Source organism: Halichondria panicea, chromosome 6 (genome assembly GCF_963675165.1).
Source record: "Halichondria panicea chromosome 6, odHalPani1.1, whole genome shotgun sequence".
Lineage (NCBI taxonomy): Eukaryota > Metazoa > Porifera > Demospongiae > Suberitida > Halichondriidae > Halichondria > Halichondria panicea.
In genome coordinates, this window is record NC_087382.1 from 4544315 (window position 1) to 4978986 (window position 434672).

General features: G+C 40.6%; 49 protein-coding genes, 7 long non-coding RNA genes, 2 other non-coding genes and 1 pseudogene across 86 annotated transcripts in view; 24 read left to right on the forward strand and 35 right to left on the reverse strand.

Moving 5' to 3' along the window:
• LOC135337003 (dnaJ homolog subfamily B member 11-like) overlaps positions 1 to 387 on the reverse strand; it is a gene marked incomplete in the record, with an annotated part of 4375 nt that extends 3988 nt beyond the window's left edge. The window contains 2 exon segments of the mRNA XM_064532895.1: positions 1 to 85; positions 242 to 387. Coding sequence (XP_064388965.1) covers positions 1 to 85; positions 242 to 312 — 156 coding nt within the window.
• Positions 388 to 523: 136 nt separating this feature from the next.
• On the forward strand, positions 524 to 12815 carry LOC135336991 (uncharacterized). Its single transcript, XM_064532884.1, has 15 exons — positions 524 to 765; positions 2238 to 2319; positions 3145 to 3212; positions 3526 to 3603; positions 4484 to 5542; positions 7357 to 7508; positions 7871 to 8059; positions 8816 to 9097; positions 9255 to 9324; positions 9674 to 9861; positions 10278 to 10528; positions 10859 to 10975; positions 11370 to 11845; positions 11964 to 12083; positions 12432 to 12815. The coding sequence occupies exons 1-15, from the start codon at positions 574 to 576 to the stop codon at positions 12639 to 12641; spliced, it is 3534 nt and encodes a 1177-aa protein (XP_064388954.1). The 5' UTR covers positions 524 to 573; the 3' UTR covers positions 12642 to 12815.
• Positions 12788 to 26619, reverse strand: LOC135336997 (puromycin-sensitive aminopeptidase-like; annotated as a pseudogene).
• LOC135337002 (uncharacterized) lies at positions 23786 to 25623 on the reverse strand. Its single transcript, XM_064532894.1, has one exon. The coding sequence runs from the start codon at positions 25504 to 25506 to the stop codon at positions 23932 to 23934; it is 1575 nt and encodes a 524-aa protein (XP_064388964.1). The 5' UTR covers positions 25507 to 25623; the 3' UTR covers positions 23786 to 23931.
• A 335-nt stretch (positions 26620 to 26954) lies between the features above and the next one.
• Positions 26955 to 28715, reverse strand: LOC135336998 (uncharacterized). Its single transcript, XM_064532891.1, has one exon. The coding sequence runs from the start codon at positions 28671 to 28673 to the stop codon at positions 27117 to 27119; it is 1557 nt and encodes a 518-aa protein (XP_064388961.1). The 5' UTR covers positions 28674 to 28715; the 3' UTR covers positions 26955 to 27116.
• A 6572-nt stretch (positions 28716 to 35287) lies between these two features.
• LOC135337958 (uncharacterized) lies at positions 35288 to 35894 on the reverse strand. The gene is made up of 2 exons (XR_010395385.1): positions 35597 to 35894; positions 35288 to 35480 (listed from the first exon to the last, which is right to left on the reverse strand). It is a non-coding gene; the product is annotated as an uncharacterized LOC135337958 (long non-coding RNA).
• A 214-nt stretch (positions 35895 to 36108) lies between these two features.
• LOC135337004 (uncharacterized) lies at positions 36109 to 37569 on the forward strand. Its single transcript, XM_064532897.1, has 3 exons — positions 36109 to 36613; positions 36739 to 36858; positions 37191 to 37569. The coding sequence occupies exons 1-3, from the start codon at positions 36578 to 36580 to the stop codon at positions 37389 to 37391; spliced, it is 357 nt and encodes a 118-aa protein (XP_064388967.1). The 5' UTR covers positions 36109 to 36577; the 3' UTR covers positions 37392 to 37569.
• LOC135336996 (puromycin-sensitive aminopeptidase-like) lies at positions 37542 to 51690 on the reverse strand. Its single transcript, XM_064532890.1, is given in 19 exon segments — positions 37542 to 37872; positions 38123 to 38278; positions 38803 to 38910; positions 39371 to 39570; positions 40046 to 40265; positions 40593 to 40721; positions 41332 to 41465; positions 41567 to 41630; positions 41974 to 42083; positions 42137 to 42197; positions 42341 to 42390; positions 42393 to 42444; positions 45280 to 45453; positions 45781 to 45886; positions 46276 to 46370; positions 46373 to 46408; positions 47861 to 48055; positions 48488 to 48595; positions 51673 to 51690. Coding segments are annotated over 19 exon segments (2181 nt in total). The 5' UTR covers positions 51676 to 51690; the 3' UTR covers positions 37542 to 37692.
• On the reverse strand, positions 48856 to 50693 carry LOC135337001 (uncharacterized). The gene has a single exon (XM_064532893.1). The coding sequence runs from the start codon at positions 50574 to 50576 to the stop codon at positions 49002 to 49004; it is 1575 nt and encodes a 524-aa protein (XP_064388963.1). The 5' UTR covers positions 50577 to 50693; the 3' UTR covers positions 48856 to 49001.
• Positions 51691 to 52025: 335 nt separating the features above from the next.
• On the reverse strand, positions 52026 to 53784 carry LOC135336999 (uncharacterized). Its single transcript, XM_064532892.1, has one exon. The coding sequence runs from the start codon at positions 53742 to 53744 to the stop codon at positions 52188 to 52190; it is 1557 nt and encodes a 518-aa protein (XP_064388962.1). The 5' UTR covers positions 53745 to 53784; the 3' UTR covers positions 52026 to 52187.
• Positions 53785 to 60351: 6567 nt separating this feature from the next.
• LOC135337960 (uncharacterized) lies at positions 60352 to 60958 on the reverse strand. Its single transcript, XR_010395386.1, has 2 exons — positions 60661 to 60958; positions 60352 to 60544 (listed from the first exon to the last, which is right to left on the reverse strand). It is a non-coding gene; the product is annotated as an uncharacterized LOC135337960 (long non-coding RNA).
• Positions 60959 to 61160: 202 nt separating this feature from the next.
• Positions 61161 to 62633, forward strand: LOC135337005 (uncharacterized). Its single transcript, XM_064532898.1, has 3 exons — positions 61161 to 61677; positions 61803 to 61922; positions 62255 to 62633. Exons 1-3 carry the CDS (start codon positions 61642 to 61644, stop codon positions 62453 to 62455), a joined length of 357 nt encoding a protein of 118 aa, XP_064388968.1. The 5' UTR covers positions 61161 to 61641; the 3' UTR covers positions 62456 to 62633.
• On the reverse strand, positions 62606 to 79185 carry LOC135336994 (puromycin-sensitive aminopeptidase-like). Its single transcript, XM_064532888.1, has 19 exons — positions 78959 to 79185; positions 78513 to 78588; positions 77835 to 78031; positions 72472 to 72579; positions 71681 to 71875; positions 71297 to 71427; positions 70801 to 70906; positions 70374 to 70547; positions 67408 to 67512; positions 67203 to 67263; positions 67040 to 67149; positions 66630 to 66693; positions 66401 to 66534; positions 65625 to 65753; positions 65110 to 65329; positions 64435 to 64634; positions 63867 to 63974; positions 63187 to 63342; positions 62606 to 62936 (listed from the first exon to the last, which is right to left on the reverse strand). The coding sequence occupies exons 1-19, from the start codon at positions 79082 to 79084 to the stop codon at positions 62757 to 62759; spliced, it is 2580 nt and encodes an 859-aa protein (XP_064388958.1). The 5' UTR covers positions 79085 to 79185; the 3' UTR covers positions 62606 to 62756.
• Positions 79186 to 79806: 621 nt separating this feature from the next.
• LOC135337006 (uncharacterized) lies at positions 79807 to 81450 on the reverse strand. Its single transcript, XR_010394993.1, has 2 exons — positions 81095 to 81450; positions 79807 to 80177 (listed from the first exon to the last, which is right to left on the reverse strand). It is a non-coding gene; the product is annotated as an uncharacterized LOC135337006 (long non-coding RNA).
• Positions 81451 to 91046: 9596 nt separating this feature from the next.
• LOC135337318 (methylmalonyl-CoA epimerase, mitochondrial-like) lies at positions 91047 to 92651 on the forward strand. Its single transcript, XM_064533239.1, has 6 exons — positions 91047 to 91251; positions 91411 to 91575; positions 91873 to 91932; positions 92028 to 92114; positions 92265 to 92333; positions 92458 to 92651. Exons 1-6 carry the CDS (start codon positions 91162 to 91164, stop codon positions 92536 to 92538), a joined length of 552 nt encoding a protein of 183 aa, XP_064389309.1. The 5' UTR covers positions 91047 to 91161; the 3' UTR covers positions 92539 to 92651.
• A 3007-nt stretch (positions 92652 to 95658) lies between these two features.
• Positions 95659 to 102319, forward strand: LOC135337758 (uncharacterized). Its single transcript, XM_064533733.1, has 2 exons — positions 95659 to 95715; positions 97441 to 102319. The coding sequence occupies exon 2, from the start codon at positions 97443 to 97445 to the stop codon at positions 102270 to 102272; it is 4830 nt and encodes a 1609-aa protein (XP_064389803.1). The 5' UTR covers positions 95659 to 95715; positions 97441 to 97442; the 3' UTR covers positions 102273 to 102319.
• A 2976-nt stretch (positions 102320 to 105295) lies between these two features.
• On the forward strand, positions 105296 to 110120 carry LOC135337227 (uncharacterized). Its single transcript, XM_064533121.1, has one exon. It carries the CDS (start codon positions 105296 to 105298, stop codon positions 109979 to 109981), a length of 4686 nt encoding a protein of 1561 aa, XP_064389191.1. The 3' UTR covers positions 109982 to 110120.
• An 18564-nt stretch (positions 110121 to 128684) lies between these two features.
• On the forward strand, positions 128685 to 133735 carry LOC135337228 (uncharacterized). The gene has a single exon (XM_064533122.1). The coding sequence runs from the start codon at positions 128685 to 128687 to the stop codon at positions 133557 to 133559; it is 4875 nt and encodes a 1624-aa protein (XP_064389192.1). The 3' UTR covers positions 133560 to 133735.
• A 2110-nt stretch (positions 133736 to 135845) lies between these two features.
• LOC135337229 (uncharacterized) lies at positions 135846 to 140361 on the forward strand. The gene has a single exon (XM_064533123.1). It carries the CDS (start codon positions 135846 to 135848, stop codon positions 140316 to 140318), a length of 4473 nt encoding a protein of 1490 aa, XP_064389193.1. The 3' UTR covers positions 140319 to 140361.
• A 321-nt stretch (positions 140362 to 140682) lies between these two features.
• Positions 140683 to 144065, reverse strand: LOC135337558 (uncharacterized). The gene has a single exon (XM_064533488.1). The coding sequence runs from the start codon at positions 144045 to 144047 to the stop codon at positions 140808 to 140810; it is 3240 nt and encodes a 1079-aa protein (XP_064389558.1). The 5' UTR covers positions 144048 to 144065; the 3' UTR covers positions 140683 to 140807.
• A 3326-nt stretch (positions 144066 to 147391) lies between these two features.
• On the reverse strand, positions 147392 to 148971 carry LOC135337932 (uncharacterized). Its single transcript, XR_010395377.1, has 3 exons — positions 148839 to 148971; positions 148036 to 148681; positions 147392 to 147955 (listed from the first exon to the last, which is right to left on the reverse strand). It is a non-coding gene; the product is annotated as an uncharacterized LOC135337932 (long non-coding RNA).
• Positions 148972 to 150308: 1337 nt separating this feature from the next.
• On the forward strand, positions 150309 to 155722 carry LOC135337926 (uncharacterized). Its single transcript, XM_064533947.1, has 2 exons — positions 150309 to 150424; positions 150526 to 155722. Exon 2 carries the CDS (start codon positions 150540 to 150542, stop codon positions 155463 to 155465), a length of 4926 nt encoding a protein of 1641 aa, XP_064390017.1. The 5' UTR covers positions 150309 to 150424; positions 150526 to 150539; the 3' UTR covers positions 155466 to 155722.
• Positions 155723 to 158016: 2294 nt separating this feature from the next.
• On the forward strand, positions 158017 to 165062 carry LOC135336917 (uncharacterized). Its single transcript, XM_064532795.1, has 2 exons — positions 158017 to 158176; positions 158283 to 165062. Exon 2 carries the CDS (start codon positions 158297 to 158299, stop codon positions 164864 to 164866), a length of 6570 nt encoding a protein of 2189 aa, XP_064388865.1. The 5' UTR covers positions 158017 to 158176; positions 158283 to 158296; the 3' UTR covers positions 164867 to 165062.
• A 3432-nt stretch (positions 165063 to 168494) lies between these two features.
• Positions 168495 to 173386, forward strand: LOC135336877 (uncharacterized). The gene is made up of 2 exons (XM_064532745.1): positions 168495 to 168631; positions 168722 to 173386. The coding sequence occupies exon 2, from the start codon at positions 168724 to 168726 to the stop codon at positions 173248 to 173250; it is 4527 nt and encodes a 1508-aa protein (XP_064388815.1). The 5' UTR covers positions 168495 to 168631; positions 168722 to 168723; the 3' UTR covers positions 173251 to 173386.
• A 3351-nt stretch (positions 173387 to 176737) lies between these two features.
• Positions 176738 to 182106, forward strand: LOC135336930 (probable outer membrane protein PmpB). The gene is made up of 2 exons (XM_064532802.1): positions 176738 to 176845; positions 176932 to 182106. The coding sequence occupies exon 2, from the start codon at positions 176934 to 176936 to the stop codon at positions 181959 to 181961; it is 5028 nt and encodes a 1675-aa protein (XP_064388872.1). The 5' UTR covers positions 176738 to 176845; positions 176932 to 176933; the 3' UTR covers positions 181962 to 182106.
• Positions 182107 to 185132: 3026 nt separating this feature from the next.
• Positions 185133 to 190641, reverse strand: LOC135337867 (actin-related protein 3). The gene is made up of 10 exons (XM_064533875.1): positions 190481 to 190641; positions 189730 to 189785; positions 189102 to 189176; positions 188381 to 188634; positions 187897 to 188004; positions 186905 to 187159; positions 186437 to 186592; positions 186119 to 186244; positions 185733 to 185816; positions 185133 to 185439 (listed from the first exon to the last, which is right to left on the reverse strand). The coding sequence occupies exons 1-10, from the start codon at positions 190522 to 190524 to the stop codon at positions 185344 to 185346; spliced, it is 1254 nt and encodes a 417-aa protein (XP_064389945.1). The 5' UTR covers positions 190525 to 190641; the 3' UTR covers positions 185133 to 185343.
• Positions 190642 to 190820: 179 nt separating this feature from the next.
• On the forward strand, positions 190821 to 208268 carry LOC135337297 (uncharacterized). Of its 3 annotated transcripts, XM_064533214.1 has the most exons (4): positions 190821 to 190985; positions 197190 to 197289; positions 205297 to 206883; positions 207611 to 208268. In XM_064533214.1, exons 2-4 carry the CDS (start codon positions 197232 to 197234, stop codon positions 208147 to 208149), a joined length of 2184 nt encoding a protein of 727 aa, XP_064389284.1. In that variant the 5' UTR covers positions 190821 to 190985; positions 197190 to 197231; the 3' UTR covers positions 208150 to 208268. The 3 variants fall into 3 exon arrangements, with proteins under 3 accessions (XP_064389284.1, XP_064389286.1, XP_064389285.1); XM_064533216.1 differs by lacking the exons at positions 190821 to 190985; positions 197190 to 197289 and adding an exon at positions 202368 to 202603; XM_064533215.1 differs by lacking the exons at positions 190821 to 190985; positions 197190 to 197289 and adding an exon at positions 202912 to 203636.
• A 342-nt stretch (positions 208269 to 208610) lies between these two features.
• On the reverse strand, positions 208611 to 211170 carry LOC135337976 (uncharacterized). The gene is made up of 5 exons (XR_010395393.1): positions 210943 to 211170; positions 210444 to 210531; positions 210291 to 210362; positions 209016 to 209753; positions 208611 to 208953 (listed from the first exon to the last, which is right to left on the reverse strand). It is a non-coding gene; the product is annotated as an uncharacterized LOC135337976 (long non-coding RNA).
• Positions 211171 to 211653: 483 nt separating this feature from the next.
• Positions 211654 to 214384, reverse strand: LOC135337975 (uncharacterized). 2 transcript variants are annotated; one of them, XM_064533995.1, is made up of 8 exons: positions 213978 to 214384; positions 213376 to 213770; positions 213045 to 213218; positions 212928 to 212994; positions 212756 to 212869; positions 212605 to 212696; positions 212372 to 212443; positions 211654 to 211927 (listed from the first exon to the last, which is right to left on the reverse strand). In XM_064533995.1, exons 1-8 carry the CDS (start codon positions 214372 to 214374, stop codon positions 211820 to 211822), a joined length of 1419 nt encoding a protein of 472 aa, XP_064390065.1. In that variant the 5' UTR covers positions 214375 to 214384; the 3' UTR covers positions 211654 to 211819. The 2 variants fall into 2 exon arrangements, with proteins under 2 accessions (XP_064390065.1, XP_064390064.1); XM_064533994.1 differs by having other exon boundaries at positions 211654 to 211930; positions 213978 to 214383.
• Positions 214385 to 216287: 1903 nt separating this feature from the next.
• On the forward strand, positions 216288 to 242022 carry LOC135337765 (uncharacterized). Of its 7 annotated transcripts, none has more exons than XM_064533742.1 (16): positions 216288 to 216536; positions 218565 to 218598; positions 228198 to 228527; positions 229384 to 229629; positions 230987 to 231067; positions 231170 to 231498; positions 231606 to 231726; positions 231796 to 232744; positions 233118 to 233295; positions 233350 to 233445; positions 233531 to 233629; positions 233798 to 233902; positions 234417 to 234515; positions 234642 to 234731; positions 236755 to 238201; positions 238255 to 242022. In XM_064533742.1, the coding sequence occupies exons 3-16, from the start codon at positions 228203 to 228205 to the stop codon at positions 241845 to 241847; spliced, it is 7758 nt and encodes a 2585-aa protein (XP_064389812.1). In that variant the 5' UTR covers positions 216288 to 216536; positions 218565 to 218598; positions 228198 to 228202; the 3' UTR covers positions 241848 to 242022. The 7 variants fall into 7 exon arrangements, with proteins under 7 accessions (XP_064389812.1, XP_064389811.1, XP_064389816.1 ...); XM_064533747.1 differs by lacking the exon at positions 216288 to 216536 and having other exon boundaries at positions 217218 to 218598; positions 228179 to 228527; positions 238255 to 238914; positions 238971 to 239138; XM_064533741.1 differs by lacking the exon at positions 218565 to 218598.
• On the reverse strand, positions 219038 to 224472 carry LOC135337770 (uncharacterized). 2 transcript variants are annotated; one of them, XR_010395317.1, is made up of 4 exons: positions 224045 to 224472; positions 223659 to 223746; positions 221842 to 221932; positions 219038 to 219206 (listed from the first exon to the last, which is right to left on the reverse strand). It is a non-coding gene; the product is annotated as an uncharacterized LOC135337770 (long non-coding RNA). The 2 variants fall into 2 exon arrangements; XR_010395316.1 differs by lacking the exon at positions 224045 to 224472 and having other exon boundaries at positions 223659 to 224031.
• Positions 242023 to 250649: 8627 nt separating the features above from the next.
• Positions 250650 to 252646, forward strand: LOC135336890 (uncharacterized). The gene is made up of 2 exons (XR_010394972.1): positions 250650 to 251183; positions 251321 to 252646. It is a non-coding gene; the product is annotated as an uncharacterized LOC135336890 (long non-coding RNA).
• A 7752-nt stretch (positions 252647 to 260398) lies between these two features.
• Positions 260399 to 266825, forward strand: LOC135337766 (uncharacterized). 2 transcript variants are annotated; one of them, XM_064533748.1, is made up of 3 exons: positions 260399 to 262070; positions 262348 to 266408; positions 266464 to 266825. In XM_064533748.1, the coding sequence occupies exons 1-2, from the start codon at positions 260435 to 260437 to the stop codon at positions 265935 to 265937; spliced, it is 5226 nt and encodes a 1741-aa protein (XP_064389818.1). In that variant the 5' UTR covers positions 260399 to 260434; the 3' UTR covers positions 265938 to 266408; positions 266464 to 266825. The 2 variants fall into 2 exon arrangements, with proteins under 2 accessions (XP_064389818.1, XP_064389819.1); XM_064533749.1 differs by having other exon boundaries at positions 262348 to 266301.
• LOC135337767 (uncharacterized protein DDB_G0284459-like) lies at positions 265774 to 281209 on the reverse strand. 4 transcript variants are annotated; one of them, XM_064533751.1, is made up of 15 exons: positions 281056 to 281209; positions 280897 to 280939; positions 280245 to 280375; positions 279946 to 279996; positions 279249 to 279326; positions 279158 to 279196; positions 278990 to 279052; positions 278779 to 278930; positions 278238 to 278721; positions 277231 to 278123; positions 276940 to 277089; positions 276503 to 276629; positions 275802 to 276013; positions 266446 to 266502; positions 265774 to 266221 (listed from the first exon to the last, which is right to left on the reverse strand). In XM_064533751.1, the coding sequence occupies exons 1-15, from the start codon at positions 281078 to 281080 to the stop codon at positions 266033 to 266035; spliced, it is 2694 nt and encodes an 897-aa protein (XP_064389821.1). In that variant the 5' UTR covers positions 281081 to 281209; the 3' UTR covers positions 265774 to 266032. The 4 variants fall into 4 exon arrangements, 3 of the variants coding, with proteins under 3 accessions (XP_064389821.1, XP_064389820.1, XP_064389822.1); XR_010395315.1 differs by lacking the exons at positions 275802 to 276013; positions 276503 to 276629 and adding exons at positions 266940 to 267155; positions 267354 to 267480 and having other exon boundaries at positions 266140 to 266221; XM_064533750.1 differs by lacking the exons at positions 265774 to 266221; positions 266446 to 266502 and adding exons at positions 274699 to 275126; positions 275344 to 275400.
• On the forward strand, positions 270493 to 274201 carry LOC135337769 (uncharacterized; the record flags this gene model as incomplete). The annotated part of the gene is made up of 1 exon (XM_064533753.1): positions 270493 to 274201. A coding segment is annotated over one exon (1176 nt), but the record flags the coding sequence as incomplete, so codon positions are not given.
• A 1174-nt stretch (positions 281210 to 282383) lies between the features above and the next one.
• Positions 282384 to 298073, reverse strand: LOC135337936 (uncharacterized). 6 transcript variants are annotated; one of them, XM_064533961.1, is made up of 24 exons: positions 297838 to 298071; positions 297554 to 297617; positions 297354 to 297394; positions 297194 to 297283; positions 293809 to 293865; positions 293574 to 293621; positions 293414 to 293461; positions 293310 to 293345; positions 292086 to 292139; positions 291746 to 291822; positions 290932 to 291690; positions 290375 to 290774; positions 289423 to 289590; positions 288516 to 288665; positions 288185 to 288355; positions 287897 to 288070; positions 287627 to 287809; positions 286893 to 287485; positions 285522 to 286607; positions 285210 to 285410; positions 285069 to 285144; positions 284334 to 284545; positions 282926 to 282985; positions 282384 to 282794 (listed from the first exon to the last, which is right to left on the reverse strand). In XM_064533961.1, the coding sequence occupies exons 6-24, from the start codon at positions 293599 to 293601 to the stop codon at positions 282666 to 282668; spliced, it is 4605 nt and encodes a 1534-aa protein (XP_064390031.1). In that variant the 5' UTR covers positions 293602 to 293621; positions 293809 to 293865; positions 297194 to 297283; positions 297354 to 297394; positions 297554 to 297617; positions 297838 to 298071; the 3' UTR covers positions 282384 to 282665. The 6 variants fall into 6 exon arrangements, with proteins under 6 accessions (XP_064390031.1, XP_064390032.1, XP_064390028.1 ...); XM_064533962.1 differs by having other exon boundaries at positions 293809 to 293908; XM_064533958.1 differs by lacking the exon at positions 297554 to 297617 and having other exon boundaries at positions 290375 to 290771; positions 297838 to 298073.
• A 1458-nt stretch (positions 298074 to 299531) lies between these two features.
• Positions 299532 to 309620, reverse strand: LOC135337772 (proteoglycan 4-like). Of its 3 annotated transcripts, XM_064533757.1 has the most exons (13): positions 308540 to 309618; positions 308195 to 308470; positions 307319 to 307425; positions 306729 to 306794; positions 305569 to 305631; positions 305380 to 305507; positions 305026 to 305311; positions 304037 to 304908; positions 303701 to 303859; positions 303352 to 303442; positions 300671 to 300888; positions 300159 to 300215; positions 299532 to 299872 (listed from the first exon to the last, which is right to left on the reverse strand). In XM_064533757.1, exons 2-13 carry the CDS (start codon positions 308230 to 308232, stop codon positions 299681 to 299683), a joined length of 2277 nt encoding a protein of 758 aa, XP_064389827.1. In that variant the 5' UTR covers positions 308233 to 308470; positions 308540 to 309618; the 3' UTR covers positions 299532 to 299680. The 3 variants fall into 3 exon arrangements, 2 of the variants coding, with proteins under 2 accessions (XP_064389827.1, XP_064389828.1); XM_064533758.1 differs by lacking the exons at positions 299532 to 299872; positions 300159 to 300215 and having other exon boundaries at positions 300740 to 300888; positions 303272 to 303442; XR_010395318.1 differs by lacking the exons at positions 299532 to 299872; positions 300159 to 300215 and having other exon boundaries at positions 300754 to 300888; positions 302698 to 303442; positions 308540 to 309620.
• Positions 308333 to 320698, reverse strand: LOC135337771 (uncharacterized). Of its 2 annotated transcripts, XM_064533756.1 has the most exons (29): positions 320513 to 320698; positions 320095 to 320159; positions 319972 to 320041; positions 319728 to 319786; positions 318565 to 319587; positions 318216 to 318392; positions 317514 to 317648; positions 317257 to 317334; positions 316640 to 316830; positions 316501 to 316534; positions 316149 to 316381; positions 315961 to 316006; positions 315620 to 315852; positions 315431 to 315476; positions 315090 to 315322; positions 314963 to 314978; positions 314629 to 314837; positions 314451 to 314496; positions 314130 to 314335; positions 313955 to 313994; positions 312519 to 313810; positions 312360 to 312455; positions 311562 to 312191; positions 310999 to 311202; positions 310858 to 310933; positions 310234 to 310445; positions 309972 to 310031; positions 309708 to 309851; positions 308333 to 308570 (listed from the first exon to the last, which is right to left on the reverse strand). In XM_064533756.1, exons 1-28 carry the CDS (start codon positions 320629 to 320631, stop codon positions 309720 to 309722), a joined length of 5961 nt encoding a protein of 1986 aa, XP_064389826.1. In that variant the 5' UTR covers positions 320632 to 320698; the 3' UTR covers positions 308333 to 308570; positions 309708 to 309719. The 2 variants fall into 2 exon arrangements, with proteins under 2 accessions (XP_064389826.1, XP_064389824.1); XM_064533754.1 differs by lacking the exon at positions 308333 to 308570 and having other exon boundaries at positions 309549 to 309851.
• A 49-nt stretch (positions 320699 to 320747) lies between these two features.
• LOC135336901 (mismatch repair endonuclease PMS2-like) lies at positions 320748 to 328928 on the reverse strand. 4 transcript variants are annotated; one of them, XM_064532772.1, is made up of 23 exons: positions 328660 to 328928; positions 328194 to 328386; positions 327447 to 327549; positions 327133 to 327213; positions 326692 to 326780; positions 326349 to 326427; positions 325925 to 326022; positions 325640 to 325739; positions 325392 to 325476; positions 325022 to 325101; positions 324571 to 324707; positions 324130 to 324176; positions 323276 to 323954; positions 322956 to 322992; positions 322477 to 322533; positions 322228 to 322301; positions 321792 to 321892; positions 321654 to 321725; positions 321550 to 321596; positions 321255 to 321310; positions 321142 to 321190; positions 321045 to 321080; positions 320748 to 320885 (listed from the first exon to the last, which is right to left on the reverse strand). In XM_064532772.1, exons 1-23 carry the CDS (start codon positions 328784 to 328786, stop codon positions 320814 to 320816), a joined length of 2499 nt encoding a protein of 832 aa, XP_064388842.1. In that variant the 5' UTR covers positions 328787 to 328928; the 3' UTR covers positions 320748 to 320813. The 4 variants fall into 4 exon arrangements, 2 of the variants coding, with proteins under 2 accessions (XP_064388842.1, XP_064388843.1); XM_064532773.1 differs by lacking the exons at positions 320748 to 320885; positions 321045 to 321080; positions 321142 to 321190; ... (1 more) ...; positions 321550 to 321596; positions 321654 to 321725 and adding an exon at positions 322072 to 322140 and having other exon boundaries at positions 321786 to 321892; XR_010394974.1 differs by lacking the exons at positions 320748 to 320885; positions 321045 to 321080; positions 321142 to 321190; ... (1 more) ...; positions 321550 to 321596; positions 322956 to 322992 and having other exon boundaries at positions 321688 to 321725.
• A 39-nt stretch (positions 328929 to 328967) lies between these two features.
• LOC135336900 (electrogenic sodium bicarbonate cotransporter 1-like) lies at positions 328968 to 341300 on the forward strand. The gene is made up of 15 exons (XM_064532771.1): positions 328968 to 329304; positions 332430 to 332843; positions 333237 to 333387; positions 334071 to 334255; positions 334539 to 334677; positions 335002 to 335164; positions 335417 to 335530; positions 335796 to 336041; positions 336873 to 337114; positions 337293 to 337467; positions 337718 to 338362; positions 338686 to 338851; positions 339175 to 339299; positions 339877 to 340055; positions 340280 to 341300. Exons 1-15 carry the CDS (start codon positions 329172 to 329174, stop codon positions 341208 to 341210), a joined length of 4008 nt encoding a protein of 1335 aa, XP_064388841.1. The 5' UTR covers positions 328968 to 329171; the 3' UTR covers positions 341211 to 341300.
• A 784-nt stretch (positions 341301 to 342084) lies between these two features.
• Positions 342085 to 345830, reverse strand: LOC135336913 (14-3-3 protein zeta-like). Its single transcript, XM_064532790.1, has 6 exons — positions 345652 to 345830; positions 344713 to 344931; positions 343797 to 343926; positions 343084 to 343244; positions 342561 to 342656; positions 342085 to 342329 (listed from the first exon to the last, which is right to left on the reverse strand). The coding sequence occupies exons 1-6, from the start codon at positions 345715 to 345717 to the stop codon at positions 342282 to 342284; spliced, it is 720 nt and encodes a 239-aa protein (XP_064388860.1). The 5' UTR covers positions 345718 to 345830; the 3' UTR covers positions 342085 to 342281.
• Positions 345831 to 345936: 106 nt separating this feature from the next.
• LOC135336909 (14-3-3-like protein 1) lies at positions 345937 to 355793 on the reverse strand. 3 transcript variants are annotated; one of them, XM_064532786.1, is made up of 6 exons: positions 355623 to 355790; positions 347807 to 348019; positions 347232 to 347361; positions 346857 to 347017; positions 346580 to 346675; positions 345937 to 346161 (listed from the first exon to the last, which is right to left on the reverse strand). In XM_064532786.1, exons 1-6 carry the CDS (start codon positions 355686 to 355688, stop codon positions 346114 to 346116), a joined length of 714 nt encoding a protein of 237 aa, XP_064388856.1. In that variant the 5' UTR covers positions 355689 to 355790; the 3' UTR covers positions 345937 to 346113. The 3 variants fall into 3 exon arrangements, with proteins under 3 accessions (XP_064388856.1, XP_064388854.1, XP_064388855.1); XM_064532784.1 differs by lacking the exon at positions 355623 to 355790 and adding an exon at positions 348574 to 348758; XM_064532785.1 differs by lacking the exons at positions 345937 to 346161; positions 346580 to 346675; positions 346857 to 347017; positions 347232 to 347361; positions 347807 to 348019 and adding exons at positions 352027 to 352265; positions 352476 to 352571; positions 352993 to 353153; positions 353706 to 353835; positions 354622 to 354840 and having other exon boundaries at positions 355623 to 355793.
• Positions 348848 to 350912, reverse strand: LOC135336912 (14-3-3 protein zeta-like). The gene is made up of 6 exons (XM_064532789.1): positions 350729 to 350912; positions 350006 to 350224; positions 349647 to 349782; positions 349425 to 349585; positions 349256 to 349351; positions 348848 to 349029 (listed from the first exon to the last, which is right to left on the reverse strand). The coding sequence occupies exons 1-6, from the start codon at positions 350798 to 350800 to the stop codon at positions 348982 to 348984; spliced, it is 732 nt and encodes a 243-aa protein (XP_064388859.1). The 5' UTR covers positions 350801 to 350912; the 3' UTR covers positions 348848 to 348981.
• Positions 351029 to 351760, reverse strand: LOC135336916 (uncharacterized). Its single transcript, XM_064532794.1, has 3 exons — positions 351560 to 351760; positions 351417 to 351512; positions 351029 to 351234 (listed from the first exon to the last, which is right to left on the reverse strand). The coding sequence occupies exons 1-3, from the start codon at positions 351743 to 351745 to the stop codon at positions 351181 to 351183; spliced, it is 336 nt and encodes a 111-aa protein (XP_064388864.1). The 5' UTR covers positions 351746 to 351760; the 3' UTR covers positions 351029 to 351180.
• Positions 355794 to 355903: 110 nt separating the features above from the next.
• On the reverse strand, positions 355904 to 358724 carry LOC135336908 (14-3-3 protein zeta-like). Its single transcript, XM_064532783.1, has 6 exons — positions 358541 to 358724; positions 357774 to 357986; positions 357199 to 357328; positions 356824 to 356984; positions 356547 to 356642; positions 355904 to 356128 (listed from the first exon to the last, which is right to left on the reverse strand). Exons 1-6 carry the CDS (start codon positions 358685 to 358687, stop codon positions 356081 to 356083), a joined length of 795 nt encoding a protein of 264 aa, XP_064388853.1. The 5' UTR covers positions 358688 to 358724; the 3' UTR covers positions 355904 to 356080.
• Positions 358725 to 358814: 90 nt separating this feature from the next.
• LOC135336911 (14-3-3 protein zeta-like) lies at positions 358815 to 360879 on the reverse strand. Its single transcript, XM_064532788.1, has 6 exons — positions 360696 to 360879; positions 359973 to 360191; positions 359614 to 359749; positions 359392 to 359552; positions 359223 to 359318; positions 358815 to 358996 (listed from the first exon to the last, which is right to left on the reverse strand). Exons 1-6 carry the CDS (start codon positions 360765 to 360767, stop codon positions 358949 to 358951), a joined length of 732 nt encoding a protein of 243 aa, XP_064388858.1. The 5' UTR covers positions 360768 to 360879; the 3' UTR covers positions 358815 to 358948.
• A 116-nt stretch (positions 360880 to 360995) lies between these two features.
• Positions 360996 to 363345, reverse strand: LOC135336910 (14-3-3 protein gamma-like). The gene is made up of 6 exons (XM_064532787.1): positions 363163 to 363345; positions 362791 to 363012; positions 362461 to 362617; positions 361527 to 361687; positions 361384 to 361479; positions 360996 to 361201 (listed from the first exon to the last, which is right to left on the reverse strand). Exons 1-6 carry the CDS (start codon positions 363229 to 363231, stop codon positions 361148 to 361150), a joined length of 759 nt encoding a protein of 252 aa, XP_064388857.1. The 5' UTR covers positions 363232 to 363345; the 3' UTR covers positions 360996 to 361147.
• Positions 363346 to 363393: 48 nt separating this feature from the next.
• LOC135336902 (uncharacterized) lies at positions 363394 to 365133 on the forward strand. The gene is made up of 2 exons (XM_064532775.1): positions 363394 to 364004; positions 364323 to 365133. The coding sequence occupies exons 1-2, from the start codon at positions 363539 to 363541 to the stop codon at positions 364937 to 364939; spliced, it is 1083 nt and encodes a 360-aa protein (XP_064388845.1). The 5' UTR covers positions 363394 to 363538; the 3' UTR covers positions 364940 to 365133.
• LOC135336914 (COP9 signalosome complex subunit 8-like) lies at positions 365110 to 367990 on the reverse strand. Its single transcript, XM_064532792.1, has 6 exons — positions 367876 to 367990; positions 367541 to 367611; positions 367050 to 367231; positions 365858 to 365965; positions 365598 to 365663; positions 365110 to 365304 (listed from the first exon to the last, which is right to left on the reverse strand). Exons 1-6 carry the CDS (start codon positions 367942 to 367944, stop codon positions 365225 to 365227), a joined length of 576 nt encoding a protein of 191 aa, XP_064388862.1. The 5' UTR covers positions 367945 to 367990; the 3' UTR covers positions 365110 to 365224.
• On the forward strand, positions 367969 to 370421 carry LOC135336907 (transcription initiation factor TFIID subunit 8-like). The gene is made up of 6 exons (XM_064532781.1): positions 367969 to 368130; positions 368280 to 368378; positions 368513 to 368575; positions 368804 to 368928; positions 369419 to 369572; positions 370051 to 370421. Exons 1-6 carry the CDS (start codon positions 368004 to 368006, stop codon positions 370290 to 370292), a joined length of 810 nt encoding a protein of 269 aa, XP_064388851.1. The 5' UTR covers positions 367969 to 368003; the 3' UTR covers positions 370293 to 370421.
• Positions 370422 to 370868: 447 nt separating this feature from the next.
• LOC135336899 (kalirin-like) lies at positions 370869 to 424425 on the forward strand. The gene is made up of 51 exons (XM_064532770.1): positions 370869 to 371225; positions 373919 to 373993; positions 374847 to 374958; positions 375301 to 375505; positions 376065 to 376181; positions 376561 to 376792; positions 377357 to 377454; positions 377700 to 377861; positions 378922 to 379113; positions 379386 to 379664; positions 380004 to 380130; positions 380453 to 380709; positions 381049 to 381417; positions 381763 to 382116; positions 382419 to 382730; positions 383204 to 383935; positions 384229 to 384615; positions 396713 to 396868; positions 397063 to 397250; positions 398088 to 398151; positions 398425 to 398531; positions 398771 to 398840; positions 399245 to 399334; positions 400243 to 400335; positions 401325 to 401375; positions 407543 to 407620; positions 407982 to 408170; positions 409205 to 409504; positions 410812 to 411144; positions 412028 to 412128; positions 412555 to 412690; positions 413473 to 413604; positions 413950 to 414041; positions 415379 to 415549; positions 416273 to 416342; positions 416430 to 416528; positions 416936 to 417193; positions 417462 to 417593; positions 418044 to 418224; positions 418601 to 418658; positions 418759 to 419189; positions 419421 to 419698; positions 420113 to 420392; positions 420601 to 420742; positions 421093 to 421314; positions 421800 to 421997; positions 422241 to 422379; positions 423133 to 423271; positions 423509 to 423584; positions 423722 to 423874; positions 424156 to 424425. Exons 1-51 carry the CDS (start codon positions 371084 to 371086, stop codon positions 424307 to 424309), a joined length of 9513 nt encoding a protein of 3170 aa, XP_064388840.1. The 5' UTR covers positions 370869 to 371083; the 3' UTR covers positions 424310 to 424425.
• Positions 385321 to 386828, reverse strand: LOC135336905 (uncharacterized). Its single transcript, XM_064532778.1, has 6 exons — positions 386669 to 386828; positions 386451 to 386591; positions 386206 to 386391; positions 385950 to 386093; positions 385722 to 385895; positions 385321 to 385591 (listed from the first exon to the last, which is right to left on the reverse strand). The coding sequence occupies exons 1-6, from the start codon at positions 386733 to 386735 to the stop codon at positions 385461 to 385463; spliced, it is 843 nt and encodes a 280-aa protein (XP_064388848.1). The 5' UTR covers positions 386736 to 386828; the 3' UTR covers positions 385321 to 385460.
• Positions 387715 to 391052, reverse strand: LOC135336906 (uncharacterized). Of its 2 annotated transcripts, XM_064532779.1 has the most exons (9): positions 389657 to 391052; positions 389452 to 389588; positions 389198 to 389389; positions 389006 to 389140; positions 388747 to 388935; positions 388558 to 388689; positions 388440 to 388501; positions 388198 to 388353; positions 387716 to 388057 (listed from the first exon to the last, which is right to left on the reverse strand). In XM_064532779.1, exons 3-9 carry the CDS (start codon positions 389301 to 389303, stop codon positions 388013 to 388015), a joined length of 825 nt encoding a protein of 274 aa, XP_064388849.1. In that variant the 5' UTR covers positions 389304 to 389389; positions 389452 to 389588; positions 389657 to 391052; the 3' UTR covers positions 387716 to 388012. The 2 variants fall into 2 exon arrangements, with proteins under 2 accessions (XP_064388850.1, XP_064388849.1); XM_064532780.1 differs by lacking the exons at positions 389452 to 389588; positions 389657 to 391052 and having other exon boundaries at positions 387715 to 388057; positions 389198 to 389422.
• LOC135336915 (uncharacterized) lies at positions 392488 to 395330 on the reverse strand. Its single transcript, XM_064532793.1, has 4 exons — positions 395169 to 395330; positions 394943 to 395098; positions 392858 to 393052; positions 392488 to 392792 (listed from the first exon to the last, which is right to left on the reverse strand). Exons 1-4 carry the CDS (start codon positions 395230 to 395232, stop codon positions 392656 to 392658), a joined length of 552 nt encoding a protein of 183 aa, XP_064388863.1. The 5' UTR covers positions 395233 to 395330; the 3' UTR covers positions 392488 to 392655.
• LOC135336903 (procathepsin L-like) lies at positions 402818 to 404211 on the reverse strand. Its single transcript, XM_064532776.1, has 2 exons — positions 403971 to 404211; positions 402818 to 403817 (listed from the first exon to the last, which is right to left on the reverse strand). Exons 1-2 carry the CDS (start codon positions 404076 to 404078, stop codon positions 402927 to 402929), a joined length of 999 nt encoding a protein of 332 aa, XP_064388846.1. The 5' UTR covers positions 404079 to 404211; the 3' UTR covers positions 402818 to 402926.
• LOC135336904 (procathepsin L-like) lies at positions 405824 to 407287 on the reverse strand. Its single transcript, XM_064532777.1, has 2 exons — positions 406994 to 407287; positions 405824 to 406838 (listed from the first exon to the last, which is right to left on the reverse strand). The coding sequence occupies exons 1-2, from the start codon at positions 407099 to 407101 to the stop codon at positions 405948 to 405950; spliced, it is 999 nt and encodes a 332-aa protein (XP_064388847.1). The 5' UTR covers positions 407102 to 407287; the 3' UTR covers positions 405824 to 405947.
• Trnak-uuu (transfer RNA lysine (anticodon UUU)) lies at positions 414842 to 414914 on the forward strand. Its single transcript has one exon. It is a non-coding gene; the product is annotated as a tRNA-Lys (tRNA).
• Trnak-uuu (transfer RNA lysine (anticodon UUU)) lies at positions 415115 to 415187 on the forward strand. The gene has a single exon. It is a non-coding gene; the product is annotated as a tRNA-Lys (tRNA).
• Positions 424426 to 426931: 2506 nt separating the features above from the next.
• On the forward strand, positions 426932 to 434342 carry LOC135337935 (uncharacterized). The gene is made up of 14 exons (XM_064533956.1): positions 426932 to 427051; positions 427456 to 427533; positions 427720 to 427773; positions 428170 to 428286; positions 428479 to 428559; positions 428721 to 429047; positions 429108 to 429286; positions 429435 to 429602; positions 430671 to 430740; positions 430828 to 430920; positions 431429 to 431683; positions 431788 to 431913; positions 432027 to 432240; positions 432447 to 434342. Exons 1-14 carry the CDS (start codon positions 426932 to 426934, stop codon positions 434192 to 434194), a joined length of 3630 nt encoding a protein of 1209 aa, XP_064390026.1. The 3' UTR covers positions 434195 to 434342.
• Positions 434343 to 434672: the final 330 nt, after the last annotated feature.

Below are 434672 nucleotides of genomic sequence, written 5' to 3' on the forward strand. Positions count from 1 at the left end.
CACCATGGCTAATTTACGATAGGCTTTCTTTATTTGACTGGTAGTAGCATCTTTATTTACTCCTAGTATTTTATAAAAATCTCGCCTGAGGGGAAAACGGAGGCAGTACAGTGGTTGGTAAAAAGATATACGACAACATATGTGAGTGTGCATTATATAAAATATGCAAGTATTTCTAAGTTTTATTCTTTTTCTGACTGTGTGTACGTACGTGTAGCGCTGATGTTCAATGCTAACTTACCCTGACAAGGCGATAAGGATGCTATTAAAAAGTAGAAGAGACAGCAGGAGTGTGTTTGTAGACAGCTTCATCTTCTTAGACTAAGCGCCTTCCCTCGAGACCACTGTTAATTGTGGCTAGCTGAAAATGTGACACGTAGGCAAGCGTAATGACATTCTTTTGTAGTTTCCGTGTGGTGGGGGAGGTACTGTGCCGCCCACGCAACGCACGCCACGCCGTGGGGGTCCTCTATTTCAACATTACGTCATACAGTATTTATTATAAAACCAATGAATTTTGTATTATTATGATAGTTTTGCTTTGAAACGAAAACACAACACAACACTGAGATAATGGCTGCACAAACTCAAGCCAGTTCAGAGCAAGCTTCAACAAAGTTGAAATGTCACTTGTATCCAGTCCTGACCCCCCTGGCACCAAAGGTTGTCTTCAAGCTCTGTGCTAGTTACCATGGAAGGAATCTAGAGCTGGACATGACCGAGCCTTCACTGGATGTCTACACTCTGGTGGCCATTAAGAGCAAGGTAGCTTTATAATAATGCCCTTACAATAATATATTAATTGACGGTACATGGGCAATTTTGGTTAAGTTTTAATTTACAATGTCTCTGTGCATGTGCGATGCATGTACATTGTATTACTATACCATAGTAGTGTACAGTGCCAACGGCTGTAATTAATTTTTATGGCACTTATAAAAAGGTATGCCAAGGAAATTTGCAAGTGGCCTTTACTTTTTGGCCTATAACAATTATTTATGTGCATGCATTATTTTGATGCAAAGCTGTGCTTATAATTATAACTGTCTGGATGCAGCTGTAACATTATGCAGAGACCAAAAACCAAACACTACACAGTAGATCAACCTGCATACTAAAGAGTAGACACTAGCTGTAGCGCATAAGCACTACCATGTTGGTAATCACGACAATTAACAGAGCGTATCATTTACATGTGTGCAGGACATCCTTTGGAAGCTTAGGAAACTACATTCCTAACGAAACGTTAGAGGTTTTCAGCCAATAACAATAACTCACCACAATTTAAGTGCCGCACTTTTAGAAACCTTTAAACCGAGCTGGCGCTCATGCATGTACCGGAATAGTTTTTCGCTTGCGTTTAGGTTATTAGAAAGCGCAACTAGAATGTTTTGCGAGCATCAAACATAATTATGTGAACTTTGCGAGCGTTGATCGCTTTGCAACAATAAATTGCAAAAACCTAAACTAGTACTGGTATGACACCTTGCCAGAATGCAATAGTTAGATAAACTTTTCTGCTAATTAATTTTTACCTTCTAGTAATACGGTTGATACGAACAACACACTGTATTTACAAGTTTCAAATTTGATACATCTTTGAAATAAGTTTCCTCGTAAAATAATTGGCGAGACTAAATGTACAGTTACTCAATCCTTACTCAATCCTTACTCAAGTTATTACATGGTTCTATGGTTTTGAGTGAATGGGTAAGTGGCACATAGTTGGAAGGTATCTATTTCAAACAAGTATGGTAATTTCCATTAAAATGTTCCCATAACCGGTAGCTAGCCATTCTTATAACTTCTCCAATTCTTAGTATGATTGATTCCTGTGTCTGTGTGTATGCATGCATGGCTTAGTATACACTATAGTAAATAAGTGCTGTAACACAATAATTATCTCTATATGCTTACATGTTGATCATGCATGTGATTTTGGTGATTTAAACGTGTTTTGTGGTTTGTTTTTCATATGCTAATGGAGATCAAAGGCGTGAACTACAGATATGACTGGTACAGTAGTGCATGTCAGCATCAGAGCATGCAGTAATGATGCTACTGTACTGCATGTGCACGTCATGTATTCTGCTAGTACATGTAGCAACACACAATTATACAATGCATGCATCAACAAGAATTTGTAACGATGTGTGTGCAGTCTGGTTTGCTTACACACTGTGTTATTGAGCTTCTTATTGAGACTCTAAAGGTTTCCTTTATACATGTACATGCAGATTCAAGAGGCTTTCCATATCAAAGATATTCAACTGACCTACTTGGACGAAGATAGCGACAACATTTCCATTGACACCCAAGGTGAGAGAAGCCTTGCATGTTACAGTCATGTACAGCTCTTTGTATACATAGGGCTTTTACTACATAATTACAGTGCATGCATGGGATTGCTGTGCAGCTCCTTGTAGCCTGGGCTTGTCTTATATACTGTACATGCATATAATGGTATTACGGGCTTGTTGTATAGTGAAATTGCTGTGCAGCTCTTTGTAGGGATTGAATTGTTGTATAATAGGTTTCAATGAGCATGCATGCAGTTGTAGTTTCATTGTTGTGGGGTTAGTATTCGGAGTATATCCTGTATTGTGATAGCCGCTTAATCTAAATAATTAATGGCTAGTATACAAAGGGAAGGAGGGGTGCTTTAAAATTATTGGTTCAGCTTCTTTCTTCCCCAATGTTCCCCACTCTTTCCTATACACATGTAACTGGAAGCTGTAAATCCATATACATGCACAGTGTGATGACCATGCATGACCTGTCATGCCAGAATCAGGACTCCCACTTATCACTCTGCATAGTTCCAATAATGTGCTATTGATTCTCTGCATGGCATGTGGTGTGTCACATAACTCTACAGATGTGGTATGTGGTATAATATCATACTATAATTGCTTCCATAAAGTGGTAACTTTAGAAACCTAAATGTAATTTGGTATTTATCAGGACTCCCACTTATCACTCTGCATAGTTCCAATAATGTGCTATTGATTCTCTGCATGGCATGTGGTGTGTCACATAACTCTTACAGATGTGGTATGTGGTATAATATCATACTGTAATTGCATCCATGAAGTGGTAACTTTAGAAACCTAAATGTAATTTGGTATTTATTGCCAAATGCAGAGGAGTTTGTGGAGGCACTAAAGGTGGGCAAGAAGATTAGCAAGCTTCAACTCTCTGTTACAGGAAAGGTTAGTCATGCAGAAGTATTCGTTACTGTAATTAGTTGGCATGCTATACATGTACTGTATCGTGTGTATTAATTCTTGGCTGTTTTGTGTTTGTGATGTCTGCAGTGTTTGCATTACAGCTCGATCCACTTTAAACTTTCAATATTCGTGATCTTGTACATGTATAATTATAATTACGTATGTACAGTGAAACATGTCTATATATAGCGATCTTCGTTGGGTAGACCAAACAGTGCATGGCTGTAATAAAAAAAAATGGCCTAGCTGCACATAGCTGCACATTTTAATGTGTTTGTCTGTCCCTAATGCACAGGACTACAACGACTATGTGGAGGGCATCCACCAGAAGTTGTCTGGAGGTGGTGACCCTGAGCCAATGGATGTGGGACAGGTGAGCATGGCACCATACAGTGTGGTTCGTATTATAGCGATGTTACTAATAATTAATAATACCATTTTAAGCAAATTTTTTTATTAGCATGCATTCATGTGCAGACTGTCTTATTATAGCGCATTACCTGCATGCATATTCAAGCTTGATGTAAACATACACTTACAAAAACCTGCATTGGGAATAGCAGGCTCATCGCTGAGCAGATCTCTCTTTGCATCTCTTTCGCTTCCTCGGTGCCTCAGGTTGCTAAGCAGTTGCTTGGGTCGTTGCCAGGAAGTGACATGTTTCTAAGCCAGTACACCAGGCTTAGTATGGCTTCTTGTTGCCTGGAGAGTGAGGTGGCTTCTTGCATGACCACTAATTGTCCCAGGCTATGGTAAATTGTATGAAATTGGTAGTGCCTTAGTCAATTAGTGGTCATATCTCACCACTGCCACTCCACTCCACTCATAACAAACACTCTTGCGGTACAGTATGGTTTCTTGGTATTGAATGAGAACCCCTCCATAGTGTATAGTGGTTTTTGCATGACCACTAATAGGATCTTGGTCCATCAATTAGTGGTCAGCCATGCACTATAGCCCCTACACTCTTTGGGTTCTCAATACTCGGAACCTGCTACACCTACATATGTACTCTAACTATTACCATAATTATATTACCCTAATTGCATGCTATAGAAGAAGCTAGGATATTGTCTCGAAATTACTCCCATCCAGTTGTTAACCTTGAAATTACAATTATACTGAGGCTTCCTGGTGGTCGTATTTTTGAAGCAAATAGGCCTATGCAGGAACTTTCACTCAAAAGTGGGAGTGCACGGTGCCTTATATATAGCCATGCAATAATTATTCTGACACTGTTTCAACCCTCACAGACCCCGTCTCCTGACAGCTCCTCTGTGTTCATTCCAGAGCTCCCAGCTGAGATCAAGTACCCACCCTCTATCCAGCCACGCCCCCCTAGTCACGAACGACCAGGCCACTATGTACAAATTGCTCACAACCTGGGTGCAGAACGACGTACTTGTAGGTCCCATAACAACCCTTACGTTGCTAGCTACAACGCTCGATTCAAGAAGGGAAAATCCCCACCCACATCCCCCAATCCATATGTGGAGTCCCTCCACAAAAAGCTTACGTCATCAATTGACCCTGTCGAACCCATGGAAACTGCTCCGATCGCGAGTGCAGTTTTTGCAAGCCAGCCTAATTCGTATGTTGAGTCACTGCACACGAAGCTCTCTCCCGCCACCAAACATCGTGTTACCCGTGTCAGCAACAAACCTAGGGGAGATTCTGACAAGCAAACCACTGAGAAACATCCAAACAGCTATGTTGAGTCACTGCACACAAAGCTCTCGCCTGCCACCAAACATCGTGTCAATAGCGAACCTACATGTAAAGGAGATTCTGACAAGCAAAGCACTAAGAAACTTCCAAACAGCTATGTTGAGTCACTGCACACGAAGCTGCTTTCACCCGCCACCAAACATCGTGTTACCCGGGTCAATAGCGAACCTAAAGGAGATTCTGACAAAAAAGACACCAAACAAGGTGTCAACAGCGAACCTAAAGCAGATTCTGACAAGCAAAGCACTAAGAAACATCCAAACAGCTATGTTGAGTCACTGCACTCGAAGCTGCTCTCGCCCCCCACCAATCGTGTTACCCGAGTCAATAGCGAACCTAAAGGAGTTTCTGACAAAAAAACCGAGAAACTTCCGAACAGCTATGTCGAGTCACTGCATGCAAAATTGTTGGCTCCAGCAAAATCTCTCCCAGAAGGAAGCCAGACTACTCGTGCTCAGAAGGACAGTGTGGAACGTGGGACTCGGTACAGGAATGAGTATGTTGAGGGTCTCCATGCCAAACTGTCTGGGAGGAGGTGTGGTCATAAGCACCGAGATAAGAAGAGAAAGTTGATCAACAAGAAGGTACATGCAGATACGTGTGTACATACATGTACAGTTATTTATGCATGTACATGTATAGTTGAAAAATAAGGAAATTCTGGTATTAGCTTTTCCAGTATCTGGTGGACGGAAGTGTTGCTGCCACACCCATTTTACAATGAACTAGTGCATGGCAACTACATTCTGTTCTGTGCTGTTTTGTGCTCGATTTACCATAATACATGCATTAGCAGGTAGCAGGTACAGGTTTCGAGGGTTTAAACTTTCGCGTTCGCAGATTTAAATATTCGTGGACTACAACCTTTTGGCGCATCATGCATGCATGCAATCTTATTTGTGGGTATAAAATGTTTGCAGAATATGCTTAATCATGCAGCGAAAACACATTATACTTCGAGTATACGGTAGACAGCATGAACAATTGTAGTTTTAGCTGTTAAATAATGCAAGAGTGATTGTTAAAGCGCTCAGAAGGGGAGCCACAAGCCTCAAAAGGAAGGGGAGCGCGCTTAGAAGGGGAACCATAGGCCTCAGAAGGGGAGCCACAGCCTCAGAAGGAAGAGCTACAGTTTTTGATGGACCTCCTAGCTCTGGCTAATTTCGATGACGCACAATGACCATCTTTCCGACAAAAGTTCATTACTTCCGGGTATACCGTATATGCTTGATCAGGAGCCGCGGCTACTAAATGTTTCATTTTGCTGGAAGAGGAGGCTACAATTCAAGAGAGGCCACTGTTCAAGAGCGGCACCCGTTTATTAGCTCCAGATAATTTAGTTTGTCATCTAAAGTTGTTTTCACCTGCATAAACTTGAACTCTGCCATGAGAAAGTCTTTGTGAAGCACTAACAAGCTGCTACTTGTAGCTACGTACATGTAGCTAGCTGCTAGTAATAATTTTTTTGGCTGCAGAAATGCTAGAGTCAAAGTTCACTGAGGCTACTATTTGAGAGCGGCTACTAAATGTTTCATTTTGCTAGCAAGGGAGGCTACTATTTGAGTGCGGCCTTTATACAAGAGCGGCCTCTGATCGAGCATATATACGGTAATCTACTTCCGGTATAATCAATCACGAGTTTTGGATGTAACAAATAAGGAAAAGATAATTAGTGATGTCAGGGAATGATCATTGCGTAGTCGAGTCATGCTTAATCATTGCTTAGTCAGCAAAAATAAAAAGTAGCAAAACAGTACAAGAAGGACGCGACGCTCTACAGTCGAGTCTAGTCTAGCTCTAGCAAAGAAGAGGTCGTCTAACTCCTGTAAGTGGTAAGTGACAGTACAGTATTGTATGTAGATGCTCCTCCAACTTTAAGTAAGGCTTAGCTAACATAAACTCGAAAGTTCTACTGTATGCCATTTAAAAAAAATATTATAGTGTTTGCCACAAAACAACCAAAATGCAGTATTTTTCAGAGCCTACTAGTAGCCTAGATGGCCCCAGAACATACTTAAGCTCATGTGCAAACAATTTTAGATCTTAACTCAAAGAAATAGGCTAATTATTTGCCTAACAGATTTTAGTAGGTACACATCTTCTGATAGCTATTTTGTAGTGATGATGCAATTATGATGTAACAGGTGGTGGTCCCAGGTAAGTACCAATAGTTGCGCTTTCAATACCTGTAGTCAAATTGATCACATCACCATATTCTCAAAAATGTAAAAATAAAAATAATTATATACTTTCTTTGGTTGTCGCACTATAGCTATTAAATTTTATAATCTAGCCGATGTTAAATCTACATGTACATGTACGTACTGTAGGCAAATAACTGATACCATCTATTATTGATTTATAGCTGTGATTATAAATACTTGATTTCTCAACACAGGAGTCTCACGCCATTACGACAGAGTTACAGCGTGGTCTTACTGATATGCTGTCTGAAGGAAAGAGGTGTGGTCGTGGAAAGCAATACATCCACTACAACGTCATCTGTGATGCATGCCAAAATCCAGTAGTTGGCAATCGCTTCAAGTGCGGGTAAGTACATATATAATAATGTGTTAACTAGAACTTGATTCGCTTGAATGAAGCATGTGTTTGTACCTATGTTAGCAGCTAGGCCACGCAGAGGAGGTCCGACACGAGTACCTCGATTAGGCTGGAATTGAGTTAATTACATGTAGTCACATGCAACAATGACGTTACTGTTGCATTTTGCACTTGACCAAGCCTAATCGAGGTACTCATGTCATACCTCCTCTGTAGTAGGGCCACCTGTTTATTGCAGCTACTGTTAGTTTCCCTTAGGGGGGGGGTTGCTATGGAGGGGTTGCTATGGAGAGGTTTCACTATCATTATAAGTACACTGTCATACCCCACCCCCTCCACTCACACCACAGCAACTGTGCCGACTATGACCTGTGTGAGTGGTGTGAGCCTAACTCCGGCAGCATTCACCCGAGGGACCATTTATTCCTCAAGATCAAGATCCCCGGGCCCAGGATAGGAGTGGGCAGGGACGCAAAGCCACGTCCTCTGCTCAAGAGAAACGTGTACACTCATCAGCGAAGCAGTGACACAGTATTGAGGTACCAAACAATTTTGTACATGTGCAGTCCATTTTAGCAACAACCATTTCTCCCTACATTCAGTTCATTATGTTGTTAAAGCAGCTTCCACTTAGGTTAATGAAAGCACTGCGAGTACATGCGCCAAGTATACCGTACTGTGTGTGTGTGTGTGTGTGTGTGTGTGTGTGTGTGTGTGTGTGTGTGTAGACTGCTGTTACAGTAGCTGTTGTTCAAATCAATGGTTCTGACAGAAGTGCAAGTATGAGTTGCTATAGGCTGCTAGTGGATTTCACTTTGTGTATTTGCAAAACAGTGCTATTAGGCCACTCCATTGACTCCATTAATACTAGTTTCTCGTAACTCTAGTCAGAGCAAAGGTCACATCAAGTTGTAACAAGATTCATTACATATTTACAAATTACTATTGTGTGAATTAACTTAATCCCCTCCCCCCCCCCCCCGTGTATCATGTATCGTGTGTGCACGTAGCAAATCTGTTGACATAGTTATAATACTTGTAGGTATTCTACCTAGTTATTTGTAGGTTGTTTATGATTAGTTATAAACTTTAAACTTTAATCATGTTCGATCATTCCCCACATTTTTGCCTGCATGTAGATTAATAACGATTATAGCTTCATTTCAGCTTTCCACCGAGGCATCAGCACCCGCGGTACTTTCATTAGCACTACTTAAAAGTGTAGTTTTTATTATACTGTTTACTGTTTGTAGCTTTTTCTCTAAATTCATTCCGAGTCAATTCGTCCCTTGTAGCGATGAAGTCAAACATGAGGCCAAGCAACCCAAGTGCTGCCCTCCCCCTCCAGTGAGGGAGCCCCTCTCATCAGGCACCACTAACGAGCCCACTGCCATGACAGCTGGCTACGTCACTCGCCCCAGGAACAAACTTATTGAGGAAGTGGCCGCCAGCAAACTACGCCGCAAGGAGGAGAAGAAAAGAGTAAAGATGGAGGCAAAGATGGAGAAGCTTCAAGGACGACTGGCCGCTGTGAAGGTCGACAATGACGAAGAGATGACTGTTAAAGGGCATGGAAAGTAAGGGGTGTATTAGTTTTGAAGAACACTTTTCACTTTTAGCTGGCCAGTCAAATGACGTTGTATTTATAAGTATAATTATGCAGTTTGTTTTCTGTGTGGGAGTATCATACTTGTATGTGCATGTAGGTCACGTTGACTCCTCTTTACACTGCAGGTACCTTGACTGCCAGTTCCTGACAGACACCAGTTACCCTGACGACAGTGTGGTACCCTTCAAGACACCTGTGAGTTGAGAGCACCTGTGTGTACTGTAAAACCTGAGTCTATTGTAGGCAGGTCAACCTCTCTGTAATAATACAGCCCGGTTAATGGGCCCTTTATAGCATGTGTTTGCACTCGGGGTGACCGCTATAGACAGTTGTAAAACTACAAAAGGGTCAATAGTTTAGCAGCTAGCTTACAGGTGTGTAAACGTTATATAATGTAAATCTTGAATAGACTACTTCTTGCATGTGCAAAATATGCGTATTGTACATAATTATGCTGTATGAGCACTATTATTGTTCAGAATGGCATTCAATATTTCACAGTTTCCTCTCTAATTATCCAATCTCCTTCCGCCCACTCCTACAGTTTGAGAAGGGTTGGCTTGTGATGAACTGTGGTACTAAGAAATGGAAGCACGTGAAGCTGGTCCACCAAGATGGCTACCCTCCCCTTCAACGTGAGCTGGCCGTCCCAGAGCTCAAGCCGGGAGAGAGGGTGGAGCTTGTTGCCGAGTACCCACCCGTCATAGACAACGCCCTCCCATACATTCAGAGGTGTGTGTGTGTGTGTGTGTGCGTGTGTGTGTGTGCGTGTGTGTGTGTGTGTGTGCGTGTGTGTGTGTGCGTGTATGTGTGTGCGTGTGTGTGCATGTGTGTGTACACAACTGTGTTTTGTTGATTCAAACTTTCGAAACTTTTAAATTTAGGCTACTGGTAACATGTAAGTGCATGTATATACCTGCCTTTCAAGTGTTAAAAACATCAAATTTGTTTTGATTACACAACACCGTGTACACAGACTAATTATACATGTATAGTCATCACACCTTGAGGTTGTTTACAAAAATTATATTGCACATGTATCTCCAAAGACTTTATGGTTGATGATAGATATGGTGTACCAGCCTCTTACCGGTTTTTTGTCCACTGTGCATACTTTTAATATCAATATTCTCTTTCTTATTTCTCAGCTGTTGGCGTCTTGTACACAAGGAGACTACACCATTCGGCCCTGTCCTCTGGTTGTCTGTAGCAGTTGACCAGCCCCCCACCCCCCTCCCAACTGTCACACCCTCACAGCCCCCTGTCAAGGCACCCCTGACAAACGATAATCTGCTCAGGTCCATCGGGTTCATTCCGAGTGGTGACTGCTCCGTGACCTCTGTGACCTTTGGTGTCCCACCACCAGATGTCCAGGACAACACTACAACAAGCTTTCAGAGTGAGTAGTTTTGTTACGTACTGAGTTAGTTATCTGTGTAGCTGGGGTATTAGAATTGGAGCAAAATAATTATGTGTTTTCAGATACCGTTAATAAAAGCTGCCTATGACGGTCACCCTATAATCAGATCACCCTCTATAATACAGCTAGATTACTAAGTATGTGTTTCAGCAGGCCACCTCTTTATTACAGCCACTGGTGGTCTGCTCAAGAGTAGGCAAGGCTGTACAGTGCATGCACATGTACATACATGCAGTATTATTGTCTGTGGCAACACCAAAATTAATGATATCTATACATGTATTTGATTGTCTCTTTCTCTATGTGCAGTTGCTGGCTCAATCTCTCTGCCAATGGATGATGAAGGTCTGACAGAGAGCTTTGATATGGTGGATACCCCTCAAAGCAATGACAGCTTCCAACATGTACCACCCTACACCCAGACTGGTGAGTAGGAGGGGGAGAGAGGTCTGGTGGCAGCAAATCAATCAGGGTCGTTGAAACCTGGTTCATGGCCTTCTGTGTACTTGTGTGCAGTGTTTGTGTATTGTGAGGAATAATTATGTACAAGTACCTCTCGTAGTGTATACTGCTTCATAATGTTTGCGTGTGTTTAACATGTACTACATGTACTTTGGTTGAAATTAAATAGCACCTCTCAGAGTATTCATTTTTATTTTGCCACCCTCTGTACTTGCCACCCTCTGTACTGTACATCATGGGCCTGTTTTCTATCTTGTACTGTTACTACATGTACGTGTAATGTGCACTGTCAGGAGTTCATTAATGTACTCCTGGTACTGTATATGACCAAGCTGTAACCCCACCCCCTACCCCACAGAGGAGGACCTGCTTGAGACGGCCAGTGTCAGCTCTGCTGATTCAGACGATTTCTTTGTCGTCATACCGGACTGTTTCGATGTCAGCAAGCCACTCCCAGGCTACACACCGCCTGTCATTCAACCCCAGTATCCTGTTCCACCACCGATTTTGTCACATGATGTCATGACCAGGTCATCTGACAGTCACATAACCTCGTCCATTGTTGAAGAGCCGAAACCCACCCTCACAAACTCCACACCCTCACAGACCACACCCCCTACGGCTCGTCGTGAGTACGTACCTCAGCGAGTCACACTCAAGAACGTGAGGGACGCTCGTATGTATCGTCGACCTTTCACCGTTGCCACCGGACTTGTGAACACCATGTCAGACTTGGTGAGCAGGAAAGTGAAAATAGCTCCACCCAGAAAGCCGGAAGAAGTGGGTGTGGTCAACAGCATGGAGGAAGACAGCAGTAGTGACGAGGAATTCGAGGTGAGAATAACACTTCTAAAAGTCCCCACTGTTTTCTGGCAGTGTAATTTCACTTTCAATTTAGGTTAGTTTGGAAAATCACAATTTTACAATTTTGTGTTTCATTCTTGATCTCCAGGATGCTCCCGAGCCTCCCACCACTGCCCCTCCCCCTCAGCCGTGGAAGAGCCAGCAGATGCCGAGCGTATCCCACCTCCTACCAGGACATAACTCCGCTCAGTGGGCGCACAGTGATGAGGTGTGTGTGTGTGTGTGTGGGGGGGGGGGGGATTATACAGTATCTAATCTCTTGTGCATAATTATAAGTACACAAACACATTATTGTAGTACTGTACGTTAGTCACATGACGTTAGTCACATGACGTTAGTCACATGACGTTAGTCACATGACATTAGCCTGCTTCTACATGTACATGACATGTAAGATGTTATTTTAGTATGTAATTCTACGTGAAAGCTTCCTTTTTTTAACTTTGGTGTCTGTATGCGTGTCTATTCTATACTTTTTTGACTGCAATGTACTCTGGTATCTCCCACCTGCGTGCTCATTATTACCTCCTCCCCCTCCCTCGGCACACATGCGCAGGATGGAGCCAAGTGGGTCCAGTCACCTGATGTCTCCCACCTCATCCCTCAGCGCTGGGACGGACCCAAAGCCCCCAGCTCCCCGATGGAGAAGCTCATCTCAATGGGGTTTGCTGACAGGGCTTTCAACGAACAAATCCTGGCCAAACACAACAATGACATCTCCATGGTCCTCAACGAGTTGTTGGATGGTTACCAAGTAGACGTCTGAGCTGAAACAATTCGTGAACTCATTTAAAAAAAAAAAAATGTTTGTGTTGTGTTAACTATAGCGCTATAGCCTCCAAGAACTATCGATGTATTTTATACAATTATTTTATACATACTGTACATGTATATAATTATAATCAAGTGTAATTAAATTTCGAGATAATTCCAAATTTTATTCATGTTACTAATGTGTGCATGCGCACACTGATATTAATTAATACAAGCAATTCAATAAGGTCACTAATACAGTTGTAAGCACTGTCACTGTTTCAGCAGTTCCAAACATGCAATCTCTCGATCACTGACTGGCTAGCCACTCCTTGACGATGTCTCGGTCCCTCTGTAACCATTTGGCGTTGAGTCGAATGGCCTCACAGTTTTGCTTGACGATTCTCGCAGCCATTGGCCACGGGTTCTCTGAGAAGAACTTCTCTATTTCACCAGCTCTCTCCTCACTCACAAAGCCAGCAGTGGACACCTGGAGAGGGAGAGACAACATTTATTTTTATAAATTAATACACGAGAGACAATATTTTAAAACTCATACATGCACTAAAGTCTAGTGAGTTAATTGCCGGCCCCAGAAGTTCTGTGGACAATTATGGCTTCATTTATATAGCCTTTATATGTGGTTGACAAAAATAGTTCTCTTAATTATAGATCTCTAGCTTTTTAACAATGGCCGCTGCTTATATCGCCAACCGGTACCTAGCTCCCCCACACACACTCACATCGATCATCCTAGCCAGCAGGAACTGGCCGTTGTAGCGATCCTTGAGCATGGTCCAGTTCTCCTGTACAAACTTCCAGACCCTCTCTCTAGAGTCTGGACACGAGCGGGTAAGGGACATGAGGACTGCGGGGAGGTCCTGGGGGCGTATTTTGTCCTGCATGTGGTTAGCGGGAGGGGCAGAGGGATTAATTATTATGCAGACTATAGCTGAAATGTTGTAACAACATTGTGTACAAATACATTGTACAGTATACCAGACTCGTGCATGCATGGTGAATGGTACGTATTGTATGGATACTTAACAAGAGCGGGCCCGGGGGAGGTCAACTAAACCTTCAAAGGAGGACCATACAAACCGGTGCTTCCCTGTACCAAAATGCCCATGCAAACTATAGTATGTAAATGTACATGAATCACACATACATGGCATCGTACACTTAGTAGTACCACAAGCAAAGAACGAACTACATTAATATAATTATGGTACAATTCATGTATTTACAAGTAGCTACAATTTTTAATTATATGCACACTTTATATAAAAAGCAAATTAAATCAACTTACACACGCCTTACATAATTATTGAATTTCTGCCTGATTTGCTTTTATTTATTAGTAGTCCATACAAGGTCACACCCACCCCGCCCCCTCACTCACACTGGTGGCAAAGTCGAGGCACTTGGTAATGAGTGTGTCTGTCTTCCCGTTGCCTAGCGAGCTGTAGATCCTCACCTTCTCCTCGTTGGAGTCAGCCTTGTCGTGGAGCTGCAATCAAATAACAATACATGAAATTAAAAATTTCTAGTCCACTAGATCTGAAAATGGTACCATATTCCTTATATGGGGTTGTATTTAATGATTACAGTACAATCATGTAGTCTTCAAACAAATTCTGAAACAGTGCTTAATTGAGGTAATAAATGTACGGGTATTGCATGTCAATTAAGTACATAGGCAACCAATATCGAGGTTTCCATGTACATGTACGACAATAATGTGGTAGTCGTTGCATGCTTAGTATTGTCAGGAACAAACGATCCTATATTTCAACTCCCTTATAATTATATGCAAGTCTAGTACGCACTATTTGAGTTGATACTTGTATAACAAAACCCCCAAAGTACATCATGTATCAACTGATATTTGAGACCAACAGCTTTCCATTTATAGAACAACTCACCGCCACTAGATGGTCGAAGATAGATTCATCCCCACCACTGAGAGCAGCTGAGAACACGGCACTCTTAATGTCAGCAGGGATGGCGTCCTTCTCAGAGACATGGTCGCTGAATCTACGCTTGGACTCAGATATCATGTCCGGGTCACCATAGCGACCAAGCTGACCAATCACAAGACTCCGCAGCATTGTGTCCAGAGTACCTACATGTACGAGCGGATGAAATCAATAATCACGAAATGGATTTGTACATGTGAGATATCGGAAATGCATTTCCTGTATACCTGTCACAAATAATTATGCCACACATAAAAACAGATTGAGGACTATTTATAACCTCCCTGCTATGCTGACAACTTTAACTTTAATGCTACAGCTCCACTAAAGTATAAAATACAAGAGATGAAAACTTAAGAGATTGTGCTGGGGGGGGGGGCTCCTGCATATACTTATTTAATATGGCCTCTAGCTGACATAGTCTAGTTTAACGAGGCCGGAGAGGGCCGGGGGTGAGCCCCCTCACCTTGGATACGCCTTCTATTTCTTGCTCACCTCCCGGCCTTTCCCCGGCCTCGTTAAATTAGCCATGTTTAATGTTAGGACCGAAGTTTTCAGGAGACCCCACCTCCCAAACAATCTCTAACTCTTATTAAGTTACAAGTCTTAAATGTACTCACTGTCAGTGTCTTTACTGTCCCAGCCAAGTCGTGCAAAAGATGGAGTCAATAGTTTGAGAGCAAATCTCTTGAAATCCTCGTAACAATCGGTGGAGGAGAAGAGACGAGCGAGGCTGCCAATGTTGGAGGCAAGGCTTTCCCACACCGTGTACGATGTCTCGCTAATAAACGAGCCAATCAGACGCAAGACGTCCACGGTGCTGCCCACTCCAGCACGAGCCTACGTATGTATATAATTATACAAAGTAGAAATAATTTTATTAGATATCGTGGTGTACAGTGTGAAAGTATTACGGGTTTGTCATATCTCCCTTTAGGCAAAATGAACAAAATACCACAGAATACTATCAAAGGCTTACAAGAGAAGCCCTCGATACTATATTACTTTATAAGCTAGCCTCTTCAGTCAACCAGCATAAGAAACTCCTTACAAAATTACTACGATGACCTTTGCCGTTGACACGTATTACACTACATTATCTACCCTTCAAATACAAGTGTGTGTGTGTGTGTGTGTGGTGTGGTGTGGGCGGGGGGTGACGTACAAGAGCGAAGGTGTCATTGAGTAGCCCGAGGCGATCCTGTGCTGACAGCTGCCCCAGAATGGAGAGGATGGGGGAGAGAAGAGTGGCCGAGTATGACACACGGTAGAAACCTTGACGACTTGGGTTCACCTGTATCAGTTTATTGGGGAGGGGAGGACACATAATTCTCTGTAATAATTATTTTAAGCAATTGACAGGTAGTACGTGAGGAACACACATACACCAAAAAACTGTTACAAGTACGATCTAATGAAAGTTTGTGACAACTAAGAATATTTTTTAATTTGCCTGCCCGTACTGCATTATAAGACCATAGCTCATTAGAAGCAAGAGTTGATTACCGTATAGCGCGAAATTTTCGAGGCACTTATATTTCGTGGATTGGCCTCTAAAAGCCATTTCGTTGCACAATGTTCGCGGAATGACTGCTTACCGGAAGCCACGCCTTTAGATCCTGCACGTTATAGCAGGTAAAGAACGATTTTCGTGGACTTAATTTTCGTGTGGATTGCTAACCCACGAAATCCACGAAAATTAAGCCCCTCGAAAATTTCGCGCTATACGGTACATCATTGTGAAGTGTTTGGCTCAGTAAGTGCTATGACTCCACCACTAGCAATGAGAAGGTGCAGCAAAGCCACTCCTTCCCAGCACGTAGTGACTGTTCTCATGGCAACAGACATCAGCACCCCTGACATTCTCATCATCACCAAACACAACATCTCGTACACTCTTGCAGATACCGTATAGCGAGAAATTTCGGAGGCACTTAACTTTCGAGTATATCACTTAGGGAATTATGAGCGTATAACTAGCTTCTTTGGAAGCTAGAAATTTATAATGGTAGGATGCTAACTCTAGTTCGCCAATGAAAGTGCATAGGATATGTTATAGACTATATTCTAGCAGATAGAAATCACAAACCAGTTACAATACGACATGCAGTTAAACTTATTCTTCACGTACCAGTATCCAGTCGTCCTGCCCCACCCCCTCCACTGTCACAGTGGTGGACTGACTCTCCAGTACAAACTTGACAGCTGTCGGGTTCTTGCTCGTTGCTATGGTGACTGGTACTTGCCACAACACAGACTCATGACCTGGACACACGTGACAATACAATCACTCAAACTAATCATTTCTTCAGAAAATTAGTTCTTCCCTCCCTAAATTTACATTCATACCACATGTAGCTTCTCACCTGAGCTGTCACCATTGGCACAGAACTTCTTCTGAGAGATGGTCAGGATCCTGTTGTTGCCGTCCTGAGAAAATACAGTGCACAAGGAGTTAACAAGATGTTAGAATACTAATGCTCGTATCACCAAAACAGTAACTATCAAGACATACCGTATTACTAGAATGTTTTGCGAGCATCAAACATTTGCGAACTTCGCGATGGTTGATCAATTCACAACAATAAATCAGCAAAACCTAGTAAATACACACGATCCGTGCCAGAACGCAATAGTTAGATTGCACAGGGTCAAATTTTCTGCTGATTTAATTGGCTCATTTGCAAAGGTTTTTCACCCGAAAATATTCTAGTAATACTGTACATGTACTGAATAATAAACCTATTAATTTTGGGGAAGCTCCTTTAATCACCTGCTTCCCCTCCACTGTCAGCACAGGGTAGCCCATCTGCTTTGTCCAGGTGTTCATCACCGTGGCAACTGGCTTCTTGCTGGCCTCCTCGAGAGACGCCCAAAGGTCCTCTGTCAGATGACATCAATAAAATTTGTTTGAAAACAATAAATTTACATCATACCTGTCTTCGCGTTTTTGTACGCAAATTTCTTCAAGTAGCTTCCGAGACCAGTTCGGAAATTCTGTAAAAAGAAAGAAATGGAAAAAAGTTGGAAATTTTGCAACACGCACAAAATTCAGGCATGCATTTACTTGGTTCCAATGACCTCCTGTACTCACACGCACACAGCAGCCACTATGTAAACCACACCCTAGCCACACCTACCTCCTTTCCGATCCAGTCGTGGAGCATGCGGATGATACAGGAGCCCTTGCGTAAGAGATGGTATCGAAGATCTCCTCCACCTCAGAGGGGGGTCCCACCTCAATCTAATGTACGCAGGAGAGGGTATAGCGATCAAACAATATTGAAATAAAATTTCCTTACAATTATTAGGATTCGATCAACATCTTATATATAATTATGCCTAACAAGCTAGTACATGCAGTATAGCAGACGCCATAATCATAATAAGAGCACCGACTATCTAAGAATATGGATTTCAGTGAGCAAAAATGGCTAGTAAAACTAAACGTATAATTATATACATGTGGCCATAATCACAAAAACTTTTGAGTGGTAAAAAAATTATCGCTTGAAGAAAGCTAGCTAGCTAGTAGCCTCGATCCCAGGCCGAGTTTTCGCTTTTATAACGGTTAGGCGAACAACTAGGCCTGGTACTAGTTGTCTGCGCATGCGTCAGTCGTTCGTTAGATTCTGGCGAATGGATATTCTCGTTCACTTTCGTGACATTTATATTCGTGTACTATCGTGTACTAGAAGTCAGTTCCCGTTTTATCATTATTGGAATGGCTCTTAGCTGAAGCTTCTCTCTTCTCTGAAGCTTAGAAAACATTATTCTGAAGACTAAACAACAAGGGAAGAGGTATAAAGCTTTGTCCAGCTTGTTAAGGTCAGAAATTTTTGTGTGGGCCCTATGCTATCAAATCTTGTTCATGTTTGGCAAGCTCTAGGTAAACTATAGTTTCATCATTAATATGGTGGATCAAGTGAAGAGTGTGAGCTAGTGAACTTGGTGCTACCATCATCAGCTCGTCGACAATGACACTATAACCTGTTTAAAATACGAGAAATTTAATAAAGATCTACACGTATTTAGAATGTCTACTTCTCTGTACAGGAGCAATGGCTAATATCCAGCTATCCCAACAGTGCTCCTCTTGGCTATACTAACGGACGAGACTGGACAGTTTAAGGTAAGGGTTTAACCGTCTTTGGTTCATGTATTAATTCTTTGTTTGCTCTTTCCCTTGCGTACTTGGACAGACCACGGATTGGAGGGACGCCATCCTTTTTCTCGAAGTATGCAGTGATCACGCTCTTCTTCAGAGGCATCAAGAAAATCTACGTTTTCTCAAAAGTTACGAGTTGGGGCCTAGAATCAGAGAAGTCCAGCAGCCTGCTAAATCTTTTTGAAACGTAATTTGAAGGCATTCAATCATCCTAAAGTTGTCCTGGGTCACTGTAATCGTGCTGCAGCACAACTGGCAACTCCCCATGCCCTTGTGAAGCAGCTCTCTATGTGCATCTTTTGTGTACTCACTCTGTGCATTTTCTGTGTACAAATTTTGATTATAGATATTTTTGCCGACCACAAATACAATGAAAATTTGACGCATGCGCAGACAACTAGTACCAGGCCTAGTTGTTCGCCTAACCGTTATAAAAGCGAAAACTCGGCCTGGGATCGAGGCTAGCTAGCTAGGTATACTAGGTGGTACCTATCAAGTTGTTTCAAAAGAATTAAGGCCTCCCTCAATGCATGAGCATCAAGTCCATGCAAGCTGCATGTCAACTAAAGTGTGAAGGAGGAAGGGACGTGTTGTATGGTTTCCTATACTGTGCTACGCAGACAATGAACTTTCAGTGAAAGTATAAAAAATAATAGACATTTATGACAAATTTTACTACAAGCCCAGATACAATATCTCCTAGGCCTTGTTTCCCCATCTGACATAAAAGCGAATACTCTGCCTGGGAATGAGGTTAGTGCAATATTGTCATTTTCAGGCCTTCCTTTTCAGGCCTTCCCCTTGGTTGGCCTTCCAAAAATTTTGAGACTTAAAAGCCTCCCATCTGATAATGCTTTCGAGTCTTAACTGCACCTTTTATAGTGTGACCCAGTGTGAACTTATTGTGGTGTTGCATATAACACTCGTGAATAACATTACAAACAGTCAATGGAATGCAAGAATAATAACTGTTTTGATATTGGATATTGTACTATACTGACTGACAGCCATGACAGGAGATCCTGCTTCATTGAACATACCACTGTCTACACTCAACATTATACCGTATAGCGGGTATATTTCGAGGGTATAAATATTTGCAGTTTTCGCGGATTGAGCCTGTACCGCGAAAATTTATGAATAGTAGGCGTGTTCAGTATTATGGATTCGAGGCTAACAGTGTGTAGGTACAGCTGCATGTTGATGTGCGCATGCGCCAAAAGGCTGGAACTCAGACCACGAAAATAAAATCCGCGAAATCCTTTGTAATGGTCCATCCGCGAAAATGTATACCCTCGAAATATACCCGCTATACGGTCTAATTATAGAGTAGTGATGTTTCATCCTTCGCTAATTATACAATTTTAAGCTTTTAGAAAATAATAGTACACACTAGGATAAAATTAATGGAATATATATACATGTATGTATTTGAAAGCACTATAGCATCTGGGATATTTCTGAAAATCACATAAATCGCTGCCAGAGCACAAGTTACATATATATACATGTATGCTAGTTTGAGATGCTACTCCTCCAATAAGAAAGTATATACAAGGTTGGTAAATTATACGACTATAGACAGTACACTACCACTACTACTATAGCACAATGACACTACCCCTAAGCACAAGCGTTCGAAAATCTACCTTGGACCCAGAGGATGATCGTCAGGGTCAAAAGGTCTTAATCATAAAACTACTTCCGGAGGACTTTCCACTCAGCTAGCTCCACGTGAATTGGAGATACTAAAGGAAGAGTAGATGATTAAAGTCCTCCAGAAGCAGCTTAATATAATAAAATTATTATGATTAAGACCTTTTGACTCTGACGATCCTCCTCTACCTTGGACCCAATAACTATATAAATAGTGTTACTATAGACTAGACACAGACCAAGTAAGCGGCTTACCTCAATGGGATGAGAGTTATCGAGGGCGTCTAGATTTAGAGCACTGGCGTACTCTCGACTGAGGAAGTTGGTCCAAATCTCAAACTCTGGGTGGGTGTGGTCAACGCACAGGTATTCAATCCAAGTGGCGAGACCCTCGTTAAGCCAGAGATGGGTCCACCACTCCATGGTCACCTGACGCGGGCAATTAACATAATTTATATGCTAACGGAATTTATATTACTGCATGAACACTCACTATCCGCCCCCACACTCCACACTTATCACACTCCCCACCCCCACACTTATCACACACCCCACCCTCACACTTTATCACACTCCCCACCTCCACACTTATCACACTCCCCACCCCCACACTTATCACTCCGGCTCTATATATACCCTCACTATTTTTCAGACTATCCCCACTTTCTACACTCTCCGCCCCCACACTCCTCACACTATATAATTATATCATCACCACTCTTCACACCACCCCATGCACCCTCCTCACATCCTCACCAAGTTGCCGAACCACTGATGAGCGATCTCATGACCCACGACGAGGGCCACCAGCTGTTTAGTGAAGGCTGAGGAGTTAACAGGATCAACCAGCAACAGCCGCTCCCTGCATGGAGGCAAAGGGGAAGAGGCATACAAAGTATACAAACAAGAAAGTAAGGGCATAAAGAGTATACCAGGAGTATACTCCAGATTAAACAAACAATTTTTCAGTAATTTTACAAAGGCACAATGAAGCTATGAAGGTTGTAAGTTAAGTAGCTCTCAGGGCTACCGTACTTCTTTGGCACGCATACTAAAAAATCAACATCCCAGTGTGATATGGTGTGACATGGTCCTTTAGAGATCCTTATACATGTAGGTCTCAAAATCCAATTGACACCAGAGGAAACAATACTAAAGCAACGCTTACCCTAGCACTTTGTTGCCAATGATTTTGAATAGATTGTAGCAACTAACTACACGGTAGAGTAACTTGTAATTGACCACACCCACCTGTAAGTGACGAGCCCCCAGTTCTCCATGGCACCAGCTGCAAAGTCCTGGATGGCGATGAGGTCCATCTTTGGCAGAGGGTACTTGATGTCAAAAAGTAGGTGGCGTAGAAGGGGAGGGTCTTCACAGCAACCTGGGGGGGTAGAATGTGTGCTAATGATACAGCAACCTGGGGGGTAGAATGTGTGCTAATAATACTGCAGGGGCGTAGCTACCATTGTTTCCTGGTTGCCCAGAAACCCCCCCAGGAGCTGCTGAGAAAATTGGGCAGGGCTCCCTATAATTGAAATCATGCAGCCCTGCCCATCTTTTCACACGTGGCTGCAAATCAATAATCAGAGCAGCACCGTGAAGCGTTTCACTTTGGCTTTGTCTCAGCTAGTTAGTCTCAGCTAGCTAGCTACCTCAAGCAAAGAAGACCAAGACTTAAGTTCTAGATCTAGTATCAATCCTGAATGCTCCAGTATTCTCAGACTCAGCTCTAAGCACAACTTTATTCAGGAAGTGTACAAGTTTAGAACAATCTCAGCCACATGAAACCTCTCAGGTAAATGACATTTAATTGTTGCTCAGCTAGACTAGCATACCCAATTGGCACCTGCATGCCTAGTATGTTACGTCTATAGCTAGCTAGCTTCTCACAAACATGTAAAAAAGTCATGAACAATAGTCAATAACAGTAGGTGTGCCCCAATCAAGAGGGTGTGGTAGCGGAAGTGGGCGTGGCCACAAAAATTTCGCGGCGCTATCGCGCCGCTCATTATTCTCCAGAAACCTCTGTCTCAAAAGTCTGGCTACGCCCCTGTACTGCTAGTGATACAACACACTGGGGGGTATATAAAATGCAACGCAAACATTGAGGTATATAACTTAAGTTTGTGGGAGGTCAAATTATAATTTCAGAAAGAAATCTGCTACTCTAATGGTGGTTGATTTTATATATGTGCACATGTAGAGCCCAAAATAGTAAGTAATTGTGCTAGCTAACTTTGAGCTCATAACTTGAGTTTGGAAGTTCAGAATTGAGAATGAAAAGATGCATTCTGTAGCTCTAAGGGAGGTCTACCAATAACACAAATAAACTCTGTCAAGTAATTAATTTAACTCACATCAAGAGCGTACTGTCCGTTCTCCTTCTTGCCTGTGGGCGTGAACACCCTCATCAGCACGCCATTGGAGTCCCGCCCCTCTACATGGTCAAACTCTCCCACGATGAACGCCAGGAGGTACGTGGACATGATGGGAGTGCGGGCCAACATCACTCTCTTTAAACCACCCTCTACATCCTCACAGCTCGTCTCGTTCTGTGGAGTGGGTGGGTGTGCGTGCAGATCAATTCATATAGTTGGGTGGAGGGTGACAGTATATTAATCTCTCAATTTTCTTAAAAGGCTGCTTTTCGTAAGCAATTGCAATTAAGCAACCTATAGTTGCTGTTAAGAGGGGTAGCTACAAATTGCATGATCGGTTTTGACCACAACATAAATTATAGAATTTTTACACATGATTCATCACAATCAGTAGACTTAATATAGTACAATAGGGCAAGGTCTAGTACATTGTTCTAGAAAGACAAAGTCAATCAGAATGGGGGATTTCCACGGGTTTCCCCACCAGTGCATAGAGTACAATAGTGAAAGCTCTAGTGGAAAGATAAGCAATAGTGACCCCAAGCATATGTCATTTATACACATGTATATCTCACTACATGTGTTAAATGTATAATTATACTCACCATGTTGGACAGAGCCACAAAGTCCTTGGGTACAATGAGGGTGACATTAAAGGAGGCCTTGATGAAAGGTTCGTCCCAGCAGAGGAGGGCTCGGCGGGTATCAGCTGCCTGTGCATGTGCACGTGTGTGTGTGGTGGAAAACATAAAATGCAAACCGAGTTGGGTGCACATTCGTCCATGAAACCTTGACCTATTCAACATTTCAAATTTCTCAAACAGGAAGATGACCATTTTCCAGTTCATACACAATGTTTTCGTCTGCCTTATTTTATTTAGCATCGCAACATGAGCTTCTTTCCAAAATACTAACAAGGGGTTAGTTATGCTTTCCGTATACCTCATTCTATCTATACCAATGAATGAAAAAATGTATTACGAAACGGTAGTCATAACAATAATCACACAATCTATGCAGACTGTCGCTAGATACGAACACATAAAATAAAGATATTAACACACTAAAGAGTCACACTCTACAAGTATCTTACACAAAATAAACGAAAGATATAATCATCTAGGTACATTTTTCTTTTTCTTTTTTTGTACAAAAATCGGGGTCAACTAGGTGATACCACGGTATGAGCACAGACATCATCACACTAATCATATATCCAGTGAGCTGAATTATTCGACCAGCGTGCCTTAGCGGGCTCAGATTTGCTCTTTGTTCGACGTGCAAAAACACAGGATAAAGGATAACTATTACAATAATAGTTACAATAATCACAGAAGCAATAACACATTTGAAACAACGTTGAGATTTTTTCCGACTCCACTTGAGTAGACAAGTGTTGAGAGTTGCGAAAATAACCAATTCCACACGAGTGAATGTCAACAAACCACCCATTGCCGAGCTGGCCATAGTGAAATCGTAAACTAGTTTGTAGCATACAGCAGTTTGCTTTTGATTGTCAACAATCTCAGTGCAGTTGGCGGTGATAGGTTCCTCATCGAAGTTGTTGTCAAGGATATAGCAGTCTCGACTGGTATCGCACATTAGATCAGATTTGACAAAAAAAACATCAGCTCCTACAGACAAAGTAAAAGCAAGCCAGAACAAAGCTTTAATGATCAATATGAACTGAAAGTAATTTGATTTTTCCAGCACTGGAATGTCATCAACGTACACAACTTGCCGGCCAAGTTTATCAATATAAGCCACTCTTGGTGTGTCTCTCAGCACGCCTTGGTTGCTCCCATACACAATTCTAACAACACCATTGAAAAGTCCCATTAACAAAAAATATATACGCCACCATGGAATTTTAGAGCAAATTTTACGCAACCATTGCCAAAGACGTACATAGCTGGAATGAGTACAACACTTTCGGACACATCTGTTACATGGACGCTCGTCATTTGGCACATCATCGGCAAAGGCAACTGGAGTGGGAGAGTCAAGTACAAACTCTTCAGTCCTTTTACCAGAGTCTGTTCTATCCAATTGAATGATCTCCAGCATAGGCACACTCTTTTCCTGGCGACTGGCGACTGACAAGCGACTGGCTTGAGGTGTGCTAGTGCTTTCAGCAGGAAGAGTAGATGTGCTCTGTTCCAATTCAGAGCTACATTTACACTTAGACATGCGATGACAAGGTTTTTCATTTCGCTTGGTACAATCTATACATTCACATTCTTCGCATAAGAGTTTTTTGCAATGTGTACAGTGACAAGTTTCGCAAAGACAAAGTTCTGGAGGCTTCCTTGAGCATTCATCGCATCCTGGGAAGAAATGACAGCTTTTGTAAGAGTCTTTCTTACGATCACTACCATCGTCAGGATTGCTATTCTCACCAGGAACCAGGGGATCACTAGCCTGAACACGGTCAATACAGTCCTCACAAGCACAAGGTGCTGGGTCGTCCATACACATGAGACGGTTGCAACGCGTGCAGTGACAATCGCATGCCTTAGGGCAGTAGCTGAACTCCTGTAGAGCTTCTTTGAGTCTGTCCTTCTCTAAACAGCACACAACACACCACATAATAATCACTAGAGAGACCAACAATACACAAGCAAACCATATGAGGATAATCGGGACTATGTCAAACTCTAGGTAACAGCTCTCAACATGACAGATGTTACCCATCCTGCATAGCTCAGACAGTAACTGATTTTAGCTCAGACAGTAACTGATTTTAGCTCAGACAGTAACTGATTTTAGCTCAGACAGTAACTGATTTATTTTTGTGCATTTGTGCCTTTTATGCAAAACATGCAATAATCATAATTATAATGATTACGCCCACAGGAAGTTAATTAGGACTGAATATGTAATTCTGAATCAAGTGGTATAGAAAACCCATTTATTGCACATAGAATAAACGGAAAATGAAACTATACACACATAGAATTTATACAGCTAAGAAACTAAATCTTAGTAAAATGACAGGTAATTGGTGGGTGTGGTTTCTGTCCCCCCCCACATTTTCAAGGATCTATAGTCAATAATACCGGGTAATTTCGTTAGGTAAAACTTGATCGTTTGCTTCTGGTTCCGATAAACCACGCCCACGTTTTTAGGGTAAAATTTGGGTCGAGGTTAGCTTACCACGAAAATACTCACTATATACGGTAAGTGATACAGTAGAACCTCGCTAATCCGAATAAAGCGGGACCAGACCCCATGCATCCGAATACATGACATTTCCAGATTAATGGATGTCATTAAAATTAATTATTATGAATATCGTTAATGAAGACACTTGTATTATATAATACCGTATAATCTGGTTAGTAAGAGCATGCGCCTATAGGGAAAAGCAGGCCTCTATCCGATGCGCTTATAGAGATTAATCACGCCCATGACGTTTCAATTAACAACAAACAATTAAGCAACCTATAGTAGCTGTTAAGAGGGTACCTACAAATTGCATGACCGGTTTTGACCACAACAGAATTTTTACACAACATAAATTATAGAATTTTTACACGTGGATTCATCACAATCAGTGGACTTAATATAGTACAATAGGGCAAGGTGTAGTACATTGTTCTAGAAAGACAAAGTCAGCTAGTGTAGCTGTGTAATCAGAATGGGGGATTCCACGGGTTTCCCCACCAGTGCATAGTAGAGTACAATAGTGAAAGCTCTAGTGGAATTAAGATAAACAATAGTGACCCCAAGCATATGTCATACACATGTATATCTCACTACATGTGTTAAATGTATAATTATACTCACCATGTTGGACAGAGCCACAAGGTCCTTGGGTACAATGAGGGTGACATCAAAGGAGGCCGAGGTTCGTCCCAGCAGGGGAGGGCTCGGCGGGCATCAGCTGCCTGTGCATGTGCATGTGTGTGTGTGGTGGAAAACATAAAATGCAAACCGAGTTGGGTGCATATTCGTCCATGAAACCTTGACCTATTCAACATTTCAAATTTCTCAAACAGGAAGATGACCATTTTCCAGTTCATACACAATGTTTTCGTCTGCCTTATTTTATTTAGCATCGCAACATGAGCTTCTTTCCAAAATACTAACAAGGGGTTAGTTATGCTTTCCGTATACCTCATTCTATCTATACTAATGAATGAACTTAAAAAAAAAGTATTACGAAACGGTAGTCATAACAATAATTACACAATCTATGCAGACTGTCGCTAGATACGAACACATAAAAATAAAGATATTAACACACTAAAGAGTCACACTCTACAAATATCTTACACAAAATAAACGAAAGATATAATCATCTAGGTACATGTACATTTAAGTGTACAAAAGTCGGGGTCAACTAGGTAATACCACGGTATGAGCACAGACATCATCACACTAATCATATATCCAGTGAACTGAATTATTCGACCAGCGTGCCTTAGCGGGCTCAGATTTGCCATTAATTCGATGTGCAAAAACACAGGATAAAGGATAACTATTCCAATAATAGTTACAATAATCACAGAAGCATTAAAAAATTTGAAACAACATTGACATTTTTTCCGACTCAACTTGAGTAGATAAGTGTTGAGAGTTGCGAAAATAACCAATTCCACACGAGTGAATGTCAACAAACCACCCATTGCCGAGCTGGCCATAGTGAAATCGAAAACTAGTTCGTAGCATACAGCAGTTTGCTTTTGATTGTCAACAATCTCAGTGCAGTTGGCGGTGATAGGTTCCTCATCGAAGTTGTTGTCAAGGATATAGCAGTCTCGACTGGTATCGCACATTAGATCAGATTTGACAAAAAAAACATCAGCTCCTACAGACAAAGTAAAAGCAAGCCAGAACAAAGCTTTAATGATCAATATGAACTGGAAGTAATTTGATTTTTCCAGCACTGGAATGTCATCAACGTACACAACTTGCCGGCCCAGTTTATCAATATAAGTCACTCTTGGTGTGTCTCTCAGCACGCCTTGGTTGCTCCCATACACAATTCTAACAACAGCATTGAAAATTCCCATTAACACAAAATATATATGCCACCATGGAATGTTAGAGCAAAACCATTGCCAAAAACGTACATAGCTGGAACGAGTACAACACTTTCGGACACATCTGTTACATGGACGCTCGTCATTTGGCACATCATCGGCTGGAGTGGGAGAGTCAGGTACAAACTCTTCAGTCCTTTTACCAGAGTCTGTTCTATCCAATTGAACGATCTCCAGCATAGGCACACTCTTTTCTTGGCGACTGGCGACTGACAAGCGACTGGCTTGAGGTGTGCTAGTGCTTTCAGCAGGAAGAGTAGATGTGCTCTGTTCCAATTCAGAGCTACATTTACACTTAGACATGCGATGACAAGGTTTTTCATTTCGCTTGGTACAATCTATACATTCACATTCTTCGCATAAGAGTTTTTTGCAATGTGTACAGTGACAAGTTTCGCAAAGACAAAGTTCTGGAGGCTCCTTTGAACATTCATCGCATCCTGGGAAGAAATGACAGCTTTTGTAAGAGCCTTTCTTACGATCACCACCATCGTCAGGATTGCTATTCTCACCAGGAACCAGGGGATCACTAGCCTGAACACGATCAATACAGTCCTCACAAGCACAAGGTGTTGCTGGGTTGTCCATACACATGAGACGGTTGCAACGCGTGCAGTGACAGTAATCGCATGCCTTAGGGCAGTAGCTGAACTTCTGTAGAGCTTCTTTGAGTCTGCCCTCCTCTAAACAGCACACAACACACCACATAATAATGACTAGAACGACCAACAATCCACAAGCAAACCATATGAGGATAATCGGGACTATGTCAAACTCTAGGTAACAGCTCTCAACATGACAGATGTTACCCATCCTGCATAGCTCAGACAGTAACTGATTTATTTTTGTGCATTTGTGCCTTTTATGCATATAATCATAATGATTACGCCCACAGGAAGTTAATTAGGACTGAATATGTAATTCTGAATCAAGTGGTATAGAAAACCCATTTATTGCACATAGAATAAACGGAAAATGAAACTATACACACATAGAATTTATACAACTAAGAAACTAAATCCTACAGGTAATTGGTGGGTGTGGTTTCCTCCCCCCCCACATTTTCGAGGATCTATAGTCAATAATATCGGGTAATTTCGTTAGGTAAAAAACTTGATCGTTTGCTTCTGGTTCCGATAAACCACGCCCACGTTTTTAGGGTCAAATTTGGGTCGAGGTTAGCTTGCCACGAAAATACTTACTACAGTAGACTCTCGTTAATCCGGTCACCCTTGGGACCATGCAGCTTGGCCGGAATAGCGAGGTGGCTGCAGCTCAGGAAATAGCCGCGGCTTAAAAACGACCTTACCTCGAATCTAATGACTACTTTTTGCGGTTCTTGTCTCGAGGATAATGTAGGATAATGAATCATTTTGTTCTCTATTTAAGTGTAATTCAATTTTATTTGCTAAACCACACCCAAAACGTCATATCCGGCCATAAACACGTATACAATTACATTGAAAACCTTGTTTTAGCCTCGACCCCAGGCCGATCCGTCTCCAATTGAACGCTAGTTAGCCTATTTTTCAACTTCGTTCTATTAAAAAAAAAATTGGCCTCGGACCGAGGCTAACCTTGTTTCGTTTGGGACAGCCAGCACTGGCCGTACTTCAGTAGTCGGGCGCCGCCGCCCTCTATACCGTTGCCCGGAAGGAGGTCGGGAATCAAGCCTATCCACAGTTTTGTTCTGTTGTTGGAAATCCAACAATTCCACCAGCTCCAATCAGATTGCAGTATCTCAAGGGGATTGATCACACCCACTCAACTGTACCACGTGTGAATTTTGCACACGTTGGATTGACTGAGAGGCGAGGCCAACACCCACTTTATAATAAATGATATTCATCGCTATTGGTTAGCACCCACATAGAATAAATGATATTCATGATACTATTGCGTAACAGGCCAGAACAAAACTGTGGATATTAGGCTTGATTCCCGACCTCCTTCAAGGAGGGCGGCGGCGCTCGACTAGTACTTCAGGGTGAGTTTTGTGCAGTAAACATATAGCTAGCATTCCGTGCCAAGCCAAATGGCCGGTATATTGAGATGGCCGTACTTCAGGGAGCCGGGAATAGCGAGAGTCTACTGTATATACGGTAACTAAGTGATACAGTAGAACCTTGCTAATCGGGACCAGACCCCATGCATCCGAATACATGACATTTCCAGATTAATTATTAATTATTATGAATATCATTAACGAATACACTTTTGTACATGTATTATATAATACCGTATAATCTGGTTAGTAAGCGCATGCACCTATAGGGAAAAGAGCAGGCCTCTATCCGATGCGCTTATAGAGATTAATCACGCCCATGACCTTTCAATGAAGCAAATCTCCATTAGCTGGCTCAATCGTTATCTGTAAGAGGTCTATATAGTCATATCAACTAGTTAACATCTATAAAGAAGTGTGGAGACCAGTTGTTGGGCAGAGAACTGTGCAAAAAACCATGCGCCTTCTATCCAGACTCTTGGTCTGCTAACCAGTATGTGCCTACATTGTTGTATTTGTGGCCAGAAGGGAAGTCTTTTATCTCAACTTTCTCTCTAATATACCCTTTCTCTATTAATACGTGAGTGCAGTGGCCATTGTATTGAGCACGTTATTGGTTAACCACGTTATTGATAAAATGAAAGCACCACGGGTGCTGATGCCTCGGTGGAGGTGCCAACGCTATATATAGTACATAACATAAAACTACTAATAGCTAGCTTTTATACACGTACACACATTGATTATAATTATCATGATGAATTTTGCTGCATGCAATCAACCGAATAGTAGGTAATGATCGACCATGATTGTTGTTAAAAACGATCGATGCCAAAAGTTCAAGTCTAAAATAAATGGCTGCAAAGTCAGCAGAGCCTTACAGCTCTCTGCTCACTCTTGCAGCTACCAATAGCTAGCGTTCTAGTGCAGAGCTAACTACTAAGTAGAGTAGTAACACTCGGTGAACAAGTTTTGCTACGGACTCTTCTGAAAAGGCTGCAATAGCATTCCAAGTAAGCAAAACTAGGCATAACTCGAGAACGAAGCATTATTTTGCAAATCCACGAATTAAAATCCAAGTAAACATGACTAGAAGCCTATAGAAACTCTTACTTGCACTTGATTCATCCTTGAGCAGCTGTAGCGGTCTACACACACAGACACACAGACACACAGATACATAGCCTCTACACAGGCTCTCCTTTTTCTGTTCTTTATCACAATCGTTCAATAAGATAAAATACTGTATTATTCGTTCAATGAGATAAAATACGGTATTAATTGGAGGAATAAAGAAAGAAATAGACGTAAAGTTAGGAAAAAGGAGAGCATGTATCGGGAAGTCGCGTGAGGGTAGAAGGGTGGTAGAAGGGTGAAAATGAGCGTGGGCATACTGAGCTAGAGATGTTGGACTGCCCACGCAGAGGTCTACGACTAGTAAAACTTTGCCTGCAGCAAGCTGGACATGGACTTGGAACTGGAAGTTTGCAAGCACTATAGGCTCTAGCTATACCTTAGGCTTAGCTAGATGATCTACTAGTCTAGATTGTGTGTTTGGATTCTATCACTATTACTTTTTCTTGTGTCTTTCTACATGCTATAGTAGAATAGCTTAGTCATCATTATCATATAGCAGGTAGCTACTGCCACCAGAGCTGGCCACGCTGGTTCTCTGATCTGACTTGCAGCACAGCTTGTAGATGGGCGTGCCCGTCCCCAGCCCCCATTTTTATGGCCGGGGACGGGCACGCCCATCTACACAGCTTGGTGGTTGTCTCAGTGCAGTACAGTACAGTCTTACTCCGAATGTGTGGGAGAATACCTTACGTCACGATTGTGGGCTACATATCGCCCACGTTCATAAAAATCCTTGTGGATCACGCGATTTCCCAAACCAGGCCTTACTTTTTCTTAACTGTACGCCCATTTCTTTCTTTGCTGCCTCACTATGTCTTTCTTATGTTTATGGATGAACAGTGACAACAGCAAGAAAAAGTAAGGCCTGGGAACGAGGCTAACAGATACACAGACACACAAACACACTACCGTATACCTCGCTTGCGCATGCGCACCGAGGCATAATTATTGCTGATTCAGTAAAGCAAATTTTTTTTTTCCCGTGTAATATGTAATATCAAAACAATACAACTGTACAAAAGCAACAGACCAAAAGATAAGAGGGGGGGGCATACAGTTTAGCGGATACCATCCGCTGAAGGAGGTAAAGTTTGTTGGCGATGAAGCCACAGGCAGGCATTTCCTCTCCAAAGTGCAATGGCCAGGCGATGAAACAGATGCTTCTTGGTGGAGGATATGGAATGTGTCAAGGTTACTCTCCGGTCTATGGCATTTCCGATGGCACCTATGATGTTGATTGCTTCTTCGCCTAGACCTCCTAGTGTTTCTGCCACAATGGGAATGAAGTTTACACCTATGGAGCGGCAGGCCTGTAGATGGGTGGTGAGTTTGCGCCTAACTCCAACTTCTAGGGCGTGTCCAGGGGAGAAGGCAGCTTCATGAATGAGGGTTTGCTGGAGTGCGCATGAGCAGTAGTGTATTTTACTGATAGCCCCTCCTCTTTTCAGTTGCCATTTTGTCCGGATTTGCAAGGTTTCGGACCAGAGGAGGGAGGACACGATTAACCTTAGCTCTAATTAGCTAATTATCGCAACCTTTTAATTACATTCTTTGAACGATTCATCTTTTCTTTCTTTATAACCGCTACATATTGGACACAAGAGCTAGAGCCTTTTCTCCTACTGGAGGTACCCCTATGGCCAAGTTGTCAGGACCTGAAGGTAATAGATCAGATCAGTGGACCAAAGTGGCCAACTTGAATTTAGCACTGTGACCACAGAATCTGAAATTAGCTTTTGGCTATCAGCTTAGCTTTCAGCTTTTGGCTTCTCATCAGCTCAGCTTTCACCTATCAGCTATCAGCTTTCAGTCAGTATATACAGTGGACCTAAGTGGCCAAGTTGAATTTAGCACTGTGACCACAGAATCTAATGCGTATGAAATTAGATTTTGACTATAAAATTATATCAGCTCAGCTTTCAGCTTTTGGTTTATCAGCTATCAATGAACCAGATCAGATCATCACGCTGAATTTTGCATAGAAATTAACTTTTCGCAAGCAGCAAATTAAATCAGCTAAGGCTGTAGCTAGCTATAGCTATCAGCTCTCTGCATGGCTATATATCTCGCTGGCCAGTCCCACATCTAGTTTGACCACACCCTCCCAAATTAATGAGGCTGCTAACATCAATTACTGCTAGGATTTTCTAATTTTTTTATGCACCCATGACGTAATAATTATATCAAAAATCATTATTAATTAATTAGTAATTACCAAGTATCGTAATCTAGGGCAGACAGGTTCTTAGTGAATCTGGAGAAAGTTAAGTATGGCATCTTGAAGGGATGCTTATTGTCACACATCTTTTTGGTGTACTTCCAACGTACTTCCAACATAATGATTAATACTCAGCTAGTTCAACCTGCAAAATTGTTTGTTTGTTTGATCACCTTTAAGGTTGTTCCTGGGAAATAAGGGCGTGTAAAGGGTGAATTTGCTCCACCACACTGCACGTTCCAGTCTCAATCAAGCAATACTCGACATGGGGACATGAGGAGCCTAAATCAAATCACCTATATCGCCCGGCGCAGGTCACACATAATATAATCCATAGGTGGTTTGATTTAGGCTCCTCCTGTCCTCACTGTCGAGTATTGCTTGATTGAGACTGTGACGTGCAGTGTGGTGGAGCAAATTCACCCTGTACACGCCCTTATTTCCCAGGAACAACCTTAAGGTGGTCAAACAAACAACAAACATTGCAGGTTGAGTATTAATCATTATGTTGGAAGATATATGTATACACCAAACTGATGTGTGACAATATCCTTTCAAGATGCCATACTTAACTTTATTCAGATTCACTAAAAACCTATCGCCCTAGATTACGATACTTGGTAATACTTTATCGAGTTATGGATTGATTTTTGATATGTCATGGATGCATAAAAAAGTGAAAGTCGCATGGTTAGGTTAAAATCCTAGTAGTAATATTAGCAGCCTCATTTTAATTTAATTGGGGGGCGTGGCCAGACTAGATGTGGGACTGGCCATGCAGAGAGCCGATAGCTAGCAGAGGAGGTACGACATCCGCGTGTCAAAGGAAACGTTTTAGACACACATTCCTTAGGTCAAAGTTCGGAATGTGTGTGTTAAAGACATGCGGATGTCGTACCTCCTCTGGATAGCTAGATAGCTGATAGCTAGCTACAGCCTTAGCTGATTTAATTTGCTGCTTGCGAAAATTTTATTTCTATGCAAAATTCAGCGTGATGATCTGATCTGGTTCACTGATAGCTGATAAGCCAAAAGCTGAATGCTGAGCTGATAGTCAAAATCTAATTTCATATGCATTAGATTCTGTGGTCACAGTGCTAAATTCAACTTGGCCACTTAGGTCCACTGTACTGACTGAAAGCTGATAGCTGATAGGTGAAAGCTAAGCTGATAGCCAAAAGCTAATTTCAGATTCTGTGGTCACAGTGCTAAATTCAAGTTGGCCACTTTGGTCCACTGATCGTAATAGGACCTATAAGAAGCACCTCAAGTACTCCTATCTCTAAGATCCCTGTGAGAAGCATCCCAGGCACTCTGATCTTGTCTCTGTGAGATGACCCTGGAGACAGGATCCCTATGAGGAGCACCCCAGGCACTCCTGTCTCCAAGATCCCTGTGAGAAGCACCCCAGGCACTCCTGTCTCTGTGATAAAGCTGCAACATGGAATTGTTTAGTTCAGAGTGTCTCCAACATGAAGAACATCAATGACATTAACAGTCTCAGCTTCTAGCACCCCTTTATTTGTATGGTTTGCTCTGTGCCTGCAAGAATTTCCTGTCACTCATACTATAGTACTGTTCTGTGTGTCCCAATATGTAGAGGTTATACAGAAAGAAAAGATGAATCGTTCAAAGAATGTAATTAAAAGGTCGGGATAATTAGCTAATTAGAGCTAAGGTTAATCGTGTCCTCCCTCCTCTGGTTTCGGACCAGCGAGGTTCTACTTAGCCTCGATTCCAGGCCGTTCTCAATTGAGAAAGACGAACCTAGCCCCTCTAGTGAGAGGGGCTGGGATCGAGGCTAGGTTCTACTGTACTAACAATATTGATACTCACAACTAAGAAAGCTAGACTAACTGAAACTGAAACTCTATTTCACCAATACAACAAACAACAAAATTCTAGCTCTGCTTTAATTAAAAGTGAATATTTGCATATTTTGTTTAAAAAATTTATAACTCATGAACCGTATATTAAAAACACTTGTAACAAAGTTCCACAGGTAGAACCGGACCCATGGACTCATAATTGTTGCCTAGCAATCAACCACCACCCCACAAATAACAATTGTTAACAAAAATTCACAATTATGTACACAAACAATATTGTATGATGTTACGAAGTGAATGAACACATGATATAAGTGTTCAGAATGCTCTCACGGTGACATGGCTCACTCAGGACTCAATCATGATCTGCAGAAACTTGTATTTGAGGTTCTATCAGCAGACGCCTTTTTCCCGGGAAATATTTTCTTCACCTACACACAGGTTTACAAGTTCAATGGTGGCTCATGATGTCCACTGTTGTACTAACTAGCCTAAACAAACCTATAGTGAAGCTATCAAGACTACAAATGCTACTCTAGTGACTTACCAGGTTCAGGAAGATAGTCCACCTCAAGTGCGTCTTCCTCAGGATTCTCAGGCTCTTTCTTTTTAGTTTGACCTCTGAAAGGAAGCTTCCTACCTAGCTATGATCTCAGTCACTGTCCTCTCACTCTACAAGGCCATAAGCATCGATATTCTCACTCTCTAGCTTCCCTAGAACCTCCCTGAGGTTGTACTACAAAGATCTTGTAGCAATTAATTAATATAAAACGGTCACTTTTCTTTCGATAGAACTGTACCTCGAAGCAAAATATTAAAAATACCACGTAAGAGCAGCTCAATGCGCATGTGCTGGTACCTGCAGTGTGCGCATAGCTCTAACATAGCCTCGATTCAAGGCCGATTAATCTGCCTGGAATCGAGGCTAGCTCCAACACAGCGTGCACAATGATTTTTTGAAATTTATCAGTAGCCATGCCGACTATAGAGTCGGTCTATAGTCGGCTAAAGCGGGGAAAGGGTTAAATCATTGTTCATCGATTATCAAATAACTGAAACTAAAACACGCTTCTAACCCCACAGAGGAGGACTTGCTTGAGACGACGGCCAGTGTCAGCTCTGCTGATTCAGACGATTTCTTTGTCGTCATACCGGACTGTTTCGATGTCAGCAAGCCTCTCCTAGGCTACACACCACCTGTCATCCAACCCCAGTATCCTGTTCCACCACCGATTTTGTCACATGATGTTATGACCAGGTCATCTGACAGTCACATGACCTCGTTCATCGTTGAAGAGCCAAAGCCCACCCTCACAAACTCCACACCCTCACAGACCACACCCCCTACGGCTCGTCGTGAGTACGTACCTCAGCGAGTCACACTCAAGAACGTGAGGGACGCTCGCATGTATCGTCGACCTTTCACCGTTGCCGCCGGACTCGTGAACACAATGTCAGACTTGGTGAGCAGGAAAGTGAAAAAATAGCTCCACCCAGAAAGCCGGAAGAAGTGGGTGTGGTCAACAGCATGGAGGAAGACAGCAGTAGTGACGAGGAATTCGAGGTGAGAATAACATTTTTAAAACTCCCCACTGTTTCTGGCAGTGTAATTATATAATTTCACTTTCAATTTAGGTTAGTTTGGAAAATCACAATTTTACAATTTTGTGTTTCATTCTTGATCTCCAGGATGCTCCCGAGCCTCCCACCACTGCCCCTCCCCCTCAGCCGTGGAAGATCCAGCAGATGCCGAGCGTATCCCACCTCCTACCAGGACATAACTCCGCTCAGTGGGTGCACAGTGATGAGGTGTGTGTGTGTGTGTGTGGGGGGGGGGGGATTATACAGTATCTAATCTCTTGTGCATAATTATAAGTACACAAACACATTATTGTAGTACTGTACGTTAGTCACATGACGTTAGTCACATGACGTTAGTCACATGACATTAGCCTGCTTCTACATGTACATGACATGTAAGATGTTATTTTAGTATGTAATTCTACGTGAAAGCTTCCTTTTTTTAACTTTGGTGTCTGTATGCGTGTCTATTCTATACTTTTTGACTGCAATGTACTCTGTTATCTCCCACCTGCGTGCTCATTATTACCTCCTCCCCCTCCCTCGGCACACATGCGCAGGATGGAGCCAAGTGGGTCCAGTCACCTGATGTCTCCCACCTCATCCCTCAGCGCTGGGACGGACCCAAAGCCCCCAGCTCCCCGATGGAGAAGCTCATCTCAATGGGGTTTGCTGACAGGGCTTTCAACGAACAAATCCTGGCCAAACACAACAATGACACTCCATGGTCCTCAACGAGTTGTTGGATGGTTACCAAGTAGACGTCTGAGCTGAAACAATTCGTGAACTCATTTAAAAAAAAAAAGTTTTTGTGTTGTGTTAACTATAGCGCTATAGCCTCCAAGAACTATCAATGTATTTTATACAATTATTTTATATATACTGTACATGTATTATATAATCAAGTGTAATTAAATTTCGAGATAATTCCAAATTTTATTCATGTTACTAATGTGTGCATGCGCACACTGATATTAATTAATACAAGCAATTCAATAAGGTCACTAATACAGTTGTAAGCACTGTCACTGTTTCAGCAGTTCCAAACATGCAATCTCTCGATCACTGACTGGCTAGCCACTCCTTGACGATGTCTCGGTCCCTCTGTAACCATTTGGCGTTGAGTCGAATGGCCTCACAGTTTTGCTTGACGATTCTCGCAGCCACTGGCCATGGGTTCTCTGAGAAGAACTTCTCTATTTCACCAGCTCTCTCCTCACTCACAAAGCCAGCAGTGGACACCTGCATGGAGAGGGAGAGACAACATTTTAATTATAATACACCAGAGACAATTAATTTAAAACTCATACATTCACTAAAGTCTAGTTGAGTTGCCGGCCCCCAGAAGTTCTGTGGACAATAACTATGCTTCATTTATAGGCTTTATATGAAATTAATTCTTAATTATAGATTTCTAGATAGAACCAGCTTTTTTAACAATGGCCGCTGCATACTTATATCGCCAACCGGTACCTCCCCCACACACACTCACATCGATCATCCTAGCCAGCAGGAACTGGCCGTTGTAGCGGTCCTTGAGCATGGTCCAGTTCTCCTGTACAAACTTCCAGACCCTCTCTCTAGAGTCTGGACACGAGCGGGTGAGGGACATGAGGACTGCAGGGAGGTCCTGGGGGCGTACCTTATCCTGTGAGAGGGGTAAAGGGATTTAATACTCACATAGTATTATTATACAGACTAGCTGAAAATGCTGTGTACAAATAATTTATAATATTATTGTACGGTACACCAGACTCATGCATGCACTGTATACATGGATACCAAATAAGAGCACGGGAGATCAACCAACACTTCAAAGGAGGACCTACATGCCAATTAAGGACCGGTGCTTCCCTGCATGTACCAAGCAAGATGCCCATGTAAACTATAGTATGAATATTTGTAACTGTATTATGAGTCACAGTACAGAAACATGAATGACATGCACATTAGTTGAATTACACAAACCACATACACACGTACACTTAGTAGTATACATGTACAAGCAAAGAACAAACTTTGATTAATAATATGCCCCATGCAGAGTATACTATTCATGTACATCCCTCGACTTATGCGCACTGATGCATAACCATATAATTGAAATTCTTGATCTGCTTTTATTTATTAGTAGTCCATACAAGGTCACACCCACCCCGCCCCCTCACTCACACTGGTGGCAAAGTCGAGGCACTTGGTGATGAGTGTTTCTGTCTTCCCGTTGCCTAGCGAGCTGTAGATCCTCACCTTCTCCTCGTTGGAGTCAGCCTTGTCGTGGAGCTGCAACCAAATAACAATAGTCACCTAAATTTACTTAACAAAATTTTACATACTGTGGAAGTAAAAACTTCCAGTCCACTAGATCTGGAAGTATAAAAATGGTACCATAATCCTTATGGTTAATGACAATCATGTAGTCTTCGAAGAAACAGTGCTTAATTGAGGTACTGTAATAAATGTACGGGTATTTCATGTCAATTAAGTATAGGCAACCAATATCGAGGTTTCCATGTACGACAATACAGTAGGAAGACGACGAGACAATAATGTGGTAGTCATTGCATGCTTAGTATTGTCAGGAACAAACGATCCTGGTTATCCTATATTTCAACTCCCTTATAATTATATGCAAGTCTTGTATACGCACTATTTGAGTTGATACTTGTATAACAAAACCCCCAAAGTACATGTATCAACTGATATTTGAGACCAACAGCTTTCCATTTATAGAACAACTCACCGCCACTAGATGGTCGAAGATAGATTCATCCCCACCACTGAGAGCAGCTGAGAACACGGCACTCTTAATGTCAGCAGGGATGGCGTCCTTCTCAGAGACATGGTCGCTAAATCTACGCTTGGACTCAGATATCATGTCCGGGTCACCATAGCGACCAAGCTGACCAATCACAAGACTCCGCAGCATTGTGTCCAGAGTACCTACATGTACGAGCGGATGAAATCAATAATCACGAAATGGATTTGTACATGTGAGATATCGGAAATGCATTTCCTGTATACCTGTCACAAATAATTATGCCACACATAAAAACAGATTGAGGACTATTTATAACCTCCCTGCTATGCTGACAACTTTAACTTTAATGCTACAGCTCCACTAAAGTATAAAATACAAGAGATGAAAACTTAAGAGATTGTGCTGGGGGGGGGGGGCTCCTGCATATACTTATTTAATATGGCCTCTAGCTGACATAGTCTAGTTTAACGAGGCCGGAGAGGGCCGGGGGTGAGCCCCCTCACCTTGGATACGCCTTCTATTTCTTGCTCACCTCCCGGCCTTTCCCCGGCCTCGTTAAATTAGCCATGTTTAATGTTAGGACCGAAGTTTTCAGGAGACCCCACCTCCCAAACAATCTCTAACTCTTATTAAGTTACAAGTCTTAAATGTACTCACTGTCAGTGTCTTTACTGTCCCAGCCAAGTCGTGCAAAAGATGGAGTCAATAGTTTGAGAGCAAATCTCTTGAAATCCTCGTAACAATCGGTGGAGGAGAAGAGACGAGCGAGGCTGCCAATGTTGGAGGCAAGGCTTTCCCACACCGTGTACGATGTCTCGCTAATAAACGAGCCAATCAGACGCAAGACGTCCACGGTGCTGCCCACTCCAGCACGAGCCTACGTATGTATATAATTATACAAAGTAGAAATAATTTTATTAGATATCGTGGTGTACAGTGTGAAAGTATTACGGGTTTGTCATATCTCCCTTTAGGCAAAATGAACAAAATACCACAGAATACTATCAAAGGCTTACAAGAGAAGCCCTCGATACTATATTACTTTATAAGCTAGCCTCTTCAGTCAACCAGCATAAGAAACTCCTTACAAAATTACTACGATGACCTTTGCCGTTGACACGTATTACACTACATTATCTACCCTTCAAATACAAGTGTGTGTGTGTGTGTGTGTGTGGTGTGGTGTGGGCGGGGGGTGACGTACAAGAGCGAAGGTGTCATTGAGTAGCCCGAGGCGATCCTGTGCTGACAGCTGCCCCAGAATGGAGAGGATGGGGGAGAGAAGAGTGGCCGAGTATGACACACGGTAGAAACCTTGACGACTTGGGTTCACCTGTATCAGTTTATTGGGGAGGGGAGGACACATAATTCTCTGTAATAATTATTTTAAGCAATTGACAGGTAGTACGTGAGGAACACACATACACCAAAAAACTGTTACAAGTACGATCTAATGAAAGTTTGTGACAACTAAGAATATTTTTTAATTTGCCTGCCCGTACTGCATTATAAGACCATAGCTCATTAGAAGCAAGAGTTGATTACATCATTGTGAAGTGTTTGGCTCAGTAAGTGCTATGACTCCACCACTAGCAATGAGAAGGTGCAGCAAAGCCACTCCTTCCCAGCACGTAGTGACTGTTCTCATGGCAACAGACATCAGCACCCCTGACATTCTCATCATCACCAAACACAACATCTCGTACACTCTTGCAGATACCGTATAGCGAGAAATTTCGGAGGCACTTAACTTTCGAGTATATCACTTAGGGAATTATGAGCGTATAACTAGCTTCTTTGGAAGCTAGAAATTTATAATGGTAGGATGCTAACTCTAGTTCGCCAATGAAAGTGCATAGGATATGTTATAGACTATATTCTAGTAGATAGAAATCACAAACCAGTTACAATACGACATGCAGTTAAACTTATTCTTCACGTACCAGTATCCAGTCGTCCTGCCCCACCCCCTCCACTGTCACAGTGGTGGACTGACTCTCCAGTACAAACTTGACAGCTGTCGGGTTCTTGCTCGTTGCTATGGTGACTGGTACTTGCCACAACACAGACTCATGACCTGGACACACGTGACAATACAATCACTCAAACTAATCATTTCTTCAGGAAATTAGTTCTTCCCTCCCTAAATTTACATTCATACCACATGTAGCTTCTCACCTGAGCTGTCACCATTGGCACAGAACTTCTTCTGAGAGATGGTCAGGATCCTGTTGTTGCCGTCCTGAGAAAATACAGTGCACAAGGAGTTAACAAGATGTTAGAATACTAATGCTCGTATCACCAAAACAGTAACTATCAAGACATACCGTATTACTAGAATGTTTTGCGAGCATCAAACATTTGCGAACTTCGCGATGGTTGATCAATTCACAACAATAAATCAGCAAAACCTAGTAAATACACACGATCCGTGCCAGAACGCAATAGTTAGATTGCACAGGGTCAAATTTTCTGCTGATTTAATTGGCTTATTTGCAAAGGTTTTTCACCCGAAAATATTCTAGTAATACTGTACATGTACTGAATAATAAACCTATTAATTTTGGGGAAGCTCCTTTAATCACCTGCTTCCCCTCCACTGTCAGCACAGGGTAGCCCATCTGCTTTGTCCAGGTGTTCATCACCGTGGCAACTGGCTTCTTGCTGGCCTCCTCGAGAGACGCCCAAAGGTCCTCTGTCAGATGACATCAATAAAATTTGTTTGAAAACAATAAATTTACATCATACCTGTCTTCGCGTTTTTGTACGCAAATTTCTTCAAGTAGCTTCCGAGACCAGTTCGGAAATTCTGTAAAAAGAAAGAAATGGAAAAAAGTTGGAAATTTTGCAACACGCACAAAATTCAGGCATGCATTTACTTGGTTCCAATGACCTCCTGTACTCACACGCACACAGCAGCCACTATGTAAACCACACCCTAGCCACACCTACCTCCGTTCCGATCCAGTCGTGGAGCATGCGGATGATACAGGAGCCCTTGCGTAAGAGATGGTATCGAAGATCTCCTCCACCTCAGAGGGGGGTCCCACCTCAATCTAATGTACGCAGGAGAGGGTATAGCGATCAAACAATATTGAAATAAAATTTCCTTACAATTATTAGGATTCGATCAACATCTTATATATAATTATGCCTAACAAGCTAGTACATGCAGTATAGCAGACGCCATAATCATAATAAGAGCACCGACTATCTAAGAATATGGATTTCAGTGAGCAAAAATGGCTAGTAAAACTAAACGTATAATTATATACATGTGGCCATAATCACAAAAACTTTTGAGTGGTAAAAAAATTATCGCTTGAAGAAAGCTAGCTAGCTAGTAGCCTCGATCCCAGGCCGAGTTTTCGCTTTTATAACGGTTAGGCGAACAACTAGGCCTGGTACTAGTTGTCTGCGCATGCGTCAGTCGTTCGTTAGATTCTGGCGAATGGATATTCTCGTTCACTTTCGTGACATTTATATTCGTGTACTATCGTGTACTAGAAGTCAGTTCCCGTTTTATCATTATTGGAATGGCTCTTAGCTGAAGCTTCTCTCTTCTCTGAAGCTTAGAAAACATTATTCTGAAGACTAAACAACAAGGGAAGAGGTATAAAGCTTTGTCCAGCTTGTTAAGGTCAGAAATTTTTGTGTGGGCCCTATGCTATCAAATCTTGTTCATGTTTGGCAAGATCTAGGTAAACTATAGTTTCATCATTAATATGGTGGATCAAGTGAAGAGTGTGAGCTAGTGAACTTGGTGCTACCATCATCAGCTCGTCGACAATGACACTATAACCTGTTTAAAATACGAGAAATTTAATAAAGATCTACACGTATTTAGAATGTCTACTTCTCTGTACAGGAGCAATGGCTAATATCCAGCTATCCCAACAGTGCTCCTCTTGGCTATACTAACGGACGAGACTGGACAGTTTAAGGTAAGGGTTTAACCGTCTTTGGTTCATGTATTAATTCTTTGTTTGCTCTTTCCCTTGCGTACTTGGACAGACCACGGATTGGAGGGACGCCATCCTTTTTCTCGAAGTATGCAGTGATCACGCTCTTCTTCAGAGGCATCAAGAAAATCTACGTTTTCTCAAAAGTTACGAGTTGGGGCCTAGAATCAGAGAAGTCCAGCAGCCTGCTAAATCTTTTTGAAACGTAATTTGAAGGCATTCAATCATCCTAAAGTTGTCCTGGGTCACTGTAATCGTGCTGCAGCACAACTGGCAACTCCCCATGCCCTTGTGAAGCAGCTCTCTATGTGCATCTTTTGTGTACTCACTCTGTGCATTTTCTGTGTACAAATTTTGATTATAGATATTTTTGCCGACCACAAATACAATGAAAATTTGACGCATGCGCAGACAACTAGTACCAGGCCTAGTTGTTCGCCTAACCGTTATAAAAGCGAAAACTCGGCCTGGGATCGAGGCTAGCTAGCTAGGTATACTAGGTGGTAGCTATCAAGTTGTTTCAAAAGAATTAAGGCCTCCCTCAATGCATGAGCATCAAGTCCATGCAAGCTGCATGTCAACTCCAGTGTGAAGGAGGAAGGGACGTGTTGTATGGTTTCCTATACTGTGCTACGCAGACAATGAACTTTCAGTGAAAGTATAAAAAATAATAGACATTTATGACACATTTTACTACAAGCCCAGATACAATATCTCCTAGGCCTTGTTTCCCCATCTGACATAAAAGCGAATACTCTGCCTGGGAATGAGGTTAGTGCAATATTGTCATTTTCAGGCCTTCCTTTTCAGGCCTTCCCCTTGGTTGGCCTTCCAAAAATTTTGAGACTTAAAAGCCTCCCATCTGATAATGCTTTCGAGTCTTAACTGCACCTTTTATAGTGTGACCCAGTGTGAACTTATTGTGGTGTTGCATATAACACTCGTGAATAACATTACAAACAGTCAATGGAATGCAAGAATAATAACTGTTTTGATATTGGATATTGTACTATACTGACTGACAGCCATGACAGGAGATCCTGCTTCATTGAACATACCACTGTCTACACTCAACATTATACCGTATAGCGGGTATATTTCGAGGGTATAAATATTTGCAGTTTTCGCGGATTGAGCCTGTACCGCGAAAATTTATGAATAGTAGGCGTGTTCAGTATTATGGATTCGAGGCTAACGGTGTGTAGGTACAGCTGCATGTTGATGTGCGCATGCGCCAAAAGGCTGGAACTCAGACCACGAAAATAAAATCCGCGAAATCCTTTGTAATGGTCCATCCGCGAAAATGTATACCCTCGAAATATACCCGCTATACGGTCTAATTATAGAGTAGTGATGTTTCATCCTTCGCTAATTATACAATTTTAAGCTTTTAGAAAATAATAGTACACACTAGGATAAAATTAATGGAATATATATACATGTATGTATTTGAAAGCACTATAGCATCTGGGATATTTCTGAAAATCACATAAATCGCTGCCAGAGCACAAGTTACATATATATACATGTATGCTAGTTTGAGATGCTACTCCTCCAATAAGAAAGTATATACAAGGTTGGTAAATTATACGACTATAGACAGTACACTACCACTACTACTATAGCACAATGACACTACCCCTAAGCACAAGCGTTCGAAAATCTACCTTGGACCCAGAGGATGATCGTCAGGGTCAAAAGGTCTTAATCATAAAACTACTTCCGGAGGACTTTCCACTCAGCTAGCTCCACGTGAATTGGAGATACTAAAGGAAGAGTAGATGATTAAAGTCCTCCAGAAGCAGCTTAATATAATAAAATTATTATGATTAAGACCTTTTGACTCTGACGATCCTCCTCTACCTTGGACCCAATAACTATATAAATAGTGTTACTATAGACTAGACACAGACCAAGTAAGCGGCTTACCTCAATGGGATGAGAGTTATCGAGGGCGTCTAGATTTAGAGCACTGGCGTACTCTCGACTGAGGAAGTTGGTCCAAATCTCAAACTCTGGGTGGGTGTGGTCAACGCACAGGTATTCAATCCAAGTGGCGAGACCCTCGTTAAGCCAGAGATGGGTCCACCACTCCATGGTCACCTGACGCGGGCAATTAACATAATTTATATGCTAACGGAATTTATATTACTGCATGAACACTCACTATCCGCCCCCACACTCCACACTTATCACACTCCCCACCCCCACACTTATCACACACCCCACCCTCACACTTTATCACACTCCCCACCTCCACACTTATCACACTCCCCACCCCCACACTTATCACTCCGGCTCTATATATACCCTCACTATTTTTCAGACTATCCCCACTTTCTACACTCTCCGCCCCCACACTCCTCACACTATATAATTATATCATCACCACTCTTCACACCACCCCATGCACCCTCCTCACATCCTCACCAAGTTGCCGAACCACTGATGAGCGATCTCATGACCCACGACGAGGGCCACCAGCTGTTTAGTGAAGGCTGAGGAGTTAACAGGATCAACCAGCAACAGCCGCTCCCTGCATGGAGGCAAAGGGGAAGAGGCATACAAAGTATACAAACAAGAAAGTAAGGGCATAAAGAGTATACCAGGAGTATACTCCAGATTAAACAAACAATTTTTCAGTAATTTTACAAAGGCACAATGAAGCTATGAAGGTTGTAAGTTAAGTAGCTCTCAGGGCTACCGTACTTCTTTGGCACGCATACTAAAAAATCAACATCCCAGTGTGATATGGTGTGACATGGTCCTTTAGAGATCCTTATACATGTAGGTCTCAAAATCCAATTGACACCAGAGGAAACAATACTAAAGCAACGCTTACCCTAGCACTTTGTTGCCAATGATTTTGAATAGATTGTAGCAACTAACTACACGGTAGAGTAACTTGTAATTGACCACACCCACCTGTAAGTGACGAGCCCCCAGTTCTCCATGGCACCAGCTGCAAAGTCCTGGATGGCGATGAGGTCCATCTTTGGCAGAGGGTACTTGATGTCAAAAAGTAGGTGGCGTAGAAGGGGAGGGTCTTCACAGCAACCTGGGGGGTAGAATGTGTGCTAATGATACAGCAACCTGGGGGGTAGAATGTGTGCTAATAATACTGCAGGGGCGTAGCTACCATTGTTTCCTGGTTGCCCAGAAACCCCCCCAGGAGCTGCTGAGAAAATTGGGCAGGGCTCCCTATAATTGAAATCATGCAGCCCTGCCCATCTTTTCACACGTGGCTGCAAATCAATAATCAGAGCAGCACCGTGAAGCGTTTCACTTTGGCTTTGTCTCAGCTAGTTAGTCTCAGCTAGCTAGCTACCTCAAGCAAAGAAGACCAAGACTTAAGTTCTAGATCTAGTATCAATCCTGAATGCTCCAGTATTCTCAGACTCAGCTCTAAGCACAACTTTATTCAGGAAGTGTACAAGTTTAGAACAATCTCAGCCACATGAAACCTCTCAGGTAAATGACATTTAATTGTTGCTCAGCTAGACTAGCATACCCAATTGGCACCTGCATGCCTAGTATGTTACGTCTATAGCTAGCTAGCTTCTCACAAACATGTAAAAAAGTCATGAACAATAGTCAATAACAGTAGGTGTGCCCCAATCAAGAGGGTGTGGTAGCGGAAGTGGGCGTGGCCACAAAAATTTCGCGGCGCTATCGCGCCGCTCATTATTCTCCAGAAACCCTAGTCTCATGAATCAGCCGCCGTTCTTTGGAACCACCGTCTGAGCACTCTTGTCATCGTTTTATGTGCCAAGACGGAATTCCGTCTTGACCAATCAAATTGCAGAAGTCCAGTCAGGTGATGAACTTGGAGGCAGCAAAGAACTGCACTTTGCTCAACGCATTTGGATAATCATTACGCATGCATTACGCATGGTAAACACTTCATACATAGAAGCTGGTACGAAGCATGAGCAAGGCAAGCAGGGGTCCTTGGGCACAGATTTAGCACCACAGCAAAACACAAGTAGAGAGAGATGCCTTCTCTTGGCGATTTGTATAACAATTAGAAAATATGTGTGGGTGTAAGATCACGATTTAATTAGATTCCATTGGTTTTGTGAGCAATCAACATTCCATTTTGAAATGACTTCATGACAAGAGTGCTCAGACGGTGGTTCCAAAAGAACGGCGGCTGATTCATGAGACTACAGAAACCCCTGTCTCAAAAGTCTGGCTACGCCCCTGTACTGCTAGTGATACAACACACTGGGGGGTATATAAAATGCAACGCAAACATTGAGGTATATAACTTAAGTTTGTGGGAGGTCAAATTATAATTTCAGAAAGAAATCTGCTACTCTAATGGTGGTTGATTTTATATATGTGCACATGTAGAGCCCAAAATAGTAAGTAATTGTGCTAGCTAACTTTGAGCTCATAACTTGAGTTTGGAAGTTCAGAATTGAGAATGAAAAGATGCATTCTGTAGCTCTAAGGGAGGTCTACCAATAACACAAATAAACTCTGTCAAGTAATTAATTTAACTCACATCAAGAGCGTACTGTCCGTTCTCCTTCTTGCCTGTGGGCGTGAACACCCTCATCAGCACGCCATTGGAGTCCCGCCCCTCTACATGGTCAAACTCTCCCACGATGAACGCCAGGAGGTACGTGGACATGATGGGAGTGCGGGCCAACATCACTCTCTTTAAACCACCCTCTACATCCTCACAGCTCGTCTCGTTCTGTGGAGTGGGTGGGTGTGCGTGCAGATCAATTCATATAGTTGGGTGGAGGGTGACAGTATATTAATCTCTCAATTTTCTTAAAAGGCTGCTTTTCGTAAGCAATTGCAATTAAGCAACCTATAGTTGCTGTTAAGAGGGGTAGCTACAAATTGCATGATCGGTTTTGACCACAACATAAATTATAGAATTTTTACACATGGATTCATCACAATCAGTAGACTTAATATAGTACAATAGGGCAAGGTCTAGTACATTGTTCTAGAAAGACAAAGTCAATCAGAATGGGGGATTTCCACGGGTTTCCCCACCAGTGCATAGAGTACAATAGTGAAAGCTCTAGTGGAAAGATAAGCAATAGTGACCCCAAGCATATGTCATTTATACACATGTATATCTCACTACATGTGTTAAATGTATAATTATACTCACCATGTTGGACAGAGCCACAAAGTCCTTGGGTACAATGAGGGTGACATTAAAGGAGGCCTTGATGAAAGGTTCGTCCCAGCAGAGGAGGGCTCGGCGGGTATCAGCTGCCTGTGCATGTGCACGTGTGTGTGTGGTGGAAAACATAAAATGCAAACCGAGTTGGGTGCACATTCGTCCATGAAACCTTGACCTATTCAACATTTCAAATTTCTCAAACAGGAAGATGACCATTTTCCAGTTCATACACAATGTTTTCGTCTGCCTTATTTTATTTAGCATCGCAACATGAGCTTCTTTCCAAAATACTAACAAGGGGTTAGTTATGCTTTCCGTATACCTCATTCTATCTATACCAATGAATGAAAAAATGTATTACGAAACGGTAGTCATAACAATAATCACACAATCTATGCAGACTGTCGCTAGATACGAACACATAAAATAAAGATATTAACACACTAAAGAGTCACACTCTACAAGTATCTTACACAAAATAAACGAAAGATATAATCATCTAGGTACATTTTTCTTTTTCTTTTTTTGTACAAAAATCGGGGTCAACTAGGTGATACCACGGTATGAGCACAGACATCATCACACTAATCATATATCCAGTGAGCTGAATTATTCGACCAGCGTGCCTTAGCGGGCTCAGATTTGCTCTTTGTTCGACGTGCAAAAACACAGGATAAAGGATAACTATTACAATAATAGTTACAATAATCACAGAAGCAATAACACATTTGAAACAACGTTGAGATTTTTTCCGACTCCACTTGAGTAGACAAGTGTTGAGAGTTGCGAAAATAACCAATTCCACACGAGTGAATGTCAACAAACCACCCATTGCCGAGCTGGCCATAGTGAAATCGTAAACTAGTTTGTAGCATACAGCAGTTTGCTTTTGATTGTCAACAATCTCAGTGCAGTTGGCGGTGATAGGTTCCTCATCGAAGTTGTTGTCAAGGATATAGCAGTCTCGACTGGTATCGCACATTAGATCAGATTTGACAAAAAAAACATCAGCTCCTACAGACAAAGTAAAAGCAAGCCAGAACAAAGCTTTAATGATCAATATGAACTGAAAGTAATTTGATTTTTCCAGCACTGGAATGTCATCAACGTACACAACTTGCCGGCCAAGTTTATCAATATAAGCCACTCTTGGTGTGTCTCTCAGCACGCCTTGGTTGCTCCCATACACAATTCTAACAACACCATTGAAAAGTCCCATTAACAAAAAATATATACGCCACCATGGAATTTTAGAGCAAATTTTACGCAACCATTGCCAAAGACGTACATAGCTGGAATGAGTACAACACTTTCGGACACATCTGTTACATGGACGCTCGTCATTTGGCACATCATCGGCAAAGGCAACTGGAGTGGGAGAGTCAAGTACAAACTCTTCAGTCCTTTTACCAGAGTCTGTTCTATCCAATTGAATGATCTCCAGCATAGGCACACTCTTTTCCTGGCGACTGGCGACTGACAAGCGACTGGCTTGAGGTGTGCTAGTGCTTTCAGCAGGAAGAGTAGATGTGCTCTGTTCCAATTCAGAGCTACATTTACACTTAGACATGCGATGACAAGGTTTTTCATTTCGCTTGGTACAATCTATACATTCACATTCTTCGCATAAGAGTTTTTTGCAATGTGTACAGTGACAAGTTTCGCAAAGACAAAGTTCTGGAGGCTTCCTTGAGCATTCATCGCATCCTGGGAAGAAATGACAGCTTTTGTAAGAGTCTTTCTTACGATCACTACCATCGTCAGGATTGCTATTCTCACCAGGAACCAGGGGATCACTAGCCTGAACACGGTCAATACAGTCCTCACAAGCACAAGGTGCTGGGTCGTCCATACACATGAGACGGTTGCAACGCGTGCAGTGACAATCGCATGCCTTAGGGCAGTAGCTGAACTCCTGTAGAGCTTCTTTGAGTCTGTCCTTCTCTAAACAGCACACAACACACCACATAATAATCACTAGAGAGACCAACAATACACAAGCAAACCATATGAGGATAATCGGGACTATGTCAAACTCTAGGTAACAGCTCTCAACATGACAGATGTTACCCATCCTGCATAGCTCAGACAGTAACTGATTTTAGCTCAGACAGTAACTGATTTTAGCTCAGACAGTAACTGATTTTAGCTCAGACAGTAACTGATTTATTTTTGTGCATTTGTGCCTTTTATGCAAAACATGCAATAATCATAATTATAATGATTACGCCCACAGGAAGTTAATTAGGACTGAATATGTAATTCTGAATCAAGTGGTATAGAAAACCCATTTATTGCACATAGAATAAACGGAAAATGAAACTATACACACATAGAATTTATACAGCTAAGAAACTAAATCCTAGTAAAATGACAGGTAATTGGTGGGTGTGGTTTCTGTCCCCCCCCCACATTTTCAAGGATCTATAGTCAATAATACCGGGTAATTTCGTTAGGTAAAACTTGATCGTTTGCTTCTGGTTCCGATAAACCACGCCCACGTTTTTAGGGTAAAATTTGGGTCGAGGTTAGCTTACCACGAAAATACTCACTATATACGGTAAGTGATACAGTAGAACCTCGCTAATCCGAATAAAGCGGGACCAGACCCCATGCATCCGAATACATGACATTTCCAGATTAATGGATGTCATTAAAATTAATTATTATGAGTATCGTTAATGAAGACACTTGTATTATATAATACCGTATAATCTGGTTAGTAAGAGCATGCGCCTATAGGGAAAAGCAGGCCTCTATCCGATGCGCTTATAGAGATTAATCACGCCCATGACGTTTCAATTAACAACAAACAATTAAGCAACCTATAGTAGCTGTTAAGAGGGTACCTACAAATTGCATGACCGGTTTTGACCACAACAGAATTTTTACACAACATAAATTATAGAATTTTTACACGTGGATTCATCACAATCAGTGGACTTAATATAGTACAATAGGGCAAGGTGTAGTACATTGTTCTAGAAAGACAAAGTCAGCTAGTGTAGCTGTGTAATCAGAATGGGGGATTCCACGGGTTTCCCCACCAGTGCATAGTAGAGTACAATAGTGAAAGCTCTAGTGGAATTAAGATAAACAATAGTGACCCCAAGCATATGTCATACACATGTATATCTCACTACATGTGTTAAATGTATAATTATACTCACCATGTTGGACAGAGCCACAAGGTCCTTGGGTACAATGAGGGTGACATCAAAGGAGGCCGAGGTTCGTCCCAGCAGGGGAGGGCTCGGCGGGCATCAGCTGCCTGTGCATGTGCATGTGTGTGTGTGGTGGAAAACATAAAATGCAAACCGAGTTGGGTGCATATTCGTCCATGAAACCTTGACCTATTCAACATTTCAAATTTCTCAAACAGGAAGATGACCATTTTCCAGTTCATACACAATGTTTTCGTCTGCCTTATTTTATTTAGCATCGCAACATGAGCTTCTTTCCAAAATACTAACAAGGGGTTAGTTATGCTTTCCGTATACCTCATTCTATCTATACTAATGAATGAACTTAAAAAAAAAGTATTACGAAACGGTAGTCATAACAATAATTACACAATCTATGCAGACTGTCGCTAGATACGAACACATAAAAATAAAGATATTAACACACTAAAGAGTCACACTCTACAAATATCTTACACAAAATAAACGAAAGATATAATCATCTAGGTACATGTACATTTAAGTGTACAAAAGTCGGGGTCAACTAGGTAATACCACGGTATGAGCACAGACATCATCACACTAATCATATATCCAGTGAACTGAATTATTCGACCAGCGTGCCTTAGCGGGCTCAGATTTGCCATTAATTCGATGTGCAAAAACACAGGATAAAGGATAACTATTCCAAGAATAGTTACAATAATCACAGAAGCATTAAAAAATTTGAAACAACATTGACATTTTTTCCGACTCAACTTGAGTAGATAAGTGTTGAGAGTTGCGAAAATAACCAATTCCACACGAGTGAATGTCAACAAACCACCCATTGCCGAGCTGGCCATAGTGAAATCGAAAACTAGTTCGTAGCATACAGCAGTTTGCTTTTGATTGTCAACAATCTCAGTGCAGTTGGCGGTGATAGGTTCCTCATCGAAGTTGTTGTCAAGGATATAGCAGTCTCGACTGGTATCGCACATTAGATCAGATTTGACAAAAAAAACATCAGCTCCTACAGACAAAGTAAAAGCAAGCCAGAACAAAGCTTTAATGATCAATATGAACTGGAAGTAATTTGATTTTTCCAGCACTGGAATGTCATCAACGTACACAACTTGCCGGCCCAGTTTATCAATATAAGTCACTCTTGGTGTGTCTCTCAGCACGCCTTGGTTGCTCCCATACACAATTCTAACAACAGCATTGAAAATTCCCATTAACACAAAATATATATGCCACCATGGAATGTTAGAGCAAAACCATTGCCAAAAACGTACATAGCTGGAACGAGTACAACACTTTCGGACACATCTGTTACATGGACGCTCGTCATTTGGCACATCATCGGCTGGAGTGGGAGAGTCAGGTACAAACTCTTCAGTCCTTTTACCAGAGTCTGTTCTATCCAATTGAACGATCTCCAGCATAGGCACACTCTTTTCTTGGCGACTGGCGACTGACAAGCGACTGGCTTGAGGTGTGCTAGTGCTTTCAGCAGGAAGAGTAGATGTGCTCTGTTCCAATTCAGAGCTACATTTACACTTAGACATGCGATGACAAGGTTTTTCATTTCGCTTGGTACAATCTATACATTCACATTCTTCGCATAAGAGTTTTTTGCAATGTGTACAGTGACAAGTTTCGCAAAGACAAAGTTCTGGAGGCTCCTTTGAACATTCATCGCATCCTGGGAAGAAATGACAGCTTTTGTAAGAGCCTTTCTTACGATCACCACCATCGTCAGGATTGCTATTCTCACCAGGAACCAGGGGATCACTAGCCTGAACACGATCAATACAGTCCTCACAAGCACAAGGTGTTGCTGGGTTGTCCATACACATGAGACGGTTGCAACGCGTGCAGTGACAGTAATCGCATGCCTTAGGGCAGTAGCTGAACTTCTGTAGAGCTTCTTTGAGTCTGCCCTCCTCTAAACAGCACACAACACACCACATAATAATGACTAGAACGACCAACAATCCACAAGCAAACCATATGAGGATAATCGGGACTATGTCAAACTCTAGGTAACAGCTCTCAACATGACAGATGTTACCCATCCTGCATAGCTCAGACAGTAACTGATTTATTTTTGTGCATTTGTGCCTTTTATGCATATAATCATAATGATTACGCCCACAGGAAGTTAATTAGGACTGAATATGTAATTCTGAATCAAGTGGTATAGAAAACCCATTTATTGCACATAGAATAAACGGAAAATGAAACTATACACACATAGAATTTATACAACTAAGAAACTAAATCCTACAGGTAATTGGTGGGTGTGGTTTCCTCCCCCCCACATTTTCGAGGATCTATAGTCAATAATATCGGGTAATTTCGTTAGGTAAAAAACTTGATCGTTTGCTTCTGGTTCCGATAAACCACGCCCACGTTTTTAGGGTCAAATTTGGGTCGAGGTTAGCTTGCCACGAAAATACTTACTACAGTAGACTCTCGTTAATCCGGTCACCCTTGGGACCATGCAGCTTGGCCGGAATAGCGAGGTGGCTGCAGCTCAGGAAATAGCCGCGGCTTAAAAACGACCTTACCTCGAATCTAATGACTACTTTTTGCGGTTCTTGTCTCGAGGATAATGTAGGATAATGAATCATTTTGTTCTCTATTTAAGTGTAATTCAATTTTATTTGCTAAACCACACCCAAAACGTCATATCCGGCCATAAACACGTATACAATTACATTGAAAACCTTGTTTTAGCCTCGACCCCAGGCCGATCCGTCTCCAATTGAACGCTAGTTAGCCTATTTTTCAACTTCGTTCTATTAAAAAAAAAATTGGCCTCGGACCGAGGCTAACCTTGTTTCGTTTGGGACAGCCAGCACTGGCCGTACTTCAGTAGTCGGGCGCCGCCGCCCTCTATACCGTTGCCCGGAAGGAGGTCGGGAATCAAGCCTATCCACAGTTTTGTTCTGTTGTTGGAAATCCAACAATTCCACCAGCTCCAATCAGATTGCAGTATCTCAAGGGGATTGATCACACCCACTCAACTGTACCACGTGTGAATTTTGCACACGTTGGATTGACTGAGAGGCGAGGCCAACACCCACTTTATAATAAATGATATTCATCGCTATTGGTTAGCACCCACATAGAATAAATGATATTCATGATACTATTGCGTAACAGGCCAGAACAAAACTGTGGATATTAGGCTTGATTCCCGACCTCCTTCAAGGAGGGCGGCGGCGCTCGACTAGTACTTCAGGGTGAGTTTTGTGCAGTAAACATATAGCTAGCATTCCGTGCCAAGCCAAATGGCCGGTATATTGAGATGGCCGTACTTCAGGGAGCCGGGAATAGCGAGAGTCTACTGTATATACGGTAACTAAGTGATACAGTAGACCTTGCTAATCGGGACCAGACCCCATGCATCCGAATACATGACATTTCCAGATTAATTATTAATTATTATGAATATCATTAATGAATACACTTTTGTACATGTATTATATAATACCGTATAATCTGGTTAGTAAGCGCATGCACCTATAGGGAAAAGAGCAGGCCTCTATCCGATGCGCTTATAGAGATTAATCACGCCCATGACCTTTCAATGAAGCAAATCTCCATTAGCTGGCTCAATCGTTATCTGTAAGAGGTCTATATAGTCATATCAACTAGTTAACATCTATAAAGAAGTGTGGAGACCAGTTGTTGGGCAGAGAACTGTGCAAAAAACCATGCGCCTTCTATCCAGGCTCTTGGTCTGCTAACCAGTATGTGCCTACATTGTTGTATTTGTGGCCAGAAGGGAAGTCTTTTATCTCAACTTTCTCTCTAATATACCCTTTCTCTATTAATACGTGAGTGCAGTGGCCATTGTATTGAGCACGTTATTGGTTAACCACGTTATTGATAAAATGAAAGCACCACGGGTGCTGATGCCTCGGTGGAGGTGCCAACGCTATATATAGTACATAACATAAAACTACTAATAGCTAGCTTTTATACACGTACACACATTGATTATAATTATCATGATGAATTTTGCTGCATGCAATCAACCGAATAGTGGGTAATGATCGACCATGATTGTTGTTAAAAACGATCGATGCCAAAAGTTCAAGTCTAAAATAAATGGCTGCAAAGTCAGCAGAGCCTTACAGCTCTCTGCTCACTCTTGCAGCTACCAATAGCTAGCGTTCTAGTGCAGAGCTAACTACTAAGTAGAGTAGTAACACTCGGTGAACAAGTTTTGCTACGGACTCTTCTGAAAAGGCTGCAATAGCATTCCAAGTAAGCAAAACTAGGCATAACTCGAGAACGAAGCATTATTTTGCAAATCCACGAATTAAAATCCAAGTAAACATGACTAGAAGCCTATAGAAACTCTTACTTGCACTTGATTCATCCTTGAGCAGCTGTAGCGGTCTACACACACAGACACACAGATACATAGCCTCTACACAGGCTCTCCTTTTTCTGTTCTTTATCACAATCGTTCAATAAGATAAAATACTGTATTATTCGTTCAATGAGATAAAATACGGTATTAATTGGAGGAATAAAGAAAGAAATAGACGTAAAGTTAGGAAAAAGGAGAGCATGTATCGGGAAGTCGCGTGAGGGTAGAAGGGTGGTAGAAGGGTGAAAATGAGCGTGGGCATACTGAGCTAGAGATGTTGGACTGCCCACGCAGAGGTCTACGACTAGTAAAACTTTGCCTGCAGCAAGCTGGACATGGACTTGGAACTGGAAGTTTGCAAGCACTATAGGCTCTAGCTATACCTTAGGCTTAGCTAGATGATCTACTAGTCTAGATTGTGTGTTTGGATTCTATCACTATTACTTTTTCTTGTGTCTTTCTACATGCTATAGTAGAATAGCTTAGTCATCATTATCATATAGCAGGTAGCTACTGCCACCAGAGCTGGCCACGCTGGTTCTCTGATCTGACTTGCAGCACAGCTTGTAGATGGGCGTGCCCGTCCCCAGCCCCCATTTTTATGGCCGGGGACGGGCACGCCCATCTACACAGCTTGGTGGTTGTCTCAGTGCAGTACAGTACAGTCTTACTCCGAATGTGTGGGAGAATACCTTACGTCACGATTGTGGGCTACATATCGCCCACGTTCATAAAAATCCTTGTGGATCACGCGATTTCCCAAACCAGGCCTTACTTTTTCTTAACTGTACGCCCATTTCTTTCTTTGCTGCCTCACTATGTCTTTCTTATGTTTATGGATGAACAGTGACAACAGCAAGAAAAAGTAAGGCCTGGGAGCGAGGCTAACAGATACACAGACACACAAACACACTACCGTATACCTCGCTTGCGCATGCGCACCGAGGCATAATTATTGCTGATTCAGTAAAGCAAATTTTTTTTTTTCCCGTGTAATATGTAATATCAAAACAATACAACTGTACAAAAGCAACAGACCAAAAGATAAGAGGGGGGGGCATACAGTTTAGCGGATACCATCCGCTGAAGGAGGTAAAGTTTGTTGGCGATGAAGCCACAGGCAGGCATTTCCTCTCCAAAGTGCAATGGCCAGGCGATGAAACAGATGCTTCTTGGTGGAGGATATGGAATGTGTCAAGGTTACTCTCCGGTCTATGGCATTTCCGATGGCACCTATGATGTTGATTGCTTCTTCGCCTAGACCTCCTAGTGTTTCTGCCACAATGGGAATGAAGTTTACACCTATGGAGCGGCAGGCCTGTAGATGGGTGGTGAGTTTGCGCCTAACTCCAACTTCTAGGGCGTGTCCAGGGGAGAAGGCAGCTTCATGAATGAGGGTTTGCTGGAGTGCGCATGAGCAGTAGTGTATTTTACTGATAGCCCCTCCTCTTTTCAGTTGCCATTTTGTCCGGATTTGCAAGGTTTCGGACCAGAGGAGGGAGGACACGATTAACCTTAGCTCTAATTAGCTAATTATCGCAACCTTTTAATTACATTCTTTGAACGATTCATCTTTTCTTTCTTTATAACCGCTACATATTGGACACAAGAGCTAGAGCCTTTTCTCCTACTGGAGGTACCCCTATGGCCAAGTTGTCAGGACCTGAAGGTAATAGATCAGATCAGTGGACCAAAGTGGCCAACTTGAATTTAGCACTGTGACCACAGAATCTGAAATTAGCTTTTGGCTATCAGCTTAGCTTTCAGCTTTTGGCTTCTCATCAGCTCAGCTTTCACCTATCAGCTATCAGCTTTCAGTCAGTATATACAGTGGACCTAAGTGGCCAAGTTGAATTTAGCACTGTGACCACAGAATCTAATGCGTATGAAATTAGATTTTGACTATAAAATTATATCAGCTCAGCTTTCAGCTTTTGGTTTATCAGCTATCAATGAACCAGATCAGATCATCACGCTGAATTTTGCATAGAAATTAACTTTTCGCAAGCAGCAAATTAAATCAGCTAAGGCTGTAGCTAGCTATAGCTATATCAGCTCTCTGCATGGCTATATATCTCGCTGGCCAGTCCCACATCTAGTTTGACCACACCCTCCCAAATTAATGAGGCTGCTAACATCAATTACTGCTAGGATTTTCTAATTTTTTTATGCACCCATGACGTAATAATTATATCAAAAATCATTATTAATTAATTAGTAATTACCAAGTATCGTAATCTAGGGCAGACAGGTTCTTAGTGAATCTGGAGAAAGTTAAGTATGGCATCTTGAAGGGATGCTTATTGTCACACATCTTTTTGGTGTACTTCCAACGTACTTCCAACATAATGATTAATACTCAGCTAGTTCAACCTGCAAAATTGTTTGTTTGTTTGATCACCTTTAAGGTTGTTCCTGGGAAATAAGGGCGTGTAAAGGGTGAATTTGCTCCACCACACTGCACGTTCCAGTCTCAATCAAGCAATACTCGACATGGGGACATGAGGAGCCTAAATCAAATCACCTATATCGCCCGGCGCAGGTCACACATAATATAATCCATAGGTGGTTTGATTTAGGCTCCTCCTGTCCTCACTGTCGAGTATTGCTTGATTGAGACTGTGACGTGCAGTGTGGTGGAGCAAATTCACCCTGTACACGCCCTTATTTCCCAGGAACAACCTTAAGGTGGTCAAACAAACAACAAACATTGCAGGTTGAGTATTAATCATTATGTTGGAAGATATATGTATACACCAAACTGATGTGTGACAATATCCTTTCAAGATGCCATACTTAACTTTATTCAGATTCACTAAAAACCTATCGCCCTAGATTACGATACTTGGTAATACTTTATCGAGTTATGGATTGATTTTTGATATGTCATGGATGCATAAAAAAGTGAAAGTCGCATGGTTAGGTTAAAATCCTAGTAGTAATATTAGCAGCCTCATTTTAATTTAATTGGGGGGCGTGGCCAGACTAGATGTGGGACTGGCCATGCAGAGAGCCGATAGCTAGCAGAGGAGGTACGACATCCGCGTGTCAAAGGAAACGTTTTAGACACACATTCCTTAGGTCAAAGTTCGGAATGTGTGTGTTAAAGACATGCGGATGTCGTACCTCCTCTGGATAGCTAGATAGCTGATAGCTAGCTACAGCCTTAGCTGATTTAATTTGCTGCTTGCGAAAATTTTATTTCTATGCAAAATTCAGCGTGATGATCTGATCTGGTTCACTGATAGCTGATAAGCCAAAAGCTGAATGCTGAGCTGATAGTCAAAATCTAATTTCATATGCATTAGATTCTGTGGTCACAGTGCTAAATTCAACTTGGCCACTTAGGTCCACTGTACTGACTGAAAGCTGATAGCTGATAGGTGAAAGCTAAGCTGATAGCCAAAAGCTAATTTCAGATTCTGTGGTCACAGTGCTAAATTCAAGTTGGCCACTTTGGTCCACTGATCGTAATAGGACCTATAAGAAGCACCTCAAGTACTCCTATCTCTAAGATCCCTGTGAGAAGCATCCCAGGCACTCTGATCTTGTCTCTGTGAGATGACCCTGGAGACAGGATCCCTATGAGGAGCACCCCAGGCACTCCTGTCTCCAAGATCCCTGTGAGAAGCACCCCAGGCACTCCTGTCTCTGTGATAAAGCTGCAACATGGAATTGTTTAGTTCAGAGTGTCTCCAACATGAAGAACATCAATGACATTAACAGTCTCAGCTTCTAGCACCCCTTTATTTGTATGGTTTGCTCTGTGCCTGCAAGAATTTCCTGTCACTCATACTATAGTACTGTTCTGTGTGTCCCAATATGTAGAGGTTATACAGAAAGAAAAGATGAATCGTTCAAAGAATGTAATTAAAAGGTCGGGATAATTAGCTAATTAGAGCTAAGGTTAATCGTGTCCTCCCTCCTCTGGTTTCGGACCAGCGAGGTTCTACTTAGCCTCGATTCCAGGCCGTTCTCAATTGAGAAAGACGAACCTAGCCCCTCTAGTGAGAGGGGCTGGGATCGAGGCTAGGTTCTACTGTACTAACAATATTGATACTCACAACTAAGAAAGCTAGACTAACTGAAACTGAAACTCTATTTCACCAATACAACAAACAACAAAATTCTAGCTCTGCTTTAATTAAAAGTGAATATTTGCATATTTTGTTTAAAAAATTTATAACTCATGAACCGTATATTAAAAACACTTGTAACAAAGTTCCACAGGTAGAACCGGACCCATGGACTCATAATTGTTGCCTAGCAATCAACCACCACCCCACAAATAACAATTGTTAACAAAAATTCACAATTATGTACACAAACAATATTGTATGATGTTACGAAGTGAATGAACACATGATATAAGTGTTCAGAATGCTCTCACGGTGACATGGCTCACTCAGGACTCAATCATGATCTGCAGAAACTTGTATTTGAGGTTCTATCAGCAGACGCCTTTTTCCCGGGAAATATTTTCTTCACCTACACACAGGTTTACAAGTTCAATGGTGGCTCATGATGTCCACTGTTGTACTAACTAGCCTAAACAAACCTATAGTGAAGCTATCAAGACTACAAATGCTACTCTAGTGACTTACCAGGTTCAGGAAGATAGTCCACCTCAAGTGCGTCTTCCTCAGGATTCTCAGGCTCTTTCTTTTTAGTTTGACCTCTGAAAGGAAGCTTCCTACCTAGCTATGATCTCAGTCACTGTCCTCTCACTCTACAAGGCCATAAGCATCGATATTCTCACTCTCTAGCTTCCCTAGAACCTCCCTGAGGTTGTACTACAAAGATCTTGTAGCAATTAATTAATATAAAACGGTCACTTTTCTTTCGATAGAACTGTACCTCGAAGCAAAATATTAAAAATACCACGTAAGAGCAGCTCAATGCGCATGTGCTGGTACCTGCAGTGTGCGCATAGCTCTAACATAGCCTCGATTCAAGGCCGATTAATCTGCCTGGAATCGAGGCTAGCTCCAACACAGCGTGCACAATGATTTTTTGAAATTTATCAGTAGCCATGCCGACTATAGAGTCGGTCTATAGTCGGCTAAAGCGGGGAAAGGGTTAAATCATTGTTCATCGATTATCAAATAACTGAAACTAAAACACGCTTCTAACCCCACAGAGGAGGACTTGCTTGAGACGACGGCCAGTGTCAGCTCTGCTGATTCAGACGATTTCTTTGTCGTCATACCGGACTGTTTCGATGTCAGCAAGCCTCTCCTAGGCTACACACCACCTGTCATCCAACCCCAGTATCCTGTTCCACCACCGATTTTGTCACATGATGTTATGACCAGGTCATCTGACAGTCACATGACCTCGTTCATCGTTGAAGAGCCAAAGCCCACCCTCACAAACTCCACACCCTCACAGACCACACCCCCTACGGCTCGTCGTGAGTACGTACCTCAGCGAGTCACACTCAAGAACGTGAGGGACGCTCGCATGTATCGTCGACCTTTCACCGTTGCCGCCGGACTCGTGAACACAATGTCAGACTTGGTGAGCAGGAAAGTGAAAAAATAGCTCCACCCAGAAAGCCGGAAGAAGTGGGTGTGGTCAACAGCATGGAGGAAGACAGCAGTAGTGACGAGGAATTCGAGGTGAGAATAACATTTTTAAAACTCCCCACTGTTTCTGGCAGTGTAATTATATAATTTCACTTTCAATTTAGGTTAGTTTGGAAAATCACAATTTTACAATTTTGTGTTTCATTCTTGATCTCCAGGATGCTCCCGAGCCTCCCACCACTGCCCCTCCCCCTCAGCCGTGGAAGATCCAGCAGATGCCGAGCGTATCCCACCTCCTACCAGGACATAACTCCGCTCAGTGGGTGCACAGTGATGAGGTGTGTGTGTGTGTGTGTGGGGGGGGGGGGATTATACAGTATCTAATCTCTTGTGCATAATTATAAGTACACAAACACATTATTGTAGTACTGTACGTTAGTCACATGACGTTAGTCACATGACGTTAGTCACATGACATTAGCCTGCTTCTACATGTACATGACATGTAAGATGTTATTTTAGTATGTAATTCTACGTGAAAGCTTCCTTTTTTTAACTTTGGTGTCTGTATGCGTGTCTATTCTATACTTTTTGACTGCAATGTACTCTGTTATCTCCCACCTGCGTGCTCATTATTACCTCCTCCCCCTCCCTCGGCACACATGCGCAGGATGGAGCCAAGTGGGTCCAGTCACCTGATGTCTCCCACCTCATCCCTCAGCGCTGGGACGGACCCAAAGCCCCCAGCTCCCCGATGGAGAAGCTCATCTCAATGGGGTTTGCTGACAGGGCTTTCAACGAACAAATCCTGGCCAAACACAACAATGACACTCCATGGTCCTCAACGAGTTGTTGGATGGTTACCAAGTAGACGTCTGAGCTGAAACAATTCGTGAACTCATTTAAAAAAAAAAAGTTTTTGTGTTGTGTTAACTATAGCGCTATAGCCTCCAAGAACTATCAATGTATTTTATACAATTATTTTATATATACTGTACATGTATTATATAATCAAGTGTAATTAAATTTCGAGATAATTCCAAATTTTATTCATGTTACTAATGTGTGCATGCGCACACTGATATTAATTAATACAAGCAATTCAATAAGGTCACTAATACAGTTGTAAGCACTGTCACTGTTTCAGCAGTTCCAAACATGCAATCTCTCGATCACTGACTGGCTAGCCACTCCTTGACGATGTCTCGGTCCCTCTGTAACCATTTGGCGTTGAGTCGAATGGCCTCACAGTTTTGCTTGACGATTCTCGCAGCCACTGGCCATGGGTTCTCTGAGAAGAACTTCTCTATTTCACCAGCTCTCTCCTCACTCACAAAGCCAGCAGTGGACACCTGCATGGAGAGGGAGAGACAACATTTTAATTATAATACACCAGAGACAATTAATTTAAAACTCATACATTCACTAAAGTCTAGTTGAGTTGCCGGCCCCCAGAAGTTCTGTGGACAATAACTATGCTTCATTTATAGGCTTTATATGAAATTAATTCTTAATTATAGATTTCTAGATAGAACCAGCTTTTTTAACAATGGCCGCTGCATACTTATATCGCCAACCGGTACCTCCCCCACACACACTCACATCGATCATCCTAGCCAGCAGGAACTGGCCGTTGTAGCGGTCCTTGAGCATGGTCCAGTTCTCCTGTACAAACTTCCAGACCCTCTCTCTAGAGTCTGGACACGAGCGGGTGAGGGACATGAGGACTGCAGGGAGGTCCTGGGGGCGTACCTTATCCTGTGAGAGGGGTAAAGGGATTTAATACTCACATAGTATTATTATACAGACTAGCTGAAAATGCTGTGTACAAATAATTTATAATATTATTGTACGGTACACCAGACTCATGCATGCACTGTATACATGGATACCAAATAAGAGCACGGGAGATCAACCAACACTTCAAAGGAGGACCTACATGCCAATTAAGGACCGGTGCTTCCCTGCATGTACCAAGCAAGATGCCCATGTAAACTATAGTATGAATATTTGTAACTGTATTATGAGTCACAGTACAGAAACATGAATGACATGCACATTAGTTGAATTACACAAACCACATACACACGTACACTTAGTAGTATACATGTACAAGCAAAGAACAAACTTTGATTAATAATATGCCCCATGCAGAGTATACTATTCATGTACATCCCTCGACTTATGCGCACTGATGCATAACCATATAATTGAAATTCTTGATCTGCTTTTATTTATTAGTAGTCCATACAAGGTCACACCCACCCCGCCCCCTCACTCACACTGGTGGCAAAGTCGAGGCACTTGGTGATGAGTGTTTCTGTCTTCCCGTTGCCTAGCGAGCTGTAGATCCTCACCTTCTCCTCGTTGGAGTCAGCCTTGTCGTGGAGCTGCAACCAAATAACAATAGTCACCTAAATTTACTTAACAAAATTTTACATACTGTGGAAGTAAAAACTTCCAGTCCACTAGATCTGGAAGTATAAAAATGGTACCATAATCCTTATGGTTAATGACAATCATGTAGTCTTCGAAGAAACAGTGCTTAATTGAGGTACTGTAATAAATGTACGGGTATTTCATGTCAATTAAGTATAGGCAACCAATATCGAGGTTTCCATGTACGACAATACAGTAGGAAGACGACGAGACAATAATGTGGTAGTCATTGCATGCTTAGTATTGTCAGGAACAAACGATCCTGGTTATCCTATATTTCAACTCCCTTATAATTATATGCAAGTCTTGTATACGCACTATTTGAGTTGATACTTGTATAACAAAACCCCCAAAGTACATGTATCAACTGATATTTGAGACCAACAGCTTTCCATTTATAGAACAACTCACCGCCACTAGATGGTCGAAGATAGATTCATCCCCACCACTGAGAGCAGCTGAGAACACGGCACTCTTAATGTCAGCAGGGATGGCGTCCTTCTCAGAGACATGGTCGCTAAATCTACGCTTGGACTCAGATATCATGTCCGGGTCACCATAGCGACCAAGCTGACCAATCACAAGACTCCGCAGCATTGTGTCCAGAGTACCTACATGTACGAGCGGATGAAATCAATAATCACGAAATGGATTTGTACATGTGAGATATCGGAAATGCATTTCCTGTATACCTGTCACAAATAATTATGCCACACATAAAAACAGATTGAGGACTATTTATAACCTCCCTGCTATGCTGACAACTTTAACTTTAATGCTACAGCTCCACTAAAGTATAAAATACAAGAGATGAAAACTTAAGAGATTGTGCTGGGGGGGGGGGGCTCCTGCATATACTTATTTAATATGGCCTCTAGCTGACATAGTCTAGTTTAACGAGGCCGGAGAGGGCCGGGGGTGAGCCCCCTCACCTTGGATACGCCTTCTATTTCTTGCTCACCTCCCGGCCTTTCCCCGGCCTCGTTAAATTAGCCATGTTTAATGTTAGGACCGAAGTTTTCAGGAGACCCCACCTCCCAAACAATCTCTAACTCTTATTAAGTTACAAGTCTTAAATGTACTCACTGTCAGTGTCTTTACTGTCCCAGCCAAGTCGTGCAAAAGATGGAGTCAATAGTTTGAGAGCAAATCTCTTGAAATCCTCGTAACAATCGGTGGAGGAGAAGAGACGAGCGAGGCTGCCAATGTTGGAGGCAAGGCTTTCCCACACCGTGTACGATGTCTCGCTAATAAACGAGCCAATCAGACGCAAGACGTCCACGGTGCTGCCCACTCCAGCACGAGCCTACGTATGTATATAATTATACAAAGTAGAAATAATTTTATTAGATATCGTGGTGTACAGTGTGAAAGTATTACGGGTTTGTCATATCTCCCTTTAGGCAAAATGAACGAAATACCACAGAATACTATCAAAGGCTTACAAAGAGGAGCCCTCGATACTATAAGCTAGCCTCTTCAGTCAATCTGCATAAGAATTACTACAATGACCTTTGCCGTTGACACGTATTACACTACGTTATCTACCCTTCAAATACAAGTGTGTGTGTGTGTGTGTGTGTGGGCGGGGGGTGACGTACAAGAGCGAAGGTGTCATTGAGTAGCCCGAGGCGGTCCTGTGCTGACAGCTGCCCCAGAATGGAGAGGATGGGGGAGAGAAGAGTGGCCGAGTATGACACACGGTAGAAACCTTGACGACTTGGGTTCACCTGTATCAGTTTATTGGGGAGGGGGAGGGGCATAAATTCTCAGCACTATTTCAAAAAGAAGAGCTAGCCAATGATTATAGAGACAGAAAATACATTAGACCATAATATTATAAGGAACACACGTACACGAAAAAACTGTTACATACGATCTAATGTGTAATGGGAAGATTTCTTAATTTGCCTGCGCATAAGATTACATAACCTTCAGCTCATTAGAAGCAAGAGGCAATACAAGTTGATTACATCATTGTGAAGTGTTTGGCTCAGTCAGTGCTATGACTCCACCACTAGCAATGAGAAGGTGCAGCAGAGCCACTCCTTCCCAGCACATAGTGACTGTTCTCATGGCAACAGACATCAGCACCCCTGACATTCTCATCATCACCAAACACAACATCTCATACACTCTTGCAGATACCGTATAGCAAGAAATTTCCGAGGCACTTAACTTTCGAGTATATCACTTAGGGAATTATGAGCGTATAACTAGGTTCTTTGGAAGCTAGAAATTTATGATGGTAGGATGCTAACTCTAGTTCGCCAATGAAAGTGCATAGGATCTGTTATAGACTAGTAGATACAACAAATTTATTTAGAGCACAAACCAGTTACAATACGACATGCAGTTAAAATTATTCATTACATACCAGTATCCAGTCGTCCTGCCCCACCCCCTCCACTGTCACAGTGGTGGACTGACTCTCCAGTACAAACTTGACAGCTGTCGGGTTCTTGCTCGTTGCTATGGTGACTGGTACTTGCCACAACACAGACTCATGACCTGGACACACGTGACAATACAATCACTCAAACTAATCATTTCTTCAAGAAATTAGTTCTTCCCTCCCTATTCATACTATACATGTAGCTTCTTACCTGAGCTGTCACCATTGGCACAGAACTTCTTCTGAGAGATGGTCAGGATCCTGTTGTTGCCGTCCTGAGAAAATACAGTGCACAAGGAGTTAAACAAGATGTTAGAATACTAATGCTCGTATCACCAAAACAGTAACTATCAAGACATACCGTATTACTAGAATGTTTTGCGAGCATCAAACATTTGCGAACTTCGCGATGGTTGATCAATCCACAACAATAAAATCAGCAAAACCTAGTAAATACACACGATCCTTGCCAGAACGCAATAGTTAGATCGCAAAGGGTCAAATTTTCTGCTGATTTGGCTCATTTGCAAAGGTTTTTCACCCGCAAAATATTCTAGTAATACGGTATATTATGTACTGAATAATAAAACCTATTAATTTTGGGGAAGCTCCTTTAATCACCTGCTTCCCCTCCACTGTCAGCACAGGGTAGCCCATCTGCTTCGTCCAGGTGTTCATCACCGTGGCAACTGGCTTCTTGCTGGCCTCCTCGAGAGACGCCCAAAGGTCCTCTGTCACATGACATCAATAAAATTTGTTTGAAAACAATAAATTTACATCATACCTGTCTTCGCGTTTTTGTACGCAAATTTCTTCAAGTAGCTTCCGAGACCAGTTCGGAAATTCTGTAAAAAAAAAGAAATAGAAAAAAAGTTGGAAATTTTGCAACACGCACAAAATTCAGGCATGCATTTACTTGGTTCCAATGACCTCCTGTACTCACACGCACACAGCAGTCACTATGTAAACCACACCCTAGCCACACCCACCTCAGTTCCGATCCAGTCGTGGAGCATGCGGATGATACAGGAGCCCTTGGCGTAAGAGATTGTATCGAAGATCTCCTCCACCTCAGAGGGGGGTCCCACCTCAATCTAATGTACACAGGGGAGGGTATAGTGATCAAACAATATTGAAATAAAATTTTCTTACACAATTAGATCAACATCAAAATAAAATTATATATATGCCCAACAAGCTAGTAAATGCAGTATAGTCAGGCACCATAATCATAATAAGAGCACCGACTATCTAAGAATATGGATTTCAGTGAGCAAAAATGACTAGTAAAACTAAACGTATATGTACATGTGGCCATAATCACAAAAACTTTTGAGTGGTAAAAAATTATCGCTTGAAAAAAGCTAGCTAGGTAGGTATACTAGATCTACAGGTGGTAGCTATCAAGTTGTGTCAAACAAGAATTAAGGCCTCCCTCAATGCATGAGCATCAAGTCCATGCATGAGCATCAGGTCCATGCATGAGCATCAGGTCCATGCATGAGCATCAGGTCCATGCATGAGCATCAGGTCCATGCATGAGCATCAGGTCCATGCATGAGCATCAGGTCCATGCATGAGCATCAGGTCCATGCATGAGCATCAGGTCCATGCATGAGCATCAAGTCCATGCAAGCTGCATGTCAACTCCAGTGTGAAGGAGGAAGGGACGTGTTGTGTGGTTTCCTATAGTGTGCTACGCAGACAATGAACTTTCAGTGAAAGTATAGACATTTACGACACATTTTACTACAAGCCCAGATACAATATCTCCTAGGCCTTGTTTCCCCATCTGATATAAAAGCGAATACTCTGCCTGGGAATGAGGTTAGTGCAATATTGGTATTATCAAGAGTATATTATGATAGAGAGAGAGTATCGAACGTAGGCATACTGTACATTAGATGTATGCGGAGAGTAACGTGACTTCCTGTATCTGTCACTGACCAATCCAAGCGTGGGTGATATAATCTATTTGTACACTGACCAATCCAAGCGTGGGTGATGTAATCTATTTGCACACTGACCAATCCTAGTGTGGGTGATGTAATCTACTTTCTTGATAGATTACATCACCCACACTTGGATTGGTCACATCACACACGCTTGGATTGGTCAGTGAGCAAATTCCAAGCTTGTGACAGATACAGGAAGTCACGTTACTCTCCGCATACAGTACTTTTCAAGTAGGTTGAATATCATTCCAAGTTGAATGTTGAAGTGAGTACTCACACCACTAAACCACAAAGCTGATACAACTGTAGGTGGCTGTCACAGCCTGTCAGTGTGATGATGCCCATGCATGATAATACACAGCACTGACTACATGTGTGGGTGTTCATCTAGATGCATATTCAAATGACTTGAGGTGCAGAGTGTTGCTACACTACTTAAGCAAACCAAGTAAGAGAATTAATGTACATCAGCAAAAGTACTGTAAAACAATAGAGCATTTGTTCGGGAGAAGTGGAGATGTCGAGCCAAAGTAGCAAAAGCATGCATGGTCCTCATCCTATGTTGAATCCGTAACAGTGCTACAGATACTCTTTGAAAATCTAGGCACTTAGGAGAAGTTCAAGCAAAGATACACATACATCTGTACATAATTATGAAGCTTGTGGGTAGATCAAAATCATGATCAGCTTTGTTTTGTGGTTTAGTGGTGTGAGTACTCACTTCAACATTCAAATGAATCAACCTACTTGAAAAGTACTGTACAGGGTTTTGCAGAGTCTTTGAAATAGAGGGTGTAGAGCGTTCCTTATATGGATATCTAATGTTTACACATTGTGGTGTCATATACACATTGTGGTGAAATGCCAAGTCTGATTGAGAAGCAAAATTCAAACTTTTTCTTGTGAAAAAAGCTGACCAAGGGAATATAAGGTGGAGAATAATGCATCAGACAGAGCTGCTTGGACTGTCTTATCAAAGTGTTGCTGAGAATCTTCAAGTTGATCCATCAACTGTTTGTAGAATAGTGCATTGTTGACATGCTGACTAAGATCTACAACTTTATGGTTGACCACAGATAACCTTATAAGGAACGCTCAACGCAAAACGCTTTTTTGTGGATATTGCAAAGATTCTGCAAAACCCTGTACATCTGATGTACAGTATATGCCTACATTCTCTATTATAATTATACTCTTGGTATTATTAGGCCTTCCCCTTGGTTGGCCTTCCAAAAATTTTGAGAATTATATTGACTGTCTCATCTGTATGCTTTCAAGTCTTAACTGCACCTTTTATAGTGTGACCCAGTGTGAACTTATTGTGGTGTTGCATATAACACTCATGAATAACATTACAAACAGTAAATGGAATGCAAGAATAATTGATATTGTATACTATACTGACAGCCGTGACAGGAGATCCTGCTTCATTGAACATACCACTGTCTACACTCAACACTATAATTATAGAGAAGTAATGTTTCATCCTTCGCTAATTATACAATTTAAGCTGTTAGAAAACAATAGTACACACTAGGACAAATGGAATATATACGTATTTGAAAGCACTATAGCGTCTGGGATACTTCTGAAAATCACATAAATCGCTGCCAGAGCACAAGTTACATATATACATGTATGCTAGTTTGAGATGCTACTCCTCCGATAATACAAGGTTGGTAAATGATACGATTATAGACAGTACACTATAGCACAATGACACTACCCCTAAGCACAAGCGTTCGGAAAATCTACCTTGGACCCAGAGGAGGATCGTCAAGGTCAAAAGGTCTTAATCATAAAGCTATTTCCGGAGGACTTTCCACTCAACTAGCTCCATGTGAATTGGAGATACTAAAGGAAGAGTAGATGATCAATTAAAGTCCTCCGGAAGCAGCTTTTTGATTAAGACCTTTTGACCCTGACGATCTTCCACTACCTTGGACCCAAAAATTATAGTAGCAGTGTTTCTATAGACACAGACCAAGTAAGTGGCTTACCTCAATGGGATGAGAGTTATCGAGGGCGTCTAGATTTAGAGCACTGGCGTACTCTCGACTGAGGAAGTTGGTCCAAATCTCGAACTCTGGGTGGGTGTGGTCAACGCACAGGTATTCAATCCAAGTGGCGAAACCCTCGTTAAGCCAGAGATGGGTCCACCACTCCATGGTCACCTGACGTGGGCAATTAACATACATGTTAACGGAATTTATATTACTGCATGAACACTCACTAAACCAACCCCACACTCCACACTTATCACACTCCCCACTCCCACACTTATCACTCCGGCTCTATATATACCCTCACTATTTTTCACACTATCCCCACTTTCTACACTTTCCGCCCCCGCACTCCTCACACTATATAATTATATCATCACCACTCTTCACACCACCCCACCCTCCTCACACCTCACACCCTCACCAAGTTGCCGAACCACTGATGAGCGATCTCATGACCCACAACGAGGGCCACCAGCTGTTTAGTGAAGGCTGATGAGTTAACAGGATCAACCAGCAGCAGCCGCTCCCTGCATGAAGGTAAAGGGGAAGAGGCATACAAAGTATACAAACAAGAAAGTAAGGGCATAAAGAGTATACCAGGAGTATACTCCAGATTAAACAAACAATTTTTCAGTAATTTTACAAAGGCACAATGAAGCTATGAAGGTTGTAAGTTAAGTAGCTCCCAGGGCCACCGTACTTCTTTGGCACGCATACTAAAAAATCAACATCCCGGTGTGACATGGTCCTTTAGAGATCCTTATACATGTAGGTCTCAAAATCCAATTGACACCAGAGGAAAAATACTAAAGCAACGCTTACCCTAGCACTTTGTTGCTAATGATTTTGAATAGATTGTAGCAACTAACTACACGGTAGGTCTTGTAGGAGAGTAACTTGTAATTGACCACACCCACCTGTAAGTGACGAGCCCCCAGTTCTCCATGGCACCAGCTGCAAAGTCCTGGATGGCGATGAGGTCCATCTTTGGCAGAGGGTACTTGATGTCAAAGTAGGTGGCGTAGAAGGGGAGGGTCTTCACAGCAACCTGGGGGGTAGAATGTGTGCTAATGATACAGCAACCTGGGGGGTAGAATGTGTGGTAATAATACTGCTAGTGATACAACACACTGGGGGGTATATAAAATGCTACGCAAACATTGAGGTATATAACTTAAGTTTGTGGGAGGTCAAATTATAACTTCAAAAATAAATCTGCTACTCTAATGGTGGTTGATTTATAATTTTAGCTCTAAGGGAGGTCTATCAATAAACTCTGTCAAGTAATTAATTTAACTCACATCAAGAGCGTACTGTCCGTTCTCCTTCTTGCCTGTGGGCGTGAACACCCTCACCAGCACGCCATTGGAGTCCCGCCCCTCTACATGGTCAAACTCTCCCACGATAAATGCCAGGAGGTACGTGGACATGATGGGAGTGCGGGCAAACATCACTCTCTTTAGACCGCCCTCCACATCCTCACAGCTCGTCTCGTTCTGTGGGAGGAGGGGGAGTGTGTGTGAAGTAGGTGGAGTGTGTGTGTGTGTGTGCAGATCCAGAGGAGGTCCGACAGGCGCGGTGCAGCTCAAGTAATTAGCCTCTGATTACTCTCAGCAAAAACATACGACGTGGACGGATAATTATTGTTAATTGCCTGAGCTGCACCGCGCCTGTCGTACCTCCTCTGGTGCAGATCGATTCATATAGTTGGGTGGAGGGTGACAGTATATTAATATCCCAATTTTTTTTAAAAGGCTGCTTTTTGTAAAGCAATTGAACAATTAAGCAACCTATAGTTGCTGTTAAGAGGGGTAGCTACAAATTGACCGGTTTTGACTACAACATAAATTATATAATTTTTACATCAATTCCGCATCACAATCATGAGACTACAGTATGCTAGTACAATAGGGCAAGGTCTAGTATATTGTTGTAGAAAGACAAAGTCAGCTAGTGTAGGCTGAATGGGGTAATCAGAATGGGGGATTTCCACGGATTTCCCCACCAGTGCATAGAGTACAATAGTGAAATCATGTCATACACATGTACATGTATATCTCACTACATGTATTAAATGTATAATTATACTCACCATGTTGGACAGAGCCACAAGGTCCTTGGGTACAATGAGGGTGACATCAAAGGAGGCCTTGATGAGCGGTTCGTCCCAGCAGGGGAGGGCCCGACGAGCATCAGCTGCCTGTGTGTGGGCAGGGGAGGGCACATGTTAGTTACACTCACAACTAGATACACACCCATCCACTCTACATATATCTACCAACGAGTAAACATCTTTTAGTAATTTAGTAAACGTCAAGCTTTGACAAGTATACACACAAAGTAACAGATAATATTTATTGACACTCTCACACAGCCAAACATTGACAACTGAAAAGTCACACAATACAGACTAAAACTGTTTAAAAGACAGTTGCTACAAGAACAGGAAACATATCACACTATAGACGTCTCAACAATTCTACAGACTAGACATAACACATACACTAGCTAGGTACAGTTGCAGTTATCTTTACAAAAGTTGGGTTTAACTAAAAGATACCACGGTATAAGCAGAGACATTATTACGCTGGTAAAGTAACCAGTGACTTGAAACGCTCGACCAGTGTGCCTTAGCGGACTCAAACCCTTTGCAGCTTCAGAAACACCATACCCCACAATTGCAAGTAGTATCAAAAGAGCTATAATAATTATCAAGCTGACACTAAGTATGAGCCAAATTCTAGCTTTCTTTTTGAGTAGAACTTTCTTGAGTAGAGCAGTGTTAATAGCTGTGATAATAGTTAATTCAAAACGAGTGAACGACAGCAGACCACCCATTACCGATAATGCCATAGTGTAATCGAAAACTAATTCGTAGCATACAGCACTTTGCTTTTGATTGTCAACAATCTCAGTGCAGTTGGTGATAGGTACCTCGTTGAAGTTGTTGTCAAGGATATAACAGTCTCGACTGGCATCACAATTTAGATCAGATTTGACAAACAAAGCGTCAGCTCCTACAGATAAAGAAAAAGCAAGCCACAGCAAAGCTTTAATGATCAATATGAACTGGAAAAAATTTGCTTTTTCCAGCACTGGAATGTCATCAACATACACAACTTGCCGGCCCAGTTTATCAATATAAGTCACTCTTGGTATCTCTCTCAGCACGCCTTGGTTGCTCCCATACACAACTCTAACGATGAAATTAAATAGTCCCATTAGCTCAAAGTACACAAACCATAGCTTTGAGTAGTCACATCTAAATTCAGTTTGACATTCTGCATCCTTAAATCCAACTTCAGTTTCGTTATCTTCGTTAGAATCTGCTCTACTCACTATCTCCATAATTGGTTCTAGCGTAGGTAGACACTCGACTCTAAGTGGAGGTGTACTATATATAGTGCCTTCAACTGAGGGAGTAGGTGAGTTAGAATCCGATTTAGGCCTGCACTTGCAATTACATGTAGATGTGTGATGGCAATATTTCCCATTGCAATCTGCACATTCACATGCCTTACACTCGAGTTTCTTACACTTTTTGCAGTGACAAGTTTCACAAAGACAAGGTTCTGGAGGCTTCCTTGAACACTCATTGCATCCTGGGAAGAAATGACAGCTTTTGTAAGAGTCTTTCTTACAATCACCACCCTTGCCATTGTCACCGGAGGCCAGGGGATCACTAGCCTCAACACGATCAATACAGTCCTCACAAGCACAAGGTGTTGCTGGGTTGTCCATACATTTGAGACGGTTGCAACTAGTGCAGTGACAGTACTTGCATGCCTTAGGGCAGTAGCTGAACTCCTTGAGGGATTTTTCGAGTTGGTCTCTCTTGAAGCAGCACAAACTACACCACATACAACCTGCTATAGAAATGAAGAATCCAAAAATTATCCATATGAGGATAATGGGACCAATGTCCCAATTTAGGTAACAGCTCTCAACATGGCAGAAGCTACCCATCCTCTTAATAAGCACTATATAGCACAGAGTGAAAACTTATATATTTTTGTGCATTTATTTTGCAAAACATGCTAATGATTACGCCCACAGGAAGTTAGGACTGAATATGCAATTTTGAATCACGTGGTATAGAAACCCAGGAATGCATTATTGAATAAACTGAATTACACACATAGAATTGATACGACAGCATACAGTAAAGAAACTAAATCCCAGTCAGGGTTTCATACAGAGGGGGGGGGGGGCGCCCTGGGATTTCCCCCACCTGGAAATATGAAAAATTAATGATGTCATACCATTTCAGATAGATCTACATGTAGCTATAATGATTATTCTACGTGTATCAGTTGAGAAAAAGTCTCTTACATACATCAGGAGTGCTACATGTATATCCAATCTAGCACATGGTACAGTTCAAAGTTCAGACAGGGATCACATGCATGTATACAATTATTATTATATGATACCCTTTGAAATTTAAAACTTACAACATAAGTAGTGCATGTACATAGTGGGACCATAGATAGAGTAGAGAGGGATTGGCAACGGAAGTGGTTCACGTGATGTTTTACAATGAAGTCTATGTAGAGCTCAGAAACAATCCGTGTTTCGCTTTCTACCCGGGTAAGTTTACCAGGAAACTTATTGAGTCTAATCATGGCTAATGCATGCGTCTCAAAGACCCCTCTAACACACAAATGCCCCCTGATGGTGAGTATCATTTGGAAACGAAGAAAATAAAATCTTGATTGTCATGAAGTAGCTAGTCTAACACAGAGCAATTTTTCATGCTTGTGTTAGTTTAGCTACGTTATAGTTAGAACATGGGTACGAGGTATATATCTATGTGTTATAGTGTCCCAAAGCTCGAGGGCTTTAGCCCGAGGGATGAGGGACACTATAACCATAGATACCGAATGCACATGTGCTAGATCCCACTTTTCATTGGCTGCCTCAGGCAAGAAGTGTATCTATAAAAGCAGCAAGCCTTAGCACAGCTTTATTTTGAAAATGTCCTGTTCTGACAAGCTAGATGATTTCTGCTTCTCTGCTAAAAAAACCTTTGCATTGGCCTTGCTTCAACATTGGAACTAGTGACTCCACCTTGTGCAGGAAGCGCTCTGCAACAAATGAGCCCAGCCTCCTCTTTTTTCTGCACTCAAGCCCCACCCCAGCTCAAGCTTCTCAGTAAACTGTTCTGATCTGTACGGCTAGCTAGCAAGGAACAGCTTGCAGCAATGCTACAGTGCACTATCGTTCCCAAAAAGACACAGGAGTCTACTGAAGTAAACAATTTGAAACATGGCTGCAGGATAGAAACAGAAGTCAGGAGGACGAAGTTGACAAATGCTACAAGTTGAAGACATACTTTCATGCTTGTGACAATGGACCCAGAACTATTAAAATCATTGGCTCTTAGTGTTCCTCGTAGAGACAAGAAAAGATACTGGGGAACTCTACCATCAACCCAGCAAACGCTATAGAAACTGGTAGTGAAAAAACTGAACAGCCATAGCTAATTATCATGCAGCTACAGCTATTATCATTTCTGTACATTCAAAAAATTATACTTGTACTTTATACCCTCAAGCTTATAATTCCCTGGGAAACTATGAGATTATGGCTCATAATTCCCTGCTAAACACACACAAGTGGGATCTAATATGATATAGCTAAGGTTGTGTCACTAAGTAGTGTGCTGTGTCCCAACTGGCCACAAGTATTTGATGAAGTTGATGTTTAGCAGCAGAACTGCTCGTGGACTTTTTACAGACAGCAAAAACAATTCTCATGAATTCTTCATGTTTAGACCCCACGTTGGAAGTAAGCCTCGATTAAAACCGCGGGGAAACACGGATGGTACTTCGAGGGTACCTCGTTTCCCAATCCCTCTCTACTCCATCTATGGTGGGGCCATAGGCTCTGTACACACATGCACTAGAGGTCAATTTGAGTACCTTTTCTGCTTTGCTAAAAAAATGTTTTTTTTCCGGTGAGTTGAAGGTGTACAATGCAGTAAGAACAGTTAAGAAATAGTTTTAAGCACAAAAACCTCCAAATTGCACCTTAGACAATCATTCTGCCAAATTTTCAACAGCGTACGGCCGTCGTCATTTCCCCCCCTTGGCTAAAAATCCTGTATGAAACCCTGCCAGTTCAATAGCTATAGACTACCTTATATAGCTAGCGGGTAATTTTCGTCGGGGTTGAACTTGAACAGCGGTAATTTTCGTAAGTAAAAATTTCGTCCAAGATGTAGCAATACTTACTTTCATCACAATCATAATCAGAAGCTACAAAAAAAATATCAAAAAATGTTGACAAGCAAACGACAGTCAGCAATATAGATTTCAGTGTCAGAGCCAAATGCAGCAAAAAAGCCTTCTCAAGAATTGGAACATTGTTTATGTAGGCAATCTCCCTACCACGGCAATCAACACTACGTAATGTTTTGATTTCTCTTAGCGGACCTAAATTTCCACCATAGAAAACATTGCCAGCTCTTAAGAGGCTATTCATTTTGAAAGTTTTTTTGAAAAAGTATTTAATATTTTTGTAAAGGCTTTTACATGAACAAGAGATGTTTCGCTCAATAGAAGAAGAACAACCTTCACAACAACCTCCACACCACAGCATGACAAACAGTATATGATAACATCACAAATACCCCAAACTTTCAAAGCCTTATGCTTTATGACACCTTTGCAGTCTTCACATCCTGGCCTAGGATGCTTTCCTTTAAATGAAGTTCCTTCCCGGCAAGAAGAGAGGATCACTCTCTAAACTGTTTGGCAGAACTAAAGACAAAGATGTTGACCTGAGGCACGAACTAGAAGCAAAGACACAGCAATCAAAGTCCATCGATTTTGCAGCACTGGAGAAAAAGAAAGATGTTGAATTGGTCGAAACATTTATTACAAGTGCACGCACTGGAGCCATCACTGCACTTTAGATGGCCACAATTACGACAATAACAGTTTCCACAAGGAGCCTCTTTGTCACAAGTTACACTCTGCTTTTTTAGACAACAATAATGCTGGCAAAAAGGTGCTACGACAAAAACACCTATAGACACACCTCCAAAAACCCATGTTAATAAAATAGGCAATAAATCCAACAAAAGAAACACAAGTTCCACATAACGACTCATGATAGAAGACTTTCTTGTTAGCTCTAAATTCTGCTCAAGTTGCGAATTAATGTACGTTTCTAATTACTCGCACGTGGTTTTAATGAGATTTATTGCATTTTCCAATTATCTGCGAGTACGACTCTCATTTTTGCAGAAATTAATGACCCGCAAAAATATGTCACCTTTTACAAACATCATTAAAACTGTGTGCGCCCATTTAGATCCGTGCAGAAGAGGGACAGGTCTCATTTGGTCGCTAATTACGCTATTAAAAGAGGCATATTCGAGTATTAAATTGACTTCAAAAATTCTGGGCACACCACTGTTAACAGTATAATTATGTGTATCCCACATACCTCAAACTGAGTGACTCCAGCGTATCTCTCCTCATTAGGGAAGTCGGGATGAGTGTACTTGGAGCGATAGAATCCTCTCATCTGGTCGTTAAGGATACCAGTGTACTCCATGCTCACTGTCGTCTCTCCCACGGCAAGGTCAGAGGTCAACTGGAGGGTGACAGTCTCAGCTTCAACATCATACGTCACAGTTACATCTGTGGGCAGGAAGGGTGTGGGCAGGAAGGGTGTGGGCAGGAAGGGTGTGGGTAGGAGGGGAAATCATCTATTAATTGCTGTACACATTTCCCACTAGTGTATCGTAACAGCCATGTACGTTTACCAACTAGGGTATTTCCCTTCAGTGTTGTTACATTCCACTGTAGATAGGGTGCTTTCCCTCACCCTCTTGATATCGCAATACATTTGATATTAGATAGGGTGCTTTCCCCTTATATTGCTACATAACTATGATTGTACGCTAGGTATTTTCCCTTTGTTATTATTAATAGCAACGGCTTATAAAGAGAAATCTCCTTATAAATCCTTGGTCAAAAATAAACTAGTCATGGACCATGAGTTGAAATGTTGATGAGGCAGTTGTAATCTATTGAAATTAGTTTACCACTTCTTGAAAATGAAGTATATTGCAAACCAATAAGCACACACACACACACACACATACACACACACACGCACCTTGACCTCCACACTTTGCAGAAGTAATCTCAATCTCAGCAGAGTTCAGAACAATCCGATTGGTCGATTTTTTTACCTGTAGTTTATACATACAACTTATCCACAACTACTAATCCCATTAGGAGGTATATTCATTACTACCATTACTTCCTACAAGTTGGTACACCAAATGATACACTGAACGCAGGAAGGTATCGGATAAGATACGGTAAAGCGTATAGTTTATGATAATCTATTAAATCCGAGACAATCAATATTCAACACTAGCACTGGAGATCACACTTTAACACCTACAGTATAATTATTAAATTATAACTGCGTAAATTGTAGTTTAACCTCAACGCTAAAGCTTGGTCGTCCGATATCCGATAGCCTTGTATCAGCCATGTTAACTATGCATCAAAGCATGCAGCTATAGTACTAGCTCATGCAGCCAGCTCACTCACATCCATAGTGATGTCGAGTGTGCCAGTGAACTTGAACAGTTTGAGGTCTGGCCTCAGCTCCAGTTTGTAGTTGGTGGGCACTACATCAGTAGGAAGACGCTCGAATGGTTTCTTATCAGCAGCCATGGTACCAAGCACGATAAGCAGAGTAAGTAATTCTGTAGTTGTAGCTTGCAAGAGTTAAAAGCACGAGGTTGTGGGGGTCCACCTAATTAGCCTAGATGCGTTGGTGGCTAGACTTGTTCACACGCCCATTTCCGCTCCTGAATGAAGGAAGCTAAAGTTCATTATTTCTCATTATTTTGGGGTGTGTCCTAGATTAATGAGCCACACCCATTGTATATCAGGGTGTGGTCTACAATTAATGAGTTACACCCATCCACATGGCAAAATAGAACTCAATTACTGATGATGTAATGTTTGTTTGTGCATGAAATTATTAAAATATTGCACTGTCAGCATAATGAATAATGAATAATGACCCCATGGCCTCATCAATTTTCAAAAACTAAGAAACTACTGCAGAGCCTCCAAGTATACGGTTTTTTCCGTATTTATACGGATTTCTGTCTTCTAATACGTTATACGGAATTAACTGCAAAAATACGGATATACATGTAGATCTAGAAGACTAGAAGTGACCATTTGTCAGCTTACAGAATAAGTTAACCTTGAAGGCCGGTGAAGGAGGCTAACACAACACCAGTGCCAGTGCCATAATGTCATATCTTGATCTAGCCTCGATCCCAGGCCGATCCGTCTCCAATTGAACGCTAGGTCGCCTACTACCTAGCGTTCAATTGAAGACGGATCTGCCTGGGATCGAGGCTAGAGTTCATTAGTACAACTAAGTCACATGCAATTATACACAAATACTTGATTCTGCATGGCGTATAGTTATAGTGTGACAAAGAAACAGAAAGAGGCTAATACAAATCTCTACTATAGTATGCATTTCAGCTAAATGTACTCAGTCAGGCATGCATGACTCAGCTGTATATGCACACAACACTGTTATACATGCACTATTGATAATATACACCACTATCACCAGATGCAGATGAGTTTGGAATAGATAGCTCATCATCAGCGTCTCTAGAATCAGTTTGGTCGTCTTGCACTGCTGGAGCTACAAAAGGTGGTGCCTCTCCAGATATTTCCTTGCTCTGTGCCTCCTCAATTTCTGGTGACTTGTGGATTTTTCCCTCAAGTTTTGGCACTGAAGTGTGCATGAGTATTATATAATTACGTCACATTGAATTAATAAGATACATGCATGCAGATTCTTAGCCTTCACAAGGCCTCAAAAAAGGATGCATGAGGCTAGCAGATTCTATACTATTAATAGTAGCTAAATATGGAGTTATAGACTACACAGTTACAGCCCTGTAATGCAATTGATGCAGTGTTGAATACGCCTTGCCCAATTATGCTACATTACTTTTGAGACTAATAGGTGCAGTGGAGCATTGAGCATTATGCTAACAATTTTTACCAAATGTTAGTAGAAAGTATTTATGGCTAGACTGGCTAGTAGTAGTGGCTACTGAGTATATACGTATGGAAGGTGCTAGTATAGTATTACTAGATCAGTTGACTCTTCACCAATATAGTTCCTTATAGAAGGTTATATATAGCTATAGAAGCGTCAGTGATGTTGCAGTATAATTCTCGTTGATGATTTTTATTGAGACTAATGGGTAATTATTAAAGACTATTTAGTAAGACTAGTATACCGTATAGCGGGTAATTTTCGGGGGACAAAATATTCGTGGTTCAGCAATATTGAGACATTTTGTGGGTAATATTTTCGTGGTTGCTGCTTGCACTGCAGGTAAAGGTAGGCAAGGTCGCTTCATTTGTGGGTAAAATATTCGTGGTCAGACCTCCAACCACGAAAACCACGAATATTTTGCCCCACGAAAATTACACGCTATACAGTATAGGTACAATGCATGAGACTTGCATGGAGACTAGACTAATAGGCAAAATTTTGAGCATAATTTGGCAAGGCCTATAGTGTTGAATTGTATGCACTATTATAATGCTCTCTGTGGTCAATTTTGACATGGCAATAGCTATATATATATACTGCATGCAGGGCTTATTGCAATATTTTGCTGTATGACAACCAACCTGTATTAAAAACCACAGTTGGGGGAGGTTTCGCTCCAGTACTAGCACTGGCAACCACCCCCATCCCACCCCCAAGAACTGCTCCGATCACAGCACCAGCACCTGCTGCAAGGCCAAATGATGGAATGCCAGCAGCAAGAGCACCAATCAAACCCCCAATTGTGGCACCCATACCGCCACTAGCTACTCCAACAGCAATCTTCTTTTTTTCCATTTCTCTTTCTTTTGCTCGATTTACTGTTGTCGCAGTGTAAATCGACTGTCTATAGACTATAGCAAGACGTCTGTTGCAGCTAGTGTGTATAGAATCAGAGGATTGGAAAAACAGCTCGTGATCCAATGTATTGCACTTGGGAATTCTGACCCCATGCTGCGTGTTGCATTCCTCGGTACGACACAGTCACATATCCAGCCAAAAAGATTATGAATCTCATTAACTTGTGCATGATATCATTCAAGACACTTTGATAGTGGATATAATTATGGTTTGGCGTGTACCTTTCAAGAAACACACTTTGAAACAAAACTGCTGTGCATCTCCAGTAGTGTATAAGGATAAAACAGATAATCACTGTCGACTAAGCCGCATGTGCGAAGAGTATCTATATAATTATGTACATGCAATGCTGTTGCAAGAATTTTCTTCGGTGCTCAATTGCTCATTCAGGTGTCTCACAACTCATATACTGATAATGCATGGGGAATTTCATTCGACCTTGATATAGGGTTCTTCAGTTAGCTCAGTGATCGATAATCATATGAATTGTAAGTCTACAACATAATTATATACTGCCAAGGAATGAAAAGCCACTGCATGAGCATGGGACCAGGGTGCCCCAAAAACGATATCCAGTCACTAGTTGACTTGCATTATTTTTGTCAACAAACCACCAGTTAAAATTATGCACCACTTATTTATCTTCGGCCAAGGCTAATTCGGGGTAAGAGTGAGCGTTGCATTGTCCCAGGCCAATTAAAATAAGCGACCTGGGACCAAAGCTAAGTGAGCGCAGGCCGGCCTACATAATGATGACAACTGTAACTAACTGAAGGACTTAAAAGGCGTACACAAATACCACACACATTCCACATACATATATATACTCATGAATGCTATGCCTGCATGCATGATTGAATATTAGATGCATGTGGGTGTGCATAGTAAGTTGCTATTATACTAGCCTCGAGACCAGGCCGATTAAAATACGTATTTTAATCGGCCTGGATTCGAGGCTACTATTATACCAACAAAATGTGGTTTTTGCATTTATGGTCTAATTTATTCATGGTCTGATGGTTTGATAGTTTGCTAGAGACACTCCCCGGCCTGTCTCCTCTCAAGAAAGAGCAGCAGTATTAATACGTGTGTGGGATTTTCCCCAGGATCAAATGGGTGTGGTTTAGTGCCAGCTTCTCACTGCACGAGTATATGATAGAGAAGAGAGTATCGAACGTAGGCATACTGTACATCAGATGTATGCGGAGAGTAACGTGACTTCCTGTATCTGTCACAAGCTTGTAATTTGCACACTGACCAATCCAAGTGTGGGTGATGTAATCTATCAAGTACATCACCCACACTTGGATGGGTTGATAGATTATATCACCCACGCTTGGATTTCAACCATTGAGACTAATTATACACCTATACATTTATACCAGTGAAACCTGTCCTATATTGTAACACACCATCCACTCTGTGGGGGGGGGGGTAGCATGTTCAATGCATTTAATTAGGAATCTCCCCAGAGAAAGCCACTATACTTAAAACGCATCTGTGCAATTTGTTACTGTATGTCTGAGTGGATGGATATGGTCACCACGCTGGTGATGTAATCTAGGATTGGTTACAGGCAAAAATGATTTACTAAGGTAGCCCAATAATCATGGTATCGTATGACACCTTTGCATCTCTGAAGGTGAGTAGGAGAGTGTCCCTAGTGTATATGGAGCCGGAAACACCCCACAGTTGTGTATATGTATAAACACACCACATCAAGCTGTGAAGGTATACCTACACATGCACCCACATATATATACATGCCGATGGTTGCAGGTCATTGAGGTTACCAATTACTGTCTGTGGTCTAGCCACATTAAAATTTCCCTTAGCACATGCATGTTTCCACTTGTGTAAACAAGCTGTTAATTAATTGGTCTGCCCAGTGGCCACCATAATTAAGCTAATTTCACAGCAATGATCTCACTATAATTAACCATTATCATATATGTAGTATATATAATACACAGGAATTAACAAAAGTATAGTAGTTGAACTCTGCATGAACACCCAAGCACTATACACATTATATTCTTTGGACTTGGTTTTATTTTCCGTTTTGAAGTCCAGGTGAACATCCATCTCCGACAAAGAGCGGTGACTAATTAATAGTCCTGAGAACCGGTACATCCAACAGGTCAACCTTGCCTGCATGGCCTGTGTGTGTGTTTGGGGTGGGGAAAGAGATGTAACGGCACTAGTATACTGGCTAGTACAGTGTAATTAACTTTAATTGAAAATCCGGAATGCATACAAGTGCAGCCACACCCCCAAATTTTTTTTGTAAGAAGAATTTCATTTTATCTTTCTTGTTTTGGGTGTAAAATTTGTGCAGCGTTTGCAGGCACGCATAAATCTGGGAAACTGTTATTTTTTCTATTTAAAGCCCCCTTATTATATATGCGTATTTAAAGTATCCGCTGAACTAAAAATGCTGGACAATTTTTCCAGGCACCACAAGAAAGATAAAATGAAGATCTTTTTCCTAAAAAAATTTGGGGGTGGCTGCACTTGTATGCATTCCGGATTTTCAATTCAAGGTAATTACACTGTAACACCACCCTCAAAGGTCACATGACCTACAAATTTGTTCAGCATGTAGCTTCTTTATGAGACTACATTCCTACAAAATTTCATTGATTCATATGAAACTATCTCAAAGATATGATCACTTGTACAAAAAAAATCACGGTTGTTTCTCCATGTAACCAATCCTAGATTACATCATCTATATACCTTCCTAATGACGTCATAGTAGCTGGTAGGTGAATATAGTAGGTAACTAGTAGCATGCAGCAGTACAGTAGCACTGGTAGCAGCAGTAGCAGCAGTAGCACTGGTAGCACTGGTAGCACTGGTAGCAGCAGTAGCACTGGTAGCAGTAGTAGCAGCAGTAGCACAGGTAGCACTGGTAGCAGCAGTAGCACTGGTAGCAGTATAGTAGCAGCAGTAGCATTGGTAGCAGTAGTAGCACTGGTAGCAGCAGTAGCACTGGTAGCAGTAGTAGCAGCAGTAGCACTGGTAGCACTGGTAGCAGCAGTAGCACTGGTAGCAGTATAGTAGCAGCAGTAGCATTGGTAGCAGTAGTAGCACTGGTAGCAGCAGTAGCACTGGTAGCAGTAGTAGCCGACTGGTAGCACTGGTAGCGCTGGTAGCAGCAGTAGCACTGGTAGCAGCAGTAGCACTGGTAGCACTGGTAGCAGCAGTAGCACTGGTAGCACTGGTAACAGTAGTAGCATTGGTAGCATTGGTAGCAGTAGTAGCACTGGTAGCAGCAGTAGCACTGGTAGCAGTAGTAGCACTGGTAGCGCTGGTATAGCACTGGTAGCACGCACTGGTAGCAGCAGTAGCACTAGTAGCGCTGGTAGCAGCAGTAGCACTGGTAGCGCTGGTAGCACTGGTAGCACTGGTAGCAGCAGTAGTCTAGCACTGGTAGCAGCAGTATAGCATTGGTAGCACTGGTAGCAGCAGTAGCACTGGTAGCGCTGGTAGCACTGGTAGCAGTAGTAGCACTGGTAGCGCTGGTAGCACTGGTAGCAGCAGTAGCACTGGTAGCACTGGTAGCAGCAGTAGCACTGGTAGCACTGGTAGCAGCAGTAGCACTGGTAGCGCTGGTAGCAGCAGTAGCACTGGTAGCACTGGTAGCAGCAGTAGCGCTGGTAGCAGCATGCAGTAGCACTGGTAGCGCTGGTAGCAGCAGTAGCACTAGTAGCACTGGTAGCAGCAGTAGCACTGGTAGCGCTGGTAGCAGCAGTAGCACTGGTAGCACTGGTAGCAGCAGTAGCACTGGTAGCGCTGGTAGCACTGGTAGCAGTAGTAGCACTGGTAGCGCTGGTAGCAGTAGTAGCACTGGTAGCGCTGGTAGCACTGGTAGCAGCAGTAGCACTGGTAGCACTGGTAGCAGCAGTAGCACTGGTAGCACTGGTAGCAGCAGTAGCACTGGTAGCGCTGGTAGCAGCAGTAGCACTGGTAGCACTGGTAGCAGCAGTAGCGCTGGTAGCAGCATGCAGTAGCACTGGTAGCGCTGGTAGCAGCAGTAGCACTAGTAGCACTGGTAGCACTGGTAGCACTGGTAGCAGCAGTAGCACTGGTAGCGCTGGTATATAGCAGTAGTAGCACTGGTAGCGCTGGTAGCAGCAGTAGCACTGGTAGCACTGGTAGCAGCAGTAGCACTAGTAGCGCTGGTAGCAGTAGCAGTGGTAGCAGCAGTAGCACTGGTAGCAGTAGTAGCACGTACTGGTAGCGCTGGTAGCAGCACTGGTAGCACTAGTAGCAGCAGTATAGCAACAGTAGCACTACTGGTATAGCGCTGGTAGCAGCAGTGAAACAATTTTTGGAGTTTTCTTTTATCTACTATATACACAATGGTATTATCAGCAAAATTTCTTAGCCTATTATTCACATTTATGTAGCATGGGCACTCTCTACACAGTAGGCCGCAGACACCGCGTATAATTTACATGCAGTGACAACTGACAAACTATAAGGCGTGATGATTATGAAAACAACATAGCAAAACAATCACATATAATAATCGCAATGCAAAGTCAAGTCATAATTATATAGAGTAACCACAATAGTTACTGTGAGTATGAAGAGTCACCCTTGCACAGCCTCTTCGAAATTGGAGGAGCCTCGGCTTTTGATCTCGTATAATATCGTTTTCGGGGAATCCATTGCTTAGCACTCTCCGGTGGCGGCTCATGAGGATGGGTGGAGTTTGGGTTCTCTGGCTCGGGAGTGGAGTTTGGGTTCTTCTCTGGCTCAAGAGTGGAGTTTGGGTTCTTCTCTGGCTCAAGAGTGGAGTTCGAGTTATCTGACTCGGGGGTGGAGTTTGGGTTCTCTGGCCGCTCGGTAGTGGAGTTTGGATTCTCTGGCTCGGGAGTGGAGTTCAGGTTCTCTGGCTCGAGAGTGGAGTTAAGGTTCTCTGGCTCGAGAGTGGAGTCGGTAGTGTTCTTTGACGGTTCGAGAGCAGTACACTTTCATTGCAATATTAATTTTGTAACATTATATATATAATTTTTTCAATGAAAGATATTTCCCCCCAGTGCTACTGCTGCTACCAGCGCTACCAGTGCTACCAGTGCTACTACTGCTACCAGCGCTACCAGTGCTACTACTGCTACCAGCGCAACCAGTGCTACTGCTGCTACCAGTGCTACCAGTGCTACCAGTGCTACTGCTGCTATATACCAGTGCTATACCAGTGCCACTGCTGCTATACCAGTGCTACCAGTGCTACCATGCAGTGCTACTGCTGCTACCAGCGCTACCAGTGCTACCAGTGCTACTGCTGCTACCAGCGCTACCAGTGCTACTGCTGCTACCAGCGCTACCAGTGCTACTGCTGCTACCAGCACTACCAGTGCTACTATACTACTACCAGCGCTATACCAGTGCTACTATTGCTACCAGTGCTACCAGTGCTACTATACTACTACCAGCGCTATACCAGTGCTACTATTGCTACCAGTGCTACCAGTGCTACTACTGCTACCAATGCTACCAGCGCTACCAGTACTACTATACCAATGCTACTGCTGCTACCAGTGCTACCAGTGCTACTGCTGCTACTGCTGCTACTGCTGCTACCAGTGCTACTATCTAGTGCTACTGCTGCTACCAGCGCTACTAGTGCTACCAGTGCTATACTGCTGCTACCAGCGCTACCAGCGCTACCAGTGCTACTGCTGCTACCAGTGCTACCAGTGCTACTGCTGCTACCAGCGCTACCAGTGCTACTGCTGCTACCAGCGCTACTGCTGCTATACCAGTGCTACCTGTGCTACTGCTGCTACCAGTGCTACTGCTGCTACCAGTGCTACCAGCGCTACCAGTGCTACCAGTGCTACTGCTGCTACCAGTGCTACTACTGCTACCAATGCTACTGCTGCTACTACTGCTACCAGTGCTACTGCTGCTACCAGCGCTACCAGCGCTACCAATGCTACCAGCGCTACCAGTGCTATACTACTGCTACCAGTGCTACTGCTGCTACCAGTGCTACCAGTGCTATACTACTGCACTGTAAAAAATGATTGAAAAAAAGTGCGGTGGACACACTAAAACCGTCGCATATAGCACGCTTTTTTGAAAAAGTGTGCTATATGCGACGGTTTTAGTGTGCTCACCGCACTTTTTTTTTTACAGTGTGCTACCAGTGCTACTGCTGCTATACCAGCGCTACCAGTGCTATACTACTGCTACCAGTGCTACTAGTGCTACCAGTGCTACTACTGTTACCAATGCTATACTGCTGCTACTACTGCTACCAGTGCTATTGCTGCTACCAGTGCTACCAGTGCTACTACTGCTACCAGTGCTACCTGTGCTACTGCTGCTACTGCTGCTACCAGTGCTACTGCTGCTACTAGCGCTACTAGTGCTACCAGTGCTACTACTGCTACCAGAGCTACCAGTGCTACTGTACTGCTGCATGCTACTAGTTACCTACTATATTCACCTACTAGCTACTATGACGTCATTAGGAAGGTATATAGATGATGTAATCTAGGATTGGAGAAACAACCACAATCACAGGGACAGTCCTTAACTACATTGAGTAAGAAGTACTAGCTGTACATAGCTATAGTCTTTGCATGTGAACAGAATGACTGCTCGCCAAATTATGGTCATTTTTGTAACGAGTACTATATGCGTCGAGTAGAACTTCAACTTGAGGAACTTTGCTAACGAGAAGAAATGGCTGTCCTTTGACATACTTAGTGTAGGGGTGCATTGTCGAAATGTGAATGATATGTATAATTATATACATATTTAGTATCATGAGAACAAACGAGTTATGCACATGCAAAGTGAAGCCACACAGTGTAGTGAATCTACAAATGGGCAATTTAGGAAGCCTTAGGGAAGTTAACACACACACAAGCAACTCCAGTGGAACTTGAATCCAATATGCATGCCTATACGCTGGTGGTATATAGTAGTTGGTACAAAAATAACCACCTCTATATACTTAGGCCAAATTTTTGTTGTATTGATTGAGGATTGAGGATTGACAATAATTTATAACACTACCGCCTGGGCACATCATGCACTAAACAATCTCTGCATGCAGGCTTGGTGTAGGCATTCGTTTATCTATGGTTTAGCCTTATCCACTAGGTTAAATACACTTTTTATAATGATCTTATAATTATACAGGTCAGCTATAATAATTAAGTATAATTATATAGACATCATCGTCATTGACAGGCAACGGGGAGACCATGCATGCAGCTGTTACAATTAAGCACCATGCATGCATTATATAGTTCTTTGTACATGCACATGCACTATTGTAAGTACTGTATCAGGGGCGTAGGGAGGGGTAGGGCTTTGGGGGCTGGAGCCCCCCCTTCCTCTACAAAAACCACACTACTGAGAGCCCCACCTTTTGATGACTGTCTTCAGCCTGGGAATTACTGATATAGATTAGTGGCAGCCAAAAAACAGCATGTCCAAGAGCTAGCTATACTATACTAGTAACTTTAATTCTTCAGTGTAACTAAGCTAGCTAGCTAGATCTAGCTTCTTTAATTTAGCATGCATGCAATTAATATTTAATTGAAGCAGGTGTGGCTATAAACTATTTCTTGCCATCATGCGCAATGCACTGTGCAACTGATTAATAATCTACCACAGAGGTTGATTGAGAGCAGCAACTATGTCGCAAAAACTGGACCACTATTTCTCAAGGCCAAGATCTATACATGTAGTGCCAACTTGCCAAGCTCTAGTACTGCCAGCCTGAGTACTGATGAAGAGCCAGCAAAGTAACTGATCAGCTACATTATCATAATATGATTATATTATGTAAATGATTATTAGCAATGTTTTCATGCATATTAATTGTTATATTACAAGTACAAAAAAAATTATAACATCATAAAATTATTACAAGTAACAAGTACAACAAAATTAATATTCCCAGAAAGAGTCATTAATTAGGAGGTGTGGTTTCCGGTCGCCGAAAATTTTCGGCGACTCCGTGCCAGAAACCAGCTTTTCAGCTCAGCCCCCCCTTCCTCAAAATCCTGCCTACGCCCCTGCTGTATATAGGGTATACACATTCGGTTAGCATATATACGCTACTATATAGTGTATACTATCCATGTATTATGCAGGATTAAAATAAAAAAATTGTTGAGAGTGCATAAATCCGGCTCGTGACATTGATGTCACACCACAAGTGTGGCAGTGATATAGAAGGGCCTAATCACCTGATAAATTATGGTCAATTCTTTAAAGATGTGCCTATTATTCTCATAAAAAAATCCTCAATCATTCCCTGACATAGACAAAATCAAGACATAGACATAAACACAGCACACAATTGACACACGACATAATTAATATCATGGTTCTCGATCAGTGTTATCTTGCTGATTGAACTGATTCACCTTCACATTTTTTGTCATGAGAACATCGTTATGCAATCCACCTTGAAGGCTCTGTACTGGGAATAATGGACTGTATAGGGGTGTGCTGTAGGTGTAACTAGTGGAAGTGGCAGTGGCCTGGCTGTCTCCAGAACTCTCCCCCTGAAGTCTCTCATTTTGCAACGTTATTTTTCTTTTACTTTACTGTCCAAGTCTTCAGTCTGTGGGGGTGGATTGAGTGAGGGGAAGGGTGGTAAGAGGTGAAGGTGGTGGAATGAGTGAGGATGTGTGTGTGTGGGTGGGGACAACTGAGGGGGAGGTGAAATAGGAACTCTTATGTTTTAACAATCAACCAGGTCTCTGCACATCTCTTGAGATCTGCAATGCTGTCTCCTGTAAGTTGCCGATCATGCTAGCCTCCCAAAATTCATATGAATGCTTGTTTGGTCTATGAATGCTTTATAATTAATTGTTGGTTGGTTGTTGTGTCACCCACACAGGACTACAGGCTGGCATTGATGGTGGTGGAGAGATTGGTGTAAACTCAGGTAGTGTGTCCGTTTCCCACAGCACTCTAACAAACAACAGAGCTGACTAGGTGGAGCAATTTATGTTAGCGAAGGCGGTAGAGTATCCATCTTCAACAGTAGGTTGGCAAACAACAGAGGTACTAAAAATAGTGGTGGAGCGATTGGTGCGAACTCAGGCAATGTGTCTATCTCCCACAGCACTCTGACAAACAACAGAGCTGATTATGGTGGAGCGATTAGTGTTAGCAAAGACAGTACTTTGTCCATCTCCATCTGTGAGCTGACAAACAACAGTGCTGATAAGGGTGGAGCTATTGATGTTAGCCCAGGCAGTAATGTGTTCATCTCTGACAGCATGGTGACAAACAGCAGTTCTGATAAAGGAGTAATTTATGCTTCAAGATCCAACTTAATCCTTAACAATACTAACATTACCAATAATGTGGTCAGTTTGAACATTAACCAGCAATCAAATGTGACAAAAGGCGTACACAAATACCACACACATTCCACATACGTATACATTATATTCATGCATGCATGCCTGATTGTATAGTTGGAGATGTGGGTGTGCATATAATTATAGTAAGTTGGACAAGTTATTTATGGTCTAATTTATTCATGGTCTGATGGTTTGATAGCTTGCTAGAGACACTCCCCAGGTTTGTCTCCTCACAAGAAAGAGAAAAGTGCAGCATTCATTTTAGCGCACATGCCGTAAGCGGCGCGCCACTGGACACATGCATGGGATTTTCCCCAGGATCAAAATGGGTGTGGTTTATCCAACAAAGTTGAGCTGTCTATTCGATATTCAGCTAGATCATATCAGCCGGCTTCAGCTTCTCACTACCGTACCGAGATTCAGACAGAATCAGGATGGCTACTCAATGGAGATCAGTGACTAAACTACTCACACAACATCTGTCCAGTCGTCTGGCAGCTGCCCCTCTGGCTGGAGCAACACAGGTGATCAGGCTATAAAAATACGCTAGCGATAAAAATAACTTTCCCAGTATATACAATCATGATAAACTAGGTCAACTGTATTCATTATATTAGTGGCACAACACGCCATAGATTGAACAATTGCACGTAATACATGAATGGTTCATCTCTCCGCCCCAGTTGTGCAGGAGACAGTTCTCAGCCACCCCCACCCCCTCACAAGCCACGCCCCTCAAGTCCTGGAAACTGGGTCGTCTGAACCACGTTGCCATAGCAGTACCGGACCTGGAGGCGGCCACACATCTGTACAGGGATGTGCTGGGAGGGGAGGTCAGCGAGACAATGGTGAGCTGGGTAGGGCCATAAGAAACAATAACTGCACATTATACCAAGAGTGCATGAATATACTGTACATTATACATAATAACACTGTGCATTGTGGTCATTTTATAATTATGTTATCCTGTAGTATATATAGTTGCTAGCCAAACAGTCTCCATAGCATTGTGTTTCAACCTGCATGTGTTAGCAGGCCACCTCTTTATTACAGCTGTTAGTCTGCCCAAGGATGACAGCTATAAAAACAGATTTCACTGGTATAAATGTATAGGTGAATGAATTGCTGTGATTGTTTCTACATAGCCCCTACCTGAGCATGGCGTGTACACAGTGTTTGTGAATCTGGGGAACACTAAAATTGAGGTGAGCTTATAGATAAAAAAAATAGTGCCTAAAATTACTGATACAATACTATATAGTTTAATGATCGAATGTTCTTGGCTCTGTTTTACATGCAGTTACTCCACCCCCTCGGTGAGAACAGTCCGATAGAGTCGTTCCTCAAGAAGAAACCAGAGGGAGGCATGCACCACGTCTGTATTGAGGTGCAAAAATTTAGTAATAGTACTTACAAATATAGTATAGCTAGTTCCGGTTAGTAAGTGCCTGCAGCTACAGGTTCATTGGTAGACTGCATGGTACAGCCTTCATTACATGGATGCTAAGTTGTGTGTTTGTGTTGCCGTCCTGTGCAGGTCGACGACATCAGAGCAGCTTTAAAGGACCTGGAAGGCAAAGTGAGGGCGCTCAACCATGAGCCGAAGGTGGGTCACTGCATTACAGTGTGAATAAGATATTTTGTATTTTGAAGCAATGATCTTTACCAATTCACTAAATTTACAAACTGTGTACAATCATCATTAGTTTACCTGTATAATTATTATGCAGATTGGAGCTCACGGAAAGCCTGTCGTGTTTCTCCATCCAAAGGACTGCAATGGAGTACTAGTTGAACTGGAAGAAGCATAGAACGTGCTTATTTCCTAGCTACTGATTTTGTCCATCTGTTTGTTCTATTCGTTGTGTGTAATTATGAACTCATGAACTGATAAATTTACTAATTGTTTATGAGGTGTGGTTTAGACACATTTTATCCAAGAAGAGCTTGCAACTCCAGTAAGGAACTTCGAATGGCCAACGCTTGGACCAAGCTAGGGGCTCTTGAGTATCTGTATAGGAGTCGACGTGTTGCTCAACTAGCTCTTTGACGGCTGCAAAATCCGGCATAGTCTTGCAGTCTGCATCATAGAGTTGAATTGTTGCTATAGGGGGAGTTCTAGTGCTGCGGTCATGTATATAGTATAAGTCAGATATACCACACCTACTCGGAGGATATGCATCCATATAATATCCTCTGCTACCATGGTTACTCTGAGGCGTATATTATATGGGTGCATGTATACCCTTCTCTTAGGTGTAGTATAAATACAAAAAACAAATTGAATAATCGAAATACTGTATAAGTAACATTGAAGGTCCTATACATGTGTACATGTACACGCTTGTTACCTTGACAACGTAATGAAATTGCTAATGTGCACATATACAGAGAACATTCAACAGTATCTCCTGAGACGTATACATATTCAATATGACGCATTACAAATGCACATGACAGAAATTAAGTAACTGGACACTTATAGCCCCGGCATTCGTTTTTGTTCATAATCACCAGGCAACCAGTCAACATAAATGTCCTGATTCACTTTTTTCCTAGGTGATTCAGTGTCAAATCGCATTCAGTGATTTCCCACTAATTACTCGTACCTTCAGATTTTAGCACACCATGTCAGCTGGTTTCTGGGGTGATCTTTAGCCCATGCAGTGTCAGGGGAGGGGGGAGTTAATGCAAGGGTCCTTACCCCCCACAGCTAGTAAGTTGGACGCAGGACTGAAACAGAGTGGGTGGAATTAGGGGGTGTATATATATATGGTTTTACCTTTGAGTTGGCAATATGAGCTACCGCTCTCACTTCCGTCCTATTGTAACACACCATCCACTCTGTGGGGGGGGGGGGGGTGGGGGTAACATGTTTAATGCATTTAATTAGGACTCTCCCCAGAGAAAGCCACTACTTAAAACGCATCTGTGTAATTTGTTATGTCTGAGTGTTTAACTGGATCAAATGTGATCACCATTAGGCCTTGCCCAATTGCGCTAGCATAATTTTGAGACTAATAGGTGCGGTGGAGCATTGAGCATTATACCAGCCTAATAGGTAAAAAATATTAGCCTATTAAGCAATTTTTATCAAATTTTGTAAAAAGTATGAAGCACTATATCCTCAATAGCATGAGTAATGCTAATACTGAGATAATTTATGTATGGAAGGTACTATATGGTAGACTTTCTAGTACAGTTAACTCTTTTCTAAGATTTCTTTCACCGATATAGTTCCTTAGAAGATTATGTAGAAGCATCTGTGATGTTGCAATATTCTTCTCGTGACGTTGATGATTTTTATTGAGACTAATGGTATAAAGACTAATATAGGTACAATGCATGAGACTTGAAGACTAGACTAATAGGCAACATTTTGAGCATAATTGGGCAAGGCCTAGTCAGTAGTCACCATGCTGGTGATGTAATCTAGGATTGGTTAACCCATGTTTGTATATAAACACACATCAAACTGTGAAGGTATACCACATGCAACCCACATATAAACACATGCTGCCGGTCATTGAGGCTACCACCACTTCAAAATTTCCCTAGCATATGTTTCCACTTGTGTAAACAAGCTGTTAATTGGTCTGCCCAAGGGTGGCCACAATAAGCACATTTCGATCTCACTATTTAACCACAGGAACAAAAGTGCATAATTATAGTAGTTGAACACTGCATGCACATGTCACCCAAACACTATACATGCACATCACCTTCTTTGGACTTGGTTTTATTTCTGTTTTAAAGTCCGAGGAGTGGTGACTATAATAGTCCTGGAGAATCAGTACATCCAACAGGTCAATCGTGCCTGGCCTGTGCGTGTGTGTTGTGTGTGTGTGCATGTGTGTGGATGTGTGTGCATGTGTGTGTGTTTGGGGTGAGAGGTTTGAAGCTAGCACTAGAGTCTAGTACTGGCAAAGTACTAAAAAAGCGAGAGGTTCAAATTAATAGGAAGTCAAACTAATTACTGTAACAGCGCTTGATCAAAGTAAAGAAATGGCTATATAGAAATGAGATTAGTGCTGCATGTTGTACTTTTACATTACAATATGGTGTGCATGTGTGTGTGTGTGTGTGTGTGTGTGTGTGTGTGTGTGTGTGTGTGTGTGTGTTCAACGTACTGGAAAGCATGAGAACAATCAAACGAGTTACACAAAGTGAAGCCACACAGTGTAGTAAATACAAATGGGCAATTAAGGAAGGGAAGTTAAACACATGCACACAAGCACTCCCATTGCAATTGAAGGGATATGCATGCCTACACTGGTGGACCTGGTGGTGGTTGCATGGTACTATTATTGCCGTTTTTAGACAAAAATAACCACCTCTTAGGCTTAGTTTCACATGTTAGGCTATAAGAGAGACAAATTTGTGTATTGAATTGAGATTGAGGATTGACAATAACACTACCGCCTGAAAATTCTGGGCACATGACAACAATCTCTGCAGGCTTGGTTTAGGCCAGTGCCTTATACATTATAGGTCAAATACGCTTTTCATTATCGTATACAGGCTAATTAAGTTTTCCAGTATACCATTGGATGGCATACTGGAAAACCTCACTTTGCACTTGAACAGAAACATTCTACAGTTCAACTTTTGCTAAAATTATTGCATCACCATGCAGGCCTTTCTATATCACTGCCACACTTGTGGTAGTGACATCAATGTCATGCACGGAATTTATGCACTCTCAATAGTTTATATCTCCCTGTTGCACAATGCTGTCTATATACTTAGCTAGCCTGCATACGATGTTTATAAAGCGTATTATGAATTAAAGTTTCTGCATGTTCTAGTTTTAACCCAGATGTACAACTTGACGAAAATCAGAACAGTAGCTACCAAACAATTGGCAACTAAGTGACACCCATAGCAATGCATGGACTTGTTTAACATGGCTTCAATTATCATGGTATAAAATTATAGTTAAGCATCAGAAACAGAAAAGAATGCAACAGTCCATGGATTATTAAAAAGTGAGTTCAAAACTATAATCTGCACTATAGATGTGTATGCAATGTATATACAGCTAGATCTATTTAGCTATGGGGAGTACACCTTAACCAAATTTACTAGCAAAATTTTAAAGAACTTGAAAGCATGAGCAATTTGCTATAGAGGAATTGGAAGCAAAGGGTACCCTCGAGTAAGATCACGCTATGCTGTGGTTTAATCGAGGCCATCTCAACAATGCCTTATTTCTACACACAGTGCATAATAAACTACAAGCAAACTGTGCTCATTTCGAAAAAGAGGGATGGCATGCACGCGTCATGTGATGCTAGTTAAATGCAGTGTGTGATGTCACACCCTCTGGTTAGAGGCTTGTTGCGCTCAAGAAAGTATACACTAGCTGCTTCCTATAACTGCTTAGTTTTCTTGTAGAGGGCCTAAAAGAGAAATTCAAAAAGCAATCCTGCATCATGTACATATACATCCAACACTACTGATTTAGGCCCTGATAAATTATGCATGGAATATTTTAGGTGTCTAAAGCAACAATGTCCATTTTTGGTAAAGATCATTGCATTTAAGTTTTGCATAACGACGTTCTCATGGCAAAAAATGGCTGAAAGTAAATAATTATTATGAATCAATTCAAGTCAGCAAGATAACACTGATTTTTCCAAGAATTAAAGAATAGAATAATGGGTGAAAAAAAGCGTAATTTATCAGGGCCTACTACTGATAGCTACAGCTGCTATGTTAGGGTAGCACTTCCTTTTATTCAGCTTGATTTGTGTGAAAAACACGAAAATGCTGCAAAAGTTTCCAGACCTAATCCTAGCTCTACTTGATTTTGCCCCTGACATCAATGCATTGAACTTGTAGTGATTCGAGCACGCATATCAGGCCTCCTCAAGAGGAGGTCGGATATCACTTGAGGGTTCACTGATTATGACCTTTTACCAAGCCAAATTGCTTTACGTTTTTGCTGACTCAGCAGCAGCTAGTGTCTTCTTCTGTGGGTCTAAGCAGCCACCATTACCTTACTTCAGCAATCTTTGAGTGAGCGTTTTCTCAATACTGCTGATTCACAGCATTGCATGAAACGAGATATGTGCACACTAAGCATATCAATGCGTAGGCAATTTTTCACTTTATCACTCTGGTGTAATATTATATAGATCGTAAAAATCATAGCTTGCGCTGATTATTTCCCAGAGCCTGTCATATATATAGGCGAGTGCATGGAGTGGTGCACGCGATGCTTTTACATATTGCATCTGTAGTGAAGCCTCGAAATCTATCCGCTTTTCACCCTTGAAAAGAGGATTTTTTGCCAAGTATAACTGGCTCAAAATAAGATGTGTTTCCTCGATCTCTTTCAGAAAATTAAAACATGCCTATTCTGTGAGCCACGTAAAGCGTTACTCGAGGGTACCTTCGTTTCCAATCCCTCTCTTTCCTGGTATCTATAATGAGGCCCATGCACATGCTGTTTGCATCTTGCACACAAGCCTCGTTCTCAGGCCGATTTATTTTTAAGAAAATTGGCCTGAGAATGAGGCCATTTAATTGCACACTTCCTGGTTGTGAGATTGTTTATAGTAAAATTCGTTGAGTTGTACCCTTACATGAGTAACACTAGCAAAATGGGTAGAATTTGAGCAAAGCAAAATGGGTAAAAAAAAAGCAAATATACTTATTTGAGAGCAGCATATAACATAAACATGCCAATCATCATACACTCACCTCAGAGATGCTGTCTAGAAATATTCTCAACTGGTTAGTGCTGCTACTGACCCTAGCTACTGTTACCAGGAGTGAGCACTATCACATTGTGCCGGTGGATTCAACCAGCTTGTGTCATGACTATCGAAATGGAACCTGCTTTACTCTCGAGAAACTTCAAACAGACCTGTTATCTGGTGGAGACAATCTCACCTTGAGCTTTCTACCTGGAGATCATGTGTTAACTGAGCAGTTATTGATTAGTAAATTTTCACATGTGCATATTACTGGCCAAAACGAATGTACAACTGTAGTCAGATTCAATAGCAAAGGTGCGATACATTTTGTTAATGTTACCAAATTGAGTATTGAATGCTTGGGTTTCATTGGAGCGAATGTTGGACCACCAAACTCACATCAAAGATTGATCGTTGACGGTGCCCACGATGTCTATATCAACCACTGCTACTTTAATTACGCAAACAGCCACATAGTTAAGATTTTTAATACTCGAACTGCAACAATTGAGAGCACTCTTTTTATGAACAACACTGGTCGGGCACTGCACGTTGAGGCTGATGATGTGTATATAACAAATAGCAAGTTTACTAGAAATGATGGAGGTGCAGTTTATACTAAATCAAACAACACACTGATCAACAACACAGAGTTCAACTACAACAGTGCCCTGAGTGGAGGAGCAGTAAAAATGTTGTCTGGTACTCTTGTGATCACTTGGTGTAACTTCACAAGCAGCAAATCTTTAAAGCATGGTGGAGCAATTCATGTTAACTTAGGTAGTGTGTCTATCTCCAAATGTGAGCTGACAAACAACTGTGCTGGCTATGGTGGAGCGATTTTTGTTAACTCAGGCAGTGTGTCTATCTCTGGCAGCACACTGAAAAACAACCGAGGTACCTATGGTGGAGCGATTTATACTAACTCTGGCAGTGTGTCTATCTCCAACAGTGTGTCCATCTCTGGCAGCACACTGACAAACAACAGTGCTAACGAGATAGGTGGAGCAATTTATTGCTCGGGAAGTAATATGTCCATCTCCAAATGTGAGCTGACAAACAACCGAGGTACCTATGGTGGAGCGATTTTTACTAACTCTGGCAGTGTATCCATCTCCAACAGTGTGTCTATTTCTGGCAGCATACTGACAAACAACAGTGCTAACAAGATAGGTGGAGCAATTTATTGCTCGGGAAGTAATATGTCCATCTCCAAATGTGAGCTGACAAACAACCGAGGTACCAATGGTGGAGCGATTCATACTTTCTCTGGCAGTGTGTCTATCTCCAACAGTGTGTCCATCTCTGGCAGCACACTGACAAACAACAGTGCTAACGAGAAGGGTGGAGCGATTCTCGTTCACTCGGGCAGTAGTATGTCCATCTCCAAATGTGAGCTGAAAAATAACGGAGGTTCCGATGGTGGAGCGATTTATGTTAACTCAAGCAGTGTGTCTATCTCTGGCAGCAGTGTGTCTATCTCTGGCAGCACACTGATAAACAACAGTGCTAACGAGACAGGTGGAGCAATTTATTGCTCAGGAAGTAATATGTTCATCTCTAAATGTGAGCTGACAAACAACCGAGGTACCTATGGTGGAGTGATTTATGTTAACTCAGGCAGTGTGTCCATCTCTGGCAGCACACTGACAAACAACAGTGTTAACGAGACGGGTGGAGCAATTTATTGCTCAGGGAGTAATATGGTCATCTCTAAATGTGAGCTGACAAACAATCGAGGTTCCAATGGTGGAGCGATTTATGTTAACTCAGGCAGTGTGTCCATCTCTGGCAGCATACTCACAAACAACAAAGCTAACTACTATGGTGGAGTGATTCATGTTTTCTCAGGCAGTGTGTCTATCTCTGACAACACACTGACAAACAACAGAGCTGACTTTGGTGGAGCAATTTATGTTATCTCAGGCAGTGCGTCTATCTCTGACAGCACACTGACAAACAACACTGCCAATATGAGTGGTGGAGCGTTTTATGGTAACTTAGGTAGTACTGTGTCCATCTCCCATAGTACGCTGAAAAACAACATAGCTTTCTACGGAGGAGGGATATTTCTGAAAGTATGTACGCTCTTTGTAAATGAGCCAATAGAGATCTATCACAACACAGCACACCAAGATGGTGGAGGCATTTATGCTCATTCAAGTAAAGTTGAATTTCAATCTGCGTTACGAATTCCTGCAAATGTACAAAGTGAGATTGCTGACAACATTGCTGAGAATGGTGGAGGTATTTATGCAGTAGCTACAACCATTAAACTAACTCATTCACACGTTAACATTGACTCAAACACAGCAACTGCTAAAGGAGGTGGAGTGTTTCTACAGCAAAGTTCAAAACTTTACTTATTTAAGAAAGAGTACGAAGATGTGGCAGAAAAGCCTCTTGTCACATTAACAATTAACAACAACTCGGCTCAGTACGGAGGGGGGATATTTGTAGCAGATAACACACAAAAGAGTGTGTGTGGAGGAGAGGTAACAGAAAATGGTGCCGTTTTTGAGGACTGCTTTATTCAAACAATGGATGTGCATATATTCAAGCTGAAATTAAACTACTTCAACACATTCATGACTAACAACACAGCTACCCAGTCAGGAGCAGACATCTATGGAGGTCTGTTGGACAGGTGTACAGCAAATAGAAATGCGGAATATCAAAATTCCTTAAATGGATTGGACTACATAAAAAAAACTGTAAAACCCTCCACTGAGTTATCAATCTCCTCTTCACCTGTTCAAGTAATTATTTGTAACTATTCACAAAGTGACTTTGTTCTTACTAGAAAAGGACACACATTTAAAATCAGTGTTATGGCTGTTGACCAAGTTGGAAATCCAGTGAATGCAACAATTCAAAGTTCAGTTGTCAGTGAGAATGGAGTTGATCGCCTCAAAGAAGGACAGGCAGAACAAAGAGTTGGCAATCAGTGCACAGAATTAGAGTACAATGTATTCTCACAAGACAGCTTTGTTCAAGTGGAACTCTATGCCAAAGGTCCATGCAACAATTTGGGAATTTCAAAACAATTTATTAATATATATTTTCTACCCTGCACATGTCCTATTGGACTGAAACCAATTCTGTCCCAAATTGAGTGCAAGTGTGACTGTGATCCAGTCTTGCAACAAGGATATCAGATAGGAAACTGCTCAGAGAAAAATGAGACCATAAAGCTGGAAAGTAACATATGGATAAGAGTCGCAAATACCACCAACGGAACAGGTTATGTTGTTAGTAACTGTACTTTTGACTATTGTGTAGAAAAACCAGTCATTATCAGTCTAAGCAACCCTGACGATCAGTGTGCTTTCAATCGAAGTGGTATCTTGTGTGGAGAATGTGAACCAGGACTGAGTCTTGTGTTAGCTACATCCAACTGTAAAGAATGCTCTAATCTTTACCTTCTTCTACTAATACCATTTGTGCTGGCAGGCATATTGCTTGTTGCTTTAATTCTGGTGCTCAACATCACTATAGCAATGGGAATGATTTATGGCCTTATTTTCTATGCGAACATACTAGCAGCTAATAAAGTCATTTTCTTGCCTAATTTATACAATTTTTTAACAATTTTTGTATCATGGTTGAATCTTGACTTGGGAATCGAAATATGCTTTTATGATGGAATGAACTCTCAAGCAAAAGTACTTCTTCAACTTGTCTTTCCCGCTTACCTGTTTCTTCTTATGTTTCTTGTTATCATTTTAAGCAAGTATTTTGACTCATTTTCAAAGCTCCTCTCCAACAGGAACCCAGTTGCTGCCCTAGGAACACTTGTCCTTCTCTCTTATTCCAAACTCTTACGGTTTATTATTGCTGCACTACGATACAGGGTCTTATATTATCCTGATAATACAAGTGATATAGTTTGGCTGTACGATGGCAATGTGCAATACTTCACTCCTGATCACATCCCTCGGTTTGTTGCTGCTGCTATAATCCTCATTACTGGTGGATTGTTCACTGTATTGCTCTTCTTTGGACAATGGTTTTCACGCTGTTCAAATATTATGATATGGACCAAGAATACGAAGTACAATGGCTTCATGGACGCATACCATGCTCCATTCACTCCCAAGCATCGCTACTGGGTGGGACTGCTCCTCCTTGCACTGATTGCTCATAATATAGTAACTGCTATGGCTTCAAACACTTACCTCCCTATTCTATCATCTGGAGTTCTATCAGTTGGACTGATTGGATGGAAACTATTGAATAATCGTTTGTATAAAAATACATTCTGTGGTTCCCTTGAAACTCTGTATCTACTCAATATTGCTACTCTAGCATTTGGCACCTTCTATGTCAAAGATACCAAGAAAAATCAGTCAGCACTAGCCAATATTTCGATTGCTATATCATTCACCTTATTTGTCACAACACTCTGCTACCATTTTTACCAATTTGTACTCAAGAAGAGTAATACATGGCTGAAGATAGAGGACACCATAAGGAACTTACGAGCTGGTGCTGCAGACATGAGACTCCGACGAGCTAACAATGTCCGAGAAATGTATCAGCTGGTAGCTGAGGAAAACGATGAAGATCAATTACTCGAAGTAGTAGACGACTATGAACAAAGAGACGCCTTGAACCCACCTTACACTGATGAAGCTGTGGAAGAAGCTGACCCTGATCGTTACATCACTCCTCCCATTATCAGACCAGCCACGAGGCCCGAACAGTTGAGACTTTCCTACATGGATGAACTAGCCCCCCTCACCACAGAGGACTACAGACCAGCCCCTCCCCCTCCAAGAGTCAACCATTGTCCTGCTGTTACACACACAGAAATCGGCCCCATACGCAATGAAATATGACCTGTATTATTAAATTTTAGCTAAGGTACCCCAAAAATGTTAATGTTTATAAGCAATTCATTAACTATTCGCAATTTAGATTTCTCTTTTATTTTAACAATAGTGATGGTGATGAGTTCATATTCTGTATATTTGATTCCCAAAATGTCGGCTAATAATAATTAATTTATGTAATTGCAAAACTACTGCATAAAGACAGCAAAGCTACAATGACCCACTGACAGCAATCATGAATGAAAGCACCGCGGGTGCTGATGCCTTGGACTTGGTGGAGGAGCCAATTAAGCTTTTTATGGTAATGAAGCTACAGTACTAGCAGCAGAGCACATAATGGTGAAAAATAGTGGGAAATGATTGACTATTAAGACCTACAGTATGCACTTATGCTACTAATCACCTGACAGCTAACATGCACATACATTGAAGGTAGTTATCATCCAACAGTACGTCCCCATTGCTCTCTTTAGACGGATCATGAATCGACTTCTCATGGAGCCCTTCAAATCGAACACCTTGTTGGTGCTGTGCTCCATCACTAGAACGTCCAATTGTCTTGAGGAACCGGTACGAGAGTTGCGAAATCCAATACTGTACGCACCGAGGATCTCGGCCAAGGTCAAAGGTATCTGAAAGGTATAGGCAACCACAGGTAGATCTATAATTATAATGTGCATATAGAGGTCAACACTCATCTTTTGTACGATCTCCTTTCCAACGTACATACGAGACTCATGGTTACTATAATCTAAAATGCTGAGACACTGTTTAGAAAGTTTCCACGTGATTTAGAAGCCCTCAGGGCTTAGTAGAACCCCCACTCATTCGAGATACTACAACAAGCCTTTTGGGTTTCTAAATCACGTGGAATTTGCAGTGCTTGAAGTGTTGGGTTCAACTACTATAATTATATGCTCTGTCTCTTTCCCAGTGCACATTATGATCATACATAGCATGTGTTTAAGTGTATTACAGTGAGCTCAGTGCTGTGAAATGTGCATGGTTATGCATGGGTGGCCACCCTTGGGATGTTTACACATGCATACTAGGGAGATTTTGAAGTTTTGTATTTGGTACCCTCAACGACATTTTGTGGTGTGTCTGTGTGCCTTCACAGCTGGATGTGGTGTGTTTACAATTTGACTGTTCTTATAATCTTTGCTACATAATTTTCTAGAACACTACCTCTCTAGCCAATCAGATTGTATGAGTTTATGGCTGTTAAATGATGGGCAGTTAAGGAAGGGAAATTTAGTGTTCATGGGAACAAAACACAAGTTACGCACAAAGTGGAGCCACACTGTGTAAACACAGAACCAACTCTGGTAGGACTGCATGGCACCAACAACATGCATCAGTGATGGTTGTACTATATAACCATGAACCTCCTTGATGTTCAGTTGGGCTATAAAAGAGGCAAATTTGTGTATTGAAATTGAGACTGAGGACTGACAGTACCTTAATGTTACTATTATAAACGGGTACTAACTTTGCAGTCACTTATAGTTGCAGTATAGTACGTACTGCATGCAAACCACCTTGAAGACTCTGTACTGGGAATAATGGACTGTATAGGGGTGTGCTGTAGGTGTAACTAGTGGAAGTGGCAGTGGCCTGGCTGTCTCCAGAACTCTCCCCCTGAATGTCTCTCATCTTGCAACGCTAGCTACTTTTCTCTTACTTTACTGTCCAAGTCTTCAGTCTGTGGGGGTGGGTTGAGCGAGGGGGAGGGTGGTGAGAGGTGAAGGTGGTGGAATGAGTGAGGATGTGTGTGTGGGTGGGGAACAACTGAGGGGGAGGTGAAATAAGAACTCATCACATTTCTTGAGATCTGCAATGCTGTCTCCTGTAAGTTGCCGATCATGCTAGCCTCCCTCTCGCGGTTAATCATGTTGTCTTTTTCGTACATTTAACAAGTACGACCAGCTAGTCCTTTAGTTGCCTCAACTTTTGATCAGGCATCTCGCTCGGCCAAGATATAGATGGACATTGTTTAGTATACTACAAGCCAAATTCACAGAATCAAATTCCCCAGGAAAATTATCCGCCGAATAATAATGCTACTTGTATAGTAACCATGACAACAATGCCAACGTATGCTATAGAGTTGCAGCAATAATATTATAGTTGTCAATATCGAGGGCCGCTGGTTCCTTTCTGCCGCTCCAGTTTCTGTCTGACATAATAATAACACATTCTCCACTGCATGGGAAGGGGTAACATACATCAACGCACTAAATCCGGGAAAGCACTAGTGTTTGAGTGCTGAATGTATACATGATCACAACTATTATTTGTACAGGAAGTATAAGCTTCCAGCAAAATTAGTTTACCCACATGAATGCTTAGTTGTGAGCACACATCCCACATATAGTCAGTCCCCACTGTCTATACTGTGGGTACCCTGCATATATGGTTGCATAGTCTATGAATGCTTTGTTGGTGTTCGCTGTGACACCTACATATGAATGTTTCAATGTTTGGTCTATGAATGCTTTAATTAATTGTTGTTGTTGGTTGTGCTGAATTAATGTATATAAATGGTCACAACTATTAATTTGCACAGGAAGTGTAAGCTTCCAGCAAAATTAGTTTACCCGCATGAATGCTTAGTTGTGAGCACACAGGACCACATATGAATACTTTCCATATGGTCAGTTCGCACTTTCTGCAAAATGTAGCCACATTTACAAAATTTCTCGGCATAAAGTATAACAGCCTCTTCCTGTAAGCTTCAAAATATCCCTATATGGCCTTACGATGCAACTCGTTAAATTATTACAGCCATGCACTGTTAGTTTGCCCGCGACCATACACAACCATGGACACATTTCACAGCACTGAGCTCACTATAAAGATACAAAAATTAACGTTTCAGCATTAAAAGCAGTAAAACAGAAAAGAGTGCAACATCCTTAATAATTAAACGGTGAGTTGATGCAGTAGCTCTATACGAACTAGATCCATACTCGGAGAAGTATAATCACTAATATACAATCATTATCATATATACATGCACCTCAGATATGCTGTTCAACTGGTTAGTGCTGCTACTGACCCTAGCTACTGTTACCAGGAGTGAGCACTATCACATTGTGCCAGTGGATTCAACTGACTTGTGTCATGACTACTATCGAAATGGAACTTGTTTCGCTCTCGAGCAGCTTGTTCAAACAAACCTGTTATCTGATGGAGACAATCTCACCTTGAGCTTTCTACCTGGAGATCATGTATTAACTGAGCAGTTATTGATTCGTAACTTCTCACACGTGCAAATCACTGGCCAGAACACAGGTACAACTGTAGTTGGTTTCCATAGCAATGCTACGATACTTTTTGTTAATAATACTGAATTGAGTATTGAAAACTTGGGTTTCGTTGGAGTGAATGTTGGACCACAAACCAATCGAAGTATGATTATTGACAATTCCCACAACGTTTATATTAAAGATTGCTACTTTATGGACTTTGTATTACTCAATCAGGTGGAAACCCACATAGTTAAGATTGCTAATACTCAAACTGCAACAATTGAGAGCACTCTCTTTATGAACAATACTGGTCAGGCACTGCACGTTGAGGCTGATGATGTGTACATAACAAATAGTGTGTTCACTAGAAACGATGGAGGTGCAGTTGACATTGATTTAAACAAGGTACTGTTCAGCAACAGCATAGAGTTATACTACAATAATTCTTGGAGCGGAGGAGCAGTAGAAGTGGTGTCTGGTACTCTTGTGATCACATCGAGTACCTTCATCGATAACAAATCTCAGTTTGGTGGAGCAATTTCTATTTTCTCAGGTAGTCTGTCCATCTCTGACAGTACACTGACTAACAACAGTGCCTATGGCAGTGGCGGAGCGATTAGTATTTACTCAGGTAGTGTGTTCATCTCTGACTGTACGCTGACAAACAACAGAGCTGACGGTGGTGGGGCGATTGGTGTTTTTACAGGCAATGTGTCCATCTCCAACAGCGAGCTGACAAACAACAGAGCTGACTCTGGTGGTGGTGGAGCGATTGGTGTTTCCACAGGCAGTGTGTCCATCTCCAACAGCGAGCTAACAAACAACAGAGCTGATTATGGTGGAGTGATTGGTGTGACCTCAGGTGATGTGTCCATCTCCCACAGCACTCTTTCAAACAACAGAGCTGTTGGTGGTGGAGCGATTGGTGTTTTGACAGGCAGTGTGTCCATCTCCAACAGCACACTGACAAACAACAGAGCTGGCTTTGATGGTGGTGGAGCGATTGGTGTGAACTCAGGAAGTGTGTCTGTTTTCCACAGCACTCTAACAAACAACAGAGCTAACTTTGGTGGAGCAATTTATGTTAGCGAAGGCGGTAGTGCGTCCATCTTCAACAGTAGATTGGCAAACAACAGAGGTACTAAAAATGGTGGTGGAGCGATTGGTGCGAACTCAGGCAATGTGTCTATCTCCCACAGCACTCTGACAAACAACAGAGCTGAATATGGTGGAGCGATTAGTGTTAGCGAAGACAGTACTTTGTCCATCTCCATCTGTGAGCTGACAAACAACAGTGCTGATAAGGGTGGAGCTATTGATGTTTGCCCAGGCAGTAATGTGTTCATTTCTGACAGCATGGTGACAAACAGCAGTTCCAATAGAGGAGTAATTTATGCTTCAAGATCCAACTTAATCCTTAACAACACTAACATTACCAATAACATGGTCAGTTTGAACATTAACCAGCAATCAAATGTGACATTCACAGGAATGAATATTGTCAGCAATAATAATGGCCCCATTAATGCTTCTAATAGTCGAGTCGACTTTAATGGACCTACAACACTCAGTAACAATCATGGTGTGTTTGGCGGAGCCATCAGCGCTGACCAGAGTCAAATATACATTAACGCAGAAGGAGTAATCATCACCAACAACACGGCTACCTCTGGAGGAGGGATATTTCTGAGAGAGAGTACGCTCTTTGTAAATGAGCCAATAGAGATCAATCAGAACACAGCACATAATGGCGGAGGGATTTATGCTTATTCAAGCAGAGTTGAGTTCAAATCAGTGCAGATGGTAGGTGCTGATACTTATCCAAATAAACAGAGTGAGATCGCTCACAACATTGCTGAGAATGGTGGAGGTATTTATGCAGTATCTTCAAGTGTTGAACTTACTCAGTCATACGTCAACATTGACTCAAACACAGCAGCCACTAAAGGAGGTGGAGTGTATCTACAGCAAGGTTCAAAACTGTACATATATAAAAATGACCCTGACATTTCGGCAAAGGATCCATTGGTCAAGCTAATGATTAACAACAACTTGGCTCAGTACGGAGGGGGAATATTTGTGGCAGATGACACAGAGAGTGGTGCCTGCAGAGGAGGGGCCACAGAAACTGATGCAACTCAAACCATTTTTGCTGATTGCTTCATTCAAACAATTAAATTGCATAGTGACTCCATCAAAATAAACCATATCAACACATTCATGACTAACAACACGGCTACACAGTCAGGAGCAGACATCTTTGGAGGTTTGTTGGACAGGTGTACAGCAAGTCAAAATGCTGAATATAAATCTTCAAAAGGATTGGACTACATAATTAAAACCGTAAGATCCACCATTGCATCGATCTCCTCTAGGCCTGTTCGATTGACGTTTTGTAACTATTCACAATATGACTATGTTTCTACAAAAAAAGGACATACATTTAAAATCAGTGTTATGGCTGTTGACCAAGTTGGAAATCCAGTGAATGCAACAATTCAAAGTTCAGTTGTCAGTGAGAGTGGAGTTAATCGTCTCAAAGAAGGACAGGCTGAACAAAGAGTTGGCAATCAGTGCACAGAATTAGAGTACAATGTATTCTCACAGGACAGCTCTGCTCAAGTGGAACTCTATGCCAAAGGTCCATGCATCAATTTGGGAATTTCCAGACAACTTATTAATATTTCTTTTCTACCCTGCACATGCCCTGTCGGACTCAAGCCAATTCGGTCCCCAATTGAGTGCAAGTGTGACTGTGATCCAGTTTTGCAAACTGAAGAATATCAGATAACAAATTGTTTTGAGCAAAATGGAACCATAGCGCTGGAAAGAAATAACAACACATGGATAGAAGTCATAAATACTACCAACAGAACGGAGTATGTTGTTAGTAACTGTGCATTAGACTATTGCGTAGAAATTCCAATTAATATCAGTCTAAGTAACCGTGACGAACAGTGTGACTACAATCGAAGTGGTGTCTTGTGTGGAGAATGTGAACCAGGACTAAGTCTTGTGCTGGCTACGTCAAACTGTCAAGAATGCTCTAATCTTTACCTTCTTCTACTAATTCCATTTGTGCTGGCTGGCATATTGCTAGTTGCTTTAATTCTCGTGCTCAACATCACTATAGCAACTGGAAATCTTCATGGCATCATTTTTTACGCAAATATAGTAGCTGCTAATAGAGCAATTTTCTTTCCTAGTTTAAACAACTTTTTAACAGTTTTCATATCATGGGTGAATCTTGACCTGGGAATCAACACGTGCTTTTATGATGGAATGAACTCTCAAGCAAAAGTACTCCTTCAACTTGCCTTTCCCACTTATCTGTTTCTTCTAATACTTCTTATTATAGTTTTGAGCAAGTATTTTGACTCATTTGCAAAACTCCTCTCCAACAGGAACCCAGTTGCTGCCCTAGGCACACTCGTCCTACTGTCTTATTCTAAATTTTTACGATTTATCGTTGCTGCACTACAAAGCAGGGTCTTGGAATATTCTGATGGTTCAATCAAGACTGTTTGGTTGTTTGATGGCAACGTAACATACTTTACTTCCAAACACATTCCTCAGTTTGTTGCTGCTATTATAATCCTCATTGCTGGTGGATTGTTCACTGTAGTGCTCTTCTTTGGGCAATGGTTTCCACGCTGTTCCAAGGTTATGATATGGACCAAGAACACATATTACATTGGCTTCATGGACGCATACCATGCTCCATTCACTCCCAAGCATCGCTACTGGGTGGGACTGCTCCTCTTTGCTCTGATTGCTCATAATCTAGTAGCTGCCATGGCTGCAGACACTTCTCTCCCTGTGCTATCAGCTGGGTGTATTGCATTCGAGCTGATATCATTGAACAACCGAGTGCACAAAAAGCAATTTAATGGATATCTAGAAACCTTCTTTCTGCTTAATCTTGGCATTCTATCTATTGGCACTTCCTATGTTGTTGAAACACACCGACAGCAAGAAACACTGATCAATGTTTCAATGTCCATAGCTTTCATCCTTTTTGTGATAATAATCAGCTACCATTTCCACCACTTTATACTAAAGAAGACCAAAATATGGCTTAAAATAAAGGAAGTCACAAAGAACTTGAGAACTGGTGCTGCAGACAAAAAGAATCAACAACCTAACAACGCCATGGCAATGCATCATCTTGCAGCCATTGATGACGATGAGCAACTTAAAGCTGAGCATATAGATCTAGACATGGTGGACCCACCATCTTACACTGATGGAGCCGTGGAACAAGCTGACCCTGATCGTTACATCACTCCTCCCATCATCAGACCAGCCACGAGGCCGGACCAGTTGAGAGAGCCTGCCCTGGACGTACTAGCCCCCCTCACTACAGAGGACTACAGAAGACCAGCCCCTCCCCCTCCAAGAGTCAACCATCGTCCTGTTGTTACGCACACAGAAATCGGCCCCATACGCAATGAAGTGTGAAATCAGTCTGTGTCTTAATTAGCTATACCCTGCATTTTTGGAGGCTACATCAAATTTAATTGTATATCATTAGTATATTAATTGTCGCTTGTATCTTTTGTACTGAATATTGATTCCATTAATAACGAATTCCAATACTATAAAGATATGTTATACCTAGTAACCTAGTATAGGAGTATACTTACTTCGTAATTGTCACAATTAATTGTTGATAACAATACTTGTCTATGATGTTCATCGAAAAACAGTGTGTAGGCTATCTCCAAATCAGAGTTATAGCCATACTTCAAAAGTTATTTGAGAATACAAGCATAAAATTAACATGCACGTGATATGAAGCTTGCTAATAAGCCACTTATAATGCACTTACATGTCCTGCTTACCATTTTTTCCGACAAATTTTCCAACAACAGTCACCAATGCAAGTGAGTTACTGTAGAGAGTCAGTCCATGATGGCGTTCTGTATACCAGGAACTCAATGTCAGCTAGTGTGGCCTTACTAATCACCTGACATCTTAAATAAGTAACATGCACATTCACGTACATGCATTGAAGGTAGTTTTCATCCAACAGTACGTCCCCACTGCTTTCTTTAGATGGATCAATGAATGTACATCTCAAATCAAACACCTTGTTGGCTGTGCACGTTGCTTGCATCAATATAGGTACCCCCTTGGAGTGGGAGTACACGTATACTGGGACACTTGCTAAACTCAGAATATACTGAATGGCCATACTATAATAGCCACTGCATGCTGTATACTACTATAGTAGTCAAAATAGTTATACTTAGTATACAGCATGCAGTGCATGCCTTTTAGGCTATACTAACTTCCACAGACACTTCCAACTAAAAACATATATCAGTATAGGTTGTACATAGGATTGACAGTGCAATTGCAATATTGTGTGTGTTTTCAATTATTGCACAAATTTTTATAATTGTGACATATAACATAATTATACATGTGTGTAGTATAAAATTAAAACCTACATGCAGTGTGCACATCACCTGATAGCTTAAACAAGTAGTAATACGTAGACATTAACACGTACATTGAAGGTAGTTCTCATCCAACAGTACGTCGCCACTGTTATTTTTTTATATCCCTATAGCTTTTTCTATCATCTGTGGAGAAAATACAAGTAAAGAATTGTGGGTATACAATGTACTGCCATTGCATGGACATATAAAGAAGCTTGCACACAAACATAGCTTTTTTTTGTAAACGTTACAATACAAGACTAATTTCGTCTTTCCTTCTTTAGCATCGTGCTTGATACAAGAGACAGCAAACAAATAAAACTGAAAGCTCACATGTATTATATTAATCACTCACAGAAAGTGATATACAGTGGTTTCAGTCATACTCAGAGTAGTAGGCGATGGCTCTCGAGTGTGTTGTGGTTTTGTGGTCTGTTCATCTGCTGCATGTTGATGTGGATTGCAGTGTTGATGTTGTACCATGTCAGAAGTATCACAAGTGTGGCAACAAAAGAAGGACCTGGGGGAACAATAGTTGTGTTGTACTGAGAATTATTGTTTTATGTTGTACTGCGATGCTCCCAGGATGTTTATACTCGGACAATAAATCGATTAGTAAAGAGAGTGTGCCTATTTGTATAGTATATACATCTGGCAAGGCCATCAGGGAAATACTGAAGTCCAATGTTACGTTTCCATGAAACAGGATGTTTAAACATAAAACAAAAGTAAATATTGTGCCTGTAAGTCTATTAGGCTGGCATATAGAAAAGACAACAGGAAAGTTAAGTATAATTAGTGGCTATGCTGCTTATGCATGCATGCACTGGTGGTTTACTATCAAACTCCCCTTAGGAGAAACTGTGTTATTTAAGGCTGTTATAAGTGCATGGGATGTGGCAATCACTGTAAGACAAAAAAGAAGAACATTCAGAACTGAAAGTGCAAACAAGTGAGTTATGCGTAGATTATCTTACAGGGTATGCATGCGGTGTACACATGCAGTTATCTATACGAGCAGCATAACTATTATCTTTTTAACATGCCAACAATCATATGCACCTCAGATATGAAGTCTAAGAGTATTCTCAGCTGGTTAGTGTTCCTCCTGTCCCTAGCTACTATTACCAGGAGTGATCATGAGCACTATCACATTGTACCAGTGGGTTCAATTGACTTGTGTTATAACTATCGAAATGGAACCTGTTTCACTCTCAAGCAGCTTGTTCAAACCGACTTGTTATCTGGTGGAGACAACCTCACCTTGAGCTTTCTACCTGGAGATCATTTGTTAACTGAGCAGCTATTGATTCGTAACTTCTCACATGTGCAAATCACTGGCCAGAACACAAGTACAACTGTAATTGGATTCCATAGCAATGGTACGATATGTTTTGATGGTACTGCTACATTAAATATTGAACACTTGGGTTTTGTTGGAGCGAATTTTGGACCTCAAAACTCTGATCAAAGTTTTATCATTTATGGTGCCCATGACATCTATATCAACAACTGCTACTTCATGGACTTTAAACTACTCGATCAGGTGGAAACGCACATAGTTAAGATTACTAAAACTCAAACTGCAACAATTGAGAGCACTCTCTTTATGAACAACATTGGTCGGGCACTGCACGTTGAGGCTGATAATGTGTACATAACAAATAGTGAGTTCACTAGAAACGATGGAGGTGCAGTTGATGTTGAATCAAACAACGTACTCATTAACAACACAGAGTTCAACTACAATACTGCCAAGAGTGGAGGAGCAGTAGAAGTTATATCTAGTACAATAGTGATCACTTGGTGTAACTTCACATATAACGAAGCTTTTCTGTATGGTGGAGCGATTTATTTTGGCCCAGGAAGTAGTGTGTCCATCTCTGACAGCATACTGACTAGTAACAGAGCTGAATTTGGTGGAGCAATTCACATTTGGTTAGGCAGTGTGTTTATGTCCAACTGCACAGTTACAAACAACATGGCTGACGTGAATGGTGGAGCGATTAGTGGTAATGTAAGTAGTACTTTGTCCATCTCCGACAGTATACTGACAAACAACAGAGCTGACTATGGTGGAGCGATTGATGTTTATTCGTGCAGTGTGTCCATCTCCGACAGCGAGCTGACAAACAACAGTGCTGACAAGAGTGGTGGAGTGATCAATGTTGACTCAGGTAGTGTGTCCATCTCTGACAGCATACTGACTAGTAACAGAGCTGAATTTGGTGGAGTGATTGACGTTTGGTTAGGCAGTGTGTTTATGTCCAACTGCACAGTTACAAACAACATGGCTGACGGGAACGGGGGAGCGATTCATTGTAATGCAGGTAGTACTGTGTCCATCTCCGACAGCACACTGACAAAAAACAAAGCACATGACTATGGTGGAGCGATTGATGTTTATTCATGCAGTGTGTCCATCTCCGACAGCGAGCTGACAAACAACAGTGCTGGCTCTGATGGTGGAGCAATTGGTATTTACACAGGCGGTGTGTCTATCTCCAACAGCACACTGTCAAAAAACAAAGCTGACTATGGTGGAGCGATTAGAGTTTCCTTAGGTAATGTGTCCATATCCTACAGCACCCTGTCAAAAAATGAAGCTGACTATGGTGGAGCAATTAGTATTTTCTCAGGTACTGTGTCCATCTCTGACAGCACACTGAAAAAGAACAGTGCTGACCATAATGGTGGAGCGATTCGTATTTTCGCAAGCAGTAGTGTGTGTATCTACAAAAGCACACTGACCAACAACAGAGCTGCCCATGGTGGAGGAATGATTCATGTTTACTCAAGTAGTGTGTCCTTCTCCTACAGCACGCTGACAAACAACAGAGCTGAATATGGTGGAGCAATTGTTGTTTACTCAGGCAGTGCGTCTGTCTCCGACAGCACCCTGACACACAACACTGCTGACGGGAGTGGTGGAGCGTTATATGGTAATCTAGGCAGTACTGTGTCCATCTCCAATAGTACGTTGAAAAACAACATAGCTACCTATGGAGGAGGGATATTTCTGAGAGTGAGTACACTTTTTGTAAATGAGGCAATAGAGATCTATCACAACACAGCAAAGAATGGTGGAGGCATTTATGCTGATTCAAGTAAAGTTGAATTTCAATCTGCATTACGAATTCCTGCAAACATACAAAGTGAGATTACAGACAACATTGCTGAGAATGGTGGAGGTATTTATGCAGTAGCTACAACCATTAAACTAACTCAATCACACGTTAACATTGACTCAAACACAGCAACTGCTAATGGAGGTGGAGTGTTTCTACAGCAAAGTTCAAAACTGTACTTATTTAAGAAAGAATATGAAGATGTGGCAAAAAGGTCTCAGAATATATTAGTCACTTTACTAATTAACAACAACTCGGCTCAGTACGGAGGGGGAATATTTGTGGCTGATGACACAGAGAGTGGTCCCTGCAGAGGAAGGGTCACAGAAACTGGTGCTAGTCAAACTATTTTTGATGAATGCTTTATCCAAACTATCAATGTGTATGGATTCAAGTTAAACATAAACTACTTCAACACATTTATGACTAACAACACGGCTACCCAATCAGGAGCAGACATCTACGGTGGTGTGTTGGACAGGTGTACAGTAAGCATAAATACTGAATATCAAAATTCATTAAATGGATTGGACTACATAAATAAAACTGTAAAATCCTCCACTGAGTTATCAATCTCCTCTTTGCCTGTTCAAGTGATTTTTTGTAACTATTCAAAAAGTGAGCATGTTCTTACAAGAAAAGGACACACAATTAAAATCAGTGTTATGGCTGTTGACCAAATTGGAAATCCAGTGAATGCTGCAATTCAAAGTTCTGTTGTCAGTGAGAGTGGAGTTGGTCGTCTCACAGAAGGACAGGCAAAACAGGAAGTTGGCAATCAGTGCACAGAATTAACGTACAATGTATTCTCAAAGGACAGCTCTGCTCAAGTGGAACTCTATGCCAAAGGCCCATGCATCAATTTAGGAATTTCAAAACAATTTTTTAATATATATTTTCTACCCTGCACATGCCCTATTGGACTCAAACCAATTCTGTCCCAAATTGAGTGCAAGTGTGACTGTGATCCATTGTTGCAACAAGGATATCAGATAGGAAACTGCTCTGAGAAAAATGAGACCATAAAACTGGAAAGTAACATATGGATAAGAGTCGCAAATACCACCAACGGAACAGGTTATGTTGTTAGTAACTGTACTTTTGACTATTGTGTAGAAAAACCAGTCATAATCAGTCTAAGTAACCCTGACGATCAGTGTGCTTTCAATCGAAGTGGTGTCTTGTGTGGAGAATGTAAACCAGGACTGAGTCTTGTGCTGGCTACGTCAAACTGTCAAGAATGCTCTAATCTTTACCTTCTTCTAGTGATACCATTTGCGCTAGCTGGCATATTGCTAGTGGCTTTAATTCTGGTGCTCAACATCACTATAGCAACAGGAAATATTCATGGCCTTATTTTCTACGCCAACATACTAGCAGCTAATAAAGTGATTTTCTTTCCTAATTTATATGATTTTTTGACAATTTTTGTATCATGGTTGAATCTTGACTTGGGAATCGAAATATGCTTTTATGATGGAATGAACTCTCAAGCAAAAGTGCTTCTTCAACTTGTCTTTCCTGCCTACCTGTTTCTTCTTATGTTTCTCGTTATCATTTTGAGCAAGTACATTGACTCATTTGCAAAGCTCCTCTCTAACAGAAACCCTGTTGCAGCCTTAGGCACACTCATTGTACTCTCTTATTCCAAACTCTTACGGTTTATTATTGCTGCACTACGATACAGGGTTTTAGATTATCCTGATGGTAGAAGTGATATAGTTTGGCTGTACGATGGTAATGTGCAATACTTCACTCCTGATCACATCCCTCGGTTTGTTGCTGTTGCTATAATCCTCATTGCTGGTGGATTGTTCACTGTAGTGCTCTTTTTTGGACAATGGTTTCCTCGCTGTTCTAACGTTATGAAGTGGACCAGAAATACGAAGTACATTGGCTTCATGGATGCATACCATGCTCCATTCACTCCCAAGCATCGCTACTGGATGGGACTGCTCCTCTTTGCCCTGATTGCTCATAATCTAGTAACTGCTATGGCTCCAGACACTTACCTCCCTATTCTATCATCTGGAGTTCTATCAGTTGGACTGATTGGATGGAAACTATTCAATAATCGTTTGTATAAAAATACATTTTGTGGTTCCCTTGAAACTCTTTATCTACTCAATGTTACTGCTCTAGCATTTGCCACCTTTTATGTCAAAGATATCAAGAAAAATCAGTCAGCACTAGCCAATACTTCACTTGCGCTATCATTCACCCTATTTGTGATAACACTCTGCTACCACTTTTACCAATTTGTACTCAAGAAGAGCAATACATGGCTAAAGGTTGAGGACACTATAAGGAAATTAGGAGCTGGTGCTGCAGACATGAGACTCCGACGAACTAACAATGTCCGAGAAATGTATCAGCTTGTAGCTGAGGAAAACGATGACAATGAATTACTCGAAGCAGTAGATGATTATGATCAAAGAGACCCCGTGGACCCACCTTACACTGATGGAGCCATGGAAAAAGCTGACCCTGATCGTTACATCACTCCTCCCATCATCAGACCTGCCACGAGGCCAGACCAGCTGAGACTTTCCTACATGGATGAACTAGCCCCCCTTACCACAGAGGACTACAGACCAGCCCCTCCCCCTATAAGAGTCAACCATCGTCCTGCTGTTACACATACAGAAATAGGCCTCATACGCAATGAAGTGTGAAATCAGTCTGTGTCTTAATTAGCTATACCCTGCATTTTTGGAGGCTACATTATTATTTCATGTTAGAGAGATAGACATTATAGTTGTCGCTTTACTGCATCTTTTGCTGAATATTAATTAAGTTGATTCCAACGAATTCCAATACTATAAAGGTATTACTTCGTAATTGTCACAATTAATTGTTGATAACAATACTTGTCTATGATGTTTACCGAAAAACAGTGTGTAACTCCAAGAGTTAAAAGCCATACCTCAAAAGTTATTAGCATAAAGTTAACATGCACATGATATGAAGCTTGCTAATAATTATTATAAGCCACTTACATGCCCTGCCCTTTCCCCACGGCGCTTACCATTTTTTAGAACAACAAGCAGTCACCAATGCAAGTGAGTAACTGTAGTCCATGATGGCGTTGTGTACCAGGAACTCAATGTCAGCTAGTATGGCCTGCATCAGTATATATGCACTTGGAGTGGGGGTACACTGGGTGCCCTCAAACACTTACTATACTTGATAGCGAGGAGCCAGCCGAGTGATGATATCGATGTCTCTATAGGACTTGACCATAATAAAACTGTTGAGAATGCAGTTTAAGCAAATTAAAGAATGGTGGGTATAATGTGTCGTTGCATGAGATTTACAGTTGTTTTATAAGAGAAGCTCGCACGCACACATACACACACATACACACACACACACATAGCTAAGTCTTGTAAACGCTACATTAATACCTGCAATAAATATGTGTTTTATTATAATGACAACCCTTACCAAATTATGCTTTACTGTGGAATATAACTATAACACAGAAAAGGGACTGTATGATTTTTATTACACGCTTGTTACCTTAGCAGCATCGTTTAATACGTGCGCAAACAGAGAACACAAACAGTACTATCTCCTGGGTAACGTATATAATTCATATAACAACTTGAGTTTTCTATAAAATACTGCATGTATAGCGGGTATATTTTGAGGGTATAAATGTTCGTGGTTTTCGCTGATAAGTATGTACCGCGAACATTATACACCCACGAATTTACTATCGCATGCATGCATGCATGCTGCAAAAAGGCTGCTAGCGCGAAAATTAAATCCGCGAAAGGGGGTGGATCATATGACATCCATGCATCATTGCATGGTTTGCACTGCAATAATGCTAATTTGCTTGCCATGGCTGTGCAATAATTATAACTTGGATCTTGCTTATAGTGCCAATACATGCACTGAATAATCACTCATACCTAGTAAAAAACCATTTGTGTCTGAAGAGTGGTTTGTCTAACAGAAAGCGGTGTGGTCACAACATTAAATTGTGTAAGTACACCACATCAAGCTATGAAGTCACACACACACACCCACACATGTGACATTGTTGCCAACTATTGTCTGTGATCTACCCACATCAAAATTTCCCTAGCAATATACCGGTATGTTTCCACCTGTGTAACCATGCATGCAATTCAATATTTCAGTCACTGTTGGTCTGCCCATAGATATAGTATCTATGGTCTGCCCAAGGAAGGCTACTATTAAGCACATTTCACAGCACTGAGCTCACTATATTATACTTAAACACATACCATAATTATATGTATGATCATAATTATGATGTGCACTGGAAAAATAGTGCATAATTATAGCAGTTAACCCCCAAGCACTATACATGACATTCCTTGGATTGGTTTTATTAGTCCAGGTGTAACTTCCAACGAGGGGTGTGGGGATACGAATCCATGATCTTCAGGGGAGCAAGTACATCCAACAGGTCAACCGTGTTTGGCCTGTGTGTATATGTACTTGTATATGTGTATTGATCATTATACCATTAATATGCTGGCAGGTTGTTTGAGTCTATTGTGCATTTATAGGTTTCCTCCAATATTTTCTGTACAGGTGTTAGATGCATGCAATTAAGCTAGCCTATACCAGCCCTGCATGCACACAGTACAGGATGCATGTTTACCATCAATTAAGTTGTGTCTGTGATATGTCTCGGAGTAGAACTTCAACTCAAAGAAATGTGCAAACGAGAAGAGAAGGTTGTCCTTCGACATATTGGTGTAGCGAGTACACTGTTGAATGGGAATATCATATAAATTTGGTATCATGCAAGTTGTGCACATTGTGTACTAAATACATGGGCAATTAAAGAAGGGAAATGCCCACGCTGATGGTGGTTGGTACAAACCCCATGAAACTCTAAACACCTCTTAGGCATTTTACCATCTTAGGCTTTAAGAGAGGCAATTCTGTGTTTTGAATTGAGATTGTGGATTGGCACAATAAAATTAATACTGCATGGGCACTACTAAACAATTCCTGTAAGGAGATCTTTGGAACAGATCTCATCAATCGTACCTAGTCCCAAAAATTGTTCAAGGCCAGCTATGTATGACCATAGTATGACACAATTGTCGTTGCCAGGTAACAGGGAGACCAGCTGTTGTATGTTGATGTAGATTGCTGACAGTAATTGTTGTGTCATTGAACTACAGAGGATTTCAAAACACTGCCATAGATAGTAAAAAAAATTACCTGGCAAAGGAATCTTCTCGTTTTTACCGTATTACTAGAATGTTTTGCTGGTGAAAACCTTTGCGAATGAGCCAGATCAGCAGAAAATTTGACCCTTTGTGATCTAACTATTGCATGCGTTCTGGCAAGGATTGTGTGTATTTACTAGTTTACTAGCATTTACTAATTTAGGTTTTGCGGATTTTATTGTTGCGAATTAATCAACCATCACAAAGTTCGCAAATGTTTGATGCTCGCAAAACATTCTAGTAATACGGTATGCAATCACTGTAAATACACAAACACCAGTAAAGTTTCAATTTATCCTGCCTGGTGTAGAACAAAGCAGACTGCATGGCTTCTAATACCAAACAATTGGCAATTAACAAAATGTTTGGATTTGTTGCAACAATTGACTTTTAACAGCAGTGGTAACATAACTTCTTATCATTCGCATCACCATGACTATATGCAAATCACACACCTGCAGTATCGAAGCCGAGAGACATGTTGTTACGGCCGTAGTAAAACATTGGTAACTGGACACGGGAATGACACTATACATAGGAGAGCAATGGAATGAGCTCTAAATGGGAGAACAAGCAATGCACAAATCTATGGTATTTTTATAGCTACGCCAGTACAATCGTATATGCACATATAGCAGTATTAATTAAGATATAATATTATAAGGGGGACGTACAAATAATAAACAGACGGCCTCATATGCAGGTGGAAAGATTCTCAGACTTGTATATACAACCATTGTGGGAGGCAGGTGACAATCACTAAACAGGATGGAGATGCCTTGCTGCTTGATTGGGTCAAAACAATCCATTAGCAGGGGAAAGTCAAAACATCAATATGCATTGTATGTATTATCAATACCAAAAGCAGCACCTTGTATCCATGAGATTATGCAAGTTTTCAAAACAGGATACTACTCTCTTCATTGAATTGTTTTTAAAAGAGTGCTTGTTGACTAGCGAAACAGAAACAGTTACGAGAGTGCAGCATCATTAAACAAGTGAGTTAATTATAGGCATGTATAATTTATATTTAGGTAGCAGATTAATCATTATAACATGCTAACAATAACTGATTAATCCTCATATGCACCTCAGAGAGATGCTGTCTAGAAGGATTCTCAGCTGGGTAGTGCTGCTACTGACTCTAGCTACTGTTACCAGGAGTGAGCACTATCACATTGTGCCAGTGAATTCAACCAGCTTGTGTCGTGACTATCGAAATGGAACTTGTTTTACTCTCGAGCAACTTGTTCAAACAGACCTGTTATCTGGTGGAGACAATCTCACCTTGAGCTTTCTACCTGGAGATCATGTGTTAACTGAGCAGTTATTGATTCGTAACTTCTTACATGTGCAAATCACTGGTCAGAACAAAAGTGCAACTGTAGTTGGATTCAATGGCAATAGTGCGATAAGTTTTGTTAGTATTACTGAATTGAGTATTGAACACTTGGGTTTTGTTGGAGTGAATATTGGACGACAAAACTCACATCAAGGATTTACCATTGACAGTGCCAACGATGTCTATATCAACGACTGCTACTTTATGGACTTCGATTTACTCAATCAGGCAGATACAGTAAAAATTGCTAACACTAAAACTGCAATAATTGAGAGCACTCTTTTTATGAACAACACTGGTCGGGCACTACACGTTGAGGCTGATGATGTGCACGTAACAAATAGTGTATTCACTAGAAATGATGGAGGTGCACTTTACAGCGAGTCAAACAATGCACAGATCAACAACACAGAGTTCAACTACAACAGTGCGTTGACTGGAGGAGCAGTAGAAGTGATATCTGGAGCTGTAGTGATTACTTGGTGCACTTTCACAAATAACAAAGTTTCTCAGGATGGTGGAGCGATTCATGTTGGCTCAGGCAGTAGTGTGAACATCTCCAATTGTGAACTGACAAACAACAGTGCTCACGGGAGTGGTGGAGCAATCGGTGTTTACTTAGGCAGTATGTCAATCTCTGATAGTACCCTGACATATAACAGTGCTAAAGAAAATGGTGGAGCGGTTGGTGTTTACTCATGCTCACACAGTGTCACCATCTCCGACAGCATACTGACAAACAACAGAGCTGACAGGAATGGTGGAGCGATCAATTATAATCATTCATTCAATGTGTCCATATCCGACAGCATACTGACAAAAAACAGTGCTCACTGGAGTGGAGGAGCAATTGGCACTTCCTCAGGTATTGTAAACATCTCTGATAGCAAACTGACAAACAACAGAGCTGACCGTTGGGGTGGTGCGATTAATGTTGACTCAGGCAGGGTGTTTATCTCCGACAGCACGCTGACAAACAACAACGCTGAATGGAATGGTGGAGTGATTGATAATTACTCAGGCAGAGTGTCAATCTCCAACAGCACACTGACAAACAATAGTGCTGATATGAGTGGTGGAGCGATTGGTGTTACCTTAGGTACTGTAATTATCTCCGACAGCACATTGACAAACAACAGTGCTAACGCAAATGGTGGAGTGATTCATGGTGACCTTGGCAGTACTGTGACAATCTGTGACAGTATGCTGAAAAACAATAGAGCTACCTACGGAGGAGGAATATTTTTGAGAGTGGGTACACTCCTAGTAAATAAGCCAATAAAGATCAATCTCAATACAGCACACCAGGATGGTGGAGGAATTTATGCTCATTCTAGTAGAGTTGAATTTCAACATTCGTCCAATAATAAATTAATAAATGATATACGGACTGTGATTGTTGACAACATTGCTGAGAATGGTGGAGGTATTTATGCAGTAGCTACAACCATTAAACTAACTCACTCACACGTTAACATCGACTCAAACACAGCAACCACCAGTGGAGGTGGAGTGTTTCTGCGGCAAAGTTCAAGACTGTACTTATTAAAATATTACTATGAAGATGTGGCACAAAAGCCATTGGTCTCGTTACTGATCAACAGCAATTTGGCTCGGTACGGAGGGGGAATATTTGTGGCCGATGACACAGAGAAGAGTGGTGCTTGCAGAGCAGGGGTCATAGAAACTGGTGCTATTCAAACTATTTTTGAGGATTGCTTTATTCAAACAATAAACTTTAATGAACCCAAGTTGAAAACAAACCACTTCAACACATTCATGACTAACAACACAGCTACTCGATCAGGAGCAGACATCTACGGAGGTCTGTTGGACAGGTGTACAGCAAGTCAAAATGCTGAATATCACAATTCTTCAAATGGATTAGACTACATAAATAACACTGTAAAACTATCCGCTGAGTTATCAATCTCCTCTTCGCCTGTTCAAGTAATTGTTTGTAACTATTCACAAAGTGACTATGTTTTTACAAGAAAAGGGCACACGTATAAAATCAGCGTTATGGCTGTTGATCAAGTTAGAAATCCAATTAATGCCACAATTCGCAGTTCTGTTATAACTACGAGTGGAGTTGGTCGTCTCAAAGAAGGACAAACTGAACAAACAGTTGGCAATCGGTGCACAGAATTAGAGTATAATGTATTCTCAAAAGACAGTTCTGCTCAGATGGAACTGTATGCCAAAGGTCCATGCATCAATTTGGGAATTTCGAGACAACTTATTAATATTTATTTTCTACCCTGCACATGCCCTATTGGGCTCAAACCAATTCAGTCCAGTATTGAGTGCAAGTGTGACTGTGATCCAGTTTTGCAACAAGATTATCATATAACAAACTGCTCTGAGAAAAAGGAGACCATAAAACTGGAAAGTAGCATATGGATAAGAGTCGCAAATACCACCAACGGAACAGGGTATGTTGTGAGCAACTGTAGATTTGACTATTGTGTACAAAAACCAGTCAACATCAGTCTAAGCAACCCTGACAAGCAGTGTGCCTACAATCGAAGTGGTGTCTTGTGTGGAGAATGTAAACCAGGACTCAGTCTTGTGCTGGCTACGTCAAAATGTAAAGAATGCTCTAATCTTTACATTCTTCTAGTAATACCATTTGCGCTGGCAGGCATATTGCTAGTGGTTTTAATTCTGGTGCTCAATATCACTATAGCAACAGGAAATATTCATGGCCTTATTTTCTATGCCAACATACTAGCAGCTAATAAAGTGATTTTCTTGCCTAATGTACATGATTTTTTAACAATTTTTGTATCATGGTTGAATCTTGACTTGGGAATCGAAGTATGCTTTTATGATGGAATGAACTCTCAAGTAAAAGTGCTCCTTCAACTTGTCTTTCCCGCTTACTTGTTTCTTCTTATGTTTCTTATTATCATTTTGAGCAAGCACTTTAACTTATTTTCAAAGCTCCTCTCCAACAGGAACCCAGTTGCTGCCCTAGGCACACTCATCCTACTCTCTTATTCTAAACTCTTACGGTTTATTATTGCTGCACTACAATACAGGGTTTTAGATTATCCTGATAATACAAGTGATATAGTTTGGCTGTACGATGGCAATGTGCAATACTTCACTCCTAATCACATCCCTCGGTTTGTTGCTGCTGCAATAATCCTCATTGCTGGTGGATTGTTCACTGTACTGCTCTTCTTTGGACAATGGTTTCCACGCTGCTCCAAGGTTATGATATGGACCAAAAATACGAAGTACATTGGCTTCATGGATGCATACCATGCTCCATTCACTCCCAAGCATCGCTACTGGATGGGACTGCTCCTCTTTGCCCTGATTGCTCATAATCTAGTAACTGCTATGGCTCCAGATACTTACCTCCCTATTCTATCATCTGGGATTCTATCAGTTGGACTTATTGGATGGAAACTATTGATTAATCGTTTATATAAAAATACATTCTGTGGTTCCATTGAAACTCTCTATCTACTCAATATTGCTATTCTAGCATTTGGTACCTTCTATGTCAAAGATACCAAGAAAAATCAGTCAGCACTAGCCAATACTTCAATGGCTATGTCATTCACCCTATTTGTCACAACACTATGTTATCACTTTTACCAATTCGTACTCAAGAAGAGGAATACGTGGCTGAAGATAGAGGACACCATAAGGAACTTAGGAGCTGGTGCTGCAGACATAAGACTCAGACAAGCTAACAATGTCCGAGAAATGTATCAGCTTGTAGCTGAGGAAAATGATGACAATGAATTACTAGGAGCAGTAGATGATTATGATCAAAGAGACCCCGTGGACCCACCTTACACTGATGGAGCCGTGGAAAAAGCTGACCCTGATCGTTACATCACTCCTCCCATCATCCGACCAGCCACGAGGCCGGACCAGCTGAGACTACCCTACATGGATGAACTAGCCCCTCTCACCACAGCGGACTATACACCAACTCCTCCCCCTCAAAGAGTCAACCGTCATCCTGTTGTTACGCACACAGAAATTGACCTCATACGAAATGAAATATAAACTGTCTTAGTTAGCTAATGTACCCCAAACAGGAATTCATTTTAAAGCAATTCTGGGTTAATATAAAAATTATAATTATAGTGAAAGACATTACAATTTTTTGTATTATACTGAATTGATTCCTTCATATCAATTATTAAAGGTACTAACTGGGTAACGTATATATGCATTCATAACAACATGAGTTTTTTTATAGGTGTATGATTTCGAGGGTTATGAAAATATTCGTGGTTTTTCACTGATTAGCTAACTGCGAATATTTATACTACTATCGCATGCATGCATGCTGCAAAAAGGCTGCTATTCCTAGTAGAACTTCAACTCGAGGAAATGTGCAAACGAGAAGAGAAGGTTGTCCTTCGACATAATTATTGGTGTAGCGAGTACACTGTCGAATGGGATATCATATAAATTTGGCATCATGCAAGTTGTGCACATTGTGTACTAAAAAATACGGAAGCCCGTAGGGGCCATTCAGTTCCACTCTAAGATTCCACTCTAGAATGCACTTCCACTCTGAAATTCCACTCTGGAGTGCACTTTCATTCTAAAATTCCACTCTGGAATGCACTTCCACTCTGCAATTCTTTCATTCTGATATTCCATTCTAGAATGCATTTCTATTCTGAAATTCCATTGTGTTATTGTCTCCATCCAGTGTGAAAAATGGCTATAGTGAAGTTGAGAAACTTGTTAATATTTTGAGAGTGCATGGGTATTCTTACAGGCTAATCCGGCCTGTGTTTTTTATCTTGTTAATCCCCAACAGCTACTGCTTGTAATAATTATTCTGAAACATAGTTAGGACACAATCAAACAACCACTGTTATACGGTGACAGCATTGGGGACATGAATGCTGTCTCCAACACATGCACAAATTGATATAAATGTTACAAATCATCAATAAACGCTAAATTTCTAGCTGCAGTTTTAATGTTCATATAGCTGCCTGTTCTGTTACTAAGTGCCTGAACACGTACAGACCATGCAGATGATGTCAATCTGACCTTTGTGGTCTTGACATATACCTCCAGGCTCCACTCTGGTTGAACATCAGAGAGGGCAGAGCTGGTGGGCAGGACTTTATCCTGCATGAGGACACTATACTCCCATGCACACTCCTTTAATACATACCACACTGTTACAGTATGTGTAGGGGTCAGATTTATAATCTCAAAGATGTGTAGCTATACAACGGCTGAATTTCAGTAGCCCTTGCTACAGAATATCAATTAAATAATTATAACTACTTGCATGTGGGAGGTCATCAAAAACATGCACCATTCTCAACTGCAGAGTCCACTAATAAATAGTATACACACACAGTAATAATATACCATACTCACAAACGATTTATCAGAGCAGTTTAGTCACTGGTTTTATACGGAAGCCCGTAGGGGCCATTCATTTCCACTCTAAGATTCCACTCTAGAATGCACTTCCACTCTGAAATTCCACTCTGGAATGCACTTCCATTCTAAAATTCCACTCTGAACTTCCATTCTGGAGTGCACTTCCATTGTGCCAATCACATGGTATCACGCGTCGGCCTCTCTGTACCAAGATCGTATCTACCAGTGACTAAACTGCTCTGATAAATCGTTTGTGACTATCATGGTATATATTACTGTGTGTGTGTATAGTATTTATTAGTGGACTCTGCATGCAGTTGAGAATGGTGCATGTTTTTGATGACCTCTCACATGCATAATTATTTAGTATACTATTCTGTAGCCAAGGGCTGCTGAAATTCAGCCGTTGTATAGCTATACATCTTTGAGTATATATATCTGACCCCCCCCCACACATATAGTGTCGTATCTGTATTAAAGGAGTGTGCATGGGAGTATAGTGTCCTCAATGCAGGATAAAGTCCCGCCCACCAGCTCTGCCCTCTCTGATGTTCAACCAGAGTGGAGCCTGGAGGTATATGTCAAGACCGCAAAGGTCAAATTGACATCATCTGGTCCTGTACGTGTTCAGGCACTTAGTAACAGAACTGGCAGCTATGAACATTAAAAGTGCAGCTAGAAATTTAGCGCTTATTGATGATTTGTAACATTTATATCAATTTGTGCATGTGTTGGAGACAGATCATTAGCATTCATGTCCCCAATGCTGTTACCGTATAACAGTGGTTGTTTGATTGTGTTCTAACTATGTTTCAAATAATTATTACATGCAGTATAGCTGTTGGTGATTAACTATAGCCTCGATTCCAGGCCGATTAAAATACGTATTTTAATCGGCCTTGAATCGAGGCTAGGGATTAACAAGATAAAAAACACCCATGCACTCTCAAAATATTAACAAGTTTCTCAACTTCACTATAGCCATTTTTTTCACACTGGATGGAGACAATAACACAATGGATTTCAGAATGAAATTTCAGAATGGAAGTGCATTCCAGAGTGGAATTTTAGAGTGGAAGTGCATTCCAGAGTGGAATTTTAGAATGGAATTGCATTCCAGAGTGGAATTTCAGAGTGGAAGTGAATTCTAGAGTGGAATCTTAGAGTGGAACTGAATGGCCCCTACGGGCTTCCGTAGTTTTAATAGTAGACACGATCTTGGTACAAGATGAGGCCGACACGTGATATCATGTGATTGGCACAATGGAAGTGCACTCCAGAATGGAAGTTCAGAGTGGAATTTTAGAATGGAAGTGCATTCCAGAGTGGAATTTCAGAGTGGAAGTGCATTCTAGAGTGGAATCTTAGAGTGGAACTGAATGGCCCCTACGGGCTTCCGTAAAAAATTAATTCAAATGGGCAATTAAGGAAGGGAAATGCCCACACAGGATACGTGGTGGTTGGTACAAACCCCATGAAACTCTAAACACCTCTTAGGTATTTTACCATCTTAGGCTTTAAGAGAGGCAATTCTGTGTTTTGACTCTGAATTGAGATTGTGGATTGGCACAATAAAATTAATACTGGGCACTACTAAACAATTCCTATAAGGAGATCTTTGGAACAGATATGATCAACTGTACCTGGTCCCTGCATGCATGAGAGGAAACAATATAATTGCATCTAAACACACACAGTATGTTGTTATTTTGTCATTGAACTACAGAGGATTTCAAAACACTGCATGGATAGTAACAAAATTATCTGGCAAAGGAATCTTCTTGTTTTATGCCATCACTGTGACACGAACACCAGTAAAGTAATTTCCTGCGCTTGCCTGGATGGCTTCTAATACCAAACAATAATTATTGGCAATTAATCAAATGTTTGCAACAATTGACTTTTAACAGCAGTGGGGGAATGTGGTACATGGCTTCTTATCATTCACATCACCATGACTATATATGCACCATGAAAAAATCACACACCTGCAGTATCGAAGCCGAGAGACATGTTGTTACGTCCGTAGTAAAACATTGGTAACTGGACACGGGAATGACACTATACATAGGAGAGTAATGGAATGAGCTTTAAATGGGAGAACAATCAATATGTACAAATCTATGGTATTTTTATCAGCTACGCTAGTACAATCATACATGCACATAGTATTACATGCAGTATTAAGATATAGGGGACGTACAAATAATAAACTGACAGCCTCACATGCAGGTGGGAAGATTCTCAGATTTGTATATACAACCAATGTGGGATGCATGTGACAGTCATTAAACAGGATGGAGATGCTTTGATGTTTGATTGGGTCAAAACAATCCATTAGCAGGGGAAAGTCAAAACATCAATATGCATTGTATGTATTATCAATACCAAAAGCACCCTGTATCCATGAGATGATGCAAGTTTTCAAAACAGGATACTACTCTCTTCATTGAATTGCTTTTAAAAGAGTGCTTGTTGACTAGCGAAACAGAAACAGTTACTGAGAGTGCAGCATCATTAAACAAGTGAGTTATGTATATATAATTATATGGGCATGTACATAGCTATTTATAGGTAGCAGATTAATCATAATTATAACATGCTAACAATAACTGATTAATCCTCATATGCACCTCAGATATGCTGTCTAGAAGGATTCTCAGCTGGGCAGTGCTGCTACTGACTCTAGCTACTGTTACCAGGAGTGAGCACTATCACATTGTCGATTCAACTGACTTGTGTCATGACTATCGAAATGGAACTTGTTTTACTCTCGAACAGCTTGTTCAAACGGACCTGTTATCTGGTGGAAACAATCTCACCTTGAGCTTTCTACCTGGAGATCATGTGTTAACAGAGCAGTTATTGATTCGTAACTTCTCACATGTGCAAATCACTGGCCAGAACAAAAGTGCAACTGTAGTTGAATTCAATGGCAATGGTGCGATACGTTTTGTTAGTATTACTGAATTGAGTATTGAACACTTGGGTTTTGTTGGAGCGAATGTTGGACCACAAAACTCACATCAAGGATTTACCATTGACAGTGCCAACGATGTCTATATCAACAACTGCTACTTTATGGACTTTGATTTACTCAATCAGGCAGATACAGTAAAAATTGTTAATACTAAAACTACAATAATTGAGAGCACTCTCTTTATAAACAACACTGGTCGGGCACTGCACGTTGAGGCTGATGATGTGTACATAACAAATAGTGTGTTCACTAGAAATGATGAAGGTGCATTTTACAGCGAGTCAAACAACGCACAGATCAACAACACAGAGTTCAACTACAACAGTGCATTGACTGGAGGAGCAGTAGAAGTGATATCTGGTACTGTAGCGATCACTTGGTGTAACTTTACAAATAACAAAGCTTCTCAGGATGGTGGAGCGTTTCATGTTGGCTCAGGCAGTAGTGTGAACATCTCCAATTGTGAGGTAACAAACAACAGTGCTGACGGGAATGGTGGAGCGATTTATGCTGGCTCAGGCAGTGTGTTTATCTCTGACAGCACACTGACAAACAACAGTGCTCATGTGAGTGGTGGAGCGATTGGTGTTTACTTTGGCAGTGTGATCATTTCCGATTGCACTCTGACAAACAGTAGTGCTAACAAGTATGGTGGAGCAATTAATGTTCACACAGCCAGTGTTTCCATCTTTGACAGCACACTAACAAACAACAGAGCTATAGATAGGAGTGGTGGAGCAATTGATAATTACTCAGGCAATGTGTCCATCTCCGACAGCACACTAACAAACAATACTGCTAACAGGGATGGTGGAGCGATTGATAATCATCACTCAGGCAATGTATCCATCTCTAACAGTGAGCTGACAAACAACAGTGCTGACTATGAAGGTGGAGCAATTGAAAATTACTCAGGCAATGTGTCTATCTTTGACAGTATCCTGGCAAATAACAGTGCTAAAATGGGTGGTGGAGCGATTGGTGGTAACTCAGGCACTATCACCACCATCTCCGACAGCACGCTGACAAACAACAACGCTGGCTCAAATGGTGGAGCAATCGATAATTACTCAGGCAGTATGTCCATCTCTTACAGCACACTAACAAACAATACTGCTAACAGGAGTGGTGGAGCAATTGATAATCATCACTCAGGCAATGTATCCATCTCTAACAGTGAGCTGACAAATAACAGTGCTAAAAGGGGTGGTGGAGCAATTGGTGGTAACTCAGGCACTATCACCACCATCTCCGACAGCACACTGGCTAACAACAGAGCTAACTTTGGTGGAGCGATTTATGTTACCTCAGGCAATGTGTTCATCTTCGACAGCATGCTGGAAAAAAACAGTGCTCACTGGAATGGTGGAGCGATTCACATCATATACTCAAGCAGGGTAACAATTTCAGATAGTACACTGACAAAAAACACAGCTGGTAGTTGGGGTGGAGCTATTAATGTGGACTCAAGCACTGTGTCTATCTCCGACAGCACGCTGACAAACAACAACGCTGGCTCAAATGGTGGAGCGATCGATAATTACTCAGGCAGTATGTTCATCTCCTACAGCACATTTACAAACAACAGTGCTGACAATGGTGGAGCAATTGGTGTTACCTCAAGCAGTATGACCATCTCCTATAGCTCACTGACAAACAACAGAGCTGACGCAAATGGTGGAGCAATTCATGGTGACCTTGGCAGTACTGTGTACATCTCCGACTGTACGCTCAAAAGCAACGGAGCTACTTCTGGAGGAGGAATATTTCTGAGTGTGGGTACACTAATAGTAAATGAGCCAATAAAGATCAATTTTAATGCAGCAAAACAGGATGGTGGAGGAATTTATGCTCATTCAAGTAGAGTTGAATTTCAATATTCTTCCAATATTAAACGGACTGAGATTGTTGGCAACATTGCTTTGAATGGTGGAGGTGTTTATGCAGTAGCTACAACCATTAAACTAACTCAATCACACATTAACATTGACTCAAACACAGCAACTGCTAAAGGAGGTGGAGTGTTTCTGCGGCAAAGTTCAAGACTGTACTTATTAAAAAATTACTATGAAGATGTGGCACAAAAGCCATTGGTCTCATTACTGATCAACAGCAATTTGGCTCGGTACGGAGGGGGAATATTTGTTGCGGATGACACGGAGAGTGGTGCCTGCAGAGCAGGGGCCACAGAAACTGGTGCTATTCAAACTATTTTTGAGGATTGCTTTATTCAAACAATCAACTTGAATGAACCCAAATTGAAAATAAACCACTTCAACACATTCATGACTAACAACATAGCTACTCGATCAGGAGCAGACATCTATGGAGGTCTGTTGGACAGGTGTACAGCAAGTCAAAATGCTGAATATCACACTTCTTCAAATGGATTAGACTACATAAATAAAACTGTAAAACCCTCCATCGAATTATCAATATCTTCTTCGCCTGTTCAAGTACTTTTTTGTAACTATTCAAATGACTATGTTTTTACAAGAAAAGGACACAAGTATAAAATCAGTGTTATGGCTGTTGACCAAGTTAGAAATCCAATTAATGCCACAATTATCAGTTCTGTTATCACTACGAGTGGAGTTGGTCGTCTCAAAGAAGGACAGACTGAACAAACAGTTGGCAATCAGTGCACAGAATTAGAGTACAATGTATTCTCAAAAGACAGCTCTGCTCAGATGGAACTCTATGCCAAGGGTCCATGCATCAATTTGGGAATTTCAAGACAACTTATTGATATTTCTTTTCTACCCTGCACATGTCCTATTGGGCTCAAGCCAATTCAGTCCGATATTGAATGTAAGTGTGACTGTGATCCAGTCTTGCAACAAGATTATCTGATAACAAACTGTTCTGAGAAAAATGGAACTATAAAACTGGAAAGTAACATATGGATAAGAGGTGCAAATACCACCAACGGAACAGGTTATGTTGTTAGCAACTGTACATTTGACTATTGTGTACAAAAACCAGTCGACATTAGTCTAAGCAACCCTAATAAACAGTGCGCCTACAATCGAAGTGGTGTTTTATGTGGAGAATGTGAACCAGGACTAAGTCTTGTGTTGGCTACGTCAAACTGTAAAGAATGCTCTAATCTTTTCCTTCTTTTGCTAATCCCATTTGCGCTAGCTGGCATATTGCTAGTTGCTTTAATTCTCATACTCAATATTACTATAGCAACTGGAAATATTTATGGCCTTATTTTCTATACCAACATAGTAGCTGCTAATAGAGTGATTTTCTTGCCTAATTTAAATAACTTTTTAACAGTTTTCATATCATGGTTGAATCTTGACTTGGGAATTGAGATATGCTTTTATGATGGAATGAACTCTCAAGCAAAAGTGCTCCTTCAACTTATGTTTCCAGCTTACTTGTTTTTTCTTATGTTTCTTATTATCATTCTGAGCAAGTATTTTGACTTATTTTCAAAGCTCCTCTCCAACAGGAATCCAGTTGCTGCCCTCGGCACACTCGTCCTACTCTCTTATTCCAAACTCTTACGGTTTATCATTGCTGCACTGCAATACAGGGTTTTATATTATCCTAATGACACAAGTGACATAGTTTGGTTAAATGATGGCAATGTACAATACTTCACTCCTGATCACATCCCTCGGTTTGTTGCTGCAGCCATAATCCTCATTGCTGGTGGATTGTTCACTGTACTGCTCTTCTTTGGACAATGGTTTCCACGCTGCTCCAAGGTTATGAAATGGACCAAAAATACAAAGTACATTGGCTTCATGGACACATACCATGCTCCATTCACTCCCAAACATCGCTACTGGGTGGGACTGCTACTCTTTGCTCTGATTGCTCATAATCTAGTAACTGCTATGGCTCCAGACATTTACCTCCCTATTCTATCATCTGGAGTTCTATCCTTTGGACTAATTGGATGGAAACTATTGAATAATCGTTTGTATAAAAATACATTCTGTGGTTCCCTCGAAACTCTATATCTGCTCAATATTGCTACTCTAGCATTTGGCACCTTCTATATCAAAGATACCCAAAAAAATCAGTCAGTACTAGCCAATACTTCAATGGCTATATCATTCACCCTATTTGTCACAACACTATGTTATCACTTTTACCAATTCGTACTCAAGAAGAGTAATACGTGGCTGAAGATAGAGGACACCATAAGAAACTTACGAGCTAGTGCTGCACACAGGAGACTCCGACGAGCTAACAATGGCCAGGAAATGTATCAGCTGGTAGCCGATGAAAACGATGACGATGAATTACTTGAAATAGCAGACAACTATGAACAAAGAGACCCCGTGGACCCACCTTACACTGATGGAGCCATGGAAGAAGCTAACCCTGATTGCTACATCACTCCTCCTATAATTAGACCAGTTATGAGGCCAGACCAGCTGAGACTATCCTACATGGATGAACTAGCTCCCACCACCACCGAGGACTATACACCAACTCCTCCCCCTCAAAGAGTCAACCGTCGTCCTGTAGTTACGCACACGGAAATTGACCCCATACGCAAGGAAATATGAACTGTCTTATTTAAATAAATGTACCCCAAACATTTTTACAAGCTATAGTTCTTTAAAGTAATGTTATAGTTATTATAATTAGATCGAGTGATAATAATTCTAGAAATGATTGTAAATTGATTCCACTTGATGTCTACGCCCAGTTCTACATGTCCATTTATCAAGCACTACAGTGAAATATTTGTCCATTGTATCTCAGAACCTTTTACGGTAGAGTTCAGGGTACACGACAGTTGGTAACGTCTTCTCAGCTGTACCCTCTTAGAGTCTTGCAGTGTCTCAATGTCGGCTAGTATATATGGCCTGCATGCATCAATATAGGTACCTCCCTGTACTCGGACACTTGTTAAACTCAGAACAGCATGCATGTACACAGTAGTGAATGCCTTTTAGGCTACTAAATTCCACATGCAGACACCTCCAACTAGTCATAATTACTAATTGTGCATCATACATGTGTAGTATCAAATTAAAACCTATACATGCAGTGTGCACGTAGTATGTATGCTACTAATCACCTGACAGCTTAAACAAGTAATATGTACATTGAAGGTAGTTCTCATCCAACAGTACGTCCCCACTGCTATTTTTATATCTCTATAGATTTGACCTGCTCAGTTCGATCATCTGTGGAGAAAATACAAGTCCATTTATAGTGTACTGCCATTGCATGCATGGACATATATAAGAGAAGCTTGCACACACACACATAGCTAAGTTTTTTGTAAACAATACATGCATGCAATATCTGCAGAAGGCTTATCTCGTCTTTCTGCTTGATACAAGAGACAGCGAACAAAGCTCATGCCACAATCACTCACGAGCAAGTTCTTATATATGCACTGAATGATATACAATACTCATACTATAGCAATAAGTATATAATAATTATACTAGTCTTAGACTAAAAAAATGTGGCAAGTCCAACTTAATGTCCATACCAGACTTAAGCTATACATACATGTCTACTCACTGAAATTGGACCACCTCTGAAGTTGTAGCCACTACCAAAATAATGATCCACACAAATAAATGAATTGTTACTCCCAAAATTGCCTTACAGTATATATATTTTGGAGAAGAAAATGTACAGTAGACGTCTAGTGATCTTTGTGAGGTGTTGGTTCGCGGTACACACACTGTTCATTTGAGACCTGAGTGTCCAGTATGTATATATATCACAAGAAGCTTTCCTCAGAGGTGAACGAACATGCAGTACTTGCATGCATGCATGCATATGGTCATGCACAGTATAGTAATTTTTGAAGGCTATAATTATAATTATATGCAGCTAAATAGATTCAATATAATTATTTGTACCATGATGTGCTCTGACACAAAGGAATATCCATTGAAACTCTCAGGATACTCCAGGTACAAATCCCATGTACCCTGCTAGGGTGTATATTCATGTACCCTAGGGTACATTGGCTTGTGGTCAGCCTACAGCCTACCTCCACCGTTGCTGCATGTTGATGTGATTGCAGGATTTCATGTCAGTAGTACCACAAGTGTGGCAGCGAAAGAAGGGGAACAATAGTTTTGTTGTAAAAGTTGTGGTCATGTATTATGTTACGCTTCCAAGCAGCACGCAGGATGTTTATATAAATCGATACTTAAGATTGTGAATTTGGCAAGGCCTTCAGAGAAATACTGAAATCCAATTACGCTTCCATGAAACAGGATGTTTAAAAAGTAAATATTGTGCCTGGTGGTTTACTATCAAACTCCCCATAGGAAAACTATGTTATTTAAGGCTGTTTATAAGTGTACAAGATGTGGCAATCACTATAAACAATAAAGAAGGATGTTTATAATAAATCTTAAGATTGTGCCTATTTGTGTAGTATATAAATTTGGCAAGGCCTTCAGGGAAATACTGAAGTCCAATGTTACGCTTCCATGAAACAGGATGTTTAAACATAAACTAAAAGTAAATATTGTGCCTTTAAGTCTATTAGGCTGGCATATACAAAAAGTAGAGAAAAGACTACAGGGAAGTTAGTGGCTATGCTGCTCATGCATGCATGCACTGGTGGTTTACTATCAAACTCCCCTTATGTTATTTAAAGACTGTTTATAAGTGCACAAGATGTGGCAATCACTATAAAACAATGAACATAATTATAATTATTGAGAACTGAAAGTGCAAGATTATTTAAACAAGTGAGTTATGCAGTAGATCTAAGCTTACAGGATAATATGCATTCAGTGTACACATGCAGTTATCTATAGAAGCAGAATAACTATTATTTTAACATGTCAACAATCATGCACCTCAGATATATGCAGTCTAAGAGTATTCTCAGCTGGTTAGTGCTACTGACCCTAGCTACTGTTACCAGGAGTGAGCACTATCACATTGTGCCAGTGGATTCAACCGACTTGTGTGATGAATATCGAAATGGAACTTGTTTCGCTCTCGAGCAGCTTGTTCAAACAGACCTATTATCCGCTGGTGGAGACAATCTCACCTTGAGCTTTCTACCTGGAGATCATGTTTTAACTGAGCAGTTATTGATTCGTAACGTTAGACATGTGCATTTAACTGGCCAGAACACAAGTACAACTGCAGTTGGATTCCATGGTACAATGCGTTTTGATAGTACTGCTAAATTAAATATTGAACACTTGGGTTTTGTTGGAGCGAATGTTGGACCACAAAACTTTGATCAAAGTTTATTCATTGATGGTGCCCATGATATCTATATCAACAACTGCTACTTTATGGACTTCAATCAGGTAGAAACCCACATACTTAAGATTGTTAATGCTCAAACTGCGACAATTGAGAGCACTTTCTTTATGAACAACACTGGTTGGGCACTGCAAGTTGAGGCTGAGGATGTGTACATAACAGATAGTGAGTTCACTAGAAACGATGGAGGTGCAGTTGACATTGAATCAAACAACTTTCTGATCAACAACACAGAGTTCAACTACAACAGTGCTGAGAGTGGAGGAGCAGTAAAAGTGGTATCTGGTACTGTAGTGATCACTTGGTGTAACTTCACAAATAACAAAGCTTCTTGGAGTGGTGGAGCGATTTATGCTGCTGGCTCAGGCAGTGTGTCCATCTTCGACAGTAGGCTGACAAACAACAGAGCTAGCTATGGTGGAGTGATTTATGTTGACTCAGGCAGTGTTTCTATCTCTGACAGTGAGCTGACAAATAATAGAGCTGACAGAGGGTGCGGTGGAGCGATTAATGCTGGCTCAGGCAGTAGTGTGTCTATCTCCGACAGTACGCTGACAAACAACAGAGCTCTCTATGGTGGAGCAATTTATGTTACTTTATGTAGTTTGTTTATCTCTAACAGTGAGCTGACAATTAATAGGGCTGGCTGGAGTGGTGGAGCAATTGCTGCCTCAGGCAGTTTTTTGTCCATCTCTGACAATACGCTGACAAACAACACAGCTAACTATGGTGGAGCGATTTATGTTGAATCAAGCAGTGTGTCTATCTCTGACAGTGGGCTGACAAACAACAGAGCCGACGGGACTGGTGGAGCGATTAATCTACTCACAGGCCGTGTATCCATTTCTGACAGCACATTGACAAACAACAGAGCTGAAAATGCTGGAGTGATTAGTGTTACGTTAGGCAATGTGTCCATCTCCGACAGTACTCTCACAAACAACAGAGCTGATGAGGTTGGATCCGGAGCAATTGACGTTTTGGAATTCTCCACCTTGATCATACACAACACTGTCATCAGTAATAACATAGATAGTTTGAACATTCAACAATCAAATGTGATATTCACGGGAATAAATATTGTCAGAAATAACAATGGTCCCATCAATGCTTTCAATAGTCGAATGGAGTTTAATGGACCTACAACACTCAGTAACAATCGTGGTGTGTTTGGCGGAGCCATAAACGCTGACCAGAGTCACATATACATTAACATAAATAATGGAATGATCATCAGCAACAACACGGCTACCTACGGAGGAGGGATATTTCTGAGAGAGAGTACAATCTTTGTAAATGAGACAATACAGATCTATCAAAACACAGCACACCAGGACGGTGGAGGCATTTATGCTTATTCTAGCAGAGTTGAGTTCCAATCATTAGTGGTAAGTGATTTTCCTCCAAATAAAGAAAGTGAGATTGCTCACAACATTGCTGAGAATGGTGGAGGTATTTATGCAGTAGCTACTACTATTGAACTAAGTCGATCACACGTTAACATCGACTCAAACACAGCAACCACTAGTGGAGGTGGAGTGTACCTACAGCAAAGTTCAAAACTGTACCTATTTAAAAAGAAACCTGAATATCAATCATATTATGTCAGGTTAGTGATTAACAACAACTCGGCCGAGTATGGAGGAGGGATATTTGTGGCAGATGACACCGAGAGTGGTGCCTGCAGAGTAGGGGCCACAAAAAATGATGCTACTAAAATCATTTTTGCGGACTGCTTCATTCAAACAATTAGATTACATTCGGCCAAGAGCATTAATCAAAACTATTTCAATACATTCATGACTAATAACACAGCTACCCAGTCAGGAGCAGACATCTACGGAGGTCTGTTGGACAGGTGTATAGCAAGTAAAAACGCTGAATATAACATTTCTTTGAATGGATTGGACTATATTAGAAATACCATAGAAGTCTCCACCGAACCACCATCAATCTCTTCTAGGCCTGTTCGAGTAGTTGTTTGTAACAATTCACATATTTCTACAAGAAAGGGACACGCATTTAAGATCCGAGTTATGGCTGTTGACGAAGTTGGAAATGCAGTGAATGCCAAAATTCATAGTTCAGTTGTCAGTGAGAGTGGAGTTGGTCGTCTCAAAGAAGGACAGGCTGAACAAACAGTTGGCAATCAGTGCACAGAATTAGAGTACAATGTGTTCTCAAACGAAAGCTCCACTCAGATGGAACTCTATGCCGAGGGTCCATGCATCAATTTGGGAATTTCAAGAAAACTTGTTAATATATATTTTCAACCCTGCACATGCCCTATTGGACTCAAGCCGATTATGTCCCATATTGAGTGCAAGTGTGACTGTGATCCAGACTTGCAAACAGAAGAATATCAGATAACAAATTGTTCTGAGGAGAATGAAACCATAAAGCTGGAAAGTAATAACAACATATGGATAGAATTCATAAATACTACCAAAAAAACAGGGTATGTTGTTAGTAACTGTGCATTTGACTATTGTGTAGAAAAACCAGTTCACATCAGTCTAAGCAACCCTGACGAACAGTGTGCATACAATCGAAGTGGTGTCTTGTGTGGAGAATGTGAACCAGGACTGAGTCTTGTACTGGCTACGTCAAACTGTAAAGAATGCTCTAATCTTTACCTTCTTTTACTAATCCCATTTGCATTGGCAGGTATATTGCTAGTTGCTTTAATTCTCGTGCTCAACATCACTATAGCAACTGGAAACATTCATGGCCTTATTTTTTACGCCAACATAGTAGCTGCTAATAGAGCAATTTTCTCTCCTAGTTTAAACAACTTTTTAACCATTTTTGTATCATGGGTGAATCTTGACTTAGGAATCGACACGTGCTTTTACGATGAAATGAACTCTCAAGCAAAAGCGCTTCTTCAACTTATCTTTCCCGCTTACTTGTTTTTTCTAATCTTCTTAATAATCATTTTGAGCAAGTACTTTGACTCATTTGCAAAGCTCCTCTCCAACAGGAACCCAGTTGCTGCCCTAGGAACACTCGTCCTACTCTCTTATTCAAAATTCTTACGTTTCATTGTTGCTGCGCTACAATTCACATACTTACATTATCCTGATGGTTCAATCAAGATTGTTTGGTTGTTTGATGGTAATGTGCAATACTTCACTCCCACTCACATCCCTCAGTTTGTTGCTGCTATCATAATCCTCATTGCTGGTGGATTGTTCACTGTACTGCTTTTTTTTGGACAATGGCTTCCGCAGTGTTCAAAGGTTATGATATGGACTAAGAACACAAAATACATTGGCTTCATGGATGCATACCATGCTCCATTCACTCCCAAGCATCGCTATTGGGTGGGACTGCTCCTGTTTGCTCTGATTGCTCATAATCTAGTAGCTGCCATGGCTACAGACACTTCTCTCCCTGTACTATCTGCTGGGTGTATTGCATTCGGACTAATATCATTGAACAACCTAGTGTACAAAAAGCAATTTAATAAATATCTAGAAACATTTTTTCTGCTTAATCTCGGCATTCTATCTATTAGCACTTCCTATGTTGTTGAAACACACCAACAGCAAGAAACACTGACCATTGTTTCAATGTCTATAGCTTTCATCCTTTTTGTGACAATCATCAGCTACCATTTCCACCATTTCGTACTAAAGAAGACCAAAGTATGGCTCAAGATAAAGGAAGTTGTTAAGGATATCGAAACAAAATTACGAGCAGGTGTTGCAGACAAGAGACTCCGACAAGCTAACAATGGTCGGGTAATGTATCAGCTGGTAGTCGATGAAAACGATGACGATGAATTACTTGAAGTATTAGACGATTATGAACAAAGAGACCCCGTAGACCCACCTTACACGAATGGAGCTGCTGTGGAAAAAGCTGACCCTGATCGCTACATAACTCCTCCCAATATCATACTAGCCACGAGGCCGGATCAGCTGAGACTATCCTACATGGATGAACTATCCCCCCTCACCACAGAGGACTACAGACCAGCCCCTCCCCCTCTAAGAGTCAATCTTCGTTCTATTGTTACACACACAGAAATCGACCTCATACACAATCAAGTATGAACTGTCTTATTTAGCTAGGTAGACCATAAGTAATGCAATCTTATTTAACTCCTTGCAATTTTTATTGTTAAGTAATATTAACTATAACAATGCTAACATGAAATGTTATAATAATCGCCTTCCTATCTTTAAATAGCATTAATCTAGTACATTTAATTGTAATACCTATACAAATTCTCCACCTTTGGGCTACCTCCGGGCGTGATTACTTACTGTCGAGGTATTGCACAATAATAATAATAATAATATTATTGTCATGTGCATTTTGTTTTAATTGACCTCATAATACAATCTATGGATGTAGAAATGTATCACAAGTACAACGTACCATGTTTGTCTCTACAAACATCCTATATCTCTCTTTTAAACTAGTAATAACAAAACAAAACAACCAGTTTCAAACAACAGTCATGAAACTATACACAATGCCTACAAACTAATTTGTACATGTATAACGGTATACCTCAGCTAAAAAGAACAATTCACACTTCACTGCATAATTTTTTTTATGGGGCCGATATCCGTATGTGTAACGGGACGACGGTTAGGATTTGGAGGGGGAGGGGCTGATCTTCTGTAGTCCTCTGTGGTGAGGGGGGCTAGTTCATCCATGTAGGATAGTCTCAGCTGATCTGGCCTCGTGGCTGGTCTGATGATGGGAGGAGTGATGTAACGATCAGGGTCAGCTTTTTCCATGGCTCCATCAGTGTAAGGAGGGTCTCTTTGTTCATAGTCGTCTACTGCTTCAAGTAATTCATCGTCATTGTTTTCATCGGCTACCAGCTGATACATTTGTCGGGCGTTGTTAGCTCGTCGGAGTCTCATGTCTGCAGCACCAGCTCCTAAGTTCCTTATAGTGTCCTCTATCTTTAGCCATGTATTACTCTTCTTGAGTACGAATTGGTAAAAGTGATAACAAAGTGTTGTGACAAATAGGGTGAATGATATTGCAATCGAAGTATTGGCTAGTGCTGACTGATCTTTCTTGGTATCTTTGACATAGAAGGTGCCAAATGATAGAGTAGCAATATTGAGCAGATATAGAGTTTCGAAGGAACCACAGAATGTATTTTTATACAAACGATTATTCAAGAGTTTCAATCCAATCAGTCCCACTGATAGAACTCCAGATGATAGAATAGGGAGGTAAGTGTCTGGAGCCATAGCAGTTACTAGATTGTGAGCAATCAGAGCAAAGAGGAGCAGCCCCACCCAGTAGCGATGTTTTGGAGTGAATGGAGCATGGTATGTGTCCATGAAGCCAATGTACTTTGTATTTTTGGTCCATTTCATAACTTTGGAACAGCGAGGAAACCATTGTCCAAAGAAGAGCACTACAGTGAACAATCCACCAGCAATGAGGATTATAGCAGCAGCAACAAACCGAGGGATGTGATCAGGAGTGAAGTATTGCACATTACCATCGTACAGCCAAACTATATCACTTGTATTATCAGGATAATCCAAAACCCTGTGTTGCAGTGCAGCAATGATAAACCGTAAGAGTTTGGAATAAGAAAGTAGGACGAGTGTGCCTAGGGCAGCAACTGGGTTCCTGTTGGAGAGGAGTTTTGCAAATAAGTTAAAGTACTTGCTCAAAACAATAATAAGAAACACAAGAAGAAACAAGTAAGCGGGAAAGACAAGTTGAAGGAGCACTTTTGCTTGAGAGTTCATTCCATCATAAAAACATATCTCGATTCCCAAGTCAAGATTCAACCATGATATGAAAACCGTTAAAAAGTTATTTAAACTAGGAAAGAAAGTCACTCTATTAGCTGCTAGTATATTAGTATAGAAAATAAGGCCATGAATATTTCCCGTTGCTATAGTGATATTTAGCGTGAGAATTAAAGCAACTAGCAATATGCCAGCCAGCGCAAATGGTATTAGTAGAAGAAGGTAAAGATTAGAGCATTCTCTACATTTTGACGTGGCCAACACAAGACTGAGTCCTGGTTTACATTCTCCACACAAGACACCACTTCGATTGTAGGCACACTGTTTGTCAGGGTTGCTTAGACTGATGTTGACTGGTTTTTGTACACAATAGTCAAATATACAGTTGCTAACAACATACCCTGTTCCGTTGGTGGTATTCGCGACTTCTATCCATATGTTACTTTCTAGTTTTATGGTCTCATTTTCCTCAGAACAATTTTTTATCTGATAATCTTGTTGCAATATTTGATCACATTCGCACTTGCATTCAATATCCGACTGAATTGGCTTGAGCCCAATAGGGCATGTGCAGGGTAGAAAAGAAATATTAATAAGTTGTCTTGAAATTCCCAAATTGATGCATGGGCCTTTGGCATACAGTTCCACCTGAGCAGAGTTGTCTTTTGAGAATACATTGTACTCTAACTCTGTGCACTGATTGACAACTGTTTGTTCAGCCTGTCCTTCTTTGAGACGACCAACTCCACTCGTAGTGATAACAGAACTGATAATTGTGGCATTCATTGGATTTTCCACTTGGTCAACAGCCTTAACACTAATTTTATATGTGTGTCCTTTTCTTATAGAAATATAGTCACTTTGTGAATAGCTACAAACAATTACTTCAACAGGCGAAGAGGAGATTGATAACTTAGTGGAGGATTTTACAGTTTTGTTTATGTAGTCCAATCCATCTGAAGAATTGTGATATTCAGCATTTTGACTTGCTGTACACCTGTCCAACACACCACCGTAGATGTCTGATCCTGACTGGGTAGCCGTGTTGTTAGTCATGAATGTGTTGAAGTGGTTTATTATTGGTCCAGGTTCCATCAAGCTGATTGTTTGAATAAAACAGTCCTCAAAAATGGTTTGAATAACACCAGTTTCTGTGACCCTTCCTCTGCAGGCACTACTCTCTGTGTCATCCGCCACAAATATTCCCCCTCCGTACTGAGCCGAGTTGTTGTTAATTAGTAATGATACATATGTAATCTGAGACTGATTCTTTTCTGCAACATATTCATACTCTTTTTTAAAAATGTACAGTCTTGAACTTTGGCGCAGAAACAATCCACCTCCTTTCGCGGATGCTGTGTTTGAGTCAATGTTAACGTGTGATCGAGTTAGTTTAATGTATGTAACTACTGCATAAATACCTCCACCATTCTCAGCAATGTTTTCAACAATCTCACTTCGTATATTTGATGGAATCGGTAAAGCAGATTCAAATTCAACTCTACTTGAATGAGCATAAATTCCTCCACCATCCTGTTGTGCTGTATTGAGATTGATCTTTATTGGCTCATTTACTAGGAGTGTACTCACTCTCAGAAATATTCCTCCTCCAGAGGTAGCTCTGTTGTTTTTGAGCGTACAGTCAGAGATGGACACGGTGCTACCAAGGTCACAATGGATCGATCCACCATTTGCGACAGCACGATTGTTTGTCATTGTGCTATCTGAGATAGACACACTGCTTGAGTAAACACCAATCGCTCCACCACTCCCGTCAGCATTGTTGTTTGTCAGTGTGCTATTGAAGATAGACACACTGCCTGAGTAGGTATCAATCGCTCCACCATTACCGTCAGCACAGTTGTTTGTCAATTTGCTGTCGGAAATAAAGACACTGCCTGAGTCAATATTAATCCCTCCACCCCAACTGCCAGCTCTGTTGTTTGTCAGGTTGCTACTGGAGACGGTCACGTTGCCTGATTGCACACCAATTGCTCCACCACTCTCATCAGCTCTATTGTTTGTCAGTGTGCTGTCGTAGATGGACATATTACCTGACTTAACACCAATCGCTCACCACCAACACTTATAGCAGTGTTGTTTGTCAGGGTGCTGCCGAAGATAGACAAACTGCCCAAGTAATTATTAATAGCTCCACCACTCCAGTCAGCACTGTTGTTTGTCAGTGTGCTGTCATTGATAAGCAAACTACCTGAGTAATTATTAATCGCTCCACCAACTCTGTTCGCTTCGTTATTTTTCAGTGTGCTGTCGGAGATGGTCACACTGCCTGAATAATTATCAATAGCTCCACCATTCCAGTTAACACAGTTATTTGTCAGTGTGCTGTAGGAGATAGAAACGTTGCCCGAGTCATCAATTGCAATCGCTCCACCATATTTATCAGCTGTGTTGTTTGTCAAGGTGCTATTGAAGATAGACACACTTCCTGCGTAAACACTAATCGCTCCACCACTTCCGTCGGCACTGTTATTTGTCAGTGTGCTGTCGGAGATGGACACACTACTTGAGTTAACAAAAATTGCTCCACCATTCCAGCCAGCACTGTTGTTTGTCAGCTCACAATTGGAAATGTTCACACTACTGCCTGAGCCAACATAAATTGCTCCACCATACCACCGATAAGCATTGTTATTTGTGAAGCTACACCAAGTGATCACTACAGTACCAGATACCACTTTTAATGCTCCTTCGTTCCTAGCACTGTTGTAGTTGAACTCTGTGTTGTTGATCAGTGAGTTGTTTGATTCAATGTCAACTGCACCTCCACCATTTCTAGTGAACACATTATTTGTTATGTACACATCCTCAGCCTCAATGTGCAGTACCTGACGAGTGTTGTTCGTAAAGAGATTTCTCTCCATTGTTGCAGTTTGAGTTTTAGCAATATTTATTATCTTCTCTGGCTGACTGAGTAGTTTAAAGTCCATAAAGTAGCAGTCGTTGATATAGACATCATGGGCACTGTCAATGGTTAATCCTTGATGTGACTTTTGTGGTCCAAAATTCGCTCCAATGAAACCAAAACGTTCAATGCTTAATTTGGTAATACTAACCAAACGTATTGCACCATTGCTATGGAATCTGACTACAGTTGTATTTTCCGTCAGGCCAGTGAGATATACATGTGAGAAGTTAAGAATCAATAACTGCTCAGTTAACACATGATCTCCAGGTAGAAAGCTCAAGGTGAGATTGTCTCCACCAGGTAACAGGTCTGTTTGAACAAGCTGCTCGAGAGTAAAACAAGTTCCATTTCGATAGTCATTACACAAGTCAGTTGAATCCACTGGCACAATGTGATAGTGCTCACTCCTGGTAACAGTAGCTAGGGTCAGTAGGAGCACTAACCAGCTGAGAATACTTCTAGACAGCATATCTGAGGTGCATGCATGTATAATGATGATTGTAATGATCATACTGCTCCCAGAATGGCTACATAGATCTTTGTTACCCAATGAGTGGGCAGATCAAAGCAATCCAGTGCTATGGATTGGTAGTGATGCAACTGTGTGGGATGAAATTTGCTGTTGGAATTATTCTCTACCTTCCCGCCCAATCTCCTGGCTACTATCTTTTGCACTAGTTGTGGGAAGAAAACCCATGGAATTCAGCAAAAAACTAATACATCTAATATACATATATAGTTGCGTGCATTGCATAGCATACACCCTATAGTTTTACTGCATATGATTGTAATCTTTAACTCACTGTTTAAAATGGACGCACTTTTTTCTGTACAATGCATGTTTGCTAGTTCATCTTCTTTTGAAACTGTTGTATACTAAGGATTGCATATATACACATAGCACGAATATCTGACCTATATGCAGTAGACTTAACATCCTTCTCATAAAAGTTCCCGCAGCTTTCGAAATTATTGTTGGATGCTAACATGTAAAACCATGCACTGAATCCTTACTTGGTGTGAGTAGATAGATATTGATTGTGTTATGACCTCCTAAAGCTAGCCAAACCGGGAGTTTTATGTATTAACTATAAGTAATGTATTAACTATAAGTACCTTATCAAAATAGACTACGTCACTTTCATCCAGCCTGTCCTAGATTTGAGCATATACGATGTAATAGGTCTTTACAAAAGCTTTTAGAGTGCATATAATCATAGGTATAGGGTATAATAATTATGATTTTTCTCTGCAGTCAGTTGGACTGCTTTGACTGGATCAAGCATCAAGGCATCTCCATTCGATTCAGTATCACATCACATGATCGGACTATAGCACCTAGACCCCAGTACCATCATGCAGGTCCCCCTGCTGCTGAGTACATACTAGAGTATAACGGACTAGAGTACAGGCAGCATAATTATTATAGGCACATTTTTTGGTAAGAATTATATGCAGGATAAATAATGGGCGGGCAGTAACCAGTGGCGTGTACAATGGGGGGCTTTGGGGGCTTGAGCACCCCCATGTCCTCCCAGACAACCATGAAATATCACTCAGTAGCTAGCTAGCTAACTGTGCAGCTCCAGAGATACGTGCAGCTCTATCTCGTTGACAACGACAAGTCATGATCGACCACGCCCAATTGAGCATGCGCAATCAGTATTGCCATTCCAATGGTTATGTAATGCTAAATAGCTGATCAAGATCCTCTGCACTCTCCCAGTCACCTCTTGCTCCACTGAGAGATACTGAGAAGCAATGACTAACACCAGAATGACTGGAAATCCCCATTGCAGTGATTGACCAGTTTGCTAGGATGTATCCCAGGAGAATAGTGCATGGAGATCCTACAAGATGACTGACTCATAATTATCATGCTATGAGATCCCATTTGAGTGTATTTAGCAGGGAACTATGAGCTATAGTACCGGTACTATAGATTGCTCTGGGCTACAAACTACAACATTATACATTGTATTGTCATTTACAAGAAGATACACATGTAATAACATAAAAATGACTGTAGCTAGATGCTTTATCTAGTAACATAGTAACAGAACTATAGAATGGAAGAGAGAAGCTCTAGAGGAGAATAGTAGGAGCTGCTCTTTTCTTGGGCAGTGTGCTGTACTTTTTTGCTGCAAGGCTGCATGGGGGAGGAGCTGGATGTATGAAAGATGCGCCGCAATAAATGAGGGGGTGTAAAATCGCGCGCGCGCTATGCGCGCGGCCCCATTTTTCTGTATTCTTGAGCACCCTCCTGCTTCAATCTCTAGAAACGCCCCTGGTAACATTAACGTCTGTAGGCGTTACAGGTACTTTCTCATAGAATTGTTGCGATCCTTGACATGGAATATAATTGTAATGATTCTAGACTACAGTGTCAACAGTCATGCATTGGCTATTATAATGTTTGTGACAATTTATTTATTAAATTGTGTAATGTCAATGTGAGGCCCTAGCTCTGTATGCATTGGTGTATGCAGTGTTTTGAAAACCTCTGTAGTTCAGTAGCAAAGAGCTGATACAACACACCGCATTATTGTGTATCTACATACTGTTTTCTCATGCAGGCTTAGTGCTCAAGTTAATTATTGCTTTTTTCCTGCAGGTCCTTCTATTATGTCACATTGGTGGATATAATAGCATCAACGTTATTGATTCATGTACTGTCAGCAATCCACAATAATCAACATGCATCAGTTGGTCCCTCCGCGATGTCTGGTAACGATATGATGGTTCTCTACTTGGCTGACCTGCAAATTGGAACAAGGTGTTAGTCCCGTTTGCATAGTAATTATGAGAATAATACGTTAATATCAACCTATCTATTGGATAAGGCGCGGATCTCCTAAACCAAATGTGTATTCCCATGTCAAGAATGTCGAAAGACAACATCCTTTTCTCGTTAGCAAAGTTACTGAGTCGATTCCGTCCACAAAGACCATGCATGTATGTATATACAGAACTTCTTATAACAAGGACAAATTGGCTGCTTTCCAGTACGTTGAACAGATTGTCAAACCTATAGAAGTATAAATATGCAGCTTGTATAAATATGATGTGTGCATGATGTGTATCTAGTATATTTTATTAGCCACTTACCTTGAAATTAATTTTAAAGCTGGTGGCTGCATTGTAGACAGTAGTGACTGACCAAGCATTCATTTGTTAGGTGTGTATCACAATAAAACATTCATAGACCAAGCATTCATGTGTGGGTATACATTAATTGGCTGGGAGCTTTTGGTTAATTGCACTGCCTTTACTTAGACAAACCACTCACTTACAGACACTCACTGACAGACACAAAACAACCTTTTAGATGCATGACTAATTAAGTGCATTGTGATTTATATGCTATCCCTATAGTGATTGTGTGTCCTACAATAATTATCGGGTATAAGCTGGAGCAATACGGACTCTATAACCAGTGCATGGCTATATATACGTCCGTCCATATATACAGCATATTTTAATACATAACTATAATTATACATGTCCAGTTAGACACTTTTTCGAGTTGTCTATCCTAAAAGCACTGCTGTAGCATAGTTTGATTTTACTTGTGATGGACATGGGGTCTAGGTTGTGTTTTGAAATAATGAAGATGCTCTGCAGAGCCATGGGTTGAAACAAATTGCAGGAGGAGTAGGAGAGAACAATAATATACTGGTTGTAGTGTGAGCCACTGGTTCCAGAGTCTGTATTGCTCGAGTTCTGTCCGATACGATAGAACATACTCTGTATACTGTGAGGGGAAGTAACATATTCAATGCACTTAAACAGTCATCTCCTCCTTGGACATGCATCTAAAACGTGGCCACTCAGGAAGCCATTACTATACTATTTGTGTCTGAAAGGTTTGTCTTATGTATAGCTAAATCTAATCCTAGATTTGAGCCTACCATGTAATAGTCCTTTTTCCAAGAGCTTTAGAGTACATCTTTATTCCATTGCATATATATTGCATACATATAGTATAGGGTTTGATATTTCAATGTTTGCCCTGCAGCAGTTGGATTGCTTTGACCTCTGTTTTGTAACACATCACATGATCCGACTCCAGCACTACTCTCCCAGCATGAAATCAGAATTAATGTGTGGGGCGGGCATGATACTAATGGATGATTGGTCTATGAATGACACACACCCAACAAATGAACGCTTGGTAAACCTATATATATCTATTGGATAAGGCACGGATCTCCTAAACCAAATGTGTATTCCCATATCAAGAATGTTGAAGGACAACAGTTCCTGAGTCAATTTCGTCCACAAGGACCATGCATGTATACAGAACTTCTTATATACAAGGACAAACTGGCTCAGGCTTTCTGAACAGATTGTCAAACCTAGTAATACAAATATGCAGCTAGTATAAAAATTATGTGCATCTGTCCGATACGATAGAACATACTCTGTATACTGTGAGGGGAGGTAACATATTCAATGCACTTAATAATAGTTATCTCCTCCTTGGACATGCATCTAAAACGTGGCCACTCAGGAAGCCATTACTATACTATTTGTGTCTGAAAGGTTTGTCTTATGTATAGCATTATTTACTAAGTTCAAACTACTCTCCCAGCATGAAATCAGAATTAATGTGTGGGGCGGGCATGATACTAATGGATGATTGGTCTATGAATGACACACACCCAACAAATGAACGCTTGGTCAATCCCCACTGTCTGCAATATATATATTATAAGCATGCACATTAATTAGTAGAGAAATTACCTACAGATGTACTCCAATATGCCTACTTGCCCATTTCTTTTAAATTTATCCAGCATAATTCTCACCAAAAAAGGCTGGTGCCTATAATGAAAATTTTGCTAGCATAATACCAATCAGTATGTACTCACCAGGGGGACAAGGGGACCCGGTGCTGGAGTCGGATCATGTGATGTGTTACAAAACAGAGGTCAAAGCAATCCAACTGCTGCAGGGCAAACATTGAAATATCAAACCCTATACTATGTATGCAATATATATGCAATGGAATAAAGATGTACTCTAAAGCTCTTGGAAAAAGGCCTATTACATAGTAAGCTCAAATCTAGGACAGGCTGAATGAAAGTGGCATATTTTGATAAGGCCTACCTAATTAGGATGTTGATTGTATTGGTTTGATTGTGATGGCCTCCTAAAGGTAGCTTTAGCCAAACTAGGTGCTTTCGGTGTAAACAATTAGAGTTTTGCTGCTACATTCAGAAGGTCATAACACTTGTCTAAGGCTTCTCAGTGCATGCTTTTACATGTTATAGTCCAATTAAAAGATTAACAGCTGCGGGAACTTCATGAGAGGATGTTAAGTCTAACTCGTAGACTACAGTACAGTACATATAGTCATACTATGTGTATATATATGTGCATGATGAGGCAATCACTAGGAGATGGTAGATTAAAAACATGCTTTTTCCCACGATTCAAACTAGCGTATAGCCGAAGTGATAAAACAGAAAAGAGTGCATCCATTTTAAAAACAGTGAGTCCAATAGTTATACATATAATTATAGGGTATATATATGCATTGCAATATAGTCATAGTAGTACGATCTTTACAATCATCATTACACGGCACCTCAGATATACGGCTAGACATGCTGTCTAGAAATATTCTCAGCTGGTTAGTGCTACTGACCATAGCTACTGTTACCAGGAGTGAGCACTATCACATTGTGCCAGTGAATTCAACTGACTTGTGTAATGACTATCGAAATGGAACTTGTTTTACTCTCGAGCAGCTTGTTCGAACCGACTTGTTATCTGGTGGAGACAATCTCACCTTGAGCTTTCTACCTGGAGATCATGTGTTAACTGAGCAGTTATTGATTCTTAACTTCTCACATGTGCATCTAACTGGCCTGACGGAAAATACAACTGTAGTGAGATTCAATAGCAATGGTGTAATACGTTTTGTTAGTATTACCAGATTGAGTATTGAACGTTTTGGTTTCATTGGAGCGAATCTTGGACCACCAAACTCACATCAAGTATTGATCGTTGACAGTGCCCATGATGTCTATATCAATGACTGCTACTTCCTGGACTTTGATTTACTCATTCAGGCAGAACGGAACATAGTTAAGATTACTAAAACTGAAACTGCGACAATTGAGAGCACTCTCTTTATGAACAACACTGGACTGGCACTGCACCTTGAGGCTGATAATGTGTACATAACAAATAGTGTGTTCACTAGAAATGATGGAGGTGCAGTTAACATTGAATCAAACAACGTACTGATCAACAACACAGAGTTCAACTACAACAGTGCTAAGAAAAGAGGAGCATTAAAAGTTGTATCTGGAACAGTAGTGATCACTTGGAGCACCTTCACAAATAACAATGTTTATCGGCGGTATGGTGGAGCGATTTATGTTGCCTCAGGCAGTAATGTGTCCATCTCCAATTGTGAGCTGACAAATAACAGTGCTGGCTGGAATGGTGGAGCAATTTATGTTAGATCAAGTAGTGTGTCTATTTCCGGTAGCACATTGACCAATAACAGTGCTGACAAATTTGGTGGAGCAATTGATGTTTACTCAAGCAATGTGTCTATCTCCGACAGCATGCTGAAAAACAACACAGCTGATAATAGTGGTGGAGCGATTGGTATTTTTAAAGGGAGTGTGACCATTTCCGATAGCAACCTGACAAACAACAGAGCTAATTCCAATAGTGGAGTGATTAATGCTGACTTGGGAAATATTTCTATCTCCAACAGCACGCTGACAAAAAACAGTGCTGGCTTGAACGGTGGAGCGATTCGTGTTATATCAGGATATGTGTCTATCTCAGACAGCACACTGACAAACAACAGAGCTAATCGCTATGGTGGTGTGATCGATATTCAAAAAGGCAATGTTTCTATTTCCAACAGCATACTGACAAACAACAGTGGTGGCAAGAATGGTGGCGCTATTGACAATTTTTCAAGCAGTTTGTCTATCTACGACAGCAGACTGACAAACAACACTGCTCACTGGAGTGGTGGAGCGATTCATGTTAAGTCAGGGAATGTTTCTATCTCAGACAGCACACTGACAAACAACAGAGCTGACAGGAATGGTGGAGCAATTGATACTTCTTCAAGCATTGTGTCTATCTCAGACAGTAGACTGACAAAAAACAGTGCTCACTTGAGTGGTGGAGGGATCGGTGTTTACTCAGGCAGTGTGACCATCTCTGATAGCTCACTGACAAACAATAGAGCTGATAACCATGGTGGAGCGATTGATATTGATTCAGGCATTGTTTCTATTTCCAACAGCACACTGATAAAAAATAGTTGTGGCAAGAACGGTGGAGCGATTGACAATTTTTCAGGCATTTTGTTTATCTACGACTGTACCCTGACAAACAACACTGCTAATAAGAGTGGTGGAGCGATTGGTGTTCAATCAGGCAATGTGTCCATCTCCGATAGTACGCTGACAAACAACAGTGCTCATATTGGTGGAGCGATTAATATTGACTCAGGAAGTGTATCTATCTCTGACAGCACACTGGCAAGTAACTATGCGGATGGGAATGGTGGAGCAATTCATACTTACTCAGGCGGTGTATCCATCTTCAATAGCACACTGACAAGTAACAATGCTGCCGGGAATGGTGGAGCGATTGGTGTTTACTCAGGCAATGTGTCTATCTCAGATAGCTCACTGACAAACAACACTGCTGACGGGAATGGTGGAGTGATTCATGGTGACCTTGGCAGTATTGTGTCGATCTCTGACAGTATGCTGAACAACAACACAGCTACCTCTGGAGGAGGGATATTTCTGAGAGTAAGTACACTCTTTGTAAATGAGCCAACAACGATCAATCTCAACACAGCACACCAGGATGGTGGAGGAATTTATGCTCATTCAAGTAGAGTTGAATTTGAATCTGCTTTACCGATTCCATCAAATATACGAAGTGAGATTATTGAAAACATTGCTGAGAATGGTGGAGGTATTTATGCAGTAGCTACAACCATTAAACTAACTCGATCACACGTTAACATTGACTCAAACACAGCAACCGCTAGTGGAGGTGGAGTGTTTCTACGGCAAAGTTCAAGACTGTACTTGTTTAAAAAAAACTATGAAAGTGCAAATCAATTATATGTCAAGCTAGCGATTAACAACAACTTGGCTCAGTACGGAGGGGGAATATTTGTGGCGGATGACACAGAGAGTGGTGCCTGCAGAGGAGGAGTTATAGAAAATGGTGCTACTCAAACCATTTTTGAGGACTGTTTTATTCAAACAATCAATTTGAATGAAATCAAGTCGAAAATAAACCACTTCAACACATTCATGACTAACAACACAGCTACCCTGTCAGGAGCAGACATCTATGGAGGTTTGTTGGACAGGTGTACAGCAGAACAAAATGCTGAATATCACAATTCTTCCAATGGATTGGACTACATATACAAAACTGTAAAACTGTCCACTGAGTTATCAATCTCCTCTTCACCTGTTCAAGTAACTTTTTGTAACTATACACAACGCGAAAACGTTTTCACGAAAAAAGGACACACGTACAAAATTAGTGTTATGGCTTTTGACCAAATTAGAAATCCAATCAATGTCACAATTATCAGTTCTGTTATCACTAATAGTGGTGTTGGTCGTCTCAAAGAAGGACAGGCTGAACAAGTAGTTGGCAATCAATGCACAGAATTAGAGTACAATGTATTCTCACAAGACAGCTCTGCTCAAGTGGAACTCTATGCTGATGGTCCATGCATGAATTTGGGAATTTCGAGACAACTTATTAATATTTCTTTTCTACCCTGCACATGCCCTGTCGGGCTAAAACCAATTCAGTCCGATATTGAGTGCAAATGTGACTGTGATCCAGACTTGCAACAACTATATCAGATAACAAATTGTTCTGAGGAAAATGGGACCATAAAGCTTGAAAGTAATAACAACATATGGATAGATACTACCAACGGAACAGGTTATGTTGTTAGTAACTGTGCATTTAACTATTGTGTAGAAAAACCAGTTCACATCAGTCTAAGCAACCCTGACGAACAGTGTGCTTTCAATCGAAGTGGTGTCTTGTGTGGAGAATGTGAACCAGGACTAAGTCTTGTGTTGGCTACGTCAAGATGTGCACAATGCTCTGATGTTTACCTTCTTCTACTAATACCATTTGCGCTGGCAGGCATATTATTAGTTGTTGTAATTCTCGTGCTCAACATCACTATAGCAACTGGAAATATTCATGGCCTCATTTTTTACGCTAACATAGTAGCTGCTAATAGAGCAATTTTCTATTCTAGAAACAACTTTTTAACAGTTTTTATATCATGGGTGAATCTTGACCTGGGAATCGAGACTTGCTTTTACGATGGAATGAACGCTCAAGGAAAAGTGCTCCTTCAACTTGTCTTTCCCACTTACCTGTTTCTTCTAATGCTTTTTATTATACTTTTGAGCAAGTACTTTGACTCATTTGCAAAGCTCCTCTCCAACAGGAACCCAGTTGCTGCCCTAGGCACACTCGTCCTACTCTCTTATTCTAAATTTTTACGGTTTATTGTTGCAGCACTACAATTCACAGAATTGCATTATCCTGACGGTTCAACCAAGACTGTTTGGTTGTTTGACGGCAATGTACAATACTTCACTCCCATTCGCATCCCTCAGTTTGTTGCTGCTATTATAATCCTCATTGCTGGTGTATTGTTCACTGTGCTGCTCTTCTTTGGACAATGGTTTCCTCGCTGTTCGAAGGTTATGATATGGACCAAGAACACATACTACAATGGTTTCATGGACGCATACCATGCTCCATTCACTCCCAAGCATCGCTACTGGGTGGGACTGCTCCTCTTTGCTCTGATTGCTCATAATCTAGTAGCTGCCATGGCTACAGACACTTCTCTCCCTGTTCTATCTGCTGGGTGTATTGCATTCGGACTGATAGCATTGAACAACCGAGTGTATAAAAAGCGACTTAATGAATATTTAGAAGCACTATTTCTGCTTAATCTCGGCATTCTATCTATTGGCACTTCATATGTTGTTGAAACACAACAGCAAGACACACTCACAAATGTTTCAATGTCCATAGCTTTCATCCTCTTTGTGATAATAATCAGCTACCATTTCTACCACTTCATACTAAAGAGCACCAAGATATGGCTTAAGATAAAGGGAGTCATCAAAAACTTGAGAATTGGTGCTGCAGACAATAAGAATCAACCACCTAACAATGCCATGGCAATGCATCAGCGTGCAGCCAATGATCATGATGAGCAATTTAAAGCTGAGCAAATAGATCTAGACATTGTGGACCCACCACCTTACACTGATGGAGCAGTGGAAGAAGCTGACCCTGATCGTTACATCACTCCTCCCGTGATCAGACTAGCCACGAGACCCGAACAGCTGAGACTATCCTACATGGATGAGCTAGCCCCCCTCACCACAGAGGACTACAGACAAGCCCCTCCCCCTCCAAAAGTCAACCGTCGTCCTGTTGTTACATACACAGAAATCGGCCTTGTGCACAATTAAGTGTGAACTGCCTTACTTGGTACAATTTACATGTGCATGTACAGCTTAAAACAATGTCATTAATTAGCTGAATAGTTACATGTACTATATATGTAGCTGTTGTATAATTATGTTAGAGAGATAGGCTTTTTGTAGAAACAAAAACTGTTATGATTTGTTTTGATACAACAGTCCCATGTACACTAACAATAAAATCCCCACTGAATTATCACTCTCCTATGCCTGATCATGCAGTATAATGTCTATAAAATTATATCAACAGGGAATGGCGACTCGTGTTTAAAATAGTGTTACGGCTGTTGACAAGTTAGAAATCCAATGAAATATGAACTCAGTCTATCTCTATTATAACCATTCACCTGCCAAATGAAATTTCAGTCTCTCTATCTCGCCCGATTCACGTGCAGATTTCTGCAACAAGCTGCAACTCACTGACCTCAATTTTAGCCCTTTCTTTGCACATTGATAACCCAATCCAACCACACCCAATACCCCAATGAAACCCTCCCTTTTTCCACATAATGGTCGGAATGTGAAGGGGATCCTTGATGTTCTCGGCGGCCTTAAAGTACTCTTGGAGCTGTATACCTATATCATGAGATGAGGTTGGCACAACACTAAAACTGTATACATTATATATTCAGCTACTCACCAAATGACGGCTCGGGGGTGAAACCTTAAAAGTGCCAAACCAAATCCCCACACCAAAACACAAGGGAAAAATTACGCTTTATAACATGCATTGATTTTAGCAACTCTCTGTGACACTTCTGATGGTAGGGCACGCGTTTATACGACTCAATAATAATTATTATATCGAGTCAATGGCTAGTAAAGGGTTAAAATAGGTTAGCTACCCCATAGGAGGCTACACAAATTATTGTCCACTACATCAAAACCGAGGGCGAATCTATACTGTAAAAAATAGAGTGTGCTGAGCACAAAAAAACACTAAAAAGTATGCTATATGCGACAAAAAGTATGCAACACACGACGGCCTATAAAGCATTTGGCATCTTCCATGTTCAAGATACCAAGAACAGGTAGTCAGCACTAGCCATTACTTTATCGAATCGATGACTATAATTATATCCTTCACCTTATTGTGGTAACACTTTGATATATCACTTTTACCAATTTGTGTACTCAAGAAGAACAATACGTCTACATTGTCCCACGTATGAATGCTTGGTCGTGAGCAGTGCACACACCCCACATATGAATGTTTGGTCAGTCCCTACTGTCTACAATGACTTGTAGCCACATTTACAAAGCTTCAAAATCTCCCAGCATGAAATTAAAATTAATTTGTGCATCCCACACATGAATGCTTGGTCTACGAATGCTTGGTTGTGACATGCACGCAGAACAAATGAATGCTTGGTCAGTCCTCACAGTCTGCAAAGTGTAGCTACATTTATACTAAGCCCATGCAGCATGAAATCAGAATTAATTTACGTATCCCACACATGAATGCTTGGCCAGCCCCTACTGTCTACAACAAAGCCATGCACATTTAGTAAGAATCTCCCACTGAATTAATTATGAACCCACACGCAGCCACTGCCCATGATCTATAGCCACATATTTAAAAATGTTGCCACCTTTATTACAGTATAGATAATAGTTGTTTTTTGCCCAAGAACGATCACCATAAACACATTTCACAGCACTGAGCTCATTATAAACCGTGCAGGAATTAGAATGCTTAAACAGTACATGCACGATTGTCATGTGTACAGAAACAAGAGCTGGTGCAGTTGAACACTGCACACTTTGGTCCCATTACAATTATGTTTTTTATACTCAGCGGCATCATATTTTAGTGATGCCTGTCTATCAGTCATAACTTGTCAAGCCATTCCCATCACCACCTCACTGACACACAGTGACTGTAAAGCTTGAATTAACACCGGGTGATCCAAGCGCTAAACTGTTCTCATAGACATATTGTATCTCTGTCTTGAAGTCCAGGTGGAACCTCCGGAGGGGAGTGGTCATACGAATAGTCCTCAGGCCGGGGAACCTAGTATATCTAATAGGTTAACTGTATCTGAACTATACCGGTATGTTTGCATGTGTGTGCGTGTGTGTTTGAGGATTCCAAATAAAATAAAAGGTGGGTGGAATTGTGTTAAACTGCAACGTATTTTCTCGGGTATTAGAGGCTCAAACTAACTTCTGACCTTGAGTACAAGACAGTATTGTCTGACCAGTTAACCCTACCAATATAAAAAATATGCAATGGAGTAAAGATGTACTTTAAAGCTCTTGGAAAGGCCTATTGTATGGTATGTTCAGATCTGGGACAAACTGAAAGTGGCATGCACATTTTGATAGATCTAATTAGGTTGTTGATGCTATTGGTTATTATGGCCTCCTACGTAGCTACCCACACTAGGTGTTTCATGTTTATTTCCCGAAAACACCCGGTTTGGCTGGGAGATCATAACACAATCAATAATTAAGATTTTTACCACACATAAAGTGAGGCTTCAGTGCATGCTTTTACATGTTCCAGCTTTGTACGATGATTTCGGCAGCTGCGGGAACTTTATGAGAGGATGTTAAGTCTACTTCCTTATAGATATCAGACAACACAGCAGAGTCGTGCTATGTGTATATATATGATGAGGCAATCACTAGGATTCAAAAGAAGGCTAACTTGGTACAGCAGAAAATTAAAGAGAGAGAGGCATCCATTTTAAACAGTGAGTTGAAGACAGTATAGATCTACAGGGTATATGCAGTATGCACTTTAATAGCTATTCTGGGAGTAGTACGATCTTTTACAATCATCATCCACATGCACCTCAGGTATACGGCTAGACATGCTGTCTAGAAATATTCTCAACTGGGTGGTGCTACTGACCCTAGCTACCGTTACCAGGAGCGAGCACTATCACATTGTGCCAGTGGATTCAACTGACTTATGTAATGGATATCGAAATGGAACTTGTTTTACTCTCGAGCAGTTTGTTGAAACCGACTTGTTATCTGGTGGAGACAATCTCGCCTTGAGCTTTCTACCTGGAGATCATGTGTTAACTGAGCAGTTATGGATTCGTAACTTCTCACATGTGCATCTCACTGGCCTGCCGGAAAATACAACTGTAGTCAGATTCCATAGCAATGGTGTAATACGTTTTGTTAGTATTACCAAATTGAGCATTGAACGTTTTGGTTTCATTGGAGTGAATTTGGGATCACCAAACTCACATCCAGGATTGATCGTTGACAGTGCCCACGATGTCTATATCAACGACTGCTACTTTACGAACTTTGATTTACTCAATCAGGCAGATATAGTTAAGATTACTAATACTCAAACTGCAACAATTGAAAGCACTCTCTTTATGAAGAACATTGATCGGGCACTGCACATCGAGGCTGATGATGTGTACATAACAAAGAGTGTGTTCACTAGAAATGATGGAGGTGCAGTTGACATTCAATCAAACAACACACAGATCAACAACACAGAGTTCAACTACAACAGTGCTGAGAATGGAGGAGCAGTAGAAGTGATATCTGGTACTGTAGTGATCACTTGGTGTAACTTTACAAATAACAAAGCTTCTCAGGATGGTGGAGCGCTTTATGTTACTTCAGGCAGCAGTGTGACCATATCCGATAGCAACCTGAAAAACAATGGAGCTAATTGGGGTGGAGCGATAAATGTTGATTCAGGCAATGTATCTATTTCCGGCAGCACACTGATAAACAACACTGCTATAATGAATGGTGGAGCTGTTGATGCTTCTTCCTCAAGCATTGTGTCCATCTTTAACAGTATATTAACAAACAACACCGCTGACAGGAGTGGTGGAGCGTTTGGTGTTACTTCAAACAGCCGTGTGACTATATCCGATAGCAACCTGACAAACAACGGAGCTAAAATTTCAGGTGGAGTGATAAATGTTGATTTAGGCAGTGTATCTATTTCCGGCAGCACACTGACAAACAACATTGCTGCAAAGAATGGTGGAGCTATTGATGCTTCTTCCACCAGCCGTGTGACCATATATGATAGTAACCTGAAAAACAATGGAGCTAATTGGGGTGGAGCAATAAATGTTAATTCAGGCAATGTATCTATTTCCGGCAGCACACTGACAAACAACATTGCTGCAATGAATGGTGGAGCTATTGATGCTTCTTCCTCAAGCATTGTGTCCATCTTCAACAGTATATTAAGAAACAACACCGCTGATGGGAGTGGTGGAGCGATTGGTGTTCAATCAGGCAATTTGAACATATTTGATAGCAACTTGACGAACAACAGAGCTAAAATTTGGGGTGGAGCGATAAATGTTGACTCAAGCCGTGTGTCTATCTCCGACAGTATACTGACAGATAACACTGCTGACAGTAGTGGTGGAGCTATTGATGCTTCCTCAAGCATTATGTCCATCTTCAACAGCACACTGACAAACAACAGTGCTAAAAGGAATGGTGGAGCAATTGGTGTTACTTCAGACAGCAGCGTGACCATATCCAATAGCAACTTGACGAACAACAGAGCTAAAATTTCAGGTGGAGCGATAAATGTTGATTCAGGCAATGTATCTATTTCCGGGAGCACACTGACGAACAACATTGCTGCAATGAATGGTGGAGCTATTGATGCTTCTTCCTTAAGCATTGTGTCCATCTTCAACAGTATATTAAGAAACAACACCGCTGACGGGAGTGGTGGAGCGTTTGGTGTTACTTCAGGCAGCCGTGTGACCATATCCGATAGCAACCTGACAAACAACAGAGCTAAAATTTGGGGTGGAGCGATAAATGTTGAATCAGGCAGTGTATCTATTTCCAATAACACAACACTGACAAACAACACTGCTGATGGGAGTGGTGGAGCGATTCGTGTTCAATCAGGCAATTTGAACATATTTGATAGCAACTTGACGAACAACAGAGCTAAAATTTGGGGTGGAGCGATAAATGTTGATTCAGGCAATGTATCTATTTCCGGCAGCACACTGACAAACAACATTGCTACAATGAATGGTGGAGCTATTGATGCTTCTTCCTCAAGCATTGTGTCCATCTTCAACAGTATATTAAGAAACAACACCGCTGACGGGAGCGGTGGAGCATTTGGTGTTACTTCAAGCAGCCGTGTGACTATATCCGATAGCAACCTGACAAAAAACGGAGCTAAAATTTCAGGTGGAGTGATAAATGTTGATTTAGGCAGTGTATCTATTTCCGACAGCACACTGACAAACAACATTGCTACAATGAATGGTGGAGCTATTGATGCTTCTTCCTCAAGCATTGTGTCCATCTTCAACAGTATATTAAGAAACAACACCGCTGACGGGAGCGGTGGAGCATTTGGTGTTACTTCAAGCAGCCGTGTGACTATATCCGATAGCAACCTGACAAAAAACGGAGCTAAAATTTCAGGTGGAGTGATAAATGTTGATTTAGGCAGTGTATCTATTTCCGACAGCACACTGACAAACAACATTGCTACAATGAATGGTGGAGCTATTGATGCTTCTTTCTCAAGCATTGTGTCCATCTTCAACAGTATATTAAGAAACAACACCGCTGACGAGAGTGGTGGAGCGTTTGGTGTTACTTCAGGCAGCCGTGTGACCATATCCGATAGCAACCTGACAAACAACAGAGCTAAAATTTGGGGTGGAGCGATAAATGTTGAATCAGGCAGTGTATCTATTTCCAATAACACAACACTAACAAACAACACTGCTGATGGGAGTGGTGGAGCGATTGGTGTTCAATCAGGCAATTTGAACATATTTGATAGCAACTTAACGAACAACAGAGCTAAAATTTGGGGTGGAGTGATAAATGTTGATTCAGGCAATGTATCTATTTCCGGCAGCACACTGATAAACAACAGTGCTATAATGTATGGTGGACCTGTTTACAACATTGCTGCAATGAATGGTGGAGCTATTGATGCTTCTTCCTCAAGCATTGTGTCCATCTTCAACAGTATATTAAGAAACAACACCGCTGATGGGAGTGGTGGAGCGATTGGTGTTCAATCAGGCAATTTGAACATATTTGATAGCAACTTGACGAACAACAGAGCTAACATTTGGGGTGGAGCGATAAATGTTGACTCAAGCCGTGTGTCTATCTCCGACAGCATACTGACAGATAACACTGCTGACTACGGTGGAGCGATTGATGCTTCCTCAAGCATTATGTTCATCTTCAACAGCACACTGACAAACAACAGTGCTAAAAGGAATGGTGGAGCGATTGGTGTTACTTCAAACAGCAGCGTGACCATATCCGATAGCAATCTGATAAACAATAGAGCTGAAATTTGGGGTGGAGCGATAAATATTGACTCAGGCAATGTGTCTATCTCTGACAGCATACTAGAAAAGAACAGTGCTAAGAGGAATGGTGGAGCAATTGATACTTACTCAGGAAGTGTGTCCATCTCCAACAGCACACTTACAAACAACATTGCTGACAGGAGTGGTGGAGCGATCGGTGTTTACTCAAGCAGTGTGTCTATCTCAGACAGCACACTGACAAACAATCGTGCTGTCGCGAATGGTGGATTGATCCATTGTGACCTTGGCAGTACTGTGTCCATTTCGGACAGTATGCTGAAAAACAACACAGCTACCTCTGGAGGAGGAATATTTCTAAGAGTGAGTACACTCTCTGTAAATGAGCCAATAAAGATCAATCTCAACACAGCACACCAGGATGGTGCAGGAATTTATGCTCATTCTAGTAGAGTTGATTTTCAATCTGCGTCTGCAAATATACGAAGTGAGATTGTTGACAACATTGCTGGAAATGGTGGAGGTATTTATGCAGTAGCTACAACCATTAAACTAACACACTCACACGTCAGCATCGGCTCAAACACCGCAACTGCTAGTGGAGGTGGAGTGTTTCTACGGCAAAGTTCAAGACTGTACTTATTTAAAAAAGACCATGAACATGTAGCAAAAAAGAATCAGCATAAAATGACGTTCGTATCATTATTGATCAACAACAACTCGGCTCAGTATGGAGGGGGAATATTTGTGGCGGATGACACAGAGAGTGGTGCCTGCAGAGGAGGGGTCACAGAAACTGGTGCTATTCAAACTATTTTTGAGGACTGCTTTATTCAAACAATAAACTTAATGGAACCCGAACCCAAAATAAACCATTTCAACACATTCATGACTAATAACACAGCTACTCAGTCAGGAGCAGATATCTATGGAGGTCTGTTGGACAGGTGCACAGCAGAACAAAATGCTGAATATTACAATTCTTCAAATGGATTGGACTACATAAAAAGAACCGTAAAACCATATACTGAGTTATCAATTTCCTCTTCGCCTATTCAAGTAACTTTTTGCAACCATTCACAAAGTGACTATGTTTTCACGAAAAAGGGACACACATACAAAATCAATGTTATGGCTTTTGACCAAGTTGGAAATCCAATCAATGCCACAATTCGCAGTTCTGTTATCACTAATAGTGGTGTTGGTCGTCTCAAAGAAGGACAATCTGAACAAGTAGTTGGCAATCAATGCACAGAATTAGAGTACAATGTATTCTCACAAGACAGCTCTGCTCAAGTAGAACTCTATGCTGATGGTCCATGCATGAATTTGGGAATTTCGAGACAAGTTATTAATATTTCTTTTCTACCCTGCACATGCCCTGTCGGACTAAAACCAATTCAGTCCGATATTGAGTGCAAATGTGACTGTGATCCAGACTTGCAACAACTATATCAGATAACAAATTGTTCTGAGGAAAATGGGTCCATAAAGCTGGAAAGTAATAACAACATATGGATAGAATTCATAAATACTCCCAACAAAACAGGGTATGTTGTTAGTAACTGTGCATTTGACTATTGTGTAGAAAAACCAATCAACATCAGTCTAAGCAACCCTGACGAACAGTGTGCCTTCAATCGAAGTGGTGTCTTGTGTGGAGAATGTGAACCAGGACTCAGTCTTGTGTTGGCTACGTCAAACTGTAAAGAATGCTCTAATCTCTACCTTCTTCTACTAATTCCATTTGCACTGGCAGGCATATTGCTAGTTGCTTCAATTCTCGTACTCAATATCACTATAGCAACTGGAAATATTCATGGCCTCATTTTTTACGCCAACATAGTAGCTGCTAATAGAGCAATTTTCCTTCCTAGTGTAAAAAATGTTTTAACAGTTTTTGTATCATGGGTGAATCTTGACTTGGGAATCGAGACTTGCTTTTACGATGGAATGAACTCTCAAGGAAAAGCGCTCATTCAACTTGTCTTTCCCACTTACCTATTTGTTCTAATGCTTCTTATTATACTTTTGAGCAAGTACTTTGACTCATTTGCAAAGCTCCTCTCCAACAGGAACCCAGTTGCTGCCCTAGGCACACTTGTCCTACTCTCTTATTCTAAATTTTTACGGTTTATTGTTGCAGCACTACAATTCACAGAATTGCATTATCCTGACGGTTCGACCAAAGTTGTTTGGCTGTACGACGGCAATGTGCAATACTTCACTCCCATTCGCATCCCTCAGTTTGTTGCTGCTATCATAATCCTCATTGCCGGTGTATTGTTCACTGTACTGCTCTTCTTTGGACAATGGTTTCCTCGCTGTTCCAAGGTTATGATATGCACCAAGAACACATACTACAATGGTTTCATGGACGCATACCATGCTCCATTCACTCCCAAGCATCGCTACTGGGTGGGACTGCTTCTCTTTGCTCTGATTGTTTATAATTTAGTAGCTGCTATGGATACAGACACTTCTCTCCCTGTTCTATCAGCTGGGTGTATTGCATTCGGACTGATAGCATTGAACAACCGAGTGTATAAAAAGCGATTTAATGAATATTTAGAAGCATTATTTCTACTTAATCTCGGTATTCTATCTATTGGGACTTCGTATGTTGTTGAAACACACCAACAGCAAGAAACACTGACCATTGTTTCGATGCCTATAGCTTTCATCCTTTTTGTGATAATAATCAGCTACCATTTCCACCACTTCATACTAAAGAACACCAAAATATGGCTTAAGATAAAGGAAGTCACAAGAACTGGTACTGCAGACAAAAAGAATCAACAACCTAACAACGCCATGGCAATGCATCAGCTTGCAGCCAATGATGATGATGAGCAATTTAATAATGCTGAGCAAATACACATTGTGAATCCACCCCTTTACACTGGTGGAGCCGTGGAAGAAGCTGACCCTGATCGCTACATCACTCCTCCCATCATCAGACCAGCCACGAGGCCGGAACAGCTGAGACTCTCCTACATGGATGAACTAGCCCCCATCACCACAGAGAACTACAGACCAGCCCCTCTCCCTCAAAGAGTCAACCGTCGTCCTACTGTTACACACACAGAAATCGCCGGGCCCTTTGCGCAATGAAGTGTGAACTGCCTTACTTGGTACAATTTTACATGTACAGCTTAAAACAATGTTCGTTTTCACTAGTTATCTGCATGAATAGTTATTTGCTGTTGTTGACAATTTTAGTTTAAAGAGAGATTGGCTTTCTGTATTAACACTGAAAAAATGGTTGTGCTACATGTATATATAATTATGATTTGTATTGAATATTTCATTTCCACAAAATGTTGGCTATCGAAAATTAATGCATGTTCCCTTCCCGGTTATAGTCTTAGCTATTTTTACCATTTTGTTCAATTGACGCGTTAGAGAATATTTTAGCTTTTCTGATTCGGGTCAAACAGTGAAGAATTACTGAGCAATGATCTATAGATAGGCCAACCTCTCAAATATTCAAGAACAAACTCATTGTATAATTATAATCTACGAATCTGACATAGCAAAGTTGACTTTCCGAAATATATTTAAGTAGCATGCTGGGCAACTAACATTGTTAGTGTTGTGTCTTCCTTTTGGGTACAACAATTGTATTTCAATGTTTTGAAACTCCAGCTCCGTTGTTGGTGTTACAGCGGATGGTAGCAATCATCCCTATGGCCCATACTAGCTGTAATGGGATCAAAAGTACAGCTACGTATAATGTTAAATTATCTTGTACCATCAGGACATAATTATGCAATAATTATGTGACAGACAGTATTATGAATTAATCATCCAAGTAATAAGACAGTACAGTCATGTATGCTTAGTCTCGAATACCCGCCTCAACCTGTTTACTTTTGGGATACTTTAATCATTAATTTTTGAATTGAGCAGTCTCTTATACAAACTCACAGATGTTGGATTGTTTAATCGAAATCATTCACTGTTTTTTGATAGTAAAATATTATAATTATATAGCTCTGACACGTCTTCAGTTGGTAGCGCATTAGCAGATTCCCTTAGCATGGACATTCCTTAATTCTCATCATTATACTGAGACCATTATTTGTACCTCTCTCAAAATTAGTACATACAGGAATTTGCATTGAGAGCATTGCTTCGAGAGCTTGTTTACCTTGTGTACATCGGTAATATTAGCTGACACTAGCTCCAAAATATTTGACAGTAGATCTAGCAAGGGGTATACTTTCTGCAATATCTGCTCCAATTGAATGGCTGTTGTATAGACGTAACTTCCATGGACTGAGCCCTTCTTTTTCCTGCTTTATGATATAGTCATCAATTGGGTACATGTTGTGCCTCACTTTTGATCTCAAATACATCTCGCTCGAATAATTATAGCATTGTTTTATAGTACTGCAAACTAAGTTCAGTTCACAGACTAAAATCTCGGGAGCATCATGTATATACTGAATAAATTTTTTGCTGTAGTAACCATAACAACAGTGTAAGCATAATTATGGTTGCCAATAGTGTGAGTGACTGGTTCTAGTCTGTTGCTTCAGCTTCTGTCTGATATGATGAAGGGGGGTAACGTGTTCAATGCACTTAATTATAGGGAAAGCAATATTAATGTGTTCTGTACATGCAATTAATTTGTGTCTAAGAGCATGGCTTGTCTAAACTGAATGTACATTGTCATAACAATTAATGTGTACAGGAAGTGTATAGCTTATATAAGTAGCTTCCAGTATAAATTAGTCTATGCTGCACGATGTTTATATATAGTTGTGAGGATGCACACGCACGTCCCACATTTATGATCTGATAGTCATCAATTGGGTATGTGCTGTGCGTCACTTTTGATCTTAAATACGTCTCACTCGAATATAATTCCCAACCTGTCTACTTAATTTATGTGCCCCACATGATTAGGAATGTGTGGTCTATGAATGCTTTGTTGGTCACGGTTGTTGTGACATGTACACACCCAAGGCCACATATGAATGCTTGGTTAGTCCCCACTGTCAATCTCCATTAGTATGAATGTTTGGTCTATGAATGCTTTTTTGGTGTTTGGTTGTGACACGTACACACATATGAATGCTTGGTCAGCCCCCACTGTCAATCCCCTAATGTTTGGTCTATGAATGCTTTGTTTGTTCAATGCAATAATACAGGGAAAGCAATAATTACTAAAGTCTGAGTTCAACCTTCATAAAGTTGTCATAATTTTGTCATACTTCACTGAAATTCAAAGTTTCATTGGATTCCTTGCTGAAAAGCGCTTCTATCTATATGCTATAGAGCTGGTAAGCTCCAACCGGTTAAAAGTTAGCATTTTCCATGCTGAAGTCCCTGGCATACAGTACGTACTTGTCCACCACATGCACATAAAAGCATTAATGAAGCCATAATTGACTACATAACTTCCGGGGCCGCAAATAGACTTTAACCTGTTTGTCTGAGAGCATGATTTCTGGTCATAACAATTAATTTGTGCAGGAAGTTAAGCTTCCAGCATAAGTCTATATGTGCGTTGAGTTTGACCCCGGAAGATATGTGGTCAACTGATTATGGCTTCATTTATGCTTTATGTGGTTGAGAGGGAGTTCTACATGGAAAATGCTAAGGTTACAGCTTTTCAGCTCTACAGCATATAGATAGAAGTGCTTTTTAACAAGGAATTAATCTATGAAACTTTGAAATTTCAGTAAAGTATGACAAAGTTTATGAAGGTCAAACTCAACACAAATAGACTTTAGTCAGCCTCTATTGTGTTGCATGATACGTTGTGACACAGGTCCATGCAGGGCCACATTTGAATGCTTGTCTATACACATGCAATGTAGCCACATTTACAAAATCTCCCAGCGTGAAATCAGTGTGTACCCCACATATGAATGCTTGGTCAATCCCCACACTCTATACAACTAGGTAAATAAAGTGAAGTGGGCTGGCTTCTGACACACTAAATAATAATGGCTGCATGCGCAACATTGTGATAGTATAGATAGAAAAAAAATGCTCTCTAATATTTTTCTGACTGTTTATATCAATTTTTTTTATTGTGATATTATTATAACGGGAAAATTTGGCAAGTATTGTATTTGACAAATGAAGCATTTGAACAAGTCCACTGGTAAACTTATCATTTTGGCAAAATTCACCAAAATCGCCAAAATAATTAAGACGCTCGCCAACTTTTCCTGTTATACAGTTCAATTAAATGGGCAGGGAAGGGGGCGTGTCTCCAACACATTTTGCGCGGCCCTGTTCAACAACCTCACCAATGTGCTAAATTTCCTGGATCTGCTCCTGCAGTTCATTGTGTACACATCACCAAGACTCTATATATGCACGCCTAAAGCACATTGCACCAACGCACAATGAATGCAATCGCTTGAAGCATGTGGTATCAATGCAGGAAATCTCCAAATGCAGCACATATACCTAGTCTAAAGTAGAACCATTGTACAGATAGTGACAATGGTATTGTACGTGTGGGGAGTGGTGATTGTGTGCTCCCTACTACTCACTCATCACAATGGCGCACTATCAATGGGCCCCACTGAAAAGAAACACTACAAGTAAGTGTGTGTGTGTACACATTACCCTAGTCCTAATTAGGCATCCAGATCAGCCTAGACACAGTTGTGTCTAGGTTACTACCTAGGGGAGAACCTTCCAAAAATTAATTAACAGCCAGGTGATGCTGCAATGTTTATAGTACAACACTGATATTGGAATAACACTGTTATATAACCACAGAAAATATTGGAAGAACACTATTACATACATGTATGATAACTGTGTATTTATAGAGTGATTGCCTTCAAAGAAGAGCATTAACTAGCAGAAGTGGTAGAACAGAAAGGAGTGCAACATCCATTATTAACAGTGAGTTGATGCAGTAGCATCTATATTATACAATCTGGAAGCAGTATAATTATTATAATCATTATACAACCATCATTATACATTCACCAGATATGCTGTCTAGAAATATTCTCAGCTGGTTAGTGCTACTGACCCTGGCTGCTGTTACCAGGAGCGAGCACTATCACATTGTGCCAGTGGATTCAACTGACTTGTGTAATGACTATCGAAATGGAACTTGTTTCACTCTCGAGCAACTTGTTCAAACAGACCTGTTATCTGGTGGAGACAATCTCACCTTGAGCTTTCTACCTGGAAATCATATGTTAACTGAGCAGTTATTGATTCGTAACTTTTCACACGTGCATATCACCGGCCAGAAAAAAAGTACAACTATAGTCATATTCCATAGCAATGGTGTGATACATTTTATTAGTATTACTGAATTGAGTATTGACAACTTGGGTTTCGTTGGAGCGAATGTTGGACCACAAAACTCACATCAAATGTTGATCATTGATAGTGCCAATAATATCTATATTGACAACTGCAAATTTTCGGACTTTGATCAAGCGGAACATTTAGTACTCAATATCTTTGCATTACTCGATCAGGTGGAAACCCACATAGTTAAGATTGCTAATACTCAAACTGCAATAATTGAGAGCACTCTCTTTATAAACAACACTGGTCGGGCACTGCACGTTGAGGCTGATAATGTGTACATAACAAATAGTGAGTTCACTAGAAATGATGGAGGTGCAGTTTACATTAAATCAAACAATATACTGATCAACATCAACAACGCGGAGTTCAACTACAACAGTGCTGAAAACGGGGGAGCAGTAGAAGTGGTATCTGGTACTGTAGTGATCACTCGGTGTACCTTCACAAATAATAAAGCTTCTCAGTTTGGTGGAGGGATTAATGTTGGCTCAGGCAGTAGTGTGTCCATCTCTGACAGTACGCTGACAAACAACGCAGCTGACTATGGTGGAGCGATTTATGCTAGATCAAGAAGTGTGTTCATCTCTGACTGTGAACTGACTAACAACAGAGCTAGAAGGAGAGGTGGAGCGATTCATGTTTACAAAGGCAAAAACGTGTCCATCTCCAACAGCACGCTGACAAACAACAAAGCTGGTGGGTCTGGTGGAGCAATTCGTGTGGAATCAAGCAGTTTGTCGATCTTTGAAAGTGAACTGACTAACAACAGAGCTAGAAGGAGAGGTGGAGCGATTCATGTTTACAAAGGCAAAAACGTGTCCATCTCCAACAGCACGCTGACAAACAACAAAGCTGGTGGGTCTGGTGGAGCAATTCGTGTGGAATCAAGCAGTTTGTCGATCTTTGAAAGTGAGCTGACAAACAACAGCGCTAAGAGGAACGGTGGAGCGATTCGTATGCTGTCAGGCAACATGTTCATCTCCAAATGTGAGGTTACAAACAACAGAGTAGAACAAAATGGTGGAGGAGCAATTCGTGTAGGGTCAGGCAACGTGTCTATCTCCGAATGTAAGCTGACTAACAATAGAGCTAAGAAGAGTGGTGGAGCAATTTATGTTAGCTCAGGCAACGTGTCCATCTCTGACTGTACGTTCTCAGGAAATGTGTCCATCTCCGAACACAACGGTGGTGTCTATGAGGGTAAAGCCATTTCAGACAGCACCCTAACAAACAACTATGGTACAGTGATTGCTGTTTTTCGTCAATCCACCTTGATCATCAACAATACTAATATTACTAATAGTAATGGCCCCATCTATGCTTTTGGCAGTCGAGTCGAGTTTATTGGACCTACAACACTCAGTAACAATCGCGGTGTGTTGGGTGGAACTATAAGCCTTGACCGGAGTCAAATGTACATTAACACAGAAGGAGTTATCATCACCAACAACACAGCTATCTCTGGAGGAGGGATATTTCTGAGAGAAAGTACACTTTTTGTGAATAAGCCAATAGAGATCTACCACAACACAGCACATAATGGCGGAGGGATTTATGCTTATTCAAGCATAATTAAATTTAATAAACCATATTCGTCTAAACAAAGTGAAATTGCTAACAACACTGCTAAGAATGGTGGAGGCATACAAGCAGTATCTTCAACTATTGAACTTATTCAATCATACGTCAACATCGACTCAAACACAGCTAAAGCTAGTGGAGGTGGAATGTATTTACAGCAAAGTTCGAAATTATACCACCTTTTTAAAAAAATCGATAAATTAAAAAATACGATTGATGTCAAGTTAATGATTAACAACAACTTGGCTCAGTACGGAGGGGGAATATTTGTGGAAGATGACACACAGACGAGTGCGTGTGGAAGAGAGGCCACAGAAACAATTTTTTCTGAATGTTTTATTCAAACTATTGAGCTTAATCAAAGAAAAACTAAAACTCTAAGCTATTTCATCACATTCATGGCTAACAACACAGCTACCCAGTCAGGAGCAGACATCTATGGAGGTCTGTTGGACAGGTGTATAGCAAAATATCACATCTATTCTTTAAATGGATTGGAATACATAATTAAAACTGTGAAATCCTCCTCCAAATTATCAATCTCCTCTAGGCCTGTTCAAGTAATTATTTGCAATAATGACCATATTTCTTCAAGAAAGGGGCACATGTTTAGAATCAGTGTTATGGCTATTGACCAAGTTGGAAATCCTACAAATGCCACAATTCACAGTTCTGTTATCAGTGAAAGTGGATTTGTTCGTCTCAAAGAAGGACAGGCAAAACAAGAAGTTGGCAATCAGTGCACAGAATTAGAGTACAATGTGTTCTCACAAGACAGGTCTGCTCAAGTGGAACTCTATGCTGAAGGTCCATGCATCAATTTGGGAATTTCAAGACAACTTATTAATATTTCTTTTCTACCCTGCACATGCCTTATTGGGCTCAAGCCAATTCAGTCGGATATTGAGTGCAAGTGTGACTGTGATCCAGACTTGCAAGTATATCAGATAACAAACTGTTCTGAGGAAAATGGGACCATAAAGCTGGAAAGTAATAACAACATATGGATACAGTTCATAAATACTACCAATGAAACAGGGTATGTTGTTAGTAACTGTGCATTTGACTATTGTGTAGAAAAACCAGTCCACATCAGTCTAAGCAACCCTGACGAACAATGTGCTTACAATCGAAGTGGTGTCTTGTGTGGAGAATGTGAACCAGGACTAAATCTTGTGCTGGCTACGTCAAACTGTAAAGAATGCTCTAATCTTTACCTTCTTCTACTAATTCCATTTGCGCTGGCAGGCATATTGCTAGTTGCTTTAATTCTCGTGCTCAACATCACTATAGCAACTGGAAATATTCATGGCCTCATTTTTTATGCCAACGTAGTAGCTGCTAATAGAGCAATTTTCTTTCCTAGTGTAAAAAACTTTTTAACAGTTTTTGTATCATGGGTGAATCTTGACCTGGGAATCGAGATATGCTTTTACAATGGAATGAACTCTCAAGGAAAAGCGCTCATTCAACTTGTCTTTCCCACTTACCTATTTTTTCTAATGCTTCTTATTATACTTTTGAGCAAGTACTTTGACTCATTTTCAAAGCTCCTCTCCAACAGGAACCCAGTTGCTGCCCTAGGCACACTCGTCCTACTCTCTTATTCTAAATTCTTACGATTTATTGTTGCAGCACTACAATACACAGAATTGCATTATCCTGATGGTTCAACCAAGACTGTTTGGTTGTTTGACGGCAATGTGCAATATTTCACTTTCATTCACATTCCTCAGTTTATTGCTGCTATCATAATCCTCATTGCTGGTGGATTGTTCACTGTAATGCTCTTCTTTGGACAATGGTTTCCTCGCTGTTCGAAGGTTATAATATGGACCAAGAACACATACTACAATGGTTTCATGGACGCATACCATGCTCCATTCACTCCCAAGCATCGCTACTGGGTGGGACTGCTCCTCTTTGCTCTGATTGCTCATAATCTAGTAGTTTCCATGGCTCCAAACACGTCTCTTCCTGTTTTATCTGCTGGATGCATTGCATTCGGACTGATAACATTGACCAACCGAGTGCACAAAAAGCAATTTAATGAATATATAGAAACATTCTTTCTGCTTAATCTCGGCATTCTATCTATTGGCACTTCCTATGTTGTTGAAACACACCAACAGCAAGAAACATTGACCATTGTTTCAATGTCTATAGCTTTCATCCTTTTTGTGATAATAATCAGCTACCATTTCTACCATTTCATACTAAAGACCACCAAGATATGGCTTAAGATAAAGGAAGTCACAAAGAAGTTGAGAATTGGTGCTACAGAGAAAAAGAATCAACAACCTAAGAATGCCATGGCAATGCATCAGCTTGCAGCCAATGATGACGATGAGCAACTTAATAATGCTGAGCAAATAAACATTGTGAATCCACCCCCGTACACAAATGGAGCCATGGAAGAAGCTGACCCTGATCGCTACATCACTCCTCCCATCATCAGACCAGCCACGAGGCCGGAACAGCTGAGACTCTCCTACATGGATGAACTAGCCCCCCTCACCACAGAGGACTACAGACCAGCCCCTCCCCCTCCAAGAGTCAACCGTCGTCCTGCTGTTACATACACAGAAATCACCGGACCCTGTGCGCAATGAAGTGTGAACTGCCGCCTTACTTGATACAATTTTACATGTACAGCTTAAAAAACAATGTTCGTTTTCACTAGTTAACTGCATGAATAGTTATTAGCTGTTGTTGATAATTTTAGTAAAGAGAGATAGGCTTTCTGGTTGTGCTACATGTATATAATTATGATTTGTATTGAATATTTCATTTCCACAAAATGTTGGCTATCAAAAATTAATGCATGTTGCCTTCCCGGTTTTAGTCTTAGCTATTTTTACTATTTTGTTTCAATTGACGCGTTAGAGCTTTTCTGATTCGGGTAAAACAGTGAAGAGTTACTGAACAATGATCTATAGATAGGCCAACCTCTCAAATAGTCAGGAACAAACTCATTGTATATAATGATCTACGAATTTGACATAGCAAAGTTGACTTTCCGAAATATACTTAAGTATAGCATGCTGGGCAACTAGTGTTGTGTCTTGGGTACAACAATTGTATTTCGAAACTCCAGCTCCGTTGTTGGTGTTACAGCGGATGGTAGCAATCATCCCTATGGCCCATACTAGCTGTAATGGGATCAAAAGTACAACTACATAATGATTATAATATTAAATTTATGTATAATCTTGTACCACCAGGACATATGCAATAATTATGTGACAGACAGTATTATGAATTAATCATCCAAGTAATAAGACAGTACAGTTATGTATGCTTAGTCGAATACCCGCCTCAACCTGTTTACTTTTGGGATACTTTAATTAACCATTAATTTTTGAATTGAGCAGTCTCTTATACACACTCACAGATGTTGGATTGTTTAGTCGAAATCATCCACTGTTTTTTGATAGTAAAATATTATAATTATATAGCTCTGACATGTTTTCAGTTGGTAGCGCATTAGCAGATTCCCTTAGCATGGACATTCCTTAATTCTCATCATTATACTGAAACCATTATTTGTACCTCTCTCAAAATTAGTAGCTATATACATACAGGAATTTGCATTGAGAGCATTGCTTCGAGAGCTTGTTTACCTTGTGTACATCGGTAATATTAGCTGACACTAGCTCCAAAATATTTGACAGTAGATCTAGCAAGGGGTACTTTCTGCAATATCTGCTCCAATTGAATGGCTGTAGTATAGACGTAACTTCCATGGACTGAGCCCTTCTTTTTCCTGCTTTATGATCTGATATATAGTCATCAATTGGGTACGTGTTGTGTCTCACTTTTGATTTCAAATACATCTCGCTCAAATAATTATAGCATTGTTTTATAGTACTGCAAACTAAGTTCAGTTCACAGACTAAAATCTCGGGAGCATCATGTATATACTGAATAAATTTTTTGCTGTAGTAACCATAACAACAGTGCAAGCATAATTATGGTTGCCAATAGTGTGAGTGACTGGTTCTAGTCTGTTGCTTCAGCTTCTGTCTGATATGATGAAGGGGGGTAACGTGTTCATTGCACTTAATTATAGGGAAAGCAATATTAACGTGTTCTGTACATGCAATTAATTTGTGTCTAAGAGCATGGTTTGCCTAACTGAATGTACATTGTCATAACAATTAATGTTTACAGGAAGTGTATAGCCTGTATAAGTAGCTTCCAGTATAAATTAGTCTACGCTGCACGATGTTTATATATAGTTGTGAGGGTGCACACGCACGCCCCACATTTATGATCTGATAGTCATCAATTGGGTATGTGCTGTGCGTCACTTTTGATCTCAAATACATCTCACTCGAATATAATTCCCAACCAGTCTACTTAATTTATGTGCCCCACATGATTAGGAATGTGTGGTCTATGAATGCTTTGTTGGTCACGGTTGTTGTGACATGTGCACACCCAAGGCCACATATGAATGCTTGGTTAGTCCCCACTGTCAATCTCCATTAGTATGAATGTTTGGTCTATGAATGCTTTTTTGGTGTTTGGTTGTGACACGTACACACATATGAATGCTTGGTTAGTCCCCACTGTCAATCCCCTAATGTTTGGTCGATGAATGCTTTGTTTGTTCAATGCAATAATACAGGGAAAGCAATAAAAATTATTACTAAAGTCTGAATTCAACCTTCATAAAGTTGTCAATAATTTTGTCATACTTCACTGAAATTCAAAGTTTCATTGGATTCCTTGCTGAAAAGCGCTTCTATCTATATGCTATAGAGCTGGTAAGCTCCAACCGGTTAAAAGTTAGCATTTTCCATGCTGAAGTCCCAGGCATACAGTACGTACTTGTCCACCACATGCACATAAAAGCATTAATGAAGCCATAATTGACCACATAACTTCCGGGGCCGCAAATAGACTTTAACGTGTTCTGTTTGTCTGAGAGTATGATTTCAATTAATTTGTGCAGGAAGTTAAGCTTCCAGCATAAGTCTATATGTGCGTTGAGTTTTACCCCGGAAGTTATGTGGTCAACTGATTATGGCTTCATTTATGCTTTATGTGGTTGACAGGGAGTTCTACATGGAAAATGCTAACTTTTAGCTGGTTGCAGCTTATCAGCTCTACAGCATATAGATAGAAGTGCTTTTTAACAAGGAATTAATCTAATGGTATATGAAAATTTGAAATTTCAGTGAAGTATGACAAAGTTATTACAACTTTATGAAGGTCAAACTCAACAAAATAGACTTTAGTCAGCCTCTATTGTGTTGCATGGTATACGTTGTGACACAGGCCCATGCAGGGCCACATTTGAATGCTTGTCTACACATGCAATGTAGCCATGCACATTTACAAAATCTCCCAGCATGAAATCAGAATTAATGTGTGTACGGGGACATTATATGGGGTGTGTGCTCTTGACCGTAACCAAGCATTTGTGACCAAGCATTCATATGTGGGGTACACATGCACATTAATTCTGATTTCAATGAATGCTTGGTCAATCCCCACTGTCTATACAACTAGGTAAATAAAGTGAAGTGGGCTGGCTTCTGACACACTAATGGCTGCATGCATGCGCAACATTGGGAGAGTATAGATAGACAAAAATGCTCTACTGTTTATATCAATTTTTTTGTTTGATTGTGACATTATTGTATAACGGGAAAATTTAGCGAGTATTATATTTGACGAATGAAGCATTTGAACAAGTCCACTGGTAAACTTATCATTTTGGCAAAATTCACCAAATCGCCAAAATAATTAAGACGCTCGCCAACTTTTCCTGTTATACAGTTCAATTAAATGGGCAGGGAAGGGGGCGTGTCTCCAACACATTTTGCGCGGCCCTGTTCCACAACCTCACCAATGTGGTAAATTTAATTTCCTGGATCTGCTCCTGCAGTTCATTGTGTACACATCACCACGACTCTATATATGCACGCCTAAAGCACACCAATGCACAATGAATGCAACCGCTTGAAGCATGCAGTACCAATGCAGGAACTCTCCAGGAGATACTGCAATGTTTATAGTACAACACTGATATTGGAATAACACTGTTATATAACCACAGAAAACATTGGAATGACACTATTACACATACATGTATGTTATAACTGCATGTGTATATATAGAGTGATTGCCTTCAAAGAAGAGCATTAACTACCAGAAGTGGTAGAACAGAAAGGAGTGCAACATCCATTATTAACAGTGAGTTGATGCAGTAGCATCTATAATTATTATACATTCTGGGAGCAGTATAATCATTTTCAATCATCATTATACATGCACCTCAGATATGCTGTCTAGAAATATTCTCAGCTGGTTAGTGCTGCTACTGACCCTAGCTACTGTTACCAGGAGTGAGCACTATCACATTGTGCCAGTGGATTCAACCGACTTGTGTAATGACTATCAAAATGGAACTTGTTTTACTCTCGAGCAGCTTGTTCAAACATACCTGTTATCTGGTGGAGACAATCTCACCTTGAGCTTTCTACCTGGAGATCATGAGTTAACAGAGCAGTTTATGATTCGTAACTTTTCACACGTGCATATCACCGGCCAGAAAGAAAGTACAACTGTGGTCAGATTCCATAGCAATGGTACTATACGTTTTGATGGTACTGCTGCATTAAATATTGAACGCTTGGGTTTTGTTGGAGCGAATGTTGGAGAACGAAACTCACGTCAAAGTGTGCTCATTGACGGTTCCAATGATATCTATATCGACAGCTGCTACTTTTCGGACTTCGAATTACTGAATCAAGTGGAAGCCCATAATAATGATGTACTCCGTATCACTAATACTCAAACTGCGACAATTGAGAGCACTCTCTTTATGAACAACACTGGTCGGGCACTGCACGTTGAGGCTGATGATGTGCACATAACAAATAGTGTGTTCACTAGAAATAATGGAGGTGCAGTTGACATTGAATCCAACAACTCTCTGATCAACAACACAGAGTTTAACAATAACAGTGCTGAGATTGGAGGAGCAGTAGAATTGGCATCTGGTACTGTAGTGATCACTTGGTGTAACTTCACAAATAACAAAGCTTATCTGTACGGTGGAGCGATTTATGTTAGCTCAGGCAATAGTATGTTCATCTCTGACTGTACGCTGACAAACAACGCAGCTGACTATGGTGGAGCGATCTATTCTAGATCAAGAAGTATGTTCATCTCTGACAGTACGCTGACAAACAACACAGCTGACTATGGTGGAGCGATTTATGCTAGATCAAGAAATGTATTCATTTCTGACTGTGAGCTGACTAACAACAGAGCTAAGAGAGGCGGTGGGGCAATTCATGTTTACAAAGCCAAAAATGTGTCCATCTTCAACAGCACGCTGACAAACAACAAAGCTGACGGGTCTGGTGGAGCGATTCATGTGGAATCAGGCAGTGTGTCGATCTCTAACTGTGAGCTGACAAAAAACAAAGCTAACTATGATGGTGGAGCAATTCATGTTGGATCAAAAAGTGTGTTCATCACCGACTGTGAGCTGACTAGCAACAGAGCTAGAAGGAGAGGTGGAGCGATTCATGTTTACAAAGGCCAAAACGTGTCCATCTCCAACAGCACGCTGACAAACAACAAAGCTAACAGGAGAGGTGGAGCGATTCATGTTTACAAAGGCCAAAACGTGTCCATCTCCAACAGCACGCTGACAAACAACAAAGCTAACAGGAGAGGTGGAGCGATTCATGTTTACAAAGGCCAAAACGTGTCCATCTCCAACAGCACGCTGACAAACAACAAAGCTAACGGGTCTGGTGGAGCGATTCATGTGGAATCAGGCAGTGTGTCGATCTCTAACTGTGAGTTGACAAAAAACATAGCTGACTATGATGGTGGAGCAATTCATGTTGGATCAAAAAGTGTGTTCATCACCGACTGTGAGCTGACTAGCAACAGAGCTAGAAGGAGAGGTGGAGCGATTCATGTTTACAAAGGCAAAAACGTGTCCATCTCCAACAGCACGCTGACAAACAACAAAGCAGCTTACGGGACTGGTGGAGCGATTCGAGTAGAATCAGGCAGTTTTTTATCGATCTTTGAAAGTAAGCTGACAAACAACAGCGCTAAGAGGAGCGGTGGAGCGATTTATATGCAGTCAGGTAACGTGTCTATCTCTGAATGTAAGCTGACTAACAACAGAGCTAAGAGGAGTGGTGGAGCAATTTATGTTAGATCAGGCAACGTGTCCATCTCTGACAGTACGTTCTCAGGAAATGTGTCCATCTCTGAACACAACGTTGGTGTCTATGAGGGTGAAGCCATTTCAGACAGCACGCTAACAAACAACTATGGTACAGTGATTGCTGTTTCTCAATCCACCTTGATCATCAACAACACTAATATTACTAATAGTAATGGCCCCATCTATGCTTTGGACAGTCGAGTAGAGTTTAATGGACCTACAATACTCAGTAACAATCGTGGTGTATTGGGTGGAGCTATAAGCCTTGACCAGAGTCAAATATACATTAACACAGAAGGAGTAATCATCACCAACAACACAGCTATCTCTGGAGGAGGGATATTTCTGAGAGAGAGTACACTCTTTGTAAATAAGCCAATAAAGATCTATCAAAATACAGCACATAATGGCGGAGGGATTTACGCTCATTCAAGCAGAGTTGAGTTCGAATATATGTTAGCAATTCTTCAGAGTACAACTAATCAGAGTGTGATTGCTCACAACATTGCTAAGAATAATGGTGGAGGTATACATGCAGTATCTTCAACAATTAAACTTACTCAGTCGTACGTCAACATTGACTCAAACACTGCAAATGCTAATGGAGGTGGATTATATCTACAGCACGGTTCAAAACTCTACCTACGTAAACAGACTGAAGAATATAGGTTTGGAAATCAATTATATGTCAAGTTAATGATCGACAACAACTCGGCTCAGTATGGAGGGGGAATATTTGTGGAAGATGACACACAGAGGAGTGCTTGTAGAGGAAGGTTAAAAAAAAGTAATGCTATTCACACCATTTTTGCTGGTTGCTTCATTCAAACAATTAAACTGTATGATATCAGCATAATTAATCCTAACAATAAAAACTTTTTAAACACGTTTATGACTAACAACACTGCTACCCAGTCAGGAGCAGACATCTACGGTGGTCTGTTGGACAGGTGTACAGCTAATAGAAATGCTGAGTATCACACTTTTTTTAGATTGGACTACATAAAAAGAACTGTTAAACCCTCTACAAAGTTATCAATCTCCTCTTCGCCTGTTCAAGTAATTGTTTGTAACTATTCACAAAGTGATTATAATTCTACAAGAAAGGGACACACGTATAAAATTAGTGTTATGGCTGTTGACCAAGTTGGAAATCCAATGAATACCACGATTCACAGTTCTGTTATCACTAAGAGTGGTGTTGGTCGTCTCAAAGAAGGACAGGCTGAACAAACAGTTGGCAATCAGTGCACAGAATTAGAGTACAATGTATTCTCACAAGACAGTTCTGCTCAAGTGGAACTCTATGCTGATGGTCCGTGCATCAATTTGGGAATTTCAAGACAACTTATTAATATTTCTTTTCTACCCTGCACATGCTCTATTGGGCTCAAGCCAATTCAGTCAGATATTGAATGCAAGTGTGACTGTGATCCAGTCTTGCAACAAGATTATCTAATAACACACTGTTCGGAGGAAAATGGAACTATGAAACTGGAAAGTAACATATGGATAAAAGTCGCAAATACCACCAACGGAAGTGGTTATGTTGTTAGCAATTGTACATTTGACTATTGTGTACAAAAACCAGTCAACATCAATCTAAGCAACCCTGACGAACAGTGTGCCTACAATCGAAGTGGTGTCTTGTGTGGAGAATGTAAACCAGGACTCAGTCTTGTGTTGGCTACGTCAAGATGTGCACAATGCTCTGATGTTTACCTTCTTCTACTAATTCCATTTGCCCTGGCAGGTATATTGCTAGTTGCTTTAATTCTCGTGCTCAACATCACTATAGCAACTGGAAATATTCATGGCCTCATTTTTTACGCCAACATAGTAGCTGCTAATAGAGCAATTTTCTTTCCTAGTGTAAACAACTTTTTAACAGTTTTTGTATCTTGGGTGAATCTTGACCTGGGGATCGAGATATGTTTTTACAATGGAATGAGCTCTCAAGGAAAAGCGCTCATTCAACTTGTCTTCCCCACTTACCTATTTGTTCTAATGTTTCTTATTATACTTTTGAGCAAGTACTTTGACTCATTTTCAAAGCTCCTCTCCAACAGGAACCCAGTTGCTACCCTAGGCACACTCGTCCTACTCTCTTATTCTAAATTCTTACGTTTCATTGTTGCAGCACTACAATTCACAGACTTGCATTATCCTGACGGTTCAACCAAAGTTGTTTGGTTGTTTGACGGCAATGTGCAATACTTCACTCCCAATCACATCCCTCAGCTTGTTGCTGCTATCATAATCCTCATTGCTGGTGGATTGTTCACTGTAATGCTCTTCTTTGGACAATGGCTTCCACGCTGTTCCGAGGTTATGATATGGACCAAGAACACATACTACAATGGTTTCATGGACGCATACCATGCTCCATTCACTCCCAAGCATCGCTACTGGGTGGGACTGCTCCTCTTTGCTCTGATCACTCATAATCTAGTAGCTGCCATGGATACAGATACTTCTCTCCCTGTTCTATCAGCTGGGTGTATTGCATTCGGACTGATATCATTGAACAACCGAGTGTATAAAAAGCGCCTTAATGAATATCTAGAAGCATTATTTCTACTTAATCTCGGCATTCTATCTATTGGCACTTCCTATGTTGTTGAAACACGACTACAGCAAGAAACACTGACCATTGTTTCAATGTCTATAGCATTCATCCTTTTTGTGACAATTATCAGCTACCATTTCCACCACTTCATACTAAACAACACCAAAATATGGCTTAAGATAAAGGAAGCCACAAAGAATTTGAGAACTACTACAGAGAAAAAGAACCAACAACCTAAGAACGCCATGGCAATGCATCAGTTCGCAGCCAATGATGACGATGAACAACTTAATAATGCTGAGCAAACAGACATTGTGAATCTACCCCCTTACACAAATGGAGCAGTGGAAGAAGCTGACCCTGATCGCTACATCACTCCTCCCATCATCAGACCAGCCACGAGGCCGGAACAGCTGAGACTCTCTTACATGGATGAGCTAGCCCCCCTCACTACAGATGACTACAGACCAGCCCCTCCCCCTCAAAGAGTAAACCGTCGTCCTGTTGTTACGTACACAGAAATCTCCGGGCCCTGTGCGCAATGAAGTGTGAACTGATTTTCTTAATTGGTACAATTTTACATGTACAGCTTAAAACAATGTTCGTTTTCACTAGTTAGCTGCATGAATAGTTATTAGCTGTTGTTGGCAATTTTAGTTTAAAGAGAGATAGGCTTTCTGTATTAACACTGAAAAATGGTTGTGCTACATGTATATATGAATATTTCATTTCCACAAAATGTTGGCTATCGAAAATTAATACATGTTGCTTTCCCGGTTATAGCTATTTTTACTATTTTGTTCAATTGACGCGTTAGAGAATATTTCAGCTTTTCTGATTCAGGTCAAACAGTGAAGAATTACTGAACAATGATCTATAGATAGGCCGACCTCTCAAATAGTCAGGACAGGAACAAACTCATTGTATATGTGATCTACGAATCTGACATAGCAAATTAAGTTGTCTTTCTGATATATTATTTAAAGCATGCTGGGCAACTATTTTACTAACAATGTTAGTGTTGTGTCTTTTCCCTTTGGGTAAATTGTAATAATTGTTTCAATGTTTTGCCACTTGAGTTCCATATATTGTTGGTGTTACAGTGGATGGTAACAATCATCCCTATGGCCCATAACTGTAATGGGAGCAAAAGTACAGCTACGTAATTAAATTTATGTACACTTATACCACTCAGGACACTTATGTGACAGAGAGTATTACATGTAATTGTGAATTAATCAAGTAATAAGACAGTAAGTCATGTATGCTTTACTTTTGGTATACTTCAACCATTAATGTTTGAATTGAGCCAAATTGCAGTCTTTTATATACACACTCACAGATGTTGGATTGTTTAATCAAAATCATCCATTGTTTTTTTGATAGTAGAATATTCTATATAGCTCTGACATGTTTTCAGTTAGTGGCCCATTAGCAGATTCCCTTAGCATGGACATAATAATAACCTTTGTTGCATTGCTGCATGACTCAAGTTGAGTGTATTCACACTCCTGTCCAACAAAATTAATAATGATAATGAGTGTCTCTCATAAAAGCAGTGATTTGACAGTTTGGGTGGGAGGTCGGAAACTTCGCGTATTTAAATGCGGCCTGGAATCGAGGCAAAGCAAAACTGGGGCAAAGTGACCTTTTGAGACCTGAGCCTAACATTCTCTATATCGAATACAGTTTTATATGTGATACACTGAATGAGACATTGTGGTTTCTGTATAGTAAATATACTAGTCTAAGACAGCAATATGCATGCAGTTACTAATTGTAATTCCAGCCACGTAACCCACCACCCACCTATAGAAATCTCACTGAATAATTCCCTCTCTTCCGCAGATCATGCAGCACATGATTCCAGCACAATGCAAATAGCTACAAATTTTTGGGGTATCAATCTGCAAGTATATAGGTGCTGGTTTCTATATGCAACAAATTAGTATTAGTTATTACATGGCAATTCGTGCCACAAGCAGTTTATTGGCCCTTGTACCAGATAATGATATCCGGCCCTTGACCACAATCCTTGACCACAAATAATGATAATGAGTGTCTCTCATAAAAGCAGTGGTCGGAAACTTCACCTAAAGGTCAACTTTCTGTATGTGCCCACTCTGTCCCACAAGTAATGAGAATGCTGCTTGATCCCAGGCCGCTCTTCCTTGAAGAGTGGGCCTGGCATCGAGTGCTTGCGCATGCACTAACCATTAGCCAGATACCGGCTAATACAGGATAACAATGTTTATGTTCAGAAAACAATTACGTCACAGCAAACGGAAGTGGATTAAAGGAAGTAGATAGAAAGTGTGAAGGTTTCTAGCCCATCTAATAGCGTTCTGATAGCTACCCCATAGACTGCTATGCTAAAAAGACTGCAACAGTGTGGCACAGTCAGCTTTACCGTATCCCTCGTGCAGCTACACCTCGAGGCATAATTATTCATTGACAGGAATGTAAAATGCTGTACACAACATCTACGTTGTAGATCTATTATTAGGCTTCTATAAATCCTTGGATCATTCATCAAGCAGTCAGATAGACTTTTGTTCTATTACGCTAGCTCCTCTCCTATAACGACTGTGTGAAAATAATAATTATGACTTGTAGTAACATTATTTGCTTGTTTTTGACCTCTGAGATCAAAGGAATAGCAGTGATGGCATATTATAGGGCAAAGTGACCTTTTTGGGACCTGAGTCACAATTTTTTTGTGTCTTCTGAGCCTTGTATAGTAGATAATGATCTCGGGACTAAAGGTAGGCCCTGGTAAATTATGCTCCTTTTTCTGCCTATTATGCTTTTGAGCAGTGCCCCAAATTCAGCCTATTATGCTCGCCGAAACAACCCATTATGCTCCATATTGACGTCATAAATAATCTTTTTTCAGCAGTAGTAACAACTCTTGTTGTATTGTACATTTCAATACGACAAGAGATAACTTCATTTGTAACATAACTGAAGACAGAAGATTCTTCTAGATGTAAAAGAGGCATTTAAAAGAGAAAAAACACGTTCAGCAGCAGCAGAGGAGTGAGAGGACGGACCGTTGCATTTGCACCAAACTGACCAAATTCAAAATTTTAACCCTATTATGCCCCAATTATGCCAGCATAATGACCTAACCTATTATGCCCCATATTATGCCGGCATAATTTGCCAGGGCCTAACTAAAGGCCCTTGACCACAATCTACTACAGTAGAACCTCGATTATCCGGCCCTCCATTATCCGGAACCTCGATTATCCGGCTTGGCAGTTTTCTTGTTATCAGATTAGAAAATGGGCGTGTCCCTCAAACGCGCATGCGCGTTGCAGCTGTTACCATGGAGACATGCCTGCTTATCTTCTGCGCATGCGCAGACAACCATGTGGCACTGCTGTCAATAAAGTGGGTGTTTATCTATTCGATTATCCGGCATATTCACTTATCCGGCCTGCTTCTGGAACCAAGGTGTCCAGATAATCGAGGTTCTACTCCATAACTAACTTTTGACCTCTGAGATCAAAGGAAACTGTGCACACATGGGATACACTGGCTCAGTAGTGCCTTTGCCCTGGGCCTAAGTCACTACTGAGCTATTATATCCCATGTGGCACTATGGCATGTGTCACAACTATTACCTTAAGCAAACTTAGCGAATTTAAAGCAAAACATGGCGAGAGGCATTAGCACAGCGCAAGCTTGAACTCGTTTGAACAGTTCCAGAATTTGGGAAACAAAATTAATTCAAAATGACATAAAACTTACAAAATTGACATCAGCTAATAATGCACAAAAAACACTCTCACACTATATACCTAGCTGAACTACAACAGCATAAATTATGCATAATAATTAATACTCTGAAAACAGTTGCATGAAATTCCCTATAACAATCTGACTAGCTATACACCTAACAGTCATTAAGTTCAGCCCACCCTAGGACATGGTTCCAAACACGGGGTTGTGACGACAGATGCTGGGTCCGTGCTCATCGTAATCTTTCTTTGTGTGGCATACCTCGTAGAACTCGGGCTGGAGGGGGAGGGGGGGGTTAGTCAAGACATGTACCATAACTGCTCTAATAGATACGTGTAGTAACTAACTATTAAAGCCTATAACTACACTGTACAGCTACTATAAATAACTACCCCCTGCATAAGGTAAGTAGCTCACTCAAAATTAACTCTTCTATAGCGAATGAGATTTGAGGGAAATGTATTGGAATGGGACCTTCGAAACTCCAATACGTGTGATATGGGAACGGTACAGTATATACATGTAGCACATTACATAGTAAGAGGTAGTGTACTACATGCATGACTCACTGTGCTGGCCAACATGGATCCTCCAAACCAGACAGCGTAGCGCTGCATGTGATGGGTGATCACTGCCACGTCAATGGGCTTGGGCTGGAGGGGTTAAAATAGCACATGTCACAGGAAAGCACATACAGTATATGTGAACTACAGTATGGGTATACTACTGCACTGCACTAAGCAACAGAGTAATGCAATGTTCTGTACATTTATTTAACACTTGCAGGTCAGGTACACATGTACAGGAAGCTTCACAATGGATTTGTTAATAGCTTTCCAGCTCAGGCAATTATATCTAAAAAAGAGCCACCTTTTTATACGTAGTTGTAAGAAGTTTATGATAGGTAAAGATCATGTGACAAGTATTCTCAAATTAACACTGAGCTACCCCTAACCTTCAGTTTTCCTCCACTGAGCTCAAAGCTGAGTTGTAGTCGAGCCTCCACTGTTCTCTTGAGATCTCTTTGTAGTCGACGCCCAAAGTCACGGAACATGGTTGACCCTCCAGACAGTACTATGTTCTGTGTGTGTGCATTTGTGTCAGTAACTAAGTAAAAAACATGAGATATAATATGGAGATTTTTAAAGTGAGGCTCAACTTTACTAAATTTGTTTACACATACAGCATTATAGGCACATGTACACATGTGTAATGTATACGTGTACAATACTGTAAAAACAGCAACACACATCCGAAGTTAAGCCCCACCCACCTTGTAGAGAGGACGTCTGACGTCAATGGGGCAGTGCTGAATGACAGTGTCCACCACCTCTGAGATGGGTGTGGTGAAGTCAGGGTTTGAGAACTCGGGGTGGAAGAAAATCTCTGGCCCAAGAAACCTCTCGTAACCGACATCCACTGAGAAGGGCTGTGTGTGCAAAGAGGTATTTGTAGCGAATGATACACTTTGCTTGCTAATATTGATCAGGACTACATTGCAAAAGAGAATTTGTAGCTCCTTACCACATAAATTACACAAATGCAGTAGCAGTGATTTGAAATATTTCGAGACTACATTGCAAAAGAGAATTTGCAGCTCCTTACCACACCTAAAATACACAATGCATACTACATATAATTATATTGTACATTGTACACCTACATGTAGGCACACTAATTCCATCGCAATGCAGCTAAAGTCTCCACCCCCACCCCCACCCCCCACCACACCCACACTTACTTTCTTAGTGATAGTGTTGACTCCATCGTACACCTTGAACCACTTGGACACCTCATTGTCATATTTGTTAAACTCTTTGGCAACGTCGGGACAGATGTATCCGAAACGCTCTTTGATCTGTTTGGCTGTCTCCAAGCTCTGCTCTGGGGGGATACCCGACTCCCGCTCTCTCAACAGCTGTTGGATGAAGTACGTGATGTCTCGACCAGCGATAGGGATGTGCTTGATACAGCTGCCAATGACATAGCCCTCAGCCTGGGTGAGATCAATGGTGTTATTTATGTGATGAAACTCATACGTACATTGTACTGTATATGACACCGTCTACTTTTGACAGCCTATAAGTAGAGGCTGCAATTTTCTTGTCAACAAGAGGCTAAGTCGCCCTATACATGTAAGCGTAATACAGCCAGGCCCCCAAAATCTCCATAGAACGTGTTTCAAACAGGCCACTATAATTATTACAACCACTGCTGGGGTAACTGCTACATGTACAAAAAAGACGTGTATAAGTAGAAACAAATGAAATAGTCACCATGAGTGAATTCAATCAGCCACAATCCTATTATTTACTTACATTGTAACCTCCTTTACCATCCATTGTACATGTATGTGTATTATATGCTCATCAAAATGGACGAAAAGCTACAAAAAATAGAAATAGGTGGCCTAGTTTACATAGAGGCAACATGTTTGGGATAGACACATGCTGGAATGAACACAGCACTTTACATAGTTTGCAGATACACACATGACTTCAATATATACGAAACACAACCATGCTCCCTCCAGTGAGCACAGAACCTTGCAAACACATACCACAAAAGAGCTACGTATAATCCAGTAGTCCTACATGTACAAGCATGCTTTGCACATCAAAGTGATGCCTGTATGTCTATTGTGGTCATTTTATATACACACAGGTTAATAGGCACTGAAGTTTCCATAGCAACGTGACAGGCCAACTCTTTACAGCTAGTTTAAAAACTTACCACTGGAATGACGTGAGTAACTCCATCCCCAGAGTCGATAACTGTTCCTGTTAGAGTTCTCTCACCCACCTGACGTGAGGTCCACGAGGCAGCCAACGCCAGAACAGCCTGTGAGGGTGTGAGGGTGTGTTTGTGTAGGGTATTTGCCAGAGTATATGCACAGGAACATTCAATACAAACATGTGAGCATCACACTTTATATGTGTACAAGAAACGACACAATTCAAACTAATGGATATCATAACCTGCTCTGGCAACCACTACAATGACTAGTAGGGTACCTATTAGGATACCTACATGTAGCGTAAACATTCATGAACATACAAGTATGTAGTATACACTAAATTGAAAATGAACACAATCAGCCTACACAAATATCACAACCATGAGGTGGACAATGAAAACACACATCACATCAGTTTCGAAAAACACTAGCAACCACACATATAATTATAGTAACCAATCACATGACAGTCACGCCCACCTGTACGGCAATATACAATCCAGGGACATTGAAGGTCTCAAACATAATCTCGGCCGTGTATTCGCGATTCTCTGGTGTATTTAGCGGAGGCTCTGTGAGCAAGAAATAGTGATCCTCTGGTTCGGCACGGAGGTACTTGAAGATGCACTGCTCCCAGAATCGCTCCATGAGATCCCAATCCTCTACCACACCGTGACGAATCGGGTACTTGGAGGCGTAACTGGGCCTGTCAGCCTCGTCACCAATGTAGAAATCTGTAGGTGTGTGTGGGTGTGTGTGTGTGTGTGTGTGTGTGTGTGTGTGTGTGTGTGTGTGTGGGTGTAGATTGCCATCAAAACAGACCACGTGATAAGGACCTGCTACAGAATACGCAATTTTTGACAGAATTGATGTTCCAAATGTCAATTACCGCCATTCAAAGCTACTTAACTACTGCTGTAGCTACTTATTTTTCCACAAAACCAAACTCTCGAAGCTTTACTGGACTCTGGGGTTTTGCTTGGCTAACGGATCAAGTTGTTTGTATCCTTTCACTTGGAGGCTGGGTTCTATTTTTTTTAAGATGTTTTTTTTCAATTTCTTTCACCTTGTGATAGAGAATCCTAGAATACACAGAAACTTAGATGCTCCAAACGTTAGTTACGGCCATTCAAAGTAAGTTAGTGAAACACACTCAAGTCTATATTTGTTTACATGTATAGATATTCAATTGCTCTCTCACCCAAATCGTCCACTCCCTTGCCCATTCTCCTCTGAGCCTGGTCACCAACATGAGCCGACTCCTTGATGGCAATGGCTGTGTGTGTGTGTGTGTGTGTGTGTGTGTGTGTGTGTGTGTGTGTGTGTGTGTGTGCGCGCGCACGCGCGCGTGGGAGCAAGTTAACCATTAAAGCTACCCCAGTGGTAAAGAAGAGTTCAGTAAATGTGTGAATCTCTCCAAATTATATATCTCCAATTAGAATGAGGGGGAGGAGAGGGGTTAACAAATAACACCTTCAATGGCAATAACTAATACACAGCAGCTTAGGCAGGATGGATTCTAATGATGTCACTGGTCTTATGCAAAAGGCCTTAAAAGGGAAAAACTAACGATCAACAATCACATTAGCAACACACACACAAAGAAGGGGATACATTACTGGCAGCTAATAGAGTTATCCAAAAGAACCACAACTCAAGTAAAACACACCTTAACATAATAACGATACTTATATCTAAACCCAAAATAAAAAAGACTAACACTCCTTTAAGGAATAGGATATCTCTACCCCGAGCTCATAGGCATGGTGTACTCTATGTGTGTGTGTGTGTGTGTGTGTGTGTGGGGGGGGGGGGTTGGTGATGCTCACTTGACGGTATGATGAACTGTGGTTCTGTGTTGCCGGCAAAGCCAAGCTTGGTATACCTGTAGAAACAAAGCAAATTGATATTAAGACGACAAAATAACATGTGTGTATGAAGCACAAGCTCAACTTAGTACAGTACATGGATACTCAAAATCCAGCAATTTTTGCACACGAAAAATAGAGTGGTTAAACTCTGTGCACATGTAGAGACTTGTGTTTCACAGTCAGTGTATCGGAAAAGTTTGTGACGTCAGTCTACTGCACATTTTAGTTATACTACCAAAAAAACTAGATACACAAAAGTCTCCTAGTGCTGTATCAGTAGGTACTATAGCTAGCTTCATTACTTGCTATGCTATGCTATGCTATGCTATGCTATGGTGGTGAGCATCCCGTGCATTTATTAAATATCACTATCATCTTGTGGTAACTGCATGTGGTTCAGCCACTTGAGTTGCCAGTATTACAGTGGCAAACATTGCACAAGTTCTACACGGAGAGTGACCAGTCTACTTTTCTTCATGCAAAAATGACGGCTAGCGAGTCTACAGTACATGGTGTATTTATAGTCTAAGTGTATACATATACGTACACGCAGACACTCATTATCTCTGCACTTTTGTAATTGAGCTGCATAAATGCACTAGGGAATTACAGCTTCTAGGGATGCTATGAAACACATGCATTGCTAGAACCATGTGTCAGGTACACGTTTCTTCATGTGTTTGCGTATGTTATAGGCTCTAAATCTCACCCAGTTCCACAGTCAATGACGGCAGCAGGCTGTCGCATCGACATCTTGACTTTGGGGGCTAATGGAGACTGGAAACAGATAAATAAAGCCAAGAGAACTTGTGTACAAGATGGCTGCCCTGATGATGGTATCAGTGGTTCACGTGACCTAGCCAAATAAAGTCACTGCCCATTTTCTACGTCACTAAGCGCAAGCACTTCCCATTTTCTGAGCCACTCCCAATTCCGTGACGTTCTTGGAAACAAGCCACGCCTACATCTGCTTTGCAGTTTTGAGCCCCTCCTTCTTTTATTTGCATGTGGACTATTTTGAGCTTGTGGAAGTGGAAGTGACATCATGAGAAGGTCAATCAGATAAGCTGCTAGCCGACCTACAATTTCAGTCTTAGAATTGTCTACAAGTCTTTATAGAGCTAGCTAGAGTACAGTCATCGTTGTGCAGACTGTGATACAGATCATCACACCAAGACCTGAAATTGCAGCTACCTCAGCTCAGCCTTTATTTCGTGAGTCTTGTTAGCTAGCTAGCTCTACATCATCTTGTAAACCACAAAGTACATATGCATATGCGCATGTAGATGAAACATGCATATGTACAATGCACAATGCAGTGTTGTATACCACCAGGCTTATTAAATTTCATCCTATCACTGGTTAGCTAAAGGTTGTGATATGTCATTTAATATCTACTGAGCATATCTTAATTAGGCGCATAAGGTTGTGCAAAGCTTTTGCACTCGAGTGTAAATTGTATAAGTTGTATGCCACCTTTGTTGATGGAATGTAACTTCATTTACATCTTCTGAAGTGCACATGTATGTGTGTTTCTGAAGTGCACATGTATGTGTGTTTCTCACTGCTCTGCACTGTTAGGCCGTCATGTCTCAAATATCACTGTGTAGCGTTAGCGATTGTGCTCTGGTGTGCAGTCAGTTCGGCATCTTTAGCTGTATCACTGCTGAATTTGAATTATTGGTCTATTGGTTATTGGTCTACGTCTAAAGTTGCATTGATAGATAGTGATATGTTCATTGTACACATGTAATGTAGATGAGCTGATTATTGACTAGCTCTAATCAGTTATTGTCTCAAGAACTGCCATTCTCGTGAAACATTCTTACACTCCACACTATGCAAAATACAAGATAGTGAGAACTTGCAGTAGTGAATGTGGGCCTGAGAATCCATTGTCTAGGTAACACTGGCTGTGAATATTGTGTTGACTGTGCTCCCACAAAAGGCTTGCTTAGCGCCTGCACTGCCTGCATGTGTGTTTAGGGTCTGGAAAAGTTGGGAGCATCTTGACAACAGTTGTGTATTTGATAGCTTATGTATTTGTGTTCCGACCATTATATTTATGTAAAGGTCAATATGTGTGTGTGGTTAGGTATGGTCAACAGGTTGCATTGTAATTGTCTGAGGACTATCAATAAAGTTATACTTTGTAAACCATATATTTTATTTACTGTTGCTAAAAGCTTTGAAATATGATACTGGTTTTTAAATTGGCACAGAGAGGTCCCTATGTAAATTTTTGTTCGTTGTGTATGCAACGACGATAATCTTTAAATTTAATTTTAGGCTGGCTGGCGTAGAAAGATGGTTGATCTTTTTGGGTGGCTAGCTGGTTTTGCAATGTGATGCACCTGCAGTATTTCCTGTGCCTCCACCTCACAGCTGTTGGAGCACATGTCCGGGCTTCAGTGTACATATCAACTATTCAACAGCCTTTGAAGTTGAATTAGAGCCTTTAGTCTTTGAGTATAACAGAGCTGTGTCTTGTGAGGTGTACCTCCATTATTATAATACTACCCTGCATAAGCCTAGCTGTGCACTGTGTACCTCCATTACTCTGTTTCACTAACATAAATTACGCCCCCGTCATCTTAAAAGGTACTAAGTTAACAAACTACACTCTACAAAGCCATTGCAATTTGGACCCTCTCAGAAATTGGCATCTATTCAAAAAGCTCACTCTTTGGACTATAATTATTTAAATATCCCTAAGAGTGCTCTCTCGTAGATAGTGTAGCGTTGTTTCTAAGGAGACCAAAGCCGCATTACTTAAATTCAAGCAACTATGCTCCAAAAATTGCACATTCATGCCTGAGATAGAATTTCCTTTTTTCTGTCGAGCAATTTTCAAACGGGGCTGGGTAGGCAGTTGGTATGTCGTTGTTATCATACCGACAAACCCACTGAGTCAGTGAGTGGGGTGTCAAATGACTTTGATCTCTGACAGTTATTGTAATGCTTTATTTTTTCTTCTTTGAGCTAGGCCTCTCAATTATGCTCCAACCTTCCGTCACACGGTCTCTAATTAAACAGTTAGTCTCTCGGAAAGGATAATATTTCATTGAATAAAAAAGACGTTTTGGGCCAGTAGTTCATTTTCTCTTGTAGCGCTAAAATTCCATTTGTGCAGCTCTGTTCAGGCATTCACCTGAAAGTCATAATAAACATAATTGACTTGTACATATGCTTGTGTGTGTATACAGTACATGCATATGTAGTTGATACTACAATATAATTGTGTGAAATCCATTAGTAGAATAAGAAAGGCACTGAAGAATGTGGCGTAATGGGCTGAAGTTACATGAATCGTGTGCAATATATTAGTCACGTCTTATACACTGTGTAGGTAGCCAGTGTTATTGACCGTATGGTTAAATGTCATTGTCATACTGACTGGACACATGCATGGTCATTCTAATTAAACGTCTGGTGAGTGACCGATGGCAGTGAGTAATTTCTAACACTGGGTAACTTGTCCCCACAAGTAGATTCTATATTGCTACCTTAATTGTTAAATGACCTGATTAAACTTTAACGTTTGTGGGTGGCATATTGACCCATCAATTTCCTCGAGGTTGATTGAGCAATGATGAGTTAGTCCTCTTAGATCTGTTGTCACTAGTTGTCTCAGCCATTAATTATCTCGCCGTGTTTTGCAAGTATGTTTTATGCAAGATTGAATTGTGTTGACCATGATTCACGGAAAAGTATATCTGATTCGTACGCAAGGGTGACCATCTCCGTGGTGATTGTGTGTGGCCGGCTATAGGAACGCTATCCCATAATGTACTTTTGAATAATTAATGAGCTATAGTGCTTGAACTATAATGGTTTTACAACACCTGAGCTTTAGGTGTTGTGTTTGTGTTTGCATTTGTACACACACCAACTGAAATTCTTCCCACTTGGCTGTACTTTTGTAGCATTTTTATGGGCTTATAGTAATAAGGTTACTGATTGCTCCTGCCATGCATCCTTATCCAGGCCAGAGTGCATACATCCTTTATACTCTAGTAATCAGTCATTCAGTGGTGTAGTTGATGGGGTTATTACCAGTGCCTTTGTAGTGAAGGTAGAAGGAAGGAAAGAGGTCCTCCTTTGATGCTAGTGCTGGTGGATATTGCAACAGTGTAGAATGTGAATGGTGTCAGGAGAGTCCGATGGTTGCTACGGATATTATCTGATCGGTCGTCTAGATTATTCGTTGTTCTAGCTAAGGACGTTCATAAAACACTTACGATTGATTGAGCAAACTAGTGGAAAGAGGTCCTCCTCTGATGCTAGTGCTGGTGGATATTGCAACAGTGTAGAATGTGAATGGTGTCAGGAGAGTCCGATGGTTGCTACGGATATTATCTGATCGGTCGTCTAGATTATTCGTTGTTCTAGCTAAGGACGTTCATAAAACACTTACGATTGATTGAGGAAACTAGTGGTGATAATTATCATAACTATATAGCTATTGTTTTTGTGTGTCCTTCTTATTCTGGGAATTGATGTAAAATGCTTTTAGTTCTCTCCTATGATAATGTTGTTGGAGCCTCTGGAATGCCTCCCACCAGTAAAGAACTCTGTGATGTGACCGACCGTGTTTTTATACTTGAGTGCTGTTGTTTTAATAAATCTGGTCCCAACGACGCTTGTACACAACACACCGACAATTCAACAAATGAAATCGATACGTATATATATAACTTGCTTAGATATATATAACCAAGAGCTTATAAAGAGAAGTGAAAATCAAAGTTGATGTACGCAACGTATTATTATATTCATGCTCTCTCTCTCTAAACAAAAGCCTTGTGTTCTCTTCAGCACTTATTTTATATACAGTGCGCGCTATAGCTTTGTGTACAATTGATAGCTGATTAGTTCTAGATATTTGGTTGCATACCAGCTAGGAAATTTAAAATTGTATGCAATATTGATAGCTACATGTACAGTGCGTTTCTGTTATGACTCTGTGTCCTCTTTGCAATGTGAATGCACTGGTGTGGGTATCTTATGTTGATACTGAACTCAACCGATTTTAATGGAGGGAAAATATTGTGAAAGTGGACATGCAGTCATTTGTATTTCCACTATCAATGTTGTTCTGGGAAGCAGTATCTTCCCAGGAGAATGCTCTTTGTGTTATGGATGTTTTGACTCCTTATTCTGTATGAACTTCCTCCTTGAGGTTTATATCGTAACCTCAGTTTTAGTTTAGTGGTCACCATTCTGCAGGAAATGGTGAAAAGTATATTAGTCCATGTGTGTTGCAACATCGTACACTTTCATTGTATATACTGCAAGCAGTTGTTTTCATAATTATTGTACGTACATCGTAAAATTGTTCTGTACAAGTATACAGATTTTTTTACTGTCCATATATACACGAGTTGTGATGGAGAGGTTAGCTAAGTGTTTGTGTATAGTGAGGGCACAGCATGTCTGGTTCCCATGCAACGCTCACACCTGGCACTGTCTCAATGCTATCACTTTCAGCCACTTGCAAAGCTAGTTGTTGTTGTGCACATGCACGTGCTCCATTGCAGCTCACCCTTGTTTTCAGCTATGTTAATCTCTGTGGGCATGTGGTGCCAATATAGTTGGAGCTGCCTACAAAAACTTTGTGGCATATATGACAACTTTGTGGCTTATGTCTGTTGGTATGTTGTGTACAGATGCCTCTGGTCTCTACAAGACTGTGTACACTTTGGTAACCATGGTTTGTGGTAGAGGAATGTGGGAAGAATGCAGATTTCCCCCCATGTTCACTAGTAGCTAGGTCTGTTGGCCTGTGAGAAAGAAAGCTTACAGTAAAGAAGCACTGTTAGCAGTGTCTGTCAAGAGGCAGTACTAAATATAAATGTACTTGTGATGGCTTTAACTTACTGTACTTACTTTTTGTGGCCATACTTTATTTTTGAAGATTTTTTTTATAGGATGTATACAAACATGTGGGTTGGTATGATCAGTATTACTACTTTTTGTATAATTTAATTTTCTTAATTAATTGTATGCTGGCTTACAATACAAACTTTACAAGCTATTATAATTGAATGACAAATGGTATAAATTCATCAAACCTCAATGCTGCCAGTTTAAAATCGCCAGCTGCAAACTTGGCCCAGACCCAGGGCCACCGGCATGTGATTGCATGTTTGTATCCCATGGTAGTTCCCCAGAGGAAGTCCCACATGCATGCACTAAATCACTACATGTTTGGGCTCATTTCTGGTCACACGTGACAACATGCACAGGGCCCTGTACACTGCACTTGTAGTGATTCTTACATGCAATGTCAGACCTCCTCTGGTTCTTCCCCGTACCTTTTAGTTGGTTTTAGTTCTAATGAATCAGTGCGAGTGCTTTGCTTGTGGTGATGAGGCCCTTTGATATTGAGAGATGTGGAGTAATATGTGGTGTGCCCAGAGGTAAACAGCTACTTGGCAACAACATGACTTGTGTATATTGCCTTCTCCTGAAATTATGCTTTGGTCTCTTGACCCCAGTTAACGAAGCACTCTAAGCGCATGTAGTGGGTGGAAATGGAAAAGAGATCATTTCCGTCCCCTATTTGTTAATTGAGACAACACCGTAACTATCCTACAATGCATGTTTTGATGTTATGGTGTTTCAGTTTGTATAAAAACCGAATGTGTGCATGTTGTAGACACACACCTAAAATAATCCCTTGTCTTAATTCAACGCCCACTCACTAATTTAGACCGGTCATTCAGTTGATAATAGTTCTATTGAGATCATTATAAGTACACACTATGATTTTAGAAGCCCGGTGGTTGAAATCTCAAATTATTTCATTGCTAATTAACGTATGTCAATTTTGTGTTATGGTTTCCCTCGTCAATAGCTCTCCTATACTTAGTGTGTTGACCACACCTGTTGATGTTCGTGTATGCAGCTGTCTTAACTGTGCATATTTTGCATGTTTTTGTGTCTACATTATTGTTTGTCTCGGAGGATAGTGTTGTCTATCAACTGTTGATTCTCTGCTGACCTGTTCGCATTTAGTTTATAATGATCTCAATCAGCATGCATATGCAGTGACATCATGTCCCTAGTGTATTGCAGGCTGCCTTTGAACAAGCCTTGACAAATTTATAACTGTTTGGCAAGACCATTCAAGATTGCGTATTCATTGATAGATAACTATATTCATACGACGTAAAACGGATAGATTTTCGCGGCTGGTGTATTTCAATGCTTATATTCACACTGTGTGTTGTCTAGAGACACTTAGTTGAGAATTTTGATGCACTATAGCTAATAGCCTTTTTGTTTGTTAGCTCTATTATGATATCTCTAAGCACATGCATGCATGCTTTACATTTATGTTATAGCAATAAGTTAATGTACATAATTATAATTATGTGTATCTATTCTCAATTATGTTTTTCTTTGCATTGCAGTATAGTTTATAACCTCAAGTCAGTGAGAAACCATATTCAAAGATGTCATTCTTCTGTGCTGGCTCAACCTCGCAAAATGTGAAGAAGAAAATGAAAGGAGGTAAGTAAACACTGCAATTAATACTGTCATGTTGTGTGAAAGGCCGTGTTGCTTTAACAAGTGGTTTGATTCTGTGCTGTGCTATATATAGCTAGCTTGTACTATCTTTGCTCTGGTAATTAATGGCCGTCTTGTTTTGTACATACATAAGCAAAATTTTGGCTACTTGTTATAATTATTTTGACGGACCCCCTCATTTGAAGAGGGAGCCTAAACACATAATGTTATCATGTTTCTATAAAAAACATTTTGTGTCAATTTGTTCGTGTTTACTTGCCACTATAGCCGTGTGTACCACATTTGGTGATGTACTTAGCCACTCAAGGGGAATTTCTGGCTTGGTATTGACCAAACATCCTGATATATTGGACGCCCTAATTCCGAGCATGTTTAGTGCCCATTCATGCGAACAGAGCACACTTCCATAAACTGCAAAGTAGCGTGGTTGAAGTTGTTGTGTGTACAGTGCCCTCCTATATATAGTTAAAGCTTATTTTTCAGTTTAAGCTTGATAATCGTATAATCAGTGCAGTGATCTATAATCATGCCTGTCCATATAGTATGTAATTATAGTGGTCACCCTCCTAGACAGTGGCACACATGCTATTAATAGAGACTTTGGGGCCATTAATGTGGCTGAAAGTGGTCACCCTCATAGACAGTGGCACACATGCTATGGAGACTTTGGGGCCCATTAATGTGGCTGAAAGTGTCACCCTCATAGACAGTGGCACACATGCTATTAATAGAGACTTTGGGCCCATTAACACGTGGCTGAAAGTGGTCACCCTCATAGACAGTGGCACACATGCTATGGAGACTTTGGGGCCCATTAATGTGGCTGTGTTGTAGTGCTAATGAAAGGTGACCACACTAGACAGGTGTTGTGTGGAGTTAAACCAGGCCATGTTTAATGAATAGTTGAGCTCTTTTTAACTATTGTACCAATGAATACAATTAGTGCTAACTTGCATGTGGTTCCCATGTTAGACAACTCACAAGCCTGCATGTGACTGTAGTCCTCAAAGCAAAGTTAAAAATGCAGTTTTGATATCATGTCTATTTCACATCACGTCTTTGTATGGTCATTGTATGGGCAAATAGTGCAAAGACCAAATGTTTAGTCTCACATGTCCTACCCACCTGTACAGCTGTTCCATGTAAGTGCCCGTTGCATAGTAACAGCCGATAATTACTCTGTTAAGGATGAATGTGCATGCAGGTAAGAGTCATTAGACGATACGTTTAACCAGGAGTACACGCAGGGTTCAGGGTTCATGCAATCCTGGTTTAGCTAATATAACACTTTGATCGGGGCTGCATGTACCTGTAGCTGTAGCTATCAATAAAGTATCTTTTTATGCCTCGAGGCGTAGCCGCACGAGGAATACGGTAAAGCTGACTGTCTGTGTGTGTGTGTCTGTTCCAGCTGTAACTGCTCATTTTGAAAGCAATTAGACGATTTGGAGTACGTACACCCATGGGATATGTACAGCTGTGCATGTGCGTGCATCCTACACATGTATACTAAGCCTCTCAGTACAGCTAGACTAGGACAGGTGGTTGTTTGTTTTGATCAAATGCGACAATTGCAGATTATAGAGTTGGCATAAGAGAACACCGCAGCCTGCCATGTTTATGTTATAGCTCTCAAGTGTGGCGGATAAACACGTGGAAGATGGGATAGTTTTGTTTGATTCAAGCTAGACAGTGTTCCTGCGATTGTCTGGGCTAGTGGGATTGTCTGGCCTATTGGTGTTTCGTGTCAGAGGTAGCTAGCACATAGTATCTCAGGCACTGGTTAGGAGAACGAACGGTTCCTCTTGCCTGCAAGTATAGTGAAACTCTATTGAAGCCTTACCTATACTGAGAATGAGCTGTTGCATTTGACTAATACATTGCAGCTGTTGTTATTATGCTGTGCTGTTTTGTATGTACTAGCTCTGCATTAAAAGTAAAATTCTATTTTTTTTTGCAATTTGTGAGCAATTTGTCTAGCCATTCAGTGTTTTAGTGTAGTCCATATGCAGCTGTAGGTGGCACCTCTTATTGTTGCCTGAAAGGCAGACTTTTAATTACCAATCTCATTGTAGGTCCAAAAGTGGGCTGATTGTCTAACTAGTGTTAGAGTGAAGAGTTAATAAAAGAAGACTGAGTCTGCCAATTATCCATTGTATGCTGTGTTAGTGTTAGTTGGGCCCATATGGTAGAGGGTGGATTTGGAATATCAGTGGTGGCTTTATCAACTGTTGTGGCCGGAGGTGTTGTCTGAACTGGGTGTGTGGGATGAACCTGCAGTGCCAGAAATTGCTCTTTATTTTGTCTTTATATCGATTGTTGTGTACTGGTAATTCAGCCTCAACTTGAGCTAGTTTTGGATGACCGAATTTTAGAAATTTAAGCAGTGAAATTAGAGCCTTAATTCGAAAGCAGCATTTAATGGAAATGAATAATGCTTATAATGGATGTTATTGTCTCTGGTGTTGCCATGGTACATTACCTGTTCACTAGACCGTGAGACTGATGTCCTAGCTGCGTGTGTGTATAGTGATGCCACATTCCACTGAATTTTTTAACTATAATGTTGCTAAGACCTATACTGTTTGTTGATGAGTATACTTTATACTGACGGGCTTGTTACATACGATACTTATAGGGTTAATCACTTGTACGCTTATTGCATGCATGGCTTACGTCACGTTACATGTACACCGAAAAAGACCAAGTTTTGAATTAATGCATAGCGTACAACACTGTACAAAGTGATTGCGTTTCTAACTATTATGAAGTGAATGTAAAGCATTTATTGTATGCGCACGCTTTCTCCTTTGCGAGTCTTTTATTTTCGATCAATGCAAAAACTCGCAATCAAACTGTATAATAGTGTATAAAGTCTCTGGGCCTCTGTTTACTATTTAATGATCTAGGTGCAAATGTGCAACTAGTCCGTTGTATAGGGCACACCCGAGTTGTGTTTGCATGCAGTCCAATCATTTTAGCAGGTGCTTATTTCAAAGGCGCTTCTAACAATAGATTGCCTCAGCTGCTTCACCAAGATGGTAGTATAATTTCTCACGGTTATCAAAGCCAAAGTTTGATTGCAGACGTTGTTATCTTTGGCAGTGCATTGAGCACGAGTGTTTCGTTCTGTTAGACTGAATTAAGGAATTAATTGTTTTAGGGCCGTCTTAATTATTCATGCACCTTTTCAGGCAAAGGTTTGGCAATAGTTATGATCTATAGTAATTTTCATGGCATAGGACCTCTAAAATCGTAGTTTGTAGTGCACTTATCCACCTTTGTCGAATACCGATTGCTGTTGCTGTTGCTGGCTGTAATGTACGCGTATTTGTGTGTGTGTGTGTGTGTGTGTGTGTGTGTGTGTGTGTGTGTGTGTGCGTGTGATGATAAGAATGTGGTGTGTTGATTGTGCAACATGTGTGGATGTAAAATGATAATGTGTGACTAGTGACGGCAACAGCCCAGAGGGAATACACAGCCTCATTGATGCATATCACTGTTATCTATGATGTCATATATATATCACTGACTTCATTGCCTTAATTGATCAATTATCATTTTTCCGTTAAAAATGAGTTCACCGTGATGTACAATATCCAGCTACAACAATAACACGTGGAGAACACATAATAAAAGCAATAAGTACGGTACACTATGCAGATGGATAAAGCAGCTTTAGTTCATGCAACTTAGCTAAGTTTGTTATGCGTTAATTGCAAATACATTTTTATTTTTAAGAGCCAAAAATCTGTTTGAAAATAGCCAATAATTCAATGAATAAAGTGGTGACATGTGAAGCTTTTAGCCAGCCCTTGTTTTGTCACGCTCCACTGGTCAGTGTCTGGTGTCTCAGATGTGTGGTGAGATAAGACAACAGTGGACTGATAATGGTTTGTGTAGGGCACATGTTTGTGTAGATGAATGAGGAGATAGCTAATGATGGAATGGGAATGGGACATGGAAGTATTAGAATGAGTTTTGTCTATACACTCTTGTAATTTGAGCTGTTTGTGGTAATGTGATTCAATCCTTTGAAGCTGTAGTCTAAGCATTATTCATTGACATAGACAAAGTGTGGTCAACATATACAATAGCAACTTGTATATGAGATGCCCTTTACCAGGACAATTGCCCAGCTTATGTATCCTGTATTTTTGGCTCTGTGCCACTTGGGGTGTATGATTTCCCCCTGACCACCACAACCCTCTCACATGACCTGTAGTGTCTGAGATACCTTGACCACATGAGCAGCTCGTATTTCTCAACCCATACACATTCCCAGGCCACCTGCACTCTCTGTGTCTCTGTGTCTGTGTTGTTCATTAGGTTGTCTAGGTTGCTCATATGAGTCAGCTTCAGGACATTTACTGGTATATACATGTGCAGTAGATTTACAGCTCCAGTAAAAGTTAAAAAAATATCTGTTCAGTAATAGTCTGCTTTTTGCATTCAAATGTTCAATGCGCTTGATCTACCTACTGGGTATGTTTTTCTGCATACACGTTTATTGTGACCATGCATGCGCCCTGTAAGCAGGTCACCCTCGATCTATAATACAGCCAGCTAAGTTAGTGGGCCCTAGCTCTTATTACAGCCACTGTTGATCGCTACCCAAGGTTGCATGACTAGTTTTTACTGTTGTATGGATTCACAATTCCAGATAGTCCTTCCTCTTTCTACCTTAGCTGTGTTTCCTTGAAAGATGTAATGACGTACATGTAGCTAAGTGTTAATTATTCTGACTAGCCTAGCCCTAGGGCCAAGCCTTGATATGCGAGCTGTCTGAAACCTGTAATATCTCACATCCTGCATGCAATTAAAGTGCCCCGAGGCTACATGTATGATTATAGCCAATCGTTATAGGATGGTCTTCATAATGAACAAATTTGGCTTTTGTTCAAATTTAGACTTGTACTACACTTTGTTTTTTGTTAATCCTATAGGCGTCAGTTATATCTACTCTGGTTCTAATTGATGCAGTATGTCATTACAGTACATTGTAAACGATATACTATCGAGCACACGCCCACCTATTAGCTGGGAATCGTCTTGTACAAACCATGTAGGCCACTTGTAGGGTCTCACTGTGTGTGTGTCAGTGTGTGTGCGTGCATATCGAATTAAGGGAAGCCCTACTACTGGGCTCGTATAAAAACACATGCACTTTGTTAAGCGTTTACATTCTTGTCAGTGACTTTAGTCAAGGAAGCTATTCACCTAGTTGGCTAGCTATAGCATATTAGTGCTGTAAAGATGTTTTCACATTTACCGGAGGCTTGGCTTAGTTTCAGAGGTGAGATCCCGTACTTGATATAATGGTGACTGTGTGTGTTGTTGATTGTGATAGTTGCATGCTTAGCTATACTGCCTGCGTTGCATAATCACGCCCGGTGAACAAAGGCTGGAGGCCAGCCATGCATATGTATTGTTCTATAAGCTATAGACACTTTTCAAGTGATTCTAAACATGGTTCTGCCACATGGAGGAGTTGGTGTACATGAATAGGAATATGCATGGCTACTGTGATATACATGTATGCTTGTGATGGTTGTTCAGTGTCGCGTATAATATACACTGTACATGTATATGTAGGTACCGTTGTGATGCCCTTCTGGTTTGCGTAGGTGTACTGTATTGTACACGACTGTATAGTTGTGGTCGTGTAGGCAACAATCTAGTGTTGCTATCACTGTCCTCACACGCCACAGTTATATGTAGCTCGTATACATGTACAGTGAAGTGGTGACTAGCTTTGAGAGCTCATAACTCTAGTATACAAGGTCCAATTTCAGTGGTTTAAAGATGAAGTTGAAACTGAAAGTGAGCTCTTTCCCCCTAGCTAATATGATTAGCCCTGTATTATTGATACTGCCTCAAAGTTGCGTACATAACACCAATAATTATAAGCGCCTTGTAAACAGCGTACTTATTCCGGGTTGTGTACATAACCGCCAGCTGTGTGTACAAGGCTTAGACAATGACTTAATGTATGTATACAGTAGAGATTGCATTGATAACAATCGCTAATCACCCTTTGTGAAGGTCAGAGTGCATGCATGTCATCATGTGATATATGTAAGGCTACAGTTTAGTATATAAATGCTTCGTTAAACAAATACGTGTAGGTGTAGACTAAGCTAACTGATATGCTGTAGGAATGGTGGTTTCATTTAACTATAGCTTCATTGTGTATAGGATTATGTAGTTGAAGCTTATTGAGACTATATATAGAGTCAGTGCTATCAAGGGCTTATGAAGAGAAGTTTAAAGTTATAAACTCTTGCTGATGTCTTTTTACTCTGGTATCAAGTCTTCCTTCAAGAGAGGTATGACAATTGGCATGGTTGATGCTTATTGTAGCTCTCATAACAATACAGGTTCTGTGTTTCTATGGTATCTCTAATCTCTCCAGGAATAATTATTCCACAAAGTAATACTAATACCTAGGAATGCTTAACCTTACATGTGTAGCTCTTCTAAGAAGTATATAAATCTCATTTTAATTTCTTGAATGTACAGTTCCCAAGGTACTGTAGCTATAGCTACATGTACGTACGTGTATTGACTTTGTCTGGTGCATTATCATAAGCTGATCTCAGAATAATGGACTGCCAGCCATTAAATTTTTATCCCAAAATATTTGGTGTACTAAACGGGTTACTCGAAGTGTTATGTATCTCTTGTATGCTAATATGTTGTCGTCGTTAGTAACGCTTGAGTTAACTGGTAGGATCATTCCATTTCGTTCCTGATATCATTCAAAAGGTTCCTTCACTGACCTCTCCCTTGTCTGTGATGGTCATCTTTGACCCCTGGGTATAGACCAACAGTGGCTGTATTATAGAGGGTGGCCTGCTAACACAGGTCCAAACACATGCTATGGAGAGACTTTGGGGTCCATTAACCTGTCTGTATTATAGATGGTGACCTGCTTACAGGGTGACCACAATAGGCAAGTGTCAGTATAGCAGCTTGTACTCGTGAACCACACATATGTCCATAAATTAACTGTCTTAATTATGTACCGACTGTCAGTTTTGATGTCATGATTAGAATCTCTTGAACTGTGTTATTGCACACACCTTGTTAAACGGTACTGTCCGTTGCCATGGAGTACACGTACGGCTTTACCATTTCTATTATTACGGGCTTTTGTTGACCGTCTTTGAAGCCCAGTAACTGCATTAGTTACTCGTCCAACTGGCAACATCACTCAGTGTCTGTTGTACTTTACACATGAACTGGAAGCAAGTTAAAGCATCATCAGCCGTAAACAAAGTAGTCTTCATTATACAACATGCAGTGCACATTTTGTGTGTAATTTAAACAGATGCTTTTAGTCTCCACTTTGAAACCACTTTACAGCTCGTGTTATTGGTAATAGTTTTTGTAACTATAGAGTCTAGATAATGGATACCATTATACGGCTGCATTAAGTTTCATTGAAACTAGAGGCCTCAGAAGTTGGCACATCCAACCCACAATCTTTAGATCATGTCACTAATGGCCCGAGGCTGAGAATTTCTACGTATAGTCTGAAGCAATTAAATTTTTATGGGTAGTTCTGAGCTTCTTCATTTCTTTTGCATATTACCCTTACTTGACGAAGTTGCCAAGCAGTGTGTAATAACTACATTCCAGTTCGAGTAGATATTGCACCAAAGGCATAACCTATTGAATAAAATGGTGTCAGTTGTACTCGTCAGAATCAACTGCCAGGTTTGTTGAGACTGCTCTCATTACTTTTGATATGATTTTGAAGGACCTCTTTCTTCATCTTAGCCAAAGTTCGATATCATAACTCTTTGGTACAGCCATTACTTTACTGCGGATGATTGATTAGACTGAGGGCACTTTGTGTTGGCGTTTATTTTAGCTACTGCCTAAAACTACATGTGCAAATAATGACTTGTGAGTACGAATAAAATTTACACTATACATTTACCTCCCCCCCCCCACACACACACACACACACTCACTCCACAGGTTCCAAACCCACCTCTCAACCCATTGGCAAATCATCGAGCAATGGCCGTGTCGCCGCAAATCCATTCCAAGACAGTAAGAAATCACTTCCAACAATCCCGTTCTCAGATCAGCCCAACACGCGGCGAATGATTGTCCTTCAAGAATACAAAGCCGTCGACAATCAAGGCCTGACAGTGCAGAGGGGAGAACAAGTTCAAGTCCTGAGCCAAGAAGGGGATTGGTATTATGCTCGAAACGAAACCAAGAAACAAGGATTTGTACCGTGCTCACATCTAGTACTCCCGTACTCTGCAACAAGGACGAAGAAATCGCACACACACCCGATACGCCCTGTGGCAAGCAACTCGACCATCCATGAAATGGAGCACGTGCACCAGGGTGGGGTGCCTATGTACCCAAGCCACTCGGCCGGTATACCGAGGCCTCAGGACGAGTTTATGAATCGAGCGAATGCGTTCGCACGACGTGGCAGTTCCCCTCAAGTGCTGGCCGTGAACGAAACGTGTAATAACAACAACGGAACGACCAATGGGATGACAGTAGCGATGTACGAACAGAAATATTCGCCGTCCTCTTCGAGCGGTGTTGCCAGTATGAATGGACCGTCCTCTCCCAGTTTTCAGTCGCTACCCGAGAATTACTCACAGGACATTAATGGGCCACATTCTAGTGGTAGCAGTGTGACACAGGAACGGACATCTCTCTCGAGCATCGAGGAGAATGGAATCGAACCACCCAACGGTTATCACATGCAGAATGGAGTCGGATTTGAGGAGCCTGGAATGCGATCGCAGCGTACGAACTCTGAATCAAGCCTCATGCACATGCAGGCACGCCCCCTACCACACCCACCTCCTCTGCCGAACCATGAGGGAGTGTATCTCGACAAGAGAATGCAGCACATTTATAGTACTATCACAAACGGCGAGAACCCACCACCAATCCCCCCCAGGGAGAGACCCCCTGCGCTCATGTCTCACAGTCAACCTTACCCCGATAGTGACGAGTATATTGCACCTGCTGACGCTGTTTTGGAACAGCCTGGACCACATTTGGATAGACCTCGAGTTCAAAGTTTGAGCGATGTACGAGCGAGAGAAGGTCACAGACACGTTCAGTCGAACGTGGACTATTCGGAAGTATTCAAAGGCAAGAAACGTTCACACAGATCGAACGGATATCACCACGGGAACGATACGGCATCCGAACACAGCGAGGGAGGGTCTAGTAATCTCTCCTCCCGGCGAGGCAGTGGTTCACGACGAGCTCACGATCAAATTACCACCTCTAGAGAAGTCTTCCCCCACGAGGCTCGACCGAGTCTCGCCCATATACCTACCCAATCAACCTCCACACGAGTGGCTAAGTTTAGAAAGTGCCTCTGGGGCGTGTTTGTGGTGATAAAAACTTTTGAGTCCCAGGACGAGAATGAGTTGTCCGTATTGGAAGGGGAACATGTATCGGTATGGAATCAAGACGATCAGGATTGGTTCTGGATCGTGAAGCACTCTACTTCGGATGAGGGTTTCGTTCCAAGCCGGTTTCTCAAAGAAGTGGTGGCTTCTGAAGTTCAACCCACAAGTGGTGAGTATTCTCTGTAGACTTTCTGTACAATGCATACCCGAATAGAAACCAGGCACAATTGTTTCCATTATGATATTTACTTGAAGCAAGGTCTTGTAGTGTGTCTAGAAAAGCTCTAGTGATGCTCAGTATGTTTGGAATGGCCTCTTAAAAGTTGTTGGTTGTTTTTGCATTAATTTAAGAGCTTGTTTTATGTTTTTTCGATGATACACTCTCTTGAAACCCGAGTTAGGCTAATGTATGCAAAGTCCATTAAAGAAACTTAATACAATAATTATATTACTGTCTAGTACGTGTTATAAACAACTCAGAAATTTAAGTCTTGCTTCATTAACTTATCGTCTGATAGTAGCATCAATTTTCCAAGCTTTGCCAAAGTGCCTGTTCGAATTAAGTGCTTTTGATGGACCATGCCCTAAAATAGAACTTATACGTTTTACAAGAGTGATTAAACTTATTGTTAGCGATTTAATCGGCGTGTTGTTGGTCCATTAAGTACAAGGTGTTGTGATAGTCCACTGCATGGATTGTGCTGGCTACGTGTAATTAGTGGCTGGAGCTTTTGGGCCAATTGTGTCAAATGTCGTGACTGTAATTAAATTGTTGGCTGTGTATCTAAAAGCCACGCACACTCCCCCAGAGCTTAGATTGCTATAATTTTTATTAGCTAATAGTACGTGTTTTCAATGCTCAACTCCTTTACTCTCTCTCTCCCCTATACTTGCAGTTTCTGTGCAATCCCACCAACTACCTCCGATTCCACCCAAACACCACTCAAACCACACCCACTCAGATACCGGACAATTCCGAAACCGCTCACACTCACAAGAATCCAGCAATCAAGTTAATCAAACCAATCAAGTCAATCGCAATCGAGGGCGACTAAACTCAGGCGGAAGTTCTCGATCTCGTTCCAGTCTGAAAGCCAACCACTCTGTGACAAGCATCGAGAAAATGGAGATACCAGAGAGTCCCTCGACCACACCCCCTCCTCCGTATTGCGAGTACGAGCACACACACTCTCACCAGCCCGCCCCCACACATCCTCACCAGCCCGCCCCCACACGTCATCACAGCCTCTCACAGCACGATGGTCACTCGTCACAGCAAGGTGTCGTGGCACAGATGCATCGGACACGCTCGCAAGGTCATGTGATCAGACAGAGACCACACCCACCCCCACCCATGCAGAGATTTCTGAGCCCACCAGAGACTTACAATTTACGATCTCCTACGACTTCTATTGACGATGGAACTCTTGTTTGAATTGACTACTTGAACAATTCTTTTTGCTAGTGTGTGACTGTGTGTGTTGTATTTAAGTCGACTTTGTATGTTTGTATAAATTATATACCCAACTTTGTAATAATTATTGTGTTATGCGATTTTGTTTTGGTGTTTGATAAGATTATTAATTTTACATACAAATACGTATACCATAGAGACAGGGATTGGAAACGTTCACGTGCCCCGGTATAATTATGTGCTCTATATATTATCTATGTGTATACATACCTTCCTAACAATACACGTAGATCTAATGTAATGTACGTATAGGCAGTATAAATTATGATAGATGATAATTTATTAATTTTTATTAGTGGTTATTAATTAAGATGAACCAACAACAAGCACGAGTTATAACTATAATAAAATAACTATGTCGAGAATTTGAAAAATGTCAAAAATTAATGTTTATGTAATAAATATTTCCCACCTACTACACTTTTGCCATGTAGTCTAGTGGGGTTTAACTGTCATAAATTGGCACCTCAGGGCTATATAAGGGAAAATATGGCTCATAAATTGGCACCTCAAGCATATGCAACTAAAATTAAAATAATGGTGTTTTCGATAAATGAAGATGAATGAAATGTCTTGCAAGAGAAACAAAATGTCATAAATGAAACACATAGAGTCGGGTGTAGTCTGTAAGACTAGTTCATCAAAAATTCTGCTGTGTGCTTGCAGAAGGAGCTGATTTAGAGACACTCTGGGAGACTAGCTGGCTCAGGCAGACTTGCTCACTAGCACTAGTACTGCACGCACTGAACTAGGTCTGTTCAGCTTCTGTATTCAAAGAAAAAGAAGCCAGTTTAATAATAATATAGGAGTGGCTATTTTAAGCTTACCTTTGCTTGCTTACTAGCCTGGCATAGCCAAAGAGAGCTAGCTGTGTTATTTTTTCTGGCTGGTTCAGTGCTGCAGTACTAGGTGGAGGGAGGGGCTGGCTAATTGCACAGAGAGGGGGAGTGGCTCTGTACCGGTCGCTTTGGAGGGAGGGGCTGGCTGCTCATAATATTATTCTGTCGCAAGGTGTGGACTGGAGCCCTGCATGGTACGTGGTGTGGACGAGCTCTCTTTTTCCTAGTTGTCTTCTTGTTTGAATAGTGTTGCTATGTGGTAGCCATGCGCAAGCTTATATAGCTGGATGGATAGCAACCAGTCAGCCAATCAGATGAGACATATATCAGTTAATGCACAGTGCCTCGGGGTTTATGACAGTAAACCACACCTCTCCCTCGGGCTTACGCCCTCGTAGTCGGGAGGTTTACTGTCATAAACCCCTCTACACTGTACATTAACTAATACTTAAAACTACGTACACCAAAAATCGTAATTAGTACATGCACTCAAATCCTAATGGAAGTTATAATTTACGAAACATTATTATAAAATTAATTATCAGCTTATACAGTTACTATAGCTACTAACACACACAAGTTATATAACACCGCTACAGTTCATTCGGCAGTTTTATACTTGATAGTTCCCAGCCGCATGAGCACCACATCACTCACTTTGAAACTGCTGGTTGCTACAGAGTAGTGTTTCCACAATCCAACAAAAGCTCCCAACTGCATGGCCACCTATATAGAAACAAACACAAAGTTTAAGCTATAGTATCCAATCACATAATTCAATATCAATCACATAACCTACAATTAAATGTTTACAGGACATTAATTCAGATCAGTATACATTTTAATTAATGTGCTCTGTTCTGAATTTATATAGTTGCAATGTGGGCAACCACTCTACAAACAATGGAGTAGAGCTATGGAAATGCATGGTTAAATTCTGTTGGCTTCTAATTCACTGCATGTACATTTAGACATACAAACTATAACAATAGGATATAAGTGGTAGTATAATACATGTAGTCAATCTGATTACAACCAACTATTATACGGACTATAGCTAAATCAGATCGATGAGGTCCAATAAGGTCTGACATGCGTGCACGAGTCACTACAAGTTCAGTGCATTGGCCTGCACATTATCGCGTGACCACAATGGCATCAATGCACTGAACTTGTAGTGATTCGTACACGCATGTCAGACCTCCTCTGCATGGGACTAAGTGTATTCTTGCAAATATCCAATTACTGAATTTGTATACTTACGGTAGAAAAACCGACACTCTTGACTCTAGGCAGCTGTAGGAAGTTGGCAATCACTCGAGCTAGCATCGTTACCTACATAATAGCGACGTGAATAGCATTAGACCGTGAGCAATATGTCTTTTGATCTAATTATTAAACACCGGCCTAATATACCATGTCAGTATCCAGTACACCGGAAAAAGGATCACGCCATCAGGAATGTGTGCAATTCCTTCATTGTCCATCCAGATTTTGGAGAAACCTTGTATAATGCTCTTTATATAAACTAAAATTAATGGGTGACATGCACAATAAAAGTAAATGTACATATAACAGTGCTGACTGATGAGCTACACGGTTACCTATACATCCCCTCATTTAGGCCCTTTGTACATTATACTGCACTCAGTAATCCTATATATTCTCAAATAATAACTTAGCGAAATACACATCTCATAATTGATGTCAAATAAATACTAGCCAATAATTATGCCTATATAATATATATAGAGCCGCCACAAATATGAGGAAATTCCACTGTGCATAGTATACATTGCATGACCACCATGTTTATACTATACATATATATATACTCATACTTATCAAAGAATAAACATGCAATCAAGGCCCAATGCAATAACCGGCACTGTTATTACAATGCAACAATACATACCTTCATGCATGGTTGAGACCGAACTCTCTTGGCTGCTTCATCTTGCACTGAATCAGACCAACACACAGATCCACATTTGCTGGGCTGTAGCTGACTCTCTTATCCAAACATGAATCAGAACAATACCTGCATTGAACAGTGACATCATTCCCAACCCACATGCATGCATATGTACGAAGTTTGGACAGACTCGTTTCATATACCATATATACCATGCAGTGACCCAACATATACCTCCCCAACTCCCAACTCTAATGAAGCCTGTGCCATCAGTCATAAGACGTTTCACCCGTAGAACCTAAAAAAATAATTGTAGCCATGCATTCAAAACATCAAAACATCAAAAAACTTACAAGCATTATAATTAGAAGTAAAAGTGGCTTTGATTGGCCGAGGGGAAACGGGTAAAGAGCTTGAGTTCCATCGCTAAGCGAAAAGGCACCTAAAATATCCCATAATTGAGTATTAATCAGTACGTGTACTTATGTAAGCTATACGTAACCATGCATATGTTAGCTAAACTATTCAGGAATGTTGTGCCAATTAAAGTTCCATACCTTAATTAGCCGAAAACAATTGGTCATTTCCATCGCTAAGCGATTGTCTATACTATAGAAAAATGTTGGTGTTTTATAAACCACCACATACCCACCACCTTTGGTTTCCATGGAAATATTTTTGGATAAGTTTTAGATAATTTGTTCACCAACACAATTGTATCATCATATTTTCTTAGAAATGTTCCAATCTCAAAATATTTACATTTATGTACTAACACGTACCAAATTGCGTTTATTTACTCTATAGACTAAAGGCACTGTATAAACACTGTTAGTGTTTATGTCCTTCTGTGTTATGCATGATGAGTCCCCCCATATCATGCTGCTTCAGTCGTGTACTTAATAGTGCCCAGCTGCAACAGCACATCATGAAAGTTGTCAGCGCATTTCTCAAAGGTATTAACAAAGACCATCATCTTGGAGACCTCCTGTGTGAAATGTATGAAGTAAAATAGGCCATGTGATATTAAAAAAGTGATCATTTTCCAATAACCATAGGTGTGCCAAATAGGATTTATTTTTCAATTTATATCGGATACCTCAGTATTTAGCCTCGTTACCAGGCCGATTTGTCTCTAAAATAACGCTAGGTCGCCTCCTCGACAGTATTATGCCTTGGTGTGCGCATGTATGCGCATGCAAGCGAGGTATATACGGTATAGTGTGTTTGTCTGTGTAGACTGCTTGCTATACAGCTGCTCAAGGATCAATGAAGTGCAAGTAAGAGTTTCTATACAGGCTTGTATTTTAATTCGAAATAACGATTCATATAATGATTATTTTCTAATACCAAGACGATTCGATTTTTCAATTATATGGATGGTACTCAAAATGATTCATAATATACCATGCAGTATACTAACACTTACAATAGGTTTTCTTTTCAATTGAATCCTTGGAAGGTTCAAAAACATTCTCACACTCTCAGCGACCATCAGAATCTTGAGTGCATGCATTGAATATTTGCGTATAAAATACCTCACTGTGTATATAATTATAGCAGATGGCCTCCACGTGTCACTACTGGAGAGACTCTACGATTATGTGGCCTACGACAGTGGCGTGGGCATACTATTATATACATGCACTAAAATACACGTACGAAACAGGAATCTGACTCAGTAGTCTTGGAGTGGATCATATCATCAGGAATGTGTGCTATTCCTTCGTCATCCATCAGAATCTTTGAAAAAGCTGTGCCAAAATTTATAACAACAACCAATAATATTATATATAGCATGTAATTATTGTACCTTCATCGTTAAATTGAAAGCACCGCATCTCGAATTGAATCAGACCAACACACAGTCTCCACATTTGTATGGGAATAGCCACATCTTTTATCCAAGTAGATAATGGAACCTTGCCTAAGGAAGTTAGTGTACTAAGATTAAGCCTTTGATTATAAGAACAGTAACAACATACCTCCACTGCTTCCTGCTTTAATAAGATACGTACAATCAGACACAACAGACTCACTCCATCTCAGTACCTGAAAAAACGATAAGATGTTATAACATACCAAGTATAAATTATACTCACAGATGGGCCAACAGGTGCTTTGATTAGTTTAAAGTTATCACACTGTGTGACAAATGGCAGTGGGTAGTTTGTGAGGATGTTTTGATAAGGTAGGGGAAACAAAGGTGGATGTGCATGGCCGGGGTTCTCTTCAGATTTACACAAGTCTTCCGTCTCAATAGAATCAGGAAACACCTGTCAGAGTGTGCACGTGTATAATGGTGTACAAATCACAGGGCATTGACCTCGCAATCAAAAGCCTGACACATATTATAATTATGTCATGACATTATAGTTAGAAAATAAACTGCATTAACTCTTGGTGTTAATACATGTAGTGACACACACATACCAATGTTAACTCTTGTTCAGATTTCAAGAAGAGAGTGCTTTCTTCCACCGAAACTGAAGAATCGCTTAAACTAGATTCCTGTAAGTGACCGGGTTGTTGCTTTTCGAGTTCCTGCTCAGACTGGCTATCAGAGAAACTTCGCTGACGATAATAAGGAATGGGGACTACATCTGGCTGTTCTCGATTCGGACATCTGTATTTGAGATGACGTTGCATGTTTTTCCGTAAAACTTTCACAAATTTGTGATTGTTAGAACACCCCTTCGGACAGAAAATGTACACTTTTCTACATTCTTCTAGCAGATGGTTTTGAAGAGCACTTAGTGATCCAGTCCATCGGCAGCCATTAACAACATTACTGCATTTAACTTGAAGCCCTTGAACCTGTTTATAACCTGAAAAGACAAAACATTTCTGAATCATTACTAATTGCTCGATTAGCGCAGTATAATTATGTATATACATGACTATAATTATATATACATGACTATACAGATGAAATATTAGCGATATCAATAGTGTACTAATAAGATCTATTATATTCAAGTTCTATCTCGTAGCCAGATATATACTAGTGGTGATAGCGTACGGGTGGTTCTTACTTCTTACATCCTTGTGTACAATAAATAGGCATCTGCAGTTGGGACAGAGCTCGTTTCTTTGCTTGTGCTCTTCCACGCAAGAGTAGCAGAACAGCTTACCACAACCTCCTTCTCCATGCTGGCGTGGATATTTTGCAATGCAAAGGCAGATCAAGCAAATAAGCTCATGAGGGGGATCTTCAACCCAATTGCAGTCATGACCACCGTCGGCACCGATGTCACTGCAGGTCATGACTGGCTGCCGGGGTACCTTCAACGCAGGAGGTCCAAACAGAAGATCCCCAGTCCTCCCAACATGCAGCACTGCACCGATTGTCGCCCAGTACCTGTAGTTTTTAGAGCTTGACGGTCGATCAAAACTGAAAAGTGTATCTACATGCAGAAATGACATGTACATGTGTATGTCACATGTCACATGTCACATGGTATGTACATGCACGATATATTGGATTCTGTGGCAGATTGGATAGTATCATGAATGCGATTATCCTTTGAAGTTCTGCTGAGCTGTTCAATTAGGACACTTAAAAAAAAGGTTTAAAACAAGCTATACAGCATGTACGACTGAGTAGTATCCATTGGTAGACCCTCTGGACTATCTTGGTAGCCATAGAATATTTTCGAAGAGGAAGCAGCAAGCCATTTGTGTACACAGGCACTTCACAAGTGGACACAAGCTCTACAATAGTCTACATGCTTGCTAAGCAGCTTAGTTGACCAGAGTGCAGCTTTTAAAGGCCACACATACTTCTATTGAGGCTGCAGCAAGGCATATAATCATAGTATCTATGATATAATCGATGTGCACAGCCATTGACCCACGCCCATCTCTAGTTGGGCGGAGCCCGACAGTCCCTGACGGGAGGTAGGGTTTCAAGCCTATGTCAGGATTCAGAGGATCTGAATGGAACTGTTCCAGATTGTGCGATTGACCTGGAAAGCGTTATAGGCTTGGTGCGCATGCGCAAGCCAGGTATTATAACCATAATACCTAGTTTCGCCATAAAGGCTAAAAAAAAAGAAAAAAAAAAAAAAGGTATTATAACAGCAGCCTAGCCCGCAGTGTTGCATTGGATCATGGGAACGTGCCGATCATGGCTGCTAGCCCCATAGATAGTATCAGGAGCAGATAGTATCTATGCGTAATTATAACTACATAATAGGGCTATCATTTTTGGAGGTTTCATAATAATAATATTATTATAGGTAGACTTATTATCGTGTGAAAATCAGCTTTTTCTCATCTGGGAATCTGATTATACGTTCCAAAACTTCCAGCTCTTTTTAAAAATTACAAATGAGATCCCGCTCCCACAATAATGTTGACGTCGGAAAAACTCACATACCACCGCCCACACATATAATTCCCAGATGAGAAAAAGCTGATTTTCACACGATAATAAGTCTACCTATATTATTATTTATATCCCGTTGCTACGTTGTTGCCAAGTGCAATATGAAGCATATTGCACTGCTGAAAGTCATATTGCACTGACCGCAAAACGCCCCTCTGGCAATTAGACAGACAATTAAATTAAAATTAAAATTAATACGCATGAGAAATAACAAGTATCAAAGTATGTCCAGCCATGCAGGAATGAATGTTCAGCACTGCTGGAGTTTCTTCTTGCAACCATGCAGGTTTTAAAATTGTCCAAGATTCATTTTGTGGAAGATTCTGTGTTCCTAGCTAGATCGACCTAGTCCTCGACATCGTGATGCATGTCAATTCTGCTTCACCGTAGCACTAGAAGTGGCTCTTTTTGCTGGGGGCATGAGCTGTTTTGCAGCAGTGTAGAAGCGAGCTTTCTTGGCTTGGTTATGAGGCCGAGCGTAGACCAGCAGCTAATACCATGTATTCACTGAGTAGTGGGGTGGGGCTGTTTCTTTGCAGCAGTAAGTGGGGCGGGGCTGTTTTGCAGCAGCAGAAGTGGGGTGGGGCTGTTTTGCAGATTTCAGTTGAAACTCCAACAATTTTGTGTCAAGCCATTCGTCGGTCATGCCAATCTTATACGCTGCAGATACTGGCGTCTAGAAGAGAGAAGAGATGGAGCTTTGTCTAGAGTTGTCTCTGTCTTTTTTGTGCTGTTTATATTGTGTTACTAGGACAGTGTTATGTTGCTATGCCCTCGGGATATAAACTAGTTATAACACGTGCACTCGGGCTGCATGGCATATATTGCACTCAGCCCTCGGGGCTGGCGCCCTCGTGCTTCAGTGCAATATATTCCATACATCCCTCGTGCCCGTGTTATAACTATAACGAAACCAAAAATGATAGCCCTATTATGTAGTTATAATTACGCATTAATTAAAAGTCCTCATCCTCAGCACTTGCATCCTCAGCATGATTTGCCAGGATGCAATAAAATATTCATTAATTTATGGGCAGATGCTGATCTATGATAATTATATAAGCACTGACAATAGGCATTGTGTTTTTGTCTCCAGAGTTCTCCCCAAACTTATGAGCCCTTGCTGAATCTAGCTGGATTAAGCTGTTTTTGAAAGTGCTATTCACACAGATATCAAGTATTAAAGAGTACAAGAGATCTACAGGTACAGTGGACCTATAATTTACTAAGAGTCTATTTGAGTACTGCATATATGCAGCCGTTTGCCCATCATCGCGTATATAAATAGCATGCATGCCATCTCACCCTTAATATAAGCCACTCCAAGTGATACTCCGGGTTCTGGTCCACTGCCCACATCATATTTATGCCCGGCTTATTATGTAAATCAGGAGTGCATGCATGAATAGGAGTAGATCCCACGCACTTATAGAGACAATGCACAATGATGTGAGTGCTTCCTACTAGAGCTGGATATTGGAAACGGAAGCGGGATCGCGTGCTTATAACTATAATAATTATAGATGCGTCAGAAGGATTTGATGTCATCCACGTTTGTTTTTAATTATATTATCTATATATTATATAGTGGAGACGATAACGTTTATTCAGCTGCTTAAACGTTATATAGACGACTATTCAGGCAGGTATTTTTTGTAACCCGTGCCTCATGCCGTTGGGATTTCATGCTTTTAGCAGTGCATGATATAGTAGACAGTCATGCAGTTACTAATTTAGTCTTTCGTAGACCTTGACAAAATTAATTATGCTTTTTTGCCTATTATTTTTTTTGACTATTCAAAAAGTCAGCCTATATTCCAGTTTGGTGTACCAATTATTGCAGTGTTTAAAGACATCACTCTCATATTCTGAAAAGACAATTTATATTGCATGTATATAGCATTACAGAAAGTGAAATAATTATAGTGCATGGATGCTTAGTTTTAGAAAATACTCCTATATATGCCTGCCTACTGGCTAGTGCTTATACACTATTGTAATAGATGTCTAGCTACATTATAAGATACGTAGAACTAAGTGAAATTTGGTCTCTGAGGGTCAAATTATGCTAGTTTAGTGTCCTATTATTCTCAATTATGCTAGTTCCTAGAAGTCTCCCTATTATTCCAAATAATTATTATGCCAAGCCCTAGTTTTTGTGGTTTTACTCTGATCCATGCATGACTAGCTTGCATCCAAAGGTCTTCTTGTTGTTCTAGAACGGAAGTAATAGAAATTCCATAGACTAGGATCTACAACTGTAGTAAACCACAGGTGTGCTCTATTATACTTTGGTAGAGCAAGGTTAGGGTACGTTGGTGGTCAAAATAATTCTGAATCAAAATAAGCTAGCTACAACTGCTCCATGGTTGCAATGTGAGTACAGCCAGTGGCGGATCGGGGTTCTTTTGGTTCAATTGAACCCCCATGCATTAGTGAGTGCTGAAACCTGTAGTTTTTAGAGCTTGACGGTCGAAAGTGTATCTACATGTCTGATCTACATGTACATGTGTATGTCACATGGTATATACATGTGGTTACATAACAATTGACCACACAAGCCAGAGCACGCAAAGCCATATATAATAGTACCCTCGATCCCAGGCCGCACTTCTCCAATATATAGGCTTGGTGCGCATGCGCAAGCCAGGCATTATAACAGCCTAGCCCGCAGTGTTGCATTGGATCATGGGAACGTGCCGATCATGGCTGCTAGCCCCATAGATAGTATCAGGAGCAGATAGTATCTATGGGTAGTGTACAGACAAATTACGTGTGTGGGCGGTGGTACGTGAGTTGTTTCGACGTCAACATTATTGTGGGAGCAGGACATTCTTTCACTCATGTCTCATTTGTATATAATTTTAAAAAGAGCTGGAAGTTTTGGAACGTATAATCAGATTCCCAGATGAGAACGGATGTGCGAAAAAGCTGATTTTCACACGATAATAAGTCTACCTATAATAATATTATTATTATGAAACCTCCAAAAATGATAGCCCTATTATGTAGTTATATTATGCATTATAATTAAAAGTCCTCATCCTCACCACTTGCATCCTCAGCATGATTTGCCAGGATGCAATAAAATATTCATTAATTTATGGGCAGATGCTGATCTATGATAATTATAAGCACTGACAATAGGCATTGTGTTTTTGTCTTCCCAAACTTATTGAGCCCTTGCTGAATCTAGCTGGATTAAGCTGTTTTGAAAGTGCTATTTACACAGATATCAAGTATTAAAGAGTACAAGAGATCTACAGGTACAGTGGACCTATATTTTACTATTGTAGACTATAATTATAGAGTATACTGCAGCCTTGCCATCATCGCGTATATAAATAGGTATAATTGCATGCATGCCATCTCACTCTTATTCCAAGTGATACTCCGGGTTCTGGTCCACCACCCGCATCATATTTATGCTCGGCTTATTACGGAAATCAGGAGTGCATAAATAGGATTGTAGGAGTAGATCCCACTCACTTAGAGACAATGCGCAATGATGTGAGTGCTTCATACTACCATAGATTACACAGAGAAAAAAGACGTGCTGATTTAGCACAGAAAACCGTGCTAAACGAATGTCTCCAGTTTTAGCACGTTTGCACATGTGCTAAACAACCTGATGTGCTAAACCGGCACATGTGCTGAATTCTAATGTGCTGAAACAGTTGTGCTGATTGTATTGTGCTAAATCAATTTCAAACATTAGAAACAACAATACATCAATACAGTATTAAAATTGTATTAAACAAACGATGAGGATATAAAAGTGAAAGGTTTTTTTAAACATAGTTAGTTAACCATAGCAAGTCTGCACTCAGTTCACTGCAATTGTAAGATACTGCCTTTGACTTCTCAGCATCACCTGCATGCGTGAAGTAGAAAAATATGTCACATAAAGCCAGTAGAATTATAACCAAGTATAAGAATAATTAAAGTACGTATAGATTAGGTACATATAACATCAGTCATAGCATAAACAAAGTAAGGTTGTTCCACCCCCCTCTCCACTGATAGCATTCACTAGTCTGTTGACAGGAGGTGGGGTTAACTTATTCACAGCATTGCAATGTTATTATGGGGCGAAATAAGACATCACTAACGTTTATTCATCCATTCATAGCATGAATAAAGTAAGGTTGTTCCACCCCCCCTCTCCACTGATAGCATTCACTAGTCTGTTGACAGGAGGTGGGGTTAACTTATTCACAGCATTGCAATGTTATTATGGGGCGAAATAAGACATCACTAACGTTTATTCATCCATTCATAGCATGAATAAAGTAAGGTTGTTCCACCCCCCCCTCTCCACTGATAGCATTCACTAGTCTGTTGACAGGAGGTGGTTATTCACAGCATTGCAATGTTATTATGGGGCGAAATAAGACATCACTCATCCATTCATAGCATGAATAAAGTAAGGTTGTTCCACCCCCTCCCCCCTCTCCACTGATAGCATTCACCAGTCTGTTGATAGGTGGTGGGGTTATTCACAGCATTGCAATGAAACTTATAATTATTATGGGGCGAAATAAGAAAAGCCTTTGCTGTGATCCATGACAAATGCCGAGTGCATAAAAAAGTACATGAGGCAAAAGCAAAGAATTGTAGCTACAGAAAGAGTCATATAACACTAGGACCAAGAGGAAGAGTACGCTACTCCAATAGACTGTACACAGGAGGCAAACTCACTATTGCATGTAACCACAGCCACTTGAGATACAACAATAACAATAACAATGCTGATAAGAATGAAAGCACCGAAGGTGCTGATGCCTCGGTGGAGATGCCAAAGCTACATAACATAAAGCTACTAATAGCTTTTATACATGATTAGTTTGCATGCAAAAACTCTGAGAGTGGGTAATGATCGACCATGATTGTTGTTAAAAACGATTGATGCCAAAAATTCAAGTCTAAAATTAATGGCTGCATTTAGCAGAGCCTTGCAGCTCTCTTCTCACTCTTGCAGCTACCAATAGCTAGCGTTCTAGTGCAGAGCTAACTACTAAGTAGAGTAGCAGCACTCGGTAAACAAGTTTGGCTACGTGCTCTTCTGAAAAGGCTGCAATGGCATTCCAAGTAAGCAAAACTAGGCATAACTCGAGAACAAAGCATTATTTTGCAAATCCACGAATTAAAATCCAAGTAAACATGACTAGAAGCCTATAGAAACTCTTACTTGCACTTGATTCATCCTTGAGCAGGTGTAGCAGTCTACACAGACACACAGATACACAGACACACACACAGACACACAAACACACTACCGTATACCTCGCTTGCGCATGCGCACCGAGGCATAAAAAGCAATGAATAAAATTAGTGGTAATCATCACTAACTTTTATTCATCCATTCATGCAGATTAATTTTAAGATTTTACAGTTTATACACAGCATGTGGTTGTGATGTAAGTTAGACAGAATGCTTACTACGGTTAGTGGGAGTTGCATACTCTTCCTAATGAACTCTCATTATAGTCGTTTTTACGCACAATTAAGTTTGCGAGACTATGATAATGCAAGAGTTCTTGTTGTGCTATTATAGAGCAGCATCAATATTCGGGCCCATCAATTATCTCGTATAGAGAGCAGATTGAGAAGCTGTCTTCCACCGACAATACTCGTTGTAAGGGCTAAACAACAAAGCTTAATACGAAAGTTTAATTAAACTGCGTTGTCCTATATAATATATCGATAGAACTGTTAGCTGAATAGGAACAGCTACAGCTGCAAGGCCGACAGAGACAATATGCTACAGGTGGCAGTATTGATTTGCATTAATTTGGACGTGTGTGGCAATCGAAAATCGTTTTGTGCACAAGGGATTTCCGTAGCAGCAATTTTTATCAATTATGAACTTACAAAGTGGTAAATATAAAGTCCCCGTTCCGTTTACGTAGTACGTGCATAATACACTGATACAGCGCAAATTAAACGCTAAAAAGGACGCTCAAGATAAGAGCTTTTTTCTGTTGATAAAATTACTTTGGCCACCCATGCAGCTATAGTAATCACGACATTTTGCAGCTTGCTAGCTTTGCTACATGTAAGTTAGCTATAGCAGTTATGCTAAGTAGTACAGTGAATGGTGTGTTCTATTTCTTGTTAGATCTATGTAGAACTATAGGCTAAGCATAATTTAGCTGGGTATAACCATAATTATATATGTTACTAGAGGATTGTCACTTTGCATTCATAAACACAGCACACCACATTTATAAAGTGCAATGGTATATAGCAACAGTACAGTAAAATACGCTTTTAATACAGTATCAAAACGGAAACGCTTTAAACGTACTACGTAAACGAAATGGGATAATTTATTATATTGACCGCTATATACGTATATAGGCAGATAACTATACTTGAAAGGGAACTATACTTGAGAGGGGCTTTAAGTCAAAGTATGGTATACTGTTGCAATTGTTTTTTTGGGTGAAGCCACTATACCATTAAATTAAAACATTGTGGCAATACAGCAGCATAATAATACATACCTCCAATTGTGTCGATACTTTACAGTGGTCTGGTCATACAAGGGTGTCCAGTATAATGCTCTCTCCAACACGTGTCACTTTCAACATCATCCTGGAATATGTTTTTTCACATCAATTCTTACAACAATAATCATAGTGCCTTCAAAAAAGTACGACCACCATTTTGAAAGAACTTTAGACGTGAGAGGGAATTAGGGGAACTTTTGCGAATGGCGTGGTTTCCCTCTGGGCAGTTGGCGTCTCACAACTATAATGTACACGTGAAAAGCAGTAGATCTAGTATGTACAATAATTATAAATGTACAATGTACAATATAATTATATTGAAACATAGCATCAAGTATGTACAGCATATAGCTAAGTAACTAGTCTAGCTACGATACTCGAGGTGACTAGGATTGTCTCTTTGTTTGTTTTTTGCAAAACGTATACTTGCAACGTGCAACGGTAAATTGCAACGCTTTTAATACAGTGTAAACGTACTGGCGTACTACATAAACGGAACTTATATTGACCGCTTACTGCATCTATACAATAAAAGTGCAACATACGCTATGACAAGTACAGTCGAAAGCGGCAGTGGTTCTTGGTCAGACATGCATGCAATGAAACTAAGTTTTATGTGTTAACGAATAGCTATAGCGCTCCGGACATTCACCGGGACCAGAGTAGTCTCACAGTAAAGAAGCCAGAACTCAAGCGTGGCTGTATAGTGCGCATTTGATGTATCAAGCTTCAAAATGAAACTGTATTTAGCTAGCTTCAATGCATGTGTACAAGGTTTAATTTATACTTCTTAGCTTTTACCCAACTAAGCTTTTTACCATTTGAAAATCTGTCAAAACAAATCACTTTTTTTGCTGAGGCTATCTATCCTAGCTAGCTGTAAACGCAGTGCCATGGCATCCAAGTGAAAATACACACACAAACAAACACACTTACTATACAGTCTTTCTTCTAATTACAGCGCCGCTAAAGATTTTCAGTGGCGCACAAGAAAACCATAATTCCAGTTTGGCACTTATAATATTATTTAGAGTGGTGCTTTAGCAACGTAGAGTACTCTAGTATAGCTGTTTCCACGAGGCTATCAGATCAGTTGTACATGTAGCCTCGAATTAAGGATGCGTTATTTCTAATTATGTAAGCGCTAGCAACTTGGCGCTTAATTGGATAATTTATTTTGTGAATTTGGCCCTTCAATTAGAGTGGCGCTGTAATTATGCCTCGCGGTGCGCATGCGCAAGCAAGGTATACGGTAGTGTGTTTGTGTGTGTGTGTGTGTGTGTGTGTGTGTGTGTAGACTATTTCAGCTGCTCAAGGAAGTGCAAGTAAGAGTTACTATAGGCTTCTAGTCATGTTTTCTTGGCTTGCTATTTGTGGATTTGCAAAATAAAGCTTCGTTCTCGAGTTATGCCTAGTTTTGCTTACTTGGAATGCTATTGCAGCCTTTTCAGAAGAGTCCGTAGCAAAACTCGTTCACCGAGTGTTGCTACTCTACTTAGTAGTTAGTTCTGCACTAGAACGCTAGCTATTGGTAGCTGCAAGAGTGAGAAGAGAGCTGCGAGGCTCTGCTGACTTACAGCCATTAATTTTAGACTTGAACTTTAGGCATCAATCGTTTTTAACAACAATCATGGGTCGATCACTACCCACTATTTGAGTTTCCCTGCGATTGCATGCGCAGCAATAATAATATCATCAATCAATGTGTGTATAAAAGCTAGCTATTAGTAGTTTTATGTTATGTAGCTTTGGCACCTCCACCGAGGCATCAGCACCCGCAGTGCTTTCATTAGAAGAAGTAAATAACTCACTTATTGTGCTATGAAACTTGGGCAATATAAGCTTCAATTGGTATCCACTTTGTTGAGCCCCATTCAACCTTTTACTTGCTTGTCCTTCCTGCATAATTATTACAGGGTGTCATACAGGATTTTAAAGTAGAGGGGGGAAATATAAGGCATTCTTTAAAAAAAAAGTCAACTGCATGTTATTTCAATACCCTGGTTAGTATACAGGCTATGGATACTCAGTCATACACCATTACTAATACCTGAATGCAAATTTTAGGGGGGGGGGGGTTGGAGCCAGAGGGGATACTCCCCCTGTGTACTGTATGACACCCTGGTACAATAATTATTATACAATAGCTGTGTAATTAGATTGTACAGCATTGTTCAGCATGTTGAGGGAAACTTACCTAGTTCCACAGTTTTGTCAAACAGCTCTCAAACCATGTCTAAACTCAAATTATTTTCTTCTTTGCAAGAACAGCAAATAAAAAAAAGTATTTGTTGCTATGCAGCTACAGCTGCACATCTGTTGTACTGCATGCCCTTATTTGGTACTGAAAACAGCACACTGTGCTGAATTAGCATGTGTACCTCTTTCAGCACACCCATTACATTTAGCACAGTCCATTTAGCACATTAATCGAACATCAAAATTACAAGCCATGAAAAAGCACACCAATACAACACGTAGGCTGTGCTATATGCCTACAAAACAGCACATGTAGTGTGCTGAATCACTGTTTAGCACACCACGGTGCTAATATAGCACACGCTCAGGGTCTAAAACAGCACACCTCTTTTCTCTGTATAAGGAGGTAGAGCTGGGGATTGGAAACGGAAGCGGGATCGCATGCTTAACTATAATAATTATATGGACTAGATGTGTTAGAAGGATTTGATGTCATCCCCATGCACGTTTGATTTTTAACTATAGTGGAGACGATAACATTTATTCAGCTGCTCAAATGTTATGTAGACGACTATTCAGGCAGGTACTTTTGTAAACAGTACGTGTTTACCCGTGCTTTGTGCCGTTGGGGCTTTCATACTTTTAGCAATGATATTATAGTAGACACAGTCATGCAGTTATTTTGGTCCGCTTTTGTAGACCTTGACAACATTTTGCCTATTATTCTTTTTGACTATAATTATTCTCTGTCTATTATATTCCAGTTTGGTGTACCCATTATTGCAATTTAAAACATCGCTCTCATATTCTGAAAATACCATTTATTTCTAGTTATATTGTATGTAGCATTACAGAAAGTGAAATAATTATAAAATAAATAAAATAATCCTCTATAGTGCATGGATGCTTAGTTTTGCAAAAGGAGTTTAGAAAAACTCCTATAGCTATGCCTGCCTGTAGTGGCTATATATAATGGTTATACAGTACAGTAAAATATGTATAGCATACATTATAAATAAGTGAAATTAGGTCTACCAGACTACTCTGAGGGTCAAATTATGCTAGTTTTAGTGCCCTATTATTCTCAATTATGCTAGTTCCTAGAAGTCTCCCTATTATTCCAAAAATTATGCTAGTATAATTAATTTGCCAAGCCCTAGTTTTTGTAGTTTTACTCTGATCCATAGACCAAAGGTCTTCTTGTAATTTGTTAAGACCGGAAGTAATAGAAATTCCATAGACTAGGATCTACAACTGTAGTAAACCACAGGCGTGCTCTATTATTCTGTGGTTAAACAGTTTGGTAGAGCAAGGGGTACGGTTGGTGGTCAAAAATAATTCTGTTTTACTGAATCAAAAATAAGCTAGCTACAACTGCTCCACGGTTGCAATGTGAGTACATGCACGCCAGTGGCAGATCGGGGTTTTTGGACCCCATGCATTAGTGAGTGAAAGGCTTTCACATATACACTTATCACTTCTCTTTAGTTCTTGTAAGTCCTGTGAAGCTTTGTTTGTGCAGTTTTACTAAAAGCTAAAAACTCTCTAGTGCATGCATGCAGAATGTTTAGATGACCTTTTTTGGTAATGTGCATGCTGACTGTTCAGAAGAAGTGACAACATTAATTTAGGTAAAATTCAGAGCCCTTGTCCCGCTTAACTAGTTTGAGCCCTGTGCCACTAGAACACCCCCTTTCAAAAATCCTATAGATCCGTCACTGAATAGTCTGTCAGCTATAAGCTTCTATAGCAATTAATGCTATAATTATCTTGCAAACAAAAGGCTTTGTTCGAGTTACCAGTACATTGAAGGCCATTGCAGTCTCTCCAGAATCAAGAATAGTAAAATATTTTCGTAGAAGGTTGCTCTTCTACTTAGTAGCTATAGCTCTACACAAGAGTGATAGCTATTGGTAGCTGCAAGAAGCTGCAAACTACAAACCAGTTAATGCACTGTTTTACGCTCGTGCTCTATGGATATTATTGGCCAAGTGGAAGTTTGAGAAGCTCATGTAGCTCGAGGTGAACTCGCAACGGTGACACTACTATATAACATGTTCATGACGTTGTAACGGATTGGAGTTAATTAATATGTTCTCGCCGGATTTCTTGTTTCCACGCTTTTTAGCAGTCGGTAGTGAAAATGTTTTGGATTTCAAAAAATATATACTTGAAGTTTCTAAGATCAAGCTGGTTGATTGTTCCCTAATGTGAAATAACTTTTCGCCTACATTCAGGATGGGATGCATGACTGCCAATATCTGAGCCCCAACTAATTAAAAACTCTATAGTGACTGGCAATGCAGATAACTTCAATGCGTTTACAGCAGCCACGTGAGTTTAATCGCGTACGTATCGCCTCTGCATGCACAATAATCACGGACACGATAGCTTGTGATGTCCGGTGAATTTTCACCACACGTGTACTCATGAACTCGCGATTTTTATGTATAATTATACTCATGCAAGAGGGATGTATATATAGCTAATACAACTCGAGCACGAGGGCATGTAGCCTCGGTCCCAGGCCGATTTTTTTTTAATAGAACGAAGTTGAAAAATACGGCCTGGTATTGATTGTATCTGGGCGTGGCAGGAACAGGAAACAAAAGCAGAGATTCTTTACATTTTGCTTCCTGCTTTTTTTCTGTAATACTAATTTAAAGGTGTACGTAGAGGCATTTTACTCCCGTAAAAGTTACAGTAATTTAGCTCCGTGTCATGTTCTCAATTTATAGCTAGCTAGCTATGGCATGCAACGCGTTGTCTTGTTTGAAGCAAGATGGCCTCACTCTCATGGCAGAACAGGCCCAGGCTCTCAAGCTCCTGTTTGAGGGAAGGGACATGTTTATCTGGTTCCCAACGGGGTATGGCAAGTCTCTCTGCTATATCAGTTGCTACCCTTTTTAATGGACTACAAGCTAGGTAGGACCAAGGGTCCTCCTGTTGACAAAAGTGTTGTTCTTGTTAATTGTCTCTCCCCTTGTATCTCTCATCATGAGACTCATGATTGACCAGATCAGGAGTCTAAACAATAGAGGTGTTTCTGCTGCCATCCTCAGTAGCAATAAAGGAATCGACAAAGATTTGGTTGCCACTGCCAAAGAAGTGTCTTCTGGGAAGTATTTCCTGCTGTATACTGCCCCAGAGGCTGTTGTTGAAGACCACTGTTGGAGGATTCATTTTTTGTTGTACACCACGAGTCAATTTGTATTAAAAAACCACGCCCAGATCACACCCAAGTACAATCAATACCAGGCCTAGTAGGCGACCTAGCGTTCAATTGGAGACGGATCGGCCTGGGGTCGAGGCTAGAGGGGATGATGTCTTATTGCTGGTGATAATAATTCAAGGATCATTACCTAATGTACCATTCAGATTGCAGGATTCTACCCTACAGCATTGGGGTTCGTCACATCAATGCACTCCAGTTTCTTAGAAGTATATACGTAATGCAAGCTAATGGTGGTTGAATCGGTTGCATCCTGGGTATTCACCGGGAAGTGAGTACGTCAAAATTGTTCGTTACGCTCACTTATAGTCAGGGAATTCCCATGTATCTTTAGCACAATCGTATAATTATATAGAGCTCAATTTGACATATAATTATTTTCACAGGTATAAATTTGTCTGCGATTTCACCATTTTGCTGGTATTGCTAAATTCTGTTCAAGTTGTGATATTCATAGCGGGTCTTCAAAGAGATTCATTGCATTTTCCAATTATCTGCAAGTACACATTTGTGATTTTACTCTCATTCGCAATACCCGCGAAAATATGTCACCTTAAGGTAGTTATATAGCCTAGGCCAACAATCGACTTGAACACTCTTTTGATACTGATCAGTTCGTCAGGCCCTATGGCCCCAGCTTTTTGTCACCAGGGCGCAAAGCGCCCTAAATCACGCTGGAAACAGGAAACCATACACTAGTTATGGTACACAATACCGTACAACTGAAAAATTTCTTCAGTGCTTCACATTTCATAGTGCTTTTACACCTGTTTGTATTCCAAGCGAACAAGCTATTAAACTAAACCAACTATGGTGCATTGTGAGCATTTAGATATAATTATAGAGATGATCACAAGTTGCACAAAAATAAATAATGCTATATATAATTATTGTGCATAGTAAATCATTATGCATGCAGATATAATGGGGATCACTGTGGAGTTGTGGAGAGCTCGCATTGGGCTGTTCAGTGGTGGGAGGGGATCGCGACCACACAGTAAAGCTTCCTCGACAAACCACCAGCCTCTATACTTCAGTGATACAGTGGGTAGTACTGCGAAAGTGGTTCAAGGTGGCTTGCTTTTATTGTATATTCTCAAGTTTCTGAGCTCTCAAGATAAAACTAAATTCCTAAAACGCACAAGGAATGTTGGTCTCCTAGTGATATTGATTGCTGTGTTGCTCCACTCTCTTACTCACCTATTGCTGTTAGCTGGAGACGTTGAGAGCAATCCTGGGCCTCGAATGGGTAAGTTTTAATGGGGTTCATGCCAATTGGGGAACTCTTACATCATAACTATGGGAGGTGATCACCGCCAAAATTAGCAGTAAAAAAATGATGCTGTTTTAAAATGATGCTGGTTTTTTTTATAGAGGGTTTTAAAAAAAATGGTGCTGTTTTAAAATGATGCTGTTTTTTTACAGAGGATTTTAAAAAAATGATGCTGTTTTAAAATGATGCTGTTTTTTTTACAGAGGATTTAAAAAAAATGATGCTGTTTTAAAAATGATGCTGTTTTTTTACAGAGGGTTTTAAAAAAATGATGCTGTTTTAAAAATGATGCTGTTTTTTTTACAGAGGGTTTTAAAAAAATGATGCTGTTCTGCTTGTGGTTTCCATCAATGTATAATGCTCTGTGTGACAAATTCCCTATACACACCAACTCTAAAGTCAGAAGGCATGACTCTAGCACATCCCTAGATAACAACCTGCCATCTTGCAGAACTTGCATTTCAGAAATCACTCTGTTCAGTGCTTGTCTTGACCATGAACTCATACTCAACTTTGTCGAAAGAGAGAGAGCAACATATGACCAAATCATGTGACCATCTAGATGAAAATCCTCATAAAAACGCACCTCTCCAAAAATTGCACCTCTCTGAAAAAATCCACCTAAACAGCACCATTTTTTAAAACAGACCTCTGTAAAAAAAAACAGCATCATTTTTTTTAAATCCTCTGTAAAAAAAACAGCATCATTTTAAAACAGCACCATTTTTTTAAAACCCTCTATAAAAAAACAGCATCATTTTAAAATTTTTTACTGCTAATTTTGGCGGTGATCACCTCCCATACATAACTGCATGTACATAATTTGGTACAGATGGGACACTGGCACTTGATGATTTAAATGAAGCTCACTCTAAACTGTCCGAGTCTCGGAACAGATGGTTTGAGATTGGACAGGCTCTCAATGTTGATGATGTCACATTAGATAGCATCAGAAAGCAGTGTGCTGATGATAACAGCACTTGTCTTCGTAAAATGCTTGATCATCGTTTGAAATCAGGGCCTCCTCTAACATGGGAGGTACTACTGAACTCACTTCCAACTCAGTCTAGTATGCAAGGTACTACATCTACATAATTATGTTATAGTTGTGACACATGCACGACTGTGACAAGTGCCACATGGGATATATTGGCTCTAGCCTCTACACAGGCTCTCCTTTTTTTCTGTTCTTTATCACAATCGTTCAATAAGATTAAATACTGTCTTAATCGTTCAATGAGATAAAATACGATATTAAATTGAGGAATAAAGAAAGAAATAGACGTAGAGTTAGGAAAAAGGAGAGCCTGTATCATCGGGAAGTCGCGTGAGGGTAGAAGGGTGGTAGAAGGGTGAAAATATGCGTGGGCATGCTGAGCTAGAGATGTTGGACTGCCCACGCAGATATCTATGACTAATAAAACTTTGCCTGCAGCAAGCTGGACATGGACTTGGAACTGGAAGTTTGCAAGCACTATAGCTAGCTATATACCTTAGGCTTAGCTAGATGATCTACTAGTCTAGATTGTGTGTTCAGATTCTATCAGACTATTACCTTTTCTTGTGTCTTTCTACATGCTAGTATAGATCAAGAATAGCTTAGTCATCATTATCATATAGCATGCAGGTAGCTACTGCCACCAGAGCTGGCCACGCTGGTTCTCTGATCTGACTTGCAGCACAGCTTGGGTGGTTGTCTCAGTACAGTTTTATTAACTCTGAATGCGTGGGAGAATACCTTACGTCGCGATTGTGGCTACATATCGCCCACGTTCATAAAAATCCTTGTGGATCACGCGATTTCCCAAACCAGGCCTTACTTTTTCTTAACTGTACGCCCATTTCTTTCTTTGCTGCCTCACTATGTCTTTCTTGTGATTTATGGATGAACAGTGACAACAGCAAGAAAAAGTAAGGCCTGGGAACGAGGCTATATTGGCTCAGTAGTGACTTAGGCCCGAGGGCTGCAGGCCTCGAGGGCAAGTGCACTACTAAGCCAATATATCCAATGTGCGCACGAGTGAGCTGTGTAACAACTGATTTGTTGCATTCCTTGTCCATTCCTTTCCGTGTACACATCACTCCTTTTATAGGACAACTAGTTTCAACTACTTGTGGTGGCTGTGGAATGCACCAGACGCATGAAAAACGTTTTCTGCCTACCACTGAATCTATTTAACAGTGTTATACTATAAAAGGGACCATTTCAGGTTACTGGGTAGAGGGTGGGCTTTAGGTAACTTCAGCCATACTATGCCAGTATCTAGATATTGGCACAGTTCAAGGCTTGACCTGTGCCATATGGCAGATATTGGCACAGTGTTTCCTTTGATCTGCCCACTCAAAATGCAACAAGTGTCTATATTATCCGCTTTAGTGCTTCTTGCCGATATATACTTTTTGTAGTAACAACTACTTTGAATATCACACTACAGTTTCAAGAGCAGCTGGTCAAAAGAGACCTCTATCGTCCGGGGAGATGCCCAGTGCAAAACGCACACGATCATCTCCTCCAGGTGTGTTCTTTGATGTCATGATTATTACGTCCGTTGGTGAATTTTGTTAGTGGTGTTCATAATTATGGTATGAGGACCTTTTAATCCATACTGTATATATAGGATCATCTGCTCTACCAGTGAATCTTCCATCGCTTATGTACACATATCACCTCACTACTGCCCAAGTTGACAGTAAAATTCAACAAAAGCACATTTCATATTTGGCTGTCTACTTTGATAATTCTGAGCACTATGTTGATGCAATGGAATTAACCCGTGGCGAGAAAAATGATGTCAAGAAATGTGCAGATAACCGTGAAGCCATGATCAAGTGCTTGAACATCTGGATAGAAAAGAAATTCTCACAAGTAACGTTCAGGATCCTTTTGGAGATGTTAGTAAAATTGAAAAAAGAGGGGATTGCTTCTGATGTCTGTCAGTGCTTGAAAGTAAGGTTGTGAATATTTAAGCACACTTCTATCTACTGTATACTACTACAATATTTAAACGATGCCTTATAGCCTTGCACTTAGCCAGCTTTTTGATTGTCTTTCAGAATCTACCAGTATCGCCTATTGACATTGCTACCCCTTCTTTGAAGTCAGGAGCCCATAAAGATTCACTCAACTCGGTTCCAACTCAGTCTAGTATGCAAGAAACAACTGAAACATATCAAGGTATAATTATGGTTATCCTATTTTTTTTCCATTTTATTGAGTTGATACTCTTACATTGTGTGTTCTCAGAATCCAGTGTGGAAACACTTAAGGGGCAGCTAGAAAAAGAGAGTGATGTACACCAACCTGACCACTCAGCTGAAACAACAGATGTTGGTGAGACGTCTTCTGGAGATGAGGGTGCCACTGACATTTTCGTATGTCCTTACTGTAAAGAGTGTTCTCCACAACAATTCTTTTCTGAAAAAGGGTGTCCCAAGAAGACAAGATCTCTCAAAATTACCAACCTTTTCCCTTACCTTGATGTTTCTGGTCTTGCTGACGAAGATGTCATTTATTTGGAAGAAAAATTAATATCCGACACTAGAGATATCATGATCAAGTTTTCTAATTTCTCGGTGTACATTAGGAAGTCACTTGAAGGACAAGATACCTTAAACAATCTACGAGATCGTATACTGAGTTCTATAGCTTCACTAAAAGATCAAAATGTGAGCGGATTTGATACTGCGCATGAAGAATTGATTCTTGCAACAGAAAGCTTGGCCAAAATTTTCTCCATACTTCGAGTCTACAACTACATCTCATTCCTAAACTATCAAATCATTGAACAGCTTATTCAAGACCATGGAACGGATGATGATCACAAAAGGCTATGCCAATATATCACTAATTTGAATATCTTCTGCCAACGAAATGTTTTTGAAGTCCCTTGGTCTGCTTTCCCTTCACGCAAATCTCGTAAGACGGCCGAAATGTTTGCTCTTAAATGCACAGAGGCAGCGTTATCACTAGGGAGGGTTCGGATGCTACAAGACAATGTTGCTAAAATCTTAGGCCTAGAACCCAAGGCTTTACAACTTTGCTCCGTCAAGAAAGGTTGTGTTGAGTTACAATTCTTGGTTTCCGTAGCTGTTGCTGAGTATATCTTCCCACTGTCCCCTTCTCAACAGTCAGCACTCAGTGGGATTGGAGCTATTCTTCTTCCACTTGAGGAAGAAAAGGAGAAAGAAAATATGTAAGTGAAAGATCAAGTATGTATACTTGCTTAGCAAGTGAATAGTATCGATCGATCAGTATCATGTTTTATGTAGATATGCCATATCAGCGCTGGCAGAAGCGGTCTGGTAGACTCGGCAACTGGGGACCAATATCTTTGAATCATAGATTAGTATGTTCTCTAGACTATGCTCAGTATACAGTCCTTGAATCACACTGTACATGTGTTAGCTATACCTCTTGGAAATCAGCCAATGGTTCTTAGGTCCTAAAAATGTTATCCTCCGGCAGGACGGGAGGCTAAAACCAAAAGTTTGGCCACCTATTGTTGCCTGACCATTGTCAATTAGCTTCCGGACATCTAATTGTTCTGTACATATTTACTCATGCAGGCAGGTCACAGATGTGGATCTTCCCATTTTTAATGAGGTTCTAGCTCAGTCATCCCACAAACAAATGCAACAACATGCTGTAGCTAATGATGGAGGGCCCCCAACACTTGAAGATGGAGAGCTGCGACGACCCCTAAAAGCAGAGGAATTGCACTCGCATCCTGTTGCCATTGATCAGGTAATTTTTATTTGTCATGGAATGTACGTAGACTATATACAATAATGCATACAGGATGAGAATACTCTCATTACTGCCTGTGAAAAAGGAGACATTAAGACCGTGATATTGCTGATTGACAAGGGAGCAAACGTGGATGAGAATAACATGGTATATATACGTTCCTCTGAGGCTGGCCCAATGCTAAATACATGCATATAGCGCATATAGCAATGGTTATACTGTTTTTTTACAGGACGGGATGACCCCACTGTATGTTGCCTGTGAGAATAGCCACACTGAGATTGCCCAGTTGCTGATTGACAAAGGAGCAGATGTGAACAGACGGAACAAGGTATATGCTGCTACCAGCTTAGTGGTACAGTTTGTCAAATGTTATCAATTTGTGGCCAAGATCAACTTAAGCCAGTTTGCGAATGTAAACATGACCCACCGAAAAATGTCACAATATAGTTGTATATTATAATAATTATGTGTGTGCACTTCCTTCCGATTTTTATAGCTTCAGGAAAGAAACACCCCACTCTATGTTGCCTGTGAAAAAGGCCACACTAAAACTGCCCAGATACTGATTGACAGGGGAGCATGTGTGAAGTGGTGGAATATGGTATGCTATGCTAAGAGCTACATATAAGCTGTATGGAAAAAAATTTAAATTCAGCCAGCTTTATCCGGGGGCGGATACCGCCTGTTCCCCCAGTCCATTGACAGTAGATAGCTGTTACAGCGGTATGTTCAAGAACTTAATTAGCTAGCTGTCAAGATAAGCATGCAGGTATAGCCTAGCTCAGCCTATAAACCCAGTAGCTGATCCAGGAGAGATCCCAGGGTTCCATGGAACCGCCCTTTCATATGGCTTTAGTAAACCTAGCTATATTTTCAGGTTTTGCAATTTGATGATTGTACCTGTTGTTTTGATGCGTCAACTGCCAAAATGACCAAATATTTCAGTGAGAACAAATATTTCACCGTACTAGCTGAAAGAAATTGTCCGGGGACCCAACATTTTCAGGGTCACCGCAAAAAATCTGTGGTGAACCAAAATGTTTTGTGACAGGCTTACAGTATGTCAAAAGTAAAATTGTATAGCCAGTAGATCTATAGCCACTAAAATTCTACAGGAATGGAACACCCCACTCCACGTAACTTGTGAGAACGGCCACACTGAGACTGCCCAGTTGTTGATTGACAGTGGAGCGGTTGTGAACAATAAGAACAAGGTATCCAATACAAGATCTATAATATAGTGAAGTATTAACCATAATAAGTGACTCTTAGGATATTATGTCACACAGCACAAGTCATATGGTTCCTATATTGATATTATATGTCATGTATGAACACAGGAAGGAAATACACCACTCCATGTTGCCTGTGAGAATAGACACACTGAAACTGCCCAGTTGCTGATTGACAAGGGAGCAGATGTGACGAAGGTACAATATTTTTTGTTAACGCTTTTCAGTGCTTCTCCCCGGCCAATTCTCACATCGCATCGTTTTAGTGGTCGGTCTTACATTATTTTAGAATATTATAGGCTGCCCCAGCACTTTACTTTCGCCAGGCACTAGCTCAGCTTTGCAAGGTTAGGATTACTCCACCATGTACTGTACTCTATCTAGTTGATCCCAGTATGTGTCAATTAACTCTAGTAGTGTAGTTTTGGCAAAAAATGAAATAGATTACTCGCCGAAAATTGAATTATTGGACAGTTTTATTCTAGTGATCACAGCTCCGACTGGAAGTAACTTGGCCCATCCAAATTTTCGCTGGTTAGTAGTCCCATAGCCACCTATTGGTGTGTGCAGTTAGTTGTGGGAAGAATTTACTAGTTTTTCAGTTGTGCATTATACACATTTAGCTGATGATTATTGACGTCTGACGAAATTCGGTAGTCTACTCTAGAGATAAGTTTTGGGGTCTAAATCATAAAACATGTACATACGGTATCTATGTGTTATAGTGTCCCTCATTCCTCGGGAAAGCTCTCGGGATTTGAGACACTATACTATAACACATAGATATATAGCTATACCTCATAGTCTTTACCTATTGCTCCTCACCACGTAGCACTATGCCTATATGTTGCTCAGTTTATACCACTAGAAACTGTTTGTGCACATACTATAAATGTGTTATTGGTTATTGCCCAGCACGAGTGCAACATGCCATATATTGCACTGAATGACATAATGCCAGATGCAATAACTAACTTGTTGCCCATTGACGTCAAACTTTTCTGATTGCATGTGGTCAAGTTTTTCCCTAATAAAATACAAGTGTTTTGAGTGAATTCATTAGTTTTGCTGAATTCCATAGTAAATTCTTCCCACAGCTATTGTAAAAAGTAGTAGCCTATATAAAAGGGACAAAATGAGTTATTGGGTGGTGGGTTGGGCATAACTCCAAAAGCAGATTTCATCCATTGCATTTACACCATATATACAGCAGTGCAATTTATGGTAGTGATGCAACATGCCGTATACAGATCACTGGATTGCTTTAATCTGCCCACTCACTAGGCAACAATGGCTACTACCAGGAGCACATAAAGGGAAGGAGCATCTAACTCCCTAGAATAGCTGTTGTCTAAGTGGTTGTAGTAACAAGTACAAACTGACAAAACGACAAAACATCAACATTTCTCTGAATATCATTACAAGTATACTGGTATAATGATATTCACATATTTCACAACTACCATACATGGAGATATTTGGTCAAACCACTTAGACAACAGCTCTTCTACACAGTTAGATGCTCCTTCTCTTTATGTGCTCCTGCTACTACCCACTAAAAATAGCACAATCATAATAAAAATTATCCTGAAATTGTCAGTGAGTATCTATAGTTCTTGTCTGTTAAGCGATTATAGGTCTTGCATATTTCTCACCTACTACACTTTTACCAGTCTTGCTCATTGCACTAGGCCTGTTCAGCTTCTGTGTATATACAAAAAATTTCCAGTTTAATAACAGGAGAGGTTATTTTCAGTAGCTTACCTTTGCTCGCCTACCAGCCTGGCATATAGATGGCCAGCTAGCCGTGTAACTGTTGTTTTTTCTGGCTGGTTGCAGTGAGGGAGGTGGGGCTGACTTTTATAATTGAACAGAGAGGGGAAGTACCCGTATGGGCAAGGGTTTGAGTATGGACAGGAGCCCTAGCTGCATGGGTGTGGACAAGCTAGTTATCTTCTTGAATGATTTAATGGTATTGCTATACATGCAGCTAGCTTTGGTATTCATGCAAGCGGCTGGGATCCATAGCAAATAGCAAATCAGAGGAGCATGCACAGTGCCTTGGGGTTTATGACAGTAAACCACACCTCTCCTTCGGGCCACGTCCTTGTGATCGAGAGGTTTGTACTGTCATAAACCCCTCTACACACTGATACTTACACTAACACAAACAAAACAGCAAAGCACAATTACTTTATATAATAGTCCTTTTTATTTTTAGGAAAATTGTTCTGCTGTATCCATGGCTCCTGATGCAACTGATGAAATGTCAGCAGAAACAAAGTATCCATCTATACCTAATGCTAGCACTCATGGTATGCCTCAAGGTTATCCACCACCCAACTGGTATCAGCACGAGAATTTATTTCCTGATATGAAGCCATGGTATGTACAAACTAGCGACACACCGATGCCTCTATCCAATGAGTATTTGCCAATGTATGCCTTTTACCACCCTCCAATACAAGAAATCCCTCCAGCAGTAGATAATACTTCGAATTCAACTGTATCTATAGATCTGGAATCTACTATATTGAGCTTAATGCAAAGTGTGACTTCAGAAAGCGAAGATAGTATAACTGATCAGGTAATTCCGCACAAAAATGTACATACTACTCCAACTGTTTCGCTGCACAACGATTCATCAGTATCATCTGGTCCGGAAGCCAAAAGATTGCGCATAACTGAACAATCTGGTCAATCTAAATCAGTTGTTAGCACTAGTTCTCATCAAATCGATGTCGACTGTCAATCAGACAAAGGTAGTATAGCAAGGCTACCTACCGCTCCAATTGCTTCACTGCACAATAATTCGTCAGTAATATTTCCAGCAGCCAAAAGGTTGCGCTTAACTGATAGTTTGGAACAACCAGCTGGTCCATCTCAGTCAGCTGTTACTAGCCCTAGTTCTCAAAACATTAGTAGTCAACATTATTCTCACGGCACTACAGAGCGTTGCAGCCAATTACCAGACCCATCAGAGGAGAACTTTGCGTTTGTGTATGAGAAACTCCACAGTATTTGTTCCAAATGGCGTAATCTTGGTCTAGCCCTTGGCCTACTACCGTCAACTCTTCAGCAAATTTCTAATGACAATAGAGAAAAATGTGAAGAATGTTTGCGAGAAACTCTTCTTAAAATTAGACAGTTAACATGGACGAAAATCATCGAAGCTTTGAGGAAACATACCGTTAATGAAAATGAATTAGCAACCGAGATAGAGTCAGAAGTAGTAGCAATGGATCCGCCTACACCAGCACCAAATAGTTTGTCAGGAAAAATCTCGTTAGAAGAGTTTTGTCTTCTTCCAATCGATAAAGTTTGGTATCAGCTTGGTCTCTGGTTGGGAGTTGAAGAACAAAGGTTGATTAAAATAAAGAAGAAAGACAAGAAACTAAATTTATTATTTAGAGCTTTCTTGGAGCTTTGTTATGAAACGACTGATTACAAACGCTTATGCGAAAGGTTCCCTGATGACCAAAAAGAAAAAGCTCGAAGACTACTTGAAAGTGAAAAGTATGAAGACTTTATTAAACTATTTCCCCTAAATAAACAAGTTGATGCAAGAACATTAGTAGAGATGTCAAAATCTACGTTTCTACGGCTGATCACTGCTCTTGTGAGAGTGGGAAAAAGGGACGTGGCAGAAAATATTTGCACAGACAGAGGTAAGCCACTCAAGCCCATGCGTTTACCATTGTAATACCTAATTATTTTGCAGGTGTATCGCTGACTGATCTTGCTGACAGTAAACCACCTCCTGAGTGTGTAGTGATGTATGCTGACTATCTGAAGAGCAAGTACAGAGAGATGTCTATCCTACCAGATTCTGACTGGCCCCCAAGCATAGCTACCAAAGAGCACTATACTAATTTGGCACTAATTCAGAAAGAAAGGAATTACTTACAAACTGAAAAGGATATAAATAATGTTTCTAAAGATTATGCACATGGAAATATTGATAGCATCATTGCCAAAAAGACGAGCATTGATCTTGAAGAAGCATTTTATCCTATCATTACTCCTAAGACAAATGAAAGTCGATTAACAATTTTAATGGATGGGGCTCCAGGGATTGGGAAAACTACTATCACTAGGAAGGTGTGTATCGACTGGGCAGAAGGTGATATCCTTCCAGAGTATCAACTGGTGATTTTAGTTCCTCTTAGGGAGCTCAAAAGTTTACAAAACTTCAACAAAAAATTGCAATTGTTTAATATTTTTCCCTCTGATAACGAAGAACTCCAACAAAATGTTATAAAACACATGATGCAAGTATCTGGTGCTGGAACTCTGATAATATTTGATGGTTTCGATGAACTTAGCTATCAAGAAAGAACTTTTTTGCAACAAAAGTCTCTTGTCCTAGACATAATAAAAGGTAAGACGCTTCATCTTTGCTCTGTGATAATTACATCTCGTCCTTATGCTTCTCAGCCTTTGAGAAGTTTACCTAGAGTCAATCGCCATGTCGAGGTATTGGGATTTACTAAAGAGCAAATACACGACTGTGTTTGTACTAACATTCCTGGGAAGGAAGGAAAGAAATTAATACAAAAATTGAAAGAACGATTAGACATTGGATCACTTTGTTACATTCCCCTGAATTGTAGAATTTTGTTGTTTGTCTATATAATAGAAAGTTTCAGTCTTCCATCTACAATAACTGAACTGTACGAGATTTTCCTTCTACATACAATTAAACGACTTACTAAAAAGGGAGGACTTGATAAAGATGTATCTAGTGAGATTGATGCTGCAAAGAACTTAAATCAAATTCCATACCTCATTACAGGGCAACTAAATCATCTCTCAAAATTTGCTTTGGAAGGAATTGAGCAAAATAAACTAGTGTTTGATGACAGTAGTCTAATTGATTATGTATCTTTTGGCCTCTTAAACTCACTTTACTGCTTTACAACTACTGGTGAGGCTGCCTTCTTTCAGTTTCTCCACCTAACCATTCAAGAGTTTCTTGCTGCGAGGTATGTAGCTTCGGATGCCATGACTGATGAGCAACGTAAAAGTTTCCTAAGATCAAACATCGAGAATGAAACGTACAGAATGACCTTGCTATTTTTAGCGGGCTTAACTCAATTCAGTTTCTTGAGTTCAGGTGACTCTCTGCTGCAGCCTCAAAGTACGTTTCTGTTAGGGTCAAGTGAAAAAAAACGGATTCTGTTTTTGGCTCAACTTATCTATGAGAGTAAGAGCTCTTCAGATTCTATTTTGTCTCACCTCAATGGAAGCCTGGATATGTCCGGTTATCATCTCACCACGTTTGATTGTCTTGTTCTTGCACATCTTATCTCTAATACTCCTCAAGACTTTGTCTGGGAGTTCATCGACTTGAGTAACTGTGGTATCACTATACCTACCTACTCTGTGCTTTTAAAAACTAAGCACTCCAAACATACAATGTTACCAGGTATTGCTATCTCGAAAACTTTGAGCTTTTGTGATATAAAAATCAGAAATGTCAAATCTAACAATACTATTCCGATCACATCCATATTAACTCTTCTGTCTAATTCCAAAGATTCACCTCTCGAAGAACTGACGCTACCATTGGTGTATATTGAAACGTGTAAACACATGGTGCAACTCTCCCAAGCCTTAGTCAATTTCAAGGCATTTCAAACATTAAAAATTTTTCACTCCCGGTCACCTAGACAAAAAGTTACCATGATACCTACCATGATATCTAAAGAAGAATTTGTTTTGCAATGCATTCCTTTAAGTATCTGTTCAAACTCTTTAATGCAGCTGTTAAAGTTTGCTTCTGTAGAAATTGAAAGGCTTGAAATGAATGGTAGTGATCCAGAAAATAGTGCTGTGGTATTTCAAGATTGCCCTGCTTGTGGTAGTTCAGGTGAAGATGCTGTGAAGAGCCTGTGTGAGTTCCTGAGAAAATGTAAGAATATAGAACAGATACAATTCCGTGGATGTTTCTTAAATGGGAATGCAATGCTATCTATTTTATCATCTTTATCTAAAAGTTCGACTATAAGCAGCATTCGTATTGTGAACAATGACTCTGAGATAAGTGATAGTGAGTTAGTTGAAATGCTCGAGCATTTGCCAAGAAAATGTGTGTTTCACTTTTCAACTAAAAGAGTCAGTGTTGCGTTTAAAACCAATGAAAATGATCTCGATGTATCCAATCATGATAACTCAAAAGCATTGGGTTATGAAACCTTCCTCACCAACATCAAGTGTGTATTCCCACGACGATTCACTGGCCTGAGTGTTGAAACTTACGGTGCTGCTTTAGAGTGTTTATCACAGAATAAACATCTGGATATGGTTACGATCATCCTAGGCAGTGATCATTGTAGTAACATTCAGCAAGACACAGTAGCAATAAAAAGTAGATTGCTTGAACTAAGCAAATCGTTGACATCATCGATAGCATTAAGGATAAATGTTTCTCTTTTACATGATCATGGAGACATTCTTGAATATGTAGCCGAAAGTTTATGTCACAATGTCACTTTATGTACTGAGATAACAGTTACAAATGACAGAGACGATCAGAACTTGTCTGGACTGATCACATTACTGAACTCGTTGATGTTTACCCCTATTCAAAAGTTGTGTTTTAAAAATGTTCATTTCAATACCGAATGTGCTGAAACATTAATCGAAGTGCTGAGTCATAGCAAGCTTCTCACAGTTTTAGCGATGGACGGAAATACATATTTGACCGATGCTAGTTGCACACCATCAGCTTGGAAAACATGGCGATTTTTCCGATCTATTCAAATGGAATCTCTGACAGAATTAAGTTTTAGTTACAACAGTCTTGGAACAGAGGGTACTGTGGCATTACTAGATTTTCTTCGCCACAATCCACGACTCGCTGTCTTGAAAGCATCCAATTGTGATCTGACCGATGATCTATTTGTTGATTCTTACTATTGGCAAACCTCTTCCTTGAAAAAACTGATAATAGACAGGAATATGTACATTAGCGTTGAGGGATGGACTAATCTGTTTCAAAATCTTAGGCACAACACATCACTGATCAAATTAAACTGCTATTGTTTTCCTGATATTGGTAAAGTTTTGAATGAAATGATAATTTCAAGCAAATGTATTCAATATCTTAGAATTAACTCATATTTATCCGTTAGTCAATATGACACTGAGTCACTAGCAAGAGCACTCGTTCAAAACCTCACTCTCAAAGAAATTACGTATGGAGATAAGTTTGACAGAGATGCTGTGGATGACCTCCAGAGAGAAATACAAAAACTAAAAAGAGACAGGAACGTCACTATATCTCCTGAATGGAATCTAAAGATACGATAGGTATACATGAACTATACGATAATTATAATGCAGAGCAGATTTAATAGTTACTGAGTTTAGCTTAAGTCATTATACCTTGTGTAATTATGTCTTCGAATTCAGTTTTTCTTGTCCTAATACATGTACATGTAATTTACTATGGAAATCGGCAAAACTAATGAATTCACTCAAAACACTTTATTATAAATTCAGGAGTGCATGAATGGGTTAACGAGGTCTAATTTATAGCACAAACCACGGTACAAACAAACAATTAGTGGCCCATGCAATTCATAATAACCACCCACTAAAACTAGCCAACAGCAATAACTTAATGTACTCTTGTTTATAGCTAGATTTAGTACATTGAGCTTCTATAAAAGAAAGCGGATTCCCGACAGACAGAAATGGCAGTGAGTATCTGAAAACCTCTGTTTGAGTGATGAGCTCTAGCTTATGCAATCTTGTATTCTATCTAACAAACATAGGAGACTCATCCTCGATCTGCTGCACCCATGGATCCAGATGTGACTGATCCAATGTCAACACAAACACAGTATCCATCGACCAATGCAACATCTGCTGTTACAGTAGCAAGTCCAGCTCTACACAACTACTCAACTGTTTCTAATCATCCAGGTATTGCTCTGAGTACTCACCATCACTCCCACCTCCCTGAGCCACCAGGATACAGCACTAGTCAATGGTATGGTGCAACTACTAACCATCCCCAGCCCCCATTAGCTCCTTTTGGAATGCCTCACTTATCTTATCCAAGGTACCCTAATGCCAGCGGTCATAGTATGTATGCCTCAAGACTATCTGACAGCCTATGGTCCACAATATATACTCTGAGCACAGATATTTACCACCAGTCCTGGTGTTGTTCCCCCTACCTATGGTCATGTGCCACACAATTATCAATACACTATAGCCAATTGGTGGCCACAAACAAACGCATTTCTTGATATGAATCTATGGTATTCACCAAAACAGGTGCCCATGTCCAATGAATTGCATTATATACTGCACATGAATACACACCACCATAATTATATCGCCCCCTAAATGCCTTGTATGGTAATCAGGTGCAAGCGCATCCTTTTCAATTCATCCCAAGGCCGACAACACCTTTACAATTTCAAGTGCAGTCCTCTGAATGGCCAGTCAATACATCTCAAGCCCCTCCAATACAAAGTGAAGTAATCCCTCCAACAGTAGCTGTGATAAGAATCTGGTATGCACTGTATCTACTAGCTCAATACAAAGTAGTGACTTTTCAAATCCATTTCGACTGTCAAGATAGTCTTAGCAACTAGATCTAATCAGGGTAATGTGCTATACCTACTGCTTCACTGTACAATGATTCCTCAGTAATATCTAGTCCGGTAGTCGAAAGGTTGCGCTTAACTGATAGTTATTGGAAGAATCAGGTCTATCTCAGTCAGCTGTTATACTAGCCAAAACATTAGTATAGTCAACATTATTCTCACGGCACTACAGAGCGTTGCAGCCAATTACCAGATCCATCAGAGGATTATCGATAACTTTGCCTTTGTGTCTGAGAGACTCCACAGTATTTGTTCCAAATGGTGTAATTTTGGTCTAGCCCTTGGCCTACTACCGTCAACTCTTCAGCAAATTTCTGAAAAATGTGAAGTTTGTTTGCGAGAAACTCTTTTCAAACTAGTTTTTTTATTTTATTTTTTATAATAATTCTGCAAAATGCATGGATACACTAGTAACAAAATCGATGTACTTTCCTGCAGCTCGAATGGTAGTTCATTCCATATAGATATTGCTTTTGGGAAAAAAGAGTTCGCATATGCATTTGTTCTGCAAATAAACTGTACATGTATATTTTTTGTGCTTCTTAGATTGAGAGGGCATACTCTAATTCTTTCCAGTGGTGGATCAGGGAATTTAAAGTTACCATTATTTTATCATCTGGTAAAGGTATGATAGTTTCAGGTACAATCTTCTTGTGGAAAGGGACGGTAGGTCCACAGTATCTAATAGGGAGTCGTAGTCCCTATTCCAAAGTTTTGTGTATAAAACCAATCAAAATGATCTCGATGTATCCAATCACACTGATTCCAAAGCATTGGGTTATGAAACCTTCCTCAGTGTGTATTCCCACAACGATTCACTGGCCTGAGTATTGAAGTTAAAGACACGAACGAGACACTTTTAGAGTATCTCTCACAGAATTCGAATCTGAAAATGGTTACGCTAACCCTTGATGAAATACTGCAGGACTAAGTTATGGTTAGGACAGAAACTTCAAACAGAATGAAACAAAACAAAGCAAATCTCTGACATCAATAACAATAAAAGGTCTATTTCACAATTATGGTGACATACTTGAACTTGTAGCCAAAGGTGTACAGCAAAGTAACACTTTACTGTGTATGGAGATACTATATGTGCATATCGCAGCAGTTACAGTCATAGTGATACAATTACTGGACTAATCCCGTTGCTGAACTCATTGAAATCTACTCTGGTACAAAAATTGTGGTTTCAAAATCTTCTTTTCGATAGTGTGTGTACTGAAGCAGTTATCCAATTGCTTAGTCATAACCAGAATAATATTACTGATTTTTAGCAATCAAAGAAAATACATACTTCACTGATTCTAGTTGCACACCATCTCCGAATACGTGGACATTTTTTAGATCTCTTCAAGTGAAATCTCTGACAGTATTGAGTGTTAGTCAAAACAAACTTGAAGCAGATGGTGCTGTGGCATTACTAGATTTTCTTCGTCTCAATCCACAACTTGCTGTGTTGAAAGCATCCAGTTGTGATCTGACTGACGACCTATTCACTGACACTCACTATTGGGAAACCTCTTCCTTGAAAGAACTGACAATAGACAGGAACAAGGACATTAGCGTTGAGGGATGGACTAATCTGTTTCAAAGTCTTAGACACAACAAATCACTGATCAAATTAAACTGCTGTGTTTATGATCACATTGGTGAAGTGTTGAATGAAATTATAATTTCAAACAAGTGTATTCAATATCTTACAATCTGTGAGTATTCCTCTAATAGTCAATACACTGAGTCACTAGCAAGAGCACTTATACAGAACCTCACTCTCAAAGAAATTAGATATGGATACAGGTTTGAGAGAGATGCTGTGGATGACCTCAAGAGAGAAATACAAACACTAAAAAGAGACAAGAACATTACAATATCTCCTGAATGGAATCTAAAGATACGAGCAGCAGACTAATTATTACACGAACACATTAACTATCATCTAATCGTTACAGAAAAGCAAAAAAATTAGTCACTCATTAATAATATGTCTTTAAGTTCAGTTTTGTTTTAGTCTTTATCATCATCACTTACATCTTCAACAACAAATGGAGAACGTTGCCTCAGGCTTCTCTCTCCCAGCTGGTGGAGGGTATCTACCAGTGAAGTGATCACTACCCGAACTCGTCCACTCTCAAACTGTCCAACCCACGCCACAAACAACCGCAGGGGGTTGATGTCACTGGAGTGGCCAACCACCTGAGAAGAACAGAAATAGACGATGGCAGACTCTTTGCTTGAACACAAATGTAAACGTATCAGATTTCAATTTTCAAGTTACGACAAGACAATACGACAGCATCACACATTTTATTGCTAAACAATTTATGAAATGTACGACAGTAATGCTTCTTATTGCTGAGAAACAAGATTCACATAATAAAGTAAGAGAATTATTACAACAATTATTCTTGCACTTACTGATTGTATTTCCCACAGGCTCAAGAACTCATCGACGATGCTAGCCAGAAGAAGCAGCTGGAAGAATGAAGTAGAAACAGTATAGTGTATAAGACACACAGTGTACGATTATAATGTTGTTTACTTCAGATTGCACCGTATAGTGGGTAATTTTAGAGGGCGAATATTTTTGCATATAAAAATTTAAACCATGAATTAAAAGTCCGTTAATTACAAGCAAAAAATGGCCAATGCATGCACTTAGTAATAAGATATATAACATAATAATTATTATAGCATATAACATTTAGCTTCAATTACTGGACCATCGACAATGTAACAGACACTGACCCGGTCTGTGGTTGGATCATGCAATGGCGCTGCAAACAAATGCAAACAAGAGGCCATCTCCTCCCGTCGAGGTGTCGTTCACGGAGACGTAACAATTTGATTGTCCTTCACTGATCGGAGATGATCTTGGACAATTATAGACTACATCCTGTTAGGAGGGGGAAGAAGAAAGTTAAAATAAACTTACATGCAGTACGAAAGGAAGCATTGTACTTTGAACTTGTTACCCCTTACATGTACATGACGTAGCAAAGTACTATAGACATGCACATAAACTACGTGTAAATTACACGTACGACTAATTGTAAATTAAACTTTGTTACTTACTGATTAGGAGTAGCCAAGTCAGTCTCTTGAGTTGGCCTAGTACAGGATTTATCATCAGACACTGAATCGCTATCACATGACTGTGTAGTTTCCTCCCTCCAGATTGTGGGGCTCTCGTATGTTTTCTTTTGATGCCATTTGGTTGCTTGGACTTGACTTCAGAGCTTGTACTCTCCGTGATGGCCATCTGCATCATCCCTCTAACCGAGAATCATCAGGATTTTGGGCATGGCTTCTCTTCATCTGTTGTACCTGTTCGCCTTCCTATATGCGGTCGACGCCTTTTATTATTTCGAGTAGCTGCTTGAGTGTTTCCCTAATCGATGTTTGTAGGTGGATTAATTGCTTGTTTGTGTTATGGGTTGTGCATGTGACGTTGTGGCTAGGTGGCCATGGTTGTTTACGAGAGTCGTTCTTTCTTTCTGCATGATTGCATCTCCTTTTTCTCTACATTTTTTTAAAGGTGAATACTTGGGATAGAGTTTCAAGTTTTAGCTTTAGTAAGTGATGCAACGATAACTATTATAATTATTGTCCTAGGTCTTGAAGTATTGCTTCACACGGGTGTTTACGTGAGGTCTGCTCAATTTGAGAGTATTTCCAGAGTACAGTAAAACTCAATTTGCCCCAGTGCTTGAAATCTTCTTAGTATAATTATATATAGACGCGTATAGCTTGAGTGTTAAGTGCCTATTGTTGAGGTGTCCTGTTTAAATGAAGGGTCACTCGAGGTTCCCTATAGGACAGCCAGCCAATAGGCCGCCTTGAGTGTTAAGTTAATCAGGTGAGTTGGTTGGCTCGTTCAAATGAATGCTGTGTATAAGTGTTCTCTCTATCATGCATAGCACATACACTCTATCCACTAATCTTTGATTAATAAAAAAAAAAACTATGCAGCCATACACTTGTTGTATATCAGGCTGTAACTATTATAGATCTACTATATATAGCTCTCTGAAGTGTTGAAACAGATGATAATATTCACCAGGATGGTTCTTTGTGGGTAAGATTATAAACTCAGTCAAATTAAGTATTACTCTATAATATATATACACATAATTTTAACACAGTACATCAGACCAGCTGTTTACTTGGGACTCAGCTATACTCTACATTCCTATACGTACTTACCAATGAGACTTTGGAAGGGCTGCTTGTGTGCATGATCATTAGATAATATTTCACTTAATTCCAATGAGAAAGTTTGCTGAATGACATATTCACTTATTAAGTAATAGTTAATTATTAATTACTAAGTAACAGGTCTGTTAATTCAGTATTAGTGCAGAGCATTGTAGGCCTGGGATAGTAATAATCTCGTATAGGTAGTGCATGGTGCTATGAGGGTCTGTGTACGTAGCCAGCAAATAATATATAATGCTAGCCGGTGTAATTTAGTAACTAGCCACATGCAACGGCCATGCTCACAAGTCAACTTTAAGGTTAACAAGATTGTGGATGCATGGCTCTGGCATTTTTTACCGAAGGTGTAGAAACACTAACAGATCTAGATCTGGCTTAAGTGTATAATTATGTATACGGTGTGTAAGTGTTCTCATTATACCTGTATATAATTATAGCATGCAATAACACCTGCAGTGAAATCACATACACTTTTAATTAAACATAAGATGGCATTGTACAAACTATAGATCGATGGTACTCTATCGAAACTCAAGTTATGACGACTCAGAGTTAAGTAATAAAACAGGTCAAATTCCTACGATTTGGTTTCGCCATGGCTTTTCTCTATCGAAACTCAAGTTATGACGACTCAAAGTTGGTAATAAAACAGGACGATTTGGTTTCGCCATGGTTTTTCTCAGAGAATCTGATTTAAACACACCATTAGATGACATTACAAAGGGCTACAACATGCATTATATAATTACGCTGATACACTATCAAAACTCAAGTTATGACGACTCAAACTTAGTAATAAAGGATTAAAGCAGGCCAAATCCTACGATTTGGTTCCATAGCTTTTCTCAGAGAATCAATCTCTAGGCTATCACTGATTTAAACCTCTCTCTATAAGCTTTCAGAAAATCATGTTATTGGACCAACGAAACTAAAGTTAAGGCTAAAGTTAAGGCTATTCAATTTAACGCTAGTATATGAACAATTTTATTACATGATCGAGAGGATGCCATATTATTAAACCATATACATAACTATTGCCAACCACAATTTGTTCACCATTGAAAGAAGTCTGAAAGCCTTACAGATAGAGTTACACAGAATAACGCTCACCAGTTTATGGCTGCCTGTGTGCTGTGCCACGTTGGCCAGTGTGATGACAGAGTTGGTGACGTTCTCTAGAGAAGGGTCATGGAGACAGTCGGCAACTGACAAGTTAAGTTCTCTTTGTCTCTGGGTGTCGCTTTTTTGGAGGTGTGTTTTTGAATGGTTCCTCCTTCGCATAGGAGCTCGTTTAGATTACCCTCTCCCCAGGTGGTAAGTCGGCGCTGAAGGAGTTTGGTGTTGTCCTTTGTCGTTGATTTCCTCGCTGGCTTCTGTAATAGCATGAATAGGATGTAATGCTTCTGTAATAGCATATATTTAGAGTAATCAAAGGCTAATTGCTTGAGCTGCACCGCACCTGTCGGACCTCCTCTGGGTGTAGTGCATTGGATAATGGGAACGTGTAGCCTCGACCCCAGGCCGAGGCTAGGGAACGTGCCAATCATGGCTGCTAGCCCCATAGATATAGTATCAGGAGCACTGATAGTATCTATGCATGGGTAGTGTACAGACAAATTACATGTGTGGGCGGTGGTACGTGAGTTATTCCGATGTCAACATTATTGTGGGAGCGGGACATTCTTTCACTCATGTCTCATTTGTACTTACCTTGTGATTTTAGAAAGAGCTGGAAGTTTTGGAAAACGTATAATCAGACAGCTTTCAGATGAGAACGGATGTTGTGCGAAAAAGCTGATTTTTCACACGATAATTAATCTACCTAGTATAATTATTACATTAAACCTCCAAAAAATGATAGCCCAATTTATATAATTATAGTTATAATTATGCATTCAATCAAGTTATTTTTAAGTCCTCATCCTCAGCATAATTTTCCAGGATGCAATAAAAATATTCATTAATTTTTGGGCAGATGCTGATCTATGACTATGATAATAGTTTAACTCTTTCCTTGGCAATCTGTTGTAGAAATTACAACAACGGTAACGAATCGTTATGATGAATTAGATGAAGTTGTATGTGAGCTCCTCCCTGACAAACAAACTGTAGTCTAGGTAACCGCCTTATCAGTCAAGTAGGCTAAAAATCTGTGTCCTTTGATGTAAGCTTTGATGTCTCTTTGTGCATATGTAGTTAAAAAAAAAAAGAAAAAAAAAAGAAACCTTTGACTAGCTAGGAAGAGTAGCAGTAGTAGTAGCAGTGCAAGCAGGACTAGACTAGATTAAAAAGTTGGTGGAAAGAATAACTGACCGTTTGGACGTCACCTGGCTGCCAGACTTTCATCTCGACTCTTCCCCCTGAGTAGCTGGCCTTTCTCTAAGCCACAAAACTGAGCAAGAAGCTGAAGAAGCAGCTAGACAGAGACATGTACCTAGCCTTGAGAATTGGGAGGCGTGGCTCAACTAGTTAGCCCAGCCCAGAGGAATTGTTACCGTGGGTACTGAACAACCATAGAAGTAGGGCTACCCCTGGCTTTACTGAATTAACTAGCTGTGTCTGCTGTCTAGTTGGACCAGATTTAGCTAGATAATGGGGTAGAGAATAGTTGAGCGGTGCTGTGTGTAGCTTGAACTGTACTGGCTGGCAAGAATCTAGTAAGCACCCTATGCACTGATAACTCGTCAGAATGGAGGGTATGTTCTAGGAATCTGGACAGCTGTACATCCAAAGGAGCCAGGGAGTGCCAATCATCTTCTCCCAGTCTCTGACAAGCTAAACAAAACGAGCTAGAACTGGGAGTCCCAGCTAGAATTGCTAGCCGGATCTAGACTAATAGAATGACATGGAGGCGTGGTGAGGCGGGATCCACACTAATTGATCGACCTAAAGACGCTCCTGTTCCAGACTTTCACGAATGGTAAGGAAAGGGTTATGAGCCTGGAATTTTGACTGCTTTAACTACTTCCTGTATAGCTTCCGCAGTAAAATTGTGCTGAGCTGGCAAGCCCTTTTACATTGAAGTCATTGTAAAATCAATGCGTTTTTGCAGCCTCTGTAATGCATGCGCTATTATTCTAAATAAAGGAAGTTTGTGAAATATTGAAGTAAGAGCTAGATACACTGCCTCTGGGACAAAAACCATTGTGTAGCTCTTAGTTCAATATTTCACAAACTTCCTTTATTTAGAATAATAGTGCATGCATTGCAGAATGCAGAGGCTGCAAAAACGCTAGCTTTATCACATCGTTCAATAAGATAAAATACTGTATTATTCGTTCAATGAGATAAAATACGGTATTAATTGGAGGAATAAAGAAAGAAATAGACGTAGAGTTAGGAAAAAGGGGGTTGTTATAAAACAGGGAATGAGAAATGAGGAAATGAGAAATGAGGAAATGAGGAAATAAGAAATAGGAAATGAGGAAATGAAGAAATGAGAACGAGAAATGAGCTGTTAGGCAGAGCATATCTATGGGCAGAGCAAGTCTGAAGACAAAGCTAACATCTACTGAGCTACAGGTACGTACCTCCTGGTGACAAGTCTCCTGGTGCTCTGCCACCATGATACAGAACTTATGTTCCTCTGGTACACGGTGTGACACTCTCTACGGTACCTCTATCTACTTGTGTGCCATGTACGACTGGCATGGTTCAGACATCAGATCTACCTACGTAACGGTACTTACATGTACTGTCCTACAAACAATTTACCTATGCGTGGCTATACTGGCAATACATTCAATGATTTCACAATCCGGTGGGCAAGTGATAGTCAATGGACTGGACTCAATGTCAACATCTACATGTAAGTAACAGCAAAGAAACCTCCAAAACTGTTTGTCAAACCAAGCAAATTCTAATGATCTGCCAGTCCTGTCGTAAAGCTGCAGGAAGTAATGACATTAGTACACTGTACTGGTATCATATCCAATCTCGCTACAGGGTGAAGAAAGCAATTCCCATTACCATTCTCACAAGCAATGCCTAGTGAAAGCTGATGCTACCTTTAATGAAGAAAGCTCACTGTGCCATCTGAAGCGATGGTAAAATTTAATTCTTACAATGTGTCCGACAACTTGTACTGTGTGGAGGTGCCACTATAATTATTTATTGCTTTTTAATAAGTGCTGACATCAGCGTTTTACATTCAAATTGCACAGGAAGCGACTCATCACCAACTGTGCAGATATTTTTCCATATTGCACACTAGGAAGTGATTCTTATTTGGAATAAAACGTTTTCAGCAGTGAGAGAACAAGAAAAACATAGTTTACACACTTATAATCATGCATTGCAATGTTTATCAGTCTATTTTCTTGTTTTCTGATGCTCTGTATCACTTCTGTGCTCTTTTTGCAGTGAAGCTGAGGGTCAGGAGGTTGTCAGTGTTCTTATTTAACGCATCAAACAGGCATCAGTGTTGGAAGTGGGTGCTTTGAGCGGAGTATTGCACATGTAGAAGTGTACTGCACCACCATATAAGCCTGTTCAGGCTTGTATAAAGTCGTTTTGGCTTCAAAAACGGTTGTCACACTTTTCTTCAGTTATAGCGGTGCATGTTTCCTCTTCTGATACACTGGAGCATGATAGAAAGTAAGCACATGCTGTTTATCCTTCAGAACTATCCATTTTCAAAACGGGTTGCTGGTTGTCAACGTTTTTCTTGTCTTTTTTTCTTGTCTGTTCTCTACAAAATCTTTAAGCAGCCTTCTGCAAGCTCTCTTGGTGTTCTAGAGTCTTATTTCTTTGTCTTTCTAGCTGTTTTCTTTCTCTTAAACTCGTCTTCAACTGGGAGAACTCAATTTTGTTGCTACGCATTCTTCTGGTTGATAAAGCAACTGCATGTTGCGCATGCGCAGATTCAACCTGCATTTTGGTTGCCAAGCAATAAATGCATTATCCCATGGATACTGATGATTATCACTCGTCCGTGCCTAGTAACTGTCACTCGTGCCTTGCAGGCACTCGTGCAGTTACTGGCACAGACTCGTGATAATCCTCAGTATCCATAGGATAATATCATAATATTTGATAACTAAATACTTAGTCACCTACTAGCTTCTTGGCTGATATCAGTCATTACTTTTGTGCATCTATATAATATAATTATTATTATAACAATGTCATAATTATTGTGATGAAAATTAATGCCATGGTGATGATCGTAACCATAAATATATTATTATTATCTTATTTCTTCATTTCCTCATTTCCTATTTCTTATTTCCTCATTTCCTCATTTCTTATTTCTCATTTCCTCATTTCTCATTCCCTGTTTTATAACAACCCGGAAAAAGGAGAGCCTGTATCGGGAAGTCGCGTGAGGGTAGAAGGGTGGTAGAAGGGTGAAAATGAGCGTGGGCATACTGAGCTAGAGATGTTGGACTGCCCACACAGAGGTCTACGACTAATAAAACTTTGCCTGCAGCAAGCTGGACATGGACTTGGAACTGGAAGTTTGCAAGCACTATAGAGCTAGCTATACCTTAGGCTTAGCTAGATGATCTACTAGTCTAGATTGTGTGTTTAGATTCTATCACTATTACCTTTTCTTGTGTCTTTCTACATGCTATAGTAGAATAGCTTAGTCATCATTATCATATAGCAGGTAGCTACTGCCACCAGAGCTGGCCACGCTGGTTCTCTGATCTGACTTGCAGCACAGCTTGGTGGTTGTCTCAGTGCAGTACAGTACACTACAGTCTTACTCTGAATGCGTGGGAGAATACCTTATGTCACGATTGTGGGCTACATATCGCCCACGTTCATAAAAATCCTTGCGGATCACCCCAAACCATGCAGGCCTTACTTTTTCTTAATTAACTGTACGCCCATTTCTTTCTTTGCTGCCTCACTATGTCTTTCTTATGTTTATGGATGAACAGTGACAACAGTAAGAAAAAGTAAGGCCTGGGAACGAGGCTACAAAAACGCATTGATTTCTTTTTACAATGTAAAAGGGTGTGCCAGCTCAGCACAATTTTACTGCGGAAGCTATACAGGAAGTAGTTAGTGGGCGTTCAAATAGCAATCAAAATTCCAGGCTCTTAAACGATTATAAGCACTGACAATAGGCGTTGTGTTTTAGTCTCCAGAGTTCTCCCCAAACTTATTGAGCCCTTGCTGAATCTAGCTGAATTAAGCTGTTTTGAAAGTGCTATATTTACACAGATATCAAGTATTAAAGAGTACAAGAGATCTACAGGTACAGTGGACCTATAATTTACTAAGAGTCTATTTTGTAGACTAGAGTACTGCAGCCGCTTGCCCATCATCACATATATAAATAGGCATAATTGCTGCATGCCATCTCACTCTTACTCCAAGTGATACTCTGGGTTCTGGTCCATCTCCCGCATCATATTTATGCCCGGCTTTATATTACGTAAATCAGGGGTGCATGAATAGGATTGTAGGATTGTAGATCCCACATACACTAAGAGACAATGCACAAGGACGTGAGTGCTTCATATACTACCATAGATTAAGGAGGTATAGAGCAGGGGATTGGAAACGGAAGCAGGATAACGTAATAATTATATGGACTAGATTAGATGTTTGCTTTTTAATTAGTGGAGACGATAACGCTTATTCAGCTGCTCAAATATTATATAGACGACTATATGCAGGTATTTTTTGTAAACAGTATTTACCCGTGCCTCGTGCCATTGGGTCTTTCATGCTTTTAACAGTGATATAGTAGACACAGTCATGCAGTTATTTTGGTCTTTGGTAGGCCTTGACAAATTATCTTTTTGCCTTTTGACTATTCTCAAAAAGTTAACCAGTTTGCATGGTTACCCATTATTGCAGTTTAAAGACATCAGTCTCATTCTGAAAAGACAATTTATTTGTAGAGTTGTATTGTAGCATTACATGCAGAAAGTGAAATATAATCCTCTAGTGTTAAGTTTTGCAAAAGAGAAAATAGTTTAGAAAATACTCCTTCATCTGCCTAGTGGCTAGTGCTTACAGTACAGATGTCCAGCTACATAGAACCAAGTGAAATTAGATCTACCAGACTCTGAGGATCAAGTTTAGTGTCCTATTATTCTCAATTATGCTAGTTCCTAGAAGTCTCCCAAAAAATTAATTTGCCAAGCCCTAGTTTTTGTGGTTTTACTCTGATCCATGCATGACTGTTTGCTAGCCTCGATCTCAGGCCGAGTTTTCGCTTTTATAACGGTTAGGCGAACAACTAGCTTTTATAATGGTTAGGCAAACAACTAGTTGTTCGCCTAACCCTTATAAAAGCGAAAACTCGGCCTGGGATCGAGGCTAGACTATTGCATCCAAAGGTCTTCTTGTAATTTGGAAGCAATAGAAATTCCATTGACTAGGATCTACAACTGTAGGTAAACAACAGCTGTGCTCTATTATTCTGTGGTTGAACAGTTTGATAGAGCAAGGTTGGGTAGGTTGGTGATCAAAATAATTCTGTTTTGCTGAATCAAAAATAAGCTAGCTACAACTGCTCCATGGTTGCAATGCGATTACCGTATTACTAGAATACTTTGCTGGTGAAAAACCTTTGCGAATGAGCCAAATCAGCCGAAAATTCGACCCTTTGCGATCTAACTATTGCGTTCTGGCAAGGATTGTGTGTATTTACTAGTAATAATTTAGGTTTTGCGGATTTATTGTTGCAAATTGATCAACCATCGCAAAGTTTGCAAATGTTTGATGCTCGCAAAACATTCTAGTAATACGGTACATGCAGCCAGTGGCGGATCGGGGTTCTTTGGGTTCAATTGAACCCCCATGCATTACTGAGTGGAAGGCTTGAGCAACTAGTTATGCCTCGAGGCGTAGCCGCACGAGGGATACAGTAAAGCTGACTGTGTGTGTGTCTGTTCCAGCTGTAACTGCTCAACGGTTGCAATGCGACGAAAGCTAACAGCTTCTATAGGCTTCTAGCCACGCGTTCTCTTGAATTTTTATTCGTGGATTAGCAAACTAAAGCTTCTTTCTCGAGTTATGGCTAGTTTGACTCACATTGAAGGCTGTTGCAGTCTCTTTAGAATCTTTCATAGCATCATCTGTTCGAACAAACTTTCTATTCAACATATGAGTTAGCCTTGCACTAAAGCACTAGCTTTTTGTTAGCTACAAGAGTCAGAAAATATCTGTTAAAACAGCTAGCTTGCAGTAGCCATTTGTGAAATTGATCTCTTTGGACACACCCTTTAATTACCGTATATTTCGAGGGTATAAATGTTCGCGGTTTTTGCGGATTGAGCCTGTACCTCGAAAATTTATATACCCACGAAAATTTGAATAGTAGGCGTGTTCAGTATTATTGACCACACCTATCTTACAATAAAAAGGAATCTAGAGACAAGGACGCCGGTATAACCAGTTAGCTTGCTCTACGTATACTGTATCCCCTGACCATGGCCTGCACAGCAAACGTTCTGCTAGAGGTGGAGGACATAGTGCCTCAACGATTCATACAGGCTAGGCCTGGATTCGAGGCTAACGGTGTGGAGGTACAGCTGCATGTTGATGTGCGCATGCGCCAAAAGGCTGGAACTCAGACCACGAAAATAAAATCCGAGAAATCCTTTGTAGAGGTCCATCCGCGAAAATGTATACCCTCGAAATATACCCGCTATACGGTATTCCTGTGGATGTAATGCGCATGTGCGCTCATTCCCGATCCTCCTGGCAAAATCATCTTTTTCTTGAGGGCCTGGTAAGCCACAAAGCACTACCATATAACAATATAGATAACAATATGCATGTACACAAGTCTTTTCTTCTTAGATATTATATACACTTAACTACAGATCCTGGAAGAATCAATTTTCTTCTTTCTTTAGGTCCTGGTAAGCCACATAATACAACAATAGATGCATACTTTTAGAGCGAAAGCATAACATGGCGAGAGGCATTAGCAAGCGCACGCTTGCAACACTCGTTAGCTATAGTTTTCCTTTCCTAATAGCTTTCACATACACTTATCACTTATCTGTAGTTCTTGTAAGTCCTATGAAGCTTTGTTTGTGCAGTTTTACTAAAAGCTAAAAACTCTCTAGTGCATGCATGCAGAATGTTTGACCTTTTTTTAGATACTGGTAATACGCATGCAGAATAAGTGACAAAATTTTTTAGGTAAAATTCGGAGTCCTTGTCCTGCTCAACTAGTTTGAGCCCTGTACCACTGGAACCCCCCTTTCAAAAATCCTATAGATTTGCCACTGTTAGTCTGTCAGCTGAGTAATTATGCCTCGGTGCGCATGAGCAAGCGAGGTATACGGTAGTGTGTTTGTGTGTGTCTGTGTTGTGTCTGTGTGTGTGTATAGACTGCTACTGCTGCTCAAGGATCGATGAAGTGCAAGTAAGAGTTTCTATAGGCTAGCTCTAGTTGGATTTTAATTTGTGGATTTGCAAAATAATGCTTCGTTCTCGAGTTATGTCTAGTTTTGCTTACTTGGAATGCCATATTGCAGCCTTTTCAGAAGAGCAGTAGCCAAACTTGTTTACCGAGTGTTGCTACTCTACTTAGTAGTTAGCTCTGCACTAGAACACTAGCTGCAAGAGTGAGAAGAGAGCTGTAAGGCTCTGCTAATGGCAGCCATTACTTGAACTTTGGCATCAATCGTTTTTAACAACATCATGGTCGATCATTAGATTACCCACTCGATTACCCACTCATTGAGTGTGCATGCAGCAAATTAATAAAATAATGAAAATAATATTCATCATGACTATTGTGTATAAAATAGTAGCTTTATGTTATGTAGCTTTGACATCTCCACCGAGGCATCAGCTGCGGTGCTTTCATTCTAGCAATGCTATATATCTTGCAAACAAAGGCTTTGTTCAAGTAAAGGCTAGTTTTACTTACCAGTACATTAAAGGCTATTGCAGTCTCTCCAGAATCAGGAATAGTAAAATATTTTCGTAGAAGGGTCTACTTAGTAGCTAGCCTCGAATCCAGGCCGATTAAAATACGGCCTGGTATCTATGGCATGGGTAATTAATCATAGGCGTGGTCCATAGATCTACACGCCCACGTACTATCTACTATGGCTTTATAGCCTAGCTAGCTGTGGCCCTCTATGGTGTTGTTGAGAAGACTTGCACACTAGTCTGAAACCAGAAGAGGCTCTCATCTACCTCTATGATGGTTGAATGGTCGTTATGTTTTAAACTTGGTTTCTGTACAAATGATATAGCTTCTTCTGGCTTCAGACTAGTGTGCAAGCCTTCTCGACAATACCATGGAGGGCCACAGCTAGCCAGCAAGTCTTCTCGACAACGCAATAGAGAGTATAAGCCACAGCTCTGCACAGGAGATAATTAAAGAAACTAGTAAACAAACTAGTTTATAGTTATAAAGGTTTACTAAAGTATATTCGCGCATGTGCACTATCACCCATGCAATAGAGACCAGGCTGTATTTTAATCGGCCTGGTCTCGAGGCTACTTAGTAGCTAGCTCTACACTAGAGCGATAGCTATAGTAGCTGCATGCAAACAGTTAACGCACTGTTTTACGCTCGTGCTCAATGGATATTATTGGCCAAGTGGAAGTTCGAGAAGCTCATGTAGCTCAAGGTTAACTCGCAACGGTGACACTACTATTACATGTTCATGACGGATTGGAGTTAATATGTTCTCGCCGGATTTCTTGTTTCCACGCTTTTTAGTATTTCCCCCTGGCCAATCCTATATAGTTACATTGCAGTCGGTAGTGAAAATGTTTTGGAGTTCAAAAAATATATACTTAATTGAAGTTTCTAAGATCAGGCTGGTTGATTGTTCCGTAATGTGAAATAGCTTTTCGCCTACATTCAGGATGGGGGATGACTGCCAATATCTGAGCTCCAACTAATTATTAACTAAAAACTCTATAGTGACTGGCAATGCAAATAACTTCAATACGTTCACAGCAGCCACCTGAGCGTACCACCTCTGCATGCACAATAATCACGGACACGATAGCTTGTGATGTCTGGTGAATTTTCGCCACACATGTATTCATTAACTCGCGATTTTTATGTATAATTATACTCCTGCAAGAGAGATGTATATATAGCTAATACAACTTGAGCACGAGGGCATGATGTTACTACTTATTGCTGGTGATAATAATTCAAGGATCATTACCTAATGTACCATTCAGATTGCAGGATTCTACCCTACAGCATTGCATGGGATTCATCACATCAATGCACTCCAGTTTCTTTAGCAAGCTAATGATGGTTGAATCGGTTGCATCCTGGGTATATTCACTGGGTAGTACATGAGTACGTTAAAATTGTTTCATTGCGCCCATTTATATAGTCAGGGAATGCCCATGCATCTTTAGCACATGCAAACAGTCAATTTTACATATTTTCACAGATCATTTTGCTGGTATTGCTAAATTCTTCAAGTTGTGATATTCATAGCGTGTCTACAAAGAGAGAGATTCATTGGATTTTCCAAGTACACATTTGCGATGTTACTCTCATTCGCAATATCCGCGAAAATAATTATGTCTAGTTATATATAGCCTAGGCCAACAACACTCTTTTGATACGGATCAGTTGGTCAGGCCCTATGGTCCCAGCTTGTTGTCACCAGGGCGCAAAGCGCCCGAACTCATGCCTGAAAATGTGGACAGGAAACCAACACTATGATTATGGTGTGTATACACTGTATAACTGGAAAATTTGGCGAGTGTTTTAATTATTGAACATCGCCAATCGTCAAATTAAAGTTTTCCCGTGTATGCAACATTATTGCTGTAACGCTTGAGACGCCAAATTAAGAAATGCCGAGTCGATTCAAATGGCTCATTTGCCAAATATAATAACCGCCAAATTGTCCAGTTATACGGTAATCAATGGATGGTTGTATAAAATCTGCTGTATACAACCATCCACGTGGGTGTTAAAAGTGCTGATTCAGCACTTACTGTGAAAGTTTATTGTTTGTTTTGAGTAGCGTGAAGTAATTTTAGTGTTGCTTTATTATGTTCACTACATACTAAATAGGACATACTAAAGCTGATGGGAAGCTCGATATTAGCTAATTAAAACGGCAAGTACCTCGGTTCGGGGATACATTACTTTTTTCGAAATTCCAACTATCGCACACTTTTATTTTCTGGATTATTACGTCATCATTGCAAGAGCTATGACGTTGCTATTCAACCCAGCTTGTTCCTAAGGCATGTAAGTCGGGGTCAGATTCTGCATAACGCTGTTTGTTTTTGCTTACCGTGGTGCTAAATCATTCGAAAATACGTGTCGTTCGAAGTTCCATTGTTTACTCTACCGTATAGCGCAAAATTTTCGAGGCACTTATATTTCGTGGATTGCATGGCCTCTAAAAGCATTTCGTTGCACAATGTTTGCGGAATGACTGCTTACCGGAAGCCATACCTTTAAATCTTTGCACATTATAGCAGATAATTCTAATTAAAGAACAATTTTCGTGGACTTAATTTTCGTGTAGGATTGCTAACCCACGAAATCCGCGAATATTAAGCCCCTCGAAAATTTCGCGCTATACGGTACTGTACATCACCCTATACCAGCAATGTGCTAAGATTGGTAACTACCAGCGAAAATTTTCACTAGAATATTTTGATTTGCGAAAAATGTATATACATGTTGAATGACGTTGTAATGGATTGGAGTTATGCTCTCGCCTTGTTTCCACGTTTCCCCCAGCCAATCCTAGAAACTTTTCGTATTGACACCTGCAAATTTATTGTTTTTATGCCAAGTTCTGTTGTTTATTGTCTGTTAATTAAAAGCACATGCAATCTTTGTAGGTGTGAAATTATCTTATTTTATATAAATTATAATTATAGGCTGCTGCACCCATGGATCCTGATGCTACTGATCCAATGTCAACACAAACGCAGTATCCATCGACCAATGCAACATCTGCTGTTACAGTAGCCAGTCCAGCTCTACACAACTACTCAACTGTTTCTAATCATCCAGGTATTGCTCTGAGTACTCACCATCACTCCCACCTCCCTGAGCCACCAGGATACGGCACTAGTCAATGGTATGGTGCAACTACTAACCGTCCCCCATTAGTTCCTTTTGGAATGCCTCGTATGTTATCTTATCCAAGGTATCCTAATGCTAGCAGTCATGGTATGCCTCAAGGCTATCCGACAGCCTATGGTTCGCAATACCCTGAACGCAGATATTTCACACCTGGTGTTGTTTCCCTTACCTATGGTGGTCATGTGCCACACAATTATCACAATGCATCGGGCGACTGGCACACGCAAACAGATCCATATCCTGATATGAATACAATGGGCTTACCACAACGTCCTGTATTCAATACTTTATATGGTAATGTAGTGAATGTGCATAACCCACCATACAATCCAAGACTGACTGAACTTGCACAATTTCGTGGGCAATCCTCTGAATGGTCAATCAATGCCTCTCGTGCGCACCACCCTCCACTACAAAGAGAAACTATCCCTCCAACAGTTGCTATAGATTCAAGACAGGCCGTGCCCATACCCAATGAACTACATTATACAACATATGAATACACACCATCATATCGCCCCCTAAATGCCTTATATGGTAATGAGCATCCTTCTCAATTCATCCCAAGGCCGACAACACCTTTACAATTTCGAGTGCAGTCCTCTGAATGGCCAATCAATACATCTCAAGCCCCTCCAATACAAAGTAAAGTGATCCCTCCAGCAGTAGCTATTGATACGAATCTGGCATGCACTATATCTACTAGCTCAATACAAAGTAGTGACTTTTGTAGTCCAAAAATCAATTCTGACTGTCAATCAGACGAAGGTAGTCTAGCAACTAATCAGGTTAATGTACTGCCTACTACTCTAATTGGTTCACTGCACAATGATTCGCCAGTAATATCTAGTCCGACAGCCAAAAGGTTGCGCTTAACTGATAGTCCTGATCCATCTCAGTTAGCTGTTACTAGCCCTAGTTCTCATAGTCAACATTTTTCTCACGGCACTATAGAGCGTTGCAGCCAATTACCAGACCCATCAGAGGAGAACTTTGCCTTTGTGTATGAGAGACTCCACAGTATTTGTTACAAATGGTTTAATCTTGGTCTAGCCCTTGGCCTATTACCGTCAACTCTTCAGCGAATTTCTGGTGACAATAAAGAAAAATGTGAAGTTTGTCTGCGAGAAACTCTTTTCGAACTAGTTCAAGTTAGACAGTTAACATGGAGGGAAATCATCGAAGCTTTGAGGAAACCTACGATTTATGAAAACGAACTAGCAACAGAGATAGAGTCAGAAGTGATGAATCCGCCTACACTAGCACCAAATGGTTTGTCGAGAAAAATCTCGTTAGAAGAGCTTTGTCATCTTCCAGTGGATAAAGTTTGGTATCAGTTGGGTCTCTGGTTGGGAGTTGAAGAACAAAGGTTGAATAAAATGAAGAAGAAGGATAAGAAACTAAATTTATTATTTGGGGCTTTCTTGGAGCTTCCTTATGAATCTGCTGATTACAAACGCTTATGCAAAAGGTTCCCTGATGACCGAAAAGAAGAAGCTCGAAGACTTCTTGAAAGTGAAAAGTATGAAGACTTTATTAAACTATTTCCTCGAGATAAACAAGTTGATGCGAGAAAATTAGTAGAAATGTCAAAATCTTTGTTTCCACGACTAATCACTGCTCTTGTCAAAGTGGGAAATAGGGAGATGGCAGAGAATATTTGCTCAAACAGACGTAAGTTAACACTATGCTTATCATAATAATAATTAATGTCAGGAATGCATGAAGGGGAGCAAACAACTATACAGCTCATATAACCCATTGTTGTCTGAGTATATGTCATACTAAGTGTTAAGCCATGCATGCATACATGCACGGTCATGTCACAACCCACTAGTGTTTGTGACGTACTCAGACAACAACGTATTTATATGGTGTGCATAGTAGTTGCTAACTCCACTTCATGTATTATTGAGAGTAATAAGAATAAACATGCTTTATTTTTGTGCAGGTATATCTCTGTGCCATCTCACTGACAGTAAACCACCTCCTGAGTGTGTAGTGATGTATGCCGACTATCTGAAGAGCAAGTACAGAAAGATGTCTCTTCTACCAGATCCTGACTGGCCCCCAAGCATAGCTACCGAAGAGCACTATACTAATCTGGCACTAATTCAGAAAGAAAGGAACTATTCACAAGCTAAAAAGGATATAAGTAGTGTTTCTAAAGATTACGTACACGGTAATATTGATAGAATCATTGCCAAAAAGAAGAAAATTGATCTTGAAGAAGCATTTTATCCTATTGTTAATCCTATGACAAATGAAAGTCAATTAACAATCTTAATGGATGGTGCTCCAGGGGTCGGGAAAACTACTATCACTAGGAAGGTGTGTATCGACTGGGCAAAAGGTGACGCCCTTCCAGAGTATCAACTTGTGCTTTTAGTTCCTCTTAGAAAGCTCAAGATGATATTATCACAAAAAGTTGATAAACAATTGCATTTGTCCGATATCTTGCCCTCTCATAACAAAGAACTCTTACAAAAGGTTGATGAACACATTATGGATGTATCTGGTGCAAAAACTCTGATAATTTTTGATGGTTTTGATGAGCTTAGCTCTCAAGAAAGGAATGTTAACACAGCATCTCTTGTCATAGACATAATAAAAGGTGATATACTGCATCTTTGCTCTGTGATGATTACCTCTCGTCCTTATGCTTCCCAGTCTTTAAGAAGTTTAAACCAAGTCAATCGCCATATCGAGGTATTGGGATTTACTGAAGAGCAAATACGTGACTGTGTGTGTAGGAACATTGAAGGAAAGAAAGGAGATAAATTGATTCGACAACTGCGAGAACGATTAGATATTGGGTCACTTTGTTACATTCCCCTGAATTGTAGAATTCTGCTATTTGTCTATAAAACAGAAGATTTTAATCTACCATCTACAATAACTGAACTGTATGAGATTTTTCTACTTCATACAATTAAACGGTTTGCTCAAAAGGTTGAATTAGAAGATAATGTATCTAATGAGATATTTGCTGCAAAGAAATTAAGTAAAATCCCTTCTGTTATTACGGTGCAACTGAATGATCTTTCAAAATTCGCTTTAGAAGGAATTGAGCAAAGTATACTAGTGTTTGATGATGAGAATCTAAAGGAACATGTGTCTCTTGGCCTCTTAAACTCACTCCATTGTTTTATAACTACTGGTGAGGCTACCTTCTTTCAGTTTCTCCACTTAACCATTCAAGAGTTTCTTGCTGCAAGGTATGTAGCATCGGATGCCATGACTGATGAACAACGCAAAAGTTTCATAACATCAAACATCGAGAATGAAACGTATAGAATGACCATCCTATTCTTAGCGGGCTTAACCAGATTCAGTTTCTTGAGCTCAGGTGACTCTCTACTGCAACCTCAAAGTACATTTCTGTCAGGGTCATGTGAAAAAGAACGAATTCTATTTTTGGCTCAACTTATCTATGAAAGTAAGAGCTCTTCGTTTTTTATTTTGTCTGACCTCAATAGATGTTTGGATATGTCCGATTATCCTCTCACCAAGTTTGATTGTCTTGTTCTTGCACATCTTATGTCTAATACTCCACGAGACTTTGTCTGGGAGTTCATTGATATGAGTAACTGTGGCATCACTGCCTACTCCGTGCTTTTAAAAACTAAGCATTCCGAACATTCCAAGTTACCAGGTATCGTTGTCTCAAAGAAGTTGAGATTTTCTTATAGAAAGGAAATAAATGTCAAATTTAATGGTGCTATTCCGATTGCATCATTATTAGACCTTCTGTCCAAATCCAAAGATTCGCCACTTGAAGAACTAACGGTACCAGTAGTAAAGTTTGAAACGGATAAAAGGGAAACGGATAAAAGGCATCAACAAATAGTGCAACTCTCCCAAGCCTTAGTTGATAGCAAGTCATTGCAAGCATTTGAAATTTGTCATATAAAAGAAGCTTCAGTTTCTAAAGCCTCAGAGCACATTCTGTCTACCACATCTAAAGAGAAATTTGTTCTACAAAAACAGCTGCTTGTCTGCTCAAATTCTTTAGTAATGCTATTGAAGTTTGCTTCCCTAGAAATTAAAAAGCTTAAAGTAATAGGTGCTGAGCCATTTATAGATTGCTCTACTTGTGGTAGTTCAGGTGAAGATGCTGTGAAGAGCCTGTGTGAGTTCCTGGGAAACTGTACGAATATAGAGCAGGTAAAAATCAGTGAATGTTGCTTAAAATGGAATGCAATACGATCTATTTTATCATCCTTGGTAAGCAGGATTCATATTTTGGAAAACAACGAAGTCGGCATTGCGTTTAAAGCCAATGAACATGATCTCGAAGTTTCCAATTACTGTGATGATCAAGATAACAAAGGTTATGAAACCTTCCTCACCAATATCAGGTGTGTATTCCCACGCCGATTCACTAGCCTGAGTGTTGAAGTTAGAGACACGGACGAGAAAGTTTTAGAGTATCTCTCACAGAATCCAAATCTGAAAATGATTACGCTAACCCTCAATAAAATACCACAGGACAAAGTTGTGGTTAGGACAGAGACTTCAAACAGAATGATACTTAAACTAAGCAAATCCCTGACATCAATACGAATAAAAGGTCATCTTCAAGATCATGGTGACATTCTTGAACATGTAGCCAGAGGTGTATGTCAAAATGACACTTTAAAATGTATGGAGATAATAGGTACATATGATCGCGATGGTCATGGTCAGACTATTACTGGACTAAACACGTTACTGAACTCTTTGAAATCTACTCCAGTACAAAAGTTGCGCTTTGAAAATATTCTTTTCGATAGTGAATGTACCGAAGCATTATTGGAACTACTGAGACATAAGCACCTGACTGATTTAGCAATGGAAGGACATACAAATTATTTGACTTATGCTAGTCGCACACCAAGATCTATAATATTATTATGCCAAACTCTTCAAATTAAATCTCTGACAGTACTAAGCCTTAATGGCAACAAGCTTGAAGCAGATGGTACTGTGGCATTAATAAATTTTCTTCGTCTCAATCCACAACTCACTGTCTTGAGAGCATTTGATTGTAATCTGACTGATGACCTATTCACTGACACTCACTATTGGGAAACCTCTTCCTTGGAAGAACTGATCATAAATTGTAACTATGGCATTCGCATTAAAGGGTGGACTAATCTGTTTCAAAGTCTTAGGCAGAACACATCACTGATTAAATTAAACTTCACTCGTTTACCATATAGTGACATTGATGAGGAGGTGTTGAGTGAAATGATAATTTCCAATAAATCTATTCAATATCTTACAATTGATGATTATCCCTATAATAGTCAACATGACAAGTCACTAGCAAGAGCACTTGTTCAGAACCTCACTCTCAGAGAAATTACAAATAATAGTCAACATGACAAGTCACTAGCAAGAGCACTTGTTCAGAACCTCACTCTCAAAGAAATTATGTATGGAAGTGGGTTTGACAGAGATGCTGCGGATGACCTCAAGAGAGAAATACAAAAACTAAAAAGAGACAAGAACGTCACAATATCTCCTGAATGGAATCTAAAGATACGAGCGGCATAATCATTATTACATGAACATTAACTATCATCTAATCATTACAGAAAAGCAAAAAATGTAGTCACTCATAATTATATGTCTTTAATTTCAGTTTTGTTTTAGTCTGCATCATCATCACTTACATCTTCAACAACAAACGGAGAACGTTGCCTCAGGCTTCTCTCTCCCAGCTGGTGGAGGGCATCTACCAGTGGAGTGGTCACTACCCGAACTCGTCCACTCTCAAACTGTCTAACCCACGCCACAAACAACCGCAGGGGGTTGATGTCACTAGGGTGTCCAGCAACCTGAGAAAAAGAACATTAATAGACGATGGCAGACTCTTTTCCTGAACACAAATGTAAACGTATCGGACTTCAATTTTCAAGTTACGACAAAACAATACGACAGCATCACATATTTTATTGTTGAGCAATTTATGAATTGTACGAAAGTAATGCTTCTTATTGCTGAGAAACAAGATTCACATAATAAGTATCAGAATCTTTACAACAATTATTCTTGCACTTACTGATTGTATTTCCCACAGGCTCAAGAACTCCTCGACGATGCTAGCCAGAAGAAGCAGCTGGAAGAATGAAGTAGAAACAGTATAGAGTATAAGACACACAGTGTACGATTATAATGTTGTTTACTTCAGATTGCAACGTATAGCGGGTAATTTTAGAGGGCGAATATTTTTGCAGATAAAAATTCAACCATGAAAAACATGTTCAATATAATTGATCATGAAAGTCGATATCCGTTAATTGCAAGCAAAATGGCCAATTCACGAACATTTAGACCCTACAAAATTACTTGCCATACAGTATAATTGTGGTTATTAACTTAATTTAAATTGATCTTTACCAATTATCATTGACTTGATATTTAATGTATTATGTCAACAAATTTCACAATACTGGATCCATACATTGTATATACACACTCTTATTAAGAATAACAATAATCCACAGCTAAGTAGCTCCAGTGTTATCCAGTATAGTATATGCAGTTATCACTCACCTGTTCACTTTCCCAATCAAAACTGGCAACTCCTACACTGAAGACCAGACTCGACCACGTTCACCACACCCTCTCCCTGTACAGTGACGGCATCAAGGCTTCTTATGCCCCTCCCCCATATCATCACAAATTGGATAAGAGCGACAATCAATTGTCGCAGTTGGTTAGGTTCTCTTGTCTCCACCCATCCACTGATAGCATCTCTCAGCGTGATCCCTGCAATGCATACATGTGTGTACTGTATGATACAAAACAACCATACAAGAGCACTTTGGTACTATGGCTCTATATTATTATTTTAAATGGCATGCATGCTATATAGATGTATAAGCATGATTCAAATCCATAATGATGTGCAAGTGCATGTGTGAAGAGTCTTAACTGAAGTATACTAGCGTTTATAGTGGCACTCACCGCTACCCGTTCCTCTGATGTCGATGATGACAAACCAGCGAAGGAGTGATGGTTGCAGAGAGACAGGCACACAAGCTGATGGAGTAGGGAACACCAACTGAGAACAATTGCTAGTTGCAGGCAGTAACTGTAAATGAACAAGCAAAAATGTAGTTAATTAAAAGGTGTGCAAAGAATCGTGGTAATAATGCAGTCACTAGATGCAAGGAAAGGTTACACAATAAGCCAGCGATTGAGGTGCCCAGTAGAGACATACAAGTCACGATATAATCGTGATTCATGGGTAAAAGTAAACTCCACAGCCATTAGTCTGACACACACACCATTTCATATTTAGATTCAATTACTGGCTACCGTCAACGTGCATAATTATCTCTCATTTCTCGAAACAAAACAATTTTGGCTTAGCTTTAGCTATATGTAATACACGCCTGTGGTTGGATCATGCAATGGCTCTGCAAACACTTGCACACAAGAGACCACCTCCTTTTCATGAGAGGGGACGTAACAATTTGGTTGTCTTTGGACCATAATTGTCTGGGATGCGATAAAGAAAATAGAAGAGGGGGAAACTAATACATCAGTACTATAGATTTAGCTTCAAGAGGGTTATTGGGCTCAGAAGAAAGGGATATCCTATATCTGTTGCTTCAGATGCACCTTAGAGCTCCCCTCATTTTTCATTTCCAGTGATCAATGAGTTGATCGGTCTCTTCGATCTTCTTATTGTTTTCTTTAAACTTGACAGTCTGAGAGTGAATTTCACTCTCTAAACATTTACGTATAGAGGCAGGTTTGACAGTGTAGATGCATGTGGATACGAATGATCAACCCGAGGAGAGAAATATACAAAACTAAAAAGAAACACAATAATTATCTCCTAAATGAAGAATGGAATCTAAAGATACGAGGGGTTCACGAGAGAACATGAACTAATCACGTACAGGCTCGCTATCAATTCTAATGGCAATAGCAATAATTAAGTCAACATATTTTGTTTATGTACCTTCCAATTCAGATATCATTATTATCATTTGTATCTCGACAGCCTCAGACACCTCTTCCATTCACAGCTGGTGGAGGTCATCACCAGTGGAATTATTGGGAACAATCCAAACTCGTCTGTTCCACACACAGCCTCTGGGGTTGATGTCACTGGACTAGAGTAGCCAGCAATCTCCATGAGAAGGAGAACAGAAATAACGATGGTACTTGAACAATACAACACATCCATAAATTGAGAAAACCACCCTTAGATAAGTACGTATTGATACGTACCTGCCTCTACGATAAGTACATAATTAATATGCAAGACCCATAGTTACGTCTATAAATCTAATGTGTAAAGCCATAAGATGGAACAGGATTAGGGTTAGGGTTAGCTATCTATGGTAAAGCTCAGCAAAATAAATCTGGTATCATTGCCATTGCATGCACATGTACAGGCATACTGATAGGGATATCTACTGCACATGCGCACTCAAGATAATGAGTTCCACCCACTAAAACTAGTGAACAGCAACAAAAGGTACAGTTTTAGACTAGTAGCTAGCTAAGTAGAGCTATAAAAAAAAAAGCCTTGGAAGGATTCCTGACACACAAAAATGGTCAGTGAGTATCTAGTTATTGTCTGAAAACCTCTGTTGAGTGATTATAGCTCTATAGCTTATGCAATCTTGTAGTTCTCTAGAGAATAAAATTTTGTTTCGTAGGAGACTCATTCTGCTGCACGCATGGATCCAGATGTGACTGACCTGATGTCAACACAATCACAGAACCCATCGACCAATGCAACATCTGCTGTTTCTAATCATCCAGGTATAGCTCTAAGTACTCACCATCACTCCCACCTCCCTGAGCCACCAGGATACAGCACTAGTCAATGGTATGGTGCAACTACTAACCATCCCCGGCCCCCATTAGTTCCTTCTGAAATGCCTCGTATGTTATCTTATCCAAGGTATCCATCTGTACCTAATGCTGGCATGCAGTCATGGTATGTCTCAAGACTATCCGACAGCCTATGGTTCACAATACCCTGAACCCAGATATTTCACACCTGGTGTTGTTTCCCTTACCTATGGTGGTCATGTGCCACACAATTATCACAATGCATCGGGCGACTGGCACATGCAAACAGATCCATATCCTGATATGAATACAATGGGATACTCAGGGGCGGATCTAGGATTCTTGATAGGGGGGAGCTAAAAATATTTTAACTCACGTACAATGTGTTTCCTGCATGACTCATCAATAATTGTTCATGCTCAGTAATAAACTGGGTGTGGCCATGATAATGTAACCGTAGCTACGTGCTATCCAGTACATGCAGTGTGTTGATAGCTAGCTCTAGATTCTATTCTTCAGGCTTGTCATCAAGGCCAGGGGGGTGCTCAAGCCCCCAAAGCCCCCCACTGGATCCGCCCCTGATACTTACCACAATATCATGTATTCAATACTTTATATGGTAATGTAGTGAATGTGCGTAACCCACCATACAATCCAAGACTGACTGCACTTGCACAATTTCGTGGGCAATCCTCTAAATGGCCAATCAATACCTGTCGTACGCACCACCCTCCACCACAAAGAGAAACTATCCCTCCAACAGTTGCTATTGATTCAAGACAGGCCGTGCCCATACCCAATGAACTACGTTATACAACATACGAATACACACCACCATGCATATCGCCCCTTATATGGTAATGAGGTACATGTGCATCCTTCTCAATTCATCCCAAGGCCGACACAATACCTTTACAATTTCAAGGGCAGTCCTCTGAATGGCCAGTCAATACATCTCAAACCTCTCCAATACAAAATAAGACTATCCCTCCAGCAGTAACTATTGATATGAATCTGGCATGCACTATATCTACTAGCTCAATACAAAGCAGTGACTTTTCTAGTCCACAAGACGATTTTGGCAAATCAGAAGAAGGTGGTCTAAGTTTTCCTGGTTGTGTACTACCTACTACTCCGCTGTACAATGATTCATCAGAAACATATAGTCCGGCAGCCAAAAGGTTGCGCTTAACTGATTGTTTGGAACAACCTAGTCTATCTCAGTCAGCTGTTAGCTGTACTTCTACTCCAAGCATCCCTGTTCAAATAGAATCCAAACAGCAATTAATACTATCTGAGAAATATTTTAAATCAGTGCCATGAGAAACTCTACCCAATTAGGTCACAATGGTCCAACTTTGGTCTAGCTCTTGACCTACCACCGTCGACTATTAATCAAATTTCAAAGGACCATAAATCTTGTGAAGATTGTTTCTATGAAACACTCGACAGACTATTTAAAAGTAGAGAGTTAACATGGAGTAAGATTATTGAAGCTTTGAGGAAACCTACAATTCAACAGAACAATCTAGCAACGGAGATAGAGTCAGCAATTATAGCAATGGATTTGCCTACGCCCGCACCTGTAAGTTTGGTCGGGAATCTCTCGTTAGAAAAGCTTTGTCGTCTTCCGGTGGATAAAGTTTGGTATCAGCTTGGTCTCTGGTTGGGTGTTGAAGAATACAGATTGATTGACATAAAAACGCACAATGAGAACATAGAGTTAATATTTGAAGCTTTCTTGGAGTTTCTTTATGATTCTACTGATTACAGACGTTTATGTGAGTCGTTTACTGATGTTCAAAAAGAACAAGCTCAGAGACTGCTTGAAAGTGAAACGTATAATGACTTTATTATACTATTCCCCCAAGATAAACGAATTGATGCGAGAAAAATAGTTGACATTTCAAAAGCATTATTTCCGCGACTATTGACTGCTCTTATTAAAGTGGGAAAGAGAGACGTGGCAGAGAATATTTGCTCAAAGAAAGGTATGAAAATTGTATATGCTCATCATAATGATACCAAATTGATCAAATTTTATTCTTGTGCGGGTGTATTGCTGACTGATCTCACTGACAGTCCACCACCTCCTGAGTATGTAGTGATGTATGCTGACTACCTGAAGAGCAAGTACAGAGAGATGTCTACCCTACCAGATCCTGACTGGCCCCCAAGCATAGCTACCAAAGAGCACTATACTAATCTGGCACTAATTCAAAAAGAAAGGAATTATTTACAAACTGAAGACGATATAAATAATGTTTCTAAAGATTATGCACATGGAAATATTGATAGTATCATTGCCAAAAAGGCGAGCATTGATCTTGAAGAAGCATTTTATCCTATTATTAATCCTAAGACTAATGAAAGTCGATTAACAATTTTAATGGATGGTGCTCCAGGGGTTGGGAAAACTACTATCACCAGGAAGGTGTGTATATATCGACTGGGCAAATGGTAATGTCCTTCCAGAGTATGAACTTGTGATTTTAGTTCCTCTTAGGGAGCTCAAGATTTTACAGAAATGTAACAAACAATTGCATTTGTCCGATATCTTGCCCTCCGATAGCAAAGAAATCAGAAGAAATGTTATAAAACACATGATGCAAGTATCTGGTGCTGACATTTTGATAATTTTTGATGGTTTCGATGAACCTCTCAGGAAAGGAATTCTCTCCAACAATCTCTTGTCCTAGACATAGCAAGAGGTGATAAGCTTCATCGTTGCTCTGTGATGATTACCTCTCGTCCTTATGCTTCCCAGCCTTTGAGGAGTTTATCTACAGTCAATCGTCATATCGAAGTATTAGGATTTACTGAAGAGCAAATACAAGACTGTGTTTGTACAAACATTTCTGGGAAAGAAGGAGATAAATTGATCAGAAAACTGAAACAGCGACTAGACATTGGGTCACTTTGTTACATTCCCCTGAATTGTAGGATTTTGTTGTTTGTCTATGAAAGAGAAAATTTTAGTCTCCCATCTACAGTAACTGAACTGTACGAGATTTTCCTTCTACACACAATTAAACGATTCGCTCAAAAGGTTACATTAGATGAAAATGTATCCCGTAAGATACTTGCAGCAAAAAATCTGAATCAAATTCCTAGCATTATTACAGTGCAACTGAACATTCTCTCAAAAAAAGCTTTAGAAGGAATTAAACATAGTAAATTAGTGTTTGATGACAGCAGTCTACATGATTATGTATCTCTTGGCCTCTTAAACTCACTCCACTGCTTTACAACTACTGGTGAGGCTGCTTTCTTTCAGTTTCTCCACCTAACCATTCAAGAATTTCTTGCTGCGAGGTATGTAGCTTCGGATGCCATGACTGATGAAGAACGAAAACATTTCCTAAGATCAAACATCGAGAATGAAACGTACAGAATGACCTTGCTATTCTTAGCGGGCCTAACTGGATTCAGTTTCTTAAGCTCAGGTGACTCTTTACTGCAACATCAAAGTACATTTCTGTCAGGGTCAAGTGAAAAAGAACGGACTTTGTTTTTGGCTCAAGTTATTTACGAAAGTAGGCACTCTTCGGAATATGTTTTGTCTCATCTCAATGGAAGCCTGGATATGTCCGGTTATCCTCTTACCAAATTTGATTGTCTTGTTCTTTCACATCTTATATCTAATACGCCACGAGATTTTGTCTGGGAGTTCATTGACTTAAGTAACTGTGGTATCACCAGTTACTCATTGTTGTTAAAAACAAACCATTCCAAACATGAAATACCTGGTATCGCTGTCACGAAAAGTTGACATTTTTTTATAAAAGGAAAAAAAAGTTTGAAAAATTTAATGGTAGAATTCCAATTGCATCAGTAGTAAACCTTCTGTCCAGTTCCAAAGATTCACCTCTCGAAGAACTAACACTACCAGTTGTGGAGTTTAAGAAAAAGTGTCAAGAAATGGTGCAACTGTTTCAAGCCTTAGGCAATCACAAGTTACTGCAAACATTTGAAATTTGTCATCCAAAAACTGCGTCTAGAGGTCGTATTCTGTCAATAGCAAGTAAAGAAGAGCTTGTTCTGCAAAAACAGTTAACTGTTTGCTTAAAATCTTTAATGCAGCTGTTGAATTGTGCTTCCGTAAAAATTGAAAAGCTTGAAATTCATGATGTTGTGGCATTTCAGGATTGCTCTACTTGTGGTAGTTCAGGTGAAAATACTGTGAAGAGCCTGTGTGAGTTCCTGGGAAAATGTAAGAATATAGAATACGTAAGCTTCCATGGATGTTACTTAAAAGGGAAAGCAATGCGATCTATTCTATCATCCTTATCTAAAAGTTGAAGTGTAAGCAGCATTCGTATTCTGAATAACGACTCTGAGATATGTGATAGTGAGTTAGTTGAAATGCTCGAGCATTTGCCAAGAAAATGTACATTTATATTTTCAAGTAAGAAAGTCGACATTGCGTTTAAAGCCAATGAACATGATCTCGAAGTATCATGCACAAATTCTTGTCATGGTCTTAAAGGTTATAAAACATTCCTCACTAATATCAAGTGTGTATTTCCACAACGATTCACTGGCCTTAGTATTGAATTTGATCACACTGATAAGACAGTTTTAGAGTATCTCTCACACAATCCAAATCTGAAAATGATTACGCTATCCCTTCATAGTTTACCACAAGACAAAGTTGTGATTAAGACAGAAAATTCAAAATTAATGATACTTAAACTATGCAAATCTCTGACATCAATAAAAATAAAAGGTTATTTTGTTCAGGATTATAGTGACATTCTTGAACTTGTAGCCGAAGGTGTACGACAAAATAACACTTTATTGTGTATGGAGATAATAGTAGAGTATAAATACGACAGTCACAGTCAGACCGTTACTGGACTAATCACGTTACTAAACTCTTTGAAATCTACTCTTGTACAAAAGTTGTGCTTTGAAAATATTTTTTTCGATACTGAATGTACCGAAGCATTAATGGAACTGCTGAGACATAACAAGCATCTTACTGATTTAGTAATAACAAGATGTTACTTGACTGATGTTAGTCATACACTAAAATCTATAATACTATTTTGCCAAACTCTTCAAATGAAATCTCTGACAGTACTAAACATTAATAGCAACAACCTTGGAACAGATGGTACTGTGGCATTACTAGATTTCCTTCGTCTCAATCCACAACTCACTGTGTTGAAAGCATTCGATTGTGATCTGACTGGTGATCTATTCACTGACACTCACTATTGGGAAACCTCTTCCTTGAAAGAACTGATTATAAATTGTAACTATGGCATTAGCATTGAAGGGTGGACTAATCTGTTTCAAAGTCTTAGGCAGAACACATCACTGATTAAATTAAACTTCTGTTGTTTAAGAGATGGAAACATTGATGAGGAGGTGTTGAGTGAAATGATAATTTCAAATAAATCTATTCAATATCTTACAATTGATGATTATCCCAATGACAGTCAACATGACAAGTCACTAGCAAGAGCACTTGTTCAGAACCTCACTCTCAAAGAAATTACGTATGGAAGTGGGGTTGACAGAGATGCTGTGTATGACCTCAAGAGAGAAATACAAAAACTAAAAAGAGACAAGAACGTCACAATATCTCCTGAATGGAATCTAAAGATACGAGCGAAACACTAATTATTACATGAACATTAACTATCATCTAATCATTACAGAAAGCAAAAAATGTAGTCACTCAAAATAATAATAATATTATATGTCTTTCATTTCAGTTTTGTTTTAGTCTTTATCATCATCACTTACATCTTCAACAACAAACGGAGAACGTTGCCTCAGGCTTCTCTCTCCCAGCTGGTGGAGGGCATCTACCAGTGGAGTGGTCACTACCCGAACTCGTCCACTCTCAAACTGTCTAACCCACGCCACAAGCAACCGCAGGGGGGTGATGTCACTAGAGTGGCCAGCAACCTGAGAAGAAGAACAGAGACAGACGATGGCAGACTCTTTGCTTGAACACAAATGTAAACGTATCAGACTTCAATTTTCAAGTTACGACAAGACAATACGACAGCATCACGTATTTTATTGTTGATGAAATGTATGACAGTAATGCTTCTTATTGCTGAGAAACAAGATTCACATAATAAAGTAAGAGAATCATTACAACTATTATTCTTGCACTTACTGATTGTATTTCCCACAGGCCCAAGAACTCCTCGACGATGCTAGCCAGAAGAAGAAGCTGGAAGAATGAAGTAGAAACAGTATAGTGTATAAGACACACAGTGTACGATTATAATGTTGTTTACTTCAGATTGCATCGTATATAGCGGGTAATTTTAGAGGGAGAATTTTTTGCAGATGAAAATTTCAACCATGAAAAATAATTGAAAATCCGTTAATTGCCGGCAAGCAAAATGGCCAATTCACGAACATTTAGACCCTACACAATTACTCGCTATACAGTATAATTGTGGTTATTAACAGACGATCTTTACCAATTATCATGTACTTGATATTTATGTATTATGTTAACAAATTTCACAAATACATTGTATATACACACTCTTATTAAGAATAACAATATTCCACAGCTAAGTAGCTCCAGTGTTATCCAGTATAGTACGCAGTTTTATGACTCACCTGCTCACTTTCCCAATCAGAACTGGCAACTTCTACCAGACCAGACTCGGCCACGTTTACCACACCCTCTCCCTGTACAGTGACGACATCGAGGCTTCTTATGCCCCTCCCCCACATCATCACAAATCGGATAAGAGCGACAATTAGTCGTCGCAGTTGGTTAGGTTCTCTTGTCTCCACCCATCCACTGATAGCATCTCTCAGCGTAATCCCTGCATACATGTGTGTACTGTATGGTACAAAACAACCATACAAGAGCACTTTTGTATGGCTCTACTTGTAACGGCATGCATGCTATCAAGAGTATATAATAGAGAAGAGAGTATCGAACGTAGGCATACTGTATATCAGATGTATGCGAAGAGTAATGTGACTTCCTGTATCTGTCACAAGCTTGGAATTTGCACACTGACCAATCCAAGTGTGGGTGATGTCATCTATCAAGAAAGTAGATTACATCACCCACGCTTGGATTGGTCAGTGTGCAAATTCCAAGCTTGTGACAGATACAGGAAGTCACGTTACTCTCCGCATACATCTGATACACAGTATGCCTACGTTCGATACTCTCTCTCTATCATAAACTCTTGATATAAGGTATTGTATAAGCATGATTCAGATCCATAATTATATAATGCATGTGTGAAGATTCTCTTAACTGAAGTATACTAGTACTAGGACAGCCACTGCCTGGCACTCACCGCTACCTGTTCCTCTGATGACGATGATAACAAACCAGTAAAGGAGTACTGATTGCAGAGAGACAGGCACACGAGCTGATGGAGTAGGGAACACCAACTGAGAACAATGGCTTGTTGCAGGCAATAACTGTAAATGAACACGCAAAAATATTTTAAAAGGTGTGCAAAGAATTGTGGTAATAATGCAGTCACTATAGATGCAAGGAAAGGTCACACAATAAGCCGGCGATTGAGGTTCCCAGTAGACATACAAGTTACGACATAATCATGATTCATGGGTAAAAGTGATCTCCAAAGCCACTTGGTAATAAGAAAACTCAGATATACAGTTAGCTTCAATTATTAGCTACCGTCGACATGCGCGCCACCATCTTTCGTTATCGAGAACAAAATAACTTGGGCTAATAATACGTTACACTTACAGGCACTGCACTGACCTGGCCTGTGGTTGGATCATGCAATGGCTCTGCAAACACTTGCACACAAGAGGCCATCTCCTCCGGTTGAGGTGGTTTATGAGAGGGGACGTAACAATTCGGTTGACCTTCACTGGTTGGAGGTGGCCTTGGACGATGGTAGACCATATCCTGTTAGGAGGGAGAAGGAGAAAGTAAACATAGAAGGGAGAACTTACATACGAAAGGAAGCATTTTACATGTAACATGTAGCAAAGTACTATAGACACATAAACTAAATGTAAGTATGACTAATCAATAATTGTCACTTACTGATTTGGAAGTAAATGGGTCAGACTCTTGAGTTGGCCTAGTCCAGGACTTATCCTCAGACACTGAATCGTTACTACTGTTTGTACTTTGCTCCGGATCTCTCAGAGCACCACCTCCATCACCAGATTGTGGGGCTCTCGTACGGTGTCTTCTGTTGTCGTTTGGTCGCTTGAACTTGACCTCAGAGCCTGTACTCTCATGGCCATCGGCATCCCTCTTGGACTCAGAATCATCAGAATTCGGCAATGGCTCCTCTTCACTTTGCGTAGCTGTTAGCCTTCTTCTATGTTGTCGACGCCTTTTATTCTTTCGAGAAGCTGCTTGAGTGTTTCCCAAATCGAGTTTTTGTTGATGAACTAATTGCTTGTCTGTGTCATGGGGTCTCCGTGTGACATCCTCGTTAGGTGGTTGCGTAGGGAAAGGGTTTTTCCCTTCATTTTTCTTCTGATTGCGGTTCTTGATTGCATTTCTTTTGTTGCGAGAACGACATCTCTTTCTGGGTGCTTGAGATGGAGTTTGATGTTTAGTTTTCGTCCTTTTCTTTCTATGGTTCTGATTACGAGCTGAGTCTTTCGTCTTAGCGGTACTGTCCTTAGACGGGAGATCATGTGATGTCTGTGGGGTTTGTGGATCTTCAGTTTGATCAGATGTGATGTCACTGGATTTGTCAGTCTTAGAGGTGGTAGTAGACGGGTAGCTAGGAGTGTCTGTTGTCGAGGTGTCCTGTTCCGATGAAGGATTGCTCGAGTTTCCCTGCTCATTAGGAGGACAGCCAGCACCGGCAGAGAAGCTTTGAGTGCTAGGAGGATCATGTGAGATGGTTGGCTCGTTTAAATGCTCAGTTTCTGCTGGGTTATCATCGGCATTGCCAGAACTTTCGCTCAAATTGTCGTCTGTGAAAGTAAATAAGGTGTTCAATCATTTCCACAGTAAAATACACACTGACACAATAGCATAAATTGGACTAATTTCGTGCAACAAGTTGTTGTGAATGAACTGACACTTACTTGTAGCTGAGTCTTGCTGCTTATTCCACACACAGTCAGTAGGGTCAATGGGCTCCGTAGGAAGGTCTGCATGGAGGTCATTGGGCTCAGTAGGGGGGTTTGCAGGGAGGTCATTGGGCTCGGTAGGGGGGTCTGCAGAGAAGTCAATGGGCTCGGTAGGGGGGTCTGCAGAGAAGTCAATGGGCTCGGTAGGGGGGTCTGCAGAGAAGTCAATGGGCTCGGTAGGGGGGTCTGCAGAGAAGTCAATGGGCTCGGTAGGGGGGTCTGCAGGGAGCTCGGTAGGATGGCACTCTGAGTCTGTAGGAGGGCCACCAGACTCAGTAGGAAAGTTCTCAGGGTCCTCAGGGAGGTCGACAGAATTGGTCGAAGATTCATTCTGCTTCGCATCCGTAGCCTTGGACTCTCGTTTATCGTCAAGCTGCTCCTTAAAGGAGATGAACTGCTGCTTCAGCCGCACTTTAGTGGTCCTTTCGTTGTTTATCTCCTGTGATATACAGAACATATGATTATAGAACCACCAAATTGAAAGACACTAGCCTACATTGAGAAGATCGCTCTTCGAGGTTTTTTTATTGTCTCCTTTAAACTTGACAGTCTTAGAAATGGACATGTGCACGATCTGGCTAGGAGCCTCCCGGTCGACTATCATCACTTTTACTGGCATTTTCTCGACAATTGTGATCTCAACATCATCTGAAATGATACATACACGTAAGAATACAGTTTAAAATATAAGACAGTTTCATCTTCACCAGAGATGAGCGATGACGGTCTTTGAAGGTCTGTGACGACTTTAAAGCCTAGTATATTTTGCTCTGTATATTGCAAAAAGTGATAATGAGCAGAAAAAAAGATACTTATTATTATACTATAGCAATAGTATAACTTTTATTCTACATAATTATATAATTTGTACATACCTTGAAATTGTTTTTTTCTTCCGTCATCGTCTAACAAATCTGCACAATTATAGGAGAGTAAATAGCAATAGCGACAGTGTTTACTCATTACCTTCAGTTTCAGTTTGTGGGTTGCACAATCCAGAGCTGTTGTTGAGAGTGTTAGTCACCCCACGGCACTCCTCTTGGACTACAAAGAGGAACAGTCATACCTTGTGACATGTCAATGGTTGTATATATGATGGGGTTTGACATAATTATAACAACAAGCGGTTGGTTCAGTGTCTATTAGAGATCTTTAATATTAGTACTCACCCTTTTTAGTGCTAAAGAGTGCTACCATAATTATTGTATATACCACTGCACTCTACAAGCACTGTTTATCTGTGGTCTACTATGTAACAATTCTACACATGTACTATAAAGGTATGGTGGTATGGTGGTGGTATTCCGCAAAACTGGCCTGTATAATTAAAGCTCAACCAGCTGCATGTGTTCAATAAAGAAGTGGTTGCAGAATTAACCTGGCATGTGACTTTGTGGAGGGCTATGAAATCAGTGGGGACCCCTTAGCAACACATTTAATGTATGGATAGTGGAGGTCATGCCTACATGTTTGTAGGGCAGAGGACATACTGTTCAATGTGCTACCAGATACAATAATTAATGTACATGCACACCATAAGAATGAATGATATGTTGGAAAGTGCAAACATAATCATTTAAGCACACTCATAAACAACCCTATTCACTGCATAGGAGTGTGTTGTAATTGAATTTACTTTATTGAATTAGTACACGAGACTCACTATCTGTAGAAGTGATCTCTCTTATGTCACTCTCTCCAGCATGCCGCTTCTCTGAATAACATAAAACAACAAAAATTAAATTTGCAGCTGCACGCAGTCGGACATATAATCAGTGTGTGGTATCTACGTACATGTATCTAGCTATGTATACTGGCTAGCTCATTGAATACCTTGAAACAAACGATATTCATAAATATGGTCCATTGGTGGGTATGCATGCATGTATGATTACACTTGTATACAGTCTAATAATTATACACTTTCTGCTGTTTGAGGAACCCCAGCTACCCTCTACTCACTAATGAGAGTTGGGTCCATCAGAATGGCTGTATGTGTGGCCACCAGTAAAGGGGATTCTTTACTTCCAATAACAATGTTTTCTGGACCCACATCTTCCTCGTCAGTTGCTTGAACGGGAACCAAATGGTAACTAGATGTAAAATACACAAAATATAGGAAGTTGTCACCATGCCATGATTACAGTTTTGTGGAACCACAGTGAAAATTGGTGTCCATGTGAATGTTGTTTTAGGTGGTCTGTTAAAATCAATTGTGCATAGCCTGGGACAGTAATGTCGGGAGCCTGGTAGGTAGAGTGGGGCTAGGGTCTGGGGTCACTGTGTACACACACATGCAGCAAGAAAAATGGTATGCCAGGTACAGCTAGACTATATGCTATAGCAGCATGCTCAAAGATCAAAGGAGTTAAAGACACAGCCACAACCACACAGCGCCACCTCACAACTTTTACAAATCTACGACCAAGTTATAACAAGATTGTGGCTGGCTCTAGCATAACAGAACATTATTATGCCTGAGATATACTGATTATCATAGAGTTAGCTAAATTATAGAGCCTTTGTTGTTGCTTTTGATGTGTAGTAACAATGCAGCTACAGAAGCGTAGCTACAGAAGTGTAGCAAAAACAAGTTATATAATTATTAGCTCACCTTTTACCACACTGTCTTCTCCGCCTTCTCTTCAATAATTGATCTGCAATAGCATATAAGAAATATAGGACATAAAATCAATGAATTAAAAACATGATGAAATACATAGCATGAAGCTAGCCACACAATATGGGATCATGTGGTCTAGCTATCACTCACTGCAGTGGCTCTGAGTAGATCCCATTGCTTCAGGCTGCAAACTTAAGTGTGAAGTAGAAGTCTAGAATCCTCAAACTTTAGTGCTAAATATATAACAGTTTAATCAATTATGTCTGCGGTGGCCTAATAATGGATGTGGTAGGTGTGGTATACAATTATAGATTAGATCTACATACCTTAGACCTCACACAACCAGGAAACAAGAAAATAGCTGAGCCGTGTACTGTAGAAATGTGGATTGGCAGCCTAGGGCCAATGCTATAAATCAGGGACAGTTCTGGGGAATGGGGCTACTATATAACTGTTAATATAATTATATTGGTACTAATTACTTATAACCTAACATACACACTAGTTTCACACGCGCGCACGTAGTGCAGACACCACACATATAAATCTACTGAGAGAACCAGCTTATCATTGTCTGTGCGCATGGGAAATTGATAACACAAACTGCAACCATAGCAACAGTGACGACATTGACAGCCACGATAAAAATAGAGCTGTTCATCTCAATTAACAGTAGTGAGACAGTACAAGAGACTACATTCTGAGTAAAGCTGTCAATTCCAGTGGGATTATAAGAAGGGTTGACAAACATGTATATGTACTAGTTAGGACATAACTGAAACACTAGTCATGCACCCACTATACAGACAGACAAACTTCTTGTTGCCTGAATTGCCAGTAAAATTTAATGGTATTCATTCAATCTGTATGTGGCGCTTATACTTGATTCATGTTGTATCAACATTCATCAACATACTGCATACATACCTCTATATAGGAGGCATACTTTACTACATGTATTGGGAACATTGCACATGCATTAACTATTAATGTTGTCACACTATATTGTGCCATGGACGGATATAAAAATTCTAAATCTAAATAATTTAAAAGGTATGCTGGCAGTCGTCACTATTGTGAATACCTGCAAGCTCTTCCAGACCATAAAGTAAACTTTCACTTCCTAAAATGAAATTCTCAAAACAAAAACACCCGCTGAGATAAATGTAAACTACACTGTGTGAGTAGAACACAAGCTCATCATAATTATGTTGATCGCAAATAGTGTATTTCAACATGCAAAGCAAGATAAATATTGTATGAAGTGAAAGCCATGGATTGTCAATGACTTATTAGGAGTAACAATGAAAGCACTAACTTCAAAGTATCTACAAGACCACACATTCCAACACAACACACCTGTGGTGGTTTTAGGTATTTGCCAGGGATCAACACACCAGGGTATACTACTACAGTACCTATACGTACATGTAGTGGCCACCAGAATAGCTTTTGATATGGTAGATATGTTGTCACTATAATAATAATAATATACTTGTATGGTTGTTGGTGAAGGTAACAATTGAAATTACCAAGGATACAAAAATAGGGTAAATAAAAGAGTGCCAAAAATAATTATTGTATAAAGATATTCAATTTGCTAAAACTAATATAACGGGTTCTTCACATAATTATAAACTACCTAGGGCTTAACTTGAACAGTTTTTTAACCGTTATTCATAAAATATACACTTTGTCTAAAAGCTACATACAAGAAAATAGTTACTACATAATTATATGTACGCCACCGTATATGTCCGCTAATGTGTTCTTAGCTTTAGGAGTGCTTCTCCCAGTAGAGCTGTCTCTACACCTTGACCACTGCTCTCTACACCACGAAACCAGCTCACAAACAATTGGAGAGAACTGATTGCAGCAGAACCGGATCCCTGGGATAGAGAGAAACATGTCTTAGGTTGAGTGTGTATATATATAGTGGGGAGGCGGAGTTACAGACTATTAATTGAGACATAATCACATGCAACTAGTATCATATTGCAGTTTGGACAGTTGTACTTACTGGATATCTTCGCTCCCAGAGGTCAAGGAACTCCTCAACAAGTCTGACCAGCAATCCAAGCTGTACAAATACACACAACACGCATGCAGAGTCAGTTATTCAGTCAATTGATTCCGCTAAACATATCCTAACTACACACAGGCACTTTCATATGTGAGGGTATGTATATGGGTACATAGCCTCGATTCCAAGCCGCTGAGAAAGGCGGCCTGGTATACACTGTTTACGCATGCGCCAGAATTACCAAGAATCTTGGTAATCGTAAATTGCAGTATATTTATCAGTATTCTTATTCCGCATTAGTTTGTAAAACATTGATATCCGTTTCATTTATAATGATGTCATTGAAAAAAGAAATCTAGTCCAAGTTGTGTAATGGCTGCTACCTTCTCTTCTGCTCTTGTGTACGCGTTATCCTGTGTTGGAATACCAGGTCTAGTCTTGAAAGACAAGCAGTTGGAGGCGTTGAAGTGTCTGTACGCTGGTGTTTATGTGGGTACCGTACCGACCGGCTATGGCAAGTCCCAGAGCAAGTCCATCTGCTTTCCAGACACTCCCTTTCTTGATTGATGTGAAGCTTGACAGGACCAGTGCACCTCTCTCTGAAAGAAGTGTTGTGATGGTGATTTCTCCTCTTGTTTCTCTGAGTGAATGAAGCCATCTTCAAAGTGTCGGTGTGTCTGTTCGACGTTCAGTGCCATTCTCTCTGGAAGGAAGTATTGTTGTGACATTTGCCGAAAATTGGTCACAGAGTACTACATGGTATCTGATCCGAGAACTGTGTGGCCTGAATGTGTTTACAATCCGAGGGACTTGTGTGTATCCGATCCGAGGGACTTGTTGCTTGAGTGTGTATCCGGACTTGTTGCTTGAGTGTGTATTAATGGATAGTGCTTTCAATGGTAATCTATTGTGTAAATCAATAAGTAGTCCTCACATTATGTTACGTCACAACCACTGTACTTATCCACATTTATTTTTTACCCACAGGTTTAACTAATTAAATTTTCTTATGAGATTAACTTGTCGCCTGAGTGTGTATCCGATCCAAGCCTCAAGTTAATGAATAAATCTACAGAGCTGATGTTTTACTTAGCTGTCTCTGTCTACAGTATATGCAGAGAGGTAGCCTCTTCTTTTTCTTTTTTCTGTTCTTTATCACAATAAGATAAAATACTGTTTTAACGTTCAATGAGATAAATACGGTAAATAATAAATTAATTGTCCACCCACGCGCAAACAGTAAATACCAGGCCCACTATTCAAGGGGCTGGAGTCGAGGCTAATGGGTACATAACTATGTATACTGTACATCGTCACAGTCAATTAAACTTAGTCTTGTGCATGACTATTAGTATAAGAATGATGTGTATAATTATGTCTTAATTAGCTATAATGATTAACTCACAGTTATTGCTGTTTGATGACTGTTGAGAGGAACTAGATGAGACTCTGGGATACTAATAGCTCTAGGTACATCGATTGTGATTGACTCCAAGGTGGTTAGTCCGTGTTGTTTCTGACGCAAGAACTGTATGATGTCGACGATCACTTGGCACAGCTCCTTGGCACCGTCATCCAACGTCACAAAGTCACAAATTTCCTGACGAAGAAGGACTCCTGCAAATCAACCATTACAGAGTATCAAACAATAATAAAGACAGACAGGCATGAACAGTTTACAGCCTAGAGGCATAATTATGTAATCATGGAAACATATGTTTGTGTATATACACGCAGTATCAAAATAGAAGACATATAATTACTATAATTATTGTACTGCACCCACTCATTCTCATACCACCAAAACTTAAAAGATTACCTATATTGTACATTCCATCACATGTACATTACGTACAGTGGAACCCTCCTGATGAATAAACTACAAACTGTGCTATAAAGGCTATATATATAATATAGGCACCTACAAGGTCCCAAATAAAAAGTGTGTATGTACAAAACACCCCTCAACAAATTAAAGCCCACCGCTCTGTATAACGGTAGAAAAGATGTTCCTTTTGGTCATCCTATATGCAGGTCCCCTTCTATAGTGAAACTCTATTGCTTTGCTTTAAGGTGTGCAATTTTACAAAACCTTAATTATCCCCTAATTAATGTGTCCACTCTAAAAGAGTTCCCTCACCATTGCCTCGTCTGCCATGAACATTGAAGAAGCACTGCCGTGGCCTACAATTAGTAGCTTCCATTAAAGGTCCACTCTACAACAAAACATGTGGAAACAATAATAGATATCATTTCACACATGATAAAAGCGTGCACTTACTTGACCAGTGCTTGGGTCACTAGCTAACACCACAGCTCCAGGGCTAGGGGCTAATTCGTTCCCAGCATCAGAACCAGATAATGCCATGAACAGTGTTGGACCGTTATAATGATTCGACGGTGGGCGAATATAGTGGAACGGATGTGCAGTGTTCATTTCATGACATCTGCGGCGTCTCCAATGTGAGTACACAACCAATTCCTAAGTGAAAAAACAAAAGCTACATTAATTAACAGAGGAAATTACATTATGGAAGCACGTGTGTGCACTGGGTTGGAGCAACAAACACGATGTAGCTAGGTATACACTCACTGATGAAGAGTGTGATCCTGTTACTTGAGTTGGAGCAGCAAACTGTTCAGCCTCTACATCTGTTGGCTCTGGGGGACGAACCTTGTGACAGTCCGGAAGAGGTTCATCTTTTGATTTGTTTTTTTGTCCTTGACTGACATTTTCTTCTGGCGGACGTGGATGATGAAACCTGGTCAGCAGATGTGGGGGATCTGAAATCTGGCCTGGAGCACTGCACTCTAATCGAGCTGTGTTAGTTTCCAGTGGGCGTCCTGAGCAAAGCTGAGTGTGATTGCTGCCAGCGAAAATGCCACAATTAGTTTGTCTTGATATGCAAACAGGTGCCAAACTCGCTCCAGAAGCCACTAATGATTCATTCTTAGTTTTAGTTTTCTTCTTTTTCTTGTTGTCCTTCCTAACATTGAGGTCTTCAGGAGGCCGAACCAATTGTGATGTAGTAGCAGGTACCATTAATGCTCTACATTCCTGTCGTGCTTCGTCCAAAGTGTCTTGCTGATTTGCATGCTGGAGTACGGTTTTACTCTTTCTTCCAGTCAAACTGAAGTATTCAGGAGGCCGGACCAATTGTGATGCATTAGCAGGTGCTTTATCTATTCGTGGAGCTTCAACTGGCGCAGGTTCGGGTGGACGAACTTGGTGTGGTGAAACAAGACTGCCTGGGGAGCTTGATAGTGCTGCTCCATTTAACAAAGAGTGAAAGCTATTGTCAAGTTTTGGTTCAATTTCTAGTGAAGAAGAACTGGCCGATGGACTGACTGGTAAATGAAAAGGTTTCAATTTCACTTCTGAGGTATCACTTTCGTAATCATCAGCACCACTGTCATCAGTTTTGATAATATTTTTGTCATCGCTGGGTTGCTTGTGTTCGGCTATGCTACGGGTAGAAGTATCGGAATTGTTGTAGTCAAGAGCCACGTCACCACCACGCACTGTACCGGTTTTTTTTCTCTTTTTCGGTTGCCTACTTCGAGGTTTTGTCGCAGGAATGAGTGCGTTGTTGCCCTTGGAAGACGTTTTGGCTTCTTCAACAGTCACAGCCTGCTTCTGCTGTTGAAGTTTGTTCCCTACTTTTCTTTTCTGGGGTGTCTGTAGTTAAAATAACGTATTCATAAATATCAAGTGTGGTGAAAGAGGTTAAAATATCATTAACGTTAGAAGGAGGAACAGTTAGTGCGTATTAATAGAATAATAGACCCCTGGTGACCAAGTACGTACACACAACAAAGTGTATGCTTGTGTGGTGGATACAGGATTGTATAACTTGTACACCTTTTTTATTTTCGCAGAACAAGTAGAGATGAACGATATATATATAAGTACATTTTCACATAATTATGTCCCGAGTTTATTTACTAGTACGTATTAACTTACAGTGATGTCATGTGACTGTTTCTCGGAGGTTTCTTCGTTATCACTAGACGCTTCGTCGGTGGAGTTATCCTCATACGAACTATGATTGTCTTTATTTCTCTCATCATCATCCCTTCCTCCACTACCACCACACCCACTGGCACTTGCACCATCTCCATTCGATGATGATGATGATGATGACGACGATGTGTTTTTACTGGAAGAGTTAGATCCTGTTTGAGAAGAGGACCCATTGTCAGATTTACCACCAGTAGTGGTGTCTTTGCTCCCATTGTTATTTTTGCATTTCACTATTGTAGGGTTAGGTGTCTGTTTATATTGTGTTTGCTCGACAGATTGCTGAGATTTTCTAACAGTCCGATTGTTTCCTTGTTTTGCTGCCAGTTTAGTGGGTGGCTGAGCTTTCTTAAAAGTTGGTTCTATGGCTTTTGAACTTCCATGAGCTTCTCTCGATTGAGCAATATGTTTTGGTTTTAAGGCATTATCAGGCTGCCTGTTCACTCTAGTGATAGGGAAGAGTTTCGTTTTTCTTATCGCATCTTCAGACTCTGGCAGTACTTTACTTTCAGTACGAGGAAGACTTGTTGTCTGAGCTGTAAGATGTTATTGAGCTCCATAACAACAAATCCATTCACTCAAATCTTAACACACATCAATGCTATATATGTACGATGCATAATAATTAGACCTCATTAAGAATCATTGAGGCAGCATATTATTTACTCTCTGCTTACTAGCATAATGGAGTCGAGTTTCCTCCCTCACATGTCCTACACCCACAGGTTTTTGAGAAGGATGATTATCTACCAGCTCAATTGTGGGCTTCTTTTCTTGCAGTTGTGACTTTTCGTCCAACAGAGTAGGTGCCTGATCATCACACTGCTCGGTGTGCAGTTGAACAGTGGGCGGGTCTGCAACTGTAATCAAATACTCCATGACCAATTAGAACGACAAGAAGGTCCATTAATAATCATCAAAAGGGTCCTAAAGCTGTATATACTTACTTGCATCGAGCTTCTCTTCAACTTGTCCTTCACTTTCAGAAGGAGAGTAACCTGTCAGCTCATGCTCAATTCTGGGCTCTGTTTCTATTGTCTGCTGCTTTGTGGGTAGTTGTTGTTTTCCATTCAATAGTGGACCATCAGGGAGCTCGATGGGCAGTTGAGAAGATGGCTGATCTGTAAGGTAATCAAATTATTCCACGTAAGTGAGCTCTATAGCAACAACAACATTAGCTATTGAAAGCCTCAAAGTAAAGCAACACAAACTTTAAGACATTTCTGTCCTCTTACTATCATGGAGCTGAGCATCCTTCTCCCTCACTTCAATTTCAGAAGGAGGATCATCTGCCAGTTTGTTTTTGGGGTTCTTTTCTTTTGCCAGTTGCAGTTGTGATTTACCGTCCAGCAGAATATGTTCCTGATCATCAGACTGCTCTGAGTGCAGTTGAACATGTTGCTGGTCTGCAATGTACATATATACATTGTGTTATTAAGCTCTATTATACATACGTAGTAACTAACAAAACGAACAATGCACTGCTAGCTAAAATATTATTAGAAGAATCATTTCATGGCAATCACAGCTTAATGGGTTAATAATCGATATAGCAATTGTGCTTACTTGCATGGAGGTGAACATGCTTCTCATTCACTTGTCCTCCCCTTTCAACAGAACAATGATTAGTTAGCTCAATTATGGGCTCTGTTTCTTCTGTCTGCTGCGTTGAGAGTGTTTGGGGTTTTCTGTTCAGCAGAAGTAGTGAAGGTTGATCTGCAAATTAGTTCATATTAGTGAGCTCTATATACCAACAGTTCATGTATACACAACATAATATATTTTTATATGAGGTATAGTTTATGGTCAATGATGTAACATCCAAAAGTTTTTCGTTGTTTTGAAGCCGTCTTCTTGTCTTTTTCTGTCAACTGGTGTCTCTCACAGCTCTCCAGCTCGCACAAATTCAATTTCTGTTGCTACGCACCAAACCTAGCCTTTTATAACCACGCCTCGCGCATGCGCAATGAAGTCCAAGTTAGATAGATCACACCCACTCGTAGAATATGCGTCTTAGTAACCACCTTGGTTACGGTTAGATTCCCTTGGCTTTGCCTCGGGCTAACCGCAACCGCGGAGGTTACGTAGATGTATATTCTTAGGTGTAGTCTATCCTATACATGGTATCAGGAGTGTATGAAGAGGAGTATGCGACTTCCACGCACATTCCATTCTATATCTCGGACTGAATCCGTCACTAACACTTGTAGTTGTGTAAACTGTTACCCCCCATAAATGTGGGCTGGAGGTACAAACCACAGCAGACCATAATTATGTACGTGTATGCTGATATCGTTTTTAACTAATTAACCACTACACCTACGCACCTACTTAAGATGAGGTCTGATAGTGACATGGTATGACATACTTGTACGTAATATAGTTTACACTATACAACTGCTACAGTTGGATACTCCTCTTCATACACTCCGATGGTATAGAGTGTCCAAAGCTGGTAACGATATATACTTACCTGGATGGAGCTGTGTACGCTTCTCTTCCACATGTTCTTCAGTTTCATCATATGACAGTTCAATTCTGAGCTCTGTTTTTATTGTCTGCTGCTTTGTTGGTTGATGTTGTTTTTTGTTCAGCATAGAATCATTAAGGAGCTCGGTGTGCAGTTGAAAAGATGGCTCATCTGCAACGTAATTCCAGAATAATTATGTGCATGTGGAGCTCTATAGTAACAGTCCATGTACAACGTATATATATACACACCATTAGCTATGTACAGTAATTAATAGGATACATAATTATTACAAATAATGAACCGGCGAGATAGCTATTAATTATGGGTAGCCTCATTCCCAGGTCGATTTCTCTACAGAATGGAAAGGAGAAAAACACGGCCAGGTGTCCATTGCATGGGAGTGACAACAGCGCATTCATGCTGCAGAATCTGGGGAATCCCCCTCATCTTTTCTATCTATGGTGAAGCAGCTTAGCTATGGCTTATGCCCTCTATTGCGTTGGTCAAGAGACTGCTTGCACACTAGTCTGAAGCAAGAAGAGGCTCTCACGTACCTCTACGATGGTTGTATGGTCGTGATGTATGAGCTTGGTTCTGTATAGGCTATAAAAAGTATTTATGCTTTCTATGGTGTTTCTAACCGCTGCTTGAAGACAAATGGGCCATGTATGATCATCGTAGAGAGCCTCATTCTTCTAGCTTTGTAGCTTTGGACTAGTGTACAAGCCTTCTTGGCCAATGCAATACAGGGCATAAGCCAAAGCTTTACGTATATTCCCCAGTAAACGGACTATAGCTAGTTTACCGGTAAAATTTATTATTACCCTGCTTCTATGTAACTGTTCAGCATATGTGCACTAACACCCGACACAAGGATTTTCGATCTAGTGAGAAAAAAATAGCCTGAGGCTAGCTGATGGGGCAAAGATCATCACATAATTAATGAACTGACTTGTACTTGTATCAGAGTCCCTTTGCTTATTCAGACAGTCAGTGGCAGTTGTGCAGTTGACGGGCTCCGTGAGAGGGCTGTACATGTCAAACCATACAGGGGGGTCCATGGGCTCCGTGAGAGGGCTGTACATGTCAAACCATACAGGGGGGTCCATGGGCTCCGTGAGAGGGCTGTACATGTCAAACAATGCAGGGGGGTCCATGGGCTCCATGAGAGGGCTGTACATGTCAAACCATACAGGGGGGTCCATGGGCTCCGTGAGAGGGCTGTACATGTCCAACCCTGCAGTGGGGTCACTGTCTGCTTTCTTGCTAGAGCTATCAATGGGAGAATCGACACAATTGTGAGATGGCTCATCTTTGTCCTCGCTAGTGGCAGAATCATCGGAGCTGTTCTGCTATTAAGTACAGTGATAGTGCTTACGATGGATATGAGAATATGACGTAAACACATGATACAACCTGTGATGCATATATACACACTAATACACAAGCAATTTTCTAGTGAGCACATAGTATATAACTGTATGAAGAGATTACAGTGAAATCAGATACCTTTTTCTCCACATCTTTGGAGGCTTCTTCGTTAAATTCTTCTTCGGCAGAAATTTCCTTTGTAATTCTTCTGTGATTGTCTTCATGTCCCTCATCATCATCATCCTTTCCTCCGCTACCACCACACCCACTGGCACCTCCACAATTACCGTTCGATGATGATGACGATGTGTTTTGACCGGAAGAGTTAGATCCTCTTTGAGAAGAGGATTCATTGTCACGTTTACCAGGAGTGGAGTCTTTGTTCCCATTGTTGCTTTTGCTACTATTTTTGCTGCCCCTTACAGTGGCAGCATTATAACTTTTTGTAGACGATATGGGAGTATCGTTCTCACTCCGCAATATGCTGATAACGCGGGTATACTTGTGGTTAATGTATTCACTCTGAGCGTGGGTAAATCTGGGGCTAGGTTCCTCATGCGTTAATTCGGCGATAAGACGGGTATGTTTGTGGTTAATTCCTTCACTTGGTTGAGCATTTTTAACAAGTTTTTCACCATTTTCTGATTTCTTGGAAGAGACAGAGATTGATTGATGTGTGGGGCCAACTTTAGAGTCGTCATCAGTGTTTGGGATAGCATGTTGTAATTCGTTCCTTAATTTTGTATAGCAGTTGGTAAGGACACGGTAGCTGACGGCAAAATGTTCACTATGTTGCACGTCTGTGTTCATATCTTCTTGCTGATTATCTAACGGTTCTTCGATTTTCTTCAGCTTTAGTTTAACTTTACTCATTAGTTTGAAGTTGATGATATTACTCTATACGGTAAAGGGAACTTGATTAGCATAATAGAAGATTATGATTATAGCTTACAATTCGTAGATTCATGGCATTGAGAACTTTAAACTTTAGCATATCCTTGATCTGGTTAGGTGCCCCCTGCGGCATTCCTGGAAAAGATGGATTACATTTAGTGTAACGATGCTTTTTTGACGGAGTGATCTTGTATGAGCTCTACGTAATGAAATAATATAGACAATAGCGTGTATAGCTAGTAATTATCGGGGAGGGGGGGAATATTGTGGTTTTTGTCTGAGCATGACCCGACCCATACATGAATAAAGCGATCATTAACCATTGACCACTTTATACACACGCAGCCACGAAAATATATATCACGAATTGACTAATGAGCACTGAAGTGCTAACGTACCCTCAGTCTGAGCTATGAGCTTTTCCAGGAAGACAATCTCGTCTGTTTCAATGACTGCATAAAATAGAATTTCAATGTTCTGTATATATAATTATAGCTGCATGTATGCCAACAAAATTGTGCAATCATAATTATTATATACAAGTATCAAAACACACATTATTCATGCATCACTATATTTTTATAGAAGTGAATTCCAAGCTAACACCTGCCGGTATAACAAACAAAAACACTGTTGCAGTTTTTATCTGAGCATGACCCATGCTATAGCCTCGATTCAAGGCCGATTAAAATACGGCCTGGTACCTATTGCAGGGGTGATAGTGCGCATGCGCTTCAAATTACCCAGAATATGGGTAATCGTACTACGAATGTAAAACTTTAGTAAATTACACAGGAAATTAGTCCGTTTACTAAGAATAATGTTCCATAATACTTTATCTCTATGACTGAGTTCTGTAAAGCTGTGGCTTATGCCGTCTATTGCGTTGGTCTAGAAGGCTTGAACACTAGTTGTAAGACAGAAGAGGCTCTCATCTACGTCTAGGATGGTCCTATAGCCGGGTTGTCTTCACGAGTAGCAGTTTGAGGCACCATACACTTTCCAATAGCCTGTACAGATCCGAGGTAAGACATCCTGACCATACAACCGTCATAGAGGTAGATGAGAGCCTCTTTTCTGGCTTCAGACTAGTGTGAAAGCCTTCTGGAACAATGCAATAGAGAGCTAAGCTGATGTACGAAAATGGATGAGAGAAAGAAAAAAGGGGATTCCCCAGATTCTGGTGAATAGACTAACGCATGCGCACTAACACCATGCAATAAGTACCAGGCCATATTTTAATTGGCCTGGAATCGAGGCTAGACCCATGCACGCATGAATAAAGCGATCATTGACCATTGACCATTTTTATACACACAGCCACAAAAATTTATCTCACGAAGAATGCTAACAAACCAAAGACTACTATACCTATGGTCACTCACGCGCCTTGCGTAATCACTATTACTCAACCATGAAAGTTTTAACACCTGGAAATTACCCGCTATACAGTATTATATATATCCACTGTAAAAAATGGTGTGTGGTTTTGACGCAAGTGCACGTGACTATTGTGGCAACTATCAGGAAAAAATGCATGAAAAAACGCACGTTTGCCACAATAGTCACGCACTCTGCGTCAAAACCACACATCATTTTTTGTGTATGCTTACTATAAGTACCTTTATATTGCTTCTTACTGTCATTGTCCAAAAAATCTGTGTAAATGAGATTACGTGTACACGTAAAGATAATATTATATATTGATAGAATAAGCAAAACATACCCTCAGTTTCAGTCTGAGCTTTAAGCAGTTCCAGTAAGCCATTCAAGACTGCATGATATAGAATGTTTATCATTAAGACCATCACTGTGCATGCATGCATGTATATATATACCAACATAGAGACAGATATACAGTCAAGCCTCTTTGCAAGAAAACTTACCGTCAGTTTTAGTCTTAGTTTTGAGCATTCCCAAGACTGTCTCCGTAACTGCATGATAAGTAAGAATATAGGGATCAACATGCACTGTGCACACCTGCCAACAAAGTTGTACTGCGCATGATCATGTATATATAACACAACTATCAAGACATAAGACACATGTATACATAGAGTTAAGTCAAATTAAAGCTTACAATGTGCATGCATGAATCACCATCTTTGCAAGCAAACGTACCCTGATGTATAGTCTGAGTTTTGAGCTTTTCCAGGAAGACAGTCTCTTTGTCAATGACTGTATAATAAGTAGAATTTCAATGTTCTGTACATAATTATAGCTGCACGTGTGCATGTATGCCAACAAAATTGTATATAATATAATTATACAAGTATCAAAACACCAGGGTTTCATCTAGGATTAAAATTTTAGGGGGGAAGGTTTATGCCTGCCACAAAATGTTTGGCTACTCCCACATTTGTTGACCACACCCCCTATTACATGCTAGTGCATCACAGTAGATCTAGTTACATATTGCACATCATAGACATGCAGAACTAATGTGATGATGTCATTATTATATAAAAATGTTGGGGGGGAAGGTTCACCCCAGCCCCCCCCCCCCACTAGATGAAACTCTGACCATTAATAAAAGCACCGCGGGTGCTGATGCCTCGGTGGAGGTGCATGGCAAAGCTACATACAAAGCTACTATTTATATTAGCTTTTATACATTTTGAATTAACACCTGCATGCTCTGGGCAGAATTACAGGGAAACGGAAACTCAAAGAGTGGGCAATGATCGACCATGACTGTTTTTAAAAGCGATTGATGCCAAAAGTTCAAGTAATGGCTGCATCAGCAGAGCCTTGCAGCTCTCTTCTCACTGTTGCAGCTACCATGCAATAGCTAGCGTTCTAGTGCAGAGCTAACTAAGTAGAGTAGCAACACTCAAGTGAACAAGTTTTGCTCTGCACTCTTCTGAAAGCAACGGCATTCCAAGTAAGCAAAACTATAGGCATAACTCGAGAACGAAGCATTATTTTGCAAATCCACGAATTAAAATCCAAGAAAACGTAACTAGAAGCCTATAGAAACTCTTACTTGCACTTCATTGATCCTTGAGCAGCTGTATAGCAGTCCACACACACACACACACACACACACACACACACACACACACACACACACACACACACACACACACACACACACACACACACACACACACACACACACACACACACACACACACACACACACACACACACACACACACACACACACACACACACACACACACACACACACACACACACACACACACACACACACACACACACACACACACACACACACACACACACACACACACACACACACACACACACACACACACACACACACACACACACACACCAGGGGCGTAGGCAGGAATTTGAGGAAGGGGGGGCTGAGCTGTTCGCGCCAGAAACTACTTGGCGCGGAGCGCCGAAAATTCCGGTGACCAGGAGCCACATCCCCTAATTAATGACTCATTGCGCATGTGCAAGAAATAGCCACACCTTGCTTCAATTAATAATACTGCTAAAGCTAGCTAGCTAGCCGTAGCTAGCTAGCTTAGTTCTGTTGCACTAAAGAATCAAAGTTACTAGTATAGTATAGCTAGCTCTTGGACATGCTGTTTGTCTGCCACTAATCTATACCAGTAATTCCCAGGCTGAAGACTCATCAGAGAAGGTGGGGCTCTTAGTGTAGTTTTTGCAGAGAAAGGGGGGGCTCCAGCCCCCAAAGCCCTCCCCCTCCCTACGCCCCTGCACACACACACACACACACACACACACACACACACACACACACACACACACACACACACACACACACACACACACACACACACACACACACACACACACACACACACACACACACACACACACACACACACACACACACACACACACACACACACACACACACACACACACACACACACACACACACACACACACACACACACACACACACACACACACACACACACACACACACACACACACACACACACACACACACACACACACACACACACACACACACACACACACACACACACACACACACACACACACACACACACACACACACACACACACACACACACACACACACACACACACACACACACACACACACACACACACACACACACACACACACACACACACACACACACACACACACACACACACACACACACACACACATCTATTTATCATGACTAATGGAAAATTCAGAACCAAGGTTAGATCTTATACTGATTGTACATGTAGCTACAAGCCACAAAACGCCTAGATATGGGAATCACATGAGCCTAAACATGATCGATCGATCGCCATGGTACTAAAAAACTGGCTAAAAACTGCTAACAAAGAGACAGAACTAAAAGAATCCTCACAATGGAAAAGAAAGAAACTGACGTTGTCATGTGGGTTACATTTTGCTTATCTTAATTACATTAATTATAAGGTTGCACATAGGAGTACTTCCTAAACAAAAGTATTCGAATAAGAAATTTAGCTTCCTTTTCAACTGCATGTTTTGCCATAGAGTCTATGGTTTGACAGTCACACCCGGACTCTGCATGTATGGGAGTGGTCCCGCCTTTCCTCGAGCTATCCACAAGTCAGGAAATTAAAGGGACTGAAACTTGTGGACTGGCACAATGACGGGTTTGGTGCTCCTCTGAAGACCGGAAAAACTATAATTGTTACTACCGTAAGATCTCGATTTAAAGCGACACTTTTTAATAATTACGAAGCCAGAGGTCGCATCTTTTGGAGGTTGAAAAATTATATTGAAGTCCTGGTGTCGCATATTTAGAGGGTCGCATCTAATTGGAGGTAACTTTACAGAGTCTACTTGCCTCGATTTCAGGCCGCTTAAAAACACTGATTTCCAGTAGGCTACAATCGAGGCTAGGGAGTGGCTACATTTACCTCTATTTAGAACGCGACATTAAAAAATAATTGTCAACGCAGCTGTCGCTACTTTTAGAGGTCAGAAAATTGCTGAAGCTCCTGGGTGTCGCATATTTGGAGGGTCGCCTTAAATCGAGGTCTTACGGTATAATGAAAACTGTCAATTGAATGTCCTTCGTTAAAATCAAATGTGCATTCCGTTTGAGTCAATTTTATGCTTTAGCGGACGAGGTTCCATCCAACCCTGTGCTTACTACCCCCTTTCCAAACACACACTACCGTATACCTCGCTTGCACAGCGCACCGAGGCATAATTATCATGCATCACTATAAGAATTATATTGACACAGGAAAACAATTTTATAGAAGTATGAATTCCAAGCTAACACCTGCCAGTGGGAGAGGTATATTACAAACAAAAACATTGCCTTATGGCACCAATCACCAATTATTTACGACTACATGTTTATAGTTACAGCAGAAATGTTGTATACTGTCAGATCTGGCATTTGCATCTTCTGCATCTTCAGAATAACAAATAAATTATGCATTCAGCCCGCAAGGTAAGATCGAGTGAGCCATGCAAAGGCTATTATTATAATTATGTACACAATTATGTTTATAATTCCTATATATTACCCACCAGCGTGTGTACCCAGTGAAGGTGACTCAAGGGCAATGATTGATTGACCCCCATATTCACTATATTCATCAGTTGCTTTGTTCAAATTGTCTGCAGAAAAAAATTACTGTAAACAAACATGTAATACTTTGAGCATACACATAATTATTAATTAACTCACCAATTCTTAGAACATCACGTTCTAGTTCTGCGAGCTGGTAACTGCATAAAGTGCGAGAAGAATAAACTCTTAGTGGTCACACAGTATACGTATATAAATGTGATTGGGGGGTAGTCCCCGGGAAACTCCCATACATTGTAACCACATAAATTATTTACTCAAAAACTATATGTATAAATGGATTTATGGGATAACCATACTGTTTCTGGGGCAGAGGTGAAGCTGAAACATAGTAGAGAAGACAGTGGATTGCCTTCAAGATAACTATGGTGTAAATTATTGTTCATATCGACGATAATTATACAAATGTCAGTACATAAATGTTAATTGGAGCTGGAGAGAGAATGCACGACATTAATTTTAATTGGAATGTGCAAAGAGGCACCCATCTAATTTATAATTATAGGCCATGCAAGCACCAATGAAGGTATTGACAGCATAGTAGACATAATTAATTAATATTTAATTAATTTAATAATCTCACTTGTTTTTCCCACAGATAGGCTTAAATCTAGATATAGATCCGAGATCTTCTTTGTATAGATCTACCATAGTGTCTTGAACAAAAAATTTAGCTAGACTAGATCATATACATATATCTATGGCTATTGCAGCCTTGATTAATTGCCTAATATTTACAGCACACAGATATTAATTTCTGCTATTTCTGCGAATGAAAGTAAAATCGCAAAAATGTGTAGATCTACTGCACCGTTAATTACCGATTAAAATACGATCCTTGGCTTTGATGTCAGGAACGGAAGTTAAATTTACCACAACACACCCCTCGAATTCTTCAGCAGTTGCAGGGAAGGCAAACTGGGCACTGGGAACAATAGGTCAACATAATAATGGAGAAGATCGAGTAGTGGATGATGTTGAATGCCTCTTAGAGCTGCACAGCTCTACTGTACTATAGGAGTAATATTGGTACCAGGACTTCAGTGAGCAAGGTGCAGGTGCAGGTGCAGGTGCATGGACGATGAACAGACTCACATTGTTATCTAAGTAAGTAATGATAGTAAGTAAATAACATGTATGGTTAAGAATCCTTCATTCGATGGCATCCCACTGATTTATTGTTTTGAGCATTCAAAAGTAGTAGTTTGATCAGCAGTACTTTAAGGGACAAACTTCAACATCTAGTCAAACATGTCTCCAAGGTACACACGTACGCAAAGTGGGCTGTCCAGCACACATTCGTGTACATGAGTTTATACTTTCCATGCATTATTTGGTGTTTCCATTGAACCCAGCAGCCACTGATTCACTCGGATCTAAGAAACAAAGGCGCAACAAAGTTTGCAGCTCTAAAGCAAGTACTCTTAGGAAAGAAGTGGAGACAACAAAATGTAGTAACATAACTGTTCGAGAGATTATCACGGCACTATAAGACAGGTGTGTTGTCACTTTTTATTGGTACCATAATAATTACCGTATATCTTCTAATTTATCGGACAGCAAAAAATTGGAAATTGTCCGGGTATAATTGGAACAGATCTTTATAGAGCATGCGAAGTGTTAGAACAAGCAAGCAGCTGCATGCGAACTAGCTAAGTTTAATAGAACAGGGTACGACTGAATAGTTGCACTAGCTATCTAAAACTAGCTAATCAAAGCTATCTAACTGCAGTACTGTAAGTCTTACTTGCCGTCTATGAATGATAACTCAAGGTATTGTCCGGATATTTAGAGCAAATGTAATATTAAAGCACTGGAGTGTCCGTTGTATTAGAACAACGAAAATTGCCCAAAAGAGTGTCCGGGGTAATTAGAAGTGTCCGATAAATTAGAAGATATACGGTACTTATACATTTGTAGGCTAAGGAGAAATTACTTGAAAAAACACTCCTGCATGAGTCCATTCCTGACAGCCACAAAGCAGTAAATTCTTTGTTTCACTGCACGCTTTATGTATGAATGTATACCTGCATGTAAATGCATGAGATATATTAATTTTATGACAAACAGGGAGAAAGAGGTACAACGAAGACTCTGAGAAGATTGTCTTGGTTACAAGATGCCTGCATTTTGCCGGTGAGTACCAATGGCATGTATATTACTGTTTAAGTTATGTTGTACAACTTTAAGAGAGAAATACGAAAACTAATAAACGTCACATCAAATAAAAACTAAAAATTCTGAAAGGCGTAAACGTGTTTACAGTGCAACCATTGCTCAACATTAGAACAAATATTCACCATCTCTAAATGAGCACAAAAGGACCAAACTCTTGAAAATAAACTATCAACTCTATAGTATTACAAAATGACACTCTATAATTAAAACAACCAGTTTTCTTAGTCACTATATAAATTTGTTCTTGTTTAGGGATCGTCATCCTCACTTGCATCCTTGACAACGAACGGAGAACGTTGCCTTAGGCTCCTCTCCCCCAGCTGGTGGAGGGCATCTACCAGTGGAGAGGTCACGATCCTGACTCGTCGGTTTCTGAAATTTCTAACCCACACTACAAGCAGCCGCAGGGGGCTGATGTCACTGGAGTAGTGGCCTACAATCTAAGGACAAAAATTAATAAACAATGGTAAACTTCCGCTTAATGAATTTATATTATTAAAGGCTTCAGTTTTCAAGTAACGATAAATGATAATGACAACATGGCGACCATTGATCTTATTGCGAGAAATAACTGACTTAGACTTCAGTTTTCAAGACAATATTATACGGTAACAATCAACAATTTAGCTTATTGCTGAGAAAGTTATCTAAGCAACATTTACGACAGTAACAGCTATGAGAAACAACATCCACATAAACCGAACAATCATTAAGTTTTGCACTTACTGCTTGTATTCCCCACAGGCACAAGAACTCCTCGACGATGTTAGCCAGAAGAAGCAGCTGGAAGAGAATGCAGTGTATAAGTGTACTTGGATTGTGACAGTTATCACATAGACATATTTTATGTATTGCGGTACATGTATACGCGTGTATAGAGACTGATCATGTGTTGTGATAATAATTGTATTGTTAGCTGTGGTTTTATTTTACTTCCTGATTACTTTGCGTAGGAATAATTTTAAGACATAATGTTGTGTAATAATTATGTCGTTCTAACACCAACAAGTAGCTCCCAGTGTTATAGCCCATTCCGTAGTGGTAGAATTTAATGCGTGATAACTGTTCAATTTTATGTGCTATCATAATTATATTATTGTATTACACAATTAATTCGAGGCTTGTAAAATCCCCATTGAAATAGTGGCATTTAATCGAGGAAATAAGTTTATCGCATAAATATAAATAATTATCGCATAACGTTCTCTTTGCCGATGTTATCATTGCATTACACTCACCACTTCTAGCTGACTCTCCCAATCAGAACTGGCAACTTGTACCAGACCAGACTCAACCACGTTCACCACACCTTCTCCCTGTACAGTGACGGCATCGAGGCTTCTTATGCCCCTCCCCCACATCATCACAAATCGGATAAGAGCAGCAATTAGCCGTCGCAGTTGGTTAGGTTCTCTTGTCTCCACCCATCCAGTGATAGCATCTCTCAGCGTGATCCCTGCATGTGTGTGCATGATACAAAGCAACAATTAATAGCTAGTTTAGGCACTTTTGTATATGGCTATACTCTGACAATTAAAAGCATGCCCAATGCTAGTAATTATATACTGTATAAGCATGATACAGATCCATAATTATGAGCAGGATTATGAAGTAAAGTATTTATACACTATAGTAAATGAAAGCACCACGGGTGCTGATGCCTCGGTGGAGATGCCAAAGCTACATAACATGCGAATAGCAGTCCACACAAGCATGCATGCAAACTCAAAGAGTGGGTAATGATCGACCGTGATTGTTTAAAAACGATCGATGCCAAAAGTTCAAGTCTAAAATTAATGGCTGCCGTCTCTTCTCACTCTTGCAGCTACCAATAGCTAGCGTTCTAGTGCAGAGCTAACTACTAAGTAGAGTAGCAACATTCGGTAAAAAGTTTGGTTACGTGCTGTTCTGAAAAGGCTGCAATGGCATTCCAAGTAAGCAAAACTAGGCATAACTCGAGAACGAAGCATTATTTTGCAAATCCACGAATTAAAATCATGACAAGAAGCCTATAGAAACTCTTACTTGCACTTGATTCATCCTTGAGCAGCTGTAGCAGTCTACAAACACACACACACACACACACACACACACACAGAGACACACAAACACACTACCGTATACCTCGCTTGCGCATGCGCACCGAGGCATAAATATACTGTACATTAAAAATAAATGCTTAGCGAGAGGTAACTATATATACTGCATTAAATCTTAGAAAATCTTTATATGTATGTCAGGCTTTAGGAATGTATGGTGGCCGAGAAGGTCATCCGCCTCGATCCGCTTGCCGCTTTACATGTACTATGCCGCCACTATATCAATGCTGCGAGCGGTACAGCTTGACCGAATATTTACCTGCCCAAAAATATAGCAAGCGTTTTTCCTCCCTTAGTTGACATCATTTATTGCGAGCGGTAATAATCTTTTTACCTCAAAGTTAAATTTGCTAGGGTGTAAGCTACGCCCTCTTTAATAGGTACAGAGGTGATGTCGCCATTGTTTTCCTACTGAGAATGCTCAGATAATTATAGTTAAATGAATGACTGCCTTCTTTAACTGTGCGCAGTCGAGGAGGCCGCTACCACCGGTAACAATCGAAAGTCTATGCTTCAACTAAGAACGCACCTCCATCATGCAGCTATAAATACTTGTTTTATGATCAGTGGTTCCAAGAGGATCAAACTCACGTTCACAAACAGCATACTACTCTAGGGCTTAGAAAACATATGCATATTTCAACGCGGCAGCTCTTTTAACCCACGAGCTGATAAGTGAGGTAGGTACATTTAATGGCGGCATATAGTAATACGTAGGACAGCTAGCAAGCAGAGGCGGATGACCAGGCCAGTTAGGGTATACCACAGGAATGCCACGTTTCAGGAATGCGAAACTGGGTGTGGCTACTTTTTGTTAACTTACCAACTGCATTGCATAAGAAGCTACGCACTAAAGTCTGCTAGTTGTGGCCAATTATGGCTTCATTAAAATTAGGCTTTGGTATGCCAAGGACTTGCACAATACGTATTAACTTTTAGCTTAAAGGAAGGGATTTTCCAATGGCATTCGAAATTTAGTACACTTATGGCAACATTATAAAGGCCAAACTCAACTCAAATAGACTTTACAGCTAGCTATAGTTGAGCTATATTATAACTAACTGGTAACCCTGAGTCTCAAAGACAAAGCCAACAACTACACTAAAGTCTGAGTTCGACCTTCATAAAGTTGTCATAACCTTGTCATACTACAAAGTTTCATATACCATTGGATAAGCGTCTTGCTCCTCTCTATAAGAAAGGGATCTGAAGTGACATAATTATTCTGACCAAAGCTTCGAATTGATTACTGATTTAAAGCATTCAGATCTCACTCTCTTCTCTCTAGTGAGTCTCACATCAACTCTACCTGTATTTTTTAACATCTTAAAATTGTACTTATACTTTAATTGCGCGTATATACGCATGTCTATTTGCGTTGAGTTCGGCCCCGGAAGTAATGTGGTCAATTATGGCTTCATTTATGCTTTATGAGTATGCCAGGGACTTCCACGTGGAAAATGCTAACTTTTATAGTTGGTTGGAGCTTATTAACTCTACAGAGCATAGATAGAAGCGCTTTTTAACAAGGAATCCAATGGTATGTGAAATTTTGAATTTCAGTGAAGCATGACAAGTTATGATAACTTTATGAAGGTTAAACTCAACACAAATAGACTAGTATACTGGTGAAGTGGTTCTGGGTATGCATGTATATATATAGGAATTATGCGACGTACAGTACATATATACTTGATGGTACATTAAAAACACCGCTAATACAGTATTCACAATACTTACACTTGGTGGTATGCTATATGCAGTACTATAACAGTGCATGTAGCTAAGGGGCTTGCTACTACATGCATACTGCCAATCACCACAACTCCTTCCTCTGATGACATTGATGCGAAACCAGTAAAGGGATGGCGGTTGTAGAGAGACAGGCACACACGAAGGAGGGGACACGAGCTGTGAATAATGGTATTGAGTTATCAGTTATAAGGGGTGAAGAATCATGGTAGTTATTACATATGCTACTGAGGTGATCTCATAATTATAATATAAGTCTATATCTCATTCATGAATTTACATTTGAATTGGGTAAAAAAATTAACTCCACTTTAAAACGAATTCCTGGAGGCAAGACTGACATACTAAAATTTAGCCTCATATACATGGCCATCGACAAACCTTAATACTTATATAATTTCTCACAAATACGCTGACCTGGCTAGTGGTTGATGAATCATGCAATGGCTCTGCAAACACTTGCACACTAGAGGCCATCATCTCCTCTAGTCGAGGTGGTTCATGAGAGGAGACGTACAAATTTAGTTGTCCTTCATTAGTCAAAGGTAGTGGCCTTGGACGAGGGTAGACCATCTCCTGTGGAGAGGTGGGGTGAAGGAGAAATCAAAATAAAAGGAGGAAGGGGAGAAACAATTTCTACGTAAATAGATGTACATATATAATTATGTATAGCCTCGAAATTATTGTACATAAGCTAGTGAGGTACTATAGGCACATAAACTAGAGAACACAATTATATGACAATTCACTTACTGTAGAAGTAGCCGGGTCAGTCTCTTGAGTTGGCCTAGTCCAGGACTTATCCTCAGACACTGAATCGCTGTCACATGACTGTGTACTTTGCTCTGGATCTCTCGGAGCACCACCTCCATCACCAGATTGTGGGGCTCTCGTACGGTGTCGTTTGATGCTGTTTGGTCGCTTGGACTTGACCCTAGATCGTGTACTCTCGTAGCAATCTGTAGCATCCCTCTTGGACTCAGAATCATCAGAATTTGGCCATGACTCTTCACCTTTTGTAGCTGTTCCCCTTCTACGCCGTTGAAGCGGTTTTTTCTTTCGAGAAGCCAAATCGAGTGTTTGTTGATGTACTAATTGCTCGTCTGTGTCATAGGATGTGCATGTGACATCGTGGCTGGGTGGTTGCTTAGGGAAATGGTTTTTCCCTTCATTTTTCTTCAGATTCCGGTTCTTGATTGCATCTCTTTTGTTACGAGAACGACATGATCTCTTTCTGGGTGCTTGGGATGGAGTTTCCTGTTGAGTTTTCATTCTTTTCTTATGGTTCTGATTGAAATGTGAGTCTTTCGTCTTAGCGGTACTGTCCTTAGACGGAAGATCATGTGATGTTCGCAGGGTTTGTGAATTTTCAGTTTGATCAGATGTAACGTCACTATGTTTGTCAGTCTTAGAGCTGGGAGTAGACTGGTAGCTAGGAGTGCCTGTTGTCGAGGTGTCCTGTGTGGATGAAGGGTCGCTCGAGTTTCCCTGCTCATTAGGACAGCCAGCACCGGCAGAAGAGCCTTGAGTGCTGGGAGGATCATGTGAGATGGTTGGCTCGTTTGAACTCTCAGTTTCTGCTGGAACATTATCGGCATTACCAGAACTTTTCCTCAAATTGTCCTCTGTGAGAAAACACAAAATAGAAAAAGTCTTAATATTTAAGAAACATACTGAATTTTCGGAAATTGGGAATATTGCGTACATGCGAGTAGTTTAGGAAGGAAATGATCGACACTTACTCGTATCAGAGTCCCCCAGTTTATTCACACAGTCAGTACCGGAATCAGTGGACGTGAGACCAGGCTCTTTAGGGGAGTCAGTGGGTGGGGGGTCAGGCTCTGCAGGAGAGTTACCGGACTCGTTAGGAGGGCTCTCAAGCTCTTCAGGAGGGTTGACAGATTTGGCAGAAGGTTCATTCTGCTTCGCATCCGTAGTCTTAGGCTCTCGCTTATTGTCAAGCTGATCCTTATAGAAGATCATCTGCTGTTTCAGCTGCATTTCAGTAGTCCCCTCGCTGTTCATCTCCTGTACAGTAGCAAACAGAACACGAGAGCAACAGCCATGAATAAAGCACACAAAAAACAATAGCTTACATTGAGTATATCAGTCGTCAGGGTCTTCTTACCGTCCCCATTGAACTTAAAAGTCTTGGAGACTGCCACAATCTGGCTAGGAGCAATCTGCGCGACTGTCACTATTCTCTTTAGCGTTACATCATAACCTGAACAAAGTGTAAGAATTAAATACACATGCGTACATGTGTAAGGCAGTTTTATCCTCACCAGATATGCCAGATGTTGGTCTTTGAATGCCTCTGACTTTGGAGTAGTCCAGAGTAGTATGCTCTGCAAAAGTGGTAAGTATACGTACATAAAAGCATAATTATAACACTGTAGTGCTCGAAATATAATTATGTGGAGCATAACATTTCAAGGTTCTGTGCATTATGCGATTAACTTCGTGTTTTCACTGGTGGTACACTCGGATATGGACTCTCGGTTGCATAATACACTCCGCCTCATGCACCACGTTAACCTCGAGTCCATCCTCGGCACACAGATATGCTTAATTAATCTTGGCTAAGTGCACGTGTTCTAGCAATCAATGGGAGCGTACAGGCCTCGACTAAACACCTATTAATTGTGTGATGTGATACAAAAGTATGCGACATGATAGCCGCTAACACCGGGTATAAATAAGTGTATGGTATAGATTTGTTAATGTTTGTACACATCATTAAGTATGCACTGAAAGTCGTTGATTGCATGTAACAACTCAACCATAATTATATAGTACATGTGTTCAATTAAGAAGTGGTAACGAGTTAGCCAGGCATGAACTTGTGGAGGGATATAGAGCGACATGTATGTATACATCATTTAGTGTATATATATGGATAGTTAAAATGATGCCATGGAAAAATGTCTTGTGTAACCCATTAGACAGAATTCATAACAATTATGAACTAGAGCAATGAATTGCTAACCCTCGGCTGTTGACATGACTAAGTAGATAAAACTAGAAGAGTGTTCATGCAGTTATACAATAATAATAAAGAAGCACAATTCTACTTTTAACAGAGACTGGTAAATGATCACTCCAGCTGCAAATAATTATGAATATACCTCGAATAAAAGTCGGGTGTAGAGCTAGCCAACGTGCAAGTTCAAGCTTCTTAGCTTTTGCTCGTTTTTATAAGCTTTAACATCGAAATCTGCCACTATTAAAACCAATAACTTGTTGTGTATAAAGGCAGTGATATGGCATCTAGGCAAGCAGACTCACACATTACAAACAAACAAACCATAGGACTACTATACCTGTGGCCACCCACACGCCTCGGATAATGAATGAATATGATCTTGTGGAAAAGCTACACAATCATAGCGGAATGGAGTCTGTTGTAATGTTGTTTTTGTTAAATTAGTGAGGGTCGACTCACTCTCTGTAGAAGTAATCTCTCCTTCAAAGCCTGTGTCACTCTCTTCACGACCACCACGCATCTTCTCTGAATTATAAAAAAAACAATCCATGCAGTCATACACTTGTAAGTAATCAATGTGGCTAACTATAGTCTGCTGCTAACACAGGTACAAACACATACATGCTATGGAGACTTTGGGGTCCATTAACCATTAACTTGGCTGTACACTACAGAGGGTGGCCTGTTACAAAGTCCAAAACACATGCTATGGAGACTTTGGGGCTCATTGTAATACTATACGAAAGTACACAGCAAACACATGTATGGAGAGTTTGCATGGGGATCATTGCACAAATTATGTATACATGCATGCATGCTATGAAACTTGGGGCTCATTGACTATATAATGAGCCGAAAGTCTCTATAGCAAACATATGCTGCTATAATTATATGGAGACTTGTACGGGGCTCATTGAACCAATGAATTTATATGTTTGCTATGGAGACTTTGGGGCTCAAAAATCTCTAAACATAGCTTGTGTTTGGACCCTCTATAATAACTGTGTAGGGTGATCACAATACAGCTAGGTGTTTCACTATATACTCACCATTAAGAGTTCCAGTGACGATGTTTAGGGAACTCACATCACCGTCAGTTACTTGAATACAATTAGCTGTCACCTTAAATGACGCTTCAGAAGTGGGGGGTGAGTACCTGATAAAAACCACAAATAGTCATTATAGTTTTGAACAGTGAAAACTGGTGTACAGCACCTATATGGGATTGTGTAGTTTAAAAACAGCAGATGGTCTCTGTTAAAAACATTAGTCCAAGCTTTCAAGGCTCATTGAAAGCTTGGACAGTAAATAAGTCAGGTAAATTGATAGGAAGAGTTCATAATAAAGGAAGAGTATCGAGCTTACTATAATTATGAGTACAGTAACACTGCATGTGTGGAAAGTAACGTGACATACACGTGAGCTTTAACAAACCTGTCTACAGGAATTGTCCGCATATTGCATGCGCAATACCTACTCTGCACCCATTTGTAGGACATACAAAGTGTTATCTTTTGTAACCTCAATCCTTGGTTAGGTTAGTTTTCCTGGCTAGTGTCTTAGGCTAGTTGTAATGTGGAGATTACATAGCTGCGCTTCTACGTGTAGGTGTAGTCTATCCTGTACAGGTACTATGACTAGCAGTGAGAGAGATCAAAGGGCGTAGGTATAGAAGAATAGTATTATAGTTCCCACGACCTGCACACACACTCACAACTCTTACAACTTGTTTCTGTAAGTTAACAAGATTGTGGCTGGCTCTGGCATAATTAACTGAACATAAATATGCCTCAAAAAGTTGAAACAATCACGGTGTGGTGTGGACAGCAGAACAATACACGTACACACCACTACAGCGCCACCAATAATACAAACCACTAGAGAAGGTCAAACCGAACAAGATAGCTATAGGTCTAATTACTCACTTTTTACCACCCTTCCTTCTCCCCTTTCTCTCTGCCATTGCTTCAGGTGACTCTTTATTTCAATAATGCTACACACAATCTGCTAAGACCTACCACTGTCTTTTGACATGCTGGGGGGTGTGTAGTTTTTTGACATGCTGGGGGTGTGTAGTTTACCAATAAGGCACATGACAGGAAACACAATACATATTTAGTCGTCCATAGTTAACGGTAATCTAGAGTCAACGCTATTAATCCTGCAGTGTTTAATTGGTGTTTGATACATCAACCAGGTGCCTGAAGGGGGACATAAATAACCACATACCATGTGCGCACGCACACACACACACACACACAATCACATACCTCAACTTCCACTCCTTATCTCCCAGTTAAGCTGCAGTATCAATGTTAGCATGTCACACATACATTTATTCTCTATAATCATCATTGATTCTCTATAATCATCATTGATTTGTCCTGTGGAAATGTATACTGACAAATACATGATGTACATGCACACACATAATATAATTATACTGTCTAGAGTCCACGACGGCATAATAAAAGAGAGAAAGTATCGAACAAATCGCTGCCTTGTATCAGTTCGGAAAGTAACGTGATTTCCTGTCTGAAACGCGTGATAAATTATGACAATTTGGTTATAGCATTATTGCTGCCTCGAGGCAAGTGGCGGATCCAGGCACTTTACTCCAGGCACTTTCCGGCATGGTACATCTGATGCAAGGTAATGCTTCGTTCAATACTCTCCCTTTTTATTGGACTTTTGCTATTATTTATGGATACAGTCTATATACCTATAACAAGCCAGCCATGGACATACAGCAAATTGTACATTCAAGGTTGGCTCATGAAACAATATTCACACAATATTCACAATTAACTTCTCCCATGAATTAAACACATGCACCTATACGTATGTAATTTGAAACTTCACTGTCAGGAGCCATTGAGAAGGGTATAGGGGTGAACACATTACATGGCATAATTATTACATAGACAGCTACGTAAATGTGTGAACAAAACATATTAGAGTGGTTTTCAATGACAGGTGTCAGCTCCAGTTGGGCAGAGTAGGATGTTGACTTATTTATAATATAAGACAACACCTGTGGTATAAGCAATCTCTAGGAGGCGGCAGCTAAATAGTATTCATCCATTAAATAGTCTGTACTACTATATTTAGAGTTTCCAGGCCACAACAATGTCAATGTCTTAGGGCAACCATATCAGTGAATAGGTAAATTTAATCTGTTGTCTTACGTATTGCCAAGAATATGCACAAACAGGGCAAGTACAAAGAGTGCCAATGTACAAATTATACTAGCTGTACAGCTGGGATAGTCCATTTAAATACAGTATACAAAACACATTCTTGCATGGTATGAACAACCTTAAGTACAACTTAATTGTCAGTTACAATAAAAAAAAACTATGCAGCGTATGGCTCATAAAAATACAACTACTTTACTGCTTGTAATAGCTACGTATACTGAACATATAATTACATCACCGTATATGTCTGCTAGTGTGTTCTCAGTAATTTTAGTAGTGCGTCTCCCAGTAGAGCTGCCTCTACATCTTGATCACTTTCTTCCACACCATGGAACCAGCTCACAAACCACCGGAGAGAACTGATCGCAACAGAACTGGATCCCTGATATAGAGAGAGAAACGTGTCTAAGGTTGAGTGTGTATAGTGGGGAGGCAGAGTTACAGACTGAGACGTAATCACATGCAACTAGTATCATATTGCAGTTTGGACAGTTGTACTTACTGGATATCTTCGCTCCCAGAGGTCAAGGAACTCCTCAACAAGTCTAACCAGCAATTTAAGCTGTACAAATACACACAACATGCAGAGTCAGTTATTCAATGATTCCGCTAATAACTTCATATAGGCACTTTCACATGTGAGGGTATGTACATGGGTACATAATTATGTATATACTGTACATTGTTACAGTGAGCTGCATGACTATCACTTCATACTATGATGTGTATAATTGTCTTAATTAGCTATAATATGATTAACTCACAGTTATTGCTGTTTGATGACTGTTGAGAGGAACTAGATGAGACTCTGGGATACTGACAACTCTAGGCACATCGATTGTGATTGACTCCACGGTTGTTAGTCCGTGTTGTTTCTGACGCAAGAACTGTATGATGTCGACCATCACCTGGCACAGCTCCTTGGCACCGTCATCCAACGTCACAAAGTCACCAATGTATTGACAAAGAAGGACCCCTGCCATTACAATTATACAGAGTATCAAGATTAGCTAGGAGAGATAGACATGAACAGTTCACCGCCTGGAGGCATAATTAAATCATAATTATCATGGAAGGCATTTGTGTGTACACATTGCATTATTAAATTATCATAATAGAAGACATACAATTAACTTTTGCTTTCCACAAAAGTGTGCTACGAAAACTTAAAACCTACCCTGAACACATTCCCATCACATGTACAGTACACTATAATGCACAAGGAACCCCTACTCATGCACGGCCATGCTATAAAGGCCAAGCATCCAGGTCTCAAATAAAAAGTTTGTGTGAACAAAACAACCCTTCAAAAACTGAAGGCCACCCAGTAATAACGGCCAAAAACTTGTTCCCCAATTATTATGTCCACTCTAAAGGAGTTCCCTCACCATTGCCTTCTCTGCCATGAACATTGAAGAAGCACTGACGTGGCCTGCAATTAGTAGCTTCCATTAAAGGTCCACTCTACAACAGAACATGTGGAAACAATAATAGATATCATTTCACACATGATAAAAGCGTGCACTTACTTGACCAGTGCTTGGGTCACTAGCTAACACCACAGCTCCAGGACTAGGGGCTAATTCGTTCTCAGCAGGACCAAGTAATGCCATGAACAGTGTTGGACCATTACAGTGATTCGATGGCGGGCGAATATAGTGGAACATATACGCAGTGTTCATTTCATGACATCTGTGGGTTCTCCGATGATTATGTGAGTACACAACCAATTCCTAAGTGAAAAAACAAATCGGGCGAAAGGTACATTAATTAGCAGAGGAAATTACATTATAAAAGCATTGTCACGCATAGCCTGCGATGGAAGCTACTACCGTATAGCGGGTAATTTTCGTGAGGTAAAATATTCGTTATTTTCGTGGGCAAGCTGATCTCCATGAAATTATAATGTAAGCGTGGCTTACCGGAACGTATGAATGCAGTGCAGGCAACGAGACTAAACGAAATTTTACTGACAAAACCACCGTTTTCGAGTTGAATTTTTTTACCCCACGAAATTATACCTGTTATACGGTAATCACTGCATGGGTATATATGACACAAATATATAGCTAGGCACAATGTATACACTCACTGATGAAGACCGGGATTTTGACTGGCCAACTTCTTGCATTGGAGCAAAAAACAATGGCCTTTCTTCCCCAACCGACTCCGCTTTTGAAAGTGAGCCCTCCACACTTTCAAGCTGCTGTGATGTCCTATCAGCGGAGCTAGAGTGTTCAGGGGGGTGAATATAATGAGGAGGGTTGAAACTAACTCCTCCATCAAAAGGTGTAGGTTGAACAGGCATCAATGTTTCAGCACTATCATGACTGCCCACTGAGATTTGAGGTGTTTTCAAAGTCGGACTGGTGGCTTTACCATGGCACGGCTTCAATTTTACTTCTGAGGCATCACTTTCATATTCAGCAGCAAAATTGTCACCAACTGTGATGCTGGGTTGCTCGTATTTGGTTAGTTGTTCTATGCTAGGATTAGAAGCATCGGAATCGTTAGAGTCAAGAGCCACACCACCACCACGCACTGTACTCGGTTTTTTCCTCTTCCTTTGTTGCCAACTCTGAGTTTTTGTCACAGGGATAGGTGCGTGGTTGCCCTTGGATGCTTTATTAGCGGCTTCTTTAGCGACTATGGTGTTAGTTACAGCCTGCTTCTGCTGTTGATGTTTCTTGCGTGCTTGTTTTTTCTTGCATTGCTTGGGTCGCTGTAGTTGAAAAACAAAAGCCCAGTTATATAAATATGATAATGTACTAAAGTAGTGGAAGGAGCTAAACTTTAGGGGAGTAGCATAGAATAAGCTTCCTGTGAACGTGCATTCACATCAAGAGTATACACTCTTGTTGCTCATACAATACACGTGACTTATACATACCTCTTTGATGTATACAGGGTTAAGGCTACCGAATGACTTGTAGACAGAGGACATACATTCATCCCTTTTAACTTGGTTGTGATAGGCTAATACAACCTGTGATGAACAATACACATACACGTAAGCACATGCACACTGACACATTTAGTTGAATACTACCTGTATGTCAGCAGGGAAATCAATATCCACATCTTTGGAGGCTTCTTCGTTATCACTCGATTCCTCTTCAGCAGAACTTTCCTCACTTGAAATGATTCTGTGATTGTGTTTATTTCCCTCATCATCATCCTTTCCTCCGCTACCACCACACCCACTGGCACCTCCACAATTACCGTTCGATGATAATGATGATGATGATGACGATGTGTTTTTACTGGAAGAGTTAGATCTTGTTTGGGAAGAAGACCCATTGTCGCGTTTACCAGGAGTGGAGTTTTTGCTCCCATTGTTGTAGCACAGTATTCGAGGGTTTCCATTTTTACGGCTGGTATTGGTTTTTATATGTGAAGAAGATTGTTTGTCTGTAGATTTTTCCAGGTCGACCCTTAGCCCGTAATCTTCCTCAGGGTGTTTCAGAGGTTGCTTAGAACATACTTTCTTTCTTTGCTCTTTTCTACGCCTCGCACGATAGTTCTTTTCTATACTTACAGTTTCTTCACTGCCACAAGAAGCGTCTGCATTATACTCGACTTCTAGAAGAGGAGATGAAGCTTCACCATTTTGCAGTGCTCTGCTCTTGTCAGTTGATTTTCGATTTATGGCTTTCTTGTCTTTTTTGTCTTTCTTTCTGGTGGCTAAGCGGTATGCTCGAAAACAACTACTGTCACTATTGGGTGATATTGATTGTTTCTCAACAGAAGCTATATTGTCAGGAGATTTTAGAGGTATCACGTCACTTTTTATTTGTGATTTCATTGTAGGATTCTTTCGCCGTGAACATCTGGTAACAGTGCTGACTTTTGTCACACTCTTTTTGGTGTATTGTGTTTTTGGTTTCGGCTTGTTAGTAGCTTCTTCTTTTTGTACAGCTCGAAATTGTTTAGTAGGCATCTGTGTTTGCTCGACAGGTTTTCTAACAGTCCGATTGTTTCTTTGTTTTGTTGCCGGGTTAGTTGGTGGGGGAGATTTCTTAACAGTTGGCTTTATGGATTTTGAACTTCCACGAGCTTCTCTTGATCGAGCAAGGGCTTTTGGTTTTAAGACACAATCTGGCTGTTTCTTCTGGTTTGCCTTTGCACTGGAATGTTTTCGTTTTCTTGTCCCAATATTATTTTCTGCCAGTAATTTCTTTTGCGTTTTAGGCTGTTTAGGTGGTGGGGACTTTCCAGACCATTCTTTAGTGACTGTGTGTGTTTCTGCGGATTGTTCTGTTACACATTTCGGCTCTAGGGGAGATTGGCTCTCATGGTCTGACTCAGAAGTGAACTTTACGTCTTTACACGGCAGAGCAGCTAAATAGATAACACAAATAGAAAACATGAAAAAATATATATAGAGTTACATTGTACACTGAGCTCCATGCTGCACAGAAACAGATGAGCGCTGGTAGGACACACAAAACTCTCTGAGACACATTTTAACAGACAGAAGCATACCTTCATCTTCTCGTTCTTGTTTGTATTGGGCTGATGTGACCTGTATGAGCATACGATACATATAAATTATACACTAATACCAACATAATTATGCTGTAACAGCAATATGTGAAGTTTAGACAATACCAAAGTTTTTTTATCAAGTTAATAGTAGCTTCCTTTTAGGCTTGTTCACCTTTTCACTGACGGGAAGTTCCTTCTGTCTTGGCCCAATATCCTTTGCATCCAGTACTTCCTTTTGCTGGTCAGATGATTCACTAGTGACTGGTGACTGTATGTGTGTTTCTACCACTTGTCCTGTCACACCTTTCGGCCCTAGGAGCGATTGGCTCTCATGATCTGACTCAGAAGTGAGCTTTACGGGTTTAAACGGCAGAGCAGCTAGACAAATAGAAAACCACTGAGTTCCATGCGCAGCAACAGTTGGGCATTGGCTCCTACGACACAATATTGCAATACCCCACAAAACTTTCTACAGACACAGACAGGGGCATACCTTCATCTTCTTCAGCTTGTTCTTGTTTTTGTTGGGCTGATACGACCTGCGATGAACGATATACGTATATACACTGTAATCACACTGATACCGTGCAACCGATACAACACATTTACAGTGAGCTTGATATAATAACAAAAGTTTTTCATCAATTTACTTCTTTTTTAGGCTTGTTCACCTTTGCACTGACGGGAAGTTCCCTCTTTCTTGGCCCAATATCCTTTGCATCAGACTTGGCCAGTACTTTCTTTTGCTCTGTAGGCTGGTCAGATGATACGCTGGTGACTTGTATGTGTGTATCTGCCGCTTGTCCTGTCACACTTTTCGGCCCTAGGGGCTTATGGTCTGACTCAGAAGTAAGCTTTACCCGTTTACACGGCAGAGCAGCTAGACAAATAGAAAACCAGTGAGTTCCATGCGCAGCAACAGTTGGGCATTGGCTCATTAATGACACAATATTGCAATACCCACAAATCTTTTAAACAAAAACATTCGAACAGACAGGGGCATACCTTCATCTTCATAGACCTGTATGAGGGATGTATACATTCATTGTAACCGATACAACAATTTAACAGTGAGTTTTATACAATACAAACGTTATCATCAAGTGCTTCTTTTTTAGGCTAGCTTGTTTACCTTTGCACTGATGAGAAGTTCCCTCTTTTTTGGCCCAATATCCTTTGCTTTAACTGCATCAGGCTTGGCCAGTACTTTCTTTTGCTCTGTAGGCTGGTCAGATGATTCTCTAGTGACTGGTGACTGTATGTGTGTATCTGCCGCTTGTCCTGTCACACTTTTCGGCCCTAGGAGCGATTGGCTCTCATGGTCTGACTCAGAAGTGAGCTTTACGCGTTTAAACGGCAGAGCAGCTAGACAAATAGAAAACTACTGAGTTCCATGCGCAGCAACAGTTGGGCATTGGCTCACAATATTGCAATACCCCACACAACTCTCTACAGACACAGACAGGGGCATACCTTCATCTTCTTCAGCTTGTTCTTGTTTTTGTTGGGCTGATACGACCTGCGATGAACGATATACGTATATACACTGTAATCACACTGATACTATATTATGCAACCGATACAACACATTTACAGTGAGCTTGATATAATAACTAAGTTGTTCATCAATTTAATAATAGCTTCTTTTTTAGGCTTGTTCACCTTTGCACTGACGAGACGTTCCCTCTTTCTTGGCCCAATATCCTTTACTTTAATTGCATCGGACTTGGCCAGTACTTTCTTTTGCTCTGTAGGCTGATTAGATGATTCACTGGTGACTGGTGACTGTATATGTGTATCTGCCGCTTGTCCTGTCACACTTTTCGGCCCTAGGGGCGATTGGCTCTCATGGTCTGACTCAGAAGTGAGCTTTACGCGTTTAAACGGCAGAGCAGCTAGACAAATAGAAAACCACTGAGTTCCATGCGCAGCAACAGTTGGGCATTGGCTCACAATATTGCAATACCCCACACAACTCTCTACAGATACAGACAGGGGCATACCTTCATCTTCTTCAGCTTGTTTTTGTTTTTGTTGGGCTGATACGACCTGCGATGAACGATATGCGTATATACACTGTAATCATACTGATACTATATTATGCAACCGATACAACACATTTACAGTGAGCTTGATATAATAACAAAGTTGTTCATCAATTTAATAATAGCTTCTTTTTAGGCTTGTTCACCTTTGCACTGACGAGACGTTCCCTCTTTCTTGGCCCAATATCCTTTACTTTAATTGCATCGGACTTGGCCAGTACTTTCTTTTGCTCTGTAGGCTGATTAGATGATTCACTGGTGACTGGTGACTGTATATGTGCATCTGCCGCTTGTCCTGTCACACCTTTCGGCCCTAGGGGCGATTGGCTCTCATGGTCTGACTCAGAAGTGAGCTTTACGCGTTTAAACGGCAGAGCAGCTAGACAAATAGAAAATCACTGAATTCCACGCACAGCAACAGTTGGGCATTGGCTCATTAATAACACAATATTGAAATACAAATCTTTTACAGAAACATTCGAACAGACAGGGACATACCTCCATCTTCTTGTTCTTGTTGGGCTAATACGACCTGTGATGAATGATACACTAACCAACTGATATAACAAATTCTATTTTAGCGAGTTATACATTGCTAAAGTGTGTTACAGAGTTACACTGTATGAGGCTTGTTTACCTTTGCACTGACTGGAAGTTCCCTCTTTCTTGGCCCAATATCCTTTGCTTTAATTGCATCGGACTCTGCCAGTACTTTCTTTTGCTCTGTAGGCTGCTTAGGAGGTTGTGACTTTCCAGACAATTCTCTGGTAACGGGTGACTGTATGTGTGTTTCTGCTGCTTGTCCTGTCAGCTCAACAGTTGGCTGATCTGCAGGGTGTTATTCAGCTGTATAAAACTTAAGTGTGTAAATAAAAAGTCATGCAATCCCTTCCGCGTTACCCTTTCATGTTATATTACATTTTCACATAGATTTTTTTTTTGTAATAATTTGGTAAGGGTCGTCATGATATAAAACACATTATTGCATGAGAATCCTCGTTTTATGCAAACTCGCCCTCGTGCTTGTATACTTCATAAAACACTCGGTCTCAAGCTATTATATTCCACTGTCAAGGTAACAAGGTTGTTTATACGTACATTCCGTCATTTAGCCTCGAGGCATGATTTGGTAAAAGGGGTTGTCATAAAAACATTCGGTATCGATTACAAATCCATTCACTCAACATGATCTTATAGGCTTCTAAAGCAAGCAAACAAACAATTGCTATCTAGCTTAGCTAGCTACGTACTCACTTGAACAGAGGTGAGTATCTTTTTCTGCCACTTGTCCTTTCCCTTCAGAAGGAAGATCATCAGGGAGCGATGGTTGATCTGTAAGCCGGGTGGGTAATCAAATTAAGGAGCTCAGCAATATTCCATGTATACACAACGTATCCTTTTATATAGGAGGATCAACAAGTAGCTTATCGGTCAATGATCATTTACACGTAATATCATCCGGCCAACTGAATTATGCAACATAATAAATTGCTGTCTATACTTATAATTACTTGTACAGAGCTGAGTATCCACTTGTACTTCACTTTCAGAATCTGGTGGTTCAGTTGTGGGCTTGTTTTCTTTTGCCAATTGCAGTTCCAATTTTCCGTCCAGCAGAGTAGGTGCAGTGGGCGGGTCTGTAACTACTGTAATCAAAGTATACAGATAAATAGTCCTGCATGAATGAAAGCACGCGGCTGATGCCTCAATGGAGGTGTCAAAGCTACCTATTAGCTATACACGCATTTATATCATGTAATATTGCTGCATGCGGGCTGAATCTAGAATTATACTGAGAAACTCAAAGAGAGTGATGGGAAGTGATTGACCATGATTGTTGTTAAAAAGAATGAATGGTTGCATCGGTAGAGCCTTGCAGCTCTATTCTCATTCATGCAGCTACTATTATAGCTAGCGTTCTAGTGCAGAAATAACTGCTATATAAGTAGAGTAGCAACACTCATGGACAAGTTTTTCTACGCACTTTTCTGAAAAGGCTGCAATGGAGAACCAAGCAAATCCACGAAAACATGAGTAGATAGAAACTTTTACTTGCACTTCATTGATATATAGCTGTAACACTCTACACAGCTAGACACACACATACAGAGACACACATGCAGACACACCGTATACCTCGCTTGCGCATGCGCACCGAGGCACAATGTAAACACACCAATAGGCCGATCAATAACACCATACTGTATACTTACTTGCATGGTGCTGAGTATGCTTTTCCTCCATTTGTTCTTCCCCTTCATAAGGAGGATCATCTGCCAGCTCAATGCTGAGCTCTGTTTTTATTGTCTGCTGCTTTATGAGTAGTTGCTGTTTTTCGGTTAGCAGCAGACTATCAGGGAGGTCGGTGTACAGTTGAAGAGATGGCTGATCTGTAAAGGCAAATTATTCCAGCTATATTGCACTGCATACACACACCGCACCATTAGCTATATTTTTACAAGAGTCGTTTCAAAAAGGGTAAAAAAAGCTGTAATTATGGCTCAATAAATATAAGTATAATATTGGGCCCCTCTCTTCCAACGTTGTTGTCTATATACTTACCTGCATGGAGGTGAGTATCCATATTTATGGCATTCAAAGTTGTTTGCTCTTGTAGTGGCTCCTCACTGTTGTAAGGATGGGGTGTAACTGAAGTGGACATCGACTTTATTTGAGCAACGCTGCAGCTTTCACTACCAAAAGAAGGCTCTAGGTTGATTCTGTCAGACTTGTTCGGATAGTCTTTGGCGTCTGGTCTAGCATCAGGGGCTGAATCAATGCAATGGATAGCAAAGTTAAACAGTTCAGTGAGGCCTGGCATCTTTTGTCTAACCGATATGATGAGACTAGCTCGCCTTTCTGTCTCTGGAATAATTTCAGAACCATCCATACGACCACTAATGTCTGGCTGTGGAAAAGAGCCATTGTGCACGATAAGTAAAACTAGTCCAAAGGAGAACATATCGATTTTTGAAGAGAGATGAGAGACCTCTTCTTGTTTATCAGCATTTTGTGAGACTTGTGGGGGCATAAATGCTGGATTTCCAGGGAAATTTTTGCTTGAAGGGCCCAGATACTGTGCACATCCAAAGTCAGCTAGCTTAGCACTTGCACCGTCTTTCGAAAGCAAGATGTTAGTGGGGTTGACATCTCCGTGAACAATTCCTCTGTCGTGGATATATTCTAAAGCTGATGCAATGTTTGACATGGTGTTCTGCTTGTTGAATGTTTGACCTGCAGCCAATATATCGTCCAAGTTCCCGTGAAGCCTTTCCATCACTATATACTGGAAACGATAGTTTTCGTCCCATTTTTCATAGTGGGTGAAATATTGCACAACGCAGGGATGGTGAATACCATTCAAGATATCGATTTCATCTTTAAAGCAAGAAGCTCGATAGTTCTTTTGTTTCCTTGTTTCAATGTGATGAAGCAGAGATGAATGGTACTTCTTTACTGCACATGGCTTGCCCTTATAGTCTCCAAGATAGACTGAGGCGTAACTGCCACTACCGAGTTTTTCGTGATCGATTGTCAAATCCACGGCCATGTTATCTGGCAGTGTACACGTATCCAAGGAACAATCTGCAAGTAAGGAGTGAAAATACTAACAATGTCATGTTATTCATGAACCTGGGGAAATTTAGAGATCAGATGATCATAATTATACAATCGTTATTTGATTGTATATTTACAACTGCATCTATATAGTCGTAATACCGTACCTCCTTCAACGGCAGAACGTTCACTGGCTGGGATAAATTCATCGTCTTCTGCAAGTTTACTGTATTGGCAGAATATTCATTATAGATAGCTGACTAAAATAATATTCAATTAGTGGGTAAAAAAATTAGTGGTCATGGGGGGAATGTGATTCGGGAAGTCCTTGGGGGGGACAGTCCCAGGGAAACTCCCAAACCTCTCAACCATGGGATACTAACACTATTAAAAACTCATAAGCATATGTACCATTTCTTTGAAGCTGAAACTGCAGTGTAAGGAGGTGGCTTTTCTTCTGGGTAGTTCGGGCAGTTTCCTCCTGTGAAAATAATATCAGCTTATGTTTTATGGTGCGTAGTGAGTGCCACTTACTGCCTTTGGTCACAGTAGATTTGTATGATTCACTCTTAAGATACGATGTTTGTGCCGACGAGATACTGCATGTATAAAATTAATAGAGAGAGTGGAATCACATGCATGCACATTAGGAATATACTATAATTATATAGGTGTTCAGTTGCGACGAGTATGATACGTGAGGGACCACTCATAATTATAGTGACATATACCGATTATATTCTAGCTATCTCTCAACAATGTTTACTATAATTACATCTTCTGCATGGCTATAATGATTCAAGTTGGCGTATCTATTAAAATACCAAATGCACTTTGCAATAATGATGTCAAGACTGACTCTTTAGCTCATAATCATAGAATTTCACTGCCTAGATCATTATTATATGCAAGCACCAAGGAAGCATACTTCACTAGCTAGCTAGAACCTCACTTGAACTCCCCAGGCTGATCTTTGCTGGACTCAACAATTTCCCAGCCATCATAATCATATGATTCGCTTGCATCCACAGCTCCAACCTGAGGCTGGGAAGAGGAACTGTTGTTTCCCATGGTCAATGTGTCTAGGCTTTAAATTATAGCTTTATTTACTATTGATGTACTGAAAAAAGGCTAGCTTTATATATTGCACTGAAAATTAACCCAGCCCATCCCATTTTTGACAGGAACTTCATTGAACCACATAAACACATACCGGTACACTGCACTGATACATTGATACACTGACTGACTAGCTATAGTGGGTCAATGTTCAGTCTGGATAGATCCACAACATGTCTGAAGGTCGGGCGTCCGTGGGGACAGTTCTGGAGGGGAAAAAGGAACGATTTAGCGGATTCAGAGCAATATGGAATAATGATACACAATCAAAATACACACATTCCCCTTGTTAATTGTGTGGTGTCTGTGGAGTGGAGTGAGGCTAATACATACACACCCCCACCCCCACCTCTCTACACACTCACCCATGGTTGCTCCATCTCTCCCATATGGTAAATAAGCTGCAGTATAAATTTTGGAATGGTAAAGACATTGCATGCAGTATGTTGAAAACAGCATTACCTTGCTCATTTCAGATACTTTTAATGCAGTTCCAATCATAATAGATGTTCTGTGAAATGCAAAGGCATATATAAAACTTTTACTACTGCATGTACTCATTACCATGCACCAACCTGCAAGCCCTTGAGGCAAAGTAAGCTCTCACTGCACTGGGCCTCACAATCTCTCCCTGCATGTACATGTACATGTATAGACAGATTGAGGACCATACCAAGCGCTTTAATTTGAGTATAAAAAATCTGCAGTTGAGCATGCGCTTAAAATAAAGATACGTCTATAATCGAGTAAGCGAATAATCCAGTAATAGCAACCATTATTATAGTAACAACTATAATTAATTAGCTGCCCTTCTAAGAGGGCGGCTGATTCATGAGACTAATTAGCACTGTGTTGTCAGTGGTGATGTACCTCTGAGACTCCACTATCTGAGAGCAAGAATACCAGCTCATCAATATCTGTGAAAATTGTATCCATTAAATTGCCATAATTATACCTATATAATCACTATGCACCTTTGGGCCCTAGTGACCATTGGCCCCCATAGACTGGTTTAGAAGTGAGCTTTATCCTCTTACACGGTGAAGCTGTGGATGCAAGCATAATCACATTCAGTATGGACACAACTAACAGTACTTCACCCATAACTGTACCATTGTGGTCAATCTCAAAGTGAAAGCCATTCATCTCAAACAGCGAGAGATTGTCAATGACGACATTCTCGTGTACAGCTGTCAATTCCAGCGGGATTGGGCTGAACGGAAGGAAACAACAGTACATTGTTTTATCAGACTCTTGTTTACAAAGTAGTATATATACTGATACAGAGGAAGTTTATTTAGACAATTGGGACTCTGTAAACAGTGTCAAGAGTAGTACTCGGACAGTGTACATTGTAAATATAAACACTGCATATAATTTTGCTACACCTACACAATACATAGTGCAGCCTTGGGCACAATTCATAGTTCTGGTAGAAAGTTTGTTTGGTAGACAAATTGTCTGCAAATAATTATAATTATGAACATATTAGGAATTAATTTCATTCTCATAATGGCCTGCCTGCCTGCCACTACCCGGATAAGTTACCTGATCAGCTTCTGGTGCTTTATAACCATCTCTCTCTGAAGTCGCTCAAAGTTATACTTCTCATCAGTAGCATGCTAAAGAAAAGATATTATTATGCCTCGGGGCATATAATCATATAATTATGCGATAAAGCTGCATGCAATATTATTGGTGGTACACGTACACATACAATGTAACAATGAATGAATACATTTGCCACTATATTGGTATGCAACAGGGGTCACTGTTCATACACACACTCTCATATACCTGGTCCACAATGAAGAGATCACTCCCGAGTCTGGTGATGATGAAACCAAGGTTGAACTGGGCAAGCAAAAGAATCCATTGATGTGGCATACATAATTCCAGGTGTGTGTGTGTGTGTGTGTGGGTGTGGTGTGTGGTGTGTGTGTGTGTGTGTGTGTGTGTGTGTGTGTGTGTGTGTGTGTGTGTGTGTGTGTGCATGTGTGTGCTAGCCACCACACTGTAGTAACATGTACCTGTCCACATACAATGTACATTGTATATTCATACATGCATACACCATATTAGCCACGAACATTCTTAGTAAAACTTTCCCACAATACAGGCCACAATAAAGAAGCCCCTAAGGCCATATACATTAGGTACCCATGATATTCACATATTCACTGTCCAGTAATATTATAGTTCCAATTGGCCACTGCCGCCACAACACCACTTGTACCCAAACACAATGTGTGGGGGGGGGGTAATAAAATACTTACTTGTCCCAGCACTTTCATCTTCGAAAAATCACTTTTCCTGCATATAGTTTTAACAAATAGAAATGCCATGTACCCAACAAGGTACCTTCCTAACTGTATTAAGGAACCTTCTTAGGAAAGTATTAAAAAAGGGAGAAAGCTAGTATCAGGAGTGTCATGCACTCCTGCTAGTATCAGTAGTGAAATATAACAGGCAAACACGCAAAGTTAGTCTGGCTGTGGTTGGAATCACAATTTTAAGCCAAGTATAAATTATGAACAACAGTGACATGCAGTTTATGTATTTAGTGGTCTATTATTGTACATGCTCTAATTGTCACCTTATCTCTTTCCTCAATTCATTTTCAGCGTCCTTGTTAGAAGATGGCGTGATCTTGGCTCGGAAACACCTCCCACCACCAACACTCTCACCGTCCCTCGATAACTGCGCCGCCTCCAGTCGCTTAGCAACCGCTCGGAGGTCAAAAGATACAGACTGTGTCAATGGTGGTTCGTATTGAGGTGACTTTAAATTATGTGGAGTGATAGTTTTAGCTTTGGATTTGGCAGCAGAATTCCTATTAATTATATTCGTGGGAGGAACTGTTGTACCGGATGAAGTGATTAGATTGAAACTGATAGCGTTTGTTTCAGCTCCTACTGTTTCCTTAACATTACAAGAGTTAATCATAATATTATCTTCGTGGCTTGATCCAACATTAGAAATGGGCTCCACCAAATCATCCACTACTGTAACAGGTGTGTCTATTCTCAAACTGTCAGTTTCAGTTTCGTGAACATCATTAATTCCAGCGGAGCCACTACTCAAAGTGGATATTTCGGAGGGACTTTTTGTTGAATCGGTAATCACATACTCGGTGTCCATAGCAACTGCTGGGTCACGTGTTTCCATCTCTTCTACAAAGATATGTGTTGATAAGATGGGGGACTCCCGGTCACTTAGTGATGAGTTAAGGTCGGGGGTTGGTCGGGTCACACCATAGTCAGATAGTTTGGCCTCTGAATAATTATAAGGGAAAATAAGACAATGCGTGGTGAAAACAAACTGATTTACAACGGATGTACAATACAGAGGAATGTAAGTCATATGACTGTGTACTATAATTATAATGATAGGTAATTTTGGGACAATCACTTTCAGCCAATTTGCAAGGTAGTAATTAGCTGCGCTAACGTTTTGATTGTGGTTGACTGGCTGTGTTATCAGCTCCATGGAGGAATCTACAGGGAAAAGACCAAATAAGTACATTTGAGAAGAGTAATTCAGTTGTCTGTAAATCAGACAAAAGAAACATCAGTCATGCATGCAGGATAATTAGAAGCTGCTGTAGCTGCATGTAGGAAATTGATATAGGAGTCATACTGCAAGAGTTTTACTTTATTATGGGTATTATGGGGGAATGGGACACGTGGGACACAGGCTTTAAAAGTACTGAGCCTTTAAAGGCCAATTAATATTCACTACATACAATATTGCAATTGAGGCTATGTCACAGTTCAAGAAGTTGGGCCAGTCCTGCAGTTGTACGAGCTTTCATTAACGTAGCATGAGCCATAAACTGTTGTCGTGCAGGAGTTCATGCAGTCATAATAAACTCATGAGCAGCTAGTGTACCGTTTGAGTGATCCTCGAGTAGAGGGTGTGTCCTTTGCCGATGATACTGCTGAGTCAGCAGTGTGGGCTGGGCTAGGGGTGTGGTCACTGGTGTCGTACACGCCTTGCATTGGCTCAAACAACTTCTTCAGTGTTACCTACACATTTTACGTCATATATTATTTACAGACTTGATTTTTATTGTGCCTTTCGTCATTACAAACAATATTCACAGCCTTAAGTACAACAGTTGATCCTCCTGTAATTGTAGTCATATTTGTGTGTGTATGTGACAAGTCACATGTACAAATTGGCATACCCCTATTGTACAGAGAACTAATTGCAGTATTGTAAATAGCCCATACAGCAATTTCATTCAATTCTCTATTGTTATAACTGACAACATGCTTGGCATAACTAAATGTCACGAGTTATTGCATGCATACCAAGTACATGTATGTAATATACTCACTTTAATCAACAGCAGGAGAGCCTTCTCTTGATGCAGCATCACCTTACGCTTGTCAGGGGTCACGTTGACATCAACATGCTCTGTGGATGAAGTTGAAACAAAAAATACAAACACATAATTATATAGTGTGAAGCAAAAAAGCAATGTTGTATGGATGTTTGGTAAAGATCATTAGCAGTAAAAGTAATTAATGCTATGTAATAATTGGTAAAGGGTCATTATAAAAAAAAGTTAAAAATAATTTGATACACACACAACTTTGAAGAACATGTACCTCGATCCTCATTTTGTGTGCAAGCAATGATGATCAACGATCAACACAAGCACAAGAGTATGGAGCATGCGTATGAATGCACTAGCTAGCTCTCACCTCTAGGTGTGGCGATGCAGAGCACTATGAACGGGTACTGGTGTCTGTTGTAACAGTGGTACACCTCGTTCACCAGCTTGCTCAACTGAAGGGGGGGGGGGGCAAAGATTTTTAGATTGATGCAGACAACTTCAGTATAATTTTGAGCTGAGTCTTCTGCAAAGAAGCTGTTCTTTTAATTGTTTAACGATAGAGTACTAGCTTACCAATGCATGAGACTCTATATTAGCCTCCTTATAGATCATTACCTTGGAGTAATCGCAGGGTCGGTTATTGAAGAAGAAAAACTGTCGATCTGTAGATCCACGTCCGTAGCCATGGTTACAACGAGACACATATCCACTGAGTCTGCAGACAAAATATATTAGCACTGAAGTGAAGACAAGTGTAATGATCATACCCATCAAACAATAATATAGTTCAGAAATTTGTGAACTAGAGAACATACAAACTGTAAACTGGACAATTGGTTTTTTGTGCATTTAGAATTATAGACTACACAGATGTAATGCTTTAATTGCAGTTTTTCTCACTTGAATAGGTTAGTGTTCTCAATGGACTGAGCAGACTCTCCTTCTGCTGCTAGTACATCGTCATGTGAGCATGGGACAATCTCTACCAGCTGAGAGAACTGATACAGTGTGTGGGCGGAGGGATGCACACAGTACTATAATTATGTGTACCGTACGTATTACTATTGTAACAATGTTTTGCGAGCGAAAAACCTTTGCAAAGGAGCCAAATCAGCAGAAATTTTTAAACTGTTATAAGATCGTGATGTCACACAAGTACCGGTATAATTTATGTGTTTGCTCTTTTATTTTTGCAAAGCCTTTAGCACAAGTTTGCATATGTTTGATGCTCGGAAACATTGTTAAGTATAGTAATCTGTAGAGTTTTAGTACACGTCAATATAAAGCAGAACTCAGTAAATCTTATAATTATAGCAATTAATACCTGTTTGGCTCCGAATACGTCAGTGATGTTGTCTTTGAGGTTAGGATTACCACTGGTAGAGAGGACCACCTGCTTGCCACTGAGGTGCCAGAAGTAAGATTTATAAACAAAAGTAGAACCTTTGTATATAATTATAGATACTATATTTTCATCAGTCTCTCACTATAAAAATATAATATGATTGTACGTAACCTGCTAAAATGTGATCTTGTACATGTATAGGGACACTGCGTGGATGACTGCATGTGCTATTATAGTTATAGTAACGCTATGGTTACGTAACAGATGTACTGTGTACACTAGGTTTGACTTGTAACTATAGCAGCACAAACAAACTGATCACCCTTTCTTGGTGAGGTTGTGGCATGTGATCTTCACTCCTGTGCTCACTACACAATAGCCCTGGAGCAACTGAACCATCTTCACAAAATCCTGTAGAAGATTGAATCTTATATTAGGCTACAGTATCAAGAAACAAACAGTTCAAGTACTCCTAAATGTGGACTGCCTGAAATATGAACATGCGCCTCTTGTACGAGTATGTTTTCCCAAGTCAATAAGAAGTGCAGCACATGCATATCCAGTTATGTAGAAGAAATCTGAACAATTATTAACGATATAATTTATGTAAACAAATATTCAATGGAATCTAAACACACACCGTAAAGATTCAACAAACAGAACAGAAACAACTTTATATGGAAGCTAGCGCTGACTACATGTACAGTGTACGTGCATGTGTATACACTGTATGTACAGCTCGTGCATGTATGTGCAGGCTCACCTTCTTGATATTCCTGATGAACTCTTTTCTACGCACTGGGAGAGAATGGAACAGGTTCTTCAGAGAGACAGTTGTACCAGCCTGTACAAATGAGAGGGAGGGAATCTTATCTGGACCTTGACCATCACAGATCTATAAAACACACTTAGCAAATTTTTAATTAAGCATTTCAAAGCTTTTTGGAAGTTGTTGCATTAAGCTCTGTAGTCAATGTGTATGGTCATTCAAAGGTTGCTATGGAACCACACCTCACTCAGAAAATAGATTCAGTCTCAATGATGCCAATGACAGTTTAGCTATAACATAAACTGCACCTGTCTTGCACAAGGTGTTTTTGACTTGATCTGCCCATGATTGTCATACTCCAACTTTGTGCCCACTTTAGCTGTCACATGACATGTAGTGATGCTCAAATCACTGCAGGAAAATAACAATAAGAAACTATTTGCACAATTAAACGATTTCAACTTAACAAGGGTAGTATTGCACAAGCACGAATATTGCAAAAGGGAAGTTGGGGGGGGGGGGAGCCAGATGCCTTCTAGGAGGGTCTAGAAGCATGTCCCCCAGAACATTTCACTGTTTGAGACGGCATTTAATTTTTTTTTTTTTTAATGGGATAATTTCATGGGTCCACAGTTTTGCATAGTGTTACATGCTGCCTCGGGCGCTCCGTTGTTACATTTTTGTGAACCAAAACAATTTTAATCTCTTTTAATCTCACCATGGAGAACACCCTAGCCCACTGAGAGCCTGACATTGCAATAAATACAAAGGAAGCTTGTACAGAGCTTGTACAAGGCTTGTACCTAAACGAGCTATATAAAGCTTGTACAATATGCTTGTAACTGAGCGAGCTAAAACTTGTACAAGGCTTGTACATAAACAATTAAGTTAAAAGCTTGGTTGAAACTGAGAGTAAACTAAAGGCTCGCAATTGCAGCTTGAACAATGCTTATAATTATAGTAAAACTGAATGTGGTTTTTACAAGCCCGCTTACATGTAGCTCGTATATGTACAAACAGGTGTCTGTAGATAAACACACAACAATGTTGGATACCTCAGTGCACAGAGGGAGCTCAGTGCTTCCCCCCGGAATCCAAATGTTGCAACGCCCATTTCCAGGTCGGAGAAATCGGAGATCTTTGACGTGTGGTGTTTTAGAGCGAGAGCCTGGAAATTGTCATCTGTGACTCCACCTCCATTATCAATCACCTCCACCAGCTCAGAGCCATGCTCCTTTAGCCGAACCTCTGTAGGGAAAGGTACGAAATAAATCACTACTTGGACAAGAACATTACCATTCGTACGTGTACGTTGGCTCGTGAAGGTAATCTATAATTTTAGTGGCACCTTATTGAATGCTTTACCAACTAGTGTGTATGCATACCCAAAGCACGATATTTACACAGTGGTGATGCATGATGCATAATTACGTGACATTATAATAATTATAGTAAACACAGGTTGATACAAAAGGATGAACGAAAAATTTATTCAACGTTTAGCAAATTATTTCATAATACCTATGGTTGTTGCTCCAGCATCCAAACTGTTTTCCACTAGTTCTTTAACTGCCACTGCGAGACTGAGCACCACTTGCCCAGAGCATATCCTATGCACAGTCCCTCTGTCAATAGCTCTCACAGACATTTATATACCATTTCACTGCTGCTTTCTCCTTGGCCTTCACATGGCCAGAGGTAAAGGTTTTTACTCTAAAAAGTGTATTTTGATGTCATTCTAATCATCATCATCTCTTGCACGCAACAATGAATTTGCTAAGGCTTTGTTATGTCATGGGGAGGTGCTCGTGTTGCAAATTAGCTTAGTCAGCGGAGGAGTGAAAATAGAGACAGAGTCGAGTGAGTTCGAGTACGTGTAGTCAGTCAGCAAATTCATGGAGTTCTCGGAGTTCTCAAGATAGTTACGCATTAATTTTTTTACTACATTATTTATTCAGTCTCTCTAGCTAGAATAGTTACATCTATTTATTTATTCTAAGCAAGACCCTGTCGTCAAGGCCTGGCAGCTAGCTATGGATGAGCACCTGTTTAGGTCCTCAGTGGTGGAAGACCAAGAGGCCCAGTCCATACCACAGTCACGACGGCTGGACCCAGTCTTGTGCACTGACAAGACTATTCCTGAATTCGATGAACAAGATTATACGAGTGAGTGACGTACTCCCAGTGTGTGCGTGTGCGTGTGTGCGTGCGTCCGTGCGTGCGTGGGAGAGGTGTGACAAGCACTGCATGTTTATTAACTAGCTATGAATCTCACTGTAAGGCTCCGTCAATATTATGTCCTGTTAATGTTGACAACGTTAGTTTCCAAGGTACAGTAAAATTCATGCCCCCAATAATTATAATAAAGCAAAGGTATGGTGGGTATGGTGGCATTCTTATGCTAATGTTTGCCCTCTAGTGAATCCAGCTCAATGCATGTAATAACCTCACCACCATCACACCATTGTCACCCATATCCTCTTGTACTTCCTAGTACAGTGGTGGTCATGACTACCTCCTACCTGGTGGTGTTACCCAGCACATTATTGAGGTATAGTTGACCTTTAGTGGTCTCTTTACTTGTCTCTAATGCACACTGTTAAATGTTAACTACATTCCACTTTTAACTACAACTGTTCGTAGATTCATCTCCATTAATTTTAGTGCAAATACAAGTTGACAAGTATGTATATGCACGCAGTGAAACCTGTGCTATAGCGGGTCACCCTTGGCCAGACTAACAGTGACTAATAGAAGAGGTGGCCTGCTAACACAAATTGAAACACACACTAAAACAGGACTTGTGTGACCACAATAGACACGTTCACACGGACCACTGTATGAGCTAAGGCTTTGGCTTTGTGACAATTATTGTTCCCAGTTGTTTCATGGATATTTTGGGCTATGAGCCAGCCAAAATAATAAAAGTAGGAAGTTAGCTGAGAGTGGCGGTTAGTGATGTCTCTTTGCTGTGGTGAAAAATGTAGTTATAGAATTCTTATGGAACAGTTTCTGGTGTGCATCTGTTGATCGCTTCACACTTAACCTTTAACCTCTTTCACTTCATAGCATAATCATACACCCAACTAAGTCACCATCTAAACTAAAGTACAGTTTACAAAGGTTGGTTGTCTCATCTGTACAAACCACAACTTTACAGATATTGTGATCACCATTATGGATAACAGAGTATATTCTCCATTATCAATGGTGTCATGCAGCTGCTTATCACCTTAGCTATAATTAACAGCATGCTATCTATTCTCAGTAGAAAACTTCCCACACACCTATACCTGTTTAGTCTCCCTATAGTCTAAAGGGCCCAGAGCTGCCCTCCCACTAGACTGATCATTATATTGATTTGATGACAGACTGAGTTGAGTTGTGAATACAGGCAATATCGTATAAGGACAAGTAATACTGCAGTACATGCAGGCTAAGTACCTCAACACACTGTGTAGCAATGTGCAAGTATCTATAACAGTACATGCATGATAGGAGTTCATTATTTGATGATTGACTAATTGCTCAATTGCTCAGTTTCAGTTTCTAATATCCAATATTCATCTCTCACTCATATGACCGCGTGTGTAGTGGCTGTGAATACAAGTACATGTAGGCAGTAAGGACTGTTGTGTGTGCATCCTCTGCTCAGTGTATGAATAGCACTATAGTCTAGAGTCTGTTGCTATTAAACTCGTGGTCTCATATCCTTTCTAACTGTACCCTCCAGTATACAAGTACATGTAGCTGCTCTCTGAGAAGGGTTGGGGGTGTACTTGTAACTGATGGGCTACCAGTAAGTGGCTGGCCTGTGTTTTCTGTATGGGGGTGTATTGAGTGCAATGGAGCTTATAATACGGACACATTTGTGGAATTAGGTTTTTGTGTGAAGTGGCCTTTGTTTTGAGAGGTTGTTTTGTACACCAACTCTTATTTGGGACGTGAGTGCCTGGCCTTTCTATCATAGTTGACTGTTCTTTCTGCACTACCTACACATGTACTTCCTGCAACCTTGTGTGGCTCTATGGTCAAGAGTAGTACTTCATCTGGCTTCATATTTTACATGTTGAGGAAGTCCTTGAAGGAATAGCCTGGGGAAGTGGGGAAGTGCATCATGTGTGAACATTTCTGCCTACAAAGTGGTAATAAATGTGTGCAGTCTATATGTACTATACTTCAGCTACTGTATGAGTGCAACACTATGAGGAAATGCCCTGTTTCTAAGGTGCCCTTGTACCAGTATTCATGTATGCATTATTCTGATGTTCTTGACAGTGTTCTTAGAGGTGGGTGCTTCCCAGTACTACGTAAACTGATATTTCCTTAGAGCTATCCCATGAGCGTGTGTGGAATGTGCTTATGGGCTGATAGCTGAATACCTTAATTAGCAGCGAGTTTTACTCTTGATTTTAGATTTTATTGTGGATATGAAATAGTCATATTTATGCGTATAGAGACTACTGCTCACTGTAAGTGTTGTGAAACCTGTCCTCTCTTATGACAGGTTATAGGGCTGGCTACCAGTAGAAAGCCACCTGCTAGCTAACACATCATACTCCATTAAAGCCTATTGTGTATCATTTTATAACCTAGTTGGCTGTATTGTAGAGAGTGACCTGCTTATTGGGTGACTACAATGGTCAGGTTTCACACAAGCTACCCCAGACTGTCATAGGAGCAGCTGTTCCATGACATTCAAGCATTCCTGTGAGGGTGTAGTTAGACCTCTGCTGTGTCTAGGGTATTAATGTGCCAAGGAGCATCTAAGTGAGACATTCCTGGCTTTTCTTGTCAATTAGTTACAGTTCTAGCATTGCCTTCCTGACTAATTTATAGGAATTACTTACTTAGGTATATTTGCGAAGATTCATAAGTTGTCTGAAGCCTGAACATCATAACATTGTGCTCTGAATAATTATATCCATACATGTACTTATTTGTGAGCTTGACCAGTGGACTACATATGTGCACATTGTACCTAATAAGAGCTGCACTTGAGTCACTGTTAGTGTAGCAGAATATTTGATTGTAGTCTGGATTCAATCTCTAGCCTAATAACGAACTTTGCAAAAATATAATCACAGAACCTAAACTAGTACTAGTAATTACACACGATCCTTGCCAGAACGCAATAGTTAGATCGCAAAGGGTCAATTTTTCTGCTGATTTGGCTCATTTGCAATGGTTTTTCACCAGCAAAATATTCTAGTAATACGGTATACTCATTACACTACATTGTAACTGTGCAATAGTATTAATCATATCCTCTCCTTCTTTTCTACCATTAGGTCACAGGAACGTGTACGTGACTGTTCATGTTCCGAGGAACAAGCACAAACACCACAAGAACCGCAGAAGGCACAATCGTAATGGTTCTCACGGTCACCATGTCGACCGTAGCCATAGCAATACCGATCATACCGACTATGACAGTACCGTGCAAGGTTCCCACGGCGATCCGCAAAGTTCCCTTGGCAACACGCCGAGTTACCGTGGAGATGTAAGAGACGGCGAGGAACATCCTCTATACTCCCCACAAGAATCAGTTGGCTTTGAGACACACAAGCCACTCCACGGGACAGTCAGCGATGTGACTCATAACTCCACTAGTAGGAGCAGTATTAATGGACGTCCACGTTATCACAAGTCTAATAGTGTGCCCCAGAGAACTGCTGACCTCACCATTCCTAAGATCGTGAGAGGTGAGGGTGACTACATGTATAACAGTACGTATGTGTGTGTCCCGAACTGTACTTAGTTGTTGTTTTTTAAGCCTGTAAAGAACGCTTGTAGCAGCGGACATGTACATACATATACTTCATTACTTGCTACTATAATACTGGGCCTCACTTAGAGCCAAGGCAATTAAGTACACGTAAAGGGAACAGGAGCTTTATATTGACCACTATTGTATTATAATTATCGTGTGATCTTGCGTGACAAATACTTATATGGTTTGGATGTCGCTCAGTTAGATACTGTTTTTGCTTGTTGAATCTCTTTGATAACAAAGGTTTCAGTTCATACCTTTGCATGAGTAATGCAGTCATGTTGTAAATAGCTTAATTATACACTTTACAATTTAACCCCTTTAGATCCAACAACTCCGTGTGACCCGTGTGACCGTGTCAAGTTCATCCTGGGAGCAGCTGATGATGTAGACACCACTGGCTGCCATGACCCCACTGTACACACTGTGTTCACTGAGCTGGAGGAGCTCAAGTATGATGAACATGACCATGGAAAGTAAGTATACCATATACCATAATAAAATTTGGACAGTTACGTATTGTAGAACTTAAGGGAGAAGGTGTAAATGCTTGTGCACTGTAGAAGACCTGAAACACACTCACAATTCAGTGACACTACCTATAACTGTCTGTAGTGGCTTGCTAACACAATGATTGAAATACATGCTCAGTGGAGACGTTGGACCTATTAACCTGGTTGTATTACAGAGGGTGACCTGCTTATACGGTTTCATCTTACACTTGAATCCCCATTGAATGTGTGTACACCTTGCACCAAGAGTTCATTGCTTGTACACATAACTCCCTGATATTACCACATGTTATAACAACCTATAGCTGCATATCACTTGTCAGCTTTCACAGTATATACCCACCACTGAATGTACAGAACACCATCCTAAGAATTAAATCACATCCTTTTGGTGTCCTACTAAATACACTTTGACACCTCACTGTTAAAACAGAATTGTACATGTATAGTCAACTAGCTATCAGATGAGGTCCGACACGAGTACCTCGATCAGGCTAAAATTGATTGAGTTAATTTAACAATGACTTTACTGTTGAATTTTGCACATGACCAAGCCTAATCGAGGTACTCATGTCGGGCCACTAGGATCATGCACGATCGTGACTGTTACACACATATTTACGACATGCCCGCCCATTGCCCTACAGAATGGAGTGGAAAGAGACGGCTCGTTGGGTCAAGTTTGAGGAGGACGTGGAGGAGGGGGGCAACAAGTGGAGCAAGCCTCACGTGGCCACTCTCTCACTGCACAGTCTGTTTGAGTTGAGGAGCTGTCTTCTCAAGGGAACAGTGATTCTTGACATGAAGGCTGACAATCTAGCACAAATATCAGGTCTGTGACAAAATAATGATGAGAGCTTGAGTACTATACCTTCATGTACCGTATAGAGGGGTAATTTTCGTGGGACAAAATATTCGTGGTTTTCGTGGTTGAAGGTCTGACCATGAATATTTTACCCACGAATGAAGCGACCTTGCCTACCTGCAGTGCAAGCAGCAACCACGAAAATAATATCCACGAAATGACTAACCACAAATATATTGTCCCCCGAAAATTACCCGCTATACGGTATACATGTACATCTAACGACTATCCCTCCCCTGCCCCCTCACAGATTATGTACTGGATAACCTGGTGAGTACTGGTCAGCTAGAGGAGGAGAACAGAGACAGAGTCAGGTCTGCACTGCTGCAGAGACACAAGCATCTCAATTCACGTAAAGAGTCTGATAACAAGATCCTCGACAGTATCAGGTGTGTTGTTACTACATGTATAGTGAAACCTGTCTATATAGAGGTCACCCTTGAGGCTGACCAATGACCTAAAAAGGTCGCCAGCTAATACACTGGTTAAAACACCATGCTACATGTACGTGTATGGAGACATTAACCTGGCTGTATTATAGAGGATGCCGTGCTTATAGGATGACCACTATACACAGGTTTCACACCGTTACAGTAGAGTGTTTTTGTGAGTACATAGCTTCAGACTCAAACAAACAAGCTGCAGTTTAGATCTCTACATGTACACGATAATTATAGTGTATGGTCTGCTCTTATCGTTCTGTCCCTTCTCAGATCACTAGGCGACATGGGTCGTCTCAACTCAGCGCGACAGAATGACTTATCTGACCAGACTAGCAATCATAGCCGGTTTGGAAACTTCACTAAGTCAGCGTCCAGCATTGCCGGCCTGCCTGGCCATGGGAGCAGGGGAGGATCGAGACGAGGCTCCACACAGGTGTGTGATGTGTGAGGGTGGTGTGGGTGTGTGGGGTGAAGGCTGGTTGAGTGAGTGCATGTTCATGTTCATTTATCAAACTACATGTGATGTCTACTTTAATGCATACATGTGCATCTGAATTTGATAACGTAAAATTGTGCATGTTATTTTAGTTTCTTTTTGATCACAGCCCCCCCAAGCATAGAGCTTTCTTTCTGTTTGTTGGTCTCAATTAACATGTATGTTTTAATTTGGCTATGTACAATGTAGGTGCCAGGTGTGTCCCTGGTTGAAGGGGGCGCTGAGGGGAGTGGTGGCAGCAGTCTGACCAGACTAGAGGAGGGACAGAATGACTCAGAACAAGACCTCATCCACCTCTCCAAGGTGAGGAGGGGAAATGATGACAGTGTATGTGTGTGGAGGGCACAGTGTACATGTGCCATACATGCATGTACCATCAGGAGTGCATGAAGTGTACTCCTGGTACCGCACGCCTGTATTATCACTAATCACATTGTTGACCCTTTGCCAAACGCATACAACCATCCAATAATTATGTACATGTAGATGTGCAGTACATGTAACAAACTTTATCCCCCCCCCCTCCACACACACACACACACACACACACACACACACACACCTGTAGACGTCTGCCAACTTCATGAAGAAGATACCTCCAGGCTCAGAGGCGTCCAACGTTTTAGTGGGAGAAGTGGACTTCCTGTCACACTCCATCATCGGGTTTGTCCGTCTCTCTGAGGGGCGTGTCCTAGGGGACCTGACAGAGGTGCCCATCCCCACCCGATTCCTATTCATCCTCCTGGGTCCCACTGGTAACCAGGAGCGCTATCACGAGATAGGGAGGTCCATTGCTACACTCATGAGTGATGAGGTACATGTACAAACTACCTACACTGTACATGTACAGCGTGTTACGTACACCTAGTCCATTGGTGTGCCCAACATTTTCAAAGTAATGGCTATTTTCGATCCTCGATCTCAAAAGATTTGTACATGTAAGAGGTGGTTTTCGTTTTGTCTAATTTGTCTGGAGGTGGTTACGATAGTATCGACCACCACCCACCAGTGGCCAGTGTGGGTACATTCCCACCCACCAGTGGCCAGTGTGGGCACATTCCTGTGATGTACATGTGCAGGTAGATAATGCATGTACAGTGTACCATAATGGGTATACAGAAGCACTATCTTTAAACTGACTGAGACCGTCCTCCTAGTCACAGTCGGTCACGCAACAGTGCCAGAGTGAGCCTCCACAATGTACACCATCACATGCACTATCACTGTGTGTGGGACACTGAGTGGTTGGCACATGTTCCAGTACTGTTATAATTATAACGTGTACATTAAACGATTACAGCACACGCATACACACCCGATGCTCTTCAAAGAAAACTTAGTTTGCATCCTACATGTATACAAGCAAATAACAGTTACATGTAACCCAGGTACATGTACATGACGTTGCATAATTATTAAGAGCATGTTGGTAGATTGTAAACATTTTTTTCGGGCTAGTTCCATAAAATTATACAGAGCACTGGATTGTGCTAGTCTCAGAGCTTTTATGATGGACACAATGTACCGATCCTACTGTGTATTATTTGTTCTTTGTTACCTTAGCTCTAGGCTTGTGCACACGACTTACATGTACCTTTGAACAGTGCTTCGTTCTCAACCTTACCAACCCCCCCGCCCCCCATAGGTGTTCCATGAGGTAGCTTACCGTGCTCGTAACAAAGGTGACCTTTTAGCGGGTATCGATGAGTTCCTGGACAAAGTAACAGTGCTACCCCCAGGGGAATGGGACCCTCAGATCCGACTGGAACCTCCGTCCAAAATCCCATCACAGGGCATCCGAAAACAGAGCAATGATCCTCGTAAGAAGAGCGTGATCTCCACGAAGGGAGAGGAGGAGAGAACACCACCAGTACGGTGGAGCAAGAGGTACTGTGCCTCTAGGCTAGAGCAGTAGTGGTGGGGCTTATGTGCTAGAGCAGTGGGGGCTTATGTGTGTGTGTGTGTGAAAACTAATGACTGATGTTCAGAGAGAAAGAGTCTTATGTACAATGTATATACCTTTGAATTGTGCTTCGTTTTAAGTTTATCCTCCCCCCACACACAGACCATTCCGAGGTTGTGTGAATGACTTGCTTCGTTGCTACTCGCTCTATCGCAGTGACCTCAGTGATGCCCTCAGTCTGCAGTTCCTCTCCTCTCTGTTCCTCATCTATTTTGCCAACATTACCCTCGCCTTTGTGTTTGGTGCTTTCTTCTCCGACATGACTCAAGGGGCAATGGTGAGTCAGAGTGTACATGAGCTTCAACTTGCACGATTGCAATCACTCTATAATACAGCCATATATGAATAGATCCCAAAAGCCTTGATAGCTATAATACAGCCATATATGAATAGATCCCAAAAGCCTTGATAGCTTGTGTTTCAACGTGTGTCAATAGCAATAATCTTGTCCCACCAACTTACATGTATAATCGTAAAATAGATACTTGCACTACCCAAAGCCATAAAGCACGCACACACGCACACAGGGGGTGACAGAGATGATTCTGGCTGTCTCCTTTGGAAATTTCTTCTTCTCCATATTCTCCGGCCAACCTCTTGTCATCCTTGGAGCTACTGGTCCGTCCATCATCTTCGAGAGACTCATCTTCACGTTTTGCACCACTCCGGGCATCAACATACCGTTTCTAGAGTTTCGATTCTGGATTGGTCTATGGACAGCGCTCTTTATTTTCATTCTAGTTGGCCTGAACTCGAGCGCTATTGTGAAACTTGTCACACGGTTTACGGGCGAGATTTTCTCGGCTTTGATTTCGTTTGTGTTCATTTGGGAAGCATTAGGTGCTCTGTGGAAGATACATTTGGACTACCCGTACAATCAATGGATTTTGAGACCTGGAATGAGGAGACAATGCGATTGCTATGAATTTCCCGATTTAGACGGTTTGCAAAACTCGGATTTGTCGAATGCATCGCGTCTAGGGTCTTATTGGGACGTGCGGGAGAGTGATTGCTCAGCTGGTCAGCTTCGGAGCTTTGTTGGTAGCGATTGTCCTGGTGATTTGTTCTCGAGCCATGACGTGTTCCTGATGTCTGTTATCCTGTTTTTCGGCACTTTTATTCTTTGTTTCTATCTCAAGAAGTTTCGAAGGAGCAAAATCTTCAAAACCATTGTAAGTGTATCGTGTACATTGGTACAATGTGTTTAACTATAGGTTTCCTGCTAGCCTTGTACACTAACACTACAGTAGTGCAGTCAAGACTCGTGTGTATACATACAGATATATCCAGTCCATAAGTGTACATGTACATGTATAATTATGTGTACGTATAAGACCCTATGACATCATATTATGGTTGCCAGGCAGAAATGGTACAGTACACTGTAAGTAGATATGTATGTGTTCACTTACATGTACATGATCAAGTTGCCAGTTTGTGTATTCATACCCCCCCCACACACACCACACACACACACACACACACACACACACAGATCCGGCGTGTTGTGAGTGACTTTGGAGTGTTTATTGCCGTGTGTGTGTGGGTGGGTATAGACGTCCTTGCAGATGTGGACACGCCCAAACTGGAGGTTCCTAACGTCTTCACAGAAAACTTCTATACCAGCCCCAACAGAACTTACCTATTCATAGCCCCACTAGGTATGTGTGTATTCTTAGAAGAAGTATTGCTATGGCCTCTGTGGTGAGTGTGTGTGTAGTCAGTGAAATCTAACTGATGTTCAAGTTACATACTGACAGTAATCTAGGATCGACTTACATGCACATAGAAAAATTGTCTTTGAATTCATATTTCTTTTATGCATGCGATATATCCATACTAATTATGGTGATGTGTGCAAACTGTAACTGCACATGGTAGTGTCGATTGTGGCTTTAAAATCATCTGCCTTTATAACGTGTGTTTTTACAGTACAGTACAGTACATGTAACTTTATTTGAGGTTAAAACTATCTCTTGTGCAGGCAATGGTTTCCCAGCGTGGGGTGTGGGTGCCGCCCTCCTACCAGCACTGCTCGCCACTGTACTCTTCTTTGTAGAGCAGCACATCACTGAGGCCATTGTCAACAAGAAGGGCAACAAACTGAAGGTGCGTGGTGTGTATATCAAGTGCTCATTGTGTTAGTTATTTTGGAAATCACAATTGTACGAATCATAATTCAAATGCATATACACTGCTGGTTTCTATTCACGATTAACGTAGAGTACTTGTGCATGCACATGTGGTGTGTCATTTAGCTGGGTGTTTTAATGGTCTTAAAAGTGTAACACACTGTACAATGTGTATGTCAGGGTTATAAACAAGTTTGCTTCAGTTTTACAATGTATTCTGAGGTGAAGTCATTGCAGGACAGACTGTGAATTGTCTGCACTACTAGACTAAGTGCATGCATACATACGTGTAGGTTGTGTCTTGAAACCTAATGGAATGGTGACTAATAAGATGCCCTTCAGTGGTTGAATAGTAGTCGCATGTACAAAATGTACGTGACTCACAATGAAAGTTGCATGATTTTCAGATTCACAAGTGGGAATAATGTGCATACATTGTAACAGTTACTGAAAATGTAGCGTGGATTGATATATCTAAAGCAACTTGTTTGTAACCCTGCAAGGACTTTCACTTCTAATCCCTCACCCTTCTCTCTCTCTCTCTACTCCTACAGAAGGGACCTGGTTACCATGTGGACATGTTCATTGTGGGTTTGATGATCTTTTTCCACTCTGTGATGGGTCTGCCGTGGGTAGTGGGGTCAACCATCCTCTCAGTCTCACACGTCCAATCGCTGCATCGCTACGGATCATCGGATAACCCGGGAGAGGCACCAAACTTCCTTGGAGTCAGGTGTGTACATCAACTACATGTTCATGGCATGCCCATCTTAAAGATTACTTTCTACTCAAAATCCGATTTCATGAACCTACATGTACACGTACATACATTGTACAAGTACAATACTGACCTTTGTATCCAATTTCGTAAGAATTTCATGCAGACAATAAATATTTCCCAAAAATATCTGTACTGCATGTACACACATTTTACTGTGCGGACTTTACCCTCTACAGAGAGCAACGTGTGACTCTGTTTGTGATGTCGATCCTTGTGGGGCTCTCTGTGATGCTGTACAGTGTGACCAGTTTCATACCTCTACCCGTACTCTATGGACTCCTCTTTTATCTAGGCGTGGCTTCGCTGTACAACGTCCAATTTGTGCATCGATTCAAACTACTTTTTATTCCAAACAAGTACAAACCGGACTATGCTTATCTCCGTCAAGTGCCCAACGTGCGAATACACATCTACACAATCATTCAAGTTGTCCTCTTAGTGCTGCTCTGTGCTGTGCAAGCTCAACCATCACTTAGGGTGGCTTTTCCCATCATTGTGATCGGTCTTATGATCATTCGTTGGCTGCTCGGATTTTGTTTCACTCGAAAAGACCTCAAAGTTTTAGACGATCCGTTGCCAGAGAAACTCTACTGTAAAAGATGCAAAGTACACGTCAAGAAAAGCTCTGAAAAGATTTTGGAAGAAGGGACATGTAGCACCAATTCCGACGAGATTGATGGCTTTGGAAACATTGTAACTGAAGAACCGCCTGCTATCGATCAAAACATATCCCCAGATCATGCTCAGCAACGTAAAGAACGTCGTTCAGCCTCTGCATTTAACATCACCCAAGAAGTTGATAAGTGTGAAATTTGGAGAACCATGGTTAAGGATTTGGACACGCCTTATTCAAGTCCCAGAATAACGGCAGAATACAGTGGAACACGTCCCTCTATTACTGTGACTAATCCGGAGAGAGTCCAACAAGCCGCCACTTACCAAGACGATTATTCACCACAGGGGAACAACCCTTTGGAACGATTGGGGGATTCCCCTTTTGAAGGAGCGGAGCCGGAGGTGTTCACTGAGGCTACGATGTCACGAGAACAAGACCAGAAAACTAAATCTAAGGCCTGTAGAAAACTGTTTACAAGCACTGCTGTCTGAAATCATTATCTATTTATTTATTGTTGCATTACTATAATTATATTATTATTACCTCAGTATATATAATTTAATTAATATTATTGTGCTTTGGGAGATAATTGTAATTACCGTATAGCGCGAAATTTTCGAGGCACTTATATTTCGTGGATTGGCCTCTAAAAGCCATTTCGTTGCACAATGTTCGCGGAATGACTGCTTACCGGAAGCCACGCCTTTAAATCTTGCACGTTATAGCAGGTAAAGAACGATTTTCGTGGACTTAATTTTCGTGTAGGATTGCTAACCCACGAAATCCACGAAAATTAAGCCCCTCGAAAATTTCGCGCTATACGGTATTATGTACCAAGGTGTGATTGTAAAAAATGCTGATTAATTAATAAATGAATTTATTCTGCTATATATATACGAAAGAATCTTTATGGTCGGTTCCCTGTCTTTATATCTGTGCATGCATGTGACAAAATAACTTCATCACAATTTTTTTTATGCATATGGCATATGCATGATATTTACATAATCATATAACACCGTATTAAGACTACTGAATGTTTTGCGAGCATAAACATTTGCAAACTTTGTGATATAATTAATTTATAGTTGATCAATAATTATTTGCAACAATAAAATCCGCAAAACCTAAATACTAGTAAATATGCACTATCCTTGCCAGAACGCGAGATCGCAAAATTAACGGGTCAAATTATCTGCCGAATTGGCTAATTCGCAAAACTATATAGGTTTTTTACCCGCAAAATATTCTAGTAATATTGTATTATTATATATAGCTAATAATTATACGTATATACATCACTGTCATAATACCTGCATGCATACATGTACATGTATTTTATAGTGTCATACAAAATTACTTGCATGTTTTGATATTAATTTTACATGCAGACTGATATATATAATTATACATCAATCATAAATTAGAACACACTTACAAAATCATAAAAAAGAAGGACCATACATCGACGAATTATAACTACACATAGACCTAAAAACTAAAATTTTATAAGTATATGAATGTTCTCTATAAAACGGTAACACGTACAGTTAATTTCTCCTCTATTGATCTTCTTCGTCATCCTCCACTTTATCACTGGCTGTCCACAACTGAAGGTGTGCACATGATACATAATTATTGCGATCGAGGCTATAATTATGTATACTACATCTTAAGTTAGTTAACACTCAACAAAATGGATACTTATGCAGTGTGGTGTGTGTGTGTGTGTGTGTGTGTGGGTGTGTGTGTGCGCGCGTGTGTGTGTGTACTCCATACAACGATGTACAAACTCTATTATAAGGAAACGAATGATAGAGGGCACACAATGCTTCACTTACAGTGAGGTTGTCCCTAAGGAGCTGCATGATGAGAGTGCTGTCTTTGTAAGAGTCCTCCTGCAGCTGATCAAGCTCAGCAATAGCATCATCAAATGCCTGTAAAAAAAATTGTATCACATTGTCAAGCTAGGTGCATGGTGTAATTCATAATTATAATCCCTTCCGTGTTATTTATTATCATGCCTCGAGGCCTAATTTGGTAATGGTCGTATACAATTACTGCAACACATAGTTACTGATTCACTCCGTAGGTGATATCCAGAATAATTATTAGATATATTTTACTTTCCCGGGGAAGTATGGAATATGGCTCATACAGGCAGGTAGCACACCCACCCTCAGGCTTGTGCCCCGTATAATCTTACAGCACGAAAATTCTCATGCTATATATATCCACCAGTGACCAAGTTAGACTATTACACACAAATACATATACAGTTTGTATGGGGACCCACTGTATTGCTCTATGTCTATCGTACATACGTATGTGCATGTACATGTAGACACAGTCGATTGTACTTGCCGTTTTAGCGAGCTCACAGGCTTTGTCTGGTAAGCTTGCAATCTCGTAGTAGAACACGGAGAAGTTGAGAGCCAGACCAAGTCGGATGGGGTGGGTGGGTGACATGCTACTGGTTGCAGTTTCCTGGGCTGATTTATATGCCTCACTAGCCATATCCACAGCTGTGTGACAAGAATGGTACAAGTAGTAAGACTGTATAACAGGAAAATTTGAAAATTTGGCAATTTCGAAGATCGCCAAATAAAGTTTTCCGATGGACACAACGTCATTGCTGTAGTGGCCACGCCTGAGACGCCAATTTAAAAACCGCCAAGTCGGTTCAAATGGCTCATTCACCAAGTTATACGACACTTATGAGAAATAGTTATATTACGTATAATAAATGTACCGCTTTAAAAGAGATCACTTTCCCAGTAGAATATAATCAGGGGTACGTATTACTCTGATTTTTCATAGAGCCTGCATGTGCACCCAAAGTGGCCAGTCCCGGTCATTATGGAATTGAGAAAACCAAACAATACAATACACTGTGCGTGGAGACTGGGTTCATGCAAGTTAAAGGCAAGAGAGGTAATTTTAAAGTATGGTACTAGACTAGGATTTAACATTTTTATTAGATCCAGATCGCGAACATTCTTAGAGCTTACAGGGTACGACAGAGACTTACTGGAAACATTTAACTCATCACCCAGACTAGCAGCAGAGCAACTTACAGTCCTTTCTGTTCTCCGTGGAAACTTCGGCAATATAACGATAGTAGTCACCCTTCATCTTTTGGTAGAACACCTTGGACTCGTCTGATTCATCGTCAGAGCCGGGAATAAGGACTTTATCAAGGAGTTCCTATGGTGGGACAAAGTAACAACAGCAAAATTCCAATATACAGACTGTACATGCATAATTATAGAGAACATGAGTGTTAGAAAAAATTTTTATTGACTGTATGGTCAAATGTCATTTGTGCATGGTCATACTGACTGGACACATGGTGGAATGCATGGTCATTCTAATTAAACGTCCGGTCAATGACTGATGGCAGTGAGTAATTTCTAACACCGAATACCGTACACAGTAGAACCTCCATTATCCGAACACCTTGGTTCCAGAGGCAGGCCGGATAAGTGAATATACCAAATAGATAAACCACGCCTTGATCCACCCACTTTATTAATAAACAGCAGTGCCACATGGTTGTCTGCGCATGCGCAGAAGATAAACAGACCTGTCTCCATAGTAACAGCTGCAATGCGCATGCGCATTTCAGGGACACGCCCATTTTCTAAATTATAGAAACTTCCAAGCCGGATAATCGAGGTTCTACTGTAGCGGGTAATTTTCGTGGGCAAGCTGACCTCCACAAAATGTAAACGTAGGCGTGGCTTACCGGAACGTATGAATGCAGTGCAGGAAACGAGATTTTTACTCACAAAACCACCGTTTTCCAGATAAAAAAATTTGTTTTACCCCATGAAAATTACCCGCTATACGGTATGCACACTAAAGAATAGCGATGCACATGTATGTGATGTCATAACTAAGTATTATTTAATTAGTAGTGGCCAACATGTACAGTACTGTACTTGTAATAATGCTTAACTTGGTTTTAACATACAGTGTTAATTAACTTACAAGTACTTCATTGCAGATATCGGTAAGCTCTTTCTCAATCTCTTTCTTGTACTCTTCAATCAGGACACCTTTTGCTTCATTAGAATTCTTATCGTCAATGCTGGAGACCACCCTCCAAGCACTACGACGAGCACCGACTACATTCTTGTAGGCCACAGACAACAAGTTTCTCTCTTCTGTCGATAATTTTCTTTTGGTCTTAACTAGATCCTTCATTGCCTGGAATTAGAGAACATGGAAATATTGATTTCACACGTAGTAACCATAAGCTGTGGCAAAACTACGAAACATATGCCTACCTCTAAGCAGGTTGCCCTCTATAATACAGCAAGGTTAATTAATCAAAAGTGTCTACAGCATGTTACCAGCAGCATGTACATGTAATCAGAGGAGGCTTTGATAGTATCTAGCCATTGTTGATTTGTACAGAGGTGACGTGACCTCAATACGGGGTTTTCGCTGTACCCGGTTACGAGTGAATTGGTTAGACACGGACACCAGGTGCCGTAATGGCCTTAGATTACACACAAAGCCTTAGGAGGTGACACCACACATTCCTCATACATGTACAATACCTTATATGGGCACTGACTACAGTATAGTAGTGTATTACTTCACTGTTTAAATATTATCATGCACACACACACACACACACACACACACACACACGCACACACACACGGTAAGACTGGTTTCAACTTCTTTATGTCGAAAACCCTGGTTCCATTTCTATATTAAAAGCAAGGGTTCGGCCGGGTGGGTTCAAAATGCACAATCAATCAAAATAGCTACGTATTTCACGTGACAGCCATTTCGTATCAATATACACACACGCACATAATAGCTGCATACTGCATACACACCAGACAGGCAGTAACTATAGTCATTAGGACACACATCACAAGTCTACAGTTGAAGACAGTATCTAGAGTCTCACACCTGTGCCATGTCTTCATATCTTTCAGCCTGTTCGGCAACCTTCGCTCTTTCTACTGTCTTTTCCATTGTGTGTTTCTTAGCTGCTAGCACCAAGCTGTTCCCAGTCTGTAGTCGATCTAGTCTGTGTCTTGATAATTAATTTTTACGCTGCAAGTCAATAATGGGTGTGACTGTCCTCCACCCACTGGCATCCAGACACGCCCACTATATAACGGTCTCTATGACCCGCCGCTGGCATGATCGAGGCAGGCACACCATGCATGTTACATATTGCACTCTCACAAATAATATTTAATAATATGAATTGGACCGTACAAATACAAGTATATGTAATCACAAGTGGCTACAATAGTTATTATAGCTTTAGTATAGAATAATACGAATAATAATATGAAAGCTAGAAAATTCAATTGAGTTATACTTAAATTAATTTAAACTAGTAATCCGTTGCATATACGGTCATCACTGATCTTCCCCAGCATCATCGTCACCGGCATCTGCTGTCCACAACTGCAGATAAGAAAACATACCCTTGATTCAAACAAGTAATATTATAACAATGTTTCTGACTCCCCCCAAAACTTACTAACTTACTACATAATGTACATTGTATAAAGCCTCTCCACAAATGGAAAATGTCACGTATGTTGCCAACTCAATGCCCATTAATCAGAGATTTGTATTATACAGAGTACAAACTGCTACACAACACACCACAACATATACAGAGGTTTATGGCTATCGTACAATTATGTATTATTATAATTATATCAAAGTTACAGACTTGCACATGCATACAATTGAGACACCAGATACACTTAGACATAGGCTATTAATCTTTTAGAGCTACTATATGCAAAGTGATGAGAAAGTGAGTTCCAAAGGGGGTGTCAGTACACTCTACAAACCATAACTATGCTTCACTTACAGTGAGGTTGTCCCTAAGGAGCTGCATGATGAGAGTGCTGTCTTTGTAAGAGTCCTCCTTCAGAGTATCCAGATCGGCAATGGCTTCATCAAATGCCTGAAATAGTTAGAACGACATACACAGAGAGCCTACATAAATTGTACCGAGAAGATATTTTGAGGCTACATGTATGTACAGCTGTAGACTTCAGAAAGCACCCACTAATCTTCTGTACATGCACTGAATTCTCAAATCTTCAACAAGTATACTGTACATGACCATGTGTGTGTTAGTATACCTTTTTAGCAAGCTCACACGCTTTGGTTCTGTTATCAGCAATCTCGTAGTGGAACACGGAGAAGTTGAGAGCCAGACCTAGTCGAATGGGGTGGGTGGGTGACATCTTCTCCTCGGCAAACTTAGAAGATTTTTCATAGGCCTTTTTAGCGTTTTCCACGACTGTATTAACAAAACAAGAGCTGTACGTAATTTTAATGACTGGCAGATTGAAACAAGACATTATTACAAATGTGATGTGTTTTAGAATACATTTATACACAACAAAACCAATATCACATTGGATAGCCACACTTGGAAACACACACTGACAAACTATTCAGAGCTCATGTGTACTGAAGATTAGATCAGTACCGAGACAATCGAATAAACTTACCATCTTTTTTTCCTTCTCCGTCTGTAACTTCGGCAATATAACGATAGTAGTCGCCCTTCATCTTGAGGTAGAACACCTTGGACTCTGCATCGTCTGTGTCTTCTTTAACGAGGTGATCGTCAAGGAGAGCCTATAATTTTATTAGACAACATGTGGAGAGAGTAATAATTAAACGAGTCAAAAATGCCTATAAATTATATAAGTATATTAGTAAGTACTTGTACTGTGTAACAGTGGAACTCCTCTCTTAATGGCCACGCCTGAATAAAGATCACTACGCAGGTTGCAATTACGATAGGCACTCAAGTCCCAAATGAATAGTATGTGTACAAAACAATCAACAGAGGCCACCTACATGTATGTACACGTAGTAATAATTATAATGGTCGTTATATGGGAGGGGGGGGTTCACTATGTGCTGTATACGTACAACATGTGGTGTGTGCACATGTAGACATGCTAGCTTTACACTAATAGCCTCGCGTAAAACAATGACTATCTGGTAGTGGGTAATGGCAGGAAAGAGCCTATCTTGCAACGAGGAGATTAGATAGGACATACATTGATCAACTTACAATAACTTCATTACAAAGGTCATTAAGCTCCTTCTCAACGATGCCAATGTACTCTTTTGTAACATCAGTTGGGTTCTTTGAATCAATGCTGGACAACACTCTCCACGCATTTCGACGAGCACCGACTATGTTCTTGTAGGCCACTGAAAGTAGGTTCCTTTGGTTGGAATCTAACTTTACCCCAGAGTTTTTCACCACGTAGCTTTTCATTGCCTGAAGTGTGCAAATTGAAAAATTGTGAGAGCACGCTACAAAAAGGCTATAATTATATACACACGTAATGTACGCATGCAGCATGACAAGTGTGTCACCTTGGGTCAGCTCATAGTTTAGCATGCAGCTATAAGTATATAGGTATAAGACAAGCGTTAAGTGTACGTACATGTGTATTTGTCGTAAGGTGACCTGTTAATACATACTTTGAGAAAACAATAGTTTGTATAGGCACAGATTAGGTGGGTGGGATTACCACCTACCATATTCACGACGCCACTAAATAATTCCGTTTATGAGACGTTATAATATAAATAGTATGTACAAGAAAAGACTAACATGTCCCGAGCTCGAGTGTACTGCACACATTAGTTATGACCCACTGTATATTAAAACTAAAAGCACTTGGCACATTGTATTAATACACAAACCATGTCACCATTCGTTGAGTTGAGTTGACTTTAGTTACCTAACTACAGCATGCAGTACAGTGAACACAACTTTAGTAATCACATTCAGCCCTTGATACATGTCAGACATTGATACAACCCTACCTGTGCCATGTCTTCATATCTCTCAGACTGCTCAGCCAGCCGGGCTCTGTCTAGAAGGGCATCGGTATCATTAGACATCTTGGCTTGATATTTATGACAGCTAAAAATATCTCTTGTTCTGTTGTTGTACACACAACACACACACATTGATAATTTGACAGACTTTGGGCGAGGCTAAAAGGGGCGTTCCCAAATGACCTCACATAAGAGTGACGCAACAGTAATTATTAATTTTAATTAAGATATTTATACACTAGACTACCTTATAGCCAGCCACAACAACTTGTATATAATTAATACACTCAGTCAACTTTGATTACAAAACGTTATAAGAACTAGTTTGTCTATACACTCTAAAGAATCTCAACATAATAATTTATGCATGTGCAATAATAGTAGCAGGGACTTCTAGTCTTGTGCCTCTTCTCCTTCGTTTGAAGTATCTGATGTCCATAACTGCACAGAATGATATACAGTCATGTGTGTACATATATACTAACATGATTAAGCTGCAAAACAAAATGACAAATAGCGTGCGAGTTTCATTAGCCAAAAGTTAGTGAGGACTATATGCTCATTCATAAACCATTATAACATTTATTAAACCGTGAATTTGTTATCATACGTACACAGAATAAAAAGTAAAAGGTTGTTATAAAGTGACCTAGACACTTTCACTTACGGTGAGGTTGTCCCTAAGGAGCTGCATGATGAGAGTGCTGTCTTTGTAAGAGTCCTCCTTCAGATTGTCCAACTCAGCAATAGCATCATCAAATGCCTGGACGAAACAACAAACACATAGACATTAATCATAATCAAAACATCATCATCATCACACAGAATACACCCACCGTTTTGGCAAGCTCACAGGCTTTTTCACGTTTGTTCATGATTTCAAAGTGGAATACAGAGTGGTTAAGAGCCAGACCAAGTCGAATGGGGTGGGTGGATGGCATTTTGTCATTGGCTTCCTTTGTAGCATCTTCATATGCAGCTTCAGCTTTTGTTTTGGCTGTACAAATAATTATCATGTAGAGTGATTAACCTATTACAGTTCTCTGTATAAACCTCACCATCGTCCTTCGCAGACTCGACTGCAACTTCGGCAATATAACGATGGTAGTCACCCTTCATCTTGAGGTAGAACACCTTGGACTCTGCATCCTCTTTTGTTGCATCTTTTTTGATGAGGAAATCATCAAGCAGATGCTGTGAAAAAAGTTAATTACACCTGTGCTTGCAAATGCTTAATGATGCTTAAATATGGGTAGAGGTGTGCTTAAAAAAACTAAGTATTTCACACAGCGTAATGTATCATGCTTTCTCGTGGTAGATTTGAACAGTACGTACACCGACTGTACTTAAAAACAAAGCTGTACCTGTACACATAATTATAACGTTTAGAGCAGGTTTAACTTAAAATTCAACTTACAAGAACTTCGCTACAGACATCATTAAGATCTTTCTCGATTTCCTCCCGATAAGATTTGATACCTTCACGTTTTTGGTCATCAGATTGCCTGCTCTCAATGCTGGAGACCACCCTCCAAGCACTACGGTGGGCACCGACTACATTCTTGTAGGCCACAGACAACAAGTTTCTTGATTCAGATGTAAAATCTGCCTCCATTTCGACATATTGCTTCATTTCCTGTAGTGTAATGTTAGAGGTGCGTGTTACATTCTACAACTCCTACACTCTGCATCACACGTTTGTTAATCTGTTGGTGCACCTAACCGTAAAAATACAAATCATAATTATGTATAATTATGACTGTATGAGCATAAGACACAAGCCTCTTTGTCGCTTCACAGGTGGTCGCTAGGAGAGGTCCAATTTAATAAAGACATTCTTTGACCTTATAAGAAGGCAGTTATCTTATACATTCCGAGAAACTGAAAACAAATCGTACCATTGGTTACAAAGATCAACCTAGAAGCTATTACAATGTAGTTTAATTAGCAACAAAGCTATTTTAGTAGCTAAGGGTTATTTCATAACAATGTTTGATGCTGTGAATCTTCAAGTTTTAGCATACCAGTAATTATTATACGGTAGGTCGTACCTATACCGTACCGTGCTCATGCATGACATCCAAGGCAGGTAAATAATAAATACGTATGTACAATTAATTATACATGTAGCTATACATACCCTAGCCATGTCTTTGTATCGCTCAGCCTGCTCAGCAAGCTTAGCCTTCTCAAGGATAGTCTCAGCCGACATATTCAGTACGAGTAATAAAGAGAAAGAGAGAGAAAGAGAGAAACGTTCTGTTCTTTGAGCGCTATTAGTGCAGTACTGTGATGTTCACATGTACATGTAGGTGTGGCTGATACAACACACATAGTGGGCGTGGTTAAAACCTCCCTGTAAAACGTGATATTGACTGACGTCATAAACAAGTGTGTATACTGACACACCCTATGCATACAATGGGCACATTGAGAAACGTCATAACAGTCCAAGAATATTAATTAAGTTTAAGTTCACGTCACACAAAGTATATTATAATGTGTCATAATTATGTCTATACAAGCAATAAATGTACACCACCCTAGAGGATAATTATAACTAAGTCATGTGAAAATAGTGTTTCAGAAACGCTAATTCTGGGGCTCCTCTTCCTCCTCTCCTTGCTGATTCTCAGACGTCCAAAGCTGTATAAAAAAAGCAGCCATAAAAATAGAGCATTTCTATAGAGACTATACACATCCTCTACAGGAGCAGTGATTCGTTTCCCCAGTACACAAAGCATGGATACAGTCATTCTACAAAAAGCACTGTCATGACTATACAGTACAGCACACATGTGACAAATAAGAAGGCACTGATCACTTACAGTGAGATTGTCCCTAAGGAGCTGCATGATGAGAGTGCTGTCTTTGTAAGAGTCCTCTTTCAGATTGTCCAACTCCGCAATAGCATCATCAAATGCCTGTAAAAAACAACTAGTGTGATACTGCCATAAACCAATCTGCTCACCTTTTTAGCAAGCTCACAGGCTTTGTCTGGCTTGTTTGAAATCTCGTAGTAGAACACGGAGAAGTTGAGAGCCAGACCAAGTCGGATGGGGTGGGTGGGTGGCATTTTATTAGTGGCAGTGGTGTTGGCATCCAAATATGCCTGAGAAGCATTTTCCACAGCTGTGTGTGTGGCAGAGTAGTACATATGTAGTTACGAGCAAATACCGTATCACTAGAGTGTTTTGCGAGCATCAAACATATGCGAACTTTGCGAGGGTTGATCTAATAAAATCGCAAAACCTAGTAAATACACACGATCCTTGCCCGAACGCAATAGCTAGATCGTAAAACAGTCAAGTTTTCTGCTGATTTGGCTCATTCGCAAAGGTTTTTCGCCCGCAAAATATTCTAGTAATATATTATACGTATACATCACTGTCATAATACATGCATGCATGTACATGTATTTTATAGTGTCATACAAAATTACTTGCATGTTTCGATATTAATTTTACATGCAGACTGATATAATTCATAATTATAACACACTTACAAAATCATAAAAAAGAAGGACCATACATCGACGAATTATAACTACACATTAACCTAAAAACTAAAATTTTATAAGTATGTGAATGTTCTCTATAAAACGGTAACACGTACAGTTAATTTCTCCTCTATTGATCTTCTTCGTCATCCTCCACTTTATCACTGGCTGTCCACAACTGAAGGTATGCACATGATACATCATTATTGCGATTGAGGCTATAACTGCATCTTAAGTTAACACTCAACAAAATGGATACTTATGCAGTGTGGTGTGTGTGTGTGTGTGTGTGTGTGTGTGCGCGTGTGTGTGTGTGTACTCCATACAACGATGTACAAACTCTATTATAAGGAAACGAATGATAGAGGGCACACAATGCTTCACTTACAGTGAGGTTGTCCCTAAGGAGCTGCATGATGAGAGTGCTGTCTTTGTAAGAGTCCTCCTGCAGCTGATCAAGCTCAGCAATAGCATCATCAAATGCCTGTAAAAAAAATTGTATCACATTGTCAAGCTAGGTGCATGGTGTAATTCATAATTATAATCCCTTCCGTGTTATTTATTATCATGCCTCGAGGCCTAATTTGGTAATGGTCGTATACAATTACTGCAACACATAGTTACTGATTCACTCCGTAGGTGATATCCAGAATAATTATTAGATATATTTTACTTTCCCGGGGAAGTATGGAATATGGCTCATACAGGCAGGTAGCACACCCACCCTCAGGCTTGTGCCTGTATAATTATTTATTTCTTACAGTACGAAAATGCTCATGCTATATATATCCACCAGTGACCAAGTTAGACATATACAGTTTGTATGAGGACCCACTGTATTGCCCTCTATGTCTATCGTACATACGTATGTGCTTGTACATGTAGACACAGTTGATTGTACTTGCCGTTTTAGCGAGCTCACAGGCTTTGTCTGGTAAGCTTGCAATCTCGTAGTAGAACACGGAGAAGTTGAGAGCCAGACCAAGTCGGATGGGGTGGGTGGGTGACATGCTACTGGTTGCAGTTTCCTGGGCTAATTTATATGCGTCACTAGCCTTCTCCACAGCTGTGTGACAAGAATGGTACAAGTAGTAAGACTGTATAACAGGAAAATTTGAAAATTTGGCGATTTCGAAGATCGCCAAATAAAGTTTTCCGATGGACACAACGTCATTGCTGTAGTGGCCACGCCTGAGACGCCAATTTAAAAACCGCCAAGTCGGTTCAAATGGCTCATTCACCAAATTATACGACACTTATGAGAAATAGTTATATTACGTATAATAAATGTACCGCTTTAAAAGAGATCACTTTCCCGGAAGAATATAATCAGGGGTACGTATTACTCTGATTTTTCATAGAGCCTGCATGTGCACCCAAAGTGGCCAGTCCCGGTCATTGTGGAATTGAGAAAACCAAACAATACAATACACTGTGCGTGGAGACTGGGTTCATGCAAGTTAAAGGCAAGAGAGGTAATTTTAAAGTATGGTACTAAACTAGGATTTAACATTTTTATTAGATCCAGATCGCGAACATTCTTAGAGCTTACAGGGTACGACAGAGACTTACTGGAAACATTTAACTCATCACCCAGACTAGCAGCAGAGCAACTTACAGTCCTTTCTGTTCTCCGTGGAAACTTCGGCAATATAACGATAGTAGTCACCCTTCATCTTTTGGTAGAACACCTTGGACTCGTCTGATTCATCGTCAGAGCCGGGAATAAGGACTTTATCAAGGAGTTCCTATGGTGGGACAAAGTAACAACAGCAAAATTCCAATATACAGACTGTACATGCATAATTATAGAGAACATGAGTGTTAGAAAAAATTTTTATTGACTGTATGGTCAAATGTCATTTGTGCATGGTCATACTGACTGGACACATGGTGGAATGCATGGTCATTCTAATTAAACGTCCGGTCAATGACCGATGGCAGTGAGTAATTTCCAACACCGAATACCGTACACAGTAGAACCTCCATTATCCGAACACCTTGGTTCCAGAGGCAGGCCGGATAAGTGAATATACCAAATAGATAAACCACGCCTTGATCCACCCACTTTATTAATAAACAGCAGTGCCACATGGTTGTCTGCGCATGCGCAGAAGATAAACAGACCTGTCTCCATAGTAACAGCTGCAATGCGCATGCGCATTTCAGGGACACGCCCATTTTCTAAATTATAGAAACTTCCAAGCCGGATAATCGAGGTTCTACTGTAGCGGGTAATTTTCGTGGGCAAGCTGACCTCCACAAAATGTAAACGTAGGCGTGGCTTACCGGAACGTATGAATGCAGTGCAGGAAACGAGATTTTTACTCACAAAACCACCGTTTTCCAGATAAAAAAATTTGTTTTACCCCATGAAAATTACCCGCTATACGGTATGCACACTAAAGAATAGCGATGCACATGTATGTGATGTCATAACTAAGTATTATTTAATTAGTAGTGGCCAACATGTACAGTACTGTACTTGTAATAATGCTTAACTTGGTTTTAACATACAGTGTTAATTAACTTACAAGTACTTCATTGCAGATATCGGTAAGCTCTTTCTCAATCTCTTTCTTGTACTCTTCAATCAGGACACCTTTTGCTTCATTAGAATTCTTATCGTCAATGCTGGAGACCACCCTCCAAGCACTACGACGAGCACCGACTACATTCTTGTAGGCCACAGACAACAAGTTTCTCTCTTCTGTCGATAATTTTCTTTTGGTCTTAACTAGATCCTTCATTGCCTGGAATTAGAGAACATGGAAATATTGATTTCACACGTAGTAACCATAAGCTGTGGCAAAACTACGAAACATATGCCTACCTCTAAGCAGGTTGCCCTCTATAATACAGCAAGGTTAATTAATCAAAAGTGTCTACAGCATGTTACCAGCAGTATGTACATGTAATCAGAGGAGGCTTTGATAGTATCTAGCCATTGTTGATTTGTACAGAGGTGACGTGACCTCAATACGGGGTTTTCACTGTACCCGGTTACGAGTGAATTGGTTAGACACGGACACCAGGTGCCGTAATGGCCTTAGATTACACACAAAGCCTTAGGAGGTGACACCACACATTCCTCATACATGTACAATACCTTATATGGGCACTGACTACAGTATAGTAGTGTATTACTTCACTGTTTAAATATTATCATGCACACACGCACACACACACGCACACACACACACGCACACGCACACGCACACGCACACGCACACACACACACACACACACACACACACACACACACACACACACACACGGTAAGACTGGTTTCAACTTCTTTATGTCGAAAACCCTGGTTCCATTTCTATATTAAAAGCAAGGGTTCGGCCGGGTGGGTTCAAAATACACAATTAATTAAAATAGCTACGTATTTCACATGACAGCCATTTCGTATCAATATACACACACGCACATAATAGCTGCATACTGCATACACACCAGACAGGCAGTAACTATAGTGATTAGGACACACATCACAAGTCTACAGTTGAAGACAGTATCTAGAGTCTCACACCTGTGCCATGTCTTCATATCTTTCAGCCTGTTCGGCAACCTTCGCTCTTTCTACTGTCTTTTCCATTGTGTGTTTCTTAGCTGCTAGCACCAAGCTGTTCCCAGTCTGTAGTCTAGTCTGTGTCTTGATAATTAATTTTTACGCTGCAAGTCAATAATGGGTGTGACTGTCCTCCACCCACTGGCATCCAGACACGCCCACTATATAACGGTCTCTATGACCCGCCGCTGGCATGATCGAGGCAGGCACACCATGCATGTTACATATTGCACTCTCACAAATAATATTTAATAATATGAATTGGACCGTACAAATACAAGTATATGTAATCACAAGTGGCTACAATAGTTATTATAGCTTTAGTATAGAATAATACGAATAATAATATGAAAGCTAGAAAATTCAATTGAGTTATACTTAAATTAATTTAAACTAGTAATCCGTTGCATATACGGTCATCACTGATCTTCCCCAGCATCATCGTCACCGGCATCTGCTGTCCACAACTGCAGATAAGAAAACATACCCTTGATTCAAACAAGTAATATTATAACAATGTTTCTGACTCCCCCCAAAACTTACTAACTTACTACATAATGTACATTGTATAAAGCCTCTCCACAAATGGAAAATGTCACGTATGTTGCCAACTCAATGCCCATTAATCAGAGATTTGTATTATACAGAGTACAAACTGCTACACAACACACCACAACATATACAGAGGTTTATGGCTATCGTACAATTATGTATTATTATAATTATATCAAAGTTACAGACTTGCACATGCATACAATTGAGACACCAGATACACTTAGACATAGGCTATTAATCTTTTAGAGCTACTATATGCAAAGTGATGAGAAAGTGAGTTCCAAAGGGGGTGTCAGTACACTCTACAAACCATAACTATGCTTCACTTACAGTGAGGTTGTCCCTAAGGAGCTGCATGATGAGAGTGCTGTCTTTGTAAGAGTCCTCCTTCAGAGTATCCAGATCGGCAATGGCTTCATCAAATGCCTGAAATAGTTAGAACGACATACACAGAGAGCCTACATAAATTGTACCGAGAAGATATTTTGAGGCTACATGTATGTACAGCTGTAGACTTCAGAAAGCACCCACTAATCTTCTGTACATGCACTGAATTCTCAAATCTTCAACAAGTATACTGTACATGACCATGTGTGTGTTAGTATACCTTTTTAGCAAGCTCACACGCTTTGGTTCTGTTATCAGCAATCTCGTAGTGGAACACGGAGAAGTTGAGAGCCAGACCTAGTCGAATGGGGTGGGTGGGTGACATCTTCTCCTCGGCAAACTTAGAAGATTTTTCATAGGCCTTTTTAGCGTTTTCCACGACTGTATTAACAAAACAAGAGCTGTACGTAATTTTAATGACTGGCAGATTGAAACAAGACATTATTACAAATGTGATGTGTTTTAGAATACATTTATACACAACAAAACCAATATCACATTGGATAGCCACACTTGGAAACACACACTGACAAACTATTCAGAGCTCATGTGTACTGAAGATTAGATCAGTACCGAGACAATCGAATAAACTTACCATCTTTTTTTCCTTCTCCGTCTGTAACTTCGGCAATATAACGATAGTAGTCGCCCTTCATCTTGAGGTAGAACACCTTGGACTCTGCATCGTCTGTGTCTTCTTTAACGAGGTGATCGTCAAGGAGAGCCTATAATTTTATTAGACAACATGTGGAGAGAGTAATAATTAAACGAGTCAAAAATGCCTATAAATTATATAAGTATATTAGTAAGTACTTGTACTGTGTAACAGTGGAACTCCTCTCTTAATGGCCACGCCTGAATAAAGATCACTACGCAGGTTGCAATTACGATAGGCACTCAAGTCCCAAATGAATAGTATGTGTACAAAACAATCAACAGAGGCCACCTACATGTATGTACACGTAGTAATAATTATAATGGTCGTTATATGGGAGGGGGGGGTTCACTATGTGCTGTATACGTACAACATGTGGTGTGTGCACATGTAGACATGCTAGCTTTACACTAATAGCCTCGCGTAAAACAATGACTATCTGGTAGTGGGTAATGGCAGGAAAGAGCCTATCTTGCAACGAGGAGATTAGATAGGACATACATTGATCAACTTACAATAACTTCATTACAAAGGTCATTAAGCTCCTTCTCAACGATGCCAATGTACTCTTTTGTAACATCAGTTGGGTTCTTTGAATCAATGCTGGACAACACTCTCCACGCATTTCGACGAGCACCGACTATGTTCTTGTAGGCCACTGAAAGTAGGTTCCTTTGGTTGGAATCTAACTTTACCCCAGAGTTTTTCACCACGTAGCTTTTCATTGCCTGAAGTGTGCAAATTGAAAAATTGTGAGAGCACGCTACAAAAAGGCTATAATTATATACACACGTAATGTACGCATGCAGCATGACAAGTGTGTCACCTTGGGTCAGCTCATAGTTTAGCATGCAGCTATAAGTATATAGGTATAAGACAAGCGTTAAGTGTACGTACATGTGTATTTGTCGTAAGGTGACCTGTTAATACATACTTTGAGAAAACAATAGTTTGTATAGGCACAGATTAGGTGGGTGGGATTACCACCTACCATATTCACGACGCCACTAAATAATTCCGTTTATGAGACGTTATAATATAAATAGTATGTACAAGAAAAGACTAACATGTCCCGAGCTCGAGTGTACTGCACACATTAGTTATGACCCACTGTATATTAAAACTAAAAGCACTTGGCACATTGTATTAATACACAAACCATGTCACCATTCGTTGAGTTGAGTTGACTTTAGTTACCTAACTACAGCATGCAGTACAGTGAACACAACTTTAGTAATCACATTCAGCCCTTGATACATGTCAGACATTGATACAACCCTACCTGTGCCATGTCTTCATATCTCTCAGACTGCTCAGCCAGCCGGGCTCTGTCTAGAAGGGCATCGGTATCATTAGACATCTTGGCTTGATATTTATGACAGCTAAAAATATCTCTTGTTCTGTTGTTGTACACACAACACACACACATTGATAATTTGACAGACTTTGGGCGAGGCTAAAAGGGGCGTTCCCAAATGACCTCACATAAGAGTGACGCAACAGTAATTATTAATTTTAATTAAGATATTTATACACTAGACTACCTTATAGCCAGCCACAACAACTTGTATATAATTAATACACTCAGTCAACTTTGATTACAAAACGTTATAAGAACTAGTTTGTCTATACACTCTAAAGAATCTCAACATAATAATTTATGCATGTGCAATAATAGTAGCAGGGACTTCTAGTCTTGTGCCTCTTCTCCTTCGTTTGAAGTATCTGATGTCCATAACTGCACAGAATGATATACAGTCATGTGTGTACATATATACTAACATGATTAAGCTGCAAAACAAAATGACAAATAGCGTGCGAGTTTCATTAGCCAAAAGTTAGTGAGGACTATATGCTCATTCATAAACCATTATAACATTTATTAAACCGTGAATTTGTTATCATACGTACACAGAATAAAAAGTAAAAGGTTGTTATAAAGTGACCTAGACACTTTCACTTACGGTGAGGTTGTCCCTAAGGAGCTGCATGATGAGAGTGCTGTCTTTGTAAGAGTCCTCCTTCAGATTGTCCAACTCAGCAATAGCATCATCAAATGCCTGGACGAAACAACAAACACATAGACATTAATCATAATCAAAACATCATCATCATCACACAGAATACACCCACCGTTTTGGCAAGCTCACAGGCTTTTTCACGTTTGTTCATGATTTCAAAGTGGAATACAGAGTGGTTAAGAGCCAGACCAAGTCGAATGGGGTGGGTGGATGGCATTTTGTCATTGGCTTCCTTTGTAGCATCTTCATATGCAGCTTCAGCTTTTGTTTTGGCTGTACAAATAATTATCATGTAGAGTGATTAACCTATTACAGTTCTCTGTATAAACCTCACCATCGTCCTTCGCAGACTCGACTGCAACTTCGGCAATATAACGATGGTAGTCACCCTTCATCTTGAGGTAGAACACCTTGGACTCTGCATCCTCTTTTGTTGCATCTTTTTTGATGAGGAAATCATCAAGCAGATGCTGTGAAAAAAGTTAATTACACCTGTGCTTGCAAATGCTTAATGATGCTTAAATATGGGTAGAGGTGTGCTTAAAAAAACTAAGTATTTCACACAGCGTAATGTATCATGCTTTCTCGTGGTAGATTTGAACAGTACGTACACCGACTGTACTTAAAAACAAAGCTGTACCTGTACACATAATTATAACGTTTAGAGCAGGTTTAACTTAAAATTCAACTTACAAGAACTTCGCTACAGACATCATTAAGATCTTTCTCGATTTCCTCCCGATAAGATTTGATACCTTCACGTTTTTGGTCATCAGATTGCCTGCTCTCAATGCTGGAGACCACCCTCCAAGCACTACGGTGGGCACCGACTACATTCTTGTAGGCCACAGACAACAAGTTTCTTGATTCAGATGTAAAATCTGCCTCCATTTCGACATATTGCTTCATTTCCTGTAGTGTAATGTTAGAGGTGCGTGTTACATTCTACAACTCCTACACTCTGCATCACACGTTTGTTAATCTGTTGGTGCACCTAACCGTAAAAATACAAATCATAATTATGTATAATTATGACTGTATGAGCATAAGACACAAGCCTCTTTGTCGCTTCACAGGTGGTCGCTAGGAGAGGTCCAATTTAATAAAGACATTCTTTGACCTTATAAGAAGGCAGTTATCTTATACATTCCGAGAAACTGAAAACAAATCGTACCATTGGTTACAAAGATCAACCTAGAAGCTATTACAATGTAGTTTAATTAGCAACAAAGCTATTTTAGTAGCTAAGGGTTATTTCATAACAATGTTTGATGCTGTGAATCTTCAAGTTTTAGCATACCAGTAATTATTATACGGTAGGTCGTACCTATACCGTACCGTGCTCATGCATGACATCCAAGGCAGGTAAATAATAAATACGTATGTACAATTAATTATACATGTAGCTATACATACCCTAGCCATGTCTTTGTATCGCTCAGCCTGCTCAGCAAGCTTAGCCTTCTCAAGGATAGTCTCAGCCGACATATTCAGTACGAGTAATAAAGAGAAAGAGAGAGAAAGAGAGAAACGTTCTGTTCTTTGAGCGCTATTAGTGCAGTACTGTGATGTTCACATGTACATGTAGGTGTGGCTGATACAACACACATAGTGGGCGTGGTTAAAACCTCCCTGTAAAACGTGATATTGACTGACGTCATAAACAAGTGTGTATACTGACACACCCTATGCATACAATGGGCACATTGAGAAACGTCATAACAGTCCAAGAATATTAATTAAGTTTAAGTTCACGTCACACAAAGTATATTATAATGTGTCATAATTATGTCTATACAAGCAATAAATGTACACCACCCTAGAGGATAATTATAACTAAGTCATGTGAAAATAGTGTTTCAGAAACGCTAATTCTGGGGCTCCTCTTCCTCCTCTCCTTGCTGATTCTCAGACGTCCAAAGCTGTATAAAAAAAGCAGCCATAAAAATAGAGCATTTCTATAGAGACTATACACATCCTCTACAGGAGCAGTGATTCGTTTCCCCAGTACACAAAGCATGGATACAGTCATTCTACAAAAAGCACTGTCATGACTATACAGTACAGCACACATGTGACAAATAAGAAGGCACTGATCACTTACAGTGAGATTGTCCCTAAGGAGCTGCATGATGAGAGTGCTGTCTTTGTAAGAGTCCTCTTTCAGATTGTCCAACTCCGCAATAGCATCATCAAATGCCTGTAAAAAACAACTAGTGTGATACTGCCATAAACCAATCTGCTCACCTTTTTAGCAAGCTCACAGGCTTTGTCTGGCTTGTTTGAAATCTCGTAGTAGAACACGGAGAAGTTGAGAGCCAGACCAAGTCGGATGGGGTGGGTGGGTGGCATTTTATTAGTGGCAGTGGTGTTGGCATCCAAATATGCCTGAGAAGCATTTTCCACAGCTGTGTGTGTGGCAGAGTAGTACATATGTAGTTACGAGCAAATACCGTATCACTAGAGTGTTTTGCGAGCATCAAACATATGCGAACTTTGCGAGGGTTGATCTAATAAAATCGCAAAACCTAGTAAATACACACGATCCTTGCCCGAACGCAATAGCTAGATCGTAAAACAGTCAAGTTTTCTGCTGATTTGGCTCATTCGCAAAGGTTTTTCGCCCGCAAAATATGCTAGTGATACGGTACTCTAATATAAATGCAAAGTATAGTGCTGTTGTAAAGGAGTCTATAATATTATACAGCTATAGCTCTACGGGATTGATAGCGGAGACATGTTAGTAGCAAACACTTGTGTGTGCATTGAAACACCGTGTTCATACATGTAACATACCATACAGTAAGCGTACATGTACATTGTACTTGCGCTTGCATCAAAAGTGTGTCTTGCTTACACAAATAATGCGGAGTTTCATCTAGTGGGGGGGGGGGGGGGGTGAACCTCCTCCCTCAAATTTTGTAAAATAATGACATCAAGACATTGGCTAACGTGATTAACTCAACTAAGCCAAACTTTTGCAGCGTGCTTACGTGCGCCCAAATCCCCCCCCCCCCAACTTTATAACCTAGATGAAACCAACCCTAAAGATATACGGTGTACACGTGGGAATACTACACAGTTACCAAGACTACGTACCCCAATAACAGCTCTGGCCTATTCGCAAGGCACTGTTTGAGAAATCCCAAATATACATGAGTTACAAACACGTAGTATATACCTGCTGTTTTGTCGTCACCAGTTGCAACCTCAGCAAGGTAACGGTGGTAGTCGCCCTTCATCTTGAGGTAAAACACCTTAGACTCAACGTCTTTCTCGGTCATGTCCTTTTCTTCCTCTTTAGTATCTTTGCTAATGAGATACTTTGAAAGCAGATTCTGCAGGACAAGTTAATAAGAACGTGACAAAGTATGCTTTGGGATGGTGTTGGTGGTTTCGTGGGAGGATATGATACTGTGGGTGACTATTGATACAGTAGTATGGGGGAGAGAGAGAGTGGTATAATGGAAAGGCAGTGGGAGATAATTGGAGACAAATAATATTAACTTACGATCACTTCACCACAAATGTTTTTTAGCTCTTCCTCAATTGTGATCTTATACTCCTTGATAACTTCCCCTCTTGCACTGCTGGCATCCGCCTTCTGTTCCATGCTAGAGACCACTCTCCAAGCACTGCGGCGAGTCCCAACAACGTTCTTGTAGGCCACAGACAACAAGTTTCTCGATTCAGATGACAATTTTCCCTCGTTTTCAACATATTCCTTCATTGCCTGGGTAAAATGTAAAAGCACGTTGAATCGTAAATACTACACACAGGAATCGATAGTAGTACGTGTTCGTGTTCGTACAGTTAAGTTACCACATGTGCCCATAGAAAGTACATTGAATACCTACAACACATTCACACTGTAGCTAGCTACCTTTGCCATGTCCTGGTATCTTTCAGCCTGCTCAGCAAGCTTAGCTCTTTCTATCAGAGTATCAGCCATTCTTTTGTGATAGGTACTAGGGTTAACGGTGGGGAAGAAGAACCACAGTCTAGTCTGATCTGGGTGAGAACTCAAAACTCTTCGTGTGCTGTGTGTAATAGTCCCGGTGCACGTGATTAGAAATACCAACACGATAAAGGGCTATTGCGCATGCGCGCATGTTCGACAGAAAAGTACGCTTCTCTCTAGCTCTAATAATTATATACTAGCTAGCTGCTCTGCTATCATTTTTATAGCTTGATTTTAGCATACAGTATTGACTAGAGCATACTATATATCTATACAAGCAACTCTTTCCTGACACGATATGAGCCCTTCATTCAGTATCTTGTATTCTCTCATTGCAGTGGTTATTTTGTTTGCCATCATTATCATCATTCTCACTGTGTTTACAATTATTTTGTGGCCTAGTAGAACCTCAGTAAAGGAGGCTTCAGTTCTTAATGTCGAATCTGTTCCTCAAAATGAAATTGAAAATGTCTCTGATGTCACTCCCGTAAGCAGTCATGTCCCTATTATAAATGACCATACATATAATGTGACGATACATAATGACCGTATGGCTCGTATCACAGAAGCTCCGATTGCTCCGGTTGCACAGAACATATCAATTCACGAAGTGCAAGGCCATGCGACTGACGTGAGTCAAACATATCAGAATATCACTTGTACTGCAGATGCTTTAGAGATTTCTGTAGCCCCAGAGATTTCTGTAGTATCAAACTTGTCGTATGGGAAACTGACACAGGACACCCACACCACTGTCACTGCAGGTGATTAACTATATTTCATTTGCATGTCTGTACGTACATCCTGTATGTACACTCTATTGACTCATACGTATGAAACACACACATTAAAGCTCTGAAGCTGGTTAGGTGTGAAAGACAATGTGATATCTTTCTTTGTACATGTAACTTAGTATGTATTATAGCCTTTTGTTGCATGTGTCTGATGCCCTCGAAAAAATTATCCAGAGGAAAGGTTCACACATAATTAAAGCTAGAAAAACATATCCATTTGAAAAGCTCTATATAAGTTAGTCTTCTTTGGATGCTTAACTTATCTATAGGTATTACATACGCATACAGACTCTGATGACTACTACGTGGTGGAGGATCTACCACCTCGTAGTGCATTAAGACCTATTAATGAAGGGGTCCGTGCACGCAGTACTATCGAGGCCAATACGCACACAGACTCCGAAATAACACCACCCTGTGAAAAGGTCAAGATCAGTGCACACAGTACTACCGAGGCCAATACGCACACAGACTCTGATGACTACTACGTGGTGGAGGATCTACCACCTCGTAGTGCATTAAGACCTGTTAATGAAGGGGTCCGTGCACGCAGTACTACTGAGGCCGGTACGCACACAGACTCTGATGACTACTATGTGGTGGAGGATCTACCACCTCGTAGTGCATTAAGACCTGTTAATGAAGGGGTCAGTGCACGCAGTACTACTGAGGTAAATACGCACACAGACTCTGATGACTACTATGTGGTGGAGGATCTACCACCTCGTAGTGCATTAAGACCTGTTAATGAAGGGGTCAGTGCACGCAGTACTACTGAGGTAAATACGCACACAGACTCTGATGACTACTACGTGGTGGAGGATCTACCACCTCGTAGTGCTTTAAGACCTGTTAATGAAGGGGTCAGTGCACGCAGTACTACCAAGGCTGTATCCCAATGCTAAAAGTGCTGTATAGAGTGACACCACACTAATAAAGAGATTACAGTTAGCATTATTATGGAAAGTTTGTTTTATCAGTTATTATTGGCATGCATAAAGGTAATTTTTCCTTTCATTTTTATATAATTGGACACAAAATTATTACATGCTTTTTATAAATTAGTGCACATTGATAATTATAAACCAAACAATTATTATCGCACAACACAACATGGTAGTCATAGCAATGTACACCAATGGTGACTAAAAAAAAACAATGTACAGTTATAGTGATTAAATGAAGACACACTAGTTTTCTAAGAATGAAATAATGTCAGTCAGTTTCTGAAGTCTCTCCTTATGCTCCTGCAATAGCTCACCCTCCAACACTGTATTAGAAGATAAAGAGTTGAATTGAACGATGGCTGTACATGTACAGACAACAAAGTTTCAAGACTTGCCTACTGTTTTTACTTAAATATTGTAATTATGCATTTTTATACATGTACATGTCTTAATAGGGGGCAGAACTGAATGAGAGAGGGATACGTAGTACGGTAGTCTTTTCCTGAGCTTAAAATCTAGTAACAAATGACACTCCTAAATAAAGCTGACACAAACATGTACAATACGTGTACAATTAATTATTTAGAGACTATTATAAGTAGCTGTATAGGTGTACCTTTTATAGGTTTCGGTAATATGACATTTCTCTGGTCATCGAAATCCCAGCTTCTCTCAACAGACACTGTGGAAGTACACACAAAAGCAGTGAACTACAGTTAAAGACTCATCACACAATAACATAGTCAACAGAACTGCATGCATCATGTCATTTAACGGTATACATGTATAAACACTAAACATCTACCGGTAGGTAACTATACGTATACATGTACATGCACTATGAATCTGAACTAGATATTTCTGTACTGAGCTCACTTTGCTTAATTTCTGCCTCAGACTGTCCCAGCAGGGTGCAAAGGTCAGGTACTCGTATTGTAGTGTATGCCTTGCCCACTAGAATGAGAAGTCGCTCTCTTAATTTGGCTGGGGAGGAAGTAAAATTAAATGACCAATATGAACACACACAACTGCACAGTCATACACGTTGTAGGACATATATGCATGACTTATGTATGTGCAGTTACCATTGTGGTCACCCTATCACCTCTCCATTATACAGCTACCCCAAAAGTGTTCATAGCATGTGTTTCAACCGTGTTAGCATCTATATTAGAGCCATTGTTGGTTTAAACAAGGGTGAACGGTTTCACTGTCTTTAAGATTGTATAGCTGTATAATGAGGGGTATTTTTAATCAATCAGAGGCTTTCATCTTGCTCTACAGTTTGTAAAAATAATCAATCAGAGGCTTTCATCTTGCTCTACAGTTTGTATACACATTACTATGCTATTACCTACCGTATAATCTGGTTAGTAAGCGCATGCGCCTATAGGGAAAAGAGCAGGCCTCTATGCACCTATTATCCGGATGCACTTATAGAGATTAACCACGCCCATGACATTTCAATGAAGCAAATCTCCATTAGCTAGCTCGATCGTTTGTCTGCAAGAGGTCTATATAGTCATATCTGACAGCAGTAACCCAACTACCGGTAGTGAAATAACATCTATAAATAAATAAAAAGTGTGGAGACCAGTTGTTGGGCAGAGAACTGTGCAGAAAACCATGCGCCTTCTATCAAGGCTCTTGGTCTGCTAACCAGTATGCGCCTATTAGTTGATGTGCGCTTATTAACCAGATTATAGATTACGGTATACACATGCATGTACATTGTATGTTGTATTGATCAGTATAATGGAGCTGCCTCAGCAGTATACACATGCGTTTAAATATGGAACAGTATCACGCACACATAATAACTATGCTACCGTATTACTAGAATGTTTTGCGAGCATCAAACACATAAGCAAATTTTGGGAGTGTTGATAACTTCGCAAAACTAAAACCGTAAAAACCTATATTAGTACTGGTATGACACACAATCCTTGCTAGAACGCAATAGTTGATCGCAAAGGGTCAAGTTTAGAAATTAAAGGTTTTTCACACACTAAACATTCTAGTAATATGTACGGTATTGCACTTGTACATAAGATGGACATCAACGCACCCACTAGTCCGGACACGATGGACTCTAAATAGGGTGGCCATTCTGGATTCTTGGCCAGTTCATACACAGCAGAGAAGTCTCTCCTCCATAATCTCTTTCCAATCTCCCAGAGTTCTCCTATCTCACGACTGTCCTGCTTCATTGACTCGGGGATCCTCTGCCATAGGAGCTTAGCGTGGTCTCTGTGTGTAGTGTGTGTGTGTGTGTGTAGGGGTTGGTAGTGAGGACATGCATACATGTGTGTGTGTGTGTGTGTGTGTGTGCGTGCGTGTGTGTGTGCGTGTGTGTGTGTGTAAGCACAGAATTTATGTGTGCGGGGTGGGAGTTAGCGGTGGCAGTGAGCATGTGTATACGTGTGTGTGCTCTATATGATAAGTTATCTACTGAAGGGTTGTGTGTACACAGGGATAGGATGCTTATGCATGGAATAGGTGTGTATAATCACACATACGTACAGTGAAATGGGTGTGTATAATCACACACATACGTACAGTTCGTTTTGGAGCAGATAAACTCCCAACAGAGTTGAGTACACTTGAGCACTGGCCACACCTCCCATAGCCTGTATAGAGTCAGCAATACCATTATAATGCATGTAACAGTGGCAGCAAGTTCTTCAATACAGCACACATTATTTATAACTTTTCAGATGTGGTAAATTGAGTAAATTTTAGTGAGAATAGGTAGCTCACTGCCACTCTTGCTGGTAAAAACTATTTAGAACAAGGACATTTGACATTGTAAGTACACGGATTGTCTGAGTCATCTACCACTATTACTGTTGACTCAAGATCAGACAATCTTAGTGAGGTATGTACAAGTTCACCTTCAACTCTTCTTGCTCACAATAGTACGCAAGAGCCCCAAAATCTTCGGTTCTCAACAGATCATCCATTTTAACCCAATGTTTTATTTAAAGCCCACTTTGTCTTTTCTCCATTTGGAGCGCACCTAATGGAGAGAGTTGAGTTGACTAGAAGAACTGTCCTACAGACGGCCGTAGCCGCCCTATGTGTGGAGACTGGATACCTGAGCGTGGAGAAGCATGCTCTAGGATCTCTGACAGAAGCTACTCAGAGCTGTCAGTGAAGTTTAAGAGATTTGTGCTCTAAAAGTTCAGCAAACCTGGCCTGTAGCTAGTTGTAACTTTAATCTAGTTGTATGTGCAGCTAGTATGTAAATGCTAAAGGATATTGCTGTGTGACTTATAGTGTATGTGTGTTTATTCAGTTATCAGTGAGCTGGGACGCACTGCTCGTATGTACAGTGAGCTGGCCTCAAGGACAGAGCCTACAGTCTCAGACGTACACTCAGCACTCATTGACGCAGGTCTGATATAGTATACTGTACCTATTCTTATCGTAATTATAGGATGGAGTGATTGTGAGTACGTTGTTTATGATATGCACCATGTACGTACCTGTATCAATACATTCACCTGTCAAGATGGTATTGCTGTGCAGGATTTGATGTCAATGGTCTCCCTGAGTACTCTAAGAGACCGCAGAGAAGACACTTGGCAAAACGTGCGTACACTTAATGTGCATTGTGTACACTAAAAATTGATTGTCTTCAGCTCAATAATTATACATGTAGAGATCACTTCCACATTGCAAAGGTTTTTTCCGGACTAGTGTGTACAAGCTTTGTTGATTGTCTTTACCAACAGTAAAATGTCTACGTTTGTACTAAGCCATTGTATACCCCCCCCCCATACAGAGCCATTATTTACCCCCCCCCTCCCTCCTATACAGAGCCTCGTAGCTACCCTCAACCTCAACCACGATGCCTTCAGGTGGGGTCAAAGTGCACCCGTCCGTCCAACATCCCTCCACACCTCCCCCTCCTCCCTGACCCCCACACCTACGTCAAGACCCCTGTAAGTGCTCTGATTGAACGTGCTCCCTAACCTTGTCATCACGCCCACTGCCTCCTCGTACATGTATTAAGAAGGTCTCAATAGAAGTCTGCATAAGAGGAAATAGGAAAACAATTGTGCTCTTATTAAGCTTGCTACTGTACAGGAAGGCTAATATTTTTATGCATCAGGGTGATGATTTCTTCAAACAATCTACATCTACATTGTATGGTGGTGTACACATGCAATGTCTTTATAGGCTCCAAAGTAATTATCAGCATGGTATATTTATACATTCATGTACTGTATGTTCAATATTTGCATGACATATTGTACACATAACTATAACACATATGGTAATACACCCAATCCAAGAGACTAGGTAGATCAAATGTTTCTAAAGAGTATGAACATTCTCAGCGGCAATCAATACTTCTGTGAATATATGTGGCGTCATTGTATATTACATGTATGTGTTCATGCTCACTATACAGTGTATCCCTCCTCTCAGACGTTTATTGTCCCTGCCAGTGACTACCGGAGTGTGAGGGAGAAACTAGCCATGGAGAAGCGCAACTCACGACGAGCTCTCTCCACCCTCCTCTCAAAGACACGCCCCTCCCACCCCGTGGCTGGGACCACTGACGCCTCAGGACTTTATACAGGTTAGTATGTACGGAGTAGTGCAGTGTATAGAACTGGAAAGATAATTCCAAAAGTAGATTTGATGACACCTTACCGGATATGAAAAGTGGTTAACTTTAACTGGGAATGTCCATTCCCTGAAGTAAAACATAGTTCTAAGACATCTCTATTACATTTATAGCTCGTGAGTTTTCATCGATTAGAGAGTCTGGACCCAAAGTGGTAGCCTGCAAAATTTGGTGTCTTCTACTTGCCAATTTAGGTTTCCCTTTAACAAAAGTCCAACGCCTTGATTTCTGATTTCTATGTTCATTTATTATTACTACTGTGATGTGCCCAAAATTGTTGGAGTGGTGGCTATTTTTTCAATCCTGCTTCTTTTAAGTAGTAAAACGACATGGTTATTTTTGTCTAACCGCCAAGTCAGTGTGGGCGGCACATCCCTTGTTATACATGTACACTCCCATTTGCTAACCACACACACCCACACACACACAGTGGTCACCAGCGAGCTGACAGCCTCTCCCTCCTACATGCAAGCACTTCTAGTCTCCACAGAGGAACAAGAGGAGGCTAATGATGACCACACCCCTCAGGACCCCCCTGGAGATGTGGACCTCCTGCAGAGCCAAGAGAGGTCAGAACAAACAGAGACTAATAACAGTGACTCTTATGAGAACCCGTTTTTGAAACCAGCTAAACAAGTCAAAATAACATTATTAAATAGATCCACTCAATAGTTGTTAAACTGTTTTGTGCTGCTCATTAATTTTCATAATGTTAATATTGAATTTCTATCTTTTTCATAACCAGTAAACTACTTACCGTATAGCGGGTATATTTCGAGAGTATAAACTTTTGCAGAATGACCGTTAAAAGAAATTTTCGCGGATTTAATTTTTGCAGAATACCAGCCTTTCTGCAGCATGCATGTGGGGTTACTGGTGGGTGGCCAGTGGGTAAAGCATTCGACTCCAGATCGGAAGATTGATAGTTCGAGTCCCATCAGTAGCGGAAATATTTTCCAAAGAGTTCACTCAGCTTTGCCCTGAAAAATAAGTAGTGCTCACCACTTACTGCCACCGCATCCTGACGGATGGGATGCAAAGCAGGATGGGATGCAAAGCCAGAGGTTGGGGGATCTGACTTGATAAGCTTCAAGCTTCCCTCCCCTTCTAATGCTTGATGGGGTTTTATAAATAGACTATAGTATTAACTTGTAAAGGGGCGCATGGGAAAAAATGCATATGTGTGGGTAGCTCTTATGACATCACGTAGAAAACATACATGTACATTAGGGAAAATCCGGTCCTCTTCCTGTACTTACTCCAACGCAAAGTACAACTACAAGCTATGTACTCTATATATCTATGGTACAAGCCATTTACAAGCTAGCCTTGCAGGTAAAAACCCCACTACTGTTTAGCTAGCTTAAGCCATGTGCTCTTAGATTATCTGCCAAGGTAACGCAACCACTAGCTCACAGTGTATCTATAGCTAGCTCAAGAGCTGTGCTAGATTATTTATATCAATGGCTGAAGGAAGAGACCCAATTCAAGATCAGCTTAGACGCAGTCAAAGTCTCTCCTTGGAAACCTCCAACAGTACAAGGCCAGTGCATGATGGTCATGACAGCTCAGTCTCCATGGAGGGGCTCAATGCAGCAGACATTGGTGAGTGTGGATGCATTGGACTGTGTGTGGATGTATAGATCTATATTTAAACACAAGAGGAGCTAGCTATGCTAAGATAGACAACAGATTGTCTAGTTTCCAGGGTGGTGTTATTTTAAATGGCTGTATTGCATATGCATGTAAATAGCTTCGTGCAGATTTATACCGTATCATTTGAATACATTTTTGGAAGCCAGATTCCATGGGAAAACACGAATGCCAATTATTATGCGTGTAGGTTTGCATGCCAGCCAAGCACTGCATGCTAGTAGTGCTGACTTGCATTACATACAATATACATACATACATACATACAACCCTATAATTATAGTAACAAACACTAATTTAGAACTCTGTATTCCGTGTACAGCCGGCCATGAATACTTAGACCAGTATAGCTATTGTTTTTCCTTGGCCTGCAGTTATAGCAACTAGATGCTATGTGTTGATAACCATTGACTGATTGTACGTGGTTATTTTTGTAAACGCTATGTACAGCAGTGAGTGTTAATGTGTCACACAATAAAATACCATACCAATGAGTGCAATACTGACGAAAAAAAGTTGCTTGCCTTTTAATTTCAGGTTTAATTTGCTGAAATCAGCACATTATTAATTGTTGCCCTTGGTAATAGAAACATATTTGCTATGAATACTTTCGTCCTATTAACCTGCATGTCCATAATAATTATATATAGCAGGTGACAACATGCATTATTATTATAAATTATAGTGAGCATAATACATTGTAGGTCTTATTGTACACAAGGTGACCTCAATAGATTGTATTACAGAGATTGAGCAATTTTCAAGAGGCGCCATTGACAAGTTCCCACTGTACTGTACACTAGCACTACCCATAACATTTTAGAACAGAGTGCCGGTTTGAATAATTATGTGTTGTATAATTATATAATTATTACTAATAACTACGATTGTGTGGTCTATCTGTCGTATGTTGTGTCCATTTGATTGTTAAATGGAAATCGTCTCCTCTAGATCTATTGCAAAAACTGTAATATAAACCATCTTTGTAGTCTGTGTGTATTCCCACACGTAACTCTTGATTGATCATTGTCTGGTGAATGCCACACCCCCTGACTGTGTTGAACTAATGATTGCAAGCTTGTATGTATGTAATTCCGAGAATTTTTATCTCGCATTCTAATTTATTAGCAAGAGACTAGCCAGCCAAGAGTCGTTGTGTATCTGCACTGTACGTATTCCCAGCTAATGCTTCCATGAGCTGTGGCTGGGTTTCCTATAAGCTTTCCTACTAGTATACTTATGATCAGTGATGTAACTCAATAATGACATGCAATTTAATGTTTTCTGTTGACGTACGTGCATCAATTATGAGCTGCTGCATAAGCTAGATTCTAGTGGAATGATTTTGTCCAGCCCCTAAAGAGAGGGCCACTTTGATCCATGGGTCGTTTGATTATTGTACCAGTCGGTGCCAATCTATCAAAATAGTCATAATTATTATATTACATGTATAGTTGTGATCACCGCATTTCCTGCAGTTCAATTAATATATCCCATGTCCTTGTTGTACTGGTAACTAAACTACCTTCCTCCGCTTAAAGTGATCATGTTGTCATCTCTGTAACTCCCCCCCCTCAAAATAGTAACTATGGTGACTACATGTATATAGTCAGTGAAGGAGTTGATCATTCAATTATCTTACTCTGACACTAATTGCATGCAATGGGGAGGGAGTTCACGCTCGTGTACACTATGAATTGATCGTGTGTGAATACTTAATGAGGTGTGCGTAATAAGTGTAAGATCTTTGAAGGTGGATATACCCATTCATATTTGCTCCATCGAATGTGGCAGTTATGTATGCATGAGTGCCCCCGCGTCAGGCAGATGTCTAGCAGTCTAAATAGATGCCCAAGGGCTAACCACTATTATAGACAGAGTTGCCCCAGGGAGGAGTAGGCAGCTGACTATATATAGTGCTCAGTGTTGGATATTAATTTTGTCGGCGAATGTCTGCTTCCTCAGTTTCTGAGGCATGTACACAGAGCCCAAAGAGAGGTGGTTTTGTGTGGCCTCAGTTTACCCAGTTAGCATGTATTGACTATTAATAACACGTAGCACTGCATTCATTCTGTTCATTACTTAATATTGGCCACTGACAATGTTATGGGCATGAAGATAAACACACATTAGGGTGGGTTGCCTAGTAACAATGTACGTACCAATTTGGGATGGATAAGATCATACTACCTAGTATGCTTCCCTATTTAATATGAGCTGGACCTGCTGGCCTCCTCCTACTATATGTAGCTACCGGCTCAATTAGAGCCTGCCCTATCCAATTGCAAATATCAGCTGCACCTACATGCTAAATAATCCTCTTACTGCTGGTGCTTGAGAAAGTTTGTTTACACCCACTCGTTAGCTCTTAGCCAGTACATACTCCCTCCCACACACTTTGTTGTCAAAGCACACATGCACACAGTCATGCATATGTAACCACCTACCAAAAGCTGTGCCCACAAGAACACACACACACACACACACACGCACGCAAGAATGCACACACACCACACACACCACACACACACGCACTCACACCACACACACACACGCACACACACGCACGCACACCACACACACACACGCACGCACACGCACGCACACGCACGCACACACACACACACACACACACACACACACAGATGCCATTGTCAACAAGAAATGGATGATTGACGAAGTCATTGGATTGGTGCGATCGAAACTTGCAATTCTGACAGGTCAGTGCAATGAAAATACCACTAGTACATGAATTCAATTTAGAACGATATTCAATCCTCTTTGAAATTTTTGTGATATGACCTTTCATCTAGATGGATTAAAGTTGAACTAGAAATTCCACAAAATCAATGTTTGATTTGCTTGTCACTTGATATCACTTGATCTAGACTACAATAGCTCATATAAGGTGATGGTTTTTGGTAAACAGTCGTTGAAATCGACCCCTGCATACCATTACAAGCTGTGTGCCAGCACATAGCAGTGTGAATGAGAGGGTAATTGGTGGTACAATAGTGGTACACGTATGTATGCTCTGTATTCAAATACCAGATGATTATAATCAATGTGTCAATGTCTCAAGTATTAAAATATCTGCTGATTTGGCTTATAATTCGCAAAGGTTTTTCACTCGCAAAATATTGTAGTAGGTATAATAATGCAAGTGAGACTATCATTTACCTGTGGTCATTGTGATATGTGCATGATACATGTTTGTTAGCTTTTTGTTGATGGCTTGTAAGCATAGTTCAGCATTGAAGTGTATCTTACATACATGCATATGTATACGTGTATGTGTGTGTATTTCGTTGTTACTTGATCCCTTCGCATATTTTAGCTTATCAGTTTGTGGGGGAGATACATGTATAACTTAATAATTATGTGTGACATTTTGTCGCATATATTCATGTTACAGTACATGATACTTCATTTCTTGGTTAGTATTTGCTGTATTAAAGAGGGGGCCTATTACACAAACACGTAGATTTAATGGAGTGTGTGTGTCCTAATTTGGATATTGAAGTCGTCAAATTCATTGTAATAATGTTTGTCTCCTATAATACGTACCTACAGGTGGACGTGACAAAAGGGGAGCCCCCGTAATTACGATAACCTGTAACGAGCACTCTGATGTGAGACCCATCAATGTCGGCAAGCTACTCTCCTACCTCAGCAAAGCAGTCGAGTGAGTGGGTGGGTGGGTGGATGGATGAGGTCTCAGAGATACGTAGCCTTAGGGCAGTACTCAATTATACTATAAAGTGCCGAGAAGGGGGAGGAGCATAATTATATAATTATATTCTCTTGATTGTGCGTTTTTGAATATACAATTACGATACAGTGAACAAGTTGTGTAAGCGGGATTCATAATAAAATAACAATTTTCAATTTTCAATTTTGATCAAACTGTTTTCAATCCGTAAACAAGCAACTCGTACCGTGCAGTTAAGCGTCATGTAAAAGTGATTATAACTTGTGATTATAACTCACATGCTTAGATACTCTCTCCCTCTTTCCCTCCCTCCAGCGAGCCTCTCCAAGGAAAGGGCTTCACTATGGTACTGGACATGCAGAAATCTTCATGGGCCGTCACCAAGAATTTGCTCAAGTCTCTACAGCTGACTTTTGTGGAGCACATTCATCACGTATTTATCGTCAAGCCCAAGGCTTTCTGGCAGAAGAGGAAAGTTGGTGTCAGTCTCTCCATGCAAAAGGCCAGATATAACTTCCCGGTAAGTGAGTGGGAATCACATGATACTAGCCTAAGGGATAATTAAGTTATACCGCTAATGAAAACTGGCCCTATACATGCATGCATGTCATTGTGGACATTTTTGGGACAAGGAAAGTTCATAGCTGCTTATTTGAAGTGTCCTAATTTCAGCGGCAAACAGTTCAGGATCTGTGTCTTGTGATTGTTGAGGTGGAGACTTAATTGAGTATATATGTGTCCTGGTTGCAAAGGGTGCTCCTACATATGTATATGTATAATCCTGGTAGTCCATTTTTAAGGATTCTTGAAGCGTATATGGCTCAATCTTACATGTACATGTACAATGTATGTATATTATTGTTGTTATTGGATACATGTACATGATTGTATGTATTAACATCCTGTTCACACCAGACGTACTAAGAGTCCCTTCCTTTCACCCACCCCACACCTCACATGTTCCACCCCTCACCACCCACCCCACACTCTTCACCACCCACACCTCACATGTTCCACCCCTGATCATCACCCACCCATACCTCACATCTTCCACCCCTCACCACCCACCCCCTCCACAGGTGGTGTTGCTGGACAATAGTAACGGGTTGCTCCAGTATCTGCCGGCCCCTCAGGTGCACAAGGAACTGGGCGGGTCACTAGTCTACAACCACGACGAATGGATAGATGCACAGAGGGTGAGCAACCTACTTATACGTTTTTGTTTCACTTTGATATTTTTACCTTTGCTCAAGGACGTGTTATCTACATGTACACGTAGCTTCCTCTACAGGCCTGTATCTTAATTGCATGCTGTACGTAGATTGCTCATTTTTGTATCTTAGAACACTGTTCCCTTTCTAGAGGTACCACGGCCCTGAATTAGGAAGAGTCTTAATTGTAATGAAGTGATAATTATAGTCACATACAATGTTAAGGTAAAGCTCTACCCCAATGTCATGTTGTGTGTCGACTAAAGAATTCAAACTTTTGTAGAGAACATAAAATTAAGCTATTCTTTTGTAAAATGGGAGAATGCGTGATGCTCACACTGATGTTGTGTTGTGCCTCTCTCAGTGTCTGGAGAAGCATCTGTTGGAACTGAAAGCTCGTCTCGAGGGTATAGAGTCACTGAGGGAGCAGTTGGAACGGAATGAGGACCCGGTGAATCTGAATGAGGCTCGTGATGCGGTACGGAGACACGTTGATGCTCGGTCCCTCCTGGACAAGGGAGGTCTGGACACAGCCTGTGAAGCCGCCATTCATGCGGTGTCTAAGTTGAAGGGATGCAGTCATCCGGACATCACTGGTAAGTATGCACTTTATGTGTGTGGGGATTTCCCTGTGTCCTAATTGAACTATCCATCCAGTGAGTGTAGTACGATCGTTTAGTAGGCTTAGCCCAGAGGAGAATCGTTATGGGTCAAAAGGTCTTAATCATAAACCTTTTAGTATCTCCAATTCACGTGGAGCTAGCTGAGTGGAAATCTTCCAGAAGCAGCTAAGACCTTTTGACTCTGACGATCCTCCTCTGGGCTTAGCCTACATTTAAATTCATGTTCTTCTTGTCACATACATTGTACACAAAGTAGCTAGCTTGTAATTGATACTAGAATTGTGTTCATTGAAGTAACTATGTCCGTTGCTACCCTTTGCTATTTCGACAATAGTAGCCTTTCAAAATGCTGCCAATTTTGCCATCTTGTAATTTAATTTTCCTAAAATGGTTAATTAAGAGTGCCTATAATTATAATGGTACATGTATATAAAGCTACATGTTATTTATGTACATGTACAGCTAGTACATACATGCTTTGTAATAACTTCATGCACATTCAAACAATTGTAATACTTTATTTTTGTCCATTTACAGATTTTTTTAACCGCATTGATGAGTTGTGCGGCACTCTCCAGTCTACACGAGGTCGACTACAGCAGACCTGGGACGAGAAGGGAGGGAAGCTGGATCAGGTAACCATGGACACACTCCCACACATATACATGTATGAGACTATAAGCATATTTACACAACTTAAGCTCAATAACAGTACATTTAATTTGTATTCCTTACAACTAATCCTTTCAAATTAAGATCAAAATCAGTTCATTTACAAAATGTGTGGTACCTGAATTGAAACATTTCCTATATCCTATAATTACTAGTACTTAAGTGCTATGTCAAAGATACTACTTTTAAACCACACCCCCTTATACAGGTGCTACAGTTGAGGATATTCGAGAGCGATTCCAGCCAATTGCGAGAGTGGGTGGAATACGAGGGCGGCTCCTTGTCGAAGAAGCACACCGACATTGGTGACTCCCATTCCAGTGCAGCTGCAGCCAAACAGAGCTTTGCAGACTTCAACTCTCGTGTCAAGGTATGTAGGTATCATCTGCATGGTCCTGTATATTATTGCGTGTAAAGTATCAGACTTTTGGACAGTCTGTTACTTTGCCCTTATGGAGGAGAGGGTGTCCTTTTGGTGAGTGGGTAAATGGTGCCATTAGGAGCGTCCCTTTAGTATAGAGAGATACGTACCATTGACAGTTGATTCCACGCCCATGACGGTAGCTTCCATTGTACTCAAAAGCCATGAGATCATGCATGTAACGTTGAAATAAGTGATTAAAGGTCTTAATCTTATCGTTAGTGTACTACAGTCATGTGCTATAGGTGCAAAACATGCTGGAAATTCTCATTGTAAATACTGATGTTCACATGTACTTAGCTACATTGCATCCTGGTAAATAACCTTAGTGTATCCTGTACTAGCAGCGATTGATGGCTACATTGACTGTGATATCACACTAATGTTGACATTCCAATCCCCACACATGGCAATCTCTGTAATTACCTTGCACCCGATATCATAAGGGAAGACTTACGTTCATGCATGACGCTCTAGCTTGCACTCTTAGTAACTATGCATGTGAGCTGATTGCACTCTCAACCTTACCCTCCCCCCCATCAGTGATAGGGGTGGAGGTAAGGTTGAGATAGCTCAGAGGAGGTCCGACATGCGTACACAAATCACAACAAGTTCAATGCATTGATTCATTGCGCATGTCGGACCTCCTCTGGAGCTAGCTAGCTAGCATTTCATTGGGTGGTTTCTTTCCTATATGCCAATTTTCACTGATAGACGGCAGTGATACTAATCAAGGCGTATACATATAGTTCTAGATAAGACTCGGAACATATTCATCGTAATTTAAGTACATGTACATGTACCAATTCAATAACATGCAATTTGACATTTTCTCCATACATGTACATGTACATGTACTATATATAGCACATGTACATATACGTACATACGTATAACAAGTATTATTCCAATAGGCTTACTATTTAAGTTCGAATACCTTCATAGCAATATGAAAATTGCAATAGTTTTGGGTAATGCTTTAGTGTTACCTCTCCTTCTCCTCATGCAGTTCAAGTCCCAGGAGCTCAAACGGGTGGTGGTGTTGGGGGAGAGGCTGGTGGCGGCCAATCACTACGCTGCCGAGGATATCAAGATTAAAAGTACAGAGGTCAAAGGTCAATGGGACCGCCTGTTGGTGCTGGTAGAGGATAGAGAGTCGTTGCTGACACTGTCAATGAGCTTCTTTGACAGACAGCAGACGGTGAGCTTCATTGTATACACAGTGTAGCACTATTATTGTACCGTGTACGTTTGCTCTGATGTATGCTAAATTGATATTTCTGTCAATTTCAATAATGCACAAGCAATTATCTCGCAAATCCTTAATCTAGTACAGTACATTGCACATGCATATACGCATGCTCTCTATATTTATTACAGCTCTGACCAAACACGTATTACAAATCTCTAAATAGCTGCATGTTACCACATTTAATTCACTATGCATAGATTATCCTCCACCCACTCTCATAGTTCTTTGACAATGTGGAGGAGTGGTCAGAGACTTGCGGTACAAAGGACATGCCTCCTGATATCCCGTCCCTGGAGGAGGCCATCGCCGCCCACAAAAAGCTCCAGGAAACATTTCAAACCTGCTACTCTCTTGTTCGAGAAGAGGGTCACAAGATCATCGAGAGACTACGGAAGCCAGTTGGAGATAGCTCACTCCCTCAGGCGTTTGTTGCACGCACTCGTGTCGTCAAGGAGATATTAGAGTCCATGTTTGACGAGGAAAACTGGTTGGACGAGCAGGTAGGAACTAAAAAAACTACATGTACATATAGTAAACTTTCGGTCCCCCATAAACTTTTTGGTTGAATTACTAACCCACATAAAAACATAAATTTAATTATTACACAGTGAACTTGTCTACATCCCTAGGCAGCTAGACTAACAGTGGCTGTAGTAAAGAGGTGGCCTGCTAACACAGATTGAATGCTATTGACGCCTATTTTAACCACGTTGCATTATAGAGGCCAGGTGACCAATAGACAGGTTTCACTATAAATGCGTACGCACAATAAAATGGAATGTCCATGCTTGTGTCTTACACCTACACATACTGTACTATGTGTGTGCTCACACGAACAGTGGAACACGAGAAATGTGACTCTGGAGCAAACACTTCATCTAAGGCAGTATCAGAAGGAAGCTAAGGAAGTGTACGAGTGGCTGGAGAACGTCGGGAGGCCATTCCTCACAGCTGCCAACAGCATAGGTGAGTGAGTGGGGGAGACGATGAACTCAGTAACTGTGTAACCGTGTTTTATTATTGATTCAAACACAATTTCTAATACATGTATACATAGTTGAGTCTTGTAATAATTTTCATGCAAATCGCAAGCTGTGTGTGCGCACAAGTACAGTATAGGAACTGTTTACGGGCTATTTTAGATAATCTCTTTCCCAATATTAATGGTGCATTGTATAGCAACAGCTGTGCATGGGCATTATTATATATAGATTTGTCTTTTCTCTTCTCTTGCATGTGTAACATTTGTCAATCAGATTTTTATAACTCCTTGTATGCTCTTGTGCAGGTGAGAATGAATCGGATACTATCCAGCTGCTCAAAAATCACGATGCCTTCGAGAAAACCACCAATCCAATCTATACTACTGCTAGCCAGCTGTTCACCAAGGCAACACACCTGGCCAAAAGCAGCCAATGCAAACCTGAACTTATCCAACGAGAGTCATCAGCTCTGGAGGGTGTGGTCAACTCGTTTGCCTTAGGGCTTGACACTCAAAGGGAGACTATTCTGCAGGCACAGGAGGTCTTCAAGAATATGGAGCAGGTACATACGTTACTTAGTTTTTGAACCTTGTTCAGTCACCCTGACAACAAAAGTGACACGTACATTCTGAATCAACACAATGTGCAAAAATAATACTATATTATAGTCTTTGATTTTCACATACTTTTTGCTGAAGGGTGTTTAACCGTCACAATACTAACCTCATTTTGTATTAATTGGTAGCATGGTATTTGACACACAGTACGTGCAACAAGCTTTAGTTTTTGATACTCCATCAGACGTTAATTCCCACACACCCACACCCCCACACACTCACCCATACACTCACCCACACACACACACACACACACACACACACACACACACACACACACACAGGTCCTCTCTCAGTTTGATCAGCTGACGCTACCAATACCTCGCAGCCAATTCATCAGCTCCTCCACTAATGACCTCGAGCTCTCCCTCTCCAAATACTCTGACCAACACACTCTTGCTTCGTCCATCACCACGGAGACGTATACTCATGTGGACTCGCTATTAAACCTGTTGAAGACGGGTTCAAAGGTCAAGGAGGATAAAGAGCAGGGTGCAAAGGTTACGGATTATTCGGATGCTATTATGTATCTTGAGACAAGAGTGGAAGGTGTACGTTGTGATGTGGGTGTGGCCAATCAGGTGTGTGAGCGACGAGAGAGACTGTGGAACTTGTCCATCCAGTTCAACCAGTTGGGGCCTGACGTCGATGAGGTGAGTAGCGTTGACAATGACATGCATGTACAAAGAACGTTCTGATTAACTGCCACAACATATACAGTGGCAGCTTATTATCAATTATCAATAGCTTGTGTGCTCTTGTTTCTATTGGCCTGCTTTATTTTAGCTAATGTAATTAAGATTACAGTAAATCGTTTGCTCATTAATTATTCATGAGCAAACGGTGTACCGTAACTTAAGCCACAGCACTCTTGTAAGAGTTTGGAGCGAGCTTTTGTAAAGGAAAAGTCTAGAGAGAAGTTTTGCAAGCGTCACTTTCCACAGATTTCTGGTTAAAATGCCTACATTGTACATGCCATGTTCTTTTGTTTTTTGCAGCATATCATGTCACTCGGGTCCTGGACTCAGGAACAGGAGAATTGGGAATGGGAACCGGCCTCAAACCTCATAGATGCTCAACTACAACTGGACGCATTCCAACGTCAGTACAATCAATTCGTCTCGTCACACGACGAACTCGTAACTAGGGGGCAAAGTGTTGCCAAGGAGCTGGCGGAACTGGATATGTTGCTGTTTGGAGAGACGGGTGACCACTTTGCTGTGAAAGGTGTAGAGGTGTGGGTGGGACAATTGGAGGGGGCGTGTCAGCGGATGAGGGGCGTGGCTGGGAAGAAGATGGAAAAACTGAAGAGTTGTCTTCAGTTTCACCTTCTTCAAGAAAGAGCCACACAGGTGGGTGATTCTTCTTAGCACAGCGGAGCTTGCAACGTACATTCATTACAGTAGTGCTACAACACATGACATCATTGAATCAGTGTGCTGGTGGTTTTGTTAACTCATACTGAAAACTGAAATGGGCCTGTTCCAATTGGTAACTTTGCGTGCCCATACATAGTTTGAATTGTTCAATGTAATAATTATAGTACTATAGCCCTTTGAAACACGTACCTACATGTACATGTTCCAAGGTATACAAGAGTGCTCTCTGTAGAGGCCATTAATTATGATACAACTTAAAATACCCCTGTCCTCAGTTGACCTCTGAACTAACAACTCTCTCGTCATCCCTCGCTCTTGTTTCTGGTGTCGGAGAAACCTTAGAAAAAGCCGAGCAACTCAAGCAGCAAGCCATCGAGCTCAGTCACAAGTCAGAGACAGTCGCCTCTGAGCTAGAGCAATACCAGGCCGAAGTGGAGGAGTGTGTCAAGGCTAAACATTACCAGGCCACTAGTTTGAAACTGTTAGCTAAGTCACTACACGAGAAGAGAGGAAGTGTTTCGAGCAGCGTTGAAGATAAACTGACGTTAGTGACGGCTGCGGTTGAGTTCCATCTGGACGTCAAGAATGTGAGAATACATTTTATTGCATTTATTAGCTCTAGATCTGCTTTTGGGAACACATTTACAACAACTTGTTCGTTAAGTTGCATGATAAGTTATTTCTACATAATTATGTGAAAGCTTTAGTCTCGGGCAATATAGCAGATACTGTTATTATTATTAGTGTAGATGCCAAGAGTGTACGTAAATCAAAATTTTTTCCTGAATTTTTTCCTCAAAATTTCGTTAGTGTGTGTGTGTGTATGTTCTTCAGTAATTCGCTCTCCTTATCAGGCAAAATACACTAAGAAATTGATGTTTACATCGGGCTAGTACATGTATACATGTTCATTCATTGTGTGTGTCTCCCTTTAGCTGTCGTATGGTCGTTTGTTGATCCTTACCTAATATGTATTGTAAATCTTAATCATCTATTGTAGGAACGCGATACCATATACATGTATAACCACACCCATTGACCTCCCCTCCCTCCCATGCAGCTGTTCTCCTCCGTGGATCAGTACGAGCTGCAAGTACATTCAGAGGACACGATTACCTCACTGGAAGATGTTGATGGCCTCGTTAGATCGTCCAATGAACTGCACACGTCTATCCAAGAATTGGCCAGTGTGGTCAAATCTTCCGGCATAAAGTTGGGGGAGTTGGTGATGGAACATTCCACAAAACATCCCTCTCAAAAAACGTTTAGTTTGGACTTTGTAGCATCTCCGATTCTCTCAAAACGAACTCGTACCCACAACGCTTCGACCAATGATATTAAAGCCGAGCCAAGCAGGAAAGGCAACGGTTTACTCGATGAGATTGATGGGCATATACAAAACGAGAACAAACGAAAAAGTTGGGACGTTCTCGACTCTAAACATGCTGAGACAATAATCGAAGAAGAACAAACATTAAAAACAACAACAGACTCGCCGAAATTACTGGTAGCCCCACGCAGAGCTAGGGCAGCTGGTATAAAGGCAGCAAGGAGCATGCCGGCTCTCGGACCCTCGTCTAGGGACCATGATGTCATTGATAATCTTCTCGAGGATGTATCAAAGAGAGCGAGTGTGGTGGAGGGATTGTGGAGTGGGCAGATTAAAGAGTTGGAACAGTTGAAGGAGGTGGTTGGTTACCGTGAAGATGTTCTGAGAGTGTTGGAGTGGGTGGAGAGTGTGGGAGACAAGTTTCTGGAGAGGAAGAACGATCTAGGACGATCGATTGAAGAGGTGAGTAATCTATTGCATGTACAATGTCATGCATGTACGTACCTGTTCTTGATGTCACCTGTTCTTAAATGGACTTGCACATTTTCTCTTCAGTGTCATTAGTGCATCATGCATACGCGTATACATGTACAATCGTACATTCCCATTGTACTACATGTAGTTGCATACATGTATATCCATGTTAATGCTTGCTTGTAATAATTATGTTTATGTTAATTATACTCAGCGTTTTTGATTTTGAAACGATTTGTCCTGTTTATACTGACTGTCGTTTTATGTGTAATTAAATGCAGGTGAAATCTCTGATTGCTGAGTGTAAATCCTTTGCCGATAAAGATGTCACCCCTTTTTCTAATCTCGTCAGTAAGCTGGATTCTGTCTACCAGGCCCTAGCCGGAGGTCGAAGGTCACCGAAGGGTAGTATCGCTGATAAAAGATCTGTTAGCATGGACCCTGAAGCTGCCAAAAGAGATTATACCAAACCAATCAGCAGAGCATTCAGCATTGATGTCGGAGGTCAAAGGTCGTTCAGTGACGGTACTGAAGATCCAAAGGTACTTCAGGAAGTGTGTACTCTGCATTCTACGCTGGAGAGCAAGTGGGGAGCATTTGAGAAAGACTTCAAGAGATACTCGACAAAGATGGATCTGTCACTCAAGTTTAATGAGGTTATCTTCGAGGTGAGTGTATGTGTATGTGTGTGTGTGTGTATGTGTGTGCAAAGGAGGTCCGACATATGCGTGCACGAATCACTACAAGTTCAGTGCATTGATGTTATTGCAGTTACGTGATAACGTCCAGGCCAAATACAAGTAGTAATTCATACACGCATGTTGGACCTCCTCTCAGCGTCACTGGTGTGTGTGTGTGTGTGGTTTTCTGACCTATCACTGCATGTGTGCTCATGTCATGTATATAATATGGTGTTTGTAAGATCAACTTATTATAACATGTACGGTTAAAGTTGAGTTGTTTATTTTTCAAGTGTTGTATTTGTTTCTTCATGACTACAATGTGTGCTCACTTTGGTATAAAAAGGTGTTTGTAAGACTGATAACGTATAGACTACATTTATAACGTGAGGTGCTCATTTTTTATAAGCATCTTTAATTAATTTCAAGTCGATCTGTAGGAATCTTTTTAGCCCGGCCCTTAATTAATACATTTCTTATGTGGTACGTTCCGTACCGTATTACTTTTTGCTGGTGAAAAACCTTTGCGAATGAGCCAAATCAGCAGAAATTTTGACCTTTGCTATCTAACTATTGCGTTATGGCAATTAAGGACCGTGTGTATTTACTATTAGGTTTTGTGATTTTATTGTTGCAAATTGATCAACCCTCGCAAAGTTCACAAATGTTTGATGCTCGCAAAACATTCTAATGTAAGGAATTGCTTGTTTCTACTAGCTAACATTAATGGTTGTTTAAATACATACAGTAGACTAACTAAAACTAAACTCAGTTTTTATGCACTATCTATAGTGTTAATGCAGTGTCTTTCACTTCTTCTGAGGCTTCACATTTCATTTTTTCGATCGTTTTTTCACCAGTACAACTATTAGTATGGTTGCTGCTGCAATTGCAAGAAGGACAATGACAACTGAACCGACCGCTATTCCAGCAATGTCACCAGCTTCCAGACCTTTTTGTGTGTCTGTGTGCATGTGTGTGAATAAGAATCTTAAAAATATATTTTTGTGAATTATCCTTAATCTTGTATAATGTCAGTTACATACATTGCCGATCTTATTGGTTATTCTAGCATTACCTTATAGTATACACACCTGTAGTGACAATTTTTATTGTGAGCAATCCACTAGAAATTTTCACATTGCTGGCAGATGATGTTAGGTTAAGTGTCTCTAAGATTGTCTCTCCTATTGAGACAATCTCTAGAATAGTGACATTTACTGTTAGTAGGTTTTTTCCACTCAGAAGCTCAATTTCTCTGTTAGCAACTGTGTTTAAGATTTATAACAAACACTTTTATTATTAACATAATAGGTACATACTTGATGCTGTATTTGAAGATTCCAGTTGAATTGTTGTGGTATCGCCTTCAGCAATATTCCCTGTGACACTTACTTCAACCTCAAATGTAGAATTAGAAGGGCCAGGACTTATTTCTATCTCATCCTTAGTGAAACCTACTGATACTGCATGTATGATTGTACATTTGGAAAGTCAGCTTGCATTATTATATCAATGCATATGCAAGTATGATTTATTGAGTAGCGAATGATTTCATAATCATTACAGTAAACCCACCTGCAATAGTTATCGTAACTTTTGGTGAGAAGAGTGCCAGAGTGTTATTATCAATTTTACTGAGCATAAGTGAAAACGTGTTTCCTTTAGTAGCATTTGTGAGTATTTCAACACTGACAGATTGTGACAGATCTCCGCCTGGACTGAATGTGATAGGTTCATTTACCCTCTTATAGTCTTCACCCTCTATTGAGAATTAAGAAATATACTGAATGCATGTACTGAATCCAGATATTGTGGTATACCTGTTGCCGTTTCATCTGTAGAGGTACACTGAACAGATTTGGTCATGTTGAGCGCTCCATTTGTCACATCAAGTATTACAAAAACTGTCACCGTAGAATTAGCGCTTGCTAGTATCGCTGTCTTGTTAAACCCTATGGAAACTACACAGTGCAGATATAATTATATATATGGTTTGTGTGAATCATACCAATTGAAGTCATAATTATATATATCTTACCTTCAGCATTAGTGTGTTGTATGGAAAGTAAAGCTATAATAGCTGCAACGACAATGATAGACTTCATGTTTCTTCAGCTTTTCTTCAGTAATGCGATGAATGAGTTGGTTGCAATGCCTAGCAGACACTTGCTTTATATAAGAGGCTTTCGTTTGCTATTTGTTATCGTTCAATTTCCGTCTCTAATTTAGTACCTGTTGTATTTAATAGCTCACCGATAAATTAAACTGAGAAACATGAATAGTCTGAAACTGAAAATATAACACCTTAAACTGAAAGAGGATGTGTAACTGTTTGATAGTAGATTACATCGATCTGAAATTAGTTTTAATTCTCATTTATTACCCTAAGCGCGTTAGCGGCCAGGGGTATAGTAGTACGTTGGTTTGTTTGTTTGTAATATGCCAGTATACTCACCTGGATGCCACAGCACTGCGTTTACAGCATGGTTAGCCTTCACACAACAAGTTATTAGTTTTAAAAGTGGCAGATTTCAATATTAAATCTTAATTCATTGTCGTTTAAAAGCGAGCAAAAGCTAAGGCGCTAAGAAACTTTGCACTAAGAAGCTTTGCACGTTGCCTAGCTCTACACGCGACCTTCATTCGAGGTAGATGTATATAATTATTTGCAGCTGAAGTGATCCTTTACCGATCTCTATTAAAAATAGAATTGTAGGTTGTTGCTTCTTTACTCCTCTGAAAAATCTATTTATTCCTGTCAACAGCCGATGGTTAGCACTTCAGTGCTCTAGTTATAAAGTTAATGCCACTAAAAAGTTTCACTCTGCATCATAGGGAGTGGGCTCATGTATGGCAACAATTAATCGCGAGGTCCTGTAATTATAGTGCTTGTACATGTATATATATGTAAGATCGTCTTTTGTGTTCGCCATCTATACATAATTTTATGTATGCAGGCAGGCTCCCCCTCTATATATAGTACAGCCATGCATGCAGGTTATACAATGTACAATCATGCGTGTGTTTCATTGGACTAATTTGCCAGTATAGATAATAATTATTATGCTTGTAATCGTGCACTAGTCTGCATGGGTACACTTAACGGTCATCCCATTATACAAGTCAAAAGTTATGTACATGCAACTGTTCATATGCAATACACAAAAAAAAGAATATTTACTGTAGCATGTATACTATGTGCATGCAAGCGGCTATATAGCACAACTATATACACATGCATCCAGTCACACTATTCATACACAGTCTTCAATGTCTACAACAATGTCATTAGTCTATTTATGGCCTCGTAAAGCTTCTTTTGAGCAAAGGGTGACGATTATGGCTATACCCAACAGGACGAGGAAGATTCCAGCAACTATAGCTACAGCACAGCTGATGATTGCAATTTTCTCAGCAGGGGATAGGTCTGTGTGTGTGTGGTGTGTATGTGGTGTGGGTGTAGTTTTAGTATCACAAATGCTGAATTTATTGTTCATTAAGTGATGGTTCTACAATAACAGGTCCACTAAATTAACTTAGCTATGTACTTTCAATTCGACGGCTTACCAATGTAAACTCTGTATCTCGGTCAATAAGAGCCATTCGTGAGTCATGTGTTAATAGAGTGAGCTCAAATGTTTGTCCTGCTCTTGCATGTGATGGGATTTTAAAACTCACGTCAGCCGTTGTGTAATTTTGACTCAGTGTAATTGTTTGGAAAACCTGCATATGGGTATTGCAATAACAGCCATTCGTGAATAGAATGAGCTCAAACGTTTGTTCTGCTCTTGCGGGATTTCAAAACTCACGTTGTAGTAATAGTCCGTTGTGTAGTAGTTCGTTGGGTAGTTTTCTTCATATATACCATAGTCTGACGAATGTATACATGCAGTAAAGTTATCATCTTTATACACGTATATATAGTACCTGTTACGAGTTGCATAGATGTGCATGAAATTATAGCAAATAGTTCTAAATTTCTATTTAGCACTTTCACTGTAGCAGTCACAGTAGATCCTGCGTACCCTCTTATTTCAGATCCAGTGAAGCCGACATTCACTGCAGTTGATGCATGTGGAAAGTGTCAGGTTCTATTGCATGTGTTATCTAGCTTACCAATTATGCTAACACGAATAGTCCGTGCATTAGGGTCAATACGAGCCGAATATGTTGATATGGAAGATAAATGAAGGTAAAATGTTTGTCCTGCTGTGGCATTTGAATTGATCCATACTGAGACGTTGCTCGAAGTTTCACGTGGTGCCAGCGAAATACATCCATTGATACGTTTGTAGTCAAAGTTATCTGTACATAATTATGTTATATGGTTCATGAGAGATTGGCATTCGCATGCACAGATTGCATAAAGTGTTACCTTGAGCCGTTCCGTCTTGTGAATAGTAATACATAGATGTATAATTCTGCAATGTCCCACTTATCACTGCCACTATAGCAGTTACAGTAGATCCTGGGTACCCTCTTATCTCAAATCCAGTGAAGCCGACATTCACTGCAGTTGATGCATGTGGAAAATGTCAGGTTCTAATGCATGTGTTATCTAGCTTACCAATTATGGTAATACGAATAGTCTGTGCATTAGGGTCAATACGAGCCCAATAATTATGTTGATGAGGAAGATAAACGAAGGTAAAATGTTTGTCCCTCTGTGGCATTTGAAGTGATCCATACTGAAATGTTTCTCAAGTTTCATGTGGTGCCAGTGAAATATATCCATTGAAACGGTTGCAGTCAAAGTTCTCTGTACATATATTGTGGTTCATGAGATTGGCATTCGCATGCACAGATTGCATAAAGTGTTACCTTGAGCTGTTCCGTCTTGTGAATAGTATCTTATATATGGATAATTCTGCAATGTCCCACTTATCACTGCCACTGTAGCAGTCACAGTAGATCCTGCGTATACCCTCTTATATCATATTCAGTAAAGCCGACAGTGACTGCATGCAGACATACAGAGAATTGCTCATTCAATAGTTGCTATAACTTTCATGCGTAACACACAAACCTTGAGCGGTTGCTTGCTTGAAAGCTAACAATATTAGAACTGTTAACAGGATCATCTTTCTCAAATTTTAAATTGTAGCTGAAAATTGCTGGACCAACTATTATACGTACCAAATGTTTATTTATGCATGTACATGCATGTACGTCATGCATGCTTACTGATTAGTATACTCATCAAATACATTGTGAGAGAGTAAATTGTAAAGTGATTTCCAAAAACATTTGAATTTCCGTGTACAAATACTAACTGTGCAGCTTACAAGAATAATCATATCTCTTGTATTTATTACCAAGTCACCCCAAAGGTAGCGTTACAGCTTTCATAATCAACTTAGCTTGTGCATGGCTTGTGTATATGCAGTGGTCATACATGCAGTATTAATGCATGCATACTACTACTGAAAGAGGTATATGAGTTTTAGCTACTAAATAAATGCGTTACCCTACTATAATGAATTTTGCCAGCTCCCACTGTGCTAATACCCCTTGGCATGTTTTACTTTGCTTAGGGTGTATAGAAAAGGACATTAGTTTGCTTTAATGTGTATATTACACTGCATGCATATGCAATAATTTTTGAACAAATTCCAAACAATTCAGAGGTGTAATGCAGTATTGTAGAGGAGCTTAATGAAACAAAATAATGTCTAATGGCTAGAGATGATCTTTAATCTTCAAAGCGTAGGTGTTGTTGCATTTCCTGTCAATGAATAATTAGAAACAGGTGGATCTGCAAAGAGGTCAAGAGTTCACAATGGTTTGCTTCTGCTTCTGGCATACAGCTTTGCAGCTAGCTCTTTTCCAAGTCTTGTAGCTAACAAAACGCTAGGCGCTTTAGTGCGAGGCTACTCATAAGTTGAGTAGAAAGCTTGTATTAACAGATGTTGCTGACAAAAGATTCTGAAGAGACTGTAATAGCCTTCACTGTAGCCATAACTCGAGACAGTTTGCAAATCCACGAGTCAAAGTATATAGAAGCTGTTAGCATTGCAACCGTTGAGCAGTTATATACAGCTAGAACAAATACCGCATACACAGTCAGCTTTACCGTATATCTCGTACGGCTACACTTCAAGGTATAATTAGTTCATTGCCCCCAGGCCAGAAATTGCATAGAGTTACAAAAAAACACCTGAGCAGTAAAAAAAGAATAGTAATTTAGTTCACTATAAATTATATAAGCCAGTAAAAGAAATTATCAAGTCCACACATTTTTTTAATTAACCTCAGGGGAACTCTGTTCTATTGTGGGCAGTATCACAAATGACTATACCTTTGAAGTGTTCAGAGGATGCTCCATTGTTAGCTCAATCGAGCGATGAAGAGGCATTAAATCTTTGTAGCTGTATAGTTACGTTGTGCATCAATCTCCAATCTGTGCATGCATTTACAATGTACCGTATTTACTTGATTAAACGCCCTCCTTGAATAAACGCCCATCTCGTTTAAACGCCCAGGGTAAAAGCTGTCTTTGCCAATAAACGCCCATCTTAAATAATCGCCATGTATGGGGCGTGGCACTGTGGGTGGAGTTGAGATAGCACATGGAACCCAGTTGCAAGCATTGCAGCATAGAATAATAATACTTTTTATGATGCATCGATGGCAGAGAGAGAGATACCGACACAGAGGACACTCCTATGACTTAAATTTAAGCAGCTGAGACAGCAGCCCAAGAAGAACACAATAACTGCTACTGTGCAAGAGTTTTGGAGTAGACATAACAATAAATGCCCTCCTGGATTAAACGCCCTCCTCGTTTAAACGCCCCCTCTAAAGACTTCGATCTGAAATGAACGCCCGGACGTTTAATCAAGTAAATACGGTATATACATGGTAGATAATTATGCACTTTGAAGTGTTAAACTATAGTCTTGTAAAATAGTCCCCAAGTTTCGTAAAATTTGGGGATAAGCACCCTTATTTGTGTTTATTTGGCAGTGGTATGTATTTGGGTTACCTATATAGCAGATTCATTTTCAGATGTAAGCAAGAGTTTCACTGTATCATTTGGGCCTAAAGTTCCTTCTATCACTCCCACCGTGATATCTATTGTTGAGCCTGGGATTACTGATACCTCCCCAAACATGTAAATGAATCCAATAATCACTCCTATTTATAAACATATATACGACTGACTTAAGTGCTATACAGTACTGTTACTGTGTTATATACCATTGACATGCTAGTACTGTCACTATATTATAGGAAGATTGTAACATGACGTATGTATGTATAATTATGAATGAAGTACATGTAGTAACCGTATAGTATAAATTAAAGGTACATTTTAACCTTGAGAAGTAGTAGGTTCTATGACACACAGGCAACTATGTGAGTTGTCTTCGTAGTTTGCTTCTGACTTGCGAAACAGTAACAGTGTCTTTTGAGGCGTATGCAACTGGTCCACAGTAAACCTTTCCTTATTTGTTGTGTAGGTACTCTTCACAATACGTATTAGTCATGTCTAATACACTATAATTTAATGTGTTGTGTAACACTGTACTTTTAATTATATGCTTGCTGAACTGCTGATAACTATATCCAATTTGTATAGGAAGCAAGTCACTTCCTATAGTGTGCAGATAATTACCGTATAGCGCGAAATTTTCGAGGGGCTTAATTTTCCTGGATTTCGTGGGTTAGCAATCCTACACAAAAATTAAGTCCACGAAAATTTTTCTTTAATTAGAATTATCTGCTATAACGTGCAAATATTTAAAGTCCTTTAACAGTCATTCCGCGAACATTGTGTAGCAAAATGCTTTTAGAGGCCAATCCACAAAATATAAGTACCTCGAAAATTTTCACGCTATACGGTATGTTCCCATATTGCACGCCCATATATTATTGCTTGCACTCTGAACATTTTATGTAAAAGTATACTAACAAAATCGTGCCATCCCAATACACATATATACATACTGACAGGCAATAATTATTGCAACTCTCTAGGTATAGGTGTAGGTGTTCGCCTCATGCTAGTCCATGAATATTTACTTAAATAGGTGCCAGTTCCATCAGTGTTCTTCTTTTTTTCATTTTGTAGATAATGGGCGCTATTCCTCCTACTGCTGCTATTAATGCAGCAAATCCTACGAGATAGGCAATGTAGGTACACGCATCATCAGGCACACCTGCATATGTTGGTAAACACACTGTATTCAATATTATTGTTGAAAGAGTTAACTTTCTGACTTACCGGTTATTTTGATACTAAAAAAACCAGCAAACGTTACCACAACATCACCAGTTGAGTCAGTTTCTGGTGTCGTCAACCTCACGGGAAACTCTGTTCCCTCGTGGGCAGATTCACGGATGACTACCTTTGAAGTGTTCCGAGGGTGTACCATTGTTAGCTCAATCGGGCGATGAAGAGGCATCAAATCCTCATTTACTGCATTAAATATATAATGAAGGGGGGGTAATTTCAGTAATGTATATATAGTACGTATAATATTATGCCGCCAGATTTGTTTGATGCTAAGCTTTTCCACACTGTAATTCACACGTACGTGCATGATTTTAGGCAACGACATCTATACGTAGCATTGGATGGTCAGAGTGAATTGTAGTACAAGTAAGCATTTTTAACCCAGGCGTGTGGGCGGCCACGGATTATAGTGGTCGGCTGGTCTGTCTGACTGCCTCTTTGTTTGTTTGTCTGTGTGTTCTGCCTGTGGAGGCTATCCATGCGTAAACGCAGTACTATGGCCATCCTCTTACACAATACTAATAGTGACTTTTCAGTTGACAACACTCTGAGTGATTACTACCTTGATACGTACGTATCTAGAAGGTGGTCCAAGGTTCATTATAGCCACACCCACTTTAAACGCTGTCCAATTCGTTAATCACTGTAAGAATTGTTACTTACCGTATTACTAGCGTGCATCAAACATTTGTGAACTTTGCGATGGTTGATTAATTCTAAAATCCGCATTATTACTAGTAAATACACACGATCCTTGCCAGAACGCAATAGTTAGATTGCAAAGGGTCACATTTTCTGCTGATTTGGCTTATTTGCAAATGTTTTTCACCAGCAAAACATTAATTGTTACTGAGAATCACTGTGTTAATGAGTGTTGCAAGCGTGCGCTTGCTAATGCCTCTCGCCATGTTTTTGCTTTCGCTCAAAAGTATTAGAAGAGATAAATAATTTGCAATGTGCTTTGATTGTTTCACAAGAAAGGGGGGTCCACAGTTAATAGTGTATACTGATCGTCTTAAATGGCCTGTAGCCAAACAGTGGGAGTAAACCTTTGTCAAAGTCATAATCAGTAGTCTGTGAGATAAGTATTAAAGACAGAATTCAATCACAGAAAGTATTATCTACATGTATAACAAGCAGTCTAAAAAGAGTTATCAGAAAAGGTTGGTTTGTGGCTTACCAGGACCTTGCAAAGAATAAAATTGCAGGATCTGGGGTTCAAAATGGTTTCTCTTACACTCGTGGTATGTAGCGCGCATGCGCATTACATCCAGGAATAAGGGGTGTGTCTGCAAGTTCACTAATGGCTACTAAAATAGCTAGCTTCTTTAGCAGCTCTTTCTGACTCTCGTAGCTAACAAAATGCTAGCGCTTTAGTGCAAGGTTAACTCATAAGTGGAATAGAAAGTTTGTGCGAACACATGATGCTATGAAAGATTTTGAAGAGACTGCAACAGCCTTCAATGTGAGTCAAACTAGCCTTAACTCGAGAAAGAAGCTTTAGTTTGCTAATCCATGAATCAAAATCCAAGAGAACGTGGCTAGAAGCCTATAGAAGCTGTTAGTTTTCGTCGCATTGCAACCGTTGAGCAGTTACAGCTGGAACAGACACACAGACACACACACACACACACACACAGTCAGCTTTACCGTATCCCTCGTGCGGCTACGCCTCGAGGCATAATCATGCTATGCGTTATTGCTCTGTTAGTTATACGGTATAATTACAATTTCGTGAACACGAAGTGGGATGGTCAGAATGCCTGCGTATAAAATTATTCTACCCATGTATATAAATCTAATTTCAAAAGGGATATAATCCTAATTTTTGAAGCACTTCTATTTCGTGGAATGGCCTCTAAAAGCATTTCGTTGCACAATGTTCGCGGAATGACTGCTTACCGGAAGCCACGCTTTTAAATCTTTGCACGTTATAGCAGATAATTCTAATTAAAGAACAATTTTCATGTAGGATTGCTAACCCACGAAATCCGCGAAAATTAAGCCCCTCGAAATTTCGCGCTATATGGTACATTAAAACCAGCACTCTTCATTGTGATAATATATTTTTACCAATAGCTGAGCCTGGTCCAGATGTCAATAACAGTTTTACGGTCTCATTGGGATGTAATCGTCCCTCTAACACTCCCACTGTGATTTCTACTGTAGACCCGGGGGTTGCTGTTGTCACACCAGACAAGTCAGTGAATCCCACCACCACTTCGTGCCCTGTGACATGACATTCACTGAAGTGCTTTACTTATGTAGATCTAGCTATTACCAAGTTTCAGACTCTTACCTGCTTGAGTTCTTTCAGCCATGCTAAAAACAAGTAAACTTGCAAGAAGAATGAAAGCAGTCATATTTAGTGTCTTGAGTTAGTCAGTATAATTATAGCAGCTGTATTAACCTCAGCTGTCATTTATACTCATCAACCTCATCAACCTCAAAAACCTCAGAGTGTTATCTAAAGCAGATTCATAGCCATCAAATTGTCGTAGTAAACAAACAATTTACACTTGTAACCACTGTGCAGAGACACGCATACGACACAGCTGCAGGATGTCACTACGTGTGTTGTATACTGGGTCACGTGAACGTTTCCAACCCCTTTCTCTATTTATGCCTCGGTCCGCATGTGCAAGCGAGGTATACAGTAGTGTGTTTGTGTGTGTGTGTGTGTAGACTGCTACAGCTGCTCAAGGATCAATGAAGTGTAAGTAAGAGTTTCTATAGGCTTCTAGTCATGTTTTCTTGGTGGATTTGCAAAATAATGCTTCGTTCTCGAGTTATGCTTACTTGGAATGCCATTGCAGCCTTTTCAGAAGAGCACGTAGCCAAACTTGTTTACCAAGTGTTGCTATACTCTACTTAGTAGTTAGCTCTGCACTAGAACGCTAGCTATTGGTAGCTGCAAGAGTGAGAAGAGAGCTGCAAGGCTCTGCTGCATGATGGCAGCCATTAATTTTAGACTTCGGCATCGATCCTTTTTAACAACAATCATGGTTGATCATTACCCACTCTTTGAGTTTGCATGCAGCAAATTAAGAATGTTTATTATGTGTATAAAATTTAGTAGCTTTATGTTATGTAGCTTTGGCACATCTCCACCGAGGCACCATCACCTACGGTGCTTTCACTTTTATAGTTTTACAGTACATTTTATGAGCCAATTAAGTTTGCAAACAGTCAGTAGCAGGCCTCCTATTTTTCCCTCGAAGCGAGGAAGAACTCTTCCTTTCTGATCATGTGTTGTGTAACACTGTACCTGCTGATAATACTAAAGCACTGAAGTGCTATATAACCCTCAGTTGTTGACAAGAATAAATAGATCTATAAAAACCAGAGGAGTAAAGAAGCAACAACCTACTTTTAATAGAGACCGGTTAAAGGCAGCAGCAAATAATTATGTAAATCTACCTCAAATAAAGGTCCCGTGTAGAGCTAGTCAACGTGCAAATTCAAGCTTCTTAGCTTTTTCTTGCTTTTATACGACAAAAAAGCTTTAACATTGAAATCTGCCATTAAAAACGAATAACGTTGTGTGGAGGCTATGCTGTAAATGCAGTGCTGTGGCATCCAGGTGAGTAGACTCACATGTCACACACAAACAAACAAACTAACCAACGGATTGCTATACCCGTGGCCGCCCATGCGTGCCTCGGGTAATTATATCAGGAGTTTATAATCACTTTGTTAAGAAGCGAGTCACTTTCTAAGTGTGCAGATAATTGCACGCTCGGAAGTATTAATGCTTGCACTCTAGAGAAGTGCTCAATGAAAAATTTATGAAAGTACTATAAGAAGACACATGCCTAAAATAATGAGTTTCCGTCCCCTCAGGCAAGCAACTGGTGTCAGATGACTCAGCAATTTCTCGATAAAATGGAGGACAAGGTTGACCTTTGCACTTCGGCCCCCAAGGCTAAAGATCTCATTGATGAGCTCGATGTGTACATGTCAGCCACCAATGACCAGCAGAGTGCCCGGTTGGAGCAGGTGAGGAGTATGAGTGTCACTAATGAGTATAATTGTGTGTTTACTATATTACGTATAATAGCCCATTAGCATATACCGGCATTAATTTTGGTGATTTTTCTGAAATGGGCCGCCTGTTTTAATAGTTAACATTGTGAGCGGTGCTCGATGAAGTCTTTTATAATGTATGGCTTCTTGTCACATCAATTCTTCAGCTCAAGCACACCAGTGAATTCCTTCGTAACAACACCTTCAAAGATCTGACCAATCAGGTTGCTCGTAGCACCAGTCGTATGCTAGTGGAGGTGGAGACGTGTGAGAGAAATCTCAAGAAAATGGCTGCCCGGTTCACCCAGATTGAGAACGACAGAGATAGAGAGAGAAGACTCACTAACAAGAGAGAGTAAGTCAATGTGTTATACTGTACCCCCAGGCCTTTAGATATGAGTCATTCGATTCTCACATTCTTTATATATAGCTTCGTCCCAATATTTATATCAGTTATTTTCCATTCTTTGAAGCAAATCCCAAATATAATTGTTGCTTTTGCTACATGTACGTACATCTTGTATGTATGACTGTATAGTTTGGGAATTTGAAAATGAAGTTAATGGTGTTGTTTGGATCCTTACCACTACAATGCATGGTTTGTATGTAACGCGTAGTGGCTATGAGGTTTGCAGAGTGTGTATTAATTGACATGGAAACTTGTGTATCCTATACTGAGAAAAGTCCAGTTAAATTAACAGTCTTTACCGTATTCCATTCCACTACATTTGATGCAAATTACTTAAACGATCTTTACCTATTCCACCCCATGCACTGTGCTCCTGTGCGCTTAATGCATCGAAGCATGTTTAGAGTTAGAGTGCTTGGTGCAAACCTACATTAGCTACCACAATGTATTGTATAGGAATTCTGTCTACTATAGTATCTGTACTGTGTAGACTGCCTGACTGGCTGGACCTTTTTTCTTGCATGACCCTGCTTAGAAATTGCATCTTAACTGTTTTCGTAGCTCTATTTTGATTGATACAATTCCTGCCTTAACAACCTTTTGTAGGGAGGAAACTCTAACGGAGATCGATCTGCTTGTAGTTACACAACCTCTTTGTTGTTTTCATGCAAGTTTTTTCGGCAGCCTGATTACATGAGCCCCATCATAGTGACAATTAACCTCAGTACATGTATAATTGTAATCCTTGTGCTCAATTATTATATGTATATCTTTGTTTTGCAGACATGTGATGGAAGAGCTGCTACAGACGGAGGTGTCATTTGTGGCAGACCTGAAACTGATTTTGGTGAGTTATAGGCCCAAAATTGCTTATCACTTTCCTACGTACTGGCGGTGTATTTCATTTCCTATGTAACTGCATAATCACTTCTTAATAGATAGTAGCCCTTCAATATTAGCAAAAAGTTGTAATGCCAAAATTGTACGTACTATTTGAGTATTGCTCGATCATAGAAAAAGTGTATAGACAATTTATACAGCAGTTACTCGTTCAGTTCACATGTGCCGTGTCCATTTGAGTATCCATGCATGTGACTTCATGTTGCTTCCATGGTTACAGAAATGCCGCCCCCGGTTCATGAGAGCTGACATGCTTCCCAACAGTCTCAAAGGGAAGGAAGCCATCATATTTGGGAACATCAACGAAATAGAGGCTTTTCACAGAATGTGAGTACAAGCAGCTATCACTCAAAACATCGAGAGCTTTATTTTGTACTTCACTGTTGGATGACATGTATAATGGCTAATAGTGGATACCTCGCTATATATTAATAGCTTCCATCGTATATAGTGATTACAATCTAATGATTTTTCCTACGCACATAACTAATTGTTTTCCTAATTCATAACATTCAATCATTCATTAGCATGCTTGTAGTAATCTGACACTGATTGTATATGTACAGGAGTCTGTTGCCAGGGTTACAAAAACACCCGGGGGAGGTGGAGGACACAGCACATCTCTTTGTAGAGTTTGTAAGTCACTTTTATAGCTAATAGGATTATCCATTTATGCTCGTGAATCATATTTACATTGTATACATACAATGTATCTACATGTATAGCTATAATTATTAGCAGCTCATATTTATCTGGGCACTGCATGTGTTAAAGATGTTAAAGATGTGGTACCAAAGAAAGCTTGTGGTACATGCATGTAGGTGTGGTAGTAGTTCTCTGACCATTGTACATGTGTGCTTTTGCATGAGCAATTCCGCGTATCAGTGTTATAAGGTTGCCAAGTTTACTGAATATGCTAGTTTTCATAACATTGTAGTAACGAACAAGCAAGCAACTACAATGTACATGATCATCGTAGTATGTTTCACCCTATTATGCATGTATTATGTCATGACAACCTTATCCTCCCCTTCGTACAGGCTGACAAGATGCAGAAGATATACGTTCCGTTCTGTAGAGACAAAAGTGCCTCAGAAGAGCTTTTGACCAGTCATAGATCTTATCTGAACGTGAGTCACATGTGCATGTGGGTGTGTACATGTGTGACACAATCGAGAGAGGTGTAGTCATAATTATCATGATTTCTTAATAATTGTATGTGTGCACTTAGGCCACAACAAGAGGTAGTTCTGTTTCTGGTCAGGTTGCTTGCCTGATTACGTGAGGCCAGGAAGGACAACAGCAACTGAGCCACACATATTTGCAGTGTCATCACTTTTTTATTTTTCACAGTTTGTCTTTAAAAACGGTTTACAACACAATAATAACATCTAAATAACATGCAGGAAGAGGTATTTTAGGCTTTGGCAACCAGAACATTGAACTGAGAATTGTCTCTATATCAAACACCTATAAATTATGTCATTGCACTAGCTTGAGCCATTGTACGTGCTCGCTCTGTATCAAAGCAAAAAAGCAAAATGAGACCACATAATTATTGTTTTAGCATAATAACATCTTTCACTGCAAAATACAAGATAGTATAATACATTAATACAAGATACAAGCACTAGCTTACTGAATATTGAAGTGTTGTATAGGTGCTGTACATGTAATTATTGCAACACCCACTCAACCTAAAGTGAGTGGGTGTGGTTTGCGCATGCGCATTAGGTGTGTTGCTGAAAAAACAGCCCAGTGAAATATTGAGCGGCGGATGGACCAGAAACAGAACTACCTCTTGTTGTGGCCTTAATTGTTATGACTGTATTCTATATCTTGTTTACTACTTGAATCTATTCAAACGTCAATGTTTGAAATGTGATCAATGTTCAACACTTACTCTGGTTATAAAGACATGCAGCCATTCACATAATGTTTGTGTGTCAATAGTGTGAACCAGCATTTGAAGTTTATAGTACAAAGCTTGCGAGGAATGTGAGTATCGTATTATGTTCATGTACACTTTTCCGTGCAGAGGGTTCAAAGTTTATTTGTGACAGACACACCCCTCTCTACCCTTCTCATCAAGCCAGTACAGCGAATCACCAAATACCCCCTCCTGCTAAAGGTACCACATCATGTGACTATCACTTTCATATCACATTACCTCACTAAGTTGTGGTGTATATGCATGTATATAGCAGGTAATTTTTGAGGATCAATTTTAATTGGCTGCATGCTTTGTGGAGAAAACGTGCACGGAGAGTGGCCCCACCTTTGAACACCCACCTATTTTGCGATTGAAATGTTCATGGCTTGTGCGATATTTTGTCCTTCGAAAATATGACATACGATGCGTGACGTCTGCAATATAAGCAAGCTGAAAGTAAATCTTACGGACTTGCATTTTGGTCCATATGCTGTGTGCTGTAAACAGCATATGTGGGACATGGTGACTAACATCGGATCTGCATGCTTCCCACAGTTCAATATTACATTCCACATGTTGATATGCCGTTACAGGACCTCAATACAGTGTTTGCATACCAGTGGTGTGTATAAGGGATAACAGTATGTGTTAAACAATCAATTGGGTGCACGTTTAAATAAACACAAATTCACAAATTCCCAGGACACTAGTTCTATTCGTAGGCATGTCACAGTTATCACTAGTTAGTCTTTGTTGTACCTGAATAGAATAAAGCCATGCAAGCTACAAATAGCTTTTGGATATAAATAGCTATTGAACTATAGAGTGCTCGTTAGTCATTGTGCTCCAAAGAAAGAATTTAAGGTCAACTCTACAATTGTTAAGCTAGTGCTTGCTTTTGTCTTGTTGAAGGTTAGCTCAGCTCTATACTGTCTACAACAAAGGTAAGAGTATGGTATAGCATGCAAGAGAGGCCAACTGTGTTTGCTATCAATTTTTTTAACTTTGATAGGTCGTAGTTCCGTATCTATTCCATACAGCATAGTTCTTAGTGAGTAGCACAAAAACGTATATTTATAAGAGTAATTTGCTTTATTATTCAATATTTTTTAACTCATTATTGTACATGTACATATGTGTATATCGATCCTTTTAATTATGCAATGGATACTTGTTTTATCATACAGGACTTGTTGAAGTACACTGGTCAACTAGGAGAGCCAACATCTGTTTTAGAGGTGCGTTTCGATTGGTTGTTGTTCAGTTTCCACGTCTGGTAGCCACTAAGGGAACATAATTGCATGGCTGTAATTATACTTATAGGCTGTAGCAGACATGTTATAATTATACGAGAATTCCATTTGCATCAAAGAGAGCAACGTTTTTTTACTTCTTGCTATAATTATTATTTTGCGTAGAAGTGAAGTGTATACCGTATTGCCTATCTCATTTAAACGCCCATGGTAAAAGCTCTGTCTTTGTCAATAAACGCCCATCTTAAATAATCGCCCATGTATGGGCGTGGTACTGTGGGTGGAGCTGAATTAGCATGTGGAACCAGTTGCAAGCATGGTAGCATGAAATATTAGATACTATTTATGATGGCAGAGAGAGATACCGGCACAGAGGGAGAAACACCACTCCTACGACTTAAGATTTAAGCTGAGAGCTGTGGCAGCAACCAAAAAGAGCATAATAACTACTGCTGTGCAAGAGTTTGGAGTCGACATAACAATTATACAACTACCGTTTCGAATAAGCGCCCAACTACAGAATTCGATATAAAATAAATGCCCGAGCGTTTAATCAAGTAAATACGGTACATTAATTGTATGGAGGACGGTAAAATAAAAGCAGCCTTAAAGTCATTATTTTTTGTGTTGTGACATTATAACTGCTTTTCGGGAAGCCGTGCATGCACTACTTAAGAGCACATGTACAGGTCAGATACACAGTGACACCAAGCCATTCCCCACATATACATGTGTTGTCTCATTATGCCTCGGTACGCATGCGCAAGTGAGGTATACGGTATAGTTGTCTGAAGACTTGAAGTGTGCTGACGGTTAAACTTAGGTTGTTTTTATAATATGCGGCTATATGCTATTGTAAGTGAATCAACATGTGACCGTCATATTGTCGAAGATCATAATTTTTAGTCTACAACTCACTAATTAGTATGGAATTCCTATATCATCGTTACAGTACAGCTGTCCAAGCCATTATTGTAAAATATATTAATACCATGCACAATACACTTTTATTGTCATGGCATTCACGTATAAGGAATTTACATACAAGTCTACTATGAATGCAGACTTCAAACGAATAATTCACTTCTTACATGGTCATTGGTATAAAGTCATGGGGTCCTTGACTGCATGTATGTGCACATGTACAATTCCAGTGATGTGTATTAAATAAAATTGGTGTAGCATATAATAATACGTTTTACCTTAAAATGAATGTGATCGATGGTTTTACTTCTTGCTATTTACTACACATGTAAGTGGAATCAAGCTTGTTATTTGTGTAAAATGGTGTCCCTGTAAAATATAGTATAGAAGCTACTTATAATTATAAAATAATTGTCGTTAATTGCATCCCTTTTTGTTAATGTACAGGTCACCAAATAGTTCCCAATTAAAAGTACTGTTTTAACTGGTTTTCAATTTTACAGTCATGGGTAAAAATAATGTTGTGAAATTACGTATAATTAAACTCAAACTTGAAAAAAATTAAACAATAAACGCGTACATCCATTAGTTCATAATAAATTATTATTGTTCTCAAACAATGGGGTAACTTGCTTGGGTCGCAACTCCACACTGGTTGCCACGGTTCCTGGCCATCTTGATGTAACCATTCTCACCCCAGTTGGTGCCCCAGCTATTCTTAACCAACCAATAGTCTTGACCGTTCTCCGTACCGTACCCGACAACCAATACACCGTGATCCAATCTAGTTGAAGAACAAGCCGGCTCAACGTACACTCCTCCATTGTAGAACTGGAAGCTTGAGTGGCTGGCATCGATAGCTACAGACACAGGTCCAACGCTTCCCACTGCTGATTTCAAGGAGGACTCGCTCCCTCTTGGGATATCGTGATAGCTTCGAATAGTGGCACCGACATTGTTTTGATTGAATCTGCAGTTTCCTTTTCGCATTTCGTACGGATAAGAACGCTCAGTATCGTCTCCGTTGTTGGCAATCATGTATCTAAAAGCATAATCCATAACTCCTCCCTGACAACCGTTGTTACCATAGGAACTGGAACAATCGATGAGGTCCTGCTCACTAAGGGAGACCAACTGTCCTGTCTTCCTAGCATGTTGTCCTTCTACAGAGCCAGTAGTACTGAACGACCAGCACGAGCCGCACTGTCCTTGATTCTTGACTTCAGTAACTACTCCATACTGTCTCCAATCGATCGTAGCCGGTAGGCTAACGCTGTTGTCTGGCTTATAAAATTTGGTGTCGTTGAAAGGCTCCTGCATCTTGTAGCCATTGAAGATTCGTGCAAACTCAGCTCCTGTGAGATCCCCGAATTCATTCATGTCCAGAGTGTAACCGAATTTGTAGGCATAGGTGTTGTGTGCGTTGACAAATTTCTGGTTGGCTTGCCAGATAGTGTTTCTATGAAGCTCCTCCAACTCTTCTTCGTATATTTTGTTGTGTGTCTGCATGCAGTACGTAGTACAGAAATTAATAACTTATCTAATAATTATTATCCATGCATGCATGTAGCTATATAATCCTGGGACATGCATACTTAACTATAGATAAATAAAATAATGAAAACTCATGCAACTTGTATGAGGCTATACACTCACCGTCTTCCAATCCACCCACTCCTGAGGGAACTTGATAGCAGCGCTGGCTGTCAGGCCAAAGATGGCTGAGAGAAAGATGAGTGTCTTCATTGTGCTTGAGGTCTGCATGTTAAGTTGTTACTGCTTGATGTTGTTGAACTGTTGCCGTTGATTGAACCGAGTTGGCTGAAGACTTGAAGTGTGCTGACAGTTAAACTTGGGCTGTTTTTATAGCTAATGCATGCAGCTAAGTGAAACAACATGTGACAGTCATAGATATTGCCAAACCTACAGCTCTAACTTCTTTGTATGGAATTGCTACATGTAGTCGTTGGTACAGCTGACAGGCTTATTGTAAATTGTTACAATCCACTTGTGAATTTATTGTCATGACAGTCACGTATGGACATCACAGGTCCACTCTGAGTGCACACTTCAAATAACTATTGATAATTAGTTCATGTGACCATAGTCTCTAGTATAGTCATGGGATCCTATAATTCCTTATACGTGCAAATGCATTCTATAGTATGTGCACAAAGGTGTGTTATAAAATTGCTGTTTAGCAGACATTTTTGTTGTGACTGCCTTTGCCCTACATTCAGGTCAATCCGCCAAAATTACGTGCATCTAAAAAGGGGGGGGGGGAGTTAATGTCCTCTACAATTATTGTTTACTTCTGGTATTATAAAGACTTCTTTACTCTAGGGGTGTGGTCATGTGAACATCCTTATACTTAGAATAAGTCCGCGAAATGTTTATTTTGAGCAATCAGGAATTTTAGCTCCTCGAAAATAAAACGCTATGCAGTATCAATTTTTAATGTGGTCAGTGATTTGTTTATATTGAACTCATACTTGAAAACAAAAATTGTATCAGCGAAAAAAGTAATACAGAGGCCTGTAAAATAAACGTCCATCCGTACATGTGAAGTATTGTAATTAGTTCATCTGTTCATAGTCTCAAACAATGGGGTAACTTGCAACTCCACACTGCATGGTTGTTAAGGTTCCTGGCCATCTTGATGTAACCATTCTCACCTCAATTGGTGCCCCAGCTATTCTTAACCAACCAGTAGTCTTGACTGTTCTCAGTACCGTACCCGACAACCAATACACTGATAATTTGTGGAAGGAGCCTGAATTGATTTTTTTCTTTGTCTTAAAGTGAGCAAAGTTTTCAAGCCTTAAAACGTTTGTTAGCTGTGACATTAGAAGTTCCACTAATTATAAGTGTTTTAGTTCAAGAATTTGCTTTTCAGAAGGGGGTTACGCTATACAGGTTAGGTCCACACTGAACTGTTCCCAAGTACTCTCTCACTTACCATAGCTTTTTTTTTTAGATGTCATGTTAAAAAAAAACTGACATTAAACTTGAACAAATAAAATAGTGAGTCTGTAAATAATTATTATGCATACATATGTAGCATGCCAATGTGAATTAATTATCTGTTCAGGTGTTCATAATTCTTCTCGGGTAACTTGCTTGGGTCGCAACTCCACACTGGTTGCCACGGTTCCTGGCCATCTTGATGTAACCATTCTCACCCCAATTGGTGCCCCAGCTATTCTTAACCAACAGTAGTCTTGACCGTTCTCGGTACCATACCCGACAACCAATCAAATTTAGGATTTTTGGAAAGCCAGCTTGAATTATTTGAGTGTTAATGTATGTATACAATATAGAGGACAAAATTGTTCTCTCTGTCCAAAGCGAGAAACTTGCAAGCCTTAAATAATTTTTGTTACAAGTTCCACTAAAGTATTAGTGCAAGAATTTGCTTTTAAGAAGGGTACACTTGTATACAGATTAGATCCACATGCACTGAACCGTTCCTCTCACTTCAGCTGCATGCTTTTTTGATTATATTTGAGTTTCATTACATGGGTAAATTTGTATAAATTACTGAACAATCAACAAATAAAAATAAAAATTGTGAATCTGTAAATAAATAATTATGCGATTGAATAATTTTCGTGTTCATAGTTATAATTCTTCTCAAACAATGGGGTAACTTGCTTGGGTCGCAACTCCACACTGGTTGCCACGGTTCCTGGCCATCTTGATGTAACCATTCTCACCCCAGTTGGTGCCCCAGCTATTCTTAACCAACCAATAGTCTTGACCGTTCTCCGTACCGTACCCGACAACCAATACACCGTGATCCAATCTAGTTGAAGAACAAGCCGGCTCAACGTACACTCCTCCATTGTAGAACTGGAAGCTTGAGTGGCTGGCATCGATAGCTACAGACACAGGTCCAACGCTTCCCACTGCTGATTTCAAGGAGGACTCGCTCCCTCTTGGGATATCGTGATAGCTTCGAATAGTGGCACCGACATTGTTTTGATTGAATCTGCAGTTTCCTTTTCGCATTTCGTACGGATAAGAACGCTCAGTATCGTCTCCGTTGTTGGCAATCATGTATCTAAAAGCATAATCCATAACTCCTCCCTGACAACCGTTGTTACCATAGGAACTGGAACAATCGATGAGGTCCTGCTCACTAAGGGAGACCAACTGTCCTGTCTTCCTAGCATGTTGTCCTTCTACAGAGCCAGTAGTACTGAACGACCAGCACGAGCCGCACTGTCCTTGATTCTTGACTTCAGTAACTACTCCATACTGTCTCCAATCGATCGTAGCCGGTAGGCTAACACTAGTGTCTGGCTCATAAAATTTTGTGTCGTTGAAAGGCTCCTGCATCTTGTAGCCATTGAAGATTCGTGCAAATTCAGCTCCTGTGAGATCTCCGAATTCATTCATGTCCAGAGTGTAACCGAATTTGTAGGCATAGGTGTTGTGTGCGTTGACGAATTTCTGGTTGGCTTGCCAGACAGTGAGTCTATGAAGCTCCTCCAACTCTTCTTCGTATAGTTTGTTGTGCGTCTGCATGCAATAGTATAATGTTATCTATATGTAGCTATATATAATCCTGGGACACACTTAACTATAGATGAATTCAAAAGAATTGGCTTGGTCTTTAGAAATATTTACTATACATCTCATGCAACTTTTATGAGGCTATAATTATATACACTCACCGTTTTCCAATCCACCCACTCCTGAGGGAACTTGATAGCAGCACTGGCTGTCAGGGCAAAGATGGCTGAGAGAAAGATGAGTGCCTTCATTGTGCTTGAGGTCTGCATGTTGACCTGTTATTGCTTGACGCTGTTGAACTGTTGCTATGGATTGAACCGAGTTGTCTGAAGACTTGAAGTGTGCTGGCAGTTAATTGAACTTGGGCTGTTTTTATAGCTAACGCATGCAGCTAAGTGAAACGACATGTGACAGTCATAGATATTGCCGAAGACAGTTTAATCTACAGCTAACTTCTTTGTATGGAATTGCTACAGTTGTTGGCAGCTGACAGGCTTATTGTAAATTGGTACAATCCACTCTTAGTCTTATTGTCGTGGTGGTCACGTATATGGAAATCACAACTCCATTCTGCTCACTTTAAAAATTAGTTCAAGTGACATTATTATAGTCGAGCTAGTGTAGTTATAGGGCCATAATTGTAATGCCTTACACACTGGTGCCATTGTTTTAGTAAATTTATAAGGTGTTAACGCTATATTATTCTGCAGGAGGCTGTCCGTGCCGTGGAAAGGATCCCTGTTGCCACAAACAACGCTCTGCACTTGAGCTATCTTGAGAACTCCACTGTAAGTATGCCTATAGTAGCAATCATGTAGTTATTTCTGTTGATTTGTTCCCCATTTAATTCACTATCAGCCACCCACCATACACACACACACACACGCGCGCGCGCGCGTATTCCTATCATTGTATAGCTACATGTATATACCCAGCTAGCCCACGTACACGTATACGGTACCTATCTTTTACATGCATGCAAACATAATTATAGTCCCTGCTCACACTGAAGTATTTCTGCACATAAGTGTCAACACATTTCATTCAGTGATCTGTGTGAGGTTTCCATTCTAATACACCACACCCACCCACCCACACACACACACACACACACACACACTCACACACACACCCACACACATACCACAGGAGCTGGTGAGTGACCTCGGGGAGCTAGTCTACCAGAGTACACTGCTCGTCTCAGACTCTAAGTTTGGTATCAAAGCTGAAAAGGAACGACAAGTGTTTGGGTTTGAGAGGGCACTTCTTTTCGCAAGAAAAGTAGAATCTGACAGACAAAAGAATATTTTAAAGTACGAACTCAAGTCCAAGCTCGCAGTAAGTAACCGTAATAAGTCTATACATTGATAAGGTATGGTATAATTATAGGAACATATAATTATCAGCTGTAACTCGAGGCCGGGCCGTGGCCAGTGAATAGTCGTTTGGTTTGTTTTTTATTTGTGATATCTGAGTTTTCACATTTACAGCATAGTTTTATAGAGCATGCATGGATAGCCTAATAGTGGCAGATTTTGATATTAAAGCTTCGTTGTCGAGCAAAAGCTAAGCTTGAACTTGTACGTTGCCTGCATGGATAGCTAGCTACACGCAGCCTCTATTTGAGGTACATATGTTGTACGTATTTACAGCTGAAGTGATCCCGTACCAGGAACAATAGAAAAGGGTCACTAAAGTAGAAAGCTAGAATTAGGCTGCGGGGTTGTTGCTTATTATTTTGCTTATCCTATACTATAGCCCCATGCAGAACAATCATACTATTTGCTGACTTTTCTGTGGTCCTACTCATGCACTACTAAAATTGTTAGCATGCCTCTAGTCTACTTTAATCTATTACTCCTGCTATGTGCTGCTTATAGCCAGCTTTTATACACACCCAGGCTGCATGTATTTGTATAACACTCCCCTCTGGTCTCTATATAGATCGATCTATATTATTCATGTCAACAGCCGAGGGTTTGTAGTTCAAGGCGCTCTAGTTAACTCTTATTGATTGGTCAAGGAGAAAGGTCAAGTGGGGGACTGTTTTACGCAATATGATTGTACCACCACCCCTATTAAACTTAATGTGTTCCTTTTGTAAACATTCATGATGGAGCTGCCGTGACAATGTTGCATGGCAGTCAACACATTTCCTCATGAATATGATTTACACTCTCGAATAAGACTCCCTCATTCTCCTATAATTCTAGCTACACATACATCGATATGATACATTGTATATTGACAATTAAGTTGTTGCTGCATGAATTGATAGTTTAGCTGTAATCCATGCACTTGCATTACACATTGTCCTTTGTATTTTTCTGGTCTAAAAACTGTTTTTAAGTAATTCTCCCCTTCCTCATCAGATCTCTTCGTCTATTCAAATAGTTGAGTTCATTGAGGGAGAGCCTTGCAAGTTTGCACTGGTTACTGCTGACAACCGTTTACATCTCAAGAGCAGCTCTGTCGATATCAAGCAGGACTGGGTGAGATCACTAAGGGAAACTATCCTTGAGACAAACACTAAAATAGCTGGAATGGAAAATGGGAATGGACTTTTGTCAGCCATTGCCAAGGATCTGATGAACCCCAGTCCGTTCCAGAGTCCGGTTGGACTGCGAAAATCTAAGAGTCAGGAGATTGATAAACAAACCGAATTTGAAAAGGTTTGTATTCCTAGCCCTAGGCTATAGTGGATTTAAAAGGGTGTTATCTGATGCAGGGATATTCATTACCAGTGTGAATATTGGTGTAAAACTTTAGGCAATGGCAGGTGGCAACTCATTATATTTATTGTTAGCCCGGGGCACTTTAAACTATTTTAAATATGCACATTTTATCGTCACTAGGACATGGACCCCATTGACCCCCTTGACCCCATCTCTTTACACTCCACGTCACGTTATTTAGATTTAACTAATGGTGCATACCGGCGCATCCATGGCATCCATGGCATGCTAGAACGAAATTATGAATTATGCCAATTTCTTGTGCTCATAAATATGTCACGGCCAAAGTTCCCTCGTCATAATGAGTTTATAAGGTTGGCAAAGAGATTTGGGTTTGGAATTGCCCCTGTAATGAATGACTTCACTTCCCAGCAAATAAGTACATTTCCTGGAAGTACCACCACAGCACTATCAAGTAGCCACAGTGTTGTAGCTGTAGCTTTGATGTTGATTTTATCACATCATCATGAATATCATTAACCTTAATTGCCGCGTGACCACAAGTACATGTGCTCTACATTGTAATTGCAACCCACAACTTGTGGGCAAATAAATACATTGTCACAATCTCAAAGTACACAAGCTAGAGCTAGCTAGCTAGAAAGAAACTAGCTGCAAGTATTCAAGACAGTTTTAGTTGCATTTTAGATAGCAGATGCTTTACAGTAGCCAAAGCAATAGTATGCTAGCTAAGCCTAAACAATTGTGCAATTTATCTATTGTTGACTGAGGTTTTCTGATTGAATTGGCCCAAGCAAAGAGTAAGAGATGTCTTCCAAGCCCAAGAGCTCTAGTTTCAGAACAAGAAGCTTCAAACAGCTCTTTAAACGTCACTCCTCTAGAAAGAAGTCTCTTGGTCGCAAAGACTCAGGTGTAGCAGACACTGAAAAGCATGTGAGTTGGCTATCAATTGATCTGACAGGTGGCTGGCACCATGGTGTTCATTTGCTAGCCCAGACTAGTACATGTAGCTTTATGGCTCATCATTTTGGGTAAGCTAGCTAGCTAGGAAGGAAGCCAGATTTTTTCTGTGTTGCAGGATTTATAGTTTGTTTGCTTTAGTATAGCTGGAGATTTTCGTAACCCCTAAACACACACAGGTTTAATACACTCTCATGGAATGGCTCTAAAATGTACTGATTGCTACCCCCCCCCCCCCGACACACACTCGAACTCATATACACCCATGCACACTCACACACACACACTCACACTCAAACACACACTCACCCACACACACACAGTACATTATCAAGGAGAACTTCCACCCTCCACCACTCTCCTCCGAAGATTCCCCTCTATCCCTCAAAAAAGGAGACATCGTTGAAGTCCTTGACGACAGCATAGACGGGAAATGGTTCATCCGAACACAGCCTGTGACGATAGCCGGCAAAATGAACCACGGTTGGGTGCCTTCCTCCATCCTGGAGAAGATGGATACTGATAGTATAGATGGCAAGAAGGGATGGGTACAGATTACGGCTGGACCTCTGTCTGGCAGTTCAGACGATGACAAGTGGACGGCCCTCAGGCAAAACAAAACGGGGTTTGGGAGTCGCGATGTTCAGAGTCAACAGGTGTGTGTATTACCAAGATACATGTACGTTACTGATCAGTTGTTATAGTAACCTACTACATGTAATTGCCTAAGAGTAGTATATTCAGATTTCTTTATATGTGAAAGTGTGTGCTTCTGGTTGTCTGGGAGTTCTGTGCCTTGTGACCATTGCTGAGCAACGGAGCCTCCTTTTTCGATTTAGATTTCGCAGTTGTTATAGTAACGTAATTGCCTAAGAGCATCATATTCTAAATGTTTGAAGTATTTTCTTCTTATCGTCAGGAGAGTTAGTTCCCTGTGCCTTGTGACCATTACTGAATGCTTAAGTGTACATTGCTACTAATGGAAGAATTCAATAACATCTGTTTGCATCTTATGTACATCAATTATCGACATGTATGCACAAGCTTTATATTCAGTCACCCCTATATAGCGACAGTGTTTATGTATTCACCATAATAGTCCTCGTATATGTCAATAATGCTTGTATATGTCTGTAGACGGCAACCACGGTAGCTTTTCCACATGTGTGAGTGTGTGGAGTCTAAACAGTTACCATATTTAACTACCATCATTTTATTATCATAATGTTATTATGCGAATGCGAATGGCTTCACAAAAATATGATCGCACAGACCTATACAGGCACACTTGTACAATACTTGTCTGTTCTGATCAATTTGTCTAAATTTTTGCTGAAGCTTTTCAATCGCAAAACCATAATACGATACTATTCGATCTGTTTGCCTCAATAGTGAATGTTGTAAAACTCTTCTTGTAAGCTTTTGTCTGTGCCACATTGTGTGATGAATGCTCTATTTACAGACAAGATGTTCTTATTCAACCTTCTACCCCTCACACACACACACACACACACACACACACACACACACACATGTCAGGTGATCAGTGCTCTGAAGAAAGTGACGTTTGGTAACGAGACAAAAGACGAGGACGAGGACGAGGGGATTTCCCTAGACAAGGGGCGTCGGAACAGGCCAAGGTGGGCAGGGTTTTGATCAGTGTTTATACATGTACGCTAATCCTGAAAGTTACCATAGCTGTAAATTGGTCTAGGCTTTGATGTGTGCAAGAGTATAAATTAGTTCTACTTGAGAAACCTCGTTAATAAGGCTACAGTGATCATAGGCAGCTCAGCGTTGATTCCACAGTCGTACTACAACATCAAAAAAACTCTTTGAAGCACGTGTATTACACACCTGCATGGCCTTCATTGTATCATTACGTAGAGGTTGAACAATATTCATTCAGAGTAACCGCTAGAGGCTAGAGCACCTACATGTGTGTGTACATGTACTGTAACAGTACATTGTACTTAGCAAACCGGGAAAACTCTTATTATTGAGTATTCATCAGCCGTGTGTATTTTGTGTGGTTCAAAATTACCGTTCTCTGCCCCCCCCCCCAGGTCGATGACGGCTCCTGAGGTTTTCCCACCTGACATTTCAGTGCATCCTCCCTCACTGCCGGAGCTGAACCGATCCCATAGTTCCCCAAACTCCTCCCCTAAACACACGAACTCTGACAGCTTGTCCATTGCAGATGTAGGTTGATTAAGTAGCACCTCCCTTAAAATAGCACTGAGGCACCCATTTTTTAGGAAGCATTTTCCTACTGTGCATGTACATGTAGGTATGGAGTAAATAGTAGCCACATACATACTGGGATATTATCTACATGTACCTTGAGAAAAGTGGAACAGTTTATTTGAGCTTCCTGCTAGATGTAAGTCTTACTAGAGTGTTGTACATTTTAATCACAAAACAGTGTTTATAGTGAGGTCATAAAATCACCATAGACCCCACTTCAAAGAATCTCTGTGAAGCACTTCAAAACAACATCACCTAGGTTACCTTTGAACCTCTGTATTCCTTTCTCCCAATTATTGGTAGTGGAAGTAAACTTTCCTTTGAGCCTCTAAATCATTAGTCAACACACACCTCAATGTACACGTGTAGGTGCTGCTGTGCACACTACCCCAATGACTAAGATACTTTTCTGGTAGCTATACTTAGTACTGCATACATCTTTAGTTATTAGAACTGACTATGTGGCTATAAGCAATAATAGCTCTATCTGCGTAACTTTAATTAAATGCAATGTAGATCTCCTTTTTCCACATTCAAATGAAAGTGTATGTACATGTGTTCCCGTGAAAGCAGACAGGCTGTACTTGTGCGTGACCCATTGCCCTGTTTTTAGCGTACAATGGTTGGCATCACTATCTGATTGTGTGTCCTTTTATGGCTTGGTGTACATGACAATACACGTGTAGCACTTGATTCTCTGGTTGTCACATGATTTATCACATGTCACCGGATTATAGGCTGAGGGCACTGAGTGGACCAAGATACAGTGGCGTAAGAAGGTTATAAAGAGAAAGAAGAGTGACCCTAGAAGCGTCTCTGTCTCCTCAGACATCTCAGAAATGGGAGAGGTGTTTCACGACGAAGAAAAGGTGAGAAAATTGGAGTGTGTGTTTCTTTGAGTGTTCTCGGTGTGTATGGCTGCCAAGACTTAACCAGAGCCCTTACTAGCGGCCATGATGTACATGCATTCCACTAATTGCTGCTAAGATACAAATTGAGAACAAAGCTTCATCAACAACCATGATTAACATATCAATGACAATCAAATATTACATAACTGTGTCTTTTTTCTGCAAGGTTTACAATCCACTACAACATAGCAACTTATGTAACTTAATTGGCTCGTTCACAAGGTTTAAACGTTTTGTAGCATCACTTTCGAAAGTAAACAGAACACTGCCCACACACACACACACGCACAACACACACACCAGCTTCACACCAGTAGCAGTGAGGAGACTATGGACAAAGAAGAGGCCGCAGAAATGGATGCCAAGAAAGTGGAAAAAGCTCACCAAAAACTTGAGTGAGTGGTCCATTATTTGTAGTTTGTAAACGATTGCACTATCCACCTTTATAGATAGAAACTCGACTAGTTCCATTAGGTACATTTTTAGCGGTATAGGACATGATAATAGTGCCAGTTTCCTTTAGTACATGCAGTCATGTATATAATTATGTTACGGTTTACTGTATATCTATGGTGCTATTTATAGACTAGGAAGTCGGCTAGGCTGTTAATAGACTATCATGAATACCGTATAGAGGGTATATTTCGAGGGTATAAATGTTTGTGGTTTTCGCGGATTAGGCATGAACCGCGAACATTTATAACCGCGAATTTAATATTTCATGCATGCATGCTGCAAAAAAGGCGCTATTCCACGAAAATTTAATCCGCGAAAACCTTTCTAAAGGCACATCCGCGAAAATTTATACCCTCGAAATATACCCGCTATACGGTATACACAGCGGGGAGTTTTTTGTTCTATATAGCTGAATCCTACAAGCTATGTGGTTGGTAGATGTGTTTGTGGTCGCATTGTGTTGTGGCGCCACGTAGTCTGTCTGTCTGTCTGTGCTCACTTGGATGGCAAAGTGGTGCGTTTACAGCATGGATAATAGCAACAAGTTATAAGTTTCGTTGTCGAATAAAAGCGAGTAAAAGCTAAAACGCCTTGCTATAGACTAGCTAGCTATACGCGGCTTTGATTCGAGAGTGAGCACTCTATATACCACATGCTTTGTTTCAAGTGAACGATATACAACACCTGAACCTCGACTAATGCCAAGGTTCTGCACTTTAATGCTCTAGTTTTCATGTGAGCCCGGTTAGCTCAGTTGGTAGAGCATCAGACTTTTAATCTGAGGGTCAAGGGTTCAAGTCCCTTATCGGGCGAACACATTTTTTTTTCTTATTAGACTAGCTGAATCCCGCTAGCTATGTTATGGGTGGATATGTTTGTTTTTGGATGTGTTTTGTTTTTTTGTGGGAACTCTTATCAGACGTTTAATCCTTATCGGGAAAATTAGTTTTGTTTTCAGCTGACCAGCTTTGTGGACATTCTTGTGGTTGCATTTGTGTTCACTTTCATGTGGGCCCGGTTAGCTCAGTTGGTAGAGCATCAGACTTTTAATCTGAGGGTCAAGGGTTCAAGTCCCTTATCGGGCGAACAATTATTTTGGTCTGTTTTCTACACCTATAATAATTATATGGTGTTAGGCACAGTTTTGATTGTGGTTGTTTTTTTACACTTTTCGTGTGAGCCCTGTTAGCATCAGACTTCTAATCTGAAGGTCAAGGGTTCAAGTCCCTATTCGGGCCAAATTTCTTGTTTTCATTTTGCACTCTTTGTTTTGCAGGTTTATACTGACAGAGTTACTTCAGACAGAAAAGGACTATCTGGGAAGTCTTGAGCGACTTATCAATGGCTACCTGAAGGAGATGCAGAGTCCCAATCTACCGGACTCACTCAAGGGAAAAGAGAAACTCATCTTCGGGAATATTCAAGAAGTGTTTAAGTTCCACGACACGTAAGTATACCATACCTATCATTGTGTATAATACGTTTGTGTCAATTAAAGACTATTGCTTAGTGCTCAAAAAACTAGATCTGTGTTCATGTACACCTATCTACATGTACTAGCTCTCAGATTGTAAACCTATTGCACTGTACCTAACTGTCGGTGTATGTGCTTAACAGTGGTCTAGGTAGTACTTGTTATAACAGATGTAACTTAATATAATTATTGTCTGATTTGAGAATTGCCTTATATGTATGTGCATTCTGTACTGCGGGTGGGAATGTGTGTGGTTATCCTGGTATGTCGGTGCGTCCTTGTGATTACTAGACCACTGTTTAGTGGGCTACACTTCAATTAGTTCTATATACTCCTACTCTTCCTCAACTGCTTTGTACTGAAATATCCCTACGTACTCAAAGCATTTTATGTCCCCAAAGAGTCTTCAGGCATATCACACGTCCATGTGTTGTTCATAACAAGCTTAAGTTGGGATATGATTGAAACTGTGCATGTTTATTGTTGAAGCATATGTTGTTAATTGAATCACCTTCTGGCAGGACCGGAGTAATCACTCTCTGTTTAGATTATCAGTGAATAGCTGTTTAGAATACTGCAGGTGGCTTTGTAGGAACACTGGAGGGTAGATAATAATAATGGCTAGTTTGAATTCTGTTTTGTGTGTACAGCACCTTTACCCCCCCCCCCCCCCCCCACACACACACACACAATCAGGACGTTCCTTAGTCTATTGGAGGAGAGCAGTGGAGATGTGGAAAAAACTGCCAGCTGTTTTGCAGAACACGTGAGTGCTCTTCTATAGCGTATCACTCAGCTGACTTTTACTCATAGCCTGAGGTATAGTATTACGCATGTGTATGGTTATCTGCAGGCTCATCAGTTTGAGGTGTATGTGACATACTGTGAGAATAAGCCAAAGTCAGAGTCGTTCATCTGGGCCTACCATCACACCGGGGGAACGTTTTTTGAGGTGAGGGGAAGATGGATGGGTGGTGTACTGTGAATGTCTTTTAATGGCTGGCTATAGCTTATGTTGCGATCATGCTTTGTCAATTAGGTGGGATAATGTTACTGAGTGTTGGTACATTAGTACCCCTTAAAGAATGTTTATGGGTACAGGTTGCCACATCAACTAGTACTGTGGCATGCATTTGTAAGTGTTGTTTAATTTGTTTACCCATAGCAGTACCCATACTTCTGAGTGTTGTAGGACATTTATGGACATGTACGTGTACGTACATGTATGTCGGCTCTGTTACAGTATGTTGCTTTGAATTTTGAATTTAAATTTGAAGAAACATTATTTTGCTTGAACTTGGTTACTTTACCAGACACCCACACACACCCACACACACACACACACACACACACACACAGGAGGTTCAAACCCAGCTTGGACACAAGCAAGGTATCAACTCTTTCCTAATACGACCCGTCCAAAGAATCACAAAATACAAACTCCTCTTATCCGACCTCCACAAAACTGCTAAGAAGGCTCAACTGGACACCCCCATTCTGGAGAAGGCTCTCTCGCTAATGGAGGAGATTCCTAAGAGAGCTAACGACGCCATGACACTCAGTATGATCTGCGGCTACGACGGAAACATTCACTCGTACGGCCAGCTGATAGCACATGTGAGTGGTGGTCAGGGAAGGCGGTCTTAAATAGGTTTTACTGTAAATTACTGAGCTTACTCGTCATTTTCTAACCTTTAAGTTATTGAATACACTGTAGCTTGATTTGTGCTTCATACAATAGTTGCATATACCAGTACTAACCTCTCGATTATTCAGAGTTTATTAGCATGTACATGTACATGTACATGTACATGTACATGTTGATGGTTATTCATTAAAATACTCAAACTCGATCATATGCACTCATTACACGTGCACACTACAGGATGAGTTCACGGTGTACGAGCGCTCTCGTCGGACAGCTGCCAAGAGACACGTGTTCCTCCAGGACCAGCGGCTCATTCTCACCAAGGAGAAGGACGCTGACGGCATGTACGTCTTCAAGGACGCCCTCAAGGTATGTGTCTCACTAACTATTCTGTTTAGTAGTTACCAATATTTTTTTTAGGTGACTGATTAATAACTTGATTAATAACTGAATCTCTTCGCATGTTTGAATAACGGAGTCTTGTACTGTAACAGTAGATCCCTTCGTACTGCTACATTTACATGTACATGTAACATGTTTGTAGAACAAAGTTTTCGTCGTTAGAACAGGGGTAGCCTTTGTTGATGGTTGTTTTGAATGCAAACCGTTCATTTGGGACTTTCTTCCTTTACGAGGGGTTCCATTATATACACATGTGTTTAGCCTTGTACATCACTGTGTGTCTCAGTAGGTTTGTCCCCCGTTTTCTACTACGTCGGGTGTTTGCCCTTGTACACTCATGACATGACATACATGCTGTACTATAGCATACGAGATTACTCCCCCACCACACACACACACACACACACACCCTCACAGATTCACAGTCTGTCAGTAGCGGAGAAAGAGGGAGACAATCCGTGTCGTTTTGCCGTGGGAACGGGATCTGTTGAGTCCTGGGAGCAGTACTACGTATTAGAGGCAGCCACTGCTGAGAAGAAGGAACAATGGGTGCAGAGCATCAAGGAGATTCTCAAGGGGCAGTTTGAACTACTCAAAGGTGAGTGTGTGTGTGTAGTGATTGGTAATGAGTTAATGTTTTACACCGGGCCATGCTACTGAAGCCGATGTGTGACTGACTGTGTGTGTGTGTGTGTGTGTGTGTGTGTGTGTGTGTGTGTGTGTGTGTGTGTGTGTGTGTGTGTGTGTGTGTGTGTGTGTGTGCGTGCGTGCGTGCGTGCGTGCGTGCGTGCGTGTGGTGTGTGTGTGTGTGTGTGTGTGTGTGTGTGCACGTGCGTGTGTGTGTGTGTGTGTGTGTGTGCACGTGCGTGTGTGTGTGAAGAGAGTTAGCTCAAATCGTACATGTACATGTATGATACTCGTGTATCTTTGCACTGTACATAATTGTTGTTCAAAAAATGCTTCTATTCTCTCAGCTCTTCAAGGACCTCGTCCCAGGAGTAAGACGTTTGATGTGTCAACTCAGCCGTCACCGTAAGTACAACTATACTGTACGTGTGTGTGCAAATGTACGATCACATTACACGCTTCAAGAGGCATGCTATTTAAACTCCTCCCACCTCCTCCCACACAGTTTCCAACCTAACGACAGTGTGGCCATGATCAACGTGAGTGATGACTCTGAACAAGAGGACGAGGAATACCAACCACCACCCACTCCCAAAACCACAACCTTTGCTGCCGTGTTACCACGGTTACAAGGCCCCACCCACACCATAGCCGAGCCCACCCCATCCACGCCCCCCACACAGACACGCCCCTTCAATCTCTACTTGGTGGCCGAGGACTGTGCCCCACCTAAAGACAACGAGGGGATCATGTATGTTCGTCGTGGTCAGATTTACGATATTCTGGATAGCGCATCTGATTGGTGGTTGGCCCGGCTGATCAAAACCGTGGGTACGGAGGGGGAGAGAGTGTGTGAGCAGGGCTGGGTACCCGGGTCGTTCCTGGACAAGTACGAGGGGAAACTGTCCCCAGAGGAAGAGGCAGCTGTACAGCATGGTGAGGGAGGGGGAGGGGCACTATGTGTCATGCATGTACATGTACAGTGTATCAGTGTGCGTTTACTATATACATGTACTGTAAACACAGCATCTACATCTACATTTTATAATTAAACCAGTATAACCAGTATTCTCATTTAATATTCGTAAGTACTGTATGCTACATGTACAGTGTATGTGGACTCGCACGCGTTAAGTAGAGTAAATTTATCTTTCTTTCGTTGTTCAGCCCTCCAACAGAAGCGTCTAAGAAAGCTCTCGGCCAAGTTGAAAAAGGAGCTCTCATCAGGGGACTCCCCCGTTTTCAATCGCCACACCTACAACTCCAGCACCCTTCCAGCTAGGACCAAAGCCAACGGTACAACTAAGAAAATATCGCCGAAAAGAAAGAAATCTAAGCTGACCCCAAACAAGGTTACGATCACTAGTAGCCTCTCCTTTCAGGAGAATACGACTAGTGAACCTATTGAGAAAAACGGTAGCCTTGGTAAAGAGCAGGAGCCTAAGGTGAGATATCAAGAACTGAACTGTTCGCCTTAAAGTATTTAGTAAGGGTCCTTAGCTACTAATCTCAGGTTTTTTGGAGTACGTTAATACTTTTGACATCCTAAGTACATGTACTGCATGCAGTGTGTAGACCTCCCCATTTGCTGATGTTAACACACACACACACCACACACACACACACACACACACACACACACACACACACACACACACACACACACACACACACACACACACACACACACACACACACACACACACACACACACACACACACACACACCCTCACACACACACACACACACATCACACACACACACACACACACACACACACACACACACACACACACACACACACACACACACCCTCACACACACACACACACACACACACACACACACACACACACAGGGTCCAGAGATAGTCACCCCACTCTCTAGTGAGACGGTGATAGCCGGTCGCTCCATCCAATTGAAGTGTGAGATCAAGAGTTGCGTTTACCCCGCCCCCAACATCACATGGTCACATGACGGCATCCCGCTGAGTATTGATAGGGCGTTCACCAACTGTGGAGAGAAAACGTGCGTCTTGAAAATCAACGATGTTCAACGAAGCGATGAGGGACAATACTCCTGCAATATCAGTAACAAGATGGGGGTGGTCACATCCACGGCCACCCTCACTGTTCTTAGTAAGTAAAAATGTGTGTCAGTTCCTTCGACAAAAATCTTGCTTGCTGTTTGAGTTGGAAGGCCCTAACAGTAAAGAATCGATGCCTGTCGTATTTAACAGGAAGCTTTTTATTGGGCCAAATTTTTGTTCAGTGTCGTCTTTGGCGTTTACAAAATCACTCGTGCATGTATTTTTGTTTACTGATTGCATTTATTTGTTTACCTCAGGTCACCCGGAAGCTCCTGGTCAGCCGAGGGTCCGTCCATTGACCTCGTCATCAGTGGCTCTGTCGTGGGACGCACCATTGTACACTGGCAACTCTACCATCACCATGTACCTAGTGGAGTGCAAGGACACTCTCTCGGACAGGTGGGTGTGTGGGTGGGGGGATTTAGGGCTTACACATGCACACATCTATTGTAATGTACATGTACCTGTAGCTTAGCTAGTAATGTGTCAATTTGTTGATAGTCTCTTACATCTACATCTATATGCAACACTGAATTTGAGTTTCGTCAATTATACATGACCTTGTACATGTATTGTATGTGCACACGTCACGTCGTGTACATTATATAAAGTCTAGAGCTCTGGTTCAACGCTCTCATACATGTACATGTACTGTGCATACTCCGATAAAATGTTGTAACCCAAATTATTCTCACCTAATTATGTCAGTAAATTGTACTACCAATCCTCATGCATCTTGTCGCACACAGATGGAGCACTATAATGAAACGCATCACTGAGCCGTCTGCCATGATTGATGACCTTGTCCCGGGGTCAGAGTACGTGTTCCGGGTCATTGCCGGGAATCAAATAGGCTCCAGCGAGCCCAGTGCTGAGTCAGCAGTCACCCAAATGGCTAGCCTATCCTTGAGTAGCGAATTCTCGCTGAACCAGTTTGACGACAACTATGAGCTGCTGGAAGAGATAGGACGGTGAGAAAATGATGATACAGCTTATTTTTAAGTATAAAAATATAATATAATTATACAGCTTATTTTACCGTCTATTAATTTATGAAAAAATGTCCCACTACCGTATAGCGGGTATATTTCGAGGGTGTAAATTTTCGCGGATGGACCATTACAAAGGATTTCGCAGATTTTATTTTCGTGGTCTGAGTTTCAGCCTTTTGGCGCATGCGCACATCAACATGCATCTGTACCTCCACACCGTTAGCCTCGAATCCATAATACTGAACACGCCTACTATTCATAAATTTTCGTGGGTATAAATTTTCGCGGTACAGGCTCAATCCGCAAAAACCGCGAACATTTATACCCTCGAAATATACCCGCTATACGGTATATGGTAATTCCAAATTGTTCGCTTATGAACGCACAGAAATACAGTGCACATTGGCACAAACATACCCTATCCATTAATGTTTAGCTACCTTCTCCCTTCTCTCTCTATGCAGTGGTCGCTATGGTATGGTGTACAAGTGCCTGCAGTCATCCACACATCAAGTGTGCGCTGCTAAGCTCCTCCCACTTGATGTCGGTCGAGACCACGCCCAGCATGAACTGAGCATGCTCGGACGAGTTGCCCATCCTAATCTAACTCAAATGATGTCAGGGTATCTCACACAGACGCACTACATCATCTTGTTCCAACTGTAAGTCTACGTGCATGTATAATATAATTAAAGACAATCATCGTATATAGATGACACACCCCTAAATGCCCTCTAGAGTGTGTATACATGTACTTCTCCTATTGCAAACTATTATAGAACTTGTCTTATTTCATGCCTCAACGTATGTACATGTCATCCTCTCAAATAGTTTTTTAGTATCATTAATTTCAGGAGTGCTTCTGTTAAGGAACAAGTTAGTAACTCTTCTTTTCCCTCCTGCAGTATCCCTGGTGTGAATTTGTTTGAGTTCTTCACTTCTCGAGACTCTGTGAGTGAAGCTGAGACAGCTGTTGCCATTGGACAAGTTGTGGGCGCTCTTTGTTACCTCCACCAGGCCAACATTGCTCATCTGGACATAAAGGTACCATAATTACATGTAGAAACCAGAGGAGTGTTATATACAATAAAACAGTAGAGTATGTAAAAATGTACGAGCATGGAAACAGCATCATAGTAGACTGGTAAACATGTATGCTGAGAACGAAGTTTTATTCGCATGAGACATGCAGGATCACTGCAAAGTCAGCAAAAATGCCTGGAGTCTTTTTATATGTGGCTCCTTGGTATGTTTTCTGGCAACAACCACAATCATATTATAGCTTTCTACTTTAGTGTCCCTTTTCCATTGTTCCTGGTAAGGGATCACTTCAGCTGCAAATACATAGGATACCTTGAATAAAGGCCGCGTGTAGCTAGCTAGCCCTGCAGCCAACGTATTCGACAACGAAGCAAAATCTGCCACTACTGAAATAGCTTGTTGTGTGAAGGCTATCCATGCTGTAAACGCAGCGCTATGGCATCCAGGTGAGTAAACTCAGATATTACAGACAAACACACCTACGAATACTATAATCTGTGGTTGCCCATGCGCCTCGGGTTAATAGTTGATCTGTACTAATACTGCTAAGGTAATGTTCACAGTATATGCTTACTCAGCGAAAACGGCAAATATCAATTTTAATCCCTCGAAATAATTATACCCGCTATGCGGTAATAAAATCAATGTTCGAGGCATGTCACTCAGTATGGTCAACATTCCAATGCCAGCCACAATATACATGTACACACACATTGTACTATTTAGCTCACAAACTCATTAACAACTCCCCTCCAGCCCGAGAACATAATGGCAGTGGAAGTAGGAGAGTCCAATGTTCCAGAGATCAAACTAGTCCACTTGGAGAGGTCAAAAGAGATCTTACCTGACACAGACGTCATTGTCACCAGGCTGTATGAAGAGATTGACTTTGAAGGTACAGTATATGTTCACAATGTACCCTGATAGCTATTCTGAAAGTGTGTGTACTATAAACCCTGTCCATGTACATACTACATACTAGATACAATGCACATTAGCTGCTGGTGTTTCTGTGTGCATTTTTTTCTTACTGTGCCTTGATGTGTTAGCCACTGGAGGTACGTACGATAGAGCTGTCGTACATTTTGTAAATTTTCACAGTGCATCAATAATTTTTGTTGTCTTTCTGTAGCTCCAGAGGTCTTGTTGGGCCAGTCAGTCTCCATGGAAACAGACATGTGGTCGCTAGGAGCTGTCCTTTACACCCTGTAAGCTTGACACCCACCCACACTGTGTCATACCACGCCCACATAACACTATCACCTTGTCAACACACAGATCCCACCCGCCCACACACACATACATTGCCACCCAGTCACATGCATGTACTCTCACTTTCCCACAGCCTCACTGGAAGCTCTCCATTTCTTGTGGACTCTCAGGATCTGACGAAAGAGAACATAGTCAAAGGAAGAGTGTCTTTCCCAAACAAAATCTTCAAGAGTGTATCCGGGAAAGCCAAAGAGCTTCTCACACAGCTACTTGTCGTTAATAAAAAGTGAGTCCCTTCTTACCATAATTATTCTAACAAAGCAGTTGTTTTGTCCCTTTACCATAATTATTCCAACAAAGCAGTTGGTTTATGCATGGATTATTTTTCTATATGCCCCTTCTTTAACGTCGACACCCATTTATTAAAGGCTTTAATAGCATCAGCATCCATGACATTCCTCTTTTTTAACGTAGCTCGACACCTATATTTTCCCCATGCATTAATATTCATAGAAAGGTTACTATAGCATCATCAGCATCCATAACATTCCTCCACACACACAACAGCAAGCGGCTGTCGTCCAGCAAGTGTCAGAGTCATGCATGGCTGAACCATCCTCCGTCAAACACACTAGACCTTCAAAAACTGAAAGACTACATGTCATCTAGAAAATGGCAGAACACAGACAATCTAAAAACTTCTTCCTATACCTTGCTCTAGTGGACATTGTTCTTTAGAATTTTGTTTTGCGATGTGTTTTAGTGCAAAGTCATTTTTATTATCATTATTATTATAATTTATATAACGAGTGTAATAATAATTAATATAACGATTGATCATGGTTGACTTGTGGTCAAAATCAATAATGGTTTACCGTATCTATATTATAACTAGAGCACTAAAGTGCAAACCCTCGGCTGGTGACATAATTATAAAGAAACCAGAAGAGTTATAATGCAGTGCATGTAGTGATGAATAATTATCATGTATGACTTATTGAACTGCATGTGTAGCACAGTAATTAACTCAGGAGCTAATCCAGACTGGAGGCATGCTGAAAAATTTGAGAACAGGATATATTATTTTATATATGTACTGTGGACTAGCTAGGATCACAGCAAAGAAGCCTGGAGTCTGACTCTCATGCAGAGAAGTATATATCTCCTAGAGTATAGGACACAGAGACAAACCAGACACAATTCTAGCTTTCTATCGTATCCACCCTTTTCCACAAACAATCAGTAATAATTATTATTGGCTTATGACATATTTCGAATAATAGCCGCACATGGTTTATGTTTCAAATAATAGCCGCGTTTAGCAAAAAGTTTAGCTGAAGAGTTAGATCTAGAGGGATTGGAAACGGTTGAGTAACATCCGCTAGAAAGTCTCTTTTTACTGGGTATGGTGTTATAAATTAAAATAATATGTTATAAATTGCTGAAAGAGATGATGTCTCGAGGAAACACAGCTTTGGGAGTTACCCGGCAAAAATGTGCTTATAATATCCTCGTAACGCGGATAATTTTCGAGGCTCCAATGCAGATACAATGTAAAATCATCACGTGCACCACTCCGTTTCCTATCCCTCTAACTCTTCAATCTATGGTTTAGCTTGCCTTTTCTGCGAAACAAAGACTTCTTTGCAAAATCTGCCAAATTTTAAGCCTTAGTTTTAATGCTACAAGTTTCCCTCTACGTACAAATTGTGATGCCTAAATCACCAGGTAAGCCAAACTGAGCGACAGACACACACACACACACACAGACAGACTGACAGACTACTGTAACTGAGGCCGCCTACGCGCCTCAGGTTAATTACTAAAAGCACTGCTAGCCCAGATGATTCGGTGTATACATGTGTCAAAGCCATTACACACCGACTAAAAAAACATTCCACAATGTGAAAAATTGCTAGGATTGCCCAAAGGGAAAACTTTTAATTAATAAAAGCGTGGAAACAAGAAATTCGGTGAGCTAGTGCAGTATAAAATTATCCTAATTGAATGCATATTGTTTATGTCGCTATTTATGGTGGGCCGTTATGGTGGGCCGTTTGTTTCAAAATTCAAATGTTACATTTTCATACAGATCACAATACATTCATTCATGCAAGATGTGCAATTTTCATTCAAGAGCATTCAAAATTATTCGTTCAAGATTCAAGATTTTGATGCATAATTTCAGATGACTTCAAGTATGGTGGGCCGTTTGTTTCAAAATTCAAAAAATTCAAATGTTATATTTTCATTCAGATTACAAATACATTCATTCAAGATACATATACAGTATTCATTCAAGATGTGCAATTGTCATTCAAGATTTTAATTAGATTACAATACATTCATTCAAGATTGAATGAATAATCTTGAATGAAAATTGCACATCTTGAATGAATGTATTGTGATCTGAATGAAAATGTAACATTTGAATTTTGAAACAAACGGCCCACAATACACACCACACTTTTACACAGTTTTGAGACAAACGGCACCTCATATTAATCATGACATGTGCATGTAAGCAGAACGTCAAGAAGCAGTATATAGGCCTATACTATATAGACGTTCAAGAAGAGAATTCGAATATAAATTGCATGATTTGCTGATCGATATGGCTATAGAATTGGGTCAGCCTATCATTTTATACTGATAATCACTCTACTATATATAACCTCGATCCCAGGCCATATTTCTACTACATTCAATCTAAGGGCCTGCATGTGAAGGAGGCTACTATACAATGTACGTCTACATGATCTATGGATATTCAACAATAGGTATTCGGTTGTAGTCGCCCTCGACTGGTATATAATTATATAGTCAACATTGGGTGATAGGGGTAACTAAGTTATGTCCATGATATTCCCTCCCCCTGCAGATAGCTGGATACATGCTTCCCTATACAATGAGTTGCCGGGGGTGAGGGAGTATAAGGGAAAGTACAAAGCTATAATTATATGCGCCCAATGCATGTGTATGGGACAAAGGTCACTATAGTGGGTTGTCACTTCCCCCATGCATGTTTCCCCATATCTCATTGATTGATAGGTACATTCGCATTCTAGCATAATCTACCAAGGACTATATATACTTGCTTGTCATTTTGAGGGATAGCTGTGCTGGTCTACATTAATTAATGATATGCAAGGTATTCTGCAATTCAGTTATTTCTGGTTGTCATCTTCTTATGAGGACATAGTCATAACATATACTGTTCAGTGAGTTTTCACGCCTTCAAAATAAATGCTGAAATGTCAACATCATGCATGGGTGTTTGTCTTACAGTTAACAGTATAATTATAACTGCTTAAATAATCATCACAGCTTCAGATTTTGCAAAATGTTAGGTGTGGCTGTCATGCCATTATTATGTCAGTCTACATCTTTCAGCTCTATGCAGGAAAATGATTTTTACCGTCTGAGCAGGATGGCTTCAAAGGACACTGAAAACCCAGAAAAGGTGATTATTACATATATACTATAGCAAGTTTCTATTGTAATTTTAGCTGCAACCAATCAAAACATCAGTGCACTGCATGCATGTATGTATGTAGGTCTGTAACCTATATATAGGATGCCAGCTAGGCGACCTAGCGTTCAATTAGAGACGGATCGGCCTGGGATCGAGGCTAGCTCAGCTCTAGATATCTAGTCTTTACTTATAGTGCATGCAGACATTAATTTGTTATAATGCCATAGATATAATTATAGGTCAACCACGCAGACGTTAATTATTATTGACACATCTCATTAACCTCCGAAAGTATTCGCTATATATAAATGTAAGCAAGAGTTCATTTGATGTAAGCTTTATGTACTAACATAAGCTTGCAGATATTATACCAGGAGATCACATGTATACAGATTGCTCTCTCGTCCCCTGGCTCTGAGACGGTGCTACGGCAGGGTCTACTCTTCGGCAAGCTGCCTCACATGAAGGATGTAAGGCACCGTTGTGTATAAAGCGGAGTCTGGTCAATCAGTATACACTGTTTGTACATATACATGTGATGTTAACTATAATTGTTGAGTATGTAAAAGAGTGCAATAGGTATACTATATAATTATTATGCTTCTAATAATGATGATGTGGTTGATTGCAATGCACTTTCTTTTGCCCTTGTACAGTGGACATTGTACAACCTCCAAGTTACCCCCACCCACCTACACATCCTGGATGAGGTTAGGGTCCTGAAGAATTATACCGTAGTAGCCACTTCGTAAATCTGTCTACCCCTGTTTCTTGAGGCTACTGAGACCACATGACATATTAAAATCTATATTCATTCCATGCATATGCCAAGCTAAGACAGTAGTGGATGTGCTAAAGCTGCAGTTCCGAGGCCCTGTTAACTGCATGGCACTCATTTTGTTGTTGAGATATTCGACATCTTATACATGTCCATGCATGCATGAGCTATATATATCGTTACGGGGAAGTGTTAAATTAATTGGGTAATTCCTTTACGTTTGTTTACAGCTTCACTGTACATGCAAAGTATGTCTTGTCATAGCAAATCTCAAATATGGAATCTGTATATACTTCAGACACACACATGTACACATGCACACATAAAGAATATACGAAGTTTGAAGCTTGAAAGCTCAGGCATGATGGTGGGAGAGGATACAAAGAACAAGAGGGAGTTTTGCTTCTACCTCTTCAAATTAGGACATGGAAAGCACACATTTATGGTATGTTACCTGATATCTCCCTATAGGCCTGTATAGCTTTTAGTACACATTTAGGGTATATATACGTTACTGACCTGATATCCCCCTGTATAGCTTTTCAAAGGCTATAGCTTGTACTGAGTGGAACAATTAAGCTTGGTTTGGTTCATGCATATTTGATTGACCATGCATGCATGTACTATCCTGCTGCAGTGTGACAGTCCTAGTGACAGAAACTCTTGGATTTCTCAGCTACAGAGTGTTATTGATGACAAGAACAAAAACATAGTGAAGGTTGTTATTTCCTCTGTCAGTTGTCATTACACATTGACAAAACCATGCATGCACCCACTATACCATGCATGCACAGCAATTACATATTACTCGTTTATAGTCCCTCTGCATGTGTAAGAGCAAATCATGTAGCTTAACTGCACTCCCTCACCCACCCATAGAAGGATCTTGACATATTATCATCTAATACGCCTGACCGCTCCACGTTTGAACGAGGGGGGAGCACTATTATCGGCAAATCTACTACCAATCTTCAGACACGTGTACGTGCATGGAAATCATCAGTGGTAAAGTTCTTTCAAGCCAATGATGTAAAGGAGGTCAAGATAGCTGAGAGGCGTATACATAGTTGCCCTACAGTCAAGATTTATTCTGCCCCTATGAAGATGAGTAGCTCTAGTTTCCCTGTGAGTGGGGACGGTCAGTTTGTGAGGGGCGGAGAATTTTTCAAAAGAAGTGATGGTATGTATGAGAGACTCCCTTTACAAGTGAGTCTTGCCTCTTGTGTATATAGAGTATATATTATAGTACATATATGAATTTGCTAGGAACGTCTGAAGAAGCAGCAGAAGAGATCACGAGAAGAATCTGCCAGAGCAGATCGACTACCTCATCAGGACGACCTCCTGGATAAGAGGAACAGTGGGTTTGGCTCATTTATTAAGACAGCCACTAAGACCCCGGTACCACTACTCATACCTAAGAGAAAGCCGTTAACTGAAGACAGGTTGTGTAAATATGACAAACTGATATGATGGGCATAATTATATAATGTACATGTACGGTTATACGCGGTCTATATGGAACTCAAATGTTTGTCCTAAGAAAAAAATGGAGTGATTATATCAGTGTAATCAGTGTAATCCCCTATCTAGGTATGGACTGATTAACCTGATTCAGGCAGAGAAAGACTATCTGGGAAGTCTTGAGCGACTTATCAGTGGCTACCTGAAAGAGATGCAGAGTCCCAATCTTCCAGACTCACTCAAGGGGAAAGAGAAACTCATCTTCGGGAATATTCAAGAAGTGTACGAGTTCAGCAAGTGAGTTGTGGAATATTACATGACAATGCTGAATCATAGTAATTATGTGCATGATCATGCAGTATATGTTATAGTTAGAACATGGGCATGAGGTATCTACGTGTTATAGTGTCCCAAAGGTCAAGGGCGTAGCCCGAGGGATGAGGGACACTATAACCATAGATACCGAATGCACATGTTCTAACTGATTTAGACTGATCCCAAAACCTATTGGCTACTAGAAATGCAATAGCTTAGCAACAGTCAACCTATATATACACAGCCAACCTAGCAACTGCATTATTTTTTTGAAAACTATAATATCTGAAGTTGGCGTCTCTGTGTCTCTTATTGAGTCTATTCAAGTCAACCCTGTTCCTCCACCTCAGCTCAGTTTATGGACAAAATTATAGTCCTGGACCTAGCTCCACCCACAAAAGGGAAACATCCAGCTCCTCCCCCAGTTTTGCAGCAAACAACACTTTCCAAGAAACGAGCGGCTCTTACTACCGAAAGGAAGACACCTATAAGCTAGAATTTGCAGCAAACAAGCCCAGCAAACGAGCGGCTCCTATACTACTCTTGAACAAAGCCAAAGGAAGAAGCCAAAGCTAGAATTCCAGCACTTTCATACATCCAGCTCTCCTCTCCCATGCAGCCTTGCAGCAAAAAAGTACAGCACACTGCTCAAGAAACGAGCGGCTCCTACTACTCTCGAACAAAGCCAAAAAATACTCTAGAGCTTCTCTCTTCCATTCTAGTTCTGTTATTATGTTACTGATAAAGCATCTAGCTACAATATTTTTTATATGTATCTTCTTGTAAATAACAATACAATGTATAATGTTGTAGTTTAATTGTAGCCCAGAGCAATCTATAGTACCGGTACTATAGCTCATAGTTCCCTGCTAAATACACTCAAATGGGATCTATATCTATACATTTGCTGTAGCTGACCAATTCTTAGGGAGCTCAATCACAAAAGTAGACATCATGTTAGCAGCTCAAAGGTCATCATTAATTGCATAGAATTATAGGACTTTGGTTTGCAAACACATGCACCTTCCGTTCTCTGCATGGTGTATTAAGGATGTTCCTTGGTCTGTTGGAAGAGAGCAGTGGTTCTGTGGAGAAAACTGCCAGCTGTTTTGTAGAACAGGTGAATATACGATCATGTGCAAGTGTTTCTATACTATTAAGCTGTACTTCACCATTGTCTTACGAAAGCAATTGTTTGTGTATACAGGCCCATCAGTTACAGTCGGTGTATACAGAATACTGTGCGAATGTGCCAAGGTCAAGGTTCACTATCCAAAGGAGCGAAGAAACTTTTTTTATGGTATATACTATACATGCATGCCACTGTATGCATTGCACCTATACAATGTCGTGAATGCATAATAAATGTCATGGTGCACAATGTCACGTAGCATTCATAATACATAATTATGAGCACTTGTTGCATTTTGACCTCTGAATCAAAGGAAACACTGTGCCAGTATCTGGATATTGGCATAGTGTTTGGATACTTGGCACATATGGCTGAAGGTTACGTAAAGCCCACCCACCTACCCGCCCACCCAATAACCTGAAACGGTCCCTTTTACAGTATAACACGAATGCATTACTTTATGGTAAGCAAAAAACGCGTCTGGTGCATTCCACAGCCCACCACAAGTAGTTGCAAACTAGTTGTCCTATAAAAGGAGTGATGTGTACACGGAAAGGAATGCAACATATCAGTTGTTACACAGCTTCACTCTTGTGGCACTCGTGCACGTGTCACAACTATTACATTGCATCAACACATCAACCTACGTGCATGGCTAATAATCATTTATTCACAGGAAGTGCAAACCAGGCTCAATGAACAAGTTGACATATATTCCATCCTTCTGGTGCCCATGGAGAGATTCCTTAGTTACTCTGATGTACTCGGTACAATGCAAAAAGCAGCAAAGACGGCTCAACTGGACACTCCTATTCTGACAAAGGCTCACTCACTAATGGTGGACATTAGAAGAAAAGCTAATAACACTTACACCCTTAATATAATTCGTGGCTATGATGGAAACATTCACTCTGGAGAGCTGATAGAACACGTACGTATATATATTACATCATTTATGAGGCTCACAACAATGCTTGATGGACTGTCCGTAATAATTATAGTATCATACATTCCCTCTCATACACATACATACAGGATCTTTTCAATGTTAAGGAGCACTCTCTAACAACAAAGCAGTATTACGTGTTCCTACAAGAGAAGGAAATTATCTTTACAGAACCACCAAATGCTGATGGATGTGAATTTAAATTTGCACTAGAAGTGAGTGTACATGCACTGTATATGTATATAGCGGTATAAGTGGCTCATACTGGTGAGCAAAACCGGACTTGTGAAATTTAGATATGTATATCTGACACTTTCTATGAACACAGATGCAAAATGTGTGGCTGAGAGAGAACTGTGTAGAGACTCAGAAGGTTGGCATTGCCGATTATCCTATTGATCCACTTGGTTTTTCCCTGGGTACAGGATCGGTGGAATCTCAAGGATTGTTCTACGTCTTAATTGCAACCTCCGCTGAGGAGAAGGAACAATGGGTGCAGAGTATCAAAGGGATTCTCAAAAAGCAATCCGAGCTGCTCCAAGGTGAGGAAGGATATTAGCTAACATGTATACCTCAATCTTAAATGGGATTCTGTAATTATTCAGTATTCTATATTATGCTCACATCGACCATAGCTTTCATGAACCAAGTAAGCCGCTCTGTGAAACACCTATAGGTAGTACGTACTTTTATGACTTGCTATCCTAATAGCTTCCCTAGTGAAATACTTTTCCACCTCTTCCAACAGGTACAGCAGAAGAACAAGAGTACACGAGGAAACTAGACAAGCTTATGAATTCCAAAGAAAAGATTGATCTTCATTATCTCAAGATGTACTTCATAGGTCCATCCGGTCTCGGCAAGACAACCACTCGCAAACGTCTAACGGGATTTTTCACGAACCTCGAATCAATACCGGAGGAGAAACGTGAGCGATGCAGCACCTACCTTGCTGAGTGTACTCAAGCTCTGGCTGTGGTTGGGGATTCTCCCCTTAATTTGTTTCTCAAGACCTCTGAGACCCTTGACGAAGAAGCCCAACTCATATTTTTGTACTTGTATGGAAGCAAAGTGAGTGAAGCAGCTAAAGAAATTGAATCCACTATCACAAAAAAGATCCATAAATCGTCAACTTCTGCTCAGTTAAAGAAAACGCCTGTACACCCAAACCCGAGTGCACACACTGTGAAAAATATGAAATCCCCATTTGAGAAAGAGGAAGTGAAAGAAGAGGAGGATAAGAAAGAAAAAGAAGTTCAAATCATTACGGTTGATGTTGATCAGGTCATCAGCAGGCTGCGGTCAATTGTAGGCTCAGGCAAGTACGTCGAGCAACTGCTAGGCAAAGTGTTGATCAATATTGTCGACATTGGAGGCCAGCCTGGCTTCATAGAGATGTTTCCATTCCTGAGCAAAGGCCCGGGGATTTTTTTGACCTTCTTTCCTTTGGACAAAGATCTCGATGACCCTTGTGAGGTATCATACGAACGTGATGGCGAGAAGATTACTCCGTACAAATCATCGTACACCATTCGACAAACTGTCTCACAAATCCTCTCTGCTATCAACCACTACGGCACTGTTGATTCAGACATAGACCAAGAGCTCTCTCTTAGAATCGGCAAGCTTGGTTTGGCTAAACCAGTTGCTTCACTCATTGGCACTTTCAAAGACAAGCTTGAAACACAGGTCAAAACTGAAATCCTCTTTGAAAAGCTAGCTACTGAGGATGTGGGAACTGACAAAAGTGTCATCGAAGAAGCGATCAAGCATGCTTTGAACAAAGACTCACAGTCTGACAATCAGGAAGATACCACAAGTAGCCTTCAGAAAGCTGTCAATGAACACCTTGTTTCCGAAAATTTCAAAGAAGAAGTCAAACAACGTTTAGAACAGAACCTACAAGAGAAGAACGAAGCACTCAGAACAATTGCCTGCAACTTTGAGCATTTGCTCTCCGCCCCAACAGATGAGCAACACTTTATAGCTGTTGACAATTTCGGCGGCCTGGACGATGACATCAACCCACTTAGAGAGCATCTTCAAGACATATTTCAGAGCTTCTTCAGTAACGCTAAACTACCAATTCATCCATCTCAGCTTCTTCTCGGAGTTGTGCTGAGAAAGGAGTATGACATCGTTTCAATGGAGGACTGCATTCGGATCGGCCAAGCACTTAACATGTCAGAGGAGGATGTGCGATTCACTGTGTGGTACTTGGATCGTTATGTGGGGGCATTGATATACCATCCTGAAATCAAAGACAAGTGGTTCAAGGGCTATGTCATCTGCAGTCCACAGGTTGTTTTGACAGTACCAGCATTCTTGTTGTCGAGTCACTACTGGAGGTTCATTCCCAATCAAAAAGTTTGCGTCGCATCCGATTCACGAAAGCTGAAAGGAGGAACTGGACAGAGAAGGGGCAGTTTTCAATGGGAACTATCGAGCGATGCCATTCCGAGGAGAGCAAGAAGAAAGTACGAGAAGGCAAGCTAATTCCTGTTGACAAGCTTCTTAAGTTACTTGAGCATTCGCATCTACTGGCACCGATCACAGTGAGGAAGCCAGGAAGCGAAGTGGTAGAAACCCTGTACTTCATTCCCGCCATCTTGGAGTGTGCTTCATCTAAGGAGCTTCAGACACCACCCCCTGCTGATATCGACACTCCGTCTCCTATCAAGATCACGTTCGAGCCTCGCTACCTTCCGGTTGGTCTCTTTTGTGCGATGATTAGTGAGTTGGTCTCGAGAGGAAACGACGGAATTCTTGGCATGACTTGGGGGCTAATAGAATCTCGCGTGAAGAGGAATCTTGTTTCATTTCATGTTGATTCTGTGGCCCATCAAATCACTTTAGTAGCTCACGTCGACTGTATTGAAATTCGAGTTGCAAGGAAGGACAGGTCGATTGACCTCAGCAATCTTTGCTCCTATGCACTGTTGGCAGTTCTCTTTGTGATGAAACTGATCAGCTC

Bases quoted from the DNA above. Each gene is read 5' to 3' on its own strand.
- LOC135336991 (XM_064532884.1), top strand. From the start codon at position 574: ATGGCTGCACAAACTCAAGCCAGTTCAGAGCAAGCTTCAACAAAGTTG. The intron at 3,213-3,525 runs GTTAGTCATGCA...CCTAATGCACAG, and splicing joins AACTCTCTGTTACAGGAAAG to GACTACAACGACTATGTGGA. The intron at 5,543-7,356 runs GTACATGCAGAT...TTCTCAACACAG, and splicing joins GAAAGTTGATCAACAAGAAG to GAGTCTCACGCCATTACGAC.
- LOC135337002 (XM_064532894.1), bottom strand. From the start codon at position 25,506: ATGGGTAACATCTGTCATGTTGAGAGCTGTTACCTAGAGTTTGACATA.
- LOC135336998 (XM_064532891.1), bottom strand. From the start codon at position 28,673: ATGGGTAACATCTGTCATGTTGAGAGCTGTTACCTAGAGTTTGACATA.
- LOC135337004 (XM_064532897.1), top strand. From the start codon at position 36,578: ATGGAGGAAGACAGCAGTAGTGACGAGGAATTCGAG. The intron at 36,614-36,738 runs GTGAGAATAACA...CTTGATCTCCAG, and splicing joins GTAGTGACGAGGAATTCGAG to GATGCTCCCGAGCCTCCCAC. The intron at 36,859-37,190 runs GTGTGTGTGTGT...ACACATGCGCAG, and splicing joins AGTGGGTGCACAGTGATGAG to GATGGAGCCAAGTGGGTCCA.
- LOC135337001 (XM_064532893.1), bottom strand. From the start codon at position 50,576: ATGGGTAACATCTGTCATGTTGAGAGCTGTTACCTAGAGTTTGACATA.
- LOC135336999 (XM_064532892.1), bottom strand. From the start codon at position 53,744: ATGGGTAACATCTGTCATGTTGAGAGCTGTTACCTAGAGTTTGACATA.
- LOC135337005 (XM_064532898.1), top strand. From the start codon at position 61,642: ATGGAGGAAGACAGCAGTAGTGACGAGGAATTCGAG. The intron at 61,678-61,802 runs GTGAGAATAACA...CTTGATCTCCAG, and splicing joins GTAGTGACGAGGAATTCGAG to GATGCTCCCGAGCCTCCCAC. The intron at 61,923-62,254 runs GTGTGTGTGTGT...ACACATGCGCAG, and splicing joins AGTGGGTGCACAGTGATGAG to GATGGAGCCAAGTGGGTCCA.
- LOC135336994 (XM_064532888.1), bottom strand. From the start codon at position 79,084: ATGGCTGCTGATAAGAAACCATTCGAGCGTCTTCCTACTGATGTAGTG. The intron at 72,580-77,834 runs GTATGTGGGATA...GCCCACACACAG, and splicing joins CTGGAGTCACTCAGTTTGAG to GCAGCTGATGCTCGTCGGGC. The intron at 67,264-67,407 runs GTGGGTGTGGCT...TTTTTTTTACAG, and splicing joins ACGACTGGATCGGAACTGAG to AATTTCCGAACTGGTCTCGG.
- LOC135337318 (XM_064533239.1), top strand. From the start codon at position 91,162: ATGGCTACTCAATGGAGATCAGTGACTAAACTACTCACACAACATCTG. The intron at 91,576-91,872 runs GTGAGCTGGGTA...GTTTCTACATAG, and splicing joins GGGAGGTCAGCGAGACAATG to CCCCTACCTGAGCATGGCGT. The intron at 92,115-92,264 runs GTGCAAAAATTT...CGTCCTGTGCAG, and splicing joins TGCACCACGTCTGTATTGAG to GTCGACGACATCAGAGCAGC.
- LOC135337758 (XM_064533733.1), top strand. From the start codon at position 97,443: ATGCTGTCTAGAAATATTCTCAACTGGTTAGTGCTGCTACTGACCCTA.
- LOC135337227 (XM_064533121.1), top strand. From the start codon at position 105,296: ATGCTGTTCAACTGGTTAGTGCTGCTACTGACCCTAGCTACTGTTACC.
- LOC135337228 (XM_064533122.1), top strand. From the start codon at position 128,685: ATGCTGTCTAGAAGGATTCTCAGCTGGGCAGTGCTGCTACTGACTCTA.
- LOC135337229 (XM_064533123.1), top strand. From the start codon at position 135,846: ATGCAGTCTAAGAGTATTCTCAGCTGGTTAGTGCTACTGACCCTAGCT.
- LOC135337558 (XM_064533488.1), bottom strand. From the start codon at position 144,047: ATGTCCATCTACGACAGCACACTGACAAACAATAGAGCTGATGAGAGT.
- LOC135337926 (XM_064533947.1), top strand. From the start codon at position 150,540: ATGCTGTCTAGAAATATTCTCAGCTGGTTAGTGCTACTGACCATAGCT.
- LOC135336917 (XM_064532795.1), top strand. From the start codon at position 158,297: ATGCTGTCTAGAAATATTCTCAACTGGGTGGTGCTACTGACCCTAGCT.
- LOC135336877 (XM_064532745.1), top strand. From the start codon at position 168,724: ATGCTGTCTAGAAATATTCTCAGCTGGTTAGTGCTACTGACCCTGGCT.
- LOC135336930 (XM_064532802.1), top strand. From the start codon at position 176,934: ATGCTGTCTAGAAATATTCTCAGCTGGTTAGTGCTGCTACTGACCCTA.
- LOC135337867 (XM_064533875.1), bottom strand. From the start codon at position 190,524: ATGTCGATGCGACAGCCTGCTGCCGTCATTGACTGTGGAACTGG. The intron at 187,160-187,896 runs GTAAGTTTTTAA...GATCTCACCCAG, and splicing joins TTACTCACGTCATTCCAGTG to GCTGAGGGCTATGTCATTGG. The intron at 185,817-186,118 runs GTTAGGGGTAGC...TAACCCCTCCAG, and splicing joins TCAGTGGAGGAAAACTGAAG to CCCAAGCCCATTGACGTGGC.
- LOC135337297 (XM_064533214.1), top strand. From the start codon at position 197,232: ATGTCATTCTTCTGTGCTGGCTCAACCTCGCAAAATGTGAAGAAGAAA. The intron at 197,290-205,296 runs GTAAGTAAACAC...CTCACTCCACAG, and splicing joins GAAGAAGAAAATGAAAGGAG to GTTCCAAACCCACCTCTCAA. The intron at 206,884-207,610 runs GTGAGTATTCTC...CTATACTTGCAG, and splicing joins TGAAGTTCAACCCACAAGTG to TTTCTGTGCAATCCCACCAA.
- LOC135337975 (XM_064533994.1), bottom strand. From the start codon at position 214,374: ATGTACATGTCATTTCTGCATGTAGATACACTTTTCAGTTTTGATCGA. The intron at 213,771-213,977 runs GTAAGAACCACC...TTGTCTTTTCAG, and splicing joins TGTACACAAGGATGTAAGAA to GTTATAAACAGGTTCAAGGG. The intron at 212,995-213,044 runs GTGAGTATAATT...TCGTTTTTTCAG, and splicing joins AAGCACCTGTTGGCCCATCT to GTACTGAGATGGAGTGAGTC.
- LOC135337765 (XM_064533742.1), top strand. From the start codon at position 228,203: ATGGGGATCACTGTGGAGTTGTGGAGAGCTCGCATTGGGCTGTTCAGT. The intron at 231,727-231,795 runs GTATAATTATGG...GTGTGTTCTCAG, and splicing joins AACAACTGAAACATATCAAG to AATCCAGTGTGGAAACACTT. The intron at 233,446-233,530 runs GTATATATACGT...GTTTTTTTACAG, and splicing joins ACGTGGATGAGAATAACATG to GACGGGATGACCCCACTGTA.
- LOC135337766 (XM_064533748.1), top strand. From the start codon at position 260,435: ATGCCTCGTATGTTATCTTATCCAAGGTATCCTAATGCTAGCAGTCAT. The intron at 262,071-262,347 runs GTAAGTTAACAC...ATTTTTGTGCAG, and splicing joins GAATATTTGCTCAAACAGAC to GTATATCTCTGTGCCATCTC.
- LOC135337767 (XM_064533751.1), bottom strand. From the start codon at position 281,080: ATGGGATCTACTCAGAGCCACTGCA. The intron at 280,376-280,896 runs GTGAGCTAATAA...TTTTACATCTAG, and splicing joins AGAAGACAGTGTGGTAAAAG to TTACCATTTGGTTCCCGTTC. The intron at 276,630-276,939 runs GTCAGTGCAGTG...GTTCATTTACAG, and splicing joins ATGATCCAACCACAGGCCAG to TTATTGCCTGCAACAAGCCA.
- LOC135337936 (XM_064533957.1), bottom strand. From the start codon at position 297,905: ATGGTAGATCTATACAAAGAAGATCTCGGATCTATATCTAGATTTAAG. The intron at 293,866-297,193 runs GTGGGTAATATA...CTTATTATACAG, and splicing joins TTCACTGGGTACACACGCTG to TCATTGACAAAGAGACTGTC. The intron at 286,608-286,892 runs GTAAGTTAATAC...TTTTAACTACAG, and splicing joins AACAGTCACATGACATCACT to ACACCCCAGAAAAGAAAAGT.
- LOC135337772 (XM_064533757.1), bottom strand. From the start codon at position 308,232: ATGGCAGAGAGAAAGGGGAGAAGGAAGGGTGGTAAAAA. The intron at 305,508-305,568 runs GTGAGGATAAAA...CACTTTGTTCAG, and splicing joins ACCAACATCTGGCATATCTG to GTTATGATGTAACGCTAAAG. The intron at 304,909-305,025 runs GTAAGTGTCGAT...GTTTTCTCACAG, and splicing joins ACTGGGGGACTCTGATACGA to AGGACAATTTGAGGAAAAGT.
- LOC135337771 (XM_064533756.1), bottom strand. From the start codon at position 320,631: ATGGGAAACAACAGTTCCTCTTCCCAGCCTCAGGTTGGAGCTGTGGAT. The intron at 316,831-317,256 runs GTGAGTACGTAG...AACACCCTGCAG, and splicing joins AGATACTCACCTCTGTTCAA to ATCAGCCAACTGTTGAGCTG. The intron at 312,192-312,359 runs GTATGTATAAGT...TTTCAACTACAG, and splicing joins ACCCTGTATACATCAAAGAG to CGACCCAAGCAATGCAAGAA.
- LOC135336901 (XM_064532772.1), bottom strand. From the start codon at position 328,786: ATGTCTGTGAGAGCTATTGACAGAGGGACTGTGCATAGGATATGCTCT. The intron at 327,214-327,446 runs GTGCAGTTTATG...TCATTTGTACAG, and splicing joins AAACACCTTGTGCAAGACAG to GCTGGTACAACTGTCTCTCT. The intron at 321,081-321,141 runs GTAATGCTGTTT...TTTATACTGCAG, and splicing joins AAGTATCTGAAATGAGCAAG to CTTATTTACCATATGGGAGA.
- LOC135336900 (XM_064532771.1), top strand. From the start codon at position 329,172: ATGGATGAGCACCTGTTTAGGTCCTCAGTGGTGGAAGACCAAGAGGCC. The intron at 335,531-335,795 runs GTGAGGAGGGGA...ACACACCTGTAG, and splicing joins ACCTCATCCACCTCTCCAAG to ACGTCTGCCAACTTCATGAA. The intron at 337,468-337,717 runs GTGAGTCAGAGT...ACACGCACACAG, and splicing joins ACATGACTCAAGGGGCAATG to GGGGTGACAGAGATGATTCT.
- LOC135336913 (XM_064532790.1), bottom strand. From the start codon at position 345,717: ATGGAAAAGACAGTAGAAAGAGCGAAGGTTGCCGAACAGGCTGAAAGA. The intron at 343,927-344,712 runs GTAAGTTAATTA...GTCCCACCATAG, and splicing joins ATATCTGCAATGAAGTACTT to GAACTCCTTGATAAAGTCCT. The intron at 342,657-343,083 runs GCAAGTACAATC...TTTTTTTTACAG, and splicing joins CCTGTGAGCTCGCTAAAACG to GCATTTGATGATGCTATTGC.
- LOC135336909 (XM_064532784.1), bottom strand. From the start codon at position 348,720: ATGTGTGTGTGTTGTGTGTACAACAACAGAACAAGAGATATTTTTAGC. The intron at 347,362-347,806 runs GTAAGTTGATCA...ATAAAATTATAG, and splicing joins ACCTTTGTAATGAAGTTATT to GCTCTCCTTGACGATCACCT. The intron at 346,162-346,579 runs GTAAGTGAAGCA...TCTTATCTGCAG, and splicing joins TCCTTAGGGACAACCTCACT to TTGTGGACAGCAGATGCCGG.
- LOC135336912 (XM_064532789.1), bottom strand. From the start codon at position 350,800: ATGTCGGCTGAGACTATCCTTGAGAAGGCTAAGCTTGCTGAGCAGGCT. The intron at 349,352-349,424 runs GTGGGTGTATTC...TGTTTCGTCCAG, and splicing joins CCTGTGAGCTTGCCAAAACG to GCATTTGATGATGCTATTGC. The intron at 349,030-349,255 runs GTAAGTGAAAGT...CATTCTGTGCAG, and splicing joins TCCTTAGGGACAACCTCACC to TTATGGACATCAGATACTTC.
- LOC135336916 (XM_064532794.1), bottom strand. From the start codon at position 351,745: ATGTACTACTCTGCCACACACACAGCTGTGGAAAATGCTTCTCAGGCA. The intron at 351,513-351,559 runs GTGAGCAGATTG...TGTTTTTTACAG, and splicing joins CCTGTGAGCTTGCTAAAAAG to GCATTTGATGATGCTATTGC. The intron at 351,235-351,416 runs GTAAGTGATCAG...TTTTTTATACAG, and splicing joins TCCTTAGGGACAATCTCACT to CTTTGGACGTCTGAGAATCA.
- LOC135336908 (XM_064532783.1), bottom strand. From the start codon at position 358,687: ATGTGTGTGTGTTGTGTGTACAACAACAGAACAAGAGATATTTTTAGC. The intron at 357,329-357,773 runs GTAAGTTGATCA...ATAAAATTATAG, and splicing joins ACCTTTGTAATGAAGTTATT to GCTCTCCTTGACGATCACCT. The intron at 356,129-356,546 runs GTAAGTGAAGCA...TCTTATCTGCAG, and splicing joins TCCTTAGGGACAACCTCACT to TTGTGGACAGCAGATGCCGG.
- LOC135336911 (XM_064532788.1), bottom strand. From the start codon at position 360,767: ATGTCGGCTGAGACTATCCTTGAGAAGGCTAAGCTTGCTGAGCAGGCT. The intron at 359,750-359,972 runs GTAAGTTGAATT...CTTTTTTCACAG, and splicing joins ATGTCTGTAGCGAAGTTCTT to CATCTGCTTGATGATTTCCT. The intron at 359,553-359,613 runs GTGAGGTTTATA...TTATTTGTACAG, and splicing joins CGAGTCTGCGAAGGACGATG to CCAAAACAAAAGCTGAAGCT.
- LOC135336910 (XM_064532787.1), bottom strand. From the start codon at position 363,231: ATGGCTGATACTCTGATAGAAAGAGCTAAGCTTGCTGAGCAGGCTGAA. The intron at 363,013-363,162 runs GTAGCTAGCTAC...CATTTTACCCAG, and splicing joins GATACCAGGACATGGCAAAG to GCAATGAAGGAATATGTTGA. The intron at 361,202-361,383 runs GTAAGTGATCAG...TTTTTTATACAG, and splicing joins TCCTTAGGGACAATCTCACT to CTTTGGACGTCTGAGAATCA.
- LOC135336902 (XM_064532775.1), top strand. From the start codon at position 363,539: ATGAGCCCTTCATTCAGTATCTTGTATTCTCTCATTGCAGTGGTTATT. The intron at 364,005-364,322 runs GTGATTAACTAT...ATACGCATACAG, and splicing joins CCACACCACTGTCACTGCAG to ACTCTGATGACTACTACGTG.
- LOC135336914 (XM_064532792.1), bottom strand. From the start codon at position 367,944: ATGGATGATCTGTTGAGAACCGAAGATTTTGGGGCTCTTGCGTACTAT. The intron at 367,232-367,540 runs GTACGTATGTGT...CACTACACACAG, and splicing joins TATCTGCTCCAAAACGAACT to AGACCACGCTAAGCTCCTAT. The intron at 365,966-367,049 runs GTGCGTTGATGT...CTTCCTCCCCAG, and splicing joins CATCGTGTCCGGACTAGTGG to CCAAATTAAGAGAGCGACTT.
- LOC135336907 (XM_064532781.1), top strand. From the start codon at position 368,004: ATGGAGAGAGTTGAGTTGACTAGAAGAACTGTCCTACAGACGGCCGTA. The intron at 368,929-369,418 runs GTAAGTGCTCTG...CCCTCCTCTCAG, and splicing joins ACACCTACGTCAAGACCCCT to ACGTTTATTGTCCCTGCCAG. The intron at 369,573-370,050 runs GTTAGTATGTAC...ACACACACACAG, and splicing joins CGCCTCAGGACTTTATACAG to TGGTCACCAGCGAGCTGACA.
- LOC135336899 (XM_064532770.1), top strand. From the start codon at position 371,084: ATGGCTGAAGGAAGAGACCCAATTCAAGATCAGCTTAGACGCAGTCAA. The intron at 380,131-380,452 runs GTGAGTGAGTGG...GCTCTTGTGCAG, and splicing joins CACAGCTGCCAACAGCATAG to GTGAGAATGAATCGGATACT. The intron at 407,621-407,981 runs GTAAGTATGCCT...CACATACCACAG, and splicing joins GCTATCTTGAGAACTCCACT to GAGCTGGTGAGTGACCTCGG.
- LOC135336905 (XM_064532778.1), bottom strand. From the start codon at position 386,735: ATGAAGTCTATCATTGTCGTTGCAGCTATTATAGCTTTACTTTCCATA. The intron at 386,592-386,668 runs GTAAGATATATA...TGCACTGTGTAG, and splicing joins ACAACACACTAATGCTGAAG to TTTCCATAGGGTTTAACAAG. The intron at 385,592-385,721 runs GTGTGTATACTA...ACATGCACACAG, and splicing joins AATAAAAATTGTCACTACAG to ACACACAAAAAGGTCTGGAA.
- LOC135336906 (XM_064532780.1), bottom strand. From the start codon at position 389,303: ATGCCACAGAGGGACAAACATTTTACCTTCGTTTATCTTCCTCATCAA. The intron at 389,141-389,197 runs GTAAGCTAGATA...CATCAACTGCAG, and splicing joins TATTCGTATTACCATAATTG to TGAATGTCGGCTTCACTGGA. The intron at 388,690-388,746 runs GTAAGCTAGATA...CATCAACTGCAG, and splicing joins TATTCGTGTTAGCATAATTG to TGAATGTCGGCTTCACTGGA.
- LOC135336915 (XM_064532793.1), bottom strand. From the start codon at position 395,232: ATGACTGCTTTCATTCTTCTTGCAAGTTTACTTGTTTTTAGCATGGCT. The intron at 395,099-395,168 runs GTAAGAGTCTGA...GTCATGTCACAG, and splicing joins GGCTGAAAGAACTCAAGCAG to GGCACGAAGTGGTGGTGGGA. The intron at 393,053-394,942 runs GTAAAAATATAT...TATTTAATGCAG, and splicing joins TGGACCAGGCTCAGCTATTG to TAAATGAGGATTTGATGCCT.
- LOC135336903 (XM_064532776.1), bottom strand. From the start codon at position 404,078: ATGCAGACCTCAAGCACAATGAAGACACTCATCTTTCTCTCAGCCATC. The intron at 403,818-403,970 runs GTGAGTGTATAG...TACTGCATGCAG, and splicing joins AGTGGGTGGATTGGAAGACG to ACACACAACAAAATATACGA.
- LOC135336904 (XM_064532777.1), bottom strand. From the start codon at position 407,101: ATGCAGACCTCAAGCACAATGAAGGCACTCATCTTTCTCTCAGCCATC. The intron at 406,839-406,993 runs GTGAGTGTATAT...TATTGCATGCAG, and splicing joins AGTGGGTGGATTGGAAAACG to ACGCACAACAAACTATACGA.
- LOC135337935 (XM_064533956.1), top strand. From the start codon at position 426,932: ATGTTAGGTGTGGCTGTCATGCCATTATTATGTCAGTCTACATCTTTC. The intron at 429,603-430,670 runs GTGAGTTGTGGA...TGGTGTATTAAG, and splicing joins GAAGTGTACGAGTTCAGCAA to GATGTTCCTTGGTCTGTTGG. The intron at 430,741-430,827 runs GTGAATATACGA...TTGTGTATACAG, and splicing joins CCAGCTGTTTTGTAGAACAG to GCCCATCAGTTACAGTCGGT.